Raw genomic sequence first — 576,716 nt, forward strand, 5'->3', positions numbered from 1 at the left:
GGCCTTATCGTAAAATTTCTTTGAATCGGGCTGAATGCCCAAAAATCTCACGCCGTAAGGGCAAAACAACTTTAATTTAAAATCGCTAGAAGCCAGACACAAACAAACAACAAGGACAAATAAGAAAAGGCAGCACATCAAACGGCGCTCAGAAGTTTCCAAGGGTCGGCCTGGAATTCAAACACTAACGCTCGCTTAGATGAGACAGGCAGTCGGCCCAACAGTTCTCAATCCGACGGGATCTCAACCGACAGACAGTCAACGGACCAAGCGACAGGATAACTTCCGCTTCACCCGTCCAGCACGCAACAGGGCGACCAATGGAACAAGGCAGAAGGTATCGACGCCCACAACGAATTACGCATTCAGCTGTCAAACTACGCGCCGTGCTGGACAGCCAGAACACGAAGAGGAAAACACACTGCCTGAATTTACGTCAACAGCCAGGGCAGGTAACGGGAATGTTAACGACCACAAGGCAGAAGATTCCGCCGGTGCACTTCAGTTAAGATATAATCAAGTTAAACTCCACAGGAAGGCGGCTAGAATTTCGCCAACTTGAAAACACACATTGTTGCTCGCGGAAATGTCCCAACATCCCACAAAGAAATTCAAACGACACAATGTGAACAGTTGGGGCTGACTTGTAGATTAAGTAAAGACTCAAATTTCGTGTCTGGGATCGGTGAGCCACGGACCTCGTAGCAAAGGGAACAGCCCCTCACACTCCGACAGCGCGTGGACCCCGCCAGCGGCCCCGGCCAGGCACGCGCCACGGAGACTTCCTCCTGCTCCACGCCAACCGACCGACTGCCCACACACGGCAGAGCCGGAAACTGTAAGCGCGAGGCCAAAGATAGTACAAGGGTGCAAATATCGATACACGCTGCTGCTGCGACTCGCGGAGAGAGAGGATAACAGCAACATCGCGATAACTGCGGGAGACTGATCACAGAATAGCAACCAAGGTTTAATGCAAAGCATAGCACCAGCCAGCCACGGCTCAAGTGCAGTCGTTGTCGACTGTGGAAGCGGAGAGATTTATATGACGTCCAAAAGGATATTACCCCAAGCTTTCGGGGAAAGGGTGGAATCATCTCCGAAACACCTAAGTTTGCAAAACGATCACATGCCACCGTGACTGAAGTATACCACGAATCGCAAAATGGCGCTATCCTAATCTGGTGCCGAGGCAGGTATGTTGCACCAGGAGCTATAGCTGACAGGGGCGAAAGACGGCTGCGGTGATGTGTACAAGCGAACAGAGGTGCAACTGTTAGCAACTGAATGCCCAGTTGAACTAAAGGGCTATCAACAGCCTCTCCTCAACGACCATTCAGGGAACGTCGGGCCTCTGCAGCAGGCGGCCTAGTTCATGCCCCAATGCTGGATGCTGTTCATCGGTGACGAGTGGTGAAATTTGCACACCAATATCGCAACTGGACGTCTACAGAGGGACGATAGGTGGGCTTTTCAGAGGGATCGCATTTTATGCTCTATCGAACATAAAGCAAACACTCTTCAACAAACGTCGGAAGGCTCCAGGATGGAGCATGGAGCGTTATGGTGTATGGAATGTTTTGAGGCATTCCCCGGATGATTTCGTCATTCTGGAAGAGTCAATGGATCAACAAAAGTATGCATCTGTCTTCGGGCACCATGTCCACCCCTACATGCAGACTGTTGTCCTTCGGCGCAGTGACATCTTCCAGCAGAACAATGTAGCGTACTACACAGCTCATAGCATACGTGCGTGGTTCGAAAAGCGCCAGTATCAGTTTACCATACTCTACTGGCCACCAAACTCCGCGGATTTAAATCCGATAGAGAATCTGTGGACGGCGTCGATCTGGCTGTGCCCGCCATGGATCGTCAACCGAGAAACCTGACACATACGGCCATTGAACTAGAGTCGGCGTGGCTCCACGCCCCTGTTGGTACCTTCCCGAATATCACTGACTCTCTTCCTGCACGTCTTGCAGGCTTTTGACAGGTGGTAATACACTCCTGGAAATGGAAAAAAGAACACATTGACACCGGTGTGTCAGACCCACCATACTTGCTCCGGACACTGCGAGAGGGCTGTACAAGCAATGATCACACGCACGGCACAGCGGACACACCAGGAAACGCGGTGTTGGCCGTCGAATGGCGCTAGCTGCGCAGCATTTGTGCAACGCTGCCGTCAGTGTCAGCCAGTTTGCCATGGCATACGGAGCTCCATCGCAGTCTTTAACACTGGTAGCATGCCGCGACAGCGTGGACGTGAACCGTATGTGCAGTTGACGGACTTTGAGCGAGGGCGTATAGTGGGCATGCGGGAGGCCGGGTGGACGTACCGCCGAATTGCTCAACACGTGGGGCGTGAGGTCTCCACAGTACATCGATGTTGTCGCCAGTGGTCGGCGGAAGGTGCACGTGCCCGTCGACCTGGGACCAGACCGCAGCGACGCACGGATGCACGCCAAGACCGTAGGATCCTACGCAGTGCCGTAGGGGACCGCACCGCCACTTCCCAGCAAATTAGGGACACTGTTGCTCCTGGGGTATCGGCGAGGACCATTCGCAACCGTCTCCATGAAGCTGGGCTACGGTCCCGCACACCGTTAGGCCGTCTTCCGCTCACGCCCCAACATCGTGCAGCCCGCCTCCAGTGGTGTCGCTACAGGCGTGAATGGAGGGACGAATGGAGACGTGTCGTCTTCAGCGATGAGAGTCGCTTCTGCCTTGGTGCCAATGATGGTCGTATGCGTGTTTGGCGCCGTGCAGGTGAGCGCCACAATCAGGACTGCATACGACCGAGTCACACAGGGCCAACACCCGGCATCATGGTGTGGGGAGCGATCTCCTGCACTGGCCGTACACCACTGGTGATCGTCGAGGGGACACTGAATAGTGCACGGTACATCCAAACCGTCATCGAACCCATCGTTCTACCATTCCTAGACCGGCAAGGGAACTTGCTGTTCCAACAGGACAATGCACGTCCGCATGTATCCCGTGCCACCCAACGTGCTCTAGAAAGTGTAAGTCAACTACCCTGGCCAGCAAGATCTCCGGATCTGTCCCCCATTGAGCATGTTTGGGACTGGATGAAACGGCGTCTCACGCGGTCTGCACGTCCAGCACGAACGCTGGTCCAACTGAGGCGCCAGGTGGAAATGGCATGGCAAGCCGTTCCGCAGGACTACATCCAGCATCTCTACGATCGTCTCCATGGGAGAATAGCAGCCTGCATTGCTGCGAAAGGTGGATATACACTGTACTAGTGCCGACATTGTGCATGCTCTGTTGCCTGTGTCTATGTGCCTGTGGTTCTGTCAGTGTGATCATGTGATGTATCTGACCCCAGGAATGTGTCAATAAAGTTTCCCCTTCCTGGGACAATGAATTCACGGTGTTCTTATTTCAATTTCCAGGAGTGTATCAATATGACTGGACACTGTAACACCAGAAAGAAAAGCATTGTAGATGAACTGAATTGTTAAAAGAATGAGGTGAATGGCGAAAATTCACTTTTATATCGCTGAATAATATTGCATTAAGGACGTAACTGGGTTCAGCATTAACGTATTATTTTATTCATAGGTCCGAAATATTAACAACCCGGTCCAACTCCATCTGTAGATGGAGCGACAGCTGAAAGCAGGTAGAATTGTTCGAAGTTGCACAATTTCACAGACAGTACTGGCATGTGTGAAACTGCTTTGGTTAAGAGTTCCTTCCAGATCATTATATCATAATAGTCTGATAGCCGAGCGGCTTAGACAAAGGGCCCTGCACTAAGTTTGTGAGCAAATGCACTCCAGCTAAGGCCAACATTTATTTTCTTTTGGGTGTGTAAATAACATCTGAACACGTGTGCTCACAACTCAATGGGAGAAACCGTTACGGAAGACGTAAGAAGTCTCTTTTTTAGGACAGCAGAAGGGTGAATTCTGTTTCCAACAACTTCTGGGCCCAAAATTTAACCCCGCAACCCGGTCGGGTACTACACTTAATGAAAATGCGAATTAAGTCCAAATCCATCAAGAAAAGCGGAGAAAGGCAGGTAAGACAGAGAAGAAAGCTCTTCGGCAATGTGGTGTTCTTGTAAGACCAAAACTACATAACATCAGTATTGACAGGGAAGCACTAGCATCAGAAACATGAGACCGAATGAAGGAGATTGTTTCCTAGTCACTTGCAACATCAGAACGACCACAAAGTGCTAAAGAACCTTCGACATCGGAGTCCATCTACAGTTAGTTGAAGAGAGAAGCAATTTGAAGAACACTGATACCCACGTTACCCAGGCTCAGGCCAGCTAAAAGAACGTCTACAGAGAAATACAATGGGACAGTAGAAACAGTGGATCACACTTCATTAACGGTATCTGTGATGAAATAGTACAACATCGTGCTGATAATCAAATACGTGATCTCTTCAAGAAACACAACAGCATGAACGGTGAATTTAATCTTCGTACATGGGTGTTAGACGATGAGAATGGCAACCTACTTGCAGACAAGGAAGACGTTGTTGCGAGGTGGAATCAGTACTGTGAAAAGACGTAGCGTATTCTGGAACTAACAACAGAGCAGGCAGTCAAGCAGTTGAGCAACTTACATTGGAACGTACAGTCTTACGCAGCGAAATAGAGAACGATATTCAGTACCTGAAGACTTATAAATCCCCTAGTCTAGACGGTTTATTTAGGGAGGCGACCAAAGAAATGAGGCAGTAAGGTGATGACGCGTCGCAGTTATTGTTTACAGAAATATGGAAACCTGGGAAGTGGCTAGAAGACGGATCGAAGTCTCTCCTCATCCCCCTGCAAAAGAAAGGGTCGATCAGAAACTGATCCAATTACCGAAATATTATTCTCATATCTCATGCAAGCAAAATTTTGCTCTGCACCTTGAAACACGTTCGTCTCACATATCCACAGAACAAGCTGATTTTTTTATAGGAAGAGGGGCTCGTGAAGAGATTCTCAATATAAGACAGATAATTAAGAAATCGCGAGAGTTCTGTTTTCCTTTACTATGGAAAAGTCTTTGACTCTGTTGCTTGGAAAAATTTGTGGCAGGTGCTTACAGAATTCGGTGCCCCACTGACTGCACTAATCAGAAGATTTGCAATAATCATGTTGAAGCTGTGAACATAAGCTGCAGCACGTCTTATTTCTGCAGTGTATCGAAAGGTGTCAGACAGGGTTGTGTCCTATCCCTCCCAACTGTACAACCTCCGATTTCCTGATGACACCACGCTTTTAGCCATCAGTGAAGTTGAAATTGCTGAGCTACTACCAGAAGTAAATGATAATAGGCTATGAAATGGATTAGTCGTCAATTTCAGCAAGACCAAGCTCATGAGAACTGATCGAAGAGCACAGGTCCGCTGGCGCCACTAACTACTTGGGTTTCAAATATCGGTCTGATCATATGTTGCGAGCTACGGTCTTTGGTCGAGGCGTGTGTTGTTGGTTTGGCGGGCCCTGGTATCGTCAGTTGGCTGGAGGGCAAGTGTTGGTTTTGGCGGACTCCGCCAGTGCGGTAGGGGTCTCGAGAAGTCGTATGTGATTAAATCTGTCGGAGGCAAGCCTGGCCGGCTCGCTTACGGACTGGTAGCGGCGAGTTGCGGGAAGAACAGTCGAAGTTGCGTGCCGCCTGATCGACAAAATCCCGGCCTACTCTGCAAGCTGAAATTTTACGGCACCTCGAAGACAGGCTGTACGGATTGGAGGCAATAACACAATGCCTTGGAATCCGAGAATTCACGGTTCTTTCACACCTGAGTGATATTCTAAGGCTATGTCTGTGTTAATGTGAAATTGGACCTGTTATATTAACGCGCCTCCGAGTGATTGTGTATATCGTTTTCGGTCAGTGTAACTGATCGCAATTTGCTGTTTCAGGTCGCATTCCGTACAAGTGTACGAATATTCTCTGTAATAAACGAAGTTAAATTTGTAACATAATCTGTGTCGGAGCCAAAGCAGCCTTTGTAGATGAGTGTGTCTTAATCATTCCATCAGCAGGCGCTGATATTTCGTCTTTTAACTTACTATTAATTTTAAAGAGCGCTAAGCCTAATTTACACGACGACATTGAGTTGCGCCACTCGTTGCGTGGAATGAGTTGCACGCAAGTGGTTTCATATATGACTGTAGACACGGCGACACCAGTATACGCTTCAGTTTCGTCGGTTTGTGGGTCCTCGATTCGTATCTGAAATGAAAGTTTTGACAACAGCACGTCGCACGAGTTGTGATGGGAGTTAAAGCTTGTTGCGTGGTATTGGTGCATAAGAAAAAAATAAGAAATGTGTTTCGATTTGTGACTGGATGAAGAAAAGACGTCAGCTCGGTTGCTCAGCAGCCTTGCTGAAATAATTTATAACGTAAGATCCAAGAAATTCTTTTAATTATCCTAGAATATCACCAGAACTGTTCAAGTTTCTTCTAAATAGAGATAATTATGCGTCAAGGAATAAATGTATCGTAATTCATGAAGCCCTGTCGCCAGAACTGAAATTACATATCATATTGCGTGCATTACAATCGAGAACACTCGGCGTGCTATAACATACGGTTTCAGTTGGTGATGACGCTATTTCATTAACACTAAGAATTATTAACATTAAAAGTAATGATTATTAACACGAGCAACAATAATTACTCGAAGCAGGCCGCATTAAGAAGAGAATGGCTTGCAGACTACTCTCTTGTGAAGAGAGATCTTTACAGTGGCAATACTTCAAAATTCTAACATATGTGAATGGGGAGCACTGTAGCGACGTTTTAAATGCATGGACATTGAATAAAGAATGCAGCTTCTCGAATTTGTATAGCCTTCCCTCCTATCAACAATATTCCTTAACAAAGAGACGGCAAACTCGAACAGTGGGATTTTAGTCTTGTAGACGAGAGCATTGCCACAGCTAGAATTACACTTGCTTGTATTTTCCTTAATTCAATTGTATATGTGCTCCTAACACAATAAATTTTGCCCTGCAGTTCAGATATTGTCAAACCATCTATATTATGATAGCACATAACGGTATCAGTGGCAGCAATAAGTTGCTTATTTTCGCAATTAGCATCACTGAAATCCCAAAAACACCTATGCAAAGCATAGAGATCCAAAAAGCGAACATTATTCTTAGTCCCCACTTCATATTTCAGTTTGTCTACACTCTGCGAACGCACATAACCTCAAAACCCACGCAAGTAGTGTCGCCAAAGTTGGAACTCGCCGAAAGTGTTTAGTTTCACCAATGAATTGCGCAAATGCGCGGCGTGCATGCCACAGTGGCCGGTAGTGCAGTTCCTGCAACCTAGTGTCGTCGGTGTACACTATGCTTTAAGCTTGTAACTTGTGTGTGTAGTCGCTTTCACGGTAAGTTGAAATTTCCTGCATCTTAGGCACTCTCGTCCGTGGCTTTATTGTGCAAATCGCCGTTCCCTTGTGATATGTGTCGGCAGGGTAGTTCTTGCATGGACGACGGGTTTCTGTTCCCTGGACCAGGAGCAGTGAAGTGTTTACGGTCTGCTGACGTTTGCTTTGGCCAGCAATCTGGTGCCTCTATCAGCCGCGTCGTGGTGGATCAAGTTAAGTAAAGTTGATCGTTTGATACGTATCACAACGAAGTGTCGCCTATTAATTGAGAACCGTTAGTTTGTCCTCTTTGGTGAATTCAGTAAGCTCATGAGGTTTAAAGCGTTTTGTGCAAGCCCGAAGTTGCGCTCGCTATACCTGCTCTTTAACTACTTGCTTAAGCCTTGCACCCTTATTGCTACTTATGGAGCACGCTAAGTTTTGATGCCTTTTATTTATCAATGTAAACTCTTGAACTTTTCGTTCGATTCACAGTCATTAGCTAAACGTAGAACTTGCCTGCTTGTTCCTTGGTGGGTGTGATAGCCATCTGCTGTAGTTCTCACCTTACCTTGTATTTTCGGCAATCATACATTTATTAAAGGTCACTGAAAACGTTTCTGCCGGTGTATCACATTTAAATTTCATATCCTCCCAACTCATCTTGTATTCCGTGCAATTGTATTTTCATTAAGGGTCATTATCAATGTTTCTGCACCAGTTGTATGCCTTCCCAGCTTTGCCTGTATTTTGAGGGATTCTGTATTTTAGAAAGATGGATCACGGTAGGGTGAGTAGTTATGAAGACGTTCACTAAGACCTGGCAGAATGGAGCCATGAACAACCACGCAAAGATCCGGCTTGTTTTCCATCTTCTTTTACTGTTGGAAAACACGGACCCTTGAGGCCAGAGACAAGGAGCCTGTTGATCCATTTCGGCTTAGGTGCTGGCGCAGCATGATGAGCATAAAGTAGACCGAAAGGAGAACAGATTTTTCCATTATTGCGTAACTCAATATCTGCTTTATTTTGGTGTCAACCAGAAGTTTCTCCAGTTATTTGGCAATACATATTCTGAGAAGAGTCGGAGAAAATCTACTGAAAATAATCATGAAAGTGAAGACCGAAGGCAAGACAGTAAGGGGTAGAGCAGCAAAGAGATGGATACAACAGGTCAAGAGGATCAGCGTTCTACTTCTTAAGCTGATCTGATGCCACAGCTGGTGCTCGTAACAGGGACTAAACCTTATTTTCTCCTGACGCCAGACTAGTAGATTGCAAATGAACATTCATCCGCACAGTTGCACTCTGGCAGTTCTCGCAGTTACCACTAGTTGTCAGCAGCCGGCATCAGCTGCCAAGCAGTTATCCTCAGGCTGCTATTGTACAGTCATCACACCAACATTTACTGCAGTCATCTCAAGGTGTAGCGACAGAGCCAGACTGGAACTACTATTAGATTCCAGAATGGGATTTTCAGTGTGCAGTGGAGTGTGCGCTGATATGAAACTTCCTGGCAGACTAAAACTGTGTGCCAGATCGAGACTCGAACTCGGGACCTTTGCCTTTCGTGAGCAAGTGCTCTACCAGACAAAGCCCGACAAAGACAAAGGTCCTGAGTTAGGTCTGGCTCACAGTTCTAATCCGCTATTAGATTAGTTCAGTCTTCGTTTATTGGAGCTGCGTTTAGAGCACTGCTCAGAATTTTAACATCAGTACCATACCTTCACACTGACATCATACTAAAGCTGAATATTCATATATTATGTTTTTTACAAATGATTGTTAATTACTACTCATTGCATTGCCAGAATTCTTTCCACAACATACCTGAGAAGTACCATGAGAAAATGTTTAATCACATGTGTCCAACCAATCACTGAATCAATTGATCATTGTGAAAGCCACCTCACTGTATGTTACAGAAACGTGTATGAGAGAAAAGTGTATTGAACCATAATATCACTGCTTTCAACCACAAATGTATTGCAGAGATATGTGATAAGCTCTACCTTCACCCACCACCACTTGAGAAATTTTAATCTTCATAATTCTGTTGCATGATTGTCATCATTTGCTGCACACTGCATTGTGAGATGGTCAGTGTGAAATGCCGATGGCAGCTATCATGGGAATAAGTCTAGCAGTATTTTATCCATAAATGTATAATTATTACTATCATTGTGTCTTGTAATTCTTATGATATGATGTTGGATGAGGATATGCAGGTACTCCATGACAATGCCATAGCACAGCTGAAGCAACAGCAGCAACCAGAATGTGAATCTCAGATAAGTAGCAATACAATACTGCTATTAGTCAATACACATAGTTTGAGTGCAGCTGGATCTAGATGTGTGTCTTTACTGTGGATAATTGAAACAGAGGACGCTCAGTGTCTTTGTACAGGAGTGCAATTCATAGAGAGTAAGATGACAACTACTAACATCACTATGTTAAATGGTGAGAGATCAATTGTCAGTATGTAAAGAGAGGCAGGGCTTGAGTCATAATGTGAGGGCCAAGCCACAAACAAGAAACATTCAAGTGTGGTGAACTGAAATGACTGGATTAGAATGTTTAACATCTTCAGTTTCAAAAATTTCTGTTGGCCAGTTGACAGCATACCCTTTTTCAAAAATTCCTTTGAATTTACTTATTCTCACCTTATCGCCAATTTTAGATTTAGGTTCAGTATGTAACAAATTTTTTATGTAAATGGTTTACAGTAATATTTTTTAGTTTCATTAGTTACATCTTTTGACGCCATTTTTATGGTTGAATATTATGCATTACTATATTCATCGATTAATTTACAAACGAAATCAACCCATTTATAATTTACTTGAAGAGCAAATTTCTTCCACATTTTTTATTTCAGTGTTATATTAAATCGTTCAACAACAGATGCTTTTAATTCACTAAAAGTTGAATAATGATTTATGTAAAATTTTTCATCAATTCATGAAATTGATTATTATACAATTCTATACCATTATCTGCTTGCAAATTTTTGGTGATCTAGTGGTAAGTAGTTTTACTTGCTTTATTTTCAACTGAAATGGCCAAAAAAGTTTTAAAAAAATATTGATAACAGTTAATGAATATTTATATCCATTACTTATTTTCGAATTTCCTTTTAATTTTCCAGAATCCATTTAGAATAAATCAAATGTTAACAAATAATCTATTCCAAAAGAAATTACAGTTTTCTTTTAAACAATTTTCTCATTATTTTATGTAATTCAATAATAATTGGGCCTTTGCTCACAAAATTTTTAGCGAATTTACTCTATTTACTTTTATGTACTGCACAAAACCTTCTGTTTTTTGTCTTTTATTTTTTGTTGTTAATCTGTGAGTATGTGTTTCAATAAACTTTTTGCACATCAAACAGTAAATGTGGTTACTACTCTACATTGATATAGATGAAAAAGTTGATTTACATTGAATTATTTGGTTATAACGACAGTTCACCAAACAAAATTATTTTTACATCTATTGGAACAGTTTTAACAGAATATTTTAATCTTACAGTTAGAAAACATGATTTGTGCGCAATTTTTAACGATATAATAGCAATAGTAACTTGGGAAATTTAATAATTGCATACACAGTATTAGAATTGTTAAAATATATTTTTCATTCATTTTTTTCACCAATAACAACAAACTTATTAAGAATAAAATGGTACTCTAACTATCACAAATTTTGCTCATCACTATTAATAAATGATAATTCTATAAGTTGTTTAACCTTGATTTTTCATCATTTAAACATTTTTAAGTTGTTTCAATAAATCATGTGAGATTAAATAATCTGATAGTATTTTTTGCATATCTTGTTTTGTGTAGTATGTACTTAGTTCTTATGTAGTAATATAATTATTGAGTTGTGTTAAAATAGTTGTGCATCCAGGTTTTGAAACAAGATTTGAAAACTCTTTCTGTTAATATTATTAGTTCATTACATCTTTTGTGTCTACCGGATCATTTATATTCGCATTTATTCTATCTCTTAAACCAATATAACCATTAATTACTTTAAAACTGTCATTAAATTCTTTCTGAAATTGTTTAATTACATAAATTTTTGTAGTCTACTGGATATTGAATATTTCTGATTGAAAATATTTTGGCTCTAACGATTGAAAATCTACATCGCTATTCAGATTATTTCCAATAATGTCCATTTATTGAATTTAAATCATCATTGCACTTGTAATTCATGCATAATAGTTTTGAAACAAATAGACACAAATGTCTACAAATTTCTTTATCGAAATTCTGCATTCTCTCGATATTGTAATATAGATTATTTTTTGTAAATCTTTAACCAGCTGTTTAGGTATATTTCCTCCATATGAATCAATAACAAATTTTATATCTTTATTTTTATAATGACAAGTACAGTGAGTACCAACATAATAAGAAGTATCTCAATTTACTATTCCACACTCTAAATTCTTTTGGTTCATTAGGTATCAACCACAAAAACGCTACAAAAATACTTAAGTTTTAATTGATTAACTAATTCTTCTATGTCAAAATTAGATAAAGAATTATTAAATTTACCTTTATTTCTTTGAATTTTTTTCCACTTCCCTTCTCTTCCATTGCGAAGCTAATTTCTTCTTCTTCTAATTCTTTATCATCTTTTTTCTTATTTAAAACTGCATTTGCAATTTCTGCAGAACCACCAGCTAATGAACCAAGAGTAGTTAAATATGGTAACGCACCTAAAAATTATGGAAAAATCCACCTTTGTGTTCTATTAAATTTTACATTATGTGTTTTTGATAGATATTCATCAATCTTTTTCACAACAGGAACAGTTAACGAAAGAACTAAATTTTTACGAGTTTTTCTCTACCTTTCTCTTTTGTGCATCAGTTAAAAATGGTTGCAATACTATTTTATTATTCATTATTGAGTTTAAGTTTAAGTGATTTTGGTTTAATTTTGCTACTAGATATTGCAGCAAAATCAATTTTAAAGTCATTAATTTATATAGATTAAAAATTAATAAAGAATTTTTATAATCTGCATTCATTTTTATCAGTTTCTAAACCAATTCCTAACTTTAATTTTCGTTTTCCTCTAACTGCAGTTGCAACTATTTTATCTCCTAATGAAGAATCACTTCCATGCATCCTTTGTTTTGCAAATAACTGAAGTTTATTATCTGCTTCATGCCTTTATCCTAAATGTATTGTCTCTAAATGAACTATCATGTTCTTTACAACCCTTGACTAATGGATTAATTCCTTTATCTCCCTAGTTAATCTTTCTTCTAATTTTGTTCCCAGACCACAGATCTTATAGCCTGGAAGATGCATTTAAAATGGTAATTAGTTAATTAAAGTATTTACTAGCCCCTTCCCATATTTCTCCCTTTTCAAAACATGTCTGGTAGATTATTTTAAAATCTAAATAAATAAGGAATTGCTTTTGGATCATTAATAATAAAATCACTAAATCTGTTTGTCAACATTTGAGTTATTCTAACTTTCTCAATATAATAATTTTTATTTCCAGCTAATTCTTCTCCATGGATTACTGCTAATCTGTCAATTACTTCTGGAATGGAATCCATCCAAACATATTCGACTGTTTTTTTAATGTATTTTTACCAAAGGGTTACCAACTTTATCAAATGAACCAGTGAGATTTCCTTCTGAAAAACTAGGAAAATATTCTTCAACGATAGTTTTAATCAAACTATATTACATTTGTTTTCTTTACTTGATTTTATTTTATTTGGGTTACTTTCATTATATACAGCATTTGAATCGAATAACATTCTAGCACAATTTTGTAACTCAAGAGAACCAAATTCTGTACCTAAATCGTTCATAGTTTTTTTTCTAGTTAAGTTTCATTAATCCATCTGTTCCTTCATATTCTTTTTCATGAATTTTTAATTTATCACCATTGAATTCTACTGGTAAATTAACAATATACTTAAATTGATCAACAGATCTTAATTCAATAGTTGTATATTACTACGATTGACTAATTGTTACATTCTGTGACTTATATCTATTTTCTAACATCTTTTTCTTTCAATTTTGTTCTTTCTTTTTCATATTTCTCTAGCAAACATATACTATAAGGTGGTAATGACATCGTTTGGCCTGCTTTTCTCACCTTGTCAGGTCGCTTGGTCACTTGGTCGCTTCAGGATTTCACAACTTTGCCTTTCAGACACTCTTTCTGCCATACCAGTTTTCGCTTTCAAATGGAGAAACTCGATATAAACTTAAGACTTTGATACCTATAACACTTCATTTGCTTAAAAATTGCACATCACCTCATGTTAATGGATTTATTGTATTATTGTCATGCACTCTATTTTCAGAGTTGCCTGGCATAATTAAGTTCACTAAAAACTATCTTCAAAGTTCACCTTTTGGGGTTGTGTGATTGATTTTAACTCGAGCCATTATTAGCAACCATGAATACAGGAAACATCCCAAAAAAACCTTACATTGGCTGATACAACCTACTCCTAACAAAGGATATTTTAAATTTTTCCATCTCAGCTGTTTTTTGCAAGTTTTCAGTATATTGTACCTTCCACTATTGAGCAATTTCGGTCTTACAGGCCTTTTTTAAGCACACTAAATGTCGATGTGTTGTGCAGTCATCCTATTAATAAACGGTGATAACATGATAATTGTACAGAACATCCACACCTAATGCACTTTAAAGAGGCGTTTATAACTGAAACTGACCAGTTTTGTAAGGCATAATAAATTGAATATTTGGGAAAAACAGCTGAGGTGGAACACTTCAAAATGTCCTTTAGTAATTATATAGCTGTGGCGCCTAAAACGAAGAAAATGACCACAACTCTTATTAGCCTAGGACTGAACTAAGATGGTCCTTGCCCTTCCAGTTTGACAACATAATTCCCCTGGACCAGCAAAACAAACATAAGTTATATTATACGCACAAACTAAGTTGACAGCACAGTGGCTGATGGGAACGACTGTAAGTGGCAAATGCAATTACGAGCTCTCCCAACAGCCGCCACTCCCAGTATCAACGTAGCTTGCACGTTTAGTACACACATTGCATGCCACGATATTTCACTCGTTCTCGGAAAAACTAGATTGTATGATGTGGTCCAATCACAAACAATCATGTCTATAAATGCGCGAGAATCCTGTAATGAATGAAAAGTCCGTATCCTAGGTTCCAGAAGGGGGCAACTGACCCCACTTGCCATTGACACCCACTTCCCTCCCCCCCCCCCCCCCCCCCTCTCACGCTTTGCAGAGACTGATGGTTGGTATAGAAAAGAAGTATATTCTATTTTACCAATTTTACTTAAGGGCAAAAGTAATTTACCTCGATCCAAACATCCGTGGTAGATCGGGTTGTCGTGTGTCCAGGGAGTTGAGTTGGGACGGAGCAGCACTGAGGTCCGGACAGCCTGTACTCGCCCGACCGCTGGCGACACACGTGCACTGTCCGACGGAAGGATGTGGTCGCGAGAGGGCACGACCACGTCAAGGACCGGATTCACCCAGTTTTAGTTTAATGGACCGTGATATTCAAGTATTGAAACTTTCACTTGCGTGTGTGTGTCCGTCCGTCGAAGTGACGGCAATAAGTTGTCAGTCGACGATTTATACTGGGATCTTTCCCAAGCCTGACTTGCATGGGAACGGCCGTTGGCTGGTCGTTTGGTCGGTCGTTGCAACGAACATCGTGCATCTGGTCTTTCGGCCGCTTTTGGCTCCTCTGTGTTGTGCCGACTTATAATTCGTTCGTGTTTCACAGTGACTGGTCTTAGTATTGTGAGTTGTTGATGGAATTGTTTTCCCGGATTCGTGTGTATCTTGTGGTTTTGAATGAGCAGTTATTTTAATGCTGCCTGCGTACTGGATTTGGAGAGAGAGTTGCAAACGGACATCAGTTTGGCTTCGGATGTAGCAGCGAGGAGGTCCGCAGCGCTCGGGCAGGCCGGGACCACTGGTGGCGTGCAGATCGAGGAGCTGTAGCCGACGACCGAACCCAGGACGTCTGAAGTTAAGTGATCAGTGTCCAGTACTGAAACCTCCACTGTTTCAGATCTCGCTGTTGTTTGCGTTTTGCCGCTCCCAGGGTAGGTGAGACCAACCGCAACAAGTGGAGTCTGTCAGGTTGGCGGAAGCTATTAGCCGCCTTCTGCTCCTTGATGTTAATTTGGATATAGTATTATTCTCATTAGTGAAGTGCAACTAGCGGTATTTTCTGCCTTGTGCCGCTAACACCCCAATTACCTGCCCTGGAGGTAAGAATACTTTTCAGGCAGTGTACCTTTCCTCGTCGTGTTGATGCTGTCCGACACGGCGTGTAGTTCGACAGCCTCTTTAATTGTACTGTGCATTTGTTTTTGGGAGGTATACCTTGGCCCTAGTGTTTTCTCCAGCCTTGGGTGTTTTTCTGAAGATGTAGCGCTGTCCGTCTCTTCGCACTTGCCTAAAAATATTCCATCGTTGTACCGGTGATCAGACGCTAGGCGGGTTGTTTAGTCGGTCGGTCGGCACTTAAGCTACCCCTAGTGTGAGTTGCCATCCTGTTACATGAGTACAACTCTTGGCTGCCTGTCTCACCGCTTACACAGCTGTAGTCACCTTCCTCAGGTCGACCCAGGGAGCAATATCTGTGGGTCACTCCGTCTTATTTGGACAAGTTGTCATGATTTTTTTAAATTTACCCTAATGCTTTAACTTGTTATTTTCTCCTCTTGTAATTCCGGCCTTCAGCCATTAATTCTTTGTAACATTGCTTGTGGTTTTCAGTCGACAAATGGTTTCAGTTCTGTCTTAATAAGGCCTTCAGCTGTCATCATAACTTGTTACAGTTATTAAGATTGTTAAAAGTGTTTTGGGTATTTTAACGTGTAATTGTCCACCTTATTGGTAATTCAGGCCTTCAGCCGTTGTATATTTTTGAAACTGCTTCCATCCTTCAGTCGACGAATAATTTTGAACCTTCTTAATCAGGCCTTCAGCCGTTGATTGTGTGTAACATTGCTTGTGGCCTTCAGCCGACAATAACTTGCAATTCTTCTAATGAGGCTTTCAGTCACTAGTGTAGTAAAATATTTTAAAAATAATTGTTGAGAGTTTTTTTTAAGAATAAAGTGTATGTGTTTTCTGTGCAACCAACGGTAACTGATTAGGCCCCGTCCACACCTTTCCTGCTTTTCCCTAAGTTCCAGGGTTAATATAATGCGAAGTTATATATTGTTATTATTACTAGTGAGTGAAAGAAAAATCGATCTGCACAATTGTTATATTTCATAGGCGTGGCTATTGGTATATTTCATTAAATGAAAAATAAAATTTAAGCTATATTGACAAAAGCTGTACAGTTCTCAGATCATATTTCCGTACATTTCCTGATTAATATTAGAAGGGATGTTTAATATCTGCCACACAAAGTGAGGCGACTTGCCGTGTTCATACTCATAGCGAATGCGACCCACATGGGGAACTGCAATTGCTTTAAATCGAAAGGAATACTTGAATCACTGCGTCTCAATGGAGAGTGACGAATGAATACGTCTTCACCTGCGGCATTCATAAAGATCGAGTTCTAGGCTTAGCGTTCTGACTTTTGCAAATAAACATCAATTCTAAACCAAAATTTAGTAATAATAATTACATCATAGACTATCCTTTGATTTCGTTTGAACTCAAAATTAAAGTAATAGATCTGTAATGCTTGACATACCTTATAACTACCTGTAAAATACTCGTACATACTTTTATCACTGCAATACACTTGATTGTCTGCAACATTTCTTTGACCCTAAAAAGATATGTGCCATCTGTTATTATATTTTGCTCTAAGTACCTCATTGCGTTGCTAGAGAATTCATCTTCTGTTGTTTCAGCTTATTTTCACGGTTTCAAATTGGGTTGGGTCTGAGCACAGCTCGAAATGTTCGAACAGTCTATGTCGATGTTTGGCAAGTCTCAGGGTCTGTTCGAACTTTTGATCGGCCTGCGATCTAGTGAATTTTGTTGGTACTGGCACAGTGGATTTTAATTGTAAAAGAAACTTTGAAACATGGACTAGAACATCTTCTAAGGTATGTATTGCATGTAAGAATAGCAACTAATCAATAATTAAGAGTTTGCAATCATGTTGTTGTTGTTGTTGTTGTGGTCTTCAGTCCAGAGACTAGTTTGATGCAGCTCTCCATGCTACTCTATCCTGTGCAAGATTCTTCATCTCCCAGTACCTACTGCAACTTACATCCTTCTGAATCTGCTTAGTGGATTCATCTCTTGGTCTCCCTCTACGATTTTTACCATCCGCACTGCTCTCCAATACTAAATTGGTGATCCCTTGATGCCTCAGAATATGTCCTACCAATCGATCCGTTCTTCTAGTCAAGTTGTGCCACAAATTTCTCTTCTCCCCAATCCTGTTCAGTACCTCCTCATTAGTTATGTGATCTACCCATCTAATCTTCAGCATCCTTCTGTAGCACCACATTTCGAAAGCTTCTATTCTCTTTTTGTCTAAAATATTTATCGTCCACGTTTCACTTCCATACATGGCTACACTCCATACAAATATTTTCAGAAACGACTTCCTGAAACTTAAATCTATACTCGATGTTAACAAATTTCTCTTCTCCAGAAACGCTTTCCTTGCCATTGTCAGTCTACATTTTATATCCTCTCTACTTCGACTATCATTAGTTATTTTGCTCCCCAAATAGCAAAACTCGTTTACTACTTTAAGCGTCTCATTTCCTAATCTAATACCCTCAGCATCACCCGATTCAGTTCGACTACATTCCATTATCCTCGTTTTGCTTTTGTTGATGTTCATCTTATATCCTCCTGTCAAGACACTGTCCATTCCCTTCAGCTCCTCTTCCAGGTCCTTTGCTGTCTCTGACAGAATTACAATGTCATCGGCGAACTTCAAAGTTTTAATTTCTTCTCCATGGATTTTAATTCCTACTCCGAATTTTTCTTTTGTTTCCTTTACTGCTTGCTCGCGGTACAGATTGAATATCATCGGGTATAGGCTACAAGCCTGTCTCAGTCCCTTCGCAACCATTGCTTCCCTTTCGTGCCCCTCGACTCTTATAACAGCCATCTAGTTTCTGTACGAATTGGAAATGGCCTTTCGCTCCCTGTATTTTACCCCTGCCACCTTTAGAATTTGAAAGAGAGTATTCCAGTCAACATTGTCAGAAGCTTTCTCTAAGTCTACAAATGCTAGAAACGTAGGTTTGCCTTTCCTTAATCTATTTTCTAAGATTAGTCGTGGGGTCAGTATTGCCTCGCGTGTTAGAACATTTCTACGGAATCCAAAGTGATCTTCCCCGAGGTCGGCTTCTACCAGCTTTTCGATTCGTCTGTAAAGAATTCGTGTTAGTATTTTGCAGCCGTGGCTTATTAAACTGATAGTTCGGTAATTTTCACATCTGTCAACACCTGATTTCTTTGAGATTGGAATTATTATATTCTTCTTGAAATAGGAGGGTATTTCGCCTGTCTCATACGTCTTGCTCACGAGATGGTAGAGTTTTGTCAGGGCTGGCTCTCCCAAGGCTGTCATCTTTCTCTCAAATTCTCGAGTTTTCGCGCGTCCCACAGTCTAGTGACACCTGATGGCATTATTTCGAAGACGGGTATTGCCGCTGTAATTTATTCTCACGGTAGGAACTACAGCCAGCTTACCACAATATGTTTCGTTTGTTAGACACTGAATTTTGCATTAATTTTCTTCATTGTTTCATCTGAATGCAGAAATTTGAAGTCGGTCGGTCAAGTATTTTACGAGATCATTGGCAACAAGGTTTCTCCTTTGTATGCATCCTGTGTCTGCCCAAATGTTCATTAGGGGGTCATGTTGAAATTAGATGGAAGCTGGTCAAGAACTTTTAGAGGTTTTTGGTAGCAACCTTTCCCCTTTATACATTACATCCATACATATTTCAAGTCAGATTACGAAATATTACGTAGACAGTGATCTTCCTCTTGTCTTGAAGCTGAAGCGCGCAAAATTTCATCAAGATAAGTATAAAAATGTAGACAACTGGTTTTTATTCCATTCTTTGATCAAAATATAAAGTCCTTCGACGACGACCGGTTTTAGTCAGTAATGGCCATCTTCAGATCTATTCTACACCATGTCCTAATGTGATAAAGCCGTGATGGCATCGTCAAAACATATAAATACACTCCCCCAGAACTTAGAACTACTTAAACCTACGTAACATAAGGACATCACATACATCCATGCCCGAGGCAGGATTCGAACCTGCGACCGTAGCAGTCCCGCGGTTCCGGACTGCAGCGCCTAGAACCGCATGGCCACCGCGGCCGGCTACACTCGGCAAGGCATCGTCACGTGGAACTAAAATGTGGTGTAAAACAGTCCTCATCGTCCACAGTCATCTTGCAGCTATCTTCACTGTACAAGACATACGTAACTATGTTATCAAAGACTGGAATAAAAAAACATTTGACAGTGCCTGGATTACTGTATTCGCGACTATGTCGCAGTTCCTACATCTACATCTACTTATGTAGATGTAGATTCGTCGGCTACATATGTAGATGTAGATGTAGATGTAGAAGCTGCATCTACATATATACTCCGCTAGCCACCAAGCGGTGTGTGGCGGAGGGCACAATTCGCGCCAAAGTCATATATTCCCTCCTCAGTTCCATTCGCGGATCGCACGACGGAAAAACGACTATCTGAACGCCTCAGTACGACCTCTAATTTCCCTTATCTTTGAATGATGATCATTACACGATTTGAAAGTTGGTGGTAATAATATATGCTCTGCATCCTCGGTGAAGATTGGATTTCGGAATTTAGTGAACTGCCCCTTCCGTTTAGCGCGTCTGTCTGCAAGTATGTCCCACTTCAAACTTTCTATGAGTTTTGTAACGCTCTCGCGGTTGCTAAATGTACCAGTCACGAATCTCGCCGCTCTTCTTTGGACCTTCTGAATCTCTTGAATCAGACCCAACTGGTAAGGGTCCCATACAGATGAACAATACTCTTGAAGGACTGCATCGCTTCAGGATTCTACCAATAAACCGCAATCTAGAGATCGCCTCACTCGTTACTTGTGTAATCTGATCATTCCATTTGAGATCATTTCTAATGGTCACACCCAGATACTTGACTTATGTTACCGCTTCCAAAGACTGATCATTTATTTTGTAGTCATACATTAATGGGGAGTTTCGCCTTGTTATACGAAGCAGGTTACACTTACTAATATTGAGAGATAACTGCTAGTCATTAGACCTGCCGGCCGGAGTGGTCGTGCGGTTCTAGGCGCTACAGTCTGGAGCCGAGCGACCGCTACGGTCGCAGGTTCGAATCCTGCCTCGGGCATGGATGTGTGTGATGCCCTTAGGTTAGTTAGGTTTAAGTAGTTCTAAGTTCTAGGGGACTGATGACCTCAGAAGTTAAGTCCCATAGTGCTCAGAGCCAGTCATTAGACCACGCATTTATTTTCTCCAAATCCTCATTGATTTGTTCACAACTTTCGTGTGATACTACTTTTCTGTAGGTTGTGATAAAGATGTAGTTTTACATGAATTACAAACAGACAAACAAATGGACACTCTTTTTATATGTGTGTTAGATTTAACGTGCGTGAAGCTTCTGTTACATTCATAATTATTTTATTCTGGCACAACAGTTTGCGCGGAAGATTTCGCAACACAGGAACGGACAATTCAGTTCTCCCATTCGAGTGTAGCTGACGGAAGTATTCCCGCCCGCTGGCTACCACATCAAATAGCAACTAGTTCCAGTCGGACTATAGGTCGGATGTAATTCCGAACACAATACTGGGCCTCATGTACGGAAGCACGGGGCTGCGACGCTGAAGGCTGATGACCGCGGAGTGGGAGTCTGGGGTTTGCGGCCGGGCTACGGCAACCCTTTAATGGTGCAGCATCGCGTTTGTCGGCCGCTAACGGGCTATCTGGCTGCCCCCCCCCCCTCCACCCCCCCCCCCCCCCACAACGCCACAGTGCACACACACACACTCACACACAGTGACACCGACGTCGTGGCGCCCGCGATGTCGACATCGCCAGGGCGCAGCCGCCGCTGCCGGCCTCGTATTGAACGGCGCTCTACGGCTCAGTTGTGGGGGGAGGAGCGGGGGGGGGGGGGAGGGGAGCAGGGTTGTGGCGCTCACCCCCTTCCCCCTCCCTCCCCCTCCAGCCGCTAGGCGCAGGCACAGCAGACAGCTGCCGAGTTGGCCTCAGAGCGCTGTTCCTGGACAGTTGGCGCGCGCGTCCCATCACAACAGAGCTCGCCTCGCGGACACCCTCTCGCTTGTCGCGGCCCGCTTGCTTCCCTGCGGATCCTCCTCGCGGCAGAAACTCCCACACGCCAGCGTGGCGAACTTCTCGACTTCGGCTGCCGCCATGGTCAGCAGCGCTGGGGTCGACGATGGCCCGCAGATCACCGCCATCCATACAGGTGAGTCCGGCGCCCGGAACTCGCGAGTTCTTTGGAAGCGACTGGGGCCGCAACGGCGAGGTGATTCACCGGCGCTGCGTCACTGCCGCTACTGACGGCCGGGACTTACCTGCAGTGGCGTCCGAGAACACGTGACCGTAGCATTTTTTTACACCTTCAAGTCACAGACGTTGGCACTTAAACCAGTGTGCTTCCAAAGACCAAAAATAGATCGAAATTCTGAGCAACTCACATCGCACAGCCCTCACTGCAAAATTCTCAGGCACCACTTGGCTATCTCTTTAACATTTGAAGCATTACAATTGCCCGCACAATTTTTTCATTTTGAAACACTGCGTAAATAATCTCACCAAGATTCAGTGCATCCATCGAATTTCATGACGTTGTTTCTGGAAGAAAAGAAAAAAAGAGAAAGAGCCTGCTCCCATTCCATATTGAACGAGCCAAGATTAATATTTCGTCTCATCCACGACGTCTTCATTAGAGATGGTACATACCGAATGCGTTCACACGACATTGCTCACAGGAAAATAATAAAAAATGATTGATAGAAAATACTGTCAATAGCTTTTTCATATGGCAGCTGTCATCATCCTCCTATTCTGTTGTGTTACCAAGTCCTTAATGTTCCCGAATGCCTTTATCGCTATCTTGTTGACGCTGCTACATCCACTGTCCTCCAGCATATTGTCCTAGATTTGAAACCTCTTCCTCCCTTGCCTCTTCTTCCTTTCCTTTTTATTAGCCTACCCTATTTTCTTAATATACGTTCAATAGTTTCTTTTCCTTCATTGCCTTACACTTTTTTTTTTAAAAAAAAAGTCTGTTTAACATATAACACTTTCACATAATCACGTCACACTACAGAAAACAAACGTACTTCATATATAATTCTGTACTCTACAACACCATCACATTTCGGTCTTCAATACGGAAATCTGTAAGAAAACATCCTTTACCAATTTCTTAGGTGATACTTTAGTAAATTTTACATGACAGTTGTTCTGAGAAAGGATACATATTACACTCAATAGTGGTCTTCGCTCTCCCCCTCTTCTGAGAACCCCTCAGTTTTTGACCCCATCCATACAACTTATTCTTTCCCTTATTCACCATGTCCTCATCTCAAAAACCTCTAGCTTTGCTCAATCTTTTTCCGCACTGTCTACATTTCAGCACCATACAGGAGGACACTCCATACACAGTACTTACGCAGTTTTTTCCTCAAATGTTTCTCGACAGTCCTCTTTTACCATCGCCATTTTTTGTGCTGAACTTCCAGTCGTTATTTGTTCTGTTTCCTAGGAATTAAAATGCTTTAAACATGTTTCTCCACTCAGTTTTGTTATTACCATTTCATTTTCTCTTAGCGCCATTGATTACGTTTTCTTTGTGTATTGCCTGCCTCCAAATTACATCGTTATTATTAAGATTCTAAATCAAACAACACATACGTGAAACATTTTAAGAGCATATTGCCACAACTACTGCTATGTTTTATTGCATTGTACAGGGTTCGTATCTATTTTACTTGGAGCATCTAATAAACATAAAAAAGAGCTATGTTTCCGAATTTGTTGCAGACACTGTCTGATGACAGGGCAAGAAAGTATAAATCTATTGTAGTATGTGAATGTTATTTATGTGCAAGCTACAGAAACCTACCTCATGTATAACTAATGAGAAGAAAGAAGACGAAGAGGTTAACTTTCGCTCTAGTAAAATATTAACCTCGCTTTGTTTTGGTCCACCTTTAAGCTCTAGTTGTCGTGCCCTAAGAGCTGTAAAAAGGTTGTACTTATATCTCTACGAAAGACAGCCGCCTGTTTCCCGAGCGTTAAACGTGATATTATTCTACACATTTATAAATAGTGCTCATGACTTGTTTTGTAAGTGTAATGAAGACTCCAGGATTACAACACGTGGAGAGTGCAGCTGTGCCCCGTGCAACACTTTCGAGCACGGTAAACAATAGTTTAGTGTGTACAGGCAGGCTGTTCCTGGAGTACTGGCCGTTTTAAAGGGTTCGCAGATTGTACAGACTTGGCTGCTGAAAGTCGATCAATATCTTAGAGGGGCCTTACATAAGCCGCAGCGTGCCGCAAGCGTGAGCGAGTTTCCAGAAACGTGAGTACGGCGTGCATGCGGTCACCCCTTCAGTTAGAACTGCCCTTTGGCGTCATGTACTACGAGGCAGCTTGACTGCAAATCTCCCCACGGTCTCGAACTGCGTACCTGCCGTGACACATAAACTGCGCAAAAGCTTGTGGCAGAATATAGGCAACTGGTATTCTTCCTGAATTGACAAAAGTATATCAATATGCAGTTCACAGTTCCCCAAGAGAAGTTGATACATTATGATATCAGAAGTCCTCTTAATCTAAGTAAATAATTATAGATTTTTACATGAAAAGAAAAATGTGTACGCAACATAACAGTACTTCGGAATGGGGAATTATCTCTGCAGGTGTTCCACAGGGCTCGATACTAGGTCCACTTTTGTTCTTGTTATAAAATGGACTGCTGTCATATACCCAAAAAATGTTGGTAAAGGTGCAAGAATTATAGACAATCCTAATGGAGACAACATATAACTTGAAAATGTAAATATAATGTTCTTGAAAATCACTACCTGGTCCTCAGCAAATGGACTGCCACTGAATTTAGATAAAACTCAGTACACTCAGTTATATGTTTCACAAGACCAGACAACACCATTAGCAATAATGCGTGAGTGTAAATCAAGAACTGAAACAAAACTTTCTAAATTCTTGTGTATTTGTATTGATAAGAACGTAAACTGGAATTCAAGCGTATAATAAACGTTAGACATCTGCTTAGCATCAGGGTTAACAGTAGTCCTTAGAGGTGAAAACGTAAAAAATATGACATGATTTTCATTCACTGAATCTTATGTCATCATATTGTGGGGTAGCTCTTCATTGAGGAAGAAAGTGTTTGTTGAACAGAAGCATATAATAAGGTTAATACCTGGTGGTCACTATAGAACCTCTTGTAGACACGTCTTAAATAATTAGGCTTACTGACAGTATTCTGACTTTTACTCTCTTACGTAGTTCGTTATCAACAATCAATCATAAATGAAAAAGAATAGTAATATACATAAATATAATACTGGAAGGAGAAGTGACTTTCACTATCCATCACACAAACTTAGTGAAAGAAAGGAGAGAGGCATTCATTCATAAATATCTGACTACTTACCCAGTCATGTGAAGAATATGACAGACATAGTCAATAAAGTGATACACGAGCGGCGAGCACCGTATTTAACATTTTATGCCAATTTCACAACCAAATATTCTGTGAGTTGGTAACATCTTTAGTTCTTTATTTAAAAAAAAAAAGAAAAAAAAATCGACCGCTCGAACAGGCCTTGAAGGCTCAACGTACCGACCAACTGCCGTGTCATCGTCCGTATCATTGTCAGCTCACAAGCTTCAGTGGTTGCGGATATGGAGAGGTATGTGGTCAGCACACCGCTCTCCCAGCCGTTCTCAGTTTACGAGACCGGATCTTTAGTTAAACGTTAGGTATTTTTTTTCCTCGCACTGGTGTCTGTTAGTGATACCAGCCTGTTCTCATCCGATGATACTTCTCTTCTTAATAAGAAAATCAGTTCCAAAGTATCACATGTTAACGAAGAAAAATGAAGTTTGTTCGCTTTTCAACACAAATGTGAAATTTTTCTACCAAGAAATTACGTAAGACACCATGGATACAATAGTAACAGTAAAATCAAACACTGAGATTATAGCTGTTTGACAGCTCTGAATGTGTGTGTGTGTGTGTGTGTGTGTGTGTGTGTGTGTGTGAGAGAGAGAGAGAGAGAGAGAGAGAGAGAGATTGAAGATAGATATGTAGTGGGACACTGAGTTGAGACAGGTAGCTTAAAGTTAGGAACCTGTAAATTGCCAACATTTGGTCATACTTTTCACTGAGGAATGTATTATAAGTATATATTAATTCGTTCTATATCGCAGTGTGAAATCTCAACCAGGCGGGCTTAACTAGTTCATTGATATCGTCAAGTGAAATCTTTCATCACTGATGTGCCTGGAGCAGTCTCTTTGTCCCATATCTTTCCAGAAACGTTTGAAAAGCTTTGGTTCCATATTGAAAGGTGCTGCAGATGACTATAAAATAGAATTATGACGAATAGCAGCAAAGATGCAACTAATGACCCAATCATTACATTTACTTTATGGAATAATTAATTGTAGCTTACACAATGGCAAAAACTCCTTAAGCCATCGTTTTTACGCACTATGCTATCTTCAGTTTTGAGAGAACGATTGCGCTTAACGCAGAATACATTGTTTGGATGAAAATTCCGTCTTTTGACTGTATAGATTGTTTATTCTATTTTACAGTCATCATTTCGGCCTTTGGTCATTTTGAAGTACCACAATGTCAAGCGTGATCAGGCTTCTGTGAAGGAAGTCATCGTTGAAATATATAAACTTGGTTTTATATATTTATGTATTATATGTGATCAAACGTTTCCGGACACCTGGCTGAAAATGACTTAAAAGTTCGTGGCGCCCTCCATCGGAAATACTGGAATTGAATATGGTGTTGGCCCACCCTGAGCCTTGATGACAGCTTCCACTCTCGCAGGCATACGTTCAGTCAAGTTCTGGAAGGTTTCTTGGGAAATGGCAGCCCATTCTTCACAGAGTGCTGTGCTGAGGAGAGGTGTCGATGTCGGTCGGTGAGGCCTGGCACGTAGTCGGCGTTCCAAAACATGTTCTGTGCAGGCCAGTCCATTACAGGGATGTTAGCGTCGTGTAACCACTCCGCTACAGGCCGTGCATTATGAAATGGTGCTCGATCGAGTTGAAAGATGTAATCGCCATACCCGAATTGCTCTTCAACAGTGGGAAGCATGAAGGTGCTTAAAACATCTATGTAGGCCTGTGCTGTGATAGTGCCAAGAAAAGCAACAAGGGGTGCAAGCTCCCTCCGTGAGAAACACCACCAAACCATAACACTGCGCCTCCGAATTTTACTGTTGGCACTACACACGCTGGCAGGTGACGTTCACGGGGCGTTCGCCATACCTACACCCTGCCATCGGATCGCCACATTGTGTATAGTGATTCGTCACCTCACACAGCGTTTTTCCACTGTTCAATCGTCCAATGTTTACGCTCCTTACGCCAAGCGAGGCTTCGTTTGGCATTTACCGGCGTGATTTGTGGCTTATGAGCAGCCGCTCGACCATGAAATCCATGTTTTCTCACCTCCCGCGTAACTGTCACAGTACTTGCAGTGGATCCTGATGCAGTTTGCAATGCCTGTGTGATGGTCTGGATAGATGTCTGCCTATTACACATTACAACCCTCTTCAACTGTCGGTCGTCTCTGTCAGTCAACAGATGAGGTTTGCCTGTGCGCTTTTGTGCTGTATGTGTCCCTTCACGTTTCCACTTCACTATCACATCGGAAACAGTAGACCTAGGGATGTTTGGGAGTGTGGAAACTTCGCTTACAGACGAAGGACACAAGTGACACGTTCGAAGTCCATGAGTTCCGCAGACCGCCCCATTCTGCTCTCTCATGATGTCTGATGACTACTGAGGTCGCTGATATGGAGTAACTGGCACAAGGTGGCAGCAAAAAGCATCTAACATGAAAGACGTATGTGTCTGGGGGTGTCCGGATAGTTGTGATCATACAGTGTATATATACATCGACGAAGTCATCTTCAAAACGCATTAAACTCGGTTGTATACATTTCGATGATGATTTCGTTTACAGAACTCTGATCATACTTAACATTGTGGTACTTGATAATGGCCAGTTGCGTAATGCTACAGTAGAATTCGCGGCCCCTCCCGCTGGAGGTTCGAGTCCTCCCTCGGGCCTGGACGTGTGTGTTGTTCTCAGCATAAGTTAGTTTAAGTAGTGTGTTAGACTAGGGACCGATGACCTCAGCAGTTGAGTCCCTTAGAACTTCACACACATTTACGTTTTACATTTGTCACATTGAAATGTAGTGTAGCGTTCAATAAAAGTTATTTGACTTGTCATAACAGTAGGTAACTTACTTTTTGAAGTTCCCTCGTATTTCGTTGAGTCATAAAAAACCGCTCCTCTAAAGTTGTACATCAGCTACATATCTGTGAACGGAGCTGGGCTAAGATGAATGAATAAGTCCTAAAAACTTTAAAAAACGTCTTTGCTACGAAAGAAAGAAAACAGTTAAAAAAATAAACGCAATTCCCTCAAAAGTGCATATCTGTAATATCAAAATTAGTTGCCGCATAACATTTGCATCACTGCTCCACTTCGTGCATTGTAACAATCATGGACCCCCCATCACGAGATGGTTCTGAAGATGACTGCTTATGGCTCTTCCATTTCTAGAAATCAGTCCTCCAGAGGTCATACTATGTGCGGGGTGGGTGTGATATCTTATGGAACTTAACCGCTAAGGTCATCAGTCCCTAAGCTTAAACACTACTTAACCTAAATTATCCTAAGGACAAACACACGCCCTTGCCCGAGGGAGGACTCGAACCTCCGCTGGGACCAGCCGCACGGTCGAGGACTGCAGCGCCTCAGACCGCTCGACTAATCCCGCGCAGCTACTGTGTGTGAAAAGTGTTCTTACGATGACGCATCCAAAGTTTCAACTGTTCTGATGCATGTATCAGTAAATAGAGCTGGCCATTACATTCGGTTAATTCCATGCTCCTGGAGAAAGGTGTAAACGGGGTGAAAGCGTGCTCGTACGCTCTTGCCTTGAAACCGGAGTACGTCTCCTAAGTTTTGTCTGTAAGGCTGGACAGTAGGTTGGAATATCCTGTCCAGATATTGCACAGACTTCAAACATCCTCGCTGCTGATGAGAGGCATCCTGCTTGATAGCTGGCCAGAACGCGACTGTCTCACCATCTTGCTGACTCAGGAACTCCAAGCCTGAGAGATGCGTTTTTACCTGGTCACCTCCACACTGCGTCCGACGGTTCTTGCCCCCGTCGTTGGAGAAAACCAAATACTATTGATCGAGGCTCCATTCCAGGTGTTTCTTTGTCACAAACTACGGTGCTGGGAAGTTTGTACTGTTATTAGTACATGGACGCCCAGACGTCAGATCGATTATCTGGAGACGACTAAGTAATGCCTGGGTCAAAACAGACCTACCAATTGACTCCAAAAGGGCAGCACGCAGTTCTGTTGAACATTCTTAATAGTTTATAGGTAGCACTTATTACGCTTTGTTAACTTACAGGGGCCCACTTTGTCGTTTGTGTCTCACGGTGGCGGTTGAATATTCGAATGTCAGTGCAATGATGTACGTTGATATGGACATTAGCGACCTGTGCTGACAATCCTTCTTGCCATAAAGCGCAATGCGCGCACAGTTTAATCATTAAATAACCCTTCGAGGCATGTTGACCCAATAAACAGTGAACACAAGCCGGATCATCCCTTTCATGTTTGGTAACACTACATTCCCTATATTGGCCTGCAACGAGAATAAAGATTTACTTTTATCTCCATTCCACAGGTGGTTGGCTGAACTTAGTTAATTTCTACTTTCGAAAGAGTATTGAGAAATGGTTTCTGACAACAAAGATGCAAAGTATGCAAGTCATAATGGCGACAGAAACCTTTTGCTGAACAGTTCGTGTGTAAGTTACCTAAACGAGATAGGTATCGACGTACGGTGATTGCTGATGCATTGTCCACAGATGAGAAGGCGCGCAGCAGGAATGCCGCTGCAAGAGAGCAACGTGTTGCGCACCGTTCCAAATCATTTTCGTGAGTGCAGTATGTGAATGCTGTAACTGCTTCCAAGAAGTTCGAATGGTGTAAATATATTTATCGTCTCCCCTCTTCAGCGATCTGACATTTTCAAAAAACACCATCAGAAAAAAAAAAGAAACCGAAAGGAAAATGAAATTTAACGGTTTGAGAGGGTACGTAATGATGTTGCAGTGATTACAAATTAAATCAAATTTACAGAGAACTGGCAGTATGAGTCCACTTATAATAACGTTGCACCCTGTACGGCATTGATGCGCGCGCTGACTCGATTGGGAAGGGCGTCATAATGACGTTGTATTATCTCCAGAGGCAAGCTGGTCCGAGACTACTGCAACAGGTTCTTGATATCCTGGATATACTTGATGTCCTAGATACAGTCACTGGGACGGAGTTGATGTCCAGGCTGGTCCCACACAAGCTTTATCGGGGACAGATCTGCGGATCGTACTGGCCACGGGAGCATCTCAGCATCGCACAGGCAGTCCATAGCCACACGCACCATATGTGGACGAGCATTGTCCTGTTGAAAAATGGCTCCAAGAAATTGTCGAGTGAGAGGACACAGAGTGTCCAGGAGATACCACTGTGCCGTCAGAATTCACTGAATCACTACCAGTCAAGCCCTGAAGTCATATCCGATGGCTACCCATACAACGCTGCCAGGGTAACACCATTTGCCTCTCCAAAGCATTGCAAGATTTGGACATATCTCCTAATGAATCCGCCATTCTCGCCAACGATTTTCTTTCGTGGTGGTGCAGAACCGCGATTCATCGCTGAAGACAGTGCTGTGCCATTAGTCAGCAGTCCAGGCTTCCCAGTCCTCTGAGTCCAAACACTGTCGCTTGTGTTGTGTCAAAAGTAGCCTACGCATTGGACGATATTTCCGTAATTTAACTGCTGCTAGTCTCCGACCAAAGCTGCGGAACGACACAGAAAGTTGCAGGAAGTCCATCAATTGTTCTCGGATGGTAGGCGAGGGTTTAGGATATGCTTGATACACGTAAGCGATTCACACTTGTGTTTGTCAGATGTGGTCGACATGAACCTTGACGACTTGTCTGCCTGCCCTCACGTTATCATACAGTGAAACATCGGACACTGTTACATATGAATACTTCAGATACCTGGATATTACACGATTCAACCACGTGGCCAGATGGAGACTCACAATGAGGACCCTTTCAAAAACTCTCTCAAGTGCTGATAGCGCCGTCTCATACGTATACGTAGCATCTCCGCGTCTTTGGCAGTGATCACTCAATATCTGACCCTGTTCGCGCCCCTTATATACCATATCATACCTGATAACAATACTAAATACGAAAAACTCTACCGCAATACGGTGGTCATTCTGTCACAGAGAATTCCAGCTGTAACCATGCACACGCCCAGTGCCGGATTAAGCCAGCGTGAGCCTGTAGCAGATGCTCAGAAGAAGTCCTTGCTTTGCTTTAGGCCTCAAAGTTTAGGATATAAAATAAAACAGTGCTTTGCTTTGGTCCCAAAACGATATCCACATTTTTTGGATGGTTATTATCATACAATCATTTAAAACATAAATTGTTTCCTCACAATAAGAAACTGTAAATGCCACCTTACTGAAATCACATTTTAATATAAATTCAGTTAGTTAAATTAGTGCAAAATAGTAAAGTTAATACAATGACTGAAATGAGGTATTCAAGAATCAAAAAATATATGTAATTGAAGTATGTTTTAAAAAATTAAACTAGTAAAAATAAAGACCACAATCATTTTGATAAGGGTTTAAGAAATTCCGTTCTGTAAGAACTGAACACCCGATTTTAGGTTACAAGCTTTGAACCTTAGCTATTATGGTACGGAGATACTGGGAACGTCACGTAATTTTTAATGGTTTAACATGCCACGAGAAATTATTTTCGTCACATTTTCACAAACGAGGTTCTACCAGGGTGGATGGCTGCACGGTGTGAAACCAGGCATAAAATCCTGGCATTTAAAAAAGTCTTTACTGTATTCCTATCGGATCAAACACAAACTGATACCTACATTTTTATATACAAGTATACCCACATCAAAAAAAGTTTTGCATCACCTCGGTTCCGAGAGTTGCGGAACCTGTACAGAAAATTGGAACAGAGGTCAACATAATCATTTCCGCAATTTTTATTGCTCTTTTAAAATCCACACGTTGCATGTTGTACCACCATACAGTGAGACCTTCAGAGGTGGTGGTCCAGATTGCTGTACACACCGATACCACTAATGCCCAGTAGCACGTCCTCTTGCATTGATGCATGTCTGTATTCGCCGTGGCATACTATCCACAAGTTCATCAAGGCACTGTTGGTCCAGATTGTCCCACTCCTCAACGGCGATTCGACGTACAGCACTCAGAGTGGTTTATGGGTCATGTAGTCCATAAACAGCCCTTTTCAATCTATCCCAGGTATGTTCGATAGGGCTCATGTCTGAAGAACATGCTGGCCACTCTAGTAGCGCGATGTCGTTATCTTGAAAGAAGTCATTCACAAGATGTGCACGATGGAGACGCGAATTGTCGTCCATGAAGGCGAATGCCTCGCCAATATGCTGCCGATATGGTTGTTCTAAGGGTCGGAGGATGGAATTCATGTGTCGTACAGCCGTTACGACACCTTCCGTGACCACCAGCGGCATACGTCGGCCCCACATAATGCCACCCCAAAACATCAGGGAACCTCCACCTTGCCACACTCGGACAGTGTGTCCAAAGCGTTCAGCCTGACAGGGCTTCCTCCAATCACGTCTCCGACGATTGTCTGGTTGAAGGCACATGCGACATTCATCGGAGAGGAGCTCGTGATGCCAATCCTGAGCGGTCCATTCGGCATGTTGTTGGGCCCATGTGTACCGCTCTGCATGGTGTCGTGGTTGCAAAGATTGACCTCGCCATGGACGTCGAGAGTGAAGCTGCGCATCATGCAGCCTATTGCGCACAGTTTGAGTCGTAACACGTCGTCCTGTGACTACACGAAAAGAATTATTCAACATGGTGGCGTTGCTGTTAGGATTCCTCCGAGCCATAATCCGTAGGTAGCGGTCATCCACTACAGTAGTAGACCTTGGGCGGCCTGAGCGAGACATGTCATAGACAGTTCCTGTCTCTTTGTATCTCCTCCATGTCCGAACAACATCGCTTTGATTCACTCCGAGACGCCTGGATACCTCCCTTGTTGAGAGCCCTTCCTGGCACAAAGTAACAATGAGGACGCGATCGAACCGCGGTATTGACTGTCTATTCATAGTTGAACTACAGACAACACAAGCAGTGTACCTCCTTTCTGGTGGAATGACTGGAACTGATCGGGTGTCGGACCCCCTACGTCTCATAGGCACTGCCCATGCATGGTTGTTTACATCTTTGGGCGGGTTTAGTGACATCTCTGAACAGTCAGAGGAACTGAGTCTGTGATACAATATCCACAGTCAACGTCTATCTTCAGGAGTTCTGGGAACCGGAGATATGCAAAACTTTTTTTGATGTGTCTACATTGCACATACAATCTAAATTTTTTTAACTTGATAGGGTACCTAAACAAAATAAATTAGCTTATCTTATTCTTCAGTGCTTCTCGTTTCTCTGTAGGCAAATTTCGCCGTCGCTAGATAAAATTATATTTCACTCTCTTAGTGTCTTCCATTGTCATTAGACAGCAGTATTGCATGTTATGAGCACTCAGCGAGCGGGAAAGAAAAAGCGACACAAAAGAAATACTGAAACCGCTAAACTACAACATTTTATACAAAAATAGTCCACCAAAGAGAAAGCAACCTCCACTCTAGGCGGCTCGTATCAGAACTGTGAATGCCAACCATGAGAAGTTAATTAGGGAATTCCCTTGTAAGTTTTGCGGTGTTGTCAAATTACGACGCATAATGTATGGTGTGGTCAAAGCTCACTTTTAGGAGTGAGTTAAAATTATCACGTATTGTAGATTTGGACACCTCCGCCTGTCCATTGGACGGTAGATGGAATATCATTCTTACCTACAGGGTGTTTCAAAAATGACCGGTATATTTGAAACGGCAATAAAAACTAAACGAGCAGCGATAGAAATACACCGTTTGTTGCAATATGCTTGGGACAACAGTACATTTTCAGGCGGACAAACTTCCGAAATTACAGTAGTTACCATTTTCAACAACAGATGGCGCTGCAAGTGATGTGAAAGATATAGAAGACAACGCAGTCTGTGGGTGCGCCATTCTGTACATCGTCTTTCTGCTGTAAGCGTGTGCTGTTCACAACATGCAAGTGTGCTGTAGACAACATGGTTTATTCCTTAGAACAGAGGATTTTTCTGGTGTTGGAATTCCACCGCCTCGAACACAGTGTTGTTGCAACAAGACGAAGTTTTCAACGGAGGTTTAATGTAACCAAAGGACCGAAAAGCGATACAATAAAGGATCTGTTTGAAAAATTTCAACGGACTGGGAACGTGACGAATGAACGTGCTGGAAAGGTAGGGCGACCGCGTACGGCAACCACAGAGGGCAACGCGCAGCTAGTGCAGCAGGTGATCCAACAGCGGCCTCGGGTTTCCGTTCGCCGTGTTGCAGCTGCGGTCCAAATGACGCCAACGTCCACGTATCGTCTCATACGCCAGAGTTTACACCTCTATCGATACAAAATTCAAACGTGGCAACCCCTCAGCGCCGCTACCATTGCTGCACGAGAGACATTCGCTAACGATATAGTGCACAGGATTGATGACGGCGATATGCATGTGGGCAGAATTTGGTTTACTGATGAAGCTTATTTTTACCTGGACGGCTTCGTCAATGAACAGAACTGGCGCATATGGGGAACCGAAAAGCCCCATGTTGCAGTCCCATCGTCCCTGCATCCTCAAAAAGAGTGGTCTGGGCCGCCATTTCTTCCAAAGGAATCATTGGCCCATTTTTCAGATCCGAAACGATTACTGCATCACGCTATCTGGACATTCTTCGTGAATTTGTGACGGTACAAACTGCCTTAGACGACCCTGCGAACACATCGTGGTTTATGCAAGATGGTGCCCGGCCACATCGCACGGCCGACGTCTTTAATTTCCTGAATGAATATTTCGATGATCGTGTGATTGCTTTGGGCTATCCGAAACATACAGGAGGCGGCGTGGATTGGCCTCCCTATTCGCTAGACATGAACCCCTGTGACTTCTTTCTGTGGGGACACTTGAAACACCAGGTGTACCGCCAGAATCCAGAAACAATTGAACAGCTGAAGCAGTACATCTCATCTGCATGTGAAGCCATTCCGCCAGACACGTTGCCAAAGGTTTCGGGTAATTTCATTCAGAGACTACGCCATATTATTGCTACGCATGGTGGATATGTGGAAAATATCGTACTATAGAGTTTCCCAGACCGCAGCGCCATCTGTTGTTGAAAATTGTAACTACTGTAATTTCGAAAGTTTGTCTGCCTGAAAATGTACTGTTGTCCCAAGCATATTGCAACAAACGGTGTATTTCTATCGCTGCTCGTTTAGTTTTTATTGGCGTTTCAAATATACCGGTCATTTTTGAAACAACCTGTAACTTTCAACGGAGAAATAACACAGCCAACCGCTTGCAAATAGTTGTTTAATACACTGTGCTAGGTTTCGACACCTCTAAGGATGTCTTCATCAGAATTAAATTATAAAAGCCGTACAGTTACACTGCGAGGAGGTCAAAGTTTAGAGCAGTCATGCTCAAGTCAAAAATTAAAACTTAGAAACCTTCCGGCCTTTGGTACGTATTGCTTGCAAGGAATATCAGATCCCATTGAAACTTATATACGGTTGCTGAAAGACAACCATGTTCAAAACAGTATTCTTATCTAACTAAATCGATTTTTTACATCCAATTGCGGCGCTCATTAATGCACGGAGCCTGTAGCATTTTCTACCTCTTGTTATGTGGCCAATCCGTCACTACACATACCTGACAGTGGTGTTTACGTATACAAAGTTCCATCGACAACCGATTTTGTCTTCTGTGTGCTTCAATTTTTTTTTGTCAGACTCTTAAATGATGTTCACATTCTTAATTTGTGAATTAACAGTACCTAGAAGATTTCCGTTATGCTATTTATCATCATCAGCAGTTCCATCATCACCATCCTCAATTCGAAATCCACTTCTGTATAAAGGTTTCCTCTACTATTTTTCAAGTATTACGGACATATTCCTGCAGCTTGTCTAATGTCATTTACTTACTTTAGATCTTGGTACTCATGCGTTTTAGCAGAGGACTGCCATGACTGTATTCCTCACCCACGATTTTTCGTTTTCATTCTAGTCATAATATGTAAGAAATAAGGTATTCATTAGTTACTTTCATATTGGTAATCAACAGAACCCTATTCTAATTGACTGGGTTATTACGACAACCTTGGATAACATTAGGGAACACCCCTGTAAATTTTTTTCTTCTTCTTCTTCAATCTGTTACCACGTCCAGTTGTTTGCTTTCCTGTCAGTCCTAACAATTCTCATCATGCATCTCTTAGTTGCTCGCTGGCTTACCCCGCTGACTTACCCTTAAGGTTTGAATGGTTTATACGTTAAATGCCCAAGTCTGTCATGTCAAAACTGATTACACACATGGATTGGAATGTTTCCATATGAGTGACATCAGAAACTTAGTACTGAAAACTCGATTAAGTCTACCAAAAATCACGCCAAACCAACGCTACTCTCCTGTTTACTTCTTTTGCTGTTCATCTAAATACAAAAACTCATCAGATGCTTCTGTGACTTCTTCTTCTATCGTTACAGGCCGGCTAACATCAACGATTCAAGCATGAAGTGAGCTTCGCACTTTCTCCAATTCTCCATCATGTGTTCACTTTCCATTTCTTCTCTTCTGCTATCTTTTTTTTTTCACTATATATTTTTGCAACTAATTCGTCTCGGAAGCCTTAATTTTTTTTATTTATGTATAATTTTGTTCTGTCTACAGTTTCTTGCATGTTTACTCCAGATTCTTCCAAGTCTTCATGTACTTTCCAAAGCTAGTTTAGTTCGCTTTTAGATTATTCAAAATGCTGTACATTATTTCTTATCAGGATGTTTGGACTCATTCTTTGGGTGTCCCCGTAGAACATAGACTGTTTCTCCTAATTTCGTCCGTAATTTCACTCCACAGTTCTGTGTTACTTATTTGTTTAAATGTTTGTACTATTCTTATGTTCCCTAATATCTGCCTGACAATCTTTTTTTCCTTTTACTGATTTCCTCATTTTCTTTTAGTGATCCTAAGACTAATGCTTCTGACGTGTATGTGCTTTCTGACCGAGTTACTATCCTGTACTGATGAATTTGTGCGTTTTTAGAGAATAGTTTTTATTATCGACATCTTTTCTTAAGTGGTATGATAACGTCATCTTTCGTACTCTTACTCTGATAAATTCTTTCCCCCATCCATTAGAATGGATGGCTTGTACTACATATCTAAATATGACTTTTCTAATATTTCCATAGTTGTGAGCTTAATTTTGATAGTGGAGTCTTATTGTTTCCCATAACCTCTGTTTTATCAAGCGGGTTTGTATTCATGCTTTTCCTGTTTTTTGCTTAAGGGTTTCTATCAACTTTTGCTAGCCCTGTGCTTTCTGACAGAATTGTTAAGTAATCTGCAAATGTTATACAATCAATTTTTTGCCTGTATCTTTCCTCCAGTCTCTGATCACTTCTTGAAGTACAAAGTTAAACAAGACAGGAGATAGTCCATCGCCTTATCTAACTCCTGTCTTAACTTCAAATGAATCTGAAACTTCTTCCATGGATTTTGCTTTGGACTTTGTATTTTTAGTGTTTCTTTTAAGAACCCCTGCATTGTCTCTTCTCTTCACAATTCTTACGTGGATTTCGATAACATCAATATGTGTACAGAGTAATAAGACTTTTTAAAATCGACAAATCTACACCAGTGCTCTTTAGCTCCTTTAGCGCAGTATTATCTTCAGATTATTGATTTGTTCTGCATAGCGCTAACCTCTCGTAAATCCTTTCTTCTGACTGCTCTGCGAAGCTCCACAAAATGGGTTATATATGTTACAGGGAGTAAGGGTATATTCCTGTACCTGTTGACATCTGTTTTGTTACCTTTTTGTGTAATGGGTAGATAAGTATTAGCTTCCAGTCATTTGGTACTTTCCTTTTGCCCAGATTTGTTCCATCAATTTAACCCATTGTGGTTTTCTTCCACTGATTTTAGAATTTTTGCTGTTATAGTATTTTCTGCTGACATTTTAAAACTCTCCCTGGAATTTAGAAGGAGGAAAGAAACGGGACTGAAATTTTGTAAGACAATGGTAGTCCCATTGTATGTTTACAGAAGTGAATGGAGGGCTATAAATAAATGTCAAGGAAGCCGCTTACAGGCAACACAGATGAGATTTAGAAGAGCAATGACGTGATACACAAAATCTGAAAGGTTTCGAAATTCGGACGTTAGGCAAGAACTGAATATACTTAATATATTCAATAAAATACAAGAAAATAGGATAATCTTGAAAGGTAGTCTGAAATGAATGAGTGGAGGAAGGTAGCTCGCTACATACGACTTTTTAAATGGTGTTAGAAGAAGTCAAGAAATACCGAGGAACTGATGGCAACGGTAACAAGCAAAACAAAAACAAGACCTGTAGTAAACACGACTAATATTGACGTCCGAATAACACCAGAGGCAATAAAATGATGTGAATTTGTTAAATAACTATCTAAATAATATTTACATGTCTTTCCGTAGAAAATCAGAGAGGGATATTTATTTTACAAGCAAGAAAACATATCCGAGAACAGACAGTACTGATTCTTGAAAAAGCGTACAAAGATACAAAGAACAAATTATGAATATTATGAGAACAGAGCTCAAAGAAAGCAAGAGTGGCTGCCTGGAAGAGGTGAATAATACGTGGAAACGAATTGGAGACAGAGAGTCGAAATATACATTCATTGTAAACAGCAGGAATTTAAACCGTAATAATCTGTCAACTTCCTTCCTTGCCGTATTATTCTTACAAGCTTCTTTTTTCCGTGTCTAAATTAATTGCTTATGCCCATTCCGTTTCTCTGTGTCATATTGTTTTTCCTATATGAATTCAGTGAAAGAACAGGAGGAAATCCCGGAGGCTAACACTGTATGGACCAGCAGGAAATGAATGCTTTCCGTGAGTCTTTCATCTGATGAGTTTCCGATGCCACCGCAGCAGAAAATCGGCTTTTTCTCTAATAAACTGAACAGTGTGTTCGTTATATCGATCTTTTATTATTTAATTTATTTGTCCTTGGTTTATGTTGGGCTGCAATAATGCAGAATGGCCTCCGAATATATAAAATGTTTACTTCATTTAAATTTTGTGTCAGTGTTCACTTCTAATCCACAAGTAACTACACTTTCCACGAAAGACTGTAAAGTTACGAATTGTTGACACATTTCCAGTGATACTGTTTCAAAAAACAGAATTTAGCACTTGTGCTATGTATTTCTTCTAACAACTTTAGTAACTGCTTTCTGTAGTCCTGCAGCAATACATGTGATCTTATCAGTTTTCATTTGCCCTGCGATATCGGCATGTCCTCCATGAGATGGATCATAGTACGTTCCACACCTAGCTAGTAACACATTTCTGATTACTGTTCAGTACTTCACTGGTGTTTGTATTAAATGAAATTGGTGGGACGATACAGATTTAGATATGGCCTTTATTTACTGAGACTATGTCTGAAATTATCTAACTGCGCCTTATTTTCATTCCAGTTATCTACGTTTAAGCTCTGAATTATACTTATGTAAATTTTGTATCTACTGTCAATCACTTTTTTAAAATTGATTTCTGTGACGTTCTTTTTTTTTGACTCAATTCTTCGCGTATCCATTGGATTTAAGTGTTAGTTACTTTGTGTTAAACAAGAAGCAGGATATCCCAGCCCTATATCTACTCTGATCTACGAACTGTCTGATTTTTGGATATCTTATTCATTCAAAATTCTTTCATTAAGTGTTACCATACGGGTGTCACAGATAGGGATTTATAATTTATACTGTTTCTGTTTCGAAAAGCAGTATTTCTGTTTTCAAGATAAGCCACATAAGTAAGTAATCTTACTAAACAACATATATCATTATAGGCTATTGCTAGACAAATATGACAAATATTCCCTCCATGCACCAAAGATTGCTTGCATTACTTTCTGTTTTACCTTCTTTTTTCTTTCTTCTTTTTTTTTTTTACGGATGTAGCTGTTCTCTTTACTTGTATCCTCTAATCTGTAATTGGTTTTTCCCACTTTTGTATGTTTTAATACGAGAAATGGGTAATATCTGTCATAATGCGTACTGATCTTTAAACGGATGTCGACTGACAGATTTACAAAAGAGCGTCTATTTAAGTTTACTTATGATATCAGTGGCAGCGTTTTGGTTTCTTAGACAGATTTTTTTCTCCAGATAACTCAGTACCTTACAAAATTTCCTGTTCTGAATGTTGCTCATAGACGCATATAAAATTAATTGTTTTCCTTTATTTTTTATTTTTATCCATATTGCTGGTACCAGCTACACTGATGAACCAAAACATGATGACCACCTACTATACAGAGTGTAGGACCACTTCTGGAACGCAACTCAGCAGTGATTCTGCGTGTCATGGATTCTACAACACCCTGGTAGGTTTCCAGACGCTTGTGGTACCAGATGCCTACGCACGGGTCACACACTTCCCGTAATTTACTGGCTATTGCTTTGTCCGCGCGGAGCTAACTCCTGATAGAGTCCCAGATGGGTTTCATTATCATGCTTCTCAAACCATTGCAGCACAATTTTGGCCTTATGACACAGGCAATTGTCTCGCGGGAAGATGCCATCGCTGTTGAGGAAGACATCACATGGTTCAAATGGCTCTAAGCACTATGGGACTTAACATCTGAGGTCATCAGTCCCCTAGAACTTAGAACTATTTAAACCTAACTAACCTAAGGACATCACACACATCCATGCCCGAGGCAGGATTCGAACCTGCGACCGTAGCAGTCGCGCGGCTTCGGACTGGAGCGCCTAGAACCGCTCGGTCACATCGGCCAGCGAAGACATCAAGCGTATGGGGCCGGCCGGAGTGGCCGTGTGGTTGTAGGCGCTACAGTCTGGAACCGAGCGACCGCTACGGTCGTAGGTTCGAATCCTGCCTCGGGCATGGTTGTGTGTGATGTTCTTAGGTTAGTTAGGTTTAATTAGTTATAAGTTATAGGCGACTGATGACCTCAGAAGTTAAGTCGCATAGTGCTCAGAGCCATTTGAACCAAGCATATAGGGCTACAGGTGGTCTGTAATGACGTTCACATAGACAACAGCAGTCATGGTGCCCTCGATTACTACCGTAGGTCCCACGGAAGCCTAGGTGACTGTCCCCCATAACGTAATACTGCTCCCACAAGCTCGCGTCCGTGTCGCGCTGCCTGTTTCGAGCAGCCGTTCGCCTAGATGACGGCGTATCTGGACACGACCGTCGTTCTGGTATTACAAGAAATGGGATTCATCCGACCAGGAGACTCGATTCCATTGATCCGCGGTCCAGTCCCGATGATCCCGCTCCCACTGTAATCATAAATGACGATGTTGTTGGGTCAACATGGAAACACGTAGGGGTCCTCTGCTGCGGAACAACACGGTCAACACTGTGCGCTAAACAGTGTGCTCTGGAACAGTTGTGCCTGCTCCATCACTGTCCTCTGAGGTTGAAATCTTCTGGGTTATTAGGCCACGTCATATTTCTTCAAAAATGATCGACGTTTCGACCCCTCTGCTGGGATCTTCCTCAGGATCTTCTGGGGTCCACTACTGCTAGATCCTGAGGAAGATTCCAGCAGAGTTAAAATCTTCTGAGTTATTAGGCCGCGTCACATTTATTCCAAAATGATCGACGTTTCGACCCCTCGGCTGGGATCGTCCTCAGCATCTTCTGGTGTCCACTACTGCTAGATACTGAGGATGATCCCAGCAGAGGGGTCGAAATGTCGATCATTAGAGAAGAAATATGACGTGGCCTAATAACCCAGATTTTAACTTTAGTGACAACGGCCACGAAAGCCTGCAGACCTACACTGTACCCAGAGGTCAGATCTGCCACAGATTGCCGCTTGTCTGCTTTTGAGAGCGGGGAAGCGTCCGATTCCTGTGTTTTGTGATGAGGTATGGAGGTCCAACTTCTTGTCGCCTGCTCGTGGTTTCAGCTTTATTCAACCACTATCCGTAGATCCTCACGACAGTAGAACGCCAACAGCCGACCAGCTTCGCCATTTCCGAGATAGTCACTCCCAGGCACTGGACAACAACAACCTGGCTTCTGTCAACGTCGCTTAAATCGGCAGATTTCCACATTTGTGCCACTTGTCGTCGCTAGAATGATTCCCCATTCATCTCTGCTCCGCCCATATGTCTTTCTTACTCATCATGTATCCCCAGCGCCACCAGGCGGCCTACAGCCTGACAGTGGCAGCAGTGGTATAGTCTTAGTATTAAGAAAACAGTGTTAATCGCGTTTTTTATTTATTTAGTGCCGGCTGGTTTCAGCCGATCGCAGGGGCCATCTTCAGGGCGAACATATGGTCGACTGCTGGTGGCGTCACGTGTCCTGCCACACCTCGGTAGACGTGACGCCACCAGCAGTCGGCCATATGTTCGCCCTGAAAATGGCCCCTGCGATGGGCTGAAACCAGCCGGCACTAAATAAATAAAAAACGCGATTAACACTGTTTTCTTAAGGGGAGCCGGAGGTGGTCAAATCCAAAAAATTACGATTTTTTTTTTTTTTGCTACCGAAAATTAATTGGAACATTCCTCTTTAATGTAAACTTTGAATTATTGTTCTACTCGCCCTAGAAGTGGAGTTATTACCATTTTCCCCCACGCCTGTAGAGGAAATGGGCGGCCGCTGAATGCATCTAACATTCTCTCGTGACTTCCTGGCGAACTGCTTGGGATTTTCTCGGTCTGTTACGCATACAGCGCCTTATGTTACGCATACAGCGAGTGTGCAAGGGTTGGCTACATTGTTTTCTGTGACAAACGAAGCGCTAAGAGCGCGGAACATCGTCTCTTTGCTGTTTACCGTTTCGAATTAGTTCAGTTTTGCGCCTGTTGTTGGTAGTATTATACTTCTTGTGTAAAGCGTTGTTCTGGTTACGATGCCACGTTTTAGTAACCGTGTATATATGAAGAGGAAGAACGTAGGGAAAAGAAAATTAACACTAATACCAAGTTGCGATACTACAATTACTGAAACAGTGCGTTCTTCTGCTAACAGGGGAACCTCCCCATCGCACCCCCCTCAGATTTAGTTATAAGTTGGCACAGTGGATAGGCCTTGAAAAACTGAACACATATCAATTGCGAAAACAGGAAGAAGTTGTGTGGAACTGTGAAAAAATAAGCAAAATATAAAACTGAGTAGTTCAACGGAAGATAGGTAACATTAAGGAGTATGCGAACGCAGGATGTGCCGTGGTCTCGTGGTAACGTGAGCAGCTGCGGAACGAAAGGTCCTTGGTTCAAATCTTCCATCGAGTGAAAAGTTTAATTTGTTATTTTCAGTTTATGTGACAAACTCTTATGTTTTCATCACTTTTTTGGGAGTGATTATCACATCCACAAGAAAACCTAAATCGGGCAAGGTAGAAGAATCTTTTTACCCATTCGCCAAGTGTGCAAGTTAGGTGGGTCAACAACATATTCCTGTCATGTGACGCACATGCCGTCACCAGTGTCGTATAGAATATATCAGATGTGTTTTCCTGTGGAGGAATCGGTTGACCTATGACCTTGCGATCAAATGTTTTCTGTTCCCATTGGAGAGGCACGTCCTTTCGTCTACTAATCGCACGGTTTTGCGATGCGGTCGCAAAACACAGACGCTAAACTTATTACAGTGAACAGAGATGTCAATGAACGAACGGACAGGTAATAACTATACAAAAATAAAGAAAGTAAGATTTTTCAGTCGAGGGAAGACTTGAACCAAGGACCTCTCGTTCTCCAGCTGCTCACGCTACCACGGGACCACAGTGCTCCGGAGCTCATAATGTCCATTATTATGCTTATGTCGCCCATGGACTACTCAGTTTGTATATTTTGCTTCTTTTTTCACAGTTCCACACAACTTCTTCCTGTTTTCTCAATTGATCTGTGTTCAGTTTATCAAGGCCTATCCACTGTGCCAACTTATAACTAAATCTGAGGGAGGTGCGATGGGGAGGTTCCCTTGTAAGCAACATGTGGCCGGCCATAACCCTATGACATCTTCTAGCAAGAAGCTGACTGGTGGAAGTGACAGATTTCGTGAATATGTTAGTGACAGTGATGATATTAATGAAGTACTGAATACTGGATGATTATCTTCTGTGCTGAAAGAAAGTGTTCTGTGCAAAATGTGTTCAAGTGTAGGAGTGGGACTAGGGATAACAAAGCACTTTGGTTTAGCTTGTGAGATGAAGATAATCTGTACATGTTGCAAGTATCAAGTGACTTTTTACAATTCACCTGCCAGTCTCTTTGGTGAAAATGGACGATCTAGAGTGTTTGATGTGAATGTTCGACTTGTGTATGGTCTTCGGTCCATTGGCAAAGAGTCTGCTGCTGGTAAACTGTTTTGTGGTATTATGAACTTGCCATCGCCTCCAAGCAAATTTGGGTACTACTGTGAACTGGTAGGATCCTCTGTTGAAGATGTGGCTTTGAAAACCATGAAGGAAGTAGTGGAGAAATCTGTAGAAATGAACAGTGGTTCTAAGGATTTGGTAGTGGCATTGGATGGTTCCTGGCAAAAGAGGGGTCATAAATCCCTGAATGGGGTTGTAACTGCTACTTGTGGTGATAGTGCAAAAGTGATAGATGTTGCAATATTATCAAAACATTGAAGGTGCAAAAATAAAATCAAAGGAGAGCACAGTGGAACATGTGAGGCAAATTTTAGTGGATCAAGTGGAGCAATGGAAGTGGATGGAGTGAAACAAATTTTTGAACGTTCATTTCCCAGATACAACATTAGGTACAAATACTACCTTGGTAATGGTGACTCCAAAGGTTTCATGACTATAGAGGAACTGAAACCATATGGAAATGAATTTGTAGTTGAAAAGTTGGAATGCATTGGGCATGTGCAAAAGCGTATGGGTGCATGGTTTCGAAGGCTCAAACAAACTTTGGGTTCAAGTAAGCTCAGTGATGGAAAGACAACAGGAGGGAGAGGCAGGCTTACTGATGAGGTGATTGAACGTCTACAGAGATACTATGGGTGTGCTATAAGGCAAAATACTAGTAATGTTAGTGACATGAGAAAAGCAGTGTGGGCATTGTTCCTTCATACTGCCTCTTCCAATGAATACCCTCAACACAGCCTGTGCCCAAAAGATTCCTGGTGCAAATATAATGCAAAAAAGGACTATGATCACAAACATGGCTTGCCCACAGCTGTGATAAATGCAATAAAACCAATTTTTCATGACTTAGCACAGCCAGAATTTTTACACAAATGTCTACACGGAAAGACGCAGAATCCTAATGAGAGCGTAAACAATTTGATTTGGAAAGTGATTCCTAAAAGGGTGTTTGTAAGCATAAAAACACTGCACTTTGGCATTTATGATGCAATAGCAACCTACAACCAAGGGAACAGTGTGAAGTGTGAAGTTCTGAAGGCATTAGGATATACAGCTGGGGTGGACACTGTACGAGCACTAAGAAATATTGACAGAGAAAGGATAAGAGGAGCAGAAAGAAGAGAAAGGCATATGAAGTATGATAGAACAACAGGCCGGAAAAGAAGACAGAAGAGGAAGCTTTTGGAGGATGAAGAAGAAGACCCTGATAGTCCATCCTATAGTGCAGGAATGTATTGAGAAACTTTGATAGCCATTTCCCGTAAATTAGAATTTTTCGAATATAAGGAACATTTTCTCAAAATCCACTCAAGCTAGAGAGATGAAATTTTTATACAGCACTCCTAGTGGTCAAACTTACATTGTAACACAGCCATTTGGCAATATGTTCAGTGGTTTCACTTCAGTTTAATTATAAAGCAATTATTTGTAAAAAAAATTTGGGTCATTAATAAAAAAAAATAATTGGAAGGAAACTAGAAAAGATACTCCAAAATCCCTCTGTCATAACTGCAATACTAAACCACTCTATATGTAAAAAAAATTCAAATTTTTCTATTTGGTGGTTTATTCATAAATGTTCCTCAAACTTAGTGATTTTAACATGGGCAGCATAGGCACCTCCGGCTCCCCTCAACACTAAGTTAATTTATATTAATTGCTGTTTCTCCATAACTATGTTGTCCAAACATCTAAGTGGTCATAATGTTTAGGCTCATCAGTGTCGTTCTTGTTATCATTTTTCCTGGGTTTTTCCTTCACGATTTGTTGCGAAAGCGTCTAATACATATCTATCATTTTTGTGACACTGTGACTGGCCGAAGATGCGTCACTCATTCTCTCTGAATGACTTGTACCGTGTAGCATTTTAGTGTAGGTGTTCTGCAAACTTTTAATATAAAACTTTAACTTTTACAATTTGGAAAAGAGTAACCACATGCAAAATGTGTGTAATGGAGACTTGTCATTTACTATCAGTGCACAGCTAGCTTTTCAATCGATATTAACACACTTTCAGTATAGCAGTTTACATCATTCACTATGATTCCGCATCTAGCTTTACTACAGATACAAACAGATGTATCTCGAGTAATGAAATGTACATGGATGTGAGTGTATAATTCATGTGTAGCGTATAAAGTGTCATATAAAGGAGTCAACCCACGCATGTAGCAAATAGATACACAAATAGAATACTTTGTATCCATATCGTAATTTAAAAATGGAATGGAATTGTCTACTCATGATTGAAATCTACTTCTCTACGCCAACCCACGATTCTTAACCCAAATGCAAAATATGAAAACGAAATGTCCATTACAATTATACCTTTGCTACATCAATGAAGGTACTTACAGCAATTAGAAAAAAATCATTGTTTAACACACTAGTAACACATTCTGTACCTATTATGTATTTTCCCATATATATTTAAGAGTGCTTGAGGAAGCTGTAAACACAATTCAGTTAACATCTCCAAATTTTCATATGAAATATCGCTTCTAAATTACAATATACTGTCCTTCATTCTCTTTAGCTCTCTTATATTATACTATCATAAGTGCTAAAATTTTCTTGATATATCCATCACTATCTGAAGAAATTTGTCGGATAAGTACTATGTTATTCATTGGGAGTGTCGTTATCTGCTTTATTTATGCCAATGACTACAATACCATTGCACTAGTCTATATACAGTCGTTAATATTTCTAGTTACTGCAATCTAGGTTACATAATCTCTAAATTGTTCATTGATAGCAATGGTAGTCTTCCAGTAACTGGTTTAGTTTTCCATTTAAACATATTCAGTGAATGTACAGTGTAAAACAAAATAAAAACTGCTGCTAAATTTATATTATTGGTTTATATTTCCGATACTACTTTTTACACTTGTGTTCTTTTGCCAGAACATCCCAGCAAGTCAGTTTCTCGTGTTCCACACGTTCCCAGCTCACGATAATAGTCAATTTCCAAAGGCAAGCTGGATGCTGTTCTCGATGCTTGTTTTTAGTGGAGCAGGCCCTCAGAGTTTCAGCCCATAAACACCACAATTTCTGAACGAGATTACCCAGCTTTTTCCCCAGAAAGTTATGGGAAGGGAAATGGAGTTTCACCTCTAACATAACCTAGAGTTCCCTTCTCTGTGTTTTGTGTTGCTATCTTGGCGCTCCCCCAAGACCTTCAGTGTAACACGCGAACCATACCGCTGTACAGTTGGGAATGCCGCGGACAAGCTCAATATCTGTGAAGACGAAGGAAAGAAGCTATAAGTAAGACAGTGAGAGAATCATTTCGTTGTATTCACCAAATATTCTTGGTGCAGAATATTAGGATGTGGCAGGAAGAGACCCTCTGCCACCGAAAGTAACTGCTGCAGTCTCGTCACAGGGCGTAATAGGTTTAGGCAACATTACGGCAAAAATGTTGGCAGCACATAGTGGCAACGATTTTAAATAATTCGTCAGTGTAAACCTGTAAGAAGATAGTTCGTACCAACAGTTCACAGTTTCACTGATTTGTCTTTAGCTCTAGTTCAGTCCTGAGCCCAGTGAACGATAACTATTACCAGTTGTAGAATGTTCAGTACAGATGCTGCCTTGAGGTATTGTTGACAGTGTGCGCTGTTGTTCGGCAGATACTGACCTAGTGGAGCCCCGCGTCTGCCTCTTTCCTGGATTGATGTCCAGTTGGGAACTGTTTGAGGGACTTATGGTGGAAGCATGTTATAGTGTCTCATCACAACTATGTTTCGCTTCCCTGGAGGCTGGCCTTGCCGAGTGGCATCCTCTTGGTTTGTGTCTGTGTCTCATGTCTCTGGGAGAACACAGCACAAATACGCCAAATTCATTTACTTGGTTTACTCTTCTCCGCTTCTATGTGTCAGGGATCTGAGTAGTAATTAGGAACTTGCAAAGCACAAAATACATCGGCCACCAAGATTAGTATGATAAAGTAAGATTGTACAACGTAGTACATATTTAACTTCCGGTTTTTATTTGATCAGTCAATTATCTTAGAAATTATCTCACGTATGAAACGCCATATTACACAAAAAATGTAAATTATAATTAATTTTTATAGCATCATGACACTAAAAAATAGCACTACAGGGTGTAAAGGAACAATAGCTCTGATCAAGTTTTCTTGGGTTATCAGCCGAATCAAGGCCTCGTTTTGCGGCAACTTTCGACAATTTTTCTAAGCATCATCTTCAGGTGAAGATTTCGCCTGAAGATGACGAGTAGGAAATGTAACGAAACGTTACCGCAGAACGACGCCTTGAGTGTCTCATAACCCGAATAAACTTCATTACCGAGATTCTCCCAGGAAGCCTGCATTCTCTTATAACAATAACTGTTGCCAACACAACGATCATATATATTTCAACGAATGAAATGAAATATTGAGGACAAATCTATACAAAGGGCTCGCGTCGGTGCATGTAGTATAAGCAAAGAAACAGGTTCATTTAATTTACCAGTTTTCAGATGATATATTCCCTCCGTTATCTACGAAATTTTCACTGAAAAGTTAAGCTTAATGTATTAGAAAATTAATTACATTTCGAGCTGGATTCACCTTAAAGTTGGCTGTCTCAAAAGTTTTGCAGGCGTACCTCTCTCACAATTCCCCTTAATGAAGACTTTTTGGAAATAGTTCGAGATAAAGCAGAAATTGTAGTTTAATTAGAGCTAACTGAGGGATTATTACCGTCTTGGAGTTCAGATCTGCCAGAAACGTAGAGGAGCGAAAAAGTTCTGTGTAAGTTCTTGGAACGTCAGCTGTTTCTCTGCCCTTTGCTGTAGAAGGAAGCATGAAGTTTTTAATAGACTAGGGATTGTCTGGAAAGACTTACTCTTATACGAGTAGCTGATTGTACTTCGTGGTAGTGCATCGCACATGTGAGTCTGACGCGGACTGAATCCACACGATACACAAATAGTTTGTGCACACGACTCCCTTCACTTAGTCTAATTGATACCTGTGGCGAAAGGAAGAGCATCAAACCACAAATGAAATCACTGTTCTGCAAGCTGAAGGGTGCAGGGACGAAATCGGAAGTGGAACCCTGCTCGTAAAGAAAGTTTATTCAAGTAAAGAGCTCTACTAACGCCGAAAACTAACAACAGAGAAAGAAGTTCTCCGAAAGTGGAAGTAACGTTTGAAAGTGAAACCTAGAATGTGCGATGTCTGGAGAAAAAAAGTAAATATATCTGTGGAAGGTGCTGTCGCAGATGAATATTGACAATTTAATGGACAGCTAGAGCACGAAATGAACAGCTTCTAGAAAAACTGGACCAAAAAGTGCTGTTGAATGTTTTACGGTAGGTAAAGTTAGTGGAATGCGTATCGTAAAGAATTTAGGAACAAACGTGGTACTGGGAAGAAGTATAACAGGGGAAATTCTGTACGAGCAGAAAATATTAGTTATCTGAAAGGTTAATTATCAAGACTGGTGGCTGTAGTAGATATAAACAGATGAAAGTAGCAGTGCACTCTTGAATGAGATGTGGTAGGGCAGAAAAACTAGTCGAAGGAAAGAAATGGAGAATGTGGAGAATCCTTAACTGATATTACACCTCTGTTCTTCGGAACCTGTGCAGCAGAAAACAGTTTGATTCTCTAGTACTTTTTATCTTCCTCTTAAGTATGTAAATTATGGTTATTTATGGCGAGGACATTACAAGTTCTCTTTGCCCCAGAGCTGTCTGCAACGACTTTCTGCAAGAAACTCATATGATTTAAAGCAATACCCACTTCTTTTTTTCTTCCTATCTATTTTTTATTGAACAGAGATGCAGCTGCAGTATGCAGCGGACTACAGGGTCGACACATAACAGTGGTTAGTTTACAGGAAGTTAATGGCACTTTGTAAGTACGGTTACACTGACTACGTGATCAATAACTCACTTTCGTTTCTGCTGTTGTACATCTGGCACAAACAGACCAGTTCTCCCGAAAAGTAAGTAATGACGCAGCTCAGCATGTTTGCTGAAGCACATCTGTACCTATTATTTCCAGCTTCTTACTTAACGTGTAACACAGCAGCATTTATACGTTTTTGACAGTGTGAGGACTGACTTAAAAACGAAGTATCCATTACCATACTTACAAAGGAACGATCATTAGCGTTTTCTCTGTGTGGGGTTGCAGTTAATAGCACCTACGATATCAGTGGCCAACCGGTCTATTATAAATCCCTGATGTACGAGTTCCGAGGCTAACAGTGAATTGCAACACACTTCCGTAAGAAAAAAACAGACCGATACAACTTTTGAATCAAATGAACGTATCGTTGTTAGCTCTTGTAAAGCTTCTTCTGTTGGACTTATATCTGTAGCAGACAATATTTTGGTCAAGTTACTTTCTACAATAATTTTTATTTATTGCCTCCCACTGTTCATATTTACTTACATTGCATTATTTTTATCATGACTACATATCACCGATCATTTGTCTTTTACATTCTAATCTTTATCAATCCAAGCAGCTATTTCACTCCGTCTCCTGTATAGCCAATTTAACTGGTCTTTCATGCTGTAGATATATTCCATTAAACTTTTTCTTTCATTTATAACGGTTTGTCGTATCATATTTTCTATTATAGCTAGCCTCTTTTGATACTAAACTTGTTCATTTAATTTTAACTTTCTTTCACTGCCTACATTTTAAATTCTTCCATTTCTATTTCAATAGTTTCCCTACATAGCAGGCCTGTTTTCTCGAAGAAACTTCTTTTCTCCTGCAGAAATATTCTTCAAATATTTTGTTTCTTTCGTCTGTCCCGTGTTATCTATGTCTTTCTCAATGTTCCTTCTTGGTAACTGTTCACTAATCTATTGGCCTTTCTTGAAATTAAGAAATAGAATCGTACATTTTCCGAATGGTAGCATTCGCATTGCAGATCTCCACGAATCTTTCAGCATTGATAGAGATTTCGTTTACGTTTTCTTACCAACAATGAGCATTAAATAACTATTCTGTTCATGGGCAGGGCGGCCGGGTATAGGACTCTTTGTTTCTTTTGGATCAAACAGCAGCGATCTGAGAACGGAACAAAGGAGTGCCTAGTTGTTAATATACGGGTGGGTAGTGCCACTTCCAGCAATTTCCCCGATATTCAAAAAATTCTCACTGGAACAGGCGGTGTAAGAGGTATTTTGGTTCTTGGAATAATATCGTGTCAGATGATGATACTGCGTCAGACATCTATACAAACATGTGGCTCAGAGGCTCAAATGCCGGAAAGGAGCTTAGCGTGTTTGACCAGGGACGTCATCACCTTCGGAAAAAAAAAAAAAAAAAAAAGATGCGTGAAGTTCTCATCGATGGAATTTGAGAAGTGTCGTGCGACATCCACAAAGAACTGCCGACGAAAAATGACGAAACATACAGAGAGAATGAAAGAAAAAAACTTGTAAAGTTGACTACAGCTACAAAGGTCTCGGGTTCGACCATTCTGGCAGTCGGTGGATTTTTATGTCACTTAATATGAAAAATGCCGAGTTGCACAGTGGTTCAGAATACACGTGGAACTGTAGGCCTTCCTATAACAGGCTGGGTGATTAAGGTCAAAGATCAGAGGAAGGCAATGGAATGCTGCGTCAAACGCCCTGCCTAGTGAAGTACTTCAGTGTTCGAACCAACCTTCTGATTGATGACATCTTTACGTTTGAATATATACTTTTATGTGTGTAACTGAGCTGGGGTTGGGTGATTAGTTACTTGTACGATGAAAGAACTGTGTTTTTCTCAAGGCGGAAACCTTCCAAAAAAGAAATTTATTTGTAATCAAACACGGACAGAAGAGCTTCAACCTCGAGATGAACATTGTATGATATCTGATAAAAGCAATGTAAGAGAGGAAACGTTTTTACTCGTACCACGTGGGTCACCGTAATATAGCCTATAACTCGCAAAGGCGATTCACGAATTGGTTAAAGAGTGGGCAATACGTCATGAGATAAAAACTTACTGATAAAAGTAGCGCAGGTACATATGCTGTATGTCACTGACGTGATTCAAGTTCAAAATTGTATATTCTCTAAATCCGGTGCTCATCTGACTCTTGACTTACAATTAGACAGAAGTGAGGAATCTCTTCCAGTACTTAGTCGCATTTACGGCCTCTCTCCCCGACAGTTCCATCTCCCATAATGCCTCTCCTCTTTCGTTCTCTCATCTTTTTTTGGTCAGTCCTTTCTTGACCTCTGCCTTTACTTCTTTCATTGCACTTGTTTAGCGATCTTTAGACTTTCACTGCCCATGTCTGAACCACTTCAGCTTTTGTTACTTCGAAATCTCCAGTAGCGTATACTATCTCTCACAAGGGAAGTGGAAGTATAGAAAAGTACGCTAACTTCCATTAACTTTGTACTTGTCGACTTTAACCTCTTGGATCTTACTTAAAGTTCTTTGCATGGAAAAAATACAACTACTCTGAAAGAAGTAAAAAAAAATCTTAGAAAAAATTTTATCACTCGTAACTACTGGTACTGAAGCGTTAAAAACCCCTTTCTACACTTTGAGTAATGTAGTGATTGTAGAGCTTGCTGAAGGATCTAGTTGTCTGCCCATCGAAGACGCTGCAAGCTCTCGGAGGTAGCTGAAAACCTCATTTAAATTCATTACTCTCTATCTGTAGATCGACCGTTATCCGTCGAAGTTACATAACAGTGTATTTAACGAGAAATTGATGTTAAGTCCGTAAGTAAATTTCATTGATTGCTTTTGAAAAGACAGTCCTTGCAGGTTGCGCTACTAATTTGTATCCATCCTTCAATGTGTAGGATCGAAGACGTAGCCAGGATTTTGTCAAAAGTGGAGGGTACGATTTGTTAAAGAGGATCTTACAGACTCATGTTTTTTTCATTTATTCTGAAAATTTTCACGAAGAACAATAAATAATTTTATTTGAAATTGTTCTCGGAGTTTTCACCATGCGTAGATAACTCTCGTTACTTAGGAGTGCTGCACATTGGCAAACCACTAAGAAGCTGTCATGCTCAAAATGTTCAAATGTTTGTGTGATTTCCTAAGGGACCAAACTGCTGAAGTCATCGGTCCCTAGACTTACACACTACTTAAACTAACTTATGCTAAGAACAACATACGCACCCATTCCAGAGGGAGGGGCCGCTCAATCCGTGACATGGCGGCTCAAACCGCGCGGCCACTCCTTGCGGCACAGTCATGCTCCAATCTTCCTTCACCATCCAAGGTCACTCACTTTACGCTCTTCTTCTTTCAATCTAGATTTGAGCTGAGGAAGTGATCCAGCAATGCAAGGGCACTAATTTTTTGGGACTCCGTGATCATTATCGACAGGGTTTCTGTAATAAAAAAATCTCTGTTCGATAGAGAAACTAGAATAATTTTTGGTGGTGAAAATGCAAAGGATCTGGAGTTATTCAACCTTACACTTTCCAAAATCTCCTTATTTAAGTATGCATGTGTCACTTCTTGCAATGTAAGAAAGACCATCATCTACATGAAAGGAGCTGCGTCTTTAAGGGAACTGGAATCTGTCGGGAAAGAAAGGTGTTCGGATGGAATTGGTTGTGACCTATACTGAGGAACCAACCTCGGCAATTGCCGAAACTGTAAATGGGAAACCACTGAAAACCATTTTCAAGGTCGGCAGCGGATGGATTCAAACAACCTGGCCTTTCGAATTCAGAGACTGCTAGCTCAGCGGCTCAACACGCAGAACTACCCGAAGTCGGTGGAGAATTTAGAAACACTTGTACATTGTTTTAAAATAAAGTTGAATGCATCACAACAAAAGATTGAATTCAGATATTGCATGCGTATGTATTTTAAGATTTAATTATGCATGGAATTGCTGGCTTTACTTATTATAGTATTCCAAGAATGAAAACAGATTTTGGACGAAAGGGGGAGGGAAGGACGAAGGGCGTTGTCGGCTTGGACGATTTCAAGCAGCCCACTGAAAGAATCTTTTAGAAACGAACGAACTACTGTATGTGCTGTCATCGCATACCCCATCCGCTCTCCACAAATCCCTATCTTTCATTCCATATCGGAACTGGTTTTCGTAAGTGAATACTGCTGGGTGATCAGATTGGGCGATGTTTGGCCATTTCGGCTACTAATGATAGAATATTAAGCAAATGTTTGTGCGTTTTTTGTTGTTGATCAACGCGGTTTGTAGGCAACATAGCCAAATGCAGTGTTATCATGTACTGATTTTAATTTGTATTATATATTATGATGTTTACCACTGCCTTGTGAAATACTGCAAGCCAAATGTTCTACCAGCCTCCAAATATCGAATCCAGTTCTAACATTAAACTGCTACAGTAAGGTAATTAGGCTATTATAATAGTGTGTAGGTATTATCTTACCAGCCGGCCGAAGTGGCCGTGCGGTTAAAGGCGCTGCAGTCTGGAACCGCAAGACCGCTACGGTCGCAGGTTCGAATCCTGCCTCGGGCATGGATGTTTGTGATGTCCTTAGGTTAGTTAGGTTTAACTAGTTCTAAGTTCTAGGGGACTAATGACCTCAGCAGTTGAGTCCCATAGTGCTCAGAGCCATTTGAACCATATTATCTTACCATAACGCTACCGGATGAATGAAAATCGGTTTCCTTCCTCTTTCTTGTAACAAACTAATCCCTGATTAGAAACTATCGTGACAGCACACAACACAAAAACAATAAACGGTAGTAGTAGCATTAAATTCAACTGCAAGTAAGAACTGACCTGGTTAAAAAACCAACTGAACTCAAACAAGGCCAGCTGGTCTTGTGTAAAATAGAGATGGGCGAGAGCTGATTGTGTATAGACAGTTCAAATCTATCGTTGGCTCTGCTGACTACTAATAGTGTGTATCCCTGTTTCACCGTATAATTGAAAATAAAAATATCTTTCAGTTTCAGTACGGCAACTGGGTCGTGCGTAATTTCTTTTAAGTGGTGCGGGGAGGGGGCTGGTTGTTCGGACATCCTGGACCCCACCTTTGGCTACGCCCTTCATAGGATGCCGTAGTACTTCGTATTAAGAAATTTAACTTTCGATGAAGATAATCACGAACACTACCTCTCATGTTTATAAATCACCTAGCATTCTTCAGACAAAACTTCCCCTACATAAATTCTAACAAATTCTATAGCTAGATAAAAATCACTTGAAATTTGACACTTTATGCGCTGTAGCTGGTTCCCTCCAATCAAAGTGCTCAGCGTCACGCTCCAACCATTCCCCATTGCCAAACTCGCATAATAATTAGTCATTTTACTTCCAGTTCCTTCCCCGGCTTTCTTTCTTGATATATTGGATTCCGAATCTTGGGTCCGGCCGTTTCATTTCGTATTTTATCATCATACATGACAAACCACACCAAAATCAACAAACACACACACACACACACACACACACACACACACACACACACACACACACGCGCGCACACACACACACACAACGATGCTAACAAAGTGCATACGTTTCACACACAGCACTAACCAAACACTACTGGATCCTTCTACACAAAAAGCGATTCAGCGTCACATGTACAGTTATTATAATGAGAAAGATCAGTCTGGATTAGATAAGCTTCGCACGACATGGTTTGAAGCCGAATTTTTGAACGTTGTTAATTAATCGTTGCGACAGTGGCACCATAGTCATAAACACAACAAGGTATCCCTATCTAATGTCGTGGCATAGTGGATAGTGTCTGAATCTGACGTGGAGAAAGTAGTAGGTGCGAAAAATCAAATTTAATAAAGGTTTTCATTCTTCTAAATCTAATCAAAAGACTGTGATTATTAATTTTATTCAGTTAACCGGTTTAAAAATGAATTTTTTGTTTCTGATACGTTGCCGTGTCATTTTCATCATTGTATTGAGTTTTTATTTGCTCTTATTCTTCTTCCTTTCATTCTTTTTTCGTTTGTATTCTGCTTGTATCGCCTATAATCTGCAACCAAGTGCCAACTAGGACCACTCATCAACTGGTAACACAGCAGTATATGTAGCTAGTGTGAGAATCATCATCATCAGTGTTCTGCCAAAAGGCAGGTTTTGCACATGGTAGTTTTCCAGCCTGTCCGGTCTTCTGCCATCCTCTTCAGGTCTGCATAATTTCCTCTTCCCTTTGTGTCGTCTATCATCTTGTATCTCCTTCTTCCTCTCACTCTTCTCCCACAAACCAATCCTTCCAAAGCATCTACTAGCAAGCTCTCCCTTCTCAATGAATGTCCCAACCAGTTCTTTTTCCTTTCTCTTACAGCCTTCATCAGACATCTTCTCTCACCAACTCTTTCCAATACTCTTTCATTACTCACTCTTTCCATCCAGCTTATTCACTGCATTCCCCTCCACATCCACATCTCAAATGCTTCTAACCTTTTTTCATCCTCTCGTCTCAGTGTCCATGTTTCTGCCCCATATAGTGCCACACTCCAGACAAAACATTTGCCAAGCCTTTTCCTTAGTCATTTATCTAATTTTCCACATAAGTCTCCTCTTTCTGTTGAATGCCTCCTTCGCGATGGCAATTCGAGTTTTCACCTCCTGGTGACATCTCAAGTCTTCAGTTATTGTGCTTCCGAGATATTTAAATTCACTTACTTGGCTAATGGTAGATTGTCCTATTTTAATATTGGACAGTCTGCGTCTTGTACTGATTGCCATACTCTTTGTTTTTGCTGTGTTTATTTGCATCCCATATTCCACACAAGCTTCATTCAGACCTTTGAGCATGTTATTCACTGTCCGCTCACTTTCTGCCACTAATACCATGTCATCAGCAAATCTTATACATTCTATTTTCTTTCCACTAATACATATTCCTCTTTTCCTATCTAAGCTTTTCGCAACAATCGGTTCAAGGTATACGTTAAACAACAGTGGGGAAAGGCAACAACCTTGTCTAACATTAATAGCATTTTTGACGTGACACGCCGTGCTCATGTGCCGCCTATGGCGTATCAACAACCCAAACGTTCTTGAGATCAAAATTTCCGCAATGATGACTTTGAATTATTCCTTTAATTTGCAAAGATACTCCCGCTTATGAATCGGCTTAATTCTTCAATGTGTCACATAAAAGAATGTACAGTGCATTTCGCGATGCTATTAATATTGGTAATTCACAGAATAAGCAGCAAGCCTAAGAGCGTTGTTCGTACTCGCAGGCATTCCTCTTTGCTTGTTAATCATAATGAAATCGATGCTTCTTTGCATGACAAAACATATAAGCGGATCTGCAAACCCCTTTCCTATTCTCTTTATGTTAAGACAATTAATGCTTCCTTACGCAAAAGTGCCGCTTTTATTCGGTGCACTGGGTAAAGGTAATTAATGCTTCCTTACGCAAAGATGCTCTTAATTCTCTCTTGCTAATGAAAAGCAAATTAATGCTTTCCTACACAGAAATGCACTTAATACTCGGCTCACCAGGCAAAATCTGTTTAATTCCACAGATCAAGGTTATTCACCTCGCTCGGCTTACCAATGCAAGGCCATTCACCTCGTTCGGGGCGCCAAAATTGACGAACGAGTATAATGATATAACTGACCGAATGTAATAAGCTATTAAACTGAAACAACTCACTGTTATCATTTTGCTCATAACAAAGCAATATTAATCTATACTTTTAAGCAATTTCCTGTATTTGTAATGACATGAAGTGGAATGGTCATACAGAGTTGCAGGGAAGGCGGATGGCACATTTCGGTTCGTTTGTAGGATACTGAGAAAATGCAATTGGTCTGTAAACGAATTCACTTACAAATAGCTCGTGCACCACAAATTAGGATATTGGCCGTGTTTAACTCACACCAAATAAAAGTAACAGGGGATACTGAACGTATACAAATAAGAACAATACTAATGTTCACGGGTTTATTTGATTCGCGAGAGAGGTGTCACGGTAATGTTGAAAATGCTTAAGTTGTATGAATGCGTGCTGTCTGTTTGTTTCGAACATGTCCGAAAGAACTGACACTTCGTGAAATCCGCAGCTGAGGTATAAATAATGTAACTGAAGATGAGGGGGGCAGAAAGAAAAGAAAAGGGAAGCAACTAACGATATCAGATGTACCGGGACTCTATGCAAAAACAGTTGCGACGAGTGAAAATGTGTGCTGGACAGGGACTCAAACCCGTAGTCTCAGGCTTACAAGGCAGTTGCGTTAACCACTGCACCATCTGGACACAACGTTTATCGCAGTTACGAGGACTACCTGGGCAGGCTCTCTACCGGCCCAAATTCCCACCCAGCGACACCTATCCGTAGTAGCAGACCATGTCCACCACGCTCTCTACTGTGAGATTCCCGCAGGACGTCGAATGTCACTGTACACCCGTAGCCAAGGTGGTGTATTCGTTGCCCATCAAGGCGAAGTAACTATACGAATCCGTGGTGTTTCTTCTCATGGACATGTCTCTACCGTTCCTTTCTCCCCACCCCACTCCATCATCAATTACATAATGCAGAAGTGGCATATACTTAAAGATCGACATCAGCTATCACTCCAAGGCCCGCTTACAAAGTTTCCGGAAGCAGTGTAGAGAGAGAAATATAGAAATAGCCCAAAGTCCTAGATAACGCACCCATTGGGAGCACGACAGCAAGGTTAAACTCGTTAAGAGACGTTTAAGCATGTCTCATACGCGAAGGCACCAGGAAGGCACTGTAACACATTTTAAAATCTTAGGGGACTACAGTCATAGAGACATTTTTGAAAGAAATTTGTCTCTATATTACCATTAATTTATTTCAGACAATCGTGATTTTGGCTTTCCAGCCATTCTCAAGTGCATGATGAAATGTTAGAACACATGACGTTTGTTTTAACTTGGAACAACGAAGTAAATCAAAAAACTCTCATTGTACGCGAAAAATGGTCCAGAGGAAAAGTTAATATCTGTAAGAGGGATATCTGTCTATTGTAAAACTGGTACTCTCCTGACCACATTTTTATTGTAGATTCAGATTCTGTGACACATCTAGGGTTTACCAAAAACATTCGTTTCGATTCGAAGTAGATGGCACTGTAATCGACAAAATTCAATTTCTCCGGTTTTTACAATGAAGAACAGAGTCATTTGATTCTACTTTACATTGTAGATCAAAATGTAAACTTTATCGTTCTAAACAGTTGATATTATTGTTAAAATTTTAATTTAGTTTCTAAAATTTGATTGTACAGTAGAACTTTTATGTTTAGTCGTTTAAAAGTCTAGCAAGTAAGCTAGTGTACGGCTTTCTACGTTGGGAAGGAGCGCCTGGTCCCCGGCACGAATCTACCCAGCGGACTTGTGTCGAGGTCCGGTGGGCCGGCCAGTCTGTGGATGGTTTTTAGGCGGTTTTCCATCTGCCTCGGCGAATGCGGGCTGGCTCCCCTTATTCCGCCTCAGCCACACCACGTCGGCGTTTGCTGCCCGAAAAAGTTCTCCACGTACGCGTAGACCACCATTACTCTCTAGTACAGTTTACATGCGCAAATATGTGTATCGTTACTGCTGTTATTCTGTACTCTACAGAACGCTCTTCATCATGATCAAAGGCAAGAGATTCCTGTTATTATTTATAAGTGCGGAAGTTGTTTATGGACAACAGAAGTATGTTTTATAGAAGCTTGACGAATTACTAGGGCGGTGATTGGTATGTTTCTGTTTCGCGTTTTTCCTTTTTAATTTTACTTTTCTTTTAGGTAATCCTGTTTTCTAGCACCAAATGATAAATTATATATTTTTTAAATTTTTACTACAACATTCCTCATTTTCGCGCTGTGAACCAAGAATTTCGATATAAAACCTGAATTAAACACTAACATTTTCCATGTTTCTATAAATACTGTTTATTTTTAAATAACACAGGAGGACAACTAAAAAGAACAAAAACATTCGTATGTTGCGTGCCCATTTATACATCCTCACTGAGTTTCTAGACGGTTCACCCATTCCGGTTTCTAGGGGACCTAGTAAAACACCGATTGTATATGCACACAAAGCGATCGAAATGAGGTACCACTCGATACGTACGCAACGCTCCCACCGTACAAATAAGTGTTTACGATCTTAACTGACCAAGGCTACTAGGAAAACGACCGCAGCCTGCACTTCCTTGTTATAACCTACAGTAATTTTACAACTCTAGTTGTGGGAATCTTGACTCCCCCATTCGCAAAAGATAAGATATCCATTTTAGCTTATTTTCTTGAACTTTTTCGTTTATATCAAATATAGGACAACCCAAAAATCACTTCCGAGCTGATAAAATCTCCGACCCAGGAATCGAACCTGTGCCCTTTCGGGTAGCAATCCGCCGCACGGCTACCGAGGCGGAGAGAAGCGTGGTTTCTAAAAGGCAGAAAGCTGAAATGAGAGACGCAACAACGATTACGAAAACAGCGTTTAATTAACAAAATGAGTCACCGAGCACGAATGTAATGAGATCTGCAGATCAATTCAGAGAGTCCTGCTCCCTAGCAGAGTTCCTTATACTGTAGACACTGATGGAGAGAGGTTGTGTACTCGCAGGCTTCGATCAAAATGCGGGAGGGCCTGATGCCAACCTGTGGCGGCCTCTTATCCGCTTCGAGAGCGGCGCTGCCTGCATCAGCCATGGCGTGTCCTTACTAGGGCGGCCGTTGGTTGGCGCCCGTAACTGCTGTGGGGCAGTACTCCGTAAAGGCTGGTGCCAACCTGGGATCCGACAATTGACACGCCTGTGGTGGTATATGTGGCAAACGCCACCCCAGCGTGGCTCCTACAAATTTAAATGTATCTACTTGCTCTATTATGTTGTTTTCTGTTACAATTTTTGTCTTCATGACATTTGCATCTAAGTGACTATTCTGCAGTTTAAAGGCAAGTGCCTGATGAAAGAGTCATCTTTACTGATTTTTTCCTGCAAAAGCCATGACTTTCATTTTTTGTATTGATATTTACATATTATGTGATCTTGTCGGTTCAAACAGTATGTGTAGTCTTGTAGTTTCATTCTGCGTTGTAGTATAATGTCGTCAATGTATATACAGAGTGAGTCAGGAGGAAAGGTAGCAGCTATGATTAGTGATTCTGAAAATGGACGTATGCCATATTCCTAATTGTTTCCGAGACAGAACACATTTTATGTACACTGTTATTTATTTTCTATATTATTCAGATATAGTCATTGTTTACGACGTACCAGAGTAATGTAGAGGAAGTTGAGACGAGTAGTTTGCTACCGGACACTTGCGGCCTATCAAGTCGGGGAAGTACCGCAAACTAGCGTACAAAAATAACCTAAGTAACAACGTGTGCGCGTCACGAGAGAATTTCAGTACTATTAGTCATAGAGAAAAAGTGAATAGACTTTTTTGTAGAAAACTTAACGTAGTCTAGTTTTGTACAGTGACATTTTTCCGCTGGAGGGCGTAGTCTTAGAGTTATTAAAGAAACACGTGTTATATCTTGGAAACTGTACGGAATAGGGGCTAAGTCCATATGAAGTTTTCAGAATCACTGATACTGTCACCCATCAAACCATGTATCTTTCCTCATACTCACCCTGTATATAGGGCAATGAAAATGTTTCCTTGAGTGTATTGATGCAGCGTATATTCAACGTAGCGTGACTCTGATGCGGGTATATAAGCACTGACATGTAGGCAAGGAATTAGTGTTGATAGTCATGTATTTCCTACGTGTTTGCCGCAAATGTTGAAACGCGTAGTATGGCGAAGTTATTACCAGATGCGTCCAAACAGGACCAACGTTCTGTTATTCTATTCTTGGCTGCCGAAGGACAAACACTTGTAGACAACCATCGGAGAATAGAATGTGTATGGGGAAGCATGTCTGCAGAAAACCACCATTGCGGAATGGTGCGCCAAGGGGTGTTGCAGCTTCATGATAACACACGTCCCCATATCGCAACTGTAGTAACGCAGAAGTTACGCCAATGCAAGCAGGAGACACTCGATCGTCTGCCCTATCTTCCTGAACCCCACTATGCCATTATCACGCCTCTGGTCTCTTAATAAAGATCCTGAGAGCTCGACAGTTCCTGTCGGACGATGACTGCAGCAGGCGTTTATGGACTTCACGCAGCAGGACACAATGTTTCATCAGACGGATATGTTTAATGATAGGACATCTGTTGAGACATCAGGGACTGACTTCGATGGTACTGGAGGGAGCTGTAGAGGGCAAAAACGGTAGAGGAAGACAGAGACTGGAATACAACCAGCAGATAACTGAGGATGTAGTTTGCAAAAAAATGGTTCAAATGGTTCTGAGCACTATGGGACTTAACTTCTGAGGTCATCAGTCCCCTAGAACTTAGAACTACTTAAACCTGACTAACGTAAGGACATCACACACATCCATGCCCGAGGCAGGATGCGAACCTACGACCGTAGCGCTCGCGCGGTTCCGGACTGTAGCGCCTAGAACCGCTCGGCCACTCTGGCCGGCTTGTAGGTTGCAAGTGCTGCTCTGAGATGAAGAGGTTGGCACAGGAGAGAAATTAGTGGCGTGCCGCATCAACCCAGTCACAAGGCTGACGTCTTAAAAAAAAGTTTAATGTGGTACATCGGTGGGATCTTTGCCTCAATGCTCTCAGCGATTTTGCCTGACTGCCATACCGCCTGTGGACTGTACGGCCTTAGAACGGAAACTTTTTGATCACCCCGCATATTATAGAGCACTGGCGAAAGGCTGCAAACTTATCAGAATTGTTCAAATGCCTCTAAGCACTATGGGACTTAACATCTGAGGTCAACAGTCCCCTAGACTTAGAACTACTTAAACCTAACTAACGTAAAGACATCACACACTTCCATGCCCGAGGCAGGATTCGAACCTGCGACCGTAGCAGCAGCGCGGTTCTGTACTGAAGCGCCTAGAACCGCTCGGCCTCAACGGCCAGATCCAACCTTATCGAACTCCTAAATTAATATCGCCTGCTCTTTCTCCGTTGGACTCTCTATTATCATAGATCTTGCGAATTGCCTGTATAATTGGTATACCTCTTCTTCTTAATATTTCCCATAATATTTTTCTTTTTAAAATTCAGTCTTGATCACACCACGTATGTCACAAGAACATAAGCGACCGGTTTCGGTCATATCACATGACCATCATCAGAGCCATGGCATCCTTCGTAGATGGCAGGTGGAGCACACTTCTCAGCTGCATCACAGCAGCTGAGAGGTGTGCTCCACCGACCGAAACCGGTCACCTATGTTCTTGTGACATACGTGGTGTGATCAAGACTGAATTTTAAAAAGAAAAATTTTAAAATTTTTGATTGCTGTTCCAAAAATACGAGGCCTGTTCAGAAAGTAAGCTCCGATTGATTGCCAAATTGAAACCACAGTGAACATCAGAAATGTTTTACTTGTAACAATTAGCTACACCTTTCAGCTACTTCTCTACGTAGTCGCCGTTCTGACTTAGACTTTTGTCATAGCGTTGTACCAACTTTTCAATAGCCTCATCATAGAAGGCAGCCGCCAGTGCTTTCCGCCAATTCTCCACGCTGGCCTACACCTCGTTGTCTGTGTCAAAATGTTGTCTTCAAAGACAGCGGTTCATGTGACCAGAGATGAAACTCAGGGGGAGACAATTGCGGACTGTATTGTGGGTAATCTAACATTTCCATTTGAAAACGATGCAGGAGCATTTTCATTGCCCCTGCAGAGTGCGGCTGAGAATTGTCGTGACGACGAAACAGCACGACAGTTATGTAATGTTAGCTGCATAGCTTCAGGCGAAATTTCTCACCAGGCCCTCGTACTTGGCGGCAGACACTATTTTCTAGACATCTTTACGCACTCACTGCGAGCTCAGAAATGAGAAGAGCGACGTGATGCTAACTGGGGTTATACTAGAGACACTACCCAACACATCTGTGCAAAGCTTTATCGGATTTTCATAGTCGTTTCCATTTCGCGACCGATCGGAGCTTACTTTCTGAACGCCCCTCGTATTTGTTAAAATTGTTTCCCATAAAAATTGTCTACGTGCTTCATCGGAGGTTTTACATAATCTACGAGAACTATGTTTATTTCTTCATTGTATACCTTTCGTTTCTCTATCATTTGTTGTAGTATAAATGTATTGCCTGTACAATTTCTTCCTTTTCTGTATCCATTTTGTTCTTCTGATAGAATGGTCTCTCTTATGGGCTTCATCATTTCGGTTATTATTTTAGCATGTTGCTGTCGGATAACACAAGTGAGATTGATAATGTGGCCTGTCTGGATTATCATAAACGCGGCCGGAAGCGCAGTGACTAGCGACAAGTGCCTCACACCCAGTGTGGAGCAGAATGCAGAGAGCGTACCGCGCTGCAGGCTGCATGCTGATCGATCCGCGGCGCCAGCTGGTGCGTCGACCCGGTCGGCCCTCAGCTGTGGGCCCCCCGTGCACCGCGCTCTGCCCAGCTAGCGACGTCCCAGCCCCATGCTCGCTATCACATTCTAAAGAAAAAAAAACATCCAAAATACAGAGACAAGAAACTGAACATTGAGGCTTACCGATGATATAATACTGTCTGACACTACACAGGACTCTACAGGGTGGTCCATTGATAGTGACCGGGCCAAATATCTCACGAAATAAGCATCAAACGAGAAAACAAAAAAGAACGAAACTTGTCTAGCTTGAAAGGGGAAACCAGATGGCGTTATGGTTGGCCCGCTACATTGCGCTGCCATAGGTCAGACGGATATCAACTGCGTTTTTTTTAAAGTAGGAACCACCATTTTTATTACATATTCGTGTAGTACGTAAAGAAATATGAATGTTTTAGTTGGACCACTTTGTGATAGATGGCGCTGTAATAGTCACAAACATATGGCTCACAATTTTAGACGAACGGTTGGCAACAGTTAGATTTTTTAAAATTAAAATACAGAACGTAGGTACGTTTGAAAATTTTATTTCGGTTATTCCAATGTGATACATGCACCTTTGGGAACTTGTGATGTCTGAGAACGCATGCTGTTACAGCGTGATTACCTGTAAATACCACATTAATGCAATAAATGCACAAAATGATGTCCGTCAACCTCAATGCATCTGGCAATACGTGTAACGGCATTCCTCCAAACAGCGAGTAGTTAGCCTTCCGTAATGTTCGCACATGCATTGACAATGCGCTGACGCATGTTGTCAGGCGTTAGCGGTGGATCACGATGACAAATATCCTTCAACTTTCCCCGCAGAAAGAAATCCGGGGACGTCAGATCCGGTGAACGTGGGAGCCATGGTATGATGTTTCGACGACCAATCCACCTGTCATGAAATATGCTGTTCAATACCGCTTCAACCGCACGCGAGCTCGGTAGCGTTCTCGCTTTCTGCGCCCGGGTTCCCGGGTTCGATTCCCGGCGGGGTGACGGATTTTCTCTGCCTCGTGATGACTGGGTGTTGTGTGATGTCCTTAGGTTAGTTAGGTTTAAGTAGTTCTAAGTTCTAGGGGACTGATGACCATAGATGTTAAGTCCCATAGTGCTCGGAGCCTAAATGATCAAATCGCACGCGAGCTGTGTGCCGGACATCCATCATGTTGTAAGTACATCGCCTTTTTGTCATGCAGTGAAACATCTTGTAGTAACAGCCGTAGAACATTACGTATAAAATCAGCATACATTGCACCATTTAGATTGCCATCGATAAAATGGGGGCCAATTATCCTTCCTCCCATAATGCCGCACCATACGTTAGCCCGCCAAGGTCGCTCATGTTCCACTTGTCGCAGCCATCGTGGATTTTTCGTTGCCCATAGTGCATATTATGCCGGTTTACGTTACCGCTGTTGCTGAATGACGCTTCGTCGCTAAATAGAACGCGTGCAAAAAATCTGTCATCGTCCCGTAATTTCTCTTGTGGCCCGTGGAAGAACTGTACACGACGTTCAAAGTCGTCGCCATGCAATTCCTGGTGCGTAGAAATATGGTACGGGTGCAATCGATGTTCATGTAGCATTCTCATCACCGACGTTTTTGAGAGTCCCGATTCTAGCGCAATTTGTCTGCTACTGATGTGCGGATTAGCCGCGACAGCAGCTAAAACAGCTACCTGGGCATCATCATTTGTTGCAGGTCGTGGTTGACGTTTCACATATGGCTGAACACTTCCTGTTTCTTTAAATAACGTAACTATCCGGTGAACGGTCCGGACACTTGAATGGTGTCGTCCAGGATACCGAGCAGCACACATAGCACACGCCCGTTGGGCATTGTGATCACAATAGCCATACATCAACACGATATCGACCTTTACCGCAATTGGTAAACGGTCTATTTTAACACGGGTAACGTGTCACGAAGCAAATACCGTCCGCACTGGCGGAATGTTACGTGATACCACGTACTTATACGTTTGTGACTATTACAGCGCCATCTATCACAAAGTGAAAAAAGTGGTCCAACTAAAACATTCATATTTCTTTACATACTACATGAATATGTAATAAAAATAGGGGTTCATATTTAAAAAAAAAAAACGCAGTTGATATCCGTTTGACCTATGGCAGCGCCATCTAGCGGGCCAACCATACCGCCATCTGGTTTCCCCCTTCAAGCTAGAAGAGTTTCGTTATTTCTAGTTTTTTCGTTTGATGCTTATTTCGTGAAATATTTGGCCCGGTCACTATCAATGGGCCACCCTGTATACAGCAACTGAGCGGAATGTATAGTACTTACTTTACATGTCCTGGTCACCAGCTATACTGTGTATTTCCAGTAATCGGCCACATAGAAAGCTCTGTCATTTTCTATGATAACGACTGCCACTGGGCAAGCTTTGCATGTTTGCGGGAAAATCGTTGGATCTTGATGATCTTTTATTGCACCACACTCACAGGAGTCGCCCTCTTTATGTCCCCATTTTCTCAGGTTTGCATTGCACTGAGCGGCGCCAGTTCTTAAGCGGTTAGGCGCTCTCGATGTGGAAAACGGTAGACTATTACCAGCAGTCACTTGTTTTTTGGGCTTTATTAGCGTCTAATTAATACAGTTTTGCCATACATTTTTTCGCTGTTTTTCAGGCGGTTCGTCTAAAGGGTTAGTCATTCGCACAAAACTTCGTCGGGACTTCAGTAGGCTGTGTTGTATTTGGTAGCCGTGTCTGTATTCATTAGACTGTTCGCCTCCTTCCGGACTCAGCTGTAGCTTGCCTTCTAATTGAAGGGTGGAGCGGTGTCGAAAATGGGGTAAATCTTGTTGAGCTGGCGTTGGTTTTAGGCAGCCAAACAATATACGCATTATCTCATTAACCGCCTGCGAAACAAAGTGTGGTTGATGGCCAACCTTACTACAGTTGCTTCCACATACAGATTTTGTTGCTGGTGTAAAGAAAAAAGTGCAATGTTGAAATACAGGCGAGTACCCCACGAAAAGCACGGTTCTCCAAAATCAAGCTGTCTAGATGTCACTCCACTACTACTCTGCGCAGCTGGCAGGGCCACGGCTGTTACAGCGCATACAGATAACTTACCTGTATCCTATGTAACTGTTCGTTTGCACACTTTTGACATGGTATTTGCATTTTCGGAAATACCATTTTCACTATCTGTTGCGATGATTTGGAAATGGGTCTTGACCCGACATTAGTCATCGAGTGAGTAAAAAAGTAAAATTTGCAACTTTGTCTGGTTTTTCATTGTACTGGTTAACAGCAGTTGCTGACCTATAATTATTCCAGCATGCCGGAAGTTTGTAAAATGGATGTTTATTTAGCCGGTGGCCGGTTTCTGGCCATGTCCATTCTTAAACCAACAAATGTTTGCCATTTAAATTGTCCATCCAAAATAGCAGTACACAAAGTGGATACATACGTGTATGGTCCCAACTTATAGCGTGAAACCATCGACTAAAAAAACATCCATTTTAGTTGCAGCTCTGGATGTATTTTTTGCATCTTTTCACTTTAGACGGTATTTTCCCATTTGATAGAAGACAATGAGCTTATCTGTCAGGAGTTGTAAGGTGTCTCGAATAGACATTACGTGCTGAACACAAAAAAAGAACGAGGGTAACGGAAAGCAGTCGAATCAAAGTAGGCGATGCTGCCAGAAACATATTACGAAAGGAGATACTAAAAGTAGTAGCTTTGTCTTACTTGGGGAGCAAAACACACTTGTCTCCATAAAAAAGAGCTGCACCAAGAAGGAGATGGCAGAATGCGATTCTTGGCAGGCATGTCGATGATACAATACATACGAAATGATTACACTTCCAACTTCGAAGGATCAACATTTATCGCGCTACACGCCCATAGGACATACGTGGTAGTATGGTGTCGGGCACCAATGGTCGTGAATACAAGCATCCAGACGTCACACCGTTTAGTTGTACAGGTATTGTATGTAATCCTGTATTTTCCTGTCAGAAAAGTCACAGTTCGTAATTACTGATGGATAGTCTTCGAGTAAAACAGCAGTAACGTTTGCTGCGTTATAGGGCCTTTTCCGTTCCTTATACATAAGTGATATAGGAGACAATCTGAGCAGCCTTCTTAGGTTGTTTTCAGATGGTGCTGTCGCTTACCGTCTTGTAAAGTTCTCAGATGATCAAACAGAATTGCGAAATAATTTAGACAAGACGCCTGTATAGTGCGAAAAGTGGCAGTTGACTCAAAGTAATGAAAAGTGTGAAGTCAATCAGGTGAGCACTAAAAGGAATCCGCTAAACAGTTACACGATAAATCAGACAAATCTAAAAGCTGAAAATTCATTAAATTCTTAATTACAATCACAAATAACTTAAATTTCAACTATCACGTTGATAATGTTGTGGGGTTGCGAGGTGCCGGGGTGGAGAAGAGTTTGTACCTCTTTAATTGCCGGCCGAAGTGGCCGTGCGGTTAAAGGCGCTGCAGTCTGGAACCGCAAGACCGCTACGGTCGCAGGTTCGAATCCCGCCGCGGGCATGGATGTTTGTGATGCCCTTAGGTTAGTTAGGTTTAACTAGTTCTAAGTTCTAGGGGACTAATGACCTCAGCAGTTGAGTCCCATAGTGCTCAGAGCCAGCCTCTTTAATTCTGATGAATTTTGCATGAGAACGAGACACGCACTCGACCCCCTCCTTATCTACCACCTAATTAATAATGCGCACAACGGTAACGGAAGGAAATGATGGTGGCCCCTGCTAGTTGATAGAATAAGGAGTGCACACTCGTAATAATTTAACAAAAATCGTAATCAACTCAGAGAAAAGACAGAAATTTATCATAATAAACAAGAGGAAGTGGAATTCTGCATATATCTAAGAAATGATATGCGGATTAAATATTACAATGAGATTTATTATACATCAGAACATAAATGTACATGATTATCGACACAAACAGTAGGTTAAAGGGTAGGGTATACTGATCTGTTATGAGAATGAGAGTTGGCTCGAGAATAAGGAGCTCCTACTCCCTGTGATACAATAAATTGACGATATCACTGGAGGTCCTACTCAATCAAATATTACCTTCTCGACTATATTGCAGTATTGCGATTAGTAGTGAGAGCTCACGTGGGATCACATGGAGAAGCAAGTGATGTGGGCTTGTGGCAAAGCGATCGCGTGTGGTGCTGAGGACTTCAGTATCAAATTGATAGGTCCTACAATGCCGGAGCCGCAAAATACTTTACCAATCCCGAACTTTGTAGCAGGTCGTCGGTAGGCAGCTTTCTGATGATGTAGGCGCCGACTTCCGGTGTGTAGCAACTCTGTTTCAACCCCTGGCCTCTAAGGTTGTCCAAGACTTCTAGGTTCTCTCGAAAAAAGTGCGACTAAGTCGCGAGACCGTCCGACTCCAACAAAGATCAGATCCCGAATTCCACTGCACCCGCACAACGCAAGAGAGAAGCCAACATTGCTCAACTCCCTACCATCTTCGAAAACTGCGAATCAGCATTCAGTTCTGATTTCAAAATTCCCCCACACTGTCTCGGAACATCATTCGTGCCAATAGCGACCGTTCCCTCCAATTTGGAGCAGGGCTTTATGACGTCAACTAGCCTCAGTTTAAGTTAACCAATCATGCCTCTGCTATTCAGCTGTGGGCACTGAACTTGCCGTTTGACCGGCTACGAAAACAACATGCCTAGACCATCGGCCATTCGGCGCCAGACAGTTGCACCCAGTAGGGCACGGTCCACAAGTATTCTCAGAATCAAGAGGACAATGCAGTCAGTCGGTGCCAGGAGTCTTCGTTCAGGACGCGCCGGAACGGTAAACACATAAACTGCGACGACACTCAGACGTTTTGCAGGTCGTTTTGCCCTGCATACAACAGGCGAAACTCGACCGACTTCAGTCGTTCCGCCAGGCGCTTAATTCGGGGAGGTGCAGCCCCCAACCGGAAATGCAGTGTGCCGTGTCCTCCGATGCTCACCTCACACAGGCCACACAGGGAAGTAACCCAACATGCATAGGAATCAAGTGAAAAATATTTTTGAGCTCTCAGTGCAAATACCTCATTACAATAACCTTGTCCGCATCTCGTGGTCGTGCGGTAGCGTTCTCGCTTCCCACGCCCGGGTTCCCGGGTTCGATTCCCGGCGGGGTCAGGGATTTTCTCTGCCTCGTGATGACTGGGTGTTGTGTGCTGTCCTTAGGTTAGTTAGGTTTAAGTAGTTCTAAGATCTAGGGGACTGATGACCATAGCTGTTAGGTCCCATAGTGCTCAGAGCCATTTGAGCCATTTGAACAATAACCTTATTCGGTCTGTTACCACCGTGCAATGACATAGAACATTAATGAAATTGATAAAAATGAGAGGCGACAAAGAAAAGAGGGCATGGAACCTCTCAGGGTAAAGCAAACCAAAGACTGAGATTTATTGACAGAGCACTTAGAAAATGCAATAAGTCTACACTAAAGAACTGCTTACACTACGCTTTTTTGCCCTCTTCTGGAGTATTGCTGTGTGGCGTGGGATCCGATCAGATCAGATGGCTGGATGACGTCGAAAAAGTTCGAAGAAGGGCAGCTCGTTTTGTATTGTTGCGAAAGAGGAGAGAGAATGCCTCGTACATGATAGTCGAAGTGGGATGGCAACCATTAAAATAAAGGCGTTTTTCGTTGCATTATGGCCCTCTCGTGGAATTTAAATCATCAACTTTCTCCTCTCTGTGAAAACATTTTGTTGGCGCCCCCATGGTGAGACATGATTATCGCCCGAACCCGTACTGAAAGATATAAGTGTTTGTTTTTTATGCACACTGTTCTAGAGTGGATCGGTAGAGAAGTTGCTTGAAGGTGGTTTGATGAACCCTCTGCTATGCAATTAACTGTGAATTGCAGAGTAATCATGGAGTAATCATGTGGGTGTAGCTGTAGATGAGGATTCTACCTCATGTATCTGAGCGCGAAATTCCCGCAGGTTGGTGGGAGGAGATGGAGCGCTCGTGAAACACTTCAGAGCATCCCACACGTTCTCGGTCGGGAAGAGATTAGGTGACTTGGCAGTTCATGGCATAGTATCTACAGCTGCAGGTCACGCTCGGGAGGTGGCAATGGAATGAGGACGTGCGTTGTTCTGTTGAAATACGGCATCGTCGTTGTGGTTCACGTGCTGTGCGGGTGTCACAGATCCAGTAAGGAACACTAACGCTGAACGTGCACCTACAGTATCACTCTACACACCATTACACCAGACAGGTGGGACGGGTGGTGGCGGACATCAAACCGCTCTTCGTAGCGCTCTACACTGCATCTCGAAACACGGACCCGGTGGACGTCGCTTCCAAGCTAAACGGGAATCGTTCCTAAAGATGACCCGTTGCAACCCTGCAAGGCCTCAAGTCCATCGCTGCCGACACTAGGTGAGTGCTGCGCGACGCTTTGTGAGTATGAGAGAGAGGTGTCGTAACGGTCGGGAGTCAGTGAGTCCTGTGTGATGCAACCACCTGCCAGTGGTACTAGCACTTACGGTATGTAGCATAGAAGGCAGGACAGTTGGTTGAATGGACCCTTTAGTTGCCTTTGGGTCTGTTCACACGTGGTGCATAGTTCGTCGGTTCTCCCTCCGTGAAGTGTGCGTCCGACGTCCAGATCCTCCACGTTGTGCATTCGTGCTTTCCTGTATCCACTGCTGCCAACAATGGCCGATCGAGGTGTCCATACGACCGGTGTGAGGCGCAATTGGACAACAGAACAATCCTAACTCCACCAGCCCACGATGTGGACCCTCTGGAACTCGTCTAGCTGGGCAACTGTCTGCCGAAATTGTCGCCTGGCTACAGCGCACTTCCTGGTGATGCTCTTATGACACACACCGCTGTCGAACTGCCCAGCACGGTCATTTGGGGCATATTATATCAACCAATGGGCACGTTACGGTCCCACCCACGCTCTCCGTGTTAGGGGCCGAGAGTGTAAAATTAATCGTTAACATAGCTGATGGTCTGCAACATACCCTTCCATGCAGTGGATCATTCGTGTCTCTCTTGGTACAGCTATTTTTATGACAACCAGTGTGTATAAGGCTTTTTTCTCGAATGGGCTGAAGTAGAGAGGATATAAATGTAGACTAGAAGTAGAAGGAAAAGTATTAATGAAAAAGAGAAATTCGTTAACATCCGATACAAATTGAAGCGTCAGGAATTCTCTTCGGAAGGTATCTGTCTGGAATGTAATTTAATGCAGAAGTGAAACATCGTTGATAATCAGTTTGCATATAAACAAATTACAAGTTTTTGAAACGTAATGTTACAGGAGAATAAAGAAAAGTAGATCGATAAGTCGGATAATCAGTGTGGACCTACTGAATCGCATTGGGGAGAAAAATAGAGTTATGACACAACCTGACTATAAGAAGGGGTCACTTGATAGCATTAATCCTGAGACATCAAGTAATCATCAACCTGGTAATGACAAAAACGTAGTCGATAAAAATTATAGAGAGAGACGACGGCTTAACCATAGTAAGCTTAGATTACAGTAGTTTTACAGAGATGAAGGTGATTGTCCAGAATGCATCAGAGTGAGCTATACATAGGCATGCGGTGTGGCATACATTATTTGTTCAGTTATCCGGAACAGAGGTTTTTAATTTAGGTGTGTCCACCATTTGCCCTCATGGCTGCTTGAACTCTGCTGGCAACACTTTCAATGAGGTGTATCAACGGCTGTGGAGGAATACCAGCCCGTTCTCCGCAAAATGCCGAAACCAGACAAAGTAATGACGTTGAACACTGTGGTCTGGATCGAAGTCGATGTTCCAACAAATTCCAAAGGGGTTCCATTGGGTTTAGGTCGGGACTGTGCAGATCAGTCCATTTCTGGAGCCTTATTGTCCACAAATTACTGCATGGAAAATGCTTCTATAAGATAGGGTGCATTTGTACATTTAATCACTGTTGTCACTACACACGACCGCAGGTAACCTTCTCGAGGCATTCACTGAACGCAAACATTACCATAGAAATGCCACTTATACACCGTCCAGTGGAGTCGCTCTTTACACCGCCTCAGCCGTAGTTCAGCACTGACTACAGAAATGTCTGCCTCATAAGGTGCTTCTACACCGCTGTATACCAAAAATACCGACATAACTCTGCTAGCTGCACTGCTGAAAGCACATTGGAACTCACGAGTCATTCCTTCCGCTGAACTCATCTGATTTTTTGCAACCACCCTACGCAATACTCGATGGTCCCTGATCGTCAGTACCTGAAGTCGTCCTGGTCTTTGTTTAGCTGCACTTGATCCTTCACGTTTCCACTTACATTCCAAAGGGGTGTCTGGGAGCTTTCGATCAGATAGTGTATGATTCAGTTTGCAGTTGCCAATCCAATTTCTCTATCAATTGCAGATGTAGACTATTATTCGATAGTACGGGATTGACCGACAATGTTCATTTATATTTTTATATTTGTACCACACTGTCACATAAGCTTTTATGCTACAAAAGGTTTCCACCACCGAGTGTACGTCTTAAGACTGTCAGTGGATAAAAGGAGGGACCAACGAATCATTGCAGAATCTATCAAATCTGCTACGTAACTATCCATGTAACGATAAAGCTGAAGAAAACTTTTTCTGCACTGCCGTGTATTTGTGTTCGTTACTTCTTTTACTGATCTGGAAAAAGAGTTTTGCAGAGCCCTGCATGTCATACATTCACCATCGAGATGTTAATAATAGATCAACAGAATAATCTTATCAAGCGCTTAAAGAAAAAAATTAAAGACGAGCTGTTAGTAAGTCACCATGTCCAAAACGTGCGTTAGACTGGACAGAATGGAGGCGAAAAGAAGCGAACGAGAATTCACAGACAATTCACCAGCGATCTCTAACATTCGCTTGCATTTGTGAACGATTTTTTCGTTACGGGTAACGGAAGAGAAGAATAATGAGAATTCGACTTTAATGATTGCCTGTGACTGCTGCGTTATTTCTTTAGGCACTAATAATCGGCGTAAAGGATACAACAATGTATATATAGAATCAATTTTTTTTCTTTGTTGTGATGTCATTCCCCTGTCCTATATGGGCAGGGGAGGGCTGTCACCAGCACAATCCGCCGCTCTTCTGCCGAGTGACATGACAGCTAATATGAGAACAAAATGTTACATATAAGGCGATAAAAAAAGGGGGACATAAAACAGAGTAAGGGGGGGATAATGAAGGTAAAAATACTCAGATATGGAGACGTTCATGCGAGGGCAATTAAAGAAGTCGACATAAAGTTAAAAAACACAGTTGGCGATTCTTAAAACACAAGGAAGACACTGAAGGCACACGCACAGGTTAAAAGTCGGAGACAGTATTAAAAGCACTCCATAACAACACACTTTAAACCCACTTGGAGCACACACGATCATGAATAAAACTGCCAGGTGGGACCTGCCAAGGGAGAGGCTGGAGAGGATGGAAAACGAGGAGAGAGTAAGGTGCAGCAGGAGAGGGGGCAGGATGAAAAGAGGAGGGAAGTCAGCGGGTGCACCAAGAGGCAGGAGACAGGTGGGCAGGAGATGAAGAGGGAAGACAAGGCAGGAGGGAGTGCAGAGACAGTGAAGGGGAGCACGAGAGAGCAAGGGGGAGTAGGAGGGAAAGCCGCTCAGGAGAAGGGAGGGGGAGGAGAGGGAGCCCTGACAAGGAGGCAGGAGGAAGATGGGGTTAGAATTGGTAGGAAGGGTAGATTTCAGGGCGAAGCTCATCATCCAGGATGGGTAGATGGTGGAAGTTGCGTTGGGAAAGGAGACAGAGGGTGTGGAGATGGAGAGAGGGTGGGACACAACGGCACAACGGTAAATGCGCGGCAATGGGCTGCGGGTGGAGAGGAAGGGAGACACCAGGGATGAGGGGGATCAATGCGGTGGACAATATATATTGTGTGGATGTGTTCAAGGAAAAGGAGAAGGTGGGGGAAGGGGATGAGGTCATAGAGGATGCGCGTGGAGGACAGAAGGCGGATGCGGAAGGCAAGGTGGAGTGCATGGCGTTAGAGGATTTGGAGGGATTTATAGAACCTGGAAGAGGCGAAAATCCAAGCCACGTTGGAATAACAGAGGATGGGGCAGATCAAGAATTTGTAGAAGTGAAGGATGGTGGAAGGATGCAGACCCCATGTCCGGCCGGACAGAAATTTCAGTAGGCCGAGTCTGTTGTGAGCTTTGTGTTAGATGGTAAGGGGATGGGGAGTCCAGGTGAGGTGGCGGTCGAGGGTGAGGCCAAGGTATTTGAGGGTAGGAGTGAGGTGGATGGGACGGCCATAAACAGTGAGGTAGAAATCATGGAGATGGAAGGAGTGTGTGGTGTGTGGCCTATGATGATCGAATGAGTCTTGGAGGGGTTGATAAGGAGGAACCACTTGTTGCACCAAGCAGTGAATTGATCAAGTTGGGTTTGGAGGGTTCGTTGGGACTGTTGAAGGGTAGGATAAAGGGCTATGAAGGTGATGTCACCAGCAAACTGGAGGAGATGAACAGGTGGGGGAGGTTTGGGCGTATCAGCAGTGTACAGGAGATAGAGCAGAGGGGAAAGGACGGAGCCCTGGGGCATGCTGACAGAGGGATAGAAAGTTTGGGAGTCTGAATTGTGGATAGTCACATAGGAGGGACGATGGGAGAGAAAGGAAGCAACGAGATGGACGAAGTTGGTGGGGAGAGCATAGATCTGGAGTTTGAAGAGGAGCCTGGGATGCCAGACACAGTCATAGGCATTCTTGAGGTCAAGGGAAACAAAGATAGCAGAGCAACAGGAGTTAAATTGAAGGGAAAGAAGATTGGTATGGTTAAGGAGCTGGTCGTCGGCAGAGAAGGAAGGCCAGAAGCCACATTGGGTAAGAGGAAGGAGATGGTGCTAGTTAAGGTGGCAGTGAATACAGTGAGAGAGGATGGTCTCAAAGACCTTACTGAACACGGTTACGCAGATGGGACGATAGGAAGAGGTATCAGAGGGGGGTTTGTTGGGTTTAGGGAACAGCAGAACTCGGGAAGTCTTCCACAGGTCAGGGTAAAATCCAGAAGAGAGGAGGACATTGTACAGGGTAGCAAGGACAGCCAGGAAGGATGGGGCAGATTCATTAAGGTGGCTGTAGGTGACGCCATCATGACCAGGGGCAGTGTTGTGTTTGGAGCAGAGGATGAGTGTGAAGTCGTGTGCAGTGATGGAAGTGTTGATGTCTGAGGGGGGGTAACCGATCCAAGTACTGGAAGCTAGGGGCGAGCAGTGGGACAGAAGTGTCAGTGCGGTCAAGGATGGTGGGGAAGAGGGAGTAATCAAAATGGGGATCGTCAGGAATGGAGAAGACCTCAGAGAGGTGGGAAGCAAAATGGTTAGCCTTACTGAGGTTGTCAGGAAAGGGTCGATCGTCATGGAGGATAGGGTAATGCGGGGTGGGATGGCTATCAGTAAGGCGATGGAAGGCTGGCTAGTACTTGGAGGAGTTGACAGGGAGGGTGGAGTTGAGGCATGTGCATGTCTGGCGCCAGTCCCAGCGTTTCTTTGCTGTAAGGAGGTTCTGGATGTGTCACTGTAATTGCGCTGTAATGGTGGATGAGTGTATCCCGGTCACGGGTGCAGAAGAAGGAGAGGTAGAGCCTGCAGGATTCAGGCAGAAGGAGGACAGCCTGTGGAGGAAGCATAGGGCGGTGAGGGTGGATGAGTTTGGCAGGGACATGAGTTTCCACAGTGTCAGTGATGGTCTTCTGAAGGAAGGAAGAGGCATCGGTGATGTCAGCAGGATGGTGAATGGTGAGGGGGTGGCTTTCGACCTGCAGGGCAATGGATTCCTGGTAGGCATCCCACTCAGCATGGCAGTAGTCATGGACAGACTTTGGAGGGGCAGCTGGTCAGGTGGCTGCAGGGGTGGGACGGGCAGAGGAGATGGTGAGATGGACAGGGAGATGGTCACTACCAATGAGATTGAGGGTGTCAGTGGCGATGTGACCAAGGAGGTTGGGGGAAGCGAGGATAACATCGGGGGTGGAGTTACTTTCAGGGCGGTTGTGCTGTTGGAGAGGAACAGGGTCACCATGGATGGTGGCAAGGAACTGATGCCACTACTAAAGGATGGCAGGGTTATGGCTGTGGATGTTGAGGTCAGCGAATATCACGTAGGTGGAGAAGGTACAGTCAACATGGAAAATGAAGTCGAAGGGGAGAGGAGCTGTGGGGCGGATATAGATAGTGGCACAGGTGATGGTGAGGGAGGGAAAAAAATATACTGAGGAGAAAGTGTTCAGTTGGGTCATTGAGGAGGGGTTGTGGCCGGAAAAGGAGATGCTTGCGGTGGCCTATAGCAACCCTGCCTCAGGCAAGGGGAAGGGGATTGTCAGTGTGGTGAAGGAGATGGGGGAGGTGCGGACAACATGGTGGGGTTGGAGAAAGGTTTCATTAAGGATGAAGGAGTCAACCTGGTGCTGGGATAGGGTATGCAAGAAGAGGTATTTGTTGGCAGGGAGGGAGCGAATGTTGAGATGATACTTGTGATGTGCCAGGAGGTCAGAGGTGGGAAGGAAGCAGGATGAGGAGAGGCTTAAACGAGGGTGTTGAGGTGGGTGAAGGTAAAGTGGGCCCAGTTTTGGGAGTAGGTGGCATTGGTGTTTAAGTGCAAAACAGAGTGGTCAGTGAGGGAAATCTGCTGGAGTGTGTGGGGGTGCTGTAAGAGGTGGATGTTCTGAAAGATGATGGTGAGGAACGGGATGATGACTTCTGCTGTAGGGGGAGGGTGGAGGGAATTGTTGGGTTGGATGGGGAGGTCGATGGGGCGAACGGGGACAGTGAGCTCAGGGTTGGTGGGAGGGGGTTTGGCTTTGTATTTGGAGGAATAGGTGGGGTGAGGTTCGTTGCAGGTGTTGCAGGAAGGGGGGAGGCGAGATTGGGACACTGTTTAAGGAAGTGGGAGGCTTTACAATGGCGGCAGGTGAGGGGTTTCCGCAGTTTTGGGTGAGGTGGTCGTTGTACAGGAGACAGTGCTGGCATGGGTAGGATTGAGGAGGGGAACAGGACAGGTCAACAGGGAGGTGGCGGTTGAAAATCAGGGCTCCCTGTGTGAGGAGGTGGTCGATGGAGGAGGTGGACTCTGTAAATATACGCATGAAGAAGGTAGGGCCAGAGGAGTTGTAAATACGGCAAGCCAAGGGAATTTCCAGGGCAGGGTGGGCATTCTGTTCTGCCAACACCTCAGACTCTGTGACTACAGGGCTGAGTTTTGTGATCACGGCAGTGAGGGTCGGTGGATGACAAGGGAGTTGGGGCTGATGAGGAAAGGAAGATGTAAGGAAAGGGGTGAGGGATGCATGGGGGCCAAAGGTGATGCGGGGAAGGTGCCAGAGGAGATCAGTAGGGAAAGAGGGAGAGGGGGACTTGATGAGAATAGAGTCTCTGCAAGGGATAAGTTGGGTGATGGGTGCACTGGGGATGTACTTCCGGATTTCAAGGGTGAGGGTGCAGGCATTGAGGAATTTTGGATCAGGGTTGGCTAGGACGAAGGTATACAGGGAGGGGGGGTGGTATTCATGGCGGGTTCAGAGGGTAGTGGGGTGGGCAGTGGTTTTATGGAGGAGAGGGTGGAGGAGAAGTCGTCACTGGGGCGTTTGGAAGATTTTTTGGCAGGTGTGGCCTGGGAGGAGCGATGAGGGACTGGATGGAGAGGTGATGGGAGGCAAGGCCTCCTGTGAGGCAGTGGCACCGGGTAAGCGGGTAGGGCGCCCTGTGGTGGCAACTGTGGTACGGTGGGCGGTTACTCAGGTGGGGGAAGCAGGGGTAGTTGCAGGGGGCATGGTGGGGAAGGGTGGAAAGTCGTCTCGGTGGGCGACAGGAGTGGGAGGGGAGGGGGTAGGAGCAGGGGCAGGGCCAGGGGCAGGGGAAGGAATGACATACAGGTGGGGATACATTGATGAGGAGGAGATAGAAGGGGAGGAGACCATGAGTGGGGGAGGTGGATGAGTTGGGTTAATCCCAGAGGAAGCACTCCACGATGTTACAGTGGGGGCAGGTGAAGGGGAGGTGTTTAGAATCGCGATGGAACACCTTTGATATTCAGGGGAACTTAAATTTACAAGGCGAGCGCAATATTTTTGACGAATGCAGCAAAAACGAGTAGCAAAAGAAGTATAATGTGTCTGAACTTGCACGTAAGCATCAGTTGCATGGAAGTAGCCCGCTTAACACTGAATTGCAGCGTTGGTTCTCCTTAGCTGTTTTCCAAAACGTTGCACGCAGAGGGTTTGAACACCGCGAGAAATACATGTCTGAAATGCTGATGCTACCGAAGCCTGCAGATGGCGCTGTTGTATCTAACCACGAACGGCTCCTGCGCAGTGCTCTCAGTACGTTGCACATGTCAGTCGTGGTCAGAACAGTGTTCTGTGTACCTGTGACTGCCTTATGTCGGAGCTGAGTAAATTCCAACGTGGGCCAATTGTTAGTGCTCGTATGGTGAGTGCTTCCGTAACCAAGATAGCCGAACTGTTTGGTGTTTCAAGAGATCTGTACCGCATACATGGAAAGCGGAAGAAATATCATTCGCTAAGTCACAGATGGGCGAAAGTGTGTTGAGTGATGGTTATGGACCGCCGTTGAAGAAGATTCTGGCGAAAAAGTCACTCCAAAACTTTATCTCCATCATACTCCGCAAGCCACCTAATGGTGTGTGGCGGAGGGTACTTTCGGTACCACTATGTGATCCCTCCAACCCCGTTCCACTCGCGAATAGTGCGTGGGAAAAATGATTGTCGGTAAGCCTCTGTATTGGCTCTTATTCCTCGAATTTTCCTCTCGAGGTCAATATGCGAGTTGTATGTAGGGGGAAGTAGTATGTTGGCCGACTCCTCCTGGAAATTGCTGTCCGGAAATTTCAGCAGTAAATCTCTCTGTGTTGCACAACGGCTCTATTGTAACGTCTGCCAGTGGAGTTTGTTTAGCGTCTCTGTAACGCTCTCTCGCCAGATAAACGATACAGTGACTAAACGCGCCGCTCTTCGTTGGGTCTTCTCTATCTCCTCTATAAGTCCTACTTGAGAAGGATCCCAGATGGATGAACAGTACTAAAGATTAGGGCGAACAAGCGCCTTATAAGACACTCCTTTCATGGATGAGTTACATTTCCTTAAGATTCTTCCAATGAATCTGAGTCTGATATCTGCTTTTTCCACTATCTGTGTTATGTGGTCATTCCACTTAAGATCGCTCTAGACAGTTACGCTTTGATATTTTACGGCAGACATTGTCTCCAGCTGTTCTGCAAATTCTTACTATCTTCTGACATTGCTAATTTGGTATACACAACTGCATCATCTGCGAATAGCCTTAAAGAGCATCTACTAGATCATTTATATAGTTTGTAAATAGCAACGGTCCTATCACAGTTCCCTTTGGTACTCCGGATGTTACCTTTACATCTGCCAATTTTGTTCTGTTAAGAGTGACGTATTGAGTTCTATCTCCAACAAAGACTTGAATCCAGTCGCAAGTCTCCTCAGGTACTCCTTAAGCCCCTATTTTTTTCATTAAAAGGCAATGGGGGACGGTGTCAAATGCGTTACTGAAATCAAGGAGCGTGGCATCAACCTGGGCTCCGTTGTTCACAGCGCTGCGGATTTCATTGAGGAACAGAGTGGGCTGAGTGTAGCAGAATCTCTGTTTGCGAAATCCATGTTGGTCTTTATAGAGGAGATGTTCATTTTCCAAAAACGTCATAATACTTGAGCATAAACACGAGAATCCTGTGGGCACCCAAAACAACACGAAGGGAGCCCCATATGCAGGGAATTACAGGGCCAGGGGGAATTGCAAAAGCACTCATCAGTGATGCAAACACCCTTAACAGGAAATCGTGGTGCCGCAACCTCAAAACCTGGACTATCGAACGCTGGAAGACATTAATTTAGTCAGATGAATGTTTCTGCACTGTTTCCAACTTCTGGGAGAGTTTACTTCTCAAGCGAGAAACCTGGCGGGGGTTAGGTGATGATTCGAGCTGCCATATCGTGGTATTCCATGGAGCTCATAGATACTCTGCAAGGCTGCAATACTGCCATGGGCTATGAGGACATTGTGGCTAATCAAGTCCATCCCATGGAACGATATCTGTTCGCTAAGGGTAATGCTGTGTTCCCACACGACAGCGCCTACGTTCACACAGCTTGCATCGTCCAGGACTGGTTTTGTGTGTCCCACAGTCGACAGGTGACAATTTTATTGAGATTTTGTGGTATATTTTGTAGAGAAAGGTGCATGATCACCATCCAACTCAATCATTGTTACCAAACTTTGACAATGTTTTGCAGGAAGAATGATAAAAGATTTCCCTTGAAAACCATACGGGATCTTCCGCATTTTTGTTGTGAAGCAACTGGAACATCAAAGCACCTACAATATATTGTTCTATCAGAAAAATTACACTGTCATCAGACCACCCCATGTCTGTCGCAATTAATGTAAACAATAATAACAGACAGCAAAATGGTTCAAATGGCTCTAACAGACAGCAAAATGGTTCAAATGGCTCTAAGCACTATGGAACTTAACATCTGTGGTCATCAGTCCCCTACACTTAGACCTTTTTTTTTTTGGTCATCAGTCTACTGACTGGTTTGATGCGGCCCGCCACGAATTCCTTTCCTGTGCTAACCTCTTCATCTCAGAGTAGCACTTGCAACCTACGTCCTCAATTATTTGCTTGACGTATTCCAATCTCTGTCTTCCTCTACAGTTTTTGCCCTCTACAGCTCCCTCTAGTACCATGGAAGTCATTCCCTCATGTCTTAGCAGATGTCCCATCATCCTGTCCCTTCTCCTTATCAGTGTTTTCCACATATTCCTTTCCTCTCCGATTCTGCGTAGAACCTTCTCATTCCTTACCTTATCAGTCCACCTAATTTTCAACATTCGTCTATAGCACCACATCTCAAATGCTTCGATTCTCTTCTGTTCCGGTTTTCCCACAGTCCATGTTTCACTACCATACAATGCTGTACTCCAGACGTACATCCTCAGAAATTTCTTCCTAAAATTAAGGCCGGTATTTGATATTAGTAGACTTCTCTTGGCCAGAAATGCCTTTTTTGCGATAGCGAGTCTGCTTTTGATGTCCTCCTTGCTCCGTCCGTCATTGGTTGTTTTACTGCCTAGGTAGCAGAATTCCTTAACTTCATTGACTTCGTGACCATCAAACCTGATGTTAAGTTTCTCGCTGTTCTCATTTCTACTACTTCTCATTACCTTCATCTTTCTCCGATTTACTCTCAAACCATACTGTGTACTCATTAGACTGTTCATTCCGTTCAGCAGATCATTTAATTGTTCTTCACTTTCACTCAGGATAGCAATGTCATCAGCGAATCGTATCATTGATATCCTTTCACCTCGTATTTTAATTCCACTCCTGAACCTTTCTTTTATTTCCATCATTGCTTCCTCGATGTACAGATTGAAGAGTAGGGGCGAAAGGCTACAGCCTTGTCTTACACCCTTCTTAATACGAGCACTTCGTTCTTGGTCATCCACTCTTATTATTCCCTCTTGGCTGTTGTAGATATTGTATATGACCCGTCTTTCCCTATAGCTTACCCCTACCTTTTTCAGAATGTCGAACAGCTTGCACCATTTTGTATTGTCGAACGCTTTTTCCAGGTCCACAAATACTATGGAAGTGTCTTGATTTTTCTTTAGCCTTGCTTCCATTATTAGCCGTAACGTCAGAATTGCCTCTCTCGTCCCTTTACTTTTCCTAAAGCCAAACTGATCGTCACCTAGCGCATTCCCAATTTTCTTTTCCATTCTTCTGTATATTACTCTTGTAAGCAGCTTCGATGCATGAGCTGTTAAGCTGATTGTGCGATAATTCTCGCACTTGTCAGCTCTTGCCGTCTTCGGAATTGTGTGGATGATGCTTTTCCGAAAGTCATATGGTATATCGCCAGACTCATATATTCTACACACCAACGTGAATAGTCGTTTTGTTGCCACTTCCCCCAATGATTTTAGAAATTCTGATGGAATGTTATCTATCCCTTCTGCCTTATTTGGCCGTAAGTCCTCCAAAGCTCTTTTAAATTCCGATTCTAATACTGGATCCCCTATCTCTTCTAAATCGACTACTGTTTCTTCTCCTATCACATGAGACAAATCTTCACCCTCATAGAGGCTTTCAATGTATTCTTTCCACCTATCTGCTCTCTCCTCTACATTTAACAGTGGAATTCCCGTTGCACTCTTAATGTTATCACCGTTGCTTTTAATGTCACCAAAGGTTGTTTTGACTTTCCTGTATGCTGAGTCTGTCCTTCCGACAATCATATCTTTTTCGATGTCTTCACATTTTTCCTGCAGCCATTTCGTCTTAGCTTCCCTGCACTTCCTATTTATTTCATTCCTCAGCGACTTGTATTTCTGTATTGCTGATTTTCCCGGAACATGTTTGTACTTCCTTCTTTCATCAATCAACTGAAGTATTTCTTCTGTTACCCATGGTTTCTTCGCAGCTACCTTCTTTGTACCTATGTTTTCCTTCCCAACTTCTTGATGGCCCTTTTTAGAGATGTCCATTCCTCTTCAACTGTACTGCCTACTGCGCTATTTCTTATTGCTGTATCTGTAGCGTTAGAGAACTTCAAACGTATCTTGTCATTCCTTAGTACTTCCGTATCCCACTTCTTTGCATATTGATTCTTCCTGACTAATGTCTTGAACTTGAGCCTACTCTTCATCACTACTATATTGTGATCTGAGTCTATATGTGCTCCTGGGTACGCCTTGCAATCCAGTATCTGATTTCGGAATCTCTGTCTGACCATGATGTAATCTAATTGAAATCTTCCCGTATCTCCCGGCCTTTTCCAAGTATACCTCCTCCTCTTGTGATTCTTGAACAGGGTATTCGCTATTACTAGATGAAACTTGTTACAGAACTCAATTAGTCTTTCTCCTCTTCCATTCCTTGTCCCAAGCCCATATTCTCCTGTAACCTTTTCTTCTACTACTTCCCCTACAACTGCATTCCAGTCGCCCATGACTATTAGATTTTCGTCCCCCTTTGCATACTGCATTACCCTTTCAATATCCTCATACACTTTCTCTATCTGTTCATCTTCAGTTTGCGACGTCGACATGTATACCTGAACTATCGTTGTCGGTGTTGGTCTGCTGTCGATTCTGATTAGAACAACCCGGTCACTGAGCTGTTCACAGTAACACATCCTCTGCCCTACCTTCCTATTCATAACGAATCCTACACCTGTTATACCATTTTCTGCTGCTGTTGACCAGAAATCCTTGTCTTCCTTCCACTTCCTTTCACTGACCCCTACTATATCTAGATTGAGCCTTTGCATTTCCCTTTTAAGATTTTCTAGTTTCCCTACCACGTTCAAGCTTCTGACATTCCACGCCCCGACTCGTAGAACGTTATCCTTTCGTTGATTATTCAATCTTTTTCTCTTAGACCTACTTAAACCTAACAAAGCTAAGGACATTACACACATCCACGCCCGAAGCATGATTCGAACCTGCGACCGTAGCAGCCGCGTGGTTCCAGTCTGAAGCGCGTAGAACAGCTCGGCCACAACGGCCGGCGGCCTGGTCAGATGGGTCCCTATTTCAATTGGAAGGGCTGATGGTTGGGTTCGAGTGTGGTGCTGACCCCACGAAGTCAAGGACCCAAGTTGTCAACAGGGCACTGTGCAAGCTGGTGGTGGTTACATAATCGTGTCGACTGTGTTTACGTGGAATTGAATTGCATCCTCTGCCCCATCTGAAGCGGAGATCATTTGCAGCCATTAATGGACTTAATGTTCCAGTACAACGAAGGAATTTTCATGGAGGACAACGCGCCATGTCACCGGGCACTAATAGTTCGCGAATGGTTTGAACGCTCTGGACAAGTCGAGCGAATGGTTTAGCTACCCAGATCGCCTAATATGAATCCCGTTGAAAATTTGTGGACCGTAATCGAGAGGTCAGTTCCTGCACAAAATCCTGCACCGGCAACACCTCCGTAATAGGGGCGGGTGCAGAGGCAGCACGGCTAAGTATTTCTGCAAGGGACTTCCGCCGCGCGGTCTAAGGCGCTGCAGTTATGGACCGTGCGGCTGGTCCCGGCGGAGGTTCGAGTCCTCCGTGGGGCATGGGTGTGTGTGTTTGTCCTTAGGATAATTTAGGTTAAGTATTGTGTAAGCTTAGGGACTGATGATCTTAGCAGTTAAGTCCCATACGATTTCACACACATTTGATTTGAAGGGACTTCCAACGATTTTTTGAGTCCATGCCACGTCGACTTGCTGAACTACACGAGGCAAAAGGAGCTCCGACACGATATTAGGGGTAGTATCCCGTGACTTTTGTCACATCAGTGTATTACACTGTCCACTTACATTATGATGACCGTCTGCTAAAAGCTTGAATAACACTGTTATGCAGTGCGGACCGCTGCCAGACGTGTATGAAGACAATCGGTTAGGTTCTAGGATCGTACCTGTGGGGATGTGGAACCACACCGACTTCGACGTAGTGGCCAGCTGCGCTAGGTTTCTCGGCTGATGAACGATGGTGCGAAGAGCCGATTGAGTTGGCCCCACAGATTTTCAATTGGATTTAAAACCGGTAAGTCTGTTGGCCAGGGGAGTATGTTAGACTCATCCTGGTGCACTTACGCTGCGAGTTGTGTGACACGTTGCATTGTCCTGCTGGTAGATGCCATCATGCAAAGTAGGGATGGACATGGTACCTGCCGGCCGCTGTGGCCGAGCGGTTCTAGGCGCTTCAGTCTGGAACCGCGCGACAGCTACGGTCGCAGGTTCGAATCCTGCCTCGGACATGGAAGTGTGTGATGTCCTTAGGTTAGTTAGGTTTAAGTAGTTCTAAGTTCTAGGGGACCGATGGCCTCAGATGTTAAGTCCCATAGTGCTCAGAGCCGTTTGAACATGGTCACCAAATGTAGATGTATACCTATGTTGATCCACTGTGCCGTTCAGAATGACGAGTTCGCCCAGGGAACGCCACGAAAACATTCCTCAAAATCGTCGCCTATGAACAGCAGTCAGCATGGATGCTTGAAATAGGCGTCTAGTGCGGAGGCCTATACACGGAAACGTTCGCTGGACTGTCGTTGAGGAGACACTGTTTGTAGCCCCTTGCAACATCTAGGCGGGCAGCTGCTCAACAGTTGTTTCGCATCCGTCGTTCATGCCTATCATCTAAGGCCCGTGGTGCAACACAGGTGCTTTGGTGTCTGTTTTGGATAGCGTCATTTTGCCATGCACAGTATACTTTAACCACGGCGATACGCGAACAGTTTAGGAGTTTCGAAAATGCTTCCATCCTCGGTCCGAATGCCAATAATCGTGCCCTTTCAGACGTCACATACATTGCTTCGTTTTACGGCAATTGCACTGTTTTCCGCGACCCTTTGCCCTCCCGAATCGCTTTACGTACACTCCACTGCTAGTGCTGCCATCTGCCGTCTGTGGTGTTTACCGGACGTTGACTTCGAACAAAGTCGGTGGCCACATTAATCTGACTAAACCGTGTATTTATTTTAAAAGTCGTTATGCAAAGATAAGAGATTTGCTCAAGATAGACTAGCGTGTCGGAAACTGTCAAAGCATTCATTGGATTGATAACAGAAAAGAAATGACGGTAAAAGACATTGTGCATTAAGGTAAGTCGTGAAATTCTAACTTCTCTGTCGAGTACGACATAAACCGTACCAGAGCCGATACAATTATCTACGGAAAAGATGTAAAAGTTACACAAACATGATATCACAGAAAATTAGGTAAATGCATGTGCGTAGCGATGAAGGCAACACGATGCAGTACTGTACTTGGGGAGGGGAACAAATTGAACTGTTCGTTTACTCAGAGCAAATGTAAAACAGAACACTTGAATGTAGTTCTTTTTACGATTCGTATTACCCTCCTATCCGAGGAGGCGTACCGGTTGTCACAAAACAAAACCCGCCGTCGACATTGTTCACTTTAGTACCCAAACGTCTGCCGCTGTGCTCCCAGGGATTCATTTCACTTAGTAGACCTACAGCGTGATTCAGTGTGTGATAAGAACCAGTTGTCCAGGGAGACCAGGAAAACAAACAGTTTGATAAACGGCTTATCGCGTGCAGAGCGGCCGTCTGCTTTCGTTCCTACTCGCTCTGCAATGCGGAAACGCAGAGAATTTGTCTACACTGAATCTCAAGACTACCACGATCGTCTTTCATTTAGGGTGATCAAAACGATACAACCGAGTCCACACGAGTGTATCTTCTGCAAGACTGAAATTTCATCTTACGCATAGAAATAAATTTTATTTTCAAAATAACCATGCAATTTTACAACGTCATACCTTTACACGCTTGCACCTACAACCTAGGTATCTTTAACAGTTGCGCTTAAGGTCGAATTTTTTAATCGCCTTTCACAAATGTTCAATAAGCCCTTCACCGGACGTACGGTAAATATCCAAATAATACTCGAACCAATAGCGTACTTGCGCGATTATATTTGAGGACAGAAGAAAAAATCAGGACGAAGAAAGGGTTAAAAATATGGACATCAGAATTATATAAAAGTTGTACAGTAGAAACAAGACCCATAAGTGTCTCAGCGAACTAACAGACGCGAATCATCAGATTTACAAACAAGAGTGAATGCAACAAATCAATGAAATGACCTCATCAAGAATCTTTTTTAGGATGCATTTAAAAGGTTATAGAGATTGATACTCATGAAAGGCAAATGATAGCTTGTATAGCAATGACAACATTGAAAATGCTCAATTAAACAGAAAGACAAGTTGCTCAAGGGATTAAAATACAACAAAGTGGACAGAACATTACCAGAACTTGTAGTGTGAAGGAACATGCTCGACAGAAAATAACGAGGATAAAATTCAAATAGAACGTGTAGGCGATTTATGTATGGATGAATTAAGAAAAACCCTCAACTGTACAAAGAATAGAAAAGCCATTCATATGAATGGCATAAATGCTGAACTACTAAAACATGGTGTTTCCCACCTGTTGTTGTCCATTTGGGTGAGACTGACCACCCAGATCGACTGGCGTCTTGTGTCGACTCGCGACCAGCAGGGAACTTGGCGCACCGTTTCACAGCGTCCGTTTTTGACAAACATGCTTCCCCCTACACATTTTTCATTTTCCGATTGACGTCTACCGGTGTCTGTCCTTCGGCAGCCAAGAAAAGAATAACATCAAATTATTCCTGTTTGGACGCATTTGGTAATAACGTCGCTATAGTTCATGTTTCCGCATTTACCACACAAGGAGGAAAGATACGAATGGCACTCTAATCCGTAGCCTACATGTGAGTACTTATATACTGCATCGCAGTCGTGTTACGTGGCATAGACGCTGTAGCAACGCCCTCAGACGGAAGATTTTCTTCCGCCCCTTATATATTCATTGGTTAAAAGGTAGACGGACTGGTCGCTTTGCTAAATATAATGCTGTATCTAACAGCAGTGGGCAGTTTAACAGTGACCCGTGCAATGCAAGGATTCAGAGGATATTTCATATAGGGCACGTCGTTCTAATCGGACAAGGTAACAAAAAAAATACGTCACGAAGATTAGCTATATGTCACATAACGAAGATTATATTGCTGTAGTGCATAACGTTTTTTCTGAAGGATAGAAAGGTAATATTCAGCTCAGTGGATGTGTAAGTTCCGGATGTCCCAGGTGTGTTCATTTCTTTCCTCGTCAGTGTTATTGCTCTATTTGGCGATCTCTGTATGACTGAAGACAAATCGCATTGCTCTTGTATAATGGGTTACGTCCATTTTCTGAACTCGAAGCTTGAGGACTCGGAAAATGTGTAAAGAACCAACAGAAATACGTAGAGTGACCGTGTTGTAGATAGTTAAGGTGAGCGATATCTTCAAAAGTATTAATAATGGAGAAATAGTTACCGCTGTTTAAGTTTCGGAAATTTCTATTGACTACCAGGTTGGTTCCATTATCTGCTCAGTGTCTTTCCTCCTACCTCAGAGGACCAGTTGTGCTAAACAATGAACAGTGTGTTCTACGCTTTAACAGGCATTCCGCTGGGGCGATAGCACATGTGTTGTATACCATTTTAGTCGCGTATGCACTGGGGAAAAGGCCACGTGTCGTGGGTGAGCGAGTTCATTTCTAGGCCAATGCAGCAATAGTGCTTGTAGCTGAAAGTAGCCATACAATTTAAGGGAAGTTGGGCAAATGTGCGCACTTAAGAACAATTGTTATTTTGACAGATTCGTAGAAAGCAAAGTAAAACCATTTGTATTTAAGACTGCTGTAGCAGCTCTACTAGATCTATTTAAAAGTAAAAAAAAAAAAAAAAGAAGAGTGGAGTTTAGTTGAAAGTATCACAAAGATACTGTTATGCACGACTCCACACTCTGTGAGGTGATAATCCACTGCTGTTGGGAAATTTTGCGATTGTGATCGGAAACGTATCTCTAATATACATGAGTGAAAACAGTTTCCACTTAAACTGAAGAGTTCTGTGGAACAACAGCTTAACTGAAATACCAGGGCTATTCAGAAAATTGGTTCCGATCGATCGATGAAATGAAAACCACTGTGCAAATCCGATGAAGCTTTGCACAGATGTGTTGGGCAGTGTCTCTAGTAGCCGGCCGCTGTGGCCGAGCGGTTCTAGGCCCTTCAGTCTGGAGCCGCGCAGCTAATACGGTCGCAGGTTCGAATCCTGCCCTGGGCATGGATGTGTGGGATGTTCTTAGGTTAGTTAGGTTTAAGTAGTTCTAAGAATAGGAGACTGATGACATCAGATGTTAAGTCCCACAGTGGTTAGAGCCATTTTTAAAGCGTCTCTAGTAGGCTCATCGATCGCGCCACGTCACCCTTTTCACTTCTGAGCACACAGTGAGCACGTAAAGATGCCTATAAAGCATTGTCTCCCGCCAAGTACGAGGACCTTGTGACAAATTTCGCCTGAAGCTATGCAGCCCACATAACATAATTGTCATGCGTTTCCTTCTTCAAGACAATTCTCAGCCACATTCTGCAGGGCAATGAAGATGTTCATGCAGCATTTTCGATGGGAAATGTTTTATCACCCACAATACAGCCTGTAATTGGCTCCCTCTGAGTTTCATCTCTGCTCACACGAACCGCTGACTATGAAGACAACATTTTGGCACAGACAACGAGCTGTAGACCAGCGTAGAGAATTGGCGGAAAGAACTGGCGGCTGTCTTCTGTGACAAGGGTATTGGAAAGTTGGTGCAATGCTACGACAAATGGCTCTGTTAGAGCTGCGACTATGTACATAGGTATCTGGAAGTTGTAGTTAATTGTTGTAAATAAAAGATTTTTGATTTTCACAGTCGTTTCCATTTCGCAGCCGATGGGAACTTTCTTTCCGAACACCTTTGTATGTTGGGATGGAGATACAGAGCATCAAACGTTTTAAATAGTTGAATTTTCTCATTATGAGAGTATTGACGTGTGATTTGTTTTAACTGTTAAAAACTATTATAAAGCCCACTTGACACCTTATGCATGAGCTTCAGCGTCAAATGTGCATGTTTTATTATAAAAAGATGTTTAAGACCTGAAGATGACAGCAAAAACTGTTGAAATCAGTTGTTTTGAGTAAAACATATATTGTGATCTTTGATTTTGAATGGTTATTGACCGTTCTAAATAGTTTTTTTTCCAATCCAAACTCTCGTTTATAGACTAAATTTCAGTCAAATTTGGACAAAATATTGTGTTTCAGAATATATGATGCGATAGTGTAATGTGTAAGAATTACTAACTGATTTGGATTTCAGATAAGTCATTGTTCCAGGGAAAGCCTCAATTATCTTCCAGTTTCAGTTAGGAAATTAGAATACTGAAGTGTATCTAAACTGTAACATGGAATGTATAATAATTTAATTTTCACATTTCAACAACTTTTAGAATGTTTATTACTGGGTTAAACTGTTATTACAAACATGTGCTTAGTGTATCTTCTACAGTACATACATAATTATTCTAAGCAGACCACATAACAGACATGTACCACAACACAACTGTTTGTGTTTACCTGGTTCTCTACAGATGCGACATAACTCATTAACTTCTTTACTAAAAGTAGGTAGTGATTTCAGTGTACCAGTAAACGATTATTGGAATCACTGACATCATCTCCACAAATGATAAAAACATCCAATACCTTCGATGAGTCTGGTATTTCCTCCTTATTTCTAATTTTCTTTCATTCAATCATGGCTGCTCAGTGAAGCATCTACGAACAACTTTCCCATTCTTGTTCTTCAATCCAGTCAGTTCCTTCTTTTCATTCCTTACTTTCTTCTTCATTTCAGCTTCTTTCACACAGGGATGCACACAATTGCACCAGTCTTCATCTACTATATGTATCCTTCGCCAGACTTCCCTCCAACTGACAATTCCTTGATGTGTCCTACCAACGATATCTTATTTTGATAACTTTCTTTTTACCCCTCTTCATTAGTTACGTAATTTAGCATCCTAATTTTTAGCATTCTTCTATACCCACACAATTGAAAAGTTCCTATTTTCTTCTTTCCTGAACCGCTTATCATCCACGTTTCTCTTCTGTGAAAAACTCTTACAAAAGACTCTCTAACATATAAATTTCCCTTCGATAGTAATAAATGTCCTTCTTCAGAAACGTTTTTCTTTCCATGGCCAGTTTATATTTTATATCCTCACTACTTCGCCCATCATCAGTTATTTTATTGCCCTTTTAGCAAATATAGCTACTTCTTATGGTTTCCCATTTCCTAACCTAATTCCCTCAGCATCGCCTGACTTAACTCGACTACATTACATTAACCTTGTTGATGTTTATCTTATAACCTCCTTTCAAGACAGTGTCGTTTCCGTTCAACCTCCCTTCCAAGTAGTTTGCTGTCTCTGACAGAATTACGTCATCGTCAAACGTCAAAGTTTTCATTTCTCCTTCTTGAACTTTATTCTTCAAATCCTGTGCTTCCTTTACTGATTGTTCAATACACTTATTGAATAAAATGTGGTGTGCAATCCTTCCTCACTTTCTTCTCAACCAGTTCCTTCCTTTCACTCCCTTCGAGTCCTTTTAACCGCCGTCTCGTTCCTGTACAAGTTGTCAATATATATTCGCTCCCTGCGTATTAACCCTCCTTTCTGCAGAATTTCAAGGAGTATACTACAGTCAACATTGTCAAAAACTTTCTCCAACTCGGCAAATGTTACAAACGTAGGATGCACTTTTTTTTAACCTATCGTATAAGTCGTACGCTTCCTCTGTTCCTTCCTTTCGCCGGAACCCAAACTAGTCTTCTCCGTGGTCAGTTTCTACCAGTTTTCTATTCTTCTGATGAATAATTCGTATCAGTATTTTGGAGACATGACTTTTTAAAACGACTGTTTGGTAATATTTACACCTTTCAGAAAGTGCGTTCTTTGGAATTGGAATTGTATTGCGTTCATAATGAAGTCTGACAAAGGGCCCCTTGTGTAATAAGTCGAAATGTCAGTCTTTAGGAAGGCTCGTTTGAAACTGTTGTTTAACAATGATGTCAGGAAAAATATTAGCGATTAATTTGGCTCTGAGCACTATGGGACTTAACATCTGTGGTCATCAGTCCTCTAGAACTTAGAACTACTTAAACCTAACTAACCTAAGGACATCACTCACAGCCATGCCCGAGGCAGGGTTCGAACCTGCGACCGTAGCAGTCGCGCGGTTCCGGACTGCGCGCCTAGAACCGCTAGACCACCGCGGCCAGCTATTAGCGATTAATGATTCACCATATGCATCAAGAGGGCGACAGTAAATGACTGTCCGGAAGGTGCAGAGTTCAAACATCTACGGCTGTATGTACTACATGAAATGTATTCACAAAAAGGGCATCTTCGGTATTCGAGAAATGGTGAAAACGAACCTTTAACTTGCCCCATGAAAATGACGCGCCGCAGTGATCAGAAAGGTTCTTACCTTCAAGATCGAAGGTAAACTCTTTGGGAGTTGCAAACTATGCAGGATGATCAGCTAGGTATCCACTCTTACAGAATGGATATAGAATTATTTTGGTGTAACGGTGATGGAATGTGATGGCATGCAACCGAATGCGAAACAGTTATTCGTTGAGCTTATCATGAAATTGGCTGTCTTTCAAGGCGAAACTGCAGATAGTGCGATAATATGTTTTATAGGCACGGGAAAATCAAACATGAAGTGGCTGAATTTGTCCCGTGGTTCCAGGTGATATGAACTACAATGTCACACAAGTTTCAGGAGGGATAGTTTTCTCAAAAGGAGTATCATTTTCATACGCAGACCAGGAATCAAGCAAAAGAAAATTATTTTGAGCAGCTATCGGCAAAAAAGAAGTCCTAATACAACAGTTGTAGTTCCCTTATGCTCATTTTCCCACTCTTTCTTGCTGTGACGTAACTATTCCCTACTGTCCTTGCAAAATCACGCACATGAGAAAGATTCGTAAGGGGCAGAGCTCCGCCAAATTCTCGCAGCACAATAAATAACTGTCCAATGAATTTACCATTCAGATTATCAGTGGCTTCTTTCATACACATTCTCTCTTCGGATCCAGATTGACTGGAGTTGAAAATAAATTCCTTACTGAACGATGGTACAAGTTTGTTCACAAATTTTCGGGCCGATTCCGCAGTTATCTGTGCATTGTCAAGTTGACGCTTCGTTTGAAATTTCGTTATCTCGTGTCCTCCAACTGCGTAGCACTGTTTAAAGTTATGCAGCCAGCCATTGCTTCTCTTGGAGTCATTGTAATCTATGTCGAGAGCAATTCGATGTGCAGAACGTAGTAGGTCACTATCATACGAATCCTGCAAATTGCATCAAGCATTCTTAAAACGCGCAAACACCAGTTTTTGTAACAAGTGCGCCTTGTACTCCCTTGAACGTAGTTTTTCTTATCCAATACACGGTCATATTGTTGTAGCTTTATTCGAAATCTATTCATAATCGTTTTTTACTATGATGCGGATAATCTTGCATGTACGTAATTATGTTTAGTACCCGCTCCTTGGACAACGATTGTCCTTTACTACGTTTCACTGGAGACCCCTCTTCGGCAAGGATAATGCACTACAGGGTTCGACACCTGTTTCAGTATCACTTTACTTGTTAAGCGCGTATCATCATTATTGTATTCCTCACGTACATTATCCGCACAGTCGGACGTCTACGACAACACACACTCCATTGACTCATCTTGCAGAAACACTAATATTTCATCTTCCACTTCTTTCTGACTCTGCGAATATTTTCTTTTCTGGCGAAATGTGAGATCCGGCAACTGTTGTAGATACAGTGCAATTTTTGCATTGTTTATCGTTGCCATTGCTCTGTCTGTATCAACACCACTAGCACTGTTGTGAGTTAAGGTCAGCTACGCTCCGTAGCCTCATGCTGTGCTCTGTACTGGATACCTCCAGTTCCGCCCCTGTTGCCATTAGCAGCCAATACTGTGTTGCGTGGTAGACAATACGCGGGGCGGTGAATGCCGTAAGCATCATTGATCTTATGCGACCTCGCACTTACGGGGTTCCTTGTGAGAGTATTTCCCTTGTCTTGTACATCTTGCGCACCAGGTGGAATAGTTCTGTCATGGCTGAATCTCCCCTATGGCGATGTAGAAAACTTCCACTGGGACAATTGAGCCTTAGTTTTGACATCACATCCATAGACCGATGATTCATTCTTCATGCTACGTTTCAGCAGTTCTGCATCGTTCTTGACTTAATCTAGCTACCACTGATTTGTTCTAAATTCAAAAATTTGGGAATAATTTATGGTATCATTCGTTTCATATTCAAAAAAATTGTCATACATTAGCGATGATCGTTAACAAACGTTTCTTTCACTTTTTCCTTTACTTCATCGGTTGATTCGTATCTGATGCTGTCGCATAGGGAGAAACCGCAACGCTAGAAAATTGTAGCGAAATGGAGGAAGACTCGCACAGAATTGATTCTTTGAGCAGGGTTGAGAGTTGGCAGACAACACAAAATTATGTGAAATATTATGCATAAATATGCGGAAATATCCGTTTCTGTATGATTGAAGGATTACCGAACAATTAGTTCAGACAGTCACACCCATTATATATCTGAACCTCTGGCAATATGCATAAAGGAAGATTTGAAGTAGAACGGCCACATAAAACTAATCGCAGCAAATGCAGATCGTAGATACATTTATTGGAAAATTTGTCAGGAAATGTCGTCCACCCACGAATTAGCTTCTAAACAAAGCTCGTTCGACTGACACTTGAGTTCAACTGATTCTAAGGCATTTACCAGGTAGCACTGGTACTGTAAACAGAGAATGTTAAAAGAGAGCCTTTCCTCAGAGGTTCGTTTAGCAATCCGGAAAGCGTCACCGAGGTGCTCTTCCAAGTGCCAGGGCAAACGTTGCAAGTGCGTCGTGAATTAACCACTGTTTTATTGTTATAATTCTCTCCTGGAGGAGTCAAGCAATAGATTACTTCCTTTTGCACGTATGTCGCGGAAAGTACTCCAAGGTAAAGTTGGAGACGGTGGAGTTCGTACGGATACGGGGACTTAACAATCGCATCATTGCAACAATGACAGGAAAAGCGTACAGTGAAAGTCTTACACAAAAATAGTCCGTCAAATGCCTTAAGGTTGCTGTCACAGTAAGGTTTCAGATATAAGTGTAGTACATCGTACCCTTTTTACAGAATTTCTGTTTTTGAAGTTTTAAATGTTAATTTTGAAATGTTTATTTACGTAACACTTTTTTTGTTCGTATAATGTACTCTGACTGCAATTAAATGTTAGTCAGAGAATCTGCAACATGTGGACTTCACTATTGATCACTGAAATTCTCTAGCCCTTATCATAAAACAGTGTTCTGATGTTTCTTCTACTTTGAAGAAATATTCTGGAACACATGCGTATAACATGCTCTGTGTTCGCTTCCAGATGGTCATGAGTTCTGTTGATTGCGTCAATCATTTCTTGATTCGTAGGTAAGTGATTACATTATTTCTTGTGAGTTACAACTTATTTCCGCTTTCTTTTACGATACCTAACAATATTATCAATGATTTGACTACATTTTTCTTTATGTTCAACAGTTTGTTAAAAATAAAACTTTTTCGATAATTTTTTATTCTACACACCGATCTTGTGCCCTCCGGTGTTCTGTCCCAAAGTTTTAATTACTTATTTTACATTTATAAAGCACTGTTATATCATTCTTCGTCGTTTACTCTTACATCCTACATTCTCGAAGTGCTATGCGATCTGCTGTGCTGTGACGCTGCTGCCTTGGCGCCTCCTCCAGCAGTTCAGCCTAATCTACGTTGCACCACATGCTTCCACCGATTGCACCAAATTTACGTGATTTGCCGATGATGGCCGCACTTTTTCAAACAAACCCCTTTTCTTTTTCGTGATTTTATAATGAAAGTGCTACGTGCAGCTGTATCTGAATTCTTGGTCAATTTAAGTATTTTTTTCTATGCAAAAGTTTTAATTACTTGTCAATTAATTAAAATGTGAGGAGACGTTGACTAATTATGAAGATGTGCTCGCTCTACTTGAGTGACAAACTGTGTTGCAATACCAATTAGGTTCTGCTTAAAACGTTTCAGAACGGTTTCTGCATTAAGCTTCGGTCAGGATTAAAGAAAATGGAATGCCTGTCTTCCACAAAGATTTCTATGAGAAACTAAGCACGTATTTCTATTGCAACAGTTATTCAGTATTCTATTTATCTCCTATCGTGCAACGTTATTTTGCGCAATATCTCAGTGTTTTTGCTGACTCAGTAGATTCGAGAAGTCGCTCATGTCTTACAGGAAAAGTGTAGGCCTTACCGCCGTACATTTTTCCGGTAATAACCAGGAAGCACACATACATAACCGAGCCTGGGACTCGCAACCTACGCTTTACGTAGCAGTATCGCCATTCAGAGGTTACGGAAGCTAGCTGAAGAGTTTCGTTGGTAGCAGGGAAGATTACGGTATCTGTAATACTAGTCAAACAGGAGAGGTATCAAATTTAAGTCCCAAGAATTTGCCGTAATTGACGTATCGTGTATCAGAGCTACCATCCATCATCGAGTCGCTGTCAAGTTGTCTTCGTTCTCCTGGTAGATGGTATATGGTTACGTGAGCCTGTTGACAACCTAGTTAAAGATGAGCAATAGGTTAATTTCAGCCGTGGAAACGCAAAGCGCCAGAAAAGGCTACTTTGTGCGTCTCAAATGAATTAGTTTGTTTAACATCCGAAGTAGGTCAACAAAACTGTATTTCTAGACGAGACAAATAAAATACATGCTGAATGCCTACATAAACTGTACAGTAACTGCTGATCAGTAACTTCAGTTCTTGCTCTTACACGAAGGAAAACAGATTACAAACCAAAAACGTGCGTTCAGATACGACTATCATGGTACAAAACATAACGCAAATCAAAGAATTAATCGAACACGTTTCCACATTATCCCAGAGCTACGTTGGACCATGGCGCTACAGACGTAAAGCAGCGGACTGATATCTTGGTTCTGTTTCTCCCCATCTCTCAGTACACGGGCTAACGACGATACTCCTGATCTAGTAAGAAGTCTGTTTACTGTTCTGCTTCTCTCTATCCTATAAAAGTATTTTGAAGCAATTAAAGTATCTCAGTCAAAATGCGAAGTCAAAATACCTAGAAACAGGTAACGTCTTTGATGTAAATGACGATGTTTCAATTAATATTAATGGATTAAAACATCGATTACCTTGAAGATATTTTGCTTTGATAAAATCTGCTTCTAGGTTTGTAGGTAATAATTAAATGCAGTATTTGATATATAAATCATACACATTCTGTTCGCTTTTTATTTCGAAATTGTTGAAGTGATTTTCACTCATGTATCGGGTGATGCTGAGGGAATTAGATTAGGAAATGAGATACTTAAAGTAGTAAACGAGTTTTGCTGTTTGGGGAGCAAAATAACTGATGATGGTCGAAGTAGAGAGGATATAAAATGTAGACTGGCACTGGCAAGGAAAGCGATTCTGAAGAAGAGAAATTTGTTAACATCGAGTATAGATTTAAGTGTCAGGAAGTCGTTTCTGAAAGTATTTGTATGGAGTGTAGCCATGTATGGAAGTGAAACATGGACGATAAATAGTTTGGACAAGAAGAGAATAGAAGCTTTCGAAATGTGGTGCTACAGAAGAATGCTGAAGATTAGATGGGTAGATCACATAACTAATGAGGAGGTATTGAACAGAATTGGGGAAAAGAGGAGTTTGTGGCACAACTTGACAAGAAGGGACCGGTTGGTAGGACATATTCCGAGGCATCAAGGGATCACAAATTTAGCATTGCAGAGCAACGTGGAGGGTAAAAATCGTAGAGGGAGACCGAGAGATGAATACACTAAGCAGATTCAGAAGGATGTAGGTTGCAGTAAGTACTGGGAGATAAAGAAGCTTGCACAGGATAGAGTAGCATGGAGAGCTGCATCAAACCAGTCTCAGGACTGAAGACCACAACAACAACACATTTTTAACCCTTCTGACCCCTTGTCAGCAGAGTTCACTTTGCGTGTGAAGAGAAACAGCGATCTCTGATGGTCCGCAAATTCTATGACGGTGTCCATAACAGAATGTTCCAGTTACGTATAAGTGAATTAGAGTGCTGGATCAAGGTCACAAAGAGTAATTCCAACAGATTTTTATCAGCGCGTGCTCGACTATTGATTTGTTGTTTCCCCGTTTGCAGCGCCACATACGCAGAAAGGCGAGTCCTGAAAATAAAGCGTTTTGTCAAACTGCCTATTGCCTTCTGTCTCGAGTTGTTCGCCCAACGTTCGTCTGATGATTCTACTGACGTTTCGCCAGCACGAGTGGCTTGCATTGTCAAAGCTTCACCCTCCATTGCCGGTGGTGAACAATGCCAGCCACTCGTGTTGGCGAAACGTCAGTGAAATCATCAGACGAACGTCGGCCGAAGAAGCCGAGACAGAAGGCAATAGGCAGTTTGTGAACAAGTGTCCACGAAAGCCTTAACAGTTTTGTAAAACGCTTTGTGTTTTGCAGCTTGCTAAGGGTGAATCTTAAATTTTAGTTCAACCTGCACTTATTGTTAGTTTATAGTTTAACTCTGATCTCCCATGTGGCAAAAACGTCCAACAATGGTATAGTCAAAATGAAACGACCAGGTGTGTGTGTTAAGGCAAAAGCATGGGACTACCAAAACCGTGTCAGAGTATCGCCCTTTCATAGTCCTAAGAAATACATTTGGAACGCTAATTTAACTTCGGTTGCTAAAGACGACATTTTGGAAGGTTTCAAGAAAACGTTTCCACATATGCCTATACGGGTTGGTATATAATGTAAAACCAGATGACCGTGGTATACATTAGAACTTTACAAGTGAAGTGTTACAGTGGGAAGATGACTTTCTTGGTAACGTGGTGTTAATTGAAGAGGCAGCTTTCCATCGTGTTCGTATCTGTGGGTGATACGTGCTCATAGTGTTCTACAGTATCAAAGAGGTTCTCCAAAATTAACCGTTTACTGCGCTGTGTCCCAAAATCAACTGTACAGACCATGGTTTTCACTGACACTACCGTAACAGGGGTGGCTTATGCGGAGATGTTGCAAGAGTGGCTCCTTCCCCAATTAGAAGGGAATGTCAAAACGAGATGGAATCCTCTCCATTGGCATCTCTCTGTACATGAATGGTTTAACGTCGAATACCTGTCATTGGATTGTTTGTAGTGGCCGCTACTCTGAGCCCATTTCCACTGGCCTGAACTCACCCCAAGCGATTTTTTTCCTTTGGAGCTGTATGAAAGATTGTGTCCACGTTCCGCCATTACCTAATGATTTGCCAGAATTGAGACGCAGGACTGAAGAGGCTGTTGATTCCATTACTCCGGAATTGGTAAGCGAAATGTGGGAAGAATTGGGTTTTAGGTTGGGTGTGTGCCATATAGTTGAAGGTGCATTTGTAAAAACACAATGATTGTTTACCTTCAGTTTATCGTATGATGTGTTGTAAATAATCTAAATTAAACTGTTGCAGCACAGCATTGGAGGTGGGACATTCTTTTATGCATACCCAGTATTTTGTTGCACCTTAACGTTGATTTTTTCATTTGATCTTCAGTTTGAAACTGTATAAGTGATAACTTGGTTAAAAAGACATTTGTACTTCTGACGTACGGCTTGGTCTGTGCCGTAAAACCTCGCAGACCATTATTATAGAAGCAGCTGTATCAAATGAGTGTGACGGTACGGAACCACCTCCTTCGGGGAGAACTCCAGTCTCCACATACTATGAGGTAAACGTGCAACTGGATCAATGGTGTATTCCACGCCTTGAATCACTTGAAAAGAGCGAAGTGGCGGCTTGTTGGACTACACTACATGCATCCAGACAGATATTTACCAGTCTGTGTTGTTTGGGCAATTTAAGAAATGAAACAACTGCCACTTGGGAGTTACTCAGATACAGTAGTCCATGTACATAGTTATTTTTCAGTCTTCGTTCTCTATCTATCAAAGGCATTTGACTGCGTAAGACACTATATCGTTCTAAGTAAATTTCAAATTACGGTTTAACAGGAAATGCAGCAAGCTGTTTGAAATCCTGTATTTCTGAAGAAACGAAAGGTATCATTAGGAAAGAGACGTACATTAAGCTATCAGGCCTCACCCAACTGGGAACTAATTACATATGGTGTCCCACAAGGTTCCATCTTCGGATATTTATTTTTTCTTGCTTGTATCAATAAACTATTATGACTAACATTAATGCCAAATTTGTTTTGTTTGCAGATATACGAACATTCCAATAAATAAAAGATCAAGTATAGTTTTAGAAAGATTGGTTAATGAAATTTTCATGGGAATTATTAAATGGTTCCTAGCCAATTGTGTCACTAAACTTTGAAAAAATACATTACATGGAATTCAGAACTTGAAGGAGATTTTCCATCGGTATATGCCTAAAATATGCTGACAAACAGATAGAAAAAGTGGACAAAGTCAAAATTCTTCGAATTACAATTGACAATAAATTCAACTGGGAGGAGCACACCACAGAACTGCTGAAGCGCCGAACATAATCTGTATTTGCAATGCGAATGATGTCAGACATAGGGGATATTAAAATGAAAAAGCTTACATACTATCGGATAATCTTTAATAAAAATAAAGGAATACGCCATATATCGATAGTGTGAAAGTCGACGAAACCATCAGTGTCATCAACTTTCAATAAACCTTGGAATTAGCTGGATTCTTTGTCAGCTTTATTGTCTTTCCTGGGTGTGATTGTCGTCTGGAGTTTTTCCTGTAAAAAGAGATCGCGAAATTTTCCAAAATCTTCATAGGCAATGAGTGACTTTAACAACCAAATTATTAAAGTTCACAGATTTTTAGCTTCTGTATAAATTCAAAACGTCAAACAATGTTTCATCTTCCTTAAGTACAAAGTTCCATCCGCTCTCTACGACTGCATCTGCATATCTGACCAAGCGAGACAAATTATAGAGATTACAGCTACAGGCAAAGAATGTAATTATTTACATTGCTGGCTTCCATAGCATAAAGGTTGATCAGAATCTTCAGTTTGAGGGCGTTGCTGAAACGTACATGCATGGTAGCGTGACTGATGCAGGTATATAAGCACCGTCAGTTAAGCAAGGGATTAGTGTGGCATTCATGTGTTTCCGACGTGCGTGCGGTAAATGCGGAAACGTGAGCTATGGCGACTTTATTACCAAACGCGTCCAAACAGGACCAAAGTGCTGTTATTCTTTTCTTGACTTCTGAAGGACGAAGACTGGTAGATATCCATCGGAGAATGAGGACTGTGTTTGGGGCAGCATGTCTGTCGAAAATTACCGTTGTGGAATAGTACTCCAAGGAGTGCTGCTATTTCCTGATGATGCACGTCCACATATCGCAAATGTTGTGAGGCAGAAGGTACGCCGACTCAAGTGGGACGCTCTCGAGCACCTACCCTGTAGTCCTGATCTGCCCCATGCTATTATCATGCCTTTGGTCCTTAAAAAAATCCTTGAAAGATTCTTCGATTCCAGTCAGACGAGGATATGCATCAGGCAGTTACGGACCTCTTCAAGCAGCACGACACAGTGTTTTACCAAATGGGATTCTTCAACCTGGCGCATCGGTGGAAGCATGGAGTCAATGCTCGTAGCCATTTTGCCTGATTGGCACACCGATTCTAGACTTTACAGTCTTCGATCAGAAACTTTATGATCAGCCATTATACTTCAGTTAAATTTACGCATATTTCTTTCAAGAAAAGTTAGTGGAAAAATTGTTGCCAATTACTTTATATAATTTACATAGTTACGTTCCTTTTAATTAATCTGGGAATTCTGTTCATATTGAATGAAAGCAGTAATTCACAAAGTATATCATTTACATATAAATCGGTTTATATAAAGCTATAATTTTTACACATGAAGTGTTCGATATCCACCGGATGCAAAGGTTCCGTATATGAATTAGGATTAATTGCATAGCAACATCAAGTCAACGTCGACAACAGACAAACTGGACAGTATGCAAATGATGTTAGTTATCGTTCACTGTATCTAGGATTATGCCAAGCAAGTGAACATCGATCTTTGTAATCAGTCGGCGCCCTGTCAGTTATTTCTGCCACACTCAAGTTTATACAAGAACATGTGGAGAGTGATATACTGAAATGAGGCAGTGTCATTGGGTGAAACGTTCTGCTTCATTTAAGAATAATTTGTAATGCTACTCTTTTATATAAATTCATATTATCCCTGATAACTTTTTCTGTGATTCTTGCATGACTTCAACTTGTAATAGTGGACGTTTACAAACAATCTAAACAAGAACCCTAAAAAGTTTTGGTCACATGTAAAATCGGTAAGCGGATCTAAATCCCCTATTCAGTCACTCGTTGACCACGATGGCACCGAAACAGAGGACGACCGAAGAAAGGCAGAAATACTGAATTCAGTGTTCCGAAACTGTTTCACTGCGGAAAATCGTAACACGGTCCCTGACTTCAGCCGTCGCACGGACGCCAAAATGGAAAATATTGAAATAAACGATATCGGAATTGAAAAACAACTGCTATCACTTAGTAGCGGAGAAGCATCCGGACCAGACGAGATACCCTTAAGATTCTACAGTGATTATGCTAAAGAACTTGCCCCCTTTCTATCAGCAATTTATCGTAGATCGCTGGAAGAACGTAAAGTACCTAGCGACTGGAAGAAAGCGCAGGTCGTTCCCATTTTCAAGAAGGGTCATAAATCAGATGCGAATAATTATAGGCCTATTTCGCTTACGTCAATCTGTTGTAGAATAATGGAACATGTTTTGTGTTCTCGTATTATGACGTTCTTAGATAATACAAATCTCCTTCATCATAGCCAACATGGATTCCGCAAACAGAGATCATGTGAAACTCAGCTCGCCCTATTTGCCCAAGAAATTCACAGTGCCGTAGACACTGGCGAGCAGATTGATGCCGTATTCCTGGACTTCAGGAAGGCATTTGATACGGTTCCGCACTTACGTTTAGTGAAAAAAATACGAGCTTACGGAATATCGGACCAGGTTTGTGATTGGATTCAGGATTTCCTAGAAGAAAGAACACAACATGTCATTCTTAACGGTTCAAAATCTGCAGATGTAGAGGTAATTTCGGGAGTACCGCAGGGAAGCGTGATAGGACCTTTATTGTTTACAATATACATAAATGACTTAGTTGACAACATCGGTAGCTCCGTGAGGCTATTTGCAGATGACACGGTTGTCTACAAGAAAGTAGCAACATCAGAAGACTCGTACGTACTCCAGGAGGACCTGCAGAGGATTAATGCATGGTGCGACAGCTGGCAGCTTTCCCTAAACGTAGATAAATGTAATATAATGCGCTTACATAGGGGCAGAAATCCATTCCAGTACGATTATGCCATAGGTGGTAAATCATTGGAAGCAGTAACGACCGTAAAATACTTAGGAGTTACTATCCGGAGCGATCTGAAGTGGAATGATCACATAAAACAAATAGTGGGAAAAGCAGGCGCCAGGTTGAGATTCATAGGAAGAATTCTAAGAAAATGTGACTCATCGACGAAAGAAGTAGCTTACAAAACGCTTGTTCGTCCGATTCTTGAGTATTGCTCATCAGTATGGGACCCTTACCAGGTTGGATTAATAGAAGAGATAGACATGATCCAGCGAAAAGCAGCGCGATTCGTCATGGGGACATTTAGTCAGCGCGAGAGCGTTACGGAGATGCTGAACAAGCTCCAGTGGCGGACACTTCAAGAAAGGCGTTACGCAATACGGAGAGGTTTATTATCGAAATTACGAGAGAGCACATTCCGGGAAGAGATGGGCAACATATTACTACCGCCCACATATATCTCGCGTAATGATCACAACGAAAAGATCCGAGAAATTAGAGCAAATACGGAGACTTACAAGCAGTCGTTCTTCTCACGCACAATTCGTGAATGGAACAGGGAAGGGGGGATCAGATAGTGGTACAATAAGTACCCTCCGCCACACACCGTAAGGTGGCTCGCGGAGTATAGATGTAGATGTAGATGTAGATGTAGATATCGCAGACTACAGTAACGGTTTATTACGATTGCCTATTGGTGACGTAAAGCAGGAGTCAGTGAGCGAAGCTTCCGCTTTAAAATCACGAGTGATTGAGCTGTACTCAGCAGTGTTCACACAGCTCCAGAGTTGCCTGCTCCACGCTACAGGATCCTGCTCTCTTTATTTTTTGTTACTTCTAAGACTGTATTCATTTCTCGACTACTTACACTACGTAATACTTCTATTTATAGAATAAAATATTGGTCTGATTCGGTGATAAAAGAACCGTAACCAACGTAGTAGACAACGTAGTGGAGAGAGGGGCAATTGCAGACACTGAAGGGAGAACCGAAATTAAAAAAAATATATAATTACGAATCTATTTATTACTGAAATTTACTTAAAAAATCAATCTTAAGTTTCGATAGTTAACATAGATAGATTTTCAATACAAAGTCAAATATTAACAAAAAACGAAACCTTGGTGTCCGGGATCACACCACAAAGCATGGAGTGTTTACTGATGGTGTGTGGGGTAGTTACGGGAAGAGTCTAATCATCACATAAGTCACAGAGAAATCCTCTTGACGTATTTTCATCTATATCTGCATCTACACGGATACTCTGCAAATCACACTTAAATGCCTGGCAGAGGTTTCATCGAACCACCTTAACAAAAATTCTCTATTATTCCAATCTGGAACAGCGTGCGGAAAAAACGAGCATCTATATCTTTCCTTGCGAGCTCTTATTTCCCTTATTTTAATATGATGATCGTTTCTCCCTACATAGGTTGCCGTCAACAAAATATTTTCGCATTCGGAGAAAAGAGCTGATGATTGCAATTTCGTGAGAAGACTGCTCCGCAACGAAAAAAGCCTTCGTTTTAATGACGTCCACCCCAAATCTTGTATCGTGTTTTATTATATTTTAATTAATTAATTAATTTATTTAAGAAATTTTGTTTAACTCTTTGATGCACAGATTTTATGTTTAATTAATTTTTTAATAAAACATGCATTTTCTATGTCTGGTGGGGTTGCTAATAAAGGAAAACATGAATTAAAATTTTTTATTGTATTGATTTTGGTTTTAGATGGTGGTATATATAATATACCACCATGCCACTTAGGGCCGTACCTAAAGTTTTTGAGATATCTTGGTTTGTGCTTGTAACTCACCTTTAAATTCTACTCTAAGCAGTAATAATTAGTATAATTAATGTAAAATAATTTTATTTCTGGCAATTGGTCATTTACAATACAAAATCAAATTACAAACCTTACAAATAAAATATGTTTCTTATTCCTTTTTGTGAAAATCTTGAAAGCACCTTTTTGTTTTGCTAAGGCACAAAGGCACTTTGCATTCAGCGCACATCCAGAAAGTGCGCACTTGCTTCTTTTTTGTACTGCATTTCGCACAACGTCTGGCGGTAGTACGCTCTGGCTGGTGGGATGAATTGTCGAGACGCTGGCGTGAGGAAACATATGGCTTGTTTTTCTTTACGTGGACTTGACTCTCATGAAGTCTAGATGGCCTCAATGGTGTTTTCTGGGTTACTAAGCTTTGCAGGATACTCATCCTGAAGACTTTGGCAGTCATTTTTTCTCTATCGCCTAGTTCCTTCCAAATTATATAGCTGTTGACGATACTGACATCAAGCAGGTGAAAGAATATTCGGTGCCACCACTTTTTACTTCTCCGGCTTATTTCATATGATTTTTTCAGTTGGTCGAACTTGTCGACATTGTTCATGTGTGCATTGTAATCCATCACTGCTTGAGGACAAGGTAGCTCTATGCGTGAACCATCTCTTTCACGGCGAGTCACTGTAGTAACTTCAGGACTGTGAAAATTTGAAAGGAGATGAACAGCTCTCTTATCTTTCCACTTCAAGTAGAGGATGCCACAGTTGCTGACCCTCCAGTCAAATTCACCTCTGCTTAATTCTTTGTCTGTTTTTAATTTGGGTAAATGTTTCCTTGTTGGTTGAACTGTCCCACAGGCATATATGTTTCTCTGCTGTAAACCAGCCAACAAGTTATAGCTATTGAAATAGTTGTCGAAATAAAGATAATGGCCTTTATTTACGAGTTCAGAGGACAAACTCAGCACTACATGCTCCCCAAGGCCTGTTTGCACTGTGTCACCTACTTTTCCGGTGTAAATATCAAATTTCAAGTTGTAAGAGGTCTTGTCACACAGCATCCACACTTTGTAACCACGCTTTATGGGTTTATCTCTCATGTATTGTTTCATACTGTTGCGGCCTTTGAATTTGATCATTGACTCATCAATTGCTAGGTGTTTGCTGGGTTGGTAACACTTGGAAAAAGATTCAGATAGTATCTTGATCACTGGTCGCAGCTTGTACAGTTTGTCATAACCTGGGTGTCCTTTTTCTGGATGCAATGTGTTATCATTCAGATGAATGTTCCTCAGTAACCATCCAAACCGATTTACTGCCATCAGAGATGCAATATAACGATCATGAAGTTCTGGGGCACTAGACCAGTAGTCTCTGTATGCTGGCATACGCTTTATACCCATCAAAATGTTGATTCCCAGGAAAGTTCGTATTTCATTGTCAGTTGTTGGAGTGAAAGACTTGCCAGATTGCGTCGCATATAAATTTGTTTGGAAAACGATTAGCTCAACTAGCTCTTTTGGAAATATTTTTTCGAATATATCGATAGGTTCTGGATCATCAATGTCCCTAATAAAAGCACTTGGTCCTGATTCACTGTCGAACTGCATTCCTGAGGTAGCATTGAATTGTTGTCCCCAAGTTGGCGCTGTGTCAGCAGCGCGTTTTGGCGGAGTGGACTCACTTTCTTCCTCGCTCTCTGAAACTTCGCCTTCAGACGACACAATAGCCTCCGCAACAATGCTTGCTTCATAATCAGATTCGTCATCTGTGGTGTCAACAGTGGAATCCTCGTCTGATGGAATTTCACACAATAATCGTTCGATTTCTTCATCTCGTAAGCCTCTTCTTGACATTTTCATTTTCAAACAACAGCCTGAATCCAAGTAAAGAATACGTAAGCAAAACAAAATGGAGAAAGAGCTAAAATAAGTCACAACACAATTAAAAACTAAACTTTGTAGCGGAGGATTTCGAATTTTATACTAGGAAACGAAATGCAATAGAATACTGCTACATGCACGGTGGTACAAATAATATACCACCAAAATAAATTGTATATAAATAACGGAAGATTGTGCATATGAATGTATACATGGGTTCATACCGTAGCTGTGACGTCCAAGATATGGAAAAAACACAGGCGCAACAAGAAATTCGTTATAAACCACTATTCACACGCAAAAACCATGCACAACTCAGCACGCAGCTTTCACAGTTGTAATCTATGCAATTCTTGGCGGGAACTGATTCCTTATAGGCAGTGAGTGCCATCTGTCTGATAAGTAGAGAACTAGGTGAGCATATTAGAGTGGTGGTCGTGCAGTTAAACCACTGTGCAAAGAGCCAAGAAAATTTTCAAAAGGTGGTATACTATGTATACCACCGTGCTCCAAAGAGTTAAGGAAATTCTCTGCTTCTTATTTATGTTTGGTAATTTTATTTATTATTTCCAGTGGTTTTATTTAGATTTTAGCTTCAGTCTTTTAAAAGCTAAAGAACATAAGTCCTTGGTTTTAAATACAACGAGAGAGCTAGATATGTGTCCCGCAGCGCCGATCTCGCTGATACTCTTCGTCGGAACTGCTACACCTGAAATCTCTAAACTGTTTACTTCGCTACGAAGATCGTTCTGCACAACTAGGTGCTATGTTGTATGTTGCGTGTGGATTGATGTGTCTAACTTTATTTATCAACGAATAATTTGTTGCTTCTGAGATATTCTCTCGATGAATATTGACCGTGCAAAGATGCAGGCTCGCACTATCATTCCACACTGCACCTCCGATCGATCTACGTCACGTGATATCTGAAGAATGTTTGTCAAATCTTTTATAAATTGAAAACACAAACCTTGAATGCGCATTATTTTCTTGAATTTGTTTATTGTGCCATCGACTAACTAAACATTCACAATGGAGCTTAATAGCGTCGCACAACAATAGCAAAATCTCTGCAACATGTAACACGTCCGATCTCTGTAATCGTTTCACACAGAGTCCTCAAATATACATCTTCAGTTACTTATTCCAGAGAGATGAGTCCGTAGCACGGAACGTCCAGTTCTCGCAGTTTATACTTTTCTCGGCATTAAAAATCCGCCGCAGCTGAGTCAAAGTTTTCCACCATTTACGATCCATTACTATTCGCATTGTTGAACGCGGAATTTCTTTATATATACATACGGGGCCAAAGCTGCAAAAAAATTGCCCCTACTGTTTCCTACAATATTACTGAGTGGAATATGCTGGCGGCTGATGACTACTTTGGCCGCTTATGAACTGCGTAGCTTTCATAATCACTCGCTACTTCTCATAAGGTTAAACATTTTGACATTAGCCGTTTATGTAACTCTGTAAACGGCTCGTGTGGCTATGGACTTTCGATCAGAAGAGCCTTCCCATTCGGGCAAGGGTTCGTGAGGGAAACCATGGAAAACCTGGAACGAGGCTAATTTAACCTTATGTTCCACCCAGTAATTTACAAAAATTAATTAAAAGTATAGATAACAGATCTGACATTGTCTTTATATAGGGTTTTCTTGCATTGGTGGAGCCGGGTAAATGTGAAGATGTCTTGGTGGCGACGTCAGCACGACGTCTGATGGAAGCTGCAGGACAGGTGTGTGTAGAGGCGGAGGATGACCCTCTTGCTAGTGTGTGTGGGATGGTAGGGATGGTCAGGAACAGGGCTGATCCTCAGGTAGGAGAACGGCTGGGTCATACCCTCATGGGGCCATTCACAGGGTAGGGATGCGTGAACCTGTAACATAACCCGGAACAAGTTCAAAATGGTTCAAATGGCTCTGAGCACTATGGGACTTACCGAGCGAGGTGGCGCAGTGGTTAGACACTGGACTCGCATTCGGGAGGACGACGGTTTAATCCGGCCATCCTGATTTAGGTTTTCCGCGATTTCCCTAAAAATCGCTCCAGGCAAATGCCGGGATGGTTCCTTTGAAAGGGCACGGCCGACTTCCTTCCCCGTCCTTCCCTAATCCGATGAGACCGATGACCTCGCTGTCTGGTCTCCTTCCCCAAAACAACCCAACCCAACCCAACTATGGGAGTTAACATCTGAGGTCATCAGTCCCGTAGAACTTAGACCTATTTAAACCTAACTAACCTAAGGACATCACACACATCCATACCCGAGGCAGGATTCGAACCTGCGACCGTAGCGGTCACGCGGTTCCAGACTGAAGCGCCTAGAACCGCTCGGCCACAACGGCCGGCCCGGAACAAGTATCAGTGGTAATCATTACTGATGGGAAAGAGCTGTGAGAGAACGGGTTAGTACTTATACTCTTCATTCTCACTCTACCGATCTGAATTTAGTGATTCGGAAGAAGTAATATACATTTTATTACTCAATATCCGAGTAATCTTTCGCCACAATTATCGATTCTTTTCTCCTTTATACGTTTGTTTATTAATATCAGAGTGCCATGTCCACACTCGTTGTCCTTTCGTGACTTCACCTTTTTCTTCAATGAAGCACAAAATCGTTTTCGAAAATGACGCACACGAGTATATCTTTATTTATTAGCACACAGATGACGGCTCTGGTGTCTCATCACTAGTTCATTTTTTTTTGACAGTGCAGCAGCGCGTGTTCATAATTTATTTTGTACCTGGAAACACACAACACTTCACGTGAAGTTCGTTGCTGTTCACGGAATCTATCACTACTCTGCGAAATTAGCTTTAGCCTTTACAGAATATAATTACGAATTTATCTACTTCCCCCGAATCTACACAAATTCAGCCCAGTCGTTTCTCTTTTTCATTTATCATACTTCAAATGATTACAATTTAATACCAAACACCCCACAACGATCACACATATCCCTCTCAATCTGGTCCAGCACTGTCCTCCCAAATACTTTCGTTGGTCATCTATCTCAATAAAATTTCCTGAAACTCCACCCAATGAACTGACTTTATTCTTTAAAATAATTAATCAGCTATTCTGCTGTGTCCTATGCCTTTCACATGAATATAACCATGTATCTATTACTAACAATTACATGAAAACTGAAACAGATATCACAGATATCCAATACAACTATATTTTTTACTGAAATTAAAAAAACGTCATAATTACTTTTCCTTAAGAATACACAAAATCACATTGCTGAAAGAAAACATATATATTTGCGTAATCATTATAATTCATCTCTAATGGATCCCTGTCGAGACATCATAATCTTATCTGAATTCATGAAAAAATTACTTATATTACAATTCGAAAAATTATCTTCCTTTTCTTATATTTCTTCATTCCCTCAGGAATGAAACTTTTTTAAATCGTGATGAGGATATAACCCTTTATATTTCTGGTCTCAGGATGTCCTAAGACATATGCTCTTTGATTTGGTATCCTAATCACTTCAAATGGTCCTTCGTACATCAGTTGCCATTTTTTATTTTTCTTGTTTAGCAGCGACGCACGAGAATGTGTACGTAACAATATTCTTTCGATAACGCCAAAATATTGTCTCCGTAAGATTCTTTAGTGAAAATCTACCTTCCTCTTTCTGGCACTTTCGGTCAGATTTATTAAAGCTGTTCTTATCTTACCTTGCCACTGGGTTTCTTCTTCTGATATCTTTGGAATCTTATCTATCCATTCATTTCTTTCTCTTCTCTCGAACATTAGTTCAACAGCTGTAAGGTTTGTGGTCATATGAGGTAAACTGTTCATCACTTCCTCAAATGTATCGAGATATTCTATCCATCTTGTCTGCTTCCGCATCGCAATATGTTCGCATACATCTATTTAATTAGAGAAAAGTTCTCACGATCGGGTTCGCGCCCGGGTTATATCTGGACGTTAATATTTGTGTGATGTTGGGGCGAGCTAATGCATGCCTCAACCTATATCCAGTGAAATTTGTAGAACTGTCAGGTAACAATGCGTTCGGCTTTCCAACGCGCGGGATCTAGTAATTGAATAAACGGTTCAGAATTGGCGCTGCTCTAGCAGTTTTCATTGTACAGAATTTGACGTATTTTGAAAATATGTCCAAGGAAGCTATAATGTATTTATAGCCTCCCCTAGCCCTCGGTAATGGTCCACATACATCCACAGATAAAATAGCTAGTGGCTTTTCCCGCCGGCCGAAGTGGCCGTGCGGTTAAAGGCGCTGCAGTCTGGAACCGCAAGACCGCTACTGTCGCAGGTTCGAATCCTGCCTCGGGCATGGTTCTTTGTGATGTCCTTAGGTTAGTTAGGTTTAACTAGTTCTAAGTTCTAGGGGACTAATGACCTCAGCAGTTGAGTCCCATAGTGCTCAGAGCCATTTGAACCATTTGAACCATTTGGCTTTTCCGGAATAATGGAATGTAACCGACCTTTACTGCCTCTGTTATTTGGTTTTATTTTCTGACATTTTACACATTTTCTCAGTAGTCTCCATACTTTTCTACGTAAATATGGGAAGTAACAGTACACTCTCAGCCGCGTGGGATTAGCCGAGCGGTTTGAGGCGCTGCAGTCATGGACTGTGCGGCTGGTCCCGGCGGAGGTTCGAGTCCTCTCTCGGGCATGGGTGTGTGTGTTTGCCCTTAGCATAATTTAGGTTAAGTAGTGTGTCAGCTTAGGGACTGATAACCTTAGCAGTTAAGTCCTATAAGATTTCACACACATTTGAACTTTTGATTTACACTCTCAGCTTGTTCACACATTTTGCAACATCAAAGTGTCCCCAAGTGTTGTGAGTATACGTCATTAATTTCTCATCATATTCCTCGCGTATACATATACACCAATTCTGACTCATATTACTCTGATGATAAAACAGTACATCATTCACTACCTTATTGTACTGGCCTATTTTATCTTCTTGTGGATCTTCTAATTTCTGTAGAATCTTCATCTATCTTGGATCACTTTGTTGGAGTCTCATCATATCACCACATAACTCTAAATACTATCTTCGGTTTACTTGATATCTCATAAATAATATTGGAAATTCATCTTCATTTTCATCCAAGATGAGGCCTTCTTCTAATCCTTCTGAAAGACGGGATAACGCATCTGCTATTATATTCTCCTTGTCTTGTATGTACACAATACGGAATTGGTACTCTTGAAGAGCGACCGTCCACCTTCCTAATCTTGCATGTAATAGCTTACAAGTTCGTGAAAAGCAGCTTGATGGTCACAATATACGGTGGTTCTTTTTCCATATAAATAATAATTAAACTTTTAGAATGTCCACACTCGTGCAAGAGCCTCTTGTTCCATGGTAATATACGATCTCTCGCAACTTGACAGTGTCCTATTAGCGAAAGCTATTGGAAAAAGGTGGGCTTGCCATCTATTTTTCGAATTTGGAACAGACAAATGCCTAAACCAACAGATGAAGCATCCGTCATTAATCCAAATTCCAAGGACATATGAGGATGTTAGAGAATCTTTGCATTAGACAAAGCTTGTTTGATTGCTTTGAATGCTCGTTGACATTCCTCAGTCCAATGCCAATTCACGTTCTTCCTTAATAAATTTAGTAACGGCACAGAATTCATCGACTGATCCTCTACGAACCGACGAAAAAACGATGCAAGACCTAAAAATCCTTTTAAGTGCCTTTTCGTTCTAGGATTAGGAAAATTTTTTTATCGCAGTTATCTTCTTTTCATCTGGTAAGATGCCTCTTGAATTTATTAAATGCCCTAAGAATTTTATTTTCTCCAGGCAGAAATGTAACTTTTGGAGATTAGCTGTTATTCCCACACTAGAAAATCTCTCTAATACTCGTTTCAGTAAATTCACATGTTCTTCCCAGGTATTTGTAGCTATCAAGATGTCATCCACAAACAATGTTAGGTGACTCGTTAGTTCAGGTCCTAAAGTTGCATCCAAAGCGGATATGAATTCTCCTGCACTGATATTCAAACCAAATGGAAGAATCTTGAAATGATAACTTCTTCCAGTATATACAAACGCAGTATACTTTCTCGACTCTTCATCTAACTTGACCTGCCAGTATGAAGCACACAAATCGATTGTTGTAAAATACTTCACTCCATTTAACTTTTGGAGCAACTCATCTATAATTTCTGGGTGAGTACATACTGATACAATAATTCTGTTAATTACACGAGCATTGAGTACAAAAGTACAAGACATACCTTTCCACCTGGTTTCGACACAACGAGAGGCGGACTGCAGTAAGGACTGTTTCAAGGTTCAATTAGATTCTAATCTAATATCCTCTGTATTTCTTGGTCCACTGCATTGCGTTGTTTCCAAGGAATGGGATAGAAACTATGGCAGTATGTTCTGTGTGACTTGACATTCAAATGACGTGTACAACCCTTAATGATACTGTGTTGTTCTTCGAACACTCTCATTTACTTGCTTAACAGGATAGACAATTGTGTCCTATGCTCATTCTTAATGTGCTCTGGCTCGCTCAACTTCTGTTTTATCTTCTCGGACATTTCTACTACTTGGATGACTTTAATTAAACTTGTTTTGCTTTGTCAGCGCTTTTTCATTATCAACTACAACTTTGCCTGTCTGCAGTATCTTACATGTTTTCCTTCTTTCCTTAGCAAATCTACCTGGGCTAGGACTCCATCGATCCAAAATTTACTTTCCCGGTAGAGAAGTCTAATTTTGCGTCCTTCTCGCTGATAGTTTCTAATGCCAGAACACAGTCAACTTAATTTATCCACTACAAGGAACACGCATGTTATGCTGCATTTCCTAGATCCAATTTTAGCATCGTCTGTGTCTTCACAGGTTGTGATCACGTGCCAAACGCCGGCCGGAGTGGCCGTGCGGTTCTAGGCACTACAGTCTGGAGCCGAGCGACCGCTGCGGTCGCAGGTTCGAATCCTGTCTTGGGCATGGCTGTGTGTGATGTCCTTAGAATAGTTAGGTTTAATTAGTTCTAAGTACTAGGCGACTGATGACCTCAGAAGTTATGTCGCATAGTGCTCAGATCCATTTGAACCATTTTTAACGTGCCAAACGCTCCTAGTATTTTACAGTGTTGCGCAGTAAATGACAGTAATGGGGTCTTCTTCATTACTTTATTAAATAAACTCATTGATATTCCGTTTTCTGATGCGCCCGTATCCAAAACTACCGTTACTGGAATACCCTCTATTTCAACTTTCATTGCAGAAACGGGTTACGATGATTATTCTTCCACACATTTAGTTGTGTCAGCACAAAGCTCCTCTTCTATTTATCTTCCTTCGTTGTACCTCATCATATTTACTTTCTGCTCATAGCCCCTATACCTTTTCTCGACCGCTCCTCCGGGGCACGATTCCGTCGGAATCAGTTTTCCGAGTGCGATTTATTTTCATAAACTACACCCTTTCTCACTTCTGTAATAACTGGTATTCGTTGCCTCCAGTCATTATCCATCGGCACAGATGATTGTGTCTGCCTATTCTTGTTTTGCCAATTCGTAGAATTGGAGTTCACGTTATAACCTGGATTGTACCTTCTGCCGTGTCGATCCCGTCTGTTTTCCCGTATCTGAAATGGTTTTCATTACCGCTACGTGGATTACGACGTTGGTCGTAGTTGTTGCAGTGTGGTAGAGCGCGATTTGCATTTGTCTCCTGAATCAGCTGATTGCTCGCTCGGCTGCTGTAAGCATTATTCGGCTGCGAGTACGCGCTGTGTCTGTCTGGTCTTGACTTAATATCTTATTGGAGCAAATAAATGGAGTCCAAGACTGACATGAATCCTTCTAAATTCTCCTCCGATGCGTGTATTAACTTCTCTCTCATCTCGCCTTCAAAATATGCAAAATATCCTTGTGCGTTATAGGTTCATCCCAGTATCTTGCTTTATTTAAATACTTCTCAAAGGATCGCCGTAGACTTCCTGCTTTTACACAGAATGGCTCCGGGTTAAAGACCTCTTTGCTTAATCGTTCTTGCACACCTTGTGACCAATACTTAGCAAGAAACGCCTTCTCAAATTCCTTGTACGTTTCGCACGTATCCATCATATCCGTGGCCCATAACGCACTGTCACCTTGAATATATCCTGAAACGTAACTGATCTTTTGTGCTTCAGTCCATGCCCCTGGTAGTACTCCATGAAATCCTCGTATAAATACCATTGGGTTTATGGATTTTCAGTCAGGTGAGAACGTCTGAAACTGCCTATGTTTCAAGAATTTTTCCTTCATTAGCATTTCAGCGAACACATTATTAGCTTGCGGGTCTGCATGCATACCGACACAATTTTTATTTCCCTGCGGCAAAGCATGCCCGTTACCATAACATGATTCATGGCTTGAGCCCTGCGTTCGTTCTGCTTCACGCAGCTCGTTTCTACTGTCTTTTACTGCCCCTCACACCTGTTCCATATCTCTGGACATATTTTCAACAGAATGGACTATCTCGTCCTTCCATTGTTTAGAATTCGCACCTAATTGTTCTTTTACCTCTTTAATGTCTTCTTTAATATTTCTGCAATTGGTAAGATGTCAATAGGCAATTTTCTTACCGCTTCCTTTATACTTGCATCTACACATAGCATCACCTGGTTTTCCTTAGCGGATATCCATTCACCTAATTTATTTGAGAAATCCTGTTGATGTTTACTGAAATTCTCTCGTATCAATTGATCGCATCCAGAAGCTATGGTAGTCACAGTTTCTGTTAATTCCACTATGGAAGTTTCTACTTCCTCCTGCTTCGGTTTCATGTTTTGCATTTTTTCGGTAATCCTTTTGGTTTCCGATGGAAACTGCTTTTGTGTATCTTGCAACTCAGTTATCCCATTTGAGATTTATTGTTGCTGGTTAACTAATGCCTGAATTGCAGCTGACATGTCTGCTTGATTTTGTGATACTGTCTGTACCACCAATGACACATCAGTTTGCTTCAGTTACATGCCTTCGTGCCTTTGTGATACTGCTTGAACCACACCTGACATAGTCGTTAACGAGACAGACAAAAGTCTTAGTTGGTCTAAGATCTGAGCCACAGGATTTGTCTCCTGTTGAGGCAAAGCTACTATATCCTCTGCACTCGTATTTTCAACAATTTCGTGAACATCTGAAATTTCTCTTTATCCGTTTTAAAGTATGATCTAGTTTTGACCAAAACAAAATGAGAAAACACAAAATACCTATATGTTTGTACACACACTATCTCATATAAAAATTCCTCCTGAAAAGAATGCACCAAATAAGTGGCTATGACTACTTCTGAAGAAAATACGGAAGTGAAGTGAAAATATAGAACTATATTACCCTATAAATATTGAGACTATTCGGCTTAAAAGAGCAGATTGAGGTGAGATTGCTGATAGTTGTGTGTGTTTGCAGCGATGTGAAGTTCTGCAGTGGGGATCAGGATTGCTCAGCTCAGACGACCAGACTCCACCAATTGTATTGTACATGAAACACACCTACAATATATGGATTAGTACATGCACAATTTTGTGATATATATATATATATATATATATATATATATATATATATATATATATAGTCTTTTAAAAACTAAAGAATATGTCTTTGGTTTTAAACACCACAGGAGAGCTAGATATGTGTCCCACAGCGCCGATCTCGCTGGTACTCCTCGTCGGAACTGCTCCACCTGAGCCGGCCAGGCACTTCAGTCTGGAACCGCGCGACTGCTACGCTCGCAGGTTCGAATCATGCCTCGGGTATGGATGTGTGTAAAGTCCGTAGGTTAATTAGGTTTAAGTCGTTCGAAGTTCTATGTGACTGATGACCTCAGATGTTAAGTCCCATACTGCTCAGTGCCATTTTTAGCTCCACCTGAAAACTCTAAAATGTTTATTTCGCTACGAAGATCGCTCGGCACAACTAGGTGCTATGTTGTATGATGCGTAGGGATTGATGTGTATAACTTTTTAACAACGAAGTTTATTGCTTCTGAGGTATTCTCGCGAAGAATATTCACCGTGAAACGATGCAGTCTCGCACTAACATTCCTCACTACACCTCCGATCGATCAACGTCACGTGATATCTGAAGAACGTTTCTGAAATCTTTTATAAATTGATAAATATACACCTTGAATGCGTATTATTTTCTTGAATTTGTTTATTGTGCCATCGACTAACTAAACATTCACAATGGAGCTTGCCGGCCATTGTAGCCGAGCGGTTCTAGGCGCTTCAGTCTGGAACCGCGCTGCTGCTACGGTCGCAGGTTCGAATCCTGCCTCGAGCATGGATGTGTGTGATGTCTTTAGGTTAGTTAGGTTTAAGTAGTTCTAAGTCTAGGGGACTGATGATCTTAGATGTTAAGTCCTATAGTGCTTGAGCCATTTGAACCATTTGAACAATGGAGCTTAATAGCGTCGCACAACAGCAAAATATCTCGAACATAAAACACTTCCGTTCTCTGTAATCGCTTCACACAGCGTCCTCAAATATACATCTCTGGTTACTTGTTCTAGAGAGATTCGTCCATAGCATGGAACGTCCAATTCTCGCAGGCAATTTATACTACTCTCGGCATTAATAATTCGATGCACCTATTTACCTCCAATGTCCTTAACTCTTTCGACCGTTTCATCATAAGGCAATACTTGCAACTCTTCCTTATCTTTTATGATGTACCCCATTATTTTTCTATAGTAAATAGCCCAGATAGCGCAACAGTATCCCAAAGAGGACAGACAAACGTAACATTTAATAAGTGTTCTTTCCAATTTAAATCGTTCGCAATTGTAATTCCTAGGTAAGTAGTTGATTTATGGCTTTCAGATTTGACTGACTTACCGTGTAACCGAAGTTTAACGGATTCATTCTATCACTCATCTGGATTGCTTCACATTTTTCATTATATACGGCCAGTTGCTCATTTCTTCACCTTACAGATATCTTTTCTAAATCGTTTTGCAATTTGTTCTGTCGGCTGGAGTGTCTGAGCGGTTCTAGGCGCTACAGTCTGGAACCGCGCGACCGCTGCGGTCGCAGGTTCGACTCCTGCCTCGGGCATGGATGTGTGTGATGTCCTTAGGTTAGTTGGGTTTAGGTAGTTGTAGAGGACTGATGACCTCAGAAGTTAAGTCCCATAGTGCTCAGAGCCATTTGAACCAATTTGTTCTGATCTCATGAACTTTCTAGCCGATAAACGACTGCATCATCTGCAAACAACCTTAGACGGGTGCTCAGATTGTCTCATAAATCCCTTATATAGATAAGGAACAGCAGAAAGTCTACTACACTACCTTGGGGAACGCCATAAATCATTTGTTTTACTCGATGACTTTCCGTCAGTTGCTATGAACTGTAACCTCTCTGACAGAAATCACGAATCCAATCACATAACTAAGACGATATTCCACATGCACGCAATTTCATCACAAGCCGTTTGTGTGGTACAGTGTCAAAAGCCTTTTGGAAATCTAGAAATACGGAATCAATTTGAAATGCCTTGTCAATAGCACACCAAACTTCATGTGAGTAAAGAGTTAGTTGTGTTTCACAAGCACGATATTTTCTAAAACCGTGTCTACTGTGTGTCAATTGACCACTCCTTCGAGATAATTCATAATGTTCGAATACAATATATGTTCCAAAATCCTGCTGCATATCGACGTTAATGATACGGGCCCGTAATTTAGTGGATTACTCCTACTACCTCTCTTGACGAATGGCGTGACCTTTTCAACTTTCCAGCCTTTGGGTACAGATCATTCGTCGAGCGAGCGATTGTATGGAGCTATTGCATCATCATACTCTGAAAGGATCCTAATTGGTATACAGTCTGGATCGGAAAACTTGCTTTTATTAAGTGATTTGCCGGCCGCAGTGGAAAAAGTCATATGGACGTATGCCATATTCTTAATTGTTTCCGAGATAGAAGACATTTTATGTACACTGATATTTATTTTCTATATTATGCAAACATTGTCACTGTTTACGAAGTACCAGAGTAATGGCCGGCCGGTGTGGCCGAGCGGTTCTAGACGCTATAGTCAGGAACCGCGCGACCGCTACGGTCGCAGGTTCGAATCCTGGATCGGGCATGGATGTGTGTGATGTCCTTAGGTTAGTTAGGTTTAAGTAGTTCTAAGTTCTAGGGGACTGATGACCTCAGATGTTAAGTCCCATAGTGCTCAGAGGCATTTGAACCATTTTGAACCAGAGGAATGTAGAGGAAGTTGAGACGAGTAGATTGCTACCTGATACTTGTGGTATAACAAGTCGGGGAAGTACCTCAGCCGGCCGGAGTGGCCGAGCGGTTCTAGGCGCTTCAGTCTGGAACCGCGCTACCGCTACGGTCGAAGGTTCGAATCCTGCCTTGGGCATGGATGTGTTAGGTTTAAGTAGTTCTAAGTTCTAGGAGACTGATGACCTCAGATGTTAAGACCCATAGTGCTCAGAGGCATTTGAACCATTTTATTAAGTGATTTAAGTTGCTTCACTACTCCGAGGATATCTATTTCTATGTCACTCATGTTGGCAGCTGTTCTTAATTCGAATTCAGGCATTTTTACTTCATCTTCTTTGATGAGTAATTTCTGAAGGTCCTGCTTAGTAACTGTGCTTTGTCAGCGCCGTCGTCGATAGTATTGAATATTGCTGCCGCGCAGAGAAGGGACTGATTGTGTCTTGCCGCTAGCATACTTTACATATGACCAGACCAGAAGCACTAAATGCGGAAAGAGCTGTTGTTGTAGTGCCTCTTTCACCTCTTGATGGCACGCCCACTTGTTTCTGGCCCTCTGATGCTAAAATCCTTGAATTCCTTTGGACGTTATAAATGCCTGTCTCGGCAACATTGTAAATACTGTTAGCATCAAAGTGGTATTTTGTTCGCAAAGCCTGCTAGTTGTTGAACAACATTTTCACTTCCTTTTCATTAAAAGCAGTAAGTCTACTGAGCGAAGTGTACTCAGGTTTCCGTAGCAAAATATTAGGACGCCTTTTTTCAGTTGTGTTTTACATACGTACAACCAGTCTTTTCCTGCCATTAGGGGTGTTTTTTCAACATTATATTTCAAATTATTTACTTCAGCAAATTTGAAATCTATTTCTCGCAGCATTTCTATAGTTAACCCATAAAATACTGCATTTTAAGGTGTGTTCTTCTAATTCCATTTCTTGTTTATCACTTTTTGGAACAAAGTAACAGCTGCTTCTCCCAGTGAATGTATTTCGTTTTAGATATCGTTAATGGCCCTCTTTAAGTCATCTAAGTTGTATTTGGTCTCCGTCTTTTTTTGCTAATTTCGTGCCATCTGGAACAGATGTGATTAACTGTGCAAGAGTAGTTACAGACGTTGGGGATTAACCCATTCAAAACGTCCGGAACTACCCAACACATACGGTAATACAAAATAAATGTTTTTATTTGGGTTAGACTCACATGATGCAAGCAGACAGTACCTAAAAAGTTGTTTAATTAGGCATTAATTCTCAAAAACTATACCGCGTTTCGATGTTATATACCCTTTGAAGTTTACTCATAGATTATATGAAATTGTTGAAAAAATGTGAGGTAAACAGCGAGTGCAGCGTCAGTTCAGAACTGTTTGTTCAGAATCGTCTCAGAATTGTGCCATTGGAAATATCTTCCATCCTTCTGTAACACAGCGAAACATACGTTTTTGCCATTACACCACGTCTGTGATTCCCCCACTATCTCCTACATGTGATCTAGACTGTTATGTCGAAATAATTTTAATATAATTTTATCGATCACTGATTTCCTGAGGGAATCTTCCAAAAAATTATCGTCAGTAGAAATAGTCTACTGTCAGCAGAAATATGTACACTTATACCACAAACATCCTGACCACTGTAGCCATCTCATGACAACAACTGCTTTCGGTGGTGGAGCGTCCCTTCCTGCAGCATTTAGGTTAGGTGCAAAGTGCATTTGGTGAATACAACAGTTTTGTCCGGTGAGATTATTAGCGGCGCACCAGGGGGCTCCATTATGTGTGTCGCCAAAGCGAACTTTGCGGGTACCGAGCGAGCAGAGCCGTCGTCTCGGCAATAGCAGCTGCGCCGAATGTAGGCCGTCCCGCCGCGCGCTATTGATCCCCACACTAGCTGGCGGCGTTTACCGGCACAGCGGCTCGGCACAATGAGCGATTGTCGTGGCGTGGAGGAACTCCGGCAATCGGCGCCACACAGGCCGCCATAATGGACGGACAATCCGCCGGCGTGCTCTGCTCACTTCGGCACGGGCCAGCGGTCCGTCTGGCGATACGGCTCGACAAGTGGCATGCGTTACGCTGCGGTCACAGTGGCGCCGATATCGGTTGGTACCACCGACGACCGATATCGGCCGATCTTTTCAAATCAGTACGCCATTACGTTCGCGGTCAGATCATAGTTGATCTCATCGCCCGAACGGCATCGTCCCGGACGACAATCGACAGTTTATTTTCTGCCATCAAATCGATTGATGTTCTCACACGTAGACTATGAGAGCCGGCAGCGGTGGTCTAGCGGTTCTAGGCGCTCAGTCCGGAACCGCGCGACTGCTACGGTCGCAGGTTCGAATCCTGCCTCGGGCATGGATGTGTGTGATGTCCTTAGGTTAGTTAGGTTTAAGTAGTTCTAAGTTCTAGGGGACTGATGACCACAGATGTTAAGTCCCATAGTGCTCAGAGCCATTTGAACCATTTTTGACTATGAGAAAGAATGAGTTTGTGGCATCCTGAGGGTTAGAAATATCGTAATCGGGGTATAGTTCGCGATCTATGAACTAAAATCGCAGGGTTATTGGAAACCACAAGTAGGCAAAATCAGAATTGGAAATTTTAGATGTAAATCATCCCAGAAAATAATGTTTTCAGTTGAGAAGGGTGGCGTATCTTATGCTTATGGGTACTGTAGTGGAACTTTTTTGGATCGTAGTATGTGGACACTAGCTGTCTACAGATTATTATTATTGCTTACTGACGTTTTTACGCCAGTAGGATGGTGATTCTGTTACATGAAGCAGTATGCAAATATTGTGTACGGTTCCCAGTTTCAGTGTTTCATATGTTCATTACATCTTATTCTAAACTTTATTCTTGTCTTACACAGGTATGCTGAATGACAGCCACCGAAAGTTAATTGAGGTATGTGTGCACAACTTGAAATAAATACACCAAAACAGAGTGCCTGATTTTCAAGGTCACCACGAACAATCTCGAGGATGTAATGGAACGTTTTTACCATCATCTCATATTTTCGCAAAACTCGTCCGGGTTACATTGATTACTGAGAGCAGAGTGTGCAGTACGTGCCACGTTGTTTCAGAGACAAATGTAGCTCATTCACAAACATTCGGCGTCTTTTTAATAACGTAGGCGCGATGTTACACTCGTCTCCAAGCATAGAGGCATGATATCCATACCACACTACTCGGTTAAAATGTAACCTACATCGTATATACAACAGGTACTAAGCTAACCTTCTTGATCCCCGCCGAAAACTGACGAAGTAGATCGGACGCATTGTGGCCAATCTCTCAGTAGACGTTAGCGGGCGACCTCTGATGACGGTGTCTGTCTACCGCCTTAGTCGTTACTGCAATACCACGGAGTTCAGTTCCCATAGCTCGTTTTAGCTACAAAGAGCTTTGTGGTTTTGATTTTCTTAAGCTTTTTCTACGGAGTACACTACAGAACAGTATGTCAAATAAAAGTCGTCGACGTACATCCTATCCAGTGGCAACCTCAATCGACACAAATAACTGAGGAGAGAGAGCCACTGTACGAATACTGAGAGATTGTACGGCAAGTGGGTACTAAGCGAAGAAAGTAAAGCTGAAAAAGCGAAAAGAATATAAGGGAAACGAAACTGAAGACAATAGTACTGAAATAGAAAAGAAAGTAGATGAAGATGCGATGGAGGATGCGATACTGCGAGAATTTGGCAGAGCGCAATCCGATTTCAGGACCTGTGCCACATCTTCAGGTGCATATTAAAATACGAGTTCCTACAGGATGAATAACTGAGGTTAAAATAGGTTAAAACATGTTAAAATTGTGCATACTTGGCACATGGCATGAAACAGGATACCCTACTCAATCCTGGGCCTGACAGGAAGCCTTTTCCAGAGCACGACAACGATCGAGGCTTAAGGGTGTGCCGCACGTGGATAATAAGAAAATAATTTTACAACTGTAACTAATTTTGTCATTGACAACGTTACTATAACTTAATATCTTCTCAGACACACAAACTGTTATGTCGCTGAATTACTCATGTACAGACTCAAACCTAAGTCCCGAGCACCGGGTCCCGGGTTCGATTCCCGGCGGGACATGGATTTTCACCTGCCTCGAGATGACTGGGTGTTTGTGTTGTCCTCATCATTTCATCATCTTTCATGAAAGTGGCAAATTGGACAGAGCAAAGGTTGGGACTTTGTACGGGCGCTGATAACCGCGCAGTTGAGAACCCCACAAACCAAACATCATCATCATCATCATCATCATCATCATCATAAAACCTAAGTATATACATACTTTACATGTAGGGTGGAGCGGGGTGGCGCAGTGGTTAGACACTGGACTCGCATTCGGGAGGACGACGGTTCAATCCCGTGTCCGGTCATCCTGATTTAGGTTTTCCATGATTTCCCTAAATCACTCCAGGCAAATGCCGGGATGGTTCCTCTAAAAGGGCACGGCCGACTTCCTTCCCAATCCTTCCCTAATCCGATGAGACCGATGACCACGCTGTCTGGTCTCCTTCCCCAAACCAACCAACCAACCAACCAACCAACCATGTAGGGTGAGGCAGCTAATTCATAACGGACGATTTTCAAGTACGCTAGTTAATATAGCCACCATTTTTAAAGTGAGCTACGTAATTTTCCCTGTGGTATTCGAAACACAGAACTTCAACGACGTAACATGTTTGGAACTTCATGAAATAGTAAGAAGATAGTAACAATGATCCTGAGTTTATTACGTGTTACCACTTCTTGTCATTTGAGGGTACGTACAGCACTATTGTACTGGTGGTCCAGGTGTTATGGTGTGGTGAGACGTAATATTGCATGGGCCTACTGACCTCCAAATCTTTGAACACGATACACTCATCAGTCAACGTTACCGTGACTCTATACTCCTTTTCGTACTTACAGACTTCCTTAGTACATGCTAAGCCTCCTGTTCGCGAGCAGAGTATTTGTGGTATGGTGGGAAGTGAGAGGAATTGCGCACACACACTCTGGTCGAGACAATGCAGGAGACGCGGCAACTCTGAAATGAGGGACGGTTAGCCGAGCCGCAATGGCTATTCGACGTTGTACAACACCAGAAATGTAGAGTTATGTACTACTGTAGGCTACCATATACTATCATAATTAAGTGTAGAATATGGTGGTTTTCTGGGAGCCTCAATCAGTTACAATTGAATCTGCGTTACCTGTGTGTTAAGTGTGTTGCATATCTATAAGGCGTTATCTCATTTTGATCCCTTTGTTTGCATATTCAGTCAGTGTCTTACTATATTCCTCTAAAAATCGGAAGCAGTGAAACGTCTAAAAACTGAGTGAGAATATATGAAGTGCCACTTAACTTACGGAACATTTTTGTTCTATACAGTTATCCTGTCTGTTATTTAAAAGTAAATATTATTCAGAGCAGAATTGAAACTCAATGTTTAATTCAGATTTCATTCGAAAATTGCTGATCTGCAACAGTAAACAGACGGATGTTGTTGTAAGCATAAAAAAATAATACAGATTTATCTTATATCATTACAATACGCAATTTCCTCAACACTCAAAATTTAAAAAAACTGCAAAACAAAAACGCATCAAACATCGCTTCAGTATCTTGTGGAGTTTACGGAGCTGATTGTCCGCTTGTGGCATTAGACCACCCATACAAGCTATTTGCACACAATTATTGAGGCTTTAGTGACCACCTTTCGTCTCCAGATCTTCGGCCACCACCAGAAATGGAGAGTGAGTCTTCGATAATGATGACCACTCGCGCTGGAAAAACATCGGAAGAATCATTAAACAAGTGTCAGTCAAGATCCCGACACGAATGCTAACAAGCAAAACGTCAAATAGGGGCGACAAAAGCGTCAAAAATTATGTAAAGGTTAATTTGCTGTACCAAGAACCCCATGTCTGTATTCAGTATTTCTTTACATAATCTTAATAGGAAATGTTTTGACATACAAAGGCATTTTTATGACACTACAAAAGTCACGAAAGAGGGATATTGCGTAATTTTGGATGAATTAATGAAAAGCAACAGGTGACACGTGAAGCTTCTTCATCTAACTTGTTTTTGACCTGCCCCTAAAATCTGCCATTCACCATATCTCTGTTCAGACATATGAAAAGAATTTTTATTTTTTAAATCCTCAATAAAAACCTAAATGTACGTTTTTACATAATCGCAAATCTCGGATGGTTCTTCACCGTTTAAAAAAAAATGGTTCAAATTGCTCTGAGCACTATGGGACTCAACATTTTAGGTCATAAGTCCCCTAGAACTTAGAACTACTTAAACCTAACTAACCTAAGGACATCACACACACCCATGCCCGAGGCAGGATTCGAACCTGCTACCGTAGCAGTCCCGCGGTCACCGATTCCTTTGCAATTTTAACGTAATGTTGCATTCGGATATGCGTGTGTATTTGTATACATAATAGAGCACAATATGGTTCATAAATATATATATTATACATTACAGATACACATATGGCGCTCCAGTGGATTCAAAAAATACGCGTATTCGAAAGCAGCAATCGGTGAAGAACTTCCGTAGATTTAAGATTTTGAGCAAACATTTACGTCTGTGTAAATAAAAATGTTGTGGTCATCCACTGTATTACAAAAGTTAGAAAATGTTTTTTCAACTTCAGTTACTTTCAACAAATATTTATGTGCTCGACGTGTTTCGTCAGCATGCCACTACCATGTTGCTTTACCATTACATGTACATTTGTTTTAATTATAGGATTCTTCTGCAATCAGATGATGTCCATTTGATTGGTGTGCCAGTGAGGAAATGTCATCAAATTTATCCCTGTAAATAAATTAGCCGATCCAGGTGACTGTCTGGATGGGAGACCCTGGAGGGTCAAGTGGCGTAGCGGGTTGGTGAAGATCCACGTCAAAATTAATGCCTTATTTCGTGGTGCATAGCGTGCGACCTGCTGCCAGAAGGATAGGAGCCCGGCTCCTGCTGGACTGAACCAGTAAATCCAGCTCTTCTGCGGCATTAAGTCCAGATGCCGGACATAGCGAACGAATCTGTTACTGCGGCGGTTAGCGGAGACTAGGACTCGTTACTGCTGCTGGTGGTTTCCCATCTTATATAGCCGCTAGGTCCTTGTGGAATACGTGGCTGCGAATGAAAATCGTCAGCTGTTTATACCACCGATGGCTGGTGGAGTAATCCCCGTGCCTGCAGTGGAAGAACCTTGCGTTACTGCTGTGCTGGCAGGTTTCACTGAATGGGCCTGGCCCGGCTCGTAAAAATGCAACAAGGTGGTTGCCGTAACTGAAGTGTTTCCTACCAGCGGCTGTTGGAGTACTCCACCATACATTATCGCAGATTTACCACAGAAGGATTAGTTTATTTCAGTGTGAGATCTTTAATTATATTTCTGATTTTTGCTTCGTATGTCTTCGTCTGGCATACAGGAGCACAAGAACAACCACAACACCATCACTTCACATTTGATGAAACTAATTTCATTTGATAAGTTAGTACACGTACTGTAAATACAGTCGTCTTTAGATGAGGATTTTTGTGTCATGACACACATCACACTAATTGGATCAGTTACTGTTTATAGGTTATTCAGAACTGTTAAGACATTTTCTATTTTTCTTTACTCTTCCTTGTCTTAAAATTAACTAACTGTCTCTATATATTAATAAAACAACCATTCTGCATTGGAGAAATTTTCTTTATTACCGCCCAGATTATCTTTTAACAACCTATCTCAATGCACTGAATCATGAATGAAATCTCCAGTTCTTCACATTGGTGCATTTGGTGTCCCTTCTCCATTTTATGTAATGCATGAAGATCATTCGCAATATCCTGGAAAGTGTGGCCATTGTATTTAATGTGAGTGGCTGTTGATGATTCAGCCTAATTTATAATTTGCTAGAGAAATAGGCAGGTTTCACCGTAGGCGTTCAGTTGGACGATCTTGCACAGATTGTATTTTTTTGCCTCAGACAAATAAGTGGGGGTCAGGAAGTACAGCTAATATTGTTGTTGTTGTGGTCTTCAATCCGGAGACTGGTTTGATGCAGCTCTCAATGCTACTCTATCCTATGCAAGCTTTTTCATCTCCCAGTACCTACTGCAACCTACATCCTTCTGAATCTGCTTAGTGTATTCATCTCTTGGTCTCCCTCTACGATTTTTACCCTCCACGCTGCCCTCCAATACTAAATTGGTGATCCCTGGATGCCTCAGAACATGTCCTACCAACCGATACCTTCTTCTGGTCAAGTTGTGCCACAAACTTCTCTTCTCCCCATTAGTTATGTGATCTACCCATCTAATCTTCAGCATTCTCCTGTAGCACCACATTTCGAAAGCTTCTATTCTCTTCTTGTCCAAACTATTTATCGTCCATGTTTCACTTCCATACATGGCTTCACTCCATACGAATACTTTCAGAAATGACTTCCTGACACTTAAATCAATACTGGATGTTAACAAATTTCTCTTCTTCAGGAACGCTTTCCTTGCCATTGCCAGCCTACATTTTATATCCTCTCTACTTCGACCATCATCAGATATTTTGCTCCCCAAATAGCAAAACTCCTTTACTACTTTAAGTACCTCATTTCCTAATCTAATTCCCTCAGCATCACCCGACTTAATTAGACTACATTCCATTATCCTTGTTTTGCTTTTGTTGACGTTCATCTTATATCCTCCTTTCAAGACACTGTCCATTCCATTCAACTGCTCTTCCAAGTCCTTTGCTGTCTCTGACAGAATTACAATGTCATCGGCGAACCTCAAAGTTTTTATTTCTTCTCCATGAATTTTAATACCTACTCCGAATTTTTCTTTTGTTTCCTTTACTGCTTGCTCAATATACAGATTGAACAACATCGGGGAAAGGCTACAACCCTGTCTTACTCCCTTCCCAACCACTGCTTCCCTTTCATGTCCCTCGACTCTTATAACTGCCATCTGGTTTCTGTACAAATTGTAAATAGCCTTTCGCTCCCTGTATTTTACCCCTGCCACCTTTAGAATTTGAAAGAGAGTATTCCAGTCAACATTGTCAAAAGCTTTATCTAAGTCTACAAATGCTAGAAACGTAGGTTTTCCTTTCCTTAATCTTTCTTCTAAGATAAGTCGTAAGGTCAGTATTGCCTCACGTGTTCCAGTGTTTCTACGGTATCCAAACTGATCTTCCCCGAGGTTGGCTTCTACTAGTTTTTCCATTCGTCTGTAAAGAAGTCGTGTTAGTATTTTGCAGCTGTGACTTATTAAACTGATAGTTCGGTAATTTTCACATCTGTCAACACCTGCTTTTTTTGGGATTGGAATTATTATATTCTTCTTGAAGTCTGAGGGTATTTCGCCTGTTTCATACATCTTGCTCACCAGATGGTAGAGTTTTGTCAGGACTGGCTCTCCCAAGGCCGTCAGTAGTTCCAATGGAATATTGTCTACTCCGGGGGCCTTGTTTCGACTCAGGTCTTTCAGTGCTCTGTCAAACTCTTCACGAGTAGCATATCTCCAATTTCATCTTCATCTACATCCTCTTCCATTTCCATAATATTGTCCTCAAGTACATCGCCCTTGTATCGACCCTCTATATACTCCATCCACCTTTCTGCTTTCCCTTCTTTGCTTAGAACTGGGTTTCCATCTGAGCTCTTGGTATTCATACAAGTCGTTCTCTTATCTCCAAAGGTCTCTTTAATTTTCCTGTAGGCGGTATCTATCTTACCCCTAGTGAGATAGGCCTCTACATCCTTACATTTGTCCTCTAGCCATCCCTGCTTAGCCAATTTGCACTTCCTGTCAATCTCATTTTTGAGACGTTTGTATTCCTTTTTGCCTGCTTCATTTACTGCATTTTTATATTTTCTCCTTTCATCAATTAAATTCAATATTTCTTCTGTTACCCAAGGATTTCTACTAGCCCTCGTCTTTTTACCTACTTGATCCTCTACTGCCTTCACTACTTCATCCCTCAAAGCTACCCATTCTTCTTCTACTGTATTTATTTCCCCCATTCCTGTCAATTGCTCCCTTATGCTCTCCCTGAATCTCTGTACAACCTCTGGTTCTTTTAGTTTATCCAGGTCCCATCTCCTTAAATTCCCACCTTTTTGCAGTTTCTTCAGTTTTAATCTACAGGTCATAACCAATAGATTGTGGTCAGAGTCCACATCTGGCCCTGGGAATGTCTTACGATTTAAAACCTGGTTCCTAAATCTCTGTCTTACCATTATATAATCTATCTGATACCTTTTAGTATCTCCAGGGTTCTTCCATGTATACAACCTTCTTTCATGATTCTTAAACCAAGTGTTAGTTATGATTATGTTGTGCTCTGTGCAAAATTCTACCAGGCGGCTTCCTCTTTCATTTCTTAGCCCCAATCCATATTCACCTACTATGTTTCCTTCTCTCCCTTTTCCTACACTCGAATTCCAGTCACCCATGACTGTTAAATTTTCGTCTCCCTTCACAATCTGAATAATTTCTTTTATTTCATCATACATTTCTTCAATTTCTTCGTCATCTGCAGAGCTAGTTGCCATATAAACTTGTACTACTGTAGTAGGTGTGGGCTTCGTATCCATCTTGGCCACAATAATGCGTTCACTATGCTGTTTGTAGTAGCTTACCCGCATTCCTATTTTCCTATTCATTATTAAACCTACTCCTGCATTAGCCCTATTTGATTTTGTGTTTATAACCCTGTAGTCACCTGACCAGAAGTCTTGTTCCTCCTGCCACCGAACTTCACTAATTCCCACTATATCTAACTTCAACCTATCCATTTCCCTTTTTAAATTGTCTAACCTACCTGCCCGATTAAGGGATCTGACATTCCACGCTCCGATCCGTAGAATGCCAGTTTTCTTTCTCCTGATAACGACATCCTCTTGAGTAGTCCCCGCCCGGAGATCCGAATGGGGGACTATTTTACCTCCGGAATATTTTACCCAAGAGGACGCCATCATCATGTAATCATACAGTAAAGCTGCATGCCCTCGGGAAAAATTACGGCTGTAGTTTCCCCTTGCTTTCAGCCGTTCGCAGTACCAGCACAGCAAGGCCGTTTTGGTTATTGTTACAAGGCCAGATCAGTCAATCATCCAGACTGTTGCCCTTGCAACTACTGAAAAGGCTGCTGCCCCTCTTAAGGAACCACACGTTTGTCTGGCCTCTCAACAGATACCCCTCCGTTGTGGTTGCACCTACGGTACGGCTATCTGTATCGCTGAGGCACGCAAGCCTCCCCACCAACGGCAAGGTCCGTGGTTCATGGGGGGACAGCTAATATATGTGCATCTAAAAAAAGTGTATGATTCTGTACTCATCTGCTGTAGCCTCTGGGTCCTAGTAGAATACGTGGCTGCGTATGAACTATAGGAAGCATGGAGTATATAGGAGTATAAGGACAAAAAATATTTGTTATCCGGAGAATATACCACCAATCGTACACAGCAGTTAAAGTAGGGAGTAAGTTGAGTGAGACATGCCAAACATCGAAAGGACTTACACAAAGCTACAGTATGTGGCCAACACTATCTAAAATATATATTCAGCATATATTGGAACGGTGGAAACAGTTATGGGAAGGTATGGGAATTATTTTCTTCATAGTACTATCTACTCATTACTATCTTGCCGATGATCAAGTGCTGATATCACAAAGTAGAGAGGACGTCAAATTTATGATAAAGAAGTTAACAGAAGCATTTGGACGTGGTACGCTTACAAACAGCAAACAGAATATCTAGTAGAGGGAGGAGATGGAAGCGATATAGTACTACAGCAAGGAACTGTTACAGGTGTAAATCAGTTTAAAAACTTAGGATCGATTATTCATACCTCGGAAAGCTGTGAAGAGGATGTGGAGCGCAGTTTCCAGCAGGAAAGAAGGAGCAGTTAAAATTCTAAACGGAGTTCTGTGGAGCCGGGCAATATCAAAAGGAACAAATAAGAGGATTCTGCAAACAGTAGTGGAAAGTATAATGACAGATGGTGCAGAAGGATTGACCATGGGGGAGCGGCGGAGAAGGAGAGAATGGACAGTAGAGATGGATGGAATAAGGAGGGCACCCTGGATATCCGGGCCAGAGTGGAAAAGAAATGAGGATATTAGGCAGATAATGGCTATGGAACATCCAGTCTTGCAAAGAATTGAGAATAGAGCTCTTCAATGGTGTGGCTACGTACGGCGAATGGAGCAAGGACGATGGCTGAAAGCAATCCTGGAATGGTCGTCGCCAGGAATGAGGAAGCGTGGAAGGGTGAGATTAACATGGAATTGTTGTTGCGTTCTTCAGTCCAATGACTGGTTTGAATCAACTCTCCATGCTACTCTCCCCTATGGAAGCCTCTTCATCTCCGAATAACTACTGCAACCTATATCCTTCTGAATCTGCTTAGCGTATTCATCTCTTCGCCTCCCTCTATTATTTTTACCGTCCACGCTTCCCTCCAATACTAAATTGGTGATCTATTGATGGCTCAGAACGTGACCTAAGAACCGAGCCCTTCTTCTAGTCAGGATGTGCCACAAATTCCTCTTCTCCCCAAATCTATTCAGTACCTCTTCATTAGTTACGTGGTCTACCCATCTAATCTTCAGCATTATTCTGTAGCACCACATTTCAAAAGCTGTTCTTCTTTTCTTGTCTATATTGTTTATCATCCATGTTTCACTTCCATACATGGCTACACTCCATACAAATACTTTCAGAAAAGACTTCCAGACACTTAAATCTATAATGGATGCCAACAAATTTCTCTTGTTCAGAATACCTTTCCTTGCCATCGCCAGCCTACATTTTCTATCCCCTCTACTCCGATCATCATAAGTTATTTTTCTGCCGAAATAGGAAAAATCATCTACTTCTTCAAGTTTTTCATCTCGTGATCTAATTCCCTCAGGATCACCTACAGAGAGAGAGGGAGTAATCTCAATGATGAGGAAGAGAGATCTCAAAGAGGAAGACTGTCGTGATGATGAAAGCTGGTGACTGCGTATAAAGGGCAAATGGAGAAGCCCAAAACACAGCATTAACAGGATTCATACGCAGATAAAGTTTTGAGTTTTGTCATTTCATCTACATTTGATATAAAAAATGTGATCTGATTCTTGCGGTCCAGTCCGTTTTCTGAACTCTTCTACGTAACCTAATTTCTGAGATATTCTCTTCGACTGGCTTTACTGGCATCTCCTCTCCTCCTCTCTTTACAACCTTCTCCAAATGACCGTAGTGTAATCTCAGAAACTCGTTAACTGTTGCAAAGTTACGACAGAAGTTGCATTACCTTACATCCTCGGAGAGGGAACGTAGAATCTGCGTTAATTTGAAACTAAGAATGTCAATCAGCGCGTTCCAAATTACGGCACCGGGAAGCCGTTGCGCCACTTTTACTGTGGCGACATCATTAGCGCCCTGTGCAAATGATCCGCTGGGCCTTTGTCGCAGTCCCGGGAACCCCGACCCCTACAGAACTCCTTCGCCCACTGGCGCCTTTGAAACACCACAACAAAAGGAGAGGTATCACGATACTTCTTCTGCCTCGAATTTTGCAGCGACATCTAGCAGGTGCCAGATACGACGTGAAGTTCAAAGGCTTTGGAATCGAATTAGTAGCGACTGCAGGTTGCGTGTGTTTCCCAGAAGGTCGGCGCTATCATTGCCTGAAAGAATACAAAATGGAGGCTGAAATGACTGGTGCGAGCGCGTGTAGAGACATGAAGCTGAAAGTATTGTCGTTTGGAAGGAGAAATGTCAGCACCATGCCTTCATTACCACTTGTTTCCTGACTTACCTGTAGAACTACAGGGTCTCCATAATTAAAGTTACAGTTTCAAAACATTATTGAAAGAGAACCGATGCTCAGAATGACGTCAAATTTGAAGAGCTTATTTTTGACGCAGAGGGAAACATCATGGGAGGGGGGGGGACGAATATTTCACCAATAGATGGCGCTGCAGGTGTCAGAATATGCGCAACAGCACACACACGGCACACAGCTGTTCCTGATCTACATCTACACCGATCCTCTGAAAATCGCATTTAAGTACCTGGCAGAGGGTTCATCGACCCACCTGTACAAAATTCTCTATTATTTCAATCTCGTACAGCGCACGGAAAAAGCGAACACCTGTATATTTCCGTGTGAACTATAATTCCCTGTCGCGCGGGATTAGCCGAGCGGTCTCAGGCGCTGCGGTCATGGGCTGTGCGGCTGGTCCCGGCGGAGGTTCGAGACCTCCCTCGGGCATGTGTGTGTGTGTTTGTCCTTAGGATAATTTAGGTTAAGTAGTGTGTAAGCTTAGGGACTGATGACCTTAGCAGTTAAGTCCCATAAGATTTCACGCACATTTGAACATTTTTTTCTAATTCCCTCCCCCCCCCCCCTTCGCCCCACCAGCACTTGTAATCTATAGTGTAGTGTTGTCCGTCCCCTTTTTTAAGTGTCGGCAACAGAAACAAGACTGTCGCCGTGTTTTTTAATTGTGCCTGTCTAATTCCAATGTGTTTTAATCATCATCGCCTGCCCTTTGTTTTTTTTTATATTTTCTTCGTAACTTTTCACCATGCACGTTTTAAGCAGTCACCGTTTTATCACCTGTTTTTATTGTTATATCTCCTCATTACGTTTTTTAACTCTATCTTTAGGCTGCAGAGCGGCGTATTACGCTGCTGCCAGCCCGCCCCCTCCCCTCACCATCTGGGGGCAAATCCAAATACAATTAAAAAAACTCTCATTTTCCTTATTTTATTGTAGTGATAGTTTCTCCCTATGTGCGTCGGCGTCAACAAAATATTTTCTCATTCGGAGGACAAAGTTGGTGATTGAAATTTCGTGAGAAGATCCCACCGCGACTTAAAACACCTTTGTTTTAATTATGTCCACTCCAAATCCTGTATCATTTCAGAGACACTCTCTCTCCTATTTCACGATAATACAAAACTTGCTGCTCTTCTTTGAACTTTCTCGGTGCACTCCGTCAACCCTATCTGGTAAGGAACCCAAACAGCACAGCATTACTCTGAAAGTGGACAGACAACTGTAGTGTAGGCAGTCTCTTTAGTAGCTCTGTTACTTTTCTAAGTGTCCTGCCAATAAAACGCAGTCTTTGATTAGCCTTCCCCACAACATTTACTATGTGTGCCTTCCAATTTAAGTTGTTCGTAATTGTAATACCTAGGTATTTAGTTGAATTTACGGTCTTCAGCTTTGACTGATTTATCGTGTAACCGAAGTTTAACGACTTCCTTTTAGCACTCATGTGGGTCACCTCACATTTTTCGTTACTTAGGGTCAATTTTCAATTTTAACGCTGTACAGATATCTTTTCTAAACCTTTTTTTAAATTTTTTGTGATCTTCTGATGACTTCGATAGTCCATAAACGACAGAATTATCTGCAAACAACCTAAGACAGCTGCTCAGACAGTCTCCAAAATCGTGTATATTGCTAAGGAACAACAAAGGGCCTACAATATTACTTTGGGGAATGCCAGAATCACTTCAATTTTACTCGATGACTTTCCGTGAATTCCTGTGAACTTTGGCCTCTGACAGAAAATCACGAATCCAGTCACGTAAGTGGGACGATATTCCATAAGCACGGAATTTCACTACAAGTCGCTTGTGTGGTACAGTGACAAAAGCTTTCTGGAAATCTAGAAGTACGGAATCAATTCGAAATCCCTTGTCAATAGCACTCAACACTTCTTGTGAATAAAGAGCTAGTTGTGTTTCACAAGAACGCTGTTTTCTAAATTCGTGTCAGTAGATCGTTTCCTTCGAGGTAATTCATAATATTCGAACACAATACAGAGTGTTACAAAAAGGTACGGCCAAACTTTCAGGAAACATTCCTCACACACAAAGAAAGAAAAGATGTTATGTGGACATGTGTCCGGAAACGCTTAATTTCCATGTTAGAGCTCATTTTAGTTTCGTCCACCTACGCTCAATTGAGCACGTTATCATCATTTCATAAAGAGATACTCTACCTGTGCTGCTAGAATATGTGCCTTTACAAGTACGACACAACATGTGGTTCATGCGCGATGGAGCTCCTGCACATTTCAGTCGAAGTGTTCGTACGCTTCTCAACAACAGATTCGGTGACCGATGGGGTGGTAGCGGCGGACGAATTCCATGGCCTCCACGCTCTCCTGACCTCAACCCTCTTGACTTTCATTTATGGGGGCATTTGAAAGCTCTTGTCTACGCAACCCCGGTACCAAATGTAGAGACTCTTCGTGCTCGTATTGTGGACGGCTGTGATACAATACGCCATTCTCCAGGGCTGCATCAGCGCATCAGGGATTCTATGCGACGGAGGGTGGATGCATGTATTCTCGCTAACGGAGGACATTTTGAACATTTCCTGTAACTAAGTGTTTGAAGTCACGCTGGTACGTTCTGTTGCTGTGTGTTTCCATTCCATGATTAATGTGATTTGAAGAGAAGTAATAAAATGAGCTCTAACATGGAAAGTAAGCGTTTCCGGACACATGTCCACGTAACATATTTTCTTTCTTTGTGTGTGAGGAATGTTTCCTGAAAGTTTGGTCGTACCTTTTTGTAACACCCTGTATGTGTTCGAAAAGCCTGCTCCTCAGGAGACGACCAACATGACCGTTTCCATAAAGGAAGAGCTCCATAAAGGTAGAGCTCTTTCATAAGAACGGTACCTGTGCACCGGTAGGCAGTAGCCCTTTAGAAGTTCCGGACATTTGAGGATATGAAAATTGGCATAAGTCTGATGTCTGCCATGGGTGAGTAGAAAATGATTACGAAATTCGAAAAGACAGATTCTTTTGAAGTGGCTGATAGAGGAAAGCAGTTGATGAGACCTCTGTCGAAGATGCGGCAACAAGATTGCATGAGGGGTGAGCGGTGGGGTGCAAACACGCAGTGCACGGGAAATTGTCCGAACATTGGCATGTCTGCGAGCGCGGTGAATAAAATCCTGCTATACAAGCGGCATTAGTATCCATGCAGAATCACCCATGTTCAAGAGTTGCTTCCTGCTGACGTGCTAGCAAGACCAACGTTCGCTCATTCTCGCTCGCATGGATGCGGACTGTGAATGGCCGCGGAACATTCTGTGGACGCGCGCAGCTAGCTCTTTATTCGCACGAAGTAATGGCCGTTATCGACAGGGGATCTCAAGTTGATTCCGTATTTCTAGATTTCCGGAAAGCTTTTGACACCGTTCCTCACAAGCGACTTCTAATCAAGCTGCGGGCCTACGGGGCGTCGTCTCAGTTGTGCGACTGGATTCATGATTTCCTGTCAGGAAGGTCGCAGTTCGTAGTAATAGACGGCAAATCATCGAGTAAAACTGAAGTGATATCAGGTGTTCCCCAGGGAAGCGTCCTGGGACCTCTGCTGTTCCTGATCTATACAAATGACCTGAGTGACAATCTGAGCAGTTCTCTTAGGTTGTTCGCAGATGATGCTGTAATTTACCGTCTAGTAAGGTCATCCGAAGACTAGTATCAGTTGCAAAGCGATTTAGAAAAGATTGCTGTATGGTGTGGCAGGTGGCAGTTGACGCTAAATAACGAAAAGTGTGAGGTGATCCACATGAGTTCCAGAAGAAATCCGTTGGAATTCGATTACTCGATAAATAGTACAATTCTCAAGGCTGTCAATTCAACTAAGTACCTGGGTGTGAAAATTACGAACAACTTCAGTTGGAAAGACCACATAGATAATATTGTGGGGAAGGCGAGCCAAAGGTTACGTTTCATTGGCAGGACACTTATAAGATGCAACAAGTTCACTAAAGAGACAGCTTACACTACACTCCTTCGTCCTCTGTTAGAATATTGCTGCGCGGTGTGGAATCCTTACCAGGTGGGATTGACGGAGGACATCGAAAGGGCGCAAAAAGGGCAGCTCGTTTTGTATTATCACGTAGTAGGGGAGAGAGTGTGGCAGATATGATACGCGAATTGGGATGGAAGTCATTAAAGCAAAGACGTTTTTCGTCGCGGCGAGATCTACTTACGAAATTTCTGTCACCAACTTTCTCTTCCGAATGCGAAAATATTTTGCTGAGCCCAACCCACATAGGTAGGAATGATCATCAAAATAAAATAAGAGAAATCAGAGCTCGAACAGAAAGGTTTAGGTGTTCGTTTTTCCCGCGCGCTGTTCAGGAGTGGAATGGTAGAGAGATAGTATGATTGTGGTTCGACGAACCCTCTGCCAAGCACTTAAATGTGAATTGCAGAGTAGTCATGTAGATGTAGATGTAGATCTCCAAGCACATGTCAATACGCAGAACTGCATAACATGGGCAACAGAAAATCCCCACGCACATCAAACAGCACCATTTCATTCTGCAAAGGGGACTGTGTGGTGTGAAGTGACAGCACCGCTTTTCGTAGGGCGACGGTATTTTTTCGAGAAGATGCGTCCTGCGGGCCCTATTACCTGTAACCTCACTGGTAAACGTTGAGACAGTCTTTCGCACACTGCCGTCCTTCCAACCCTTCGAGAGCGTGGATGTGTGCGTAGGATTTTTATGCCAGATGGCGCTCTTCCGCACATTGCACAGCCAGTGAAGCGCCTGGTGCAGAGGCATTTCGGAAATGCTAGAACTATCAGCCTTCATTTCCCTACATTCACATCAACGATCTAGGTGATAATCTGACCAGCCCCATTAGATTGTTTGCAGATGACGCTGTAATTTACCGTCTAGTAAAATTATCAGACGTTCAATTCCAATTACAAAATGATCTAGAGAGAATATCTGTATGGTGAGAAAAGTGGCAATTGGCATTAAACAAAGAAAGGTGCGAGGTCATCCACATGGTTACCAAAAGAAATCCGATAAACTTTGGGTACACGATAAATCGCACAAATCTAAGGGCTGTCAATTAGACTAAATACCTAGGAATTACAATTACGAGCAACTTAAATTGGACAGACCACAGAGAGAATATTGTGGGGAAGGCGAAACAAAGACTACGCTTTGTCGGCAGAACAGTTAGAAGATGCGACAAATCCACTATAGAGACAGCCTACAATACACTTGTCCGTCCTCTGCTGGAATATTGCTGCGTGGTGTGGATCCTTACCAGGTAGGACTGACGGAGGACATCGAAAAAGTCCAAAGAAGGGCATCTCGTTTCGTGTTATCGCGCAATAGGGGTGAGAGTGTCACTGATATGATACGCGAGCTGGGGTGGCAGTCACTGAAACAAAGGCGGTTTTCTTTGCGGCGAGTTCTATTTACGAAATTACAATCACCAACTTTCCCTTCCGAATGGGAAAATATTTTGTTGACACCCACCTACGTAGGGAGAAATGATCATCATAATAAAATAAGAGAAATCACAGCTCGAATGGAAAGATTTAGGTGTTCCTTTTTCCCACGCGCCATTCGAGAGTGGAATGGTAGAGAAGTAGTATGAAAATGGTTCGATGAACCCTCTTTAAGTGTGAATTGCAGAGTAACCATGTAGATGTAGATGTAGACAGCATGGTCGTCCAGATCACGTGATCTTAATCCGTGTGACTTGAGGCTCTGGTGTTACCTGAAAGATGTTGTATTCAGTGCTCGAATAGCGAACGTAGCTGAATTGAAGGCACGCATTGCGCAGCGCCTGCTGAACGTTACCCAAGAGACACTCCGATCTGTTGTGGAACATGCTGTTTCTCGATTTCAACTTGTTGCAGAAAACCGTGGACAGCATATTGAACATGCCTTGCGCCAGTCTTATGACAGTTAGCAACCAATGTTGTTATGCTTTTTTATGGGGTTGTGGTCCCTCGACAATTAAACACCGATGCCATTTTGCTTGGGTTTTGGCTCCAGGACGATTAAAAACCTATCTCTCTCCCATTCAATGCGGTACGACCTTGCCGTGGTGGATGGACTTACTTTGGCAACAGTGCCAGAACTGTTGGATGACGGACTTGTGCAGTTAAGTACTTTGAACGGTACGGCAAGTGTAATGTGTAACTCAAACCATAGCCGTGGTGTTGCCTTTCATCTGTCATTTACAGACGACGTCACCTACGTTAAGACGCTTAACATTTTTTGGTTTCATGACGTTTCCTCCAGCGTCAATAATAAGCTGTTCAGATCTGACGTAATTGTGAGGAATGTTTCTTTCTACAGCGTTTTGAAACTGGAAACTTAATTATAGACACGCTGTACGAGCTGAGATAAAGAGGTACAATTCTGACACAAATCTATACTGAAGAGCCAAAGAAACTGGTACAGCTGCCTAATATTTTATAGGACTCCTGCGAGCACGCAGAATTGCCGCAACACGACGTGCCCTCTCACTCTACTAATGTCTGAAGTGGTGCCAGAGGGAATTAGCACCATTAATCCTGCAGAGCTGTCCATAAATCCGTAAGACTACGAGGGGGTGGCGATCTCTTCTGAACAGCACATTACAAGGCATCCAAGATATGCTCAATGGCCAGCATGGTGGCCAAAGTAAGAATATAAACGCAGAAGTGTGTTCCTGGAGCCACTCTGTAGCAATTCTGGACGTATGGCGTGTCGCTTTGTCCTGTTGGAATTGCCCAAGTCCGTCGGAATGCACAATGGACATCAATGGATGCAGGTGACGAGACAGGATGCTTACGTACGTGTCACCTGTCAGAGTCATATCTAGACGTATCAGGACCCCACATCACTAATGTAAGTAGGCCGTTTAGGTTTTTATGTTGGTAACGCCACGTAGCGCTCTGTATGAAAATCACTGGCTGCGCTATGTGAAGTCTGTGGCTGGTTTGCATTGTTGGAATATTTGCTACCGTAGTGTTGTGCAGTTGGCTGTTAACAGCGCGCAGTGTTGCCAATTTAGCGACTTTGTCGCTAGAAATGGCGACTTTTGCCTTCGTCTTAGCGACAAAAAAAACTTTTTAGCGACAAAAATTATTTAGCGACTTATCTGGCGACTTTTGGAGTACTGTCGACTTTTGGAGTACAAATCAAAACTATTTTGGGCCAGTATTTTCATTAACAAAACTAAGATTTTAACTATAGAATGGGTACGACACTGAATTTGTTCTATATTTACTAAGTTAAATTAAGTTCTTAGAAGATCATGTAGCATTGTTCAGCATTTAGTAAACCTGAAAGTGGGAACTGCCTACAGAGTAAGAAAACCTTGACTATAGAACAATTCATTATTCATTACCCACTAGCATGTTATCGTCGATAGCGTATCGATCTATAATTCTTCAACTTTTGAACACTCTTTATTTTTCGAATATACAAAAAACATATGTAATATTAAGTATAATAAAATACATTTCTGTCCAGCAACCTCTAATTTTTCGAAATGTTAACTCGCAGTCAAATTATCACCACATGCACAGTGGTAACGCAAGAACAATTCGGTGTGGGTATCTCAGACATTATTACGTTTTAAACAATGAACAATAGGACTGATATCGAGTTACCGAGTGAGTAGATTGTTTCATGACATCTAGTTCGCCTGAGTTTTAATGTATTTTCAGTGATTATAAATTGGTGGAACTTATGTTGTGGTGGCTTACAAAGTGGATTTACCACAGAAGAAGAAGCAGTACGCTCAAAAATATCGGGAGGCGTGGGAAGCAGAACCTGAGTTCAATGGGTGGCTGAAACCAGTCGTTGGAGACTTATCCAAGGCAAGATGTCAAGTATGTGCAACAGAGTTTTATGCTAAATTGTGTGATATTGGAAAGCATTCGAAAACTATTAAGCATAAACAAAAAATTGATATAAAAAAAACACAAACCACCTTACCTGTGAAAATTGTTCCGAAAACTACAGTTAGAATAGCAAGCAGAGCGGAAGACGCCCTTTCTATATTTATTGCTGAAGATTGTTCTATTTTAGCTGTAGATCATTTAGGAATACTGTGCAAGAAGGTGTTTTCCGGTGATGAGGGCGCTAAAAACATGCTATTACATCGTAAAAAGTGCACTATCATTATAACTGAAGTTTTGGCTCCATATTTTACACAATCATTGGTTGAAGATATAGGTAACCAAAAATACAGTGTACTAATAGATGAATCCACAGATATATCAATATATAAAATGCTAGGTATCGTTATACGGCACTATAGTGTAAACAGCCCAACCATTAGATCAGCATTTCTCAAACTGGCTGTAGTAGAAACTGCAGATGCAAGAAATCTGGCTGCTGTTCTTGTGAATTCTTTGAAAGATCTCAAACTTCCAATTGGTTCTCCATTTCACCCAAAAGACAAGAGGAATATAAAAGGATTACCAGACACTAAATTGTGGAAAACAGCCACTAAAATTTGGAAGGTCTGTGCAACACGTTGGCTTTCAATTGAACCAGCAATACGAAGAATTCTGGAGCAGTGGGAAGAACTAAAGCCACATTTTTCACTTGCCATGGTTCAAGACAATTGTTACACTGCCGATCTTTTGTAAAAGATATATTGTGACGACTCAAATCATATTTACTTGTTTTGCCTTAAACCTGCTTTAAAAGACGTACAAACAGCAATAAAAGCTTTTGAAGAAGAAGACAATGACCCAACTAAATTACGAGATACACTTGTATTTCTCATGCAGTCACTTGGACAAACAGTTTTTCCAACTGTTGATTTGTTGACAATACCAGTTCCAAGCGAATGTATGTACGCAAATCCAAACCTTGGCTTTATGTTTGAACAGAAATTGTCTGAGTCAAGTATGAAGAAAATAAAGTTTATTTGAAGAAGAGATGCATTCAGTTTAGTCTGAAAATCATAAAAGAAATTCAACAAAGTCTGCCAAGTAACATCACGATCCTGAAAAAAATGTCAGTGCTGAATGTTGAAGAAACACTCAAAGTGAATAAAAATAATGCTGTAGCCAACAAATTGGGTTTTAGTGGCGATTTCATAGACGATATGCTGCAAGAATGGCATAATATCAACTGCATTAGGTGGAATAACACTACTAACACTATTCGATTTTGGAGTGAGGTTTTTCAGTATAAAAATGCCGCAGGGGAGAATCCTTTTTCTTTGATTTCACAGCTAGCAATGACTGTTCTATGCCTGCCGCATTCAAATGCAGAAGTGGAAAGAATATGCAGTTGTATGTACATTATAAAAAGTAAACAACGTAACAGATTATCGTTAAAGACAATTAATGCTTTGATCATATTGAGAGACCAGCTGAAGAAACAAAATAAAGATTGTGCATCTTTTGACATACCGTGAGACATATTGGAGCTTATTGCAACGAACAAAAGTTACTCTTTTGCGACAAAACCAGTCGAACTGCAACACCATCTATTGAGCGACGTTCAACCCCCTACATCAACTACAGTTCTGTCAGAGAATGAAACAGAAGAGTTGTTCGATCTTCTGAGCGACGACGATGAATAGCTCACATACCGGTATTTATATATTTTGTAACCTAATTTGAATTCTTGCTTTCTTTTGTTACAAATATAGTTGTATATTTCTAGTATATTTGATTACTGTGATTGAAACAACAATTTATGTGTTGCGTCAATTATGATAACACGTTTAATTAAATGTTAGCGCATTTTATATGTATGTTGTTGAAGCGATGCGTTATTTAATTAAGACATAGCAATTACGTATGAGACAATTTTTATTAATATTTTATTACCCCCCTCCCCCCCCCCCCCGCCCTCCCCCCCCCCCGCCCTCCCCCCCCCCCCCCCCCCCCCCCCCCCCACTGGCTTATTGCATCATTCACAGCACGAAATTTTCAGTAAACCCCTAGTAAAATCAGTTTTAGCGACTTTCTAGCGACTTTTGATATTGAATTTAGCGACTCGGGTTTTTTAGAGTTGGCAACACTGACAGCGCGTAGCGTAGCGCAGTTGTATGTGAGCCGCCAGCAGTGGTGGATGTGAGGAGAGAGATGGCAGAATTTTGAGAGCGGACGATCTGGACGTGTGTCCATCAGAAAGAGTAAATTTGTAATATTGGATATCATGACGACTTTTGAACATTATTAAGGTAAATACGTTGTTTGTTCTCTATCAAAATCTTTCATTTGCTAACTATGCCTATCAGTAGTTTGTGCCTTCAGTAGTTAGAATCTTTTATTCAGCTGGTAGTATTGGCGCACGCTGTATTGCAATAGTTTGAGTAACGAAGGTTTTTGTGAGGTAAGTGATTCATGAAAGGTATAGGTTATTGTTAGTCAGGGCCATTCTTTTGTGGGGATTATTGAAAGTCAGATTGCGTTGCGCTAAAAATATTGTGTATCAGTTTAGTGTTGATCAGAATAAGTAAAGAGAGAAATGTCTGAGTACGTTCAGTTCTGCTCATCTGTTTGAAAATCAAATAACGTAAGAAGTTTATCAGCACAGTCATTCATAATTTTTTTAAGGTGACGTTTCACTAACTAAACACGTCCCACACGATTAAGGAGCTGCCACCAGCTTGAACAGTCCCCGACTACATGCAGGGTCCATGTATTCATGAGGTTGTCTCCACACCCGTACACGTCCATCTACTCTATACAATCTGAAACTAGACTCGCCCGATCAGGCAACATGTTTCCAATCATCAACATTCCAATGTCGGTGTTGACGGGCCCAGGCGAGACGTAAAGCTTTGTGTCATGCAGCCACCAGGGTGCACGAGTGGGCCTTCGGCTCCGAAAGCCCATATCGATGATGTTCCGTTGACTAGTTCGTACACTGACACTAGCTGATGGCCCAGCACTGAAGTCTGCAGCAATTTGCGGAAGGGCTGCACTTCTATCACGTTGAACGATTCTCTTCAGTCGTCTTTGGTCCCGTTCTTGCAGGATCTTTTTCCGGCCGCTGCGATGTCGGAGTTTTGATGTTTTACCGAATATCTGAGACGCTCGGTACACTCGTGAAGTAGTCGTAAGGGAAAATCCCCACTTCATCGTTACCTCGGAGATGCTATGTCCCATCGCTCGTGCGCCGACTATAACACCACGGTGAAACTCACTTAAATCTTGAGAACCTGCCACTGTAGCAGGGGTTTATAGATCGCTGTATTTGAATACACATGCATATACCAGTTTGTTCGGCGCTTCAGTGTATATTCGTGGCCAGAGCTATTATACACTGTCCTAGAACTTGTTCTTCTCCCTTTATGGAGTGAGTTCACCTGTTCCGATCAACTAAGTCACGCCATCTTTTTCGGGTTCTTTCTGACTATCCTGTCCGGTTAGTTTTATAGTAAAGAATTTGTCTTGGATGTCTATTTTCATCCACTTCCTCTACCTGTTTCCACCATCCGTTACTTTTTAGATCTATTTCCTTGCTCACTGAATCACTTTGTAATTCATTTGTAATGTTTTCATTTCTGCAGCGATCGTTTCCGATGCGCTCTTTAACACAACGGTGCAATGTCGTTTCTGCAGCCTGGTTCCTGCTCGTATCCTTGTGCAGGGGAACCCAAGTTGCAGATCCATAGAACAGAGTAGCTCGATTTTGTAAAACTTTATCTGTCTCCTCGCGGATTTCTTTTGTGAAATGTATTACTGATTGTTCCATGTTGTTGTTGTGGTCTTCAGTCCTGAGACTGGTTTGATGCAGCTCTCCATGCTACTCTATCCTGTGCAAGCTTCTTCATCTCCCAGTACCTACTACAGCCTACATCCTTCTGAATCTGCTTAGTGTATTCATCTCTTGGTCTCCCTCTACGATTTTTACCCTCCACGCTGCCCTCCAATACTAAATTGGTGATCCCTCGATGTCTCAGAACATGTCCTACCACCGATCCCTTCTTCTAGTCAAGTTGTGCCACAAACTTCTCTTCTCCCCAATCCTATTCAGTACCTCCACATTAGTTATGTGATCTACCCATCTAATCTTCAGCATTCTTCTGTAGCACCACATTTCGAAAGCTTCTATTCTCTTCTTGTCTAAACTATTTATCGTCCGCGTTTCACTTCCATACATGGCTACACTCCATACAAATACTTTCAGAAACGACGTCCTGACATTTAAATGTATACTCGATGTTAACAAATTTTTCTTCTTCAGAAACGCTTTCCTTGCCATTTCCAGTCTACATTTTATATCCTCTCTACTTCGACCATCATCAGTTATTTTGCTCCCCAAATAGCAAAACTCCTTTACTACTTTAAGTGTCTCATTTCCTAATCTAATTCCCTCAGCATCACCCGACTTAATTCGACTACATTCCATTATACTCGTTTTGATTTTGTTGATGATCATCTTATACCCTCTTTTCAAGACACTGTCCATTCCGTTGTTCCATAGACTGTATTAAATATTTGAGTCTCCTTATCAATTTCACTGGCGGAAGTTCATTCTGTTTCACAGCGGATATACTGAAAGTAGTTTGCCAGTCGCAATATTACATTATTTATCATTATTTTAGATCTTATAGGCGATTTTGTCTTCTTTTATTGGTGGAGGATTAGGTGATGAACCGCTCTTTGAAGATTTTCTTCGTTTTCTTGAATTATTACCTGATCAAGTGCGTATAACACAATATTAAAACGTTTCTCCCTGTTGATCTTTATGCCATAGGCGATATTTTCTTTCCAAGCTATGACCAGGTCATCTATGTAGATGCTGAGTAGAGTTGGAGGGAGGCCACATCCTTGTTAATTGTTTAGAAAAGTTATCTCCATTACAATCTCCATTACAATCTTTGATTATACGAGGTCGTAATGACTCCGAATTTTTATGTGAAAACTCTTAAAGTAATGTAAATAACACAAACTTCATTAACACTCTACACTTCTATTCTTCATGTTTTTGTATCTGTGGCCTCGTGCTGCTAGGGCGCTGCAAAATGTAGCGTGTAACATGGCAGTGTTTCACGTGAGTATGTCGGGGCGTGAGAAGCAGCGTGCTGTAAGAGAGTTTCGAATTCGAAGAGTCCGTCCACACATGGAACGCTCTCTCATTCAGCATCGCAATGTCAGATCACACGCGAGAGCTGTGACATCTGCAATAATACGACGCCTTGGGTTCACTGTCGTCGATCTTCTTCCATACAGTCCCGCCTTGATCCCATCCGATTTTCATCTATTTCTAAAATTTAAAGAACACCTTCGAGGACTTCACTTTGGCAGCGATGAAGCGATGCAAGCAGAGGTGAGGTTGTGGCTACGTCAACGAAGTCAAACATTCTACAGTGACGGCATCAACATGCTGATCTGTCGTCGGGAGGGGCCAGTGCCAAAATTATACAGATGATAAAGAATGATGTACTGGTTATTTTGTTGCAATATCGTTTCTAATGTGATCTAGAGTAATATGCTAATGATTACAGACTGACATGTAGTATTTAATTACCCAAGTAACATACACATCTTGCAACAGTTTCTTCTGTACCTTTCTTGTTCTTGTATTGCGTGGAACTTTGTCTTCTCAGACATTTGCATCTCTGTTTGAAGTTTTTTCTGCCTTCTCGGACCTCTGATGTCTGTTTTCGCCGGTGAAGTATTCTAAACCTGAATTGACAAATACGCTGATTTATTTAACACACATTTATTCAGCAGCCTCGCTACGGAAAGTAAAACAATGTGTAGCCTACCCGTGCCCACTATAGCCCAAAACAAAGCAATTTAGTTGAAATAGAACGCCCAACCTATGAAATCGCAAAGTAATCCGCAGGTAACAGCAGGATCCCTCAATCGGTTCAGGTGATGTTATATCTGCTTGATAGTCCGAAGTGCCTTCATACGGCCAGTGCAGGTCTCTATACCGTGGCCACGTGACGTAGTTGAGTGTACCATTTGTGACGCGCTCTGAGCGCCTCCTGGCGCAAGGCGGCAATGATTTCAGCCGTTGTACTGACTCTGCATCGATATGTCTGTCGTTGCCATAGTCGACTTTGGGTCCTGACACAGAACTTCGAACACATTTTTCATCCCCCCTGCTTGCAGCCGGCCATTACTTTTGATGGAATACAATCTTCACTTCATTTTTCTTTTGACACCGTGTCCTCCGATATCCTCCCATTATGTCCTAACCAGCGCATTTTCTGAGATTGGAAAAATTTAGCTGTACTGTATTTTTCCCTTGTGAAAATCGCTGTAGTTCGCAGCTCGTCATACCAATAGCTCTGCCTGCCGATTCTTCAAATAATCGAATTCCTTTGTGTAAAACAGCTTCAAAAGTCTGATTACTTTACGAAAGAGTTAATGTGTTATACGAGGGCTATTCGGAAAGTGAGGAACGATCGAGAGTGAAATGGAAACCACTGTGAAAATCCGACGAGGCTTTTGCACGGATGTATTGGGTAGTGTCTCTAATTTGCCCGTCGAGCGCATCAACACGCTCTTTTCAGTTGTGAGCGCACCGTGAACGAATTAAGGTGCCTAGAACAACAATATCTCCCGCCAAGTAGGAGGGACCGCTGAGAGGCTTCGCCTTAATGAATGCAGCACACCTAACACAACTGCCACGCACTTCCTTCTTCATGGCAATTTTCAGCCGCCCTCTGCAGGGGCAGTGAAGACGCTCTTGCAGCCTTTTCGACGGGAAGTGTTCGATCACCCACAACACAGCCCTAATTGGCTCGTCCTGAGTATTATCTCTGTTCACATGAAACGCTGGATACCAAGACAACACGTGGGCGCAGGCTACGCGCTAAAGACCAGCGTAGAGAATTATCGGAAAGCACAGGTGGCTGCCTTCTATGACGATGGTGTTGGAAATGTGGTATAACGCTCCACAAACGTCTAAGTCAGAGCGGCGACTACGTAGAGAAGTACCTGGAAGGCGTAGCTAAATGTGCAATGAAAACGGTTTTGACTTTCACTGTGGTTTCCATTTCGCGACCGATCGTTCCTTACTTTGTGAACAACCTTCGTACATTTTATGGAAGACATGTTTCCGATGTTATAGTGAAGTGGAAACGTGAAGGGACATGTACAGCTCAAAAGCGTACAGGCCGACCTCGTCTACTGACTGAGACCGCCGACAGTTGAAGGTCTTAATGTGCAATAGGCAGCCATCTATCCAGACCATCACACAGGAATTCCAAACAGCATCAGGTTCCACTGCAAGTACTACGACAGTTCGGCGGGGGTGAGAAAACTTTGATTTCAAGGTCGAGCGGCTGCTCATAAGCCACACATAACGCCAGTAAATGCCAATTGACGCCTGATGTGGCATAAGAAGCGTACACAGTGGAAAAGCGTGTGGAGTGACCAATCACAGCACACAGTGTGGCGATCCAATAGCAGGGTGTGGGTATGGCGAACGTCCAGCGAACGTCATCTGCCAGCCTGTATAATGCCAACTGTAAAATTTGGAGGCGGATGTGTCATCGTCTGGTCGTGTTTTTAATGGAGTGGTCTTGCTCCACTTGTTGTTTCGCGTGGCACTATCACAACGCAGGCCTGCATTGATGTTTTAAGCACCTTCTTGCTTCCCACTGTTGAAGAGCAACTCGGGGGTGGCGATTGAATCTTTCAACACGATCAAGCACCTGTTCATAATTCACGGCCTGTGGTGGAGTAATTACACGACAATAACATTCCTGTAATGGACGGGCCTACACAGACCCTGATCTGAAGCCTATAGAACACCTTTGGGATGTTTGGGAACACCGACTTCGTGCCAGGCCTCACCGACTGACATCGATACCTCTCCTCAGTGCAGCACTCCGTGAAGAATGGGCTGCCATTCCCAAAGAAACCATCCAGCACCTGACTGAAGGTATGCCTGCGAGATTGGTTCAAATGGTTCTGTGCACTTTGGGACTTAACATCTGAAGTCATCAGTCCCCTAGACGTAGAAGTACTCAAACCGAACCAACTTAAGGTTATCACACACACCCATGCCCGAGGCAGGATTATAACCTGCGACCGCAGCGGTCGCGCTGTTTGAGACTGAAGCGCCTAGAACCGCTCGGCCACACCGGCCGGCACTGCGAGAATGGAAGCTGTCATCAACGCTAAGAGTGAGCCAACCCCATATTGAGTTCCTGCATTACCGATGGAGTGCGCCACGAACTCGTAAGTCATTTTCAGCCATGTGTCCGGATACTTGATCACATACTGTTACTTAGGTGCTATGGACATTAAAATCGAAGTGGGATGGGGCACCATCCTGTTGAAATCTGGACATCCCTCGGACAACAAGAGGTAGTCTTCATAACTGTACCAATAAGTCCCGAATAAAGTACAGGTTACTGTACATTTCCAGCTCACAAATTAATGGAGAACTGTTTCTGGTGACCACAGATTACAGGTTTTCATCACTACAGACAGGGATGTCGCAGTAGTTGCTAATACCATTACGATTAAAAGATGTCGTACCTGTGACCAAAACGAACTGTTGGAAGTTTGGAACAGCGGTTCTGTGGTGGATAAGTCACTGACAGAACCAGACTCGGTGTTCAAAATCATTTGAAACTCTCATTCTGTTGTGCGAAGACCACCAAGAGGAAACGCACATGCATCTTCGGTCTTACTATGTGTTATTTTATTGCGATTTTGAGCGTTTGACGTCACGCACTTCCCTTGTCAGAACGTAATCTGAGGTTAAACCTCCTTAACGGAATGACGTCCTTCATGCTGACGAGGATGGATGCTGGAAACTTCTAAAGTGCGATTTTTCTCACATGACATATGGAAAGCCATGGAGTAAAGCAAACAACTAAATGCAATATTAGTGACCTCCGAAAAACACCGCGCTGAGTACGACAACATGGTTTATTAGCGAAGTTATCATCCTATGGGATATGAAGCGAATTTAGTGACTAGACAGAATTTTCTGAGAGGCAGGGTACATCACAAAATCTTTGGTGGAGAGTCGTCGACAGACGTAGAAGTAAATTCAGGTGTGTTCCAGCGCATGGTTCCGGTACCCTTGTTGTTCACCCTGAATGTTAATATCCTAGTGACATTGTTAACAATAAGACTTTTTGCAGATGGTGCAGTTATCTTAAATGAAATACTGTGTGAAAAATGGCTGCAATACAGTTCGGAGTTGGCGCGGCGGCACGGGCCGCTCGGCAAGCCGAACATTTGTTGATGCTGTATCAAGGAACTAGCTTTGCGTCGATGAAAGAGATTTGTATACCGGGAGTGCCGAAGATGGCGGACTTTGTGAAACCATAATAACAGACATTTCACAGTTCATGTAGAAATTAATAATAGCCAGGGGAATCATGATACCTTAAAAAGAAACATGTACATTACCATTATTTGTACGACAATTCTGATGGTGTAATCAGATTTTCAAAATCTTTATTAGTTTAAAGTTTACTATCTGACTGCAAACTATTCAAGTAACACCCAGTAACGAATTTCCAAAATCTAAACGGTTCATCCGAATTTGTCAACCAACGTGTCTTTGGAAAGCTATTAGTGTAAACCTAAATTGGCATGAATTACAGGCATGTAACTAACCAAAACGGCCTTGCTGTTCTGGTACTGCGAACGGCTGAAAGCACGGGGAAACTACAGCCGTAATTTTTCCCGAGGGCATGCAGCTTTACTGTATGGTTAAATGAATTATGGCGCCCTCTTGGGTAAAATATTCCGGAGGTAAAATAGTCCCCCATTCGGATCTCTGGGCGGGGACTACTCAAGAGGACATCGTTATCAGGAGAAAGAAAACTGACATTCTACGGATCGGAGCATGGAATGTCAGATCCCTTAATCGGGCAGGTAGGTTAGAAAATTTAAAAAGGGAAATCTATAGGTTAAAGTTAGATATAGTGGGAATTAGTGAAGTTCGGTGGCAGGAGGAACAAGACTTCTGGTCAGGTGAATACACGGTTATAAATACAAAATCAAATAGTGGTAATGCAGGAGTAGGTTCAATAATGAATAAAAAAATAGGAATGCGGGTAAGCTACTACAAACAGCATAGTGAACGTATTATAGTGGCCAAGATAGACACGAAGCCCACGCCTACTACAGTAGTACAAGTTTATATGCCAACTAGCTCTGCAGATGACGAAGAAATTGAAGAAATGTATGACGAGTTAAAAGAAATTATTCAGGTAGTGAAGGGCGACGAAAAATTAATTGTGATGGGCGACTGGAATTCGAGAGTAGGAAAAGGGAGAGAAGGAAACATAGTAGGTGAATATGGATTGGGGCTAAGAAATAAAAGAGGAAGCCGTCTGGTAGAATTTTGCACAGAGCATAACTTAATCATAGCTAACACTTGGTTCAAGAATCATAAAAGAAGGTTGTATACATGGAAGAATCCTGGAGATACTAAAAGATATCAGATAGATTATATAATGGTAAGACAGAGATTTAGGAACCAGGTTTTAAATTGTAAGGCATTTCCAGGGGCAGATGTGGACTCTGACCACAATGTATTCGTTATGAACTGTAGATTAAAACTGAAGAAACTGCAAAAAGGTGGGAATTTAAGGAGATGGGACCTGGATAAACTGACTAAGCCAGAGGTGGTACAGAGTTTCAGGGACAGAGTAAGGGAACAATTGACAGGAACGGGGGAAAGAACTACAGTAGAAGACGAATGGGTAGCTCTGAGGGATGAAGTAGTGAAGGCAGCAGAGGATCAAGTAGATAAAAAGACGAGGGTTAGTAGAAATCCTTGGGTAAAAGAAGAAACATTGAATTTAATTGATGAAAGAAGAAAATATAAAAACGCAGTAAATGAAGCAGGCAAAAAGGAGTACGAACGTCTCAAAAATGAGATCGACAGGAAGTGCAAAATGGCTAAGCAGGAATGGCTAGAGGACAAATGTAAGGATGTAGAGGCTTATCTCACAAGGGTAAGATAGATACAGCTTACAGGAAAATTAAAGAGACCTTTGGAGAAAAGAGAGCCACTTGTATGAATATCAAGAGCTCAGATGGAAACCCAGTTCTAAGCAAAGAAGGGAAAGCAGAAAGGTGGAAGGAGTATATAGAGCGTCTATACAAGGGAGATGTACTTGAGGACAATATTATGGAAAAGGAAGAGGATGTAGATGAAGATGAAATGGGAGATATGTGAAGAGTTTGACAGAGCACTGAAAGACCTGAGTCGAAACAAGGCCTCGGGAGTAAACAACATTCCATTAGAACCACTGACGGCCTTGGGAGAGCCAGTCCCGTCAAAACTCTACCATCTGGTGAGCAAGCTGTACGAGACAGGCGAAATACCCACAGACTTCAAGAAGAATATAATAATTCCAATCCCAAAGAAAGCAGGTGTTGACAGATGTGAAAATTACCGAACTATCAGTTTAATAAGTCACAGCTGCAAAATACTATCGCGAATTATTTACAGACGAATGAAAAACTGGTAGAAGCCGACCTCGGGGAGGACCAGTTTGGATTCCGCAGAAATGTTGGAACACGTGAGGCGATACTGACCTTAGGACTTATCTTAGAAGAAAGATTAAGGAAAGGCAAACCTACGTTTCTAGCATTTGTAGACTTAGGGAAAGCTTTTGACAATGTTGACTGGAATACTCTCTTTCAAATTCTGAAGGTGGCAGGGGTAAAATACAGGGAGTGAAAGGCTATTTGCAATTTGTACAGAAACCAGATGGCAGTTATATGAACCGAGGGGCATGAAAGGGAAGCAGTTGTTGGGAAGGGAGTGAGACAGGGTTGTAGCCTCTCCCCGATGTTATTCAATCTGTATATTGAGCGAGCAGTGAAGGAAACATAAGAAAAATTTGGAGTAGGTATTAAAATCCAGGGAGAAGAAAAAAAAACTTTGAGGTTCGCCGATAAAATTGTAATTCTGTCAGAAACAGCAAAGGACTTGGAAGAGCAGTTGAACGGAATGGACAGTGTCTGGAAAGGAGGATATAAGATGAACATGAACAAAAGCAAAACGAGGATAATGGAATATAGTCGAATTAAGTCGGGTGATGCTGAGGGAATTAGATTAGGAAATGAGACACTTTAAGTAGTAAAGGAGTTTTGCTATTTGGGGAGCAAAATAACTGATGATAGTCGAAGTAGAGAGGATATAAAATGTAGACTGGGAATGGCAAGGAAAGCGTTTCTGAAGAAGAGAAATTTGTTAACATCGAGTATAGATTTAAGTGTCAGGAAGTCGTGTCTGAATGTATTTGTATGGAGTGTAGCCATGTATGGAAGTGAAACATGGACAATAAATAGGACAAGAAGAGAATAGAAGCTATCGAAATGTATTGGTACAGAAGAGTGTTGAAGATTAGGTGGATAGATCACGTAACTAATGAGGAGGTATTGAATAGGATTGGGGAGAAGAGAAGTTTGTGGCACAACTTGATTAGAAGAAGGGATCGGTTGGTAGGACATGTCCTGAGGCATCAAGGGATCACAAATTTAGCATTGGAGGGCAGCGTGGAGGGTAAAAATCGTAGAGGGAGACCAAGGGATGAATACACTATGCATATTCAGAAGGATGTAGGTTGCAGTAGGTACTGGGAGATGAAGGAGCTTGCAGAGGATAGGTTAGCATGGAGAGCTGCATCGAACCAGACCACAACAGCAACAACAACTTGAATAGTACATGAGTTATTTGAGGTCAAAAGGGCCGATTACTATTGGTCGCGTAAGGCCATAAGTACTCCACAGTTACACGAAAAAACGGTAGCAGCTCGATTATAAATATTTTTATTCGTCTATGTCTTTGTTTCTATCCGATATATACTATTCATAAAGAAATTGCTCAAAAATTTACTGTGTTTTAGAAAGCACAGAGACTTTTGTTTCTATTCCTTTGATATATGTTTATTTGATTTGTTTATCTATTAAATAATGTGTGTTAGAGCGTGTTTATGGTCCATCCGTAGGACCACTGATTTAATTTCAACTTATTTAAATGTAAAGCCAGTATTTCGTATGTGTTTCAATATGTTTGTGAATGTGCGTTGGCCTGGAGACATGGCGGGAGCCGTCTAGCCAATCACAGCACTCGGTACTCCGATAGGCGACTACCAAAGTCAATGGAGAGACTGTACGGAAGTGAGGGAGGAGCATCGGGTTTCACAGCACACGGGGGAGTGCTGTACAGGAAGGTGCGATGGACGGTCGCAGGAAATACTTGGAGAGTGTTGAGCAGTTTGCGCGTGGTCGCGGGAGATAGAAGTATTTCGTAGTGCCGACATGTGCACTTATGAGATTTCCGTGGCTTCTGCAGTGAAGACGTAGTATGCGTTTAGAAGTGAATATCTCATGAGCTTTGTTGTTGTTCATAACAAATTACGTGAAGCAGGAATCTATAGGAATCTATTGTTTCCCTGTTATTCAACTTATATTTTATTTAATTGCTAGACCATCGACACCAATAAGTGTCTTGCAGAAATAAAGAGCTTTCTTAAAAGTACTTCTGCTATCGTACTCATCATTTAAAGTCGTTTAAATAGGACGTGCAGATTTTATTTAATTGTAATCTTTCATTTATAAATTTCTATATTACATTCAAAATTCGCAATTGCAGAGTGATAGGAATCTTCGACTATTTGATTCATGTGTGTATTCGTATTGTATCATGTAGACTCAGTAGTATTTGGCATGTAATGCGGCAACTACGTTTCCAACCCCCTAGACAACGAAACCAGCCAAAACGTTTACTATTTCAACTCTGACTCGGAGGGTACGTAGTTGAGGGCCATAATTTTTTTATTTTTTTATTTTTATTTTTATTTTTTTTTTAAAGCCCGCAACTTCAATATTTTTAAGTGGTTGGAAGACTGGCAAATTGCTTTAAGCTTACAAAAATTGAAAACTGTGCACTTGCCCAAAAGAGGCGAAACGTGGTTTCCTATGAGTACAATATTTATGAGTAATAACTGGAATTTGTCAGTTCATGCAAATACCATGGATAAAAATGTGTAGAGATATGAAATTGCAAGATCATACAGGTATAATCGTAGCTAAGGTAGGAGGCAGACTCAGTCAATAAAGGAGATTGCATTGAAAACAGTCGTGCAGTTCGGCCCAGAGTACCAAATAAGGGTATAGGAGATACTGATCGTACATGAAGAAGAGCAGCACTAAAGGAAATAGTTCCTAATATCCTCTGCTACACATTTTACAGTGATTTGCAGAACAGACACAGCGGAAGTGATCCCTAGATGTCACGAGAGGCAGACGCGCCCGTAAATATTGAGGTGGAAGAGTCTGTGTTGTCATTAGCGAAGCAGTGACAGCGAACTGGGCCGGTCAGAAAAGCTCAGTGACTCGAACGTGGACAGTCACTGGATGTCACCTGAGTAACAGACCCATCACGGACACTCCAGGCGATATAAGGCTGCCGAAGTCGGCTGTTGGTAATGTGATCTGCTAAATGTGGACCGGGCAGACCTCATGCATTGGCGGACAGGGACCGTTGACCGCTGCGGGAGATGACTCCGAAATCGTGTGAAAGCAGCGGAACAATCACTTGTGAGTTCCAGCTACTATCAGCGGTGAGGCTACCACAAGGACTCTGAATGTTTTGGATTTGTTTCTGTTTGCGTCATCAGTCTTCTTACTCGTTTGATGCGGCCCATCTAAAATTTCTCTCCTGTGCCAAGCTTTTCATTTCAGAGCAGCAGTTGCAAACTACGACCTCAGATATTTGTTGGATCTATGTCAGTCTATCTACCCGTACAGTTTTCACCCTCTACAGCTCCCTCTAGCACAATTGACATTATTTCATGATGTCTTAACAGATGTCCTGTAATGCTGCTGTCCCATCTTCTTGTAAATCTTTTCCATATATTTTTCTTTCACCGATTCTTTGAAGGCCCTCCTCATTCCTTACCTTGTCAATCCACCTAATTTTCAACATCTACATCTACATCTACATCTATATGACTACTCTGCAATTCACATTTAAGTGCTTGGCAGAGGGTTCGTCGAACCACAATCATACTATCTCTCTACCATTCCACTCCCGAACAACGCGCGGGAAAAACGAACACCTAAACCTTTCTGTTGGAGCTCTGATTTCTCTTATTTTATTTTGATGATCATTCCTACCTATGTAGGTTGGGCTCAACAAAATATTTTCGCATTCGGAAGAGAAAGTTGGTGACTAAAATTTCGTAAATAGATCTCGCCGCGACGAAAAACGTCTTTGCTGTAATGACTTCCATCCCAATTCGCGTATCATATCTGCCACACTCTCTCCCCTACTACGTGATAATACAAAACGAGCTGCCCTTTTTTGCACCCTTTCGATGTCCTCCGTCAACCCACCTGGTAAGGATCCCACACCGCGCAGCAATATTCCAACAGAGGACGAACGAGTGTAGTGTAAGCTGTCTCTTTAGTGGACTTGTTGCATCTTCTAAGTGTCCTGCCAATGAAAGGCAACCTTTGGCTCGCCTTCCCCACAATATTATCTATGTGGTCTTTCCAACTGAAGTTGTTCGTAATTTTAACACCCAGGTACTTAGTTGAATTGACAGCCTTGAGAATTGTACTATTTATCGAGTAATCGAATTCCAACGGATTTCTTTTGGAACTCATGTGGATAACCTCACACTTTTCGTTATTTAGCGTCAACTACCACCTGCCACACCATACAGCAATCTTTTCTAAAGCGCTTTGCAACTGATACTGGTCTTCGGATGACCTTACTAGATGGTAAATTACAGCATCATCTGCGAACAACCTAAGAGAACTGCTCAGATTGTCACTCAAGTCATTTATATAGATGAGGAACAGCAGAGGTCCCAGGACGCTTCCCTGGGGAACACCTGATATCACTTCAGTTTTACTCGATGATTTGCCGTGTATTACTACGAACTGCCACCTCCCTGACAGGAAATCACGAATCCAGCCGCACAACTGAGACAATACCCCATAGGCCCGCAGCTTTATTAGAAGTCGCTTGTGAGGAACGGTGTCAAAAGCTTTCCGGAAATCTAGAAATACGGAATCAACTTGAGATCCCCTGTCGATAACGGCCATTACTTCGTGCGAATAAAGAGCTAGCTGCGTTGCACAAGAACGATGTTTTCTGAAAGCATGCTGATTATGTATCAATAGATCGTTCCCTTCGAGGGAAATTCTCCGTTTCTCTCTGTTCCTGTTTTACCACAGTCTATGTTTTACTACTATGTTTTACTACAATCTCAAAAACGTCTTCCCCAAATTAAGACCTATGTTTGATACTAGTAGACTTGTCGTGGCCAGGAATGCTCTTTCTGGCAGTGTTAGCCTATGACTGTGCGTAGGGAGTTTAAAACAAGGTAACATGGTCGAGTAGCTGTTCATAAGCTACACATTTCTGTAGTTAATGCTAAGTGACGCTTGAGGTGATGTAAGGAATGACACTACTGGACAGTGAATGACTTAACGACGGATTTGGAGTGCTGAATCGCGCTATACTCTGTGGCAATCCGATGGAAGTGTTTTGGTCTGGTGAATGCTTGGCGAAGATTAACTGCCGCCATCTGTAGTGCCGAGCGAAGTACAGAGGAGGAGGTGGGGTGCTTTTCATGTTTAGGGTGTGGCCCCCTAATTGTGTTCAAGAAAACGTTAAATGCGGAAATGTATGAACACATTTTGCAGAATTGTATACTGCAGACAGAAAGGAACAGTTCGAAGACGATAATTGTTTGTATCAGCATGATAATCCTCCATGTTATAAAGCAACGTCTACGAGACAATGGTTTGTTGAACATAACATTACTGAAATGGTCTGAGCTGTCCAGAGTCCCGACATGTACCGAATGTAACAATTTTGGGATGAGATACAATATCAGATCTCAGCGCCCAACCTCACTACCTTCTCTGGTTTCGGGTCTTGAGGAAAAATGGGCTGCCATTCCTCGACAGACCTTCAGACACCTCACTAAAGCGTACCCAGCAGAGTTCAAGCCCATCATAAAGGGGATGCATCCCATAATAAAGTCCACTGATAGGTATCCGGATATTTTTGATCGGCTGATGTGTGTAGATGTTGCTGCCAGCCTGCCACCTCCTCTGCCACTTTGGTCCTCCACGAGATGGAATGAAATGAAATGACCCATAAAGACTTGAGAGTCCTCTTTTCCAGCTACGAGCACTAAACTTCGACCGGGGTTCACCCGTTTCGAGTTACAGCCTCTTATCCTAATGAGGGCAGAGATTCGCTGAAAGTGATTAAAAATTTAAAACCGCCGGGCAGAAGCGCTCCTTTAGCCCGCTGCCCGGTGCTCTCCCGGCAGCGCACGCTCGACCAAGTAGCGCCTCCCCGCGAGCAGACGACGTCGGCGGCGGCGAGCAGCGAGCAGCGAGCAGCGTGTTGCGGCGGGTCCAGAATCAATACCCGGCTGCGGTGGCGCCCTTGAGACTGCGGTCTGTCCTCCGCTGGCACTCGGCCAGGCGCCGCCACAGGGCATGCCCCTCGGGGTCAGCGACGCTGCGAAACAGACGCTAACAATCAAGTCTCTAGGCAGCATCAGCACTTCTCAAGCAAGAATAATTGTTACGTCGCATCAAAAGCGGTAATTTAAAGACACTGTCCTAGAGATGCCGTATACTATTGTACACTTTCGTAATGTATTCATTTTACTTCAGCTACATTCCATATCACCAAAACTGTACGGGCGGAAGTGCACGACAGTAGAAGCACAAACGTGACACTGCCCATTGATCCGCAAACAAGCCGTAGCCGTTTGTGAGACACGGTGGTTACGATCCGTCACCGATTTGAGTAGGAAATATTTCCATAATTAACGTGAACATGAACGTCAACACCATTCACTTATTATGTTCAAAATGGTCCAAATGGTTCAAATCGCTCTGAGCACTATGGGACTTAATTTCTGAGGTCATCAGTCCCCTAGAACTTAGAACTACTTAAACCTAAGTAACCTAAGGACATCACACACAGCCATGCCCGAGGCAGGATTCGAACCTGCCATAGTAGCGGCCGTGCGATTCCAGACTGTAGTGCCTAGAACCGCTCGGTCACTGCGGCCGGCACTTATTGGCCGAGCGTTTCTAGGCGCTACAGTCTGGAACCGCGCGACTGCTACGGTCGCAGGTTCGAATCCTGTCTCGGGCATGGATGTGTGTGATGTCCTTAGGTTACGTAGGTTCAAGTAGTTCTAAGTTCTAGGTGACTGATGACCTCAGAAGTTAAGTCCCATAGTGCTCAGAGCCATTTGAACCATTTCAACTTATTATGTCTTTGAGCTCTTCCGACCAGACAAATAATGCCTACAAGGCCTACCTGCCTACATGGCAGTACATGGCTTTGATCGTGGGGCATGTGATGAGCATGTCGCCTGTCCCTGCAGTCGCTATCGTGATGATCCGCTGCTTCATTAGCCAATCAATCCCTCATATGGCTTCACGAGGCTGAGTGGACGCCGCCCAGACCTCCCTACCTTGTAAAAATCTGGAGAAGTTTTAACATTTTTATGTTCGGATAATTTGTTGCTGTCTCTTTAATCTAAGAATAGATGATCAATGCAGCTAGCCGCTATCTCTGTGTAATGTCTTGTCTGTATAGACGTGTATCTGTTGTCTTTAAGATCCCTTCACCTTCACACATAAGTCTATACATTAAAGTAAGGCCCTCCCAGTTCTTGGCTGAACCGTGATAAGACAGGCGAAAAATTAGACTAATGGAGGATTATTAGCATTATCTCTATTTTCATTCGATCTCTCTCTTTCTCTCCTTTATCTATGTATAGTTTTTAATATAAGATTTCATTACGTGATATAGTGATAAAAAAATCAGCCAAATAGAATCTTTGGTGGAGTTCTTCGTCTTGGTAATCAGCGGCTGGCTTGCTACAACAGATCTTTATATTTATTATTACTGTTAAACACTGCAGTCAGTCGGGAAAATCAATCGTTTGGACAATTTGTTCCTTTTACGAAAGATTGCGAATTCCAGATGTGTACGAAGCCTTTTTGGACGATTTAACACAGACTCAGTGATTGCAGGGTCTCTTCGACACAGCTGAAACTTCCCCACTAATTACAGGACCAACGTGATTAACAAATGATTCAGAAAAAACTCATTCGTTCATTCACTCCAGAACAAAAAAGTCACAAACCTTATTTATGGAGGAAGTCGTGTATTAAATCCATCTCCATTACATGTCCAGATCTCCGATGATTCCACGCCTTAATTACTTTCCTTTTACAATCTCTTTCTCTTCAAAACAAACCGCTACCGGCGCAAATGTTAATTGGCTCGCTTTAGCGAGAAGAAAAGCAGAATATGTATCTCTCAGAAACACGTCAATCCCTCAACAGATACTCCAGAAGCTGTTCTAGTTACCACTCCAACGACCATGGCGATGCATATATGCATCTCTGTTATTTCAAAGAATAAATGCACTAGAAAATACTTTGGCGTCGACGAGCTGTCGCCGCATATATTACGAGAAAATCGGATCAGATAACTTTTCCAAAGTGTATGAATGTGGATGGTTTGATTGAAAATGATTAATTGGTGCGTGGTAGAGGGTACTTGCTGTGGGGACGGACATTACAAGGTGAATCAAAACCAGGTTCTTCTTCACCGAAGATAGCGTGGCGAACTATTCGGCTGCCGAGACGAGCGCCATAATTAATATACACTGAGGTGACGAAAATCTAGGGATACCTCGTAATATCGTGTCCGACCTCCTTATTCCCTGCGTAGTGTATGGATTCCACAAGTTGTTAGAAGTCCTCTGAAAAGATATTGAGCTGCACTGCCTCACTAACCGTCCGCAATTGCGAATGTGTCATCGGTGCAGGATTTTGTGCTTGAAGTGACCTCTCGATTAAGTCTCATATCGGGCGATCTGGTCATCCAAATCATTGGCTCGAATTGTCCAGCACATTCTTCAAACCACTTACGAACATCTGTGCCCCACTGATATAGCGCAGTGTCATCCGTAAGTTCCATCGTCATCTGGGTACATGAAGTCCAAGAATGGCAGCTAATGGTCTGGTTCAAATGGTTCAAATGGCTCTGAGCACTATGGGACTTAATTTCTGAGGACATCAGTCCCCTAGAACGTAGAACTACTTAAACCTAACTAACATCACATCACTAACATCACACACATCCATGTCCGAGGCAGATTCAATCTGCGACTGTAGCGGTCACGCGGTTCCAGACTGTAGCGCCTATAACCGTTCGGCCACCTCGGCCGGCGCTAATGGTCCGCAAGTAGCCGAAAATAACGATTTCCAGTCGATAATGGGTGCAGTTAGACCAGAGTACCCATTTCATTCCATGTGAAAACAGCCCACGCCATTACTGCGCTACCACCAGCTTGCACAGTGCCTTGTTGACAACTTGGCTCCATGCCTTCGTGTGATTCGCACAACAGTCGTACCCTACCGTCAGCTCTTACCGGCTGAAATTGGGTCTCATTGAACCAGACTACGGTTTTTCAGTCGTCTAGTGCCCAACCGATATGGTTACAAGCCAGGCGAGGCGCTGCAGGCGTTTTAGTGTGTTAAGCAAAGGCTCTCGCGTCAGTCGTAGGCCATTAACGCTAAATTTCGCCACCCTGTCCTAACGGATACGTTCGTCGTACGTCCCACAGTGATTTCTGCGGTTATTTCATGCAGTGTTGCTTGTCTGTTAGCACTGACAGTACGCATTAGCCGCTGCTCTCTGCTGTTAAGTGAAGGCCATCGGCCGCAGCGTTGTCTGTAGTGAGAAGTAATGCCAGAAATCTGGTATTCTCTGCACACTCTTGATACGATGAATCTGGGAATACCAAATTCCCTAACGATTTCCAAACTGGAATGTCCCACGCGTCTAGCTCAAACTGACATTTGGTGTTCAAAGGTTGTTAATTCCCATTGTGCGCTGTAATCACGGCGGACACCTTTCCACATAATCACCTGAATACAAATGTTAGCTCCGCTAGTGCACTTCCCTTTTATACTTTGAGTACACGATACTACCTCGGTCTCTAGATGTCCATACCGTTTTCCCATGACTTTTGTTGCCCCAATGTAAAATTATTTGAAACATGAACTGTTCAGTGAAGTTCATAGCTTATTGTACCAAACTTTCACCTACGGTTTATCTTAACAAGAAACGCTATGCTACTTCAACACATTACGGGTAACAGTTCACTGTACACCTGTACATTACATTACATTTATCGTTTTCCATGGATCCCTTGGGGAAAAGAGTCTCTGGGATGTGGAAAGAGCGAATTTATTTATTTAATTTTAATTTTTTTTTTTTTACCTAGATACATGGATATTGTAAAATTCTAATGCAGAGTTATGAGCTATAATCCTTGTGAAGCTATTCATCGATGGAGTAGAAGGAGTTGACCAACAAGAAGTTCTTTAATTCACCATGAAACCGATGTTGATCACTTACAAGACCTTTGATATGCTCTCGTAAGTTATTGAATATATGAGTACCCATGTATTTGACTCCTTTTTGTGCTAATGTTAATTTCGACATTGCGTCAGTTTCAGGCACGTAAATATTGGATTCATCTTACACGTTTATGGCTACCCGTTATAATCCGTAAATATATGTGGGCCGAATGCAAATCAAAATGCTAGACCATCACTGTCACTACGAATACTGCAGTTGTCAGGCTACGGTAGTCATAGTTACAGCGACTACTAAGTGACATGTGACGGTGTAGGATTTTGATTTGGATTCGGTCCACATATATTTACGGATTATGGGGGGTAGCCATAAACTTGCAAGATGAATCCGATTGGTTGGTTGCTTATTTGATTGGTGGGAGGGGACCAGACAGCGAGGTCATCGGTCCCAGCTGAAGGAAAGGGAAGGTAGTCGGCCGTGCCCTTTGAAAGGAACCATCCAGATGAATCCGGTATTTACATAAAGTAAAACGTGGTGAATATAGTTTGATGTCACGCATCTCCTTGGAAATGATACAGTATTGCACTAAGGTAATAGCACGATTTAAATAAGAAACATTAATATAGGGCCTGCAGTGGCCAGTGCTTTTATTTGTAAAACATTGCCGTATACCTTCAACAGTATCACTTTACGCTGTTAATCACGCTGCAACCGGACTACTAACAGCCCTTGAGACCTTCAGAAACAAGGCATTGATCAGCCATCAAAGGAACCCCTTTCTTTTATTTCATCACTTGGATTTCTGTTTTCCTCTCTCTCCCTCTCCGAGTTCTATTATGTAATGTCACTATCGATCGTTGTTTACGAGAGAATCTTGTATCAATTGGAAAGTATTCTGTGTCAAAGTTATCTTTGGCTCTTCCGCGAGGAAGCAAGAAAAATGGTGATTAGGAGCGTTCTACTTTATTACCTGGATCCGAGCAGAATGCGCTGCTCAGTGACCTTCGGTGGTGTCCGTAGTTGACTAGTGCTTAGTGCAACACCAATACGATGTTGACTGTTTTTGACGTTTCTAGTCTTCATTTGTACTTATTCGCGTGTTTACGTGGGCTTCTCTGTTGTATCTTTGCTATTAACAGTAAAGAGTTGGTTGATGATATTCCCCGCGATTACACGAGGAGTGGTCAGAGATTTTTACTGTTACAACTCATCCACTATTTATTTCCTCTTTTGATATGTAGGATGTCCCAGGATGAATGGTCAGTATTAAGGGGGATGACAAGAAAGATTGTCCGAAACCAAAAAGTCTAATAAATTGGGCAACCTTAAGAGATATGAGCACGTGTTCATCTTCGCCACTGTGAACTCATCTACTGAACAATCGGTCATAGCTCTTAAGGTGTGATAACGTGGGGCTATTGTTTTCTCACAAGACAATAAACAACAATGCTTAAGAAAGAAGGAAGTATTGCTCTTCTCAGTGCCCAGTTGCGAGTTTCATCTTATGTGGTAGTGCACCAGGAGTTTACTCGGAAATTTCTCAATCCAGCACCAAAAATAGTAAACACCTGGCTACTTAACAGTAAGCTTCAAGAAACTTGAAATGTTTCCCATGAATCACACTCCGGGGACCTCCGGTAGCATAAGAGACTGTTCAGCGAATCAGAGAAGCAACAGAAAAAAGTCCGAATGCTTCAACTCGTCGTTTAAGCATCCAGTTAGACCTGCTAAAATGAACGATCTTGAGAGTTTTACGCTTGGTGCTAAAGAAAAAAAAGAGAGTACCAAATGCAGGTGATTCAGAAATTAGACCAGAAAGATTACACTTCTCACCAGCCTGCATGATACGATTTAACAGAAGCTGCACACAACGGACACCTTATGGACCACATTTTGTGTACCGATGAGCCCACTTTCCACATCTCCGGAAAAGTTAACGAACGTAGCTGCAGCATATGGCGAAACGAGCTACCTCATGTTACCACTGAAGATATGCTGGAGCAGTTCATTGAAACACGGGTTCAGCAAGTAGGCACTGCCGGTATTGTTTTGATGTAGTGGGTTGGAACACCCCCTCATTTTACTCTGGGTAGTGAGGGAGTATCTAAATTGAAGATTCGCTAACAGATGGAGAAGCAGAGGTTCAGTAAGACTGTGGCTGTCTCGCTCACCTAATTTGACTTTCTCGAATTTTTTCACTGGAGAGAATACAAAGCCAAGGGTGTACTACAGAAAGGTAAGGGATGCAGTGTCGGATATTTCACAAGATATGCTTCAGAAAGTATTGAGATCTACACTTCGACGATAGAAGCAATGTCTCGAAATGGACGGTGGCCATGCTGAAAGCACACAATTTGACAGTAAAAAACATACGTATTATATCAGTGCATCCATTAGTTCGTAGAAATGGATCGACACATTATGACCACCACGTATATGTGTGTTGTTGTATTGTGGTCGTGAAATAGTCCGCTTTTCACCTCTTCAAACGGTGACTCCCCGGGAGCATTTCGTCAAGAGAAAAACAAAACTGGCGGTCTACAAGTAGGAGCGTGGAATGTTAGCTCTCTTTATCCGGTAGGTAGACTAGAGAACGTAAAGAGAGCAATGTATAGGGCAAAATTAGATAATAAGGTAATCTGTGAAATGCGGTGGCAGGAAGAACAGGGCTTCTGGTCAGGTGAGTATAGGATTACAAATACATAATCAAAATGTAATCATTCAAAAGCAGGTATAATAACAAATAAGACAAGTACGAATACGGGTAATCTACTAAGTACAGCATACTGAACGCATTGCCGTAGTCAAGAGAGACACAAAGCCAAGACCCACCACGGAAGTGCACGTTTATGTGCCAATTAGCTCCACAGACACAGAAGAGAAGGAAATAATTTGTGACGAGATAAAATAAAGTATTCCGATAGATGAGAAGGCGAAAATTTAATTGTGATACCAGACTGAAATTCGAGAGTAGGAAAAGGAGGAAGGAAAGTTCTAGGAGAACGTGGGCTGTAGACTATATGACATCTGGTGAAATCTCGTACGGATGATGATTGCTTTAAGAATCACGTAAGATGGTTGTATACCTGGGAGAGACCTGGAAAATCTGAAAAGGTTTTGATTGATTATGTAATGATGAGGTTTCGAAACTATAATGTAAACTTTATGACATTTCCAGAAAGAACTCTTCCCATAGTTTATTCGTTATAAACTGCAGACAAAATTGAGGAAATTGTAATAAGGTAGAAAACTGTGGAGATGGGATTTGGATAAAATGAAGGAAGCAGACGTCCTTGATACTTTCGGAATCAGCGTTAAACAACTATTGACAAACAGCGGAAGAAAATACAGTAGGAGACGAATCAGAAGCTTTGAAGATGACATAGAGAAGGCATCAGAGCATGGAATAATTAAAAATGCACGGTATAGTAGAAATCTTTGGACAACACAGGATAAATTGGATTTGACCGACGAAAGAAATAAAACTAGAGTAAATGAAGCGTGCGAAATAGAATACAGACTTCTAAAAAAGGAACCTAACAGAATATGCAAAATGGCTAAACGGGGATGATTACAGGACAAATCTAAGGCTGTAGAACTAGCAACCTAGGAGAAAGACAGATGCCGCCTATAGGACAGAAAAAAAAGAAGCAGTTGTATGAATATCAAGGGCAGGAATACATAGAGGCGCTATACAAGAGGAATTGCTTTGAAGGGATTATTACAGTAATGGAAGAGGAAACAAATAAAGGTGAGATGGGAGATATGATAGCGGGAGACGAATTTGACAGAGCGTTGAAAGACCTAAGTGGGCCTCCTGTAGCAACGATATTCCCTCACTGTATAGAAGAAATGTGGTGCTGCAGAAGAATGCTGAAGCTTAGGTGGGTCGGTCTAATCACTAATGATAAGGTACTGACTCGAATTTGGGGAAAATAATATTGTTTTAATACATGACCAAAACAAGGGATCAGTTGAGTTGTCACATTTGAGGCAACGAGTAAATAAAAGGGAAACAGGGGGAAGTGTGGTAGTATACGCAGCAAAGTGAGACCTGGACTTTATTACTGAGGGCAGGTTAAAATGCAGTAGTCGCACCAGTTGTTCAGACATGATAAACTAGTGTTGAGTGCTGCATCAAGACCACAGCAACAACACACAAGGCTGATAAGGAGTTCTTGTCGTAGGGCGTTCCATTCATCCACGAGTGCGCTTGACAACTGCTGGATGGGTGTTGGTCCATGTGGACGTGTTTAAGGAGTCTCCCCAATGAATCCCACACATGATCGATGGGATTTAAGTCGGGGGAGTGAGTAAGCCAGTCCATTTTCCGAATATTCTCTACATCTCTCCAGTCCGATGTTGTCATCCATAAAAACGAAGTCAGGGCCGAATATATTCATGAAGAGACGCACATGCCAAATGAGCACAGCACAGAAACAATGCTGAACGTACCCGGGAAAACGTAATGCACGCAAGAACATTATGGAACATGATCGTCTTGGTGGTCCAGGTTCAAATGGTTCAAATGGCTCTGAGCACTATGCGACTTAACTTCTGAGGTCATCAGTCGCCTAGAACTTAGAACTAATTAAACCTAACTAACCTAAGTACATCACACACATCCATACCCAAGGCAGGATTCGAACCTGCGACCGTAGCGGTCGCTCGGTTCCAGACTGTAGCGCCTAGAACCGCACGGCCACTCCGGCCGGCGGTGGTCCAGGTGTTATAGCGTGGAGAGACATAAAGTTGCATGGGTGTTCAGACCTTAAAATCTTTGAATACGGCTCACTCGCCGGTCAACATTATTGTAGTAATGAACTCCTTCCTCCTGTGCCCCGCTTCGGTGGTGTAATCGACCATTCATTTTTATGGGTGCCAATTCCCGAGTGCATCGAACAGCATTGGGGGAGGAGCTTTTGGAACGATAGGATATTTGGCTAATGCACTGCCCCCCCCTTAACCCCGAATCGCACGGATCAAGTGTGGAACGCTTTGGGCAAACTTATTGCAGCGTGTCCACATGCCCCAACGACCCTCCAGCAACTGTCAACGGCACTGGTGGAGTAATGGAACTCCATACCACAAGAACTCCTTACCAACCTTGTGGACGGCATGTGAGCGCATTGCCAACATGCAGTACCATCCACGGTGATCACACGTTCAATTAAGAACAATGACACACCTTTCTTAATGTCCAGCATATTATCATAAATTGTGGTGACGCAAGTGTAACTATTTTATTTAAATAATATTGCCATTTATGTTCATCTCTTTGCGTATTTTTTTCAGATACCTTCTGCACTATACTGTAGCAATTCTAGGATGTGAGGTCCGCCAGTTATGCAAAACACCCTTTTTTTCAAGTACCCAAACATGTTTCAGCACCACTGTGCCATCATCAGTGGGTTTCTGTTTTATTTATTCTGCAATGTGAACATTTTTAGTAACTGATTACAAAATTATGTGCATGTTTAGTTCAAACAATAGTTCGTTTCTTTTTGTTAATACCTTTACATTTGGTGTGCATGATTTTGCCGGATCATATGTGTATTATTTACTACAGGTAGCTTGTCATCTGCAACCAAACGATGTTGATGAGAAATTTTGCTGGGAGTTAACCTATTGTGGTGTGCGTACTGTAAGACCTTCGGTACACACACCATCAGATTATTTGACTTGTCGCTCTAACGAAGTAGGCGAGTGTCAGCAATATGTCTCGTGGTCTTATCGTGGCGTGTTTATCTTCTGCCGTTAGATCAGACGATAGAAATGCCACTTGCACGCTTAGAGTAGCAGATTAACGGTGACCAACTTTAAATAGAACTTGATTAATTTTCACACGCATTTATTAAAATAATAACAAGCATAAAAATAACTTAACTTGGTTCTGGATGCTATTTATAATTGACAATCTGAAGTCCCTTTGGTCTTGGTACGTTAATCTTATTCTCACATGTCTCTGATACTTGACAAAAGTGTCTATACATTTATCTCCATGGCTATGTACAGGAATATGATAATCCTATTAGGCGCAGACTGAAACTTGACTATAGACTGGTACAGACAAATGTAGACTAATGAAGACTAATGCAGACTGACTAATCGGAGGTCTGTACACTCGTTATAATACCTCGAGCGTTCAGGTATCACTGCGGGAGTGTGATCCGCGAGGAGAAAAGGTTCTACGTTAGCAGCAATCTCATTGGCTGCGTGACATATTAATACGCGGATCGGCGGAAGCAGAATTTGGTCCGTCTCTAAGACAGCACCATCTCGTAGTGCGTAGACGGATGAGCTCTGCGCCTGCGCTGTTGTGCTTAGCGGGGCGCGCTCTAGTGGGAAAGTTGTGTACGCGCTGACTACGCGGAACTATGTACACAACACCTATCATCCAAAATGTAATTTAGTTTGTCGTGATATTTCACGCCTATATTCGTTTTCTATTACGTTTTCGTGTGGCAAGTCCTTTTATTCTCCCCATCTTGGTGAGGTGTCGTGATGCAAACGTAAATATAACACGTAGAGGGTGGCGCACGAAATGTGTTACCAATTGTTTCTTTCACAATTACGACACACATTAGATATCCCGCTGGGATCTTTACAGTAGTACCAGCAGAGATTGGAAAAACAAATTAGTTGCGAAATGGAGTGTAATTCACGATAATGCCGCTAGGAGACTAGTAAGCAGCAATGGCTGACAATGGAAGACTGACGACACAGCAACCATCGGCAATTGTGTTACTTTTTAATGAAACGAAAAGGCTTGTTGTGACTCAGAGGTGTTTTCGACAACACTTTAACACACGATGGGTCCCTTGCAAGAAGACCATCCACAGGTTGTACGATAAATTTGTAGTGGAAGGAACATTATTGGAAGCGAAGCGACCTCGGCCTAAGCCTGTTCGCCGGAAAATATTGAAGCGGGACGAGTTGCTGTACAGAGAAGTCCCGGGAAATGGTGTAGAAAGGCAGCAGTGCAACTGGGAATATCCAGACGCTCCGTTCAACGCATTCTTAAAAGTGACCTCCATTTGTACCCATACAAGATGACCTGTGCACAGAAGCTCACTGAAGAACACAAGCAGCAGAGACTATTGTTTGCTCGGTGGGCGGAGGATAGGGAAGAAATTCTCAACAACGTTTGGTTTTCAGACGAGGCGCATTTTCATTTAGACGGTGTGGTTAACAAACAAAAAGTTCGCTTTTGGGCCACCGAAATCCCATAAGTGCTTCATGAACTACAACATTATGCTCCGAGGATTACAGCGTGGGCAGCAATTTCCAGTTACGGACTTATTGGACCCTTTTTCTTTGAAGCAACTGTGAACAGCGAGCGTTATTTGAGCATGCTTCGCAATAGCTTCATTCCACAGCTTCTTGCTACTGCCTTGCCCTTCAACACGCAGTGGTTCATGCAAGATGGAGCAAGGCCACATACAGCAAACACTGTGTTGGAGTTTTTACACGAGCATTTCGACATGCGGATCATTTCACTCAGGTTTCCAGGTCGCTTCAATGACGAACAAAATTGGCCCTCCAAAAGTCCAGACCTCAATCCATGTGACTTTTTCTTTGGGGGTACCTAAAGGAAAAATTTTTCACGAAACGTCCACGTGATTTAATGGAGCTCAGAAGACTTATTATTCAAGCTTGCAGTGCAATTACGGAAGACATGTGCCGCAGGGTAATCACTTCAGTGTTCCAGTGTTCGTTTGAAGGACGTTTGGAAACGAAATGGTGGACATATTGAGCAAGCTGAGTTAGAACAAATCTCCATGGACGGCTCTTCATTGTAGTGTATGTTCCTTTCAGATTGTATTGACAATAAAGTTTATATTCAAAAACAAAATGGTAGCACATTTCGTGCGCCACCCTGTATTTTCCACAAATAAGGTCGTAAAAGCCCTTTTCAGTTCACCAAAACACACTGTAATTGTGGTTGTTGTGTGTCCCAGCATTGCACTGTGTTCATTTGTTCACGAGAACCGACTGGGCACTGCACTGTGTTCATTTGTTCACCAGAACCGACTGGGCCAGGACATATTGCATATTGCGAACATATTGCATGTCTGCAGGAATAATTTTAGTTAGTAAGTTAAAACTTGGATTTCAGAAGTTGCCAGTCTACGAGAATATAAGCAGTTCATCATAGCTTCTGAGTCACATCCGTGAGCATAGAGATTAATAGGAGTGCCGTGTGCGCGCGACATTCTTTGGTGCTCTAGAATCGATCGTATCTGCCCTGCATTCGTCTCTGGCCCGTTGCTGTGAGACCAGAGTAGGCCTGGCCACAAGAGGGCGCACCTAAGCAGCGGCGGACGCGCGATACAGGGCCATACAGAGCTAGATACGAGCAAGTGAGTTGCTGGCAACGTGGGTAGTTGGTAGTCCACGTTGCCATGGAGCGTGTGAGCGCTCTGTTGAACCGAACATAACTGGAAGGGGGCGGCTTGGCCTATGGAGTTTTACTGGTGCCATAACGCCGGCTGGAGGTGAAGTTTACTCGATTATTGGAGAGAAGCAGGCCTATACTGAGAAATAGTGTGTGCCTGTATTGTGGACTTTATGGCGAGGCCTTTCAGTAATGGGCAACAATTTCGTTCTTAGACTGTGTGAATCATCATCCTGGTTCCTTTCGTACCTGCTTGACATTTGTTTTGTTCCTCTCGTCCGCTGCCGTAAGACAAAGCCGCCTGTTTGTATTTTGATACTTGGCTGTGTCTCGCCAATATTCTGGACACGTATCCCTGAGTTCTAGATTTCATGGCCGGCCGCGGTGGCCGAGTGGTTCTAGGCGCTTCAATCCAGAATCGCGTGACTGCTACTGTCGCAGGTTCGAATCCTGCCTCGGGCATGGATGTGTGTGATGTCCTTCGGTTAGCCGGCCACGGTCGTCTCGTGGTTCTAGGCGCGCAGTCCGGAACCGTGCGACTGCTCCGGTCGCAGGTTCGAATCCTGCCTCGGGCATGGATGTGTGTGATGTCCTTAGGTTAGTTAGGTTTAAGTAGTTCTAAGTTCTAGGGGACTGATGACCACAACAGTTGAGTCCCATAGTGCTCAGAGCCATTTGAACCCATTTTTTTTTTTTTTTTTTTTTTTTTTTTTTTGTCCTTCGGTTAGTTAGGTTTAAGTAGTTCTAAGTTCTAGGCGACTGATGACCTCAGATGTTAAGTCCCATAGTGCTCAGAGCCATTTGAAACATTTTTTCTAGATTTCATATTTTGTTGTCTAGTCACGACGTTACTTAGCAGCTTGGCTGGCTTGTTGCTTTCGCAAGACACTCACGCGCTTACATGTCATTCTGTTAGTTATCATCCTGTCTTCTTTAAATGTCACGCTTCCTAGCTTTTCTTGTGAATTATCATCCTGTTTTCTTTAAATGCTATGCATGCTAGCCTTCGTTAAAGTGTGCTATATTTTAAGAAATGGTGTTCATTCAATGTTCGCCAGCCCTTAACTAACTCATGGGTTCGGCATTTCATGAAGATAGTATTCATTAAAATAGCGCTTACTGGTTGCCCACTTAGCTTAATTCACTGGACCCCAGCATTTTTTGGAATACTGTTTAACGCTTTCATTGCTTGTCAAATTAATTTATGCATTGGTTTTACATTTAACTAGAATAGCGTTTAATTTTGCGTATACGTGTATGCCACAGGAGGGATTAGCAATTAATGTATTATTTATTGTATGCTTTCGTCAATCTGGTGACATTCACCAAACGCTTTTGTAACACATCTGCGGAGAAGGTGTCTATTTTGGTAACACGGCTGGAAATCTGATTACATCAAGTGCGCGTTACTTGTCATTTGCTACTTTTCCTTTGTGATGATGGTTTCGTCATTTGTTTATTTTCCGATGCTGCCCATTGGACTTACTTTATTCCATCTGTATACTTTTCGACTATTGTCACTGTTCGCTTTCCTGTAACCTCTGAAATTAAGGCCTTGGCTTGCTTCGGTGTTTTATATGTCAATTAAAAGTGATCTGATGCAAATGATCACTTCTGAAACCCGTTGGAGTTAATCTCCGTCTAGAGGCGGCCTATAGTATAAGTTCAACCTCATGTTTCGCTCGGCCATTGCACTGTAAAACAACGGGTTGAATCACCAGATTGAGCTACAGATTTGTGGTCAAGGTACATTGGATAACTGCGAGAGTGCTCCTACTGTCATACGACATCACGCCCCAGACCATAACTCCAGTATGTCTAGCACACACACAGGTTGGTTGCAGGTTCTCAGCTGGCCTCCTTTTAACCAACACATGACCACCACTAGCGCCGAGGTCGAACCAGCTTTCATCAGAAAACTCAAAAGGCAACCATTCTACCCGCCAATAAGCTCTCGCTTGGCGACACTGAAGTCGCAGATGGCGTTGCTTTAGGATCAGTGGAATGCACGCTACAGGGCGTTTGCCTCGGAGTGTCCTTGAATTAACCGATTTGTAAGAATTCATTGTGTTGCTATGGCACCAGCTGCTGTTCAAATTGCTGCCGCGGATGCAGTACTATTTGTCAGAACTGTACGCCGAACATTATAGTTTTCCGTCGCACTTGCGCTACGTGTCCGTTGGTAGCCCGGTCTTCTTGCAACCGTAACTTCCCGTGACCACCACTATCATCAATCGTGTGCAATGGCAACATTCCTGCCAAGTCATTTTGCAGTATCGCAGAAGGAACATCCAGATTCTCGTACCCCTACTACACGACCACGTTCGATCTCAGTGAGGTGCTGATAATGGCGTTTTCATCGCCTTAAAGGCACTGTTGACTAACATCAAACTCACCGCATCCAATCTCGAAGATAACCAACGCTCACGACGTTAGAGCGTGTATTTAAAGCAGACTTGATGTGCATCGTCTGACTGGCGCTATTAGTGCCTCTCTCATGCGACCGACGCGCTATTTTAAAAGACATCTTTCTGATTCAGAATCACGCCTACCAATTGTTGTTTATGTCGCACAACTTCTTCTTGGTGTTGCGATTTTTTCCGTCAGTGTAATGATTGGAATACAGTAACGATCATCATTAACGCTGTTAACACATTACCAAGCACTTGATATGCGCACTTTCTTACTGACAGCCTATCAATGTCGTTGGTGTGGAATAAAATTGAGGAGCGGTAGATTGACAAATCGATTCGTCAGTCAAAGATGTAATATATGACAAACCTGTATATCTACTGACGTATGAAAAGAGGGCTATCAACTTCGGTAATCCGACTTTGTATAAGCAATAGGTTTAAAAGTGTGTCTGCAGTGTCAGATAAAGTGAGAATCATGAAAAGAGAAGTTATCTATTACAAGCGAGATATGAATAATTACATAAAAATACGCTGCTGTGCCTGAAAAATAGTCCTTAACAGGAAGGAAACAATATGGCGAATTACGTGCATAACGACACAATGTGGCCTACAGTAGACAAAGATCCGTCCAACATCTAAGTATGGTGGACGCACAATCGTCTTTACGTTACAGAATTGTATTATCGGCGGCTCTGCGGCTGCGCGGTTCCTTCCGTCCCTTTCCGACGAACCTGCACCTACCTGTGTACATTGTCTCAGCAGATCATCAGTAGGGAAGCCGAGCGAAACCTACTGTACTTCCACGTGAACCAGGCTGCAATTAAAGTTACTAATCTATGTTTCGGGAGAAAGTTTTCACACGAAATGAAAAGTTGGAAATTTTTTCCTTAATTAATATATTCTGAAACTTAGACGAACAAGTATCACTGTCAAGCCCGTGCTAGTCTTAACGCACTCACTCACTATCCCTTTCACTCACGTTAGCAAGTTTATGGTGCTGCAGTTCCCGAAAACGTACTAGCTGCAAAAATACGTATTGTTTTTGATTGAGAATGATCGCCAAATATTAAGTCTGTCGGTACCTAATGCAGTAACAGTTTTTAGCCACCGACTTGCTCAATACGCCACGCTGAATATATGTCTTTTCTCGTCACAAAATTCAATTAAAAATTCCGAAATTTCTACACACCCATCGGAATAATGTATGAAACACTGCTAGATCCGGCAACTTATCATTTCCATCGGAACTACTACTACACACGTCCGAACTATTTCATGGCTAGGCTCCGACTCCTCCCTAGAATACTCTGTCTTCTCTACCAGGAGAGAAAAGGCACGCGAAAAATATTGCTTTACCATTGGTCAATTTACTCAACAGCCAATAGCAAAACAACATTCTCCCGCGTCAGTCCCCGCTTTTCATCAAAAACCAATCGTAAAATAGTAAACCTAACGACTGCACTGTTAACCGACGTAATTATCTAATATTCTGATGTTTTGTTTATGCGTAAAGTTATGTACTATTGTTAATTATACCTGAATTAACTTTCCCTTTACCATAATTATACTTTTCAAATCTATTCTACAAAAATCCCCTTTGTCGACATCCAGACTTCTTCGAAATGTTCCCACACCTAATTCCACTACATAACCCGTTAAACAATTATCTTCATATTTACCTTAAACCACATTCACGCATCATTCATACTGCACAAAACACATTTTTAACATTTTACATACACAAAAAGACATAACAACACTTTATGAAAACACTAGAACAGATTATGAAAAACATTCTATTGCTTTAGTGCACTCTAGTGGGCACAGTCGAAACAAAATCAGTCCCCTATCCAATATTGTCCTCTATCGGCTGATACATAAACTACGTGCGCGTCCAGTCTCGCGTCACCGTCTGTCACTATCCAGCTTTGAGACACATCTCCCACTTAACCGCCTCCCAGGCAGGATCGGTATACGGCGATACGCCTCAGCTCGCTTTACATGAGCGCAAGATAATCTTATAGCGATTAAATAGATGTGAAATAAATGCTCAACGTTATTAAAAATTAGAACAATAAAAACGTGTTTGCAATTGGTAAGAGTTTATGATACAGTAGGGAAATACGTCGAATTTCTTCTTAACATATTCTGCTCTTTTATTACACTCTCACACTTATCGCCAGATTTGATGTGACAATGTGTTGCAATGGCTGTTGAAACGAATAAATCATAAAATGGAACTATCTAAACGTCTCAAACTAGAAAATTAAGAACAAAAATCAACATGGAAAATGTACTTCGGGATTGAAAAGAGTTGTGCTGTGGAATAATTTTATGCATGTGGTTCCAGCGCTAGCAACTGATTTTCGGTCAAACAGTTTCAAAATAAGGCACATGATTTAGATTCGACGACGACCCGCCAGGGTAGCCGAGAGCGCTAACGCGCTGTTTCCTGGACTCTGGTAGGCGCGCCGGCCCCGGATCGAATCCGCCCAGCTCTAGGGCACTGATGACTCAGATTTTAAGTCCCATAATGCTCAGAGCCATTTGAGCCATTTGGAAACGTTCGCACTATTCCAAGGCTTACACTAGATGCAGACAGCTGGGGTAGACTAATTCCGTTCCTGGAGGTTTGGGGTGGCGGCACGAAGGGCATCTGGCCACCGTCTGAAACTAACACTGCCGTATCAACAGTAACACGGTCGACCCCGTGTAACACTGGACCAAGGCCCCAAAAAAGCGAGAAAGAAATTTAGATTTGACGACGTGGAGAACCGAGATCTGCAACTATCTCGATTTACGTCAGTAAACACCCACACACTGCCGCAAGTTTGAACACAACTTATGACCCCAATGTACCGTGTATCATGAAAGAGTTTTCTTTCCAACATCTCAAAGATAGCGAAGTGGTGCAAACTTCTATTTTGAACTGACTGGAAACACTATGGAATTTTATACAAAATTTTTTCAAAAAGAAACTTCCACAATACGAAAAGCAATAACAATTGTAGTAGTCATGTGCAGATATAAGGAGCACGTGTGAATATCACAACAAACTTTTCATCTACGACTTTTGTGGTCTTTTCCTGCTAATCAGTTGTTTCTTTGGACACTAGCCTCATATTTTATCTTCAATCCCGAAGAGAAGGAACTCAACTAGTCCGTAACTTGATGATATGGAATTTCATCTCTAACTATGACCATTTGTTTTTAAACTTATTTTTCATTTTTTGTTCAATCGTGACTTGCCGTAAATGGTAGAGCTATCGTTCAACATGGTATCTGAGTTTTAATCCAACCTGAAAGCAGCGAACAATGAGAAGAGAGAAATAAGTGATAAATAAACAAGGAAAGAAACGAGGGAAGATAAATTTGGGAACGATGTATGAACAATTGTCTCTAGATTGATGGAATTTCTAGATAAATTATCACGTCTGGCTGAAACGGTCTTTTAACCTCTCCATGATCTAAAGAAAAAGTAGCGAAGACATCGTTCCAAAGCTCTTGATTAAAACCTAAAACAGGACCTCAGATAAAAATACGCGTAAGCTGCAAATGCGATAGATTATTACCAGGTATCCGGCCGACCTGATTTCAGCTACATTACGGAGAGCGGAGCTAACTGCGAAATGCTCTAGTATAATCACCAGCCGTTAATTATAACCAGCTATTCCCAAAATTCCGTTCTCGTAAATCACGGACAGGAATTCAGCTTCGTTCTGCCACGGGGCAGTTTTCATTAAGCACAGTTATCTGAATCTCGATCACTAATTAACATGACCCCATCCTAATGATGTCTACGGGAGTAAGGAGACTATTAGTTTAAATATCTGTTGATTAGTGTGAATGTAATTGCGTCCATACAGATGTTTCAAAATTAGTCTCATCTTTACAAAAAGTGAAAATGTTTCTTATCTGTTCGTTTCTTGATAGTATTTTGCAGCAGCACTTCCCTCCTCGTGCATCAGACGCTACGTATTGCGTTCCACATGAACAGCACTGATAGTGTTAAATCTGCGCCAATAAAAAAAGCGGCTTGTTATTTGGTATAATGTAATAATATTTATATAATGTGTCCTACCTAACCTCAGCACGCAATATTGAGACCAAACTATAAAAACTGATAGTAAACAAAGATGCTATTGGTTTGCAGTGTGGCTAACTCCTGCAACTGCCTTCATATACCGACCAACTTCACTTTTAATATTTTTCAGTGAAATAGAAAGATATGTCTTATTTTAACTGCCTACGGTGTTACGGGACAGCATGCTGTAAAATGACTCGTTTTTCCGACTAGAATGAAAAATGCTCCTATCATAGCACAGAAAGGCGAATATGTCCTGGGCGGTATTAGAGGTGTAAAAGAAGAGAACTAGCTTCTCGACTTATCTGGCAGCTTGAAAGACATTTAAATCAAAACGTGTTCACATACCTGAGCTATATTACTTTTTAGTGTTAATACACATGTCATGTAATATAATGGATTGTGTCAAGTAAAGTAACACGCTACATGATTTCATGTTGTATAATATCACACATACCATCATGTCATGTTATAGTGTCGTACAAATGTGACACAAATTGTCATTAAAGCTTATAATGCATGCATACCCTCACTGGGATACTTCCTATTACAGATGCACCCCAACTCTCGGATACTTCATATTATAGATTCATTCCATTCTCTAGAAACACACAGAGTTGTGTCTATTTTTTCTTACATCCCTCATCACACATGTAACAGTGGGTGCATTTGGTGGGAAAACCCTCACGAAAAATAAATCAACCCCTCCCACACAGAAATCAAATGTTCTTTTAGCGTCTCCCCGGGCACAAATGAAGCCCCAGAAATCCTATCCCCCAGATAAACTATTTTTGGCTGTTACATGTATGTTCTTCAGCCGAATGATGTATATTGTTTGCTATGGCTCGCAAATCTTCTGGATTTTGGGGCACAGGATGAGGGACTTCAGCCTATAAATTGCAACATTCAGATATGCCAGTACCTTGTGCTGGGGATGAAGTGTTGGCAGAAGAGCCAACACCGTGTTGCTAGAGGAGGCCGAAATGCACGCTTTTAAGCTCACGCAGACTGGCGTGAGGTCTGGAACAGTTAAGGGAATTTTTAGTAGCAAATAAAGTACGTAGTTGATGTAATACTTAACTTTAATCCATAAGTGGTGTACATCGGTCTGACGGTACAGGCATCACAAGTTAAATATCTATTGATAATGGCGCCTTGCTAGGTCGTAGCAAATGACGTAGCTGAAGGCTATGCTAACTATCGTCTCGGCAAATGAGAGCGTATTTGTCAGTGTAGCATCGCTCTAGCAAGGTCGGCTGTACAACTGGAGCGAGTGCTAGGAAGTCTCTCTAGACTTGCCGTGTGGCGGCAATCACTGACAGTGGCGACATGCGGGTCCGACGAATACTACCGGACCGCGGCCGATTTAAAGGCTACCACCTAGCAAGTGTGGTGTCTGGCGGTGACACCACAGGTGATGTAGGGTTAACTCGCAAAAAAAGCGAGAATATGTCAAGACATTTTGATTTTAATGTCTCTGAAGCTTACATCCCTAACTTTGCCCGGGACATATTCGCCTTTTTTGTGCTGTGATAGGTAGACGTTAAAGTCTACCACAATTTGAACATTAGTCTGCCATAGCTTGGCAAACGAGATAGATTTTTGTTGACTCGGGCGGCGACTGATCCGGCAGAGATTGCTTTGTCTTTAGAACCATGTTGCTTATTCATCGTTAGTGTGGCTCCTCTACGGTTAGCTGCCTGGTATGGTTGAACATGACCAGTATAACTTACTGTGTCCTCCAGAGTGCACGCCACCTCGTCAAGGTCACATGATCCGGGAGGTTTTTTGTTTTATTTTCATCCCGTATTTTTATTATTATTTTTTATATTTTTAAATGTTTCGTTCAGTTTTTTATTGTTTGTTATATTTTTTTGTTTTATAGTTACACAAATTTTACTCATATACGCATGAAAATGTATACTCAGACATATGAAAAATAACCATAAATACATAATACAGTCCATTAAATAACAACAAACTTAAGTACGTTAACAACGAAGTATTAAATATTGTGTGAAGTTTATGATACTAATGTATGTAAATAATTTATATTATGTAGATAAACTTACGATACCACCATATCACATAGATAAACCTACAATGCGAACAAAAATGTAGACCGTCCTCATACTGCAGTTAAAAAAGGGTACCTGACAAATAGTGTCTGGATGGCTAAAGGCTTTCGCCAGATTTTACAGCAGCATGAGACGGTACGTTATTGTGTTTCTTAAAAGTAGTTGCAAAGTAACCCACAAAAAGCATGTGAGCAATCACGCAATGGAGCAGTACGAAATAATACACAATTCAACTGGTCATTATAGAACGTGAAAGTATCGTTATAATGAATAACCGCGCTGGGATAGGCTCGCTGTTCGACGTCCAGTGATTTGATGACCAGCAGTGGTGCGCGAAAAAAAAAAAAAAAAAGAAAAGAAACGTGGCTTTTGGAGTAAATCTCGAATGAGGCTAGATTTTCGAAAAAGAGTTTTAAATTTTATCGTAAGAATTAATTTTTGTTTATTTGATTCACTTTAAAGTGTTTCCGCGCATTCAGTTCGGGTAATAATTTTACGACCTACATATAGCTCGACTTTAAACCATATTACCTCTACGACGGATAAGGCTTATTGGATGAAAACTATTCGTTTTGATTTTATGCACTTATCTACCTTCGTACAAAGTTTGAACCGACTCGTACAAGTTTAAAGTATAGAAGTGTCCCCCAAAAGCCTTTCTTTTTTTACTGCACTAAAATACAAACGGAGCAAGATTTCTTGAAACGGTTAAAACTTGTCTCAGACAAAGGTACGATACGTTGGCGGACCAACTTTGAACCATCAGTCTTGCTGCAGTCTGGAGTTATTTAAGGGTGACTGTTTTTGCACGTAAAATCCGAACAATGCATATTCAAAAAGTGCCGTTAGCCGAGCATTAATTTCGGCCCAATTAAAATTTTTTACTAAAGGATTCGATTCGCACAATTTGCATGGGTTCCAGCTCCAGTTCGTCGTTCAGATCACGCTTAATATACTGTAACATAGCTACAGTAAGACAGATGTTCGAATGGCTAAGCAAATGGCCGCTAGTTAAGGGCTAAACCAAAAACTTTTCACTCCATGTTCATATTAAAATGGAACCGAGCACTATGACGCTCTCCCCAAACAGCGTTTCTGCGTGCGGCCTCTTCATACACGCTCGTACGTAAGAGTCTTGCAACGTTTTTCTATTTAACATCCGTTTCAACTAGTTTCATACTTAAATATATACATAACCAGTTGATTTTCCCGCGTTTACAGTGCAGATAGAGTCGCAAGCTTTATCTGTAGATGCGTGTTATCTATTTTCATACACCACTCTTAAAGGTAGACCTTATTATTGTGACGGTGATATTCACAAATAAAATCTCTGTATCAGATTTAGAATCTCTAGCATGAAAATGATAAATTCAGCTACAGACTCTGAGGCTCATGTGGGGTTTCATTCATGATTTGTAGATAGCAAATTAATAAGTAAATTATTAACTAATAATAATTCATTAATAATAGAATTAATAAGAAAATTAAATAAGTCAATTAATAAGGAAATACGTACAGTTCTACATCTACGTCTACGTCTTCATACGTATTCTGCGAGCCACCATATGATGTTTGGAGGAGAGTACAGTATACTATTACAAGTCATTTCCTTGCCTATCCCACTCTCAAATGAAGCGCGGGAACAACCACTGCCTGTATGCCTCCGTACAAGTCCTAATTTCTACAATCCAGCCTTCGCGTTACTTACGCGAAATGTACGTTGACGTCGGTAGAATCGTTCTGCTGCCCCTTCAAATGCCTGTTCTCTAAATTTTCTCTGTGGTGTTTCGCTTAAGGAACGTCGTCTTCCCTCCAGGGAACAGATTCAGATCAGGCGAATATGGTGGCCAGGTCATCGACACGCGTTCACTATCACGCTGCTGCAAACACAGTAGTACGGTTCTGGTATTGCGACACGGGCTGTTATCTTGCCGGAAAGTGTCATTGCCGTCGGGGATATATGAAGCTGTAGGGCAATGCAGATGCTGTGCAACAACGCTCACGTAGTCCACAGCTGTATTGGTTCCCTTCCGTTACCACCACAGATCTCATAGAAACCCGGGTGAATGTTCGCCATGGAGCAATACTGCCTGCCTCCTTGTCACAGTGCATCTTTGGACGAGCCATTCTCTTGGATAACGACGTACACAGGGACACGACCATCGACCTTGCGTAACGAGAAAAGTTATTCGCCTGACGAGGCTACATGTTTTCAATGATCCAAGGTCCAATGTCGATGATACCGTGTCTTCTGCACGCATTATCGACTATGTCTTTGTGTCAAGTTGGGAGCTGTTAGGTGTCGTCTTCTGCGGTGTCCCGTGTATTGGATTAGGTCAGATGCATGGGACACATGTTATTATAACGTGTAATCTTTTTCGATGGATGAAGATTACAGGAATGGTTTTAAATGTTTCTGTAACTAGAAATACAAAGGATAGAGGACGAATGGGAGGTAAGCCACATTATTGGACCTCCTCTACCAACACATTAGTCTCTAAAGATTTGTGCCAGGCACTGACACACACCAGACGAAGGAAATGAGCTGTTATCCCATCGTTTTCTTTCTGCAAGATAACATTCTCCACATGCATGGGTTTTTTGTCGCGTTGAAATTAGTGACGAAAAGCACCTGTTTTATTCAGTTAAGTTTATAGCGCTCTGAGTCTGTCATCCATTACTGCCTGCAGGCTAATACGAGAACGAACCTGACGCCTTGGTTCCATGATCAGACGACCATTTTCATTTGTCTAGACGTGGTAAGATATTTTCACGTTCAGTGTGGACGCCGCCACCGTGGTTTACGGCTACAGTGGCTCTATTTTTTCGCCCACTTGCTTCAGAATAATGATCTACTGTCGTGACGCTCGCTCCGCCAACTCCGGAGTTCAAATCGTGCCGGGAGATCAGTCCTTGTTGCAGAAATCTCTTGATTTAAATAGTAGAAAGCTGCCCCAGTTACGGTTTTCACGCTCAGCACAATGCGTTTAGAGGATTTAATCCCATTATCAATTGCAGATACTGACTAGATAGCAAATTGATTAATTCTTCAAATAATGATGCTCTGTTGCCTCAACAGATGACTATTTCTGACCCGTGTGTCAATCCGCAGTTTATTATTCCCCTGGAGCCCTCTAAAATATCCGATGTTTTGAGGTAAACAGGACAAAAATAAATAGAAAAATGGAAAACCATGTCCAAAACTGTCATCCTTCAAGGCAACAGAACAACGCATTCGTAGGGTACAAGGCCTGTCTAGGCAGTAGCTAGCTGCACCTTCTCCACTGGCGATAGTGGCAATCAGTCGCCATCACGGAATAACAAACAGTAGTGCGGGACGTTCCGCCAATGGTCCACCAACGTACAAAGTCACGTTTGTTAGTGGCAGGCGCCGGCGCCTATAAGTTCGACAATCTCCAGTGCCGTTCGATGATATTTTTGGACACGGTTTCCCATCCTTGGTTTGTTCTTCAAGACATCCTTGACAATCACTCGAAGTTTGTCACAACATTTCTGAGGTACCCTGTATACGCATAGGATGTCCATTTGAACTGAAGATATTGAAATATCTCGAAAACTACACATCGGATCAAATAAAAGCTGTAATTCCAATTTTTCTATCTCGGATGGGGACGTGCAACGATGCCACACTCGATGCGCCACCTCACCCCGTGCGTGGGTCGCGGGAGACAACTTTGAAATCTTCAGTGGAACCCCCGTTTTTTATTGCAGATTATGATTCTTGGATCCCGACCTACACGCTACGAGGATAGGAAAAGCCAGTATTTCACAACTTATAATAGGAATCCCCGTTCGCTACGTTGTATTTCTCAGACATATGGAACATGGCACTATTCTACGCACCACTGTAGCCGTGGTTCGAAGCAAATGCTATTCTGCTTTTCAAATTAGAGTAAATGTTCGAACGTAATACCGCTAACTTCAGTACACTTAGTGATTCGCTTTTCAGATGACCATACACATGACAGAAGCATATCTGAGCGGACCAATTAATAGGGCCATCTCTGCCGGTCCACCGACCAGTGTAAACAACGTCTAATACTTCTCGTGATTCAATTGCGTAATGTACTGGGCAAGCATCATGCTGAAACCACATACGTTGTCGAACATCCAGGCCAACATCCTGCAGTGGTACCGGAAGCTCCTGTTCCAAAAACGATCGATATTTGCGTCCATTCAACGTGCCGTTGATAAAATACGCACCAATTAATTTATCCCTCATGATTCCCCACCACACGTTAACAGACCAAGACCGTCAGTTTGCGGTAATCAGTGGGGACTGCCTTCGCTACAGTAACGCATGTTATGCAGGTTAACGCTACCGTGGTTTGTGAATGTAGATGTGTTGGAAAATAATACCCCGGCAAAGAACGTGGGGGTCGTTTTCATTTGTTGACGTGCCCGTCCACAAAACACTACCCAGTTATGGAAATCGGCGCCACGAAGCTATTGATACAGTGACACGTGGTATGGACGATACTTACGCCGATGCAGTATTGTGACAATACTACCTACATTGTGACAATACTACCTATGGACATACTGGAATCTCGGTGTAATTGCCGGGCTCATATCCGTGGGTTGTGGTGCACCGCCGGTAGTATAACTGTTTCATTAGCTTCTTCTGTAACATGTTTGCTTCGTTTCCCTTTTGCCGGCCTGTACGCTGCCATCAGACATAAAGACGTTTACAACCTTATAAAAGAGCCAATGAGAGCGAGCTTTCTCTGGAAAACGCTCGGTATGCGACGCAAGAGCAGCCTCAACGTTTTTCGACCTCCGCCATAAATCATCATCAAATGGTTCAAATGGCTCTGAGCACTATGGGACTTAACTTCTGAGGTCATCAGTCCCCTAGAACTTAGAACTACTTAAACTTAACTAACCTAAGGACATCACACCCATCCATGCTCGATGCAGGATTCGAACCTGCGACCGTAGCGGTCGCGCGGTTCCAGACTGTAGCGCCTAGAACCGCTCGGCCACTACGGCCGGCATCATCATCATCATCATCATCATCAACTTTTTTCCTACGTTCTCCGTAAATCAGGAACATTTAGATTTTTTTTCTGTGCTTGCAGCATTCATCGTCCACTTGCACGTCTGTTCTCCAAGTGATAGACCGGTGTGCAGGCAATAAACACTGCGCAAGAATTGTAATGTTTAGTACAGAGCCGCTATTTGTTCTACGCCTGCACGATACGTGAGCTCCGTTCGTAGTGTACTGCTTGTATGATATGTCGTAGTTCGCTACAAGGCCACAGTGGCGTGTCGAGAAGTCCCCTGTCGGTATGTAGGAGGAATACAACGTTGTAAATGGGGTTTCCAAATGGAAGTTATGAAATCTGTAGACCTACTGGCCTGTCCTACCCTCGTAGCATGGAGTTCGTGTCCCTCGTTCCACTGGGTACTCAAGGGCCTCTGAGTAGCAAGTCGTAAATTACGATTGTGGACCCTTTGCTATTCCTCCGATTACAGCCTTATATGTATCGAAATGAAAAAAATGCTTCACGCAAAACGTACATAGATTTTTCCGTAGAATCCCAATATGCAACGAGAAACGGAAGTTCCCATTGACGATTTCAAAGCTGTCCCCTGCCACCCACCACGGTTTCGGGATGGAGGGTCGAGTGTGCTATCGTTGGATCTCTTCCGAGACAAACAAATTGGAATATTTGACCCGATGTGTGATTTTCGAGATGTTTCAGTGTCTTCAGTTAAAATGAACACCCTGTATATTATTACAGAATTTGGCGAATTATAGACCGCTTAGAAACTAAAACACAGGTACAATGGTTTTCTCTTGTCTTCCCAGAAATTCTTCATGTGTTGACTGATCGCCTGACTGCGTTCATTTGAATCTGGTTGGCGGACAGGAAATTTTTAGGGTGTTCATCAGTAGCCGGAAACGTTCCCTGTCCTATATGGTCTCATCTGCGACGTTAAGTTTTTTAAACTTCCTTCTTATCTCTTCCAGCTATCCCCTGGTGCTTTTTAATCTGTAAATGGAACTAAAAATTTTCTTTGTTGGCCTACTGTCATTCATTCTGTAAATATGATAATAAAACTTTAATCTCCTATTTCTCTTTGGGCCTGCAATTGTTTCTACGTTTCTGTATAGATCTTCATTTCTCCTCTTCGTCCGATTGTTATCTGTTCTTTCGTGGTCCTAAAATTTTTCTAAGTATTTTCCTTTCTTTCTTTTTGATTCCGGTAAGTGTTGTTGCGTAGTGTTTAATTTTTTGTGGTGTTATCTAACCCATTTGATTGTATCCATTCTCCAAAATACTTAAATTTATCAACTCTTCAGATGGTTCTGTGTTGTGTTTGTATTTATTTTTCTCTGTTGTGCTTACGTTCAACGTATTCCGATTCTCATTTGATATTTGTAATCCGGTTTTAGCTGCAATTTCGTGAAGTGTTACTACCACTATCTTTGTATCTATTTGTCTTTAGAAATTGTTGCAATATTGCCAACAGAATGGAAACATTTCATCCCAGATCTTCCTCTTTCTTGTCCTAGATGGATTCTTTTGATGTTTTTCTCTTGTAGTTCTTTATCCAACTCTCTCATTACCTGGTCTAAGACCAGACTGAAGAGAATCGGTGAGAGCCCGTCGCCCTGCTGACCACCTGTGGTAATTCTGAAGGGTTTCGAAGACTTCTCCCAGAAATTTAGCTTTCGAAGTTGTGCCTAAGAGTGTATGTGGTTTTTTCGATAACTGATTCTTCGAGTGTTAGAAATACTGTTCGTCTGTCTACAGAATCGTTGGCTTTTTGAAATCATTGAATGTAACAACTGTGTTAAGGTGCCGCATTGTTATGATACTGAGGATAGTTTTCACGCTAAAAATTTGCTCTGGGCACAATCTATCTTTTCTGAACCGCTCATGGTACTCGCCAGTTGCGTGTTCTTATGTATATGTATTCGAATGAATTCACACGAACTGCGACAAATGAACTAAAAGTTGCAATAACTACTGACAATTTGAGCTGACGGAAGAGGTACCTATTTTGCCCATGATATGTTTTTTTTTGTTACAAACGCAAATCATTGTCGACCAGCCATTACAAGGTTTCAGTGGCGAAGTCATGGCTATCTTGTAACGCACTACTGAAGTATGTATAGGGTCAAAGCAGGACCAGATGGGAGATCGTTTGCTGTTCAGCTCCACGTCGGTCGCGTTGGAGGCATTCTGAATATCTCCACTGAGTCTGGCCCTTTTTGCAAAAATCAGGGTTTGTCCGAATCCTGTTTATGTTGCTCCACTGTCTTCTGGGAAGAGAAATTGTTGATACCATCAAAGTTGAACCTATCACGAGGTGCGGAGTCGTGACATTCTGATTTTGCCAAAGTGTTGTCCAGTGGTCACTGATGTTGAAGTCGTTGAGTTGGCTGGCGACTGCTACAGGTGGATGTCTTGACTTCACTCTCAGTTGCTGCCGTTTAAGGAAATCTGCATCGAAATGAATAGGGTAGGATGGGTTGCCGTTACATTTTTCTGACTGGTTTGATGGCTGCCAGTTGTCTAGCTTTTCTAGGCAGTGGAGCAGACTTGTTCTAATAGTTCCATCTATGGTTAGCACTGCCAGATTTATTTGAGTGTCCACGAAGTTGATATGGTATCTATTGATCCAGACAGGAGCACAGTACTTTGCGGATTGTATGAGGGCTACTGTGCTAATTCTTAAAGTATCGATGCTAGCACCCCACGACGTAATGGCCAGGTTCTGAAGCAGCTAGTTCTATTTTTGATTTTTGCTGATAGTTTTGTCAGGTGTTGTTTGAAGTTGAGTTCTCTCGACAGTGACACCGAAGTAGGTAGGTTGTGGTGTACGTTTCAGTGTGAACCCATCATAGTGAATAACAAGAATTTTTGAGCTTCTCTCTTGTTAATATGAAACGCTGTGACTTCAGTTTTGTTTTTTAAATATTCACTAATTATGCGAAGGCCTTCTGTAAGTGCATCCTCCGTGTGGGCAAAACTCGAACACTGTGTACCGATGGAATTATCATCTACGTACATGAATTTTCGAGATGATGTTCGTGGTATACCTGACATCAATATATTAAAACATTAAAAGAGCTAGTATAGACACTTATGGTAGATCATTTTGTAGGATGTGTAGAATACCTGACTTCCCTCTGAGGTGTACTAGGAAAAGTCTGTCACTGATCATGTCCTTGAGTAACTGAAGAAAGGATTTGCAAGGAATAAGGTGGTACACCTTAATTATTAGCCCTTGTTTCCACAGAGTATCACAGGCTGAACTAAAATCAATAAACGCAGCAGATATTTTAGTTCTCGTTGGAATCCTCTCTGAAATGTCAGGGTGCATGTGAGTGGAAGAATGTAAGGTGCTGGTGATTCTACTGGACATATATATCTTGTCATCATTTATTGATAAAAGACAAAATATAAATATTGCACATAATTGCAAGAACGAATCCATCTTGAATGACCACAGCAGTCTGGTCTCAAAGAACATTTTTTCAGATTTGATCATAATTATGAGGGCTGCGGTGTAGATAACGCAACTTTAAATCGATTATTCACATTTCATTTTATACTACAGTTTACTACCGCGGCTATAGCAGCGATTCATTTTTTTTTCTTCACCAAAGAGGATATAATAATTCTTTAGGATTAAACGGGGATATTGAAAAAATTCCGTTTCACTTATTTTTTACTTTCAAGGATTGCATTACTTTTTTATTAATTTCATCATTATTAATTATATTATGCTTAATTAACCCCTACCTTCTAAGAGGCCCAGATAAATTTGTATAAGCTAATCCTTGACAAGAAATGTTAACAACACAGCTGCAAGTCGAAATATTCTTAATGACATTTAACCGTAAGATAGCGAAATACAGTGTGTGTGGCTGTAATGTCTCATGTATCTTGTAAAGAAAATATAAAAGAATCAGGCATGGATGCTATTAAGGCATAATGATTCACCAACGGTGACGACAAAAGTTAATGCAAATGATCAACCTACAAACGAGTATCATGACAAACTTCACAATTACTACAACTTCGCAATCAGTGGTACTTTCTACATGTGAATAAGGCATTTACAGATAGTCACCAAATAATTTAAAGTAAATGTTAACGTAAGGACTCTACAGAATAAAAACAAGCATAGCGCTTGTACATCATTTAGATTAACCCTAGCACAATTGGCGCACTAATCCTTATAGAGTCGAATAGTGTCACATATACAAATTAAAAGACTTAATATTAATTTCCAATACAAAACTCTGCAAAAAAGAAAATACATGACACGCACATTATTTAGCTGAACATACATCGAAGTTTTCGCATAGCCTTTTGGCGCCACTAGCGCACTGTACCACGCAGAAACAAATGGTACCAATCTGAGATCAATAGTTACACATACCTGGAACCATCTCGTAGACAAGTCAGTGCTTGCAGCGCAATGAATATTTAACGGTATTGGGACGTTGGGAAGTTTGGTAATTTAAGCCCCCCCCCCCCCAATAAAACGACTGACCTTCGCAGCACGTAAAACACGTACAGTATTTGCAGACAAACGACGAGCTCAGGTAAACACTACTTTCAACCAACAGAGATAGATGAGAAGGAAGTTTCACATTCGAAAACAGGACACTGACTTATACCAGATCCCACATGCACTGAATACACCGTATAACAACAACAATGGCTCAGACACGGCTTCAACACTAATACAACTAATGAACTAGATAAATATGACACGAAGGAGACGAGAAGAAACCACAACACCCTACAAACCACAATGAGCAACAAAACGATGTCGCTCCCACGCGTGATCGACCTCCTGTAGCTGCAGCTGAACACTGTGGTAATCTGATGCCATCACTTTAGCATCCACACCAACTGAGACATGACAGACATGGCATGTACCTGAGTGCCACACCCCACACACAGCAGCGGGAAAGTGGTAAGCTGACAGCTTACACCCGTTGCCGGTGAGTCCACAGCGGGCGTCACATTTGGCTCGCGGCACCGAAGTAATAACAGGCAGACCGTCTCCATTCAGTTCCGGTTACTCCATCCATACGGGCTTTGCACTGTAGCACGCTACTGGGAAGCGACAGAAAAGCAGACAGGTTGCTCTCGGTCGCGGTCACAGCTCCAATACACAAGCTGGCTGCTACCCAATGCACTCCAGCGCACCATGCGTTCCCTTCGTCGTTCGTGGGCCGAGTCTAGACCCAGAGCCCGTACCAACCAACGCTGCTGCACTTCCACCTCAGCCACAGACAACAGGCCCCACATCACACTCACAGGAAGCCTCACTATCAATAACCACGGCGTACTTTATTTATGTTATAGAGGACATAATCGCAGCAGCTTCTTCCTGGCATAAAATAAATTTTCTCTATTGGTTTTCCATTGTTTATGTGCGTGTTAGACGAACAAAACGTATCCTTTCAAGGATCTTGAAGGACACGCGTCAAAGTGCAATTGGTTTGTACCTCTCTAGCGAAACGTTGTTCTTCCCAGACTTAGGGATTCTATATATTATTATTTATTCGTTTCGCCCTCTAAGGAGCACGCGGAACCATTAATTAGCACTGGTCTTCTTAGCCCTGATTTGGCGAGTTTCCTTGATAATGAAGATTTTCTTGGTCATTCTAGAGACGTCCATTTTTGCCATATGTCCGTAGAATTTCAGTCGTCTTTTCCGTGCAACTGACGTGAAACGTTCAGTCCATGAGTACAGTTCTTCAGAGCTTTTGCGCATCCAGATACCATCTTGAGTCTTGGGTCCCAATATTTTCCTGAGTATTTGCTTTTCCATTTTCTCAATGTCCTTGATGTTGATGGTTAATGATGTTTCAGTTGCGTAGAGCGCTTCTGGAAGAGTGACTTTATGATAGTGGTGAAGTTTGGCTTGGGTGGAAAGCAATTTCTTATTGTACGTGTTCCAGGTCATTGTATAAGCCTTACGTAATTTTTCTGCTCGTGTTTTGTGAGCTGCGTTTTCGTTGCCAATGTTGCAAATCATTTCACCCAAGTACTTGAAGTACTTAACTTGTTTGATATCACCATATTTTGTTGCAAGTGGTTTCAGACTTGAACTTTTGGAGTCCATGAATTATGTTTTCCCGTAAGCAATTGGAGTCCGGTTTTGATGGTAACCTTTTGAAGTTTCTCGATGGCATGTTGGGCTTCCTCGGGAGTCCGCGTAATTATTGCTAGGTCATCAGTAAAAGCAAGGCATTTTATGTTGATTCGTTTTTTATTTCAGGTATTTCTTTCTCTCACGTCTTGAGAATCTTGTCTCACTCCTGTCCTAATTTGAAGAGGTTCAGAAACTTCTTCCATGAATTTTACTTTTGATGTTGTGTCTGTTAAAAAATGGCTCTGAGCACAATGGGACTTAACATCCGAGGTCATCAGTCCCCTAGAACTTAGAACTACTTAAACCTAACTAACCCAAGGACATCACACACATCCATGCCCGAGGCAGGATTCGAACCTGCGACCGTAGCGGTCGCATGGTTCCACACTGAAGCGCCTAGAACCGCTCGGCCACACCGGCCGGCTGTGTCTGTTAAAGTCTGCTGAATTAATGAAGCATATATTTAAAATAGCAAATCCATAGACCTGATTATTTGTTAATACATTCAGCCGGCCGAAGTGGCCGTGCGGTTGAAGGCGCTGCAGTCTGGAACCGCAAGACCGCTACGGTCGCAGGTTCGAATCCTGCCTTGGGCATGGATGTTTGTGATGTCCTTAGGTTGGTTAGGTTTAACTAGTTCTAAGTTCTAGGGGACTAATGATCTCAGAAGTTGAGTCCCATAGTGCTCAGAGCCATTTGAACCATTTTTTGTTAATACATTCCACTCAATATTGCAACAAAATAGTATAAAATAGAATATAAAACATAATCTATCGTTTAGACATTCAGCAGTGTTAGACTAGAAGTGACAGCTTGATGCCCGCATCTCGTGGTCGTGCGGTAGCGTTCTCGCTTCCCACGCCCGGGTTCCCGGGTTTGATTCCCGGCGGGGTCAGGGATTTTCTCTGCCTCGTGATGGCTGGATGTTGTGTGCTGTCCTTAGGTTAGTTAGGTTTAAGTAGTTCTGAGTTCTAGGGGACTTATGACCACAGCAGTTGAGTCCCATAGTGCTCAGAGCCATTTGAACCATTTTTGACAGCTTGATGTATATAATGTAGTCCACAAAAATGGGGCATCTGCGACTATCGAAACACCTTAGGAAGCCATACTGTTGTTATACCTGTGTATCATATTTTGATTTCACGTAGATAATCAGCGTCAATCACTTTGCGTTGGCTTTCTCCACAATGAAAGAGCCATGGAACGCATAAATAGATAGACGAAAAATACTATTTTCTAACATTAGAACGTAATAAAATCTCAAGCTTCATATTTTGAAATTTTCTATTTGCAGTAAAACCACAAAAATACGCCTGTTGGGCAAGAGAGGCAGAGTAAAAAACGCGTAAAGATCACATAAAATTCCAATGTAAATATTGCGCTTGGTAATGAGGCTAAATACTCGAAACGCGAATAGATTGGCCAGGTGTGAGTAGGACTCGCGCTCTCAGGGTGCCGTAAAACTTTATTATATAGCCGGCCGGAGTGGCCGAGCGGTTCTAGGCGCTACAGTCTGGTGCCGCGCGACCGCTACGGTCGCAGGTTCGAATCCTGCCTCGGGCATGGATGTGTGTGATGTCCTTAGGTTAGTTAGGTTTGTGTTGTTCTAAGTTCTAGGGGACTGATGACCTCAGAAGTTAAATCCCAAAGTGCTCAGAGCCATTTGAACCATTTTTTATTATCAATGAAAACAGCTCATCCATTCTCGCAATCCAGCATCTTGACGATATTTGCTTGTTATCGACATTGATACTGGCGAGATATCTGTCGCGGGAATTCCAACACTTTGAGTATACTTTAATTTCAAATTTGAAGTCCGATAACGAAAGACTAACAAAAGAATTGTGTTTTTCATGTGATATAATTACAAACTAACAATTTTCTTTTTTTTTCTTTAGTTGTACTTGTTCTATGAAACCTTGCTTCTTGGCAAATGTCCCGATTCTAGGGGAACGGGAAGTACCGCATAGATATTATTGAGTGAGTTTGCGAGTATAAAAATATGTAACGTAAATGGCGGTATCTTTTAATTGCACTGACATAGAAGCTTAAGCTTTTTCACCAAGGGACTATAGACCTTAGCATGTGATATAATTTTCAACTTAATACGCCCACTCGATCCTGAGAAGACGGGTTTTTAACAGTCGAGCAGACAGACAGGCAGAAAGAGAGACAGATGGAAAATAAAGTAAGTCTATAAAGATTCTGTTTTCTCGATATAGGTAGGGAACCCTAAAAACATAATTGATACAGTATTTGATTACTTAAATTATGGTAGATACGTTACAGGCTTTCTAAAAACACCAATTACGACGAATGAAATTACACTGACCTCTCGCCTGGTGACGTCATAAAGTGTACACGGGACAAGTTTTTCGGCTAATGCCATTGGTTAAATCATAACAGTATACCATATTTTCTACTTCCAGCATGAAATAATACTGCCGATTTATCTGTCTTTTTCTGATGCCAGCAACTTCGTAAATCTTAGAGCGGAGTGGTTCATGCAGGAGCGGGTATCGAGTGCTGTGTCTGATAACAGCATCGCGCAATCTAACTAGAAAGACAAATACAACCGACACGAAATGAGTGGTGTATATAACGGGATCGCAGCCGACACCATTGATTGACGACCGCTTTCCACAAAGTAAACTCGCCAATATCACAACAAGTAGTACAAAGTTTGGACAAAATATGAGAACACCCTGAGAAACGCTTGCTTGAAAGAAGTGTAGAGGCTGCAGGCTGCACTTTTGTATTTGACCACGGACGGCATCTGTACACCTTGCAAGCGTCAGTCATGGTCAGAACAGTCTTCTTTGTAGTTGTTGTAATGGATATAAGTGCATTTGAACGTGGGAAAATTGTTGGTGCCCGTGTGATAGGTGCTTTTGTTACTAATGTTCGGCTTTCAAGAGGCACCGTATCGAAGATTTATACCGCGGGCGGGGAACGAGGGAAAACATCGCACGCAAAATCACAACGCGGACGGAAGTGTGTGGTGAGTGGTAATAGCACACTGTCATTCAAGGGGATTGTGACGAAACATAAGAGGACGACAATAGTAAATGTCAATACAGAGATGAATGTCACACTCGCGAACGCCGTTCGGAGTGACCGAGCGGTTCTAGGCGCTTCAGTCTGGAATCGCGCGCCGCTACGATGGCAGGTTCGAATCCTGCCTCGGGCATGGCTGTGTGTGATGTCCTTAGGTTAGTTAGGTTTAAGTAGTTTTAAGTTCTAGGGGACTGATGACCTCAGATGTTAAGTCCCATAGTGCTCAGAGCCATTTGAACCATTTTTGAACACTCGCGAACACTCTCAGCAACAAAACAGCACGAAGGGAGCTCCATAAGTAGGGAACTGCAGGGCGAGCTGGAATTCCAAAAGCACTCATCAATGATAATGCCAAGAAAAGGAAAAATTGGTGCCGAAATCATAAAAGATGGATTATGGAGCAATGGAAGAAACTCATTGTATCGGGCGAGTCTTGATGCACACTGTTTCCAACTTCTGCCCGAGTTTACGTCCGAAGACTGAAACGTGGTGCGGGTTCCGTCAGGATTCGAAGTACCATATCGCGGTGTTCCATGGGCATCATAGTTACTCTGCAAGGTCACAGTACTGCTAAGGATTATGTGGCCATGGTACAATGTTTGTTCCCCAATTTGTGTATTAAACCGGGCTCCTAGAAAGGACAGAGAGGCATCGTCCCGCCGTAGACCTCAGTGATTCACAACCCCATAACAGCAATCCACCCACCCCACCGTCGCCCCACACCGAACCCAGGGTTACTGTGCGGTTTGACCCCCCAGTGGAACCCCCCCCCCCCCCCTCTCCCCCTCCCGGGAACGTCTCAACGTCTCATACCAGACGAGTGTAGCCCCAGATGTTTACGTGGTAGAGTAATGATGGCGTACACCTAAATGGGAACGGTGTTTGCACAGCAATCGCCGACACAGTGTAACTGAGGTGGAATAAGGGGAACCAGCCTGCATTCTATGAGACAGATGGAAAACCACCTAAAAACATCCGCAGGCTGGCCAGCACACCGGACCTCGACACTAAACCACCGGGCGGATTCGTGATGGGGACCGGCAGGCCTTTCCGGTCGGGAAGCATCGCGTTAGACCACGCGGCTAGCCGGGCGGACCTTTCTCCCCAACGGTCCAACGGTGACACTGTGCTCCAAGACGCATGGCCCCTATTTACACAGCTCACATCACCCAGGACTAGTTTTTATGAGCACATGGTTGAATTGTCGCGATTCTCCCTGCCACTACTGCCACTGGAGAGTTAATGAAGGAGGAACCATTACAGCAGGAGATAGAGAAATCAAGGCCGAGATGGTAAGGACACGTTAAGAGAATGGATACTCAGGAGGATACTCAGGAGATGAAACTAGAATTAAAGAGACCAAGAGGAAGACCGAGAGACAGATGGCTGAGAGGAGTAGAGGAATGCGTCCAGAAAAAAGGTGAAGACTGGACCAAGGTGGAGATGGAGAGATGGTGGCAAGACAGAAGACGCTGGGGAGGCCTATGTTCCATACAGACCCGGTCAGAGGCTCGAAGCTGTCCAAGATAATGATGATGCTGATGATGACCACTGCAACCAGATATCATTATAAACAAACCTTTATGGTCTGTTTTGGAGAGGATGCGTGAGCGCTATCCACCTATATTATCGTTACCTGAACTTGTCACTATTTTGCAGTAAGAACTGTGTAATATTTTCTTGAAAACCACACATAACCTGTATTTATTCATTCCGAGACGACTGGAAGTTGTTTTTTTTTTTAGTGCCAACGGGATCCTTCACTGTATTAGGCATGGCGAAGTGTTCTGTTTTCCGCGTTTCCCTATTTTTTGTTCCCCCTCCCCCCCCTCCCACCCCCCACCCCCGGCATCTTCCGTAAGAATTTAGGACACATTCTTAAACTCCTGTTTACGTTGTCTGCACACCTAATACGCAGCGACGGAGCAGTATACTATATAACCACAAAATTCAGACGACTACTTTTTTAAAAAATTGGAATATTTCTCAGGCCATGAAATGGCGAGCGCGCACAGGTGCTTGTGTGTCGCTGCGATCTCTTCGCAACACAAGTTCATGCACCAGTCCATTACTCCAGTTTGCAGGTCTTCAGAGTTGTGATTTATTGAATAATCCGCTCACAAGTGTCCCAGGGATCATCCTCGCCTAACTACGGATAGAAGGAACCAACACTCGGTGTTAACGAGAATATCAGCTCCACCACCAGAACAAGCTGGTGGGAGGGAGGGGGGGGGGGGGATGGAGAGAAGAGGGGAGGGGAGTAATCGCAATCAGCGAGTGTTTGCGGAGTACAGCTCTCAGCTGAGCAAACACCGCTTCCCCGCCTACTCCCCCCCCCCCCCCCCACGATCCAACCCACAGTCACTGAGTAGTTGGATGTGGGGTGGGGATTGTCCTCGGGCAAAATTGTGGCTGCGCGGCTCCCTAATTACTGACCCACTCACACCGGATGAATATTTATGAACCATGTCGGCACGAACCACTTAAGCGATTTAATCATCTAACATGGCATTAAACGAACGGCCAGATTTAAATATTTGTTCCAGGCCTATTATAGCAAGAGTGCATCAGATTTCTATTGCTTTTCAATAATTGATGAACTACGGCAATTAGTGCAAGTTCTTCAAGAAGTGCAGGAGAACTTCTGTGAAGTTTGGAAGGTGGGAGAACAGGCACAAGCATAGCTTTGAGGATTATTTGTGAGTCATGCTGGGAATTTCCCTCAAGGGGGAAAAAAACCTGAGGCAAATGCAAAAAACTTTTTCATAATTAAATTTGGCGACGCCATTGTGCTACAACATGGAGTAGAGAGTTCAGCAGGTCTTGGTACCACGACCACATAAGAACAAAAAATTATAAGTAAGAAATTAAATACAAAATTGCACTTAATACTGAAATTAGAAAAACGCAAGCTGATGCGGTCGTAGCAGTCACTCTGGAGACTTCTTGAAACACGATATCAATCAAATTAACAAATACAAGGATGAGGTTAATTTTCGTTATTTATTTATTTTAGCTTTAGGCACACCATAAGGATATTTCGAGGGAGGTACCGACGTCAGCCGCAATTGGACACTGAAATAATTCAATTGCGAACGTTGAAAATTTTTGCTAGACTACGACTCGAAGTCGGATTTCCCACTTTACACGAGCGGTCACGTTAACCACTTCGATTATCCAAGCATGCTTTCCGTTTGACCCAAAATGTCAGCTTATCGCACACTAGTAAGTAGCGTACATGTCCATTTACCTCATTCACTCGCACCATGTCATGAATTCTCGTATTGTGCATCTGCACTACGGATATCACAGCAGTCAGACTAACATGTATGCTGTGTACTTGTGGTGCCTGTTCTGTTAGACGTGCTGATACTTACGGCCACTGTAGCAAAAACATGGTGTCTGTTTGTTGGACATGTCTGACAGAATATACACCACACATATATAGCAATAACCATAAGAGCTATAATGTTTGCCCTTTGTGTATGTTACTCTTTTTTTTTAAGTTTCTGTCATTACTAAAGAACTTTACATTCATTTAATCACCACATTGAATGACTCTGTGATTTGTCCTTCTTAACACCCAAGAAGATCATTTCCCCTGAGGAATTTCTATTACAGAAGAAGATTTCAGTTTATCAAATATTTAGTTGTCAACAGAATTTCATCACTTTTACCATTCAATGAAAGAAATTCAATGAAAGAGTATTTCTGGAGAAGAATGTTCTGTTACAAAACAGAATAGTAAAGGGCAGGAAATTGGAAATTTTTATTAACACTCATTCACATTTCCACAGACAACACCAGGTTAAACCAGAGACAGCGGCTGAAACAGCAGGAGTACCAGTTTGTTGCAAGTGGTTCAGGCCTCGACAGAAAGAAGACTGTGATAGGAAACCAAGGAAAGAGAGGCAAGATTCTTTGCTAGCAAGTAAGACAGGGCACAGGAAGCTGTATATCTTACACAAGAACACTTAGCAAGGACCTGGTACAGAGTTAACAGTATGTGAAGTGAATATAGCAGGAAAAGGAGGACGCATACCATCATTATGAACTAGGCTTTACTTCATAAACTTTCTTTAAATACTCTAGTTTTCCCATTCTCATCAGCTGATCATTGGGGTCGATGGAATTCATATTAAAAATACTCAATTCTATGATTATGGTAATTTAGTGAGTCCATCTCCTAGATGCTCCAGCATAGTTCATACTAGCCAAAGATGTACTGGAGGTTATGGTCTTCACCTGATGAACTTCGCTCTGTCGCCGCCTACCATCTGCTGGTGGAGAAAATGACTGTCTTCCAACAATAACATCACATCGCAGACTGCTGCCAGCACTAAATCTTAACATGGAATCCAGTAGTAGAACCTCATGGAGACCACATTCCTGTTCATCACCAAAGCACGTCTGGGTGCTGAAACCTACCAGGCAGGTAGGGAGGGGATCAACCGAGCATAAGGCTATCTACACCAGGTACATCGCTGATTGGTCAGCAAGGGTCTGGACTGAGGGCACTCAACAGCCAGTGCGAGACAAAACCCTCGTGCAGTCGCCTGCCAGCTGACGACCCGTGGCAGCATCGAAGTAGCTGACACCATCACCTGGTCGTGCGGACACTGAGCTGACTAAACAGACGTCAGCTAGAATCCAGCACACAGCTGAAGGAAGCATCAGCTTAAGCTGGGGCGGAAGAGCAACGAATTGTGAACACAGTGCCTAAATGATTGAACTGTAATAATGTATTACTGTCGACGAAGACGCTTCGCAGTTTGCAGGCAGCCACCCTGACCCCACTCACGGATGTCTCCGCTCAGTACCGCTGCAGCTCGCTTTATTCCCGACTGACGCCGAAGAAGACGATTATGGTGAGCGTTCGAAATCTGGCACACAGTTTTAATCTGCCCAGAAGTTTTACTTTAGTTTAAGAGGGAGAAACTCATTTCAGAAGATTAGAAGTATAACCGCTGAATCGAGATCCTTAGTTAACACAAGCAGTAAGGACTCTGCCATATACACGAGAAATTAAAGAGTGGGTATCTTGAAAAATAACAATAGACTGTAACTTAACGCGAAAATAACCGTGGCGGTTACCGTAGATTCATCTATTGCCTGATTATTTATCCTTACATCATGCACTAAAGGGGTATCACACACGTGTAAAAATATTATGTCGGACATACTGGCTTAAATCGAGCTGTCAGGCAGGCGTCACTATTGAGTTATCAAGTGATAAGCTGACGAGGTAGCGCACAGTACATCTACCTCTGAAACTGAGAAAATGTAATGAAGTTACTGGAAAGTAGTCAGAGTTGGAAACTAAATATGGGTTATAATGGAGTAAGCAAGATGTAAATTCAGTGAGAGTAGTTTTGCTCATGAAAGGAACAAGGGATGCTGACGACAGCTGCAGTTCCATGTTTAGTAGCTGAGACGTAGACTTTGGTGCTACCAAATATAGAACTCGGTCAAAATTATGTGATCCTGACTACTTGCATAAATTCACTTCGGAACTCTCCGACAAAATACGGAATATTCGTGTTAACTGTTTCAAACAGTACTGTTGTCAGCACCTTTAATGAATTTCAATGTTTCTATTTCAGATCCACAAACTGATGTGCCCTGCCTGCCACTGAGCAACTCCTTGAGTTTTTTCATAAGAACCTTGTGTTTTTGCGTGGGACAGTTAGGTGATGTCCTCCCAACAAGTAGCATTGTATTCTTAGGCACACCTATTGTGATAGCAAAAGCATACATGTCAATAAGTTTAAAAAACGACGGGGTTGTTCATAAAGGGATGCCATTATTATGGAAATTAATTATATGGTGGCTTTCATAGGCGTAACAATTTGCAACAGTGCTTAGTAATTACAGATCGAAACTTGCTCGTTATCAGCCACATTTTGAACACCCTATGTTCGACTTCGCCGTAGAGTATTACGAGTGGTCTTTAACTAACATCTTAGAAAACAAAATTCTGCTTAAGGCTAAATATCGAGAAGTACACAAGGAAACAACCAAAATCCATATGAAACACTTGAGCTGTTCTCAACCATATTTTGTTATACCATCAGTTTGTAGTATTCTAGAAATATTCCCCTGAGAAGTATTCAAATGAGTTCGTAACATTTCACCAGCACCTGTGATTGTTTTCTCAAAGAATTGTCAGCCTTCCTCCTCTTTCCCCTATCCTTCCTCTTTCGCTTTCACCACAATAAAAGTCATGAATCCCGACCGCCGCCAAACGTTCCAAGTGGCGTTCCGGGCATTGTCCGAAGACCTCTCTCGAGCACTTACCGGTGGCACTTCTGGCTCGTATCTTTCTAGGAAAAGCAAGGAAAGAGCCCCCGGACAATACCTGAGCAGCCATATATAACTTCCGCCCACGAGCACAGTTCCTCTGCTCCAGTAGTAATGGAGGCCCAGAGTTGGCAAAGAATGCCGGCCACACACTCGGGTGAGACGTGAAGAAAGTAATCCAAGCCACTCGTAGTCGACGAAACAGAATTGAAAGGCACACACACACACACACACACACACACACACACACACACACAGAGAGAGAGAGAGAGAGAGGGGGGTGGTGGGTGGGGGCAGAGAGAGAGAGAGAGAGAGAAAAACACATTTGGTACAAGACGCTACCGAAAAATAAAACGAACTGCAGATGTAAAATGCCGGATACAAAGTTCTCGGATTCTATCACTGGTCAACCTTTAATTTTTGTCCGTCCCTTATCACTTTTCACCTGTGATCTCTGTTGGTTAATCTGGAAAATGTCAAGTTGCACTGTGGTTCGGGGTTCCATGTTAAACTGTAGGTTCCGTCTGTAATTGGCCGGGTAAGCCGGCTCTAAAGGGCGGGCGAAGGCAAGAAAAGATAATTCTATTAGAGCACTATGGTGTTCAAACCAACCATCCAGTTGATTACAGCTTCACCTTTTCTACAGTAGCACAGCAAAGGTGTCCCTAACGCTGAGGTTGGTTTCGACTTCTGACCTATGCAGCCAGTTAAATGGGGGCGCGTACTTCTATGTGAAGTCCTATTACTTGGTGTTTCCTCATTGACAAATCAGTACCAAAGATGGTAGAGGCGGTAAGTGACAGAAAAGAGATAGTAGCTCTAGAGTTGCGCTCTAACAAAACTACATTTCGGTTGTTTCGGTTCAGTAGATACAATGGGGGAGGGGGTCAATAAATAATGAAACAATTTTCTTTGTCGCCCAATAACGGTTGTAATAATGCGGAATGTTTAACGGAAATACTGATGTTCTCATTCGGTTTCTAGACTCTTCACCGCTTTCGGTTTCTAGGGGAATTATATGTACATGATGTCTGTTTTTTCCCACTTGTCCGAAAGAACAGACACCATATATAATAAAACTAATGACAGCCAGTGAATGATCCCTCCAGTGCAGATGCACGCTAAGCTTGAACTCTTGCAGCAATCGACAAGACGTCGCGAGTAATGAGGCTAATGAGCAGGGGTACTACGTCAGTAGTGTGCACTACAAGTTGACAATTTGGGTCTGGCGGGAGGCGTGCTAGGTTAGTCCGCGCGGTCTGGATGGCATTGAGGTCAGCGCATTTGGCTAATAGGTAGGACGCCTGAGTTCGAATTCCGGTGTGGCACAAATTTTCGACTTGCTCCTTTGATATTAAATCAATGTCCAATGGCAGCTAACGCCTTAAAAGTGTTTGTGTTTGGAATATAGTAAGACACTGATCGCATATGGCCGGCCGCTGGTGGCCGAGGGGTTCTGGCGCTACAGTCTGGAACCGCGCGACCGCTACGGTCGCAGGCTCGAATCCTGCCTCAGGCATGGATGTGTGTGTTGTCCTTAGGTTAGTGAGGTTTAAGTAGTTCTAAGTTCTGGGGGACTTATGACCTCCGCAGTTGAGTCCCATAGTGCTCAGAGCCATTTGAACCATTTTGATCGCATATGTAAACAAAGCGATTGACATGATGTAACGCCTGATATTCATGCAACACACCTAACATACGAGTAATGCGGTTACGTTCTTAACTGGCCAAGACCAATAGGAAAACTAGCAAAATTTACACTTTCTTTTGATAGTCTACAGTAGCCTACGGTGTTTTACAACACTACAAGGACTGATGGGGCATCGATCCCCTGGGTTCACAGCCTTGCACTATTCATCGATCCACTCCACAAAGTAATTAAAAAACACAAAGAGGACCAATTTGTCTTCCATTAACAAATTTTAAGCTTGTTCTTGCAGCACCTTTTTTCTTTTCATTGTCCCTTCACTCCTTGTTTCTTTTTTTGTATTTCTACTAACAGATGTTCTCCCTTCCAACGTCCAATGCGTTGCCAACTGGAGAGATTCGTGTCCATGTTTCTCTTTGTTTCGTAAACTGTTCTCGTTTTCTAACTGTACGTCCGAGTGGGTACTCAACGATTGAACATTCAGTGAACAGTTTTGACTATACTAGAAGGTCTTTGTTTCGATAGGAAAAGTTGTAGATAACAATCTTGAAATCGTTGCGAGCAGGCCTATTCAGATGAAGAGAAACAAAGTTTTTTCTTGGAGTTCAAGGAAGAGATAGTGATAATATTTTCTGTTTACAGATATCAATATTTGTAAGTATTCAAATACTTCTGTGCCCGTTTGAATAAGAACTGAGGCGCGAGAGAGGGGCCTTCGACTCTGTGAGTTACATCGGTCGGTGACTTCGTTGATACACTGGTTACCAGTGATATTTTTTCTTAAAGACGAATAATTTTTCTGGTGTATTTTTATGTGATGATTAAGGATGTAGTACTTGCACTTTTCAGTCACTTGTTGTTCTGACAAAAATTTAGGATTTCTGTAAGGTATGGAAAATGCAGTTATTTAATCGATAGAATCTAACCTGCTACAGACTGATGTTTAATTTTATAGTCTGTAATACAGCTATCTAGATATATCGCTGATATGGTACTGTTGACGCCCATATACACACTTCAAAAAAAGTTTCGCATCACCTCGGTTCCGAGAGTTCCGGAACCTGCACAGGAAATGGTAATAGAAATCAACATAAACATCATTTGCTCATGAAATCCACACATTGTATGCTGTACCACCATACAGTGGGACCTTCAGAGGTGGTGGTCCAGATTGCTGTACACACCGGTACCTCTAATACCCAGTAGCGCGTCCTCTTGCATTGATCCATGCCTGTATTCGTCGTGGAATATTATCCACAAGTTCATCAAGGCACTGTTGGTCCAGATTGTCCCACTCCTCAACGGCGATTCGGCGTAGATCCCTCAGAGTGGTTGGTGGGTCACGTCGTCCATAAAGAGCCATTTTCAATCTCGCCCAGGAATGTTCGGCAGTGTTCATGTCTGGAGAACATGCTGGCCACTCTAGTCGAGCGATGTCGTTATCCTGAAGGAAGTCATTCAAAAGATGTACACGATGGGAGCGCGAATTGTCGTCCATGAAGACAAATGCCTCGCGAACATGTTGCCGATACGATTGCACTATCTATCGGAGGAAGGCATTCACGTATCGTACAGCCGTTATGGCGTCTTCCATGACCACCAGCGGCGTACTTCGGCTCCACATAGTGCCATCCCAAAACAGCAGGGAACATCCACCTTGATGCAGTCACTGGACTGTGTGTCTAAGGCGTTCAGCCTGACCGGGTTGCCTCCAAACACCTCTCCGACGAGTCTGATTGAAGGCATATGCGACACTCATCGGTGAAGAGAACGTAATACCAATTCCGAGCGGTTCATTCAGAATGTTGTTGGGCCCATCTGTACCGCGCTGCATGGTGTCGTGGTTGCAAAGATGGACCTCGCCATGGACGTCGGGAATGATGTTGCGCATCATGTAGTCCATTGCGCACAGTTTGAGTCGAAACACGTACTGTGGCTGCACGAAAAGCTTTATTCAACATGGTGGCGTTGCTGTCAGGGTTCCTCCGAGCCATAATCCGTAGGTAGAGGTCTTCCACTACAGTAGTAGACCTTGAGCGGCCGGAGCAAGGCACGCCATCAGTAATTCCTGTCTCCCTGTATCTCCACCACGTCCAAAAAATATCGTTTTGGACCTTCTAGGCATGGGTGAACTAGAGACAACACGAGCCATGTACCTCTTTCCTGGTGGAATGAGTGGAACTGATCGGCTGTCGGACCCCTTCCGTGTAATAGGCGCTGCTCATGCATGGTTGTTTACACCTTTGGGCGCGTTCAGTGACATCTCTGAACAGTCAAAAGGCCTGTGCCTGTGATTCAAAATCCATAGCCAACGTCCGTCTTCAGGAGTTCTGTGAACTGGGGTGATGCAAAACTTTTTTTGATGTGTGTATTTGTTTTACATATTGCTTTCCACAGGAACTTCTACAATAGGTCATAACTTATTAGGTACTTGCGTTTGCAGGTTTCATACTTCAAGAGGTTATATTACTTTTCTTGACTATTCTGTTATATCTGTCGCAAACGTATAATGAAAAAGCAGCAGCAGAAAATCTTAGGCTTAGTCAAAGAAGTGTGTTTTGCGTACTCTGGTGTGAAGGTTGGGGTTTCAGGACAAGTCATGGATCCCACATCGAGTGTGTTAAAGTTTTGAAGAAGGACCTTCTGCTTCCTACGCAAATGAGACAGTCGTTCCAAGGACAAGTACTGATCTCATAATATCTGGTCAACTAGAACGCCACCAAAATGTACAGGGAGAAATGTATTATTCGATTCAAAATTAGACTAAAAGAAAAACTGGCACAACTTCTCATAAAACTTCGTACTATGAAACAATTCATTAAGGTACTTACAAATTATGGCGATAATTTCAGGTATGTGGGAAGTTCATTACCGTGGCTTCAAGAAGTAGAAAGAAGAGGGTTTTTGCCAGCCCTGACGTTCAAAAACGAATGAAAGATGAAACAGCTGAGTACAAAATGAATGAAATTTAAAGATTGTTTTGGATATCCTTTAAACAAGTTGTGAATAAGTTTATTTTCAGCTGCAAAGACCTTGAGTACGAGAATTAGGGAAAAAACGTATTCGATGGCTAGAGAAAATTAGATGCCTCAATGAGCTTGAAGCTGCACTTTATAGACTCCAGCGTCAGTTATTTTCTAGAAAATCTATGTGCTGTGACTGAGGAGGAGGGAGAAAGGTTCCATCAAATCATTAAAGAAATGTAGTTGGGTTAACAGCACCGATGCGATGCAAGCATAGTGGTTGTGTACTGATGGATGTGCGCAGGGGGTGTCCTCGTTGAGTGCACAAAAGAAAATACAACAGTGATTTGAGGGTAGAAGGAGGTGAAATTAAGGTTTACACCTTTGAATTGGATCCAAAGAACATAAAAATTGATTATAGTGTTGGGAGTGCGTCAGTTTGTTATAGTTGATTAATAAAGTTTTTCTGAATCTGTTTTGTATGAATTTTCTGAATATGCGCCATTACTTTGGGAAGAAACCTTCTGTGGCAGAGAGAAACCATTTGAATTTCTGAATCGAGCACAGCAGAAACTACTAGAATCATCTGAAATGATTAAGAAAAAACTTAAAAAGTATTAAATTGTAAACCTGTATAAATTAATCCTCTTCTTTTCGATTATGAATTGTTTCTTCATTAGCATAATAAGATGATGGGTTGGATGAAGTTAATTAAATTCAGCTGTATTATATTCTTTGTTGAACCCGGTTATTGAATTTCAGTAACAGATTGATCTCACGAGATTCTAATAAAATATCAACTTTCAGGAACGCATCAATCATGGACGAAAATTCTTCACTTGTAAGTTACTTTTAGGAGTTACGTTTTACTCCACATCGCCAGACACGCGTCTACCGTACGACCACGTCCCCCAATCGGCTGTTTACGACCGACCACATCTGCGGACTCCACTTCAACGACAGCCGTGCTGGAGTGCGCTTAAAATCAAGCAACCGTAAATTTCACTGTAGAGCCGAGAGACGCTTAACCCGTGCGTTGTGCACCTCACACTGGCTTTATTTGCTGTCGATCGAGATACAGAAACGATGACCCCCACAATTCGAAATTTAATCTGTTATAGGGGAACTTTTTAGCGAAATCCCAGGGCCATTAACTGGCCTCGCCTTTAATCATATAATATTACATATATGGAGGTGTTTCAACATCGTTGCGACATCGTAGCCTTTAGCTTGTGGTTGAGGAAGGAGATCAAAGTGAAAACGTTTTCTCGTCATAAACAAATGCCCGTTGTTGTCCGTCTGTTCCCATTGTGCCTGCTCTTTGAATACCAGCCCACTTCTATTCGTATGAGCAGCATTAATCGGTACAACAGGGTCACGTTTAGCTACAGAGTGTACAACGCCTACCCAGAAGACAACGCTAGTCTATGGGTAGGTGTTGAGTCCCCTTTTACACTAAACCAGCGGTGAACGGTTACTCAGTCTCCGTCCAGCCCATCTAGTTACTGTGAAGTTAATTATACCCTTGTTCGTTGGGTACCATCTGCATGCCATTGTGTTTTGTCGCTATTACTATAAATAGATTAGGAAGTCTTCTTAAAGTAGCTTCTGTTTAAGTAGTGCCAGAACTGATCTACCAGATAACACAAACTGTTACATTTAACGTGATAAATTCTGCATTTTTTGGTTAATGGATGACTTTATACTATCCCGTTAAGGAATGAAGGACCTCCATTTGTCAAGGTTGATCCTTATGTATATTTCCGTCCCATGCAATAAGCTTTACTTAGTGCCAGATGTAAAATTGTGACCTTCTTTGTAAGCGATACCTCTATGTCTCATTCCTCTGAATAAGGAACAAACCACACCGGCAAGTACGTGTGAAATCGACAGCCTAAAACACAGAACGAAGGAAATCTTTTGAAACGATTAATATGAGCAGTTGTTGACACCAGAACACCCATCGCCTGTTGGTCGATTACGTTTTGACATTGAATCACGCTAGTCAAGTCAGTGGGACTGGATATACAAAAATTAAATTTCACTGTCGACGTGTTACGTGCTGGAACAATGGCTATTTTATATTTTATGACTGACTACGTTTTTATCAACCAGGGGGTAGAGCCATTCTCAGTTTCTTTGATGTTGCGTAAAAGTTTATTTCGATTAGCTTACCTCTCAAACAGTTGACAATTAATGATTCATCTGTTTTACTGATACACCGAGTTTGTTCAATCTGTGTCTCGTAAGAGTATGGTGTATAGCCTGACTCAATTTCGTTGTTGATGTAAGCACCAAATTCCTTACGCAGGTTGGTTTCTATAACATGCATGTCACTGCATGATATTTATTACTGGTTAAAGTTGCGTTCTACCAAAACTGCTGTTCGGTTATTTTCGTACACTACACAACTGACGTAGTAAATGGTAGGATTACCGGTAGCATTGGAACCAGTGGCAAGGAAAGAAAAATGAGTGTATGGGAGAGAAAATGGGAGCTGACGACTTCTTTTAGTTTTTTGTTTGTTTATTTCTTTGTTTTCAGCCGGCTGCTGTGGCCGAGTGGTTCTAGGTGCTTCAGTCCAGAGCCGTGCTGCTGCTACGGTCGCAGGTTCGAATCCTGCCTCGGGCATGGATGTGTGTGCTGTCCTTAGGTTAATTAGGTTTAAGAAGTTCTAAGTCTAGGGGACTGATGACCTCAGATGTTAAGTCCCATAGTACTCAGAGCCATTTGAACCATTTTTTTCTTTGTTTTCACATTATTGGAACAGCATATCGTTCAGTGTTAGTCTATTGTGTATTTTATACTCTTACCAAATGTAAATTATATTTTATGAGTAATAAAAATTAGTGATCACGTAACTTTTGCAATATTATGCAACGAAAGCAATTACTTTTTTTGCAAGTACAGTTTACACGTGCAAGCATAAAAGGTATACGTAGGTATTATTGTTATTTTGTACTCAATGGAACGTTCTTCAGGACGATCAAAGGCAAGTGTATGTTGTTATTATTAATAAGTGTGATAGACCTTTATGAATAACAGAAAAATGTTTTATATAAGCTCGACGAAGTATTGAAGCTGTGTTTCACGAATTTTTGTCTTGCGTTTTTGTAAAATTTTACCATTATTTTGAGGAAATTGCGTTTTACAACGCTATATGATAAACTCCTATTTTTTTTATTTTTACTACAGAATCCTCTGTTTCACGTTAGAAATTACGAATTTTTGAATAAAACTTCAATTAAAGGTTGACAGTTTCAATTTTAGTATAACTACTGTTCATTTTTAAGTAACAAAGAGAAAGATAGTTTTTAGAACAAAAATGTTCCGCAGGTTATGCTTACCCTTCATACATATATTCTCACTCTGCTTCTAGACGCTTCACCGCTTCTGGTTTCTAGGGGAATCTAGTAAGACACTGATCACCTATGTGAACCAAGCAGTGGAAAAGAGGTAAACAGGTATACAACACACCCAACGTCAAGTTACAATCTAAACTAGCCCACGCTACTAGGAAAACTGCCCTAGTGTACTCTTACTTATGACAATCTACCGTACCCGGCAGTAGTTTTACGACTCCATTGCTGGTACATCCAGTTTGTATTCAACCCACATTTAACATACGCGTGGTCGGAGGATGTTTGTTACTTGCAACAAAATCTAGTTAATCATCATATTTTAATTGTTTTTGTGAATGGGATCTAGGTGTTTTTTTTCGTAAAAATAATTTCTAAATTTAATACATTCAGTTTTTCTTACAATGCTTTTCTTATTTCCGCTAAAATTTCTGCACTTTTAAACAACTCTGTACCATTCCTGCCTTTTCACTATAATAGCTCAGTGCCTCAGTGATCTGCCTCACAACCTGTTAGAAGAGATGGCTCCATGCAGTCACGGAGTCATTCGTGCGTCTCCTACGTATTCGTCCCTTCGAAACGCTCCATCGCACGCGTTGCATAAGGCAGCCACAAGTCATTAATACGTCCGCCAGATATGGGCGTTACTCGCGTGCCTGCTGTGTATTCGTTCCTTCGGAATTTTCTGTTGCAGACGTTCTGCGGGGCATCGGTGGTTCATTAACAGATCCTACGGGGTGGCTTGTAATTCGGGGCTGGAACGCATTCGTACCTGCGGTTACAGTTAACAGGCACCGAGCTACCTGCGTTAGAGATATTCCACTGGAGCAATTGTGCCATCGTTACAACAGGAAGGCCGTGACAAGCTTACAACTGCAAGTGTGTTGTGCGTTTTTTTTTTGCTAATGACCTAAATTCGTGTATCATGCAAATGTGATGCGCAACGTAAACTGGAAGCAACACATAGAAAATGTTGTGGGGAAGGCTAACCAAAGACTGCGTTTTATTGGCAGGACACTTAGAAAATGTAACAGACCTACTAAGGAGACTGCCTACACTACGCTTGTCCGGCCTCTTTTAGAATACTACTGCGCGGTGTGGGATCCTTACCAAATAGGACTGACGGAGTACATCGAAAAAGTTCAAAGGAAGGCAGCACGTTTTGTATTATCGCGAAGTATGGGAGAGAGTGTTACAAAAATGATACAGGATTTGGGCTGGAAATCGTTAAAAGAAAGACGTTTCTCGTTGCGACGGAATCTTCTCACGAAATTCCAATCACCAACTTTCTCTTGCCGGCCGAAGTGGCCGCGCGGTTCTGGCGCTGCAGTCTGGAACTGCGAGACCGCTACGGTCGCAGGTTCGAATCCTGCCTCGGGCATGGATGTGTGTGATGTCCTTAGGTTAGCTAGGTTTAACTAGTTCTAAGTTCTAGGGGACTAATGACCTCAGCAGTTGAGTCCCATAGTGCTCAGAGCCATTTGATTCCTACGAATGCGAAAATATTTTCTTGAGACCGATCTACATAGGGAGGAACGATCACTACGATAAAATAAGGGAAATCAAAACTCGTACGGAAAGATATAGGTGTCCATTCTTTCCGCGAGCTATACGAGATTGGAATAAAAGAGAATTGTGAAGGTGGTTCGATGAACCATCTGCCAGGCACTTAAATATGATTTGCAGAGTATCCATGTAGATGTAGGTGTATAGGAAAGTGAAGTATACACAATTTTGCATCAACATTTACAAAAAAAATGCTAAAGTAATACGATCTATTTCGCTGGTTTTAGTTTACTTTACTGCCAACGCGAAAACCATCAAATAATTAATAGGTTTTTGGTACCTGTTTTATTGACCAAGTAAGTTTGGAGCCCAACATAAAGGTAGCAGAAGGCGAACCTCCTGCCACAGGAAACTTGTCAGTATTTACGTTAAGTGCTTGCATACTTTAACTAGTCTTATCAGCAGGCAAAAATTTACAACAAAAATAGTGTTGGCAACACTGTGAGTAACAGTTAACTACCATTTATGAAAAGCATTAGTTCACAAATACTTAGCTTTAGTGTGATGATGATTATGTCAAGACATGGAACTGATGTTAAAGCAATGAACACTCTTTCAAACCTAATTCTTTGAATAATGACTAACTAATCTAATAGCAACTCCAGTCTGGCTCAGGTGCCAGTGACAGTTATCGCTCTGCTAGTAAGACACACTACGGCACTCGGTGATGACACTGTGCAGTGGCTGCAGCAGCACAGCAACTGTCCGATGACTGTTGGTGCGATGACTGCGATGACTATGGCAGCGGCAACTGCTGGCGTCTGCTAGAACTGCTAACTGTTAAAAAACTAAACTAAACTCCTCCCGAACAGGCCATGAAGGTCCAATGGTACCGTTCGGCCCCCATGTCATCCTCAACCCATAGGCGTCGCTGGATGCGGATGTGGAGGGCCATGTGCTCAGCACACCGCTCTCCCGACCGTATGTCAGTTTCCGAGACCGGAGCCGCTACTTCTCAATCATGTAGCTCCTCAGTTTGTCTCAAAAGGGCTGAGTGCACCCTTCTTCCTAACAGCTCTCGGCAGACCGGAAGGTCACCAATCCAAGTGCTAGCCCAACCCGACAGCACTTAACTTCGGTGATCTGACGGGAACCGGAGTTACCACTTCGGGCAGAAGCAGGATATAGTTTTCGTTATCAGAGTCCTCTGTGGTATCAGAACATAACCATGGCGGATGGTTCAACTGGCTCTGAGCACTATGGGACTTAACATCTGTGGTCACCAGTCCCCTAGAACTTAGAACTAATTAAACCTAACTAACCTAGGGACATCACACACATCCATGCCCGAGGCAGGATTCGAACCTGCGACCGTAGCAGTCACGCGGTTCCGGACTGAGGGCCTAGAACCGCTCGGCCACCGCGGCCGGCCATGGCGGATGAATACGACTTAAGGGCCGCGCGGAGGGGTCGCGCGGTTTGAGGCGCCATGTCAAGGATTGTGCGGGCCTTCCCGCCGGAGTTTCGAGTCCTCCCTCGGGCATGGGTGTGTGTGTGTTGTTCGTAGCGTAAGTTTAATTTAAGTAGTGGTTAAGTCTAGGGACCGATGACCTCAGCAGTTTGAACATTTTTGAACGACTTATGGTGGAAGCGTAACAGGGTCCCTGTGATGTGCACGATCAGTGTAGTGACTAACAATAACTATGTGTCACCACGCTGGAGGCTGGCTCTGCCGTGCGATGTCCTCTAGAAAATATATAATTATGTACCGTACGTGGTGGTGGATGCAGCAGTACATATTACCTAATTTAGGGAGCGCAAAGAAGTCTACATATGTGCGATGCTCATTCATGCATGTCTGTTTCTCTCAACAAAGTGCACACTCCCCCCTCTACCCCCTCCACGCTGTCTGAGCGGAAAGAGGGGCAAGAAGGGTCGGGGGGGGGGGGGGGAGGACTGTGAAAGTACCGCATGCGACATTTGGATTTGTTTTCTGTCTCACGTTTACCATGAACATGGATCACAAACAAAACAATTCTTTTAGTATTGCTTAATTATTTTTGATATGCAGAAGACACAATAAAATGTATATCTGGCACAAACTGTCGGCGTGATGACAAACGCAGACAGTTCCGCAGATTTTCGTCATGCAGGTTGCCATGTAATTGATTTATATAGTTTAATAATCTAAAAAAGCCTTTCACACATATATCTTGATTGATGTTATGTTTGTACCCTCATTGTGGAGGCGTTGAAACGCTTGTCGAGGAAAACAACGTAAACCCGTGGATAATTTTAAAAGAAAAACATTTGTCTTAAACGGGAATTACAATGCAGGTGGAACAGTTCCATCTGCAGATGCACAGGAGGGCTATAAAAATGGAATGGAAAACAGTCTCGAAAACACCTCATAAACAGATGTGCAATGACAGTATCATTAAACGTTTAGAAAGTTATTTCTGTAATTCTTTCAACGCAAGATTATATTGTTCAAAATTCGTGTTTGCTTTAACACCACTGAGTTTATGAAACTGGACTTCCTTCTCAGAAGTTGTCCTTCCGGCAATATGGTTTTTTAAAAAAAATCATCCACTTTTTCATAAAATCGGAAATAAGTTACTTCTTCCCTCGCAGTGTCATATTTGACGCTGCTTGCAGTCGACTCTGTTTAAAATACAAGGTCTGCAGTTCATTTCAGATCTTCTAACTTGGGGTGGCCGAGCGGTTCTAGGCGCTACAGTCTGGAACCGCGCGACCGCTACGGTCGCAGGTTCGAATTCTGCCTGGGGCATGGGTGTGTGTGATGTCCTTAGGTTAGTTAGGTTTAAGTAGTTCTAAGTTCTAGGGGACTGGTGACCTCAGAAGTTAAGACCCATAGTGCTCAGAGCCATTTGAACCATTTTTCTCGCTTTCCTTTTTCCGGCAGTAATTCAACAATAGCTGTTCTTTCATCGAAAACTCCGTGACTTAATAACGTACTTTGCTGTAGTATATAACGTCCCTGTACTCTTAGTTCACTTCCATCAGGGACTGTTGCAATTGACAATGTGATAAAGCGTCCGACTTCAAAAAAATTACTATTCACACCACTATCTCCATGCCTGCGTATTTAAGAAAGAGTGCTTCTTGATGTACAGAACGAAGAATCCCATACAAATCGTCTGTCAGTAGTTATAATTCATAGCTCTTTCATAGTCAACTAAATCTTTAAATTCTTTGTGCATAGTGTTGTAATGCTGTATCAGGCAAATCTGCCGTATCTGTCGATTACAGGGTTACGCAGCAGATATTGAGAGTTCTCACCTTTCTCCTCGGGTATCTGATTCATTCTCAATAGGACTGCGATGATAGATCGCTAGACTGTCTTTTTCTGCGCAAACAGCCTCTGGACCTGTGAACTTTCTTTATACCACGAACAAAAAGGCGTAGGATACAAGCGCTGAGCCGGCCGGAGTGGCCGAGCGGTTCTAGGCCCTTCAGTCTGGAACCGTGCGACCGCTACGGTCGCAGGTTCGAATCCTGCCTCGGACATGGATGTGTGTGATGTCCTTAGATTAGTTAGGTTTAAGTAGTTCTAAGTTCTAGGGGACTGAAGACCTCAGATGTTAAGTCCTATAGTGCTCAGAGCCATTTGAACCATTTGATACATACAAGCGCTGAAAAAAAAAAAAAAAAAAAAATAGCCAAGAGCCGAGCATAGGACTGCATTAGGGGAGCACATTGTGCATTCGTGATGTGTTGCACGCAGTGGCCAATCCTTACGTGATTGGAACTGAATGCTGAAACCCATTATTTTTAGATAGTAGTTGAGCCCACACCTGCTTGACAGGGTTGATTTCTGTTAGTCGAAAGTTATTAATAGTAACCGAAATCGATATCGCTCCTTCAGAAAAAGGTAAAAGGAGGTGGGGCAGTTGTAAGACACTAGGCTCACATTCACTTCTCATCTAGATTTAGGATTTTTTTGTTTTCCTAAATCGGTTAAAGAAATTATCATGAAGGTTCCTTCTGAAAGGACGCAGGTGATTTTCTTCCCAAGCTTGAGCTCTGTCTAATGACATTATCTGCAGTACCTAAAGCCCTAATCTTCCTACTTAGTAGCGGTAGACAAAAGTATCATTCACACAAGACGAATCAGGTAGGAATCCTGACAACTGTTTCGATTCATCAGTGGAATGAAACTTCAAAGTGGGACGACCAATGATATTTGTGTGGCTCCACTCTATGTGCTGGAAACAGAGGCACAGAGATACGGATGCATTAGAGTGCAACCAAGCTCAGATATTTACTGCACTATTTAATGTATCATAATTTTGTTTTCAGCCAATTGAGCTGTGAAAATCCCTAAGTAGATGACATATGTCTGTGTTTTAGTCACATTAATTACAACAGTATCGGTAATAGCTTCGCTTGTAACGGTCCGCCTGCTGTGGACATGTTATTGCGTTTCATGTAACATTCTAGTGGAGGAATTGGTTATGTAATATACGTGGCAAATGGGGAACTGAGTAAACACACATTGTCCAAGGGGAGCGGGACACTTCATTTGTTTTAACGTTGTGCAATATGTTACAGTGTGGTGGAATCCTTGTGGGTTACGTTTTCAGCCACGACCAGGGGATTGAACACCTGGCCACTGGCAGCGTATAACAGTCGGCCGGACGAGGACGCTAGGGACGCGAGAGAAAAAGATTACCGACAGCCGCCGCTCAAGAAATAAAGAGATACCTCTGTTACGTCGTATTGATGTAATGACCAAAACAGCGCCGAGTCTCCTCTAACTAAACTTTAATTGATATTCAGTCAGGGATTTGACGACGTTCTTGTATAACTTACGTAAAGTACAACTGTGTTATTGTGAATTGCCTTTAAACGTGATTTAGTAATTTAAACAACACTGATGTGACTTCAGAGCTGTGTGACATATTACGTAAGGGTTTTTCAGTGCGATTCTAATGAGTTGTCCATGATGACTGATTTATTGATTTGCTTTACGAACTGTATCTGATTTCTTCTGAGAAGGTGCGTTATTCCTTGGCTTTTGTGATATTTTTCATCACCAGTCGTTAAGAAAATAAAGTATTACACTCGACGTTTCCTCATTAGTCTGAGTAATCAGGGCCTGTTCACGATAAGCAAGAAATCGTTTATGTGCAAGAGATTAATTTTTCGCAATTTAGTCACTGATTTGCACGGGTTCCTCCTAGGGCGACAGTTACGACTAGAGGCCCTCAGATTTCAAGCAACTCACACAGTGGGCAGAACAACAACTCCCGAAGCAAATACAAGGCCGACCGATAAGGGAATAGCCACATGCATTTTCAGATTAAAGTGTAATAAATTGTAGTAATATAAAAGAGAAAAGTATTTTGCGTGGAACACATTTTTTAAAATTTATTTTTCGTGTGAAGACACGTTTCGTCTTATTTAGAAGGGATCCTCAGTGGGTTCACATACAGGTTATAGATTTAAAATGGTTCGTGGAAGTTTTTATAATAAAATGAAAAAGTATCTATAGATCAGCGTCTAATTCATTATTTGTAAGCCAAACAGCTGTCTCTCACCTGTAAAAGTGGTTGAAAGCTGCATTATTTTGTGGTCACTCTGTTTTCGAAACATAGCACTGTAAATGTCATTTTCTGTGTCTAAAGTTTCATTCGTTTTTGTGTTGCCAACATCCCAGTTTTTGCTTTGGACTGTTTTCTGTTTGAATGCATGTGTGCTCATATAAGTTGTGTGTGTGTGTGTGTGTGTGTGTGTGTGTGTGTGTGTGTGTGAGCGTGTGTATGTATGTGTGGTGTACTGCTCAATTTTATGTATTTGTTTACTCTGTTTTATTTATATACTCAAGCGAGGAATGGGATTTGTGATAATCCATCAGGTTTTCTGTCTGTTATATCATCAGCCAGGGCAAACAGTGAGTAGTTAGTTTATAGTAATTGGAAAATTTGGACTATGTGCAATTTTGTCATATGATGACATGTTGGAGACCGTGGTTGTTGTTTGAAGACAAATGTTGATGGTGTTAGGACAACAACCAGCCACAAATTTACTTTCAGTTCCTTTATTCAAAGGATACCGTTACCGGTTTCGAATCGTTGTGATTCCTACTCAGACGGTTTACACGCTTTCTTCATGACATGTCTTTGTACTATGTGCAATTTTGTCATATGATGACATGATGGAAACCGTGACTGTTGTTTGAAGACAAATGTTGATGGTGTTAGGACAGCAACCAGCCACAAATTTACTTTCAGTTTCTTTATTCAAAGGGTACCCTTTGAATAAAGGAACTGAAACTAAATTTGTGGTTGCTTGCTGTCCTAACACCATCAACAAATTTGTACTAGTTTCTCTTCAGCCTTTGTTTTGCATTTGATATAATCTCCTTGTAAGATTAGAGGCGTCCTTCATTACTTATTCAAACAATTTTTATGTCTTTATCTCTTACCGTAAGTTTGTAATTATTTTCCCTTAAATATTCTGCGGAAGTCGACTGTCTTGTCTCGTATTTCCATTCTGTGACATATACTTTTGTACTGGGTGTCGAATGTCCTTCTGTTTTGTTCTACATGTAATGGAAGGTATGAGGGAATAAAACCAGCAGACCATTCCACATCCGGTACGAAGAACATATCGGAGCGTGGAAATATTGACAAGCCACTCTGCTTTTGCAGAACATTTAAGAGAAAATAGTCACAAACCTATTATAAGAGAGAAACGCATGAAAATAAAGTAAATGAAAGACATCTCCTAATCGGTGCGTACAACTCAACTGCTCTCTTTGTGTTCCTTCTGCATTTTCTGTAAAGAAGTAGCATATTAAGTTTTGCGAAAGCCATTTATTTTTTCCAAACTAAGCAGCACTCGATGTACTAGAACGACACAGAAAGACTGAAAGTTACTTTCCCTCTGTATCTCTTTTACACCAACCGGTACCGTGACGGTGCAACTCTCTGCTGCCGCCTTATCCGATGTGACGTTCGAAATAAGACAGAAATCAGTTTCATGTTCAAAACACACATGTTCCAAGTTCTAAATATTGTAGTTATACCGAAACAGATTTTGAAGAGCGAAACGCCGTATCTTTTAGAATTATGATACTACCAGCAGAAATTATATAGTTCCAGTTGAAAAACCGAAGTTGGTAGCGATATCTCCGTAATTAGAATTGTTATGAAAATAGATTATACGTTAAAACATTCTCACAATTTTTATGGGTTTTAACTGAATGTTGATATCTTAAAAGGTTCCACAAATATTTGAGGTGAATAGCTTAGCCGAATAACCATGTATAGGCGCATCTAATCGTATTTACGTTGTGTGCCATGTACAGTTGAATAAAGTTTTGCAACATTTTATGAAGCTTCTTGTTTTCTGGTAGTTAATTTGGTTATATGTTTTTGTTAGTCCTGTTTTCTTGTAACGAAAAAATATTTTACTTACTCTTTATTAAAGATTATTCATGGGTAGAGATGAACCAGTTTGTAGCACAGAGCTTCCCTGTACGCTGTCGGTATATTTGTGTACGTCAGCTGAATCATGCCATCAGTTCTAGCAAAGATACTGCTAGGCCTTCCTCCGAATACCCATTTTCAATCACTGGTTTACAGTTATCATCATCCACTTCTTCCTACCATGTACAGTACTAAGATTTCCCTATCTATTACGCTCGATGAGCCTATACGTACCCTTTAATTTTAAGTTGTATTTTCAAATCGTCCATTGGCGCCAACTATTTTATACCAAACATGCATCGATTGCACGCTGATTAATCACGTTCGACACTTTGTCAAACGAAACTTGATCTGTTTGTTTGTGATCACTGTCTAGGATCTTAGAAAGTGCTTCCTGGATCACTGACTTTATTTGTGACTACGACGCTGCTTCTAGTAACTCTTCATTTCATAGAAACGCAGCTTACTAACGCGACTGAAGACACGTTTATAGCTCAGCGCATTTGCGACCTCATGTTAGACCCCAGCGTGCACCGTGAAGAGATCCCGCGAGAGGCAGTGTATTTAATAAAGGGTGGTCTGAAATAGGCTCGTGTGTTCACTCTGTGGTAATTTGCTCCGCGGTGGGCCACAATACGCGGTATAAATATTTAATGCCGTTTACGGAGAACCCGTGCAACAGGCCATCCGCGGTGCCCATTTACATAAGCCTCTCAGAGCCGGAGATAAAGCGCCTTGTTCCACCCAAGAGGAAGCGCTGCTGGCCCTCGCGTAGTTTCCTAACTTTATTGACTCGTGCGGGCTGCAAAAGCGTTAGAGAACTTATATGATAACCCAGTGTTCCCTCAAAAATCGCATCGTATCTCGCACACTTTAAATTTTCGTGTTGTTCCCATACCTCTTTGTTAAAGTAACGCTGCAAGAGTTGTGATGTGAAGTCACTTTCCTATTTTTAATATCTGCTCAGATTTGTAGTTAAAAATGCGTGAAGTTGCTGAAAGATATGAATCGTATCGCAATTCCACACATCAAATATATTTTCTAACCTCACTCAAAACCTCAGAGAAGGAAAAAATTGTCATTGTGTAATTTTCTTGGCTATGTAGGGAAATATTTTCTGAAATTTTTATAGAGGAATTTGAAACAACAAGGAGGATGGCTTAAGGAAATAAGAGAGGATATGGAAGAACTGGAAATAACTCTGGATGATTTGCAGAACAAAACGCCAAATTTAAAGAAGTTGAGGGACACAGAAATAAGATTTAAACCAAAAATTGACAAACGACATACAATGAAAAGGGTATTTACAGATGAGGAACGACGAAAAGCATCGGAACGAATGAAGAGATACTGGGCCGCTCGGAAGGGGAAAATACCAAAGAAGAGGACCAGAAATGATTGACTGAAGTGGTCCAATGAGGCCGTAAAAGCAGAAGAAGAAGAAGAAGAATTGATCATTAAACGCCCCAGCTTATAAAAATTTTTATATTCAAGCCATCTTCTAGTGGAATCTGAAACTATCGTTGTGAATGGAACCTAAAGTTATAAAAACGAAAATTTAATTAATTTTCATAATTTAAATTATTTGTGTAACAGGCGTGTAAGACTCAACACTAAGGACTTGAGTTTACATTTGTACAACATAAATACGGAAAAAAGAAAAATGTACAGTGGGTGGATAAAAATACCGAATCACCAAAAACGCAACACATTACCACGCCTAATATGGTGTAGGAATACGGTTGACATACAAAACAACTTCCAGTGGCCTCAGAATGGAGAAATGCATGTCCTGTGTGGTTTGAAACATCCCCTCAGAAAAATTAATGAATTACTGTGCTGGTAAACCTCTCACCTTATTTGATTTTCAAACAGCTGAGCAGAACTGAACGCACTCAGACATTTCTCTCTTTACTTATTCTGATCATCACTAAACTGACACACAATATTTTTTAGCGCAACGCAATCTCACTTTCAATAATTCCTACAAAAGAATGGCTGTGACTAACAATAACCTATGCCTTTCATGAATCACTTACCTCACAAAAATCTTCGTTACTCGAACTATTGCAATACAGCGGGCGCCAATACTGCCAACTAAATAAAAGATTCTAACTACTGAAGGCACTAACTACTGATAGGCATAGTTAGCAAATGAAAGATTTTGATAGAGAACAGAATATGTATTATTTCATGACATCCAGTCATATAAATTTTGTTTTTTCTGACGGACACATGTCCAGATCGTCCGCTCTCAAAATTCTGCCATCTCTCTCCCCACATCCACCACTGCTGGCGGCTCGCCTCAACTGCGCAACGCTACGCGCTGTTCACATCCAGCTGCCGAACACTACAATAGCAAATATTCCAACAATGCAAATCAGCCACAGACTGCAGACAGCACAGTCAGTGATTTTCATACAGAGCACTACATGGCGTTACCAACATAAAAACCTAAACAGCCTACTTACAGCTTTTCAAGGGAATCTTTACCATTCTTCCTGCAAAATAATTGCAAGTTGAAGTAACGGGGATGGAGGTGGCTAGTGATCTCGCACACTTCTCTCTAAAACAGACGACAAAGGCTCAAAACTATCTGGTGGCTGTATTGGCCAAGGGAGATGCGACAATTTATCTCCATGCTGACAAAGCCTGTCATGTATGATGCGAGCTGTATGAACAGAGCCCTGACAGCATTGTCATTACGGAACAAACATTGCACCAGGGGATGGACATGACCAGCCAAAATGGTCACATAATTCTTTTCAGAATGCAACCTTGCAGCGTAACCATGTGCTCCACTGACAGCCACAAAACGGCTGTCCAAATCACCATCGAACTCCCTCCATGTTTCACTCTTGAGGTGTAAACTCAGCGTTAAGTTGGAAACAGTGTGAAACAAGACTCGTCCGACCAAGTTACTTTCTTCCATTACTCCGTAGTCTAAGTTTTAAGGCTTAGCCACCACATTTTCATGGTAAGGACATTCGTATCATTCACGAGTGGTTTTGGAATTCCATCTCGCCTTGCCATTCAGCACTTATGGAGCTCCGTTTAAGTTATTTTGGTGCTGACAGGGTTCGCGACTGCCACATCCAGTTCTGCAACGACTTTTATAGTTCGATCCTCTTGTTTTTCGTCACAGTCCTCTTCAATGTCCATCAGTCACGATCACTCAGCTCGTATTTTCGTCCACGTTGTCGCTTATCGGATGGTGTTTTTCCGCTTTCCCTGTATGTGGGATAAATCTTCAGTATCGTGTCTCTTGGAACACCAAAACCTTCAGCTCTATTGATTCTGGAAGCAGCCATCATACGAACACCAACAGTTGATGATTAAGAAAGTAAAAGTCCGGTAGATTTCAAAGTCCTGCGGTCTTATCGGCATGCGTTAGCATTGAAAGGGATTATATGCTGTCACACTTGAAATCCTACATTGAGTGGTTTACCAATGAAAAGGTAAGGTAGTGTTTAGACTGAAAGAGATTCTGAAGTAATTGCAGGGGAAGTCCAGGTCAAGCGTGTAATTGTCCTCTAGCGTGAGCTGGTGAGCGGGCAAAAGTTAGAATAAAAGGAACGCCTCTCATGGGCGCAAAGTGGACTCTTTAGAAAAAGTCACCAACCCGCAGAGCATATTTAAAGAAATAATAGGGTGGCATATATCCAGGAAACTGGTGTTTCTTAGAGCGCACTACTCTTGAGCTTATTTTGTATGGACTCTTTTCTGGCAGATGAGCATAAATTTCTATTTCTTCATATATGTCCGTGACGTATCCCATCATTGTATCAAAATTACGAGGTTGTTTTCGATAGGGGTACTGTGTGACTATTTTCAGTGAGGTGAGCCGCGAAGCTGTGTTTCCTTCAAAAGTTTTTCCTTTTTCATTCTGAGTGTTCTTTGTATCCCGTACGCTGTCCAGTCATGTTATTGTGATCACAGTCCGCCCCGATAGCTGAGTGGTCAGCGTGACGTATTTCCGTCCTACGGGCCCGGGTTCGATTCCCTGCTGGGTTGGGGATTTTTTCCGATCAGGGATTGGGTGTTGTGTTGTCTTCATTATCAATTCATCTCTATCTGGCGCGCAGGTCGCACAGTGTGGCGTCGAATGTAACAAGACCTGCACCAAGGCGGCCGGACCTGCCCCGTAAAGGGCCTCCCGGCCAATGACACCAAACGCTCACTTCCACTTCACTCTGATGATATGCTAGAAGTTTGAATAACCGCATTTTTCAGCTCAGACAGCAGCGAGACGTATGGAAGATACCGACAGGGGTGTGGAGCCATACTGACTCCAATGCAATGGCCAGCTGCACTAGGTTTCACAGCTGAAGTTCCATGACGCGAAGAGTCCGATCGACATGGTTGAGCAGATTCTTATTTCGTTTAAATTCGGAGTATGGTAAACTCATTATGGTGCTCTGTGAACCACGCAAGTACACTGCAACCTGTGTGACTCGTTGCATTGTCCTGCTGGTAGTTGCCATCGTGCCGAGGGGAAACAGACTGCTTGTAGCGGCGGAGATAGTCCCCAAGGACAGATACATACTTGTGTTGATCCATCGTGCCTTCCAGAATGAGGATATCACCCAGGGAATGCCACGAAAACATTCGTCAAATCATAACGGTCCCCCCGGCCTGGACCCTTCCGACGATTGCTGCAGGCTGTTTGGTTCCAGACGGTTCACGCCACACACGCCAATGGCCTTACGTCCGATGGAGCATGGAACGTTATTCATCAGGAAAGCCCACCTGTCCCCATTCAGTTGACGTCGATATACTTTCGTCACCAATGAATAATATTCAGCGCGGTCGTAGCACCGTTCGCTGAACGGTCGTTGAGGCGACACCTTTAGTAGCCCTCTGGTTCATCTAGGTGCTCTGTTGCTCAACAGTTGTACATCTATCCAACCATGCGCATCTCCACGGCAATCGTTCATCCTTCTCATCTACTGCCCGTGGTGCACAACAGTTGCATTGTTATCGGTTTTGCATAACACCATTCTGCCATGCATAGTGTTATCTTAACTTCGGCGGCACGCAAACAGTTTACAGGCTTAGTAGAAACTTCCTGGCAGATTAAAACTGTGTGCCGGACCGAGACTCGAACTCGGCACCTTTGCCTTCCGCGGGCAAGTGCTCTACCATCTGACCTACCCGAGCACGACACACGACCCGTTTCACAGCTTCAATTCTGCCAGTACCTCGTCTCCTACCTTCCAAACTTCACAAAAGCTCTTCTGCGAACCTTGCAGAACTAGCACTAGAATTGAAGCCGTGAGGACGGGTCGTGAGTCGTGCTCGGGTAGCTCAGATGGTAGAGAACTTGTCCGCGAAAGGCAAAGGTCCCGAGTTCGAGTCTTGGTGCGGCACACAGTTCTAATCTGCGGGGAAGTTTCATATCAGCGCACACTCCGCTGTAGAGTGAAAATCTCATTCTGGAAACATCCCGGAGGCTGTGGCTAAGCCATGTCTCCGCAGTATCCTTTCTCTCAAGAGTGCTGGTTCTGCAAGGCTCGCAGACGAGCTTCTTTGAAGTTTGGAAGGTAGGAGACGAGGTACTGGCAGAATTGAAGCTGTGAGGACGGGTCGTGAGTCGTGCTCGGGTAGCTCAGATGGTAGAGCACTTGCCCGCGAGAGGCAAACGTCTCGAGATCGAGTCTTGGTCCGGCACACAGTTTTAATCTGCCAGTAAGTTTCATATTATTGCACACTCCGCTGCAGAGTGAAAATCTTCCTTCCTATAAATCGCACCATTCCCGCATTACGATTGCATTGTTTACCTCGACGCCCCCCCCCCCCTCCCTCTCCAGCCACAGACATACTTTGTGTACCACTGCTAGTGCCGCCACCTGCCATATGTGAATAGTAATTACTCGTTGCCGCACGGTCAGAGGCGCCATATTATGGATTGCGCAGCGCCTCCCGCCGGAGGTTCGAGTCCTCCCTGGGCCACGAGTCAATGTGTTGTTCTTAGCATAAGTTAGTTTGAGAGTGTGTAAGTCTGGGGAGCGATGACCTCAGCAGTGTGGTCCCTTAGGAATTCACACATATTGGAACATTTATTACTTGTTGACGTCGAATGTAGGGGATGGTCACCTTAGCACGACAGGACCATGTAAAACGCGTCATATTAATTCTAAATCTACCCTACTCTTACTTTGTTAATCATTTGTTTCACCATAGCACAATGTATCCTATGTTCTTTTTCTTGTACTTATAATACACACTGAAGAGTCAAAGAAATTGGTGTACCTGCCTAAAATCGTGTAGGGCCCCACCGAGCTCGCAGAAGTGCCGCAACACGACGTGGCATGGGCTCGACTAATGTCTGAAGTAGTGCTGGAGGGAACTGACACCATGAATCCTGCAGGGCTGTCCGTAAATCCGTAAGAGTGTGAGGGGTGGAGATCTCTTCTAAACTGCGCGTTGCCAGGCATCCCAGATACCCTCAAGTCTGTTCATATATGGGGAGTTTTGTGCCCAGCGGAAGTGTTTAAACTCAGAATAGTTTTCCTGGAGCCACTCTGTAGCAATTCTGAACGTGTGTGGTGTCACATTGTCCTGCTGGAGTTTCCCAAGTCCGTCGGAATGCACAATGGACATGGATGGATGCAGGTGATCAAACAGGATGCTTACGTATACGTTTCATCTGTCAGAGTCGTATTTGGACGTATCAGGCGTCCCACATCACTCCAGTTGCACACGACCCACACCATTACAGAGCCTCTACCGGCTTGAACAGTTCCCTGCTGAATGCAGGTTCCATGGATTCGTGAAGTTGTCTCCAAACCGTAGGTGTCCATTCGCTTTATACAATTTGAAACGAGATTCGTCCGACCAGCAACATGTTTCCAGTCATCAACAGTCCAATGTCGGTGTTAACGGCCCCAGGCGAGGCTTACAACTTTGTGTCGTGCAGTCATAAAGGGTACACGAGTGGGCCTTCGGTCCGAAATCCCATATCGATGTCGTTACGTTGAATGATTCGCACCGTGACACTTGTTGATGTCCCAGCACTGAAATCTGCAGCAGTTTGCGAAAGGCTTGCACTTCTGTCACGTTGAACGATTCTCTTCAGTTGACATTGGTCCCATCTTGGAGGATCTTCTTCCGGCCGCAGCGACGTCGGAAATTTGATGTCTTACCTGATTACTGATATTCACAGTACATTCGTGAATGGTCGTACGGAAATATCCCCACTTCATCGCTACCTCGGAGATGCTGTGTCGTGCGCCAACTATAACACCATGTTCAAACTAACTTAAATCCTCATAACCTGCCATTGTAGCAGCAGCAGCCGGTCTAACAATTGAGCCAGACACTTGTCTTATATAGACGTTGCCGACCGCAGCGTCGTATTCTGCCTGAATTTGAATACGCAAGCCTATACCCGTTTCTTTGGCGCTTCAGTGTGGAAGATTACACCAAAATTTTTTAATGGCGAAACCCCTGTGATTCTATTACACAAATTTTTTAAATCAAATTATTTAAATACTCGTCATATCGTTTGGCACCAAGTTTGTTTGCATATACAATGTCAATCTGAGATTCCACAAGAAAATGGCTCCCATATAAATGTCTCAACTTATTAGCAACTGGATCTGTTGTTCATCAATTCAGTACACAGTTGTGGATCGGAAGTGCTCTCTAAACTGGGAGAAACTACTAACCTTAGTAGAATTTTACGTCGGGGACATAAAGTAGTGTGTCTCTTTCGTCTCAAGTCTTGCATGCAGTAAGTATGAGACATGTGGAGAGGCTTTCCGTTCCCTAAACCACAGAAACCTGTATCAGTATTGCACTTTTAAGTACTGCAGCTATTTTTGGTACAGAATCAGGTATTTAAAACTGTGATGGACCTGTTGTCGGCGCTAATAGCCTGACACTTGCACCTTAGGGATTTATTGGAGAAATTGCTTCTGTTATTTTCAGCAGAGACTAAGTAGTAGAACCATTGTCCGTCAATTTTTGCACTCTTTTTACCGCGCCAGATTTTCATCATTCCTTAGGATGTACATGAAACTGCACTGATGGTGTTCCTAGAGCTGCAATGCAGGTTTCATACATTGCATGACGCTGAAACATCGTACATATGTTCATTAATTGGTGCACATGCGGAGTATGCTGAAAAAAATAATAGTTCCACTTTCTGCTGCCAGGTGGAAATGTGGCACTGTAAGCAATCGGAATGAGGATACAGGAAAAGGGGAGAAACGATGAAACACATGGTAACGGAGGTTATGACACGTATATTAGTAAGTAGTAAGTGGGTACACTGAGTGCATTTGGCGAATTTTTAATGCATAATATTTTTCCATGAATTATTATGTTATATTACGTTATATTATATTATATTTGTAAGGATTTTCAATACAAAATATTTATAGTATAATATAATTAATGTCATTAATTTGTGAGTAAAGGTTATGGATTACAAGCTTGCCAAGAAGTGCTCAGTGTACCCATTTACTACCATTTCTAAAATCTAAGCCAATTTTTAGCACACTATTTATAACCTGTTTAGAAGGAAACAAAATTTTTGTTGAAAATAATGTGCATTTTGAGTACACTAAATATTACAGGTTATAATTAAAATGTATATAGAATGAAATAAAATTTTAGTTGAAAATAATGGGCATTTTTACTGCACTAGAATAATTCTCAAAAAATTAGGGAATTTTTTCATTCCTAAATGAAATATCTATAAAATGAAATAAAACTGTATTTTCAAATTATAGGACTTTTGAGTGCACTAGAATCAATTTAAAAAGAATATTTGAGTATAAAATTAGAAAAATTCCATTTATATAGGTAACAACATTGCTTCACTTTACTTTCAGCTACTCACTTTCAGGTATTTTATGAATTTTGATGTCTTTTAATAAAAAGTTTGCACCTCTAACTCTAGCTACTTTTATGATGATGATTAGTGTTTTAGGGCACACAACAATGAGGCTATCAGAGCCCACTTTTATGAAAATGTAATTAATAGTGTTCTGTATAAATTGAAGGTGAAAATGAAATCCCTGCCACAAATAAAAAATATTCTGTAACAGAGCTACTTTGAAATAAAACAAAACCACCCAATAAAAGATTTTGGCTGTGGATACTTACAGAAAATTTAAATAACGTGGTCTTATTACAAATATTGGAGATACTATCTACACAAAAGAAGAAAAATGATTGGAAGGATATAAACTAATTATGGAGCCATTTTGCGACTTCCATTATAATCAAAATAACAGATATTATAGATTGTGTAGGAGAAGTGAAGTTTTAATAGTTTCTTAAGATCTAGATTTTGTAACTTTAATTTAGCTAGACATATAGTTAAGGCAAAAATTCTCTAATTATTAGATTCCAATACACAAAAATTAAAGTAATAAATAAATTATTAACAGAGATATAGGAATTATAAAGCAAAAGTATAATAATCCTGTTGCTATTCCTTACAAAACAGAATTAGCTAATCTTAAATTAGATAAAGTTTTAAGAGACTTACCAGAAATTTTGGAAGAACCTAAAAAGGAACTGTATTATTGGTTAGAGGTAGACACAGCATGAGATTTTACAGGTATATTTAATAATAAAGAAATGTGTGAATATTTAACAAATTATTGTAATTTTAGAATGCAAGGAGAATATAATGAAGAATGTAATGTAATGGTTAATAACAACAACTCTGTGGCAACAGACTGCTTAATATGGATAAATTCTAATTTGGTTTTTAACATTTTAAATTTTGAATATTTAACATCCATGTTTTCTATCATTTGACGTTTCTTTGACCTAATTTATGTTCAGATGTGCTTAATATAAAGTAATTATATACCTGTTCTTCTCGCAATAATGTTAGATGACAGTGTTGGAAATATTTAGATGTAACTCTTTCCTACCAAAAAAGTACAGAAGAATTTAAAGTGAATTAAGTGTCAAACAACCACCAATAATATACATTCCTGGAAATTGAAATAAGAACACCGTGAATTCATTGTCCCAGGAAGGGGAAACTTTATTGACACATTCCTGGGGTCAGATACATCACATGATCACACTGACAGAACCGCAGGCACATAGACACAGGCAACAGGGCATGCACAATGTCGGCAATAGTACAGTGTATATCCGCCTTTCGCAGCAATGCAGGCTGCTATTCTCCCATAGAGTCGATCGTACAGATGCTGGATGTAGTCCTGTGGAACGGCTTGCCATGCCATTTCCACCTGGCGCCTCAGTTGGACCAGCGTTCGTGCTGGACGTGCAGACCGCGTGAGACGACGCTTCATCCAGTCCCAAACATGCTCAATGGGGGACAGATCCGGAGATTTTGCTGGCCAGGGTAGTTGACTTACACCTTCTAGAGCACGTTGGGTGGCAAGGGATACATGCGGACGTGCATTGTCCTGTTGGAACAGCAAGTTCCCTTGCCGGTCTAGGAATGGTAGAACGATGGGTTCGATGACGGTTTGGATGTACCGTGCACTATTCAGTGTCCCCTCGACGATCACCAGTGGTGTACGGCCAGTGTAGGAGATCGCTCCCCACACCATGATGCCGGGTGTTGGCCCTGTGTGCCTCGGTCGTATGCAGTCCTGATTGTGGCGCTCACCTGCACGGCGCCAAACACGCATACGACCATCATTGGCACCAAGGCAGAAGCGACTCTCATCGCTGAAGACGACACGTCTCCATTCGTCCCTCCATTCACGCCTGTCGCGACACCACTGGAGGCGGGCTGCACGATGTTGGGGCGTGAACGGAAGACGGCCTAACGGTGTGCGGGACCGTAGCCCAGCTTCATGGAGACGGTTGCGAATGGTCCTCGCCGATACCCCAGGAGCAACAGTGTCCCTAATTTGCTGGGAAGTGGCGGTGCGGTCCCCTACGGCACTGCGTAGGATCCTACGGTCTTGGCGTGCATCCGTGCGTCGCTGCGGTCCGGTCCCAGGTCGACGGGCACGTGCACCTTCCGCCGACCACTGGCGACAACATCGATGTACTGTGGAGACCTCACGCCCCACGTGTTGAGCAATTCGGCGGTACGTCCACCCGGCCTCCCGCATGCCCACTATACGCCTTCGCTCAAAGTCCGTCAACTGCACATACGGTTCACGTCCACGCTGTCGCGGCATGCTACCAATGTTAAAGACTGCGATGGAGCTCCGTATGCCACGGCAAACTGGCTGACACTGACGGCGGCGGTGCACAAATGCTGCGCAGCTAGCGCCATTCGACGGCCAACACCGCGGTACCTGGTGTGTCCGCTGTGCCGTGCGTGTGATCATTGCTTGTACAGCCCTCTCGCAGTGTCCGGGGCAAGTATGGTGGGTCTGACACACCGGTGTCAATGTGTTCTTTTTTCCATTTCCAGGAGTGTATGTACAATTATCAATTAGCAATAAAGAAAAAATAAATCCATCATTTTTAAATTCGGCCACCACTGTAGTTCTTTACAGCTCCCTCTCTACCAAATTCATCTTTATAATATTTATCATTATCTATTTCGCATTACCCACCATAATGCGAATCATTTGCTTCCAAGTAACTTTTGTTTGAGAATCTTTTTTTATATTTTTCTCTGTACTGAGTTTACTTAAATCTTTTGATTCTACATGTACATCTTTCTCTTTATCATAAACAGTAATTTTTACACAACCATTTAAAGTAAAATTACATTTGAGCACTCTACTGAGTATTCTTCATCTAGTAAACCATTTAATATTTCTCTTCTATCTTGATAATGCATTTTGTTCTTGTAAAATAGATCTAAAATCTCAACAGTTTTATATTCCTCCATTTGTTAGTACAGATGTTTAGTATGAATGATTTTCATTAATTTAAATGGAAAAACGGATTGTTCCTAAAAATATTGCATTTTGTGAAGAACATGTAAATATTTATGTAACTAAGGAGACTGTAAAAAGAATTGTTTTTATTATTATTTTGTTGTTTAGGTTATAGTGTCTCCCACATTTGTTGAGCATAGGATGGAAATTTAATTCGTCCTTGTTACATTTTTGGAGTTTATTATATTCATAAATACATAGAAATTTTAGATGGAATTATTAAAGAGTGTCTGAAAGTAAAGTTAGTTTTTTTGAAGAGGATAATATAGTTATTGCAGAAGAATTCAAACAATTAAAATAGATACAACTGCAAACATATTCACATAAGAAATAAACAACAAATACTAGCATCTCCTTGTTCATATTTGGTGTCATTTTAATTCCATCTAGTTTGATCTTCATATTGTAATTTATTTTTATTTTTTTGATTCGGAACTCTTCCTTGAGCCAATAATGTGAACAGAAACAATCCTGTACACTTTCGAATTTAAGAATAAATCTGTCTTTTCCATGATAATTTTCAATTGCAATATTAGAACTAATTAGATCTAACCCTTCTTGTAGATCTTCTAGTCTTTTACAGTTTTTTCTTTATATTTCTTGGCATTTATCCCATTTTTATATTTTCGATCATTTCTTGATCATCTTCTTTATACAATTGACTCTCTTTGTTTTCTAAATTTGTCTGTGTTTTTAAATAAAGTATTCTGGGAAACAACTGCCCATTGAAAGTGGAAAGACCATCTATGTTTACTTACAAAAATGGTTCTTCCTTTCTAAATGTTGTCAGAGACTACTGTATGAAATACAAATAAATCCTTCATTTTCAAGAATATTTTTATTTTTCATGAGTTCTATAAATTTAGGTTTATTGGGGCCATTAACAATAGCTATATATAGATTTATTCCCATTTTTTCCTCCAAAAACACCAACATAAGTAAATTTTCTTTTACCGTTTACCTCAAAAGCAAAGAGGGAATTTGGTGGAGAGTAAGCTTTAAGGAACTACAGTGATGGCTGTATTTACAAACGATGGATTTATTTTTGGTTCATTGCTAACTGATAATAGCATACATATCGTCAGTTGCTGAGCGACACTTAATTTGCTTTATATTCACACGTCCCTTTTTTGTAGGAACTCTATAAGATAGATTAGATCTAAATATATCCAACACTGCCATCTAACAGTATCATGTCGTTGTATGCTAGCCTTCAGATCAGGAAGAGTTCGGATACATCCTTGATAGACAGGATCTTCAGATAGCTCCACAACCAGAAGTGACATGGATTTACGACCATAATTACGTCGGATACATTTCATATGAATCACCTGAGTACAATGCCAGTGCACTGCCCTTCTATACATCGTTTACATAATCTGTATGTGTACATATCACTATCCTATGACTTTTGTCATGTCAGCGTACAGGGAAAGTAAAAAAAAAAATGAAAAAAAAAATAAAGATTACATACGGATATTAGTACACTGTCGGACAAAGACGTGAAACAAACAGAAGTCGTGAACGAATGTCAATCTGACTTCATACACGTCTGCATCACCAATGGTTAGATAAAATACACCTAAGTGCCAAAGAAACTAGTATAGGCATGTTTTCAAATACAGACATATGCAAACAAGCAAAATACGGCGCTGCGCTCGGCAACGCCTACATAAGACAAGCTTCGGGCGCAGTTGTTAGATCGGTTACTGCTGTTACAATGGCATGTTATCAAGATTTAAATGAGTTTGAAACTGGTATTACAGCCGACGCACGAGCGATGGGACACAGCATCTCCCAGGTAGCGATGAAGTGGGGATTTTTTCCGCACGACCATTCCTCGAGTGTGTCGTGAATATCAGAAATCCGGAAAAACATCCAATCTCCTACATCGCTGCGAGCAGAAAAATATACTGCATGAACAGGACGAACGACGACTGACAACAATTATTCAACGTGACAGAAGTGCAGCCCTTCCGCAAATCTGTGCAAATTTCAATGCTGGGCCATCAACAAGAATCAGCATGCGAAACATTCAACGAAACATCATCGATATGGTCATTCGGAGCCGGAGGCCCACTCGTGTACCATTGATGACGGCACGATACAAAGCTTTACGCCTCAACTGGGCCCGTAAGCACCGTAATTCGATTATTGATGACTAGAAACATGTTGCCTGGACGGATGAGTCTCGTTTCAAATAGTATCGAGCGGATGGACATATACGGGTATGGAGACAACCTCATGAATCCATGGACCCTGCAGATCAGCAGAGAACTATTCAAATTGGTTAAGGCTCTGTAAGAGTTCAGTTGGAGTGTTATGGGTCCCCTGATACGTCTAGATACGACTGTGGCAGGTGACACCTACGTAAGCATCCTGTCTGATCACCTGCATCCATTCATGTCCGCTGTGCATTCCGAAGCACACAGGCAATTCTAGCAGGACACTGCGACACCCCACGCGTCCAGAATTGCTACAGAGTGTCTCCAGGAACACTCCCCAAACATGAACATTGTAGAGCGTATCTGGGATGCCTTACAAAGTGCTGTTCGAAGAGATCTCCACCCCGTCGTACTCTTACAGATTTATGGACAACCCTGGAGGAGTCATGGTGTCAATTCCCCCAGCACTACTTCAGACATTAGTCGAATCCATGCCACGTAGTTTTGCGGCACTTCTGCGTGCTCGCTGGGGCCCTGCACGATATTAGACAGCTGTGCCAATTTCTTTGTCTCTTCAGTGTATTAGTGTTGCAATTTTGTGTGACAGATATTCGTGACGATATTCGTGTTGTTTGTGTTCAGTGTTGTTATCAGGGTTTGTGGGGCTGGGCGTGAACAGCGTCAAATGTTAATTTGTCACTGTGAAATAACACGTACCAAGGCAGCATTATCAGCAGTAGACAGAGCACGAGAAACATTTGGCCATACAGCCGCGTCGTGCAATTTCCAGACTTGTGGGACAACTTGATGTGATAGTGGCCCCGATAGTTCAGTCCATGGGAATGTGACGCCAGGTTCCGATCGACCATGTCTGATGAGCAGACAAAGGATAGCCATATGTTGCACCTAGCAGATCCAACTCCTACACCTCTGCGCCCGCCACTGGAGAACAAGTACTGCGCTACCTGCAACATACTACGTCATTCCGCGGCTGTGATCGGGAACAAGCAGCAGCTGGGCTACAAATTTACCTCCCCATGTGCAGGCTGATGTTAACACCACACCACAACGGGCTGCGTTCGGGATAGTGCCGTAACAACGTATATGCGACCATGAATGTGTTTACTAAGTAAATTATGATACCAATTGTTTTCTGATTGTGGTCATTATATTCACAGCAGTTTAACAAAATATATGCCTTCAGATCAGATACTGTTGATCAGCAGCGGTCTATTATCTACGATATAGCTGATATTTGGTTAGTCATTTGCAACGAAAAAAGATTTCTATGTAGTACAGTCCTTATATTAAATGAAAAATTGTAGGGCCTAAAATGGAACAATCGGTGTTTCGGTTAGGTGTCATTCGTTGATATTGTATTAGCTTACTTCTGCTACTCATATGTTGCATTCTGCTAGAAACACTGCGTTTTTAATTATCGCCTAATGTTTATTTTCTAGGTTACTGAAGTTTTCAAAAGTGTTTCTTTTGTTTCTTGGTTTTTAATGTTTTCCACGTTATTCTGACTCTATGAAACTTGCTAACGAACACTATATCACTTTCGAACCATTCGGTTGGTCCGCCATATTGTTTAATACATTGTGGGCAGGAATTCTGAACTTTGTTTTGACATCGGTCTTTTAAGGATCTCTCTCTCTCTCTCTCTCTCTCTCTCTCTCTCTCTCTCCTTCTCTCTCCCGGCGCCGAAGATGTGTGTCTGTGTGTGTGTGTAGAGTTAAACAGCATATAGCTCTGTATTTATTAATTATTTCCTTTCCTTCTACCAATTTTTGTACGTTGTAAACTTCCTTCAGTTATTAGTTTCTGTGGAGGACTGTTACTGCATTTAAGAAATTGTAAGGGTTAATGTCTGCTGGTCTTTCGTCTTTGCTCCGTGAATGTAGAGTGACAGCTTTTATCCTTTTAGTTTCCTCCTGTGTTCTGCGTATCTTATCTTGAAATTTCTAACTATTTGTCCGACATAAATTGAGTTGCAGTGTCGACATGCGACCTGATAAGTGCCAGATGTATGATGTTTGTCTGTGTTTGTGCTGGTTGTCGTCAATCGCTTTTTTATCGGGTTCTTATCTGCCTTAGGTTATTGCATTCCTTGATTTGTGTTTGACAACTTTCAGAGCTGCTTTATCAGTATAGACGAGATTTTACTAATTTTTGTTGTTGCTGTTGATGTTTCTCCTTCAGGTGTGTTGCGTGCTTTTGTGTTTTCGGTACCTATGTTCTTGTGACCGTTGCATGTTGGTGATGATCTGTTGCTCTTATGTGTTAGGTATCTCTTTTACATTAGTTTTAATTTTGTTTTTCAGTTAGTCTATAAAGTTTGTTTCACTTCCATTTTCAGCAGTCATTTGTTTGAATGCCTGTAGTTCATGTTTGTAGTTAACTTCCTCGAGTAAAGTTGTATTCAGTCTTGATAGCATAAAACAGAACTGATTACAGTTTGTAAGATATACATATTACCTTTCTGTTTCAGGTAAGAGATCTTTGGATTGTCTAAGAACTGCTAGTGTACGTTCTGGAGGCTGAAAATGAGCTGCAGTTTAAAGGACACAAAACAGTGAGTATTTTTTTATGTATTTCACTCCCTATCTATGAACTGAAAATGAGGTGAAGCTACGTTTTCTTTCTGCAGCATATGAATGTTCTTTCCACAGTGAGACTATCCCAGACATAACACTCGTTATGTGTGGAAAATTGCCGGTCGCGGTGGTCTAGCGGTTCTTGGCGCTCAGTCCGGAACCGCAAGACTGCTACCGTCGCGGGTTCGAATCCTGCCTCGGGCATGGATGTGTGTGATGTCCTTAGGTTAGTTAGGTTTAAGTAGTTCTAAGTTTTAGGGGACTGATGACCACAGATGTTAAGTCCCATAGTGCTCAGAGCCATTTGAACCATTTGTGGAAAATTGGGGGAAAAATCCTATTTCTACTTTTGTATTCTGGTACTCATTTTTGGTCGTTTGCGAAACTCGTCATTCCTTTTACCTCCATTTCAGTCATACCAAATAGATGACCATACTTAGCTTATGTGATGTTTCCTGTCCATGGGCTGGAACTTGGAAATAAAATCTTTGAGAGGATTTTAAACAAATCAATTACTGTTGCAGTCAATGAAGCAGTCAGAAGAGTACAGGGGAAAAAAAGCCATGGAGAGTAAGCCAGAATGTAAAGTGGCTTACACTGACAGTATTTATTGAAAGCTACACTTTTAATGGTAGGGACGATACAGACTCAGATCTTCGCAGGTGTCGCCAAAATGAAAGTTGGCTACTGTTCTAGAGACTTGAACTACTATAGCAAGTAGTATCCTTAGGCCCTCACATAATGAAACTGCGACTTATAATCAACAAATTCATTACCTAATAATCAATTCTGGAACGCAATCTTCGAGAATAAAAAAGGAACAGTCATAGTAGCTTACACTTATAATAAATCGCGCAGCTAGTAGTTGGCAGACATACCTTGTACAAACGAACATCAAATACAGTGAAAAACACTCTTAAGATGCTATGAAAAGTGCAGAGGGTACAAGTGGTCGACTTTATAGCTGAACACGATGCTGCCGATAATATCACTCCAGACCATTTGACTAATGGTACAATTTGAAAGACCTGACATTTATAAGTGCAGGAGACGGACTGTATATTACAGTTAATGTGCGAAGGCTGTGTACGAACTGAGTTATTTCATAATCCGCATTATATTTAACCACTGAATGGGGCAGAGGCGAGAGCTTGCAACAGATGCGCACAAGATGTCGTCAGGTAAGGAATGCGCCATAAGTTCGTGTAAATATTTATTACATTTTTTAGGAAAGAAGAAGTAGGTAACAGCAGTTTCGAATGAATTGTCCGTCAAACCAAACAACAGTTGACACAAGCCACGTGGGATTCATAATACACGTGGGACATGCGCCGAAATTCTAGCAGTCACATAATTCAAGTTTTGAATACTTGATTTACATCGAAGCATAGAACAAGAAAAACTGCAAGTGGTAACGATGAAAGTAAGTGCGTAGTACTTCGGACTGAATGATTAGAAGACGATTCAGCAACCAGCTTTCAACAAAGTCCCAGAATCTGTGGACTATCTCGCGTCTAAATATCAGTTCGCCTTCATAATTTATTACACGATTAAAACTCGAAACGATTGCAAATCGGACCGTGCGATACGAATACCACAAGAATAAAGTGATTCGTAACTGTGCTTATTAGCAATCACACCAAGTCTCCGAACTACTGGCGCCGCCTACGAAATGCCGCAACTCCTCGATCGACTGCCCGGAACCAAGTGTTTGAAACTTTCTCGCAAACATGGCCCAAAACCACCAGCTCTCTGACTGTCTGGAAGACTGCGAACTTACCAAAGGTAAGCCGCGCGGGATTAGCCGAGCGGTCTTAGGCGCTGCAGTCATGGACTGTGCGGCTGATCCCGGCGGAGGTTCGAGTCCTCCTTTGGCCATGGGTGTGTGTGTTTGTCCATAGGATAATTTAGGTTAAGTAGTGTGTAAGCTTAGGGACTGATGACCTTAACAGTTAAGTCCCATAAGATTTCACACCCATTTTATTATTATACTTGCCAAAGGTAAACACACTGCCCTGCAGTGTCTCACAAAGACGCTGCGTATCGATATTAGTTACGGAACGTCTTTGCCAAAGTTTTCAAAGCATAGATTGCGAGTTAAAGGAAACAAAACTGTAGAACGCTTTAATACATAGAGTTGCGATACATCTGCCCATTTTTGTTGTACAGTGCGACAGCAGCGCTCCAAGTGGACAGGGAGCTAATGAATACGGTATCGGATGAGTGTGAATAGTATCCTCTATATTGATATGTAACATAATTTTTTCAACAGGGAGAGTAAGGAGTGCCATAAGAATCTGCATTATCTAAAAGATTACACCCCATTCTTCTTTCTTTCACTTCCTACGACTCTGGGAGGTGTTAAGTGGTACATTACGCGGCAGCTATAAGGGGCGAACAAAAAGTTTCTGTTTGAGGGCGTTACTGCAACGTATATGCAACGTAGCGTGTCTCGAATGCGGGTATACGGGGCGTTCCCGTAATGGAGTGCAAAAATTTAACAGGTCATAGCGGATGCTCCACTGAACAATTTGCGGTTGGGGGGAGGAGAAGATAGCTTAAGGAGATAATAGGAATAAAATCACATTACTGTTTGTGTTTTATTTACATTAATTGTAGTTAACTGCAAATACCATCACTGACACAATGAACTTACCATTTGTACTGTATCTTACAAACGGTGCTAAAACTGACTGCCATAAACCTCAATGCTAGCATGACACAGACGAACAAGATTCTGATGCACCCTGACAAATATCCCTGGTTTGTTTCGAGACACATCACAGGCAACTACAATTGTGGCAACTAATTCCATCTCCGTATCCACTGGGGTCTCGTACACGAGTGTCTTTAGATATCCCCATAGGAAATAATCTACATCTACATATATACTCCGTTAGCCACCAAGCGGTGTGTGGCGGAAGGCACTAGTCGCGCCAAAGTCATATTTCCCCCTCTCTGTTCCACTCGTGCATCGCACGAGGGAAAAACGACTGTCTGAACGCCTCAGTACGAGCTCTAATTCCCTTATCTTTGAATGGTGATCATTGCACGATTTGAAAGTTGGTGGTAATAATATATGCTCTACATCCTCGGCGAAGATCGGATTTCGGAATTTAGTGAGCAGCCCATTCCGTTTAGCGTGCCGTCTGTCTGCAAGTGTGTCCCACTTCAAACTTTCTATGAGATTTCTAACGCTGTCGCGATGGCTAAATGTACCAGTCACGAATCTTGCTGCTCTTCTTTGGACCTTATCAATCTCTTGAGTCAGACCCTACTGGTAAGGGTCCCATACAGACGAACAATACTCCAAGACTGGAGGAACTAACGTATTGTAAGCTATTTCCTTTGTTGAAGGACTGCGTCGATTCAGGATTCTACCAATAAACCGCAATCTAGAGTTCGCTTTACCCGTTACTTGTGTAATCTAATCATTCCATGTGAGATCATTTCGAATAGTCGCACCCAGATGCTTGACGGACATTACCGCTTCCAAAGACTGGGCATTTATTTTGTACTAGTACATTAATGGGGATTTTCGCCTTGTTATACGCAGTAGGTTAGACTTACTAATATTGAGAGATAACTACCAGTCATTACACCACACATTCATTTTCTGCAAATCCTCGCCGCGCGGGATTAGCCGAGCGGTCTTAGGCCTTGCGGTCATGGGCTGTGCGGCTGGTCCCGGCGGAGGTTCGAGTCCTCCCTCGGGCATGGGTGTGGGTGTTTGTCCTTAGGATAATTTAGGTTAAGTAGTGTGTAAGCTTAGGGACTGATGACCTTTGCAATTAAGTCCCATAAGATTTCACACACATTTGAACATTTTTTGCAAATCCTCATTGATTTGTTCACAACTTTCGCTTGATACTACTTTCCTGTAGACTACATCATCATCGGCAAACAGTCTCAGGCCGCTGTCAATACCACCAACCAGATCGTTTATGTAAATCGTAAAATCAAGGTGATTCGGTTCAAAATGGATCTGAGCACTATGGAACTTAACTGCTGAGGTCATCAGTCCCCTAGAACTTAGAACTACTTAAACCTAACTAACCTAAGGACATCACACACATGCCCGAGGCAGGATTCGAACCTGCGACCGTAGCGGTCGCGCGGTTCCAGACTGTAGTGCCTAGAACCGCTCGGCCACCCAGGCCGGCCAAGGTGATTCGGGTCAGGTGACCTCCCAGGCCATGAAATAGGACCGCCCATTCCAATCCAGCGACCGGGAAATACAGCACTGAGATGGTTGCGGACATCCACACTGAAGTGAAATGGTGGAGCGTCATATTGTATCCACATCCTCTGACAAACAGTCAAGGCTACGTTCTCCAGCAGCTCAGGTAGAACTCTTTGCATGACCGTCAAGAACAGGTGGTCGTTCAGACGGTTAGTTAGATGATATGGCCCAATGAGATTGTCGCCTGCAATGCCGGCCCACATATTCGCAGCATAACGCACTTGATGGTGTGACTCTATTACAGCTTGAGGGTTTTCCCCATCCCACACATGGCCATTCTTGCTGTTCGAAATACCATCACTATCAAATGAGGCATCGGTGGTAAACAGCACAATTTGGAGGAAATATGGTCGATTAATCCATTGTTGTAGCAACCACTGACACAATGCGACCCTTGTTGGTGCAAAGTCAGTCACAAGCATCGGATAGACTTGTGTGCGTCATGAGTATTAAGTGTTGTTAGTGAAGTACTCGCCACACGCAAGTACAGTAGCGACCATTTCACGCGCAATACGACGATAACTCACAGTAGAGTCCGCTGCAACGTTTTTCAGCACCTCCACTTCAAAATCGGATGTGCGAGTGGTCCTCATGTTGTCAAGTCCCTCGTTTCTTCTTTTCAATGAACCAGTCTCCCGCATTCGTCGGTCGAGAGAAATAAACACTCGTAGTGACAGATGATGCCCGTTAGGAAATCTTTCCCTGTATAGCCTTTCAGTACGTAGAGCATTGCAAAGTACCTCCCCATACACAAGGTGGATGTCAATGAGTTCTGTCAAACTGTATTGATACTGCTCCATCTCTGGGTAGCACTGAGTAATGAATTGGTTTGTCGTTGATTCATAGCACGTTTTCTGATGGGACAATGTAAATACGATACAGCAGAGCCATCTTACGGACAAGTGAAGTAAACAAAACCTGCATCATGACTTCCTAGTAACCAGGATCGTCCTCCTGGTTTCCTTACAGGAAATATGGAAAGTACATGTAAATGAACAATGTTAGTTGTAAATAAGCTGGAAAACAGTAATGCTAGACAACGTGGTAGACAAATTTACTTCCATATCTCCTTAAGCTGGCTTCTCCGGCTCCAGGTTCCCTGCCTCAAATTGTTCGCTCTTGCGGAAACACCCTGTATAAGCACCGACATGTAGATAAGGGATTAGTGTGGCATTCGTGTCTTTCCGACTGTGTGTGCGGTAAATGCGGAAACGTCAACAATGGCGACGTTATTACCAAATGCCTCCTAACAGGACCATCGAGATGTTATTCTTTTCTTGGCTGCTGAAGGACAAACACCGGTAGGCATACATCCGTCTATAAAGCAGCACGTCTGTCGAAAATCACCGTTGCGGAATGGTGCACCAAGGAGTAGTTCTGCTTCTAGATAGCACACTCCTTCATATCGCAAATGTCGTAACGCTGAAAATATTCAGATACAAATGGGAGGCACTTGAGCACCCGCCCTATAGTCCTGATGTCTCCCCATGAGATATCACGGCTTCAGTCCCTTAAAAAATGCCTTGAAACGTCGACGATTCCTGTCGGACGAGGATGCAGCGGGCAGCTAGTGATGTCTTCACGCAGCAAGACACGGTTTTTTACCAAACGGGTACCTCCAAATGGGTGCGTAGGTGGGACGCTTGCGTTAATGCTTGGCACACCGATTACGCACTGTACGGCCCTCGAACGGCAACTTTTGATTCACCCTTATATTTACGTTTTTCTTGTAATTTGCATCTATTTGATGAAGAATGTCATTTTGTTTTGGGAACAAAAAATTACTAGCTAACGGTAGAATCTGTGACATTTTGTAGAAAGACGTCCTACATGTACTCAACAATGTGATATTTTCTTCACTACACTTCAGTCAAATCAGTGAATGCAGAACGTAGGAAACCAGTGTGGAATACAATTATTTAAAGTAGCAGTTAAGCCGCCATACTAGTAGCTGAAGGAAAAAACCAAAGAAGTGATAATGAAACGTCAAAAACAATAAAACTGTATCCCAACACAGAATAAACCAGTTCTGTTACTTATGAATCGTGGGTTCCATGTGGTTCCCAAGTCGTACAGCGACCATAAACCATAAAATTACCAATTATGCAGCAACCAGTCCCAAAAAAATCATGTTTTATTTATTCACTTTTGCAAATCGCTTTCAACTGATTAACAGCCATCATCGGTGCTACAAATACAAGAATCAAAATAATTAATAACAGTGACCAAATGAATAAATGTACATAAAGCAACGTAAACCAATTAAATGTATATCGACGCATTAAACCATTTAAAATGAACATACAGATTTTACCTTTCAACCAATATGTGCCCTGAGTAGTAATACTGTCTTAAGCAGAGGTCAAACATAAAGTGATACATCGAGAACTAACTATGACAACGAGAAACCATAAGGGGGCGCTGCAAAGCAAACCCGCCCTCTATGCGAAAAGATACAGCTAAAATAAAAATGAGAAGAAGAAGAAAGAGGTGTGACATACAAAGTGAGGTAAAATATAATGATATAATATTAAAATATTTACATAAAATGGATATATTGACAAAGATTTTGTCAACCACATGGTACAGTTATATACACCAAAAAGCGTTTGCACAAATTCGTAAAAAGGAGCAAACATAGATGAGAAGAACACCATGTATGAAGTGTGCTAGCACTTTACTTTTGCATTTGACCTTTTTTTGTTAATACGTTTGTCTCGTTCGTGTCCGTAATTTTCTTATCTCAACTTAGTTTATATTACATGTACATTCAGCAATGTGGCGCCATATGCCGGAAAAAAGTCCGATCTTCCTGAATGTCATTAACTGTACGCTAGATTGATGCCAACACCGTTTTACGTCTTGGCATTATGATTAACTTCTGCTCTTGGTTAAAAATATGATTAATAATTACAAAATTTTTTCGATGGTGTGCTTCTTATCTATGTTTGTTCCTTTTTACTAATTTGTACAATCGCTTTTTGGCATATATAACTGTACTATGTGGTTGACAAAATCTTTGGCAATATATCCATTTCATGTAAATATTTTAGAATTATATCGTTATATTTTACCTCACTTTGTATGTCATACCTCTTTCTTTTTCTTATCGTTTTTATTTTAGCTATATCTTTTCGCTTAGAGAGCCGGTTTGCTTTGCAGCGCCCCCTTACTGTTTCTCGTTGTCATAGTCAGTTCTCGATGTATCACTTTATGTTTGACCTCTGCTTAAGACAGTTTTACTACTCACAAGGGAACCTCCCCATCGCACCACCCTCAGATTTAGTTATAATTTGGCACAGTCGATAGGCCTTGAAAAACTGAACACAGATCAATCGAGAAAACAGGAAGAAGTTGTGTGGAACTATGAAAAAATAAGCAAAATATACGAACTGAGTAGTCCATGGGCAACATACGCAACATCAAGGATAATGTGAGTCCAGGCGCGCCGTGCTCCCGTGGTTAGCGTGAGCAGCTGCGGAGCGAGAGGTCCTTGGTTCAAGTCTTCCCTCGAGCGAAAAGTTTACTTACTTTATTTTTCCAAAGTTATGATCCGTCCGTTCGTTCATTGACGTCTCTGTTCACTGTAATAAATTTAGTATCTGTGTGTTGCTACCGCACCGCAAAACCGTGCGATTAGTAGATGAAAGGACGTGCCTGTCCAATGGGAACCGAAAACATTTGTTCGCAAGGTCATAGGTCAACCGATCCCTCCACAGGAAAACACGTCTGATATATTCTATACGACACTGGTGACGGCATGTGCGTCACATGACAGGAATATGTTGTTGACCCACCTAACTTGCACACTTGGCGAACGGGTAAAAAGATTCTTCTACCTTGCCCGATTTAGGTTTTCTTGTGGATGTGATAATCACTTTCAAAAAAGTGATGAAAACATAAGAGTGTGTCACATAAACTGCAACAAATGAATGCAACAGTTTCACAGTCGCACAGTTTTCTCTGTGCTCTGTCAAAACATATGTTTTTAACGTTTTCAAATTTTTCCTTGTGTAGACCGTCAAATCCTGCATATCTCCAAGCAAATCTGAACATGTCCTGGAATTTTGGAGAGCGAAGTTGATTATGTGTAAGTGCTTGAACTCTGATAATTGTCTGAAAATAAAAAATTAAAGTTTTCACTGGAGGGGATTGAACCAAGGACCGCTCGTTCCGCAGTTGCTCACGCTAACCACGAGACCACGGCGCTCCTGTACTCATATCGTCCTTGATGTTGCATATGTTGCCCATGGACTACTCAGTTTGTATATTTTGCTTACTTTTTCATAGTTCCACACAACTTCTTCCTGTTTTCTCGATTGATCTGTGTTCAGTTTTTCAAGGCGTATCCACTGTGCCAACTTATAACTAAATCTGAGGGGAGTGCGATGGGGAGGTTCCCTTGTCAGGGCACATATTGGTTGAAAGGTAAAATTTGTATGTTCATTTTAAATGGTTTAATACGTCGATATACATTTAACTGGTTTACGTTGCTCTATGTACATTTATTCATTTGGTCACTGTTATCAATTATTTTTATTCTTGTATTTGTAGCACCGATGATGGCTGTTAATCAGTTGAAATCGATTTGCAAAAGTGAATAAATAAAACATGATTTTGCGACTGGTAGCTGCATATTTGGTAATTTTAAGTTCTACTACTGTTGGATCTGAGCCGTGAACGGTATGAACCATTAACACATTTGGTTTTCAAGTATAAGTAATTACATTTATAAACGTATTCGTTAGAAAATCGAGTGAAGTGTAAGAATGTGTGAATCATTAGGCTCCATATTTCCTGCCAAGAAAAGTGCCTCAAGAACCGAGAACAACAGAAATACTCGGTGAATCTCCTGAAACTTGTGCACCAGATATTGCGAAAATGAAAAATGCTATTGATGTGCGGTTGTCACAGACTGTTTTGGTAGTCAGGGGCTCGTATTGTTAGTCAATAAACAGATTCTAATAAGACTTAGAAAGTGTACTTTTTAATGCAGACATACTCTTCTCTAAGTGGGAATTGACATTAACAAACTAAAAGCAGCCCGTAAATTAGAGTGTCAATGGTGCTCGTTGCAGACTTTTATTGCGAGTCGTTTACGAGCTTCGTATTTTGAAAAGGTCCCAAACCGACACCTGCGCAATAAACTGTAGTGGCGCACATTAAAGAACAACACAAGAGCATACGCTAGTTATGTGGATTCTGACCAGGAACTAGACAACTGACCATCACAGGTTGTCTTCAATATGGCCACGGGAGTGGCAATACACTCCTCCAGTTTGGTATGGAACGACTACTGCACACGTGCTAGCATTTGAGCGGAGATGTCTGAGCAGGCTGCAATAATACACTCCTGGAAATGGAAAAAAGAACACATTGACACCGGTGTGTCAGACCCACCATACTTGCTCCGGACACTGCGAGAGGGCTGTACAAGCAATGATCACACGCACGGCACAGCGGACACACCAGGAACCGCGGTGTTGGCCGTCGAATGGCGCTAGCTATGCAGCATTTGTGCACCGCCACCGTCAGTGTCAGCCAGTTTGCCGTGGCATATGGAGCGCCATCGCAGTCTTTAACACTGGTAGCATGCCGCGACAGCGTGGACGTGAACCGTTTGTGCAGTTGACGGACTTTGAGCGAGGGCGTATAGTGGGCATGCGGGAAGCCGTGTGGACGTACCGCCGAATTGCTCAACACGTGGGGCGTGAGGTCTCCACGGTACATCGATGTTGTCGCCAGTGGTCGGCGGAAGGTGCACGTGCCCGTCGACCTGGGACCGGACCGCAGCGACGCACGGATGCACGCCAAGACCGTAGGATCCTACGCAGTGCCGTAGGGGACCGCTCCGCCACTTCCCAGCAAATTAGGGACACTGTTGCTCCTGGGGTATCGGCGAGGACCATTCGCAACCGTCTCCATGAAGCTGGGCTACGGTCCCGCACACCGTTAGGCCGTCTTCCGCTCACGCCCCAACATCGTGCAGCCCGCCTCCAGTGGTGTCGCGACAGGCGTGAATGGAGGGACGAATGGAGACGTGTCGTCTTCAGCGATGAGAGTCGCTTCTGCCTTGGTGCCAATGATGGTCGTATGCGTGTTTGGCGCCGTGCAGGTGAGCGCCACAATCAGGACTGCATACGACCGAGGCACACAGGGCCAACACCCGGCATCATGGTGTGGGGAGCGATCTCCTACACTGGCCGTACACCACTGGTGATCGTCGAGGGGACACTGAATAGTGCACGGTACATCCAAACCGTCATCGAACCCATCGTTCTACCATTCCTAGACCGGCAAGGGAACTTGCTGTTCCAACAGGACAATGCACGTCCGCATGTATCCCGTGCCACCCAACGTGCTCTAGAAGGTGTAAGTCAACTACCCTGGCCAGCAAGATCTCCGTATCTGTCCCCCATTGAGCATGTTTGGGACTGGATGAAGCGTCGTCTCACGCGGTCTGCACGTCCAGCACGAACGCTGGTCCAACTGAGGCGCCAGGTGGAAATGGCATGGCAAGCCGTTCCACAGGACTACATCCAGCATCTCTACGATCGTCTCCATGGGAGAATAGCAGCCTGCATTGCTGCGAAAGGTGGATATACACTGTACTAGTGCCGACATTGTGCATGCTCTGTTGCCTGTGTCTATGTGCCTGTGGTTCTGTCAGTGTGATCATGTGATGTATTGACCCCAGGAATGTGTCAATAAAGTTTCCCCTTCCTGGGACAATGAATTCACGGTGTTCTCTTTTCAATTTCCAGGAGTGTACGTCGCTGCATATCGTTGGGGAAAGACGGTATGTCCTTGTCGACAGCATCCTTCAGCTTTCCCCACAGAAAATGGTCTACAGGAGTCCGTGGAATGGGTCAGCCAAGGTACATGTCCTCTGCCTCCAACCCAACCATTTGGAAACCATTCATGAAGACATGCTGTAATACGTCGGGCACTATGGGCTGGACAGTCATCATGTTGGTACCAAAGGTTGCTCCTAGTCTGCAGTATCCGTGGAGACGGTCTGTTAGCAGGCTGCGACACTTGTGTGCGTTCAGTGATTCGTCAATGAAAACGGGCCAATGAGCTGGTGGTTCACTATCCCACAACACACGCTTACATTCCATGGACTCCGACGGTTCACCTGTCGAAACCAACGGGGATTGTCGGCAAACCAAAAGTGCACGTTTCGGTTGTTCACCTGGCCATGATTGGTAAACGTGGCTTCATACTAAACAAGATACATGATCCATATGAAGTATCCTGTCTTAATGCGCATGTACAGAAATTAACACGGTTCTCATAATCGTTTCCACGCAGCTCTTCACGGAGAGAGATGTGGCAGGGATGGAACCTATGTCGATGGAGAATGTGTAGTACACTTGCCTGACTCATGCCATTTCCTCGTGTGTTCGCGCGGGAGACAAGCTGTGGACCAAATGCATCAGCAGCAAGAACGTTAATTTCCTCTCTTCTTTCGTCATTTGTTTCCTTCTGTTACGCTGTCTCGTGTTACACTACCACTTTCACGTAACTGGTTGAAGTGGTGAATAAAGAATTGCAAGATGGTTGACGTCTACTGGAATGTCTTGCCCCTAACTCCTTACAAGAACGAACTGCATTCTCCCTACACTCTCCATACACCATGAGCATGTCGACTTTTTCTGCATTGGTAAACTTCAACATCCACTCCCGGCCTACTGCTTGGACTGTCATACACTACCTGACTAGCAAGTCGCAATGCACTGCAGGAACACACAAGCACACCGTGAGCAAACATAGTAACGCCGCACCTGGCAACTACGCAAGCTGGATTGCACAAGCAAGTAACGGTGTGGAAACTTTTCAAAACACGATATCTCGTAAACGATTAATACAAGAACCCTGCAACAAACACCACTGGCTTCTAATTTACTCAGTTTTTAGGTTGTTAATGTTAATAGGCATCGTTCCATTTAAAAAGTGTATGCCTTCACAACAAATACACTTTGTAAATATCATTGCAAAGCGATTATGGGCTAATAATACCAGCCCCTGACTACCAATTCATTCTATGAGAACCGCACATCAGTGGCACTTTACCTTTCATCAATATTTGCGGTGCAAATTTTAGGTGATTCACGCTGCATATGCTTCTCATGCATGAAAAATTTGTTCACATTATCTTGCTTTCACAGGATTAAGCTGCTGTTATATACATATTCGAAAGTATTTCTTCATGAATAAGTTGTAGCTTTCGTTACTGAATCACTGATATGCGACGGTTTTAACATTTATTTCTCAATCATTCATGTCTCTTGATCCTTTATTAATGCTTGGAACGCATAAAATACAATAACTATTTCGTTAATTCAGTAGAAAAATGTCTAAAAGCAAACATTAACCTTAGAACTGGCTTACTCACTAGTAGGGGCACTAGTATCGTTTCATCTGTCAGACGGTAACAATTTTCACAGCAGGGAGTGTCGCAACTGTGTATGTTAGAGTGGCACTGTAGTAAAAACTGGTGTTATTTAATACGAAATTTTTATACTGTCGTGTGGCGTATTTTCCGCGAGGTATTTAAGCCGCCTGCGCTAGAGTTGGTTGCCCGTTTTTGCCGGCAGCTGAGAGATATCCTAATAAAAGTGAAGTCAGTTGTCTAGCATATTCACTGCGCTAGGTGGCGTACTGGTAAACACACTGGAATGGTACTCGGCCATCCAGAATTCCGTGGTTCCTGCAACCTGCTTAATGCAAATGGCGGGGTTATTCCATTGAAAGAGAACTACTGAGTTCCGTCGTCACCCTTCCCCAATTCGAGCTTGTGTGCTGTCTCGAATGAGGCGATGAGACTGTTCCCTGTGGCTATCTCAATGCTTGTAGCTTCGATCATACGATGTAGACTTTCACAGCGGTTGTTAACTTAAAGCTTCCGGCTTGACGGCATGATCGATTTGTAAAACTTCCCCTAACATTTCGTCCCCGACTGCGCGAATGTATAGAGAGGCTAATCATGAAATTAAATTCATTGAGATGAACGTCATATCGAAAACATCGCACTGTCATGCGGGAATATATAGAGAGGATAATCATGAAATTAAAATTCGTGAGGTGAGCGTCATAAAGAAAACACCGCCCTGCCATGTTTCGCCTCTGAGGATGTCTCCCAACTGCGGCAGACGTCCTCAGAGGCGAAGCGGCGAACTGGAATCAGAACTCGAGAGAGCGCCAAATATATTGGCAATATAGAACGCTCCACTGTCCACGACATACGAGACTATCTCTGGCAGTGCCACCACTCTCGATTGAAAGCAGTAGATCGTAATTCTGTCGGTGCAATGTTGATACCCATATTTTCTCTGAATATACATCTCTTCATTTCAAAAATCATTAAGGTGTTTATATCACCCTAAATAGCCTCCTGTATGTGCATGCATGACAGTGCGATGCTTTCGAAATGATGCTCGTCTCACTAAATCTAATTGTATGATAAGCCTCGCCATACATTCGCCCATGACAATGCCATGTTTTCAACATGACAGCCGTCCCACTAAATTTAATTTCACGATTAGTCTCTCTGTACATACGGGCATGGCAGTGTTATGTTTTCGATATAACGCTCGTCTCACTAAATTTAATTTCACGGTTAGCCTCTCTATATATGAGCGCACGACAGTGAGATGTTTTCGATATGCCGCTCGTCTCACTAAATTTAATTTCATGATTAGCCTCTCCGTGCATTCACGTATGACAATCCGATGTTTTCAATATGACAATCGTCTCACTAAATTCAATTTCACGATTAGCCTCTCTATGCATGCGCCCATGGTGTTGTGACTTAGCACGACAGCCAAGTCACAACGAGAGGAAGCCGAAAGGCACGCGTTAAGCTCACGCAGATTGGCGTGAGGTCTGGAACAGTTAAAAGGAAATGAGAACTTAGAAAATGGACGCAGTTGCTGTAATACTTAACTTTAATCCACATTTGTAGAACATCGCTCTTGATGATACATGCTTCACAATATTAATTATCAAAGCTATGGCGCCTTGCTAGGTCGTAGGCAATGACTTAGCTGAAGGCTATGTTAACTATCGTCTCGGCAAATGAGAGCGTATTGGTCAGTGAACTGTAGCTAGCTACATCGGCTGTACGACTGGGGTGAGTGCCAGTACGTCTCTCGAGCCCTGCCGTGTGGTGGCGCTCGGTCTGCTATCACTGACAGTGGCGACACGCGGGTCCGGCGTATACTAATGGACCGCGGCCGATTTAAAGGCTACCACCTAGCAAGTGTGGTGTCTGGCGGTGACACCACACATGGCAGTGCGATGTTTTCGATATGACGCTCGTCTCACTAAATTTAATTTCATGATTAGCCTCTTCGTACATTCACACATGACAATCCGATGTTTTCAATATGACAATCGTCTCACTAAATTCAATTTCACGATTAGTCTCTCTAGGTATGCGAACATGGCAGTGGCATGTTTTCGATATGACGCTCGTCTCACTAAATTTAATTTCACGATTCCTTTCTTGATATACGTGTTCCACTACTGCAGATTTATCCATATGTTCCAGATGGCTGTCCCTCTTATTTTCAACTAAATGGGTGTTAACAACTGCTTTCGTGATACCAATATATGCTAGTTCTTTATCACAAGGAATTTTATATACAACAGGTGTGGCTACCTTTGTTGTATATCTTTTGCCGTTCTTAAATACTCTTTTATCTTCCAGGTGGATTTGTAAATAGTTTCAACTCCATGCTTGCCCAACACTTTCCCAATTCGATCTTACATCTTGCTAATAAACGGAAGAAACAATGTCCCGTTGGGCGCCCGTTGTTCCAGGTTGATCCTCATTCTTTCCCTAGACGGAAGAGCTAGGTCTATCTTCTTGTTAGAATAACCATTCTTTTTAAAGTTCGACTGTCTATCAACCTCGTCTTGTAAATAAGACGGTTCACAAATTTTGACAGCCCATTCCACCAAGGCTTTTATAACACCTTTTTTTGTGAGACGTGATGGTTACAGACGTTATGGAGGCAACCATCAGTGTGTGTGGCTTTTCTATACACCTTATGTCGCAACAACCCGCCCACACGTCTGGTTACAGACACATATATAGTAAATTGGATTTTTCGGTTGATACTATTAACGTGTACCAAGAAGGCGTGTAAGTCTTTTGCACCAGGTCAATACTACGAAAATATCATGATTATAGCGATACCACCTAGCCAGTCTTTCACTGGCTGTCGTCACACCCATAAACAAATCGACCACATCTGGACTAAGACATCTAGCCATAAGAAGTCTGTTCATAAGAAATGTTATCATACTGGATATACGTTGTGATGAAGCGATTTCTGAATAACGCCCATATATCAGTTGGAAAAATATCCGCTACGCATGAGATAGCTTTGTACACCGGAAACATGTTCAATAACGACACATCAAAACTAACAAGAATATCGCCTGGGTCCCCGTTCATGTCTTCTAATTTGTCAATGAATGAGCTTAACTTTTTATATAACTATCAGTTTCAGTCCCACACAGGAGTTAGGTAGACATACAGCCATATCGTTGCAACCTTATGTTAAATGCATCTGGACGACTGAACTAGCAAGAGGTGAAATTACAAGGAATGAACAACTGACCTTGATTTTAACCTTTATAAACTGTATTTATTTCGTTTTAAACCTTTACATCACTGTAAGAAAACACAACTTTTACGAAAACACAATTGCCATTTTTTATTCTGATTCGTTGCAGCATAAAAGCAGTATGAAGATAAACAGTTGATAAATTGTCTTTTTATAAATACAAACAATGTGTCTCATTGTCCTATCTAAACTTCTGCAAGTGAAAAAATAAATCAAATATTTCATTCAGTCCAATTCCAATATAACTAAATGACTGATTTTATTAGAATATAATGTAAACTTCCATTCTTTAAACGAAACTGATGCCTCTAGATGTTGCTTGGTCGTATTCCTTGCTTCTCCATCTGACAGGTACACAGTACTCCGGTGTGCGATGGGTGACGACTCAGATGTTCTTTGACAGAAGGTAGTGTGAAAACTTTTTTTCTATCACTCAGCGATTGATTTATTTTCCATACACCCTTTTTCGGTATAATTTAATTCCTTTGACGAACTCCTGATCACATCTCTTGAAGACAGTCTGCATTCCGTTGACCGTAGGCGCCAGGGGAACTTAATTCACATAACCCTCGCGGTTGGATCGCAACCGATATCCCAGCTTTCCACCGCAGTCTGGCCGTTCATACGTCTACACTCAGTAAGATTAATGTCAAGGCGGCAGGTGATAAATGGGTAACAGGATGTACACGACCTACCAGGAGCAAAGGACATTTTGTGAACCCTAGCGCTGACAAGAGGTTCTATTACGGATGTAATGGAATTTCAGCCTCGGTCAGTTAGTTAGTTTTATGTTCCATGGATCATTACATTATAAGTCTTAATGATGTGGAATGAGTCAATTTACTTTCACATTACAAATTAATTTGTAAATATGGCTACATTTTGTACATTTACGAATGGTTTTCTTATCGTAATTATCGTCATTAAATTGATTCCTACCCACCACATTTTACACATTAATGGAAATTGTTCTGCGGAACGGGAGGAGTTGTTAAGGAGAATTTTTTTCATTTTATTTTCAAATTTTACTTTTCTCTCTGTGAGATATTTTATTATCACTGGGTAAATTACCAAAAAAATATTTGCGCCATTGTGCACCTAAAGACAAACTTAATGTGGAGTAATGAATATCATTTTCCTTCTGATATTGTAATTATGTATATCATTGTTCCTTTTGCACTGCAGTGGATAATTTGCAACAAACTTCATAAGGGAATAAATATACTGTGAGGCAGTAGTCAAGATGCCCAACTGCTTATACAGATGTTATATGAGATGATTATGGGTGAGCACCACATATCATTCTTACAGTGCGTCTTTGAGCAATGAAGACTTTCTTTCTTATGGTAAAGTGCCCAAGAACATTGTCCCACATTACCTTATTGAATGAAAATATACGAAGTATGTCAACTTACTGATTTGTCTCTCTTCAAGATTTGCAATGACTCTAAGTGCAAATGTGGCTGAATGAAATTGATTTAGGAGTTTAAAAATCTGCATCTTCCAGTTTAAATTCTCAACTATATGGGCAGCAAAGAATTTCGAAGTTTCCACCGCATTTATCATTTCCTCAGCTTGTGTTATATTTATCATTGGTGTAGTACACCTTTGCTTGCCTAGTTCCTGTCGTTCCCTCTGGAATATAGGGCCGTGACGAAATTCCTCCACCTGGTACGATTTCTAGCAAGTCTCTTCACTTCACTCCAGGTTTTCCCATCCTCTGCAACTTCTCTCTCGATCGTCCTTTTCCACGTCTGTCTGGGACGACCACGTTTTATAATTCCTTGAGGGTTCCAATCCAAAGCCATCCTTTCAATAGCTCCATCTGGTTTCCGCAATGTATGCCCAATCCAGTTCCATTTTCTTTCTTTGGTTTCTATATTGATTGGTTTCTGATTTTCCTCCCTCCAAAGATCTTGATTTGTCATTATATCTGGCCATCTCACTTTTAAAATACGCGGGAGACAGCGATTGATAAAAATTTGGAGCTGGTTTTGGATGTGGGTAGTCACCTTCCATGTTTCGCAGTCACACAACAGAATAGCCTTCACATTGCTATTGAAAAGCCGGAGTTAGGTCTGCTTTGAGATGTTCCTATTTCTCCAGACAGGGTACAGTTGTACAAACGCACCATATGCTTAGCGGATGCGACTACGGACGTCCTCCTCAGCGCCTCCTGTAGTCGTGACTATATTTCTGAGATAGAGGAAAGATTGGACCTATTCTACTTCCTCTCCATTAACGGCCAGCCTATTCGTGATGGTCGAATTTATCCGCATTTCTTTAGTTTTACTAACATTTATCTTGAGGCCTGCAACTTCCGCCTCTCTCTGTAACCTGGCCAGTTTCTCTTCGATGTCTCGATATCATTGTGTCTGTAGTGCACTTACATGTGCAGAAATGAATATGTTTTGTTGTTTTGAAACTTAGGATGAGGCCATTCGCAGGAAACCAGTCAATGATACATTTAAGAACATTGTTTACTATTTCTTCTCTTGCTGTGTTTATGTTTGGATTCATTACTGTGCTACAGTAATCTACAAAAACAACTACTTCTGCATGTTGCATATTTACATATATGAGGAGTGGACGTGAGATTGAGCCTCGGGAAATCCCATACGTAATTTCTCCTTAGTCAGAATAACGTCCCCGGTTTACGCTGGTTGAATTACTAAGTACAACTTTCTACATTCTTTTGGTTAGATATGACGTTATCCATTAGTTGGATATACCATCACTCCCATAGAACTTCAATTTATCGAGGAGAATATCGTGATTCACACAGTCAAATGCCTTAGATAGATCGCAGAAAAGACCAACCGGTACAGTTTTGTTTTTTAATGCTTGTAAAATTTGGTGAGTGAACATGTAAGTTGCATTCTGAGTAGAGCAAGCCTTCTGAACTCCAAACAGTGATTTGCTGAGGATAGGACTGTTGCTCGTGAGAATACATCACCTTCTCAAAATTTTGGAGAAAGATGTCAGCCGTGAAACTGGTCGGTAGTTATTGACATCCCTCCCATCACCTTTCTTATAGAAAGAGTTGATAACGGCGTATCTCATTCTCTCTGGACAAATGTCTTGGGTCAGAGATGCAATACCGAGCGAGGTGGCGCAGTGGTTAGCACATTGGACTCGCATTCGGGAGGACGACGGTTCAATCCCGCGTCCGGCCATCCTGATTTAGGTTTTCCGTGATTTCCCTAAATCGATCCAGGCAAATGCCGGGATGGTACCTTTGCAAGGGCACGGCCGACATTCTTCCCTAATCCGATGAGACCGATGACCTCGCTGTTTGGTCTCTTCCCCCCAAACAAATAACAACAACAAACAAGAGATGCAATATGTATTTCAGATAAAACAGAACTTCCGGAAGAGTAGAGCTCGCGGGTGAAACTATCTTCGAACTCCGACCTCGACAGTTTTGAAACGGACGCTTTACCGAAAGCGAAAGTTCAAACTTTTTTAAGTTCAAGATTATAAATCAGAAAGTCAAGCAGCAGGAACAGCGTATGATCGAGTGGTGTTGCTATCTTGCGAGCTGCATCCGCCACCATAAAAGACTTCCATTGTTTATTGATCGCCTGAGGTGTATCATCTGTGGAGAGAATTAGTGGAATTCCACAACAATGGGCGGTTTCCGCGGCGACTTCGTGTACGATTGCTGCAGCAATATCCTCGTGGGCAACATCCGTGTACGTGTGGCTCATGCATGACGCAGCACCGGCATATTTTGTTACTTCTACGAGACATCATACGCCGGGCTGGTTACGACGATGAGTATGTGCAGGCGGACTTATTCGATGGACTCAGAGTTGTCCTGATCTGAATCGTTTGGTCTGGGGTTGTCTGAAATGTGCTACGTCTAGCACTCCTGTTAATATGGCTAAAGAACCGGTGCAGGAAATCGGTAATCACCAATCTGGAAACGATCCAGAGGTGTCGATGGAATTAGAAACACAATGCAGGTGCGTTCAGTTGTCAGAACGACACTTTTAGCAGCTCGTTTATCAGGTAAGAGTGTACATTGATTGAAACATGTAGCTGTAAAACACTATCGAAGTACTTCATTCCTTGTTTATTAGAAACAGTTGTACTGCTTCCACAGTGTGTAATAACTTTCCTTAAGCATTACAATTTTAGTAACTGAAACGATGTTTACAGACAGTGAGTTCTGTGGCAGCTGGTTAGAACAAATTCAGAATTATCTTGCATACTCTCCTTTTATGAGACCATATTTGCTGCGGGTAGTATCATATACTGCTTCAAACTGCTTGTTTGCACTTTTAATTACGATATGTCCTGTAGATGATTACAACAAGACTAAATGGCACAACCCGTCTAATCATTTAATTTGTTATAACGTGATGGCTCGGTAGTTGTCTGCATACGAATACAAAGATCGTCTGTCCGATGCGCATTTCGACTTGGGATTTGTCCAGTAACTTTGCCTAATCTTCTGTGTTGTCAGTGCCTCGTTTACATTAGCCGTGGTTACAGTTTCACATTAAACTCTCGACTACTTCGTAATATGTTGAGTAAGTGGTCTAACGCTTTTAGAAGAGGCAATAGTACTCAACCTCCTACACGAGAATACCTTCTAAGCCACTGTCACTTCGAAACAAACCTTCGTGTTGATGTCTACTTCACCTTTTTCTTAACACAGACCTGAAATGCTTCATGTACAGATCGGAGCAATAAATGTTTTAGATCAAGAGGAATTTGCGATAGTAACCAGTGACGTAGCGGCAGTGCAGCTGTTACGTCACTACTTACTGCACATTTTGAATTGCATTTCTTTGTAGCCATATTTGCTGTCATATTTTCGTTGATTTCGGGAGAAGTTGTATTACCTGTGGTGTGTCTGAGTAATAAAATACTGCTCCTCCTGTTTTGAGGGGATAATAGCATTTTGTCGATTTATCGATCATTTCTTCTTTATGATAAATACTTTTTTATTTCAAAGAAACACTATTTATCGCCATTTGCAATGCAGCTACGCGACACGGTACTCGATTCGATTTCTTGTCGATAGGCAATTACAGTCTTTCTTCTGATAGCCATTTATATCTACAGAAAGACTATTATTGAACCATATGAAATAAAATCCTCATAACTTCTGAACGGTTTGCATCAGCACGTTCAAACTGCACGGTAGGCTGCGGGGCTTGATGGGAACTAGTACCAGCGTGCATGGTCTGGTTTAGCGATGAGGACCACTTTCATTTGGATGGGTTCACCAGTAAGCAAAATCGTCGCATTTGGGGGACTGAGAATGCGCATTTCGCGATCAAGAAGTTTCTTCACCCTCAACGGGTGACTCTGTGATGTGCAGTGTCCAGTCACGGAATAATAGGTGCGGTATTCCTTGATGACACACTGACTAAAGAATGGTACGTGAAGGTTTTGGAAGATGATTCCATCCCCATCATCCAAAGTGATCCTGATTTTGACAAGATGAGGTTCATGAAAGACGGAGCTCTACCCTATTGAAGGGCGAGAGTGCTTGATGTCCTGGAGGAGCGCTTTGGGGACCGCATTCTGGCTCTGCGGTACCCAGAGGCCACTGGTATGGGCCTCGATTGGCCACCATATTCTCCGGATTTGAACTCATGCGACTCCTTTTTGTGGGCTATATTAAAGACAGTGTGTACAGCAATAACCCCAAAATCACTGCTGAGCTGAGAACAGCCATTCAGTAGGTCATCGACAGCATCTATGTTCCGACACTTCAGCGGGTCATGCAGAATTTGGCTGGTCGTCTGCGCCACATCATCGCCAATGATGGCAGGCATGTCGAAAATGTCATAACCTAAATCCGAATATCTATGGTGACTTTTACATGTTGAATAAAATGTGTGCACGCCGTAGTTTGTAATTAATTTACCTTAGTTCAATAATTGTCACCTTGTACATGCGTATATTCGTAACTGCGTATCGCAGTCTGAGCTATATAGCTAATTGTATTAACGACACTACCTTCGATTTATTTACTATAAATATTTCTTTTAGGTTAATACCGTGTGTCGTGGACTCCGCTGTAGACTTAGAGCTGCATTTGCGATATTCGATTCGATTTGTTTGCAAAAAGTGTTTTTCTTCTTAATACGCGATTCATCATAATAGTTGTAATTCGAACTGTTTTTCCCGATGTAGTATATTGTCGTAATCAAAAGTGTCTGCATTATGTATGTTGCAGAATATCGCCAATAATATGACGTTGTAGTGGCCAGGTTATTTCCGTCGCCTGTCAAAAGTTCGCCACGTTAGTGTTTAAGGCCTATGACGGATCGTCTAGTGCGCTCGTCTGCATTTATTTTATCTCTCCATAAGTTGTAAGTTGGGGAGACTTTTTTGGAAGTCATCACTGCTGAACGTCAAAGCTTACTGTGAGTGAGGGGATTGTACTTATGCTCGCGAAAATGTTGCAGAAAGATTTTTTATTGTAACGGCACGTTGCATCTTTCATCCAGAGAAGCTGGAGGAGAGAAATGCATCCAGCCGAAGTAGTGTGAACGGCTGCAGTTGGCCTATGAAATACGTCAGCACTCATGGAGTGTTGGGGCCAATGCATCAATATAAAGCCCTTGAAATGCTGAGTGTATAAGTTTAGTTTCTGGTTTGAGCTGTATCCAGAAATTTATGTAATCTCCCTATGGCTTGAACTTTAATCAACTGTGAGCAGTTATGCACCCTAACTTGAAGCCCAGGCATTTATAATAGATGCACATTTTTACCAGGGCTGTACGAACTATTTACTCTTGCCCGTTCTGTGGGGATTTATTTTAGATCCAGGCCCAGGTCTTAGGACCTTTGTGCATCCAGGCTCGAGGAGGTGGGAAGTGAATTGGCTGCTAACACCGGTTGTAATATTCACCTCCCGATAGACAGGACTCCAAAAGCTGATGGCTAGCATCGCAATTTTCTCATTATCCACTTTTTTCTAGGGAATTGAATCCAAACCGCTCTAAAATACTCGATGTTAGACGCCGATTTGACGTCTATGAAGCACCGAATTTGTCTTACTTAATGATGTTCCCATGTGTTATATTGCGACTCAAATGAAATGATAGAAGTTGCAGCACAACTTTGTTTTGGAATTTTTTGTAGTTCGATGACAAACTGAAACACATCGTGCAGGCATAGCTTCCGTAGTCTCTTCGGACAAGTTTTAACGTTTCCGTAAAGTACTGAGCTTCTAATTTTGTGTTCCAGGAGGCACCGTGTGGTGTGTGGCCGTATGTGCACTGTGCCAATGTCATTTTTCCCTCTTCACATTCTGTTCGTAGTAATATACGATTTAGAACACAGGCGTGAATTGTAAATTTTCAACAGTTACTGCTCAGTACTGACCATTCTGAGGGAACTAAAATTCAACTTTGCTTTTATATCTTTCCGAAAAGTTTATTTTCGTGAATGCACATTTTCTGTCTGTTGATGCTCCCCGCCGTAACTAAAATAAATGAAACAATGGCAGTAGAGTAAAGCTTAAATTTATTTTTTTAAAGAAAATATTTGAAACTGTGTGTAAATGTGCCTACAGTTTGCTCGGGTAAACATTTGTGGTTGCACTGGAGGCCCACGCAAATTAATTTCCGATTGAATGATGAAGCGAGGTCGTACTTAATAAAAAAACATAGCCCAGCAGAAGGGCGATCGAGCAGCGCCACCTGTTTGCACTGTGCTAAAGCCCACTAGAGAGGTCAAACAATATCCTCTGGGCGTTTATGTTTCTGTAAAGCGCTTGAAACTTTATTTGCATGGTATTACCAGAGTACAGTGGTTTATGCCAATATTTTTTGGTTTTATAATTTCAGTGCGAACATAGATTTATGGAAACCAGTACACTGCTCTTCCAGAAATCTTCTACGATCTTTCTACAATGGTTCCTAGTTGTTCCACCTAAAACTGACGTAGATAACAGTTTAAAATTGTAGACGATACGTGAATAAAATCCTCTCTCACTGAAGCGGTGACATTTCAGAGAAGTTCTGCAGTCGTTGATGTAGTCTGGTTTTGAGAGCTCAATAATTGTTTGGAATATATGAGGGCTCAGTATCGGGAAGATTTTATTTAAACATGATGCAGGACATTCAGACGCTAGGTGCTTTGTAACCGTCTCAAATGTTATTGCTTTTAGGAATATTGCTATCAATGAACTTAAATATCAGTGCAGTAGTAGGATTCAGTGGATGCTCTTAAGATTGCTCTCTACAATCACAGCTCCCACGTGTTTCGAACACTCTTACATGACCTGCGAGTGTCAATATAATTAACACTGTAGCGTTACTTTGCCATAACTTTTAAGATCCTTCTCGTACTTTTTTTCGCTCAATGTACTACTGTGGGAGTTATCCACCTGGAAGACTCTGTTTCAGTCCTGGTGGTTGAGTAAATTTTCGTCAGTAGCTTTTGTTCGACAAGTGAAGAAGAGGTGGAGCGTACGGTTTCTGACCTGAAAACTGGTACTAATGTCTTGCATTAGATGCCAAACATTTCCACGTTGCATCACACCATTCACAGCGAACAATCTACAGTGCACATACTTGCATGTTGACTGATACACTATCCGTTCAAAAGAATCTAGATAAACCTATGATTGGCGGAATTTACCTCTAGATGTTACGAAAGGCGGGGCCGCCGGTACAAACGTAGATGGGGAGTTCTGTATTGTCAGTACAGAAGCAGTAACAGTAGAATGTATCGGTGAAGAGAGATCAGTGACTTAGAACGTGGACTGGTCACTGGATGTCACATGAGTAACAGATCCATCAGGGGCATTCTAGCTCTTCTAAAGCCACCCACGACAATTGTTGATGATATTATTGTGAAGTGGAAACGAGAAGGAGCAACGACAGCTAACTCAAGACCAGGCAGACATCATGTGATGATGGACAGGGACTGTCGACTACTGCGGAGGTTATTTGTAAAAACATCGCATGATGTCATTCTCCAGTTTCTTCCGGCGTATTTCTTCTCGAACAGTCCACGGGTATACTGCCAGTCCATAGTTTCCAACGGGCACAATATTTCGGCGATCAGACATGTCGCCATCGTCAGGTGCACTGACGAACTGAGCTTCTGAGGGCGGGCGGCCGCTTAAATCACCTCCCCTGGCGAGGCGTTCTCTCCGCGGTCCGCGCCCAGACGCCAGCGGTCGGTGAGACGCTGGCGTCGGCGTCTGTGGTGGCCTCGGTGTAATTGCCTCGTCCGCCCTAGTCGTCCGTTCGCATCCTTTGCTGAGCGTCTTTTTAATTAGACTCAATGCTGGATCCCGTTCCCTGCTGAGGTTGTAGCCACAATCTCGGTTGATGGGTCTGTACTTGGTACGAATTTCGATAGCCTCTCTAACGACGCTGGTCCAGTATTTAGATGTCTGTGCCAGGGCCCTGGTATGTTGTTAGTCCATTTCGTGATTTTCGGACAAACAGTGCTCTGCGACCGTTGACTTGTTAGGGTACCCAAGTCGAGTGTTCCTTTGATGTTTTCCCGGCGGGGTCAGGGATTTTCTCTGCCTCGTGATGACTGGGTGTTGTGTGACGTCCTTATGTTAGTTAGGTTTAAGTAGTTGTAAGTTCTAGAGGACTGATGACCATAGATGTTAAGTCCCATAGTGCTCAGAGCCATTTGAACCATTTGAACCTCTGATGTTCTCGGCAACGACAATCTTCGATGGTGCGCACTGTCTGTCCATTATAAGTCTTCCCACACTGACACGGAATCTGGTATATGCCGGCCTTCTGCAAACCGAGATCGTCTTTAACACTTCCCAATAATGCTCGCGTCTTATTTGGTGGGCAAAAGACAGTTCCTACTCGGTGTTTCCTCAATATTCGTCCTATTTTCCCCAATAGTGCGCCAGTATACGGTATACAGGCAGTGGCTATCTCTTTCTCCGTGGCTTCTTCCGTCTCCACACGCTGGACTGTAGAGCTGGGCCGGAGACTGCGTCTGATCTGCCATTCCGAGTACCCGTTTTTCCGGAATACAGTTTTGAGGTGTTTCAGCTCTTGGGGCAGAGAGAGAACGCCTCGCGAGAGGAGGGGATTTAAGACGGCCGCCCGCCCTCGGGAGTTCAGTTTGGCAGCGCACCTGACGATGGCGACATGTCTGATGGCTGAAATATTGTGCCCGTTGGACACTATGGATAGGTAGTACACCCATGGACTGTTAGAACATCGCATGAAATCAGTGGAAGGAATCACTCGTGAGTTCCAAAGTATCAACGGCAGTTCATTTGACACAACGGCTGTACTTCTGGAGTTAAAAATAATGTCTCACAGTGGCCGAACACTTCCTCATAAGCCACACAGGCAGTGTAAAGAGCGGCGCTTCTGGGCAACGAATGACTCGAAACGAGTGATTTGGAGTGATTAATCACGCTATACCTTGTGGTAACCCGATGGAAAGGTTTGGGTTTGGTGAAAGCCTGGTGAACGTTTCCTGCCATCATGTGTGGTCCCAACAGTGAAGTACGGAGGAACTGGTGGCATAATATGGGGATGCTTTACGTGGATATGGCGTTGTCCCCTTAGTATGCTTAAGAAAACTATGCGGAAGGTTATCACCACGTTCTATAGCATTTCGGAGACGATGATTGTACGCATCAGCATGAAGAAAGCACATTGTCATAAAGCGGCATTTTTGAGGCAATGATTTTTGAACGATAACCTCCCTGAAATGGACTGACCTGTGCATAGTCCCGACCTGAACCCAGTGGATCACCTCTGGTATGAATCAGAACGTCGAAGTCGCTCCAGACCCCAGTGCTCAACATGACTGCTTTTTCTGATTTCGGCTCTGGAGGCAGAATAGTTTCCCATTTCTCCACAGACATTCAGACACCTCATTGACAGGGTTTATTGATTTTTATTTATTTATTTACATGTCAAGTCCCGTAGGACCAAATCTCCAAGGCCATGGAACGTGTCAGCATATGAACTTACAACATAAAGGTAATAACAGATAAAAATAAATGTTCATGAACCTGAAAGATAATCAGTCCATAAGTTTAAGCAAACGCTATCAGCAATACAAAGAGAATCAGCTTAATTTTTCAAGGAACTCCTCGACAGAATAGAAGGAGTGACCCATGAGGAAACTCTTCAGTTTCGATTTGAAAGCGGGTGGATTACTGCTAAGATTTTTGAATTCGAGTGGCAGCTTATTAAAAATGGATGCAGCAATATACTGCACACCTTTTTGCACAAGAGTTAAGGAAGTCCGATCCAAGTGGAGGTTTGATTTCTGCCGAGTATTAACCGAGTGAAAGCTGCTTATTGTTGGAAATAAACTAATACTGGTAACAAGAAACGACAATAAGGAATATACATATTGAGAGGCCAATGCCAAAATACTCAGACTCGTAAACAGAGGTCAGCAAGAGGTTCGTGAACTCACACCACTTATTGCCCGAACTGCCGTTTCTGAGCCAAAAATATCCTTCTAGAATGGGAAGAGTTACCCCAAAACATAATACCATACGACATAAGTGAATGAAAATAAGCAAAGTAGACTAATTTACGTGTCGAAGTATCACACACTTTAGATACCGTTCGAATAGTGAAAATGGCAATATTAAGTCTTTGAACAAGATCTTGAACGTGGGCTTTCCACGACGGCTTACTATGTATCTGAACACCTAGGAATTTGAACTGTTCAGTTGCACTAATCATATGCCCGTTCTGTGAGATTAAAACGTCAGGTTTTGTTGAATTGTGTGTTAGAAACTGTAAAAACTGAGTCTTACTGTGATTTAACGTTAGTTTATTTTCTACAAGCCATGACTGAGGTCATGTGCTGCACTACTTGAAACCGAGTCAATGTTGCACACAACATCCGTTACTACCAAGCTAGTGTCACCAGCAAACAGAAATATTTTAGAGTTACCCATAATACTAGAGGGCATATCATTTACATAAATAAGGAACAGGAGTGGCCCCAACATTGATCCCTGGGGCACCCCCCACTTGACAGTACCCCACTCAGATCCCACATCACAGCCGTTATCAACATTGTGAATAATGACCTTTTGCTGCCTTTTGCTAAAGTAAGAGGTGAACCAATTGTGAGCTACTCCCCTAATTCCGTAATGGTCCAACTTCTGGAGCAATATTGTGAGATCAACACAGTCAAATGCCTTTGTTAACTCAAAAAATACGCCAAGCGTTCGAAACTTTTTGTTTGGCCCATCCAGTACCTCACAGAGAAAAGAGAATATGGCATTTTCAGTTGTCAAACGACTTCTAAAGCCGAACTGTACATTTGATAGCAAATCGTGTGATATAAAATGATCAATTAACCTTACATACACAGCCTTTTCGATTACTTTTGCAAACACTGATGGCATAGAAGTAGGTCTAAAATTATCTACATTATCCCTTTCTCCCTTTTTTTAAATCGGCTTTACTACTGAGTACTTTAATCGCTCAGGAAACTGACCATTTCTAAAGGAGACATTACAAATATGGCTAAATACAGGGCTAACATGTGCAGCACAGTACTTTAATATTCTACTAGACACTCCATCATAACCATGAGAGTCCTTTGTCTTCAGTGATTTAATTATTGACTCAATCTCCCTCTTGTCTGTATCACAGAGGAGTATTTCAGACGTCACTCTCGGAAAGGCATTTGCTAAGAAATTTATATGATTTCCTGTAGAAACTAAATTTTTATTTAATTCACCATCAATGCTCAGAAGATGGTTGTTAAATACTGTACATATATCTGATTTAGCAGTAACAGAAATATTATTACTGCGAACTGACTTTATATCGCAACCTTGTGCTGCTGACCAGACACTTCCTTCACAACTGACCATATGGCTTTAATTATATCCTGTGAATTAGCTATTCTATTTGCATACCACATACTTTTTGCCTTGCTAATAACATTTTTAAGCACCTTACAATACTGTTTGTAATGGGCAACTGTAGCTTGATTGTGACTACTTCTAACATTTTGATATAATTCCCGCTTTGTTCTACATGATAACCTTATCCCACTAGTCAGCCAACCGGGCTGTCCATTACTGCTAGTACCCCGTTTAGAATGTTCTAATGGAAAGCATGAGAAATGTGTTATGGAAAGCATTGTATTCATCATCTATATTATCGACACTATAAACATCTTGCCACTCTTGTTCCTTGACAAATTTTGAAAAACTCTCTATTGCTGTTGGATTAACTTTCCTACGTAGTTTGTAATTAAATGCGACATTGGTTTGAGTACAAAAACCTTTTAGTGTTAAAATTTGTGCACCATGGTCTGAAACGCCATTCACCCTTTTACTAACAGAATGCCTAACTACACTATCGGCCAATAAAATTGTTACACCAAGAAGAAATGCAGATGATAAACGGGTATTCATTGGACAAATATATTATACTAGAACTGACATGTGATTACATTTTGACGCAATTTGGGTGCATAGATCGTGAGAAATCAGTAGCCAGAACAACCACCTCTGGCCATAATAACGGCCTTGATACGCCTGGGTATTGAGTCAAACAAGCATGGATGGCGAGTACAGGTACAGCTGCCCGTGCAGCTTCAACACGATACCACAGTTCATCAAGAGTGGTGACTGGCGTATTGTGACGAGCCAGTTGCTCAGCCACTATTGACCAGACGTTTCCAATTGGTGAGAAATCTGGAGAATGTGCTGGCCAGGGCAGCAGTCGAACATTTTCTGTTCCAGAAAGGCCCGTACATGACCTGCAACATGCGGTCGTGCATTATCCTGCTGAAATGTAGGGTTTTGCAGGCATCGAATGAAGGGTAGAGCCACGGGTCGTAACACATCTGAAATGTAACGTCCACTGTTCAAAGTGCCGTCAATGCGAACAAGAGGTGACCGAGACGTGTAACCAATGGCACCCCATACCATCACGCCGGGTGATACAGCAGTATGGCGGTGACGAATACACGCTTCCAATGTGCGTTCACTGTGATGTCGCCAAACACGGATGAGACCATCAAGATGCTGTAAACAGAACTTGGATTCGTCCGAAAAAATGACGTTTTGCCATTCGTGCACCCAAGTTCGTCGTTGAGTACACCATCGCAGGCGCTTCTGTCTGTGATGCAGTGTCAAGGGTAACCACAGCGGTGGTCTGCGAGCTGAGAGTCGACGCTGCTGCAAACGTCGTCGATCTGTTCGTGCAGACGGTTGTTGTCTTGCAAACGTCCCCATCTGTTGACTCAGGGATCGAGACGTGGCTGCACGATCCGTTACAGCCGTGCAGATAAGATGCCTGTCATCTCGACTGCTAGTGATACGAGACCGTTGGGATCCAGCACGGCGTTCCGTATTACCCTCCTGAACCCACCGATTCCATATTCTGCTAACAGTCAGTGGATCTCGACCAATGCGAGCAGCAATGTCACGAAACGATAAACCGCAATCGCGATAGGCTACAATCCGACCTTTATCAATGTCGGAAACGTGGTGGTACGCGTTTCTGCTCCTTACACGAGGCATCACAACAACCTGTCACCAGGCAACGCTGGTCAACTGATGTTTGTGTGTGAGAAATCGGTCGGAAACTTCTCTCATGTCAGCACGCTGTCGGTGTCGCCACCGGCGCCAACCTTGTGTGAATGCTGTGAAAAGCTAATCATTTGCATATCGCAGCATCTTCTTCCTGTCTGTTAAATTTCGCGTCTGTTGTAAGTCATCTTCGTGGTGTAGCAATTTTAATGGCCATTAGTGTAGTAATGAAGAATGAATAAAAATATTGTCTATGACTGAGCTACTGTTCCCCTGCAACCTAGTTGGAAAAAACACAGTTTGCATCAGATCATATGAATTTAGGAGATCTACCAACATCCGTTTTCTTGCACAATCATGTACAAAATTAATATTGAAGTCACCACATATAACTACTTTCTGGTACTTCCTACAAAGTGAATCAAGAACCCTCTCTAGGTTAAGCAAAAATGCTCTGAAGTCGGAGTCAGGGGACCTATAAACAACAGCAATTATAAGTTTAGTTTCACTAAATTCAACTAATGCTGCACAACTTTCAAATATCTGTTCAGTGCAGTGTCGTGATACGTCTATGTACTCAAATGAAATACTGTTTTTTACGTACAGAGCCCCACCCCGCAAGGAACTCTTTGAGAAACAAAAAAATGATTCAAATGGCTCTGAGCGCTATGCGACTTAACATCTCAGGTCATCAGTCCCCTAGAACTTAGAACTACTTAAACCTAACTAACCTAAGGACACCACACACATCCATGCCCGAGGCAGTATTCGAACCTCCGACCGTAGCGGTCGCGCGGCTCCAGACTGAAGCGCCTAGAACCGCTCGGCCACCAGCGGCCGGCTCTTGAGAAACAGCCAGCTAATCTGTAGCCTGGTAAAGGAAGCCTCTGAATTATCAAATTATTTAAGTGGTGCTCTGATATACCAATAATTTCAGAGTTAACATCTATTAGCAGTTCACTAACTTTATCTCTAATACCTCTTATATTTTGATGAAGTATGCTAATCCCTTCTCTACTTGGAAACATTAGATCCTCTGGAGGTGATCCCTTAGTTAGAGGCACTCCCTTTAAGAAGGTTCAAATGGTTCAAATGGCTCTGAGCACTATGGGACTCAACTGCTGAGGTCATTAGTCCCCTAGAACTTGGAACTAGTTAAACCTAACTAACCTAAGGACACCACAAACATCCATGCCCGAGGCAGGATTCGAACCTGCGACCGTAGCGGTCTTGCGGTTCCAGACTGCAGCGCCTTTAACCGCACGGCCACTTCGGCCGGCCTTTAAGAAGGTATACCTATCAGCTGACTTCAGTCTAAAAACGGTGCAGCTCTAACAGCAACTACTAAAGGAATTTTTCCATGAGTGATACCACTACCACCACCACCACCCACTACACTGTCACCCATAAGCCTAGCCAGCCTCCCCTTCCCATACTTATTGAGGTGCAGGCCATGCCTAGTGAAACCCCATCTACTGATAGACCCAACTGACACCACTGAGATGTGATCCACGCCCTCCGCCATCAGTGCCCTTCCCAGCCCCACATTAACGCGCCTAACAGCCGCATTAAGGTGAGGCCGATCATGACGCTGAAACAGTTGCACGAAATGCACATTAGTGCCACCAGTTTGAGTAGCTATCTTAACCAGGTCACCACCTATATCATATTCCCCGTCCCTATCGAGACTGTTCCCTGCTCCATCCACTATCATTACCTGATCCTCTTTCGTAAAATTCTTACAGATTTCAACTTGTCAGGAAGGAAAAGAGTGGACGGATCCCATTTAATGACCACCAGTAGGTGGATGAGTATTTCGGATCATACAGCATGCACGTGAGCATTTGGTAAGTGTTATGGTCATGCTTCAGCACTGAAATGCTGAAATAGGCGTAATTTTGCCTCTTTTGGGGCATCGATGCCAGTCTCAGATTATTCTTCTTGGTATGTACTATGGAACAGACAGTTTCATCTTTCATTATTTAAATCTAGCGGAAGGAGGTGGCACAAAGTTGGAAGAAATGTCGTAGAAGCTGGTGTTATATATAAAAACAATTTGACACGACAGAACCGATATTTCGTAATGTAAAACTTTCATAATTTCTTTATTTATACTTTTAATCATGCTATCTTAGTGGAGACCATCACAATGGGCTGTGGGACGTCAGTTACCGCTTTAGATATTACTGCAAAATGTGCTCGAGTCACTGCTGTTAAAAAACACAACATTTAGGACATTTTGGTAATCAGATTTTTGAATATTGTACTTCGGGATTTTATTGTGTGTATGAGAAGAACTTAAGTCTAAAGTCGGCCACTCAAAAGTCAACGACCCAGGTGAAACCTACACAGACCGTTTGGTCGTAGTTGACCCATGGCAAGTGAACACAGCGACTCAAGAACAAAATAATTCGCACTCCCGTTTCCCTTCGCTTCTTTCCTAGATCCCTATCTGACGTTCTTTCAGCGAAATTGTAACGTCTACCATCGGAACCTGGTCGAACATCTTCAACTAACGAGTATTTACAGAGTCGGTGTGGCAATACAGGAGACACGGTACTTGGAAGCTCAATTACTTAATATTAAAAATTACAAGGCCTAGTGTAAAAATCACGTTTATACCGAGAGGGCGTCTAGAGGAACCTACACACTCATACGTTAAGACGCGTTCAATGAACAGGTGCTTCTAAATACTGTATTAGAAGCTGTGGCAGTTCGTCTCAGCCTGTCAGAGGGAAGCTTGTAAGCGTTAACTCCAACTCTTTATGGAACGGAACCGCAATGTATAAAACAACTTTAAACGTCTCATTACTTTACAAATGAGTTAATGTGTTAAATATTTGACGTTAAGCATGTAGACGAGAAAATTTTTAGAAAAGATCGGAAATTACATTTATAGTATGTTCGAATTTGCTAAGTGCTCTCATTATGAAGGAACTGTGTGAGGCGGCGGCCTATTCCAGCCTTACCCCAAGTATTATCCTGCTTTGCAGACGCGATTTACATATCACACTTTAATTTCTTCATTTTTCTTTCTGAATCATTCTGTGTTTATCGCACATTTTACAGATGTAGCTCATGAGTGCTTAGGATGGTGTTGTGGTCTTCAGTCCAGAGACTGGTTTGATGCAGCTCTCCATGCTACTCTATCCTGTGCAAGCTTCTCCATCTCCCAGTATCTACTGCAACCTACATCCTTCTGATTCTGCTTAGTGTATTCATCTCTTGGTCTCCCTCTACGATTTTTACCCTCCACGCTACCTTCCAATATTAAATTGGTGATCCCTTGACGCCTTAGAATATGTCCTAGCAACCGATCCCTTCTTCTAGTCAAGTTGTGCCACAAACTCCTGTTCTCCCCAATTCTATTCAGTACCTCCTAATTAGTTACGAGATCTACCCATCTAATCTTCAGCATTCTTCTGTAGCACCACATTTAGAAAGCTTCTATTCTCTTCTTGTCTAAACTATTTATTGTCCGCGTTTCACTCTCATACATAGCTACACTCCATACAAATACTTTTAGAAACGACTTCCTGACACTTAAATCTGTACCACATGTTAACAAATTTCTCTTCTTCAGAAACGCTTTCCTTGCCATTGCCAGTCTACATTTTATATCCTCTCTACTTCGACCATCATCAGTCATCATGCTCCCCAAATAGCAAAACTCATTTACTACTTTAAGCATCTCATTTCCTAATCTAATTCCCTCAGCATCACCTTATATAATTCGACTATATTCCATTACCCTCGCTTTGCTTTTGTTGATGTTGATCTTATATCCTCCTTTCAAGACATTGTCCATTCCTTTCAGCTGCTCTTCCAGGTCCTTTGATGTGTCTGACGGAATTACAATGTCATCGGCGAACATCAAAGTTTTTATTTCTTCTCTATGGATTTTAATTACTCCTCCGAATTTTTCTTTGGTTTCCTTTACTGCTTGTTCGATATACAGGTAGGATATGGTTGCTACTAATGTGGATGGGTGATCATGTTGGAGCTTGGTATCGAGCTCACTTCTGGCTACATTCAGACCTCTCTCTTCATATTTTGGCTCCGTATCCGGGATTTCCTCTGACTCTGGGATAGCAACCTTCTCATGCTCTGTAGACGCCACTCACTCGAGCCCCGTTTTCCCTGATACCCGGCTTCCCGAGAAGACGACGGAACTGCCGCGAGCGTCCCTCACAGATTATCCGCTGGCCGCGTCTGGTCAAAGGACAGGCCCGAAGCACTCAAGCAAACCTCACATAGAATAACAACCACTGCATCGCGGGGGGTAGGATTAAAGCCATCGATTGGCGGTTTTGGCCGTCCACAGTGAGACTTCCTGTTATGTTTGTTCCCGTGGCCCTGCTTTGCTAAGAAAGAGTTACTGCCACAAGTGCACCTCGAAAAATTTCCAAGAGCACTTTCCTTGGAAACGAGGCTGAGGTTGTTGACCCAGTTTTATACAGAAGTTTATATCCCTCAGACCGCTCCAGGTCCGGATAGGTTCAGCCCTCAGCAATCAATATGTACAGGGAAATTAATTACGTCGCGAATCTGTTACGAGTGTAACCTTCTTCGTCTTTGTGACCGATGGTATCCCTCTGCCATTGTATGTGAAAGACGTTGGCCTGTATTGTAGCTTTTCATCACTGTGCATGGAGCCATAAGAAAGTACAGATCTGGGAGTTATCAATATTATCCCACGAAGACTCGCTCCGTGCTTCTTGTCGACTCAGGACTGTGCATCCTCATCCAGAACTTTACCTCATTAACCAGTTCCAGTCACCTCCCACACTTCTGATTCATTAGGTCTTAGGTGAACCATGTATCTAAAGTTCCCTTTTGTTCGGGAAAAACATCTACTCCAAAGAATAAGTGAAATCTGCAATATGCAGGTGTACCTGAATAGCCATTGCTCAGTCCTTGAAGTAATGACGACAAGAAAGGAAAACTCGGTTAAAGTAAATGAATAAAAAATTCGGATGGTTGAGGCTACAGTGGTTAGTGAAGTTTGGAAAACGTTATAAATTTGATTTCTGAAACAATGAAAATTAACAGTCGCCAGCTCAATATGTGAGCAAAAACTATTTTCTCTATCATTACTGTTTGTTAATACATAGTAACTTACGTAAAATTGCTTGGTTTTGTTGCAGGGCCAAAGCAGCACAAAATTGGTAAAATAGCCTTAGCGTGATTTCAAATGGGTATGTTACAGTGAACAAATGCCTTTCAGTTAAGTAGCAACTCAAGCAAATCAGTTGACAATCAAGTAACAACAAATCCCATCAATAGTAAGCAGTTATGTAAATGTAAAAATTTCGTGACATCACTCACTGTAATGCTTACTGCCTTAATTTTACTCATAAAGTTATTTATTTTTATTCTTTACAGAATGCTGACACTTAGTTTGAAAGATATCGAAATGATATAGCGCCATTCAATTATCACTTTCCCGTGAGTTACACTTAACGAAATTTGCAAATTCAAAATTTCGATTGTAAAAGAAATGTGATATGATTTTACTGACATTGATTTCATGCAACTTCAGCCGTTATTACAATCCATTAACAATTACTACTAATCACTTTTTGCAATTACTACTATTATTTGCTATAGACGTTAAAAACGTTTCTGATTAACTGCAGTTGCGGAAAATTGAAAACATATTTATCTATGAAAAACCGAGGGAGGTGGCGCAGTGGTTAGCACACTGGACTCGCATTCGGGAGGACGACAGTCCAAACCCGCGTCCGGCCACCCTGATACAGATTTTCCGTCATTTCCCTAAATCGCTTCAGGCAATTCCGGGATCGTTCTCTTGAAAGCGCACGGCCGACTTTCTTCCCCACCCTTCCCTAACGCGATGGGACCGATGACCTCGCTGTTTGGTCCCCTCCCCCAGCCAACTAACCTATCTATGAAAAAACACAAAAAATATCTTTTACTGGATCTTGATCTGTTATGCACCGGCTTTCAAATTACTGTTTACTAGACTTGAGCACTTCTGTTACTTGTAGTCTTGCAAATTATTAAAATTTTAATTACTATTATTTCTATCATAAAATACTGCAATAGTTTTTCAGTCACCAGGAAACTCTCGGATTATCAGCAATGGATAGGGTGGATCCTACGTACGTATTTTGACTTGGGTAAAATTGAGGGTCAACGATGTAGTATAACTCGGTGTTAATCAAAGACAAAATGAAGTACCACGCTGGCTAGCGGTATACAAGTCTGCCCAAGCAATTAGTTGGATTTTACTTCACGTTGAGACGTCGTCGATGGAATGTGCGGGAAAGGCTTCTCTTCTTGTAGCTTCGTAACAAATGAAATTTGGCCCTCAATATTCTTAAGATTTGAATTCTTTTACGGTAATTATACCGTACCCTTTTAATGCCATATACTTCGCCCGTCCACACCAATTTAATCGCCGAACCTTAGCATGCTTTCCACCACTGCGTTACGACCATTTCTCAACTAAAAAGAGCCGCTATGCTACTCGACTCAACTATCTCTTTCAACTCTCACCTACGTTCTCCTCTGTGCTGTACTGAACTGCTCGTCCTCTTGTGTGCCCAGCGATAATACAATTGCCAGTTGACTATACTCTCTGATAATATAGTATCTCCATGACTAAGCCAACGTGTCTACTTACATTAACTTATAACTAACATCTATTTAACTTCACAAAGAGCAAATACTTTATTTCGCCATGCAAACGTTAGTACACTTCTTTACAAACTTTGTCTCATAGAAAAATGTATCGAAAAGTAAAATTGCTAGGAAACGTAGGCCACAGAGTTGTTGTGGTTCGGCCTTTTATTTGACAACACATTAACAAGCTACCACGCTTACATCAGCTAAAGGCAAAATGCATGTGAAAACTTAATACCCACAAATTTCTCTGCAACACTTCCTGGGGAACAAACCCCACATTTCCGTATTTATACTAAGCTTTGATCTTATCTCACCTGGACTACAGACGTGTTGCTTACAGATCGGCAGCACCATCAGTACTGAGCTCGTTAGACGACAATTACGTGCAGTGGGTAACAAGAGCCTTCCACACAAGCCTCACAGACAGACTCCTGGTGGAAGCTGGTATCGCACCACTCAGTATCTGACGCCAGTAACTCACGAAGAACAATGCAGTTACAGTCTGCAAGATGTCTACCCATCTGTATCATTCAACGCTATTCCTCAGCTAACAGTTCAGACTATTCTCAGATCGCCCAAAAGTAGATATACCAGTGGGGACACCATTGGGAGCTCTGTCCAACGGCCTCCAACACCTATCTCTTGTCTCTGTACATAAAGTTCCCTCTCGGCAACCCCTCAAGGTGTATACCCAGTTCTATGAATGGTATAGATCTCTTCTGTAGCCCTAAGAAAAAATACGGACACTGCCATTCTCGGACGCCTATTCCGTTCACGTCTGCATGACTACCCTAATTCAAAATGCTTCTACACGCGTGGATCGAAAATCAATGACAGAACCGGTTATGCTTTTGCAAGCACAAGGGGGTATGAAAAGCACTCTGTCCTGAGTGCATGCAGTTGTACGCTGCAGAGTTGGTACTCATATATCAGGCTGTGCAACACATCAGAACTCTCCCTACAGAGAACTTCCTGGTATGGAGTGACTCCGTGAGTTGCTTACAACGAATATATCAGTGCCAACCCAAAAATGTTTTGATCCCTAACGTCCAAGACCAGTTAGTTGACTTACGCAGTACTGGAACCACTGCAACATTCATCTGGATACTGAACCACGTGGACATACTACGAAATGAACTGGCTGACAATTAGCAAGTAAGCCACCCCAGGTGATCCCTTGAACTTGGAGAAAACCCCACAGAAGTACTATTGTAACGGAGGTATCAAATTTTAACAGCCTTGGATATGGAAAGGCAGTCTACCACAACCGTCAACAAGCAGAAGCCAATGAAGGTGGTCGCCAAGGCACGTCATACTTGTGTCCAAGTCCCTTGGAATCACGCAATCGTATTTTGCCGACTACATGTCTTTCACACTATTCATACACACGAGTTCCATTTACGTTAGGGAGACTCACTGCATTACAGCCGTGGTAGTCTTTTCATGATAGCCCTTATTCTCACCGTGTGTGCCCTGCTGCCTAATTTGAGATGAGACATGAACCTATTATCTCCCTACCACAGACACTTGCGGATACGCACACAGACACTTCCCTAAGGGAAAGTGGATATCATAACAAAATTTAAATGCAACCAATGTCCAGTGTCAGGGGAGCGCCCCTCACTGTAGAGTGTGGCCTGGGTGGCCTCCTGCTGCTTTATCCCCTTTACTGTCACATATTTGTAAATTTTATATATGTACTTCATTAATCTAGATGTTCAAGTTACTAAGGCACTGAATCTGACGACTCTCCTTGGAGTGCCTTTCAATGATTTGGGTATGTGATAGGTGTGGAAAGCGCACTTATCCCCACAGATAACTGTTACAGGGAGCCTCTAGCCATGGCCACTTTAGCTTCCATACCGGAATCTGTCCTCTGTGCCCATCTAAAGTTTACAGCTGCCTGTGTTTTGTCTCACTTCTGACCATTTGGCTTAAGTTACTGTCAGGAAAATTTCCACACTTTATCACAGGGTCAAAGAACATGGAACAGATTTTTAACCTTGTTTCACATCATTTTACATGAATTTCCATGGGAATGAGTGACAAATGACAAAGAAGTTTAGTCCCTTTAAACTCATCATCATCATCATTACCGTTATCATCACTACATCATGAAAATAAAGAAATATTTTGTTATTACTGGTCAAAGTTATCTCTATCATATCTGTTTACATAAAGTAGGATGTATGTTTGGTTCTATGTATGCCAAATGTTTCCTTCCAAACTATGAGATCGAATTCTACAAAATCTCGCACAGAAACAGCATGTCTCATGAGTTAACAGCATCCTCGCTACAACAGGAGCAAGACATGTTTTTCCCAGCCCCTGGTATGTAATCTGACTTGCACTACAGGAATGTTGTGTGGGATTAGTATCAGCCTGCTAAATCAACCTGTTTTGCAGGGCAGACTACATGTCAAGGGCAAGAAATGGATTTTTGGGCACTGACATGTAGGCTGTCCTGCACAGTACCCATGCTGTGTTGGAATAGTGCTGGCCTGTTTCATTGACCTCCTTTGCATAGTGACCTGTATGTTAATTGCAAGTAAATGATTTTCAGCTCCCTGACAGGTAGCCTGCACTGTATGGCAGGCGTGTTATGGGAGTAGTATTGGCATGATTTACTGAACTACACTACTGGCCATTAAAATTGCTACACCTCGAAGATGACGTGCTACAGACGCGAAATTTAACTGACAGGAAGAAGATGCTGCGATATGCAAATGATTAGCTTTTCAGAGCATTCACACAAGGTTGGCGCCGGTCGCGACACCTACAACGGGCTGACATGAGGAAAGTTTCCAACCGATTTCTCATACACAAACAGCAGTTCACCGACGTTGCCTGGTGAAACGTTGTTGTGATGCCTCGTGTAAGGAGGAGAAATACGTACCATCACGTTTCCGACCTTGATACAGGTCGGATTGTAGCGTATCGCGACATTGCTGCTCACGTTGGTCGAGATCCAATGACTGTTAGCAGAATATGGAATCGGTGGGTTCAGGAGGGTAATACGGAACGCTGTGCTGGAGCCCAATGGCCTCGTATCACTAACAGTCGAGATGACAGGCATCTTATCCGCATGGCTGTAACGGATCGTGCAGCCACGACTCGATCCCTGAGTCAACAGATGGGCACGTCTGCAAGACAACAACCATCTGCACGAACAGTTCGACGACGTTTGCAGCAGCATGAACTATCAGCTCGCAGACCATGGCTGTGGTACCCTTGACGTTGCATCAGAGACAGGAGTGCCTGCGATGGTGTACTCAACAACGAACCTGGGTGCACGAATGGCAAAACGTCATTTTTTCGGGTGACTCCAGGTTCTGTTTACAGCATCATGATGCTCGTATCGATGTTTGGCGACATCGTGGTGAACGCACATTGGAAGCGTGTATTCGTCATGCCATACTGGCGTCGTATCATCCGGCGCGATGGTATGGGGTGCCATTGGTTACGCGTCTCGGTCACCTCTAGTTCGCATTGACGGCACTTTGAACAGTGGACGTTACATTTCAGATGTGTTATGACCCGTGGCTCTATCCTTCATTCGATCCTTGCAAATCCCTACATTTCAGCAGGATAACGCACGACCGCATGTTGCAGGTCCTGTACTGGCCTTTCTGGATACAGAAAATGTTCGCCTGCTGTCCTGGCCAGCACATTCTCCAGATCTTTCACCAACTGAAAACGTCTGGTCAATAGTGGCTGAGCAACTGGCTCATCACAATACGCCAGTCACTACTCTTGATGAACTGTGGTAATGTGTTGAAGCTGCATGGGCAACTGTACCTGTACACGCCATCCAAGCTCTGTTTGACTCAATGCCCAGGCGTATCAAGGCCGTTATTACGGCCAGACGTGGTTGTTCTGGGTACTGATTTCTCAGGATCTATGCACCCAAATTGCGTGAAAATGTAATCGCATGTCAGTTCTAGTATAATATATTTGTCCAATGAATACCCGTTTATCATCTGCATTTCTTCTTGGTGTAGCAATTTTAATGGCCAGTAGCGCATTTTGCAGAGGCTAGGCTGTCATGGCTGGGGATTGTTGCGATGGATAGAGGAGGGGATGAACAGAACGATGGGGAGGTGGAAATTGACAGGGAAAGGGAAGAAGAGGAGGGGGAGACGCATAAGGCAGATGGAGGGTGTAGAGGGGTAGTCAGCGGGTGGAAAAGGAAGAGTGGGCGGTGGAGATGGGAAGTGGGAGGGGGTGGAGGATGTGATCGGAGAGGGAGAGAGGGAGGAAAATATGGTCAGAAACAAGAGGTGGAGGTAAAGGGCAAAGAGAAGGGTAGGAGGAGAGTGGGGAGGTGTAGATAAGAGATGGGAAGATGAGGTGGACACAAAAAGGGGGAGGAGGAGCAGAGTCCAATGTACATGCCAAAAGCGTGTGCTGTTGTGTCGAACACTTTTGCAGGCGACGATACAGGGAAAACGATAGTTTTGTATAAAACCTGATATCGAATACTCAAAGTACAAGTATTTTAAATCTCTGCTTTATCGTTTTAGAAAGATTTTTATTATGTACCATAATGATGTTACATGTCATAATAGAGTTGTGAACTGCTCTGAAAAATTTGGGACATTTCAATAATTTTTAATTCTGATTAAGGTAGGAAAACAGGCTTGTGTTCTGTTACAGAGGTGAGGGCCAGTGTGGCCGAGCGGTTTTAGGCGTTTCAGTTCGGAACCGCGCGACCGCTACGGTCGCGGGTTCGAATCCTGCCTCGGGCATGGATGTGTGTGATGTCCTTAGGTTAGTTAGGTTTAAGTAGTTCTAAGTTCTAGGGGACTGATGACCTCAGATGTTAAGTCCCATAGTGCTCAGAGCCATTTGAACCTTTTTTTTGTACCTTAGACCACTTTTCAGACTGTCGCCTCTAGCCAGCCTTATAATATAGGTGTAATATATTTTATTACGCCATTTTGAAATGATAGTACTGCCTGTATATGAATTGCAGTGCCGGCCGCGGTGGTCTAGCGGTTCTGGCGCTGCAGTCCGGAACCGCGGGACTGCTACGGTCGCAGGTTCGAATCCTGCCTCGGGCATGTGTGTGTGTGATGTCCTTAGGTTAGTTAGGTTTAAGTAGTTCTAAGTTCTAGGGGACTTATGACATAAGATGTTGAGTCCCATAGTGCTCAGAGCCATTTGAACCATTTTTTTGAATTGCGGTGTTTTTGTCAAACTAAAGGTATTCCGGAAAAGTAACATTTGTCCAAATGTGAGAAACTGTTCCAATGTACAACATGACCATATAGCTTGGAGCAAACATTGCATTGAAATTTGAATGTGTTGCACTCTAGAAACTCTTTATCAGTACTGTATTAGGTAGTCTACATGGTGCATTATTACTTTACTGCACATCAGTAATCAGTGAGTGAAATTAAACAAGGAATAAGGATTACCAAAAACCAAAAAATGGTTCAAATGGCTCTGAGCGCTATGGGACTTAACATCTGAGGTCATCAGTCCCCTAGAACGTGGAACTACTTAAACCTACCTAACCTAAGCTCATCACACATATCCATGGCCGAGGCAGGATTCGAACCTGCGACCGTAGCGGTCGCACGGTTCCAGACTGAAGCGCTTAGAACCGCTCGGCCGCAGAGGCCGGCTCACCAAAAACCAGTTACAAGATAAAACGCTTTAAAATAGACGTTTTTGGGAAGTAACACTAATTTCCACTTTTAAGACAGGGAAAATTGTTATGACATAAAAGAAAGTCAACTCATTTGCAAGTATCACTGTTCCGTAATGGAAAACCTTCCATTTCAAGGTACAAGATGATACACGACCGGCGAAGAATGGCTTTACGATCCGCAGGTTCCGCAACTAATTTTAAAAATATACAGAATTTTACCCACCATAAATGTCTGCAATTGAAAAAGTAATAATACATTCTTAATAGTTTTAATATATAGTACGGCAGTTAAATGTAAGAGGCGTTCAACATGTTCCCTGGCCGGCGTTGCTGTAGCGTATATGCAACCCAGCACGACTCTAAAGCGGCGACGTGCAGGGAAGTGGTTAGTGTGGCCCTCAACGGGAACTTTTAGATCGCAGATGTTCTGCAGAATTCGTAATACCTATAAACATTGCACAAAATACAACCTCATGTCTCACAACAACAGTAAGAGTAGAAATACCGGGAACTGCTTATGGCAGTTTCTAGGGCGTTTCCTCGTTAGTCTAAGATCAGTCGATAGATTGAAACACCGACCAGGAAACATCCTGAGTTACTAGGAACACTATTCTCCACGTACTACACTCTCTGCTACTCTTATTGGGCACACGTTGTTTGCAAAGTTTTTGTGAGAAACATTTACATTTTCAACTGTTCTGTAGCTGCATAGCTAATTTAGAATCACTCAAAACTCCCCTGTCGGTAGAACCCACGTGGGACCCGAATAACTCCATTATTCTGAAAAACTTATTTTAAAATAAAAGCTATGTGATGAAAAGCTAACACACAAAGTGTATGTAAATCCTAGTTAAATATTCAACAAAGCGTTAATATTTAAATGATTTCAATAACAACATTTTGAGCGTAATGTGCGCTACTATTTAATATTCTGAGTCTGCAAATTTTCCGATAGAGCTGCAGCACAAGTTGGAATGTTATTTCGAAGTTTGTGTAGCTTGCACTGTGGCAGTCTGTACCGAAACTACTCCACGCCACAAATTATTTCGCCAATGAGCCTTTTACAACAATATTTACATTGCTACAATGAATTCTAGCAAGATCCTAAGCAACATAGCAAGATGGTTTATGTTAGGTTTGAAACACAACAGCTAATGTTAAAATTTAAATAGAAGACTAAAAGGAACTGCCTTATAGTTTTTGAGCTCAGATAGTTCCTTCTGTAACCCACAGAAATAGGGAAACAAACTAGACTTAGATGGGCTTGAGTGCCCTAGTGACGAGAGTTGATCTGGAATTTTTTTCCTGGTGTCTTTTTCGGGGCACATACGTTCGACTTAGTTGGATTATATTTGCGGCACCTTGGTGTGACGTGAAATGCAGATAATTTGCATTAATATGTAGAACTATGGCTACATGTTAGTTGTACGCATAGCTGGATTTTTACTTTAATCTTAATGGAAAATTAAATTTAACACATGTAGCACAACAATAGAGAGATGTCATAAATGTCAGAAATGATATTAATTTTTATAACTTCTTCTTTGTCTTCAAGCACCTTGAATTCACAAGAGAGGTAGTCAAACGTATTCATAGTTGCTGTCTGTGTAAGAGTGAGGTGTAGTGTGTTGTTTATTTTCGTTTCTGTTGCTATATTTATGAATGTCAGTATTGGCTTATTGTCAAAGTCTCACTAGTGTACCTATCCTTTTTTCTTTTCTCTTTGAACAGCAAGCACCAGAAACATAAATTCTGTATAGAAATCGCACGCTACTCCGCTTAGAAATGCAGGGTAAAATGACCATTTTGGTTCAACAAGGGCACTGTATTAAAAACAAAAATTCTGCGAGAATAAAGGAAAAGTTCAATAGTTGTGACTTTCTGCACTATTTAACTTTTTACAGGACTAAATATTACTTCTCTTCAGGAGAAGATACATTCCTTTACAGAACTTAAGGAGAAACTATGAAAGTAACGAGGAGATACCGAAATACATACAAATTTGTTGTGAAGAAATACAGTTAAACAATTAGATGGAATAGAAAAGAAGGAAAGAAAAATAATCACGAAAGTCTTGTGGCCAAAATATGGCCGTGGGATACGGAAATTAAGAAGTAATAAAGAAAGTTATGAAAAATGGAATCAGTATCAGATGCAATGTGGAAGAAAAGGGTTGCATTTCATGCGCACCTACGACAGGTACACTGAGGAGCCAAAGGAACTGGTACACCCGCCTGATATCGTGTAGAGCCCCCGTGAGCACGCAGAGGTGCCGCAACACAACTTGGCGTGGATTCGACTTAGGTCTAAAGTAGTCCTGAAGGAAATTGACACTATGAATCCTGCAGAACTCTCCAAAAATCCACAAGAGTACGAGAGGTGGAGATCTCATCTGAAAAGCAGGTTACAAGGCTCCCAAACGTGCTCTATAATGTTCATGTCTGGGGAGCGGAAGTATTTAAACTCAGAAGAGTGGTCCTGGAGACACTCTGTAGCAATTCTGGACGTGTGGGGTGTCGCAGTGTCCTGATGGAATTGCCCAAGTCCACCAGAATGCACAATGGACATGAATGGATGCATGTGATCAGACAGCGTGCTTACATACGCATTACCTGTCAGAGTCGTCTCTAGACGTATCAGGGGTCCTATATCACTCCAACGGCACATGCCCCACAACATTACAGAGCCTCCACCAACTTGAACAGTCCCCAGCTGACATGCAGGGTCCATGGATTCATGAGGTTGTTCCCATGTCCGTACACGTCCGTCAATGCAATACAATTTGAAACGAGACTCGTTCGACCTGGCAACATGTTTCCAATCATCAACAGTCCAATGTCGGTGTTGACGGGCCTAGGCAAGGCGTAAAGCTTTGTGTCGCGCAGTCAGCAAGGGTAGACGAGTGGGGCCTTTGGCTCCGAAAGCCCATATCGATGAGATTCCGTTGCATGGTTGGCACCCTGACACTTGCTGATGGCCCAGCATTGAAATCTGCAGCAATTTGAGGAATGGTTGCACTTCTGTCACGTTGAACGATTCCCTTCAGTCGTCCTTGGTTCCGTTCCTGCAGGATCTTTTTCCGGCCGCAGCGATGTCGGAGACTTTATGTTTTAGCAGATTCCTGATATTCACGGTACACTCGTGAAATGGTCGTAAAATCCCCACTTCATCGTTATCTCGGAGATACTGTGTCACATCTCTCGTGCGCCCACTAAAACACCACGTTCAGATGGACTTAAATCTTGATAACCTGCCATTGTAATAGCAGTTACCGATCCAACAACTGCGCCAGACAAGTGTTGTCTTATATAGGAGATGCCGACCGCAGCGCCGTATTCTGTCTGTTTACATATCTCTCTAATTGAATACGCATGCCTATACCAGTTTCTTTTCAGTTTCAATGTAGATGAAAAGAAGATAACGAAAAGAATTTATAATTTTTTTTATAGAAACCCAAAAATGTCAATGACCTGCTCCAGAAAGTTAAAGAAGACTTGAGAGAAATGGGAGGAGAAAGAAAGAACAAAAGTGAATTGTTTGAAGGTCTTCACGTGAAATTAAAGAATAAGACAGGCCCAGCATGTATACAAGCATGCAGAGAAAAACGTAGGGAAAGAATGAAAAACTAATGGAAAGGAAGAAAAGAGCAAATAAGTAAGTAAGTTGTCTCATGTGTTCCTTAGCAATCAGACCAATAAAAAAAGGAACATAACATATTAACTACTTAGTAGACCACGGTCAGCTACAGCGGCAGGTGGGCGCCACATTGTGTAACAAGAAAAAAGGAACACACGTCAGACAGCGGATACATGCAACAACAATTAACGGAACTGCAGGACACGCAATTTCACTCCCCGCAGTCAACCAGCGACTGCAGTGGCGTGTTCTCTTTGCCCGATGAGCAGTACATTGAGTTCTGTTGACACCCGCACATCGGTGGCGCCGTTTGCCATGGTGCCAAGAACATGAGAAGTGGACCAGCGAGGAGAGGGTTCGCGCGCTCACCTCGGATGAGAGCAGACTCAGTTTGAGCAGCGATTCTGAACGTACTCTCATATGGGGAGAGTTGAGAACATGTAATGCATCCAGACACATACTCAAATACGATTTTTTTGATGGTACTGATGTTGTGATATGGGAGTCATTATGTTGCATGGGCGTACTGATGGCCAAATTTTTGAACACGGTACACACACCACTGTTGCTACACTTTGTTAGTTACCCGTGTGCCTTTTTTCAGCACATTCGGCCCTGATTTCATTTTTACGGGTGACAATGCACGACCGTTTCGAAATGTAAGTGGAAGAGCTCTCGTAACCAGAGAACATTCGGAAAATGGGCTAGACTGCCCGTTCCCCCGAGTTAAAGCCCAAAGCAAACAAAGACTTTTATGTGATTACTGAGAAGAAGTTGTCAATGGAATGCATTTGCTAGATGTGGCGACGTTGAAGTAAAGGTATCTGCATACTGACAATTAGTGGTTAAGAAGCTGTAAACAGAATAAGTTGGAACAGTGAGTGGAACCATCGACGCAGATCCAGATGGGGTGGCCACAAACCTCTGGCGGGCATCCGACTTAATAGTTTCCATTACTTGAGATTTTTGGTGCGGCTTCTTTCAAAACAACTTCAATATTAAGTTATGTTTTTGAAATAAGCTACAAGTCGCACTTTGTGTTCATTATTTACCAGTTTCGCTCACCAAAAGAACAAAAGCATCATCAGAATATACAGTTTAAAGTTGTCCGACAGCTCTAAAGATTGAACTGTCTGTACTATACTACTTAAACTTACGTTTAAAGTACGTTTAAACTACAGCAATGAATAATGGCATGGACAGCTCTGGTCAGCGTCACCATTTACTACGGTAGTTTAAGTCTCCTTTAAACGTAAGTTTAAGTACTATGGTAGAGACAGTTTAATCTTTAGAGCTGTCAGCAAACTTTAAACGCAGTCGTTAAAACTGCCTTACTTTTTTTCTTTTGAGAATCTGTAATGTTACTAGCAGAGGAATTAGTGGAATGAAACTTCAGTTTTGTACAGAACGTAGCAGACAGCGGAACTCGAGCTGATGCAGTGTTTCGTGACTTTCACGCAGAATTCGACAGAATTCCACACTGTCGCCTTGAAATCAGGCTACATGTCTACGGCATACATGAGCAGATATACGACTGGACTGAATACTTTACGTGTTCCAGCGAGAACACTAGCAACCTGCAGTGCAGCTTTAATATTATCAGACTTGTCACCTACATGGCACGCAACACAATATGGTTCGAATGGCTCTGAGCACTATGGGACTTAACTTCTGAGGTCATCAGTCCCATAGAATTTAGAACTACTTAAACCTAACTAACCTTAGGACATCACACACATCCATGCCCGAGGCAGGAATCGTAGCAACAGAATATTATAGACGCCAAAAATTGTCGTCATACATCTGTGCAGTGATAGACTCAATAGAAAGAAAGTAAAATAATACTAATGAATATGCTTCTTGTCTTTCACTGAAAGAATTACATTACATTTGATAGTACTACGAGACCAGTCTCCGAACTGACATGTTCCGCTCAGCTCCAGTGCAGCGTATAAGTCACATTCAAGAATTAAAATGAATGAGAGATAATTTCAGTTTCATTTATGTGATACGGTGCGGCTTCCGGGAGCAAAAAGAAGACATAATTTTGGCAGTGAAATGATTTATTGCAGCTAAATCGAACTTTTACAAGGAATGTGCAATGTGGTCGGAAGGTAATTTGGTCTTTTAATTGTATGCTAGTTAAGCCGGAAGACGTCAGTGCCTCAAGAAGGAAACCTGATGATGAATTTTATCTTTCTGATCGGTGAATATTCATTTTTGAAAGGATATCTTCAAGAGCGTGATAGAAAATACACTCCTGGAAATGGAAAAAAGAACACATTGACACCGGTGTGTCAGACCCACCATACTTGCTCCGGACACTGCGAGAGGGCTGTACAAGCAATGATCACACGCACGGCACAGCGGACACACCAGGAACCGCGGTGTTGGCCGTCGAATGGCGCTAGCTGCGCAGCATTTGTGCACCGCCGCCGTCAGTGTCAGCCAGTTTGCCGTGGCATACGGAGCTCCATCGCAGTCTTTAACACTGGTAGCATGCCGCGACAGCGTGGACGTGAACCGTATGTGCAGTTGACGGACTTTGAGCGAGGGCGTATAGTGGGCATGCGGGAGGCCGGGTGGACGTACCGCCGAATTGCTCAACACGTGGGGCGTGAGGTCTCCACAGTACATCGATGTTGTCGCCAGTGGTCGGCGGAAGGTGCACGTGCCCGTCGACCTGGGACCGGACAGCAGCGACGCACGGATGCACGCCAAGACCGTAGGATCCTACGCAGTGCCTTGGGGGACCGCACCGCCACTTCCCAGCTAATTAGGGACACTGTTGCTCCTGGGGTATCGGCGAGGACCATTCGCAACCGTCTCCATGAAGCTGGGCTACGGTCCCGCACACCGTTAGGCCGTCTTCCGCTCACGCCCCAACATCGTGCAGCCCGCCTCCAGTGGTGTCGCGACAGGCGTGAATGGAGGGACGAATGGAGACGTGTCGTCTTCAGCGATGAGAGTCGCTTCTGCCTTGGTGCCAATGATGGTCGTATGCGTGTTTGGCGCCGTGCAGGTGAGCGCCACAACCAGGACTGCATACGACCGAGGCACACAGGGCCAACACCCGGCATCATGGTGTGGGGAGCGATCTCCTACACTGGCCGTACACCACTGGTGATCGTCGAGGGGACACTGAATAGTGCACGGTACATCCAAACCGTCATCGAACCCATCGTTCTACCATTCCTAGACCGGCAAGGGAACTTGCTGTTCCAACAGGACAATGCACGTCCGCATGTATCCCGTGCCACCCAACGTGCTCTAGAAGGTGTAAGTCAACTACCCTGGCCAGCAAGATCTCCGGATCTGTCCCCCATTGAGCATGTTTGGGACTTGATGAAGCGTCGTCTCACGCGGTCCGCACGTCCAGCACGAACGCTGGTCCAACTGAGGCGCCAGGTGGAAATGGCATGGCAAGCCGTTCCACAGGACTACATCCAGCATCTCTACGATCGTCTCCATGGGAGAATAGCAGCCTGCATTGCTGCGAAAGGTGGATATACACTGTACTAGTGCCGACATTGTGCATGCTCTGTTGCCTGTGTCTATGTGCCTGTGGTTCTGTCAGTGTGATCATGTGATGTATCGGACCCCAGGAATGTGTCAATAAAGTTTCCCCTTCCTGGGACAATGAATTCACGGTGTTCTTATTTCAATTTCCAGGAGTGTAATTCTAGACATGCATTTCTACACAGGGAAGGAGCGCATTTGATTTAAATTCTTTGTTTCAATTATTTCATTTAAATTTTCAGTAGTAGTAGTAGTACTAGCTTTATTCATCACTAGATCTCTTTTTTACAAGGATATAGGACATGTCAAAGTATTTACAAGTTTAGACCATTTTAAAGTAAGCTAATGCGTATACACATACATTTACAGACTTCTAGTTAGAGACAGTCATTAGATTTACTCCTGGTATACAATACTTTTGTTACAAACAACTGATTAAATAAAGTAATGTCACACTGTTCACTCATATCTCACTATCAGTCACTGCACACACTATACACACATTGTTTCATAACACTTCACTCACTACACACGCACACACACACACACACACACACACACACACACACACACACACACACACACTGGTGATATCTGGGCCATTTTCTGTAACACAACTTCCCATTTGCTATCCTGAAAAACTGAGTCATCATATCTCTATAATGAGTGAGATCTTGACTCAGAAAGAGGAAGAGGTGTTACTATTGTGCTATGCACAGCTTGGGGGTAAGTATTTCTAGAAAGGATAAAAAAAGGAAAAAAACATAATGCGAAGCTTTTGTGTGGAATGTTGGATGTTTTATAATCATTAATATTATTTACTTGTATAACATTTTTTAATAAAACCGTACTCTGTTTTATCTAAGTAATCCTTCAATGTATAAAATATGTTGCATAACAGGTACTTTTTAGCTGCCTTTTTAAATGAGTCTATCTTTGCAATTTCTTAATCTCTTTGGTAATTTATTGCACAGTTTCATTCCTTGGTAGAAAATGCTGTTTTGAGTTTTGTGTTTATTTTTTCTTGGTAAATGTAAGTTGAGTCTAGCTCTTGTTGCATGGTCATGGACAGAGCTGTTTGTGCAGTAATTACCAATGTTATTTTTCATGTGTACAATTGACTGGTAAGTGTATTCACATGCAGCAGTTAAAATCCCCGTTGTTTTGGACAGATCTTTGCAATGAGCTCGACGAGTATTTTTGGTTATTATTCTTATGACTCTTTTCTGGAGTTTGAAAATTATGTTCATACTTTGTGCCTTTTTTCCCCAAAATGCAATAATTACATACTTCCTAATATTACACCTGGGAGAGGCAAAAATATTTTTAATTACACCCGTTGTACATTAACAATAAAAAAATGATATACCGATATTTTTAAACATGTTCATCTTTGTGGTCTATGCTCACTAAATACTATATTCATTGTATCTAAGTTTATTCTTTTCAAGTTATAGCATTTATTTCACTGATTCATGCTGAGATAAGTTGGTGCCATCTGTCGGTTCTCGATCACAGAATGTTCTTTCTGCTTCCACTAGAAGTCATCATTTCTCTCGACACAAAACGCCACAAAAACGTCCTTTTGCGTATTGGTTGGCCGGTCGGAAGCCCGTAGTGTTCATGAAAAAGAAATCCACATAGCAGAACCTAGTCTTGTGTGGGGAAAAATCAGCTCATTTGCATACAAAAATTAAGAAAAAGTTAGTAAAAATGAATGTGAGCGAACTACGCCTATCCCTCACAAATTCATAGACAGCAGAAATCAGTATGTTATTCTTGTCGATAAGGCATCATCAGGAATGATGTGAAAAGACCACTGCTGTTAATGACAGTGCTACATTAAGCAATGCCCGCCACACAACGTATGATGGCTTTTGGAGTGTAGATGTAGAAGAAAAAAAAAGGAAGAAAGATTCATGTCTGACGTCCCATTAACAACGAGAACATTAGAAATGGAGCGCAAACTCGGATTTGGGGAGGATGGAAAACGATATCAACAGTGCCCTTTCAAAGTAACCATCCTGGCATTTGCCTTAAGCTATTTACGAAAATTACAAATTTAAATTCGGATGTTCGGAGAGGAATATGAATCGTAATGCGAGTCCAGTGCCCAGACCACTTCGCTCGCTGCAGATATACAGGATATCCCAGAAATGTTGCGACAGATTTCGAGTGGAGGAAAGTCTCTCAATGTTGTTTGTTGTTCTGTGATAGGCCGCGTCTCCTATGAATGTGATGCTCTTTTGCCGTGGCAGACGAGTCTTTACGAGAGGGGTGTCCATCCACATTTTATTTTCCTCCAGGAATCAATCAATACACGAGGTGAAATGCACAGATGGAAACCACAAAGCCATCACCTAGCAAGGCAACAGAGCATCGTATTCATGGGACACGAGGTCTTTCTACGCAGAAGCCGCCTTCCTCCTTCACTACTGTTTATCGTGGCAATCAGCCAAGATCGTGTTGTTGTTGTGGTCTTCAGTCCTGCAACTGGTTTGATGCAGCTCTCCATGCTGCTCTATCCTGTGGAAGCTTCTTCATCTCCCAGTACCTACTGCAACCTACATTCTCCTGAATCTGCTTAGTATCTCTTGGTCTCCCTCTACGATTTTTACCCTCCACGCTGCCCTCCAATACTAAATTTGTGATCCCTTGATGCCTCAGAACGTGTCCTACCAACCGATCCCTTCTTCTAGTCAAGTTGTGCCACAAACTTCTCTTCTCCCCAATCCTATTCAATCCTCCTCATTAGTTGTATGATCTACCCATCTAATCTTCAGCATTCTTCTGTAGCACCACATTTCGAAAGCTTCTATTCTCTTCTTGTCCAAATTATTTATCGCCCATGTTTCACTTCCATACATGGACACACTCCATACAAATATTTTCAGAAACGACTTCCTAACACTTAAATCTATACTCGATGTTAACGTATTTCTCTTCTTCAGAAACGCTTTCCTTGCCATTGCCAGTCTACATTTTATACCCTCTCTACTTCGACCATCATCAGTTATTTTGCTCCCTAAATAGCAAAACTCCTTTACTACTTTAAGTGTCTCATTTCCTAATCTAATTCCCTCAGCATCACCCGACTTAATTCGACTACATTCCATTTCCTAGATTTGCTTTTGTTGATGTTCATCTTATATCCTCCTTTCAAGACACTGTCCATTTCGGTCAACTGCTCTTCCAAGTCCTTTGCTGTCACTGACAGAATTAAAATGTCATCGGCGAACCTGAAAGTTTATGTTTCTTCTCCATGGATTTTAATACCTACTCCGTATTTTTCTTTTGTTTCCTTTACTGTTTGCTCAATATACAGATTGAATAACATTGGGGAGAGGCTACAAACCAGTCTTACTCCCTTCTCAACCACTGCTTCCCTTTCCTGCCCCCGACTCTTATAACTGCCATCTGGTTTCTGTACAAATTGTAAATAGCCTTTTGCTCCCTGTATTTTATCCCTGCCACCTTCAGAATTTGAAAGAGAGTATTCCAGTCAACATTGCCCAAAGCTTTCTCTAAGTCTACAAATGCTAGAAACGTAGGTTTGCATTTCCGTAATTTATTTTCTAAGATAAGTCGTAGGGTTAGTATTGCCTCACGTGCTATAATATTTCTACGGAATCCAAACTGATCTTCCCCGAGGTCGGCTTCTACCAGTTTTTCTATTCGTCTGTAAAGAGTTCACGTTAGTATTTTGCAGCCGTGACTTATCAAACTGGTAGTTCGGTAATCTGTCAACAACTGCTTTCTTTGGGATTGGAATCATTATATTCTTCTTGATGTCTGAGGGTATTTCGCGTGTCTCATACATCTTGCTCACCAGATGGTAGAGTTTTGTCAGGACTGGCTCTCCCAAGACTGTCAGTAGTTCTAATGGAATGTTGTCTACTCCCGGGTCCTTCTTGCGACTCATGTCTTTCAGTGCTCTGTCAAACTCTTCACGCAGTATCATATCTCCCATTACATCTTCATCTACCTCCTCTTCCATTTCCATAATATTGTCCTCAAGTACATCGTCCCTGTATGGACCCTCTATATACTCCTTCAGCCTTTCTGCTTTCCCTTCTTTGCTTAGAACTGGGTTTCCATCTGAGCTCTTGATATTCATGCAAGTGGTTCTCTTTTCTCCAAAGGTCTCTTTAATTTTCCTGTAGGCAGTATCTATCTTACCCCTAGTGAGATAAGCCTCTACATCCTTACATTTGTCCTCTAGCCATCCCTGCTTAGCCATTTTGCACTTCCTGTCGATCACATTTTTGAGACTTTTGTATTTCTTTTTGCCTGCTTCATTTACTGCGTTTTTATGCTTCCTCCTTTCATCAATTAAATTCAATATTTCTTCTGTTACCCAAGGATTTCTACTAGCCCTCGTCTTTTTACCTACTTGATCCCTTGCTGCCGTCACTATTTCATCCCTCAAAGCTACCCATTCTTCTTCTACTGTATTTCTTTTTCCCATTCCTGTCAGTTGTTCCCTTATGCTCTCCCTGAAACTCTGTACAACCTCTGGTTTAGTCAGTTTATCCAGGTCCTATCTCCTTAAATTCCCACCTTTTTGCAGTTTCTTCAGTTTTAATCTACAGTTCATAAACAATAGATTGTGGTCCGAGTCCACATCTGCCCCTGGAAATGTCTTACAATTTAAAACCTGGTTCCTAAATCTCTGTCTTACCATTATATAATCTATCTGGTACCTTTTAGTATCTCCAGGGTTCTTCCATGTATACAACCTTCTTTCATGATTCTTAAACCAAGTGTTAGCTATGATTACGTTGTGCTCTGTACAAAATTCGACTACATTCCATTTCCTAGATTTGCTTTTGTTGATGTTCATCTTATATCCTCCTTTCAAGACACTGTCCATTTCGGTCAACTGCTCTTCCAAGTCCTTTGCTGTCTCTGACAGAATTACAATGTCATCGGCGAACCTGAATGTTTTTATTTCTTCTCCGTGGATTTTAATACCTACTCCGAATTTTTCTTTTTTCGCTCCCTGTATTTTACCCCTGCCACCTTTAGAACTTGAAAGAGAGTATTCCAGTCAACATTGTGAAAAGCTTTCTCTAAGTCTACAAATGCTAGAAACGTAGGTTTGCCTTTCCTTAATCTTTCTTCTAAGATAAGTCGTAAGGTCACTATTGCCTCACGTGTTCCAATATTTCTACGGAATCCAAACTGATCTTCCCCGAGGTCGGCTTCTACCAGTTTTTCCATTCGTCTGTAAAGAATTCGCATTAGTATTTTTCAGCTGTGACTTATTACACTGATAGTTCGGTAATTTTCACATCTGTCAACACCTGCTTTTTGGGGATTGGAATTATTATATTCTTCTTGAAGTCTGAGGGTATTTCGCCTGTCTCAAAGATATTGCTCACCAGATGGTAGAGTTTTGTTAGGACTGGCTCTCCCAAGGCCATCAGTAGTTCTAATGGAATGTTGTCTACTCCCGGGGCCTTGTTTCGACTGAGGTCTTTCAGTGCTCTGTCAAATAGTGGCTTCAAAAGAAGAGGAAAGGGGTATAGTGGGTTTCCTCACAGTGAAAGGAGTGCGGAGAACAGAAGTTCATCGAAGAACGGCTCAAGTATACTGAGAGCAATGCATGTTCCTTGTTATTCCGTCGTTAAAGCCGATCTTTGAGGTAATGGTTGCCACCGTAAACAATAATAAGTTCCAGATTGAGTGTCATCGGTGAACGACATCCGCCATTCCTTGAATTGCTTGTGCTACGCCTTGACTCTTGCAATGGATGTGCGGTACCTTCCTTGGACATCTCTTATTTTCTGATGAATTTCCGTTTCCACAACTGCCCCTCCGCAGGAAAGAAACGCACTACCCTCCTTTCCTCAGCTTTTGAAGGAACCATTTCCCAGAAACTTCGCTCAGTGGAAGAGGAGTCAAAATAAGCGAATACTGTGCCTCTTGATTATTCGTAGAAACCCGACCATTTCTTAGAAAACGACGGCTAAAAGCTTCGATGTTTGAGCACCATTGTTTCAGCCCACATGGTGGCACAGTATCTAACTAACTTCGCACCCTCCCAGTTTAGCGCCCCGTGTTCGAAACCTGATTATTGTTTTTACTTTATTTCATTTTTTATTTTTTCATTTATCTACCAATGCCCATAGGAGGTTTACTAGACGTATGTTTCTTATCAAGCCAGGGGACACAAGGGCTACATATTAATTGTAAAATTACAACTAGGTTTCACAATGACATCCATTTATTACATTATGCAGGGTGTCCCATTTATCTTGACTACCCTAAAATTACTGTTTGTCCAGAAGCAAATTACAAAATGTTTCAAGCAATTGTTCTTTAGACGTCATGGGGACATAAATCAGCATGACTGCCTTCGTTGTAGCCTCTTTTTTTTACAATGATATGAACAACGGTTTGACTTTTTTAAATGGCCCCTGTATTTTTTTATTCGATAATTCATTTCCTCACCTAAACACATATTCAAAAATGTATCACAGTGTACAATTCACTCAAACGCAACGTTATTAACTACATAACGCAACATTGACGTTGACTCTCCCAGCGCTTGGTGTAGGTACTCGGGGTAATGGAACACATCCACGTGCTGACGTTGAGAGAGGACAAATGTAAACATAAGTAGAATGCACACTCGTCATTCCGTCAACCATCGTCAGTTGAAGAGTTGTGTGAGTAGAATGTACACCAACGAAGAGAAGGTAGAAATGCTATTCATCTATGGGGAATGTAAGTTAGCACAACAGTAATTGCAATACTGTTTCCTTATGTGCGGGTATATTTGGTACAGTTGTTTAGTTCTTTTAAATATTGTTGTGTAGAGTAGGCATACAGAAAAGGCTGTCCTTCCTCCAAACTGCAAAGACATAACGTTTCTTTTATTGTTGTTGTTGTTGTTGAAGGTAGGCAAAACGCTACGCAGTCAGCGGAACTGTACAGAGACCGATATCCTGACAAGAACCCACCTTCCCGACGGACGTTTTCTCGTCTTGTTCCGACGCTTCAATAAACGATAAGTTTCAACCCACGACAACGCAATCGTCGTAGCACTCGCAAGGACGAAGCTGCCGAAGTTACTATGAATCCACATGTGAGTACTCGACAGCTTGAACACGAGATTGGCATTCCTAAAACCAGTTTACATCGTATTCTTACAAGTCACCGATTCCGTCCTTACCATGTACACCTACATCAAGAATTGCATGGGAATGATTTCCAGAATCGTTTACAGTTCTGGGAGTGGGCACAGCAGCAAATCCTCGCCATCCCGAACTTCTTCTCCAATGTTCTGTTTACCGATGAATGTTCCTTCTCAAACAAAGGACAGATAAACACAAGGAACATGCATTATTGGTCCAGCGACAACCCTCGATGACTTAGACAAGTGGAACACCAGCGTCGGTGGAGAGTTAACGTCTGGTGTTGGATGCATGGTACTACAATTATTGGCCCTTATTTCATCAATAGTAGTCTAAACGCCATAGCGTATGCCAACATTCTCAGACGAATTCTTCATCCTCTTCTGGATGAAGTGCCGCTAAGAACCAGAATGCTTATGTGGTATCAACACGATGGATGTCCAGCACATAATGCCTCGCGTGCACGTCGTTTTCTGAACGGAAGGTATTCTGCCAGATGGGTTGGTCGAGGAAGAACAGTGACTTGGCCTGCTAGGTCTCCTGATTTAAATCCTTTGGACATTTTCTTTGGGGATGCATTAAAGACGTTGTCTATCGTGATATTCCAACAACTCGAGAAAACATGCAGGAACGTATAGTGCTTGCTTGTAATTCTCTTCAGCAGGTAACTCTGGACACGGTAAATAATTCTTTCATTCAACGAGTGCGCCAGTGTATCGGTGTCCAGGGTCCCCACTTTGAACACCTCTGAATGTTCTAGTCCTGGGCAATGGTACAGGAGAGTCAAAGTCAATTTTGTGTTATGTTTTTACTTGGTTTGCATTTGCTTTCTGACAACTCCAGCAAGTGGACGAGCTTGTGATCCCGGGCTCACAGTCAATGTTGTGGTATGTAATTAATAGCGATGTGTTTCAGTGAATGGTACACTGTGATACATTTTTGAATACCGAATAAAAGACACAGGGTGCCATTTAAAAAGGTCATACCGCTGTTCATATCTTTGTAAAAACAGAGTTACAACGAAGGCAATCGTGCCGATTGAGGTCCCCCTGACAGATAAAGAACATTTGCTTGAAACATTTTGTAATTTGCATCTGGACAAACAGTTACTTAGGGTGATCAAGATAAATGGGACACCCTGTATATGTTTGTATGGTATTATCAGGGGCTACAATCTTTTTAATTTCTCGTATTCTTGTAGTTTATTCTCATTTCAGTTCTTATATTAATTCTCAAATTTTATTCTTATGTCGATTCTTCAGGAAGATTTAGTGCATTCCTTTGGATGATACCGATCGTAGAAACATTCCAAACGTAGAATATCCGAACATCACGAGCATCGCACGAATCCAAGTTCGCAACAGTGACATTATTTTCATACGAATCTCACCCGGGAAAGTAATGTCGTTAACACTGCTGACGGTTTCACGCGTTGGCAATAATTTTGCAACAAACTATGCATAACGTATCACTTTCCCGAAAACTCGCACGTGTAATCTACTCTGAATCAAGATACACTACAGGAAATACACCGATAACAATTTCAAATAATTTTCTCACTAATTTATTGCTTTTTAAAAATTCATTCAGTAGACACACAATTATCATTTCTAAAAAATTAATTTACTTGCACCTGCTTACTGTTCTCTGCCTCCTCCTTATTTACTAGCACACTTGCACCGTTTCCGATTGATTTTTACTTGCTGGAACACGTTATGGCCTAATAATCCGACCCCTTCTTCTACTCAGGTTGTGGCATAAATTTCTGTTTTTGTCCAGTTCATTGCAGTAGCTCCTCATCAACTACATGATGTACCCAACTAATCTTCAATATTCTTCTGAACCATCATATTTCAAAAACTGAAATTCTCCTCTTCTCTGAAGCGTTTCTCGTACAAAGCTGCACTGCAGACAAATACCTCCAGAAAAGGCTTCCTAACATTTAACTTCAAGTTCGACATTAAGAAAATTATTGTTTTCAGCAATATTTCTCTTTGAATTTCCAGTTTTCATTTTATATATGCTCTCTGTTTGACCGTCATCATTTTGCTCCCCAAACAGCAGTACTCATCTACTGTTTTTATTGTCTTGTTACCTAATTTAAAACACTCGGATTCACCTGATTTTATTCAACTGCATTCCATTACCCGTATTTCATTTTTGTTGATGTTCATCTTATATCCTCTTTTGATGACGCCATCCTTTCTGTTCACCTGCTCTTGCAAGCATTTTGCCTTTCTGACAGACTTATAATGTCATCAAGAAACCTCAAAGTTTTTATTTCTTTTCGATGATCCTTAATCTCCTTTTCGAAAATCACCCTGGTTTCCCTGACAGTTTGTTCGTGTACAGACTGAATAACGGCGGGAAAGACTACAATCCTGCCTCACTTCCTTCACAATTAATCTTTCCCTTTTATGTCGTTCGCCTCTTACAACTTTCGTCTGGTTTCTGTAGATAACCATTCGCTCCCTGATTTATTCCTGCTGTGTTTTTAATTTCGAAGAGTGTGTTACAGTCAACACTCTCAAAAGCTTTCTCAAAATCTACGAAAGCTATACACGTAGGTTTCCCATTCTTTAATCTACCTTCTAAGATAGGTCATCGAATCAATATTATCTCGCGTGTTTGTACATTTTCCGGAACCAAACTGATCGTCCCCAAAGTCGGCCTCTAGTAGGTTTCCTACACACCTGTAAATACTTGATGTCTATTGTGGCCTCTCTTTACGGATCACTTAGTATTTTAAAAAGTAGTTCCGTTTTTAAAGTAATTCTGCGTGTATAGCACGAAAACTGGATGTTGCTTACAGTGATACGATTTATGATCAGTTCCACGTTCGTCTAAGAGTAATAACACGTTAAGGAGCCATCGCTCAGGCTTGTTTCATTTTTCATATTGTGTAACTGGTTCCGACAATGAATCATTCACTGCTTCTTTTATTCTGATCGAGATTACATATGAAAATATTTCTGCCGTAATGAATTAAAATTTCCTTGTCCTAATTGGAATAATAATAATCAAGCGTGATTTGTTGAACCTTCTCTGCGTAGTTTGCCACTCTTTTATCATCCAGAGGATTTAAAGTTAAATGTGTACTAATGGAAGCTAGAGTGGATTTCCATGTTACAACTAAATTACAATGCCTTTATTAAGTCACGTAGTCTGAATTAATTTTCAGTAAATACATTTTTCAGATGGAACCACACAAGCCGATGCTATTCAGTAACCTTGGCCTCAGCAGAAAATCAGTACGTTTTAAGGAAGAGAGGTATTAAATCAAGAAAAAAAGTTTCTTACCAGTAATCTTTGCTGATGTGTGTGTATGTGTGAATTACTAAGCGACCAAACTGCTAAAGGTCATCGGTCCCTAGACTTAGACACTACTTAAACCAACTTAAACTAACTTATGCTAAGAACAAAACACACACACACACACACACACACACACACACACACACACACACGCCCATGCCCGAGGGAGGACTCGTACCTCCGGCGGGAGGGGCCGCGCAGTCAATGAATGACGCCTCAAACCACGCGACCACTCCACGCGGCTCTTTTCTAATAATTAAGTGCATAAGTCAGAGCCATAATTCAATTCAGATAATCATGTGCTCAATTGCAACTAATTTATAACTGATCCTCACGACATATTACGGCAACAAAATAAAATCATAGATTTCATTAGATTCTTGTTGTAAGATAAAGTAAAATACCGATAGAGGTCAGTTATAGAATATTTTGCAAGCATTACTTATTAAATAGATACGATACTGGGTGAAAAATTTGACAGAGCACTGAAGGACCTAAGACGCAACAGGGCCCCGGGAGTAGACAACATTCCATTAGAGCTATTGATAGCCTTGGGAGAGCCAGCTCTGACAAAACTCTACCAGCTGCTGAGCACGATGTATGAGACAGGAGAAATAACTTCAGACTTCAAGAAGAATATATTAATTCCAATCCCAAAGAAAGCAAGTGTTGACAGGCGTGAAAATTACCGAACTATCAGTCTAATAAGTCACGGCTGCAAAATACTAACACGAATTTTTTGCAGACGAATGGAAAAAGTGGTAGAAGTCGACCTCGGGGAAGATCAGCTTGGATTCCATAGAAATGTTGGAACACGCGAGGCAATACTGACCCTACGACTTACCTTAGAAGACAGGTTAAGGAAAGGCAAACCTACATTTCTAGGATAGAGAATGCGTTTAAAAATGTTGACTGGAATATTTTGTTTCAAATTTTGAAGGTGGCAAGGGTCAAATACCGGGGCCGAAAGAAATTTGTTCAGAAACCAGATGGCAGTTATAAGAGTCGAGGGCACGAAAGGGAAGCGATGGTTGGGAATGGAGTTGGACAGGGTTGTAGCCTCTCCCCGATGTTATTCAAATGGCTCTGACCACTATGGGACTTAACTACTGAGGTCATCAGTCCCCTAGAACTTAGAACTACTTAAACCTAACTAACCTAAGGACATCACACACATCCATGCCCAACGCAGGATTCGAACCTGCGACTGTAGCAGTCACGCGGTTCCAAACTGACGCACTTAGAACCGCACGGCCACACCGGCCGGCCCCGATGTTATTCAATCTGTATATTGAGCAAGTAGTAAAGGAAACAAAAGAAAAATCCGGATTAGGTATTAAGATCCATGGAGAAGAAATAAAAACTTTGAGATTTGCTGACGACATAACAAAAGCAAATCGAGGATAATGGAATGTAGTCGAATTAAATCAGGTGATGCTGAGGGAATTAGATTACGAAATGAGGCACTTGAAGTAGTAAATGAGTCTTGCTATTTGGGGAGCAAAATAACTGGTGATGGTCGAAGTAGAGAGGATATAAAATGTAGATTGGCAATGGCAAGGAAAGCGTTTCTGAACAAATGAAATTTGTTAACATCGAGTATAAATTTAAGTGTGAGGAAGTCTTTTCTGGAAGTATTTGTAGAGAGTGTAGCCATGTATGGAAGTGAAACATGGATGATAACAGCTTAGACAAGAGAATAGAAGCTTTTGAAGTGTGGTGCTACAGAAAAATTATGAAGATTAGATGGGTAGATCACTTAACTAATGAGGAGGTACTGATTAGAATTGTGAAGAAGAGGAATTTGTGGTACAACGAGACTAGAAGAAGGGATTGGTTGGTAGGAAATGTTCTGAGGCATCAACGGATCACCAAGTTAGTGTTGTAGGGCAGCGTGGGGGGTAAAAATAATAGATGGAGACCACAGCACTAATACACTAAACAGATTGAGAAGAATGTGGGTTACAGTAGTTACTCGGAGATGAAGAAGCTTGTACAGGATAGAGCAGCAAGGAGAGCTGCATCAAACCAGTCTCTCGACTGAAGACCACATCAACAACAACTTATTAAATTGATAGTTCGTAATATTCGCACCTGCCAGCACTTGCTATCTCATGAATTTGAATCATTACATTGTTCTCGAAATAGGAGGATATTTTTTCTCAGATATCTTTCACACAAGGCGGAGTACGAGGGCGTACTGAAAATTAATGCCTCCGAATTTTTTATTCTATTCTCAATATTAGGTGAGATATTACGTGTCATATACATACCGTAACTCATTCGCCTTTACCTCTTCGGCGACGCAGGTTGCAAGCCTGCGCCGATAGAGGGCTTCTAATCAAAGCGTGTAACGTTGCGGTGCGTGACATAACTATGTCGTCGCGTGAGAAACAGCACACCATAATCAGTTTCGATTTTGAAGCTCTGCGATATCTGCTGCAATCCCACGCCCCGGGTTCACCGTCATCAATCATCCTTCATACTATCCCGACTTGGCCCCATCCGACTTTCATTTGTTTCCTGAACTTAAACAACACATTCGAAAACTTCACTTTGACAGTGATGAAGTGGTGAAAACAGGGGTGACGTCGTGGCTCCGCCAACAAAGTCAAACATGCCTCATTGACGGTATCATAAAACTGGTCTCTCGTTGGGAGAAATGCGTTCGTCGAGAGGGTGAGTGAGTTGAGAAATATATATGTAGATATGAAGAATAGAGATGTAGAATGTTTATAAAGTTTGTTGTATTTAAAAAGCGTTTAAAGTTTTCGCATAAAAATTTCGGGGGCATTATTTTCAGCACGTCCTCGTAGACTTGTCATGGCTGGCGCTCACGAAGTCCTCAATATTTCTGAGGGGATGTTGTCTACCACAAGGGCACTGTTCCGACTTCGTGTGTCAGTACCGACTGCCCGCCGTATCATCCTCTGTTGCGGTATGGAGGGGACTGTGGTCGGCTCACCGCTCTTCGCGACTCTGCTTCCCAGAGCTTGGAGACCATGATTCTCACTCAGGTAGCTCCTTAACCATCAAGAGGCAAAGCACACCGCGATCCAGTCACCCCACTAAGGAAAAATCCCTGACAGTGCCATGAATTCAACCTGGATTCTCCACACCTTGACGACTCCCCTACGGAGGCGGTAGGTGAATCAGTGTTCTCTGAAATTCCTCTCGCAATGTCATATCTCCCACCTCCATTTACTCCTTCTTCCGTTTCTATAATATTGTCTTTAAGTTCAGCTCGACGCTGCCATTAGGCAAACGGAAAAGGAAAAGTGGGTGAGGGACGAATGATGCTCTGGTACCCTGTGCACTTCTTACCACACACCGTTGGATGTGTTGCCAACAACGCACACTGTGAACGCCAGCAGATGCCCATAATAATCTACCTCGACGTTATACACATTTTGCTTCATTAACATAACTTTCCGGCAAGTGGGAATGGTTATTTTGTAGCATCCCGAATACCAATAGTTTACGACTACGTGCAAGCATCTATTACAAAAATTTTAATTTCTGCTGTTCGATGCTGTGTACTCACTCCATTTATAAACTTCGTCTACCCGTATTACACATTTCGGTATACATCAAAAGCGTCCTGTTTCGTATTTCCACCAACACAAATGCTCTCCAACATCTGATATTTGTTAATTTACAGTAATTGCTTTTTAATTTGAGCAAACTAATTAAAATTGGCGCGTTATCTACATCTGCATCCATGCCCCCAAGCCATTGCACAATTCGTGGTGGAGGTTACTTTGTACCACAATTAGTCATCCCTTTTCCTACAGTCCAGGCAGGTGGTGATTCTTAGAGGAAATATTTGTAGAAGTTTTTTTGACAAGTTTTCTGTATGTTTTCGAGTGTGCTGAATCCGAATTGTAGAAGTCCTACCAGAATTTTGGGCCGGAAATGGATCAAAAATGGAAAAGAATACCAAAATATGGGACATTTTTTGTTTTTTTGACAAGTTTTCTATATGTTTTCGATGGTGCTGAATCCGAATTGTCAAAGTCCCACCAAAATTTCGGGCCCGAAATAGATGAAAAATTGAGAGAAACTACCAAAATACAGGAAATTTTTGGTTTTCGACTTGAAACTCAGAAACGAGACATTTTTCGACAAAGTTGGCAGTTTATCAAAATTCAGGATACGATTTCCCATAAAACAGGTTTCACTAACTTTTTTCGTCAGACTCACCACATGGCATGTAGCGCCTGTTGAAGTTAGCGTTGTTTCAAAGCTGAGGAGATGGGCCTCATCATGATCCACTGCCGTATTCCATCCTTCCGAAACTTCCGAAATATCACGATATCGTTGGAGCGGTTGGTAGTTGATAGTTGCCGTCGTGGAAGAATAAAATGTTTGTGAGATGACTGTTATGTCTCCCCTTCTGACAGAGAGATGGCCAGCCTGCCAGTGGTTTACGAGTAACGGTACTTTCTTCGACATGGTTCACAAATCTTAACCACAATTTTGCCCTTCCAAAGGGCATCTATCCCATTCGTCCTCTTCTTACCTGTTTCAAGAACATTCTTCATGCCCCCTTCGGGTCTAAGTGATGACACTTTTCTTCCATCATAGAGCACAGAACACGCGTTTTATTTGCATTCAGTATGTACAACTACTTCATACACTTAAAAATTTTACCGACCCTAAATACGTTCCAAGCGAACAGCCGAGAGCGAACGCGTGCTGGTGCAGGAGACAATCACAAAGGACCGGTCTTCCCCCTGTCAGGAGGGGGAGGTCACTGGCACTGTATAGGTACGGGATGAGCGAGCGAGGTGTTGTATCCCGCTTCTGACGACAATGTACAGGTGGTCGACGTGGTCAGAACTTATCAGGTGGTCGTCCAAGGTTTATGTTAAATGATAGAACAGGAAATTAGGTCAAAAAAGAGAATATATTACAATGTACAGCATACACGGAGTGCGCCTAGGGTAGCAAGTTACCAGGTATAGGCCAGTCTTGGACGTCAGATAAAGTGGGCAAGGAAGGCGAGACAGTTCACGTTAAGTTCTGCTGGTTGCCAGTCATGGACGGAGAGCCAGAGGTTCTGCCTCCCAAGAAAGAAGTCTGTTCTGTTCAAGAGAGCAGCGAATGTGTTCTGCCCTGCAGAGGCCCCCATCATCCGCACGCGTGACCTGACTCGCACACACTCTATTGGCTAAACAAATGGCTTGAACTTGCTAGCAAACTTAAGCAGAGGTCTGAGGGTATCTCTTGCCAGCACTTAAGCCGGACAGAACTGCGTCGGTTCTTGTACACAGGCAGATTGTGTCACGTAGACACAGCTGAACTTACTCTGGGAGAAAGCTTGTAAAGACTTGACTGAGGACTTTAAAATAATTATTTTTAAAATTAGTTCAAATGGTTCAAATGGCTCTGAGCACTATGGGACTTAAATTCTGAAGTCATCAGTCCCCTAGAACTTAGAACTACTTAAACCTAACTAACCTAAGGACAGCACACACATCTATGCCCAAGGCAGGATTCGAACCTGCGACCGTAACGGTCGCGCGGTTCCAAACTGGAGCGCCTAGAACCGCTCGGCCACCCCGGCCGGCTGAAAATCAGTTTCCTAAATATCCCTTGAGTGGCTGCCAACATGTACAGCATCTCACTAACATCTTATCCTGCCACCACGGCATGAATCGACTACCAACCATTCCAAAAACATCGTGATACTTGTGGAGGCTGGAATTCAGCAATGGATGGGCAACAAAGTACGGTAGGGGGGGGGGGGGGGAGGAGGTCCTGAGGTGACCCGTCTCCTCGGGTTGAAATAGGCGCTACAACCCATATGGTCGATCTGTCGAAAAACGGCACTCTTAACTACTTTGTGGTAAGTTTTATACTCTTTATTTTCATAAATCGTCAACATTGCCGAAAATTGCGTCGTTTCAAATTTATAAGCGAAAAACAAAAGAAGCCCAATTTTTCGAGCTTTTTTCAATTTTTGACGCATTTTCGAGCCAAAATGTTGGGGTGGCCTTGAAAATTCGGATTCAGCACCTTCGACAATGTATAGAACGCTTGTTTAAAAACTTCTATAGTACTTTTCGCTATTTGGCCTTTTTGAGCACTCTTCACAAATATATCGTGGGGGAAATGGTTATTCATCTGCTTGTGTGGGACCCCTAATATTCCTCGGCTGGTTCTTCCGGTCCACGCAAGATGTTTTGGAGGCAGCAGAAGCGTCCAGCAATCTGTCATAAATACTTATTCTCTAAATTTCCTCAGTATCTTTGGCGAAAAGAGCCTCTTTTCTATCCAAAGATTCCCATTTAAGTTTACGGATCATTTCTGTAACTTCCTTGCACTGGTCGGTCCGACTAGTAATAAATGTGTTACCACGCCTTTGAACTGCTTCCTTTAACGACGTGGTGTATTTCATACCAGTATTACTAATTTTATGACTTATTGCATTCGCGTGTTACGAGAGGTAAAAATGTCTGTCTTGATATCACTCTAATCTCTGTTAGTTTAATAGTCGTGATCCCCGTGCATTTTGCAACAACTACAATCGAAATCGCTTCCGAAAAAGTGAGGATGTGGGCTGATCGTAGCAGCCTGAAAGTTCACACGGGCGTTACTGTAGGACGTGTACATTTAAGATACATGTCCCAAAAATTTTATACATGCGTCTTGTATAATTGGCGCAGGTGATGTCATACTATCGCAGGTCTGCTGATCACACACTTTGCAACTGTAATGATGGTATAGGTTTCTGTAAATATGCTATATGACTTCGAATTATTCAGGCATGCCACAATATTTTTATCGCCATAATGAAATGTAAGCCGCTGCACTTCGTCACAAATAAAGTACAAGGCTTATACAAAGACCAAATTGAATAAAAACGCTCTCACACTCTATGAGTATGTCTGTCTCTCGCCGGCCGGAGTGGCGGTGCGGTTCTGGGCGCTACAATCTGGAACCGGACGACCGCTACGGTCGCAGGTTCGAATCCTGCCTCGGGCATGGATGTGTGTGATGTCCTTAGGTTAGTTAGGTTTAAGTAGTTCTAAGTTCTAGGGGACTGATGACCTCAGATGTTACGTCCCATAGTGCTCAGAGCCATTTTTTTATCTGTCTCTCTGTGGACGCTTGATCAAGACAGCATCATCATCCGAACAGATGCCACGAACTCTGTGAAACACTATGCTGGAGGTTCTGTTATCGAAGTATAGCTAGACACAGGCCAGGAAAGGCAACAATCCCTGATAAGCGACATATGGTGTATAGCGCGTATGGCCCTGCAACAATTATCGGAAACGTCCAGGCCGAAAAGAGAATGTTATTGCCTAGGGAATGTTTTCGTGGCATTCCCTGGGAGATCACATCATTCTGGAGAGTACAGTGGATAAACCCGTGCATGTATCCTTGTAGACCTTATGCACCCAACATGCAGGATGTTTTTCGTCGGCACGATGCATCCACCAGCAGGACAATGCAGTGGGTCACTCAGCTCGCAATGTACATGGGTGGTTCGAAAAGGAGCAGAATGTGTTTCCCGTACTCCCCTGGACACCAAACTTCCCGGATTTAAATTCAGTCGAGAATCTGCGGGACTACCTCGATCGGGCTGTCGGTGCCATGGATCCTCATCCGAGTAACCTAGACCAGCTGGTCATGGCACTAGAGTCGGTACCTTCCAGAACCTCAATGACTGTCTTCCTGCATCTCTCGAAGTGGTCCTCACTGCAATAGGGGTAGTCATGCTTTTGACAGGTGGTCACTTTAATGTGACTGGACAGTGTAATATTTAAAGATTGCGCTTGCGCTACTTACATCTTTCTCCACGCACGTTCATCCTTGGAGCGCCTAACACCCCTCACCCCTTCCTACCCACCTTACAAGTATGTGCTCTGGACAACCATAGGGAGACGAGAAACGTATTTCTCATTCGTTTCACATATTCGACCACAAACCCTGTGCTTGATTATGACGCAGTTGACAATGTCATCGGCGAACCTCAAAGTTTTTATTTCTTCTCCATGGATTTTAATACCTACTCCGAACTTTTCTTTTGTTTCCTTTACTGCTTGCTCAATATACAGATTGAATAGCATCGGGGATAGGCTACAACCCTGTCTCACTCCCTTCCCAACCACTGTTTCCCTTCCATGTCCCTCGACACTCATAACTGCCGTCTGCTTTCTGTACAGATTGTAAATAGCCTTTCGCTCTCTGTATTTTACCCCCGCCTCCTTCGTAATTTGAAAGACAGAATAGAGACAGCAAAGGACTTGAAAGAGCAGTTGAACGGAATGGACAGTGTCTTGAAAGGAGGGTATAAGATGAACATCAACAAAAGCAAAACGAGGATAATGGAATGTAGTCGAATTAAGTCGGGTGATGCTGAGGGAATTAGATTAGGAAATCAGACGCTTAAAGTAGTAAACGAGTTTTGCTATTTGGGGAGCAAAATAACTGATGATGGTCGAAGTAGAGAAGATATAAAATGTAGACTGGCAATGACAAGGAAAGCATTTCTGAAGAAGACAAATTTGTTAACATCGAGTATAGATTTAAGTGTCAGGAAGTCGTTTCTGAAAGTATTTGTATGGAGTGTAGCCATGTATGGAAGTGAAACGTGGACGATAAATAGTTTAGACAAGAAGAGAATAGAAGCTTTCGAAATGTGGTGCTACAGAAGAATGCTGAAGATTAGATGGGTAGATCACATAAGTAATGAGAAGGTATTGAACAGAATTGGGGAGAAGAGGAGTTAGTGGCACAACTTGACTAGAAGAAGGGATCGGTTGGTAGGACATGTTCTGAGGCATCAAGGGATCATCAATTTAGTACTGGAGGGCTGCGTGGAGAGAAAAATCGTAGAGGGAGACCAAGAGATGAATACACTAAGCAGATTCAGAAGGATGTAGGCTGCACTAGGTACTGGGAGATGAAGAAGCTTCCACAGGAAAGAGTAGCATGGAGAGCTGCATCAAACCAGTCTCAGGACTGAAGACCACAACAACAAAAGGTATCGCCCAGTTGAGTTTCCTCATATTGCACAACATTACAGTCTCCGTGTATCGCTGGATGTAATGTCTCCGAATAAATTCGTATAATTTTTCAGATTTGGTAGGTCTCAGTGTAATGCCAATTTGCCAGGAGTATTGCATCAATGGCTCTACATATTGCACCTGCATCCCAGTCTCCATCGCAAAACCATAAAACTAGCTACCTTATAACAGTCAGTAGCAGTTTTGTAGGATTAGTTTTCATGTTCTCCTTTTCTGTGAAACTTTGGAGACCTCATGCTTAGGCCACATACCGTCATTCCCCTGTTTGGGTCGGCCTCACCGTAGGAGTCTATCAGTGGTTTGTAAATTCATATTGTAAGTGTGTTATGCAGCCTACCTGTTAGCGTAGTACTGCTCGCAGGACTTGCTAAATAGCTACACTAAGCCGGCTGGAGCGTCACAGCTTATCTGAGAATCCATGAGGACACACTCACAACTAGAGCCATCTGCAGAAAATACCAACCCCTCCTCGTCTCCACTCTTTCTGCTGGTTCGCTTCCGTATTCCCGTCGCACCAGTTACTTCGTATTCCTTACGGTAAAATTGCGGTACTACAACCAGAAATTATCAGTGTCAGCATTGTGAACGATGTCTACTGAATACCAATGTGTACTGAACAGCCATAAAAAACGGAGCTCACTTTTCAGTACTGATTGACTGACTGAATGACTCAGTTTTTCTCGCGCGGCGTTTCTATGCTGCCGATAAGAGGCGGTTTTCCCACTTCAAGCAGGAAGCAGTGGAGGGGCTCTCCACCAAATACACGATTTCATCTGCCAGCAAGGTTGTGGGCAGTATGTACTGGAATGCAAAATATGTTCCTGTTATTGATTAACTACCGAATGATGTCATTGTTTTTGAACTAAGTGGGTAAAAAGTATGCAAGAGCACTTGGGAGTGCCAAGGAAAAGAATCATATTTTGTCAAGAAAATACACTTACCTACAATGATATTTTTACAAGAGAACACCTAGGAACTTGAAAAAAAGTCTGATCATCGGTCTTATTCGCCGAATGTGGTATCCTCAGAGTTCCACAAGTAGTAACGAGATGCTATTCAAAATATCCGTGAATTTGGATATTGCGACCAAACATTCAGTAGCACAAACGCCCGCCGCTAAGGGCCTCTAATTGTATCTTTCAATTGTCAGTCTACTACAGAATCTGCAGTCATTTTGACTGCATCGGTGTGAATGTTGCCCCTGATTTCGATACACCGTGTTCTATGGTGTATGCAAATTTAGAAATGGCTGACTGTAAGGAACAAAGGATGTGCATTCCCTTTTGTTTTAAGCTCCGCACCACTGCTGTGGAGGCCCACTGAATGCGAAGGGATGTTTTGAGTCAAACAAGAACGTTTTAGGGGTTCGAGCGATTTCAAGATAGCCGAGAGTCTGTGAAGGATAAGAAACACTCGGCCCGACGGTCATCATACACAGCTCCGGAAACGATGACGAATGTGGGTGAAGTGATTCATAATGATTGAAGGCAATAATCCATGATGTTTAGGAGATCGTTAGGATCTCTCACGAGACGTATCAACGGATTCTGTCTGATGCATTGAACATGAGATGAATTGCAGCAAAGCTCGTTCCTGGAAACGCCAATCAATGAGGCCAACGGGTTCAAGTGTGCAGTGAAGTGCGAGTGAACAACAGTTCCAGATGATCAAATTGTCCTGTCCACCGTCATAGCTGCTGATGAATCACCGATGTACAGTTATGACCCAGAATCAAAACAGACATCTTCGCACTGGAAAACGCCACCCGCTCTACAGTCCAAATTATGGCACCAAACTCACAGAAAGATAAAGTCAATGCTAATGATATTTTTTACATGTATTGAATTTTCCATAATGAATTTCTTCGATGTGGTGAGCCAATGACAAGGAAGTTCTACTGCGATTCCTTGACGAGATTGTTGACAGACATTAGACGCAAAAGGCATGGGATATGCGAGGACAGAGACTGGTTGCTGCATCGTGACGATACGCCTGAACACACTTTGCTCATTATGAGAGCATTGTTGATGAAAAACGAACCACCAACTGTTCCACACCAATCCCACCCACCTTTGGCTTGATCTAACACCGTGAAATTGATCTCTTTCCGATATGAAACTTAAGTTGAAAGGACGTCGTTTTCATTCCATAGATAAAATTCAAGTGGAATAGCAACTAACTTTGAACATTATTCAGCTAGCAGACTTCCAATACTATGAAAATCGCTGGAAGAGTTGCATACAAGTTTAAGGGGATTACTAAAGAGGTGACGGTGGAAATTAACGTGTAACGTTGTCGGCAACTTTTGGTATCATCTTGTATATTGCTGAATATTTTGCTAGTGTTTCAACATAGCGCTATACACGAAAAAGACATTAGACTATATACATGGGCCAAAAATGGGCCAACACCGGAAAATCAATTCATTCCTATGTAAAAACACACAGCCTATCATCTTGTTGTCGTAAACACTTCCACTATAATAACTATGAGAAATTTCGCCCTTGTCCCCTATCCATTTACAAGATACGGTATGCTTGCATCTTCCGTTGTTGATTTCTATTGAATTCCTCACTGTATGTGTGGCCCGATGACTCAGTAAGTGAGCGTGAGATTGTAAACCCGTTGGTCAGGGGTTCAATCCACATTTGGTCAAAGAATTTACCTCAAGTTTCTATCTTGATTCATGTAGAAGAAATAGTCTCGTGAAATCTGGTGAATCTTTCTGCTCCAGAATTAATTGAAGAACAAAATTTTTTAAAGAGCTGTTCAGATTTTTTGACTGATTAAATTAAAGCTTAAATAATGTTTTGTGTTACCTGGATTCATGTAACATAATTAGTTGATAGCAGCGCAATCTCTGGTCAGGTCAAGCACTTTTGACCTTTTCCTCATTTACTGCTGGGTGCTCCCAGAAGTCTTCAGTGCCTGCCATTACTTCAAACCCCAGAATGCTGTTACTCTTCGCTCGTTAATTTCACCTGGATGTCGGAACTGTGTACTGCAGCAAGCGAGGGTGGGTTTTACGGCGGAGAGCGAGTACCGGGTTGGAAATGGTGGGCGGCGGTGCCCTCTAACGACCCGAGATGGCTCCACTTGTAGCTCGTTAAACGCAACTGCGGGCAGCGGCGGTCGTTTTCTGGTCTGCGTCTCCACGGTCCGCTGAGCTCGGCCAGTTAGGGAAATTGTTCACTGCGGGACCGACTGACCGCCGGAAAGCAAGCGCGATGCAACGGCGACTGACGTGTTTCTCAGCCACCAGACAGAGTTTATGAGTTTTATTTAAATCACAAAATGATCGAAAACTTTGTGTAGTCTATTGTATTCAGAGTGAAATGGGGCCATTAGCAGCTGTTTAAATACACTGAAAGGCCAAAGAAATTGGTCCATCTGCCTAATATCGTGTAGGGCGTCCGCAAGCATGCAGAAGTGCCACAGCATGACGTGGGATGGACTCGACTAATGTCTGAAGTAGTGCTGGAGGGAACTGTTGGGCTGTTCATAAATCCGTTGAGTACGAGAGGGTGCAGATCTGTTCTGAACAGGACGTTACAAGGAATCACAAATATGCTCAATAATGTTCATGTCTGGAAAGTTATGTGGCCAGCGGAAGTGTTTAGGCTCAGAAGAGTCTTCCTGGAGTCACTCTGTAACAATACTGGACGTGTGTGGTGTCGCATTGTCCTGTTGGAATTACTGCAGTCTGTCGGGATGTAGGATGGACATGAATGGATGTAGGTGATTAGACTGGATGCTTACGTACATCTCACCTGTCAGAGTCGTATGTAGACGTATCAGTGGTCCCATATTCCAACTGCACACGCCTCACACCATTGCAGAGCCTCCACCAGCTTGAAGAGTCTCCTGCTGAATGCAGGGTCCATGGATTCATGAGGTTGTCTCCATACCCGTACGCGTCCATCCGCTCAGTACAATTGAAACGAGACTCGTCCGACCAGGCAACATGTTTCCAGTCATCAACTGTCCAATGTCGTTGATGCAGTGCCCAGGCGAGGCGTAAAGATTAGCGTCGAGCAGTCATCAAGGGTACAAGAGTGGGCCTTCTGCTCCGAAAGCCCATATCGATGAGGTTTCGTTGAATGGTTCGCACGTTGACATTTGTTGATGACCCAACATTGAAATCTGCAACTATCTGCGACAGGGTTGCGTTTCTGTCACGTTGAACGATTCACTTCAGTCGTCGTTGGACCCCTTCTTGCAGGATCTTTTTCTGGCTGCAGCGATGTCGGAGACTTGATGTTTTACCGGATTCCTGATTTTCTCGGTACACTCGTGAAATGACCGTACGGAAAAATCCCCACTTTGTCGCTACCTTGGAGATGCTGTGTCCCATCGCTCGTGGTTCAAATTGACTTAAATCTTGATAACCTGCCATTGTAGCAGCAGTAACCGATCTGACAACTGCGCCAAACACTTGTCTTATATAGGCGTTGCCGACTGGAGCGCCGTACTCTGCCTGTTTACATATCTCTGTATTTGAATACGCAGGCCCATACCAGTTTCTTTGGTGCTACAGCGTATAAAATAAATAAAGTAGTTGACACTCATCTGCTTCCAGTGTAGCAACTAAAATTTTGTACATTTATGGATACATCGAAGAGTACTATATGAAGGGCTTATTTCAATAGTGGTATAAGTCCATTTTTGTTCATTGTGAGACACAGAGTCCTAAAGTTAAATGAGCGCAGAAAAATCTGTAGTTGAGTTACCAGAAATATCTAAGAATATGGTTTCTTGTTAGAGATGAACCTTTCTTTCTTTCTGTTTGTTCGGATCATTAATTGCAGAAGCATTACAGGCAGAAAAGTGGAGGTAATGGACTTGTACCACTATTGAAATATGCCCTTCATATAAATGTAGAAAATAAAATAATTATCTTTTTTTTAAAATCCGTTTGTGGCAGTCGTCTACTGGGTTATTAGTGAGGTTCTGGGTTGTTTCGATGTCGAATAAGAAAACTAGCAACTGATCAGTTTTAGAATTTTTTGTCATACGCAGATGAAAACTTAGTCACAACAGCATTTCTTACGTCTACCATTTCACACCACACTGTTTCTGAAGCAGTTCAAAAGATTTCCAATAACAGATCAATTACATAACAAAGAGCGTACAACAACAACACAATGTATAGTACGTTGTTACTCTGATAAATGTTTACTTGACATTTTTGTTTCGAATAATCATTCCAGTTATATCCCTGAATATTGGCCACCACTTCTGAAACACCCAGTATATTACTGAACTCTGATGCCGGTATCGGAGATTCAGAATCAGTCGTGTCATGACTGTTTTTCGGAGACACTAGAAAATTAGGATTTTATGCTCTAGTGTGCACTACCAGACCAAAAGAAAGAATGTGTTACATGAGAGTGGTTCACTAGTGGCTGAATTTTCACTTCGTTATCGCATCGTGGAGACTGTATTCACCTTTGTCACAACAATTATACAGTAGTTTGTTCACGGCGTCCTGAGCGAGTTTCTAGGGAGCGTCGAAGCAAGCTCCACCTACCAAACCGCATCTCGTTCACACCCGTGGGGAGGGTGCCAGTGGGGGAGGAACAAGCTGAGCTTTCATCACTCAGTTCAGGAGCTACACATATGTTTATTGTTTGACGACGGCACGGCACAACAGTCATTTCATTACGGCTACGGCACACATGGTCACTGTACTGTTAGATCGCGAATTTTGGCAGTGGCTGTAGACGAAATGCACTTGGCCGAGCCGAGCCGGCGGTTCTAGGCGCTACAGCCTGGAGCCGAGCGACCGCTACGGTCGCAGATTCGAATCCTGCCTCGGGCATGGATGTGTGTGATGTACTTAGGTTAGTTAGGTTTAATTAGTTCTAAGTTCTAGGCGACTGATGACCTCAGAAGTTAAGTCGCATAGTGCTCAGAGCCATATGAACCATTTGAAACATTTGAAGCACTTGGCCGAGATCGACCGATTTTTATCAGCTTCAGCTGGTGGTACAGAACTAGGGAGTTCTCGTTCACAACGTTAGTTGATAGTGAAATGATTTGCCAGTGTGAAAATGCAGTCAGTTCAAAATGGTTCAAATGGCTCTGAGCACTATGGGACTTAACTTCTAAGGTCATCAGTCCCTTAGAACTTAGAACTACTTAAACCTAAGTAACCTAAGGACATCACACACATCCATGCCCGAGGCAGGATTCTAACCTGCGACCGTAGCGATCGCGCGGTTCAGGACTTCAGCGCCTAGAACCGCTCGGTCACTCCGGCCGGCGCAAAGTCAGTGATTTGGAGTCCACATTAAACTGTGTGCCCTCATATAAATAGCTCGGTTAATCAGTTCGAGTGTAGGAGGTAACGTATGGCGTACCATTTCCAACAGAAGATGCCTGTGAAGCATTGATTTGAGCAAACGAGCTTTGGGGCTGACTACTTTTACCTCTTGGGCTATAATTGTTTCGTTATCATTAAATTTCAGCTTGCAGCTTTAAGATATTCTGGGATGCCAAACTTCTTATCCTTGATCTTTTGCATTGCTTGGCGTGCAGGATCTCTACAGTTATTTCCACTTAGTAGCGTATCACCGCTTGACGTATTCCCTTACCGCTTACGTGCGTTTTGGGAAGGTAAGGAAAAACGAGAAAATAGACTTCTGTAGCCGGCCATTGTGGACGAGCGGTTCTAGGCGCTTCAGTCCGGAACCGCGATTCTGCTACGGTCGCAGGTTCGAATCCTGCCTCCGGCATGGATGTGTGTGCTGTCCTTAGGTTGGTTAGGTTTAAGTAGTTCTAAGTCTAGGGGACTGATGACCTCAGATGTTAAACCCCATAGTGCTCAGAGCCATTTGAACCTTTTAGACTTTTGTATTTGTGAAATAAATGCTGCCTGCAGAAGAATATCCATTCGAGTCGGAAAACTGTTACCGTAATAGCTGTACTTAAAATGCGAGGCAAAACATATTGCACAACTGAAAATAAGTCAGCCTCATTGGTGATACTTACCAGAACTACTCGAAAACTGTAATATACAGACTTCAAAAAATAATTGAAAGTGTCTAAACTTAATAGCAGTCAGATTTTCAGCAGCTCAGACCCTGCACTGAAAATATTTTAATACTAAAGCGCGTGACAATAAACGGTCTAGTCACATTAATGTGACTACCGCCCATGTTCGACCTCACCATGCAATAACTACTCACAGGCGGCAGGTAGTAGGACTAGCAGTGGACGGTATATAAAGCGTGTCGGCGGACGACGCGGGAAACACTACAGTCGTCGTCGTAATGTGAAAATGGAGCAATTTGTCTGACTTCCAAAAGGGCATGATCATTGGCTTCTGGGCCAAGTGTGGAAGAATTTCCGAAACGACCAAGTTTGTAAACTGTTTGCGTTCCCTCGTGGGTGCAATACACCGCACATGACAAAATGGGGGCTATCCAAACCAATCGCCGAGGCAACTATGATACACCACGAGTCGTAAATGACAGGGGTGAACGATGGCTGCGGAGATGTGAACGGCCGAATAGACGTGCAGTTGTTCAGCAACTGACCGTACAGATGAACGAAGGGGCTACCTATAGTGTCTACTCAACGTCCGTTCAGCGAACGTTGCTTCATATGGGCCTCCGTAGCAGGCTCTTCGTTGATGAACTCATGTTGACTGCTGCTCATCGGCGACGAAGGATGGAATTTTCACGCCAGTACCGCAACCCAACGGTAAATGAGTAGAGCCAGGTGGCCAGTTCAAGCGAATCATGTTGGTCCATTGGACACATGGCCGTTGATTCTAGAAAGGGTCCATACCAGAGGAAGGAGTGTTGTGGTCTGGGGAATGTTTTCGTGGCATTCCGTGGAAGATCTCGTCAATCTGGAAGACACAATGGATCAACACAAGGATGCACCTATCCTTGGAGACCTTGTCCACCCCTATATGCAGTCTGCTTTCCCTCCATATTTACCAGCAGGACAATGCACCGTGTCACACAGCTCTCAGTGTACGTGCTTGCCTCGAACGGCACCAGAATGACCACGATACTCCCCGGGCTTAAATCCAATCGAGAATCTGTGGAACCATCTCGATTGGGATGTTCGCGCAATGCATCCTCAACTGAGAAACCTAGCGCAGCTGGACATGATAATGGAGCCGGGATGGCTCCACATCGCTGTCGTTACCTTTCCAAACCTCACTGACCCTCTTTCTGCACATCTCGCAGTGGTCCACAAAAGGTGGTTATTTTTGTTTTTGACATTTGGTCACATTAATGTGTCAAATGAGTTGGTACATTTTATAGTTTATGCAAGAGTTCCCAGTATTTTATCAATATTAAACTCAGAAACAGTAAGTAACCTCATGGTATCCCTTACCACTTTAGAGAAGTCATCAAAAGTGTGTAAAAGCTCGATAGTTTGTTACGGTGAAAGACAGGGTGTCAAAATAAATACAGGGTTCTGATAAGCCTCACTAGATCACCATTATTAATTAAACCCTTGACGAAGCTCTTAAATAGTGGAAACACAAATTGGAAAATTTTGGATAGGAAGTCGAGGAAGCAAAATTTGTGAGGAGTCTTAGGTATACTAATGAGCAACTAATTCTCTCAAATAATGAACTTGTTTTACAATCGTGGACTGTCTGAACTCAAACTAACCATTTTAATCAGTTAGTCTCTAAATAATAAAAGTAGTGATGGTCTTTATGGAAAAATGGACTATTAGACGAAAATACTATGAAACACAAAATTATTCAACAAATGTGTACTTTTCGTTCCTAGGGTGCCATATTTCATACCTGAGAGAGGAGAATATTGATCGCAATATTGAAAGAATTAACTAAGTGTGCGAAAGAAGTAGAAGAACACTGAAAAAGAAAGCCATATAGGACACACAAAGTATTAGAAGGCCATGGCAACAACCTGCCTCTGTGGAAGCGAAACATGGACCATAGCAAGTATAGGTAGGAGGAGGTTCCGAGCAGCAGAAATCTAGTTTCCCAGATGGGTAGAAAGAGCCTCACAGCTAAACCACATAATGAATGAAAGAACACAATGAATAGTATTCTGGAAATAAGTGCCAGAATATGTGAGGCACTGAGAAACATAAGGGCCCAAAGCAAAGAAACAAAATTTTGAGGAAAATAGATGTTTGTGAAAATCAAATTTATGGACAGACTACCAGCCACATATGTCTAAATTGTTTCTTAATCAAGTCTATACATCCTATACTTCCTATGAAGAAATTATTAAATATTCATTAATATTTAAGATTACATTTATTATTATATTATATAACAGTGTATTATATTATTTATCATGCAGTGCAATTAGACGCAGATCTTCTTGTATTTAATATAGATCTGGAATGAAAATGCCAACAGACAATAATAATTATATTGTCAGTATTTATAGCTATTCGTCCGTAGTTTCTAGTTAAATGCTGTTAGTTTTATAGACAGCAACAACTGTTGCTTACCGTTTGTAAGTGAATTTTATTTTCACTTTCAACCAAATATGTTTCACTTAATGTTAGTGGTCTAAATTTCGATTACCACTTACTTTGTAAGGCATAACTCACGTTCTGTTAAAAATAGATTGAAGAATGTTGCAGTAAGCAACACTGCAAAGTGCCCTGCTTCAAACCACTATGGTGCAATGTAACATAGTCTCACTATTTTGCCTTATTTCGAACTAAAAAGAATTCGCAAGTTGCCACACCATAGAAGTGTTGTCTAACTTTGAGCTAGTATTAAAAATGACAAATTCATCAAAAGAATTAAAACAATTTATTTGCAGTATCCTCCCTCCATGAACCATGGACCTTGCCGTTGGTGCGGAGGCTTGCGTGTCTCAGCGATACAGATAGCCGTACCGTACCGTAGGTGCAACCACAACGGAGGGGTATCTGTTGAGAGGCCCCTGAAGAGGGGCAGCAGCCTTTTCAGTAGTTGCAAGGGCAACAGTCTGGATGATTGACTGATCTGGCCTTGTAACAATAACCAAAACGGCCTTGCTGTGCTGGTACTGCGAACGGGTGAAAGCAAGGGGAAACTACAGCCGTAATTTTTCCCGAGGGCATGCAGCTTTACTGTATGATTGAATGATGATGGCGCCCTCTTGGATAAAATATTCCGGAGGTAAAATAGTCCCCCATTCGGATCTCCGGGCGGGGACTACTCAAGAGGACATCGTTATCAGGAGAAAGAAAACTGGCGTTCTACGGATCAGAGCGTGGAATGTCAGATCCCTTAATCGGGCAGGTAGGTTAGAAAGTTTAAAAAGTGAAATGGATAGGTTAAAGTTAGATATAGTGGGAATTAGTGAAGTTCGGTGGCAGGAGGAACAAGACTTTTGGTCAGGCGAATACAGGGTTATAAATACAAAGTCAAATAGGGGTAATGCAGGAGTAGGTTTAATAATGAATAAAAAAAATAGGAGTGCGGGTAAGCTACTACAAACAGCATAGTGAACACATTATTGTGGCTACGATAGACATGAAGCCCACGCCTACTATGGTAGTACAAGTTTATATGCCAACTAGCTCTGCAGATGACGAAGAAATTGAAGAAATGTATGATGAAATAAAAGAAATTATTCAGGTAGTGAAGGGAGACGAAAATTTAATTGTCATGGGTGACTGGAATTCGGTAGTAGGAAAAGGGAGAGAGGAAACGTAGTAGGTGAATGTGGATTGGTGGTAAGAAATGAATGAGGAAGCCACCTGGTAGAATTTTGTGCAGAGCATAACTTAATCATAGCTAACACTTGGTTCAAGAATCATGAAAGAAGGTTGTATACGTGGAAGAACCCTGGAGATACTAAAAGGTATCAGATAGATTATATAATGGTAAGACAGAGATTTAGGAACCAGGTATTAAATTGTAAGACATTTCCAGGGGATGATGTGGACTCTGGCCACAATCTATTGGTTATGAACTGTAGATTAAAACTGAAGAAACTGCAAAAAGGTGGGAATTTAAGGAGATGGGACCTGGATAAACTCACTAAACCAGAGGTTGTACAGAGTCTCAGGGAGAGCGTAACGGAACAAATAGCAGGAATGGGGGAAAGAAATAGAGTAGAAGAAGAATGGGTAGCTTTGAGGGATGAAGTAGTGAAGGCAGCAGAGGATCAAGTAGGTAAAAAGACGAGGGCTAGTAGAAATCCTTGGGTAACAGAAGATATATTGAATTTAATTGATGAAAGGAGAAAATATTAAAATGCAGTAAATGAAGCAGGCAAAAAGGAATACAAACGTCTCAAAAATGAGATCGACAGGAAGTGCAAAGTGGGTAAGCAGGGATGGCTAGAGGATAAATGTAAGGATGTAGAGGCTTATCTCACTAGGGGTAAGATAGATACTGCCTACAGGAAAATTAAAGAGACCTTTGGAGAAAAGAGAACCACTTGTATGAATATCAAGAGCTCAGATGGAAACCCAGTTCTAAGCAAAGAAGGGAAAGCAGAAAGGTGGAATGAGTATATAGAAGGTCTATACAAGGGCGATGTACTTGAGGACAATATTATGAAAATGGAAGAGGATGTAGATGAAGATGAAATGTGAGATACGATACTGCGTGAAGAGTTTGACAGAGTACTGAAAGACCTGAGTCGAAACAAGGCCCCGGGAGTAGACACCAGTCCATTGGAACTACTGAAGGCCTTGGAAGGGCCAGTCCTGACAAGACTCTACCATCTGGTGAGCAAGATGTATGAAACAGGCGAAATACCCTCAGACTTCAAGAAGAATATAATAATTCCAATCCCAAAGAAAGCAGGTGTTGACAGATGTGAAAATTACCGAACTATCAGTTTAATAAGTCACAGCTGCAAAATACTAACGCGAATGAATTCTTTACAGAAGAATGGAAAAACTAGTAGAAGCCGACCTCGGGGAAGATCAGTTTGGATTCCGTAGCAATGTTGGAACACGTGAGGCAATACTGACCCTACGACTCAACTTAGAAGCTAGATTAAGGAAGGGCAAACATAGGTTTCTAGCACTTGTAGACTTAGAGAAAGCTTTCAAATTCTGAAGGTGGCAGGGGTAAAATACAGGGAGCGAAAGGCTATTTACAATTTGTACAGAAACCAGAAGGCAGTTATAAGAACCGAGGGGCATGAAAGGGAAGCAGTGGTTGGGAAGGGTGTGAGACAGGGCTGTAGCCTATCCCCGGTGTTATTCAATCTGTATATTGAGCAAGCAGTGAAGGAAACCAAAGAAAAATTCGGAATAGTTATTAAAATCCGTGGAGAAGAAATAAAAACTTTGAGGTTCGCCGATGACATTGTTATTATCTCAGAGACAGCAAAGGACTTGGAAGAGCAGTTGAAGGGAATGGATTGTGACTTGAAAGGAGGATATAAGATGAACATCAACAAAAGCAAAACGAGGATAATGGAATGTAGTCGAATTAAGTCGGGTGATGTTGAGGGCATTAGATTAGGAAATGAGACACTTAAAGTAGTAAAGGAGTTTTGCTATTTGGGGGCAAAATAACTGATGATGGTCGAAGTAGAGAGGATGTAAAATGTAGACTGGCAATGGGAAGGAAAGCGTTTTTGAAGAAGAGAAATTTGTTAACATCCAGTATAGATTTAAGTGTCAGAAAGTCGTTTCTGAAAGTATTTGTACGGAGTGTAGCCATGTATGGAAGTGAAACGTGGACGATAAATAGTTTAGACAAGAAGAGAACATAAGCTTTCGAAATGTGGTGCTACAAAAGAATGCTGAAGATTAGTTGGGTAGATCACATAACTAATGGACGATAAATAGTTTAGACAAGAAGAGAATAGAAGCTTTCGAAATGTGGTGCTACAGAAGAATGCTGAAGATTAGATGGGTAGATCACATAACTAATGAGGAGGTATTGAATAGAACTGGGGAGAAGAGGAGCTTGTGGCACAACTTAACTAGAAGAAGGGATCGGTTGGTAGGACATGTTCTGAGACATCGAGCGATCACCAATTTAGTATTGGAGGGCAGAATAGAGGGTAAAAATCGTAGAGAGAGACCAAGAGATGAATGCACTAAACAGATTCAGAAGGATGTAGGTTGCAGTAGGTACTAGGAGATGAAGAAGCTTGCACAGGATAGAGTAGCATGGAGAGTTGCATCAAACCAGACTCTGGACTGAAGACCACAACAACAACAATTTGCAATATGTAATATTATAAACATTTCGTACAGTAGTTGAAAAATAATATAGCATTTCTTAAATTTTTAAACCCTTGTGGTTTATCAAAAAGTGTGGTCACATAATGTAAAACATTCCATTCCTTTGATAAGAGTCACAAATATAAATGTTTTTATCAGCCTTTGCACATTCGTTGTGTGTCCATATAACTATTACACTTGACAGACTTAACATGCAGCCTTCTTTGCACCTCATCACAAACGTTTCATTCAGAAAAAAATTCCTCTAAATTAATATTATCTGGTTTTCTCCAGCATGTGATTCTCAATTATATAATTCATTATTAACAAGTGTCGATCACTTCCTTTGTAGTTTTTCTATTCTTTTACTTTTCTCAACCTTCAATTTTTTGTATGAGTTTTGATGCTCCTTTTCAAACTTCGGTTTATTTTTCACGGTGTTTCATTTGTGAGTGTGGTAAGCACGGCTCCCACCACCAGGTAGCACCTCAGGCGTCCATAGGTCGACAACCCATTCCAGAGACGGCGCATAGCCCAGCGACTTCCGCACTAAGAAGACGTAGCGGTGGCGATTCTTCTTGTGTGCTTCACGCTGAATCGTCTGCTTCTAGCGAGTCCACAGCAGCCCGTATTTAGTGAACATTCAAGTCGGACAAGTACTGTTCAGTATCCAGCCTTAGATTCTGGAATAGTAGTTGAACTTTAGGATCTGTTTGCCTGAACCGATTTTGAGTATTCGTCAATAAATATGCGTGTTCTTGTCACTAATCATTATCATTGTTTCATGTTTTCCTCGCATAGTATTTTCCTCAGCGCACTATAAATAATTGAGGGTAGCGACGATACAGCTGTGAGGAGTATTATAAATGTTTTTTTAGTAACACCCTTTTGTAACATTGCTTCGTAAGGAATCACAGTTATTACTGCTTTACTTCCTTTGTTGCTTTTTACTTTGTTTACCGTGGAACAGGAGTAAGGAGTAACAGCCGGTGAAGTTGACCTGTTTCCATCATTTTGATTTGCAGCTCCTTGTATTGGCCGTGTTTGCAGTAAAAATTGTTGGATATGAGGTTCGCCAGTTATGCAAAACACCGTTTTTATCAGTAGGCAAATATGTTTCGGCTCCACCGTGCCATCATCAGTTGGTTTTCGATTTTATTTATTCTGCAATGTGAACATTTTTGTTAAATGATTATAAAATTATGTGCATTTTTAGTTCATTTACAAAAAAATTTATAACCATTTAACAAAAATGTTCACATTGCAGAATAAATAATAATGAAAACCCAGTGATGATGGCACAGTGGTGCCCAAATATGTTTGAGTACTGAGGAAAACGGTGTTTTGCATAACTGGCGGACCTCACATCGAACAATTTTGACCTGTTTCGTTCAGGATAATGATTTAAAGGGACTGACACGTCAGATGTTCCCGGAGTAGCGTTACCCGAAGTGGATTGAAAGTCTTGAGAAGGTTGTCGCCATCGTTTTGTCTCTGGGTGCACGAATCAGCCTGGTCATCTCTGTTTCGTTCTTCCACTTTCTCTGCGCTGTATGTTTTTAGGCCTTTCTTCGGCCTTCTAGAACGAAGTGGCACGGGATAGTCATATTGAGAAAATGGTCCAAAATCTCACTATAGACTATATTTAGACCATACGCAATAGCCAGAATTTAGACCATTACTTGTGAGTAATCGTTATGTTTACTACAGAACAACGAAAAATAGTAGCTAGTAAAACTAAAGATATTATAAAGGGTAAGATTACCCTTGACACGACGTACGAGATACAAGATTATTCGGACACACAGAAATTGTTTGAAAAACTAATGACTGCTTACCTGCAAAAGTTTTAAGCTGGACAAATACAGTTTACGTTGACTATAATCGCATGCAACAATGAACTAACGTGACGATTTTACTTAACAAATGGCGTGGCCTGAAGCGCTGTTTCGTATTATTTCTGCTAGGCTGCAGCACCTCCTATTATGAAATATCTAACTAGCCCAAATTTTGACCCAAGTTGAAATTTGGACCACTTCCTCTGTCTGTTTTGGAATGGACTTTAGTGAAAACGTTTACCTAAGATGTTTGAGTCCACAATAGCTTACAGAACAGGCAGTCGACATACATGAAATGTCGTAGATTTGAATGTAAGTGCTGAGTCTGCATCCTTTACTTGTAAATAATGTGAATATTAAGGTAGCCAAAAAGTGCTGCTACGTGATACAACATATCTAAAACCAAGTAACTCAAAATAAACTACTCACAGTTAAGTAAATAAATAACTTGCTTTAAAAAAATTTATAGGCCACACAAGATTCCTAAAGTAGTCATGTCAAAAACGTTTGGTTAAAAAAATTGGAGTTACGTTGCCAAAAAAAGATAAATAATCACTGCTATCTACAAGACGAACAGTGTAGCTTGTTACTGCTGAACGGCGCAGATAGAAATTTTTACGATCAACTCTTAGCGTGTTTTATTTGTGAGTTTGAGTAAAGATTCTTTAATTTGCACTGTTATTGAATTTACGTTGTATGTGGAGAGACGAACATTCTTGCACGCTTGTGTTACACTGTCTGGCAGACGCTTTTTTAAGCCACTGCCGATGGAGACCTCTTTCATCCCTTACAAGTATTGCGCAAGACCCTTGCCGGGATCGAAACCACACTAGGACTACGCTGTCTTTGCTTCTGGTGACAGAAGTTGGGCTCAGGCCCCAACACACGCAACACAGCGACTCCGCTCGGAGTGCAGCCGTCAACCTCCCATCCGAAGCCCTCTGTCCTGCAGTCATACCTTCTTCCCTTAACTCAGGAACGCTCCAGATAGTTCACTCCCTGCCAGGGAACGCGTTTTCTTAGTCTAAGACCAAGTACAAAATCAGATATGGTATAAAGTCGGTTTATTATTTATTACTCCTGCTTTGACATAGGTTATAGTTTCGATGTAATCTGTGCTTGGCTTGGAATGCGCAGACCTTTTCCACCAAGTGGGTATCTAAACAAAAGTATACAACACTTTGAATTCTACAGCTACTGTAGGAACATTCACTTTAGAAAGCCCAAATAATATTGCACGTTCACAAGCCACATGCTCTCCTGAGAATTCGGTCATCAGCATTATAACACTTATGTCGAGAAACTCAAATGATGCAAGCAAAAGGCACGACATATAGCAAACTTATTTGGTGCTGAGAGAAGTGAAGTCCTCTACGAGCGAATGAATCTCGCTGCATTGTTCACTGTTTAAAACTAAGCAAATCTGTGAAAATTACCTGAATTGTAGCAGGCTACTCACAGTTGTAATCTACTGCTACTACGGAGTGTACTCGCGATATGCCCCGCACGTCATTCTTCTCTCCGTTGTCCGTCAGTCGAGTTCCTAGACCTCCTACAAGTCGAGGGAGACCAGTTCCTTCACAACCAATTGCCACCAGTATTTGGTATCTCGCTCAAAAACCTTAAGGTGTCTTTCATCATTACAATGTAGGTGTCCCAAGCATGTTTCTTATAAGTTAAACTTCAATGTGAAGTAATCGCAGAGTCTGTCCTTACTACGATTATATTTTTCCTTCATAGCTATTACTTTCTGTTGTACTACAAGCGTTGCCCAGAAAGTAATGCACCGCATATTTTTTTTCTCAGCCGATAACAATGCTACGAACGCGAAACTTTACGTATGTGTTATTTGTGTCTCCTGAGTGAGCACGCCAAGCGTAGCTGCAGGACAGTTTCAAAACAGCATCTGTAGGCGATGTACGTTACAAGCAACATGCCGTCATTGAATTTCTCACTGTAGAGAAAGAAACTGTGGGGAACATTCACAAACGCTTGTGCAAAGCCTATGAAGCATCTGCTGTCGTCAGAAGTACAGTTAGTCGCTGGGCACGGAGGGTGACGTCATCACGTGGTCCGGCGGAGCTCCACGATTTTCGGCTGTCGGGGAGACCATACACGGCTGTCCCAACTGATAGACCTGACCTAGCCCCCTCGGATGCCATTGGGGGAAGACATTTTGAGGAAGATGAGGAGGTGATACGCACAGTGAAGCACTGGCTCCGCCACCAGCACAAAGATCGGTACCGACAGGGCATATAAGCCCTTGTCTCAAGCTGCAGGAAGCCATAGAACGGGATGGAGATTACGTGGAAAAATAGGGTATGTAGATAAGACACTAGTCTTTCGTGTGTGTATTCTCATTGTGTTCAATAAAGAATTACTGAAGAAGAAAATGCGGTGCCTTATTTCTCGGGCAATCCTCGCATTTTACTTCCATCTCTACTCAACTCTCGTGTGTGGAATATCTACACACATTTATTGCTTCTTACACTTTCTGGAAACATGATGTCGACATACGCCAACGTTCTAGAAATTGCTCGATGTCCTATGTAGGGCTTCCGCTTAGACCTCTTCCAAACATCCACCATCTTCGCGTCTCCTCCATAGAGCAAAAATACCTCTGAAATGCGCATGTTGTCAGCATTGAACTGGGATTGTTACATAATCTTGGGGTAACGTTGTTTGCATACACTTTCGGCAGAGTTCTAAGCTTTTATATCAGACATATTCGCGATTTTTTACGATTTGTCTGATCGTAATAACAGTGGTCAATTACGCTTGTTGCTACACACGCAAAGAAAAATACGGCAAAGGAGAAAAATTTTGTGTTTACGGTAGCTTTGACGTATTGTGCTACTTTGCTTGTGTGGAGGTGGAGTGTGCAATTAGCAGCAACTCTTGACAGTGCAGAAAACTGAAACTAAATAATAAACTTAAATATGTGCAAATAAAAAAGTGAAATGAAGATCAGTGACGTAAATAAAAGTTGGAAAATATGAAATGTTGGATGAAATTTGAGAATGTATCTTAAAAATGGTTCAAATGACTCTGAGCACTATGGGACTTAACATTTGAGGTCATCAGTCCCCTAGACATAGAACTACTTAAATCTAACTAACCCAAGGACATCGCACACATCCATGCTCGAGGCAGGATTCGAACCTGCGACTGTAGCAGCAGCGTGGTTCCGGACTGAAGCGCCTAGAACCGCGAATGTATCTTAAACACATTTTCTACACGCCCTGGTACAGAACACTTCGATTATTTTTATAAGACTGGCACACTAAGATCTATGCTATATATTCTGCATCGCAAATAAGTGAATAATAATTCAAAAGACTGAATGTCCGTCTAACACTAAATGTAGCAGCTAGCTCTAAATGTATAAAAAGGTAAGTTAATGCGGATGAGTAGGAAAAACAAATCCATAATGTTCGAATACAGCCTTAGAAATGACACAGTCACGTCGTTTAAATACCTGGGCCTAATGTTGCAAAAAGTAGCATTTTAGGATTGCAGTAGGAAAGGCGAATGGTCGACTTCGCTTTATTGGGAGAATTCTAGGAAAGTACGGTTCATCTGTAAAGGAGACCGCATATAGGACGTTAGTGCGACCTATTCTTGAGTACTGCCCGAGTGTTTGGGATCCATGCTAGATCGAATTAAAGGAAGATATCGAAGCAGTACCGGTGTGGACTGCTAGATTTGCTACAGGTAGGTTCGAACAACACGTGTCACGGAGATGCTTCAGGAATTGAAATGGGAATCTCTGGAGAGAAGGCGACATTCATTTCGAGGAACACTATTAATAACATTTAGAGAATGGGCATCTGTAGCTGACGGCAGAACGATTCTGTTGCCTCCAACATACACAGTCCTTAAGGACTATGAATATAATACACGAGAAATTAGAGCTTATACTGAGGCGTATAGACAGTTGTTTTCCGCTCGTTCTATTTGCGAGTGGAACGGGAAAGGAAATGACTACTAGTGGTATGGGGTTCCCTCCGCCACGTGCGGTAAGGTGGACTGCGGGCTATCGACGTAGATTTAGATGTAATAAGTGGGTACAGACATCAGACAAACAAAAGAAGAGCAAACCAAACACAGTGTAATAATTTTAGTGCAAATTCCGCTGATTTGTTGGAGTCTGCCTTCAGCTTACCGCTTTCACTAATCGATTGACGGGGATAAGACATCAGTACCTGAGATGCCAGCCAAGTCCTTTATGTGTGTCATATTGCTGAGTTCATTTGATGCTGTTACATTGGTCTGTGACTCAGCAGATGATACTGAAGGGCTAAAATAAATTTTACAGGGAACGACCTTGGTTGTGGTGGCATTAATGGATGGCGATAATTTGGTTGCGAGTGGGCGAAGCCAAGGAATTTGAATGTGAAATAAAGGTTCTGGTAACACACTGATTTGTAGGACAGGTGTCTGACAAGTATTTTGATACATACTGCGTATTATTACCGAAAATAAACTACGTGAAGGCAATGTTGGTCTCCTATTTATTTTTTACCAACATACGTATCATGAGTTTATTCTCTCTCTCTCTCTCTCTCTCTCTCTCCCTCTTCCTCTCCCCCTGGCCGGCCGGTTTGTCCGAGTGGTTCTAGGCGCTTCAGTCTGTAACCGCGCGACCGCTACGGTCGCAGGTTCGAATCCTGGCTCGGGCATGGATGTGTGTGATGTCCTTAGGTTAGTTAGGTTTAAGTAGTTCTAAGTTCTAGGGGACTGATGACCTCAGATGTTAAGTCCCATAGTGCTCAGAGCCATTTGAACCATTTTTTTCCTCTCCCCATTTCCCTCCCCCTCACTCCCTATTATATATATATATATATATATATATATATATATATATATATATATATATATATATATGTGTGTGTGTGTGTGTGTGTGTGTGTGAGATCGCACACGGACACAAGAAAGTGAAATATATCATATATTTATTTCATGTTTAGAATACCTCTAGCTTTGTGATCCATTTATCCAGCTGTTTGTTTCTTTCCCGTTAGTTTTTAGGTAATGGATACCCTTATACTAATTGGGAAGTTTTAGATAAAACCGTGTGGATTAAATTAGTTTGGACTTCATCTCCGCTGCAATTCTTCTTGTGCCAGAAGCTGGAAACTTTGATGCTGTTGCAACTTTCTAATAAATAATAAATGATATCTACAATGCATCTTCCGTTACAATTTGTGGATATAATGGAACACTGTGGACACAAATATAGTGCATACTTTCGACATGACATAGCATGATCTCTATCTGAAGAAGTGTATTATAGTTGGATCCGATCCGACAGATAACGGGACTCTTCCCCGTTATCCGTGACGTCATCGTCGGTGTCATGGCTCGCCCTTTATTCGATGGTACACCCCGCGGCGGTACAACACGGAATAACTGCTAAGCCAAGCAGTTACCATGCACGAATTAAAACTGCCGTCGTCATTGCATCTTTAAGACTCACGGCGTCCATAAGTACCAGTTTACTTGAACAAACAGTAACAAAACTACCAGTTTGCGATTCAAAACTACTTAATTAATAAAAATGCTTTCAACTGTTGCGATCATCATTTTTCTGTTAGGCAGGCGTTGGGTAACATCGGTTTATTAAAGTGGTATGTTACTCCAAATAGTTTACAAAAATGCACTAAGTAAATAACGTCATGTGCTACCAGTAAGCAAATTAATGCTATATCCCGAAAAAAGAGAGAAATAAATACACAAAAAATCGCGGCATAGTAATGAAGCAGCAGGTGGTGTAGTCGCAGACGTCCAGCAAATTCAGTGTTTTTCGGGACAGTTGCAAAGGCAGATGGTTAATGTAAAGTCGTTTTGAAATGCCTTCAAAGCCAAATTAACTAAACCTCGAATACAGTATTAGTATTGTCCTACTTGATACACTCACGTCATTCAAATATCTGTGCGTAATGTTGCAAAGCGACATGAAATCGAAGGACCATGTGAGGATTGTGGTAGGGAAGGTGAATGGTCGCCTTCGGTTTATTGGGAGAATATTGGGAATGTGTGGCTCATCTGTAAAGGAGGCCGCATGAAGGACGCTGGTGAGATCTATTCTCGAGTACTGCTCGAGTGTTTGGGATCTCCACCAAGTCGGATGAAAGGAAGACGTGGAAGTAGTTCAGAGGCGGGCTGCTGGGTTTGGTACTGGGAGGTTCGAACAAGACGCAAGTATTGAGGAGGGAGATGCTTGAGGGAACTGAAATTGGAGCTCTTGGAGAGAAGCCGACGTTCTTTCCGAGGAACACTTACTGAGAAAATTCTCTGAATCGCCATTTGAAGCTGACTGCAGAACGATTCTATTGCCACCAAGGTACATTTCGCGCAAGGACCACGAATGTAAGATACAATGAATTTGGGCTCATGCGGATACATATAGATAGTCGGTTTTCCCTCGGCCTGTTTGCGAGTGGAAGAGGAAAGGAAATGACTAGTAGTGGTACAGGGTACCCTCCGCCAAGCACTGTACAGCGGTTTGCTGAGTATGTATGCAGATTTTGATGCAAATACGATAAAATACAGTATGAAACAAAAAAATAGCTGTGTCTGTCACATAAATTAGTAAATACATACATCTAATCTGTGACACTTCTCGCGATGAAACGAAATGCCCCTTCATATTGCTCTTCAGAGTCAAGAGCCTACCTTTTTCCAGGTATCTAATGCAAATTGTTATGGTGTGAAAAAACGCACGTAATAAATCCAAGGAAATTTGTCTGTGCTATGGACGTAATGACACAAGAGTGTGTAACTCAGGCGTAGAGGCTATGTGGCAGCAGTGCTTTCAAGTTGCGAGGGGCAGTGCAGTTTCCGTGGGCCTGCATACAATAATAATTTATAAGGAGGTTTCTGTTGGGAAACAGCACGCGCAAGGAAAATTTGCATTTGGGGAGGAGACATGATTATTGCAATTCTTACCGCTGAGCTACTACTCCGCGCCAGCAGTTTCTCTAAAAATATGATTGACCCTTTCCAGACGATCATATTTCTAAAAGGCTCGCCAGTATTTTGGAGCTTTTAGGGACATACAGCATTTTTGTAAACGTTTGTCATCATTTTATACTGATGATGAAGCCAAGTTATCATGGATGGGGTCGATATGATGTTATGCTAAGTTTCGAGCATCATTTTATGAATGAACAAGAAGTAGTACTTTAAAAGATGGTAATTTTTCCACCCTGTACAGTTGAATATTCTCTTGAAAGTTCATTTCTTGTTGATTAATCAAAGTCGTTACGTAAATTTTGAACTATAACGGCCATAATTTTCGAAAACAATGTCTGTAATAACTACTGAGTCTGTAATTCATAATCATTTTTCTCTTTCTGTAATGTACATTTACTTTTTTGCGTTTTTGATAAATTTATACATTGATGCCTTGGCTGTCATACTCCAGCCTCGCTATAGCATTTTGTTGTTGTTTTGAAACCATTCAAAATTCAATGTTGTAATTTTGAGAGCGGATTATAAATAAAGTTTTAAACATAGCTGCATGGTTCAATGACCGTTTATAAATTAAAATTAAAACAAATGAGCCCTTGGCCACAATTTGTGGTCTTATTAACCAGGTCTCAACACTTCTAGGAGTGCCTTCATCTGAATTTAAACGTTTTGAGTGGCCTATAACATAGTCACAAATTTATGGGAAAAGAAATTTTTTATATAAAAGTGTAAGAACTGAATAACAATACAAGACAGAGACAGTAGCGGTACTTACAAGTCACGTATAAAATAAATAACAGATCAGAAGAGCTTTAGTCACAATTTTTTTTAAAAAAGCATGCTTCTCAGACCTGTACAGCCACAGGTTGCAACCATACTAGAATAACAACTTTGTAAAAAAAAGAAAATGAATTACTACCTTTGCAAATTAAGTGACTGACTTATTATATCAGTCTTCGTTTTATTGTATGACTGAAAATGAAAATGTGTTCTGAAACAATTTCTATGCTGATTTCAAAACTGTTCTTAGATTTTTTATATGTTGTACAGTTTTTTAGTGTTTTGTACCTCAGTCAGTAAAAATGGAGTCCTTATAGGATCACTTTGTTGTCTGCTCTTCTGTCTGTCGTTGTGTTAGTAACGTTTTTTCTCAGATACGGGTAGACATACTAAACTGACATTTGTCACATACTAAGGCCTATGATCCCTTGGCGACGTAAAACATTTAACCTTCTGCCTCAATGCAGTCGAAAGATACGGCCATTTACGCCACATATTATGATGCTCATAAGCTCACTCATCAAAACACACAGGAAACTTTCTGTAGATACAGAAACATGAAATTTGGCAAGAAGCAAGGTTTTAAAGAACACGTAAGGACAAAAAAGCGAAAACTGTTAATATGTAATTACATCACACGAAAGAAATATTTTTTTGTCATTTGTTATCCAAGTGTCTGTCTGTGAAAATCCCTTTTTTTTTTAACAGGAATGGATAGACTTTCTGTCACACGTTGTACAGTCAAGAACTGGGACATTAAAATCATTGTTCTTTCTATTGTGCTGCTATTTAAGAGACACTGTATGCAAATTACATAATGAAATAATAGTATTAAAACAAAAAAGAAATAAAAGGACGTTGGACAAAACAATGCTTCTAAACATAAAACTATAGTGATTGTAGCGGTATCCTGCTCTTGAAAGTAAGAAGACTGATGACTCTTATAAATCAGCCAAATGCAATTTAACAAAGGAAGTAGAGTTATTTGAAATTAAATGAGAATTTCCTTGTGTAGAGGTAAGACAATTTCCTGCAAAACATTCATGTTCAACGTCGTTTCTGAATAATCTGTTGATATATTTCTTCACAAAATATTCTTTAATCTCAACTCAAAATTACGTTACCGCCAACCTGAACATACGAACATCATACTAAAATAGAGTACAACACACACAGAACTTTCTCACACTGAGCCCAGAAGCCAACTCCTACTTTTGATTTCCACATGGGGTGAGCTTAAAGTGTGACTCTCTCAAACATCTGAGTTTCTCAAAGTTTTCAGTTTTAACTATGGTATTATTTTAAATATAATAATTTACATAATTTTATGATTGTATGTCACAGAAATATATAAATATAGTCTTAGAAATAACAAAGGATATGTAATGTAGACTCCTTGAACTTTTAGTTTTATTTTTACTCTATATGAGAATTGCATCAAACAGTATCAAGAAGTATGACTGCCTAAAATTTGACAGCAATATCACACATGACAAACTGTGTACTATTTTATAGAACATATTTCAGATTCTGTCACATCATGTGAAAAGCATTTAATTGCTACAGAAGTGCATAATGTAAGTAGACTTATATCACTACTATACAAGTACAGTTATTTTCTAGAAATAGGTGCATATACAGTTGTTAGTTCCTCCGTAATTATATACCACTGTAGGTGGGTTATAAACCCGAAAAACGCTTTTGGCAAATAAAACATTTCTAATGTATTTAATGATGTATAGAATATATCTTTTAATAATTAACTATAAGTATTTTACAACAATAAATATCTACAAAGTTGTGTGTGTTATTAAGCTCAAGTAATTTTAATTTAGGTGTGATTTCATGTCAGATTTCTTATTTCAATTTCAGTTGAACTTATTCTAACTGTTTTACATTAAAATAACAGAATAAATTAAATTGTAATTATTGCATTTTAAAGACAGTAATCGGTTTCAATCATTCCAAAATGCATAACAAATGGCATCGCTGTATTGCATGAGATGGCCAAAATATTTGGTTTGCAGAACAGTAAGAAAGTGACGATGGTGAAACAATTGTTGGAGTATACGAATTTTTAACTACTAGAGATTAAACAAATCCAGACAGAAAGAGTAATTAATATAGTGTAGTTATAATCGCTTGTAAATTTGTTAGATATATTACTTTTAATACCAGAAATACAAAGCCTATAGAAAGTGCTATGCAGTCTAAATAAAGGCATTGTGTATAAAACAATTATTATTTAAAGTGAATAGTTGAATTAGCATCATATTGGTCTCAGATGAATAACCTATGTCTATACAGATATAAGGTACAAAATTATAAATGAAAATAGTGTCACAGCATTCACAAATTGCAGATACACTGCTTCAGTACAAATAACGGATTTGTGTCAACCACTAGAAATTTAACATAAGGTAAATGTCTGTATCTAAATGAATACAATTTCCGATTATTACCGCAAGCTGAGTGGCGGATGAAAATGAAGAGCTCTGAATTTATTATAGATATGACGTCTTCGTTTGTGTTATACAGGGCGTTAGGAGTATAAGTGCAGATATTTCCATTGATGACTGAGACAGTGTACTGAACAACGTTACGTCAGTATTTCCTACATTTGCAGACTAATAATTGTAATTATTGTGACTAACGTGTTTTTTGGTTGGTTAGTTCCTAAAAGTAAACGTCGTGCAAGTGAGCTATTAATGTTTGTTTTTCCCTTGGCGGCATTTCAGGTATTGCAGTATGGACACGTGGACATACAGCGGATATTTTGCACTCACAGGTGTAGTCCACTTCACGGTGCAGTTATGGCCATGCAGAAAACATCAGGTAGTAAATTATGGGATTTGTTTGCAGGGAAGCCATTAGTTGCAGAGAGAAATCAAATAACACATACTCAAGTGGTTACATATTAAAGTACCAATGGTCACAGTATCTGTACCTATACCCATAACAACGTGTATACAATTATGCTTTGTAACGTATGGTTTTGTCCGTGATGTTGACTGGACATTTAATTCGTGGTTTCATTCTACTTTAGGGCCGATCACTTCGCGAAGAGCTGCTGTTAACGGCGAGAAGTGTACATTATTGTCAGAGTGAAACTGAGCAAAAGTGATCTTTACCCCTTGCGGTACGAGCAACAGTGTCCCGAATTACAGAGCGAGGAATAGTGCGGTGACAATCCGAAGAAACGGCACATTATTGATGTTACATCTCCATCTATATACTGCAAGCCACAGTGCGGTGTGTGACCTTTTTCCTGTTCTAGTTGGCAATGGCAAGCCATCATAACAGTTCGAATCTCCCTACTGCTATCTTCATGGTCTTTTCGCGATACGAATGTAAGTTGAAGCAGTAAGCTAGTTGACTCTTACAGCATAACGTACGCTCTCGAAATTTTAGCAATAAATAACACGCTGATGCATAAAGCCCGACTCGTAGGTCTGTTACTGGGACTCAATGAGCCTCTCTGGAGCGCTTTGGCTATTACTGAACAAATCCGTGACTAAACTCGCTACTCTTTATTAGGTCTTCTCTATTTCCTTGAACAATCGTACTTTGTTAGCGTCGCAGAATGTAGCATTTCAAGCACTGCTCGAACGAAGGTTTTGTAAGCTACCATTTCCATGGATGGGCTACAGTAGCCCTACACTTCTTAAAGATTCTTCCAGTGAATATCAGTCTGGCATCTGATTTTCCTACGATTGGTTTTGTGTAGTCGTTCTACGTTAAATCGTCCTGTTCTCCTTCTCCCAGGAGTTTCACCGACGTCATTGCTTCTATTAAATATTCGGCAGTCATGTAATCAAACAAAGATGTGTCTTTTACGCCTCTTTATATTTAATACGTTACATTTCTTGAAGTCGAGGATGAACTTCCAGCCCTCGCAACACTTATCGATTCTTTGCAGGTATTCGTACCATTCACTAAGATTTCCTAGTGCTTTGACTGATCTACATAGATCAGTGGATAGTGTCATAGAACTTCCGACGTTATCCATTGGGCTATTTATAGACAGAGTGGTCAGAAACAGTCTGAAAACCTTTTAAGGGTGTTGGAGGATAAGCTGGCTGAGAAATAACTGTTAGAAAAAAATTAGATACGTTGCACCGTTTCTTAGTTAATTACCACTGAAGTTTGACAATCAGGCCGTTGCGCGCGCAATTTCAAGCGGGCCGCCAGAGGCAGTGTTTGGTTTCCTAAATCCGGACAAGAGAACGATAAAAAATTGAGCATGCGACGTTAGTAAGGATCGAGCCCGAACCAAATACTGAACATTCTCATGCGCTATCGCCTGCGCTGTGAGAACAACTGGCACTAATTACAAACAGCGGAACAATTGAATTACGTGGGAAATGGCCCGACGTCAACCGTAGTTGACTCGGAAACGGTGCAAGGCATCAAATTTTTCCTTAATAATCATTTCTCAGTACAACATACCCTTGCAGTACCCTTACAATCTTTCAGACTGCTTCTGACCACCCTATATTCCATGAACAATAATGGTCCTATGTCTTTTGGGGTACGACCGAAGCTACTTTTCGTCCATTGAGAAGGACATGCTTTTTCCTATTTCCTATGAACACTTAAATTCTGTAACAAAGCTGGTCCGATATACCGCAACCTCATACTTTATTCATTGGGTGACAATGAGGAACCGTAATGAGGACCTTTTGGAAGTAATGGGACACATTATTGTTATGGGCAACGGTGTCCATTGCCTTCATGGACGAAGAGAGGGAGCTGGATTTCACAAGAACATTGCTATATAATCCATGCTGGTTTCAGCAGAAGAGTTTTCTGGTTTCCAGGTAGGTCATAGTACGCCAGCTCAAAAACCTGTTCTAAAATTCTACAGCATACTGGCGTCAGCGACATACGCCTAAGTTCGATGGCTCCTCTTGAAAACGGTAATGTCCTGAAAATTTTTGCAACCCCACTATGAGTTGCTGTTAGAGGCGGCGAAAGTTCTTTTACACATCCTTTGTAGAATAGCTTAGTTACTTCATCAGTCACCTTTCCCCTGCTGTGTGATTTTAGTTGATTTCCTATCCTGCGGTAAAAAAAGTGAAGTCGTATCGCACTGTTAGTTGGGAGACAACGAAGGAGAGGTTCAGCCGACTAATTGCAAATGTTTTTCTGTCCTTCGTGCACAAAGGCATCTTTCCTTTGCGAAGTGTGTTATGTGTGTAAGTGAATCTGATAAGCATAGGTGACTTCAATGCGTATGATTGTGTGTGTGTAGTGTGGGCTCATGTCTGTGATGGACGATGACGAGGGGGATGAGAAAGGTGAAACTCAGTGCCGGCACATAGCCCGCTCCTCCCGATAAGCACCAAGGCGGATTGCCGAGCTTAAGTACCCAGCCGAAGGATCGCCTATAGCAATATCGGATGCCCTCACTTCGCGAGACGCTTCGGGGAGGTTTTGAATTTAATGGAGAACAGTGGCGTAAAGACGTGACCAGGAGCCTTACTCCACAACCCCCAGCCCCTTGCGGGAAATTCAGAGGAAAAAGTCCTGCAGTCACTTATCTCGATATATTATTTCGATATCTGATTGCATTAGACCGCTCTCGAGGGAGAGCGGTGGACGTCCTCTGTCGGTACTCCCGCGAGAGCGACAGGAAGCGCTACGTAACATATTCCAAAACGTCGCGCATAAAAACTGGATTTTTCGGGGGCTCATACCTTCCGTTCTATTGGAGGTAGCAAAGTAGGGTCACTTGTGTTTGATAGCCCTTGGCCTACGGATAATTTATATTCCCAACAAAATGATCATCTTACTGTAACTATCCCACAGTAGAGGTTCAAAGATTGAACATTACACATCTCCTACAGCTTAGGCAAATGGAGCAAATCGGTGTGTTCTTTTTGCCTTAGATGTGGTCTACGGTGCACCTTAAGAGGCATATAGAGGCAACATTTAGTTCACCGGCGGTTCCTGAGAAAACCCAAAAACATGGTTTTTGGATATCAAAACCGAGCCGCAATTCCAAGACAGCTATGCACAGCAGACGGCTGAAATTTTTATAATGTATTTCTAAGATCCCGATCTCGTAAAACTTGAATATTTTCTTGATATCATTAGCCATTTCCGAAATACGGATGTTCAAATTTGCCATACTTACGTGTGTAAAATACCCACGTAAAATCCGATGTGAGGCAATATCCAAATAATAAGTAACCGTAACAAATTGCTCAAACTTTTACGCTATCTTCTCTAGGAATTTATCTGGAAGTGCCACCATTCCGTTTTTAAAAATCTTTATCCGTTATCGAGTAACGCCCCAAAACAAGGAGTTTGGACACCAAAACAGTGCCGCCGATACACAGCAGGTGTCTTTAATTTTTGCGAAAATTCATAAGATCTCGATCTCGAACAATCTCGAAAATTTTCTTTATATCTTTATCTGTTTCCGAGATACAGAGGTTGAAAATTACCCTACTCGTACACACAAAAATCTTGCGTGAAGCGAAAACGTAGTTTATAAAGTGACGTAGAATGGACGAATATGCTCTAAAGCGTCTCCGTTAACGTCAGAAAGGTTCTGGAAAACCAGTGTTGCTTTAGTACTGAAGCAAATGAAAAATTTTTGTGTACATAAAAACTGGTCTGAGGTGTAAAATTATATTGTTTGCGTTGTTTCAGTTTCACATAAGAAAACTACAAAAAGTTTACTGACCCATCAGCTTCTTATGAGTGAGATGCCCTTCTGTAACAGGGAAAGGAAGGGAACTAGCGGAAAAATACTTCTATCGGAGCTAAAAAGGCACATATACTCTCATTTATTAAAGACTGACTGGAAAGTGGGATACCAGAAGCCTCACTCTACCTTCCTCGGCACCGTTAAAAATTTTCCCAAAAATTTTGACATGCGAACATAATCGCTGAGGGAGAAGGAGACAGTGGCAGTGGAAAAGATACGGAAGACAGTAGCCGGTAGTTGTGGTATAGAAGGAGACAATGACAGTGTGACGGAAAGAGAGGGACACATTGGCAGTGGAACATGGTGGACAGTGACAGAACAGCACTAGGAAAGGAGTCAAGGAGACAGTGCGAGTGGAAGAGGAGCAAAGAGAAGGGGAAAGAGGAAATAGGTGAGAGCCAGTGATAATGAGAGACAGAGTTTATGGCAGTGACAACAACGAAGAGAGGTAATGACAGCGAGAAGAGACACCGACAATGGGATGGAATGAATCAGGTAGTAGCAGTAAGAGAGGGCAAGAGGGAGACACTGACAGTTAAGAGGGGATAAAATTAGTTAGACAGAACGAAGGAGACTGTGGCTGTGAGTGAGGAGGCAGCGACAGTTAGTAGAGAGACACAAGGAGATAATGACAATGCATTGTGCAGAATAATTGAGAATGGGCGAGTGGGAGTGGCTGAACATAATATCTTCGCATGCCAAAATTTTTGGAAAAATTTTTAAAGGTGCCGAAGAAGTTAGAATGAGGCAGCTGGCTTCCCAGTTTTCAGTCAGAGTCTTTTAATAAACAGGAACATAATCATCGTCATCATACGACGATAGGAATTTTATTCCGCTGGTACTACTATACATCTTCATGTTCCAAATGTTAACCAAGTTCCCATGCCATAGAAACGGAAGCAGTGCAAAATATACAATTAGCATCTCGGTGGGAGTGCTGTCATGGGCATTAACTAGACCCCAACTTTTAGCTCCATGTGTTGAGTCATTTTTAGCTTTCGGGCTCCTAGGTGATAGCAGAAGTCGAAACCTGCAGGTAAGCGGTGTAAGACGTTTCGGTTTTGTCAACCTTTGCGAACAAACAAAATGATGGCTTCGTAACAGCAGCGGCAGTTTTACGAATAATTTAAACTTTATCCACGTTATACGGAATGTTTTAAGGACTGCACTGTAAATTTATGAAATCATTTTTACTGGTTCAGTCATTTTTTTGATAATATTAAATTAGCACGACACGTTTCGACAGCATGTTGCCGTCATCAGATTCATACCAGTTGTATGTACATTAAATTAATATGAAGTGTGATTAGGTTCATTTTCTCTGTGCATGATGTGGATGTGAACCCCAATGACTGACTGGCGCGACGGCCATACATTTATGTTTTCATAATTATCTGGAGGCACGTGACGATGAAGCTTTCAAGTTAGAAACCTGTCACGTAATAAATTAAGATAATTTCAAGCAACTGAAAGACATTTTATTGCTATAAATATGTTCTCTAATAGCGCATGTTCACATGGTCAAATATTTTGTATTTTAGTGTACGCATTAGGTGATTTGCATGTTTGCTTGATCTAAACGTGCAAAACATCTTAATCCTGAGTACGGATCCGCATTTATTCTTACCAGAACATACCCGAGTTATTCTTAAGCCTACTTGCAAAAAGCAGTACCTTGCCAAACTAAAACTGTTTTACTGTAAAGGGTAGTCAAAAGAAAAGTGAACACCCGTCACGACATGGAATGGTTCCGTCAAAAGTAACCATCACAGACGTTAAGACATTTATTCCACTACGAGACGAAATCATCAATTTCTGTTCCATATAACGCCGTTATCTGCTGACGGGTCCATAAGCGCACCCACTCTTGCACTTCCTAGCTTAACGAAACCGACGTCCACTCATATATTTCTTCATGTCGCCAAAGATAAGATAATCGCGTGCTGAAAGATCCGGGATGTACGGAGGGAGCTGCGGTGTTTCCCAACCAAATCGGTTAATCGTGTATTTTGTTCGACTGGCAGTGTGGGGCAGGCGTTATCGTGTAACAGGATGATCCCGTCTGACAACATAACTGGGCGTTTTGACTTCACGGCGCGTCGCAGTTTCGACAATGTGTCATGATACTGCCGCACATAGATTGTTGTGCCACGCTCTGTTCCACGATCAAAGGAACCAGATGAGCAGAAAGCCCCTGCAATCGAAGAAGGTCACCATGAACTTAGAGGAACTTATGTGAAAAGCTTTGGATTCCTTTGGGGTAGAGATATGGCATATTTCAACTGTTGGTTTTGCCGTTTGCTGTCGGAATGCTGTTGGATGAAATCATCTTGTTTCGCAATAACACACTCCCCACACACCCAATCAGACGAAGGCTACGGCTTCGGTGATTTGGTTGGGAAACATTGCAGCATCCTGCGTACAGCCCGGTTCTTCATACGTTTGGCGACCTGAAGAAAGACATGCGTGGACATCGATTTGAATCGCACGAGGAGGAGGAAGAGTGGGTGTGGTTGTGGATCCGCCAGCGGCCGACCTCGTTCTACGAAACGGGAATTGACCGTTTAGTCTCCCGGTGGGATAAATGTCTGGATCTGTGTGATGATTACATTTGAACGGAACCACTCCGTGTTGCCGTCGTGGCAGGCGTTCGGTTTTCACTTGATTGCCCCTCATATATGATGCAATAACGGCTGTGTATAAAAAAATTAATTACAATACTGTCCATTAAAATTGCTACACCACGAAGATGACGTGCTACAGACGCGAAATTTAACAGACAGGAAGAAGATGCTGTGATATGCAAATGATTAGCTTTTCAGAGCATTCACACTAGGTTGGCATCGGTGGCGACACCTACAACGCGGTGACATGAGGAAAGTTTCCATCAGATTTCTCATATACAAACAGCAGTAGACCGGCGTTGCGTGGTGAAACGTTGTTGTGATGCCTCGTGTAAGGAGGAGAAATGCGTACCATCACGTTTCCGACTTTGATAAAGGTCGGATTGTAGCCTATCGCGATTGCGGTTTATCGTATCGCGACATTGGTGCTCGCGTTCGTCGAGATCCAATGACTGTTAGCAGAATATGGAATCGGTGGGTTCAGGAGGAACGCCGTGCTAGATCCCAACGGCCCCGTATCACTAGCAGTTGAGATGACAGGCATCTTATCCGCATGGCTGTAACGGATCGTGCAGCCACTTCTCGATCCCTGAGTCAACAGATGGGGACGTTTGCAAGACAACAACAATCTGCACGAACAGTTCGGCGAAGTTTGCAGCAGCATGGACTATCAGCTCGGAGACCATGGCTGCGATTAGCCTTGACGCTGCATCACAGACAGGAGCGCCTGCTACGGTGTACTCAACGACAAACCTGGGTGCACGAATGGCAAAACGTCATTTTTTCGGATGAATCCATGTTCTTTTTACAGCATCATGATGGTCGCATCCGTGTTTGACGACATCGCGGTGAACGCACATTGGAAGCGTGTATTCGTCATCGCGTACCGGCGTATCACTCTGCGTGATGGTATGGAGTGCCATTGGTTACACGTCTCGGTCACCTCTTGTTCGCATTGACGGCACTTTGAACAGTGGACGTTACATTTCAGATGTGTTACGACCCGTGGATCTACCCTTCATTTGATCCCTGCGAAACCCTAAATTTCAGCAGGATAATGCACGACCGCATGTTGCAGGTCGTGTACGGGCCTTTCTGGATACAGAAAATGTTCGACTGCTGCCCTAGCCAGCACGTTCTCCAGATCTGTCTCAGCAGGTGGTAGTAGCGGGGAGTAAAAGAGCGAAAGTTTTCTAAAAGACCACTCCGAACAGTTCTTTTCCAGAGTAACTCATTTGAACTAGCTGATTGGTGAACTAGTCATCCATAGTTACAGGTTTTTTCTTCCTTTTTCTATAAGGAAATTAGTGGCTGTTACCTGGTCCATGTGTTCTCCCACAGTTCTGGTAACAGGTTCTTTGCGTCCTCCAACAGTTCTCTAACGGGTTCTTCGAACATCTCCTGTGATTTCCAAAATAGCGTTGTGTGACTGTTGTTTCTTTTTAGAGTCGTATCATATATTAAATAGTGTCAAAGGAAGGGGGTCATGGAGACTATAGCTTCATACGCCGTCAGTTACCAGCTCGTTAAAGGAGTGGGAAGGAAATCAACAGTGCTTTTTCAAAGGTACCACCTCTGAAAGTCTTCACATATTTATGAAATTCGAATATGTATGGCTTGAGGGTACTGGAACCAGAATTAGTGTCAAATATCTTAATCATTCTGTCAGTTAGCCTAACAATAATGTTGCATTTTTACTTGATCTGCTAGCAGTCACCTAAGCGGATTTTAGTACCCCATCGTTATACAGGCTTCTCTGTTGAATGCTTTTGTTGTACATTCTCATACGATTTCTTTGTTTCAGGTGCGTAACCCTGTCTTCCCTGACTGCGAGTATACGGTAGGTCTGCCGCTCTAGTGTAGCTCTTTCTGTATTCTCATGATTCTTGTGAATAGTTACCATCCATGTGGGTCGTTGCCTTGTGAGAGTCTTTGAGCCTTTCAACTAGACGCCATTTTGGCGTCATACGCTTACGAATTGTAAGTTCTGTAACTGTACAAAGTCAGGGACTGATGAGTCTACATACAGTCGTATCTTGATTGTGGCGTATGACCGCGACAGAAGAGGTAGTGTGAAACCCATTGCCGCCTCGTAGCTTGCTCTTACCGAATAGCACGAACGGATTCGCTGTGCATAACGTCCCCATCCGACAGACGGAGACTCATCAACAGACTCCGCAAGACATTGTTACGAGCAAAGAACATTAAATTTTGACGTCTCGTTTACGACATAGCCGTTAAAGGCCGTTTTGGCGACGTTTGAAATTTAATTCTGGATACTGGTGCCAACTATAGCTTTTGCGTCACAATCGATCTTTTGCATTTCAAATACTGACGCTGAAAATTTTTTTTCGCCGACGTTGTTCGAATCGATAACATCAGATACAATCTCGATCATTTACGTGTGCGCGACGTACCACAGAATTCTGATACTTAGACTTCTGAGACTGTTGCAAACAGCTATTTGTCGTCGCCTCAGATGATCTGTAGCACATATCTGAATTATTTATTGATCCTTTTTTAACAACGCTAAAACGTATCTGTTGTAAGGCTGCTATTAAGGAAATCCTAGTAGGGAATAGATCAGTGAGTTACTTTAATATGTCCACCACTTTTCTTCATGAATTGAACTTTAGGCCCACTAACCATGCATTTGATAGGTAGCTATCTTTTACATTTAACACGTTAGTCAGAGAGACAGAATAGGACATCTGAATTTATTAATTATGTTCGTAACTCACTCTTCCACAAGTACACTAGGGATGCGGGATGACATGACAGAAATCGAGAGTTACTTATTATTATATTATCCGAAAGATTTAGTAAGCAATTTAACTGAACGTGGAATAAGGACAGACGAAAGAATAGCATTTACAAAATACTACGTTCGTACTGTCTTCTGTTTTAAACTAAGGATCAATAAAATGCATCAGTACACCAAATCGAAACCATGGTATGGGGTTGTTGGAATAGCCGAGGGGAACAGGAATTAGGAAAACAACCTAGCACTCGTACAATCACTCACACCACAACAATCCGAAATAAACATCATGTTATTACCATCAAAACTACCACAAAAAACCAATGGTTACTCAGCAGAGGATATCTAGACTAGAAATGTGAGATACGACATGGGCCGATCAACACATTTTCGCTCGTGGCACAATACACATAAAGAAAAACCCTGGTTATTGTTTCAACAAAATTTACAGAAACAAAGTCGGGAAATTATGAAAAGGACGAACTGAACATCATCAACATAAACCACGAAAGTTCACTGAACTATTCCGTCCTCGAACCGCAAAAATAATTTGACTATGCAAATACTTAGATCACACCATGGATTGAGATCAATCTACTAATTGGTTGGAAAATGCAATACACTTTACTCTTCTCAAGCTTGATTGACAAACCCCGATTTCTACAGTAGAAAAACCTATTTACGACAGAAACATTCAATAAGAAAATTGGAATACGTTTCGTATAACACTCAGGCACAGCAGGTGACCACATTTATCTAAGTTAACGAAAAATAGCCTTAGACTGTAACATTGACCACACGGCAGCATGCCTGCACTAACCCACCGACTTTCAAGTTGCGAAAATTCATGAACAAATTAAAATTCAATCTCGCGAACCCTCGTAATCACACTAAATATATTTATGCTATACATTGACAATGAATCCACTACCCTACCGGTCTGAAAAGGCAAAGTCTCTTTGTCCCGCCTTAGACGTATAACGTAGCTCACTCAGACGAAAAGCATTCTTACTAAAAACTCGAGGATAATTGTAAATTTTCTCACGAAATTATTGCCACGTTAACTAAGATATTTACCTCTACTACCAAAAGAAACTGAAAAAAAGACTGAAATTCACGCACTAAATATTTCAAACATCTTCTTGCGTTAACTGACCAGAGATCAATCCGTATTCACCAGCCATCAGCTAAACTGTAGTGACTTGTCTCCACAAAAGCCTAAACGCTCCTCTGTGGTTGGTTGGATGGTTGGTTGAATGATTAAAAGGATCAATCCGCTCCTCTGTGGAGGGCGAAGCCACCAAAGATGCGAACGTCGTTACCTGCCAATTTGACTCTTTTAACTTGTGACCTCCCACTCACTTATCGACCTTAATGACAGTGAAAAATTAAACCGCGTGTACCTAATGGAAATTTGGGAATGCAATCGTCACCGAAGTTAACCTGTCGGTAAAGAGGGAGGAAAGGGTTACATCTAAATGAAAGGAAAAATGCAAATGAAACTGGTGGAAATTAATTTTGAAAAGGGGTAAAGTTAATAAAGAAAGTAAATGTGCGGCCGTTACGTTAACAATCAACTAGCGGTAATTAGATATTTGAGATTTGGGGGATATTACGGTCGCCAGTCCTAAGGACAATTACTATAGTAACTGAAAAAGAAAGGTTATTACACATATAATTAGCACTAGAAGCGTGGCAACTGAAGGTTGACACGTGTAGTGTGAAAGCTGAAAGTTTGTCAAAAGTAATAAATTTCGCTACACTCTGACTTAATTTAGCAAAAGAATTAATAAAACCGGAAAATCGAAAGTTAATTTAGTGACTGAAGTTAATAGTGAGCTTTCTTTCTGAAGCACATCGAAATTCAGTAAAATACGGTTAGTCTTGGACTACCTCAACAATCATTTCAAAAGCAACTTGACTCTACGCAATTTAGAAACAAGAGATTTAACTTTGAACTTGAATTAAATGATTCTGAACAATTAACAATAGTAAAATTTTGTACGTACCAAGCTGAGCTGCAGTCACAGGTAAGCTAAAATATGCTAACAAAACTCGCACTCTTAATTTGTGCTCGTGTAATCTAAATATTGTAGCCAGCTATGAATACTTAAACTGAACTTTGAAATTAAAGCAGTGAAATGGAATTATGCTGGCGTTTGAATTTCAACGACCCTCGGGCTCATTTTGGAAAAGGAAGGGACCCTGCTTGGCAATGCAATTGGGACAATGAGCAACAAAAGTTCATGCTAAGTAGCTGTAATTTTGTGATGCAACAATTTCAAAAGCTGAGGTCTGCCATACAGTTCTGAAACTTTACGTGCTTTTAATCTTCCTTGTTGGTTGATTGAAGGTTTGAAGTCGCCGATCGAGGAGGTGGCGACAGTCACTCATTGTCGGCCGTCGCTGTTGCAGAAGCTGGATGCTGGCGCGCCTTCTTCTCGACACGGTCACCAGGCGAAACGGGCTCTTGATGTGGGCCAGCTAATGCTTCCCGTCCGCGACACTGTGCTAGAAACTACCATAGCCAGTCAATCGCAATTACATGCTGCCAAACCCCGAAAGCCCGGCAACTTGCGGGAGCGTCACACAACACACCTGCTCAATCGCACTACTCCGACCAGACTCCCCTCTCGCTGCCCGCGCTCCACGCGGCAGAGTTAACACTACGAAAGATCCTACACACTTTCGTTCTTCACACGACTTATCGATGTATTCGTTCGATAGCATAGTTTTCCCTAGGCAAGACCCAGCGTAAAATACAAATAATATTTACAAAACAAACCAATTATACATCGACACAATATACAAATATTAAAACAATTACAATATATAAAGACACAGAAATGTTATATCTTTAGGTAACAAAATAAGGAAAAAATTATGGTACAATAGATGGAAATAGGAGGATGTGCATTTCCGGCGTTACAAACTGCTATTGTACCAGCTCCGGTGACCTAACCAGACGTCTTCAAATGGCTCTAAGCACTATGGGACTTAACTTCTGAGGTCATCAGTCCCTTAGAACTTAGAACTACTTAAACCTAACTAACCTAAAGACATCACACACATCCATGCCAGAGGCAGGATTCTAACGTGCGACCGTAGCAGTCGCGCAGTTCCAGACTGTAGCACCTAGAACCGCTCGCCCACCCCGGCCGGCTAACCAGACGTCTCTGTCATTTTGCCTCCACTACAGCTATTGGCAAAACTGTAGTAGCTGACTAACTGCAGCAGCAGATGGATAGCAATTGGCCACTCTCACGAACAGCCAGCCGGTGTGGCCGAGCGGTTCTAGGCGCTTCAGTCCGGAACCGCGCTGCTGCTGCAGTCGTAGGTTCCGATCCTGCCTCGGGCTTCGATGTATGTGATGTCCTTAGGTTAGTTAGGTTTAAGTGGTTCTAAGTCTAGGGGACTGATGACCGCAGATGTTAAGTCCCATAGTGTTTAGAGCCATTTGAACCATTTTGAAGTTCTTAGTCTAGAGAACTGATGACCTCAGATGTTAAGTCCCATAGTACTTGGAGCCATTTGAATTTGAACTCTCACGAAAACTCACACTGACTCGTTTCAGTGTCACACAACTGATTACATGGTCATTCAGGTATCCAATTTCTGGTTACATTATTAAAAAAAGAAAAATACAAAGGCTTACCGACAATCATTCTTCCCACGCACTATTCGCGAGTGGAACATGGTTGGGGAAATCAGATAGTGGTACCGAAAGTACTCTCCGCCACACACCATTAGGTTTCTTACGGAGTATGATGTAGATGAAGTAAGTCTACAGGCATCAAATCCGGTGAAAAGGGCCGGCCAAAGTACAGGTTCTCTTCGTCCAGACCAATACTTCTTGCACTATGGGCTGGACAGCCATCATGTTCCGTACCACAGATTCCTTCTAGTCTGCAGAGTGCACAATCACTGTTCCGCCTATGAGCTGATGGTTAGCTATCTGACACCACACGTTTACACTCTATCGACGATGACGTTTCACCTGACGTAGCCAACGGGGGTTGTCAACAGACCAGTAACGCACGTTTCGGCGGCTTAACTGTCATGATTGGTTTCATCATTAAACAAGATACATGATACATCTGATGCATCCTGTCCTAATGCCCATGTACAGAAATTAACACGATTCTCATAATCATTTCCACACAGCTCTTGAGAGAGATGAGATACGAATGGAACCTATGTCGATGGTGAATGCGTAGTGCACCTGCCCGACTCATGCCGCTTCCTCGTGCGATTGCGCAGGAGTTAACGTACATATTGTTGTGTCTAGGCAAGACAGCCTAGACACAATGAGAGGAAGCCGAAAGGCACGCGCTTAAACTCACGCAGGCTGGCGTGAGGTCTGAAACAGGATACGTAATGAATGCTATAAAGAAAAGTACGTAGCTTCTGGAATACTTAACTTTAATCCACAATTGGTGAACATTGGTCTTGTTGATACAGTATTATCATCTCAATATAACTTGTTGCTGGCGCCTTGCTAGGTCGTAGCAATTGACTTAGCTGAAGGCTATCCTAACTATCGTCTCGGCAAATGAGAGCGTATTTGTCAGTGTGGCGTCGCTAGCAAAGTCGGCTGTACAACTGGGACGAGTGCCAGTCCGTCTCTCTAGACCTGCCGTGTGGTGGCGCTCGGTCTGCTATCACTGACAGTGGCGACACGCGGATCCGCCGTATACTACCGGACCGCGGCCGATTTAAAAGGCTACCACCTAGCAAGTGTGGTGTCTGGCGGTGACACCACACATATCAACTGCAACAGCAGCAAGAACATTAATTTCCTCCTCTTCTGTCGTCACCTGTTTCCTTCTGTTACGCTGTCTAGGTGTTACACTACCGCTTTCACGTAACTGGTTGAAGAAGTTGATAAATAATTGCCGAGCTGGTTGACATTTGTTGGGATATCTTTCCGCTCGTACCGTACAAGAACAAACGTCATCTTTCTACACTCTCCATACACCCTGAGCATGTCGACTTTTTCTGCATTGGTAAATCCCATCGTCCACTTACGTCCTGCTTCTTGGACTGTCAGATACTGTCTGACTAGCAAGTCGTGATGCACTGAAGGAACACACAAGCACGATGTAGGTTGAATGGCACAAACAAGTGTCGGTGTAGAAACCTTTCAAAATATGATACCACCTAAACGACTCGCACTAGAATCCTGCAGCACACATCACTGGCACTCTAATTTACCCTAAATTTAGTTTGTTAATGTCAATAGGTATTGCTCTAAATAAAACAGTGTGTATTTGCACAAAAACAGACTATTAAAGTATTGTTAGAATCTGTTTATTGGCTAACAATATGAGCCCCTGACCACCAATCAATCGTGTGAAAACCGCACATCAATTGCACTTCAAATTTCGCTATTTGCGGTGCACCTTTTAGGCGATACAGTGCAGATATACCTTAATATGTACTTATATCAGTGTGTTAGTTGGTTTTCCTCTGTGTCAAACAGTCTTCCCATAGACACGTCGCAGCCGGCCGGAGTGGCCGAGCGGTTCTAGGCACTAGAGTCTGGAACCGCCCGACCGATACGGTCGCAGGTTCGAATCCTGCCTCGGGCATGGATGTGTGTGATGTCCTTAGGTTAGTTAGGTTTACGTAGTTCTAAGTTCTAAGGGACTGATGACCTTAGAAGTTAAGTCCCATAGTGCTCAGAGCCATTTGAACCATAGACACGTCATAAACTTTATGACCTGATGTTTCCTGCATGGCTGTAACTGCACCACCAAGTGGAATATGCCTGTCGGTATTGATTACCGTATTGTGTAGATACTATCCACATCACCTGCCTCATGCCCAGGGGAAAATAAACATTAATTGCTTGCTCTTGCCACACATACGGTACTTGGAGGTACTAACCAACGTAAAAAAGCATATTACTCCTAGTAGCTATAATTATTGGCCTGCAAATGAAGTAAATACTGATATAACGTCGTTCAGTACAATGTCCTCAGTCGTCGATAGAAACCAGCTCATACCATAACAACAGATGAGTTCCTTTCCAATTCTTCCCCATGATGCGGATTTTCAGTCAGCCAGGAAATCATATTCCTCTTGTCTGAACTGCGATATAACCCACAGTCATCAGAAAACAACACTGTTGAGCGAGGTACGGATTGTGTGCCAAACAGCACGGCAGGCTGCGAGTTGCTGCTTCATGTCGCTGTCACATTATTCATCCAGATACTACATCGGTCTAAATCGTTCATTTACAAGTAATTGTTACTGTGATCATGCTCTGTTGAACGCGGTAGTTTAAGTCCATTCTCTCTTTTGCGAATGTATACCATCGGAGATTGCTCAGTCGGTTGAATGATAGTGTCACACGTTTCGTCTCCCCTTTTTTCCTTACGTTTGCTAAGCGGAGCTGTCTTTGACACTGCACGAAAGAAAAGCACGTTTTCCCCCATCAAGCAGGTTTAATTTACGAAGCGAACTATTGCAAAAGAGACCTCTAAACGCACTCATTACCTCTGTCATTATTTTCCGTTTCTTTGGACGTTCATCCATCCACAAAGACGTCACTCATCTCTCCTCATCAGTGTAATAGTGTCCGCCCACGTCAGACATGTCATTATGACTTAAATAGTGCGATACCGAAACAAAATAGTACAATATTGACAACAATCCTTTTCGTCACCTTCAGAGGAGGTTTGCAAATCTTCTTCTTTTCTGCACTTCAAGATCTCGGCACTGGTACTTACACTTTTCACTGCCACATTGTTCTGGGTTTTCCTACAACCCTTTCTACTCTTGGCTGGCAGAGCCTGACCTGACGTGGAATTCTCTCTACACTCTTGGTTAATGGATAATATGTTCATAATGTTCGCCTCCGTAGCGTAGCGGTAGCGTTACCGATTACCACGAAGGGAGCCCGGGTTCGATTCCCGGCAGGGACTGGCTGTTGTGTGTCCTTAATCATCATTGCCTCACAAGTCTCCAATGTGGCGTCACCCAAAAAGGAATTGCTATACGGTGGCCAAACTCCACCGGATGGGGCCTCCCGGCGAACAATTACATACGATCATTTCATTTTTTTCATGTTTATAAAGTATTTTCTTCAATTTTTTCATTGATATAAGAAAGATTTAGTTGATTCCAATGTCCCCATTTCTGACATGCTCTTCCCTAGTAAACTCTCCAATTTTCGTGGATAATATTATTCCTGCTATTTCTATTTTACTTTTATACGAATAAAACAACTATTTATTTATCCTATCATACAACGCCGAGAGGTTTACAGAGCTTTTCGGACATCTTATACAGCTGCACAGAGGAACACGAACATAATCTTGATTATTTTTTACTTTCACGGCTGAATAACATAAATATTAATATGAACCATCGAAGCTATACTTCAGGTAAGTTTCGTGCTAAATGAACAGAGGGCCCCCTCTTGGTGTAGGGGGAGTGGCAATTTACCCTCAACATAAACAAATGTAGCGTATTGCGAATACATAGATAGAAAGACCCTTAGGTTTGTTTATAAATAAATCTTCCGCTACCAGTCACGATTTTTCTTTATTTTACTTTTCGCACGACGCGTTTCGGGAAATGACTCCCATTTTCAAATGTTTTTTTTTTTGTGTGTATTAAGCCATTTCCATTGATGTTGTCAATGTGTGAGAGTCTGCACAAACGGACCATCAGAAAACTTAATTCAATGAAAAGAAACACATGCCCATTCACGATGAAGCTCTACCAACTATAATGCTCTCTCCATATTTCCCTTCATACTCCAATATTTTTAAATACAGTGAGTACATACCCTTACGGAGAGCAGGTATTGCCTGCAAAGGAATCCTGGTTGTCGAAATAAAGTTTTTCAGGACAGACACAACTCGAACTGAGTACTGTTTTATTGGCCGCTTTCGCTCCTTAATGTAACAGGCAACTACTGTACTTTAAACTTTAAATTCCAGACACTCTGATGATGTTCTTGTTAAATTAAAGAGCAAAACTCGTCAATAAATCATTCTAAATGCATTCCTGAAAAACTAATTAAAGAGGAAAACCAGCCAATAGAACATACTAAGTACATTCCTGAAAAACGTGAGTACACACCCGTTCTAGAGACACAGCAAATCGACACGGAACAAACGAACATTCGACCCGGTGTCCACACTAGGACACGGGTCCCAGAGCCAAAATCAACCGCCAGCGCTTTGATGTTACCGCCAGCAGACAGAACCGCAACCAAGGCCAATCAATTCGTTAGCTTCGATTTGCTGTCTGAACACACTAAGCAAATATCGGCCAACGAAGCGGTTGGCTGTTGTTCGTCGGCCTTAGTAGGCCTAATGCGCACATACAGTCGTGACGCTCCTGCGCGGTTAGAAAGCTACACTTCTGAATACGATATCGGGCGAGTGCGAATAGCCTCGTTTGTACTGTTTCGTTGCAATGGAGAGCGTATGTAGTGCCATAACAATCGAAAATAAGTATATAATGACACCACGTTTGTCTTTCTGTAGTTTGCTAACGACCTTGGAGGTATGAAACGGTATATTACGGAACAGTTTATTCACAATTCTCTTATAACCTACCGCTATACAGGGTGTTACAAAAAGGTACGGCCAAACTTTCAGGAAACATTCCTCACACACAAATTAGGAAATATGTTATGTGCACATGTGTCCGGAAACGCTTAATTTTCATGTTATAGCTCATTTTAGTTTCTTCCACCAACGCTCAATGGAGCACGTTATCACGATTTCATACGGGATACTCTACCTGTGCTGCTAGAACATGTGCCTTTACAAGTACGACACAACATGTGGTTCATGCACGATGGAGCTCCTGCACATTTCAGTCGAAGTGTTCGTACGCTTCTCAACAACAGATTCGGTGACCGATGCATTGGTAGAGGCGGACCAATTCCATGGCCTCCACGCTCTCCTGACCTCAACCCTCTTCACTTTCATTTATGGAGGCATTTGAAATCTCTCGTCTACGCAACCCCGGTACCAAATGTAGAGACTCTTCGTGCTCGTATTGTGGACGGCTGTGATACAATACGCCATTCTCCAGGGCTGCATCAGCTCATCAGGGATTCCATGCGACGGAGGGTGGATGCATGTATCCTCGCTAATGGAGGACATTTTGAACATTTCCTGTAACAAAGTGTTTAAAGTCACGCTGGTACGTTCTGTTCCCGTGTGTTTCCATTCCATGATTAATGTGATTTGAAGAGAAGTAATAAAATGAGCTCTAACATGGAAAGTAAGCGTTTCCGGACACATGTCCACATAACATATTTTCTTTTTTTGTGTGTGAGGAATGTTTCCTGAAAGTTTGGCCGTACCTTTTTGTAACACCCCGTATAGTGCTTCTATGTTGCGAAACAGTTTTTTTTCCGGCGTTTTATTATCATGTCTGTGTGGTTTCTTTTTCAGTTATAGTTGTGGAGGCTTATTTGGTAAGTTAGATAAATAAAGTAGGTGTTATATTCCACACAAGTTTCCTACATTCACCACTCACCGATTTGAGTGGAAGTGTAGTGAATAAAACTTCAGGTTTTTGAGCAGATATACACTGATAAGCCAAACGTTATGACCACTGCCCACCGTGAGGTTGAATGTCGCCTGGTGCCGCTGGGGATTGACACATTGTTGGATGAACCATTCGCAGAAGTGTACCCGTGGAGGCCAATCAGCTGCTAATAGTGCCTGCACACGCTGTACATGGTACGGAAACAACTGGTTCTCCCGTAGCACTCTGCATACAGTAACGTGGTCAACGCTACCTTGTACAGCAGCAACTTCTCTGACGCTGACATTAGGGTTATCGTCAACTGCACGAAGAATTGCCTCGTCCATTGCAGGTGTCCTCGTCGTTCTGGTCTTCCCCAGTCGCGAGTCATAGGCTGGAATGTTCCATGCTCCCTAAGACGTCGATCAATTACTTCGAACGTCTTCCTGTCGGGACACCTTCGTTCTGGAAATCTGTCTCGATACAAACGTACCGCGCCACGGCTATTGCTCCGTGCTAATCCATACGTCAAACGGGCATCTGCCAACTCCGCATTTGCAAACATTGCACTGACTGCAAAACCACGTTCGTGATGAACGCTAACCTGTTGATGCTACGTACTGATGTGTTTGATGCTAGTACTGTAGAGCAATGAGTCGCATGTCAACACAAGCACCGAAGCCAACATTACCTTCCTTCAATTGGGCCAACTGGCGGTGAACCGAGGAAGTGCAGTACATACTGACGAAACTAAAATGAGCTCCAACATGGAAATTAAGTGTTTCCGGACACGTGTCCACATAACATCTTTTCTTTATTTGCGTGTGAGAAATGTTTCCTGAAAGTTTGGCCATACCTTTTTGTAACACTGTATATGAGCCAACAGTGGCAAGAATTCGCTTTTGCAGCCAAAGCAATTAGATTCATAAAAATATTTGTGGGCTGGAAAGTCTAGTGATGTGTAAGAATGTGCGAATCGTTAGATTCCACACAAATTTGTAATGTGTCAAGGGAAATGCCTAACAGACAACAAAAGAAATACATGGCCGTCATGCGTGAAATATGTGTTTATATTCTCTTGATTCCAGTGCTATAAGCTGCAGTTATACACATATTCGAAAGTATTTCTTCATGAATGAATTATAGCTTAATGGCACAGAATCTTTGCGATTCGATCGTTTTCACAAATGGTTCAAATGGCTCTGAGCACTATTGGACTTAACAGCTGACGTCATCAGTCCCCTAGAACTTAGAACTACTTAAACCTAACTAACCTAAGGACATCACACACATCCATGCCCGAGGCAGGATTCGAACCTGCGACCGTAGCGGTCACGCGGTACCAGACTGAGGCGCCTAGAGCCGCTCGGCCACTGTGGCCGGCACTGTTTTCACATTTACTTCACGATCAGTCATATCTCGATAATTTACTAATGTATGGGACGCAAAAATATAATAATTCATTCGGTAAATAAGTTGTTCAATAATTAAAAGCAAACGTTAAAGTTACGGCTGATTTCTAGCCGCTAGATCGCTAGTGTCGTTCGATCTGTCAGAGAGTAACAATTTTCACAGCAGTTCCTGCCGCGATTATGTGTATTGGTCTGTGCTAGTGTATACACGTCTTAATCCGCTGCGGCCTGCGCACTGTTTGGCGAATTGACGCTACCGCCGCAGCGTGGCGCGTCGGACGTCAGGTGTCGCCGCCTGAGGCAGCGCTGCGGCGCCTGCGGGAACTTACACGAGGCTGGCGCCCGTGGCGCCATCTACACGATCAATACGGCTCCAATTGCGGGACAATCGGCACGTGGCGTGCCGCGCGGCGAATGGTCGAACTACTTAGTCCGTTCGCACTTCCATAGTCAAAGGGCTGAAATACTGTATGTTTTGCACTTCACAGTCGTAATTGAGAGGGAGAGAGCGATGGCAAGCATAAATTTGAAACTGCGCTTAATTATCAATTTCCGTTCTGGCTCTTTAGCAAACACGAGTTCTAAATTCCCTCAGTAATTAGTCTGACACTGCGACAGGGACGTAAACGTTTATTAACCAGTTACACTTAGTTATGAATTCCGAACACAATTATTACAAATCTCGAAATGTTAATGAAGTAATATTTCGCCGCTGTGAATGTCTCTGCAATCAATAGCGTACAGTGACCAGGGCCAAATAACAAATATAACTTAAACGTCTGTTTTCATGAGGGGGATTAAATGAAACTGTATACTGAATATGCACCAAACGTTTTAGGACATGCCATCGATTACCAGGTTATTGGTCAGGGAACAAGCACGATTTGGAGAAATATGGGAAAGAGACACAGCTTTGTATTTATCCCAAATAGCTATCACATGATTCGTCTTAATCGAATTAGGGAAAGCACGAACAGTATAAGTCGGGATGACCTGGCACTATTTGTGCCTCTGCACTTTTGACGATGGTCAGATCAATTTCATATTCCATCGTTGCTCACTCTGAAACAACATGCTGATATGCATGAAATATCTATCCTATTTTTACTACTTGTTCATTTCTTTTGATGTGTTCTTTTTTTTTCTCTACAGTCGCATAGTGTTTTGAACTAAAGCTACTATGTATTAGAAATTGTCCGCCGGATGTCCTCAGTTTTAACGGTATTGAACACAGAAGTACTCTGTAATATTTATTAAGTGATATTGAGGAGAACATCAATTACTGTGTTTATTTACTTGTTTACGTCATAAATATTACGCAGCTTGTATGCTCATGAAAACTTCTCCTTATTGTAAGGGGCGATCAAAAAGTTTCTTCGAAGGTCGTACAGTCCAGAATTGGTATGCAAGTCGCGCAACGTCACCGTCAGCATTGAGGCAATCATCCCAGCGACGCACCACATTGAAGACAGCCGTAAACCTACGTCCCTTCTGCCGCGTGAAGAAGTCCGTAATTGTCTGCCGCACTTTCTAGTCCGACAGGAATAATCGACCCTTCAAGGCTTTTTAAGGAACCGAAGGCGTGATAATCGCATGGGGAGAGATCAGGGCTAAAGGCTGGTTACCCGAGTGTCTCCATTTAATTTCCGTTACGAAATTTGAGATATGGGGACGTACGTTAACATAAAGGAGCAGCATCTCTTGTCGCGCACCATTCCACAAAGGTGGGTTTCGCCAGACATGCTGCCCCAAATACATTTTTCATTCTGCACATATACCGCACGCACATAGGAAAGACACCAACGCCACACTAATTACTTGCCTTCTTGTCAGTGCTTGTATACCGGCATCGGAGTCGCGCTACGTTGCACGTATGCTGAAACAACGACCTCAAACGTAAATTTTTGATCGCCCTTTATATTTTTACGTTGGTACTACGATGACGATACTCAATCAGCACTGCCAGGGAAGTACTGCATTCATTTCCAAATGCTACTCCAAAAATCTTGTCCCTGAAGAGTTTTCAGCAATATGTTGGGTTACTGAGTTTACATAATATACTTACGGAACTCGCCTGTACAACTAGCTTCCTTTTTCTACCTTTCACGTATAGCACCAGAGTATTATGAGTACAGAGCCGAATGGGCGTAGACAGAGTATGGTGCGTGCCCAATTTGCAGATCAACACAATGAGATATACTCCAAGGGCAAAGTAGGAATAACCAATTTTTTTATAAACTTATCCACATTCTGTCGCCATCTCATTTGGTGATATTATCTCATCACCCAACCCACTGTCCTGTCGGTTTGATCAAAATCCAAACTAAGAAGGTATTTTTTTTAAAGGCAGTGTAATTATTTTTTAATATTAAGTAAAACAATTCACGAGGGCGTGCTGAAAAGTAATACTTCCGAGTTTTTTATGTGAAAACTCTTAAAGCCTTTTAAATAAAAAAAAGTTATTAATATTCTTAACCTTTATTCTTCATGTCTACGTATTTATCTCGCAACATAGTTACCCTGGCGACGAACATACCAGTGTGGTTTCCGATAATAGAGAACACCAAAGCAACTGTTATGCACTAAACTTTACAACAAATATTCTTTTACCTAATGATTCAATAAGGTGTCATGCTGTCATCGTTCAATGTGTTTTGTTTGAAGGAAATGATGATTTGATGCTTAACTGAAAATACTGATAATTTAAATTTGCTATATCTGTTAAACAAATAAAGTTACAGAGTTGATATTTACAACATTTCTCGTTTTAATGGTGTGCTTCTATATGAAATGTCGATCGTTAAGATAGACCAAAGCGTTCAGATTTTAGCATTCAGGTTTTTGTTTCAAAACTTGTTAATTACACTTTCACGGTAAATCCTAAACTATTATGGATATGATCAATATTCAAGTTTTATTGTGATCACCATGAAATTTATGAAGGATGGTAGATTAAAATTACTGTGGCATCATTCCCTGAATTACTATAGAATTAAAAAGTTTTCATAAATGTTTCCCTTTATGGCCAATCTTAGGTGCACCGTACTTAACCCTACTATGTCTCCTTGGCCACAAACAGCTTCTACGGAATTTCCCTATGACGTAGGTTCTCGCCTGACTCACTCACACACTACACCGTTTAGGCCTCATGGTTCAAATGGCTCTGAGCACAATCGGATTTAACATCTGAGGTCATCAGTCCCCTAGAACTTACAACTACTTAAACCTAACTAACCTAAGGACGTCACACACATCCATGCCCGTGGCAGGATTCGAACCTGCGACCGTAGCAGCTGCGTGGTTCCGGACTGAAGCGCCTAGAACCGCCCGGCCACACCGGCCAGCTGTGTAGGCCTCGTTCAGCACAACAGACGCCTGTGAATTTCCCCACCTCATGGTGAATCTGCGCTCTTTGTGGCACACGGTCCTGGGTAACAGGGTTCGTTTCACTATTCCTGAAGGCTGACTCTTTCGGCCATGTATTTAAATGAGAGCGAAGAGCTCGTTAACTCACAACCGCAACGTTAGAAATGTCTCTCTGGTGCCTTTACCTTTCCTAAAGCCAAACTGATCGTTAGATCTAACACATTCTCAAATTCTCTTTCCATTGTCGTGTATATTATTCTTGTGAGCATGTTGGATGCATGAGCTGTTAAGTTGATTCTACAATAATTCTCGAACTTGTCAGCTCCTGCAGTCTTCGGAATTGTGTGGCTGATATTTTTCCAAAACTCAGACGGTATATAGCCAAACTCATACATTTTACACACCAATGTGAATCATCGTTTTGTTGCCACTTCTCCGAATGATTTTAGAAATTCTGAAATGTTATATCTCCCTTCTGCCTTATTTGATCTTAAGTCCTCCAAAACTCTTTTAAATTCAGAGTCTAATACTGGATCCCCTATTTCTTCCATACCGACTCCTGTTTCTTCTTCTATCGTTCAGGCAAGTCTTTCACCTCATAGAGACCTTCTGTGTACTCTTTCCAACTATCTTCTCTCTCCTCAGGATTTAACAGCTGAATTCCCATTGCACTGTTAATGTTACCATCCTTGCTTTTAATATCACCAAAGGTTGTTTTGACTTTCCAACATGCCGAGTAAGTCTTTCAGACAATCATTACTTTTTCGATTTCTTCACATTTTTCGTGCAACCGTTTCGCCTTAGCTGCTCTGCACTTCCCATTTATTTCATTCCTAAGCGTCTTCTATTTCTCTATTCCTTAGTTTTCCTGAACATTTATGCGCTTCTTTCTTTCACTGATCAACTGAAATATTTCTTCTGCTACCATGGTTTCTTCGCAGTTACCTTCTTTGTACCTACGTTTTTCTTTCAAACTTCTGTGATTGCTGTTGTTAATACTTTCCATTCCTCTACAGGTGAACTGCATATTGTGCTGTTCCTTATTGCTGTGTCTATAGCCTTAGAGAACTTCAGGCGTATTTCTTCAAAATAATTCAAATGGCTCTGAGCACTATGGGACTTATCATCTGAGGTCATCAGTCCCCTAGAACGTAGAACCACTTAAACCTAACTAAAGTAAGGACATCACACACATCCATGCCCGAGGCAGGATTCGAACCTACGACCGTAGCGGTTGCGCGGTTCCAGACTGTAGCGCCTAGAACCGCTCGGCCAACCGGCCGGCGCGTATTTCTTCATTCCTTAGTATTTCTGTGTGCCACTTATTTGCATTTTGATTCTTCTCTTAAACTTCAGCCTACTCTTCATCACTATTAAATTGTGGTATGAGTCTATATCTGCTCTTAGGTACGCCTTACAGCCCAGTATATGATTTCGGAATCTCTGCCTGGCCATGATGAAATTTGACTGAAATTTACCTGTATCTAACGGCCTTTTCCAGGTATACCTCATACTCTTGTGATTCTTGAACAGAGTATTCACCATCACTAGCTGAAATTTATTGCAGAGCTCAATTAGTAGTACCAAGCCCATATTCTCTCTTAAGTGTCTCCTACAAGCGCATTCCAGTCCCCCATGACTATTACATTTTCATCTCCCTTTAGTACTGAAATACCCGTTCAGTATCTTTGTATACTATCTCTATCTTTTCATTTTCAGTTTACGACGTCGGCATGTATACCTGAACTATTGTTGTCGGTGTTGGTTTGCTGTCGATTCTGATGAGAACAAAGCACATCTGTTATAAAATATGGCGGAAATTAGCTACTCGTCTGTGTTGCACTGGTCCGGTTGCCTGAGCCTACTTACGAACTGGTTGGACACCCTGAAATCCATTACAAGGAAATGCATTCCACAGTTTGGATCCATACTTCTTCAGAAGCCGCACTCTCAGGAGATCAGATAGTTAATTACCAGCTTGAACGTACTCTAGGCTGGGAACGCCAGTATGCACCTAACGTGACGAGTGCACAGAAATCAATTATGTCTTTGGCGTTCCATCAGATTGTGATCTAGTTTCGCAACACCACAGTATGTGTAATTAAATTTTAAAGTGGAAAAGCAAGTTGTACACGTATCTGATCAATCACCAACTAACAACATCTCTCTATTTCCCCTTCAACTTCGCCTTCGCCTGTTTCAGGGTGGAGACTTTTCCTTCGCTGTCCCCAGCCTCGTCTATGATGAAAGTATTTCAGCAGTTTTTGAATCATTTTAGGGCTTCCAGTGAATGACCCGAAAGTATCTATATACTCTGGAAAGAAATGCACCCCAGAGATGAGCGTATTAAAACACAAGAGATTAACTGCCGAAGCATTCGAAACGAAGTCCCAGAGTATTAAGCGCTCCTGAAAAACAGAGGAGCTCACATAATACTACGTACAGAGAGCTAGTTAGTACCAACAATGAGATTTTTGGTGAAAATTTAAGTGCAAATGGGAAATGGAGGTGATGTAATTGTGTCATAGACAAGAAACCCCATTCCACCGAGATATAAATTGTAGCTGCAAGCGAGATTGATTGCGTAAAAGCGAGTAGAAATTCGTGCGTCCGTGAAACCACCAATGTGCTTAGCGTACAACAAGTTCCACCGTCAAACCTTGGCGAAACTTCCTGCCGAGAACCCAAGAAAATTTTGGTCACACATAAAGTCACTAAGCCAGTCGAAGGCTTCTATCCGGTCCCTTGTTGACCCAACCTTGGCGAAACATCTTGCCGAGAACCCGAGAAAATTCCGGTCATACATAAAATCAATAAGCGAGTTGATGGCTTCTATCCGGTCGCTCGTTGATCAATCTGGTGTGGCAATAGATGATCGCGAATGGAGGGATGAAGTTTTAAATGTTGCGTTTAAGAACTCATTCACGAAGGAGGATCGTGCTAATATACAATCATTTGAGTGTCGCATAGACTTCCGCATGGAGGACATGGAAGCAGGCATGCCTGACATACAGTAGAAAGCAAGTAAAGGAGTTGAAATAAATAAGTCACCAGTTCCTGATGTAATCCCAGTTCGGTTTTACAGAGAGTACTTTACGGCACTGGCAGGTTGCATATATTGCGAATCTCTCTCCCAGCACAAAGCCCCAAGCGACTGGGAAAAAGCGCAGGTGAGTGCTGTATATAAGAAGGGTAAAACAATGAACTCGTAAAATTACAGATCAATATCTTTATCACTGGCTGTTGCAGAATTCTTGAACACATGCTGAGTACGAATAGAATAAATTTCCTTAAGCAATAAGGGCTTCTGTCCACAAATCAACAAGGATTTAGAAAGCATCACTTCTGCGAAATTCAGCTTGCCCTTTTCTCACATGATATACTGTGAGCAATGGATAGAGGGCAACAAGTGTATTCCGTAACCCTAGTTTTCCGAAAAGCGTATGACACCATGCCCGACTGCAGACTATAGACGAAAATCCAAGGATAAGGTTTACCTTCCCAAACATATGAGCGGTTCGAAGACATTTTATGTAACAGAACCCAGTATGTAGTCCTCAACGGCGAGCGTTCATCAGTGACAAGGGTATAGTCTGCAGTATCCCAGGGAAGTGTGACAGGACCGTTCCTATTGTCTATATACTCGCACATACATGATGTGTCATACAAAGTGAACAGCAGTTTACGGCTGTTTGTTGATGACGGTTTAGTGCTCGGAAAGGTGACGTCTTTGAGTGACTGAAGGGGGATGCTACATGACTTTTAGTTGGTTCGTAGAATGGCAACTTGGTCTAAATATAGAAAAATGTAAGTTAATGCTCGGAAAAACGACCATGAAACGCTCGAATACAGCATTAGTTATGTGCTGCTTGATATAGTCACATCTATTAAATGTATAGGTATAACGTTCCAACGTGTGATGAAACGTAATTAGCACGTCGTCTTGCTAATCGAAAAGGCGAATGCTCGACTTCGTTTTATTAGGAGAATTTTGAGAAAGTGTAATTGATGTAAAGAGGAGAAGTCGTTTTGAACGCTAGTGCGATCAGTTCTCTAGTACTACTCGAGTTCTCATCAGGTCGGATTAAAGGAAGAGATCTGTCGCCGGTAGGTTTGATCTGGTCCCAAGTATTACGCAAGTGCTTCGTGAACTCGAACAGAAATCCCCGTAGGGAGCACGACGCTTTTTCGCTAGGCACTGTTACTGAAATTTAGAGAACCAGCATTTGAGGCCGACTGCAGATCGATTCTATTGCCACCAACGTACATTTTCCGTAAGGGCCACGGAGATAAGATGAAAGAAGTTAGGGCTTATACGGAGGCTTATAGACAGTCGTTTCTCCCTCGCTCTATTTGCGAGTGGAACGGGAAAGTAAATGGCTAGAAATGGGGTACCATCCACCACGCACCAAAAGGTTGTTTGCGAAATGTGTATGTACACTACTGGCCATTAAAATTGCTACACCAAGAAGAAATGCAGATGATAAACGGGTATTCATTGGACAAATATATAATACTACACTCCTGGAAATTGAAATAAGAACACCGTGAATTCATTGTCCCAGGAAGGGACAACTTTATTGACACATTCCTGGGGTCAGATACATCACATGATCACACTGACAGAACCACAGGCACATAGACACAGGCAACAGAGCATTCACAATGTCGGCACTAGTACAGTGTATATCCACCTTTCGCAGCAATGCAGGCTGCTATTCTCCCATGGAGACGATCGTAGAGATGCTGGATGTAGTCCTGTGGAACAGCTTGCCATGCCATTTCCACCTGGCGCCTCAGTTGTACCAGCGTTCGTGCTGGACGTGCAGACCGCGTGAGACGACGCTTCATCCAGTCCCAAACATGCTCAGTGGGGGACAGATCCGGAGATCTTGCTGGCCAGGGTAGTTGACGTACACCTTCTAGAGCACGTTGGGTGGCACGGGATTCATGCGGACGTGCATTGTCCTGTTGGAACAGCAAGTTCCCTTGCCGGTCTAGGAATGGTAGAACGATGGGTTCGATGACGGTTTGGATGTTCCGTGCACTATTCAGTGTCCCCTCGACGATCACCAGTGGTGTACGGCCAGTGTAGGAGATCGCTCCCCACACCATGATGCCGGGTGTTGGCCCTGTGTGCCTCGGTCGTATGCAGTCCTGATTGTGGCGCTCACCTGCACGGCTCCAAACACGCATACGACCATCATTGGCACCAAGGCAGAAGCGACTCTCATCGCTGAAGACGACACGTCTCCATTCGTCCCTCCATTCACGCCTGTCGCGACACCACTGGAGGCGGGCTGCACGATGTTGGGGCGTGAGCGGAAGACGGCCTAACGGTGTGCGGGATCGTAGCCCAGCTTCATGGAGACGGTTGCGAATGGTCCTCGCCAATACCCCAGGAGCAACAGTGTCCCTAATTTGCTGGGAAGTGGCGGTGCGGTCCCCTACGGCACTGCGTAGGATCCTACGGTCTTGGCGTGCATCCGTGCGTCGCTGCGGTCCGGTCCCAGGTCGACGGGCACGTGCACCTTCCGCCGACCACTGGCGACAACATCGATGTACTGTGGAGACCTCACGCCCCACGTGTTGAGCTATTCGGCGGTACGTCCACCCGGCCTCCCGCATGCCCACTATACGCCCTCGCTCAAAGTCCGTCAATTGCACATACGGTTCACGTCCACGCTGTCGCGGCATGCTACCAGTGTTAAAGACTTCGATGGAGCTCCGTATGCCACGGCAAACTGGCTGACACTGACGGCGGCGGTGCACAAATGCTGCGCAGCTAGCGCCATTCGACGGCCAACACCGCGGTTCCTGGTGTGTCCGCTGTGCCGTGCGTGTGATCATTGATTGTACAGCCCTCTCGCAGTGTCCGGAGCAAGTATGGTGGGTCTGACACACCGGTGTCAATGTGTTCTTTTTTCCATTTCCAGGAGTGTATAACTGACATGTGATTACATTTTCACGCAATTTGGGTGCACAGATCCTGAGAAATCAGTATCCAGAACAACCACATCTGGCCGTAATAACTGCCTTGATACGCCTGGGCATTGAGTCAAACAGAGCTTGGATGGCGTGTACAGGTACAGCTGCCCATGCAGCTTCAACACGATACCACAGTTCATCAAAAGTAGTGACTGCTGTATTGTGACGAGCCAGTTGCTCGGCCACCATTGGCCAGACGTTTTCAATTGGTGAGAGATCTGGAGAATGTGCTGGCCAGGGCACCAGTCGAACAGTTTCTGTATCCAGAAAGGCCCGTACAGGACCTGCAGCATGAGGTCGTGCATTATCCTGCTGAAATGTACGGTTTCGCAGGGATCGAATGAAGGTAGAGCCACGGGTCGTAACACATCTGAAATGTAACGTCGACTGTTCAAAGTGCCGTCAATGCGAACAAGAGGTGACCGAGACGTGTGACCAATGGCACCCCATACCATCACGTCGGGTGATACGCCAGTATGGCGATGACGAATACACGCTTCCAATGTGCGTTCACTGCGATGTCGCCAAACACGGATGCGACCATTATGATGCTGTAAACAAAACCTGGATTCATCCGAAAAAATGACGTTTTGCCATTCGTGCACCCAGATTCGTCATTGAGTACACCATCGCAGGCGCTCCTGTCTGTGATGCAACGTCAAGGGTAACCGCAGCCATGGTCTCCGAGCTGATGGTCCATGCTGCTGCAAACGTCGTCGAACTGTTCGTGCAGATGGTAGTTGTCTTGCAAACGTCCCCATCTGTTGACTCAAGGATCGAGACGTGGCTGCACGATCCGTTACAGCCGTGCGGATAAGATGCCTGTCATCTCGACTGCTAGTGATACGAGGTCGTTGGGATTCAGCACGGCGCTCCGTATTACCCTCCTGAAACCACCGATTCCATATTCTGCTAACAGTCATTGGATCTCAACCAACGCGAGCAGCAGTGTCGCGATACGATAAACCGCAATCGCGATAGGCTACAGTTCGACCTTTATCAAAGTCGGAAACGTGATGGTAGGTATTTCTCCTCCTTACACGAGGCATCACAACAACGTTTCACCAGGCAACGGCGGTCAACTGCTGTTTGTGTATGAGAAATGGGTTGGAAATTTTCCTCATGTCAGCACGTTGTAGGTGTCGTCACCGGCGCCAACCTTGTGTGAACGCTCTGAAAAGCTAATCATTTGTATATCACTGCATCGTCTTCCTGTCGGTTAAATTTCGCGCCTGTAGCACGTCATCTCCGGGGTGTAGCAATTTTAATGGCCAGTAGTGTAGATGGAGATGTAGAAACTCAATATAATGGGTGGGTTCCTTCTATCGACTACAAAACTTACCTATAGATGTAACCGAAAACTTTATAGAAGACCTAAGTTCGCTATTCCGTAGGTTCCCCAATCGTACTGTTATCATCAAGGGTCACTCGAATCATCCAACAAACACTTGTGAAAATTAAAGTTTTGTAAGTACTGGGCGCGGCAAGACATCTTGCGAAACATTAGTAAATGCTGTCTCTAAGAACTACCTGGAAGGTATAGTTCGGAAGCTCACTCATGTAATACGAGGGTCGGTCAAAAAGTAATGCCTCCCATTTTTTTTCTACTTAAAGAAATTAAGTTAAGTGAAAAATTTGAATTTGGCGCCATTCCTCAAACCTTCTTCTGCAATCCACTGCAGTAGTAACTTTCTGTGTCAACAGGTGGCAGCACAGCAGAAGTTTGTAAGATGGCCGACATCGATGTTCGTTTGAGACAGCGTTGTGTGATTGAATTCTTGAATGCAGAAGGTGAAACGCCCATACGCATTCATGAAATACTGAAGAAGGTGTATGGTGTTGTGACAGTGGATGGCAGCACTGTTAGACGATGGGTTCGTCGTTGTAAGGAAGCTGAAGGGCAAACACCGTTGACTGACGAAAAGCGGAGCGGCAGGCCGGTGAGTGCAGTGACTCCACACAACATTCAGCAAGTTGATGATATCATTCGTGGTGACCGTCGGGTGACTGCAGATGAAGTGTGTCGCATTATTTCTCTTAGTAAAGGCAGTGTGATCACGATTATTAAACAATTGGGGTACTCAAAAGTTTGTGCACGGTGGGTTCCAAGAATGTTAACCGATCAGAATAAAGAGGCAAGGAAAACAATAGCCTCCCAACACTTGCAGCGCTTCCGTTTGGAGGGAGATGAGTTTCTGAAAAAAATTGTGACCGGGGACGAAACATGGGTGCATTTTTTTGAACCCGAATCAAAGAGGCAGTCAATGGAGTGGCGTCACACAAGCTCGCCGAGGAAGAAAAAATTCAAAACTGTGCGATCGGCAGGGAAAGTTATGGCAACAGTTTTCTGGGATACAGAGGGTGTGATTCTGGTTGATTTTTTGGAGCAGGGATGCACAATAAATTCTGTTCAATACGTCACAACCCTCAACAAACTTAAAGCACGTCTTCAGCGAGTTCGCCCAACAAAATCAATGGCAGATGTTCTTCTTTTGCATGACAATGCAAGACCACACACCAGTCGTCACACCTCTGACGAGATTGTCAAAATTGGATGGGAAGTTTTGCCTCATCCCCCATACAGCCCTGACCTGGCACCATCAGACTTCCATCTGTTCGGGCCACTAAAAGAAGCTCATCGTGGGATTCATTTTGAAGATGAGGAGGCCGTCAAAACATCCGTGCGTCAATGGCTTAGGAAGCAGAGCTGTGATTTTTACCGTGCTGGGATACATGCCCTTGTTCAAAGATGGACCAAAACTGTAGAGATGGGCGGAGATTACATTGAAAAATGACAAAATGATCCTCAATGTTGTGGTTTTCAACCTATGTAATTGCATTTAAATTTCCTGACAATTAAACGTAGAAAAAAAAAATAGGAGGCATTACTTTTTGACTGACCCTCGTATTAACAAACGGACGTGATCTCTTTGAGAACCTCCAAACACAAGAGCTGTTTTTTGTCACTCTTTCCAACCTTCACTTGAACGCATCTCACTGAGCTTATTGTGTACAATTGACTGGCACATACACACAAATTAACTGTCATAACTTGCGTCGGCGGTGAGGAGTCGCATGAGCGCATGATATGAGTCCTACACGGTCTAACCGCACGCTACGGCTAACAGTGTGTTGCTTCTACCTGTGAAATACCAAGCAGTGTCCTCTAGGGACCCAAGGGAGGGATTTTTGCTAATAGTGGTGCAACTGTAAGGATCAGTTCATTCTTGATTTTTATATGAACTGTGTCCTGCATACGTTTAAGGTATACGGGATGTACATTAATAAAGCCGAGAAAATGCAGGGACGGGTTCCTGACTAGAAATGGAAGAAAAAAGGTTCTATAAATATGTGTCCGAAAATGCATCGTTGCCACGGTAGGTGGCGCTGACGAATGAAAGTTCTTCTGACAGTGTGTTGTGCGTTCCTTGTGTTGCAGGCTGTGTAACTGACGCAGCGTAGTGTAAGCAGCAGAATGGTCCCGTATTCATGTCGACAACAAGCCGAGATCATGTTTGGGTACGGTCAAGTAGATGGAGACGGTCGAGGGGCAGCACACCTATACCGTGACAAGTACCCTCACAGACATCAACCACATCACACAACATTCCGAGACCTTTTTGGGCGTTTGTGTGATCATGGTTCCTTTCAGACAGACGAATGTGCAGGGAGACGACGGACTGTGCGTACACGCTATTCGAAGACCGGGTTTCTTCAGGATATTGAGACGAACCGTAGCACTTGCTCCAGGCAAGTGGCCCGCGAACATGGTGAAAGCCAAAGTACGATTGTGTGTGTTCTGCATGACACACGCTACTACCCCCATCACCTGCAACGGTGCAAGGATTATCAGCAACGGATTTCCCTCTACAGGAAGGATTCTGTCGATGGTTTTTGCACCAGACCATCGCAGTTATGGGATTTCTGTCATCAGGTCTCTTTACCGACGAAGCAACCGTTACCAGAAATGGCTTCACCAATCTGGATAATAGTCATCTGTGAGCTACAGACAATCCTCAGGGAATGGTTGAGGCGTTTCATCAGCATCGGTTCAGCATCAGTAACTCGGCAGGGTTTCTTGGCAACCAACCACATGTTTGGACCGGTTATTACTCCACAACACCTCGACCTAGGAACGTACCTGGACTTCCTGTGGAATTCTCTGCCTGAACTGCTTGAGAATGTGGCTTTCGCAATACGACGGGTTACGTGGTTTCTGCATCTCGGAGCAACACTCCACTTCCGCATGGCAGTTCACCGACATCTCAGCATCTTCCCCGAACGTTTGAAAGGACATGGAGACTCTGTAGTGTAGCCTGCTAGATCACCGGACTTAAATCCCTCGGATTTTTACCTCAGGGGCTATCTGAAAAGCACTGTGAATGCTGAACCGGTTCCTGATGTTCAAAAATGGTTCAAGTGGCTCTGAGCACTATGGAACTTAACTTCCGAGGTCATCAGTCCCCTAGAACTTAGAACTACTTAAACCTAACTAACCTAAGGACATCGCACACATCCATGCCCGAGGCAGGATTCGAACCTGTGACCGTAGCGGTCGCGCGGTTCCAGACTGTAGCGCCTAGAACCGCTCGGTCACCACGGCCGGCAGTTCCTGGTGCGCAGACTCTTCAACAGTGTATTCACGATGCATGTGATGTTATTCAGAGAGAGGCCAGAACGTGCGAAAGAGTGCCGCAATCCATGATACGACGAGAGGACACGTGTATTGCATCCCATGGCGGCCACTTTTAACATATGTTATGACGTCGATGCGGTGCACCTCTGTGCTGTCGTGTTGCGGGACGATTTGTTGTCGCTGCACGCACACTGTCCATTTCCGGACAAATCTTCATACAACCTTTTTTCTTCCCTTTCCTGTCCGGAATTCGTCCCTACAATGTCGGTTTTATTAATTTTCAGCCTCTATATTGCATAATTAGATTTACGATGTAATCGTCAAAAACGTATAAAAAATAAACTGGCATCACACTGGTTCGTACATTATGGGAAATACGGAAGCGTCCGATCCCGCCCGTCTGCTTTGACCCATGACGTCACAAATATGGCGGAAACAAAAACAAACACACACACTTTCCACAAGAAGCCTAATGACACTAACGGGACAAGCGCGGGAAATGGGGTGTTTTGGGTGGGGGGCAAACTAAATCTAAACAAATTTAGACGCCTTGCGTAGCTACAACGTGTAAGTGAAGACAGCCATGCATGAACACCCACCCACCTCCCCAGGGTCGTAACCCCTGCAACCCATAGAAGATAGAGATGCTTCAGTAGCTGATTAGTGTTTTTTGTCTTTAAAAAAAAAAAAAAATCTCACGGGATAGAACGAACAGATCAGAAAGATAAATATAATAAACTAAAATAGAAATTCGAGGAAACAGATAATTAAAATAAGTAATAAATGTTTTTAAATTTAAAAAAAAACTCACGAGATAGAACGAACAGATCAGAAAAGTAAATAAAATAAGATAAAACAGCACTGGAGACAGCCACACTCAAACCAAACTCCGCGCCGTCATGACGTCACACACGACAACACCCTTACGTCACGAGTCAAAGCCGACGCGTGAGATCGAACGCTTCTGTCGACCCACATTATGTTACATATTTTGATGGAATTTTTCATAATATCAAAGCTATAAATTTTCAAAAATAGCCTGCAAGTAAACCTCAGATGATGCCCTTCTCAGATGCTGGATGAATGCGATATCAGTTACCCGAAAGGTATCTTGAGCGAATCTGATGGCTATTCCAGAACGAAATGCTTCAGAATCAGAAATAACCTTGGAGCGAATACAGAAGAAAGTGACATTGTCAACAAAAAATCTAATGCGGATTCCGGCGAAGGTGACGAATTTATTATAAAATCAGGACGAAAATGGAAACTTCGGTGCCCCTCGGGTCTCGCCGTCGTCAAAACAATATTGTCATAGGATCTCACGGACCAATGCACTTACTGTTTCTCAAGTTTTCCACAAGTTCTCTGATGCCCAAATTTTTGATAGCTATATGCACCTTCACCAAAGCTGACGTATCATATGTTAAACATTACATTGCAAATACGGTTCTGAAAAGAATGAGAATTTTGGCAGAGGTAGTTTCTGTCAAACTGAAGAGCGTGTTTTGGTGTGCTGCTGATTGTTGGAGCTGTTGGCTGCAGGAAGGAATCAGTGTTGATGAAAATATTCCTCATGCAGTTTATACTGCTGCCATGGCACGGAATCGATTTGCGTATAACCTTCAGTTTATCAGGTCTGACGACAAACCAACATGTTAACAAAGCTTATGTAGTATAATTATAATTCTAGACATCCAAAGTACCTAATCTGAGTAACCTTCTACACAACCAGAGAGAAATTAAGAAAAAAGCATGGGGTTCCCAGAACACTCCAGTTTGATTAACAACGTTGACGACTTAGCCGTGATTTCTTGAGGGCCAGGGAGGTGACTAATATGTTCTTTAATGATCTTATTTCCTGAGTTTCAATAATGTTTTGGAATGGAATCGACCCGCAGCCCGCTCCCTCAGAGGACGAGTGATTTCTGTGTCAAAAAACACCAACGCCATCGCTCCCTGCCATGTCAGACATTTTATATATATCTATTCTACATTTGCAAAAAGAAATAAGAGATCCGTCCGAGGTCTCCTCAAGAGCGTAGTAGTACTCAGCACGCTCTAAACTGAGCGAAACTCGTTGTTCACTAAATTACAGGCCCATACCATTAAAGCCGATATGCAACAGGATTCTGGAACATATATTGTGTTCGAACATTATGAATTACGTCGAAGAGAACGTTCTATTGACACACAGTCAATATGGGTTTAGAAAACGTCGTTCTTGTGGAACACAACTAGCTCTTTATTCCCATGAAATGTTGAGTGTTATTGACAAGGGATTTCAGATCGATTCCGTATTTCTGGATTTCCGGAAGGCTTTTCACACTGTACCACACAAGCGGCTCCTAGGGAAATTGCGTGCTTACGGAATATCGTCTCAGTTATGTGACTGGATTTGTGATTTCTCGTCAGCGAGGTCACAGTTCGTAGTAACTCATGGAAACTCATCGAGTAAAACAGAAGTGATTTCTGGCGTTCCTCAAGGTAGTGTTATAGGCCCTTTGCTGTTCCTTATATATATAAAAGATTTGGGAGACAATCTGAGCAGCCGTATTAAGATGTTTGCAGATGACGCTGTCGTTTATCGACTAATAAAGTCATCAGAAGAAATTGCAAAAATGGTTCAAATGGCACTGAGCACTATGGGACTCAACTGCTGTGGTCTTCAGTCCCCTAGAACTTAGAACTACTTAAACCTAACTAACCTAAGGACATCAGACACATCCATGCCCGAGGCAGGATTCGAACCTGCGACCGTAGCAGTCGCACGGTTCCGGACTGCGCGCCTAGAACCGCGAGACCACCGCGGCCGGCAACAAATTGCAAAACGATTTAGAAAAGATATGTGAATGGTGTGAAAATTGGCAGTTGATCCTAAAAAACGAGAAGTGTGTACTCAGCCACATGAGTGCTAAAAGGAATTCGTTAAGCTTCAGTTACACGACAAATCAGCCAAATCTAAAGGCATTAAATTCAACTAAATACCTAGGAATTACAATTGCGAACAACTTAAATTGGAAGGAACACACAGAAAATGTTGTGGGGGAAGGCTAACCAAAGACTGCGTTTTATTGATAGGACACTTAGAAACTGTAACAGATTTACTAAGGAGACTGCCTACACTACGCTTGTCCGTCCTCTTTTAGAATACTGCTGCACGGTGTGGGATCCTTACCAGATGGAACTGACGGAGTACATCGAAAAAGTTCAAAGAAGGGCAGCACGTTTTGTACTATCGCTAAATATGGGAGAGAGTGCCACTGAAATGATACAGGATTTGGGCTAGACATCATTAAAAGAAAGGCGTTTTTCGTTGCCAAGGAATCCTCTCACGAAATTCAAATCACCAGCTTTCTCCTCCGAATGCGAAAATATTTTGTTGACACCGACCTACATAGGGAGAAACGGTCACCACGATAAAATACGGGAAATAAGAGCTCGCAAGGGTAGATATGGGTGTTCGTTCGTTCCGAACGCATTACTAGATCGGAATAATAGAGAATTGTGAAGGTGGTTCGATAAACCCTCTGCCAGGCACTTAAATGTGATTTGCAGTGTATCCACTTAGATGTAGATGTAGATGTAGATGGTACACATTCGGTTTATTCCTAATTCAAGCCATATTAATGAATATGTACATTAGCAATAAAATGTTCTTTTGTGTGTAATGTAAGAATTGTTTCAAAAGCTACGGACAGAGAATCGAATATTTTTGCAGGTATAAGAGTACCATCTAGATAGAACGTGACATCAGCGTACTCGAAAAAGATTTGAATGTTACAGTCACAGGTATAGATACGCCAGTATTCAGACACATACATATAGAAGGCACAGAGTGACATATATTTATACGCATAACGTTCCATATCCTAATGAGTAGCATGTATGAATATAGTCACTTAACTGTGATTTGATTTTTCCCTGTCGTTCTAATTACGAAGAGCATTAGATTAGCAACACAGGGAGCTATATCTGGATGCTGGCACTGATGACGAACTAGTTTAGTATTTTATACATTGCTATATCGTTGGAGGCTGCTCAGGTACTGGTGATAAAGAGCCCGAAGATTACTTGTAAGTACGTTTATGTCATACATGTTGCGAGGACATTGTAGGAGCATGTCGTTTGGAACTTCTTCCTCTCCGCAAACACATATAGGGGTGCCACTTAAGTTGAGGTGGTAGAGGTGTTTGTTGAACTTCCGATGATCAAATTTCAGCCGTGCTGTAACCGTCGTGAAGCTGCTCGACGTTTGTTTCGTATGGTACCATGATACTCCTGAAATAATGGGATGAGATAGTCCGTAGTGGCTGCCTCGACAATTGCTCTTGTCAGTCCAATGACAACGAGCGGTAGTTAGATTGCCGCTAAAACAATCGAAGTAGTGGAGTGCTTAAGACAGTAAACAGTTTTTGGGAGTTTCTGGGTTCAAATCTAGACGTAGCCATAATAATGAGGTTTTCCGATGTTACTCTGAGGCAATTGGTTGCTTTGAAAATGCCATAGCCAAATTTTACTAACCGAGTTTTCCATCGCAGACTGAATGATTTCTTTACTGTTCCGCTTTGTACGCTGTGAGGTCAGAGTAAGGGTGCGCGGTGTGATTCAGTGATCAATGCAACTATTAATAAAGCACGGCGGCCTTTTGCGTGAGCTGTTGCATGTCAGGCACTCAATGACCTTTGCTATCGCGTTCACCCAGTCCGTCAGATCTTTCTCGCGAAAAGTTCCGCAGCGAGCAGCATGCACACCAAACACTTCCGACGGTTTTTTTGTGTGTGGCGATTTTTAAAATAGCACGCGCCAACCTTATCGATCGGAACGACGATCGTTGGTAATAAAAGTCGTGTTACATTCGTGTATTCCCATACCAAGGTCATGTAGGGCTTTACTTCATATACCATGCTTAATGATGTTACAGTAACATATACCGGTAGTTCTCAGTATAGGAGGTTTCAAAGTCTTTGCGACAAACGTGTGGGACTGATAGATCACAAATTTTGTTAGGGGCAAAATGTTCACTGAACTTTCCTAGTGGCGCCAGGCGTCGTTTTATTGCATTCGCCTGTCTTGGAAAGACGATATTTCACTTAACAGTAGGGTCTACAAACCATGTGTGCTAAATACTACCGAAAACTAAACTAAATTCCGAACAGGCGATGAAGGCCCAACGGTACCGACCGGCTGTCGTGTCATCGTTAGCGCAGAGGCGTCACTGGATGCGGATACGGAGGGGCATGTGGTCAGCATACCGCCCTCCCGGCCGTACGGCAGTTTACGAGACCTGAGTCACTACTTCTAAATCAAGTAGCTCCTCAGTTTGCCTCACAAGAGCTGAGTGCACCCCGCCGGCCAACAGCGCTCGGCAGGCCTGATGGTCACCCATCCAAGTGCTAGCCCAGCCCAACAGCGCTTAACTTCAGTGATCCTTCGGGAACCGGTGTTACCACTGCGCCAAGGCCTTCGGCCTACGTACTACCTAATCGAGAAAATTAATGGTGCGTTTTTCAACAAGAAAACCTCAAGAATGACTGTCTGTAACTAGAGAAGGATAAAGGGGTGGTCAAAAAGTTACCGTTCGAAGACCGTGCATCCAGAACTCGTCGGCCTATCCTCATTTGTAAGTATATTTGCGTCTTGTACAAAGTAGCTTTAATGAATTACATGGATGCCATTGCAATAATTTCATCAAACCTACAACTTTCATTTATTTATTTATTTTTCTGCCAACAGTTTCAACTGAGGCTGACTGATATCTCTTCAAAGAGTCGTAAGATTTATTTTCTGCCGGCCGCTGTGGCCGAGCGGTTCTAGGCTCTTCAGTCCGGAACCGCGCTGCTGCTACGGTCGCAGGTTCGAATCCTGCCTCGGGCATGGATGGGTGTGATGTCCTTAGGTTAGTTAGGTTCAAGTGGTTCTAAGTCTAGGGGACTGATGACCTCAGATGTTAAGTCCCACAGTGCTTAGAGCAATTTGAACCATCTGAACACATTTTCTCTGGTGTTTGGGAAGATAATTCCAATTTTGTTTTTGCAGTGTGTTGCTGGATTCAGCCCATACAAATGCCACCCATCTTGCCTTATGTGTGACGCCCCGTGTCGACATAAACCGACAGTTAGTTTCCCGTTACAAATAAAATGATTTCTAAAGCGAAATTTTACGCGGCCGTTCGATAGGAAGTTTCAAGATTAGCCTAGTATGATGGTCGTTTTGTCGACACGCATTAACATGGACAATAAAATACGAAGAATAACAACTGCCAGGCCCACACTAACTGCTATCGCCATGCAGCGCTGCTCACTCGCTGTTGGAGTACTGATTATTCTGCTTGTTTTCCTGTCGCTGTTAATAGAAATCGTTCAAACGATATTCGGACTAGACTAATTAGGAACCACTCTACGGAACGGGCACATAAACTTCTACGACAAAAATCAGTTCGCTTGTAATAAAAAACAAGCAGGTCATTACTGATGACGGGGCATGATGTCTTTATGTTAACATAAGGAAAAGGAAGGAACGCTGAAGCCCAAACAAAGCTGAAACTGCCCGTGCAAAGACCTGTGCACATCCACAAAACATAATGTTATGCATATGGTGGAACAGTGATGGTGTCGTGTATTACGAATTGTTTCCTCGAGATGTAATCATCATTGCTGACATTTGTTGTCAACTGAGACGTCTTGCAGACGCAATTCAAGAACAACGATCAGAAAGACTGCGTGAAGTGATGCTAATTCACCTGTTCTTGTGCCGTCATATTTTCACCTGTAATGAAGTGCGCTATTCTTCTATGGATCTCCTCTATTTACTCTATTAAACCTACCTGGTACAGATTGCAGACTGACGAGCAGTATTCATGTACTGATTGAACGATTGTTTTGTAAGCCACCTCCTTTGTGGGTGGACTTTATTTCTTGAGGGTTCTTCTGACGAATCTCAGTGTGCAATCTCATTAATTCTGTTCGGTCGTTCCTGTTTAAACCGCTCCTTACGCATACAACTAGATATTGTATGAATGGGACTAAAAGTAAACTCCATGCGAACAGGCCTTGGAAGGCCCAACGGTACCGACCGGCCGCCGTGTTATCCTCAGCCCACAGACGTCACTGGATGCGGTTATGGAGGGGCATCTGGAGAACACGCCGCTCTCCCGGCCATATGTCAGTTTACGAGACCTGAGCGGCCACTTCTCAGTCAAGTAGCTCCACACAAGGATTGAGTGCATTCCGCTTGCCAACAGCGCTCGGCAGACAGGATGGTCACCCATCCAAGTGCTAGCCCAGTCCGACAGCGCTTAAGTTCGGTGATCTTCCGGGAACCGGCGTTACCACTGCCGCAAGGCCGTTGATATGAATGCGACTGCCTCCAGTGATTGTTCTGCAATCGTGTAACCGTACAGTAATGGGCCTATCTAACCATTTACGCGCAATACTTTACGTTTGAGTATGCTGAAGTCAGCTGCGAATCTCAGCACCAAGCATCCATCCTCCATGTCTTCCTGCAATTCGCTACATGTTTCTAGCGTTCCTACGTCTCACTATAGGCCCCCCCCTCCCCCCCGTAAGAGGTTCGAGTCCTCCCTCGGGCATGGGTGTGTGTGTCGTCCTTAGCGTAAGTTAGATTAAATAGTGTGTAAGCTTAGTGACTGATGACCTCAGCCGTTTGGTCCCATAGGACCTTACCACAAATTTCCAACTTCCAGCATTCGACGTTTTTTACTAGGTCGTTTATATACATGGTGTTTGTTTAACTTGAGAACTAAATACCTTGAAATCGACGCATCGTACGAAAAAAATGTTCTAGGTGAAAAATTAATATTAGTAAAGGGGACATCAGTCTGTGGTACAACTGGCCACCTTCTAACCACACTTCCTGCGTGACAGGGGACAACTTTGTATTATCAAAAGGAAAACCCCATTTTATGCACACTCAGATTTTTCGCCAAAAAATGCCTACGGTTTACTTACACCATTGTTTACCACTCGTGGCAGATGGCGCTGTAAGCGACAAATATCAAGGTGCTTTTTTTTTGCAATTAAGATCCGACGCATTTGATCCTACATCTCATTTATGACGTTAATGTAAGCATTTGTGTTCTAACGGTTGATACTCATGTTTAAACGTTACTTGAGTGTTGCAAATTTGATTGTACAGTACAAATAATATGGCAAGACATTGGCATTTCTGGCAGACAGTGTACTTGTACCGTAACGTCGTTTTCTGTTCCCTGCGAGGATGTTTGTCGTGAGTCCCCAAACCGTCAGAATGCTTGATTTCGATGGGAGTTCTCTAACCCCGCCATCAGGGTGGCTGAATTCGGAGTGTGTTTCCATCCAACTTCCGAAACTCTCGCGCTGGCCACTACACGGCTCCTGGTGGAAAACAAACCACAACCATTTTAATAATGTAAAATGTCGGTGAAGTCTTAGTGACAGACGCACCTGCGATTTATTACTCAGTGAAATCAAGCACACCGATGATGAGAGAGAAGGGGACTCACCGATATCAAGCATCCCCGTGGCAACAGAAGGCTATTTCGTCCATATCGTTGATACTGATCACGCTAAACGCAGTTTCTAACCAGGCACTGAAACGGCTAAACATATTGTACTCTAATTTTCAATGTGATAGGGTCCGCAGCTGCGATGAATTTTTTGAATGATTTCTTGAAGCCTTCAGTTGCCATTTTCTTTATTTCCTGTAAGATTGTACAATTTCGGCCTTAGGCCATTTTCAAGGATCTAAAACGGAAGTTTCATATATTGGATACATCGGTGACACTCGTGATTTTGATGTAGGAACAAGACACCTCTGTAGATGTACTAGGCGCATTGTAACTGATGATTTTTTGATAACAGATTATATCATACGCGTCGTTGCTACTAGGACATCATGTCACGTTCATAAATTAGTTAGAGATATTCACGCCATTTTAGGAGCACGTTACTTTCGAGCAGTTGATGCAAAACTCTTATATATAACGTACTTAATACTAGCAAGATTATAATTGAAACTTCCTGGCAAATTAAAACTGCGTGCCCGACCGAGACTCGAACTCGGGACCTTTGCCTTTCGCGGGCAGGAGCTCTACCAACTGAGCTACCGAAGCACGACTCACGCCCGGTACTAACAGCTTTACTTCTGGCAGTATCTCGTTTCCTACCTTCCAAACTTTACAGAAGCTCTCCTGCGAACCTTGCAGAACTAGCACTCCTGAAAGAAAGGATATAGCGGAGACATGGCTTAGCCACAGCCTGGGGGATGTTTCCAGAATGAGATTTTCACTCTGCAGCGGAGTGTGCGCTGATATGAAACTTCCTGGCAGATTAAAACTGTGTGCCCGACCGAGACTCGAACTCGGGGCCCGCGAAAGGCAAAGGTCCCGAGTTCGAGTCTCGGTCGGGCACACAGTTTTAATCTGCCAGGAAGTTTCATATCAGCGCACACTCCGCTGCAGAGTGAAAATCTCATTCAAGATTATAATTATTTTACAGAATTTTGCTATTTAACCTGCATGTGATTTTCTTCCGTTATATTTAATTATCGTTCATCATTGGTGTAAATATGACTGTACGTAATTTCTTTAAAGTAAATTGTAAATATTTGTTCTCTTATTGTGGGAGCACGTCATTTTTGAATAGTTGGTACAAAGATCTGATACATCACATTTATCACAGTATTCTAATGAGATAGTACTGAGAACCACGAGAGTCGAGTAAAAACTGCTCGAAAGTAACGTGCTCCTAACAATGGCACACTGTCACGGGTGGCAGTCAGATGCCGTTTATTACGGTATGGGTTACGCACGCGTCGACCGCTACCCCATCAACCTTCGGCGAATATGCAGGAACATACAAGACTGCAGTGGTGTATGAAGCGACGTCACTGGGGAGAGAACTGGTATGAGATAGTGTTTTCGGATAAATATAGGTTCTGTTTATTTCAAAATGATGGCCGGATTTTGGTTCGCCCAAGACAGGGGGAGCGGCATCACAGTGACTGGATTCTCACAAGACACACGGCGCCAACTCGAGGCCTTACGGCGTGACTTGCAACTGGGTACAAACACAAATCGCAGATGTTTCTTGTCCAGGGCACTGTGACCAGTGTGACGAACTAATTTATGATCGTGACATGATGTCATATTAGCAACGACGCATATGATATAATCTGTTACCAAAAAATTATCCGTAAAGTAAGTTATAATGCGCCTAGTATATCTACATATAAGACTTGTTCCTACATCAAACTCACAAGTGGCACTAATGTGTCCAATGTATGAAACTTCCGTTTCAGATACATGAAAATGGCCTAAGGCCGAAGTTGTACAGTCGTACAGGAAATAAAGAAAATGGCAGCTGATGGCTTCAAGAAATCATTCAAAAAATATTTTACGGTCTTAGTTGCAAAAATAGGCACCTTGATGTTTGTCGATTGCAGCGCCATCTACCACGAGTGGGAAACAATGGTTTAAGTAAACCATAAGCACTTATTTATTTATTTATTCGAAATAAGTGTGGGGGGGGGGGGGGGTGTTCCTGTGTGAAAACACAAAGCTGACCTCGACCTCGCTGGAGAGGTGATTAGGAGGCGGCGAACTGTAGCACAGACATATGTCCCCTTTACTAATATTAACTATTCACCTAGCACAGTCTTTTCGTACGGTGTGTCGTTTCCGAGATATTTAGTTGCCTCAAGATAAAACAAGCTCCTGCATATTGTGAAAAATAACGGTCCTGTAACAGTTCCGCAACATTATCAGCGCATTTCAGTACAGCTCGCTGTGCCCTCAACCGTGAGCGGGACAATGGGGCTTGTGTGAGTTTCTCAGCCTGGCAACATGTATCGAAGAATCGTTTATATGCTTAGAACGAGCTACCATTGTCACTTCACTCTAGGAAGAGAAGCTGCTCGCCTTGTTGAGTTACAATAGGTCTACGTCATTCGTGTATGCACCCGCTACCGAGACATGGAAATCACAGAAAATCCGAATGGTGGTGGTCGCACGGTATCAACAACATCAGCAGCTGAGCCCTACATTTAAATTACGGCTTGTAGGCAGTCCGATAAGAATGCAACAGAACTGTGCGCTAGTTTTTACAGGCAGTTGGGAGAGTTGTGTCGACCGAGTCATACCCCACCATCTCCGTACGATCATTTTGACCCCTACACGACTGTCGTGAACAACAGTAAATCCCTCACTCACTCCTCTCCCAAAAAGGTGGTGCTTAAAAAGTTGGGAACTTCTGGAATGCGTCATGGATCGGGTTGTCTTCACAGATCAGGGCAGAATTTGTCTCATGGCTGATGATCGTTGCGAATGTGTGTCCACTACTTACAGAGTTTTCCTGAAACATCACCTTACTTCATTTGAGTCCATGTCCGTCCCCGGTAACTGAGTGGTCAGCGCGACAGAATATCAATCCTAAGGGCCCGGCGTCGATTCCCGGGTGGGTCGGAAGTTTTCTCCGATCAGGGACTGGGTGTTGTGTTGTCCTCATTGTCATCATTTCATCCCCATCGACGCGCAAGTCGCCGAAGTGGCGTCAAATCGAAAGACTTGCACCCGGCGAACGGTCTACTCGACGGGAGGCCCTAGTCCCACGACATATACATTTATTTACATTTGAGTCCATTATTCTAATTTCACTTTTCTTAGCGTTCATCTTATAAAATCGTATGAACACAATATGGATACTCTCTAACCATTCCCTTCAACTGGGCTAGCAAGTCCTTTACAATCTCTGACGGAATTGCTATGCCATCCGAAAATAGTAAAGCTTTTATTTCTCCTCCGTGACTATTATTTCTGGTTCAAATTTTTCCTTAGTTTCCGTATTGCTTGTTCGACGTACAGATTGCATGACAAGGTGATAGGGAAGGTGGAGAGTCAGGCTACATACGTGTTCCATTTCTTTTTCAATTACTGCCTCTTTTTCGTATCCTGCGACTTTCACAACTTGGTTTCTGTGCAGGTTGCAGATTACCTCCTACATTTTATTCCTGATATATTGAAAGTTTAATGCGTTTAGAAAAAGCTTATGACTATAGGGCATACACTTTCCCAAATTCCTAAGGTAGCAGCGATAGTATACAGGCAGCTAAACATTGTCTATAGCTTGTACAGAAACTAGACGGCAAGTACAAGAGTCGAATTACACGAAAGTGAAGCAGTAATTGACGACGAACTGAGACAGTGTTATAGTCGTCACCAATATCTTGCATTCTGTACAGCGAGCAAGCAGTAAAATAAACCAAGCATAAATTTGAAGAAGGAAATAAAATTCAGGGAGAAGAAATAGAAACTTTTAGATATGCCGATGACACTGTAATTCTGAGACAGCAAATCACTGGGAGATCAGTTGCACAGAATGGATAGTGTCTCAAATCGGGGTTGTAGGATAAATATTGAAAAAGTAAAGCAGAGGTAATAGAACCTAGCGTACTAAATCAGGCAGTGCTAAGGTAATTAGATTAGGAAATTAGTACTAAAGCTGAGGATGGGTTTTGCTGTTCGGGTGGGAAAATAAATGGTGATGGCTGAAGTATAAAGGACATAAGGTGAAGACTGGCAACAGCAAAAACAGAGATTTTGATAAAGAGAAATTTGTTTACATCGAATACATATTTAAGTGGTCGACAGTCTCTTTTAACTCTATGTGTCTGTAGTGCAGCATTTTACGGAACTGAAACGTAAACGATAAACAATACAGGCGGCAAGAGACTAGAATGTTCTGAAATATGCTGCTACAAAAGGATTCTGAAGACTGATAGAGTACATGGAATAACTATTGCAAAGGTATTGAATCAAACTGGAGAGAAAAGAAATTTATGGCACGATATGACTAAAAGAAACAACCGGTTGATAGCATGTATCCTGAAGCATCAAAGAAAAGTCAGTTTGGTAAAGAATATAAGTGTGGGGAGTAAAAATTGTAGAGGGATACCAAGGCTTGACTACAATCAAGTCACAGTAGTCCCATACCCAGGGAACTAGCGTTATGGGGCCGTTGCAGGAACCCTGCCCATCCGTTCTAGGCAAGGTCCTAGTGTAGGTGGTTTGTCATTGCCTTGTTCCGACCTGTTATGTGGTGTAAAGTGTGTATCTGCGTCGTGTGGATCACTGTGATGAGAACTTGTACAGTACAGTGTTGGGTTTCCGTTGTTATGGGTGAAGGGAAGGAAGAGGGTGAAATGCTGCGCCGGCACGTATCCTACCCTTCCAAATGACGCCGAGCTGGCCATTGAGCTCAACGTTCTCATCAATAGTGTCACGCGGTTTCTCTCGATGAAATACTGTGGAGAGAATTGGAATTTAATCAAGGACAATGGGGCGAAGACTGGTGATCAGGAACTTTACGACACCACCTCTCCTCTCTTTTCCAGCCGAATACTTACAATGAAAATTTTCTACTACCAGGATTCGAACCAGCTTACCTCTGTCGAGGAGAACACGGAAAGTGACATAACAGGATTTCCCAGAAACTTCGCTGAGTGGAAGAGGGTTCAAAATAAGTGAACACATGTCTCAGCTTAGACGTAGATACCATTTCAGATAAAACGGCAGTCAAAGATTTTTAGCAAGTAAATACACCCATGTTCAGGAAAATCAGAACATCGTGAACGACTAAAGATAGGACGTTCGTATTCACAGGAGATGTACATTAGTATGTTCTGCAGAAATGATTAGCATTTCAGTCACCTCAGTTCACCATGTGTTCAAAAATGACTCTGAGCGGTATGGGACTTAACATCTGAGGTCATCAGTCCCCTAGAACTTAGAACTAGTTAATCCTAACTAACCTAAGGACATCACACACATTCATGCCCGAGGTAAGATTCGAACCTGCGACCGTAGGGGTTGCACGGTTTCAGACTGAAGCGCCAGAACTGCTCGGCCACCCTCGCCGGCTCAACATGTGTGTTGTTGTCTAGTAGTCACAGGGTCCACCGTGGGCCCGGATAACTTGTTCCATGCGTGATGGCATCGACGCGTATAATGCGCGAATGGCGTCCTGTGATGTAGCCATCCATGCCGCGTTCATCTGCCTCCAACGATCATCTGTGGTGGTTGGCATTGGGTCATAGCACTGCGCCTGTCCTTTCACCATATTCCACACATTTTCGTTTGGCGTCAAATGTGGTGACCTGACGGTCACGGTAAAAGGCTGACATCCTGTGACATCAAGAAGGTACGTGTTTGCACAGCACCATATGGTCGTACATTATCTTGCTGAAAAATGGTGTTTGGAGTGTTGTGTAGGGAGAGTATGGCTACGGGTCGCAAGATGTCATTCGCGTAAGTCACACTGGTCACAGTACCCTGGACACGCACCATCTGCGATTTGCGTTTGCACCCAATAGGAAGTCACGCCGTAAGGCCTCGAGTTGGCGCCGTATGTCTTGTGAGAATCCAGTCACGGTGATGCCGCTCCTCCTGTCTTGGGCGAACCAAAATCCGGCCATCATTTTCAAACTATCTGATACCAGTTCTCTCCCCAGTGACGTCGCTCCATACACCACTGCCGGTTGGTATGTTCCGGCACATTCGCCGAAGATAGATGGAGAAGCGATCGACACGCACGTAACTCATGCCATAATAAAAGCATTGGACTGTCACCGGTGACAGTGTACCATGTGTTACACTGTTCCACTATTGCGCCAGAGGCGAGGAGAAGCCGATTTGTCCTGCAAAGCAATTCGGACGAGGCGTCGATCTTCTCGGGTAGTGGTCTGCAAGGTGCGATCTGACCCATCTCGTCGCGTTCTGCGGCCTTCCGTGAACCATTCTGCACCCACCTGTTGCACTGCCGCAACACTTGGTCACATACGAGCAACAATTTCCCGGGTGGATGCATCACATTCTCTCGTGCCAATAATGCGCCTTCTTTCAAACTTACTGATTAGGCTGTACGTTTCTCGCACACGTTTGCGAGGCATCCTGCACGTCTGCTGAAGCCGCACTGTTCCATTACCTTCGGTTTTTAGCGCAGGCACGTTTTACCTTTAGGTGGTGTTGCGTCGCGATATCGATACTGAGCTTGAAACTGCGGACCGACGTGGTTCAAATGCTTCTTCAGAACATACTAATGTACATGCCCTGTGAATGTGAACATGCTATCTCTAGGCGTCCCAAGTGTTCTGTTTTTTTTTCTTTTTTTCTTAACTTGATTGTAGTTCATCCGAAGCGGCTGCACAGTGGCTAGCGTCGCGGCATCACAATTTCGCGCCAGTGTTCGAAACTCCATTGTTATTTTTGTATTTCTACTTTTCATTTATCTATCCATGTCCATAGAAGTTTACTGCACGAATGTTTCTTTATGTATACTGACATAACTTTGTCCTTATCCGCCTATTCACTGTATCTCTCGTGAATAAATTTAAAAATTAAAAAAGCAATAAATGAACTAGAAATTATTTGAAGTTATTTTAAGTGAAATTCCTGTAGTGCATCTTGATTCACAATCAACTGCGAGAGCCACACTTCAGAAAAATTATCCGCTATGTGTAGTTTGCAGCGAAATTATTGCCAACGCGTGAAATCTTCAGCACTGTTAACGACTTTTTTCCATTTGAGATTCATACGAAGAAATACCACTGTGGCAAACTTGCCTTCGTGTGATGCTCGAGGTGTTCGGATCTTTTTTTTAATTTAGGGAAATGCACCAAATCGTCCTGAAGAAGAAGCATAAGAATAAAATATACGAACTGAAATAAGAATGAGATGTACTCCTGAAAATACCATACACACATATATTATACACTAAATGCGTGACATTGTGACACCCAGTTGTAATTTTACAATTAATATTGTCACGTAGAAGAAGGTGTAATCAGATGAATGACGAACACTAAATTCACTTAACGAAGGTTTGTTCAGCAGTTGCACATACAAGAGCGCGGAACGAACTGCCTCCGGCCAGAACACGAACAGTATATATACAGCTACAGAACATTCCAGTACAATGATTCTTGACATTTGTGTATACTCCTAGAATGTACTCGAACTGAATATAGAAAATAAAATTGTACAGTCCAGGTGCGTTTCGAACTCATGACCCTCCATGCAACAGCTTAGTATCTTAACCACTACACCACAATGCTGCTGAGCTTGTTCTGCAACAACATAAAACCCTTGTATCCCCCCCGCCCCCCCCCCCCCACCATTTTATAAGAACCATTCGTTCAGTAACATTCTACGGACATGAGTAGGTAAATAAAAAATTAAAAAATAAAATAAATAAAAACAATAATCTGGTTTCGAACACAGGGAGCAAAAGCGAGCGGTCGCAATGCTACCCACTGTGCCACCACTGAAGGTGAGATTATGGCGCTCTAAAAGGAATTAAAGTTACGTCGAAAACATTCACCGTATTTCTTTCAGAAATGGTCGATAATGCATATATAAGCAGTAACATATGTTCGGTTATTTGACTCCTCTTCCATTGAGCGAAGCTTCTGGGAAATCGGGTTAGGGCACTTGCCGTGTTCTCTTCGTGAGTCGAGCGCCACTGCAGAGGCGTGCGTTAGCGATCTCGGCTGTGGAGGTGGGTTTGACTACAGTAGGTAGGTGCAATTGGATGGTTGCAGTACTACGCAGTGTGGAAGAGGCTTGTGCAGAATGGAGTAGCATGAAGAGCTGGGACAAGTCAGTATCTGATCTTCGTTGATCCATTATGGATCGTGGGGCGACGGCTGGCATGAACTTCTTGATGCAATAATTTACCAACAGCCGTATGTATTGTAGAAATTTATTTTATTTTATGAACTTCTATGTGCTACCAGTTTCGGCATTACATTGATGCCATCTTCAGGCCCCTGTACAATGAGTAGAAGAAATGTACTATTACAAAAAAATATAGAACATACGTTAACAATTGACAGGTATCATGTTAAATATGTAAGTGGCTCAAAGAGATATATTTTATATCGTTAAAACTATACGTAACATTAGGACACATATGCTTCTGGTTCTGAGCACTATGGGACTTAACATCTTAGGTCATCAGTCCCCTAGAACTCAGAACTACTTAAACCTAACTAGCCCAAGGACATCACACACATCCATGCCCGAGGCAGGATTCGAACCTGTGACCGTAGCAGTCCCGCGGTTCCGGACTGCAGCGCCTAGAACCGCACGGCCACCACGGCCGGCACATATGCTTCTGCCTATGTCATGCTGTTGTTAATAGTTTTCACTGTTTTACTCAAATAAAGCATGATACATGAACGTATGTGTACGCTATTATTCATAAAATCGTAACACACAGTTGTAATAGGCCATGCAACATATCAGATGTACTGCATACATTAGTATGTCCTGTGGAACAGTGCAAGAATTCTTTTAATAAAAATTAACTAATATAAATAACAATAAAATAAATTAAAACACAAGAAAATGTGACAACCATGTCAGAATACATAGTTACTTATGTGTGGCCTACGTCGTATTATGTGTGGTACAACAAACAGCTGCGGCAGTATTAACGATAAAGAGCATAAAAGAGTTTGTCTTAAAACCCAATTGCATTCACGAAGTAAACCAATGCAATCGTACTATAAAATCATCAAACACCTGGTCATCGTAGACATTTCATTAGGACCCTTATGCAGGACAACCCCACATTGTGCTGAGTGGATTAATGCAGCGTCAGTAGCTGCCTAATGTAGTCATGGTTACAAAGAAGTTTCTCAATCTCTTTATCTCCCTACATAAAAGTCCTATAAAATTACGCAGGATTATACCAAGTGGCATCGACTGAATAAAAAGGAAAGGAAGAAAGAGAGAAATATAGGAGGCCACCTATATGTAGAAGATAAATCTCAAAATTAAATGTGTACAATCCCGAAGACTAAGAGTATGACGTATAACCATGTCAAATCATTCTGAGGTTGCATTAAGAGCAGGGGTAGTAGCGTATGAGATGACTATCCGGATCTTAAGTACCGGGTAATCAAAAATTCGGTATAAATTTGAAAACTGAATAAATCACGGAATAATGTAGATAGAGAGGTACAAATTGACACACATGCTTAGAATGACATGGGGTTTTATTAGAACCAAAAAAGTACAAAAGTTCAAAAAATGTCCGACAGATGGCGCTTCATCTGATCAGAATAGCAATAATTAGCATAACAAAGTAAGACAAAGCAAAGATGATGTTCTTTACAGGAAATGCTCAATATGTCCACCATCATTCCTCAACAATAACTGTAGTCGAGGAATAATGTTGTGAACAGCACTGTAAAGCATCTCCGGAGTTATGGCGAGGCATTGGCGTCGGATGTTGCCTTTCGGCATCCCTAGAGATGTCGGTCGATCACGATACACTTGCGACTTCAGGTAACCCGAAAGCCAATAATCGCACGGACTGAGGTCTGGGGACCTGGGAGGCCAAGCATGACGAAAGTGGCGGCTGAGCACACGATCATCACCAAACGACGCGCGCAAGAGATCTTTCACGCGTCTAGCAATATGGAGTGGACCACCATCCTGCATAAACATCGTGCGGTCCAGCAGGTGTTTATCAGCCAGGCTGGGGATGATGCGATTCTGTAACATATCGGCGTACCTCTCACCCGTCACGGCAGCAGTTACAAAACCAGAATCATGCATTTCCTCGAAGAAAATAGGCCCGATAACGGTAGATGTGGTAAATCCAACACATACCGTGACTTTCTCGTCGTGCAATGGAGTTTCTACGACAGTTCTAGGATTTTCGTTAGACCAAATTCTGCAGTTGTGGGTGTTGACAGACCCTCGGAGCGTGAAATGAGCTTCGCCGTCCACAACACGTTACTCAACCAATCGTCATCTTCCGCCATCTTTTGAAACGCCTACACTGCAAATGCCCTCCGCTTCACTAAATCACCAGGTAACAGTTCATGATGCCGATGGATTTTGTACGGATAGCCTCGGAGGGTACGCCTCAGTGCCAACCAAACAGTAGCGTATGGAATGCCGGTGCGATGTGCGACTGCACGAGCGCTGACTTCCCCGTGCACAGACGAACCCGCTACAGTCTCCATTTCTTCCTGAACTGTCTCAGCAGCATTACGCGTTGCGCTCGGTCGGACACTACGGGGTCTATCGTCTAAACAGCCCGTGGCTTCGAACTTCGAAATCATTCTCGCTACAGCTGCATTTGTCAACGGGCCTTTACCCGTTCGAATCCCCTTCCTATGGCGATTGGATCGTAACGCTGAACTAGCACATTCCCCATTCTGATGATACAGCTTCAATAAAAGCGCCTTTTCAGGTAACGTCAGCATGCTGCGACTGCTGGCGCATCTGATTCTTTCTCTCATTACAGCTCCTTTTATACACGATTGTCATGCACAGTCACTGACGTTTTACTGTCCAGCCCCATCTGTCGGACATTTTATGAACTTAGTTTTTTTTTGTTCTAATAAAACCCCATGTCATTCCAAGCATGTGTGTCACTTTGTACCTCTCTATCTACATTATTCCATGGTTTATTGAGTTTTCAAATTTATACTGACTTTTTGATCACCCGGTACATCATCCAGTGTCATCATATTTTGTGTAATGATCTTGATGAGTCAGAAACTATCTGCATGGGTCGAAATGTCACGGTACCTAAAAACTGGTCAACATATTTGACTAGTTAGTCAGACAATAACTGACTTATACCTATTAGCTGAGTGTCAGTAAATGCAATGTTGCATCAAGTATAAAATTGGTTAAGTGGCAACTCAAGAGTGCAACGATAGTTGAGCAGTACTGTAATCCAAAAGGGTTAGAAAATGAAGTCAGTATCTGGACGGACAATGACAACAAAAATCAAACGCATATTTCTAAAGGTTGAGAAAAGCAGTTCCTATAATCATGTTACAACATCAGGAGAAGAGTTGCGGCAGTACTGGACGTTTTACTCCAACAGGCGGTGTGTGCTGGGTACGTTATTGCAGATTTGGCAAGGTTACGTGTGAAATCCTCCACGTGCGGTGGTGGCAGAATGTGTAGAACGTTTTAATAAAACCGCTCTCCGAGGCCTCAGCATATTGGCCCGGCTGGGGCGAACCCTTTCTGCGTCGGTAACCGTATTACACATTCCCGGACTCCCGATGCGCGCCCAATTGAATCAGGAAGCGCGCCGCGCCTGCGCTGTAGACACGTGTACCCTCGGTGGTGGTGTTGCCCCTCCCCCCCCCCCCCACCAACGCTCCTCCCCCCACCACAGAGAAGACTCTCCCTAGGCGCCCGCCACCGCTCCTATCGAGTTGATCGCAGCCACTACGCTTGTCTGTGCCGTAAATTAGATTCGTTCTCAGCTTCCCGTTCCCACGAGGCACCGCACTGGAATTGGGAATTGTGGACGAAGGGTAGAGTCCCAGTGCGGAAATGGAAGCCGCATCCACGTTTCTTCGTCGGTTTCAGTACGCGCGACGTCTTACTCTAGAGGCTGCCCTGAAGCGGGGAAAGCACTCTGTTCGCAATGCGGTCGAAGTGCCACCACTTTCCAGTCTGTTCGTCTTAATTCTGATTCTCTCGTCACTCCATGTCCCTCAAAAGGGCTTAGAATTGCTTGTAACAACCAATCCTTTTCCAATCCGAACGAATAAGCTTCTACATATTTACATTTAGGGCCGCCTTTGCCGTATCGTACCAGATTAAAACTTGTTACCAACAGCGAAACACAGGAAAGGTAAATTTCATGTTTGCTTCAGGAATTTTCCCAGATGATGCGTTTAGTTATAACTAAATAGTCTCTGAAAAAAACTGCACAGTGATGCTCTTATAACGTTTGAAGCTGTTACAAAGAATGGCAACTTGCTTTAAATGTTCAGAAATGTAAATTTTCTCTCTTCAGAAAACAAAGAAGGAAAAAAAGAATGAAAACGAGACATACGGAGAAAAAATAACTAAACCTTCCTGGCAGGTTAAAACTGTGTGCCAGACCGAGACTCGAACTCTGGACCTTTGCCTTTCGCGGGCAATTGCTCTACCAACTTTTTTTTAAAATCTCATTTTGTTCGCTTTTGGTCGTTGCATCTGCTCGGTGCGGACGTCGTAAGACATCCGTTTAAGTTCGTTGTTGATCGATTAACTCCGTTTTCTTTTTCTTTTCTTTTATTTTTTAATTACAGAGGGCAGCTAACCCTCTGACCGAACACGCTGAGCTACCGTCCCCGCTTTATAAAATAGAGTTACTCTTAAGTAAATATTTAACCATATATGACGATAGTATCTGTTCCCGAAAGAACAGTTACCGTTGATGACCATTCAGCTTTGCTAGAATGAAATGGTAATTAAATTGACACCCTAGCTGCAAATAGGCGGTGATATACTTCATTGGGGACATGTTGAAAATGTGTGCCCCGACCGGGACTCAAACCCAGTATCTCCTGCTTACATAGCAGACGCTCTATCCATCTGAGCCACCAAGGGCACAACTGAGCTACCCAAGCACGACTCACGCCCCGTCCTTACTTCTGCCAGTACCTCGTCTCCTACCTTACAAACTTTACAGAAGATCTCCTATCTCATTCTGAAATAACTAAACCGTTTGCTATTGCAAAAGTAATCGCCATAACTGTTAACACATTTCTTCCAATGTGAGACAAGACCGTCAATCCCTTCATGGAAAAATGTTTGCGGTTGCTTACGGAACAATTTTTGTATCCCAACAGGCACCTCTTCTTCCGAAGCATATCGACGGCCATGAATGTTTTTCTTCAGGGCTCCAAAGATATGGAAATAGCATGGGGAAAGATCGAGACTGTACTAAGGATACGTAAGGGCTTCCCACCGAAACTTCTGCAGCGTAGTCAAAAAAACCTATCTACAAAATGCCCAACCACACGTCCACAACTTTGTTTCAACTATGCAGCACAACTTTAATAGTGGCAGAGCACCTAAGTTTGCTGGGGGTCAAAGGTCAAACTGATAAGAACTTTAACATGGAACATGCTGTTGCCTCCTTGAGCCCCCGGTTCGTGATGTACCCTTGTCCGATTCTCAGCTACGCTACAGATCACTTTATTTATGGAAATACAAAGTACAATCACCAAAAACTTTACACATTCACATACTCCTTTACCTTTAATCCAAATGAATACAGACTCATTTACAGATATTTTTCTCTTACTACGAGTATACAAAGACAATGCAGAAGGTGACACATACACAGATTTACCAAAGTCTTTATTTGCTAATTCTCCAATATGATAGGTACGGTAGGAAATAATGTCCCAATCTACTATTAGTTCATCTCCTCCTGCCTCCTCGTCCATAAATTCCCCCACTCCCCACCCCCCATCTTCTCTCTCTATCTCATTTACCCATCTTCGTCTGTCCATGCAATCTTCTCTTCCCTCACTATGTTCAGCTGCGATCATCCACACATGTAGCCCCTTAAACATGTGCCAATACTACCTGAGAAATGCACTTGTTGTGCAAGGCAACCTAGATGCCAGGGACTGAAAACCCTTTTCACCATATCCCCAGTGCTATGGGAGCTAAGAGTGTTGATTCCCTGACAGCAAGTAGTATGTATTCCAAATTTGGTTAAAATTGATCCAGTGGTATAGAAGGAGAGCTCAATATACACTCAGACACATATATAAATAAATATTTTTTTAACAAAGATCTAAGAGATGTCAGCTGTTTTAAATACAAGCCGTGAGGAACTACAATCCGCTAAAGGTAATGTGATTCCTTAAGATTGGCCATGTGGCTAACTCAGCATGTTAGCATAATGGTAATTGAAAAATCAATGGGTCACTGGTTTTGTTGTGTACTATTTTGTACACAATGATAAAGGGAGGTGGGCTGCAGAGTAGTGCAGCAGCAGTCGTCGTGGAGAGGCTGGATAATAGCAGAAATGATTAATGAACATTTAAATACAGTAAACAGAAGTTTTACTTAAGTTGTAGCTTTCTCCAAGTGTGACAAAGAAACCTTATAAAACCAAGGCAAACTAAAAGTGTCGTGCAGTGTGAAGCTCCCCCTATTAATGCACCAGCAAACTGTCGAAGGCTGACTAAGACAGTAGGCTATCAATGACAGTGACTGAGACTGGGCCATGTAGCTGCCACCAGCCATCCTATATCGCAGTGGCAGAGGTCGCTTATTGTCAGGGTTGCTGATGGTGCAACTCAGTGGATGCACTTCACTGGATCTGCCGGATCCCCTCATGACCACTATTGTCATCTGAGAGACACCGCTGAGGGTGGTGCTTTAGTATGATAACAAAACGGTTCAAATGGCACTGAGCACTATGGGACTTAACATCTGAGGTCATCAGTCCCCTAGAACTTAGAACTACTTAAACCTAACTAACCTAAGGACATAACACACATCCATGCCTGAGGCAGGATTCGAACCTGCGACTGTAGCGGTCACGCAGTTCCAGACTGAAGGGCCTAGAACCTATGATAACAAAGGTTCACACCTTGCTATGACTTTTTTAAATTTTTTCATTCACTTCACATACCCACATAATTAAATGTAAACGTAATCAAATATTTGCTAACTAGACTTTTCGCTGTGGCATCATCTGTGTACGCATTTGCGCATCTATTGAACACACCTCCTGATCCCATCTCTGTGTCCACCACTTCCGCCCTCTGTCTGCCCATCCGACCCTCACACCTCTAGCTGCCTATCTCTTCCTACTTACTCTCTCTGTCTGTTCATCTTCTCCTTCCTCTCTCTTTGTCCATTTCCTCCACTCCCTCTCTCTCTCTCTCTCTGATAATGTCTTCTTCCCCCCTCTGATCATATCCTCATCTTCCTCTCTCTCTCTCTCTCTCTCTCTCTCTCTCTCTCTCTCTCTCTCTCTCTCTCTCTCTCTCTCCCCATCTCCATCTCACTTCCCACTGTTTCTTTTCTATAAGCCCACTACCCCTCTACACCTTCCACCCAACTCATGTGTCACCTCCTCCCTTCTCACTGTGCATTTCCTCCTCCCATTGGCCTGTCCATCTCCTCCTCTATCCATCTCAGCCTGTCCCTAACCATGCTCTTTGGCATGTGTAGCTCCTGCAAGACATTCAGTAAATCAGGCTGTTACTGCTCCCACAACACGCCTTCCATGCAAAGTGGGCTATTTATCAGGGGCTTGACATTCATTTATTTGCTCCTGACATACGGGCCACCATTCAAAGCAGGTCGATAAAGCATGATGATACTGCTCCAACACAATGTGACTGTCATGCAGGATGCCCTACATGCCGGGGCTCTGAAAACGGTTCTTGCCCCTGACATGCTGTTTGCTGCCAAAAGCAGATTTATCTGGCTGGCCGATACTGTTCGCACATAACATTCTTGTTTTTCAGGGCAGCCTATGTGGAAGGAGCTGGGAAAAACCGTCTTTGCAGATATTTCTGCTCCTATTGGATAAAAGAGTCTATAAATCCCACATTGCTGACACACTTCTGTGCCAAATTTGGTTGAAATCAATCCAGGGTTTTTGGAGAAAATCCCAGATATACAAGTACACACACACATACACACATATACAATGCTTTATATGCATAACAGACAGATTAACACCAATCTAATCATCATTTCTTATCAAAAATGCACGTCTTCTTGTTTCTAAATAAATATTGCACTAATTGCAAGTATAAATTCCTAGTTATCAACATTCTATGAATATTATTAGTAAAGATTAATTAATTTAAAAATGTAACCTTAGAGATTTCTCAATAGTCTTTTATAAAATAACGGTAATTAAGCTTTTATATTTGCAATGAACACTCGAATTTTGTGCATAATAGGTAATTAGAAACGAGACGATCTCTCACAAAATTATGATTAGATAAATGTTAATTAGCATATATTTCATTGATTTTATATTTAAGTGATGTAGTTACTCGGACTGAACGAAAAAATAAAACGGAAAAAAGAGCATAAAGAGATTCCATCCACTGTTCCATTGATTACTTGCTTACCATTCTCCAATGCTACAAACTAACCCACAAGGCCTTTTGAGAAAAATGGCCTTAATTTTAGCGAATTAAAGTTCCTCAGACATCTTCAAAGCTGATATTTTTCGATAATTTTTGAGAATTCCATCGAACTGCTCTGGATGCAACGATATTTCAGATCTGAAATTTACGTGTGACAAATATAGAAAAATTTCAAGAATCAAATAGCCGGGTGGTGTCATTATTAGTACTGCTGCTACGCTGCTTTTGGTTATAACTCGGCTACAAAGTCGGCTGACGCATGCAAATTCCCTAAAAATACGCAAACATTTATAAAAGGTTGATAGACAATAGTCAACAGCTAAATAAACAAAAACTACGTGTTTATTCACTGAATCGCGTGAGGGGAAAAAAGAGAGAGAGAGAGATAACAATAGCCTTGGAGCAGAATTGAACGTCTACTGGTGTCATTCAAGGGTGACGTTAGACTTGATCAAATGGTTCAAATGGCTCTGAGCACTATGGGACTTAACAGCTGAGGTCATCAGTCCCCTAGAACTTAGAACTACTTAAACCTAACTAACCTAAGGACATCACACACATCCATGCCCGAGGCAGGATTCGAACCTGCGATCGTAGCGGTCGCGCGGTTCCAGACTGAAGCGCCTAGAGCCGCTCGGCCATACCGGCTGGCAGACTTGATCAATAGCTGGGCTAGGACCATCATTTCTGCCAGCGGTGGTAGCTCCGTCAACGAAATGACGCACCCAAAATACCCCTAAATCACATTCAAATACAATCATTGAATGAACATTAAAGTTCGGGGAGAAGAAACTGTTTCCGACAATGTAATTCACTCAGAGGCACGAAACTATTTGCAGAAGGTGTTGAACGGAATGTATAGAACCCTGAAAAGAAGGTATAAGATGAACACCAACAAGAGTAATAACGAGGGGGTAATGGAATGCATTAGAATGAAATCAGGCGATGGTTATGGAATCAGATAAGGAAATTAGACACGAAAAGTAGTACATGAATTTTGCTGTGTCGGCAGAAAAATAACTTACGGGCGAAGAAGGATATAAAATGTAGACTTGCGGTAGGAAGAAAGACATTTCTGCTAAAGATGAATTTATTAACATTACTACGTATCTATACACATTACTCAATTCAGATCCCATACATAGTTTGTCTGCATGTGACAGCTCATCTCAGGAAGTACTCTAGCGATTTTGATCCAGTTTTCACTAACAGATAGACAGATTCGCAAGGAAGGCTTTTGTCCGCTACCACAGACAAATCGACAGATCGTACGCACTTATCACTGTTCGTGTGAAATTGAAACGATATGCCTGTCTAATAGAAATTTAAGTGTTAGGAAGCCATTTCTGAAGGTGATGAAGTGTTCTCTGGCTTCTATCCGGGTGGGTGCGTCGAAATTCCACGACGTTTGGATGTGCCACTTCTGGCGCAGTATCGATAGGCCGCTGGCGTCCCATATACGGGATTCTGACAAACAGTCTGAAAAGCTTGTAACGGTCTTTCAGGTTAGGTTGCCCTCAGAAACAGCTGCTGAGGAAACAAAATCGATAAGTTTCGCGGATTCCAAATTGATTAGCATTAAAGTAATCCAACAGGCCGTTTTGCGAGGAATCCCAAGAGGCCCATCAGATACAATTAGGGTCAAATGGTTCAAATGGCTCTGAGCACTATGGGACCTAACAGCTGAGGTCATCAGTCCCCTAGAACTTAGAACTACTTAAACCTAACTAACCTAAGGACATCACACAGATCAATGCCCAAGGCAGGATTCGAACCTGCGACCGTAGCGGTTGCGCGATTCCAGACTAAAGCGCCTAGAACCGCTCGGCCACAGAGGCCGGCTAATTAGTGTCAGCTGTTGTCATAGCGTAGGTGGTAGCGCACGAGATTGCTCTGCCTTTGGCTCAGGTTCGATCCTTACTACTGGCCCATGTTGAATTTTTGTATCGCTCTCCTGTTCGGCTTTCGGAAACCAAATGAAGAACAGTTTTGGAGACACTGCCTCTGGCGGGACACTTGAATTTTCACGAGCAACGCCTAATTTCAATGCTGTTAACCGAGAAACTGCGCAGTCTTTGAATTTTTTTCTTAAGATTTATTTCTCCACAACGCACTCTGCAGACATTACAAGCTTTTCAGACTCTCTCACCACCCTGAATATCGGGCGATCGAAAAGTTTCCGCGTCTCCGGTGCGGGTATATAAGCAATGACATGTAGCCAAGGGATTTTTGTGGCATTCGTGTCTTTCCGACGTGCATGCGTTAAATGTGGAAACGTGAACTATGTTTTCGTTATTGCCGTTCCATGTGTCCCGATAGGATAAAACTTTTACAGAAGTTCGAAATATAGAGCGTACTTCAATGCGAGATGCTTTTAATAATTTCCACTACGAAATTCTGTCTCGAAATCTGCCAGAAAACCCGAAGAGATTCTGGTCATTCATAAAGCACACCAGTGGCAAGACGCAATCAGTACCTTCACTGCGCGATAACAACAGTGATGACACTGATGACAGTGCTACTAAAGCAGAGTTATTAAACACGGTTATCCGAAACTCCTTCACCAAGGAAGACGAAGTAAATATTCCTCAATTACAATCAAGAACAACTGCCAAGATGAGATACATAGAAGTAGATATCCTCGGTGTAACAAAGCAGCTTAAATCACTTAATAAAGGCAAGGCCTCCGGTCCAGATTGTATAACTCTGAAAGTATGCTCATAAAATAGCTCAACATTTAGCAGTTATATACAACCACTGGCTCACAGAAACATCCGTACCTAAAGACTGGAAAATTGCTCAAGTCACACCAATACCCAAAAAGGGAAGAAGGAGTAATCCGTTGAATTACAGGCCCATATCACTAACGTCGTTTTGCAGTAGGATTTTGGAACATATACTGTATTCGAAGTACCCGGAAGAAAACGATTTATTGACACATATTCAGCACAGATTCAGAAAATATCGTTCTTCTGGAACACAAGTAGCGCTTTACACTCATGAAGTAATAAGTGCTATCGACAGGGGATGTCAAATTGATTCTAACCCAACTGCTTGCCTACGGAGTATCGCCTCAGTTGTGCGACTGGATTCCTGATTTCCTGTCAGAAAGGTCACAGTTCGTAGTAATAGACGGAAAGTTATCGAGTAAAACAGAAGTAATACCCGGCGTTCCCCAAGGAAGTGTTATAGGCCCTCTATTGTTCCCGATCTATATTAACGACATAGGAGACAATCTGAGTAGTCGTCTTAGATCGTTTTTCTGATGATGATGTCATTTACCGTCTTGCAAAGTCATCAGATGATCAAAACAACTTTCAAAATGAGTTAGATATCTGTATGTTGCGAAAAGTGGCAATTGACCCTGAATAAAGAAAAGTGTGAAGTTATTCACATTAGTACTAAAAGAAATCAGCTTAATTTCGATTACGCGATAAGTGACACAAATCTGAAGGCTGTAAAATCGGCAAAATTCTTAGGGATTACAATTACAAATAACCTAAATTGGAACGATCACATAGATAATATTGTGGGTAGAGCACACCAAAGACTGCGATTCGTTGGCAGAACACTTAGAAGGTGCAACAGGTCTACTAAAGAGACTGCTTACACCACGGTTGTCCGCCCTATTCTGGAGTACTGCTGTGCGGTGTGGGATCCGCATAAGGTGGGACTGACGGATGAAATCGAAAAAGTGCAAAGAAGGGCAGCTCGTTTTGCATTATCCTGAAATATGGGAGATAGTGTCACAGACATGATACGTGGAGTGGCAAGCATGAAAACAAAGGGGTTTTTCATTGCGACGGGATCTTCTCACGAAATTTCAATCACCAGTTTTCTCCTCCGATTGCGAAAACATTCTGTTGGCGCCCACCTACATAGGGAGAAATGATAATCACGATAAAATAAGAGAAATCGGGGTTCACACAGAAAAATTTAAGTGCTCGTTTTTCCCGCGTGCCGTTCGAGAGTGGAACGGTAGAGAGGCAGCTTGAAGGTGGTTCATTGAACCCTCTGCCAGGCTCTTTATTGTGAATAGCAGAGTAATCACATAGATGTAGATGTAGAGAATGTGCTGTTACTCTTTTCTGGGTGCCAAGAGACGAACACCAGTTGACACCCATCGGATAGTGAAGGGTGTGTATGGTGCAGCATGTCTGTCAAAAACCATCGCCGTCGAATGGTGGGCCAAGGGCTGCTGCTGCCTCATGATAACGCACGCAACCATATCGCAAATGTCGTAACAGAACTCAAGTGGGAGACACCCGAGCAACCGCGCTTCAGCCCTGATCTCTCCCCATGCGATTATCACGCCTTCCGTCCCCTAAAAAAGGCCTTCGAGGGTCAACGATCCCTGTCGGATGAGGATTTGCGTCAGGTAGTTAAGAACATCTCCACGCAGCAGAGCACTGTGTTTTATTAAGCGTCAACTGCTGGCTGCATTCTTGGGGTAAAGCTGCTAGTTCAGTGCTCCACGGCAAACCTAGATGTTTGCCACCATCCCTGTTGACGAGATTTTCATAGACCCTTATCTCAATTGATTCTTTGATGATACTCTCCCAAAAGATACTAGCTCGGCACAGTATTTTTAGTTTCTCAAATTCGAACGTGTGTGCCTCTTTGAAGCTATGTCCTGCCACTGCTGATTTAAGTTTATGCCGCAGGCGTATGCATCTGATGTGCTCCTTGCAGCGCTGCGAGATGCGTCGCTTTGTTTGCCCGATGTACTGGTCACCACATTCGCAAGGAATGCTATAACAAGAATATTGTGCCCAACTATTCGCTTTTGGGACAGTGTCATCAAAGAGTCTATTGAAATAAGGCTTCACGACAGGGTTATTAGCTAAGAAAGGTGTAGAACCCTGCACTAGCAACTTCACACCAAGTACGCACCACGCCGTTGATGCTTCGCATCCAGCGCCTGAGGGAAGGAATGGGGAGAAACGGCCGCCACTTAGTACCTACATGGGATGCCCGTGCTATCTCGACACTTCGCCAGATGATGATGAATGACACTCATCGAAACGTCGGAGCATTTCGACGTAGCCACCAGGATCGAAGCCCGAGAAGATTTCTTCAGCACTATACGCCGGGAAAGTCGACATTCGCATATTTTCTGAAGATATTTGTGTGGTGTTTAGCACGATACGGAAGTGAAACGTGGATGTTAAGCCGTTCGGACGAGAAGAGAATAGAAGCTCTTTAAATGACTAACGATAAAGATTACGTGGATAGGCCTAGTAACTAACGTGGAGATACTGAACTGAACTGGGAGAAAAAAAAATTATGCTAGAACTTAACTAAAAGAGGAGGACACGTCCTGAGCCATCAAGAAACTATAATATTTGGTAATGGGCGGGAATGTATGTTTGGGGGAGGGGCGGGGGGGCCTGTAAAAATTGCAGAGAGAGATCAAGGGCCGGCCGAAGTGGCCGTGCGGTTACAGGCGCTGCAGTCTGGAACCGAAGGCCGCTACGGTCGCAGGTTCGAATCCTGCCTCGGGCATGGATGTTTGTGATGTCCTTAGGTTAGTTAGGTTTAACTAGTTCTAAGCTCTAGGGGACTAATGACCTCAGCAGTTGAGTCCCATAGTGCTCAGAGCCATTTGAACCATTTTTTTAGAGATCAAGGGATGGATACTATAAGAAGGCTCAATTGGGCTCAGTATGGAGAGGTTATGTTGAGATGAAGAGCCTTAGTCAGAACAGAAGCAGCATCAAACCGCATTAACAACTTTCTTCGTGCTATACTGCGTACACGGAATATGTAAAATTTCTTTACACGTTGTTGGTAAATTTGTGTTAAGATCTTATGGGACCAAATTGCTTAGGTCATCGTTCCCTAAGCTTACACGCTACTTAATCTAACTTAAAGTAACTTACGCTTCGGACAACACACACACCCATGCCCGAGGGAGGACTCGAACTTCCGACGGGGGGAGCCACGCGGACCGTGACAAGGCGCCACCCAGCGCGGCTATGTGTTGTTCTTCCTGCTGGTGCAATTTTAATAGCCAGCATTGTACGTAAACTGTTTTTTCATTTAAAATTATTTTTCTAACTATTTTTGTACTTTTTATAAATGTTCTCTGAAGGTGATCTCACATGCTCGTCATCACCGATTTCGTCCAAATTTGTGATAAATACAGGTCTCGGCCAAAAATGAAAGTGACAAAGGGGGAGCTTCAGATCACCAAGCGTTTATAAAATAAAATAGCGTGTTTGACACGGACTGGGTGAGGCGTGAGCCATTTATGTTAGCGTAATTACCGAAGAGCGGGTGTTGCAGCAGAAGCTGTACGGAACGGTAATTCGAGAGTCCTATGGTACAGTCCCTTCGCGGAAACTATTTTATTTTCCATTTTTAAGTTACTTAACGCTGCAAAATAAACCGATATAGTTCTCAGCGCATTGTATTTTTTAGTATTTCCATGAAAAGCATGAAAAGGAAAATATGGGATTGCATTTAAAATTTCCAGGTAGGGATTTTATGCTTTAATGCCAATCCCTTCTTGGAAAGTTATTTCCAGAGTCCTCGTGGAGGCAGTAAATAAAATTCGTCCTTCGAAATTTATTTGCTATATTAAATTTTCCCGTGATAAAACTCTTCCATCTGGTGTACAATAAGTATGAGATAGACGAAATACCCTCAGACTTCAAGAAGACTGTAATAATTCCAACTACAAAGAAAGAGGCTGCTGACTGGTGTAAGTACTACCGAACTATCGGTTTAATAAGTTATGGTTGCATAACTATAACACGAATTTCTTACAGCAGAAAGGAAAAGCTTGTAGAAAACGACCTCCGGGAAGATCATTTTGGATTCGCGAGATATGTAGTAAGACGCGGGGCAATACACCCCCTACGACTTATCTTAGAAGATATGTTAGAAAAGGCAAACCTACGTTAATAGCATTTGTAAACTTAAAGAAACCTTTTAACAATGTTGACTGGAATACTTTCTTTGAAATTCTGAAGGTAGCAGGGGTACTAGAAGGGAAGGTTGTTTATAGCTCGCACAGAGACTAGAAGGCAGTTACAAGAGTCGCGGGGCATGAAGGGAAGCAGTGGTTCAGACGGGAGTGAGACAGGGTTGCAGCCTGTCCCCGATGTCATTCAGTCCGTATCTTCAGAAAGCAGTACAGGAAATCAAAGAAGAATTTAGAGTACGAATTAAAGTTCAGGAAGGAGAAATAAAATATTTGAGGTTTGCTTATGACATTGTAATTCTGTCAGAGACAGTGAAGGACTTGGAAGAGCAGTCGAGCGGAATGGACAGTGTCTTGAAAGGTGGATATAAGATGAATATCAATAAAAGCTAAATAAGGGTAAGGGAATGTAGAATTAAATCAGGTGATGTCGAGGAAATTAGACTACGGAACGAGGCACTTGAAGTAACACGTGAGTTTTGCTATTTAGGCAGCAAAATAACCGATGATGGTCGAAGTAGAGAGGATATAAAATGTAGGCTGGTAATGGCAAAAAAAGCGTTTCTGAGAATAGAAATTTATAAGCGTCGAAAGTGAATTTATTTATTAGGAAGTCTTTTCTGAAAGTATTTGTATGAAGTGTAGCAAGTATGTAAGTGGCACATGTTTAGACAAGAAGATAGTAGAAGTCTTTGAAATGAAATGTGGTGCTGCACAAGAATGCTGAAGATCAGGGGGTAGATCACGTAATAAATAAAAAGTACTGCATAGATTGGGGAGAAAATAAATTTGCGGCTCAACCAAACACGAAGAAGGAATCGGTTGATAGGACGCTTCCTGAGACATCAGGGGATCACTAAGTTAGTATTCGAGGGAAGTCTGTGGGGTAAAAATCCTACAGGGAAACCAAGAGATGAATACAGTAAGAAGACTCAGAAGGGTGTGAGTACACTACTGGTCATTAAAATTGCTACACCAAGAAGAAATGTAGATGATAAACGGCTATTCATTGGACAAATATATTATACTAGAACTGACATGTGATTACATTTTCACGCAATTTGGGTGCATAGATCCTGAGAAATCAGTACCCAGAACAACCACCTCTGGCCGTAATAACAGCCTTTATACACCTGGGCATTGTGTCAAACAGAGCTTGGATGGCATGTACGGGTACAGCTCCCCATGCAGCTTCAACACGATACCACAGTTCATCAAGAGTAGTGACTGGCGTATTGTGACGAGCCAGTTGCTCGGCCACCATTGACCAGACGTTTTCTGTAACCAGAAAGGCCCGTACAGGACCTGCAACATGCGGTCGTGAATTATCCTGCTGAAATGAAGGGTTTCGCAGGGATCGAATGAAGGGTAGAGCCACGGGTCGTAACACACCTGAAATGTAACGTCCCCTGTTCAAAGTGCCGTCAAATCGAACAAGAGGTGACCGAGACGTGTAACCAGTGGCACCCTATACCATCACGCCGGGTGATACGCCAGTATGCTAGTAATACGAGGCCGTTGGGATCGAGCACGGCGTTCCGTATTACCCTCCTGAACCCACAGATTCCATATTCTGCTAACAGTCGTTGGATCTCGACCAACGCGAGCAGCAATGTCGCGATACGATAAACCGCAATCGCGATAGGCTACAGTCCGGCCTTTATCGAAGTCGGAAACGTGATGTTACGCATTTCTCCTCCTTACACGAGGCATCACAACAACGTTTCACCAGGCAACACCGGTCAGCTGCTGTTTGTGTATGAGAAATCGGTTGGAAACTTTCCTCATGTCAGCACGTTGTAGGTGGCGAAGAGTTCTCGGGCTTCCAGCCGGGTGGCGGTGTCTTCAAACAGCGACGTTTCGACGAGTGACATACTCATCATCTTCTGGCGAAGTGCCGAGACTTTGCGGATGCCGGTCCCTTTATACCTGCGGTGTGCCCCCCACCACCTGGCCGCGGGAGGCTGGGTCCAGAGGAGCCGGCGGGCGAGGTGGAGGGGGAAGCGGGTGCGCCGTTCGTGTCTCCGTCAGAGCATTCTGATTGCGTCGGCGCCAACCTTGTGTGAATGCTCTGAAAAGCTAATCATTTGCATATCACAGCATCTTCTTCCTGTCGGTTAAATTTCGCATCTGTAGCACGTCATCTTCGTGGTGTATCAATTTTAATGGCCAGTAGTGTAGCAGTACTTGTTCGGAGATGAAGAGGCTTGCACGGGATAGAACAGCATGGAGACCTGTATCAAACCAGGAATGAAGACCACAACAAACAAAATGAAAACATTAATAAATACAATATATTGAGTACTATATGGGTTTATTTTAACTGTAAGTAACGTAAAATTAGAAAATAAAACAAATGAAAAAGTTTCCGTTTAGGGGCTTTACCTCACGACCTTAGAATTACCCTTCTCCAATCTTTACTCTGCGCCAACTGCTGCCTGTAAGTTAAACGAACCGCGCCAGAAATGCTATGTCTTCTAAACGCATTGCATCTGCAGCTCCCACTTCCATCACTTTAATTTCTGGCCAAGCTCTGCGTGTATGATTAATCTGGATGAAATTGGTGATGATAAGTAGGTGCGGTCCCCTTGTCAGCAGGTGAAATAGACTGGCGAGGTGCGATTACGACTCACGCACTGATTGTTCCGTACAAACTTAATTATGTATATAGACAGTTCATACATTCCAGGAATCGAGGATCTCGACGATCTTTGTTTGATATCGACATTGACACTGGCGATATATCGGTCATAGGGATTCCAAGACTTTCAAATGGTGATGATTTTGCTTTGTGGAGCTCTCAGCGGCTGTACCAATTCCCAATGTTTTCACTGTCCACTCTCGCAATTTTCCCTAACGATGGTGAAGTGATGTGGACAATACAAGCACGGAGTCTCTGGATGGACCCGGCCGGGAATTGAACCCGGGACCCCATGATCCAGAGGTAACAACGCTAACCACGGGCTGTGTACAAGTCTTTCGAGAATGTTTTAATTTCAAGTTTTAAGAAAAATAACAAAAGACCAAAGGAACATTCTGTTCATGTTATATAATTACAAATTAACAATTTTCTGATTGTTTTTCCTTACTTGCACATCGAAACCTTTCTTCTTGCGAAATTTCATGATTCTACGTCAAGTGGGAGTACCATCTAGATTTTATTCAGTGAGTTTGCAAGTAGCAAAATATGTGACATAAATGACCGTTCCTTTTGGTTGAACTGAATTGGAAGTTTAGGTTTTTTTACACTACCACGTGGACCTAAATTTCAACTTGATGCGTGTGCCCGTTCCTGAGAAAAAAGGAGAGTTAACAGACGAACAGACAGACAGACAGTCTGAAAACAAATAACTTTTTTTCCATGTGATATAATTACAAATTAACAGTTTTTTTTTATTTTGGCCTTTGGTAATGCTCAACGGTTTTGCCTTATATCAAAATTTGTGTCAATATAGCTATATCCTTTGAGTACACTGACTTAGAAGCTTCGTTTTCTGACGCCACTAAGGGATCGTTGCCCTTGATATGGGGCATTAATTTCAACCTGATTCATCTACTCATTCTGACAAAGATTCTTTTGAACAACTGGCCAGTAAGACAGACGGACGGACAGGTAACAAAATGATCGTACACTGATCAGCTGGAACATTATGACTACCTACTTAATAGGCGGTATGTCCACCTTTGGCACGGATAACAGCGGCGACGCGTGGTGGCATCGAAGCAAAGAGGCTTTGGTAGGTTGCTGGAAGGAGTTGGCGCCACATCTGCGGACACTAGTCACCTAATTCCCGTAAATTCCGCGGAAAGGGTCGATGAACTCTGATCGTTCAATCGTATCCCAGACGTGTTCGATCAGGTTCAGATCTGGCGAGTTTGGAGGACGCATCAACTGGAACTCGCCACTGAGTTTCTCATACCACACTCCTGGCCTCATTAGAGGGCGCACTATGTTGTTGAAAAATGCCACTGCTGACGGGAAACATGATCGTCATGAAAGGGGGTGTACCTGGTCTGCAACCAATGTACGGTACACCTTGGCCTCATGGTGCCTTGCACGAGCTCCACTGGACCCATGAATTCCCACGTTACTGTTCCCCAGGGCATAACGAAGCTGCCACCGTATTGTCTCCTTCCCGCAGTGCAGGTGTCAAGGAACAGATCTCCTGGAAGACGAATGATTCGCATCCTTCCATCGGCATGATGAAGAAGGTATCGGGATTCATCAGACCATGCTACGCTCTGCCACTGCGCCAACGTCCAGTGCCGATGGTCACGTGCCCATTTCAGTCATAGTCCCCGATGTCGTGATGATAACATTGGCACATGCATTGGTCGACGGCTGCGCAGGCCCATCGTTAGGATTGCCCGGTGCACTGTGTGCTCAGACACACTTGTATTATGCCCAGTGTTGAAGTCTGATATTAGTTCCGCCACAGTTTGCCACCTGTTCTGTATTACCAGTTTGCCCAGCCTACGAGGTGCATTCAAGTTCTAAGGCCTCCGATTTTTTTTTCTAATTAACTATTCACCCGAAATCGATGAAACTGCCGTTACTTCTGGACGTAATCGCCCTGCAGACGTACACATTTTTCACAACGCTGACGCCATGATTCCATGGCAGCGGCGAAGGCTTCTTTAGGAGTCTGTTTTGACCACTGGAAAATCGCTGGCGCAATAGCAGCATGGCTGGTGAATGTGCGGCCACGGAGAGTGTCTTTCATTGTTGGAAAAAGCCAAAAGTCACTAGGAGCCAGGTCAGGTGAGTAGGGAGCATGAGGAATCACTTCAAAGTTGCTATCACGAAGAAACTGTTGCGTAACGTTAGCTCGATGTGCGCGTGCGTTGTCTTGGTGAAACAGCATACGCGCAGCCCTTCCCGGACGTTTTTGTTGCAGTGCAGGAAGGAATTTGTTCTTCAAAACATTTTCGTAGGATGCACCTGTTACCGTAGTGCCCTTTGGAACGCAATGGGTAAGGATTATGCCCTCGCTGTCCCAGAACATGGACACCATCATTTTTTCAGCACTGGTGGTTACACGAAAGTTTTTTGGTGGCGGTGAATCTGTGTGCCTCCATTGAGCTGACTGGCGCTTTGTTTCTGGATTGAAAAATGGCATCCACGTCTCATCCATTGTCACCACCGACGAAAAGAAAGTCCCATTCATGCTGTCGTTGTGCGTCAACATTGCTTGGCAACATGCCACACGGGCAGCCATGTGGTCGTCCGTCAGCATTCGTGGCACCCACCTGGATGACACTTTTCGCATTTTCAGGTCGTCATGCAGGAATGTGTGCACAGAACCCACAGAAATGCCAACTCTGGAGGCGACCTGTTCAACAGTCATTCGGCGATCCCCCAAAACAATTCTCTCCACTTTCTCGATCATGTCGTCAGACCGGCTTGTGCGAGCCTGAGGTTGTTTCGGTTTGTTGTCAGATGATGTTATGCCATCATTAAACTGTAGCACCGACGAACGCACTTTCGACACATCCATAACTCCATCACCACATGTCTCCTTCAACTGTCGATGAATTTCAATTGGTTTCACACCACGCAAATTCAGAAGACGAATGATTGCACACTGTTCGAGTAAGGAAAACGTCGCCATTTTAAGTATTTAAAACAGTTCTCATTCTCGCCGCTGGCGGTAAAATTCCATCTGCCGTACGGTGCTGCCATCTCTAGGACGTATTGACAATGAACGCGGCCTCATTTTAAAACAATGCACATGTTTCTATCTCTTTCCAGTCCGGAGAAAAAAAATCGGAGGCCTTAGAACTTGAATGCACCTCGTACTACGTCCGACATCTGTAAGATGGGTGGCCGCCCCACCCCACGACGTCTGGACGTGATTTTACTTTGGTTTTCGACATGTGTTGAAGAAACTCACCACAGTACTCCTCGAATACACAAGTCACACCATTTCGGAAATGCTCGTGCCGAGCCTCCGGGCCATCACAATCTGCTCTCGGTCAGAGTCAGATAAATCACTCACCTTCCCCATTCTATACACGGACAGCACGCTCACTGATACTACGTGCACCCCGCGTGGGTCTCGCTGGCAGTAATTCCTGGACGGGTTTACATCAGTAGTAGATCAGTTGTCATAATCTTCTGTCTGTCCACCCCCGGTAGCTCAGTGGTGTCCGCAGCTCGTGGTCTAGTGGCTAGCGTTGCTGCCTCTGTATCACGGGGTCCCAGGTTCGATTCCCGGCCGGGTTGGAGATTTTCTCTGCCCAGGTACTGGGTGTTGGTGTTTTCCTCATCATTTCATCATCATCAACATCCGCGTACCGGGGTGGCGACAGGAAGGTCAACCGGCCACTCCTTCAATTAACCATGTCAAATCCGGCCTTAACCATGCGAAACCGTTGGACAAAGGCACACAAAGAAGAATATTGGGAACAATTTGTGTAACCGGAAATTTTAAGGGCCCAGGTTCGATTCCCGGCTGGGTCAGAGATTTTCTCCGCTCAGGGACTTGGTGTTGTGTTGTTCTAATCATCATCATTAAGCTGGCATGGTAGCTGAGCGTGTTCGGTCAGAGAACTGGTTGGACTCTATAATAAAAACTGAATGGAAAAATCAACAAATGAACTTGAACGCATGCCATGTGACGTCCGCAACGACAAAACACAACGATCAACGACAAAGAAAAGTGGCCAGCGTGACAGAATGTCAATCCTAAGGGCCCGGGTTCGATTCCCTGCTGGGTCGGAGATTTTCTTCGCTCGGTGACTAGGCCTTGTGTTGTCCTAATCATCATCATTTCAACCCCATCGACACGCAAGTAGCCGAAGTGGCGTCAAAGCGAAAGACTTGCACCCACTGATCGGTCTGCCCGACGGTAGGCCCTAGTTCACGACATTTATTTATCTTCTGGCTGATCAGTGTATAATGGTTTCGTTTTTAGCGACTGAGATACGAGTTTCACTCCAAAAGAAATGCACACTATTTTTGTAAAAATACAGTTTTCATTCTGCATGCATGAGAGTTTTACAGTGTGTAGATACATCCTTCCCTCTTGTTTTCAAACTTAGTTCAACCTGTTCCCGTGAGTGGCGCTGTGACAGCATGTCTTCAAGATGGTTGCTACACTTGACGTTCGTCAGAAGCAACGTGCTGTCATAGAATTCCTGTACTGTGAAAACGAGACAGTGGGAAACATCCACAAGAGGTTTAAAAAGGTGTATGGAGATGCTGCTGTCGATCGCAGTACAGTTAGTCGGTGGGCAAGCAGGTTACGTGATGAAAGCGAGCACGGCAATATTGAGGATTGTCCTCGCAGCGGCAGGCTTCGCACTGCACACACTCCAGACAATGTGCAGAGAGTTAACAAATTGGTGACTGCTGACAGACACATCACAGTGAACGAATTGGCACGCTACGTTGGGATAGGGGAAGGAAGGGTTTGCAGAATACTGAAAGTGTTGGCGTTAAAAAGGTTTGTGCCAGGTGGGTTCCTAGGATGTTGACAGTGGCTCACGAAGAAACAAGAAAAACGGTATGCAGCGAACTTTTGTAGCAGTACGAGAGTGGTGGAGATGAATTTCTTGGAAGAATTGTGACAAATGATGAAACACGGCTCCATCATTTTTCACCGGAGACGAAGAGGTAGTCAATGGAGTGGCATCATGCAAATTCACCCAAGAAAAAAATTCAAAACCTCACCTTCTGCTGGAAAAGTTATGGCTACGGTGATTTTCGATTCCGAAGGACTCTTGCTTGTGGACATCATGCCAAGTGGAACCACCATAAATTCTGGTACATATGTGACGACGCTGAAGAAACTACTAGCTCGACTGAGTCGTGTTCGACCACATCGGCAAAAGCAGGATGTTTTGCTGTTGCATGACAATGCACGGCCACATGTCAGTCAAAAAACCACGGAAGCGATCACAAAACTCGGATGGACAACACTGAAACACCCGCCTTACAGTCCTGACCTGGCTCCATGTGACTATCATCTCTTTGGGAAACTCAAAGACTCTCTTCGTGGAACAAGGTTTGAAGATGATGACTCCCTTGTGTACGCTGCCAAACAGTGGCTCCAACAGGTTGGTCCAGAATTTTACCGTGAAGGTGTACAGGCTCTGGTTCCAAGATGGCGTAAGGCAGTTGAGAGGGAGGGAAATTATGTGGAGAAATGAAAATATTGTTCCTGAAGTATGTATCTACACACTGTAAAACTTTCAAACATGTAGAATAAAAGATGGATTTTTGAAAAAATAGTGTGCATTTCTTTTGGAGTGACCCTCGAATTGAACCCTGAATATCTATTGTGTTTATATTCTTTTATAGATGTCTCAACGGAAACGGCAAATCAGTTTACCCACACGACAGTGAGCACACTAACCGGCAAGTGGGCACACACACACAGAGACACCTCAATGAAACCGGCTGCGCCGCGGTACTGCAGTGAGGCCACGCTACGCTTGGTAGCGCTCAGCGGTAGCCGGCAGAGGAGCTGATACAGCATTGGTTGTGTTTCGCAGGCGACGTTTACCGACTTGTCGAATACCCGTTCCCGGCGGCCCCGCCGCTGATCCTGCCTGTCCACGACCCAGAGGCGCAGGGTAAGTCCCGGCGGCAGGGCTGTCCGCGTGTTCGCCTAGGAGCCATCTCCCTGCCCTCCCCACTCTCTCTATCTTCTCGTGCATCAGTGTTCTCCTCACACCACTCGCAGACCCCGCGCACCCACCCCGCTCGCGTTACGTATTCCTGAACAGCAGCATTACAGCTACCGCTCGGCATGGTACTTTGCACGTTCCTCTCATCAGCTCACTAAGTCTCTCTGACTAAACTTCTCATAACTTACTCTACGTACTCATGTTTCAAGCTTTTTCCAAACGCTTAACTTTCCAACGGCACGTCTCAGAAAGTCCTGTTGCACTTGAATGTTCGTAGCGCTATGACTGTTGGTAGTGGGAATGATTTTTAAAATGTGTTCTTTCGACAAAATAAAAGTGTTAATTATGGATGAAAACTCACACACGTCACTGGTGTAATATTCTATAATATTAATTTAAAAGCCGGCCGGGTTGGCCGAGCGGTTCTAGGCGCTACAGTCTGGAACCACACGACCGCTGCGGTCGCAGGATCAAATCCTGTCTCGGGCATGGATGTGTGTGATGTCCTTAGGTTAGTTAGGTTTAAGTAGTTCTAAGTTCTAGGGGACTGATGAGCTTAGAACTTAAGTCCCATGCTGCTCAGAGCCATTTGAACCATTAATTTAAAAACATGTCTCCTCTCCTCTTTATCCTGCCCTAAATCAAAAAATAATTATTGTTATCTTTGGAAACCAACTAATGTAATCTGTAGATGCACTAGCTGAAAATCTTTGATTCTTCAAATATTTCACAGCCACACATGTGTAGTGAATGTCGTCACAAAGCTCAAATCCTGGAACTTTAAACCATCGTTTATGTCCACAGCACTACTGCTCAGTTTTTTCCGAATGCTACAGCACTTCAGCTTTAGAGAAGAGCAGGAGATATAAAATCACCAGTAATTTTGGCAAACGTTATATAGGCCAGTCTGGCTGAACAAAATGTACCCACTTGAAGAAACATGATAGAAGTTGGAAATTTAGAAAAGATGACTCTACTTTTGCAGACAACCTGCTTAAAGAAGGCCATAGTAACAAGGTACAATATAAAGTCTCACATCACGCCAATAAAGAGAGGAAGATGAACTACCTTGAAATAATGGAGATTAATAAATATTTGCCCAAGCTTGGTAGTAAATGGTCAGATACAGTTCCCTTACTGCCACTTCTAACTGTAGACAGAGCTCATAATCCGAGCCAGACAATTTGCAGGTTTCCCTCCTACAAACGTGACCCATTATCCCTTATTTCAGTTATTATAGTTTCCTTTCCCCTGTTCAAATATTTTACTTTGAGTAATCACAGCTGCTTCACTTACCTGCACAATCTCACTTGGATGTCTTACCTCTTTCTATTATTGGATCTGTTAAAGTCAAGATTATTTTGTTCAGCTAATCACGTGGAACATGTCACGAAAGTTTATTGCTCTATTTATTTTTCTCTCAGAAGAAGTGTAGTAATTTATTATGTACTTCGTTGTTTAATGTGTCACTTTTATGTTCAGTAGTTTTCCATCACATTTTCATTAAAAGCATTCACCTCGTTTTAGCCCTAAATCAAAAAATAATTATTGTCATCTTTGGAAACCAACTAACATAATCTGTAGATGCACTAGTGGAAATCTTTGATTCTACAAATATTTCACAGCCACACAGATTTATCTTTGTTCCTCATGAAGGCTAACAGCCGAAAACCAATTTATGAAAGAAAATAATAAGTATTGTAGAATATTACAACATATAATTTGAGTTTTCGCTCATGATGTATGAAATATTCTACTAAGAACCCGACAGTCACACTCAGTCACTGCAAAAATACTAAATAGTTATGTAAGACTTCTAGAGTACTAACAATAGTGCAAACGTGAACTCTGACCATTTTCTAGCTTCTGTATCACAAGTGAACGGAAAAAAGAAAATTTAGTACGCTGCTAACCATTATAATTGCAGGACTATTTAAACGCCAAGTAACAAAGACATTATACGCTTGATTGTGTTTAGTCAGGTAAGTTGTAGGTGCAAGAAACGTTAGTGATAAACCCGATTAAAAAAAAAAAAGTAAATCAGTTGTCGCTGAGCACTGCCTAGGGTGTAATCATGAAATAAAATACGATGAGAGCAGTATCGCGGTGAAAACAGCAAGTTTCCGTGACAGCGTAATTAAGAGTCCATCAAAATAAAAATGTCTGAAAACGAAATTAACAGGGACGGAGATTTCAATTTAAACAAGGCTCTCTGCCTATTAACTCGCCGAACTTCATGCCCACCAGAGCTGAAAAACCTGAGGGAATGTATGTATCACGCAATAACACTGTAGGCTCTCAAAATTAAATGAGCATCAGAGGCCGAATAAGGGCTGAGTGTAAATACAGCCATGCATAGCCGCGCAGGACCAGCAATAGTTAACACAGCGGTCGTCGAGATATCGTGTACAAAATGGAAACAACAACTCGTTTGCGTACCCTGAAAACCATCATTTAGCAGATGTCATCCCTTTTCGTGCAGAAAACGTTTGAGAGCACTTAACAGTTTATGTATCGAGCTAGTTTGGCCCCATTCCATTAACTGTTCTTTCTGTGTACACGCTGACATATGCAGCCCATGTTTATCCACTGTCACAATGTGAGTGTGAAATTCATCTCCTTTCGCATCGCCAGAATCCTGGTGACACTTCGTGTACAAAACTTGTGATAATGAAACTTACCAGTAACAATTTCGTTCAACAACCTCAGAGATGTATGAGGGAAACGGACTGATAATTCTGTAACAATGTTCAGATGGTTCAAATGGTTCAAATGGCTCTGAGCACTATGGGACTTAACATCTGAGGTCATCAGTCTCCTAGACTTGGAACTACTTAAATGTAACTAACCTAAGGACATCACACACATCCATGCCCGAGGCAGGATTGGAACCTGCGACAGCAGCAGCCGTGTGGTTCCAGACTGAAGCGCCTAGAACAGCTCGGCCACAGCGACCGGCTGTGTAACAATGTACCGACAATGCCGCGCGTGATTAGCCGAGCGGTCAAAGGCTCTGCAGTCATGGACTGTGCGGCTGGTCCCGGCGGAGGTTCGAGTCTTCCCTCGGGCATGGGTGTGTGTGTTTGTCCTTAGGATAATTTAGGTTAAATAGTGTGTAAGCTTAGGGACTGATGACCTTAGCAGTTAAGTCCCATAAGATTTCACACACATTTGAACATTTTCTGCCGACATTTATCTTTCCTTCTGTAATTAACGTTTGCAATAAGTTCACTTGTCACAAAAGATGATCGACTGTCCCGAAACAAATGGTATCAGTTTTTTGTTAACACTCTCACACGAAAAATAACGCAGAAGTGTCGGAAAGTGTCGAGGGAGGACTCGAACCTCCGCCAGGATCAGCCGCACAGTCCATGACCGCAGCGCCTCAGACCGCTCGGCTAATCCCACGCGGCAATAAAACGGACCCGAAAAACTACAGACCAATATTATTATTGTAGAGTTTAAAAGTTGGAATACGACAAATTTTCCTGAGGCAGAAAAGCTTGTGTCCACAAATCGACACGCATTTAGATAGCGGCACTCGTGAGAAACTCAGCTTTCGCTTTTGTGGCACGATATACTGTGGACCAAGGGTGAAGGGCAACAGGCAGATACCATATATTAAGGTGTCCGAAAAGGGTTGGACAGAGCTCCTCATTGCAAACTTTTAACGAAAGTTCGAGCATATGGAATGGATTACCATACACGTGAGTGGCTTGAGGAGTTGTTAAGTCATACAAACCGCTACGTTGTCCTAGCTGGCGAGGCTTCATCTTAGACAAAGTATTCGTCAGGAGTGCCTCAGGGAAGTGTTGTAGGCCCGCTGTTATTCTCTGTATACATACAAGGGTGAGCAGCAATCTGCGACTGTTTGCCGATGACGCTGTAGTGTGCAAGAAAGCGTCTTTGTTGAGGGACTATAGAAGGATACATGACGAATTGGGCAGAATTTCTGTTTAATACATGAAATGTATTCGCAGTTGCCAGTATGGACAACCATCAGCTGTATAATGGAACGACGACAGGGAAAATGTGTGCTGTATGGGGCCTCGCGGGATTAGCCGAGCGGTCTAGGGCGCTGCAAAAATGGCTCTGAGCACTATGGGACTTAACGTCTGAGGTCATCAGTCCCCTAGAACTTAGAACTATTTAAACCTAACCAACCTAAGGACATCACACACATCCATGCCCGAGGCAGGATTCGAACCTGCGACCTTGGCGGTCGTGCGGTTCCAGACTGTAGCGCCTAGAACCGCTCGGCCACTCCGGCCGGCTAAGGCGCTGCAGTCATGGACTGTGCGGCTGGTCCCGGCGGAGGTTCGAGTACTCCCTCGGGCATGGGTGTGTGTGTTTGTCCTTAGGATAATTTAGGTTAAATAGTGTGTAAGCTTAGGGACTTATGACCTTAGCAGTTAAGTCCCATAAGATTTCACACACATTTGAACTTTTTTTTTGTGCTGTTTGGGGACTCGAACCCGGATTTCTCACTTATTGTGAGTGGTCGCCTTACCATCTGGCTATCCGAGCACGACTCACGTCCAGACAAAAACTTCCTTGCCTACAACCTGTACTCGTACATACAATATGTGCATTCCCTGCACAGGGGAGGCATTTTGCTTGAAAGTCTCTTGCTCGGTGTCGGCTGATAAATACGAACCTGCATTTCCGAAGGAACTTTGCATCGTATTTCTGAATAACACAAGGAAGTACTACAGTATCGAATTTCTGTTTGGTGTGATGAACGGGATCTTGCTCTAAATACAGAAAAATGTTGTCTAGTACAGATGATTATAGAGAATGGTTCAAATGGCTCTGAGTTCTACGGGACTTAACATCTGAGGTCATCAGTCCCCTAGAACTTAGAACTACTTAAACCTTACTAACCTAAGGACATCACACACATCTATACCCGAGGCAAGATTCGAACCTGCGACCGTACCAGTTCCGCGGTTCCGGACTGAATCGCTTACAAGCGCTCGGCCACACCGACCGGCACATTCATTTGCAGATATCCAGTTGCCCTCTGTAATAAAGAAACTGAGTGAACGGATCAACGAGAAACTTGAACGGGTATCATTGAACGTCCGCCCCAAACAAATTCAACGAACAATGTAGAACCTCGGTAGCTCAGCGTGTTCGGTCAGAGGGTTATCTGCCCTCTGAAATGAAAAAACTGAGTTAATGGATCAACGACGAACTTGAACAAGCGTCATGGGACGTCCGCCCCGAACAAATCGAACGAACAAAAGCCGGCGCGACAGCTCGGCATGTTCGGTCACAAGGTTAGTTGCCTTCTGTAGTAAAAAAACACGGAGTGTATGGATCACCCATTCACCCAAGACCTCAAACAAACTTCGCGGGACGTCCGCCCCGAACAAATACAGCGACCAAGAACGATAAAAATGAGATTTAAAAAAAAAAGTGCTCAGCGTGACGGAATATCATACCTATCCGCCCGAGTTCGATTCCCAGCTGGGTCGGAGATTTTCTCTGCCCAGGGACTGGGTGTTGTGTTGTCCTTATCATCATCATTTCATCCCCACTGACACGCAAGTCGCCGAAAGGCATCAACTCGAAAGACTTGCACCAGGTTAACGGTCTACCCGACGGTTGGCCCTAGCCACACGGCTCTGTATGTCCAGTGTGTAAGTTGCTTTCTCTGTCTCTAACAGTCTTTTTGCAAACACATTACTTCATTTACTGCCTGATGTTTTCTGCGCAGTCGTGACTGATCGGTGGAGTGGACTACGCGTGTCAGTATACATAATCATTTTGCCTGCACGCATCTACAGTTCAGTACCCGACTTGCTGCCCAGGACAAAATATACTTCAAAAGCTTGCTTGTGACGCAGATGCTAACCAACATAAAATACGTTACTCATAATAGTTACAGCTACTAGTCTGAAAGTGAAGGAAATACTGATGAAATATGTACTATTTGCATTATAAATAAAATTTTACATGTAAAACACATCTGTAAAGGAGCAACTGACATGGAACATTTTGTGAAGTGTTATGTGACACAGTTATCTGTGTGATGTACGCGAGCATATTTCCAGAATTGTTGGAGGAAAATAAGGCCATACGATACTCACCGTAACAGTTTAAATGCATACAACTCTTTCAATTATTTTACCAGCTGCACAATATTATCGTATTGTTCTGCACTGTTTTAGCCATTCAAAGGGCGTTTAAAGTGTCGTTAAGTAAGCAAATACTCTTATGCCTTGCAGATTCGAATGAAATGCAACTGACAAATATGACACTGTAGTAAAACGAGCGTAGCTTCTGACGATGGGCATGGCAGCCAGAAATTGTTTATAGCCATAAAAATAAAGCTTTTTCATAAAGTATTTGTGGTTGCGGCTGTTTGTCTCCTCTGTCTACATACCTTACTCGCATAACAGCCATGGAGTTAAACAACAGCTAATATTGATAAAATAACAGTGATATTTTTCTTTTACTGTCCGGAACTACTCTTTCACATTTCAACTAAATTACAGTCTACTGTATTATTTGATGAGTAGCACTAATATATTGCCAGAACCACAAAAGTATGTTTAAGGATTGAAGGAACGACAAACGTCAACAGTAATGTAACGAGATTCCAACATATTCGCTTTGTATATTCATCGCATTTCGTATGTGTTAGGCTTTTATTTCACTCAAATCAAGCCCTCCACTTTGCCTTTCGGGGAAATATTCATTCAGTTAATGGAATGTCAATTTTATGAATGTATCAGTGGTCATAATAGTGGTCTCAGTGCAGCGTAAAGCCGACAATGATCAAAGGGATAAACGAGAGAGAGAGAGAGAGAATTTCCAGTAAACTACTGTGTTTTGAGGAATATTATATTTGGCGAATACATAACATGCACGGTAGACACGGTACTGTAAAAATAAAACAAAATTTAATTTTTATTTGATATTGTTGCAGATACAATTTTTAGAACGAGGAGTCGTACTACAAATGTTTCTTTTGAAAGGTTTCTTTTGATAAGCAATTTCTCTATTCTGTGGAAGCATACAACGAGAGAAACAATTATTGCGGTCAGATATACCGTTGATGGACTTTTTCGAAGGTATCCTACTGGAAAATAAATAATCCCACGATTATGAATTTGGTGGTAATCCTCAGTTTTCGCTGCTATTTCAACACGACTGCTGTTTCTGGCTCAATTAAATTTGATAATGTACACAGTAATTAACAATGTACATTCTTGCCACCCTTTAGGTAGCGCCCAACCATGGTTAAAAAGGTGAAGTGCTGGCTGGCAGTTAAATTAGTCTCACTTTATGCAATTTGTGGCAAACGGCCTTGTCGCGGTGGATGCACCGGTACCCGTGAGATCACCGAAGTTAAGCGCTGTCGGGGGTGGCCGGCACATGGATGGGTGGCTATCCGGGCCACCATGCGCTATTGCCATTTTTCTGGGTGCACTCAGCATCGTGATGCCAATTGAGGAGCTCATCGACCGAATAGTAGCGGCTCCGGTCAAAGAAAACCATAATAACGACCGCGAGTGCGGTGTGCTGAACACACGCCCCTCCTATCCACATCCTTAGCTGAGGATGACACGGCGGTCGGGTGGCCCCTATGGGCCACTTGTGGCCTAAAGACGGAGTACTTTAGGCAATTTATGGTGATATCAATACTCGCTGTATTTTCTAGGTACTGAGAATCTACAGTGAATTTAAATAGCGGCAAATATTACTAAACGATACCGACACACTTCGAGTGGTTGTAGAGGGTATGAGGAATAAAGTGACGATAGGAACCCTTATCTGGAAAAGTCATCCAGTGAGGCAACAGAACATCGCTTTCACAGGAGACAAGGTCTGTCTTGTGCAGCAGCTAGCTGCATCTCCTCCATTGTCGATCGTGGCGTTTAATCGCGATCACTGAACAATAACCAAAATTTCGAGACGCTTGACTATGGTGAATCGACGTAGAAAGTGACATTTGCTGCCGAAGGGTGGCCTAGTGGCAGGCGCCAGCACCTATAAGTTCGACGCTCTGTAGTGTCGTTGGATGATGTTTCCAGACACTGGTTCCTATCCTCAGATGGTTTCTCAAGACAGCCTCTACAACCATCGAAGTTTGTATAATGTTATAAAACTCTGTATATATGAAATTGGCGAAATTGCAATGGGCTGTCCATGTTCCCAGAAGAAATGATCACCGATGGACAGAGGCAGTGCTTAAATGGGGTCCAACAAACCAATGGGACAAAGATCTGTGGAAGATCAGTGGAGTCGACTGGCTGAATATCGCCAAAGTTAGTTCCTCATGGAAGAGTAAGTTGCAGACACACATGGGCTCAATAATTGGATAAGTCACATCACTTAATGACAGAATGGGGTGAACCAGAGCTCCACCAACAAACTTTTAGATGTTGTGGGATACTTGCTGAGTTTTGACCCGCCCGGTTAGCCGAGCTGTCTAACGCATTGCTTTCTGGAGTGGGAAGGAGCGCCTGGTCCCTGGCACGAATCCTCCTGGCGGACTCGTGTCGAGGTCCGTTGAGCCAGCCAGTCTGTGGATGGTTTTTAGGCGGTTTTCCATCTGTCTTGGCGAATGCTGGCTGGTTCCCTTTATTCCGCCTCAGTTACACTATGTTGGCGATTGCTGCGCAAATAAGTTCTCCGCGTACGCGTACACCACCATTACTCTCCCACCAAACATAGGGGTTACACTCGTCTGGTGTGTGACGTTCCCTGGGTGGGTGGGGGGGGGGGGGGTTCCACCGGGGGCCGAACCACACAATAACCCTGGGGTGAAGTTGATTGCAGTAGCTGTCGTGGGGTTGTGGACCACTGAGGCTGTGCCGGGAACGGATCTTCTCTGTCATTTTTAGGTCCCTGGTTAACATACATTCATGCTGAGTTTTTGATACAAGAGACGCAACGCCTCTGGTAGCTCGTTACTGAATTATTGCATTTCGTTTCGTTTCTCGCCCCAATTGACTTTGTATCTACATTACATTGAAAATAGTGCGTGTCAGTGCACATGTCGGCGGTATGCGCTGTGTGACTTGCTTCAATTCGCTGTTAACAACAGTAATGCCCTCCTTAAATCGTTGTCCTCGTATTTGCATCCAGCACAGTTCGGTTCTTTCTAGGATTTTGTTTTATGACAGCGTTAGTTGTGCGTTAGAAGTGATATACAGCAGTACTGCGGGTAGGTTTACGGATGAAGAGGTGGCCGAAATGCACCTCATGTATGGGTTCACTGAATGCAGTGGAAGAGCGGCACAAAGACGCTACACTGAGCTGTTCCCACTGTTTGGCCGCATAGTAGAAAAGTGGAGGCATAAAGCAGAGAAGATGACGTAGCTATGCAGCATAGCTTATGCATGGTGGCGTATATGAACACACGTGGCTATACCGGCACCAATCGCCAGGCACAAGTTGTGCATTCAGCAAAATGTCTACCGAGCGAGAAAGACAGAGATTAGCCATTAGCTCTTGTTACGTGAATCCTATCTACGTAAACATCGTAGTTCTCTAGCTCTGCGATGGCGGTCGTACCTAAACACACAGTTCAATTATTATTGCGGTGTAGTAACAAATGGTTCAAATGGCTCTGAGCACTATGGGACTTAACATCTGTGGTCATCAGTCCCCTAGAACTTAGAACTACTTAAACCTACCTAACCTAAGGACATCACACACATCCATGCCCGAGGCAGGATTCGAACCTGCAACCGTAGCAGTCGCGCGGTTCCGGACTGAGTGCCTAGAACCGCTAGACCACCGCGGCCGGCAGTGTAGTAACATCTATGTGTTAGATGTTCCGGCAGTTCTCGCGAACACGCTGCTTGCAGTTGACGAGATAACGTCCAGGTATCCACGCTCTGTCACTTGTAGGACTTCGAATTGGCCGCCACCTACTACCTCGATGATGCGGACACTGAAGCTCTTCCAATAGCAGTACATCTCGTGGTGCTTATTGGATTGAGTTGGTGCATAAGTTCGTAGCGTTTCCCATTAGTTTAATAAATACAATAGATGCACATAACGGAGAATTTAGTCATCAATAATATATTGTCGTTCACTATTTACAACGGTCTGGCTATGCTGGGGTATTGTAGGAATCACGGCAGTAGAATTCACTTGGTTTTGAGGTGAAGAACTCGTCCAGCCATACTTGGAGCGCATTTTCATTCTGAAAGGAAGTTCCTTGATGATTGTTCGGCAGACAGTAGAAAAGGTGAAACTCTGAGGGCTTAAGATTAGGTGAAAACGTCCGTTTGGAAAGATTTCCCAACCCAGCTCTTGTAGGTCTATAGCACTTTCTGTCAGTCTAGTAGACAGCGGGTGGGCGTTATAGTGGAGTAGCATCACATCTCGCAGTCTCTCTTGTTACGGCATAAAGTCAGCGCCGGCACGCCAGTCGGTAACGACAGAGAAGAGACGGCTGTGAGAAGAGGTGAGCCAATCGCACGCTGACCGACCTCCCTCGAGGACGACAACGCGACAGCAGGCGCCCCTTGGTGAAGAGGAAATAAGTACCGCCCCCGACCGGTGACAGACCACTTTGATAGCAGCTTCGGCGTTAGCCACTTGATTATCCGACGGAGCTTATCCTCTATTATTAGTAAGCTCTACGTAGCATAGACTTGTGTTTGTCTATTCTGAAGGAGACTATCAGAGTTAAGTTGTTCAAATGTGTGTCAAATCCTAAGGGACCGAACTGCTGAGGTCATCGGTCCCTAGACTCACACACTACTTAAAGTAACTTGAACTAACTTATGCTAAGAACAACACACACACACACAAACCCATGCCCGAGGGAGGACTCGAACCTCCGGCAGGAGGGACCGCGTAATCCGTGACATGGCGTCTTACACTGCCCGGCCACTCCACGCAGCTCAGAGTTAAGTAACTGTACTTGTTTCGTTGTAATAATACGAGTTATTTGATTGTTTCTCTAGCGAACCGACTATGCAGGGTTCCTAGACACAACATTTCTGGCCATTGTTTTTGGGCTGAGCCTGTAAGACTTCTCAGTTGTTGACAGTAAATATCAGCCGTGATGGTTACACATCGGGGAAACATTTCGTGCCACACACACCATCGCTGTTCAATTAGATGCGTAACATTATATTTTGTGGATGCGCGCAGTTCTCTGTACAGGGACTTGCTGCTTTGTTAGGGTCTCAAAAATCCTTTTTTCCCCTTATGTTAGCATAAAGACGGCATTTCTCGTCTCACGCAATGAGGGTAGGAATGGTCAGTGTTCTTCACGACCCGATTAATGTTGAAGAAGCAGAGATGGACAGCTCCGCTGATTTTGGTAATTTTGGCTTAGAGCATCCAGTACCCACACATAGATCACAGTTCTTTGCGTTTGCCAGTTGTCGAATACTCTGACGTAGATCACTGCGGATTAATACGTTTAAACAATCTTCATCAAACCATCCAGTCTACTTGAACACGGAGAGTCACTAATGTTAAAATGATCCCCCTTAAAACGAGAAAACTATTTTCTTGCCATGCTCTGTCCAGTGCCATTTCCCCATACACGGCGTAAATTTTTCTGAGTGACTCAGCTGCTACCAGCCGTCTATTGAACTCAAACACAAGAATACGTCGGAAATGTTTCTCCATTTGGAAATCCGTTTTCTCTTATACACAGCCCCACTCACTATCTCCAAATGACAATGTGTAAACAAAAACAGCAACATTGAACTACAAATAAAACGAATGACAATCGATAAACAAACCCTAAGTGACCGGAGTGAAAACAAGCAAAACAAAAAAAATAATAATGTCGTCGCCACTACTAGGTGAGATGGCAATCGGGTGCCTCTGCTCCTGATCATCGCTGCAGGCGCTTCGCGGAACCAGGGGTCTATCTGTCTGGTGGAGCACATTTTCGTCATCTACTGGGGCGGTATCGAGGACGCTCTAACGCTTCGCCTGCAGATGTCCAGGTGGCTAGCCTAACAAATTAAGCTGCATTGCTGGAGCAGCGGCCTTAATGACAGCCAGCCGAGCCGACAACAGTAGCCAGCGGAATTCTACTGTGTCACTGGCACGAAACGTAAGCCGAGGCTGACGAGGAAACACAATATTGTAAATCTGAACGTTTTATTAGCGCCAGAAAATGCTGTACAGGCTCGCCAAAACCATGCTGGCAAAGTAGAGGCTTCTTCGCTCTGCACCCCCACACCACACCGACAACAACGACATCACAGTACTTTTGCATCTGTACACAGGTGCTTATGAGGAACTGGACCCTTCCGAGACGGAATGGGAGATACTGAGCGAGGTACGATTGAAAATCTGATATAGAAGACAATGTGCTGCAAGCGATTGGTGACAATCCTGCCTCCAGTAGCAGGAGTGTAGCACAACCTCTGAACGTAACCTTATCAACTGCTCGGAGTATCTTACATGAACAGCCGGCCGCGGTGGTCGAGCGGTTCTAGGCGCTTCATTCCGGAACCGCGCTGCTGCTACTGTCGCAGGTTCGAATCCTGCCTCGGGCATGGATGTGTGTGATGTCCTTAGGCTAGTTAGGCTAAAGTAGTTCTAAATCTAAGGGGCTGATGACATCAGATATTAAGTCCCATAGTGCTTAGAGCCATATGAACCATTTTTTTTCTTACATGAGCATCAACTGCATACATCTCATCCTCAGAAGGTAAAACCATTGCAGACGGCACATTTCCTATTTAGAGAGGCATTTGCTAATTTGTTCCCACACCAATGTACAGAGAATCCCAATTTTCCTGCTTTCGCCTTGCTTACAGACGAGTCCATGTTTACAGCAGAGGGTGTATCCAACAACAGGAATAGCCATGTATGAGACGACGAAAATCTACACGCATTGCTGTGTCTGTCCTTTCAACAAAAGCTTGCTGTGTATGTATGGACCAGTATTATCAACTACCTTTGATTGGGCCATATCTAATTCCTGATACTCTGAACGGAGCTGTGAACGAAACTCTCATTCAGCGTGTCTTCCCACAGTCCCTAGAAGAAGTGCCGCTGAGAAATCGTTAGGAACCACATTGAAGTACAATTTGGACGACCGTGATAGTAGTGACACTAACTGACTACTTCCTCAAGGGGCATTGGACAACTCACTTTACGGACTTGGTTGGTACATTATCGCAGCCAAGAAAGTAGTGCGACAAACCCTTGGAATTCTTGAGTGTGTAATATAATCGATAGCACATCGCTGTGCACTCTGCCATGGTCATGGTAGTCGATATTTTTAACAATACCTGCAAGGGAACAGTTCCGGATTTTTGATGAGCTCTCCTGTACACCGGCACTACAGAGGGAACACATTATGATAAAACTGTACGTTTTTCGTCTGAGGGTACTTGCTTTACTGTGTTGTGTGTTGTACGTTTTGGTCATTGCATATTACAGACTTCTTCACTGTTGTGAAAGTATGTCCACAGAAACATTGCAGTAACAAACCGAATAAATCATAATTACATTAATACTTCGTGACGAGCCCCCACAGTCCATGAATCCCTTATACCAAAATACTCAGAAGGTGTCAGTGCCCGAACCTCTAACAGTTTGTCGGTGGAGCTCTAATTCGTCATATGTATATATATATATATTGCTATGCCGAACACCATGGATCTGATCTCAACGCTCTCTCCTCGAGTGATAGAATGAAGCTGGGACCATATACAGGGTGGTCCATTGATCGTGACCGCGCCAAATATCTCACGAAATAAGCGTCCAACGAAAAAACAACAAAGAACGAAACTTGTCTAGCTTGAAGGGGAAAACCAGATGGCGCTATGGTTGGCCCGCCAGACGGCGTTGCCATAGGTCAAACGGATATCAACTGCGTATTTTTAAACAGGAACCCCCATTTTTTATTACACCTTCCTGTAGTACGTAAAGAAATATGAATGTTTTAGTTGGACCACTTTCTTCGCTTTGTGATAGATGGCGCTGTAATAATCACAAACATATGGCTCACAATTTTAGACCAAAAGTTGGTAACGGGTAGGTTTTTTAAATTAAAATACAGAACGTAGGTACGTTTGAACATTTTATTTCGGTTGTTACAATGTGATACATGTACCTTTGTGAACTTATCATTTCTGAGAAGGCATGCTGCTACCGCGTGATTTCCCGTAAATCCCAAATATGCAATAAATGCTGGTGCATGTTGTCAGGCGTTGTCGGTGGATAACGATAACAGATATCCTTCAACTTGAAACTTTCTGGCAGATTAAAACTGTGTGCCGGACCGAGACTCGAACTCGGGACCTTTGCCATTCGCGGGCAAGTGCTCTACCAACTGAGCTATCCAATCACGACTCACGCCCCATCCTCACAGCTTTACTTCTGCCAGTACCTCGTCTCCTACCTTCCAAACTCTACACAAGCTCTCCTGCGAACCTTGGAGAACTAGCACTCCTGAAAGAAAGGATATTGCGAAGACATGGCTTAGCCACAGCCTGGGGGATGTTTCCAGAATGAGATTTTCACTCTGCAGCGGAGTGCGCGCTGATATGAAACTTTCTGGCAGATTAAAACTGTATGCCGGACCGAGACTCGAATACGGGACCTTTGCATTTCGCGAGCACTCAGAAACCCATCATCAAATGTTTCAGTTGGTTGGAGATGTGGGGACCGCGGTGGCCAAGGCCACAGTAAAACGTTCTCGTCATAAATGTGGCCTGGACATAACAGGCAACATTTAGTCTTGCATTACCTTGCTGGAAGTTGAGGACGCGTAGACTTCACAGAAAGGACACAGCAACCTGTCAGAAACGTAATACAGATTGTCAAAATAACCAGCTACGTGAACCAGATGTGATGTTGTTGTGCACCCAAAGGTACACCATACTAGTATGCACAGTGTGGGCCTTTATGACCATAACAAGTGCAGTTGGATAGTGTATATTCTCTTTGGAGTCCTCATACATGGATATGTCCATCGTGATGCTGTACGCAGAACAGGGACTCGTTCGACAAGACAGCATGGTGCCACTCGTGTGAGGAGTGCAGTTGCAATAGTGGTAGCTGTATTGACAGACTGTAGGGTGCCAGGCAGAGTCGCCCAGTCCGTTTACATACTTCTCTTCGTGTAAACAAGACTGTTATCTGATCTATGCACCTGACTTGCGGGTATGATCTTACTCTACAGAGCGAACTACGATGGTTATTTGGAAAGTAAGGAACGATCGGTTGCGAAATGGAAAATACAGTGCAAATCTGATGAAGCTTTGCACAGATGCGTTGGGCACTGTGTCTAGTACACCTGTCGATCGCATCAGTCGCTCTTTTCAGTTCTGAGCTCACAGTGAGAACGTAAAGATGGCTAGAAATTAGCGTCTCCCACCGAGTATGAGGGCCTGGCGAAAGATTTCGCCTGAAGCTATGCAATCCACATAGTATAACTGTCATGCGGTTCGTTCTACACGACAATTCTCGGCCGCAATCTGCAGGGGCAATGAAGATGCTCCTGCAGCGTCTTCGATGGGAAGTGTTTGATCAACCACAATACAGCCCGTAATTGCTTACCCCTCAGGTTCATCTTTGCTCAGATGAACCGCTGGCTATGAAGACAATATTTTGACAGAGACAACGAGCTGCAGTCCAGAGTAGAAAATTGTAAAAAAGCACTAGCGGCTGTCTTCTGCAACGAGAGAATTGAAAAGTTGGTAAGACGCTATGACAGATGTCTACGTCTGAGTGGCGACTGTGTGGAGAAGTAGCTGCAAGGTGTAGCTAACCGCTGCAAATAAAACAGTTTTGATTTTCACTATGGTTTCCATTTCGCAACCTATCGTTCCTTACTTTCCGAATTGGCCTCGTATATTTCTGTCCTCTCTGGCGCTAGTTGCGTGATGCCGCTGTCATCCTGCTTGGCGTTCAGTATGGTACCCCTGAACCCATAGAATCCATATTCGTGTGATATTCCTGGCCTGGCATCCCGAGCGACACTTGCAGCAATATAGCGAAAGACGGAGTACAGTCTCCATAGACCATAGACTAGCTGCTGTCAAATTATGACATGTGCTGGTAGATGTTACTTCTTCTTACAGGAAGTATAAGGCGACCTACTCACAAATAATCACCATTGTAAAGCGATTTCTGAATGAGAAACCCGCTGCGTGAAATTTCCTTATCCACTGACACTGACATGAAGTCGTGGGATAACAATAGCCTCACATATAAAGAGAGGTAGTATCACGTACATAAAGTATAAAAGGGCAGTGCATTACCCGTGCTGTTATTTTTACTCAGGTGATGCATGTGTGAAGGCTTCCGACGTGATTGTGGCTGCAAGACGGGAATTAACAGACTTTGAACACGGGATGGTAGTTGGAACTAGACGCATGGCACATTCCGTTTCGGAAATCGTTAGGGGGTTCAATATTCCGAGATACAACGCGTCAAGAGTGTGCCGAGAATATCAATTTTCAGTCAAAACCTCTCATCACGGGCAACTCAGTGGCCCACGACCTTCACTTAACGATTGACAGCAGCGGCTTTTGCGTAGAGTTGTCTGTGTTAACAGTCAAGCAACACTGCGTGAAATAGGCTCATAAAGCGATGTGAGACGAACGAAGGCGTTACCTCAGGACAGTGCTGCGAAATTTCGCATTAATGGGTTATAGCAACAGATGATAGACGCGAATGCCTTTGCTAACAGTACGACATCGCCTGCACCGCCTCTTCCGGGCTCGTGATCGTATCGGTTGGATCCTGGACGACTGGAAAACTGTGGCCTGCTCAGATGAGTCCCGATTTCCTTGGTAAGAGCTATGGTCGGGTAAGAGTCTGGCGCAGATTCCTCGAAGCCATGGACCCAGATTATCCACAAGGCATTGTGCAACCTGGTGGTGTCTCCATAATGTTGAGGGCTGTGTATACAGGGAATGGACTGGGTCCTCTGCTCCAACAGAATCGATCATTGACTGGAAATGGCTACGTTCGCCTACTTGGAGACCATTTTCAACCGTTCGTGGACTTCATGTTTCCAAGCAACGATGGAATTTTCATTGATGACAATACGCCATGTCATCTGAACACAACTGTTCGCGATTGATTTGAAGAACATTCTGGACAATTCGAGCGAATGATTTGGCTACCCAGATCACCCGACCTGAATCCCGTCGAACATTCGTGGCACGTAATCGAGAGATCAGTTCGTGCACCAAATCCTGCACCGGTAGCACTTTCCCAGTTATGGACGGCTGTAGAGGTATCATGGCTCATTTTTTCTACACAGGACGTCCAACGACTTTGAGTCCATGCCACGTCGAGTTCCTGCACTATGCCGGACAAATAGAGATCCGACACGATATGAGGAGGTATCCCATGACTATCGTCACATCAGTCTATGTAGAAAGTGGGTAGAATTTCTCTTAACTATTTTGTGCGGTTGTGTTGAAACACATTCTGACGTTTGTTGCATGATGCCCTCTCGATTGCTGTTTTAACGGCCAGTAGTATTCGCTCAGCACCAACGCATTAAAGATCTCGTTTCTTTTCATACGATTCCAATAGATCACAAACCGTTGTACCGGAATTCCCATACGTAAACGACGTTGATACATACGTACATGCCGGCCGGAATAGTCGTGCGGTTCTAGGCACTACAGTCTGGAACCGAGCGACAGCTACGGTCGCAGGTTCGAATCCTGCCTCGGGCATGGATGTGCGTGATGTCCTTAGGTTACTTAGGTTTAATTAGTTCTAAGTTCTAGGCGACTGATGACCTCAGAAGTTAAGTCGCATAGTGCTCAGATCCATTTGAACCATACGTACATACACACACACAAACAAACAAAGACAGATATTCCACTTTTGTCAGAAACTGTCAGTGCTTTTGCAACTAAGCACGAAGCAAACTGAAAGGAAAAATGGAGCATTAGCTTCTCTTGAAAAACTATTTTTTTCCGTAATCACCTTGAGCAAAACATATTGTTTTTTTCTCTTTTGCCCAGGTACTTTCCGTCAGTGATCTATTACCTGAAAAATGCGCTTGACAGAGCGTAAAAAGGTGAATATGTTCCTCTTTATAATACTCTGACAGAAAATCTGCTGTCTCAATCCACATTCCGCCTTCCTCGCAAAAATGTTTGGCATGCAAAGTGACATGCAGCATTTGAGAGGCGTATGCGGGCCTGGATACAGCAGTCACTGCTTCTGCACTGAAAGTATTAACAAATAAAAAGCATCATTAGGCGCTAGAGTTTTGATAAAGAAAAGCCAAAAATGAAAACAACCATCGAGGGGACGTCATCCCTTTAGATTGAATCTTACCTACGAAATCGAACAAACAACTAAATTTTAAGTATTTCCAGTGACCCTACCACTTCCCTGTTGATCGCAAAGTAAACAGAATAGCTCCAGACCACTTAGCGGATTGCATTGACTTCGTTCGGTAATTGCCGTACCTTTGTCACTAACATTTACTTATAATGGGATACAATAACTGAGCTGAAAAAGCAATAATATTTCGGTGTTTCTGAGACAAAGCAGCACAAAGAGCCTTTTATTCCCAGGAGAAGTGCTCTTTAGAGCAAAAGTGGAAAAAAAGGCCAGGCAGTGGAGGTCAGGTAGCGGCAAGCGAATTCAGGCTTGGATTAAACGTACTGTGGTTTCTCGTTTAATTACGAACGCTGTACTGGTCCGAGGGTCACTGTAACGACCGAGCCAAGTACCGTGTAATTACGGATTTTCTCTCTCATTTACAGCGGATTTGCGCAAAATTTCGCCGTTTCTTACATCCAAACTAAAGTTTTATATTTGACACCAATACTCGGATGTATCCTTTAATCTTCTGGATATATTTTTTTCGTTTACCTACATCTAAAGCTAAATACATATCCCGCAAGGCGCCGTATGATGGATGGCGGATTGTATCTTACATCACTACTAGCCGTTTCTATTCCTCTTCCACTCACAAACAGAGCGAGGGAAAAACGACTACGCATATGACTCCATATGAGCCCTAATTTTTCTTACCTTATCTTCGTGATCCTTGCGAGAAATGTACGTTGCCGGAAGTAGAATCATTTTACAGTCAACTTCAAATGCTGGTTCTCTAAATTTTCTCGACAATGTTCCGCGAAAAGAACGTCGTCCTCTCTCCAGTGATTCTCATTTCAGTTCACAAAGCATCTCAGTAATATTCGCGCGATGACCGAATCTACCGGTGTCCAATCTAGCAGCCCGCCTCTGAATTACTTCGGTGTTTTCCTTTAATCTGACCAGGTACGGATCCCAAACGCAAAATCAGTACTAAAGAATAGCTCGCACTAGTCTTTTGTATGTGATCCTTCCTAAAATTCCGCCAATAAACCGAATCGAACATTCGCCTCCCCTACTATCACCCTTAGGTGCATGTTACATTTCATATTGCAATGCACTGTTACGCCTACGTATTAAATCAACGTGACTGAGTGAAACGTCACATTAATAATGCTGTATTCGAACATTACAGGGCTGCTATTCCTGCTCATCTACATTAACTAACATTTTTCTACATTTATAGCAAGCTACATTTCATCATACCAACTAGAAACTTTTTCTTCGCAATCTTCTACACTCCTATCATCACTCAACGACGCCACCTTTCTGTACACCACAGCGTCATCAACAAACAGCTGCAGGTCGCTGATCACCTTGTCTGTCAGATCTTTTATCTATGTAGACAATAAGAGCGATCCAATCATATTTCCCAGGGGCACTCCAGAGCAGGTCTCTGGTGAACAGTCGCAGTCGAGGATAACGTGATGGTCTCTGTTACTTAAGAAATCTTCGAGCCCTTCACATATCTGGGAACATATTCCGTATCCTCTCAACTTCCTTGATAGTCTGCAGCGCGGAATCCTGTTAGATGCTTTCCGAAAATCTAGAATATGGAACCTACCTGCGGCACTTCATTCATGATTCGCAGGATACAGGGCGAGGAAATGGTAAGCCGAGTTTGACACGAGCCATACTTTCGTAATGTGTGCTGATTTCGGGAATATTTTTACGATGAAGAAGATTTTATATTTTACGAGACGCAGTAGTGGTTTGGTATTTCTGCGACCAGTAAAAAATAATGGGACATAACTGCAGGCACCTAAAGCGGCCATCGTAATCGATGAAACATCGCTGGTCTGTTAAACTGCTAAGCAAACTACGGCTTTCTATGTGGTCGGCACAGTGCTGGCATGTTCAGTGCCTTCTCTTAGTGCAATTAATGTAGATGACCACTGTCAGTATAATTTTTCCATCAAGTAATACCATAATGCCCCTTCTCGCGAAGCATGGTAACTTTGTTATTGATGCGGTATAGTGAAGCTATCCGCTCTACAAGAGCGTGCTGAAAAGTCATACCTCCGATTTTAAAGCTTTTTAAATAAAACAAAGGTTATTAACATTTTACATCTTTATTATCCATGTCTACATATTTGCAGCCCTCTGCACTAGAGGGATTAGAATTAAAACGTTTAATGTGGCGCCATATGAACTAACTAAAAGATGTAAATGTAGTGTGACTAGGGCCTCCCGTCGGGTAGACCGTTCGCCAGGTGCAAGTCTTTCGATTTGACGCCACTTTGGCCACCTGCACGTCGATTAAATGATGATGATTATGACAACACAACACCCAGTCCCTGAGCGGAGAAAATCTCCGACCCCGCCGGGAATCGAACCGGGCCCTTAGGATGGACATTCGGTAGCGCTAACCACTCAGCTACCGAGGACGGACTGAAATAATTTTGTCGATGGGTGAGGAATAGCATGCTGGAATCGAGTTTCGAATTTGAAGTGTTCACCCACACAAGCAGCACTCTTTCCTTTTTTTCTTTTTTTAATTTATATGCTTTCGGTACGTGCCCACACAGCCATCTCAGCAGTGGAAACACTACACGACAGTGTGCATCGACAATTCAGAATATTAGTTAGAGTCAATTAGTTCCTTGCTACGAAGTTGCATGTGCTTAGACTTGCTATGTGACGCCATGCGGGCGATTGTCGCGTCAATTATGACGGTACGAAGACAATAATACAACATCCAGTCTCCGAGCGGAGAAAATCTCCGAGTCGGCTGGGACTCGAACATGGGCTCCTTCGGTTAGCAGTCCGCTGTTCTGATCACGCAGATGACCAAGGCGGACAAACCCGTTCCTTGAGGATGACAATACCCGACTACACACGAGCTCTGCGACATATGCAACAATCCGACGGACTCCTTGGGTTCACTGTCATCACTCATCATCAATACAGTTCTCACATGGCCCCATCCGACTTTCATCTGTTTTCAAAACTTGAAGAACACCTTCGAGGACGTCACTTTGACAGTGATGAAGCTGTACAAACAGAGGTGAGGTTGTGGCTTCGTCAACAAAGTCAGACATTCTACAGTGACGGTCTCAACAAACTGGACTGGTCTCTCGTAGCGAGAATTGTGTTCGTCGACAGCGTGACTATGTTGAAAAATGAATATGTGGACATGAGGAATAACGTTTGTTTTATTTAAAAAGGGTTTAAGAATTTTCATTTTAAAAAAATCGGCACGCAGTCATAATATGTGGTGTGCCATTCTATGTCTTTGCTATTGATGAAGGAAATCTCGTCGATGGCAGACACTCTGGACATCGTATTTTTAGCAGCCCCACCACAAGCGGCGGTAATTATACCAAGTGACCTGTGACCATGGCTGTCCATCGCCTGATGAACTACTAAAATGTCCAAACAACAGTACGTGGAGCAGCTGGAAGTGAGTCCCATTCGGGCAGCTAACTCGTGCAGACCATCGCCAGCTGCATTACACCACAGTCGTCCCAACAACACGGCCGCTGTTCTCTGACAACGTCGCTCCACTCCGTTGGACTCTCTCGAATTTTTGGTCTCCTCCTGTTATTCTGCCGATGGTCTTTTACAGCGTGGGCAGTGCTCGACTACCGGTGATAGACTCGGAAATGTTTCCAACAGACATCTGTTACCGTGTCCCATGGTCTGAGGATGACTTTGTACTTGCTCACATTTTTACCGAATGTCACAGATTGCGTCTCGTGATGAATATTGGACTTCTGGAGCTTCAGGTGACAGTCCATTCTATTTCGCTAATTTTATTATCGATTTTAATTTTTGCCGGCTACGAGGATTCGGTGTTTAAAGTTGTGTCAATATTTGATGGGCGATAAGTACAGTAACTGTAAAAGGGCCGCGATGGTACAGTCCCGCCGTGACATTACTGTCACACATCTCTATATGATATTAATTCATTAGGTCCCTTTTCCGCGTTTATTTCTGTGAGTATACTGCAGGGTGTGCTTGAATGGGCAGCCTTGCAGTCGCCTCACTGGGGTGATGTGTCGCAAGAAACGTTTCTGTGGTCTCTTTTCATGGCAGAAGGCAGTCTGCGAATCTCATTAGTTCAAGAGGGCCTTCTTTTGGAAGTTTCGGACAAGCCGTGTAGCGATCCACTCCGTGGCCACCGCCTATGGTCAGTGAAACCGCGCCGCCCGATGACCTCGATGGCATAACTGAGCACAGCATTTCAGACTTTCTGCTTCGCCATCTGGGTCCAGAACCTAGAATGACAGTATGAGGTATTGCACAAGATCGCATTACTGGTAATTTGAACTGGAGACGATACATTTCTGGCGAATTATGACCAGTGGATGTGCAACATCTTCAAAGTCAACGCGATGTTATCTCTCAATAAGATAATGCATGTTTCCCGTTATCTCCTGACGTACCTTCGACTACCGACGTTCTCTAGATGTCCCACTCACTGAGAATGTCTGGTCACAGGTTGCTGAGACACTGGCTTGTCACCACTGGCCAGGCACTACGATTGATGGACTCCTGCATAGATCGTGAGCACCACAGAATGACGTACCAGTTTGCGCCATCCAAGGTTAGTTCATCATAATGCACATCCAGGTTAGAGCACTTGATGCTGCCAGAGATGAAGTTCTGTGACTTCATACCCAGACGCCACGGCACATTCGTTCTAAAAACTTGGTTCAGTCAACGGTTTTGCTTTGCTCTGGACAGTGCTCTTGGCGCGGAAATCCGATTAATGGTGAAGACACTGTTTTGCCGCAGTAACAACATCACATTTAAAAATATGCATCTGGTACTCGGAAAGAGGGAAGTGTGCTTTCCCCTGCTTTTTCGTAAAGTGTGGAACAATTTTGAAATGAACACACCAGTATTTGACTGTATTGTTGTTTATTTAATTACGACCCAGGTTTCGGCCTCTTATGCCTTTTTAAAGTGATAGAGTTTATGTCATTAACATATACTGACATAAACTCAATCACTTAAAAATGACTTAAAAGGCCGAAACCTGGGACGTAATTAAATAAACAAGGATACAGTCAAATGGCGGTGTGTTCATTTAAAAATTATTGTTTGACTGTTGCTCAGCAACATCAAAAACTGTGGATCAACTTCGGCCCGTCACATTAGCAACAGTGTAGGAAATTTGGAAATACACACTACTCAATTTAACTTAAGCTAACTTACGATAAGGACAACACAGACACCCATGCCCGAGGGAGGACTCGAACCTCCGACGGGGCGAGCCGCGCGAACCGTGGCAAGGCGCTCCAGACCACGCGGCAGCAACACTGTAGATTTGTCCCCGCCACAAAGAGTTTTTTTTTTTTTTTTTTTTTTTTTTTTTTTTATAGAGAGAGAGACGGAGAGTGAGATGAAATTTAGAGGCAATCGTCGCCAGGTGGCCATGTGGAGAGGTAGTCTTATTTAGAGACGGTGCCCATGCCCAGCTCCAGCTCCCACTCGAGAGCCTCTCGCGGGGTCGCTCCCTAGTAGACGTCTGGTGTAGTTCGACACACATTGCTATTCCTGAGGAAATGGAAGTCACAATCTGCGACAGCGCAATCCATATTTTGCTTAATTGAATGTTTCTAATACACAACTTCTGTTGCCGTTTAAATTTATTGTAAACAGTGTAACCTCCCCACAAAAATTTAAATGACTATAATTACCTCCCCGCAAATAATGTAAATGACTATAATTGAATGTTAATAGGAATAGAGGCAAATGTTGTTGAGCTCCCACAAAACATCGTTAAATTGAAATAAAAGTGACTGTAACTTCGCTACAAAAATATTGAAAAATAATTGCCCAATGTAAACTCGACACAAAAATTGAGAAATGAAATTTAATCATTAAACCCACAATAATAGGACAGCATCGCTGACCTTAGGCCCTGTGCAGTAATTAATCTGATAATTGAAGGGCAGCATCGCTGACCTTAGGCCCTGTGCAATAACTAATCTGATAAATTGATTCTGGGATGAAAAGCATAGGAAATATTGTTTCACTTGGAATGATTCTTTTCTTAAAAAAGATTGCTTTGAAAACAAAATTATTATTGGGGCATTTCTTGAACAAATTAATGACAATTTACATACATTACATTATCAGATGTGCGCAATGCTGCTTCATTACCTTATTTAACAATATACCTCGTCCCGAACCTTGACCAGAGACCCATGTCGACGCCCGCCGACTCCTCACACACAACTCCGACTCGTAACTGAGTCCAACACGCAACAGCGTCCAACTTGGAACTACTTGCTCTCGCGACTCGCTACGTACAACTACCTTCTCGCAACTGCTAACTCGCAACTGAGTCCAACACGCAACTGCGTCCAACTCGGATCTGAACTCTCACGCAGTCAAGCGCAGACTAGCAACGATAAACAACTCTCTGGTCAGAGATTCTGTCATGCCTCGCCATCGCTGGTACATATGAGACGTACGCGTTTCAACAGTAATTTTGTATTGCTAACTTTAAATTCTCGGTCTTAGTGCTGTATTGTCCATGCTAGCTCCTACATAAGGTTTGGTATCTCCCACAATGTTGGCATCATTCTTCGGCAGTGTAGCTAAAAGTTTACATAACTTCGATCTTGTGTCAATTTCTAGTTAATTTCACGAAATTTACAGATAAAATAAACTTGAATTTCAAAATTCTTCGATTTCTTCTACAACTTTTCCTCCTTAGGCGGCACATTAACCTGTTGTATACCCAGCTCGTTGAGTTCACTGTGCCGGCGTTGTCCTTGTTCACAGTGACCAAATACAAGGGTTAAAAATTTTCAAATGTGTGTGAAATCTTGTGGGACTTAACTGCTAAGGCCATCAGTCCCTAAGCTTACACGCTACTTAACCTAAACTATCCTAAGGACGAACACACACACCCATGCCCGAGGGAGGACTCGAACCTCCGCCGGGACCAGCCGGCAAGGGAAATTCATTTATTATTTTGTGAAAGCAATGAGCATTCCACGCGCTCGTCTTGTGTCAGTACGACTTCGTTTTATGAAGTAAGAGGGGCTACCATTTTCAGTGTTTACTTATTCTCGTAGCTGACAGGGCACCGAGTAGTTGGTATCATTGATTCCGTATGAGTAGCAACACTGACCTCCAGTCTGTCGATATAACGTGTATGTCTTCACCTGACATTTCAGCATATTTGAGTCCCTCTGGTAATGCAGTGAGCTGTGTTGCAAGCAGAGACGCTTACTGAGGAACTTGAAATCGGCCACTGTGGTAGTGCCATGTGGAGTGGTTGGCCTTTCTGTATAGAGACTGTTCGACTGTTTATAACCAGCTTAAATGTCCTTTAACAGTCTCATTTTCACATTAGATTCCGTTAATGGTGTATCCCTGAAAATGTGAAACTCTTTTGGTAATTCCTTGTAATCAATCACGAAACAGTGATGTTGTGAAGCCATTGCAGTTCGGTTACACTGGGCTAAGCCACCATAAAAAACTTATGATAGTGGAGAAAGCTTCCCCAGGAACCAGTATCTACTAGTAAGTCAAAGAAGCTTCCCGATGACAATCAGAAACTCGACGTCCAGCTGTGCCACAAGAGGACGGTATGTCTGAATTCGACAGTTCAGGTTGAAAGCCGAATTACTTGCATCTTCATTGTTTATTCCAGGTTCGCAGAGCAATGCTCGAGGTAATAGTTATGGCAACCGCTACCTGCAGTTTCACACTTATCCACACGGTCACCATGATACACCTCATCCAGTGTCATACAGGGTGCGACAAATAAAAGTGGCCCGGAGAACAGAGTTCTAGGGTACACAGAAACACAGCAGAGGAAAGGAAATACAGTACTAATCTGACTATAGCAGATGTTGTAAGTGACCACCATTCATCTCTTGGCACTTTTTGGTCTTGGTCAGGAAGTTGCTGAAGGCGGATCAAACTGAACTGCTGGAATTGCTGCAATCTCATTCGCAATGTTCTGCTGCAGTTCTTGAAGACGATGAGGGTTGTTGTGAGACACCTTATATTTTAGGGCTCCCTACACAATGCAATCGCACACTGACAGATCAGGTGACATGGTCGGCCAGCTACCGCCTCGACCAGAGTGACCTCTCATAACAACTCTGTCACACATGAAGATTGTGTAAATGTGCTCCAAGGTTCGGCCGGCTGTATCGGTATTTGCTCCATGCTGTTGGAAGTAACTGTAGGTCTTCTCCTACTCCTTTAATGCTACCACAAATTGTTTCAGAAAGTTGGCAATGTATGCGCCGAAGTCAGCGTCTGATGAAAGAAGATTGGTCGAATATCGAAGCGTGCAGACGCCGCACACCAAACCCCAACCTTCTGATCATGAAATGGTGTTTCGTGGAAATTATGCGGGTTCTCCGCTGCCCAGAACCTGTGATTCTGTGACTTGACATAACCACTCCGGTGAAACCAGGCATCATCAGACATAAAGAAAAGATCCATGGCCAAGCCATTCATTGTTCTCTCAGTAAACAGCCACTCACAGAACTGGTGGCGCTGAGCAGCACCTGTTGATTTTAATGTTTGAACACCAGACAGTCGGTAGATGCATGTCCAGGCCAAGGTGCAGTATTCGTCCGTATGGTCGACGTGATACACCGATCTTTTGAGACAGGCATCGATTTGATTTGGTAGGACTCTGAAGCATTTTCTGGTGAACTGTAGCCACATTTTCTGGTGTTCAGGCTCATTTCAGAGTGTTTTTTTGGCTCGTTCAAAACAGATCTTATCTGACGCCATTTCCGGATTACACTTTACATGTCACTCTTTGCTGGCACTTTGACACCATTAAACTTCTCACAAGGGAACCTCCCCATCGCACCCCCCTCAGATTTAGTTATACGTTGGAACAGTGGATAGATCTTGAAAAACTGAACACAGATCAATCGAGATAACAGGAAGAAGTTGTGTGGAACTATGAAAAAAATAAGCAAAATATACAAACTGAGTAGTCCATGTGCATAATAGGCAACATCAAAGCATTACTGAACTCAGGAGCGCCGTGGTCCCGTGGTTAGCGTGAGCAACTGCGGAATGAGAGGTCCTTGGTTCAAATCTTCCCTCGAGTAAAAATCTTACTTTTTTTATTTTCGCAAAGCTATAATCTGTCCGTTCGTTCATTGACGTCTCTGTTCACTGTAATAAGTTTAGTGTCTGTGTTTTCCGACCGCACCGCAAAACCGTGCGATTAGTAGACGAAAGGACGTGCCTCTCCAATGGTAACCGAATACATTTGATCGCAAGGTCATAGGTCAACCGATTCCTCCACAGGAAAACACGTCTGATGTATTCTATTCGACACTGGTGACGGCATGTGCGTCACATGACATGAATATGTTGTTGACCCACATAACTTGTACACTTGGGTAAAAAGATTCTTCTACCTTGCCCGATTTAGGTTTTCTTGTGGATGTGATAACAACTCCCAAAAAAAAAGTGATCGCATCGGACGGACAGATAATAATTGTCTGAAAATAAAAAATTAAATTTTTCACTTGAGGGAAGACTTGAACGAAGGACCTCTCGTACGGCAGTTGCTCTCGCTAACCACGGGACCACGGCGCTTCTGAGCACACATTAGTCTTGATGGTGCCTGTCCTGTGCATGGACTACTCAGTTTGTATATTTTGCTTTTTTTTCATAGTTCCACACAACTTCTTCCTGTTTTCTCGATTGATATGTGTTAAGTATTTCAAGGCCTCTCCACTGTGCCAATTTATAACTAAATCTGAGGGGGGTGCGATGGGGATGTTCCCTTGTCAGTAAACAACTGACTACTCCGTATCCACGACCTTATTGTCGCGTAACTTTTCACAATGAACACCTGCTGCTTCACCCACACTGACACGGTCCGAACTAGGCTCCGAATCGGTGTGGATTACGTTGCGAGCGTACACGTAGTGTGCGCGTCATGGGGTGTAGTGACATGCTTACATTCACATCCAGTCGCATCCACTCGTCCTGGCCACTTTTGTTTGCCCCACACCGTATTACTGAGATAAGCAGTTTATCAACTGGTAGATGTCGATCTGGTAAGGATAAATTTGGGTATCGGAGAACTGTGGGAATTCGCGAAGCAATATTTACCTTTCGATTTGTCTTAGAAAAAAGTGGAAGAAAGGCAAACCCAGTTTATAGCATATGTAGATTTAGAAAAAAACAGTTTGACAATGTTCACTGGAACACCTATTTTATATTGGTAAATCTAAAGGTAGCAGTGATAACCTTCACTGTTTCTCTGGTACTATCTTTCTGCACAGAGAAGCGCAATTATGTTCACGTTCCAAAATTGTTAGCGAGAAAGGCCGAATGAGGATTGAGGCAGATGGTTCCCTATTTCTTTCTAAGAATCAGTTAAAGAGGAGGAGCATATTCACATTTTTGTACTCCGAAAGGAGCATTCCTCAGCTGATTCCCTTCTTTTCCCTGTTACAGTTGTGTCTGATGCTTGTACAAAACGAATTCTGTAGTCATTGAAGTTTTGACACTTCATTTACATACTTCGACACATTTACGTATTTTGACACATATAGACAACAAATAAGTATGCATAATGTAAGATTGACAGAAAATAGTCTTCAGCCAACACAGGTTCACTTTACAGTACTTTACATAGAAATTCACAACATTTTTAGGCTACACGAACAGTATACCAAGAAATCCTGTGTTTTCTGTGATAAAATAATTTCGTGTAAGATGCTCAGGCCGCGAGGTGGCTCCAAAGGTTAACTTCCAGGTCAATAGAGCCCGTATAGGCTTGTAGTGCCCATTGTACAGAGACAGCGCTTCGTAAGGTTTGAATGGTGGAAAAAATGAAACTAAAAACATACGTGACCTCCGAACGCATGCGATGAGCCCAGAACCCTTGACATGTGTTCACTACGTCAGTTAAAACTACATTTATGTCGCAGATCGGATATTACGTGCATATTTTACGTGCATAACTTTGAACATCTGGATCTCGTTAGTGGATAATGATAAAGAAAAAAACTATCTATGTACCCTGAGAACATCATCTTAAGGATATATGATAAAAATTTCGACGAGTCGCCATGAATAGAAATTATAGAAGTGGCCATCCCTACAACTGGTACTTTTGGTAACCAAAAATCATTGTTTTTCGGAGTTTTATGAGGAAACGTCCGTGAACAAATGGTGGTTTTACAAAATCGTATAAAAATTACCATAGAGCGCACCTAATGCAAAAGAACCAACTGATTTTCCTAATTTTCCGGGCTGGTGGAAGTTTGCAATGTTTACATTTTTAAACCAGTACTCTGCGGTGGCCACAATATGCCCGTTCGTGCGACAAGTATACAAACGATCTTTAGGCCAAGGGCTATCCGTGGCACTTGACAATTATCCCTGTCGTTAACAGAGTCAGAGACAAGACCCCAGAAAAAATGGTATTTTCGTGAGCGGCTTTCTGGAACGTAGTGGTACCGTGCTTTGTCTAGCACGGATGTGGCAATTCAGCTAACGACAAAAAGTATTTATTCTTCAGAAGCTTCCTCTAAGAATATTAGTGTAAACATGATAACAGAACATCTTGCAGAAGTCACTTCGACGACCTTACGTACCAGTGCATTTATTGGATATGTGGTTAATAAAGGATTGAATTTAGTAAAGAAATGTGAACCTCACAGTCACATTACCGAAAGGAAAAATTACCTCCGAACAAACATAGCAGACGCAGGTAAGTTCAAATGGTTCAAATGGCTCTGAGCACTATGGGACTCAACTGCTGTGGTCATAAGTCCCCTAGAACTTAGAACTACTTAAACCTAACTAACCTAAGGTCATCACACACATCCATGCCCGAGGCAGGATTCGAACCTGCGACCGTAGCGGTCGTGCGGTTCCAGACTGTAGCGCCTTTAACCGCTCGGCCACTTCGGCCGGCCGCAGGTAAGTCCTCAGAACTGAATTTTATGTTCTGGAGAAAATATTTTTAGCAGGTAGCCGCCAGGCATCCCCAAATATTCAAAACTAATCTACAGGAATACCTTTTTACTGACCCGTACAAATTATCAGAATATTTTTGCCAGGAGCACGTAAATTCTGGTTACCAGTAATGTTCGTATTAAAAAGGTTTTGCTGCCAGTGCGTACAACTGATAATACTCTCACAGGATTTGTGGAACACCACTTCCAAATGAAATATTGAATAAAGTCAGGCATTTTTTGCATCATGTTGGCTCGAAGGCTGCACAATATTCATAAGTCCCTGAATTGTTAGTTTTATATTGCAAATTAAACATTGTGAAGCATAAAAAGATATAGGACATAACTTTTTCAGTAGAGGAAATGGACCTAACCAGTACCCCTAGCCTCTTCCCCCTTTGCCCGCTCCCTCTCTTCCCAGCCCTTGTCTCCCTATCTGTCTCTCTCTCTGTCTCTCAATTGACTATCTTTCTCTCCCTCTTTTAATGTCGCTGGCCTAGTTTGTTTCATTTTTTTTAGAGGTGGTGAGGCCATCTCTCTTCCAAAACAACAAATATGCGTACTAAATCAAATGCATTCCATTGCTGAATAATTTGCTTTCACATTCGCTTTTAGTAGGCAAATTGAGTTATACAACAGAAAAAAATCCATCGTGTTTGATTTCAAATACATATTTCGGTTCTCAATGAAGGTGCAGACTTCTAAAAAGTGTTCACCAGTTGCGTACGAAACTTCGTCGACGATAAACAGCCCAGAACAGAGAGCGATTTTCGAAGTTATTGAACTCCAGTTTACCTGCGTAAACGAAACGTAACAGAACTATTTTATCAAGCCATATAGACTTAACTAGCCCACAGATGTGAGTTCCCACCTGGTTCACTGCGCAACAGACACTAACAATAATCCATTTACTCCTCGCGCCGTGAAGAACTTCCTTCATGTTACTTTTGATGCCACCTTGTTGGTAAGTCTCTTATATCACCCTCTTTTACTTTCGTATTCTGCCAAAGAACTTCTCACGTGTATCCTGCTTCTAAAAGGTAACGCGTGTCATCCTTTGAGTGGCAACTTCTGTGTTCACGCATAAGTTAAAGCTGTTCGACCCTTCTCCGGTTTCCCGTGGTCTGAAGTTCTGTGGAAATTGGAGAACGAAAATTTGCTTTTGAGATCTACATTGAATTCAGCAGCATGACATAAATGTTTCGCAAAGACTTATTCTGTATTCTGCAAAGCGACAAGACTCCAGAATTTGAGGCAATAATGATATTCAACTACAACGTATCAACCTCAGGCATGTTGATGAAACGTTTCCATTCCCTCCATCTCTCAGTGCTCGTTTCTCGCTCGCTTCTTTCTCCTGGGAAATTCGTTTGAGTTGCTTGAAGCATTAACATGATACTTTCGAATGTCTGCCTACAGAGAATTTTAATCTTCTTAGCATTTGAAAGGCGTCCGCTTTGGCGCGAAACACATTACATGCCACGTAGTCGTGCGTGATATTACAGTCGCTTCTCAGCACAGAACACCAAAATATCAGAAGGGTAACGCCAGTTTCACGATACAGGAATAGAAACCGACAGCAGTGCTCTTAGTGGCATGGCAGTGAACTCTGAACTCTAGAAAACATGGCGCGATGATCTGTTTTCTTACTTTGCGGAATACGAGTTCTCCTTGATAATATTTTTCATTTATACTTTATGTGTGGTTCTGACAGTCTGTTGCTATTGCTAAAGTGTATTTATTTTTAAAACCCAATATTGTAGTTTCCACCGTGTGGCTGTTATCGAGTGGAAATTATGCTCCTGATTACGACCTTCTTGTGCGCGTTGCACTCTTTGAACGGGATTGTAAATATGTTGCTCGTATTCTTAATTTTTGCCCTCATTCGTAATATCTGGTCGGGTAAACAATTCCATTTTTTTTTTGTTTCATATGAAACAGAAGCTGGTTTTGTTGCACGGCCTTCTGTGGACTCAACTCTGTTTGTCGTTTGTTACAAATCCGTGTATTAACTGCTCGATTTAAATGCAACGTATATGTGTTACTCATAATCAACAATATTTTTGTTCCCATTCGTTTTTCATACTCTCGCGTTTAATGGAAATTTTCATTGACTTTCTGCTAAAATATCCTAGTACCAATCCATCACGGGTAAAACATTTGCATAACTACTGTCGCATTTTTAGCATTTACAAGAAAGAATGCTCTAGTCACCAAGGCCTCAAGCCATACTCACCTACTTTTACATCCATACTCTGCGTGCCACTGTGAAAAAAATGGTTCAAATGGCTCTGAGCGCTATGAGACTTAACATCTGAGGTCATCAGTCCCCTAGAACTACTTAACCCTAACTAACCTAAGGACATCACACACATCCATGCCCGAGGCAGGATTCGAACCTGCGACCTTAGTGGTCACGCGGTTCCAGACTGAAGCGCCTAGAACCGCTCGGTCACATTGGGCGGCGCCACTGTAAAATGCATGACTCAGTGGCAACGAGCAATACCTTTCAAAGCAGAGTTACATACTCGTTTCATGTCAAGATGTAATAAAGCTGAATACCAATACTGGCAAACCCTGCTAATAAGGGGTGCTTCATTAAATGCGAGACAGTACGGAAAACGGATGCAAACAAAAATAAAGTAGTATAAAGCAATTACTTAACACGCGTTTAAATCGAGCAGTTACACAGATTCGTAAGCACTAACAAATACATAAAAGTGCACAGCACACCACGTGAACTACATTCTGTTTCATATGGAGCAAAACCATATAGGAAACAATTTACCCCACCTAATATTAAGCACGCGAGCAGAACTCAGCCAGAATACGAGGAACATATTTACAATGCAATTCCGAGAGTGTAATGCACACGAAAAGTCGTAATCGGAAGCACAACGTGGTGGAACCAGCATCTGTTAGCTACGAAACGAAAACAAACACGGAAGTCTAAAAATCAGACAATAAGACAAACATACAGAGCTGAAGTGGCCTGGTAGCGAACCAAGGTGGTGTTACCGGAAGTCCCTGTATGAGTTTCATCCACGTGCTTGTCCGTCTCAAAAGGGGTGCAGTCACTCATCTGTCTGCTAAAACAGAACTTCTCTGGCTGGAAACTGAAAGCTACCGTGTGGTTGCAATTAAAGTGCAGCTGCTCACAGACGTCCGGTGTGGGCTGTAATTATCTCACGGCAATGAAACTTGCCAGGTATTCTAATGCGTTAATGCGGAACAGGAAGTACGCTGGAAAAAATTAGTTCCAGTTTTGTCCCTGAGGTTCAAATCTAGCACTGCGAATGCGAGAAAGAGATATGAAGAAATGTTCCCACGTGTAAGGAGCTAGGCACGAGACATGTGCAGAAAAGGTCAAACAAAATGAGAAAGGCATAATGTTTAGTTTATACTTAACTGTTGCTTAGACAATTTGTTCAATATGAGCTACCTGTAGTAATTAGCTCACAAGTGATTCAGAAAATTCATGCACACAATATGTAAAGGTATTTACAAAAAGAAACCATCTATTCAAAAAATGGTTCAAATGGCTGAGCACTATGGGACTTAACATCTATGGTCATAAGTCCCATAGAACTTAGAACTACTTAAATCTAACTAACCTAAGGACATCACACAACACCCAGTCATCACGAGGCAGAGAAAATCCCTGACCCCGCCGGGAATCGAACCCGGGAACCCGGGCGTGGGAAGCGAGAACGCTACCGCACGACCACTAGCTGCGGACAAAAGCCATCTGTTGTTTGAACTAAAGATGCACATAATTTTATAATCATTTAACAAAAATGTTCACATTATAGAATAAATAAAAACGAAAACCCACTGATGATGGCACAGTGGTGCCGAAACATGTTTGTGTACTGAGAAAAAACCGTGTTTTGTATAACTGGCGGACCTCACAGCCAACAATTTTAACTGCAAACACGGCCAACACAAGGAGCTGCAAATCAAAATGTAGAAATATGACCATCGGAGACGTCGCAGAGATGCTGCACACTGCCAGATTTGCAGCTGATGGCCAAAATCGTATATAATTTTTTCCAGTGTAAATCGGTTTCGCATTAACGCATTAGCGTATATACCAAGTTTCGCTACTGTACGTTAATTGCAGCCAGCTCTGGACCTTCGTAGGTAGTGTATTATAACTACACGTTTCGTCCAAAGCTACGTTGAACAACTTCGGAGCTGCTCCTGGTCGTGCTGAGTCTTGCCGACTGACGAGTCGGACGTCGAAGAACGGCATAAATACCATGGAAAGTGGGCGTGGCCTGGATTTCACGTGATAGCAGAGATAAACCTGGTCAAGGATAAAATATAACTATCGATCATATTACGTCGAAGATAAAAACTTCTCATCGATTCTGTAGCGACACTGTCCATATATCACTGAGTTTCATGGCTTCTTCTTTTCTGTTAAAATTATCCCCATGTTTATATATTTCGGTGGCTTCTCTATAAAGCCTTGGATAATAGTTCGTCATAGCACATAAAACTTCAGTTTCTAAAAATTTCGCTACGTGATCATCCGACTGAAGAGCATGTTCCCTAGTCGGCAAAAACTTTTATGTTCCTTCAGCCGTGTATTCACACTTCTCTTTGTGGTTCCAATGTGGACCCCATCACATGTACACGGAATCTTGTATACACCACTTGCAGACAGAGGGGGACGTTTATTCTTAACGAAACGAAGTGATTGGCCTATTTTCTTAGTTGGTCTGAAAATCGGTCGAACGTTGTTTCCTTAAAATCTTGCCGATTTGATCTGTTACTTTTTTGATGAAGGGTAGAGAAACTGTGTTCTTCCATCGCTGTGTCATATCGTTGTCCTTAGACCTCCTGTTATTCGGTCGCAAAACTCTATTTTATTTCCTTACTAGAGTACCCATTCTTCTCAAAAGCCTGCTTTAGATGTTTTAACACGGCGTCCAGGTATTCTGGAGCACAAATCCTTTTAGCTCTGTCCAGTGGACTTTTAATCACACCTCTTTTCTGTTGTGGATGATGATTGGAATCCTTATGCAAGTATCTGTCGGTATGTGTAACATTCCGAAAGACTTTATGTTTCAAGCTGCCATCAATCTGTCTCATAATGAAGACATCCAAGGAGGATATTGCATTGTCTTTCTCCATTTACATGGTAAACTGGATTTTAGAATTTATACTATTTAAATAACAAAAGAATTCCTCTGAAGCTTTTTTGTCATGTGACCAAACCACAAACGTATCATACACGTATCGATACCATCGACATGGTTTCTTATTCGCTTTTTCCAGAGCTAACTGTTCGAATTTTTCCATGTAAAAATTGGCGATCGTGTGATTAAATGGGTTAACCATTCTCGGCAGATGAAACATCCGGTCGTGGAAGCCTACATTGTATGATTATAACTACACGGTATGTCGTGCTATCTTTGACTGGAGACGACCAATAGGAACACTAGGAGGTAGCATTCGTTTTGGGACGCGTTGGGGGGTGTACTCAGTGGCGTTCTTTCTTTCCGCTGCCATGATCAATGTACGTGACAAATTTCCTCGTGTGTAAACGCTGTGTCTGGCGGAAGTGAAATGAGCAAATTTATCCCACTTCGTTGTGGATTATGGTGAGACTGTTGCTGGCTTTGGCCATGAGTGTTTTATTTACGTGGTTTTACGTTAGGTGACCTGTAACGTCATGGAGAATTATATTTCCGTCTGCGACATATTTTGGAGTCCCATTTGACGTGGCGAATGTTATGTCTTTGTTTACGTTCGAAGATTCTTTAGGAAATGATGGGATCAGCATTCATTTTTCAATCAGTCATCCAAGTTTTCAAGAGATTTATTTAAATGCTCTTCCCATAGAGCGAGGTAGCTCAGTGGTTAGCACACTCGACTCTTATTAGGAGACGGCTATCCAGTTTTTTTATTTTATTTTTTTTTATTTTTTAATTCCGAAATATGACTGTAAATTACAGATCATTTATTTGACATAATCGTGATTGTGGCATTATAGCCATTGTAAAGGGCATCTTAAAATGCTACTATATATCGGACTTGTCTCATGGCATGTCATCGGCTTTATAAAATCGTTTTTTCGCCTGTGGCATGTCACGTAGACAGGTCAGATCCCTGACACAACCTGAGCTTCCGCTCCGACTCTAACGACATCGAAGTTGACGGGAAGCTAAACCCTTATCAGTCTTCCTTCCTTCTTTCCTTCAACGATCTTCCACTCATACGATAATGTTTCAGGAATTAATAGTAATATGTTATGATTTTTCTTCAACCTGTTGTGCCCGGTGTAAATGTAAAGGCACGTGGCCAACGGAATTGTATCCGTACATGAAATATGTTACTTTGTACGTAATTATTGGTCACTGTATTAAATTTGAGTATACCTGAGATCTTGCGCATTTATTCTTCTCCTTCCTGGTTCTTCTGTAATTAATCTTTTCACGCTGGCCGCTGTGGACGAGTGGTTCTAGGCGCTTCAGTCTCGAACCGCGCTGCTGCTACGGTCGCAGGTTCGAATCCTGCCGCGGCCATTGATGTGTGTGATGTCCTTAGGTTAGTTAGGTTTAAGTAGTTCTAAATCTAGGGGACTGATGACCTCAGATGTTGTCCCATAGTGCTTAGAGCTATTTGAACCAATCTTTTCACGTTTTCAATATCTCCATATTTGTTCACTCCAGAATAATTTTATCGAAATGTAGCCTATTCACTCTAATTGTATTCAAAGAGCTGGTGTGAAATATCCTGCGTGAAGTAGAGACAGCAACAATATTAAACAGGAATTTTAGCTATAAAGGTGAGTGTCGGTGTTGAACTTCCAGACACGTGTCAGAGGAGGCGGAGGCATTACGGTAATTCCTGCTCCGACATAAGCTTTCGCTTTTTCGGATTATTGGGTAATGTAAGCCACAGATGGCAAAAACAATTGCATTGCACAAATTGTGGCTATAGAAATGGATATAAAGCGTAACGTTTAATGGCGTGAAAACGGGCTATAATTTCATATGAGACCCCAGAGTTTTTGTAAATGAACCGCAGTCAGGATCAAGTATTTAATTGATATGGCCGGTTTTGGCCGAACTATGCCAGCTTTACTTTTAATAAGAAAAGAAGCGTCGGAGAAATAATAAAATCCTTTGAAATACTGGTCTCCGTTTTATCAATTATTATTGTACGAGTATTATTTTACATTTAATGTCAAAGTGTGTTTTGAAGAAGACTGCCTAGAAATGGGCAAACATTGGCTGAAATCTTTATTAATCATCTAGCCTGATATTTTTTAAGAGTACTCAAGCGATGACGATTAATATGTACGAGGAACGCTATCTTCTTTATTGATTTTGGCATGCTGCGTGCTGTCTCATCGTGTAAAGGTACTTTATGTCAAGGATTACAAATTTCTAAGCAATTTTAGGATACAAGTCAGAGATTTATCCATAAAAAGGGTAACCTCACCAACACGTTCTATGATAGTAAAGTGTCTTTTCTGTATGTCAGTTCCAGTTGCTTTATCAGGAGCTGTTACCAATTAATACTGAGAACATACGTGGTGGATCATGTATTTCATGATTGCAAGAATCTCGATGGCCATCTCGCTTTGTGCTACTTCATTCCGTAATTTGTATGTACTGTATGTTTCCTTTTTATTATAATAATGATTTTTAGGTTAGTACCGTCTATTGAGGAAAGGTGTCGAAGTTGAGTCATTGTAGGAAGATGAAAGATGACAGAGACAAAATTTCTAGTTGAGGTAATGAATGCTAACTGGCTATAAATGTAGAAAAAATGTAAGTTAAGGCGGATGAGTAGGAAAAACAAACCCTTAATGTCCGGATAGAGAATTAGTAGGGCCATGCTTGATACAGTCACGTCGTTTAAATATCTGGACTTAGCGTTGCAAAGCGATATGAAATGGAACAAGCGTGAGAGGACTATGATAGGGAAGGCGAATGGTCGATTTCGTCTTATTTGGAGAATTTTAAAAAAGTGTTTTTAATCTCTAAAGGAGACCGCATATATGACGCTAGTGCTACCTAGTGAATGGAATACGTATCTCGTCGGATTGAGGGAAAACATCGAAGCAATTCAGAGACAGGCTGTTAGATTTGTTACCAGTAGGTTCGAACAACACACAAGTGTTACGGAGATACTTGCGGAACTCAAAATAGGAATCCCTGGACGGAAGGGGATGTTATTGCCGAGGAAAACTGTTGAGAAAATTTAGAGAATCGTCGCGGACTGTAGAACGATTCTACTGCCGCCAACATACATTGCCCTAAGGACCGCGAATATAAGGTTCGAGAAATTAGGACTCATAGGGAGGCATAAAGATAGTGGTCTTCCCATCGCTCTATTTGCGAATGGTAAATGAAAGGAAATGACTAGTAATGGTACAGGGTAGCCGTCGCTACGCACCGTGTGATGTCTTGACGATTATGTATGTAGATGTACAGGTGTTTCGTACCCTACTTCTTGATGCATTCCGTAGTAAATGACATTTTCCAAGTCTATTCACACCACAAGTTTACAAATAAGTTAGTTTCAAGAACAAATGAAAACTTGTTCGTGGCCACTTTATAATAATAAAAAATTCACTGGCGCGATTACAGATCCACAGGAAGCCTCATCGCGAAGAACTTCACGGAGTGTCTTGGCCCTTCCGAAGATGGTGAAGTTCGATACACGAAGTGTTTTGCCTCCCATGCATTTGATGAATGTCGACTTACGATCTGGACTGTCTTCTGGCTTTTCCAGCTGTTCCGTTTCCTCTACAGAGGCTGCTCAATCTGTGAGAAGACGTGCCGTGTCTTCGTATAAAAGATACGAACAGCTGGAAACGGTCCTGTTGGCGTGAGATTCCTACGATGTCGTGAAGTGGGCCGGATGGAAAGTCTCTAGGCAGGTGCAGAGCCAGGTGGACAGCGTGTTTCTGCAGAGACTGGAGTTTCTTCATTTGTTCTTCGGCTTCCCCAGACGGCGGCGATGTACTCAATGACAGGGCGGAGCAGCTCCTTGTACAGTAAATAAAATGTAAATGTCGTGTGACTGGGGCCTCCCGTCGGGTAGACCGTTCGCCGGGTGCAAGTCTTTCGATTTGACGCCACTTCGTCACACGGGTGTGTGTGTTTGTCCGTAAGATAATTTAGGTTAAGTAGTGTGTAAGCTTAGGGACTGATAACCTTAGCAGTTAAGTCCCATAAGATTTCATACACATTTTTTTTACGCCACTTCTGCGACTTACATGTCGATGGAGATGAAGTGATGATGGTTAGGGCAACACAGCACCCAGCGCCTGAGAGGAGAAAAATCTCCGACCCAGCCGGGAATCGATCTCCGCCCGTAGGATTGACATTCCGTCGCTCTGACCACTTTTTTTTACTTTTTATTTCTTTTGTTTAATCTTTTTGAAAGGTGTAGTAGATCAGGGGGCAGAGTGGGCAGGGGTCGTACTTGAAGGCCTGGCCACGGTGTCCCCGTTTTCTGACAGGGTGAGGGAGAGGCAGCGGGAATGAAACACTGTAAATGTATGTAATTCTTTTTTATTATTATCATTATTATTTATTTAATTTTAATGCCCTAGAAGAAATCATATATGAAAACCAAAGGAAAGAAATATAGAGCCGCAGTGACATGCTCGTCACTTCACTGGGAGTAATATCCTATCCCTCGACACAACGTAAACCTGGGACTCTCCACCGATTCGGGGGGGTCATGAAACATACTGCCTAGAACGTTCGCGAAGTGAGTTTTATATATATAATGGCGTCGGATGATTTCGTGTTGTTCTAGTAGGTAATGCCAATAGTCCATCAAGGTGCGCGAGAGCACGTAGTGCGATGCGTATCCTCAACTCAGCTTCCGGGGGCAGACTCCTTGTACTGTGTGACACCAAGACGTGACGGAAGCATATATTTCGGGTTCAGGGGGGACCAGAGCTTGCGTAAACGATTTCAGTCTGAATTTCACTTCCTGCACCTGCTGAGGCCAGGTAAGTGCTGCCGAAATAGCGTGCCATCTGCCTCCGACAGACAAAGCTACCGCCGACGTCAACAGGCGGCAGATCTTCTAGAATGGTAAACGTGTGACGATCAGGAGCCGTGCCTTCGCGCCGTTGAAGTTGAGCGCCACTTGACGACCTCCCCGGTGAGTGGCGAGCTGCAGCCGACAGCAAGGGTGTCGCCGTCTACTCTCCCTCTGTACAGTGCCGTAGAGGCAGCTGGACGCTCACAATCTCGGCCGTGTCCGTTGTATAAAGTATGTACAATGCACGACCTCATACTGCAGCACGGAAACATGCCTTCTTGCTGTCACAGGTTGTCAGCCGTTTGCACTAGCCCGCCACATCACCTGATTTGTCGCCAATATAATACACTCCTGGAAATGGTAAAAAGAACACATTGACACCGGTGTGTCAGACCCACCATACTTGCTCCGGACACTGCGAGAGGGCTGTACAAGCAATGATCACACGCACGGCACAGCGGACACACCAGGAACCGTGGTGTTGGCCGTCGAATGGCGCTAACTGCGCAGCATTTGTGCACCGCCGCCGTCAGTGTCAGCCAGTTTGCCGTGGCATACGGAGCTCCATCGCAGTCTTTAACACTGGTAGCATGCCGCGACAGCGTGGACGTGAACCGTATGTGCAGTTGACGGACTTTGAGCGAGGGCGTATAGTGGGCATGCGGGAGGCCGGGTGGACGTACCGCCGAATTGCTCAACACGTGGGGCGTGAGGTCTCCACAGTACATCGATGTTGTCGCCAGTGGTCGGCGGAAGGTGCACGTGCCCGTCGACCTGGGACCGGATCGCAGCGACGCACGGATGCACGCCAAGACCGTAGGATCCTACGCAGTGCCGTAGGGGACCGCACCGCCACTTCCCAGCAAATTAGGGACACTGTTGCTCCTGGGGTATCGGCGAGGACCATTCGCAACCGTCTCCATGAAGCTGGGCTACGGTCCCGCACACCGTTAGGCCGTCTTCCGCTCACGCCCCAACATCGTGCAGCCCGCCTCCAGTGGTGTCGCGACAGGCGTGAATGGAGAGACGAATGGAGACGTGTCGTCTTCAGCGATGAGAGTCGCTTCTGCCTTGGTGCCAATGATGGTCGTATGCGTGTTTGGCGCCGTGCAGGTGAGCGCCACAATCAGGACTGCATACGACCGAGGCACACAGGGCCAACACCCGGCATCACGGTGTGGGGAGCGATCTCCTACACTGGCCGTACACCACTGGTGATCGTCGAGGGGACACTGAAAAGTGCACGGTACATCCAAACCGTCATCGAACCCATCGTTCTACCATTCCTAGACCGGCAAGGGAACTTGCTGTTCCAAGAGGACAATGCACGTCCGCATGTATCCCGTGCCACCCAACGTGCTCTAGAAGGTGTAAGTCAACTACCCTGGCCAGCAAGATCTCCGGATCTGTCCCCCATTGAGCATGTTTGGGACTGGATGAAGCGTCGTCTCACGCGGTCTGCACGTCCAGCACGAGCGCTGGTCCAACTGAGCCGCCAGGTGGAAATGGCATGGCAAGCCGTTCCACAGGACTACATCCAGCATCTCTACGATCGTCTCCATGGGAGAGTAGCAGCCTGCATTGCTGCGAAAGGTGGATATACACTGTACTAGTGCCGACATTGTGCATGCTCTGTTGCCTGTGTCTATGTGCCTGTCGTTCTGTCAGTGTGATCATGTGATGTATCTGACCCCAGGAATGTGTCAATAAAGTTTCCCCTTCCTGGGACAATGAATTCACGGTGTTCTTATTTCAATTTCCAGGAGTGTATTTGTGGGAATGGTGAAACGACAGTTGCAGCGCTGTACCTCAGGTGAATATGGAACCTTGTGATTGCCGCATGTATGGCTGTAACACAAGTCGTCATTCGCGCCGAGTCGATGCCATCACACATGGAACAAGTTATCAGAACCCTTGGTTGACCCCGTGCTACTAGGCAACAGGACACATGGTGAACCGAGGTGACCGAAATGCTAATCATATATGCATAACATACTAATGTACGTATCCTGTGAATAAGAACGTACTATCTCTGGTCGTTCAATGTGCTCTGTTTCTTTCTGAACTTGAGTGTTCAAAAATGGTTCAAATGGCTCTGAGCACTATGGGACTTAACATCTGAGGTCATCAGTCCCCTAGATTTAGAACTACTTAAACCTAACTAACCTACGGACATCACACACATCCATCCCCGAGGCAGGACTCGAACCTGCGACCGTAGCGGTAGCGCGGTTCCAGACTGAAGCGCCTAGAACCGCTCGGCCACTCTGGCCGGCGAACTTCAGTGTACTTTCGCTGAGGTCTGCCTCTTCCAACTCTCCGATCCAGTCTGTTCCTGCATGCCGCTCGGCGTAGCCGTGTGGTCTGGGACGCCTTGTCACGATCCGCGCGGCTGTCCCCCTCGGAGGTTCGAGTCCTCCCCCGGGCATGGGTGTGTGTGTTGTCCTTAGCGTTAAGTTAGTTTGAGATAGATTAAATAGTGTGTAAGTTTAGGGACCGATGACCTCAGAAGTTTGGTCCCATAACACCTTAGCACAAATTTCCAAATTCCTTCCATGCTTGTCTCGCTTATGTTCGTTCGTACATCGTCTCTGCGTGTCCAAATCATCCATTTCTCAAAATATTTCTTAGTATTCGACATTACACCCTTTTTTACTCCACAACGCTCCCTAAAATTAACTTAATAAACTTTACTTGCAATTTTAAGTCGTCGTTAAACTGTAGGTATGCTGAACAGAACTCGATATCATTCTTAATAACGATATTATTTATTGATAAAACTAAATTGTATGGTATTGGTAAAATTAAATCGTGACAGCGGCTGACAAACACTAATGTGAAAATCATCTCCATGGAAAGTGTTAGTAAGTGAGAATTATATGTTGTTTTCAACTTCAAGCACAGTTCCAGGTTCTCATTAATAACAAGATATCTCAATTTACTGTTGATAAGGTTCATGCTTGAAAAGGGCTGCTCACATGAATACGTACATTTAAATAAGAAAAAAACAGGAACAGCTACTTTTATCTTCATCTTCTTCTTCTTTCGCCTGATTGCAGCTTTTTTCCACACTTCACGAGATACATTTCCACACTCTTCAACGGAATACATGTTTCTTCCAGTGCTTCATTTTGCATAAACTTCAGCACGTTACACATTTTCTCTCACCTCCGACTTCCGTACACTATCCACCTCCAATTTCGGAGATACTGTGACGAACCACAAAATCGGTGTGAGCCTCAGTGAGAACACATAGATCGAGGAGCGAGAGAAACAGGCTGTTTCACCTGCAAGCCTGTGTAACGCTACTTTCGGAGCTCGATGTGTATATGGGTCCTGCTACGCCTTTCCTCAGGTGCTACGGACTTGTACACTACTAGCCATTAAATTGCTACACCAAGAAGAAATGCAGATGATAAACGGTTATTCATTGGACAAATAAATTATACTAGAACGCAATTTGGATGTATAGATCCTGAGAAATCAGTACCCAGAACAACCACCTCTGGCCGTAATAACGGCCGTCATACACCTGCGCATTGAGTCAAACAGAGCTTGGATGACGTGTACAGATACATCTGCCCATACAGCTTCAACACGATACCACAGTTCATCAAGAATAGTGACTGGCGTATTGTGACGAGCCAGTTGCTCGGCCACCATTGACCAGACGTTTTCAATTGGTGACAGATCTGGAGAATGTGCTGGCCAGGGCAGCAGTAGAAAATTTTCTGTATCCAGAAAGGCCCGTACAGGACCTGCAACATGCGGTCGTGCATAATCCTGCTGAAATGTAGGGTTTCGCAGGGATCGAATGAAGGGTAGAGCCACGGGTCGTAACACATCTGAAATGCAACGTCCACTGTTCAAAGTGCCATCAATGCGAACAAGAGGTGACCGAGACGTGTAACCAATGACACCCCATACCATCACTCTGGGTGATAGCCAGTATGGCGATGACGAATACACGCTTCCAATGTGCGTTCACCGTGATGTCGCCAAACACGGATGCGACCATCATGATGCTGTAAACAGAATCTGGTTTCATCCGAAAAATGACATTTTGCCATTCGTGCACCCAAGTTCGTCGTTGAGTACACCATCGCAGGCACTCCTGTCTGTGATGCAGCGTCAAGGGTAACCGCAGCCATGGTCTCCGAGCTGATAGTCCATGCTGCTGCAAACGTCGTCGGACCGTTCGTGCAGATGGTTGTTGTCTTGCAAACGTCCCCATCTGTTGACTCAGGGATCGAGACGTGGCTGCACGATCCGTTACAGCCATGCGGATAAGATGCCTGTCATCTCGACTGCTAGTGATACGAGGCCGTTGGGATCCAGCACGGCGTTCCGTATTACCCTCCTGAACCCACCGATTCCATATTCTGCTAACGGTCATTGGATCTCGACCAACGCGAGCAGCAATGTCGCGATACAATAAACCGCAGTCGCGATAGGCTAAAATCCGACCTTTATCAAAGTCGGAAACGTGATGGTACGCATTTCTCCTCCTTACACGAGGCATCACAACAACGTTTCACCAGGCAACGCCGGTCAACTGCTGTTTGTGTATGAGAAATCGGTTGGAAACTTTCCTCATGTCAGCACGTTGTAGGTGTCGTCACCGGCGCCAACCTTGTGTGAGTGCTCTGAAAAGCTAATTATTTGTATATCACAGCATCTTCTTCCTGTCGGTTAAATTTCGCGTCTGTAGCACGTTTTGTAGCAATTTTAATGGCGAGTAGTGTATATGCAAGCCGCTTGGGTTTTCCTACAGTACTATGGACATCTTCATGCGTCCCTTGCTGCCGACCTCTCACTGCTGCATACGAGGTACTTCAGAACGTGTATGCCTCATTGTGTGCTATCATTTGCAAAAATCTTCATTTAGACGTATTGAATCGTTTACGAGGTATGACTGTTGTTATGACCACATGTTTTTCGAAGCACTTGATGTGAATATAAACCCAATAACTCGAGAACCAAATGAGATATTACTCTGCTCTCAGTTTTAAACAAAATTTCGATGTCTTATCTAAATTTCATTCATTGCAATATAAGAGCTAAAGTTAACCATACGCAAAGTTTATGCACTGTGTTTCTTCCTCTGAAAAATCTATAAAAGTTCGTGCAGTGTTTTACTCCATTTGGTGCAGTGCAGTAAGGACAACGAAAAGAAATTTATGTCTTTATCGAGTGAAGATATCATACTATAAGATGTGCAAGAATCAAATTTTTTCAGTAAATACTTTTCGAAGTATCGGAGATAAGTATCCCATATCGGCCGGAACGTCGTCTGTCAGCACGGGAAGGAGCATTTGCCGATCAGTAGAGGTCACGGAATGCGGACAGCACGTCTGCAGCAGTGAAAGCGTTAAAGCAGACTCGCTCAGGAAATTAGATTAGATTAAATTAGATTTACTTTCATTCCAATTGATCCATAGTGAGGAGGTCCTCCAGGATATAGAACATGTCAGAAAAACAATACATGACAAATATTTACAACTAAAACAAATAAGCTAATGTACCATTCCACAGCTTCCAAGTGGAATGATCGTCATTTTTTACCAAACACTATATGAAAGAATCAATTTACAAATACTAATGCAGTGAATTTAAGATAAGTTTTTTATTTATAAGGTAATAAACGTGTAATACAACTACTGTAATACTTATTCACAATGAGCACATTACTGCACTGAAATTGTGCAGAAGTTATATTGTACTTATATATACATACACACAGAAATCAGTTGGTTCTACTGAGGAATTCATCAATGTAGTAGGAGTTGGCCACCAATAAATCCTTTAGACTTCTCTTAAACTGAATTTCATTGGTTGTTAAGCTTTTTATGGCTGCTGGCAAATTGTTGAAAATGTGTGTTCCTGAATAATGCTCACCTATTTGTGCAAGACTAAGTGAATTTAAAACCTTGTGAAGATTATTGTTATTTCTAGTATTGATTCCATGAATTGAGTTGTTGGTTTGAAAAAGTGATATACAGGGTGTTAGAAAAAGGTACGGCCAAACTTTCAGGAAACATTCCTCACACACAAAGAAAGAAAATATGTTATGTGGACATGTGTCCGGAAACGCTTACTTTCCATGTTAGAGCTCATTTTATTACTTCTCTTCAAATCACATTACTCATGGAATGGAAACACACAGCAACAGAACGTACCAGCGTGACTTCAAACACTTTGTTACAGGAAATGTTCAAAATGTCCTCCGTTAGCGAGGATACATGCATCCACCCTTCGTCGCATGGAATCCCTGATGCGCTGATGCAGCCCTGGAGAATGGCATATTGTATCACAGTCGTCCACAATACGAGCACGAAGAGTCTCTACATTTGGTGCCGGGGTTGCGTAGACAAGAGCTTTCAAATGCCCCCATAAATGAAAGTCAAGAGGGTTGAGGTCAGGAGAGCGTGGAGGCCATGGAATTGGTCCGTCTCTACCAATCCATCGGTCACCGAATCTGTTGTTGAGAAGCGTACGAACACTTCGACTGAAGAGTGCAGGAGCTCCATCGTGCATGAACCACATGTTGTGTCGTACTTGTAAAGGCACATGTACTAGCAGCACAGGTAAAGTATCCCGTATGAAATCATAACGTGCTCCATTGAGCGTAGGTGGAAGAACAAAATAAATTGAGCTCTAACATGGAAATTAAGCGTTTCCGGACACATGTCCACATAACATCTTTTCTTTATTTGTGTTTGAGGAATTTTTCCTGAAAGTTTGGCCGTACCTTTTTGTAACACCCTGTATATAAAGCCAGCTTCCGCGCTGGACCGTGGAATTGTAGTCACACTGAACTTGCGCGCCCGTATTTTGTGGAACAGCCACCCTGAAGGGTACCTACGAGCCGCAGTATGCCGATCATTTGTCCCACACTAACTGCCGACTCTCCTTTACTGTTCTGCAGGCACTAAAAGCTCACGCCATACCTTCGCGCCACCCGTGACCTACGATCCATCAAACACGGATTAGGGTAGGATTTGATACATCGCAGCTGTTTCGATATCTGTGCGCTTGCAAGACTCGGACTTAAGTTGGCGAGCCGCCGGGCACACAGGTGTCGGCGGGCGAGGCCACTCGCGCGTCGCCGGACTCATGACGGCAATATCGACGGCGCCGGAGGGGGCGCAGGCGCGCGCCAGGTGAGCCCGGCCGTCCCAGACCGCCTGGTGCCGCGCCGCGCCGCGCCGCGCGTGCGCAGCAGCGGCGGCCGCTGGCGGCGTCTGGCCGCCCAGCCGCGTCCGCCAGTGGCGGGTATGCGCGCTGCCACCGCGGACGCAGCGGGCCGCTGACGCCTGCCTCCACGGCCAGCAGCATGGTGCTCGAGGTGCTCGCGTCCGTGTCGCACTTTGCAGGTAAAGCGCCCGCCGGAGAGCACGGGGGGCCCCTAGCTGTCACATCATCTGCTCAAAGTGTCATGCCTTCTCGTGAAACACCACTTTGCTTGGATGTCACCAGGATATTCACCTTTCTCGGCACATGCAGAGCGTCACGTCATCTCCTGTTCAGAAAAGGCTTTCTTTAAAAATTAAAAATGTTTTGTGTACCAAGCATTTATTTTACCTCTGTGCAATGTTCAGGTGGCGAATAATTAGTTATATTCTTGGAACTAGCGCAACGGATCGGCGCCTTTTCACAGCGCACGGAAAAGTGAAATGGAGGTTATTTTTCGTCTTTTGAAGTAAAGTAGAACCAAAAAAACGCTTTGAACCGCTACTCTTTGCATTTGCTCCTCGAAATTGATGACAACTTAAACTATTACTTCGTATAAAGATGTATAATACCAAGAACGCAACTACGTAATCATCCACTTGATTGTCGGCCGGCCGGTGTGGCCGAGCGCTTCTAGGCGCTTCAGTTTGGAACCGCGCTACCGCTACGGTCGCAGGTTCGAATCCTGCCTCGGGCATGGATGTGTGTGATGTCCTTACGTTAGTTCGGTTTAAGTAGTTCTAACTTCTAGGGCACTGATGACCTCAGATGTTAAGTCCCATAGTGCTCAGAGCCATTTGAACCATTTTTGAGATTGTCCGGACCATTGAAACACATAGTGGTACAACAAACAACTGACTGACAGGAAATTGCTTTATTTGTACTTAACAATCAGCCACAGTACTTTTGAGGTCTTTCTTTATGAAAAAAATGGTTGTTAAAAGCATTAATTTTCACCTCCGCTCACGTTCACTCAACATCCTTAAGTAACATATACCTTGGGCCATGCGGAGTGCTCAAGGAGACATGAAAACAGTTTCAGTAGAATATTGTTTTATGTCAACCTTCCCAGCAGATTACTGTCAAGTACAAATGTCGCTGAAATGTAGTGAGGAAGCGCCAAGCGAAGTGGAGAAGTATTGTGTTCACTTGCTTGTCCACTGGTACCATGTGCAGTACCCGGTACAGCGACCTGGAAACCTGGTCGGGATGGGAGCCCCGTCCTTTTTCCGCTTGAAAAGCAGTGACGTGAAGTATTAGAGCGTACACCCCAGTGTCCTAAGTGGAACGATGTTGCACGTTATGTGTCAACACGTCAACGCCCAATAACTAAGTAATGACCTGCACTTCTGTCTGACAACACTTCTCACGCACTATCACTGTTACAACAGCGTGTGATGTATAATACTCCATGTTCCGTGTACTTAAATGGCAGGAAGCTTTATTTCTTTCTTTTAATTGCGTCATCTCTTGGGGAAATAATAACTCTTGACTCTGCAACCTTTCGAAATCACATCACATAAACATTTGTTTCCCTTTTTTGCGATGTATCGTTGCTAGCGTTGACGTTCAGTTCTGTACGAAAAACTCCGTACTTTCTCAAACTTGTTTTTGCCTTGTCTTGGTCATAATATCGCAGTAATTTCTGTTCAATTACACATTTATCTACATATTCAATATAATACTATCTTTGGGCGCTTTGCTTCCTCTTTTGTTGGGTTCTTACTTGAATAAAATTCCGCTCAGCGCCGTGCCTCCCGATGCCGTAAACTGGCAAAGTCGACATACACAACTTTAGCACTTAAGTTGTATGTTCCTTCAACGCTGTTACTCCTTTCTTCTTCTCATCGTCAGTAATTTTAAAAACTAAATCAAGTAGAAAGTACAAAGCATAAGCACAAAGAAGGGCAGCTGCTCGTTTTGTATTATCGCGAAATAGGGGAGATAATGTCACAGTCATGATTCGTGAATTGGGGTGGTAATCATTAAAACAAAGGCGTTATTCGTTGCTACGGGATCTTCTCTAGAAATTTCAGTCATCAGTTTTCTCCTCCGATTGCGAAAACATTCCGTTGCGCACCCACCGACATAGTGAGAAATGATCATCACGATAAAATAAGAAAAATCCGGGCTCGCACAGAAAGATTTAAGTGCTCGTTTTTCCCGCATGCCGTTCGCGAGTGCAACGGTAGAGAAACAGCTTGAACGTGGTTCATTGAATCCTCTGCCAGACACTATATTGTGAATAGCAGAGTAATCATGCAGATGTAGATGTAGATGTAGAAGTTGTTGCGGGTACCGCGTTCACTTATCGCGTTTGGACTGCAACTTTGAGCTAGAACCTATCTGTACTTAGTTAAGTCACCTACATCTACTAAATTTACACTGCGTAAGGCATATTAAGGTGCGTTGCGCAGGAATAGTGCGTAGGAAGATTCTTTGTTTGTAAACCTCCGTATTAGCTCTAATATTACGAATTTTTCAAGTGTGGTCAGTTGTGAGACGCAAGTACGAAGATTTCATATTGTATACGGCTCTTCTCGGGACGTACTAAAATTTAACGGGATTTCTATAGTAAACCTCTTCGTGAGGCACACGACTATCTTGTAACATCTGAAACGCAAGTACGTTAAGCATCTCCTTAACGCCTTCGTGCCGATTAAACGATCCCGTGTCTAATCGCATCGCACTTCGTTGAATTGCGCGCTCTTTCTCTCTCTCTCCTATCAATTCGACCTGGTAGCGATTCGAAACTAATGAGCAATACTCAAGAATCGGTCGAAAAAGAGTCTTAAAAGCCACTTTCTTTGTGGATGAATTATATTGCATAAAACTCTTCTTATGAACAGTAGCCTATCGTCTGCTTTCTCTACAGTTTGTTTTATGCAGTCATTCCACTTATACGGTAGGTTCTGCCTTCAATGATTTGCCACTAAGAGTGTAATCACACAATGGTAGATTTCCTCGACATTTGTGCGCAATACCTTACATTTATTTACGTTGTGTCAACTGTCAGTCCCTACAGCAATCATCATTTCCTTGCTGGTCCTGCTGCAGTTCACTATAATCCTCTTTATAGACAAAAGTATCATGTGCGAACTTTCTCTCGGAGCTTCCGACGTTATTTTCTAAATCGCGTATGTACAATGTAGACAGTAACAGTCCTATCTCACTTCCTTTGGGTATTCCCGAAAATAATCTTTATATGTGTCTCTCTTGTTCCGCTAAGAACGACGTGTTGAGTTGTCTCTTAAGGAAGCCCTGTATACAATCACAATCTAGTTACGGCCCCGTTTATGGTTCGCCTTGTCAAGTAATTGGTGGCTCATTTCGGCAGTATGCTGTAACCGCATTCGTAATCATTATTCTATCACGAGGCTTGCATAAAACCACATGCTACTGGAATACGTACCAAAGTACTCCGCAAGGTAACCGACGGTACAAATTAATGTAGTTCTCAACAGCAAATGTAGTGGTGTTTTACATATACTTTAACAGCCGTGACAGCACAATAAAGAACATGCATGATATTTAACATGTCTTGTAATTTATTTTTATGTGGGATATTATAATTACGCCACATGATATATGAAGGGCTAATTTCAATAGTGGTACAAATCCATTTTTGTTCATTGTGAGATGCAGAGTCCTAAAGTTAAATGACCGCTGAAAGATCTGCAGTTGAGATACCTGTAATATCCAAGCATAAGGCTTCTTGCTAGAGATGAACCTTTCTTTCTGTTGGTTTGGATCATTAATTGTAGAACCATTTTAGGCAGAAAAGTGGAGGTAATGGACTTGTACCCGGAGCGGTTCTAGGCGCTTCATTCTGGAACCGCGCGACCGCTACGGTCGCAGGTTCGAATCCTGCCCCGGGCATGGATGTGTGTGGTGTCCTTAGGTTAGTTAGGTTTAAGTAGATCTAAGTTCTAGGGGACTGATGACCACAGAAGTTAAGTCCCATAGTGCTCAGAGCCATTTGATTTTTTTGAACTTGTACCACTATTGAAATAAGCCCTCCATATCAGCCTGGTGCAAGTGCTTCAGTTGGAGATCATTTCAGCGACGAATTTTATGTAATGTGTGACAGCAGCCCGGCCGGTTAGCCTGCGGTCTAACGCACTGCTTTCCGGGCGGGAAGGCGTGCCGTTCCCCGGCATGAATCCGCCCGGCGGATTAATGTCGAGATCCGGTCTGCGGGCCAGTCTGTGGATGGCAAACACTTTCTCCACGTACGCGTACACCATCATTACTCTACCACGCAAACATTGGGGTTACACACGTGTGGTGTGATATGTTCCCGGGAGGGGGTTCCATTGGAGGTCAAGCCGCACAATAACCCTGGGTTCGGTGTGGGGGTAGGCCGGAGTGGCCGAGCGGCTCTAGGCGCTTCAATCTGGAACCGCGCGACCGCTACCGTAGCAGGTTCGAATCCTGCCTCGGGCATGGATGTGTGTGATGTCCTTAGGTTAGTTAGGTTTAAGTAGTTCTAAGTTCTAGGGGACTGATGACCTCAGAAGTTAAGTCCCATAGTGCTCAGAGCCATTTGAACCAATTTGAATCGGTACGGGGCGGCGGAGGGGTGAGTGGACTGCTGTAGCCTGTTGTGGGGTTGTGTACCACTGAGGGCTACGGCGGGGACGAAACCTCTCCGTCGGTTCTAGGTCCCCAGTTCCATACAGTTACAATACAAGGTGTGACAGCACGATCCCGACAAACGTGGAAAATTGTGAAGGATATGCTGAGGAATAAATTGAGGGTGCAGTGCTGTGAGTCAAAGCTCCAGCCGCCACCGCTAGTCTTCTACTTTAGCAAATGCGAGTTAATACGGTGTTGCTGTGACGGCAGCGGACGCATTCGACTCCATTTTGCCTCCTGAATGCCGCTACGCCCACTGCGAGAAGTTAGAGTACCAGTTCACGTTTGCTGCTGAACGGTTGGCCGAGATGCAGGCGTTGGCTGCTATACGCCACTGACGTTCTACTTGTATAGCGCCGCTCCTTGACATTTCTCGGCAGGCACTCCCGTCCTCATTTTGTTCCACGATACGCCCTCTACAACCACTTTGGAAGAATAGCTTTGTGACACAATGGTCCTCTCGCTATACTAAATTTTTCTCAAACTGCAGATTGAATAACTATTCTTACAAACGGCAGCTAACGCTGAACAAATTTTACTACGCATTTTTTCGTCGCACTTAAGTAAAACCCAGTCCAGTCGCATACGATTCAACGGTGATTTATATACGTTTATATATTTCTTTTCTTCCGAACTTCTTTCAGCGAAATAAAAATAAATTAACAATAACTATTGCTAAAAATCAGATCGGCATCTGCGCGCCATAGTATAGTCTTTAACTCTTTCGCTTCTGAGAGCGCCATACAAGTGTGCACGCCGGTGTGCGGCCGGGAAGCTCCACCGCCAGCCATGATGGGCACGTTACGATTCTGAGGACTATAGAGCCTGGTGCGCTAAGTCTTTGTCATCTCAGGCCCTTCTGTATTTATTCCCACCAATAACGGATACTTTGAATGTTGTTTATTTGTGAAGTTCCTAAAAATTAGGTGAAATTACAAAGAAGCACATTTCAGGAAGCTGTGTGTGTGTGTGTGTGTGTGTGTGTGTGTGTGTGTGTGTGTGTGTGTGTGTGTGCGCGCGCGCTTTATCAAGGCACAACACACAGTCCCACAACACATTGTTTACAGCAGTAATGCGATTGTGTTCAAATGTGTGTGAAATCTTATGGACTTAACTGCTGAGGTCATCAGTCACTAAGCTTACACACTACTTAACCTAAATTATCCTAAGGACAAACACACAGACCCATGCCCGAGGGAGGACTCCAGCCTCCGCTGGGACCAGCCAGTAATGGGATTCCTTTCATTTATGCTGCATATGATCAATCTCCTTACGGGTTCGTGTTGTTTTGCTGACGATTCGACAGCGCTTGGAAAATGCCTTTCTCAAAGCCGAAATGTATTTTCCTCCTCTGATAGACGACGTCTTGGTGCTTCTGCCTCCCGGAGTGGCCGAGCGGTTCTAGGCTCTTCAGTCTGGAACCGCGCGACCGCTACCGTCGCAGGTTCGAATCCTGCCTCGGCCATGGATGTGCGTGATGTCCTTAGTTTAGTTAGGTTTAAGTAGTTCTATGTTCTATGGGACTGATGACTTCAGATGTTAAGTCCCATAGTGCTCAGAGCCATGTGAACCATTTCATGCTTTTCTTTTTTCCTTGGTAGTATGTCTCTAGAATCTGTTACGAATGAGGCTGAGATGAAATACGATGACCAAAGTATTCTTTCCAACATGAACCTTGTAAACGACGTGGGAATTTACCACGCACATGTCCAACCCCTGAAACAAGTTTTTTATGACATTTGAGTGTTTTGCGATCAGAGCCTGTTGAGCTAAGTAGCATGTCGTACTTGTCCCAGCGTGCATAGACTCCTTGTAATTTCTACACTCGTTTTCATTCAAATTTGTCGGTATTAATTTGGCGTCCATTTTCAGAGCTAATTTCACTGCAGCTGTGTGGTATGTCGTCAACATAGCCGACATACGTCTCTGACATGCCACTTACAAGCCTTCATATTGTCTGTTGACCTTGGGTTGGGTTGTTTGGGGAAGGAGACAGACAGCGAGGTCATCAGTCTCATCTGAATAGGGAAGGACGGGGAAGGAAGTCGACCGTGCCCTCTGAAAGGAACCATCCCGGCATTTGCCTGGAACGATTTAGGGAAATCACGGAAAACCTAAATCAGGATGGCCGGACGCGGGATTGAACCATCGTCCTCCCGAATGCGAGTCCAGTGTCTAACCACTGCGCCACCTCGCTCGGTTCTGTTGACCTTAATTCCAACTCTCCTATTTGCAGTTTAGCTTTCAGTTTTTGTGTATCTTTCCTGCCCGTATAAGCAATACCTACCGCATTTTCTCTTCTTTCATGCAAGATACGGAACTGTGTACCTGCTGTCCACATATGCCCAGTTTGTTACAGCGTGCATTTCCTACGAAAACCTCGAAACTTATATATCAGACGCTATCACTACTGGCACGCTCATCCCCTGTCGCATTTACACATCGCTAGTATTGCGGCACGAAAACTGTGCACTGATATATACGTGTCTAGCAAGTAAAGGATTAATATCTTTGGCATGCACGGCAGGCTAACCGTTACCAGTTTACGATACACAGCAAACGAACTTCTATCGGCCGCGATGCTCGCCCACTCCACGTCCTTCCTTTTTCCTGATCGTATCCCGTGACGTCACTGGGTCGGCGTATTAATTTAATCTGTATTTGGCAATGTTAGTAATAGAGGGTGGCAAATGCTCTTCCTGTCTCCAACTCTTCCCTCCTTCCCCCACCACTTCCGCGACCCTTAGGGACGAAATTGTGTCTGTCTTCGTCTAACATTATCCCACGTGGAAACTGTAAGAATTTTTTCGAAATGTATGCGAAGAATAACGTAACTGATGCGGGAGGTGGGAACCAGACCGATAATCAGCTAGTCGGATGTGGGAAACCACCTAAAAATCCACATCTAGTCTGGCCATTCATATTCATGGAAAGTGATGTGAGATCTATATTTTCATTCGACGTGTCATAATTTATATTTGTGCACTGGAAATTTTTCAAACAGAAGTTTTCAATAGTCGATTTGCTATACCACAGAGGTTATGACTACAACCACTGTGATATTTGGTAGTAATCCGTGAGAAATAAGTGCGGAAGTGAGGGAGTGGGGTCTTGGTCACATTTCTGAGCTATCTGAAAATTGCTAACAGAGTACAGAGATAAAGAAGCAGAGGTCGTTGAATTTGGGAAATAATATTTTGTAAAGACTGATTTGAGAAGTGCATTCCTTGCCCGAGCGTAATTTATGATGTGTTTGACAACAGAGAAGTTTTAGTGGTATTTTCCTTTATTGACTATGACTTGTTAGTTCGATTGTTCAGACGTAATTAAACAAAGTTATCTGCTCATGTAGCTTGCACTCGGAATTTTAGATGCATCATTCCTTTACAAGTTCAGTAACTAATCTCACGATAGTAATGTATTTTTGTACAAGTGATTTTTGTAAACTTGATTGCACTTGTTAAAGAATCAGAGTATCAGTATAGTTTTGAATGCTACTCTCTTTCAGTCATTTAATAAGTCAAATTTCAACCACCATCTCCTAACGAAAATTTGCTTTTTTAAATACGTCTTACCCCATTACACTGAGAGAAATACAGTTACGCAAAAGTAAAACTAAAGCACAATGTACTAGTGTAACGTATATATATATATATATATCATTTGATTCATTTCAATGTTGTAAACTAAAACAGAATTGAAACTCGTTTCCTGTTCTTAAAATTTTTTAGTATGTCTGTATGGTAATCCTTAACAGTGCAAGTGGTGTAATTCGAAAGCGCTATGTGACAAAATGAGTTGCCAAAGCCATCTGAAACTGTATAATCGAACCGGCCGTTGTGGCCAAGTGGTTCTAGGCGCTTCAGTCTACGGTCGCAGGTTCGAATCCTGCCTCGGGCATGGATGTGTGTGATGTCCTTAGGTTAGTTAGGTTTAAGTAGTTCTACGTTCTAGGGGACTGATGACCTGAGATGCTAAGTCCCATAGCGCTCAGAGCCATTTGAACCATTTGTATATTCGTATTTGAATTAACTTTTACCAAAATCATTAGAAAACCTTAAACGGTATATTGAATAATCTGCCATGTGAAATTCTATATCGCGCAATGCAATGAACAGTGGTTCAATGAGTGACGTCATAGTGATTGGCTTGTCGTTCCAACACACAAAAAAAAAAAAAAACACAGTAAAAATGGTACATAAAATTGCAAATGAAATTTTGAATTAATATCCGAAAAACTTTTCAAAAAATATACTGTTAATTTACAGATGCAACTAAATGAAATTCCAAACATTAAATGATGCACACACAAATGTGAGACTGGACTGTAAGAACAACACCGTCTCCATAAGAAATTAGATCTGAACTAATCTTATAGTAATTATGAAATGCAGATCTTAGCTGGGAATGATGATACTATGTTCTGGCGCGTGTTGGACTGGCCCAAACAAATATTTGTGGCTTACCTGTGGCAATGATAACTCGGTATTTCTCGAAAGTGATGAACGATGAAATACAGTGCAGCATCAAACCAGCTAAAGAAAAGGAAGCCTTGCCCATTGCAGTGTGAGACATGCAACTATTCTAAGCACATCAAGCCTTAGTTTTACTTTTGTGCTACTGTGTTCCGCCCAGTGCAATGCGTCGACGCACATTTGCAAAACCAAATTTGCGTGAGGGGAGGCTGGTAGAAATTAGAATTATTAAATGACTGAAAAAGACTAACATTCAAAAATTATATTGAAACTCTGATTATTTAAGAATTGCCATAAACTTTGCAAAAATATAGGAGATACTCAAATGAAACCCGGTCACTAGTATAAAGTAACAGTATCGATTTTATTAATTCAAAACTGTAGTTGCCCGCATCTCGTGGTCGTGCGGTAGCGTTCTCGCTTCCCACGCCCGGGTTCCCGGGTTCGATTCCCGGCGGGGTCAGGGATTTTCTCTGCCTCGTGATGGCTGGGTGTTGTGTGCTGTCCTTAGGTTAGTTAGGTTTAAGTAGTTCTAAGTTCTAGGGGACTGATGACCATAGATGTTAAGTCCCATAGTGCTCAGAGCCATTTGAACCATTTTTTGAAAACTGTAGTTATACACAGTACACATACTCAAAAATAGTCGCCAAAACTGTTGGCACATTTATCCCATTGCAACACTAGTCGGTCGATTCCATCCTTGATGAAGCTAGTAGGCTGCTGTCGGATCCAGGCCTGGACACAATCACACACTTCGTCGTCTGTTGCGAATCGATGTCCGCGAATAGCTAATATCCAGTAACCGATGGATCTCGTCCATAGTGATTCTGCGGTTGTCCATGACTAAAGCATTCACTTCCGCAACCATTTCCGGTGTGATGACATGAGGAGCCTGTCCAGGACGAGCATCGTCTTCCAGTGACTCGCGCCCCTCAAGGAATCGTTTGCGCCATTCCACGACACTTGACCGACGCAGACTGTACTCACCGTGCACAGCCTTCATCCGTCGATACATTTCACGGCCTCCAACTCCCTCAGCCACCAAAAATCGAATCACTTCTCGTTGTTCCTGTTTACTCGCCTGCATGTTCGATAGGGGACGATAACTTGTGTGACCACCTTCTCTTCGGCGTGGAACCACACTGGTGCTATGCAACATCAAACGGTGTCCACACGCCACCATACCCGCAGTTACGTGGCGCCACCTTACGTGTAAAGCAAAGGTAGACGCACTAACCAGATTAGTTTGAATGAACCTCATACATTACTCTCCCATGAGATTAGTTAATGAACGGGTAAAGAAGTAGTGCAATTAAAGTCCTGATGCACGTTAAGAGAGCAGATAACTTCGTTTAATCATCTGAACAATCGAACTAAGTAGCCGAAATAAATAATTAAAAATCCCAATAAAACTTTCCTTTTTTTTCAATTACATCAAAATTACACGCAGGCAAGCAACACCACCATTACCTGAAAATCTTCACACTCCTCAAATTAATCTTTACCAAATCATATTTTGAAGTTTCATCGTCCTCTGGCTCTTTATTTCTCCGCTCTATTAACAATTTTCAGAGTACTCAGCACTGTGACCAACACCCGGCTATGTAACTTACTTCTCAACGAATGATACTGGCAACGACAACGTTGCTAACAAAATGGTTCAAATGGCTCTGAGCACTATGGGACTTAACATCTGAGGTCATCAGTCCCCTAGAACCCAGAACTACTTAAACCTAACTAACCTAAGGACATCACACACATCCATGCCCGAGGCAGGATTCGAACCTGCGACCGTAGCGATCGCGCGGTTCCTGACTTGAGCGCCTAGAATCGCTCGGCCACTTCGGCCGGCCTGTTGCTAACAAGCAAAAATCATTCTGGAACCAAAGATCATACCGTTTATACTCAGAACATCTGCGGCATAACATATCGCCTGTTGAAAACTTCTGTTTGAAAAATATCCAGTGTAGAAAAATCGAATGAAAATATAAAGCTCACATCACTTTTCGTGGATACGAAAAATAAACTAGAAACTTTACAATGCGGGTCGTGGATAACAGTCCGTTATTCACCTAGTCGCACGTGGGAAACCGCCTAAAAACGCATTTAGTTTGCCGGAACACTGCCTCTGGTCGTTAATGCGGCGGGCGGATTAGATCCGGCGCCTGTGCCTCCCTGAATCTCGGGAACAGCATGGTAACGCGCGAAGCTGCCGGGGCGGGTCTCGCTAAATTAAAAAAGTAACAACATACCAAAATAAATCCTCATGAAAGCATAAGTATACGTATTAAAATAATACTGCTTTTTAAACAGCATCAAATTTTCGATAACTGAATTACAAAGCAAGCTAAATTTGAAATTTGGGTGCGTGTTTGAATTCCTAAGGGACCAAACTGCTGAGGTCATCGGTTCCTAAACTTGCACACTACTTAAACTAACTTGTGCTAACAACAACACACACAACAACGCCCGAGGTAGGCCTCGAACCTCCGGCGGGAGGGGCCGCGCTTTGAAATTTCCTGTGACTGTGCCAGGGCTGTGAGTATAAACTTAAGTGTCAACAACTTTGTGACGCAACACCATCGAACGCCACCGACAAAATTTAGGAGGTTTCGCTGTACTGTACTGAAAATACCTGCACAACAAAGCAAATGTCGACAGTATGTGCAGTTTGCCTCGCTTGGAAACAAAGTGACAGCCATTCACTTGTGGTAGTTGCTGTAAACCACAGTAACACCCATTCCACCCTCGCGCTTTGATGCACTATTCCTCGGTTCTGTCTTATTTTTGTTTTTCCGGCAGTTTCAGTTGTATATTAATAGTCTTCCACGGCAGTACGGATAGATTTGGTGAAGTAGATTTAGTGATGAAGAGTGGCCGATAACATGCCGTGTGTAATAGGTTCACTTCATGCTATGGAAGAGCGGTACCACGTCGGTATGGTGAGCTGTTCCCGCAATGTCGGCAACCACGTCAAAGGATTTTGCATCTGAGGACTGCTGCATTATTGTGTTTTGTGTCGCGCATTTGGTGATTCCATATGACCGGCTTTTTCCTGTTGTCAGTTTTTTCTTTTTTTCTCCACATAAACAAAGGTAATATGTGTCACAATCGGAATAAATCATACTCACCTTATTACTCTGTAACGAACCACCGATGGCCACCAGTCCTTTATACTAAAATAGTTAAAAAATAACCCTAAAAAATTTCAGAAATATTATCAATGAACTTTGAGTTTACCTTGTAAACACAACGACACCCTCGTATTGCGGATAAACTGAATATTGATAAATGTGTCAAGTACACAAACAATTTACCGATAAATCGTAAAATACAAAATGGCAAGCAGTTTGCTGCTATTGTAACACCTACGTGCTGGGTGTCTACCGAGCTGTTGAACCAACTATGTTTCTTTCATTTTAATAAAGAATAGTATGCCTTCGCAAACCTAGGTTACTAAAACACTCGCAAATGGTAACACACAAAGTGGCAAATACTTCGCTCCTGTTGTAACGCGTGTTTGGTAAATACCGAAGTATGGAAGCAGCAGTGATTTTTCGTTTTAATATGGAGCAATATACTGTCCTCAGGACGAGTTTACTAAAACCTCGTAAAATTTGCGATTGCAATAGGATATAAAATGGGACATTTTGTACAAAATTTTATATGTAACGTACCGTTGGAGATCTAATAATTATAATTAACTAACACATAACATATAAACTATGACCTCCTTTGAATAAAATCTGAATTAGTAACGTATACGATGGTTTAGTAGCTATGTAATATTTTCCGCCCTTTAGTTCAAATTCATATGGCTCTGAGCACTATGGGACTTAACTTCTAAGGTCATCAGTCCCCTAGAACTTAGAACTAGTTAAACCTAATTAACCTAAGGACATCACCCAATCCATGCCCGAGGCAGGATTCGAACCTGCGACCGTAGCGGTCAGGCGGTTCCAGACTGAAGCGCCTAGAACCGCACGGCCACCCCGGCCGGCCGCCCTTTAGTGTTCTAGGGTTAATGACGTTCGAAATCTCTTAACAGCAAATGTTTAGTGATATAATGTTTGTTAAATTTTGCAGTGAAATGTTCGTAAAAGCAGGTGGGTAATTTTTGTAAATATAAGCGTCGTAGTAGAAGTCACAAAGCTCTGTCACCATCGACAAAGGCGTAAACACCACTGCACACAGCTAGAGCAACTGGCGAAGGCTACACACGGCAGTCATTGCCGTTGTGTGCTGGTTCTAGAGAATTTGCATTTGTGACAGCGTGTGAAATATGGGATACCCTAATGAAGAAGAAATCGATGTGGTTAGAATTTCAATGAACTGTGGATGAAGCCCGACCAACAGGCGTTATATGCATTGATCAAAAATGATTGTGCATTGAGAATGGTTAGTTTCTAGCTGAAATCTAGATCTGCCATAAAATTTAAAGTGGATGACTGATAGCTGAAATCTATTATTTACAAGTCAATATAACAGTCGCTGAGTGCAACAGTCTTCTGAATGGAAGGTAACCTAATTATGTACTCGTTTGCATAGTATTATTTGCCAGAATTTTCGTTTTCATATCTTGAGCTACACTCCCAGACAAAAAGGTTTAGTACGTTTGGAAAGACGATGCCGATTTTAATCCGATGATGGCAGATGCCACTTGCGGGGTAACAGATGTCCGCCAACAGTTAGCGTAGTGTTCTAGGTAGCTATTGTAATCATTTCATGTATTCGATATGCACTGGTGTAACAATAAATCTTGAGTGAATTGGAAACATTCAAAAGGCTGCACAATTTTCTTTCTCGTCAGTGTATTTACAAAATGTTAATGGTGTCCAAGTTACATGGTGTTTATGCATATATAGACATGTTGTTACAGGAGGAATCCATTCATACTACAAAAATTTATGTATGTATGTATGTGTGTGTGTGTATGGACATTCCACGTCTTTTTCTAAACCACTACACCGATTTAAACCAAACTTAGTACATATACCCACTGTCAGGCAACAGTCACCGTGAGGTGAGAACCACGTGCCTATCAAAGGGGTAGGGCTAGCTGTGAAAGAGAAGCGTAGCCCGAGACGCATGAATTCACGTACTTTATTCATCCAGTATTTGGGAATGTTTGCACTTAACGGCTTGCATAAACTTAACACATTATTTCAAATCTTTACGAATTTTCTTCTAGCTGACAACCCCTGCAAAATAATGAAAGAAAAAAATGTTTATCATTTGCTACTTTTTTTTATGCTTTAAAAGTTCGACTGAGGCATGACGTTATAATTTATTGCTTATTTACTACCAAATGTATAGTCGTCATATTTTACAGACTGTATAATAATATACCACTGAATGTAAGTGCAAAATTGTATCATTGTACAGTACAGTATTCAGGAGATATGACTCCATAAACTGTGAGACGACTGAGAATCTGCCGCATCAAACATGACTTTAAATTTATTACTTCGTTGGTACTCACTCCACTGGCAACCCATTTTTCAGATAGCGTCCTCATATGCTGCTGATGTACTTACAAAATTATATCGTTGTAAGACACGTAATTCAAGAGGTGTGATGTCGTAAAGATTAAGCCGAAGACCAGTCGCTGAGTGGTATAGGCGTATACGCACACCTATAAATAAATACCTGAGCAGCGCCGGGTTTCTCTGCTGGTAATAAATGCTTTCGAAGATGGTAATAAACAGTGTCTCTAAAGGAGGTTCATATACGTTCATCGCTTGCATGGACTTCAGGAATGCTGTCGATATGGAGCGCTTCTCGGCAGCAGCAACGATTTCTGTGTGGAGAATTTTGCAAAAGCACTGATCCGGCGTCTGATCGTGGATTGCATAAAGCAAATGATCCTCCAAGTGTTCACATTATCCGGAAATTGATCAAAACGTTTGAGGAGACCGGTTTAGCACTAACCAAACCGAAATCCAGGCGATCAAGGTTATCAAGAATGGGCGAATCCGTGGAGTGTAAATCGAACTGTTCAGTGACGATCCTAACCACTCCATTTTTAACGTGCAAGTTCTTTAAACAGATCATCTCTGTACCGTATTCTGCAAAACGACCTCAAACTGCGTCCTTCGAAAATCCAGCTGGTGAAAGAGTTAAAACCTCAGAATGCCAGATATAGGCTGTATTTTGTTAATGATGCGACTGAATGCCTTTGATATAATGAAATTTGGTTTTCTGACGAGGCTAATTTTCACCTGAACTGTCACATCAATAAGCAGAATTCCCGCTACTAGAGTAAAACGAATGCTAAACAGAAGTATGAGAAAACAAAACATGAGGAACCCCTTCATTCGCCAAAAGTTATTGTATGTGCTGCGACGTCGGCTCTAGGAATAAATGACTCGTATTTTTTCGAAGACGTAAAAGGTCGTGCAGTTACAGTCAATTCGGAAAGTTATATGACGATGTTAAACGACTTGTTGGTGCCTGAGTTGCAAAACTTTCCTGGTTATAACAAAAGAACGTGAATTCAACAAGACAGACCCGAGGCACACACGTCCAATGCGTCTATAGTGCAAGTTCGTGAAATTTTCTATAAAAAATTGATCTCCAGGTGTGTGACGTAAATTGGCCCCCACGCATTCCAGATTTTAGCCCCATGGTTGTTTTCTTTTGGGAATATGTCAACTGTGAAGTGTGTGTCAATAATCCGACTTCTCTGGAGCAACTCAAAGAAAATATCCGAGCCGCCATACAGAATTTTGTTCATCGTTTAAATGAGAGCCACAGGCGTGCTGTATTGCATTTATATGTTATTATATTTAGGAAGTAAATTCCTAAGTTGTATATTTCAATAATAAGAAAAGGTTTTGTCGATAGATTTCAACCTCTATTTTATTTTCACATATAAAATATAAACTTTCTTTTGAGAAACTGTATAAACTAATCCAAATGAAACATCCCATATCTGTCCAGTTTTTACTGCTAGGGAGACAGCTGGTTGCAGAGATGGGTCTTCATTTTTAATGTTGGTACTCAAGTTGTTATTGGTTTATTTACCTTGTGCCTTTATTGTTTTGAAGTTCAAGATGTATGAAGCTGTACTTGAATTTCCATAATTGCATTTTTCAATTGTGACAGTTGTTTGTTGACCAATCCTGCTGTATTGCTTAACATGCCGCACGTATTTGCAAATGCTTTGTACACCAATGTGGTATTTGTGTATGGATTTTGTAATGGGGAGACCGCTGCTTCTTGTTCTGTTTAAAGCAAAGTATTTCCTAATCGCAGTGTACCAGATTCCAGATTGTTCACTGGTGTTTGCACTGGACTGTGTGACACTGGTGCCATGCCCAGCATTCATATCTTATCTGAACTAGGACATGAATAGAATGTGGACGAAGCACAAGACATTTATTTAATTGGCAGAACTCAGTCCTTCAACAAGCACACGCAGAATTTCTAGACGCATCGGTGTTTGACATACAAGAACGTGAACGGCATTACGTATGTACGGTTTTTGTCCCTACATTTAATGCGGTTTCAACACCTTAGAGAAGTAGATGAAGGCAGGCGATAGGAGTTTTGTCGTTAGCTAATTGGAAATAGCCGAGTAATCCCACTAATACTTTTCACTGATTTAGCCACTTTTACTCGTGACGGTATTAACAACTTTTAACTCACACCGAAAGTCCGACGAAAACCAGTAAGTCTCTTGTGAAGAAACATTTTCAAGAACTCGTCTTGAGGTTGTAGCTCACTCTTGTATCCGTGTTTGCTCTCACAAATATATTTGTTTTTGGATAGGTTCTACCTCGGGCAGATACATTTTTTCCTACTTGTCTACCCAAAAGGTTTCGATGAAATAACAGTATCATTAGTGTTTTTTAATAATAGGAAAATTTACTGTTTACTAGCTGTACATATAAGATTTCAGATTCTTAGTTTATTACTCATAAATTTCAAAAATAGAACCTTTTCTTTTTTTACTTTAGCACATGTTGTAGTTCTATGGCTTCCTACATTTTACGTTGTAGTGGTCTTTCTTATAGAGTTTGCCATATGCATCCAATTTAAAGTGAAAAACTTATTTACATTGAAAATTTACGACTTGTATTGCTAGCCTGTTGAGGTTAACATTGTTTTATTCTATACGATAGTGTGTGTGTGTGTGTGTGTGTGTGTGTGTGTGTGTGTGTGCGTGTGTGTGTAATATGTTTACACTTTTGTAAAAGTTTTCACTTTATTTTCACTGTGAAACTGCACTTAAAACTTGTAGTGTCTTGTAGTGTCTCAGTGCTCAATTTCTAAAATTGTAGATGCCAAAACGCACCTCTTTAACCACGCAACATCTCTGTCCCCGGCCCCAGCCATAACAGCCACAAATTTCGGTTTCTGAAAACTTGTGATAGAACTTACAATGGGAAATCATTTTTTTACAAAATACTGCTCTGAAAATCAGGTTTTCAAAAATAACTTCTTATAGTCAAAACAATAAAAACCAAAATTTAATATAAACAGCAGGTGCTACCCTGTGTCCCCATTGCAGTGTCATTTTGATCCCTAGTTCTGGTTGCTCGATACATATCGCCACACGTCGATAGTCTTCGTCACTGTGTGATAATGTTTTCAACTGCTGCCAGCCACAACGTTCAGACGGTTTGCATTGTAGCTCGCGGTGCAACGGAAATTTTGGATGTACGCTTGTATTCTTAGGTTTTAGGAAAGCTAACTATGAATTTTCTGGAAAATTAAATATTCTGATTCATATATTTCATTGACTAACATATTTCTCTAGTTGCACAGTACCGCGCTTCACGTCCGTGCCCATCACATCACTTTTGTCATCAATTTTCACGTTCAATGGTGCTGGCGCAACGGCAAATTATAGTTACGTTTGAGATTTGATACAAGTGTACTATTTTAAATCTCAGATGCCGACTTGTCCCAGTGAGTTAAAAAGAACTGTCGTTCCGGCGCATTCCGTACGAAATTAATCTCTGCGTTGTCTCATTGTTTACAAGATAAGAAAACAAGATGGTGATCATTTGAATATGTTCTGGTCCCGTAGCAGTCTGTGTCCTGCTAAGTGTTCAGTCGGTGCCAGCAGAAACCGCGCCAAAATTGCGGCGTGGCTCTCCGCCCGTTCGTCAATTCCAATTTCCGCTCCGCCCCCGCCAGCTATGCCGCCGACGTTATTGGCTCTACGAAAGAGTTGTCCCTGCATTTGTTTCTTCAGTCTAATTTCCGGGCTGTCGTGACCTAAGAAGCTTCTCAAGCAAATAGCTCGCTATTCTAATGCATCCCAACAGCTTTAAATTAAATATAAAACAAAGAGCAGTCGCTAAGGTGCTTGTTGTGGGAGAAGCAGTTAAAGCTGTTACAGGTTACCAGGAGATGTTCTTTTGAAGGCAGAGTTGCTACAGGCAACGGGTGATCTGAAGACATGGAGAAGGTGGCGCAGTGGCCATACACACCGATTTTGACAAGGTTCGTCGTATCAGTGGGGCGTGAAGGTGGGGTTTAGGACAATCGAGTGTAGCTCCAGTGAAACAATTTGGATCACTAAGCTCCAGTTTCCGAAAAACAGAGGTCAAGGAACATAATGCAGGAGCTGCGACGGACTAGGTGTAATCGCTAGGGTATTCGAAAATAAGGAAATCGTATTTGTACATGTCATACCAACAGTTTTAACAGGATTAACAAGTGAAAATCAGAAAATGTTATATGTGGTAAGTTAATATGTACACACGTCAGTGCGCTGGTTGCGTTTTTCTTGCGTTCAACAGTCTTCCCACAAATACGTCTCGAACTTTACGACCTGATGTTTTCGCATGGTCGTAACGCTACCACTAAGTGCACTACGCATGCCAGTGTAGACAAATCATTTTGCGTCCACCCGTCCACATTTCAACACCTGATTTGATGTTCAGTGGAAAATAAACATTAATGACTTGCTCTTGGCAACCTAAAAACGTACGACTTGTAATAGCTATCTGCAAGCGACGTACGTACTGATACAGTGTTGTTCAGTATACTGTCCTCATTCACCGGTGGAACTATCTGCGCTTGCCCGTTACAGCCTGTATACGTTCGCGTATTGGTTCAGATCAACAAAGACTCTATACCTTTTGGCCACTGCCCCAATTAACAAAGGCGCTCATACATATTTCTACATAGGACTGAAATCACCAATTTTTCTATTTGTCGGAAACTATTATGTTCTTTTTTAATTTTATTTTATCTTTTTTTTTATAGCTGGTTTACACAAAAGTTTGATACCTAGTAACTAAATGACGGTGTACCTTTTTATTGTCTGTAATAAGTATTACTCCACAATTGGTAATATAACACCGTTTCTTTACTAAATGTATTACATTTATTAACACACTACCTATTACTTATTACTGATTAAGGTATCGGTCCCCCCTGAGCTCCAGTTACTTCGTAGATCCCAGCAGGTTTATTGTCTTCGTTACTGACACAGTGTTTCTGGAACCCGGAAAGCCATGACGAAGCTGAGTATTTCAAATCCGGCAACTTCTGCAGTTCTTTAATAGTTTCCACTGATGCTTCTACCAGTTCACGCCGCTATCAACACCATACTAATTCAACTCAAGCTATTTCTGTGACTCCAGTGAGAAAATATGCTGCAACAACGGCGATTTTCCAGTCTTCTGGAGCGCTTTGGTCGCTGTACAGCAATACGTCGCGAGCGGCTACTCCAGGGGCTACGGAAGTGTCACCTGGCACTTCCCAACACTTACCATTTCGTCGCATGCAGTTCGACACGTCTGCGTCGCGATCTTCACATATTGTTTTGTGACCAATCGGTGCTATTCCTTTCTTGTCTTCTGTTTAAGTTATGCAGCTTCGATTCATTCTTACTAAAAGTACTTATTTTTTTGTGCTGTAACGGCCGGCTGCGGTGGCCGAGCGGTTCCAGGCGCTTCAGTCCGGAACCGCGCGACTGCTACGGTCGCAGGTTCGAATCCTGCCTCAGGCATGGATGTGTGTGATATCCTTAGGTTAGTTAGGTTTAAGTAGTTCTAAGTTCTAGGGGACTGATGACCTCCGATGTTAAGTCCCATAGTGCTCAGAGCCATTTGAAGCATTTTTTTGTGCTGTAACGATTCAGAAACGCCACGAGATAGGTTTTTCTTGAGGAGTGGAATTTATTATAATACAGCTCAGAAGTCAGGGAGTGGGCTGGGGGAGTGGTAAGTTACTGATGCCAGAGAATATAAACAGTTTTAAACAAACAAAGTTTATTAAAACACGATCTAGGAAATCGTAAGAAATACAAATGAAATAAAGTTCATGAGTGATACCTCAAGTACATGTCAGCAGCACAAATAATAATTACTTAAATTCAAGTACTGAGAAGAAAATATGTTAGCACACTCTCAAACTTTCAATGTCCACTTGAGTGGCAGTCCAGAAGGTGATAATACTGTTCCACAAACTTATTTACCTTCAAATGCATACTTTCAACAAGCGAGGTGAGGCGCTCATCATTTCAGAACTATTTGCGCCAAATGATGAAAGTGATTACAATTTTTCTGATTTGCAATTATGACTAGAACTGTAAGTACTAGGCTCCAAAGATAAAGTGCGATACGAGATTAAAATGAGAAGCTCCCAACATAGAATACTTGACTGCTCATGATACTCATAATTCCTGAGGTTATGCATTTGTATTATTTACATTTTAATCAGCATTAGAAAAATTAGAGTTATGTCAATTAGCCATGAAGAATCCAAATACATATTCTTTACATCAGTAGAGGTCAATTTGAATGAAAAATGTTAGCGGTAAAATGCAATAGTGCAAATTTAAAAAGAAAAAAGAACCACAAGTAATACCATTCTTGAATCAGTATAACAGAATTCGACACGGTGAAGGTGAAACGTATCGTAACCATATAATAAAAGAATTACATGGTACACGCCCACAAGACCATTTAGTCAACCAACAAGCAAAACTATAAAGCTACACTTTCAACGACGAGCAAGTTTTCAATATGACTGACGGAAACTCCTAAAAGCTTACACCAAAAACAAACAGAACAGTCAATCATGGCCAATTAACATCACAAGTACCGACTTAATCGAAATGGATAAAGTAAAACAAGCACTCGACAAATTATATAATACGTATCATTTTACTCTGTGGGCGAGCTACACAAATCAATGAACAAATGTACCTAATGATGCAGTGACTTCGAAAACATCAAAATGGCTCGTGAACATAAACAGGACGAACTGGGAACAGAAAAGATACGTATCTCACATTTACAATCCACCTATGATGATGATTCTAAGTATTGTCTGGAACGTAATAAGCTTCATTAATACACTTGCCACTCACATGAGATTGCTTATCACATAGCTTGAAGAGCCTATAAAAAAGTGAAAAAAATTAAGCATATTTTTTCCAGTGAAATTTTGATAAATAAGCACCAGCGATCGACGTAACCGACACAGATCGTAACAACTGTTCTCTAGAAGCATTAAACCGAATGAGACGATATAAATACAAAATGGAAGGAGTAATCTACGTCCTACGCTCAAATGCACGAATATCAACTTGGCGTTGCCTCTACTACGAAATAACCCCTGCTCGCGAGGAACTTCTCATGGACATTATAACGTAAACACGTCCGACACGCAAACAGCGCAAGTACCGAGATGACGGGGCCGCTAGAATTGGAAATGACAACTGTCCACTGGGAGCTACTGACGTACATGAAAGAGAACAACACACTAAGGCTCAGATGGTTCAAATGGCTGTAAGCACTGTGGGACTTAACATCTGAGGTCATCAGTCCCCTAGACATAGACCTACTTAAACCTAACTAACCTAAGAACATCACACACAACCATGCCCGACGCAGGATTCGAACCTGAGAAAGTAGCAGCAGCGCGGTTCCGGACTGAAGCGCCTAGAACCGCGCGGCCACAGCGGCCGGCCACACACTAAGAAAAAGAAAAACACGCGCTACTCATCAAACAACAGACCTGCGATAGGGTATACCAATCATGGGCAAGGTGCACTTTACAGGAGATTTAAGCATAAAAATTACAGTTTGCTACCGGGTGGACATGTCACATACATAGGCATCGGAAAACATCTGACGTTACAAAAATCACGACAGCTGATCAGTCGATGCGCTTAATCTGACAAATTGTTGCACAGCGACTCATAATGCATGATTCCAACAACTACAGCAAAAAGACATTTAACAACCTAATGGGCCACTCACTACGGCCAGACTGCATAAAGCGCACGTAACCAAAAAGCCGAAAAGCAAGAACTTTGAGGAACAGGCTGAAAAATTCAGATATTGTCAAAGCCGACGCTCAGCATTACCATCTACACCGTTTTGAGAGAGTAAGGTAATTCCATGCTGCTGTTAGCGCCGCAAGAATGTAGGGTGCTAGTCTGGTCGAATACAGATCACTGACTGAGAACAACGAACACGAGGCGAGGAAACCGCTTCCTCCGTATTCAGCTGTTTATAAACAAGGAAAACCCTCCGCAGCCAGCGCGGCTCACCAACAGCACCAAGCGCCTGCAGTCACTAGATTCAATGCCCTCACATTTTTGTTGTTCTGGTAGGTTTCTGTGAAGTACCACCAGTTTAGCAGCAGGCCGACTATCTTGATGCAGCAGTGAAACTTACCTATATTACAGTATTGCTGTATTTCCCGTTGAAGGTTTGACGTTGGGACTTGAAGTCCCGTACCATCCTCCTACAGTGAGAGTTCAATTCTGTCGGTAAGAAGTTACACAACTACTTTAGTATCTATAGTGGTGGTCGAACCAAAACTGTCACTGTATGAGTCACCATACCACCCCACACCATCCAGCACACAGCCCTAAATCGGAACGCGACTGCCTACCGGCTCGCCACTTCGCGGAACGGCGTGTTCTTGTTCCTGGGCAACGACCGAAGATATCCACAGCGGGCCGAAGCTGTCGGTATTCAATGTGCGCTACAGAGAACCGGCGTGTGTATGGTTCAAGAATGTTAAACAGTTTTGATGATTAATCCCATATTTACTGGTTTTACTTATTATTTATCAGTCTACGCCTCGTTTCTCAACCAAGGCCGGCCGGAGTGGCCGAGCGGTTCTAGGCGCTACAGTCTGGAACCGCGCGACCGCTACGGTCGCAGGTTCGAATCCTGCCTCGGGCATGAATGTGTGTGATGTCCTTAGGTTAGTTAGGTTTAAGTAGTTTTAAGTTCTAGGGGACTGATGACCTCAGATGTTGAGTCCCATAGTGCTCAGAGCCATTTAAATCTCAACCAAGAAAACAAAAATTTCCTTCTAAAACCACAAATAGTTATCCGTTTAAACTTATCAATAACATAGAGTCGAACTAGTACCTTGGATTCATACGTTTCTATGCAAAAACATTTGTGGGTCTAAAATTGCGGAAGCCTCACTTAAACATTGTTTTGTAGGTTCACAGTATCCCACTAACAGTACACTCCGCAGCGTATGATAATTCCATCTTCGAAAACCACTCAAAGCAATATTGTACGTGAAGGTGGTATCTGTTCTTTCACCACTGGTGATCTTGCAGCTCTCAAAGAATGAAATTACAATGAAATCCAGACCCTTAGCTACTTACAGGCGTTGATAAATATTGAAACTTAATAATAATTTGTTTTTTGCTTATATTGCCGAGTGAATTTGAATGTACTGTCTCTTTGCTTGTCTTTATCATTTCATATCCGACCCATATAATTTGCCTTGACTAATACAGCTCAAACCTATTCTATTCATTAATTACTCACAATATTCAAGGATAACGCGATCTGACTGCTCTAAAATTAACCTGACTTCAAATAATTAATACAAAAGTATGGCCCTGAGTTAGAAGAAATCCTAACAATAACCTATACATTTCATAAGCCACTTACCTCACAAAAATCTTCGTTACACGAACTACATCAATGCCGCAAACACCAATACTGACAGCTAAGTAAAAGATTATAACTGCTGAAGCCTCTAACTACTGATAGCCACGTGGGTGGCAAAGGAAAGATTTTGTTGCAGACCAAACAATGTATTTACCTTAAGAATGTGACAACCAGTTCAAAAATTATATAAACAGTAATAAATCTCAATGACGGATATAGATTCAGACCGTCCGCTCGCGCTAATACTGCAAACCTCCAACACTGCTAAATATTAACCTGTAACCTCCATCACTGCTGAATACTCACTCTAACTGTTAACTTCCAACACTGCTAGTGCAACCAGCCACATAGTCTCTTACAGAGTGCGCGCAGCTCTGTCAGAGTTATTAATGCAGAGCGCTACATAGCGCTGCCAACATATAAACACATACACAGGCTACTTACAATATGAACGGGGACAGTTGAAAATGTGTGCTCCGACCAGGACTCGAATCCGGACTCTCCTGCTCACATGGCAGACGCGCCATCCGTCTGAGCCACCGAGGACACACGGGATAGTGCGACTGCAGGGATTTATCTCTGGTACACTCCCAGTGAGACCCACATCTCCAACTTACTATCCACACTCTACATTTGTAGTGCCCCTGCCCACTACACTCATGACTCGCGGCTGTCAATCTACCGTTTCCCATAACAGTTTGGGCAATGAGATATGAAAATCTCGCATGTAGTTTTGGAGGCGTTGCGAGTTGCATAAAACCCATAAACAGCGGCAGCTGAACCACCATGTAAATGAAGCATCTGACCAGGAAGTCACAAAATGGCACGATTTGTTGCTAAATGTGTTGAAAGTATTTGCGTTGTATGTTAACCTCAAACAAGATGCATTGATGATTCAAAGAATTACTTTTATATCTGGAATTTTCCAGTGAGTTGGATAATTCATCCCTTAAAATTCCGTTACTTGTACATTCAATCACTTCTGTTAACTATTACAATAAAAATACAGACACAGTTACTAATTGATTTATACCTTGCTTCTATGAAACTATCATTTTGGAGGATGAAAATATAAAACTGTGAGTATACTACCACTATCATTTCGTAATAGTATCTGACTCTCGATATGCAAAGCTTTCATCAGCGTATCGAAGTCGTTTTAATCTAAATTCCAGTTCCTATAACATATTATTCTGGATTGATTCTCAATCGTGAGCATGAATAGAGGTCCCTTTTCTGCTTATCGTCATTTTTAGTTTTTTCACAAAATTATGTGTGTAATATAAAGATAAAGACGTCTACTTGTTGATTTGCTAACAACCGCATGTGTAATCAAAATTTCCTTCGATAAAGTGCCCTCTTTGTAATTGTGTTTTGCTTTCAGTGTCGCTCTGCAAATATCTGATACGTGCGCTTGTTATGGAGCTGAATGCAGTTTATTAGCTGCACAAAAGCTGCTAATCCGTGATTATTACAAAGGCTTATCAAAACTCCCATTTATTGGGGACAAACACGAAAGGATAAACGGGCACACGCGTCGTCTAAAATGTTGCGCAGTGGCCTATTAATGTGTGTTATGAGAAGATTAGCTGGTATGTTTTACGGTGGCGCTGACTAACAAAGTGTATTAAAACTTCATAATTCGAAAAAAGCAAGTTAATTGAGCGGCTGCAACGAGAGAGAGAGAGGAACGCACCAGAAACTTCCACGAGATATGATTGAACACATCCTCAGGAACTGAGGCCAGCTTACGAAATGTTATGCGAATATTAGCCTACTGCTTCGTGCGAGGACTACTCAGAGTTTTATCACGTTGAAGAAGTCAAGCTGCGACCATGGAAATTGTTGATATTGTTCGTCCTTTTCACCCTTTACTGTGGCACATTCTTCCCAACGAAGAATGACGCTACTGGCCATTAAAATTGCTACACCACAAAGATGACGTGCTACAGACGCGAAATTTAACCGACAGGAAGAAGATGCTGTGATATGCAAATGATTAGCTTTTGAGAGCATTCACACAAGGTTGCCGCCGGTGGCGACACCTACAACGTGCTGACATGAGGAAAGTTTCCAACCGATTTATCATACACAAACAGCAGTTGACCGGCGTTGCCTGGTGAAACGTTGTTGTGATGCCTCGTGTAAGGAGGAGCAATACGTACCATAACGTCTGCGACTTTGATGAAGGTTCGAATGTAGCCTACTGCGATTGCGCTTTATCGTATCGCGACATTGCTGCTCGCGTTGCTCGAGATCCAATGACTGTTAGTAGAATATGGAATCGGTGGTTTCAGGAGGGTAATACGGAAAGCCGTGCTGTATCCCAACGGCCTCGTATCACTAGCAGTCGAGATGACAGGCATCTTACCCGCATGGCTGTAACGGATTGTGCAGCCACGCCTCGATCCCTCAGTCAACAGATGGGGACATTTGCAAGACAACAACCATCTGCACGAACAGTTCGACGACGTTTGCAGCAGCATGGACTATCAGCTCGAAGACCATGGCTGCGGTTACCCTTGACGCTGCATCACAGACAGGAGCGCCTGCGATGGTGTGCTCAACGACGAACCTGGGTGCACGAATGGCAAAACGTCATTTTTTCGGATGATCCAGCTTCTGTTTACATCATCATGATGGTCGCATCCGTGTTTGGCGACATCGCGGTGAACGCACACATTGGAAGCGTGTATTCGTCATCGCCATACTGGCGTATCACCAGGCGTGATGGTATGGGGTGCCATTGGTTACACGTCTCGATCACCTCTTGTTCGTATTGACGGCACATTGAACAGTGGACGTTACATTTCAGATGTGTTATGACCCGTGGCTCTACCCTACATTTGATCCCTGCGAAACCCTCATTTCAGCAGGATAATGTTGCAGGTCCCGTACTGGCCTTTCTGGATACAGGAAATGTTCGGCTGTTGCCCTGGCCAGCACATTCTCCAGATCTCCGGCGTATCAAGGCCGTTATTACGGCCAGAGGTGGTTGTTCTGGGTACTGATTTCTCAGGATCTATGCACCCAAATTGCGTGAAATGTTATCACATGTCAGTTCTAGTATAATATATTTGCCCAATGAATACCCGTGTATCATATGCGTTTCTTCTTGGTGTAGCAATTTTGATGGCCAGTAGTGTACTTGGTGGAGTGCTGCGTCTTGGCTGGCCAATCGAAGATATACCTAGAAATTTACCTTGTCTTCAAATGCCTACTATGCAATGGTTTCTTCATCCAGCTGTAGAGGTAGAAGTGACTTGGTGCCTTGTCGGAATACTACAGGGTTCGAGTCAAAATTTGATAGCCCAAAGAAGAAGCCTACTGTAACAGTCCACGGATATACTGCCGGTTCATAGTGTCCAACGGGCACCATATTTCGGCGATCAGAGATGTCGCCATCGTCAGGTGCGCTGACGAACTGAGCTCCTGAGGGCGGGCGGCCGATTTAAATCCCCTCCCCCCGCGGGCCACACTCTTCGCCGTCCGCGCCAGCGCACAGGCGGCCGTGAAGACGTGGGCGTCGGAACCTGTCGTAGCGTCGATGTGCTTGATACTTCCGTCCTGGTCGCCATTTCGTACTTCTTGCTGAGAGCCTTCTTAATTACATTCAATGCTGGGTCCCAAGCCTTGCTGAGATTGTAGCCGCAATCTCGGTTGATAAGATCTTCCCTGGTGCGAATTTCGATAGCCTCCTTTATAACGCTGTCCCAATATTTAGAGGTCTGAGCCAGGATCTTGGTACGCTCATAATACATCTCGTGTTTCTCGGACAAACTGTGCTCTGCTACCGCCGACTTATTTGGATATTTCAGTCGAGTGTGCCTTTGATGTTCTCGGCTACAATCTTCGATGGTGCGTACTGTTTGTCTGATAGAAGTCTTCCCACACTCACAGGGAATTTGTGTATATGCCTGCCTTCCTCAAACCGAGGTCATCTTTCACACTTCCCAGTAATGCCCGTGTTTTATTGGGCGGGCAAAAGACGGTTTTAACTCGGTGTTTCTTTAATATACGGCCGATTGTACGGAATAAAGGCAGTGGCTACGTCTTCTTCCGTGACTTCATCCGTCTCCACAGGTTGTGCTGTAGTGGTGAGACGGAGAGCGCGTCTAATCTCCCATTCCGAGTACCCGTTTTTACGGAACACGATTTTGAGGTGTTCCAATTCCTGGGGCAAATTCTCTGCGTCTGAGAAGCTGCGCGCCCTGTGTACTAGTGTTTTTAGTACTCCATTCCTCTGAGAAGGGTGGTGGCAGCTGTCTGCATGCAGGTACAGGTCAGTGTGCGTTTTCTTTATGTACACACCGTGGCTCAGGGTACCATCAGCTCTTCTCTTGACCATGACGTCCAGGAATGGTAATCTTCCTTCTGCTTCGATCCTCATAGTGAATTTGATGTTTGGATGTATGGAGTTTAGGTGTGTAAGGAAATCCAGGAGCTTGTCCCTACCATGGGGCCAGATGACGAACGTATCATCGACATAACTGAAGAAACAAGTAGTTTCCAATTGGATGATGCCAAGGCCTCCTCCTCGAAGTACTCCATGAACAAATTCGCGACCACCGGCAAGAGTGGGCTGCCCATTGCGACTCCATCCGTTTGCTCATAGTATTCCCCATTAAACAGAAAATACGTTGAGGTCAAGACATGCGTAAAGAGTTCGGTGGTCTTCTCGTCAAATTTCTGCCCAATAAGCTCGACTGACTCTCGTAGAGGCACCCTGGTGATTAGTGAAACCACGTCGAAGCTCACTAGGATATCACTGTCTTGCAGTCTGAACGTGTCGAGACGTTTCACGAAATCCACAGAATTACGGATATGGTGAGGGCATTTACCTACATAGGAGTTAAGTAATTCAGCCAGATATTTTGCCAGCAAGTAAGTAGGTGCCTTAATGTTGCTGACAATCGGGCGCATAGGTACCCCCTCTTTGTGGACCTTAGGGAGTCCATAGAGTCTTGGTGGTACAGGTCCTTGAGGTGACAATTCTCTCTGGTAGATCCGCTTCCTTGAGTAGAGCCCTGGTCTTGTTCTCCACCTTCTTCGTGGGGTCAGCGTTGATATTCTTATAGGAGTCGTCATCTAGCAGGCGCTGCATCTTCTCAATGTAGTCCTTACGGGAAAGAACAACAGTGAGATTGCCTTTGTCAGCAGATAAGATAACAATCTCAGAGCACTCTCTTGGGTCCCGAATGGCCGCCCTCTCTCTACTGGTAATGTTAGTCTTCGTAGGTTTAGTTCGGGTCAGAGCCCTGCAGGTTTCCCGACGCACTTCTGCTGCTTCAGGTGGTAATCGCGCTGCAACCTGTTCCACTGCACTGACGATGTCCGCGACCGGCGTGGGGATTTAAATCGGCCGGCCGCCCTCAGGAGCTCAGTTCGTCAGTGCACTTGTCGATGGCGACATGTATGATCGCCGAAATACTGTGCCCGTTGGACACTATGAACCGGCAGTATGCCCGTGGACTGTTCGAGCAACAAATACGCCGGGAGAAACTGAAGAATCACAAGAAGCATACTGGTTGTGTCATGAGCAGACTGAACTGGGGGGCAGAAACACCCCCTTGGATAGTTTCCAGTGACGCTACGTCTCGACAGCTTCTCGTACTATATCTACATCTACACTTCATAAGCCTCCTTACAGTGTGTGGTGGAGAGTACTTTGTGCTCAAATGTCACTTCCCCCATTTCCCTCTTTCAGTCACGATTAATGGTAAACTTCCGTGCGGGCACGAACTTCTGTACTTTTACCTTCACGGTATTTGTATAAGAGTAAGGTATACGTCGATCGACGCTTCTAGGAACGTACGCTCACAGAACTTCAACGTGTTGCAGGACACTTTTCTTGCAGCGACTGACAGTGGAGTTGCATAAGCATCTCCGTGATGCTTTCATGCTTACTGAACGAACCCGTTACAAAACTGGCTGCTCTTCTTTGTATCTTCTCTATGTCCTCTGATACAGGTCCCAGAATGACGAATAATTTTCGAGAATAGGTCGAACGAGGGTCTTGTAGCCTGCCTCCTTTGTGGGTGGAGTGCATTTTCTGAGGATTCCTCCAATCAATCTCTGGCTGGCATCTTCCTTACCAGCGATTAGTTTTATGTGGTCGTTCTACTTAAAATGTGTTGCGGCGTAGCGCCGTATACCGATCCTGCCTTGGAGGCGGTTAAGTTGGAGGAGGGTCTCAGAGCTGGATAGTGACAGATGGTGACACGAGACTGGACGCGCACGTAGTTTATGCATCAGCCGATAGAGGACAGTATTGGATAGGGGACTTTGATTTAATTTCGATTGTGCCCACTAGAGTGCACTAAAGTAATAAAATGTTTTTCATAAACTGTTTTAGTATTTTCATAAAGTGGTATTATGTCTTTTTGTGTATGTAAAATGTTATAAATGTGTTTTAGCAGTATGAATGTAATATGAAGATAATTGTTTAACGAGTTATGTAGTGGGATTTAGTGTGGGAATATTCCGAAGAAGTATGGACGTGGACAAAGGGCGTTATTGTAGAATAGATTTGTAAAGCAAGTTTATGGTAAAGGGAAACTTGATTCAGGTATAAATAACAATAGTAAATAACTTTATGCATAAACAAAACTTCAGCATATTAGATAATTACGTCGGTAAAAAGTGCAGTCGTTAGGTTTACTATTTTGCGATTGGTTATTGATGAAAAGCGCGGACGACGCGGGAGAATGTTGTTTTGCTATTGGCCGTTGAGTAAACTGACCAGTGATAAAGCATATTCTAGGGAGGAGTCGGAGCCTAGCCATGAAACAGTTCGGACGTGTGTAGTAGTAGTTCCGATGGAAATGATAAGTTGCCGCATGTAGCAGTGTTTCACACATCAAAAGTGTTGGAAAGTGACGGCATAATTATTCCGATGGGTGGGTAGAAATTTCGGAATTTTTAAATGAATTTTGTGACGAGAAAAGACATAAATTACGCGTGGTGTATTGAGCAGGTCGGTGGCTAAAAGCTGTGACTGCATTAGGTACCGACAGACTTATATTTTTGTCGAGCATTCTGTAGCTATTACGTTTTCGGGAAATGCAACACCATAAACTTGCTAACGTGAGTAAAAGGGATTCTGAGTGACTGTGTAAAAGACTAGCACGGACTTGGCAGTGCTACTTGTTCACCTAAGTTTCAGAATATATTAATTAAGGACAAAATTTCCAAACTTTCATTTCGTGTGGAGAACTTTCTCCCGAAACATAGATCAGTGACTTTAATTGCAGCCTGGTTCACGTCGAAGTACAGTAGGGTTCGCTCGGCTTCCCTACTGATGATCTGCTGAGACAATATTCACTGGTAGGTGCAGGTTCGTCGTAAAGGGACGGAAAGAGGTTTGTGTTGGGGTTTATGGGCGCTCAACACCGAGGTCATCAGCGCCCTGGGACGGAAAGAACCGCGCCGCCGCAGTGTCCCTGGCCATTCTCTTAGATATTTTATGGAAGTGACTGCTTCTAGTGACTGTTCTGTAATCGAGTCATTATTTAGTAATAGCTATTTCCACTTATTTAGGAGAAATACGAGACAGTTATTTCTGTTGACGGTCGTCTGATAATCCCTACATTAAGCGTCAAACTTCTGCAGGTCCTCCTGAATTTCTGTACAAATTTCTAGCGTCGCGACTTCCCTCTGTACAAAAGCACCGTTCGCGGAAAGCGTCATAGAATTTTCAACGTTGTCCACTAGGTTATTTATACATGTTGTGAACAGTAAGGATCCTACATTACTCCGTTCGGATGAGCACGAAAAAATATTCAAATGTGTATGAATTCCTAAGGGACCAAACTGCTGAGGTCTTCGGTCCCTACTTACACTAACTTATGCTAGGAACAACACACATGCCCAGACCCGAGGGAGGACTCGAACCTCCGGCGGGAGGGGCCGCACAATCCGTGATATGGCGCCTCAAACCACGCGGCCACACCGCGCGAAGATGAGCATGAAATTACTTTTACATTTGAAGTTATCCGTCTGTTGAGAATGACATACTGTGTTCTTTCTGCTAGAAACTCTTCAGTCCAGTGACACAGTTGGTTGATGTTCTATATTTTGTCCACAACGTGGCAGAGCGGAACTGTATCAAAGCCTTCTAGGAGTTAAGGAACACGAAGAGTTGCGCTCTACCAAAACTACGGTGCCGTATTTTTGGTACAGCACATAAAGGGCTTTGTATGACGTAGGACTACGGGTAATATTGGTAGCACTGGTAAGGGACGACACATGGAAGAACATGTAAGAGAGAGACTGCGAGCAGACTACTCCTCTTTGTTTTTTGTTTGTCTGTCTGTTTTCCACCGTTTGGTTTAGGCCATTGTGTATTTTTTATTCTTACAAAACGTAAATTGCATTTTGTAAGTAATAAAAATTAGATGATAACGTAACTTCTGCGCATTCATGTAACCATAGCAGTTACTTTCTGCAAATATAATTCACAAGTATAAACATTAAAAAATTGTATATAATTAGTGTTGTATTTTGTACTCAATAGAAGGTTCTTCATCATGATCAAGGGAAAGACTTCGCTGTTATTCCTGATAAGTGCGAAAGTTGTTTACGAATAACGGAAACATGTTTTATATAAGCTCGACAAGATATTGAATCAGTGTTTGATATGTTTTTGTTTAGCTTTTTTTCTCAATTTTACCTTTGTTTGAGCAAACTGCGTTTTCAGCACTATACGATAAATCTGTATTTTCTTTAATTTTTACTTAAACATCCTTGTGTTTGTCGTCACAAATCACCAATTTTCAATTCGAATTAAACATTGTCTATTTCAAATTTGCTAAACTACTGCATTTTAAAAATAAGACAGGGATAACTATACAGAACAAAAATGTTCCACTGGTGATACAGCCCTTTATATATCCTGACTCAGTTTCTAGACGGTTCACCGGTTCCAGTTTCTAGGGGGAATCTATTTAGAAAATTATCGCAAACAAAGGCATCGCTTTGTGGTAACGTCAGATACGCACGCAACACACTTAATGTACAGGTAATGCGGTTACGATCTTGACTAACCGAGGCTGTTAGGAAAACTACCGTACGCTTATTTATGACAGTCTGCGGTAGCCTACGGTAGTTTTACAACTCAAGGAACACGGCACCAACCTGAACGCCAGTATCTCCCTTTTTTCTGGGTCTCGTGGACGAACAGAGCGAGATGAGTTACAAACGGTCGTTGTTTTCAGAACCCATGGCGATTCCTACAAAGAAGGTTTTCGGTTTCCAGAAGTGTCACCTAGTCACGTGATTCCGGCTGTTTGCGTCTGAGACGGTTTTCCGCTGACGAGCATAATACGTGGTAGTCCCAGAAAACACTCAGCGTCACATAGCTCGACGATGATTAGGTTTTCGCCTTTTTCGTCGGCCGTGGGTCCGTATGTTGCCGCTGTTTCCGTTACTTCTTTGTCTCGGAGTCGTTGTGATACATCCAGCACGCTTCCAGTGTGATTAGGCAGCTAAAGAAGTCATCTAGAGACAGCTGCAACATTTCCGCTCCGCTTCGGTTCGTACGGTTTTTGGAATGAGCGTGAGTAGTCGCGGAACCCACCAGGACGCGACTTTGGTCGTGTTCAAACTGACCCCTTAGCTATTTCCACTGTTTCCACTATCGGGCGATTATCGAGCACCGCGGCCTCTACTTCTCTTACGATCTGTATTCTCCGACGAGAAATGATCTGCCATTTTGTTCTTCGTCACTGACACCGGTCTGACCAAACTGCAAGCGTCTGTGCCAACTAACCTCTGCATCATATGATGGTGCATTCTTACTGCACCGTTCCACTTAATCAGTGTAGATTATTGCAGCATTTACAAAGCAGCTGTTGAGTGGGGCAGCCATAGCTGCAGAAATCCATTTGAATAAATAAATAGCCGCAACAGCTGCCTTGAACAGATTCATTGATCTACTCTATTACAACTAGTTTCGTGAATGTGCAGTTGCATCCTGTGGTGCCAAGGAACTGACCTAAAGAAAATGCAAAAAATCCTTTGGGTAACTTCCATAGGGTAAACTAAATGACTTTTTTTTTCAATTTATGTTATAAATAACAAAACAAAGACCACGGAAACATTTAGACATGGAAGCCATCCCCCAATAAAATATATAGACGGAAATGACGCCCTGTCGCGAAAGGAAGGTCCCGGCTAAGTTAAGTCGTAGCCTCCATAGTCATAAGAGGCGGTACAGCGTCAATTTAACATGAATTAAAATTAAAGTAGCTGGCAGCAAGGAAGGTATGGGGACATCTGTACAGTGAAACACTGATACAGAGAACACGTTAATAAAACGTATTACTTCTCGTAACTCTAACAATGAACGATTTAGAGAAACTAATATTTACAGTGATATATGTAAAAGATAAATCGAAGGGGAAAGTATAGATATTATCAACTATTACACAAGCAGATTGCCTCCTAATAAAATACCGACTGAGGTAGCGCAATGGTTAGCTAACTGGACTCGCATTCGGGATGACGACGATTCAAAACCACGTCTGGCCAGTCTGATTTAGGTTCTCCATGATTTTTCTAAATCGCCTAAGGCAAATGCCGGGATGGTTCCCTCGAAATAGCACGGCTGGTTTCCTTCTCCAGTCTTCCCTAATCCGAGCTTGTCGATGGGACGTTAAACACCAATCTCCTCCTTCCTCCTCCTAATAAAATGAAAATAAAAATAAAATAACAGCACTGTATCCAACCCAAGTATCCACAACATGCAAAATTCCATTGGAGATACCCGTAGAATATTATAGTACGATGTATTAGAACCAACTATATACTGTTTTAAACAGGGCTGTCACTTACAAAAGACCAGTGGGAATAAAAAAACTTCCTGCCAGATTAAAACTATGTGCCGGACCGTGACTCGAACTAGGGACCGTTGCCTTTCGCGGCCAAGTGCTCTACCACTCCGCTGCAGAGTGCAAATCTCATTCTGGAAACATCCCCCAGGCTGTGGCTAAGCCATGTCTCCGCAATATATTTTCTTCCAGGAGTGCTAGTTCTGCAAGGTTCGCCGAAGAGCCTCTGTGAAGCTTGGAAGGTAGGAGACGAGGTACTGGCAGAATTGAAGCTGTGAGGAGGGGTCGTGAGTCGTGGTTGGGTAGCTCAGATGGTAGAGCACTTGCCAGCGAAAGGCAGAGGTCCCGAGTTCGAGGCACGGTCCGGCACACATTTTTAACCTGCCAGGAAGTTTCATATCAGCGCACACTCCACTGGAGAGTGAAAATCTCAATCTGGAAAAAGAATAAAAGTTACAAAACTTACAAAAATCCATAATTAACAGCGGATACGCAAATACGAAAGAAGTAACAATTATAAACTCCAAAAGAAAAAATTCTGAAGTTGCATTCGAATTTCATAGTCGACAAAAAATTAACTTATGATTTTTCTTGGAACATTATGTTCCTTTTGAAATGGATAGTTCCTATTAAGAATGAAAGACAGGTGCTGACGGATAGGTTCACATATCTGAAACAAATTATTTTATTTTATTTTCATATGTAATTTTTTTTAATTGAGAGAGATCTGATCAGCATTTAATATTTGAAATAAATGTGCACAAACAATTATGACAGTAATTTGTGAAACCCTCCGATCCCCTCTTACCATAATAGAACACACCTGCGGACGACATAACAAACTGATTCCGAATATAAGACATAACAAACTGATTCCGAATATAAGGGACTTTAAAAAGAGTTAGTGGAGCGAATGACATTTATTTTTTCAGGAAACACAATGCAACAGATTTACACAACTAAATCGATGTGGCATGTCTACGTAATTATGTGATTTAACAAAAGATATTGAGTGTTTAGAGATGGTACGATACGCTAAACTTCATCAACAACTGTGGCAACTACAGTGCCGTTTGATGTCAGTCATCGTTTTTGACGACACACACCCACAGAGCCCCTGGCATCGCTGAATGGTTTCCTCTCACTCTCTCTCTCTCTCTCTCTTTGTGTGTGTGTGTGTGTGTGTGTGTGTGTGTGTGTGGGTGCGTGTGGGTGGGTTGGTATGCGGGCGCGCCACGCGCACGTTGCGTGCAGTCTCAGTACGGATAGCGACGAGCACTTCAAATATTTAAAAGCCATCCAGCGGTCGGTATTTTCCGTCAGGCGATCTCACTGCTATGGCAATATAGAACTTTCAGACCAGTTCACTGATTAAAGTTCAGAATTCAGTAACCACAAAAATACACGCCAGCTGTTGCCACACGGGGGGTCGTAATGTTTAAGTGGCGAAAACATGCTCTCGTGTATCGATTCGCAGGAAAAATGGACAGATATTTATTTAGGTTCACCGTATTTAATGACATTCAGAGTTACGTGTTGCGCTCTGCAATGTATCGGCCTTATGTGTTTACCTGCATATTAACTGAATGGTCTAGGACACGACAAGTGAGGTATAGAATCTCAGTGAAAAGCGGTCGCATCTGACTAAGTATTTTTGTTGTATTCTTCAATCAGGAGACTGGTTTTATGTAGCTGTACAGTCTTCTCGTACAACAGTGACATTCTTAGCCTGAATTCAAAGTGCTTAATTTGACGAATAATAAATAGTAAGAGTTTCCATTCGTAACATATTACAGTACCTAATGTACTCGCAGGTTCGAATCCTGCCTCGGGCATGGACGTGTGTGATGTCCTTAGGTTAGTTAGGTTTAAGTTGTTCTAAGTTCTAGGGGACTGATGACCTCAGATGTTAAGTCCCATAGTACTCAGAGCCATTTGAACCATTTTGAACCTAATGTACCGAGGACATTCATACCACTAAGTCATTACTATAATCAACAAATATTACAGCTTTTTCAGTACACATCAGTATATGGGAATAGTGGCGGCGGGCCGGCTACGGTAAAAATAATTACTGTACATCGCTGTTTTGGAGCAGTACAAGCAATTCTAACACAGATATGTTAAGCATTTCAAAAACAGATATACTATTATTGAAACAATAAAGCATGAAATACTTCGTTCAGCGTACCTTTAATTTGAAACACTATAACATCGGTGAAGACTAGCTCCACTTTTCACAAATCATAGATTTGTATAGCGATGCAGATGAGTACAATGACTTTTACTGATAAGAAATTTATGTACTTATTTGGTTCATATCGATCATTTAGGATCATGAGTGGCAAGTTCAGTACGCCTTATTTATAGCCGGCCGGGGTGGCCGAGCGGTTCTAGGGGCTACAGTCTGGAACCGCGCGACCGCTACGGACGCAGGTTCGAATCCTGCCTCTGGCATGGATGTGTGTGATGTCCTTAGGTTAGTTCGGTTTAAGTAGTTCTAAGTTCTAGGGGACTGATGACTTCAGAAGTTAAGTCCCATCATGCTCAGAGCTATTTGAATCATTTTTTAGCCTTAATGAGATTTTCACTCTCCAGCGGAGTGAGCGCTGATACGAAACTTCCTGGAAGATTAAAACTGTGTGCCGGACCGAGACTCATACACAGGACCTTTGCCTTTCGCGGGCAAGTGCTCTACCAACTGAGCTACCCAAGCACGACTCACACCCCGTACTCACAGCTTTACTTCTGCTTACTTCTTTACAGTTTGGAAGGTAGGAGACCACCAAATTTGAGTCTCCGGCACTACAGTTTTATTAAGGCCTACCTTTTGAGCGGTAGGATGTAGAGAGGGGCCCTAGAAATTCATAAACTGTGATACAACTTCAACAGAACAGGATAACCGATATTAGGTTAGACGGGTGTCTTTGTGCTAAGTAAAACAAACGGAACAACCACTCCACCGCACAAGTTCCGTAACATAATACACTAGTGCGATTCCGCCAATGCCAACAATAGTTTGAAGTCAGGAGTTGGCCGTTGTGTGGATACAAAAAAACCGTTCGGTAGTTTCGACTAGATGCGCATGCACAGAAAACACTGAATCACTTTTTAAAGCAATTTACGCCAAAGTCAACTATCTGCATCGCCACGGTCTTAGAGTATGAGGATGTCTGCGGCAGTTGAAGACGAAACGTGAAGTATAAACGTAGAGAATGGCAGAATCCGAAGAAAACTGACATCTTCAATGGTTATTATCTTTTATGCTCTGGTTAAGTTGGGAAGAAGTAAATAAGAATAACGGTGAGACTAAGCAGTCGGAGTATTGTCTACAAAAGTTGGCTAAACTTTGCACAGGGCCATTCACGTGCTGCGCCTGTTCTCTGTATGTAGCAGAAGATGTTGGCAGTGCGTGACAGAGTCATACTGGAGGCAAGCAATGGGATCGTGTGGCAGCCATTGATCAGCTGTTAATCATATGTGTCGTTATGCCGCCAACAAAAGAATTACTCGCGTTGCATGGGCCTTCATTTACTTTCCGATTTTGCGGCACTGTGGCGTTCCTCTTATAGACGAATTCGGCACTTTTGCACAATCTGTGTTGAAATGTTATTAATGGTTGCATCTCAAAGGCGACATCTGCCCTGTGCTGACAGGCTGATTTGTGGCGTACCCCACTGTATATTTTAGGCTGGAAAGTAACAGGTTCTTTTTCGATTGTTTTCTGTGTACTTACGTCCAGCGTCCTCCAGTATTTTGGAAATGCTATGTTCTGCCTGGACTCTTTTTAAATTTATTTATATACGGTAAGTCTGTCCACACAGTGTGGGTAATTCGTGTTATTCTGCCGAAACAATGAACATTCGTACTTCATACAAAATGATTAATAACACGTAACGTAAAAAGTTCCTATATACTGTAAATATCAATAGCAGAAATGCCTGTACGTAGCAGAAGCAAAAAATTTCAAGTAATGGCTCTCTACATAATGCGGATAATTCGTACCAATAGCAAAATTCCATGTGTTATACGAATTAACTGGTACCTGACAGTCATCGCAACCGACTTTCCCTGTCCCTACGAATTCATGAATAACTATTTTAGTATAGGAAATGGAAAACCGTTATATCAATATCGAAAACACCAAGATACGACAAAAGTAGAAGATTAATATTCCATGTTAAAGTAGTTAATAGGGGAAAGTAGAGTAAAGTGTCTACTCTAAGGGAAATCGAATTTTCAGCAAACCATGGTTGTTGATAGAACCTTTACACTCACACATTTTGAATCTACAAATTATAAGATGTCACACACTTGTTAAGTGGAAAATAAAATAATATAATATACACTGTCGAGTCACATTAATGCGACCACCTGTCAAAAACTTGGAAGCCACCTTTTCCAGAGCTGACCGCTGTGATGCGGGGAGAGTGTCAGTGAGGTTCTGGGAGGTACCGACATGGATCTGGAACCATTCAGATTCCAGTGCCATGGCCAGCTGCGCTCGAGGTTGTTCCACATATTCGCGGCTCGGTTTAGATCCGAGGAATTTGGTCGCTAGGGAAGTACGGTACACTCATCGTGGTGCTTTTCGAGCCTCGCACGTACACTGCAAGTTGCGTGACATTGCCGAGGAAAAACAGAGTGCATGTAGGAGTAGACATGGTGCCCAATGGTAGATACAAACTTGTGTTGATGCATTGTGCCTTCTGGAAAGACGGGGTCACCCACGGAATGCCATGAAAACATTCCCCAGACCGTAACGTTCCCTCCTCCGGCCTGATCCTTCCTAGGGTGTTGCAAGGTGTTCGCTTTCAGCCGTTTCACGCCATACACACAAACGGCCGTCTATTCGATGGAGCATAAAATGTGATTAATTTGAAAAGGCGACGTATAACCATTCAGTGGACGTCAAGTAGTAGTACTGACTTGCAAGTTCCAGTCTTCGTCGCCAGTGAGCAGCAGTCAGTATTGGTGCATGGCCCAGGCACCTGCTGCGGTGGTCCAAACGCAGCAACGGTCACCGAACGATCATTGAGGAGACAGTGCTGGTAGGCCACTGTTTGATCTGGGCGGTCAGCTGCTCAACAGTTCCACGTCTGTTCGGTAGTGGTCAGTTACTGTGGGACAAAACTGCTGAGGTCATCGGTCCCTCGGCTTACACACTACTTAATATAACTTCAACTAACTTACGCTAAGGGCAACACACACATCCATGCCGGAGGGAGGACTCGAAATTCAAATGGGGGGAGCCACACGGACCGTGACAAGGCTCCCCAGATCAGACGGTTACCCCGCGCTGCTCACGTCTGTTCGCGAGTAAAGGTCTCCGCAGCTATCGTTCACCCCGGTCATCTGTGGCCAGTGGTGCACACGGTTGCCTCGGCGCGGGTTTTGGATAGCGCCACTTCGTCACGCACGATTCCCTTAACCACGGCGGCACGGCAACAGTTTACAAACTTAGCCGTTTCCGAAATGCTTCGACCCTTGGCCCGAAGGGCAATGATCATACCCTTTCCGACGTCAGATAATGTGCTCCGTTTCCGCATTACGACAACGACTGCACTGTTTTCCACGTCCCCTCGACACTTTTTTTGTACCGTCCACTGCTACTTCTGCCACCTGCTTTCTGTGAGTGGTTAGTGCACGTCGACATCGAACATAGGCGATGGTCACATTAATGGTACTGGGCTGTATATAAGGACTACCCGCCAGGATAGGCGAGAGCGCTAACGCGCTGCTTCCTGGATTCGGGTAGGCGCGCCGGCGCCGGATCGAATCCGCCCGGCGGATTAGCGATGAGGGCCGGTGTGCCGGCCAGCCTGGATGTGATTTTTAGGCGGTTTTCCACATCCCGCTAGGTGAATACCGAGCTAGTCCCCACGTTCCGCCTCAGTTACACGACTCGCCGACATCTGAATACGTTCGCACTATTCCATGAATTACACTAGACGCAGACAGCTGGGGTACACTAATTCTGTCCCGGGAGCTACGGGGTGGCGGCAGGAAGGGCATCCGGCCGCCCCTTCATACTAACCTTGCCAAATCCGTTCCTAAAAATGCCGACCCTGCGTCAGTGCGGAACATGGCACCAGTGAATGAAAGAAAGAACTGTATATAAGAACTATATGAATTTTCCTTAAAGCTTGCTTAGTGATCACTTTACCCTACCTAAAGGTGTATTGTGGCCAGTACCATTCCAACAGGAATCCATGTTTGTTGCTCTGATTTCCGGACATTTTTATAGGAATTTTCATGCCTAGTATCTGAAACAATGTCCGCCCCGAAAGCTTAGTGGTCAGCGTGACGGATTGTCGCCCTAATGGCCCGGGTTCGATTCCAGGCTGGGTCGGGGGTTTTCTCCGCTCAGGGTCTGGGTGTTGTGCTGTCTTCATCATCATTTCATCCACATCCGGCTCGCAGGTCGTCCAAGGTGGCGTCGAATATAATGAGACCTGCACCAAGGCGGCCGGAACTGCCCCGCACGGGGCCTCCCGGCCAATGACACCAAACGCTCGTTTCCATCTGAAACAATACCAACTGCTTGAGAGTGCTTTTAATCGGATTTGTATTAGGTTAAATATAACAGAATAGAGACGGCTTAGGCGTTATATATTAATTAATTAAGAATTTTACAGTGTGCTGGAACGACCAATGAAGCATTTTGCATATAAACTCATTTAGAATTTACTCTTATCAGTAATATTATGCGTGATACGTGGATGTAGCTAACTGTTACTGTGATAAACACCTTGGACAGTTTTTCCGACGATTAGTGTGGCCGTTTCTTCCGATATGACGCCATGTCACAAATTACGCTATCAAACCGAACAAGGAATTACAGTTCCAAGACAAAAGGCCTTTATTAAACAATAAAATTGTAAAAACTATTTCTCCACGTGTAAGGTGAGGTAATAGGCATAATAAAAAAGACTTACCTTACTTCAGTCGAATGAAAATCAGAAAATTTGTACTTCCTCTATAAAACTCACTGAGAAAAATGATGGTGTGTGTTACAACTAGTTTGACCACTTCTAGGTAGGCAGTAGAGTGCAAAAATAAATAAATAAATGCAATAGCCGGTTTTTTCACCCTGGCCACTTAACCCCCACCTCCACCTACGTGTTTCTGTATTTGTCCCAGCAAACCAATGAGTTTTCTCTGAATTTCAGTTTCTTAGCATGATACAATATAATACGTTCACAATTAATATTTATCTTTCTTGCAATCGAAACTAGATCATATCTTTAAGTCATCAGATGTTCACTTAAGCCGTTCCGCCATCTTGGGTTCCGATGATCGTTCGAGACAGCTATTATCGTCATATTCTTCAAGGTTAAAACATGGGCGGTCTCTTGTAAAGTTTCATTCAAAAATTCGATGTACCCTCAAACTGAAAGCTAGTTCTGAATGGTGAATCTGTACAATTAGCACGGGCTATTTTACATGTTCCCAGTGTACCTGGGAAGTTGTTTGGTGTAGTAGTGTACGTCACCACACCCCAGAAAGCACGGTTTCCAGGAAACGGGAGGGTGCGAGGGAGAGGGAGGCGCAGAGGGAAGGGGAGCGGAGATGGCTCTATTTTGGTCTCGGATATTCGCCAAAGCGTCTATTTCCGCCGCTGCGAGATTTGCAGTGCTAACATTTGAATATTGGGCGTGACGCTCTCAGTGAGAAATGACCTGCCGGTCAAGCCGGTGGACGGGACATCAGCAACTTGTGGCATTGGAAACAAATATGTTCCTTTCATTTAAATGGGCTGCTACAGGTAGAATGGACGTATGCGAAAATTATATATAGTTCAGCTATTATTCATTAATTTGTTGAAATGGTACTTTTTTATTATTTTCTGAATCTGTAAAAAGTGCAATCATCCCATTTATGTAGCATCTAACTTGAATTCAAAGTATGCAATAATAAATGAGGAGCGTTTTTTAAAAACTCGGTAAATGCAACAGATATTGTTTTTTATAAAATGAGTTTTTCTGTTTTCACTTAGATAGATATGTTTGAGCATTTGAATTTTTACACGGCTACTAGATCTCACTGACATTAATAAAGCGTTGTAATGAAATATATAAATATTTAATTTATATAACATTAATTAAGATGAGTTTTTTTTGCGGTTGTTTTAAAAAATCGATGAATGCTTATAATTACTGCTGGTATCAGTTGTGGGGCCCTTCCATTGCATTCATTGACGCCATACGTGACATGCGAATCGGCCAAATTTTTAATCCCGAGACAGAACCAAACAGTAATGATTGCATACTTGAGGGTGAAGAATAAACCAGAGCGAACGTCCGATTTGATAGCTGCGCGATCAGCGCAGTGGATTCCCAAGCGAAGGGGACGGGTTCGATTCCCGGCCGGTTTGGAGATTTTTTTCTCCGCTCGTGGATTGGGTGATGTTTTGTCCATACGTTCGTGTCGTCATAACTGACGCTGCACTTTTGAGATGGGTGAATGGGCACGTCCCGAAAGCCACCAAATTAGGAAATAGTAGCGTATAACATCGACATTAGCAGTAGGTTGTTATTAGCAAAATGATGTTACGTATTCTTCTTTTTGCTCTTTGTAAGGAACGGAAAGATTTTTCTAGGACTGCCGTGAATATATTTACTGGCAAGGACACTCCTTACCTGTAGCCTCTTACAATTCTGACTTCTTCACTACTTCCATTACGTCAAACGTGTGGTGTGGGACTGATGTACATATTCTTCAGTATACTGACGTAGGTTGATTCAACACATTGTTGCTCAGCATTTGTTAGGGCAAATTTTACTGATACTGAGCCAGAGCATCTCTAAACGTCCTGAATTCCAAACAAACTATTAATTTATACGTTTGGCTTCGTTACCTAATTCTTAACTTGAAACTCGCTCAGTGTGCAACATTAACTTCTAAAGCCAGAATGTTCGTTTGCATAGTTAAAATAATTTTAGTTTTTTACAATAACATTAAAATTGACAGGTTTCGCATTAGTATTATTCGTCTTCAAGCTAATGACGCACATACATAATACGTCACTGTAAAATTAAAACAATAGCCACTAAGCAGTAAGTGCAATGCTTTGCTTGAGAAGGAGAAATTATCGAAGTCCGTGTGCATCTGGACGTCTGTCTGTGGATATCAGTACGAGCTGTGCCCACCCTACGCCTTTATAACGGTTTAAACTCTATTGGGGACACTTCCAATGATGCGTCTGAATATTTGTGGAGAAATGGCGGCCCATTCTTCCTCCAAGAGCCGAAACCGGAGAAAGTAGTGATGTTGGACCCTAGTATCTGGAGCGGAATTGATGATCTAAATCATTCCAAAGGCATTCCATTGAGTTCAGGTCGGGACTCTGAGTAGACCAGTCCATTTCAGGAATGTTCATTGTACACAAATCATTCCCTCAAAAATGGCTCTGAGCACTATGGGACTCAACTGCTGAGGTCATCAGTCCCCTAGAACTTAGAACTAGTTAAACCTAACTAACTTAAGGACATCACAAACATCCATACCCGAAGCAGGATTCGAACCTGCGACCGTAGCAGTCTTGCGGTTCCAGACTGCAGCGCCTTTAACCGCACGGCCACTTCAGCCGGCCAAACCATTCCCTCAAAGATGCTGGTTTACGACAGAGTGCATTGTGACGCTAATGCAAACCATCATCATTTCCGAGGTGTTCCTATACTGTATGGAGTTCAGAAAGCCGTAAAAATGTTGATATCCTTCCACATTTAGCCATCTCTTAATCGTAATAAGGGATCACTCCTAAGCCACGAAAAACACCACTACACCGCATCACAACCTCCTCCGTACTTCACCGTCGACACTATACGTGAACCGAGCGAGGTGGCGCAGAAGGTAGCATACTGGACTCGCATTCGGGAGGCCGACGGTTCAATCACGCGTCCGGCCATCTTCAAATGGCTCTGAGCACTAAGGGACTTAACACTGAGGTCATCAGTCCCCTAGAACTTAGAACAACTTAAACCTAACTAACCTAAGGACATCACAAACATCCATGCCCGAGGCTGGATTCGAACCTGCGACCGTAGCGGTCGCGTGGTTCCAGACTGCAGCGCCTTTAACCGCACGGCCACTTCGGCCAGCGGCCATCTTCATTTAGATTTTCCGTGATTTCCCTAAATCGCTCAAGGTAAATGCCGGGATGGTTCCTTTCAAAGGGCACGGCCGACTTCCTTCTCCATCGTTCCCTAATCCGATGAGACCGATGACCTCGCTGTCTGGTTTCCTCCCCGAAAACAACCCAACCCAATTACACGCGATGGTAGGTACGCTTTCATCATATTGCCACTGGGTATACTCGTAGTTGATTCACCACTCCAAGTCATTCGTTTCCAGTCATCCACGGTCCAGTGGCGTCGCTGTTTAAAGCGCCCCAACCGCTGCTTAGGATTGACTATGGAAATGTTTGGCTTATGAGAGGATGCTGAATCATTATACTCCATTCTTCTGAACTCCCTCCTCATAGTCACTGTGCTAGCTGGACTGCTGTGAACTCTCTGGAACGCAAAGTGTTTCCTTCCGCTGATTTCAAGCGGTGTTTTACAAACTCCTTCCGTAACGTTAGACAGTCCCCGTCGGTCAGTACTTGATGTCACCGTAGTCTTGTTTCACCGGCCGTTGCTCCTTCGCGTTTCCGCTTCACAATCACATCAGCGACAGTCTACAAGGGCAGCTGTAGGAGGACTGAAAAGTCCCTGAGGGATTTATTATGAAAGTGATATCCAGTGACTAGTCAACATTCTAAGTCACTGACCTTTCCTGGGCGACCCACTGGTTCTCTACTGACAACACAACACTCTCGTTTTATTCTGTCGCTTCCGACTCTCGTGACGTTTAGCAGTCACTTATGCATTACAAAAGGCTTTGATCAGGCAGTGTACGAGTATGTCAGTGACAGCATCATGTCTTCAGCTATAAAGGAGCCGCCTGTGAGGAAGCAGAATGATCTTACAAAAATACTTACCAGCTTAGTTGACGCTCACTTCATCATCGCTCCTGAAAATAGATGGCTAACGGGTTGCACGGAATTGAAAGCAGCTACAACCTCTTAGTAATGGAGAGGCTGCAGGACCAGTTGAGATACCTACAAGATTCTACAAAGATTATGCGAAAGAACTTGCTCCCTTTCAAGCAGTAATTTATCGTAAATCGCTTGAGCAACGATAGGTACCAAACGATTGGAAAAAAGCGCAGGTCATTCCCGTTTTTAAGAAAGGCCGTAAGACAGATCCACGCAATTATAGACCTATATCGTTGACGTCAATCTGTTGTAGAGTTATGGAACATGTTTTAGGCTTAAGAAATATGACGTTTTTGGAAAATGAACAGCTCCCCTGTAAAAATCAACATGGATTCCGCAAACAGAGAACCTGCGAAAGTCAGCTCGCTCTGTTCCTCCATGAGATACACAGCGCAGTATACAACGGCGCTAAGGTTGATGCCGTGTTCCTTGACTTCAGTAAGGCATTTGACACCGTCCCGCATTGACGTTTAATGAAAAAAATTCGAGCTTACGGAGTATCGGCGCAGACATGCGATTGGATTCAAGACTTCCTTGCAGACAGAATTCAACACGTCGATCTTAACGGACTATATCGACAGAGGTAAAGGTAATATCCGGAGTACCACAGGGGAGTGTGATGTTCACAATATCTATAAATAATATAGTAGATTGGTTGGTTGTTTTGGGGAAGGAGACCAGACAGCGAGGTCATAGGGAAGGAAGTCGGCCGTGCCCTTTGAAAGGAACCATCCCGGCATTTGCCTGGAGCGAATTAGGGAAATAACGGAAAACCTAAATCAGGATGACCGGGCGCGGGATTGAACCGTCGTCCTCCCGAATGCGAGTCCAGTGTCGAAAATATAGTAGAGAGCATCGGATACTCTTTAAGGCTATTCGCTGATGATGCAGTTGTTTATACCAAAGTAGCGACGCCAGAAGATAGTAAGAATTTGCAGAACGCCGTGCAGAGAATTGATGAATGATTCAGACTTTGGCAGATGACTCTGAACGTAAATAAATGTAACTTATTGCGCATACATAGGAAAATAAATCCGATATTGTACAGCTACACTATTGATAACAAAGAGCTGGAAACAGCGTCTGCCGTAAAATATCTAGGCGTAACTATCCAAAGCGACCTTCAGTGGAATGACCATATAAAACAGATAGTGGGAAAAGCAGACACCAGACTCAGATTCATCGGAAGAATCTTAAGGAAATGTAACTCATCCTCGAAAGAAAAGACTTATAAGGAGGGTGTTCGCCCGATTCTTGAGTATTGTTCATCTGTCTGGGTTCCCTATCAGGTAGGACTGATAGAAGGGATAGAGAAGATCCAACGAAGAGCGGCGCGTTTCGTCACGGGATCGTTTAGCTGGCGAGAGAGCGTTACGGAGATGCTAAACAAACTCCACTGGCAGACGCTACAAGAAAGGCGTTGTGTGTCACGGAAAGATTTACTACTGAAGTTTTGGGACAGCCCTTTTGAGGAGGAGTCAGACAACATATTGCTTCCCCCCCACATACATCTCGCGTATTGACCAGCAGGAGAAAATTCGAGAAATTAGGGCCAATACAGACGCTTACCGACAATCATTCTTCCCACGCACTGTTCGCGAGTGGAACAGGGTTGGAGGGATCAGATAGTAATAGGGAAATCACGAACAGCTGGGCAAACGATCAAGAAATTATGAACAAAAATTTCATAAAATCACTGAAAATAAACATCCTTATGAGGAGTCGTCAACACTGCCTTCTCACCATCCACATAAGTATATTACGTTGAGGAAATAAACTGAAAAGTTGTGTTGTACGTGTCTCGTGTGCGGAAAATTTTCTTTCGGAAAAATGTGCAAAACAATGCGAAATAACCGACTGGTGAATCTGTGCCGCTCAGCCGCGGGATATTTAGGAAAGAGGCTTGAATTAAACCCGCGATAAAGTCCAGCCCCCAAGGGTGGCGTGTTAAAGAGCGGCCGGGCTTATAACTCACCCAGATTATCGCTCGGTCCCGGCCTCCAATAAATCTGACGTATGCGAAAGCGGCTGGCGCTGCGCGACCAGTCGATGTATCGGGATATCGATTCCCTTTCCCGTAATTCAGCAACGCGCAAGGGCAGGTAAAGGCAACATGCACTGTAACCATGTACTGTAGTCGTAAAATACTTCCATTCCACGAGGAATATGTTTCATGCTAAGTCAGAGGACGTGCTTTAACTGTCAAAGAGTCATAATCCAGAGAGGTTTCCCCAAAATATTAAAAATATTCTGGTGTAAGCACATTACTGGTGCCTGCTTGTGACGCACCGTACCCCGACAAGCAACAGCCACATTAAGTAGAATAAGTTTCAATCGTGCGGAATTTCCATAGTATTAATGCCGACAGCATCTAAACCAAACACCTGCCTGTAATTGTCATGATAATACTCAGGGAGACACGAACCATATATTTTTTCAGTGCAAAAAATATGAGCAGAGGAACAATTTTTTTAGCATTTGTTATCAAGAATAAAATTCCGCAAGTAAAGTAACGGTGTAAAGAACACATAAGGGTAGAAAGTTTGATACTAAACTGTAAGGGACAGTAAAAGCAAAGCTACACCAAAAGAAGTGGATACTGATTGAACAAAGTGGTTACTATTAGCAGCAATGAGTGAATGGCTCGAAACGAAGTGAAAAAAGACTGGTGTTATCTTAGTTTACTGTTTGTCGCTAGCACACATTTTATCCTGATTACGGTGTGACGCCATGACGAATTCATTGGCTACCACCGACACAGAAATGCGATTTCTCAATCAGCTCATGCATCCGTTAAATTACAAGAGGTGTTCGTAAGGTTTTAACTATCACTTCCAAAAATTTAAATCACGAAATTATTTTTGTTTGTTTGTTTGTTTGTAGATGCATGGCTGCCGCCCTCTTATACACTGAAATCTCCGCGTTCCAAGACCGTAACAAGCCACTAGAAGAGCAAAAAAAAGAGGAGTAACACGCTGTATTTCATTTTCGACATTTAAAAGGAATGAATGCAGCAGTAATACAACCTCAGTTGGTGGAAGAATACGGCGTCGCGTATTCAAATACAGAGACATGTAAACAGACAGAATATGGGGCTGCCGTCGGCAACGCCTATATAAGACAACAAGTGTCTGGAGCAGTTGTTAGATTAATTACTGCTGCTACAAAGGCAGGTTATCAAGATTTAAGTAATCTCCGTCTTCACTGCGACCGGAGAAAGATCTTGCAAGAAAGGGACTCACGACGACTGAAAGTAGTCGTTCAACGTGACAGAAGTGCAACCCTTCAGCAAATTGATGCAAATTATACTGCTGGGCCATCAACAAGTGTCAGGTGCGAACCATTCAACGAACCATCATCGATATGGGCTTTCGGAGCCGAAGGCCCACTCGTGTACCCTTGACGACTGCACGATACAAAGCCTTGCGTCTCGCCTGGGCCAATCAACACCGACATTGGACTATTGATGAGTGGTAATATGTTGCCTGGTCGGGCGAGTCTCGTATCAAATTGTATAGAGCGGATAGCCGTGTACGGGTATGGAGAAAACCTCATGAATCCATGGAAACCGCATGTCAACACTAGACTGTTCAGGCTGGTGGAGGCTCTGTAATAGTGTGGAGCGTGTGCAGTTGAAGTTATATGGGACCCCTGATACGTCTAGATACGACTCTGACAGGTGAAACGTACGTAAGCATCCTGCCTGACCACCTGCATCCATTGCCGGCCGGAGTGGCCGAGCGGTTCTAGGCGCTTCAGTTTGGAACCGCGCGACCGCTACAGTCGCAGATTCGAATCCTGCCTCGGGCATGGATGTGTGTGATGTCATAAGGTTAATTAGGTTTAAGTGGTTCTAAGTTCTAGGGGACTGATGACCTCAGATATTAAGTTCAAAAATGGCTCTGAGCACTATGAGACTTAACATCTGAGGTCATCAGTCCCCTAGAACTTAGAACTACTTAAACCTAACTAACCTAAGGACATCACACACATCTATGCCCGAGGCAGGATTCGAACCTGCGACCGTAGCGGTCAGGCGGTTCCAGACTGTAGCGCCTAGAACCGCTCGGCCACACTGGCCGGCCCCATTGTGCATGCCGACGGACTTGGGCAATTCCAGAAGGAAAAAGCGAAACCCCACACGCCCAGAATTGCTAAAGAGTCGCTCTGAGTTTAAACATTTCCGCTGGCCACTCAAGTCCCCCGACATGAACATTATTGAGCATATCTGGGATGCCTTGCAACGTGCTGTTTAGAAGAGATCTCCACCCCCTCGTACTCTTGCGGATTTATGGACAGCTCTGCAGGATTCATGGTGTCAATTCCCTTCATCACTACTTCAGACATTAGTCGAGTCCGTGCCACGTCGTGTTGCGGCACTTCTGCGTGCGCGCGGGGGCCCTACACGATATTAGGCAGGTGTACCAGTTTCTTTGTCTCTTCAATGTGGTTAAATGACGAAGAAGACCTAAATTTCATTGGACACGGTGATACCGATGATACCGATTGTTTTTTGGCACTGACGTGGATAAATGCTGTAATATTATGCTTGTAAGCGGGCAAGATGCCTCAAGAGAATTCTGCCGAAATTTCCTGAAAACTTTGTTCGAGGCTGTCTACTCGTAGCATTGCAGGAAGCTGTCCGAGGGGGTGTTCTTGGCGAGCACGGGGCCCCACTTTGGATGCAGGCTTGCACAGTACAGCTGTAGCTGAAGGTGTGTTAGCGAAGTACGAAATGGCATAAATTAAAAAAGATCTCAGTGAAAGCACAGAGCCTGTCGCGAAGGAGCGCACTTTTAAGCTCGGGGTGAGAGCCGCGTGACTTTCATATTCAGACGGCGTAATCCCTTTGGAGGGCGGGTAGGGGAGGACAGGTATGAGCGCGCCGCCCTTTGCGCGGCGCCGCCCTTTTCAGCGCTCCTCACGGTTTGCCCGCTGACAGAATATGGAATTAGGAGGGCGCCGGCAGAGCCGGAGGAGCAGCCTCGGGCCTCGCGTGCCTCGGACAGGGCGGCGCGCCCGGCTGCACGCCCCCGGCTGTCGGAGAGCTCCCGGCGAGGCTGAAGACGCTGGCGCAATGCGGCAGCCGCTCACTCGTAGCACTCGTAAAAACCACGCGACACCGGCAAATACATCTATACGGACGTGTACCTACCTAAAAGTGGACGTTGTACCCCATCAGAGTGATGCAGAATAATTAAATTACAATGAAATAAACACCCTTATCTGCTTACAGGCGTTGACATACGTCAACGGGGACAGATGAAAATGACGTATGTCAACGCCTGTAATGTAAGCCCAGGACGGCTTGCGATGATGGGCAACAGAACGGGGCGTAGAACGTAGTCGACGTACTGCTTTTCTATAGGGGCTTCGCAGGAACACCGTAATGTGTAAACCCACGTTCAGTGCCCAGTTGCGTAAAAGATGGTAATAAATGGCTCTGAGCACTATGGGACTCAACTGCTGAGGTCATTAGTCCCCTAGAACTTAGAACTAGTTAAACCTAACTAACCTAAGGACATCACACACATCCATGCCCCAGGCAGGATTCGAACCTGCGACCGTAGCGGTCTCGCGGTTCCAGACTGCAGCGCCAGAACCGCGCGGCCACTTCGGCCGGCCGATGGTAATAAATCCAGCGAAGTGCGAGTCACGTACTGTGTGATCCGCTTCCTGTTCGCGGAAAGCAGAAACCGAATATTTTTCATGTATCAAAACGGTTTACGGCGAAGGTTTTTTGAACAGAACGAGTGTTTCCAGAATGAGATTTTCACTCTGCAGCGGAGTGTGCGCTGATATGAAACTTCCTGGCAGATTAAAACTGTGCCAGGAAGTTTCATATCAGCGCACACTCCGCTGCAGAGTGAAAATCTCATTCTGGAAACATCCCCCAGGCTGTGGCTAAGCCATGTCTCCGCAGTATCCTTTCTTTCAGGAGTGCTAGTTCAAATGGTTCAAATGGTTCTGAGCACTATGGGACTTAACATCTGAGGTCATCAGTCCCCTAGAACTTAGAACTACTTAAACCTAACTAACCTAAAGACATCACACACATCCAAGCCCGAGGCAGGATTCGAACCTGCGAGAGTGCTAGTTCTGCAAGGTTCGCAGAAGAGCTTCTGTAAAGTTTGGAAGGTAAGAGACGAGATACTGGCAGAAGTAAAGCTGTGAGTACCGGGCGTGAGTCGTGCTTCGGTAGCTCAGATGGTAGAGCACTTGCCCGCAAAAGGCAAAGATCCCGAGTTCGAGTCTCGGTTGGGAACACAGTTTTAATCTGCCAGGAAGTTTCAGAACGAGTGTGTTTAAGTGCTGTAGGGAGTTTAGTGGAAGCAGAACAAACGTTCATGACGAACAGGGGAGTGGAAGGCCTTCCAGCTTGATGACTTCGGGCAAACGTTGAGTAAACTGTTCGTGAAGGCGGCCGAGTGACAGTTGATGAAATTTCCGCAATGGTCCACAACTCTCCAGAACTCTCTTATACGAGACAGTCACAGAAACGCTGAAATACCGAGAACTCTGCGCAAGATGCATCCCAAAACCGCCGAAAGAGGAGCGGAAGAAAAATCGCGTCAGTACCGCCATTGGTTTCTTGAGCGACTTGGATGGTGAGGATTTCCTGAGCTCTATTGTGCTGCGAGATGAAACGTGGCTGGCTCATTACACCCTCGAGACAAAACGACAGTCGTCTCAGTGGCGTCACACCAATTCTTCATCTGCCAAAAAATGGAAATTACAATTTCGGACAAACAAATCATACCCTTAGTGTTTTGGCAGCGAAAAGGCATCATTTTCGTCGAATTTCTACCTCAAGGGGAGACCATCAACACTCGATGATATTGTGAGAAAATAAAAAAACTAAAAACGAGTATTAAAAACAAAACGATGTAAATGTTGTGGACGGGTGTGTGCTTGTTTCATGACAAAGCCCGTCCTCTCACAGCCTAAGCTACCAAGGCGCTCTTAGACTTATTTCAGTGCCATGTTTCGAACCATCCCCCGGATTCCCCTGAGTTACTGCCTTCAGAGTATCATCTTTTCACCTTACTGAGTGCATATATGAGTGGAACTAAACTTTCAACTGACGAACAATGCAGAAAGAGGCTCTGAAGTGGGAGGAAGGAGCTGCAGGAGAATTCTTCGAGGAGGATATAAAGAAGCTTGTACCACGGTTAACTACATGCACTGAACGGGACGCCGACTGTGTAGAAAAATAGTCAACAAGTATATCAACAATATCCCGCCATGTTTTTCAGGAACACTTTTCCTAAGAAAATATAAAAGTCCAATACACTTCTTTCTGATTATGCTTCGTAGACTACACTGCAGAGCCAAAGAAATTGGTACACCTGCCTAATATCGTGTAGGGCCCCCGCGAGGACGCAGAAGTACCGCAAACACGACGACGCATGGACTCGATTGATGTCTGAAGTAGTGCTGGAGCTAACTGATACCATGAATCCTGGAGGGCTGTCCACAAATCCATAAGAGTACCAGGGGCTAGAGATCTCTTCTGAACAGCACGTTGCAAGGCATCCCGGATATGCTCAATAATGTTCATGTCTTGGGGGTTTGGTGGCGCCGGCCGGGGTGACCGAGCGGTTCTAGGCGCTTCAGTCTGGAACCGCGCAGCCGCTACGGTCGCAGGTTCGAATCCTGCCTCGGGCATGGATGTGTGTGATGTCCTTCCGTTAGTTAGGTTTAAGTAGTTCTAAGTTCTAGGGGACTGATGACCTCAGATGTCGAGTCCCATAGTGCTCAGAGCCATTTGAACCATTTTGAAAACTTGTACCAAGGCCGGAATTGGAAACCAGAGATACGCTGTTATTAATCAGCTTCTTATTGGAGCAGCACGAGGTGGCATGGTGTGAGCAGTCATATCCTAAAACGACTGTAGACCTCAGTTTGCTCTAGAAGACTGTACAAAGCAAAATACATCCAGAGCATCATCCAGACCTTTATGTGGCCACTCCTATAGTGTCAGAAAAACTGCGAAGTTGCAGCCAGCGTAAAGTCTGCGCGGGATTTGGTGCCCTAGGTGCAGTGACCAATTTTCATCCGAGGCGCTGGGCAATTTCATTCAGTTGTTCGGAAGGGGTGGACGACTCAGTTTGCCCCCTCTCGGCCGGTCGGCGACGATAGACTGGAGGCGCACACCCTGCCATATTTCTCAAACCATTTTACAGAAGCTATTCGGTAAAAAAAATGTCATTTTTGCCTTACGTATAGCTTCAGATTTCAGCTTCATGATGATGTGCCGGTCATTTCGTTGACTGTCATAGTTATTGTGATGTCTCCAGGTTAAGACACTGCGTTAGAATCTAAAAGCTTTGCAATAAAAAATAGGGGTCAGTATGATTTTGGGTTTGGTGCATGTTACATAATGCGTTGCTGCTTATGAAATTTACCTAACATATTAAATTTTACTTTAGACTTGCGTTGAGGTCTACCCGCCAGCAATCTCGAGAAAACTGATCTGACGTAGCAAGCTCATTTGCGACAGCGCGCACCAGTGATAAACGCAGAGTGAAATATACACAACATTCCTCGTATTTCGTAAACATTTTCAAATATCAAAATGAGATTTTGGCAAATGATAGCATGGAAAGAGAGAAGGAAATGTCGTATGTTTATTATGCTAACCTTCATATCTGCCGTGTTATTACACTAACTACAGACTTTTTAGACGAAAGAATGTAGTTTTTCGGTGCTACCGACAGCTGGTAAAACGAGAAATACCGTGGGTTTCAGAGCAACATAAGTGAAAGCATTTCACGCTTATTTCTGTAACGAGGATGTGTTTCTTCATAAGCTGTTGATCTTACTTGTCCTCAGTTCCTCACTTAATAAACTTCATAAGCCACTGTTTCAGAATTCTCTCGTAATTGCCTCTGCAAAACATGTTAGTGAGGTAACACTATGAAAACTATGCCTTGTTTTTGCAAAAGAAGCAAATTTTAACATGGAAACAAGAGAAATGTAGGTTTTACTCAAAATTCACCACTAATGACACTTCTCTGAAAATTAAAAATGATTATCAAGACAGGCGAAAATAAATCGTTGCTTTTGTTGAATTATCATCGGAAACTTATTTGAGATACTAACCAAAGCAGAGGTGACAGATCTTTTTGAATGGTTACCATCCAAGGTGGACGTGTAAGGGCTCCACTTATATTTACAAAAAATATGAATGTACGCTTCAGTTCAGAACGTTATTTCTTTTCCAGCGAAAGGTATTTCCCCTTTTTGCCTACACATAACTCCCACCACAACCGCTCTCCCCACCGTACGCCTTGCCAATTGCGCATCTACCGGCTGCGTCGTTCTTTGTGCATTCCAACTGGTGCCAGTCATCTTAACTGTAGGAAAACCTGTCACTCAATATCTACACTGTATCGTTTGGGACACACTCATCTACGTGACGATTCTGGCTGTTCGAGCGTTGTTGGCTTCTATCGTTAAATCGACACTTGTTGCACCAACATGTAGACCAACATGCCATATGCCAGCATATGGCGAGCATGCCATATCCGTACGCCAACGCTAACAGTTGACGACTGGTAATGTGTTCCTCAGTTTCACGAAACCGAAACATCTTTGCTGTTATGTGCCAGCTGAATCGAGGCAGATATCTGGGAAAGACGATGTTCCGTTTATATGCAGTTAATGTACGTTGGTGTGTTCACGAGAAAAGCTGCCTTCTGTGACTCTGGACACGTCGTACACAGCCTACCTGAAACTTTACCGAGTGTCGAGGCCGAAGGTCAGAGTACGCAATGTCAGTCTTGGCTTCCAGGGTGGTCGTCGTTAAGGTAGAGGTTGCACGTGTTGCCCTCGTCGCGGGCAAACACTCAACAATAGCCGTAATTGCAGTGAGTAGCGAAAAAAGTATATTTTCATTGTTAAGTGGTGTAGCGGCTTGAATTTATTTAAAAGTGGATTGCCTCCAATGCCTTGCGCTATTGCGCGGGCTAAAGATAAATTCGTTTTATAATTTTTCACGGAATAACCACCGGTGGCCCAAAATAAAAATCTCTTCGAAAATTTCAGTGACGAGCACAAAAATCGTAATGAGGTCCGGGATTTAACGTCTAACGCCGTTAAAAAATGTTCCACCGCTCCACTCGCCGCTAACAAAACAATTGAACACAAAATGTTAAAACAAAGAATAAATGTCTATTTTATCCTCACGCAGCGATTTAAAAGCTGCGCACTGTGCAAAGCTGCTGAAAATAAGTAACCACATTCTCGTACAAATACACTCTGCAAATTAAACCGCTGTTCACAGAATTAAAAACGTAATATATTCTCTCAATAAATTACAGGCATTCTGCCTCGTAGTAATAACTACATAACAATCTTTAAAAAAATATTAGCAGTAACTTCAAAAGCCGCGGCGCAGTTATAGATCGGTCAGTGCTGAAAAAATATAATACAAGGACTGACTATTCCAAAGTGTCATTTGTCTTGCTCTGTTAGCAAACGCCGGCCCTGGTGGCCGAGCGGTTCTAGGCGCTTCAGTCCGGAACCGCGCGACTGCTACGGTCGCAGGTTCGAATTCTCTGCCTCGGGCATGGATGTGTGTGTTGTCCTTAGGTTAGATAGGTTTACGTAGTTCTAAGTTCTAGGGGACTGATGACCTCAGATGTTAAGCCCCATAGTGCTCAGAGGCATTTGAACCATTTTTTGTTAGCAAACAGCCACTAGTTGTGGATGGTGTTCCTCTTAGGCCACCGTTCCACTACTCCAACGCATCCCTGTCAGTTTCTCGAATACTGCATTCTCCAGAACTGGAAGTTGGGTGGCGTCTCGGACGTCTTTCGCATCGTCAAGTAACAATTCTTTCTTTAAAATTATTAATAAGAGTATTTTTTTCCAGTTGTTGCCCTTCTCCCATCACTCAGCAAGAGTTTGAGATTGTTATTCTAGTTTTTACGTTTGATATTAATATTATAGTGGGAAATAAAGGAACGAATGTGACTGGGTCCGTACAGTGGGTATAAAAGGAGAGACGTGTGGTTATGATATGAGTGAATATTACGGCAGTGTTCTTGTCTATCGCGTGGGTCATTCTGGTTGCAGTATACAGGGTGGTCATAATTAAACTTTGCTATTTGTGCCTGTGTTGACAGAAAACTACCGCATGGCTACACTGCTGTGTAGGAAAGATGTTCAGACTGTGCGCTGCAGGATTTCCGTTGTTAGTATCTCTAGTACCATGACTTGCCGTTTAGGCGCTTGTACTGGTACAGCGTCGTAGAAGTGAAACTCAGGCATCACTGTGAATTACACGAGGGGTATTCGGAAAGTAAGGTCCGATTTGACGGGTAATTCAAACCACAGTGCAAATTCAATGGAACTTTGCACAGATGTGTTGGGCAGTGTCTTCAGTGTGTCTGTCGATCGCTTCACGTCGCTCTTTTCAGGCCAGAGCTCAACTTCATCACGTGGAAATGCTTGTCTCCCGCCAAGCATGTGGATCTGGTGAAAGATTTCGCCTGAAGCTATGCAGCCAACATAACAAATGTCATGCGTTTCTTTCCTCAAGACAATTCTCAGCCGCGTTCTGCAGGGGCAATGAAGACGCTTCTGCAACGATTTCGATGGGATCACTCACAACACAGACCTTAATTGCCTCCCTCCGATGTTCATCTCTGCTCACACGAACCGCTGGCTACGAAGACAACATTTTGGCACAAGCCACGAAAGGCAGACCAGCATAGAGAATCGGCTGAAAGCACAGGCGGCTGCTTTCTGCAACGAGGGTACTGCAAAGTTTGTACAACGCCACGACAAATGTCTAAGTCGGAGCAGCGACTATTTAGAAAGGTAACTGGAAGGTGTGGCTAACTGTTGCGAATAAAATTTTTTTGAATTGCGCTGTGGTTTCCATTTCGCGACAGATTGGACCTTACTTTCCGAACAGCCCTCGTAGTTGCAGACACTCAGCACGGATCTGGACTAGGTGAGCAGAGCTTTACTTGTAAAGCTGTTGTAACAAAACAGCACCAATAACGCTGCTGTATTTCGCAAGTATCGACGCATTAAAGGAATACGAAGAGGTTCTCTTTCCGCACCAGGGCTGAAGAACTTCATCCGGAAGGTCGAAATATCTGGCGATTTGGGGACTACTCTTGGGAGAAGTCGAAGGCCCATTCATTGCACCACAGATTGTTCCAGGAGGGACTGTTGCCACGGCTGAGAATGCTGGACTCAGTGTGAGATCTTCAAGCAATGCACGAACTGCGTCGCGACAGTTGAACATTCCTTGGACCACCGTCCAAAAAGTGCTGCGAACAAATGTGAAATGGAATCTCTAGTGCTGCTCCAGGCTACCGTGAATGCAGATAGTCGTGACACTGAGCAACCTTCGTAATCTCGAACGTAAACATAGTACGCAGTTAACAAATTTTACCTTCTCGTGTGGAAATTACAATGTGTTCCACTCGATTGTTTCTCCGTCATAGGTTTCATCCTGTGATCACTCGTTTGTCACGGGAGCCCTCTCAAGTAGCAAAAGTTTAGTTACATTCACCATGTACGATGGTAAGTCAATTATTATCCGCAAAGTAGTTATAAAATTTTATTGTAATCAAATAGGAAACTTACAAGAACATTATTTTTCGACGGAATCTCCTTGCGTTTCAACGCACCTTGTCCGTCGTTGTACAAATTTCCTGGTGCTCTCATACAAGAAGGTTCTCGTTGGAGCTGTGAGCCAGGAATGCACCGCTTCATTCACTGCTTCGTCCGAGGCAAATCGACGTCCCCTCTTAATGCCTGTTTGAGTGGACCAGACAAGTAATAGTCAGAAGGGACAAGATCGGGACTATATGGAGGATGATCCAGTACTTCAACTTTGAGTTTCTGGAGCGTTTCAGCAGTGTGGGCAGTAGTATGCGGACGGGCGTTGTCGTGCAACACCACACCTTTTGACAGCAATCCTCGGTGTTTGCCTCGAACTGCAGGCTTTAGCCTGGCAGTAAGCACCTCACTGTAACGTACACTGCTTCTTGTTGTGCCCCTTTCCCCATGATGTTCCAGTACTGGACCTTGTGCGTCCCAAAAACCGTAAGTATCAGTATCCCTGCGGACGGTTGGATCTTGAACTTTTTCTTGCGCGGCGAATTTGGATGTTTCCATTCCATACTCTGCCGTTTACTCTCCGGCTCGTAATGATGGATCCATGTTTAGTCAACAGTATTGATCCTGTCTAAGAACTGTCCCCTTCGTTACCATAGCGATCCAAATCATTTTGCAGATGTCCAAGCCCGTTTTTTGTTTATGCAACTGTGTGAGTTGTTTTGGGACGCATCTTGCACAACCTTTATGAAAGTCTGTTGCTGATGATTTCGTAGGCAGAACCGTGACTAATTTGCAGCCGATGTGCCACTTCGTCAACAGTTTATCGTCTAAGAGAATCATTTCACGTGAACGCTCAACGGTTTCTTCATTTGTGGCGGTAAACGGTCGTCCGGGTCCTTCACCGTGCGTAACACTTGTCCGACCATTTCGGAATTTTTCAATCCATTCTTAGACACTTCTTTGTGACAAAACACTGTCCCCATACTGCACAGAACGTCTTCGATTAATTTCGGCCCCTGATACGCCTTTCGACCAGAAAAAACGGATCACTGAACGTTGCTCTTCTTTGGTGCAAATACATAGAGGAGCAGCCATGATTAACAGCACGGCAGCTATAACGAAACTAACCTAGCAGCTTAAAAATTGCAAAGAAATAACAACAAATAAACAAAGCATGCGTCTTCAACGTAAAACGTCAGTGCTACCAAAACAAACAAAAATATAACTAAATTGCGGATAATAATTGGCTTAGCCTTGTACTTTAGTCTAAAGTGTTTGTGGTGTCACCGCCAGACACCACACTTGCTAGGTGGTAGCTTTTAAATCGGCCGCGGTCCGGTAGTATACGTCGGACCCGCGTGTCGCCACTGTCAGTGATAGCAGACCGAGCGCCACCACACGGCAGGTCTAGAGAGACGTACTGGCACTCGCCCCAGTTGTACAGCCGACTTTGCTAGCGAAGCTACACTGACCAATACGCTCTCATTTGCCGAGACGATAGTTAGCATAGCCTTCAGCTAAGTCAATTGCTACGACCTAGCAAGGCGCCATCACCAAGTTATATTGAGATGATAATACTGTATCAACAATACCAATGTTCACCAATTGTGGATTAAAGTTAAGTATTCCAGCAGCTACGTACTTTTCTTTATAGCATTCATTAGGTATCCTGTTTCAGACCTCACGCCAGCCTGCGTGAGTTTAAACGCGTGCCTTTCGGCTACCCGTCCTAGTGGATTGGCTGTCGGGTCAGTCCACTACAGTGTTGGTTATGTATGTCATCTGAGTGGCATGAGACTATTAATATTTCATTTTGGCTTGCGTCGAGGTTAACTGTTGACACTAAGGGGACTGCCTCACTTTTATGTTTTTGTCTGATTTTGGCTACAATGGAATACTCAAGCCACAATATCAATAAGCCGGCCTGGAATAGCAGTGTATCTTCACCTTATTCAAGAAATCGTCCTTGGCTATTAGCGATGGTCATGAATTACATTTAAGCAGCTTTTTTTGTTTCTGTTGTCACTGTCAGATAACCAGCAGCGAGTGTTGCAACTTCTACGCACCGGAGACGGAGCCGAAATGAAGTGCTATCAAAATGTTGTAACTTGAACTGCAAATACATGTCGGTAACCTGTATTCATAATACCCCTTGGTGGACCTTCCGTGATACTTTTGGGTGCTAAACCCGCATTCAGCGGCTGCTTCTGTAGTCGATGCACAACTGAAGGACGAACACTTAACCACCTACCGATGTGCGCTCTACCTTTATCAGCCTGCCAGTGTCCTTTGGTCACAGTTCACGCGGCAAAACCAACCAAAGAGAGACAGTGGCTACGAACTGGATTCGGAGTTTGGACGAGTAAGGTTGAAATCCCCGCACAGACATCCAGATTCGTGGTTTCCGAAGTTTCCCTACATCGGTTATGACAAATGCGTTGATGGTTCGCACGAGTAGGATGTGGGTCACTTTATTCCCTCGTTTTGCTATGCAGCCGAAATCTGTGTTTTTCCCTAATGATCTAATCGCAGAAGGTTCGTGAAACTCAAATTTTCCTCCCTTACCCTTAGTTCATTCAGTGATGTCTTCTTTCATTCTGAAATGACCAACATACAACAAGCGATTACCAACTATGTACAAATATCTCAAACGGATTGCTGTGCCACGAGAACAAAAGTTTCGTGCAACAAGCGTGGTAAAAAAAAAAAAAAAAAAAAAAAAAAAAAAAAAAAAAAAAAGACCACTTATTTTCTTGTTAGTTGCATTATTTTTTACCGAGATTTTGCTGTTTTGCAGTTTTTCTGTGATTTTCGGAAACTGTATCTATTACAATGGTGCACAGGATGGTCAGAAACAGTCCGAAAAGATTATAATGGGGTAGCGGGGTAGATTGTACTGAAAAATAATCATTAAGAGAGGAATTCGATACGTTGACCCGTTTCCGAGTTCATTAGCATTGAAGTTAGCCAATCACACACTTGCGCTCGCAAATTCAAGCGGCCCGCCAGATACAATTAGTGTCAGTAGTTCTCAACGCGTAGATGATTAAATGATAGCAAACGAATCTGTTAAACCTTTGAGCCGGGTTCGGTCCTTACTACCGTCTCATGTCCAATTTTTATATCGCTCCCTTGTTTAAAAAAATGGTTCAGATGGCTCCAAGCACTATGAGACTTAACATCTGAGGTCATCAGTCCCCTAGACTTAGTACTACTTAAACCTAACTAACCTAAGGACATCACACACACATCCAAACCCGAGGCAGGACTCGAACCTGCGACCGTAGCAGCAGGGCGGATCCGGACTGAAGCGGCTAGAGCCGCTCGACCATAGCGGCCGGCTGCTCCCTTGTTCAGTTTTAGGAAATCTGACGAAGAACAGTTTTGGCGATACCGTCTTTGGTGTGAGCGCAACTGCCTATTTGGCTAACTTTAGTGCTAATTAACTCGGAAACATTTCTCAGCACAGCCTAGCCTACAACACACTTACAGGCTTTGAAACTGCTACTGACCACGCTATATAATAAGTCTAGATCTACTTTGCCACATAAGAACGAGCAAACTAGTAGTCTATGACTGAACGACAGAAAGCAGCTCCATTATCATTGATAAGAAAGACTGATGCCTGTTTAACAATAATAGTTTCATAGCTAGTGTTGATAAAAGGAATATGAATTCGGAAATTTCTGTAAAGGAACTAGTGTTGAGTCAGTTAAATAGCAAAAGGAGGAACATTGATTAAACACTGAAAAATTGCCACCCAGTGGAAAATTTCCATATGGCGCAATGAATTATTTAGGTCCTGTAGTGTAGGTTATTTTCCGTTGTCTTCTTCAGACCTCTCAAGAAGTGTCAAGATGTGTGTGTGTGTGTGTGTGTGTGTGTGTGTGTGTGTGTGTGTGTGTAAATGTCGTGTGATCGACTGTGGTAAGTGCTTGTACGGTGTATTGTTGTGTTCGAAAGCTGCCGGAACATCTCCACTCCAACACCAAAGAGACTGTTGCGCTTGATGTCCTCATCCCTCAGACGCATCACCATCAACATATCACATGTCCTGACTCCGTGAGCCACGGTGGATAATTTTACAACTTAATCCAGCACGAAGTCTGCTGCTTAGCAAAAAGATGCTACTATTCTTGCTCCCCTTGACGGCCAAGTACTGTCGAAAAAAGTTTCTCCCTCCGCAAGGTTTCGAACCACCTACTACAGGGTCGAGCGGTTCGCCAAGAGCATCGACTTTACCTGCTTTTTTAAAAAAATCTTTTCTTCAGTGAATTGTTTCGCTTTGTTCCAAGGTAACCAAATATAACCCGCTTCTGGGTATGGATAGTCAGACAAAAAAGCGTGATATTCGAACGGGGAATTGTTCAAATAATGAAGAATAAATAAAAACTTCCACTTACACCACGAAGAGGATCAGCGTGCTCTCTACAGCTCTGATTCATTCATGCCGGTGCAAATGCGCCGGTAGGCACATGTAACGCGGATTCGGCTGACTTTGTTCGTGTCTGCATACAGTATGTTCAGGTGGTAATTGTCGTGGACAAGTACTCTCATTGGTTTCGGTTCGTGAATGTCTCATTTATCATTTTATAGCACTGACAACGATTGGCTATCGCGTTTATGAGTTTAGGCGCCAATGTATGCACTCAGCAATTCGCATAGAGATTTACGTCTGCAGCAGAGTTTATTAAGGGTGCATGCATGACGCAAAGTGCCTGATTAGCGAGGCGCAGCTGGCATTCGAGACGTACGGAGGTGAGTCGATAAGTCATTGCATAAGCTGATATCAAACATGTGCCGCCTACAGGCGAACGCTCTACGCAAGCTATGGCTAATGATGACTCATAGTGGAACATTAGTCATGACTTTGGCTTATATATCGTCCTATTAGGGCGGCTTCACCATCGCGCTGCAAATTCAGATGACAACCAAACTTTGAATGTCAAAAACGGAACAGTGGTTTAACACCCACAAATTGCCGACAGCTTCCCAATGAAGGTTCGATGAATAATTACTAAAGCCAATACCGAACAACAGGTACAGTGTCCGGATGAATGCTCTTAACAAGTTATTGCTAATGATGATACGTGACTGAATATCCGTCATGATTTGGGCACTGTATCATAGTATTCTCACGGCTTGCAATTCTGCGAGTTCACGTAGACACGAAAGGTAAACAAATAAATGCCGTTAAGCTTCAAGAGTTTCGATTTGTCGTCAGTTTATCGCCTTGCGTGTCATTTTTGTTGTTTCTTTATTTAGCCGCATCCGCAGTGAAGGTACGCACATTATACAAAAGGTGTTCGCGGTTTATGTTTTAAGAATGCATACCTTCCCTGCGGACGCCCATATTATAAATAAATAAACAACGAAACTGGCACGCAAAGCGATAAGCTGACACTATTCGAAAGGTTTGGAGGTTAACGGCATTTATTTGCTTATCTTTCGTCTCCACGTGAACTTGTAAGGTGGTGCTCAAGCCATATATAAAGTCATACAACACATATAATGGCAAGAATCCAGGGAGAAGAATATAACATTATATACAAAGGATATAACTGACAGAATTAGTTTTAGATAGGCTAATCGACTTACCTATTTGCAGATCATTTACAGGCAAAAGTTGATATCGCATTAGACGGGCGTCCCATCATTCCCAGTCAGATTCAAATAATTCGCCAAAATAGTGACAAAAATCAAAAGTTGAAACAGGTGGAATGAGAAAGACGGCGACAGAAGAAAGTCAGCTAGAAAAGGAACAATAAAATTGAAAAGCAGGAAAATGGTAGGCTTACGGATGAAAGCGAAATTTAACTGTAATACTGATAAAGACAGGGCGTAGTAAAAACCACCAGAAAGGGGTCGTAGAATAAAATTAGAATGAATAAAGCAACAGTAAAACGTTGCAAAATAAGACTCGCTATTTTAAAGTCTCACCGGAACGGTTGTGATACGTGTCGTAGAACCGTCATGGGCTGATGCGTGTACTTGGAGTAGCAAATAAACAGGAGCTAGGGGCTTACGCGGAGGAGACAAATGACGCGTGAAATTGTAAATAACCCGAATAAGAATATTGAGAGGCAGCCTTACAATAGACATATAACGTTAAAAAGAAAGTGCATTAAAATCAGTGTCCCGCGCGGGGTAGCCGCGCTGTCTATGGCTTCTTGTCACGGTCCGCGCAGCTCCCCACCCCGTCGGAGGTTCGAGTCCTCCTTCGGGCATGTGTGTGTGTGTGTGTGTGTGTGTGTGTGTGTGTGTGTCGTCCTTAGCGTAAGTTAATTTAAGTTAGATTAAATAGTGCGTAAGCTTAGGGATCGATGACCTCAGCAGTTTGGTCCCAGAAGATCTTACCACAAATTTCTAATTTTTTTTCCAAAATCAGTGTTAAAGTAAAACAAGGAGCAATTTACTGCATTTAGACAACTTTCTATTTTACCTCAAGAGGCTTTTGAACCCAAGTCCAATCTACCCCAGGAAAATTATACACTCACTTCTGGCCATTTAAATCACAGCGCCAACAATGTGGCCGGCAACAAAGGTCAGATTTGCAAAAAGTGTGCTTCTGTATATGCAAATAGTGTTTCAAGTAGGTGGGAATAACGTATATTCCGCATATACGTGAAGGTTACGCAGCGAATATCGCATCAGAAATCGCGTTTGAATGTTTTTTTGCGGTTGAATGTGGTTGTTTCTGGAAAGCTCTTGTTAAGCTTCGAGTAAAAACTAGAAACGTCTACCAACACGTGTGGGAAATCGATAGCGGCACGATTGTGCTCTCTCGAGAAAAAATAAATATGACATTCATTAGTTCAGCTTAAGAGTGTCTTTAGCACAAAAAGGGGCACACAACGCTGCAACAAAAATTTGATCACTTACACAGTGATATAAAATGGCTAACAGACAGCAAAACAAAATTTGATAACAAACTGAGAAAGTTTCTCCCTGACAACTCCTTCTATTCTGTACTGTATAACTTTTTTCTTCATTCTTAGAAACGGCCAATATGTAATCATATATACAAATTAATTTGCGAGGTCAATGTAAAATGACTCGTTCCACAACATTACAACATATTATGCAAAATGATCCATGGAACCTGTAACTCAGTAACTAACTAACTGCCACCTGCGCGCTTTTGTTTCACTAACGCTCAGCTCCTAGTCACATCAACCGTAACAAGGCATTGCCCTTGTGTGATGACATCGCCCCGCTTGCTGTGCCGATTACTGCTGTACTCGTCTATCCTTGCCTCGAAATCCTCTACCTGTCTGTTATTGTGACACAGATGTTGCCACACCAACGGCTACCGGATCGCGGCTGCTAACGCATCGCTCTATGCCAGCTTTCTCACTACTTCGTATTACTTTTTCTAAGGTTATAACTGTTGCTCCAAGACTGGACAGCGTTATTACAGTAGTTTTACACAATGAAGATGTGCCAGCACACGTAACCTATGTTCGGTCAGAGAACTTGACAGTCAGGTTTCACATCTTAACAAAAACAGAAATCTAAAGAAGGTTAAATAATTTATGTCTTCGGATTATACTTAGAACGGCACAACAGGGATGTAACATGCACGTGTTCGTGTTTTTGTGTGTATGTATACAGGATGGTCAGAAACAGTCTGAAACGTTTGTAAGGGTGTTGCAGATAGGTTGTGCTGAGAAATAATTGTTTAGATACAAATTCGATACACTGCGTCATTACCAAGTCAATTACCTTTGACATTGGCCAATATGGCTATGGCACACACAAATTCAAACGGCCCAGAGATAGTCTGTGTGAGTTGTTCTCATTGCATAAATGACGGCACGTGAGACTGGTCAGCCTTTGGCTCGGGTTCGATCATTACTGGCATCCCATGTCCAATTTTGGTATCGCTCTCTTGTTTACTTTTAGAAAACCAAATCAGGAACACATTTGGTGACACCATCTCTCTCACGGTGCTTGAATTTGCGCACATAATGGCCTGACTGGCTAACTTTAATGATAATTAACTTGGAAACGGCACGAAGTATTGATTTTTTCAACAATTATTTTTTTAACAATTATTTCTCAGGACGACCTACCCTTACAAGTTACAGACTGTTTCTGACCACTCTACTTACGTAGGTTGGAACTTAAATAGTGGCAACACTGTGCCATGGAATCTACTATTGTCGCTGATAGCACACGTTGTTGACATACCTACCTTACCTCCGAGCAAATGGACTCTCCCGTCCGACGTCACCGGCGTGCGCACAATCGAGGGAAAAACAATTACTTGTGAGCGAGCCGTCTAACTTAACGGTGTCACTATATTTTCGAAGTGGGAACAACAAAGTTGGATCAAGACTGAATGTGTCAAAGGTCGTACAGCACGACAGTGTCATCAAAGTCTTCAAGAGGCGTGCGGGGAATCGACATTGCCGTACAGAACAGTGGCACGTTGTGTAAAAGCCTTCAACGGAGGTCGGCAAACTGTGGCACACATGCTTGGGCAGGTCGTCCTAGCGTCGCTGAAGAAGAAGTGCATGCTGTTGCGGCATTAGTGGACAGTGGTCGACGCCATAAGATGCGTGAGCTCGCCCACGAAACCGGATTTGCGCATACGACTGTGCTTCGCGTCCTGAAGGAACGCCTGGGCATGCGAAAAATTGCATAACGATGGGTTCCGCATGACTTGACGGAAATGCGGAAACGGATGCGTTACGACGCTGCTCAGACGCACATGGAACTCTCCGAGTGTGAAGGAGAGGCTTTCTTAGCCGTATGGATAAGTCATGGGCCACATCGTACGAGCCGAAACTGAAACGCCAATCCAACGAATAGCATCATTATGGGTCGCCACGGAAGTCGAAAGTGCGTCAGAGCCCCAGTACGGTGAAAGTTATGGTGATCCTCGTGTACGACTGTGATGGTGTTATCCTAACGCATTACGTTTCTCCACGGCAGACCCGACTGTTCGTTTTCGGAGCATCACTTGCGACCAGTTTTGCGAAAGAAGTGGTGACACTTTCTGCGCAAGCCTCCCATCATTTTGCACGACAATGCGCGGGCGCATACAGTGCAAGCTGTGGCTGCTCTGTTCGGTCGATGGGACTGGGAAGTACTGTACTATCCACCATACTCCCCGGACGCAAGTCCTTGTGACTCTGATTTGATTCCGAAGATGAAGGAACCACTTCGTGGCATTCGCTTCAGAACTGTTCCAAAGATTCGATAGGCAGTAGAGCGCTCCATTCGCACCATGAACAGAACAGGCTCTGCTAACGGTATATTACGCCTTCCACATCGCTGGAAACGGGTTCTATACAACGCTGGTGACTACTTCGAAGGACAGTAACAGGTGCAAACATGTAACTCTTGTATCGGTTGTGAATAAATAGTTGCCACTATTTAAGTTTCAACCCTTGTATAATCATGCATTAGTTATAAACGTCCTGACAAACATTACTGTCCGACGGATACCGCGACTGCTCACACCTATATACACACATTAAAAAAAGTTTCGCATCACCTCGGTTCCAAGAGTTCCGCCGGAACCTGTTCAGAAAACAGAAAAGTGGAATAGAGATTAACATAAATATCATTTCAGTCTTCTTCTCTCTCTCTCTCTCTCTCTCTCTCTCTCTCTCTCTCTCTCTCTCTCTCTCTTTTTTTTTTTTTTTTTTTTTTTTTTTTTTTTTTTTTTTTTTTTTTTTTTTTTTTTTTCCTCATGAAAACTACACATTGCATGTTGCACCACCATACAGCGAGATCTTCAGAGGTGGTGGTCCAGATTGCTGCACACACCGGTACCTCTAATATCCAGTAGCACGTCCTCTTGCATTGATGCATGCCTGTATTCGTCGTGGCATACTATTCACCAGTTCATCAAGGCACCGTTGGTCCAGATTGTCCCACTCCTCAACAGCGATTCGGCGTAGATCCCTTATAGTGGTTGGTCGGTCACGTCGTCCATAAACAGCCCTTTCCAATCTATCCCAGGCAGGTTCGATAGGATTCATGTCTGGATAACATGCTGGCCACTCTAGTCGAGCGATGTCGTTATCCTGAAGGAAGTCATTCACAAGAAGTGCCGATGGGGGAGCGCGAATTGTCGTCCATGAAGACGAATGCCTCGTCAATATGCTGCTGATATGGTTGCACTATTGGTCGGAGGATGGCATTCGCGTATCGTACAGCCATTACGGCGCCCTCCATGACCACCAGCGCGTACGTTGCCCCCGCATCATGCCACCCCGAAACAGCTGGGAACCTCCATCTTGCTGCACTCGCTGCTGGACGTATGTTTAAAGGCGTTCACCCTGACCAGATTGCCTCCTAACACGTCTCCGACGATTGTCTAGTTGAAGGCATACGCGACACTCATCGGTGAAGTAACGTGATGCCAATCCTGAACGATCCATTGGGCATGTTGCTGGGGCCATCTTACCGCGCTGCATGGGGTCGTGGTTGCAAAAATAAACCTCACCATGGAAGTCGGGAGTGAAGCTGCGCATCATGTAGGCTACTGCGCACAGTTTGAGCCGTAACACGACGTCCTGTGCACGAAAAGTATTTTTCAACATGGTGGCGTTGCTGTCAGGGTACGTCCGAGCCTTAATACGTAGTTAGCCGTCATACACTGCAATAGTAGCCCTTGGGCAACCTGAACGAGGCATCTCACCGACAGTTTCTGTCTCTCTGTATCTCCTCCATGTCCGAACTACATCGCTTTGCTTCACTCCGAGAGGCCTGGACACTTGTCTTGTTGTGAGCCCTTCCTGGCACAAAGTAACAATGCGGGAGCGATCGAAACGCGATACTGACCGTCTAGGCATGGTTGAACTACAAACAACACGAGCCATGTACGTCCTTCCTCGTGGAATGACTGGAACTAATCGGTTGTCGGACCCCCTCCGTTTAATAGGCGCTGCTCATGCATGGTTGTTTACGTCTTTGGGAGGGTTTAGTGACATCTCTGAACAGTCGAAGGGACTGGATCTGCGATACAATACCCACAGTCAACGTCTATCTTCAGGTATTCTTGGAACTGGGGTGATAGAAAACTTTTTGGCAGTGTTTATATATAAATAACCGAACCGAGGCAGCAGCAGAACTGCTGTAGCTGTATCAGGCATATCCAGATGACTTCTTAAGTAGCATAATCATCGATCACCATGGACGAGTGCTGGGTGTATCCCTTTGACCTCGAGAGAAAGGACCAAAGCGGATAGTAGAAACATGTGAACCCACCACTGCTGAAAATGGCGAAGACCCAACCATAATCGGGCGAGTTCAAAGTGATACTGAGTGCTTTTTGGAGTGCCATTATGCGGTGCAAATAATTAATGCTCCTTAATGGCAAACAGCCACAGGCAAATGCTATCGACGTCTCCTGATGGGGCTGCAGAAGGCTTTCATGACGAAGCTTCGAAGGAATCACTTTGAGGAGATGTTGTTGCTCAAGGACAACACCTCAGCACTTGATCTTGCTTCGTTGGCCTATCAATTTGTTTTGTGACCCTATTTTCCTAATAACGCTTCCTATTTCCAGGTTTATGACTAAGTAAATTTTAAAGTGAAACGTTTCCTGAAAAGTCAATATGCACACTTCTAGAAACAAGGTCTCTGTCTAGTCACCCATCCTTGGGAAAATGTATCCCATTGCTGGGTGAGGATGTAGACAAGGGATAATAATATGCCCTAGATTCATGGTCGCAGCTTCATTTTTTCGAGGTGATAGTTAAAATATTACTACTGCCTCTCATACTTAACTAAAAAACGGTGTCTTCACACGTTTAGTTACTAAGTCACTCGTCACTTCACTAAGTTACTCACTTATTATAAATCAACCTTTAGTGAATTTTTGGTCTTTGTTATGGATTTTGTATGAAAGCACAGGGAAATTTCAGCCGTTACTTTTCCCGAGGACATGCAGTTCTACTGTGTGGTTAAATAATGATGGCATCCTTTGGGGTAAAAGCTTTCGTAGGTAAAATAACCCCTTTTCGGATCTCTGGTCGGTGACTACGCAAGACGATGTTCCCATCAGGTAAAACAACACTTGCACTCAGCGGATGGGAGAGTGAAATGTTTGGTTTCTTAATTGGGTAGATGTTCAGCATAATTTAGAAGGGAAATAGATAGGTTGAAGTAGGCTGTAGTGGGGATTAGTGATGTTTTGTGGTTCTGTGAAAAGTATTTCTGTTAGTGTGAGTACAAAATCAAATAGAGGCAATGCAAGAGTGGGTCTAATTATAAATAAGAAAATAGGAGTGCAGGTAAGCTACTATAATCAGCTTAGTGATCACATTACCATAGCCAAAATAGACACAAAGCCAACACCCATCACAGTAGCATAAGTTTAAGGGCCAGCTAGCTCCACAGATGATGACATTGAAAGAATGTGTGGTGAGTTAAAAGAAATATTCAGATATTTAAGCGAGAGGAAAATTTCAACGTGATAGGCCACTGGAATTAGTTAATAGGAAGTGGAAGAGAAGGAAAAATAGCAGGAGAATATGGATTGGGGAAGGAATGAAAGAGGAAACTGCGTGGTAATGTTTTACACAGAGTATAATTTAATCATCGCTGGCACTTGGTTTAAGAATCGTGAAGGAAGTTTGTGTACGTGAAAGACACACGGAGACTCCTGAAGATATTTTGATTGATTATTTAATTGTAAGACGGAGATTTCGGAAGCAGATTGTAAACTGTAAGACATTACCAGGAGCAAATGTGGACTCTGACATAATTTATTGGTTATGAATTGTAGATTAAAACTGAAGATTTGATAAAATTAAATTTTCCTTGAGACACATGAGTCTCACCTATATCTACGATGATGACGGACGCCGAATAAATGAATTAAAATTTGTGCTACAGCTGGGAATTGATCCTGTACCTCCGTGCTTACTTGGCAGGTGTGCTAGCCATTCACCACTGTAGCAATATAGGTAATAGAGCTGCATAGACTATTCTATTCCAGTGCCCTCCTCAACACAAAATTCAATTCATATCTTTTATTTCCTCCTTAAATCTTCATTATTGCTGAGGCTCTACAGTATCGGAATAGCACCCCAGCTTTGGACGTAATGGGGAAATCATGCCTGTACGTCAGGTGTAGGTCATCTGTAGATCTGACATAATTAAAATTTCCTTGAGACATATGAGTGTCAACCTTAATTACAATAGTGACTGAAGCTGAAGAGAGGAATTAACGTTTGTGTCATGGCCAGGACTTGAACCCAGGTCTCCTTACTTAATAGTCAGATGTGTTAGCCGTTATATAACCATTGCAGTATAGGTAACACGCTCGCACAAACTACTCTTGTCCAATGCCCTGCCCAACACAAACTTCAATTCACGCCTTCAACTTATTTTCCCCTTATTAAATTTTGTACCCCACGATGGACAAGGACCTCTGCTAAGACTTGTCTTTGTACATATTTTATCCTCTGCTGCCTTCATTATTTCATCTCACAAAGCTACCCATTTGTCTTCTACTGTATTTCCTTCCCTTGTCTCAGTCAATCGTTTTTACTAACGCATTCACTAGGGTAGTCCATGCAACTATTTACCTATTCTGTAATGATGGTATAATGGCTGACACATTTGTGTAGTAAGCAAGGAGATCCAGACTAAACTTCTGGCTACGGCACAAATTTTAATTCATTTCTTCAGCTTCCATCATTATCATAGATAACGCTGAAACTCATATGTCTGAAGGACAATTTAATCATATCGGATCTATAGATCACCTGCGCCTGAGCTACAGACAGGATTTCACAATTACCTCCAAAGCTGGGGTCTTTTCCAATACACGCGAGCCCCGGCAGTAGTGACGATTTAAGAAGGGGAAAATAAGCTGAAGACTTGAATTGAAGTTTGTGTAGGGGAGGGCATGGGACTAGGGTATTCCGTACAGTTGTGTTATCTATATTGCTACGGTGGTGTAGTGGCTAGCACACCTCCGTACTAAGCAATGACACCCAGGTTCAAGTCCTGGGCATGGTATACATTTTAATTCATTTCTTCTGCTTCCATCATTAAAACTAAAGAATTAGAAGAAAAATAGGAAATTAAGACGGTGGGTCCTGGATTGCTTGAAAGAACCAAAAGATGGTCTCATTTCAAGGGGAACATTAGTAAACAGGGGAAGGGAATACAGTAGAAGACGAATGGGTAGCTTTGTGAGACGAAATAGTGAAAGCAGCAGAGGATAAAATAGGTACAAAGACAAGGTCTAGCGAAATCCTTGGGTATCACATGGAATACAAAAGTTAAATGATGAAAGGAGGAAATTTAAAAGTACAACAAATGGAGCAGGTGAAAGTGAATAGAAACGTTAAAGACATCTAAAAAATGAGATTGACAAGACGTCAAAATGGCTAAACTGGAATGGCTAGAGGACAATTGTAAGGTTTTAGAAGCATACCGCTTGCAGAAAAGTTAAAGACTCCTTTGAAGAAAAGAAGAGAAGCAGCTGTATGGATATCAAGGGCTCAAATGAGAAACCAGCACCAAGCAAAGATGGGAAAGCTGAAAGGTGGAAGGAATATAGAAAGGGACTATACAAGGGAAATTGTCTTGAAGGCAGGGCAAGGGGGCATAAATGAAGATTTGATGGGAGATATGACACTTGAGGAAGAGTCTGACAGAGAACTGGGATACCTAAGCCCTGGGAGTATACAACATTCCAAGTACTGATGTCCTTGGGAGAGCTAGTCATGACTAAACTGTCAGACCTGGTGTGCAAGATCTGCCACAGGGGACAGACCATCAAGCGCCAAGAAGATTGCACTAATTGTAATTTCAAAACAGGCAGGAGCTGAGAGGTGTGAATCTTATGGGACTATCGGTGTAATAACTCAAGGTTGCAAAATACTGACATGAACTATTCACAGAAGAAGGAAAAACTGGTAGAAGCCAACCTCGGTGTAGATCAGTTTGGATTCTGGAGAAATGTTGGAATATAATAGGCAACACCAACCCTGAAAATTATCTTAGAAGACAAGTTAAAGGAAGGCAAACCTATGTTTATAGCTGTTGTAGACTCAGAAAGCTTTCGAGAATGTTGACTAGAATACACTATTTGACATTCTAAAGGTAGCAGGGGAAAACTACAGGAAGCGAAAGGTTATATACAGCTTGTACAGGAACTGGACGACAATTATAAAAGTTGAAGGGAATGATAGGGAAGCAGTGGTCGAGAAGGGGGTGAGACAGGGTGTAGCATATCCCTGACGTTATTCAATCTGTACATGGAGCAAAACGTCAAGGAAGTCAAAGAAAAATTTGAAGAAAATGATGAAGTACAGGAAGAAAAAATTAAATTTTGATATTTGCCGATGACATCTGTCAGAGACAGCAAAGGACTTTGAAGCAAATTTGAAAGGGATGGGCTAGGTCTTGAAATAGCATATAAGAAGAATATTAACAAAAGCAAAACAAGGGAACAGATGAATGAAGGCAAATTAAATACGGTGATGCTAAGGAAATTGGATTAAGAAATGAGTCACTATAAGTAGTAGCTGAGTTTTGTTATTTAATCAGTAAAATGCCTGCTGATGGGGAAAGTAAGGAGGATATAAAATGTAGACTACCAATGGGAGGAAAAGTATTTCTAAAGAAAAGAAATTTGTTAATACTGAAGCCATTTGTTTGGAGTGTAGTCCTGTACAGGACTGAAAGTGGACGACAAGCAGCTCAAACAAGAAGAGAACAGAAGCTTTTGAAATGTGGTGCTACAGAAGAATGCTAAAGATCAGATTTGTAGATCGCGTAGCTAATGAGGATACTGCATAGAACTTGGAAAGAAAGAAATTTGTGGTATAATGTGACTAAAAGAAGGGCTTAGTTAATAGGACGCATTCTAAGACATCTAGGAATCGTCCATTTAATATTGCGGAGTAGAGTTGGAGATAAAAGTTGCAGAGGGAGACAAAGAGAAGAGTACAATAAGCAGGTTCAAATGGATGTGGGATGCTGTAATTATTTGGAGATGAAGAATCTTCCTCAGGATAGAGAGCTGTAACAAAACTGCCTTCAGACTGAAGACTACAACCACAACAAGAACAAAACATTATGGTATTAAATTTTATTTTAGCATCGCTCACATCTGCATCGTAAAAGGATTCAGTTGTAGTACGTTGCCTTCTTTATAGAAATGTTTTACTTCTATATGCTGGCTCGGATTGTATTGTTTCATTCCTGAGGACGGAGGCGGGGACATTTGCAATTCCAATGACATAGAGTTAACACACACTGTGGAACAGCTGCTGTTATTGTCGTTATTGCTATTATTACATCATCTTGAATGGGACCCTTCTAACGTGTTACGGGGTAAGTTGCTTTTGTGCAATAACAGTCATAGCAGGTGAGAGCTCAGGTTTAAGGTCTCATAAAGGTGATGTCTTTTATCTTCTTGGTAATCACCTGCAACTGTACCTTTACAGCACACTAAAAGTTTCGAAAAAGTCATTATGTCGGAAAGCACTGGCAGTAAAACATTCGAGAAAATTAACACTTCTACAGTTTCATTTTTTATTACTCCTCTTTAAGATTCTCTTAAATTCTTCTCTACTTCAGTTACTGTCAGGTACTTCAGCAAATCCCATGTTCTGCCGTAACTTCTGTCTCAGACTTGGCGGGTTATAAATTTCTAACGTAGCTGCTTTTCTCACTGCAAGAACATCCTGCATGGTGGCCAGGAAGGCTAGTATACAGAGAGCAATTGCAGAGGGAAGGCAGAGAATACTGCACTACAATAACCACTCTAGGAAAAAGCAAGTAGTGATCCACTCCTTCATATGGATAATTGGTTGCTGAAGCCATTATCGACAGAAAACTCAGATTCGTTTGTAACATTTTTCTAATATAAACATATTCAAGTAATATACATAAATGTTCATATGGTTAAACACTTCATAAATTAAATCTTATCGACGAATGGAATTAGCTGCAATAAATACAAGAGAGAAAATTTAACTCTCTGAACAGATCAACAAAAAAGTAATTTGAATTCAGTTCACCCACTGTTCCATTGTGATAATAGTGTAAAGCTTCAAATTCAACGAAACTCGAATATGTTGCTAAGGCTTAGCATTTAAAACGAAACGGTTACAGTCCGTCTCTTCACTGACTCTTGGGCATTGTTAATTTGTCTCGAATCAATTGTGATAGCTACTGCTGAAGCTTCCAATATTGTCTTGCCTTTACGCAATGTACAGTTGACTATATTTCGAAACGATCAATTCTCCCAATCAAAACGATTTTTACTTTACAGGTTTTTTTAGGAGTCCATTGGGTCACTAACGGTTGCAGCGTTAAAATGTGCTGTATTATAAAAATATTCCAGATAACTTTTAACCTAGTAATCGAATCCAAATTTCTGCCCAGTATGCTGCTATACAGACGTCACAGGTGAGTCAACTGCAAATTAAATTAATTTCCGGAGAAACGGTTCCGCGGCCTGCATAAATTGTTTGAAGGTAGTCGTGTCCACCATTGTTGTTCCCATAAACTGACAACTGGTGTTGTGCAGCTTTCCAAGCCAGTCATCCTGTGAGAAGCCTCTTCATCTCTATATAACTACAGTTAACTCCATCAACTTTAACACAGGCGAGCATCGTCTCTCTCCACAGTTTCTGCCACTTCCCCCTCCCCCGCCCCATTCTTTCCACTCATAACGAAACAGACTATTCCGTGATGCCTCAGGATGTATCATATTACCTCTTCTTTTGTCAAGGTCAACCCTAACGCTCCTTTTTCGCCAATTCAATTTGTACCTCCTCGTTAGTTAAGCGATCTATCCCTCCAATATCAGCCATCTTCTGTAACATCACATTTCAAAAGCTTCTATTCTCTTCCTATCTGTGCTGTTCATTTGCCACGTCGCACTGCCATATAAGGCTACAATTTAGCGAAACATTCCCAGAAAGAATTCGTAACATTTATACTTATATAGATATTAACATAATTATGTTTTTCCGAAAATCTGTTTAATCGCATTCAAAAACAGGTCCAGGCGTCATGAGGTTTCCTCAGAAAGGCCTCGGAGGATAACAACTCTGTAGTCAATAAACGGAAGTATAAGTCAGTGTACAAGATTCTTTTTCATGTCGGGAGGGAAGAGCTTTTTAAATTTTTATAGAGCTTGGAGATATCTGACGCCTTATTGCAGTCCAGTTTAGATTTTGATGTACACTACTGGCCATTATAATTGCTACACCAATAAGAAATGCAAATGATAAACGGGTATTCATTGGACAGATATATTATACTACAACTGACATGTGATTACATTTTCACGCAATTTGGGTGCATAGAACCTGAGAAATCAGTACCCAGAACAACCATCTCTGGCCGTAATAACGGCCTTGATACGCCTGGGCATTGAGTCAAAGAGAGCTTGGATGGCGTCTACAGGTACAGCTGCCCATGCAGCTTCAACACGATACCTCAGTTCATCGAGAGCAGCGACTGTCGTACTGTGACGAGGTAGTTGCTCGGCCACCATTGACCAGACGTTTTCAATTGGTGAGAGATCTGGAGAATGTGCTGGCCAGGGCAGCAGTCGAACATTTTCTGTATCCAGAAAGGTCCGTAGAGGACCTGCAACATGCGGTCGTGCATTATCCTGCTGAAATGTAGGGTTTCACAGGGATCGAATGATGGCTAGAGCCATGGGTCGTAACACATCTGAAATGTAACGTCCACTGTTCAAAATGCCGTCAATGCGAACAAGAGGTGACCGGGACGAGTAACCAATGGCACCCCATACCATTACGCCGCGTGATACGCCAGTATGGCGACGACGAATACACGTTTCCAATGTGCGTTCACCGCGATGTCGCGAAACACGGATGCTGTAAACTGAACCGGGATTCATCCGAAAAAATGACGTTTTGCCATTCGTGCACCCAGGTTCATCGTAGAGTACACCATTGCAGGCGCTCCTGTCGGTGATGCAGCGTCATGGGTCACCGCAGCCATGGTCTCCGAGCTGATAGTCCATGCTGCTGCAAACGTCGTCAAACTGTTCGTGCAGATGGTTGTTGTCTTGCAAACGTCTCCATTTGTTGACTCAGGGATCGAGACGTGGCTGCACGATCCGTTACAGCCTTGCGGATAAGATGTCTGTCATCTCGACTGCTAGTGATACGAGGCCGTTGGGATCCAGTACGGCGTTCGGTATTACCCTCCTGAACCCACCGATTCCATATTCTGCTAACAGTCATTGGATCTCGACCAACGCGAGCAGCACTGTCGTGATACGATAAACCGCAATCGCGATAGGCTACAATCCGACCTTTATCAAAATCGGAAACGTGATGGTACGCATTTCTCCCCCTTACACAAGGCATCACAATAACGTTTCACCAGGCAACGCCGGTCAACTGCTGTTCGTGTATGAAAAATCGATTGGATAGTTGCCTGATGTCAGCGCGTTGTAGGTGTCGCCACCGGCGCCAACCTTGTGTGAATGCTCTGAAAAGCTAATCATTTGCATATCACAGCATCTTCATCCTGTCGGTTAAATTTCGCGCCTGTAGCACGTCATCTTCGTGGTGTAGCTATTTTAATGGCCAGTAGTGTATTATTACTCCTAGCCATTTATGGTTAAAGATGATAGGTATGCTTCACGTTTTTGTCAGGCAGTTTATGAACAAATATAATCGCTTTCATCAAAATGTTTTTGGGGATATGGAGGGGGGGGGGGGGGGGGGACTTTGGATCTGCGTCTGATGCCTAATACGAAGAGGTGAAATATGTTTGGTTTAAAACAAAGTAATCTTTCAGTTGTAAAGGCAACTTAGTACTTAGTCTTATCTACTCTTTAAACTTGATCGGAATATTTGTGACAAGAGTGACGTTCCCGACCGTGAAATTCTCTTTCAAAGCGTTTTTATCACAATGCCTCGCAAAACGAAATTGAATGTGTCTGAATCGGTACGGCGTCCAATTCGCCTGTCATTTTTCGACTAGTCCTCCGCCGATGGCGACGCCTGATGGGAGGGGGCGCGTTTTAATCAGCAGATGCTGGGCAATGCTTCCAACTTGCGCGCTAACGGCTCGCTCGGCGTATAAACTCATTCCGTGCGTAGCGCTCCGGACGATGACATTCCCAGCTGGACAGAGCGCAGTGGTCTAGGTGGGTGGGGCAGTGGGAGGGGCTTGGGGGTGAGGTAGCCGTGGCCGTGCCAGGTAGAGACGGGGCGAGCCGACCCTGGCCGACCGCGATATTGGACAACTTTCCCGGGCCGCGGGCGGCGCCGGCTTCCGCCGACAACGGCCGCTGCGGTCACGGGCGATCCGGTCGCCGCTACAGCCGCACTCAAAATAATGGCGCTCTCTCTGAAACTGACGCGGCGAAGGCGTCGTTCCCGACCTAAAATCAGAAGGATACGATCATGGTTAGGTGATGAAACCACCGATGTCACCATGGGGTTAAGGGGAGGTTTACTATCTTTTGGTTCAAAAAATCGATTTTTAATTGCATTTTTGGATCCATAAAAGTGTTTAGAATCCACCCCTGAAACGGCTTTTCCGAATACGGAATGGAAATTTTTGTTATTCGCGGTTGAACAAAAAAAATGCACCTGCCTGAAATCGGCCTTTTTCAAGTACCAGTTTTTTTCGGAACTTTCGACTTTGTACCCACAAAAATAATTCTATGTGCTTGCCCATGACTAAAACTGATAAAATGATAGCCGACCTGTGTGACCGAGCGGTTCTAGGCGCTACGGTCTGGAACCGCGCCACCGCCACGGTCGCAGGTTCGAATCCTGCCTCGGGCATGGATGTGTGTGATGTCCTTAGGTTAGTTAGGTTTAAGTAGTTCTAAGTTCTATGGGACTGATGACCTTAGAATTTAAGTCCCATAGTGCTCAGAGCTACACTCCTGGAAATGGAAAAAAGAACACATTGACACCGGTGTGTCAGACCCACCATACTTGCTCCGGACACTGCGAGAGGGCTGTACAAGCAATGATCACACGCACGGCACAGCGGACACACCAGGAACCGCGGTGTTGGCCGTCGAATGGCGCTATCTGCGCAGTATTTGTGCACCGCCGCCGTCAGTGTCAGCCAGTTTGCCGTGGCATACGGAGCTCCATCGCAGTCTTTAACACTGGTAGCATGCCGCGACAGCGTGGACGTGAACCGTATGTGCAGTTGACGGACTTTGAGCGAGGGCGTATAGTGGGCATGCGGGAGGCCGGGTGGACGTACCGCCGAATTGCTCAATACGTGGGGCGTGAGGTCTCCTCAGTACATCGATGTTGTCGCCAGTGGTCGGCGGAAGGTGCACGTGCCCGTCGACCTGGGACCGGACCGCAGCGACGCACGGATGCACGCCAAGACCGTAGGATCCTACGCAGTGCCGTAGGGGACCGCACCGCCACTTCCCAGCAAATTAGGGACACTGTTGCTCCTGGGGTATCGGCGAGGACCATTCGCAACCGTCTCCACGAAGCTGGGCTACGGTCCCGCACACCGTTAGGCCGTCTTCCGCTCACGCCCCAACATCGTGCAGCCCGCCTCCAGTGGTGTCGCGACAGGCGTGAATGGAGGGACGAATGGAGACGTGTCGTCTTCAGCGATGAGAGTCGCTTCTGCCTTGGTGCCAATGATGGTCGTATGCGTGTTTGGCGCCGTGCAGGTGAGCGCCACAATCAGGACTGCATACGACCGAGGCACACAGGGCCAACACCCGGCATCATGGTGTGGGGAGCGATCTTCTACACTGGCCGTACACCACTGGTGATCGTCGAGGGGACACTGAATAGTGCACGGTACATCCAAACCGTCATCGAACCCATCGTTCTACCATTCCTAGACCGGCAAGGGAACTTGCTGTTCCAACAGGACAATGCACGTCCGCATGTATCCCGTGCCACCCAACGTGCTCTAGAAGGTGTAAGTCAACTACCCTGGCCAGCAAGATCTCCGGATCTGTCCCCCATTGAGCATGTTTGGGACTGGATGAAGCGTCGTCTCACGCGGTCTGCACGTCCAGCACGAACGCTGGTCCAACTGAGGCGCCAGGTGGAAATGGCATGGCAAGCCGTTCCACACGACTACATCCAGCATCTCTACGATCGTCTCCATGGGAGAATAGCAGCCTGCATTGCTGCGAAAGGTGGATATACACTGTACTAGTGCCGACATTGTGCATGCTCTGTTGCCTGTGTCTATGTGCCTGTAGTTCTGTCAGTGTGATCATGTGATGTATCTGACCCCAGGAATGTGTCAATAAAGTTTCCCCTTCCTGGGACAGTGAATTCACGGTGTTCTTATTTCAATTTCCAGGAGTGTATTTGAACCATTTTTTGATAAAATGATCAAGGAGCGTAGGACGGACTACGACTTGGCAGTCCGACAACATTCCAATTCGGTGGAACAGATGAAGAAGGCAATTTGGGCAACGTATTTCCACAAGTGTTCGACGGATGACCCCCCATAACACCAAAACTGTCCGGCTGGGGAAACTAGTTGGTGCAAGTGGCGCATTGCACAGGCTACCGGACATCTGGACGAATATCAACACGACCAGCCGCTCTCCAAAGAAGTTCAAAAACTAATTCATCCGATCTACGAGGCTCTTTCGGAGGACGAGTTATTGTACCTGTGCTTGGGAGCAAACACACAAGATTCAAATGAAAGTTTGAACGCGTGTGTTTGGAAGTTAGCTCTCAACCATTTGCATTCTGGTGCAAAGACTGTGGAGACTGCGACTTCATGCCAGTATGCAGCTTCAACGAAGGGTATTCAGCAATTCTCAAGATCATGACAACGATGGACGTCACCCTGGGACTCTATTAGACGCAGTTCGCCAAACATTCGGATAACCAGCGGATTCAAGCGGCCGAAAACCGTTTGTCACCGGCCGTACGAGCAGTTCTGGAGCAGCGCAGGATGGCCCAGATCGAGCAGAACGGCCTCTATGAGGAAAAAATTGTTCAAATGGCTCTGAGCACTATGGGACTTAACATCTGAGGTCATCAGTCCTCTAGAACTTAGAACTACTTAAACCTAACTAACCTAAGGACATCATACACATCCATGCCCGAGGCAGGATTCGAACCTGCGACCGTAGCGGTCACGCGGTTCCAGACTGAAGCGCCTAGAACCGCTCGGTCACACCGGCCGGCTTCTATGAGGAAGAGGGAGCACTAATTTATGAACCCGGAATAGCAGATTGAACGTAAGTTGCATAATATTGCATTTATATGTAGTCAAAACTTCAAACGCGTTTTTCTCGAAATGACTTTTTTTATCGCACTGTATGGTAACTTCAAATCTGCTGAACCGATTGGCATGATTCTTTGTTTCTGACGAAGCTAACTAAATTGTTTAGGAGTTATACCACTTTTATTCCGATCCATCAACTATAAATATTTTTACTTAGCCGACGAAGTCGAAAAATCGATGAAAAAAACCGCCATTTTGTTTCCTATGGTCCAAATAACTTAAGCGAGGTACAACTCCTAAAGAATCGTATATACTTCGCCAACGTCGACTCAGTTTTGATTTCAGACCAGTCGGCTGACCTGTGACATACCGCGCGTGGAGGTCTACATCGAAATTTTGTTTCGTTCCGACGGAACTTCCGCCTTTGCTCTTCCACACCTCCGGTCGAAGAAATTGCAGTTTGTAGAAGAAATATTAATAGACATTTTGACCAAATTTGACATTGATATCTATAACACATCCCGAGAAAAAAAACTCATGCTTTTTTCGGAGCAAAGATAGTAAACCTCCCTTTAATACGGGTCACTGTGCGGACTGCAAGTTGCCTATCAAACAGTTTCCAAGGGGAACAAAAGATTGATTTTTCAGTATTTCGTACAGTTATTGGCCGAATATAAGTATTTAAAATGCTGTTCTAAACTATTCATTAAGAGGTGCAATCATATATTAATTGTTTAACACAGTGTGTCAAATATTACTGTTAGAAATTGTGTATACAGTGTTTACCTGAAGGAATGATCAGTATACAGATGTATGACAGGAACGCTCATTTGAAGCAAAAAATTCAATATTGACACATTTGTACTCCGAATGACTTTGAGATAGAATACATTAAATGTATAATGTTATTAATTTTCTGTGTTATTCGATACATTATCAGGTGTACACATGTACAACAGTTAGTAAGCGTTTCAGCCAGCAGCAAATAACACAGTTCGTAAGTCCGCAGATGCAATGCAGAGACCACAGGAAAATGCATAAGGCAAAAAGGATACTAAGAAAACGGACTTTCCCGAACGTAGGCACAAACGGCTGACAAGGGAACTGCGCCAACTCGTCATCACCAATTTCGTCCAAATTTATGCTGGTCAACGTTGACATTGAAGTGACAGTTCGAGATGACGAAGCGTTTCGAAAAGAATAAAAATATAGCATTTGTGTTGCGGGCTGGACGAGGCATGAGCCATTTACGTTAGGTTAGCCTCCAGGTAGCTGTTAGCGCAACGGGATGAGTACAAAACTGTAATCCCAGTGTAGTGAATTCGACTCCTTGCGCAGAAATCTTTTTATTCTCAATTTTTATGTTACTTGCAACTCCAATTAACCGAAATAACGCTCAATATATTGTATTTATTGAGTGTTTCATAAAAGACATCAAAAGAAAAGGCAAGGGAAAATTTGGGGTTGTAATTTCCAAGATAGGATTCCCCTCAAATGCATTCTGCTAGTGTAACACTGTGATGTCTATAAAGATGGATTTAATGGAAAAGCTTCAGACTGCTTTTATCTTATCTAAGGGGAAAAGGAAATAGCATCCCAAGAAGCCTGCATCAAAATATATTCCATTGTACATCACCAGCTATCCTCGCCAATATTTAGCGAAATGATGCGTTACGCGTGTTTTTCCACCCAACTGTTCGATGAGACAGAAACTTTTATCAACGTAGACTACTTTGTTTTTCTATAGAAAATATAAAATAACGATGTAATTGTAAAAATCTTGCATTTATAACATTTTCAGGATGCCTAGAAAATTACTGCTTTTTCTGTTTTTGTGATGAGTATAATCCCAGCACGTGCAAATCATCAACAGTAAAATAATAAAAATATAATTTTATGTGAGAGGCGTTCGTTTTACAGTCCTTCCCTGGAAATTCATTCACAATCCTAAATTTTCCCTTGCCTTTCCTTTTCACGCCCTTTATGAAACTTTCAATAAGTACAGGGCTATTACAACTGATTGAAGCGATTTCATAAATTCACTGTAGCTCCATTCATTGACATATGGTCACGACACACTACAGATACGTAGAAAAACTCATAAAGTTTTGTTCGGCTGAAGCCGCACTTCAGGTTTCTGCCGCCAGAGCGCTCGAGAGCGCAGTGAGACAAAATGGCGACAGGAGCCGAGAAAGCGTATGTCGTGCTTGAAATGCACTCACATCAGTCAGTCATAACAGTGCAACTATGGTTTAACGTCCCGTCGAAATCAAGGACGGAGCACAACTTCGTAATGTTTGAAGGATGGGAAGTTTTATCGACCGTGCCCTTTCAAAGCAAACATTCCCTCACCTCCCTGGCGAGTTTTAGGGAAATTACGGCAAAACTGCCGCGCGGAGTGACCGCACGGTTTAAGGCGTCATGTCACGGACTGCGCGGTCCGTTCCCCCGGAGGTTCGAGTCCTCCCTCGGGCATGTGAGTGTGTGTTGTTCTTAGCATAAGTTAGTTTAAGTAGTGTGTAAGTGTAGGGACCGATGACCTAAGCAGTTTGGTCCCTTAGAAATTGACACTCATTTGAACATTTGAACGGAAAAACTAAATCAGAGTGGCCGGATCCGGATTTGAACCGTCGTCCTCCCGAATGCGAATATAATGTGCCCCATTGCGTCACCTTGCTCGGTGGTGTTATTCAAGAGAAGTAGGCTGTATGTTGGCACCACATTTCACCCTCTCTCTTCTCTCACCACCACCACCATCATAATTAACTTCATCATCATAAAACACAAACCTAACGCCACACTATACATGCAACCATTACAATTATCTGCCGTCCACAAACGCACAGGCCGGCTTTTGTGACTGAGCGGTTCTAGGCGCATCAGTTTGGAAACGCGCGATCGCTACGGTTGCAGGTTCGAATCCTGGCTCGGGCATGGATGTGTGTGATGTCCTTAGGTTAGTTAGGTTTAAGTTGTCCTAAGTTCTAGGGGACTGATGACCTCAGATGTTAAGTCACATAGTGCTCAGAGCCATTTGAACCACAAACGCACATAAGATGCAGTTCCCCATATCTGGAAGGAAAAAGGGCATTATGAGCGGTGGAAGAAAATATTTTCCTACACGGTGGCTGAACCTACCCCTTCCGGTGTTCAGCCAACAACCACGTACGACTTCACTTTATTTTTCCTGTGCTGATTCCATATAAGCTCTTGCATGTACACATCACTTCACTACCATGACTTAATGGATCAAATGGTTCTGAGCACTATGGGGCTTAACATCTATGGTCATCAGTCCCCTAGAACTTAGAACTACTTAAATCTAACTAACCTAAGGACATCACACAACAACCAGTCATCACGAGGCAGAGAAAATCCCTAACCCCGCCGGGAATCGAACCCGGGAATCCGGGCCCGGGAAGCGAGAACACTGGCGTGACTTAACTCAGGACCACAGGCACAAGTTCTATGCTGCCTATAGCGCCCTTAGGTGGCCTGGAGATGGAGAAATATCTTGTCTAGTGAGCTTAGTTCGTTAATAAATGTTGGAATTGGGGCGTTACCTAGTGCGAAAATTTGCAGACACACATTTAATGTAAGATGGATCAGGCTGTAGCACCCAAAAAGCAGAAAGAGAGGACCGAGGCAACTTTGGTAAATGGTGTTACGCGCACGGGACAAAAAGATTTTCGAAGTCGATAGAAGCTTAGGAATCGTTGAAGTCAGAGTGAACAGTCCGAGATATTCGACAAAGTGTCGATCACACAGTAGTATATGACGAGATGGTTTTAGATTGTAGGGGGTAACACTGATGAATTAACATACGCCTTATTGTTCGTCAAACTCTAACTTGGATTAACACAACGTGGGGAATACTGGTGGAGGAGTAATTAACTCTTGTCGTAAATAACGTGTGCTAGGAATGGAGCCACATGAAACTGATCCCAGAGATCAATAACGTCCGTGGTTTACCGGCGATTTAGTGCAGTTCCAGACTTTCAAGCATTGGAATTGGTCGTAGATATGATTTCGTTAAATCGTAACGGTGTTTTCAAAAAATGGTTCAAATGGCTCTGAGCACTATGGGACTTAACTTCTAAGGTCATCAGTCACCTAGAACTTAGAACTACTTAAACCTAACTAACCTAAGGACATCACACACATCCATGCCCGAGGCAGGATTCGAACCTGCGACCGTAGCGGCCACGCGGTTCCAGACTGTAGCGCCTTTAACCGCTTGGCCACACCGGCCGGCACGGTGTTTTCAATTGCAGTTATAGCGAAGACCAGAATGACGAAGATGTATTCGTCACTCTCATCTCAGCTTTCCGGCTTTCTTTATGCATTCAATGAGTCTGGCGAACGTCACTTTAAGCTTAAGTTGTTGCTACAAGATATTAGTTGTTTATATGAATGAAAAAGTAAATATTGAAGGAATTAAATGCAATAAATTTTGCATTTTGTACCATAAAATTTTGGGGCTCTCTTTACTCATTAAAAACACTCACGAGTGAACCTCAAGCGGCTTTGTGCTGGGAAATAATGGAATTTAAAAGCATTCTTAATCGAAAAATGTTATTGTGTAATCGATCAACAGTAATATCCAGTCAGACCTCGATAACATTTCCAAATAGTGCGAAGGCAGGCAATTTGTTTTAAGTGTTGAGATATGTAACATTTTGTGCTTCACAGAACGATCAATTATATTCCGTGACACGGTATCAATGAGTCACAGACGGGAATCCATCAACTCATCCAAGTACCTGGCAGTAAGAGCTTGTAGGATCTCATACCTTCAGTCGTAGATCAAACAGATGGCAGACTTCAGTTCTTTGGTAAAATAATAGGTAAATGCAATCAGTCTTAAAAAAGGTAATTTCTTAGAAAACAGTCGCACGACTCATCCAAGAATATTGCGTAAGAGGGTGGTACCCGTACCAAATAGGACTAATAGGCGATAGCGTACATACAAAAGAATGATCACAGATTTGTTTGACCCGTTGGAAAGCGACACGAGGATGAAATGGCAGATGCTTGAACACAGATGCAAGCGAACCGTTGAAAGCCTTCTTAGTGGGCTTCAAGAACGAATTTTAAATGATGAAGCTAGAAATGAATTAGAACCCCCTACGTGCCACTTCCGTAGGGGTCACAAAGACACTAATTACAGCGCGCAGAGAGGCGTTAGGTAATCAATCTTTCCGCGCTCCCTACGTGAATGGAATGACAAGGAGCCCTAACAACTGGTAAGGGGTGGTTATACTATTAATTAAACTGACGGTGTTCCGAGTGCTGCGCTGCGGGCTGTGTATATCAAAGGACGCTGAAACATCGCAGGTATATTTAATAATCGGGACGCTCACAGAGTACGATGGAAAAGTCAGTAGTCCCTCTTTCTCCCACCAGGTGAAAATTTGGTGCAGTAAGCACTCATAATATGAAATGTTTCCTGTTTTGATGTCAGTGTGCTAATTGTCGCTTGGAGATACGTATTGATGTCTTTTGTTAAGTGATTTTTGGTGTAAATGGTTAAGAAGGTTGAAATTTTCCGTACGAAACGCAATGGCTATTGAGAACTAAGACAATGTACTGCTGGAAAAGTAGCGGGAATATCGCCAACAGAAAAAGTTGTGTTAAAGAGGTCCCATGTCAACAAATGAGCTAAAGAATACGATCAAGTAATTTGAAGAAATAGGTGAAATATGTGATGCAGCAGGAAGAGGATGGCGGCCCATTCCCATGGCAGTTGTTGATGATGCTGTTATAGCTTTAGCCGACCGTGTAGCGCATACCCCGTACTCATCAGTCAGTCCTCTAACTGTGTTCGCTGCTCGTGGTCTAGTGATATAAGAAAACCTCAGTTGACCGATCAACGACGAACTTCAACGGGTGTCATGGTGTCATACGACATCCGCCCCGAGCAGATGCAACCAACAAAAGCGAACAAAATAAGATTAAAAAGAAAAGTGGCTAGCATTGCTGCCTGTGGATCACAGATACTCGGGTTCGATTCCAGGCGGGTTGAGGATTTTTATCTTCCCAGGGACTGGATTTTTGTGTTGCCCTCATGGCTAGATTTGACCGTGAAACAATTGGATTGTGTAAAAATTGGGACTTTGTACAGGTGCTGATGACCGCGCAGTTGAGTGCCCCACAGACCAAGCATCATTATCATCATCATCGAGCTGAGTCACGGAAATTCTCGCTTCCCTGATCAACAGTTCAAAACATTTTGCGGCGAATTTTAAACTGGTACCCCTACAGAACGTGCACCAAATGAAGACGCAAGATAACCTACAACGCTGTGACTTTGTCCTTCATTTTTTGGTGCACATGGAAATAGATGACATGAAATGGATGACATCTGGCCAGGGGATATGCTTTAGGACGGCGAAGCACATTTATATGTAGGCTGTTTAGGTTTTTATGTTGCTAACGCCACGTAGCGCTCTGTATGAAAATCACTGACTCTGCTGTGTGCAGTCTGTGGCTGGTTGGCATTGTTGGAATATTCGCTATTGTAGTGCTGGGCAGTTGGATGTGAACAGCGCGTAGCGTTTTACAGTTGGAGGTGAGCCGCCAGCAGTGGTGGATATGGGGAGAGAGATGACAGAGTGTTGAGAGCGGACGATCTGGACTTCGAAATTTGTAAGACCGGATGTAATGAACTGATATACAGGATGTTACAAAAAGGTACGGCCAAACTTTCAGGAAACATTCATCACAGACAAAGAAAGAAAATGTGTTATGTGGACATGTGTCCGGAAACGCTTACTTTCCATGTTAGAGCTCATTTTACTACTTCTCTTCAAATCACATTAATCATGGAATGGAAACACACAGCAACAGAACGTACCAGCGTGACTTCAAACACTTTGTACAGGAAATGTTCAAAACGTCCTCCGTTAGCGAGGATACATGCATCCACCCTCCGTCGCATGGAATCCCTGATGCGCTGATGCAGCCCTGGAGAATGGCGTATTGTATCACAGCCGTCCACAATACGAGCACGAAGAGTCTCTACATTTGGTACCGGGGTTGCGTAGACAAGAGCTTTTAAATGCCCCCATAAATGAAAGTCAAGAGGGTTGAGGTCAGGAGAGCGTGGAGGCCATGGAATTGGTCCGCCTCTACCAATCCATCGGTCACCGAATCTGTTGTTGAGAAGCGTACGAACACTTCGACTGAAATGCGCAGGAGCTCCATCGTGCATGAACCACATGTTGTGTCGTACTTGTAAAGGCACACGTTCTAGGAGCACAGGTAGAGTATTCCGTATGAAATCATCATAACGTGCTCCATTGAGCGTAGGTGGAAGAACATGGGGCCCAATCAAGACATCACCAACAATGCCTGCCCAAACGTTCACAGAAAATCTGTGCTGATGACGTGATTGCACAATTGCGTGCGGATTCTCGTCAGCCCACAAATGTTGATTCTGAAAATTTGCAATTTGATCACGTTGGAATGAAGCCTCATCCGTAAAGCGAACATTTGCACTGAAATGAGGATTGACACATTTTTGGATGAACCATTCGCAGAAGTGTACCCGTGGAGGCCAATCAGCTGCTCATAGTGCCTGCACACGCTGTACATGGTACGGAAACAACTGGTTCTCCCGTAGCACTCTCTATACAGTGACGTGGTCAACGTTACCTTGTACAGCAGCAACTTCTCTGACGCTGACATTAGGGTTATCGTCAACTGCACGAAGAATTGTCTCGTCCATTGCAGGTGTCCTCGTCGTTCTAGGTCTTCCCCAGTCGCGAGTCATAGGCTGGAATGTTTCATGCTCCCTAAGACGCCGATCAGTTGCTTCGAACGTCTTCCTGTCGGGACACCTTCGTTCTGGAAATCTGTCTCGATACAAACGTACCGCGCCACGGCTATTGCCCCGTGCTAATCCATATATCAGATGGGCATCTGCCAACTCTGCATTTGTAAACATTGCACTGACTGCAAAATCACGTTCGTGATGAACACTAACCTGTTGATGGTACGTACTGATGTGCTTGATGCTAGTACTGTAGGGCAATGAGTCGCATGTCAACACAAGTACCGAAGTCGACATTACCTTCCTTCAATTGGGCCAACTGGCGGTGAATCGAGGAAGTACAGTACATACTGACGAAACTAAAATGAGCTCTAACATGGAAATCAAGCATTTCCGGACTCATGTCCACATAACATTTTTCTTTATTTGTATGTGAGGAATGTTATATATATATATATATATATATATATATATATATATATATATATATATATATATATATATAATGACAGACTGTTAATCCTAAATCGTAAGGACCCGGGTTCGATTCCCGGCTGGGTCGGAGATTTTTCTCCGCTCAGGGACTGGGTGTTGTGTCGTCCTAATCATCATCGTTTCATCCCCACCGACGCGCAAGTCGCCGCAGTGGCGTCAAATCGAAAGACTTGCACCAGGCGAACGGTCGACGCGACGGGAGGCCCTAGTCACACGACATTGTTATTATTATAGGTAAATACATTGTTTGTTCTCCATCAAAATCTTTCATTTGCTAACTATGCCTATCAGTAGTTAGTGCTTCAGTAGTTAGAATCTTTTAGTTAGCTGGCAGTAATGGTGCACGCTGTATTGCAGTAGTTTGAGTAACGAAGATTTTTGTGAGGTAAGTGATTCATGAAAGGTATAGGTTATTGATAGTCAGGGCCATTCTTTTGTAGGGATTATTGAAAGTCAGATTGCGTTGCGCAAAAAAAAGTATGTCAGTCAGAATAAGTAAAGAGAGAAATGTCTTGTCTGAGTACTTTCAGTTTTGCTCAGCTGTTTGAAAATCAAATAACGTAGAAGTTTACCGGCGCAGTCATTCATAATTTTTCTAAGGGGATGTTTCATACATTTTATTCTGCACGATGCCATAAATGCACAGAACTTTCCAATGTAGGGTTATACTCCGTCACATGTTGTGCAGGAAAGTTCACTGCAAACTTCAAATGGCTCTAAGCACTATGGGACTTAACATCTGAGGTCATCAGTCCCCTAGACTTAAAACTACTTAAACCTAACTAACCTAAGGACAGCACATACATCCATGCCCGAGGCAGGATTTGAACCTGCAATTGTTACAGCAGCGCGGTACCGTACTTAAGCGCCTAGAACCGCTCGGCCACAGCGGCCGGTCGACCACTGCACCCAGGTTATGTGAGTGTGTGGTGTGGTTTCACAAGCTCCTCCATACTTGGTCCGTTTCTCTTCCAGGTGTACTGTGACATCTGCGCGTTGTGAGGATCTCCTTGTGCAAACCGTGGTTCTGGGTTTTGCAAGAACGGAACTGTGTCCACACCGCTATTTCCTGCAAGATGGGACTACGCCACGTGTCCCTTGCCAGGTTAAAAATTTTGCTTCGGTAACGACTGCATCATCACAAGGCAATTTCATAAAGTGTGGCCTTCCGCATCCATGTAAGTTCTGGTTGTGGGGATATTTAAAAGATCGTGTCTATCAGGGATGTTTCTGTGTTCTTGCCGATCCGAAGGACAGAATAGGATGACATATAGCTCACATTACACCTGATATACTGGCATCATGTTGCTCAGTCGGGAAACCATGCTGAGCACATTTTATAACTTGTAATAAGCGTTTCAGAACCACCCCCTTATGTCTTTAATCGGTCCTGCAGCCACACCACATTTTGACTACTTACAGCGCCATATTTTACCTGGTGGCAGAAAGTGGAACTAATATATATATATGCGAAAACATCAATGATTTGTGGAGTATTTATGTGAATGTAGACATAAATGTACGCTAATTTGTCATTGGTCGTTATTTTACGTCGCGTATGTCTTCAAAACAAAAACAAAGTCTATTGAACGAAGTACTAAGTTTATTTATTTATTTATTTTTTATGTACACGTCAAGTTCCGTACGACCAAATTGAGGAGCAAATCTCCAAGGTCATGGAACGTGTCTGTACATGAAATTACAACGTAAAAGTAATAACAGATAAAAATAAATGTTCATGAACGCGAAAAAAGGCACTCCATAAGTTCAAGTAACCGCAATCAACAATACAATAAGAATCAGCTTAATTTTTCAAGGAACTCCTCGACAGTATAGAAGGAGTGACCCAAGAGGAAACTCTTCAGTTTCGATTTGAAAGCACTGGATTACTGCTAATATTTTTTAATTCGAGTGGTAGGCTATTGAAAATGGATGCAGCAGTATACTGCATACCATTCTGCACGAGAGTTAACGAAGTCCGATCCAAATGCAGGTTTGATTTCTGCCGAGTATTAACCGAGTGGAAGCTGCTTATTCTTAGGAATAAGCTCCATTGTATTTCGGATGTTCATCCGAAACAACAACATTTCTTAACTGAACAACTGTCTTCAGGCTCGGTGTTGAAATATTGAAGAACTGTCTGCGTGGGTGTAAATGCTGCCAAATGCTGCAGGCCAGCTGCAAGCCGAGAGAAGCGACATTGAAACACGGTGTGGTTATAGTCCTTCATAATTGGGCCAAATGTGCGTCGAGTAATGTGGCTATTTCGGATGTAGTAGAGGGCTGTTCGGTTCGTTAGCTGCCGAGGCAACCTTTGTCGTTCGGGTAATTACATAACGCCGTTTGCAGGACACAGCGGAAACACATGTGATGCTAATACGAATTACGAAACGGAGAGACAAACAGCACCGAACGTAAGTCCATTAGCTGCCCGCATTCTGGTTATTACATTCTATGCTCCGGTTAGTGTGTGCTAGCGTTATAATTAAAGGACACGTAACGAGCAAATATGGAGCGGTGTCGTACAAGTTTAGTGGATATGATGTCCATTTTACTGTCTACTGCCGTCATTCAGTATGCTAAATCCAACTTTACTGACGCTAGTAATCCACTGTCATATGAGAATTCAGGCAAGTGTTTGATTTCATGACGTCTAGAAGTTTCCATCGCAAATAATAGCTAAGTAAACGAAGACGAGACTGATTTGTAAGTATTTAGTTCTCTTCAACGTTAAACAACTACTTCGCCTTTTTAAGAAGTTATCGAGTGTTTGCCTGTATAAAAAGTACAGTACTGCGAACTTAACGTAACGGAAAGGTAGTTACCTCGAACGAGGTGCCACACACGTTAAAGTGGCATCGTATTCAAATCATGCGCTACCGTTAGAGTTACTGACTGTACTATTCTTTTGTATTTCTGTAGATACTTGGTGCATTTAGCGCAGCAAAAATGTGCAAAGATGTAACGTAAGCCAAAGAGTAAAGCTTAGGATAGACTGACAATTTCAAATGTCTATGAACGAATATTTAGTTATACACTCAAATTAAAAAATATATTGAGGTGCAAAATGAAATACTCTAAAATTTAAGAGTTTCACTCAGAATACGGATAAAATAAATAGCCTTATTTACCAGAGAGAAAACAACGAATTGAACTGCTAATTTGGTTTTGATAGGCTGCAGACGGAATATGATTAAAGTTTCGAAGGTACCACCTGGTTAATAGATCAGGTTGTTTGTTGATATGTATATTGGTCGATTTTTAAAATCGATCCATTACAGATTATGCTTCTCTTCCCTCTCTTCGCAATATGCACCGTTTGGAGGTTACCGTTAATGTTTCGTGACGTATGTTCGTATGAAAGCACTTGCATTATTCTTGTTAGGTATTGTGTGTCTGCTTACTGCACATTAAGTTTGCAGAGGGACTGCACTCCTTGTTGTTTTGCGTGGTATTATCACAGCACAGGCCTACATTGACGTTTTAAACACCTTTTTGCTTCCCACTGCTAAAGAGCAATTTGGAAATTCGGGGATGGCGACTGCATCTTTCAACGCGATTGAGCACCTGTTCATAATGCACGGCCTGTGGCGGAGCTGTTACACGACAACAATACCATCCCTCTCAATGCAGTTCTACGTGAAGAATGGGCTGCCATCCCCCCAACCCCCCCCCCCCCACCCCCCACCCCACAAAAAAAAAAAAAAAAACTTCCAGCACCTGATTGAACGTACGCCTGCGAGACTGGAAGAGTGGAAGCTGTCATCAAGGCTAATGATTGGCGAACAGCATATTGAATTCCAGCATTACCGATGGAGGGAGCCACGAACTTTGAAGACTTTTGAGCCAGGTGTCCGGATACTTTTGATCACATAGTGTATGACCTTCATTGTGCTGGACCCATAATCAGTGTTTTTTTTTTTTTTTTTTTTTTTTTCTTTTTTTTTTTTGTTTTTTTTAGTCCTGCTACAGATGTCGCAGGATCTGTGGGTCAGTAAGGCTCATACCTCCTCAATACGCTTGCAAAGTTGGCTTACATTACCTCATACACAGTTGATTTCAAATGTCCCCACAGATGAAAGTCAAGAGGTGTAAGATCAGGACGACCATGCTGGCCAGTTGGTAGGACCCTTGCTACCCAGCAAGTGGCCTCCAAACTGACTTCAGTAGCGAAGTGGGGAGGTGTAACGTCTTGTTGCAAGAAGGTTGGGTAATCACCCTGCAGAATGGAAAATGTTGGAAACACATAATCAGAGAGCATGTTAAGATACATCTTCTAATTGAAGGTTCCATCAATAAACACCGGATCCACGATACTTGCTTCCCAACTGCCACAATGAGCCATCACTTTTTCACTATCTGCACATTTATAGGGATCCACCAACGATGAGTTTGCATCTGACCAGTAACGATGATTGTGTTTGTTTCATTCTCTTCTCACATAAAAATTATCTTCGTCCCTGAACAACACCTGTCGTATGAAGTTTGGATTCCTGCTATACTGATCCAGAGCCCATATTGCAAACTGCAGCCTCTTATCAAGGTCGTTCTGCGAGAGATGATGTTGCAACTGTAATTTGTACGAGTGCCATTTGTGTGTGTGCAGCACACATAGGACTGAACGCTGACTGTCACCGGACATTGCAGATAAGCGGTGCGTTCTGCGATGTGGATACTGTGATGTCGACTTATCACAAACGATGCCACAATTTCTGTTGCAGTCTCCTCTTGGTCGTCCACTGCGTGTCTTGTGCCCCAGAACCTGTCGCACGAAATTTGTCTAATAACCTGGATACTGCCACGTGTGAAATATCATTTCTCTCAGTATGCCGGGCATTGAAGTCAGCAGCAGTCACTCTGGTACTTCATCAACCACTCATTAACACGATTTCATTTTGTTCCTGCCGTTGTGTATCACCTGCAGCAGTAAACAGAACTGATCATCACCTTACATTTTCAGATTTTAACAGATCTGGACTCGCATTCGGGAGGCCGACGGTTCAATCCCGTCTCCGGCCATCCTGATTTAGGTTTTCCGTGATTTTCCTAAATCGTTTCAGGCAAATGCCGGGATGGTTCCTTTGAAAGGGCACGGCCGATTTCCTTCCCAATCCTTCCCTGACCCGAGCTTGCGCTCCGTCTCTAATGACCTCGTTGTCGACGGGACGTTAAACACTAACCACCACCACCACCTTTAACAGATCATAACTCCTCCACAAACAAAGATATCTTAAAACAGATTTCACACGTGTATTCCTGAGAAAGAGGCAGTTCAAAATGATGTGCCACATGACCTGCTTCCCATTCGAAACACGTAACCCAAATTCAAGACGGTGGATTTCAAGATGGCCGCCGCTTTCGCCATAGCTCGTATAACTTGCGCCCACACCTACAAACACCCCCCACCAGACGCCATTACGATTCCTTGCACCGTTCGACTTTTATAGGGGTGTATCCAGACTTTTGCCTCACCCTGTAGTTTATAACGAAGTTACATTATGACAAGGTGTGTGTGTGCGTTTGAGTGCGTGCGTGCGCCCGTGTGTTACCCTGTAGTCACACGATGGAGAGACCAAATTTCTACCTGCAAGAAGTATGCCACATGGCGTAAAGTCCTGACGCACAAGAAAAGACCGTAACTAAATTTTCTCAATCGTGTTAAACTAAGTACAAGAAGAGAAAAACAGATACAGTGTACATCTTGACATACTGGGTAATTAGTGTCGAACTATGTTCAAGTTCGATATTAATGAACGTAATGGAGTTGTCGGAACGTCCCGTAAATCTGCCGTCTGTTTTTGCTGCCCTGTCTACCCTCACTTTAGAAACTGCTGAACGTCGTTGAAATTTTTATGAGGTACTGGAATCACAGCAGTTACACTTATCCACGCATGGTATTAAGGTTAGCAACAGTGTTTCATATTTGACTATAATTTTACGCATATGTGTTCCTCAGTTCGATGGCACCGGCTGATATACACTGCTGGCCACCGTAAATGCAACACCAAGAAAGACAAGAGGTAGCACAACAAAATTTATTTTGTAGATAACATGTTGACCAAGTATCAAATGATTACGTTTACAGACGTCTGTGACATGTGGTTCCTGCCAGAATCAGTAGCCAGAGTAGCCGCCATTGTTGGAGATCACCGCTGCCACACGTCTCGGCATTGAGTCAAAGAGACGTTGGATGTGTTCCTGGGGTACAGCAGCCCAAGCAGCTTCCACACGTTGCCAAAGATCATCTGGTGTGGCAGCTGGGGATGTAATCTGGGTCACTCGTTGAGCAACCATGGACCACATGTTTTCTATCGGCGAAAGATCCGGAGAGCGAGCCGACCAGGGAAACACTTCAATCTGGTTATTGACGAAGAACCTTTGGACAATGCGTGCCTCGTGTGTTCGCGCATTATCCTGTTGAAATATGGCTGTGGCCGAGCCCTGAAGGTAAGGAAGGACAACTGGCTCCAGCACCTCGGATATGTAGCGCCGGCTATTTAAAGTACCGGCAATGCGTACTAGAGGCGTGCGAGAGTAATACCCAATACAGCCCCATACCATAGTACCCGGTGCAAGACCAGTGTGGCGGTGCATAATGCAGCTGTCCAGCATCCTCTCTCCACGGTGTCTCCACACTCGAATCCGACCATCGTGGTGCTGCAGACAGAAGCGTGCCTCGTCAGTAAAGACAACGTCATTCCATTCTGCCGTCCACATCCGTCTGTCATCACACCATTAGCGACGGAGACGTCTGTGGTTCTGCGTCAATGGTAGACGAAGCAATGGACGTCTTGCGGACAGACCACTCTGCTGTAAACGGCGTCGAATGGTACGCGCAGACACTGGATGATGCGTTACAGACGCAATGTGCTGTGCTGTGGTTCGGGATGTCACTGAGCGATCCGTCACTGCCATGCGCACAATTTGCCCATCAGCACGTGCAGTGGTGCACCGAGGTGAATGCGATCGACCACGTCGGTCCGTCGTACCCTCCTGCATCCAACGGTCACATATCCGCATTACAGTTGTTTGGTTTCGTCCAACACGACTAGCGATTTCTCTGTATGATAATCCACAATCTCGGTAAGCCACTATCCTTTCTCTGTCGAACTCGGATACTTGATCAAAAGATGTTCGCTGTTGTCTACGAGGCATAACTGATCGTCTTGTGAAACAACCACAAGGTAAACACACGTGCCGAACGTACACTCGTCGAAATCGCCAAGCCTTAAATGGCGCTATGAGGTGGCGCCACAGGCGTGATGTGCGTCTGCGCTGAAATTCTAATCAGTTGCATATCTCATCGCTGCAAACTCATTGTGTAAATTTCACTTGATTCGGATGCTTCCTTCAGGATGCTGCATTTACGGTGGCCAACAGTGTATTAATTTGAGTTCGTGTAACCATACAATTGTCTGTCAACTACATGTATTTATCCTTCCGCGATACGCGTCAAACACCATCCCCAGTGTGACTTCTGAAATTTTCTCGGTGTATTTCTTCTTCCAGTAGTTTTCGGGTTTGCAGCCGGATCCCAGCAAACATTCTGCCACAATATTTCGGCCCAGAGACGTCCGGCCGTCCTCAGGTGAATACACGAAGTGCTGAAGACACCTGACGCAGTCATGGTATTCATAGCGAATTCCATGCATTCGAATCGTAATGGCGGTTTACGGCGCATGCGTTAGGAGGTGACATGAGCGAGGCAGAGCTGCTCTTCGCAACCTCCGTAAAAATATTGGTACGGTCGTACTCCCTCCTGATAAGGGTAATGCTGCGGTCTTTTCGACAAGGGGAGCCTACAACGAGAAGATATATAGTCAACTAAGTGATTCCATGTACCGCAAAATCGATAAGGTCCCAACGAGCCGTATATCCAGAAAAACGTCTACTCTTTTGAACGATAGTCCTTTACCTGAACAAATTATCAAGAGGCTGAGACCACATCAATGCTCTTCCACCAAGACTGTATGGGCTGCCCAAGATTCACAGGGATGGCGTTCCACTACAATTGATAATGAGTAATATTGGTACTTCTACTTATTCGACTGCAAAACATCTGGCCTCCTTACTGAAGCCGTCTGTGGGTAAGTGCTGCCACCATATACGTAAATTCCAAGAATTTTATCAATCGTTTGAAGATTGTTAAGCTGAGCAACTCAGATTTACTAGTTAGCTTCGATGTGGTTTCACTTTTAACCAAAGTGCCTTTATTTGACTCTCTACATCTTATTGGTAACTTGTTCAGCGATGATTTGACGGCTTTGTTTGAACATACTCTCTCCTCAACTTATTTTTTATTTGATAACGAATGTTTTGAACAAACTGACGGTGTCATCATTGGGAGTCCCTTGTCCCCTGTGGTGGCCAGTCTTTTTATGGAAGACTTTGAGGAGAAAGCTCTTGAGTCTGCCTTCTTAAAGCCACGGTTTTCTGGAATTACGTAGATGATACTTCCGTTGTATGGCCTCATGGCACACAAGAACTGGAAAAAATCTTTTTCTAGACGTGTTAGTGCGCCGTAAGAACGATGGGTCTTTGGGACATTCGGTGTACAGAAAACCCACACATACAGATCTATGTCTTCAGGCGTACAGCTGTCAGCACCCCGCACAAACCTCCGGTGATCTTACTACTTTAACTTATCGGGCGCATGTAATATCGAATGCTGATAGCCTTCACAAAGACTTAGTGCTTCTGAAAAAGGTTTTTAAAGAGAATGGCTATACTTCGCGTCAAATACGGAAGGCCATGCACAATTACAACAACAAGAAGCAACGCTCTGAGGAGACTGATGACTATAAATCAATTGCGTTCCTTCCAGATGCCGGGAACGTGTTTCTAAAATAGGCAGATTGCTTAGGAATAAAGATATTAATGTCTTCTTCCGTCCACCAGAAAAGAGCAGGGCCTTAGTCGGATCCGTTAAAGACAATTTACAATTAAGGAAGGCGGGTGTTTATAAAATTCCATGTGAGTGAGGCTCTGCATATATAGGTCAGACGACACGAACGGTCCAGGAACACTGTGTAGAACACGAAAGACACACCCGTCTGCGCCAACGTTTAAAATCGGCTGTGGCAGAACATTTCATTTCCATGGGACATTCAATGGAATACAATAATACCAAAATTTTAGCGCCGGTTTCCAGCTTCTGTGACTCTATAATTAAAGAATCCGTGGAAATCGTCTTGCTGGTAATTTAACGAATCGTGATAACGGATCTCAGCTGGATAAAAATTGGAATCCAATTATTAAAATTATGCGGTTACAAAGGAATCGATGTGCTCAATCGATACTTAGCGATTAGTTTGTTCTTACTTCACAACTTGGCTACCTCGCGCATGTGACCTCCTAACTCATGCGCCATAAACCGCCAGTACGATTCGCATGCGCGGAATTCGCTATAAATACCATGATTGCGTCAGGTCTCTTCATAATACGACCACGTTTTTATGTCCGTTTCGTACAATCACTAGCAGCGGCTTGTTCTCGCCCAGCCACTTCTTTCCTTCACCGTAGAGTTGAAGCATTACTGCACCCCTCCTCTGTACTTTCACCGTCGGAGAGTGGCAAGGAACTTAAAAGTTCCACGACCACTCCTTTGAAGTGCTGTGTTCGGCTGCTATTCAGCCGTTGCTTTGAGTCACCTCTCACTTGTCCACCGAGACTATTGGACCGAATCTGAACCGGAGATGCTGTGTAATAGTAAACTGCCACAAAAAATGTCTCTTCAGTACTTCGTGTATTCACCTGAGGATGGCCGAACGTCTCTAGGCCGAAATATCGTGGCAGAATGCTGATGGGATCTGGCTGCAAACCGGAAAATGCTGGAAAAACAATCCCCAGTATTGAACATAAGAGAAATGTGAAAATTCTCAACCATAGCGGCAACGGAAGGAAGGATCGAGGAGAATAAAATCTTAATTGCAGTCAAGAGTACTGTTTCAGCAGTAAAGTTTCACTCCGCAGAGCTTTACCCCCGAAAGGCAGGGGTTCTGGATTTGAGTCCTGGTCCGGCCAGGAAGTCTTGTACCAACGCACACTCCGCGGCCATTTCTGTTTAACGATCGCCTCTCAGTTTGGAGATTGTCCCAGTGATTTCTACTAAAACTCCTGACTCACTCACCGCCCATTTCCTGGAATACGTTGGTATGAAGTTTTAAGATCCTGGAAACTTTGTCCCCTTAACTAATTTTTCACTGTATTGAGCACCGAGCGTATCACAGACTAATGAGGGACAGTAGACTCTACCTTCACGTCTGCCGATGTCTGCCCACTGAGAATGTTATAATAAGCACTGTTTGCTAGCAAGTCTTCAGTCTAATTGTGTATCGGTGAAGATAATACGTATTCTACTACTATGTGTGGATCTGTATTGAGCGCTTTCTGGAAGAAAAGAAAGTTTCTGCACCTGACCTACTTTATCTACATCGTTCTGCATGTCATGAAGGAGCAGGACAAACTGGCATTCACACGATCGGTCTCTGCGAGAAATCTACAAAAACATCTACATCTATACTCCGCAATCCATGTTACGGAGTGCGGCGCAGGGTACTTTGTGTACAGCTTTCGCTCTCCCCCTTTCCTGTTCAAGCTACTCTGCGAGATCGAATTACTGCCGTGGATTATGTGACCATTTTGGCTGACCAGGTACATTCCACGGTACGACTTTTATTTCTCAGTGGCGATGCTGTGTTCGAAGACGACAGGGCACCAGCCCGCACAGTCCACACCGCCCGAGACTGGTTTTCTGAGCACGAGTATGAAGTGTCACATATCCCTTGGCCGCCATAGTTACCAAATCTCAGTCTTATTGAGTCTTAGTCGTCTGCTTTGGAAAGAATGGTGCGTGATAGCTTCCCTCCTCCAGCATTATTGCCTGAACCTGTCACTGTTTTGCGGAAAAAAATAGTATAAGGGTTTCTTGGAAATCATAAAGGAGTTGTGTTTATCTATTTGTAGACGACTGGAAGCTGTTTGGAATGCCAACGAGTGTCCTAAACCTTACCAGACTTATCAATGTGTCGTGTTTTTTTGTATTTATAGTATGTCCATCCTATGTACGAGGGTTGTCCATAAAGAAGTTCTGATTGGTCACGAAATGGAAACCACAGTGAAAACCAGAAACGTTTTATTTGCAACAGTTAGGTACACCTTCCACCTACTTACCTACATAGTCGCCGCTCCAACTTCGAGTATTTTCGTAGTGTTGCATCAACTTTCCAATATCCCTGTCATACAAAGAAGCCGCCTGTGCTTTCGGCCAGTTATCTGCCCTGGTCTGCAGCTCGTTGTCTGTGAAAAAATTTGGTCTTCATAGCCAGCGGTTCTTGTGAGCAGAGATGAGACTCAGGGGGAGCCAATTACGGACTGTATTGTGGATGATCAAACACTTCCCATCAGAAACGCTGCAGGAGCGTCTTCATTGCCCCTGCAGTGTGCGCCCGAGAATTGGCATGAAGAAGGAACTGCTCGACAGTTGTGTTATGTGGGCTGCATGACCAGGCGAAATCTCTATCCCGGCCCTCATACACTACTGGTCATTACAATTGCTACACCACGAAGATGATGTGTTACAGACACGAAATTTAACCGACAGGAAGAAGATGCTGTGATATGCAAATGATTAGCTTTTCAGAGCATTCACACAAGGTTGGCGCCCGTGGCGACACCTACAACGTGCTGACATGAGGAAAGTTACCAAACGATTTCTCACACACATACAGCAGTTGCCTGGTGAAACATTGTTTTGATGCCTCGTGTAAGGGGGAGAAATGCGTACCATCACGTTTCCGACTTGGATAAAGATCGGATTGAAGCCTATCGCGATTGCGGTTTATCGTATCGCGACACTGCTGCTCGCGTTGGTCGAGATCCAATGACTGTTAGCAGAATATGGAATCGGTGGGTTCAGGAGGGTAATACCGAACGCCGTACTGGATCCCAACGGCCTCGTATCACTAGCAGTCGAGATGACAGACATGTTATCCGCAAGGCTGTAACGGATCGTGCAGCCACGTCTCGATCCCTGAGTCAACAAATGGAGACGTTTGCAAGACAACAACTATCTGCACGAACAGTTTGACGACGTTTGCAGCAGCATGGACTACAGGTCGGAGACCACGGCTGCGGTGACCCATGACGCTGCATCACCGACAGGAGCGCCTGCGATGGTGTACTCTACGATGAACCTGGGTGCACGAATGGCAAAACGTCATTTTTTCGAATGAATCCAGGTTCTGTTTACAGCATCATAATCGTCGCATCAGTGTTTGGTGACGTCTCGGTGAACGCACATTGGAAGCGTCTATTCGTCATCGCCATACTGGCGAATCACCCGGCGTGATGGAATGGGGTGACATTTGTTACACGTTTCGGTCACCTCTTGTTCGCATTGACGGCACTCTGAACAGTGGACGTTACATTTTAGATGTGTTACGACTCGTGGCGCTACCCTTCAGTCGATCCCTGCGAAACCCTATATTTCAGCAGGATAATGCACGACCGCATGTTGTAGGTCCTGTGCGGGCCTTTCAGGGTACAGAAAATGTTCGACTGCTGCCCTGGCCAGCACATTCTCCAGATCTCTCACCAGTCGAAAACGTCTGGTCAATGGTGGCCGAGCAACTGGCTCGTCACAATACGCCAGTCACTACTCTACATGAACTGTGGTAAAGTGTTGAAGCTGCATGGGCAGCTGTACCTGTACACGCCATCCAAGCTCTGTCCGACTCAATGCCCAGGCGTGTCAAGGCCGTTATTACGGCCAGAGGTGGTTGTTCTGGATACTAATTTCTTAGGATCTACGCACCCAAATTGCACGAAAATGTAATCACATGTCAGTTCTAGTATGATATATTTATCCAATGAATACCCGTTTATCATATGCGTTTCTTATTGGTGTAGCAATTTGAATGACCAGTAGTGTACTTGGCGGGAGACACTATTCCCTACGCATCTTTACGTGCTCACTGTTCACTCAAAACTGTAAAGAGTGACGGACATACTAGAGACACTGCCCAACACATTTGTGGAAAGCTTTACCGGATTTTCCCAGTGGTTTCCATTTCGCGACCGATTGGAACTTACTTTCTGGATAACCTTCGTATACAGACTTTAGATGGCGTTGCTCTGTCGTATTTTCAGGTGTTGTGAAATGCTAATCATTTCCATAAACAGGCATGTCAATCAGATTTTTGTTGCCTGCAGTATACGTGGTGTTGCCATTTTAATGGTCGTTTGGTTGTCTGTGTATGTCACACAATTCTAAAGGAAATCATCTTATACACTGCTTTCGATGAGTGTGGGAGTCCTGGAATAGCAGCCAAGCCATTAGAAACGGGACAGAAACATGGTAAGTATTGATAAACGAGGAAAATCGTTGACTGCTAACGTGTAAGCGCTTCGTACAATAAAGATGGTGGTGCGAGCCGCTGAATTGCTCGCGCCGTGGCGCCGTCAGTGCCAGAAGCAGCTTTACATCTACATCTACATCCATACTCCGCAAGCCAACTGGCGGTGTGTGGCGGAGGGTACTTTGAGTACCTCTATCGGTTCTCCATTCCATTCCAGTCTCGTACTGTTCGTGGAAAGAAAGATTGTCGGTGTGCCTCTGTGTGGGCTCTAATCTCTCTGATTTTATCCTCATGGTCTCTTCGCGAGATATACGTAGGAGGGAGCAATATACTGCTTGACTCCTCGGTGAAGGTATGTTCTCGAAACTTCAACAAAAGCCCGTACCGAGCTACTAAGCGTCTTTCCTGCAAAATCTTCCACTGGAATTTATCTATCATCTCCGTAACTCTTTCGCGATTACTAAATGATCCTGTAACGAAGCGCGCTGCTCTCCGTTGGGTCTTCTCTATCTCTTCTATCAGCCCTATCTGGTACGGATCCCACACTGGTGAGCAATATTCAAGCAGTGGGCGAACAAGTGTACTGTAACCTATTTCCTTCGTTTTCGGATTGCATTTCCTTAGGACTCTTCGAATGAATCTCAGTGTGGCATCTGCTTTACCGACGATCAACTTTATATGATCATTCCATTTTAAATCACTCCTAATGCCTACTCCCAGATAATTTATGGAATTAACTGCTTCCAGTTGCTGACCTGCTATACTGTAGCTAAATGATAAAGTATCTTTCTTTCTATGTATTCGCAGCGCATTACACTTGTCTACATTGAGATTTAATTGCCACTCCCTGCACCATGTGTCAATTCGTTGCAGATCCTCCTGCATTTCAGTACAATTTTCCATTGTTACAACCTCTCGATATGCCACAGCATCATCGGCAAAAAGCCTCAGTGAACTTCTGATGTTATCCACAAGGTCATTTATATATAATACGGGTAGCAACGGTAGCAACTCCCCTGCAGCACACCCGAAATCACTCTTACTGCCCGCATCTCGTGGTCGTGCGGTAGCGTTCTCGCTTCCCACGCCCGGGTTCCCGGGTTCGATTCCCGGCGGGGTCAGGGATTTTCTCTGCCTCGTGATGGCTGGGTGTTGTGTGCTGTCCTTAGGTTAGTTAGGTTTAAGTAGTTCTAAGTTCTAGGGGACTGATGACCATAGATGTTAAGTCCCATAGTGCTCAGAGCCATTTCACTCTTACTTCGGAAGACTTCTCTCCATTGAGAATGACATGCTGCGTTCTGTTATCTAGGAACTCTTCAATCCAATCACACATTTGGTCTGATAGTCCATATGCTCTTACTTTGTTCATTAGACGACTGTGGGGAACTGTATCGAACGCCTTGTGGAAGTCAAGAAACACGGCATCTACTTGGGAACCCGTGTCTATGGCCCTCTGAGTCTCGTGGACGAATAGCACCAGCTGGGTTTGACACGATCGTCTTTTTCGAAACCCATGCTGATTCCTACAGAGTAGATTTCTAGTCTCCAGAAAAGTCATTGTACTCGAACATAATAAGTGTTCCAAAATTGTACAACTGACCGACGTTAGAGATATAGGTCTATAGTTCTGCACATCTGTTCGACGTCCCTTCTTAAAAACGAGGATGACCTGTGCCCTTTTACAATCCTTTGGAACGCTACGCTCTTCTAGAGACCTACGGTACACCGCTGCAGGAGCACTGTGCAGGCGACGGCGGCGGTCTCCACCAGGTCAGCCGTAACTCAGGCCGGGGTCTCGTGTACGCTCCCTCGTGCAGCCGGAGGTGTCGGCTGCTACGCCCTGGGGACCGTTATCGCAGAAGCGCGGCTCCTCTAGTGGAACAGCCACAATGCCGGAGCGCCGCCTGTTCTGTCACGGAGGCAGCGATAAGACGCGCTTCATAACACCGCAGTACATTACAGTACCTTAACCTTATCCCATGGATCCCTTGGAGAGGTGTCTGAAGTGTGTAAGGAAGCCAGCTAAGCAATACATGTTATTTAAGTGTGACGCAATGGAATGATTTTAAAATACGAAAAATTGTTGTATTTATCAACGTAATTAGTTTTCTATTATGTTAGTAGGTCCTTTGCATCTTCAATTCGAAACCGTCCATCGCTTCCTTCTTGAGGCTGCTGTATCTGTATCCGTCTAGTACATTGTCCAGGATTGAAATCTCTAGCTCCCTCGCCTCTTTATCCATTTCACATGTCCTACTAAGAATTTTTAGTAAGCTCGTCCTTTCTTATCCATTTTGTACCCCAATCAGTAATTGTACCTGTTCTCCCACTCTTCTCAGTACCTTTTTGTTTTCCACCCTATCCGTCTAGATATTTTTTTCCATCCTTTACATCCTTATTTCAAAAACCTCCAGCCTTGCTCCATATTTCTTCCTCATTGTCGACGTTTCAGCTGCATAAAGGAAGACAACCGAAACAAAACTTCTTACTAGTCTTTTCCTCAAATCCTCGTCCATACTGCTGCTGAAAACTCTCTTTCTCTTTTAATTTCTATGCTACACTACCACTCACTTTCTTTACTACTTTCTAGGCATTTAAAACTTTGCACATCTTCAAATATCCAGTATAATCTATATCCTCTTATTTTCTTGTAGTCCCATTACCATTTTTTGTTGGTGCTGATTTTCATTCCATACCTCTTTCCTTAGGCTTCTTTCACCTTCTCTATTTCCTATAACTCTTCTTTCGTCCATTCCTGGAAGGACCATGTCATCTACAAAATCACAGAAACCATATTCCTCTAGTTTTTACGTTCTTCTCGTCTAATTGGCAGATATCAATCATATTATCTACGTACAGACTGAAAAGGCTAGGAGACAGACAATAGCTCCGTCTTACTGCGTTCCCTAATTCAAAGCAGTTGGTACTTTATCCTCTCCCTCTCACTGTTGCTTTTAAACTTGAATATAGTGAGTTTGAAGGGCAACTTCTTTTCCATTCCACTCCTTTTGCCTTCATTGAAGTTGTAAGCTTATCCCAAGCCACACTGTCAACTAATTTGTTCAGGTCTCCTAAGCACATATGTAAATCTCTTCTCAATATAACTCTCTCCCAAAATGCACAAAAGTCCTATTACCGCTCTTGTGATTGTATTCCAACTAAAGTGAAACTTTTCTTCAGACAAATTCTCCTTCGTTACGATCCTTAACATAGCTTTGTCTGCCTGTGAGATAAGGTTAATTGTCCTTTGCTCACAGCATTTATTCTTCCCCTATTTCTTTTTTAATGGAATCTATAACACTGTCAAACCTCCCTCTGGCCATTCACCATGAAACGAGTTTCGGTACTTAACGTCAATACTTCTCTCACCTGTGCTCAGTTCGGATAGTTAAGTGCTTCTCCTGGTATTCTACCTTTGCCATTTTCATTGCAGTTATTGCACTTTTTATTACGTGTTATATTAAGTATAAAATATTCTACAACATTAGTTGTAACAATTACAGTGAGGATACACTTCAGTGCACCAGAAGATTAAGTGGTTCAAAAAATGGTTCAAATGGCTCTGAGCACTATGGGACTTATGAGGTCATCAGTCCCCTAGAACTTGGAACTACTTACACCTAACTAACATAAGGACATCACACACATCCATGCCCTAGGCAGGATTCGAATCTGCGACCGTAGCGGTCGCGCGGTTCCAGACTGTAGTGCCTAGAAACGCTCGGCCACACTCCGGCCGGCAGAAGATTAAGTGCTTGAATTCAGTTGCAGTAATAATGCGTCAGGCTAACGTAGGTGATCTAAGGCTCTTTACTAATCTTAGGCAGTCAGTTCTTCATTGGATGTTGTGGTTTGTTTCTAGTAACAAAAATAAATAAAATAAAATGAACTTAACACTTTCTATGCCATTATTTGAGTGGCACTACGGCAGTTAGTGGATTACTGGGTATCAGTAGATAATAATAATCATTTTGCTTTAAACTACGTGTTGATCTTCTAAAACATGTCGTTAACTGACTTTTTTGTGACAGAACGCCCGCTCTTTTAACTCTCCTGTGGCGACTCACAGACGCCATCCCGCAGCTTTCTCTGCGTCTGCATCCGACTTTTTTATCTTTCACCAAGTTTAGGATGATTTCATCTTCTATACTTGTAGATACTACAAGAATAATACGAGTCTTCGTAGAGGTATGGACCGGTTGACTAAAATAATGTCGCCTATAATGATCAATTTGCGCACTAGCTTTCGGCATCTTGGCGACTTCCGATGTCCACTGTCGCCATCCAATAGCAGCTGTTTCTCGGCATCCACATACTCCCTTTGTCATCTGTCTACATCTTCATGTGCAATCCAGAAGCTCGAGAACAATCAGTGGTAGAAGCCGACGTCAGAGAAGATCATTTTGGGTTTCAGAGAAATGCAGAACACGAGAAGCAATACTGACACTATGACGTATCTTAGAACATACATTGAACAAAAGCAATCGAACCTTTATAGCATTTGTAGATTTACAAAAACCTTTTGAGGTGTTTACTGGAACACACTGTTTGAAATTATGAAGGTCGAATTGTAAAAATACAGCTTGCACAGAAACCAGAATTCAATTGTAACAGTCAGGGGACGTGTTAAGGACGCGATAGTTGAGAAGGGAGTGAGACAAGGTTGTAGCATGTCCACGATGTTATTCAATCTGTAGTCTGAGGAAGCAGTAAAGGAAGCCAAGGAAAATTCTGGAAAGGATATTAATGTTCAGGGAGAAGAAATGAAAACTTTCACGTTGTCGATGATAATGTAATTGTGTCGTAGGCAGCAAAGGACTTGGAAGAGCATTGAACGGAATGGCTTGTATCTTGGAAAGAGACTATAAGATGAACATCAGCAAGAGCAAATTGGGGATAATGGAAAGCAGTAGAATGAAGTTAGGTGATACTGAGGAAATAGATCAGGAAATAAGTCACTGAAAGTAGGAAATATGTTTCCCATTTAGGGATGGCAGAAATAAAGGGCCTATCAACTGCAGACTGGCAATACCAGGAAAACGGTTTCTGAAAGAGAGAAGAAGAGAAGTTCACTAACGTCAAATATAAATTTAACTGTTAGGAACTCTGTACTGAAAACAGTTTGCCAGAGAGCCTTGTGTAGAAGTGTAATTTGGAGGATAAGCAGTCAGACGAGAACAGAAGGTTTCGAAAAGCAGTGTTTCAGAAGAATGCTGTAGATCATATGGGTGGAACAAATAACTAATGAGTACTGTGTGGAATTGGCAAGCGGAGGGCGGGGGTGGGGGGGGGGGGGGAGGAGGAAGAATTTTTTTTGTTGAATTGTTTGGCTAAAAGAAGGGATCTGTTATTACGGCGTTTTCTAAGGTACCAAAGAAACATCATTTTCACAGTTCAACCAACTACATAGGAAGAGAGGGAATATAATGGGGAAGACCAAGGCGTGACTATCGTAAGTAGAATTCAATGGATACTAATCTTTCCCTGTGTATGTGTTCAACATGCATATTCAACACACCTTCTCCTCAACCTTCTGTGTCCACTTCTTCCTCCCTCGGTCTGTTTATCTCGTCCTCCTATCTACATATGTATCTTTGTCTCCTAGATTCCCCTCTCTGTGTCCATTTCCTTCACCTGCTCTCTCTGATCACATATTCGTCCCCCTCCGTTTGACCAAACCCTATGTACCCTATCTCTGTGTATCTCCATCACAACACACCTGTCAAACAGGGCAACCTACATGGCGGGGCCCAGAAAATCTTTTCCTGCCCCTGACATGTAGGCTTCCATGCAAATCAGGTTGATTTGGCGGGCTGATACTGTTCCCACACAACAATTCCTGTCGTGCAAGGCAGCCTATATAACAAAGGCTGGAGAAAACAAGATTTTTGCCCATACATTCGCTCCAATTAGAGCTAGGAAGTTGTGAATGCCATGATGCTCATACTTATGAGACCTTCTACTTCAGTGCCAAGAAGACCATATCAACTTGTGCTAATCACTCACATTTTTCTCATTTTTCATAGTTGCAGTATAAATGAGTGTGGTAGATTTGTTGCTCAGTATTCTAAAACGCAAGTTCTCTAATCTATCCAATGATATTCCACAATAATACTATCGTCTTTTTTCCAAAGACTTCCATTTACGACTATGAACATTTTTGTTATATTTGCAGATGGTCTGTACGAGCCTGCCAGCGTGTGTTTGAGGAATTTGGATTCATATAGCCTGCAAATAGCTTTGACGAAGGATCAGAACAACAAATCGGCATCATCACTGAAAAGCCACGAAGGATATGCCGGAAACAGTTTCACGTCGTTTATCAGGTTCTACATTCATCATTTGGCATCCCCTTGCCAGTGAAAAATTTTGTACAGTGTTCCAATGCAACAAATACAATGTACATTTTTCAAAACGTGACCGTCTCTTCAATAAAGAGCCTTTGGGTGCATCGTACCTTCTGATTAGGGCCCACGGCTGTGCCTCATACTAATCCATCTGAAAGCTAGGAATTGAGGAGTGATGGGAGACTAAAGCAAACAGTTGTAATGATAATTATCATTGTGAGCTATCCATGACTCGGAATGTGTTTCTAGGCAACAATTGCATCGTTTCATGCTCCATCTACGCCTACATCTACGTCTATATTCCACACGCCACATTATGGTGTGTGGAGCAAGATGCTCTGTATACCATTGCCACTTAATTCATATCTTGGTCCCATCATGACTTGTCCACAGGAAGGAATGTTGTTGGCAGTTTTTGTGTCAGCTCGAATTACTCTGATTTTGCCTTAATATAAGCTGAAGCAACAAATGTAGGGTGTCAGAAAAGTGTCACACATTCCTTTCGTGGATACTACTGGTCCAAACTGGAGGAAGGTTCCCATATCCATATATCTGGAAACCAATGTCTGTTGAGATATGGACCAATCTGTCCTCTCATTCCCCATCTATCTGTTGCCCTTGAAGTAGACAGTACAGACAGGAGCTGCGTATTGTCACCATGCATCCTGTCTCATCCTTCAGCCTATTTTCACTGTGAATCACGCACTGATTCAAATACACCTGGCACATTATATTTGCGTCATATGCATTGGTCACACGCTCCTACAACTTCTGCATATTGTCGACGAGACGGGCATACACCAGTGCCTTTAAATGTTCCCATACCCATAAATCCAGTGGTTTCAGATCCGATGAACTTGGTGACATTGTTATCAGACCTCTACAACCAATCCATCGCACATGAGAACGATCGCAGAAAATGGTGTCGTTCTTCGTCGTGCACAAACCAAATTAAGTGTCTTTCTGTAAAGGTAACATTTTCCAACAGCGCTGGTAATTCATGACGCAGAAATCGGTTATACACACCACCTGTTAATCTGGTTTGGTGAAGCGTATGACCACATGAGTCTGTCATCAATAACTCTTCTCCATACATTGATACTGAAGCGATACCTTACCTCTCAATGATATGCACCTGGCCACACATGCGTGTTGTTGTACTCTAGTATGCCACCTCATGTGAATCCTGCCTCATCTCCTGTAAATACTATATATTACTCTTCACAGGTAAAACGGCCCAGATCTTAACAGGTATTGGTTTCTGGACATATAATTATAGGAACTTTTCTTCTGCCTTTAGGAATATGTGACACTTTTTTTGAACACCTTGTATATTGACTTACTCTTCTATGAACGTACGCTCTCAGAAATTTCACAGAAAACAACAACGTTTTGCACAACACTTCTCTTGTAGCACCTGACACTAAAGTTGAATCAGCATCTCCGTTGCGCTTTCGCTCATACTAAAGAACCTGTGACGAATTGTGCTGCTCTTCTTTGGATATCCCCTATATTCTGCATTAATCATATCTGGCGAAGGTCCCAGACTGTAGGTAAATGAGGGTTTTATACGTTACTTGCTAGGTGGGTGGTCCACACTTATTGAGTCTTGTTCCGATGAATATGTTTAGCATCTGACTTTCTTACCGTGCTCGTTTCACTTTAAATGGCTCCGTACGATTGTCTCAAATATTTAACGGATGTGACTGCTTTAAGTGATTTTGCAGAAGCCATGTGACCAACAATAACTTTTTTTCCGTTTTTTGTGTGGATATCATTCAGTTTGTTTAAGTTGAGGGTCAAGGATCATTCCCCTCATCAAGCGTCGATACATTGCATTTCTCTTCAATTTTCTAGGGCTCTCGCTACTCTCTATACATATTGCAGGTACACACGGATATTTTCGGAGGAATTCGTATCCACGTGGTCTAAACAGCATCATTCAGGAATAGTCTCATGAAGATTCCGACGTTATCTGTAGGTGTTTACATACAGGGTGTCGCAGAAGTGTTGTGACAGACTTGAAGGGGCTGTAGAGAGCGACTTGAGGAATAAATCGAGGACAGAAACCCATGTCCGAAAACGTCATCCAGTGACGCTACAGAGCGTTGAAGTAATAAGTGTCGGCGCCTGCCATTAGGCCACTCTCTCGTCGACAATCGTGACTTTGAATGCTGATGGACCGTAGGCGGATCACCTCGCAATCTTGTCTGTTATTCAGTGATTGCGAGTGTTTGCTACGGACGCCAGTGAAGAAGATGGAGCTAGCTGATGCATAGAAAGTCCTTGTCTCGTACGAATCCAATGCCCTGTTTCTTTGGGGGATGAGGGTTTCGGACAGGTGTTTATATCTGCAGTTTCTTTTTGTCCTGGAACTGTCCAAAATCTCCAGTGATTTACGGTATACAGGAGAAAAATAAACTGCGGATGGTAACCTGTGTCCAAAACCATCATCATCATCCACCAAGGCAACAGAGCATCGCATTCACAGAAAACAATGCCTGTCTACGCATCACGTAGCTCCATCTTCTCCACTCTGCGATCGTGGGAATCAGTCACGATCACCGAATATTCAAACAACATTGCGAAACGTTCCACCTACGGTCCGCAGCGTGGAAGTTGACGTTTGCTGTCGAAGGGTTGGCCTAGTGGCAGACGCCAGCGCCTGTAAGTTCGAAGCTCTGTAGCGTCGTTGTATAACGTTTCCGGTGACGGACTCCTATCCTCGATTTGTTCCTCAATACGCTTTCTACAATCCCTCGAAGTTTGTCACAATATTTATGGGGCACCCTGCATATAAAACAGCGTGATACGTTGCCTACTAGACGTGCAAAAGAGTCTCTAGCTAAAATTTACGCCGTAATATTTTTCGTTAGAGGATGGGCGTCAAAGTACGACATTCCAAATTCTTCATTTAATAACAAAACTGGTATATTCCATACAATCGTATTTTGTTCATTATGTCGCAGTTCATAACTTTAAGGGGCGCCTTACGAAAGTCAACGAACATGGCGTCAACTTGGACATCGGTTTCTATTCCTTTCTGGATGTTGTGGATGGAGAGAGCGAGCTGAGTTTCACAAGATGAGAAATCCATGTTCATTCCTACATAGGACGCTCTCTAGAAAGGTCACAGTATTCAAGGTTAAAACGTGTTCCAAAATTCTGCAACAGAGAATCTTCAGTGGCAAAGTGCATCAGCTATCCACGTTTGTATGGTGATCGTTTTTGTAAAAATAGGAATGACCTACGAATTTTTCGTACCTCGTACTAGTTCGATTATTAAACAGCGTGTCCTCTGAGAATTCATCACCCGATCCCCCCCGAGGCAAAGGGAGGAAGCGAACGACCAGGGTTCCCTGCGGGATCGGCCACAGACGCAGACGGCGGAAGTTACGTTCGCATTTTACGAGCGTCGGCACTAGCGCAGTTTACGACTGCGCGTGGTGTGGCTGGGTGCCTAAACCGTAGGGGCCCCGGCTATAGTGGCTGCACGTGCAGTTCCCACGTGTCCAGCGCAGCAGAGCCAACCTGGCGCTGCAGATAAGCCTAGTACACTCTCTCTCTCTCTCTCTCTCTCACACACACACACACACACACACACATACACACACACAAACGAGGCACTGTTCCACGAACAGCGGGAGTGCCTTGCGTATGGCACAGTCGTATCCTCCAACATCGTAACGTCGACACGACCTTTGGCGAAAAAGCTGACGTCACGTCTACTACATTGCAGCAACAAAATTCATATCGTCTAGCACCCGGTGTACGTCAGAGCTGCAGTGTCGGCATGAAATCTTCTCACTCTTGCATATTCGCGTCCTTAATACTCCATACGCTAAGCGTGATACGACATTATCACTGCTGCGGCTATATCGTGTTCCACTAAGGTTGTAAAAGCGCGTCAGCACGGACAGTAAGTGACATGTCAATAATATGGGTGTACAAGCAAGTTTATTGGACGCGTTTTGCACGCCTTTATTCACAATGTTTGGAAATTTCACACTGAAAAGACGAGAAGATAGTGTTCCACTCATCTTTTTTTTACCTTGAGGCAAAGAAGCTTCTGTGAAATAATCAACAAGCATTGAAGAACAACTGCAGCTTCCTGAATGTACACACCGTAACTGTTGCAGGCCAACAGATAATTCTGTCTTCCTTTTTCTTGGGGGGTTCAAATGGTTCAAATGGCTCTGAGCACTATGGGACTTAGCATCTGAGGTCATGAGTCCCCTAGAACTTAGAACCACTTAAACCTAACTAACCTAAGGACATCACACACATCCATGCCCGAGGCAGGATTCGAACCTGCGACCGTAGCGGTCGCGCGGTTCCAGACTGAAGCGCCTTTAACCGCGTGGCCACACTGGCCGGCTTTTGTGTGTGTGTGTATGTGGGGGGGTTCGACACGGTGATACATCTCCCACTAATAATCAAGATAGTATCGCAGAAAGTACCTGCAGACGTACTACTGATTCCAGATCTACTTTTATACTCCGTAATCCATCTTATGGGGTGTAGCGGAAGGTGCCTTATGTGCCATCGTCACTTCCACCTTTCTCTATTGCAGTTCGCCGAAAGAAAGATTGCTGGTAAGCCTCTGTGTGGGCTCGAATCACTCTAAATTTATCTTCACGGTCTTCTTGCCAGATATTCGTAGGAGGATGCAATATATAGGATTACTCTTCTAGGAAAGTACACTATCGAAATTTTAACAGTAAACTGCACCGTGATGCAGAATTCTTCTCTTTCCGCGTCTGCCGCTAGAGTTGGCTAAACAACTCAGGGTGTTTTAGTGCTTCCTAAATTAACCAGTAATGAAATGCGTTGCTTTTCTTAATATCATCTGTGTTTTCTCTATCAATCTTGTCTGGTAAGGATCACAGACCAGACTGATGAAAAATATTTAAGAACTGCTCGAACGAGGTTCTGCAAGTTAACTGCATTGTGGGTGGAGACCACTTTCTGGTAATTCTTCCAGTGAATTTCAGTGTGGCTTCAGACTAACTTGCGACTAGTTTTATGTGATCGTTCTACTCCTACATACTTCATGGATGTGTCACCTTCCGGAGATCGCTATGCAATTATATAATCATACGGTACAAGGTGTTTACACCTGGTTATCCTGAATACATTAGACTTGTTTACGATGAAGGTCAATTACCAATCTATGCACAAAGCCTCGATCCTCCCAGTATGGTCAGACCATTCTAGGCTTGTTACTGCCACGAAGGTAAGGAATCCACTTAATTTTTTTGCCGTTGCATACGACACTGTTCGTCCGACTTGCCGGCGCACATGCTTGATAAGACTTCGTTGGTCTCTGTCATTGAGGTAGTGGATGGCAAGTTAAGCTTGTGGCCTGAAGATGACACCATCTGTTGTCGAAACTAGTAGCAAGTGTTTTAAAAAATCTAACACATCTGTCGGTTTTGTTATCCTTTGTTATCCTTATTCAAGTGTTATTAACAAAGGGTCCCGTCTGTCCTCCACTATGAAGTAACAGCTTCAGCTTGAATAAAATAACTTTGTGACTGACAGACGTCAGTGGCAGGAGTCAGTGTTGCCAGCTGTATTCTCTTACCTCCACACCACGTATCGTGCCTCGCTTGGCAACGCTCGTCGTGCACCCACAAAACAGGCGACACAGCTGTGTCTGTGTTTGCATTTAGTAAACTTTAAGGCGAGTTGTCTAAGACAGACTTGGAGAATTACAGCAACAAATTGCTTTTTATATAGCTCTATTTATTCCAAGACACGTTCCTGCCCCGAGCTAGGTGACGCAGTGGCTAGCACACTGGACTCGCATTCGGGAGGACGACGGTTCGATTCCGCGTCCGGCCATCCTCATTTAGGTTTTCCGTGATTTGCCTAAATCGCTCCAGGCAAACGCCGGGATAGTTACTTTTTGATAGGGCACGGCCGATTTCTTTCCCCGTCCTTTCCTAATCCTATGAGGCCGATGACCTTACTGTCTGGCCTCCTCCCCTGACCAACCCAACCCACACCTTCCTGCATTTCATCCATTTTCAGTTAGCGTAGTACATTTACATCTTCAACAATGCTACGCTTTTATCGAGTGCATTTTGAGCGCTGCTCCTTCCCTGTGTGGAATAACAATTCGTTTAGATACAAAATTTCATGAGTTGTTTCTTTACGTTTAATTAATATATATTCTGAAAATTGTAGCCTATTTTTTCTTTGGATGCATAGTATATACAGTTTCGTCTTCACTGTGCAGCGCTGAATTCGCTATGGCCGATTTATACGTTTGTTTGTATTGGAAATGACATATAATATCAATGACTTAGAGTTAAAATAAGTTTATGACGTATCAGAATATCGTAGCTTGACTTCAGATGTTGTTTGCCATATAAACAAACTCATAAATTGGCGACTTGGTGAATGCTGCCCCTCATCAATAAAACTAAAAGAGTGTATTACGCTTAGAAATGAGAAAAAAGGAACTACGAGCTACAGAATAAAAGTAAGTGCACCTTATTGTTAATTAAACGTATGTATACAACTCAGCACATGTGGCAGCTAAAGGAATTGTTATTCTTAGTAGGGCAGCTGTAGCGTTCAAAATGTAGTGAACAAATACATAGTCTTGATGAAGATGTAAATGCATTACGTCAATTGATGAGCAGTAGTAGCTCGAAACGCGTCTTGGTATAGCAAAGGTTTATAAACATTTACTGGTTATTGTATTTATTAATTTAATTTCATCTACATACAATGACGGCTTTCGGAACTGGATGCCTTAGCTGCTGGTAAGTCTTCGGGGTGGTATGATCATGAGCCACGAAAATTCTACGTTCCTAATATTTCGTCCAGAGATGCGCTGGACACCTCCAGAGGTGCTACTGCTTCCACTGAATCTTGCCGACTGACGTTTGGAACGTCAGAGAGCGACATAAATACTCGGGGCGTGCAAGAAGTTTACATGTAATCGGCAGAGATAATACTTGTCAGAGATAAAACTAAACTATCGACTGTCGTCGTCAAATACAAAACTTATCTGTTGATTCTGTAGAGCTACTGTGCACGTATCACTAAGTTTCATGCCTCTTCCCTTTCTGTTAAAATTATCTCCATGTTTACATATTGGATGGCTTAACTATATATAGACGTGGATAGTAATTCATCATTGTAGATAAAATTTTGCTTCCGAAAAATTTCACTTGATGATTTCCTCACCGAAGAGACTGTTTTGTTACAGTTGATTTTTCTGTTTTTCCTAGTCGGCAAAGATTTTTATATTCCTTGGCCGTGTATTCACCTTTCTCTTAGTAGTAGCAATGCACACCTTACCAAACGTACACGGAATTTTATCTGGCTTCTGTCTCCATCTGTAAACTTCAACCACCCCCCTTTTTCACAGTATTTATGCCGATTTCCGACCTCCGAACCCTCAGTTGGTAAGACTCAGTGGAACCAGGATAACGTTTGAAGATGCACGTGCATCTCTAGACGAAAAGTTAGCAACGGAAAAGTTTAATGGACGAGGATCATGCACCCCGGAAGACTCTCCAGCAACTAATTTAATCCACAGCCACGACGCTCAACTAACGTTATCATAGATAAATTGCTCTAAAACAAACTTCTTGTTCTTTTGTATTTGATTAGTCAACCGTAGCGCAGGAATGAAGAGAAGATTTTTTACAAGTTCGTTTGAACAGTCTGTTAACAGTGTCCTGGGTCACTGCATGCTCCGAATATCAACGTCTACATAACCGTCTAAGCGGATAATGGCATTTGCATTTATGTAAACGATATCATCGGCTGTCAACCATCGTAACTGATGATATTATCTGTTACGTCATTTTCGCGTGTGGTGAATAGCAGTGTTGCCATCGCAGTCTTCTGACGCGCATCCCACGCTAAGTTCTTTTACAATAGTCAGAGCCTGATTACAATTACAAACTGATTTCTGCCGAAAAAGGACACTATGTTCAGCTGCTTCTTCGATGACACATTATTAATTAAAGAAATGAATTCCCTGTATACCATTGTAAATATTTTGCGAAACCAACTGCATAAATCGCTATTAAAATGTTCTTTACCTATAACGTAGTTTCGACTACTAACATCATCAGATGTCTGTGACACCTGTAATTAAAATGAGAGGAATATAAGGAGCGACAGGCGTTTTAACGCAACAAGTAAAGAAGACGAAATATTAAAAAGTTAAAAAATATTTTAAAAAACACTCGCCAAAATGCTTACAACCCGTAGAACAAGGTTCACTATCAATGTTATAACCAATACATAACTGGAGCGTCAGCAAACAGTTGGCTCTCAAATTGGTACAAGGATGTAAGTTCTAGAGTGTTGAAATTATATTTTCGTATAGATTTTTTTCTCTCTTCATACTCACACAGAGAGATAACCTTTAAATATAGACATTCATATCAAATTATAGAAAACAGTCTGAAAGAGTAACCTCACATACTCACCCAATTAGCTTTCCAGATGGCGCCGTGACTAAAACTGTCATCTTCGTACAAATTTTAGAGCCAACAGTTGTTTGACGTATAGGTTTGAATACTGACACTGAAAATTTTCTGGGGCTTATAAGCTTTCTGGTGTTATTATTTTTTTTAATTTTTAAACTTTTCAATAATACGGACAGTCAAATGAAAACCGAACATCCGCCACAATGGGATAAAGGAAAGGTTCCATTTAAAAGTAATCACCTAATGCATCAAGATATTTATCCCACTGAGAGCCGAGACGATCAATTCCTGTTCCGCAGAACGCGGTCAGTTGCTGGCGGATCCACAGGCTCACCCACTCTTGCACACCCTCATCCGACTGAAGCCGACATCCAAGCGTGTTCTAACTCATGTCGCAAAAGATGTAAAAATCACACGAGGTAAGATCCAGGATGTATGGAGATTTCCGCAGTTTTTACCAACCAAATGGCTGAAGTGTAGCCTTCGTCTGAATGACGTGTGGGGGCGGGCGTTATCGTGCGTCCGAATGATTCCACCCGACAACATTCGTGGACAGATAGTAGCCAGGGGCAGCTCCCAGCACGATCCACTGGCCGGCGAATGTTCAACAGACACGAAAGTAGCATCGAACGAGTCACAGAGAAGCGTAATATAGGGTGCAATCAAAAGAAAACCGAACACCTGCAGTAACGGGACCAAGGAATGGTTCTATTCAGAAGTTATCGCCACACATATTAACATTTTTATCCCACTGGGAGACGAGGCCATCAATTACTGTTTCGTAGAACGTTGTCGGCCTCTATAGGATCCACAACCACATCCACTCTTGCACTTCCTTGTACGGTTGAAACCGACATTCATGCATGTCTTTCTCCAGGTCGCCAAATGTATGAAAATCACATGGTGAAAGATCTGAGCTATACATAGGATGTTGCAGAGTTTCACAACAAAATCACTGAAATGTAGCTTTCATCCAACTGGCAATGTGTGGGCGGGCGTTATTGTGATACAGGGTGGTTCCGTCCAACAACATGCTGGGCGTTTTGACTTGATGGCACGTCACAGTTTCTGCAAAGCGTCTTCATAGCACTGTTCACTGAGTGTGGTTCCACGTTCAAGGAACTCTACGAGCAGAGGGTCCCAGCAGTCGAAGGAGGATGTCATCATGACCTTACCTGAACCTGTGTGAACAGATTTGGGTTTCTTTGGCTGGGGATATGTGAGATGTCTCCATTGTTAACTTTGCCGAATTCCCTCGAGCTGGGAGGAGTACGCTGTAGGACGGAATTATCTTGTTGCACGATAGCGCCTCCCCCCCCCCCCACCCCCCACCCCCCTACCCCACCACACTGCCAATCGGACGAAGGCTACGCTTCAGTGATTTGGTTAGGAAACACTGCAGCATCCTCTGTACAACCCAGATCTTCCACCGTCTGATTGTCACATCTTGGACGACCTGAAGAAAAACATGCATCAACGTCGGCTTCAGTGGGACGAGGAAGTGCAAAAGTGGGTGAGGTTGTGCAGCCGTCAACTACTGTCCGCGTTCTACGAAACAGGAACTGATCGTTTCCCAGTGGGATAAATGTCTTGACACGTATGGTGATTACTTTTCAATGGAACCATTCCGAGGTCCAGGACGTGACGGGTTTTCGGCTTACATTTGACTGCCCCTTATATTCCATCTTATATTGCTTGCTGTATAGCAAACGACTGTCACTATATTCCTGTAATATTAACTGCAGATATCTGATGATGACAGTAGCCTCTATGCATCTACGTGGCTGCTCTGAAAACTACACTTAAGTGCCTGGGAGAGGGTTAATCGAACCACCTTGACGATAATTCTATATTATTCCACACTCGAAGAGCGTGCGTAAAAAAGGAAACACATATATTTTTCCGTGCGAGCTCTGATTTTCCTTATTTTATTATGATGATCATTTCTCCCTATGCTGATCGGCATCAACAAAATACTTGCGCACTCGGAGGAGAAAGTTGGGGATTGAAATTTCGTTAGAAGATCCCGCCGCAACGAGAAACACCTTTGTTTTAATGATGACCACACCAAATCCCGTATCACATCTGTGACACTCTCTTCCCTATTTCTCAATAATACAAAAGATAATGCCCTTTTTCTAACCTTCTGGGTGTACTCCATAATCCTATCTGGTAAGGATCCCACACCGCGCAGAAGCACTCTAAAACAGGATGGACAAGCATAGTGTAGTCTCTTTAGCAGATCTGTTTCATCTTCTAAGTGTTCTACAGTGAAAAACAGTCTTTAGTTCGCCTTATGCAGAATATTTTCTATGTGTTCTTTCCAGTTTAAGTTGTCTGTAATTGTAATTCCTAGGTATTTACTCACTTAGGTTCTGGAAGATACGGACGGACATGTGGAGCCATACCAACCTCAGTGCCGTAGCCAGCTATACTAGGTTTCTCAGTTGAGGAACAGTCCGACTGAGTTTGTCTCACAGATTCTCGACTGAGTTTAAATGAGGGGAGTTTGGAGGCCACATGGATACGGTAAACTCAACCTGCTTCTCTTCAAACTATGCACTGCGATCTATGTGACAAATTGCATTGTCTTGCAGGTAGCTGCCATCGTGCCGAGGAAAAAAACTGTATGTAAGGGTGGTGGACATGGTCCCCAACGATAGATGCGTTGTTGTGTTGATCCACTGTGCCTCCAGAGATAACCCAGGGAATTCCACACAATCATTTCCCAGACCACATTGCTCACTCCTGTGCCTCCACCCTTCCGACGATTGTTGGAGAGCTTTTGCTTTCAGACTTTCACGCCAGTGGATCATAAAGCGTGATTATTCTGAAAAAAAAAAATGCGTCTGCCGCCAATCAATGGACGTCCAGTTGTGATACTGGCAAGCAAATTCCAGCGTTCGCCACTGATGGACAGCAGTCAGCATGGGTGCACGAACCAGGAGCCGGTTGTGAAAGACGGCCAGAGTGGCCGAGCGGTTCTGGCGCTATAGTCTGGAACCGCGCGACCGTTATGGTCGCAAGTTCGAATCCTGCCTCGGGCATGGATGTGTGTGACGTCCTTAGGTTAGTTAGGTTTAATTAGTTCTAAGTTCTAGGAGACTGATGCTCAGAGCCATTCGAACCAGTTGTGAAAGCCCATATGTAGTGACATTCACTTATCGGTCGTTGAGGAGGCACTGTTGGTATGACCTTGGATCATCTGGACGGTCAGTTGCTCTACAGTTACACGTCTATTCACCCGTACACATCTTGGCAGCCGTCTTCCATCCCTGCCATCCATAGCTCGTGGCATACCACAGTTGCCTCGACGCCGATTTTGGACAGCGCCATTTTGGCAAGCACGGTATACTTTATGCACAGCAGCACGCGACCAGTTTACAAATTTAGCCGTTTCGGAAATGATTCTGCCCTTGGCCCGAAAGCCAATGATCATGCCGTTTTTGACGTCAGACAAGTCGCTCCGTTTCCTCATTACGACAACGACTGCGGTCCAGAATGAGATTTTCACTCCGCAGCGGAGTGTCTACATCTACATCTACATGATTACTCGGCAATTCACATTTAAGTGCTTGGCAGAGGGTTCATCGAACCACAATCATACTATCTCCCTACCATTCCACTCCCGAACAGCGCGCGGGAAAAAACGAACACCTAAACCTTTCTGTTCGAGCTCTGATATCTCTTATTTTATTTTGATGATCATTCCTACCTATGTAGGATGGGCTCAACAAAATATTTTCGCATTCGGAAGAGAAAGTTGGTGACTGAAATTTCGTAAGTAGATCTCGCCGCGACGATAAACGTCTTTGCTTTAATGACTTCCGTCCCAACTCGCGTATCATATCTGCCGCATTCTCTCCCCTATTACGTGATAATACAAAACGAGCTGCCCTTTTTTGCACCCTTTCGATGTCCTCCATCAATCACACCTGGTAAGGATGCCACACCGCGCAGCAATATTCTAACAGAGGACGAACGACTGTAGGGTAAGCTGTCTCTTTAGTGGACTTGTTGCATCTTCTAAGTGTCCTGCCAATGAAACGCAACCTTTGGCTCGCCTTCCCCACAATATTATCTGGAGTGCGCGCTGATATGAAACTTCCTGGCAGATTAGAACTGTGTGCTTGACCGTGACTCGAACTCAGGACCTTTGCCTTTCGCGGGCAAGTGCTCTACCATCTGAGCTACCCAAGCACGACTCACGACCCGTCCTCACAGCTTCAACTCTGCCAGTACCTAGTCTCCTACCTTCCAAACTTTACAGAAGCTCTTCTGAGAAACTTGCAGAACTAGCACTCCTGGAAGAAAGGATATTGCGGAGACATGGCTTAGCCACAGCCTGGGGGATGTTTCCGGAATGAAATTTTCACTCTGCAGCGGAGTGTGCGCTGATATGAAACTTCCTGGCAGATTAGAACAGTGTGCTTGACCGTGACTCGAACTCAGGGCCTTTGCCTTTCGTGGGGAAGTGCTCTACCATCTGAGCTACCCAAGCACGACTCACGACCCGTCCTCACAGCTTCAACTCTGCCAGTACCTAGTCTCCTACCTTCCAAACTTTACAGAAGCTCTTCTGCGAACCTTGCAGAACTAGCACTCCTGGAAGAAAGGTTATTGCGGAGACATGGCTTAGCCACAGCCTGGGGGATGTTTCCAGAATGAAATTTTCACTCTGCAGCGGAGTGTGCGCTGATATGAAAGGTAGAGCACTTGCCCGCGAAAGGTAAAGGTCCCGAGTTCGAGTCTGGGTGCGGCACAGAGTTTTAATCTGCCAGGAAGTTTCAACGACTGCGGTGTTTCCCGAGTGCCCCAAACTAACTTTATGTACCCTCCACTGCTAGTCGAATATAGGCGATGTTCACATTAATGTGACTGGACTGTGCATTTTTCAGGCCGATGCAGTGTGTTGTAAATTTCTTAAAACAGAATGAGTTTTTCCCTTCGTACAAATTTACTTTAACTTATGGCTAAATTTCTGTTATTTTCACAAACAACACAACCCTAGCGGTCGTCAGCTGTAATTGTTCCAGAAAATAATGTTCCTGTAACACTCCCACCTGATAATGAGCTGCAGTGTCTCGAAAACAAATTAATGGTACAATAAATTATGTTATATTCAAAAAGCAACTGGTAACTTATCATACCCACATAAAAGGTCAGTGCTACCAAGGCTTTATTATGTTAAGTGCAACCAAAGCGTTAAGTGGTTTTTCAAATCGTTCAAATGGCTCTAAGCTTTATGGGACTTTACATCTGAGGTCATCAGTCCCCTAGACATAGAACTACTTAAACATAACTAACCTAACGACATCACACACATCCATGCCCGAGGCAGGATTCGAACCTGCGACCGTAGCAGCAGCGCTGTTCCAGACTGAAGCGCGTAGAACGACTCAGCCACAGCTGCCGGCAAAGTGGTTTTTTCAGAGACTGTCTCAAAGCATTCCATAAGGCGAGATTTACGAGGCTCTGTAGTTTTTGTGATTTCCTCGTTAGTATTGTCTGATGTGGGACGGATGCAGAGTAAGAACAGCGAGGAAACCAGAAAGATCGCTTTCCTTTTTGCACGGTCGATACAGCACTTCGGAGGCACTTTCGCGGTCACTTTGAGGTCGCGCTGAAAGCCTCTGACACAGGCCGCCTCTCCGTATGAAGAATGCAGCAGCAATTAAAGCTCGCCTGTTGTCCTCCCATTCTCTGCGTAATGGCGATCGCATGAATTATTCGTCAGGCGCCTGGCGCCAGCGCTCCGTGCCAGCGAAAAAAAATGGCGAAGCCAGCTGCTTCTCTTGTTATGTGACCAAAGGAGCGACACTCCCACCGTTCGTACTCGATTTGAACGCTGTTGATTCCTCAGCAGTCATGTTCGTCTACATATACATCATCAACCACTGTATCCATAACTATAATTTTACTTTGCAATTCAGACTTGCGTGTTTTATAAGGTTTCATAGCACCATTTTCAGACAATTTCGCAGCAGTTCCACTCTCGAAGAGCACATACGAAAAATGTGCGACCTTCGGCTCTTCTTACTTTATTACGATCGTCACTTCCCCCTGCGTAGGTGGGAGTCGACAGAGTATTGTGGTATTCTGGGGAGAAGTTGGTAATTGAAGTTTCGTGAAACTACTCATATCTCGCCTTATCGAAAATCACTGTTGTTTTAACTCAGTGAGAGCTAGAGATGTGCTCTCTGCAATTGATGCTAAGTGCGGATTTATCGTTCCTGTACTGCTCGTCTATTGGTGCTACCAGTACTAAGAGACGGCGTTCCATCCTCTAGAAATACTTATGATCCTATTTCAAGGAAACAGTTCGGTGAAAATTTGACTTTAACGTATCTTACTGTCGGATATCTTCGCTCTTAATGGACAGAATTTCTTTTTGTTATTCGTCATAATTACTGTGCTGCATCAAATTAAGTGAACCACTGCAGAGATAAAAAGGCATTGGATAGTTACAGGGGATAGGCAGAAAAATGTGAATACCTGCACTTACTTGGGAATGGGTTAATAACAAGGGGTTGGACCCCCATTTACCCATAATACAGCTGCGATTCTTCTTAGAATACTGGCATATAATGACTGAATAATCTCCAGTGGAATATCATGCCATTCTTCGATCAGAACTTCTTCTACGTACTGTAGTGATGATGGAGGCAGAAATCTGCTCTGGAGTCTGCTCTCCGATACTGCCCACAAGGGTTTGATAATGTTCAAATCCA

The 576,716-nt window shown here is 42.9% G+C and overlaps 1 protein-coding gene across 1 annotated transcript; it reads left to right on the top strand.

Moving 5' to 3' along the window:
- Positions 1 to 21,440: 21,440 nt before the first annotated feature.
- Positions 21,441 to 405,161, top strand: LOC124623019. The gene is made up of 4 exons (XM_047148810.1): positions 21,441 to 21,480; positions 21,587 to 21,847; positions 404,280 to 404,360; positions 405,148 to 405,161. Exons 1-4 carry the CDS (start codon positions 21,441 to 21,443, stop codon positions 405,159 to 405,161), a joined length of 396 nt encoding a protein of 131 aa, XP_047004766.1.
- Positions 405,162 to 576,716: the final 171,555 nt, after the last annotated feature.

This window comes from Schistocerca americana, chromosome 7, assembly GCF_021461395.2.
Source record: "Schistocerca americana isolate TAMUIC-IGC-003095 chromosome 7, iqSchAmer2.1, whole genome shotgun sequence".
Classification (NCBI taxonomy): Eukaryota; Metazoa; Arthropoda; class Insecta; order Orthoptera; family Acrididae; genus Schistocerca; species Schistocerca americana.

Bases quoted from the DNA above. Each gene is read 5' to 3' on its own strand.
- LOC124623019 (XM_047148810.1), top strand. From the start codon at position 21,441: ATGTCGACATCGCCAGGGCGCAGCCGCCGCTGCCGGCCTC. The intron at 21,481-21,586 runs GTATTGAACGGC...CTCCCCCTCCAG, and splicing joins CAGCCGCCGCTGCCGGCCTC to CCGCTAGGCGCAGGCACAGC. The intron at 21,848-404,279 runs GTGAGTCCGGCG...TGTGTTTCGCAG, and splicing joins GATCACCGCCATCCATACAG to GCGACGTTTACCGACTTGTC.